The sequence below is a fragment of the Stegostoma tigrinum genome, chromosome 13, assembly GCF_030684315.1.
Source record: "Stegostoma tigrinum isolate sSteTig4 chromosome 13, sSteTig4.hap1, whole genome shotgun sequence".
Lineage (NCBI taxonomy): Eukaryota > Metazoa > Chordata > Chondrichthyes > Orectolobiformes > Stegostomatidae > Stegostoma > Stegostoma tigrinum.
Genome location: NC_081366.1, coordinates 51,760,434 through 52,169,999, shown reverse-complemented (window position 1 = coordinate 52,169,999; position 409,566 = coordinate 51,760,434). Strand labels below are relative to the sequence as shown.

The 409,566-nt window shown below is 41.5% G+C and overlaps 1 protein-coding gene across 4 annotated transcripts; it reads right to left on the bottom strand.

The window, feature by feature from the left end:
- Positions 1–8,811: 8,811 nt before the first annotated feature.
- On the bottom strand, positions 8,812–325,019 carry ablim3 (actin binding LIM protein family, member 3). Of its 4 annotated transcripts, XM_059650745.1 has the most exons (26): positions 324,912–325,019; positions 323,249–323,334; positions 319,298–319,376; positions 312,743–316,337; positions 236,680–236,820; positions 183,543–183,726; positions 171,686–171,801; positions 152,643–152,769; positions 150,115–150,208; positions 119,038–119,125; positions 96,153–96,211; positions 91,665–91,739; positions 88,655–88,810; positions 87,198–87,227; positions 83,360–83,489; positions 72,555–72,644; positions 70,023–70,076; positions 52,403–52,522; positions 43,240–43,316; positions 39,339–39,486; positions 32,728–32,757; positions 29,338–29,396; positions 28,731–28,791; positions 28,159–28,166; positions 17,423–17,503; positions 8,812–9,762 (listed from the first exon to the last, which is right to left on the bottom strand). In XM_059650745.1, exons 4-26 carry the CDS (start codon positions 312,753–312,755, stop codon positions 9,649–9,651), a joined length of 2,055 nt encoding a protein of 684 aa, XP_059506728.1. In that variant the 5' UTR covers positions 312,756–316,337; positions 319,298–319,376; positions 323,249–323,334; positions 324,912–325,019; the 3' UTR covers positions 8,812–9,648. The 4 variants fall into 4 exon arrangements, with proteins under 4 accessions (XP_059506728.1, XP_059506726.1, XP_059506727.1 ...); XM_059650743.1 differs by lacking the exons at positions 8,812–9,762; positions 17,423–17,503; positions 312,743–316,337 and having other exon boundaries at positions 28,066–28,166; XM_059650744.1 differs by lacking the exons at positions 8,812–9,762; positions 17,423–17,503; positions 312,743–316,337 and having other exon boundaries at positions 28,066–28,166; positions 236,680–236,817.
- Positions 325,020–409,566: the final 84,547 nt, after the last annotated feature.

The window sequence follows — 409,566 nt, the reverse complement described above, 5'->3', positions numbered from 1 at the left end:
GAGAACCAGGCTGGACATGTTGTCCAAGGAGTGGGAGAGGGAGTTGAAGTGGTTCGTGACTGGGAGGTGCAGTCATTTGTCATGAATTGAACTAGGTGTTCCACAAAGCGGTCTCCAAGCCTCCGTTCGGTTTCCACAATGTCAAGGAGGCCACTTCGGGAACAGTGGATACAATATAAAGTGTTCACGATGTGGCCTCCTCTACATCAGGGAATTTGAAGATTTTGGAGATTTTGAAGCTTGTGAAGTCCGCATTGACAGCATTGCAGATGGCCCAACCCCACCACCAAAGATATTTTTTCCCTCCCACCCTTCTCTGCTTTCCGGGGCGGGTCACGGAGAGTCACCACTCTCACTGTGACTCCCTTGTCCACTCCACACTCCCCTCCAGGCCCACCACACACATCACCTTTTCCTGCAACCGTAGGTAGTGCTACACCTGCCCCTACACCTCCTCCCTCACCCCCATCCCAGGCCCCGAGAAGACATTCCACATCAAGCAGATGTTCACCTGCACATCTGCTAATGTGGTATACTGCATCCACTGTACCTGTTGTGGTCTCCTCTAAACTGGGGAAACCCAGGCTTGGGGATCACTTTGCAGAACACCTACGCTCGGTTTGCAGTGAACAACTGCACCTTCCAGTCGCGAACCATTTCAACTCCCCTTCCCATTCCTCAGACGACATGTCCATCCTGGGCCTCCTATAGTGCCACAACAATGCTACCCAAAGGTTGCAGGAACAGCACCTCATATTTCGCTTGGGAGCCCAAGTATGGCATCAATGTGGACTTCACAAGCTTCAAAATCTCCTCTCCCCCTCCCCCTACCGCACCCCAACACCAGCCCAGCTCGTCCCTGCCTCCCTAACCTGTTCTTCCTCTCACCTATCCCCTCCTCCCACCTCAAGCCACACCCCCATTTCCTGCCTACTAACCTCCTCCCACCCCTGGACCTGTCCGTCCTCCCTGGACTGACCTATCCCCTCCCTACCTCCCCACCTACACTCACCTTTACTGGCTCCATCACCGCCTCTTTAACTTGTCTGTCTCCTCTCCACCTATCTTCTCCTTTATCCATCTTCGATCCGCCTCCCCCTTTCTCCCTATTTATTTCAGAATCCCTTTCCCCTCCTCCATTTCTGATGAAGGGTCTAGCCCCAAAACATCAGCTTTCCTGCTCCTAAGATGCTGCTTGGCCTGTTGTGTTCATGCAGCTCTGCGGCTTGTTTTCTCGGATTCTCCAGCATCTGCAGTTCCTATTATCCACAGACCTGAAACGTCTGCATTAGAGGGGCAGGAAAGCTGTCTGGCCTGCTGTTGTTCATCCAGCTCTACACCTTGTTTTAACAGAGTTATGTATGGTGGTAGCATTTGCTCTGTTTTACTATTAATTTTGAGTTACCGTTTTGTGTTCTTTCCTTGGTTGAAGTTGATATTATTTAGAAAAGTATTTTCAAAATCTTGTAAACTTTTAATTGGCAGCTTAAAATTATAGCATATGATGTTTTAAAGAAGGAAATAAAAAGTATAGGTTGTTAATTTACTCATAGTTTTAAAGTTTGTGTGATCTTATGTTTATTTATCAGTCCCTTGCATTTTCAAACACATGCATTGAAATTAATAAAGTTACATGACAATCCGTGAGTAAGATCTTGGGGTAATGTGCTTTGCCAGTTATTCTTTCACAAATTGACCTTTGTATCTCCATAGCAAAGTCAGTGAAGAACCTGTGCTAAATATTTTATTTTACGATTGATTTCCTGTGATCTTGCAAGGTTTTTGTGTCAATTTGTCAGACTGGTAGACCAATTTTTACCCTTTCCTTATGTAAATAAAATTATTGCCTTTTTCTGGGCTATTGGCATTTTGTTCATGCCTTGAAATCACAGATCTCAGGCTTACTGAAAACAAGCATAAACCACAGTGCCCCAGGCAAATATGCTTTGAGATATTGCTGCAGGCTATTCAAGAAAACTTTTTAAAAATGGCTGTCATGTTTAGTTTTCAGAGATTAACTTAGTGGCCATCTCTTGAGATGGTCAATGGTGAAGCCATTGGAATTTCTGTCCCTTGATCAGCCAGCCGTTTGAAGCGTGTGTGCAGCTTCCTACCAGAATGGTAATAATGCCTGACCATGAAAATAAATCAAACAATCCATTGCTATCCTGTCTGTCAAATTCTGAACCAGAGAAGCTGAACTGATCAAGTGTAATTTCACAAAAAAATCTATCTGGTGTGGGCATATTACCCTCCATCTTGTTCTATTTATCTGTAGTTTAACTTTGTATATTAAACTGAATATGTTTGTGTTATGTATTCAGGTCCAACAGATACAGCTTGACTTCAATCATTCCTTTGAGTTATTTGAGTATGATGCTTCAAATGGGAACTAACTCATACTACCTATCCCCTCCCTACCTCCCCACCTATACTCTCTCCACCTATCTTCTTTACTCTCCATCTTCGGTCCGCCTCCCCCTCTCTCCCTATTTATTCCAGTTCCCTCTCCCCATCCCCCTCTCTGATGAAGGGTCTAGGCCCGAAACATCAGCTTTTGTGCTCCTGAGATGCTGCTTGGCCTGCTGTGTTCATCCAGCCTCACATTTTATTATCCCACACTTTGTTATCTTGGATTCTCCAGGATCTGCAGTTCCCATTATCTCTATAATAAAAACCCTAATTGGAACCCTCCCAAGTTTTATTAAATCAGCGTCTAATGGTGCAGTCAGAGGGGGCTGTAATGTCTGAGCTCAGTCCTGTCTGCCCTGAATATGTAATTGCATGTGTCAACAGGTTGATTAAAATAACTATAAGATTATTGTTGCAGTAATGAATATTAATAATGATTAGAACATCAATTTACCTTTCAATGCCAACTAGATGCTGGTTTCAAAATCTAAAATGTCCTACTAGCCCCCACTGTAAATTTATTTACTTTGAAGTATTAACTTAAATTCTTGAAATGTACCTTGATGTAACAGCTTTATTGGGATCCATCCTGGGATGGGATGGAACTTATAGAAGTTTCATGGGTTTCATCAGAACAGGCAGAAGCAAATGTCTTCACTGGAGCTTAATTAATGTTGGGGAAAAACAATTGTGGGGGAGAATAACCAGAATATATTAATTGAGAAGCAAAATGTTGGTGTGGTAAGAGGGTCGAATAACGCAAGTAAGAATAGGGTTTGAAGAATAGAAATTAGATGGAGGAAAGAAAGACATATGCTAATATGATTTTGGAAGATGTATGTTATTGTGGGAAATGTTACAAATAAGGACATTGTGTTGTAGGCACAAGTTGCTATGTAATTAATGATATAGGGGCTATAATGGAGACCATGACATGGGCAGGAATGGGAATGAAACATTTCTGGTTACAACGCAATCCAGAAAGAGAGGGATGAAAAAAAGGTTTTATTATGATGGGGGAGGTGATGGTTTACGTGGTGGCTGGCAGTATTAGTCAAAGATAATATCATCGTCTACAATAGACAATATACAATATTCAAACGCTGAACTTATTTGTTTTGAGTTAAGGAACAGAAAAGCAGAAGATCAAACCTCTAGGCAAATTTCAGAAAGTAAATGGTAAAAATAATAGGAGGGATATTATTAAATTAGATAGGGTGCAGAAAATATTTAAAAGGATGTTACTGGGGCTGCAGGGTTTGATTTATAAGGAGAAGCTAGATAGTTTGGGACATTTTTCACTTGGGCGTAGGAGGTTGAGGGATGACCTTATGGCGGTTTATAAAATCATGAGAGGCATATATAAGGTGAATAGCAAAGGTCATTTCCTGAGAGTAGGACAGTTCAAAACTAGAGGGCGTAATTTTAAGGTGCGAGGAGAAAGGTTAAAAAGGGACCTGAGGGGCAACTTTTTCATATAGAGAGTAGTTTGTATGTGGAATGAACTGTAAGTGGAAGTGGTAGATGTAGGTTCAGTTACAACATTTCAAAGGCATTGGACACATAAATGAATAGGAAGTGTTTAGATAGATGTGGGCCAGATGCAGGCAAATGAGACTAGTTGAGTTTGTGAAACTTGGGTGGCATAGATGAGTTGCACCGAAGTGTCTGTTTCTGTGCTGTATGACTCTATAATAATGCCATAATGTTGGGACACTTCAATTTCCCCTTATATAGACCATGGGTACGGGGAGGGGATGCTGTTAGTCATCAAACTACAAGGCAAGAAAAGAGAATCAATACAGGAGTTAGTCCAATGAGGAGGGAAACAGTATTGGATCCAGTTCTAGGGAATACATTGACACAAATGGAAGGTGTTCTGTGATGGAATATATCTGTGATGGGTATTATTGATCATAACAGTAGTTATAATAAAGTAGTTACATAAAATACCAAAGAAAATTAAAGATGAAAATGCTGATAGATTTGAGAAGGAATCTCACTCAAAGTTACCAAATGAGCTAGGGTAGATGGCATGCATCTCAGATTGCTTGGGGTAGCAAAGGTGGCAAACACTTGGGCCATTCTCCTTAGAAAAGAGAAAATTAAGGGAAAAGACCTAATACTGATATTCACGAGCAAACAGAAAAGCAAGTAGGAGAATCTGTTCCATCTCACAGTCATGTCATTAACCAAAGATCATAAATTAAAATAATCAACAAAACAAGTAGAAGTAAAATGCAAAGTTTTTCTTTCAAACAGAAGCCCATTGAGATTTTGAATGAGCTGAAACATAAACAGAAATTGCTGTCAAAACTCAGCAGGTATGACATAATCTGAAGGAAGAAAGCAGAGTGAACGTTTTGAATTTGGTGACTCAAACATAACTGATACTGCCAGACATATTGAGTTTTGCCAGCAATTTATGCTTTTTCTTTCAGATCTCCAGAATCTGCAGTTCTTTGTTTTATTTTTGAATGCACTGTCCGCAAGGACAGTAGAGCCAAATTCCACAGGAACTTTGAAAAGCCATATATTTGAAAATGGCTAATTTACACATTTATACTGGAAACGCTGGTGTTTGGGATTAGATTGTCCAGCTTTGTCAAAATATACACCAAAGGACAAATTAGCTCCAACTATGCTATAAATTCTCTGAGTCTTTTGAGGTCCTTTCTGTGGGTGGTTGGATAAAATGTCGCAAAGATCATAAGCAAACTTTTTGAATTTTCCAAAAAGTATGTAGAAGAGAATGATGAAACATTTGCTGCAGTTGAGATTTCTAGAATTATTTCTTTCCTAATTCATTTAACTCACTGTGGCATAATTGGCTTTCAACAATCAACATCTCACTATACCACTAGAAATTGAAACCTGTCGTGAAATGGATTGTTGATTCAATATTATCCATTTTGCCTTTCAACTGATGGATAAATTCACTCATGCAGTCCACGTTTTGTATAATGAGTATATGTAAGCAAGTATTCTCAATCAGCTTTTTTAAAATTTCTGACCAATTACAGAACAATGCAGAGACTTAATTTGCCAATATCCATCTCATATAATCCTGAAAAAAAATCTTTGGTTTCTTTGAGGAACTTGCTTCTGCTTGGTTTTGCTGTTTCAAAGAAAAACAAGGCATTTGATTTAAGAACTTACTTGTCACTGCCATCCAGCATAACAATTTGAGTTCTTCTCGAGTACTAGAACATTTTTCTTTTAGTTCACACAAGATTATTTATTCAAGAGAAGTTGAAAGAAAGGTGTAGACCACACTTTAGGAAAGGTGCCAAGGTCTTGCAGAGAGTACAGATGGAATTTACCAGCATGCTACCAGTGAAGAGGAAGTTCAGCTTTATGGAGAGACCGAAGGAGCCAGGATTGTTTCCAGAGCAGGGAAGATCAAGGCAAGACCTAATAGAGGTATTCAAAATTGGGAGATGTTCTGTTGCTGCAAACAATAATTGGTGAATAACACAAAAGTAAAACATAACCTTTCGTACATTATGCAAGGAATGCATCATTTGTATTTAGAAGAGAAAGACAATGTTTATTGAGCTAGGTCCGAATTTTTGATGAAATAGTCTCGATGATTCAGAAGATGGAACATAACTTGAGTAAAAATGTTTATAAAGGCACGGCACACAATCTAATAGTGCTGTCAGAAAATACATTATGTTGAGCCACGGCTTTGTAAAATGGGAGACAGGACCCAAGTAGGGTCACAAGCCCAAATTTTCATGAGCTCTGAGTCACCAATGGCTGATCCCCAGTTGTCTGCCGTCATAAGTCTTCTCCTCTCAGCCTCTACAGGCCCCCATTCTGCCTCCCCAACCATTCACTTAAAACTCACAGCAATTTTCAAAGCTTAAAATGGTGTCACAATGGAAAGATGTTTGGCAAGCATATGTTCAGGATTGAAACAGGAATCTGCAATTTTCTTGCAGAATGGTGATCTTCAATAGTGCAAAATAAAAAGTCATTGCATTCTCTGAGGTCAATAAGTTTATCACGTATTATATCTCTCTCAGTAAAGAAACAAGGACTGAAAAATAACCTAATGTATTCCATAGAGAATAGCAAGGATACTGTCCATTCTGATTCCCCTCCCAGATCTGTTACAATGTATTCTGGTGGCACAAGGAGACAGTAGCTAATGAACAGGTAAACTTCTCTACCACTTAAGGCGGTTAATAAAATTAATACAATATTTATAAACATTTTATGAAATAATCTCAATTTAATATTGTGTACACGGTTTTAGTAAATAACATATAAATGGAATTGCAAAATTTTTTGATCATACGAGTCTAGAATACAACAATTTAAATATTTCAGTCTGTGTCCAAAAATGATTGCATTATAAAATTTAATGTTGAAAATGTTGTGTATTGCTAATGCACAATAAATTCTTGTCAAGCATATTCACATTCAAAAGATGTCCAGAACAGAAATCACCATGAGTAATGTTATCAATTCACTACTTAACATGCATTAAGCAACAATTACATGCATTATTTGCAAGTGTAAAAAGATTATGCTCAGAAATATTTAATTTAGTTTTGGACATTGTAACTTGCAGTTGGAGACAAGAGCGAAACTGACCCAAGAACAATCAGAGACACTATTTCTGTCTCACACTGTGGGGATAACTTGCATTATTAGCACCCATTTCCTAGCCTGAGGTTCTCAGTTGCTGCGGAAAGTTTATCACTGTCACCTCTGTGTCTGAAGATTGAGAATTCCAAGGAGTCAAGCCTATAATCTAACACTGCTACTGCCAGTACTGATGAAATGTCACATTGTCAAAGATGCCATCCTTTAAATGACACTGAGGTCCTGTCTGTGGTTTCAAGTATAAGCACAAAATATCACATGCACAGTTTCAAAGAAGAATTCACCAGCGCCCTTTGTAAATATTTATCACTAAATCACCGAAACTGATTATGTGACTATTATTAAATTGCCATTTATGGGAATTTACTGTGTGCAAATTGGCTGCAGTATTTTCTACATTAATTACAACAGTGATTCTACTTCAAAGAACTTAATTTTGGTTATCCTGATGTAATAAAAGGCATAGTTGGAATGTGAGTTCAAGAATGGCTTACTTCTCTCCAGGTCTTTCCCAGACTTGAATAAAAAAAGTGTTTTTCGCTATGAAGTGGATTGTGCTCGTATCTTATAACAAAGATAATCAAACTTCTCCAGGTTAAATTATCTTTCCCCGTTAAGCTTTAGGGGTTTTTCAAAAATCACCCATAAACTCCATGGCAGGTCCCAGCTGTGGAGAGTTCCACTGAAGCACTTAAAATAAAAATCATCTCATGGATGTTGCTTGTTAGCTGGCCGGCATTTATTGACCATCGATAGTTGATCTTGAAAAGATGGTGGTGAGCTGTCTTCTTGAACTGCTGCAGTCCATGTGCTGTATGTAAACCTACAATGTTGTTAAGGAGAGACCTCCAGACTTTTGACCTGGCAATACTGAATGAACGGCAATATATTTCCAAGCCAGGATAATAAGTGGCTTGGAGGGGTGCTAGCAGGATGATGGCGTTCCCAAGTATCTGCTGTCCTGGTCTTTCTAAACGTAAATGGTGATGAACTTTAATGAGCTATCTAAGCCTTGTTGAATTTCTATAGCACATCTTATAGATGGCACACAGTGCCAATGAGCATTGATAGTGGAGGAAGAGGATGTTTGCGGCTTTGATGCCAATCAACCAGGTTGCTTTGTCTCAGATGGTGTCACATTTCTTGAATGCTGATGGAGCAGCACTCATCCTGGCAAGTGGAGAGAATTCTGTCACACTCCTGACTTGTACCTTATAGATGGTAAATAGGCTTTGGGGAACCAGAACTGGAGTTACTCATTGCAGGATTTGAAGTCTCTGACCTACTCTTGCAGCCACTGTGTTTATATGGCAATTTCAGTTAGTTTCAGGTCAATAATAACCCCCAGGATAGTAATAATGTGGTAATGTCATTGTGCGTCAAGGGACAATGTTTAGACACTCTCTTGTTGGGGATTGTCATCATCTGGCATTTCTGTGGCATGAATGTAATTTGTCAGACCAAGCTTGGATATTGTCCAGGTGTTGCTTCATTTGGACATGGACTGTTTTGGTATCTGATGAGTCATGAATGGTGTTGAACATTATGCGATTAACAGAGGTCTGTAAAGTGAAATTCCTGGGGTAGCATCTTTGTCATTAGCAAGGGGAGGTGCAGAGGGTAATTTGTCATGCCGCTTCATCGGAAAATGGAACAAATGGCAAAAAAAAACAGGCAGAATCCCAGAAGATAACAAAGTGTGGAGCTGGATGAACACAGCAGGCCTGAGATGCTGCTTGGCCTGCTGTGTTCATCCAGCTCCACGCTTTGTTATCTTGGATTCTCCAGCATCTGCAGTTCCCATTATCACAGAATCCCAGAAGAACTGGTTTCTGTCTCAAATTCCAATCAGTGCCAGCCAATTTTCCTGGTCTCCACTTTTGATCCAGCCTGGAATTCCAACATGACCATCTCATCAAAAATTGCAAGTACACATTGTACCTTAATTGAAATGAGCACAGATCATTTTAAGCCAAATTTACATTATTTATTTATTTATTCAACAGGATGCAGCAATTGACAGTGGAAAAACAATTATGTGGGCTCTATATCCACTGAGGAAAAAAGTGTCAATAATCATTTCAGTAAGCTGTATCATCATACAAGCGCTTAATTGTGAGATCAGAACAATTCCTGTTTCGGACAATGTCCACAAAAGCTATCCCAGTCATACATTATGTCTGCAATGTTCTCTTCTGCAGAGATCTGACATGAACTAATTCTCCTTTAGTTATGTATCAAATGTAATGAAGTAATTTGATGCTTGCAGAAAGAATTGATTTGAAAAGCAAAACTAAGCAAGAATAAAACAAGCGATAAATAAAGAGGCTAACAACAAATAATCATATTATCTTTCCAAATTCCAATTTTAAACATGAATCTGGGCTCATGAAATCTGAAGATTAATAATTACATCATAAAACTTTCATGATATGATGGAAATATCAGCCCACAAGTGACCAACAATTGCAAAACATCCATAGAATACGTGTAGCTTCTTACATTGTAACAATATGAAAACACTATGAACAGTTTGTATGATAAAACGTCTTGGATACTTGGCTTGGCAAAACCTTACACTTTCTCTTGCCTTTTCTCTAATGGAACTCTTAAGTGTGCTTAAAAAAGCCGTGCTTGTTTCTTCAGTTCATTTCTTTTCCACAATGCAAGTCGATCAAACTCTCCAAGTGTCATTCCAAACACTCGGTAGAAATCTTCTGGAGATAAGTGACGCTGCGAAGGAACAAATGAAGCTAAAATCAGCAGTATAGAATAGAATCATAGAATCCCTACAGAGTGGATACTGGCCCTTCGACCCAACAAGTCCACACTGAACCTTAAATCATCCCACCCAGACCCACCCCACTAAAACCCACCTAATCTACACATCAGGCAATTTAGCCTGGCCAAACTACCTAACATGCACATCTTTGGACTGTGGGAGAAAACTGGAGCACCCAGAGAAAACCCACGCAGACACGGGGAGAATGTGCAAACTCCACACAGACAATCGCCCGAGGATGGAATCAAACCCAGATCCCTGGCGCTGTGAGGCAGTAGTGCAAACCACTGAGCTACCGTGCTGCCCTATAATTGTAGCAAAGTCTGAATTATTGATTCAGTGCTGAAATTAGATGTTTCATGAATAGAGGGCTATATTTAAAGCCTCTGAGCACTCTCACTAGTATATTTGCCAACTAAAGTATTCAAAAGGGATTAGCTTATCAGTGTCATAATACATATGTACTTCATTAAGTACTGAGATATGTGTGTGTATTTGTGTCTTGTGGCAATATATAATCAATATATTGGATAAGTAGGTAGGTGCCTCACATACTCAGTCTGATCTTAACCGATCCCATCTTTAACACATCAGCTGTTCATTCCTGCTGTGATTTTTTTATGTTCTCCATTATTAGCCAATGAAATGCTAGCAGGTAGAGAACACTGATTAGAGATAATGGGAACTGCAGATGCTGGAGATTCCAAGATAATAAAATGTGAGGCTGGATGAACACAGCAGGCCAAGCAGCATCTCAGGAGCACAAAAGCTGACGTTTCGGGCCTAGACCCTTCATCAGAGAGGGGGATGGGGGGAGGGAACTGGAATAAATAGGGAGAGAGGGGGAGGCGGACCGAAGATGGAGAGCAAAGAAGATAGGTGGAGAGGGTGTAGGTGGGGAGGTAGGGAGGGGATAGGTCAGTCCAGGGAAGACGGACAGGTCAAGGAGGTGGGATGAGGTTAGTAGGTAGCTGGGGGTGCGGCTGGGGGTGGGAGGAAGGGATGGGTGAGAGGAAGAACCGGTTAGGGAGGCAGAGACAGGTTGGACTGGTTTTGGGATGCAGTGGGTGGGGGGGAAGAGCTGGGCTGGTTGTGTGGTGCAGTGGGGGGAGGGGATGAACTGGGCTGGTTTAGGGATGCAGTGGGGGAAGGGGAGATTTTGAAACTGGTGAAGTCCACATTGATACCATATGGCTGCAGGGTTCCCAGGCGGAATATGAGTTGCTGTTCCTGCAACCTTCGGGTGGCATCATTGTGGCAGTGCAGGAGGCCCATGATGGACATGTCATCAAGAGAATGGGAGGGGGAGTGGAAATGGTTTGCGACTGGGAGGTGCAGTTGTTTGTTGCGAACTGAGCGGAGGTGTTCTGCAAAGCGGTCCCCAAGCCTCCGCTTGGTTTCCCCAATGTAGAGAAAGCCGCACCGGGTACAGTGGATGCAGTATACCACATTGGCAGATGTGCAGGTGAACCTCTGCTTAATGTGGAATGTCATCTTGGGGCCTGGGATGGGGGTGAGGGAGGAGGTGTGGGGACAAGTGTAGCATTTCCTGCGGTTGCAGGGGAAGGTGCCGGGTGTGGTGGGGTTGGAGGGCAGTGTGGAGCGAACAAGGGAGTCACGGAGAGAGTGGTCTCTCCGGAAAGCAGACAGGGGTGGGGATGGAAAAATGTCTTGGGTGGTGGGGTCGGATTGTAAATGGCGGAAGTGTCGGAGGATAATGCGTTGTATCCGGAGGTTGGTAGGGTGGTGTGTGAGAACGAGGGGGATCCTCTTGGGGCGGTTGTGGCGGGGGCGGGGTGTGAGGGATGTGTCGCGGGAAATGCGGGAGACGCGGTCAAGGGCGTTCTCAATCACCGTGGGGGGGAAGTTGCGGTCCTTAAAGAACTTGGACATCTGGGATGTGCGGGAGTGGAATGTCTTATCGTGGGAGCAGATGCGGCGGAGGCGGAGGAATTGGGAATAGGGGATGGAGTTTTTGCAGGAGGGTGGGTGGGAGGAGGTGTATTCTAGGTAGCTGTGGGAGTCGGTGGGCTTGAAATGGACATCAGTTACAAGCTGGTTGCCTGAGATGGAGACTGAGAGGTCCAGGAAGGTGAGGGATGTGCTGGAGATGGCCCAGGTGAACTGAAGGTTGGGGTGGAAGGTGTTGGTGAAGTGGATGAACTGTTCGAGCTCCTCTGGGGAGCAAGAGGCGGCGCCGATACAGTCATCAATGTACCGGAGGAAGAGGTGGGGTTTGGGGCCTGTGTAGGTGCGGAAGATGGACTGTTCCACGTAACCTACAAAGAGGCAGGCATAGCTGGGGCCCATGCGGGTGCCCATGGCCACCCCCTTAGTCTGTAGGAAGTGGGAGGAGTCAAAAGAGAAGTTGTTGAGTGTGAGGACGAGTTCCGCTAGGCGGATGAGAGTGTCGGTGGAGGGGGCCTGGTCGGGCCTGCGGGACAGGAAGAAGCGGAGGGCCTTGAGGCCATCTCCATGCGGAATGCAGGTGTACAGGGACTGGACGTCCATGGTGAATATGAGGTGTTGGGGGCCAGGGAATTGGAAGTCCTGGAGGAGGTGGAGGGCGTGGGTGGTGTCACGGACATAGGTGGGGAGTTCCTGGACCAAAGGGGAGAAAATGGAGTCCAGATAGGTGGAGATGAGTTCGGTGGGGCAGGAGCAGGCTGAGACGATGGGTCGACCAGGGCAGGCAGGTTTGTGGATTTTGGGAAGGAGATAGAAACGGGCTGTGCGGGGTTGGGGAACAATGAGGTTGGAGGCTGTGGGTGGGAGGTCCCCTGAGGTGATGAGGTCATGAATGGTGTTGGAGATGATGGTTTGGTGCTCGGGTGTGGGGTCATGATCGAGGAGGCGGTAGGAGGTGGTGTCGGAGAGTTGGCGTCTGGCCTCGGCGATGTAGAGGTCAGTACGCCATACTACCACTGCGCCCCCCTTGTCTGCGGGTTTGATGGTGAGGTTGGGGTTGGAGCGGAGGGAGCGGAGGGCTGCCCGTTCTGCGGGGGAGAGGTTGGAGTGGGTGAGAGGGGTGGAGAGGTTGAGGCGGTTAATGTCTCGACGGCAGTTGGAGATGAAGAGGTCGAGGGAGGGTAGGAGGCCTGGGGGTGGTGTCCAGGAGGAGGACTTGTGTTGGAAGCGGGTGAAGGGGTCAGTGGAAGGAGGGTTGGGTTCCCGGTTGAAGAAGTAGGCATGCAGGCGAAGACGGCGGAAAAACTGCTCTATGTCCGACCGTGACTGGTATTCGTTGATGTGTGGTTGTAGGGGGACAAAGGTGAGCCCCTTGCTCAGGACTGACCGTTAATCCACAGACTGAACACCCAGTTCCACTCAGCTTTACTGGACACCAAAAATCGTAAGTACAACCAACTCACTGGCCCCTGCCACCCACAAGAGGATTCCTGCGCCTCCCAAATCCCGACTCTGTCCCTGCCCCTCCCCCACCATGCACCCGCCGCCATTGACCATGAGGACACGGCCGGAGACCCCACCGATGACGTCACATCGGCCTCCGCCGGCCACAGAACTTCCGGAACCGCTGCTGCAGTCACCACCTCCACGTCCAGGTACTACAGCCCACACACCACCCTCACCTCAGCTGCTGCCGCCCACCCCGATCCTCCCACCGCCGACGGAACCCCGCCCACGGCCGACGCCGACGGAACCCCGCCCAGGGCCGACTGAACCCCGCCCACGGCCGACGCCGACGGAACCCCGCCCACGGCCGACGGAACCCCGCCCACGGCCGACGACATCATCGCTCCGCCCACAACCTCCACAGCCTGCAACCCCAGAGGAGACAGCCACCCTGAGCCCTGCCGCATCTTCACCATCCCCCCAGACCTCCCACTGACTGAGGACGAACGGTCAGTCCTGAGCAAGGGGCTCACCTTTGTCCCCCTACAACCACACATCAACGAATACCAGTCACGGTCGGACATAGAGCAGTTTTTCCGCCGTCTTCGCCTGCATGCCTACTTCTTCAACCGGGAACCCAACCCTCCTTCCACTGACCCCTTCACCCGCTTCCAACACAAGTCCTCCTCCTGGACACCACCCCCAGGCCTCCTACCCTCCCTCGACCTCTTCATCTCCAACTGCCGTCGAGACATTAACCGCCTCAACCTCTCCACCCCTCTCACCCACTCCAACCTCTCCCCCGCAGAACGGGCAGCCCTCCGCTCCCTCCGCTCCAACCCCAACCTCACCATCAAACCCGCAGACAAGGGGGGCGCAGTGGTAGTATGGCGTACTGACCTCTACATCGCCGAGGCCAGACGCCAACTCTCCGACACCACCTCCTACCGCCTCCTCGATCATGACCCCACACCCGAGCACCAAACCATCATCTCCAACACCATTCATGACCTCATCACCTCAGGGGACCTCCCACCCACAGCCTCCAACCTCATTGTTCCCCAACCCCGCACAGCCCGTTTCTATCTCCTTCCCAAAATCCACAAACCTGCCTGCCCTGGTCGACCCATCGTCTCAGCCTGCTCCTGCCCCACCGAACTCATCTCCACCTATCTGGACTCCATTTTCTCCCCTTTGGTCCAGGAACTCCCCACCTATGTCCGTGACACCACCCACGCCCTCCACCTCCTCCAGGACTTCCAATTCCCTGGCCCCCAACACCTCATATTCACCATGGACGTCCAGTCCCTGTACACCTGCATTCCGCATGGAGATGGCCTCAAGGCCCTCCGCTTCTTCCTGTCCCGCAGGCCCGACCAGGCCCCCTCCACCGACACTCTCATCCGCCTAGCGGAACTCGTCCTCACACTCAACAACTTCTCTTTTGACTCCTCCCACTTCCTACAGACTAAGGGGGTGGCCATGGGCACCCGCATGGGCCCCAGCTATGCCTGCCTCTTTGTAGGTTACGTGGAACAGTCCATCTTCCGCACCTACACAGGCCCCAAACCCCACCTCTTCCTCCGGTACATTGATGACTGTATCGGCGCCGCCTCTTGCTCCCCAGAGGAGCTCGAACAGTTCATCCACTTCACCAACACCTTCCACCCCAACCTTCAGTTCACCTGGGCCATCTCCAGCACATCCCTCACCTTCCTGGACCTCTCAGTCTCCATCTCAGGCAACCAGCTTGTAACTGATGTCCATTTCAAGCCCACCGACTCCCACAGCTACCTAGAATACACCTCCTCCCACCCACCCTCCTGCAAAAACTCCATCCCCTATTCCCAATTCCTCCGCCTCCGCCGCATCTGCTCCCACGATAAGACATTCCACTCCCGCACATCCCAGATGTCCAAGTTCTTTAAGGACCGCAACTTCCCCCCCACGGTGATTGAGAACGCCCTTGACCGCGTCTCCCGCATTTCCCGCGACACATCCCTCACACCCCGCCCCCGCCACAACCGCCCCAAGAGGATCCCCCTCGTTCTCACACACCACCCTACCAACCTCCGGATACAACGCATTATCCTCCGACACTTCCGCCATTTACAATCCGACCCCACCACCCAAGACATTTTTCCATCCCCACCCCTGTCTGCTTTCCGGAGAGACCACTCTCTCCGTGACTCCCTTGTTCGCTCCACACTGCCCTCCAACCCCACCACACCCGGCACCTTCCCCTGCAACCGCAGGAAATGCTACACTTGTCCCCACACCTCCTCCCTCACCCCCATCCCAGGCCCCAAGATGACATTCCACATTAAGCAGAGGTTCACCTGCACATCTGCCAATGTGGTATACTGCATCCACTGTACCCGGTGCGGCTTTCTCTACATTGGGGAAACCAAGCGGAGGCTTGGGGACCGCTTTGCAGAACACCTCCGCTCAGTTCGCAACAAACAACTGCACCTCCCAGTCGCAAACCATTTCCACTCCCCCTCCCATTCTCTTGATGACATGTCCATCATGGGCCTCCTGCACTGCCACAATGATGCCACCCGAAGGTTGCAGGAACAGCAACTCATATTCCGCCTGGGAACCCTGCAGCCATATGGTATCAATGTGGACTTCACCAGTTTCAAAATCTCCCCTTCCCCCACTGCATCCCTAAACCAGCCCAGTTCATCCCCTCCCCCCACTGCACCACACAACCAGCCCAGCTCTTCCCCCCCACCCACTGCATCCCAAAACCAGTCCAACCTGTCTCTGCCTCCCTAACCGGTTCTTCCTCTCACCCATCCCTTCCTCCCACCCCCAGCCGCACCCCCAGCTACCTACTAACCTCATCCCACCTCCTTGACCTGTCCGTCTTCCCTGGACTGACCTATCCCCTCCCTACCTCCCCACCTACACCCTCTCCACCTATCTTCTTTGCTCTCCATCTTCGGTCCGCCTCCCCCTCTCTCCCTATTTATTCCAGTTCCCTCCCCCCATCCCCCTCTCTGATGAAGGGTCTAGGCCCGAAACGTCAGCTTTTGTGCTCCTGAGATGCTGCTTGGCCTGCTGTGTTCATCCAGCCTCACATTTTATTATCAGAGAACACTGATTACGTAGCTTAGTCAACTGTAATCAATGAGGTTTGGCACAATTTAGATTCCTAACATCATCCTCAACAATGCAAGACAATTCACTTGCTCTATTTGGAAGAAGCCGAGACAAAATGAGACCACTATAAAGGCAAAGCACTTGGACTAGTTAGCATAATGCAAACTTCAGATTCGAGCTTACTCCAGCACTTACAGATTTCAAAAAATGTTGCTGATATTATTCAGAAGCCCTCAACAAATACAGCTAATTAGTTACAATACATAGATCAAAAATCTGCAGATGAGTGAACATCAGTACCATTTCCTTACATTATTGCATTCCCAACACAATGCTACACGTGACACTGGTTGATTCAGTTCAAAGGCATCATTGATATTGTGCAAAGTGTTAAAGGAGCAGAATAAGGAAGAACAAATGGGACAAGTTCAATAGACATTAGGAATAAAAAGAGGGAGATTATCTATATCATTGTTATTGATTCAAAGAATTTATAGTAATTTAAACTACTTTATAAGATCATAAAATATTGAAACAGAAGCAGGCCATTCAGCCCACTGAGTATGACCTGATAATCCCGAACTCCACTTTTTTGCCTTTTCCCCATAAACATTGATTCCCTTACTGATTAAAAATCTGTCTGTCTCAGCAATAAATGCACTTAATGACCCAGGTTCAACAGCACTCTGAGGTAAAGAATTCCACAGATTCACAACCCTCTAAAAGAAGAAAATCCTCTTCATCTTAAATATACACCCCTTATTCTGAGACTATGCTCTCTGGGCTTGGAATCTCCCACAAGAGGAATAACTTCTCTGCATCTACACTTTCAAGTTCTCTAAAATCTTGTACATTTCAGTTAGGTTGCCTTTATGTCGAATGAAAACATGCTGCTTAGGCAAATTTCTTCCCTCATCTCCTGAAGTGTTGCAATTTACAAACTGACAGCTTTCATTTTCTCTGCTGGCTTTTTTTTACACACAATGTTATGTGCTTTGGTGCAAAACAAATAAAATACGCCACATTGTTTTCAAACAAATGGATTTTTGATTGTTGTTGCTTGATTGTGAATGGTGACTTTATGCAAATATTTTGAAACCACAGGACTGTTGAGATATTACTGAAACACAGTTGGTTCATATTACGCACCTCTAATCTTGTTCTGTCAACATCTTTTGGTAACTTATTCCGACCTCTGGTAGTGACCATTAGCAGATGAAATGGATAAATCTGGAATGGAAACAAAACTCAACCAATTGCGGTATACAAACCACTTCAAATGCATTTGGTTTAGAATATAAATAAGAAACAATTAAATTGGACTCTGGGTCATGGTAGACCTTGCTACTCGATACAATTTTAAAAACAACCTTCCTTGTATACTTGAGGTAAATTTTAATATGAGCTATGTTTGACACTAAAATTGTGGTGGATCACTTCTAAACTAGTCTGGTTTTGTAACAGGTCATTGTCACTAATTTTCACATGGAATTTTAAAACTATTCCTTAAATATTTCCATTGACTCAACAACTTGTACTCTACTTTTAATGGAGTAAATCATCTATAAGGTGTTTGACTGGAGAATAATCAGGGAAAAAATTGACATTGAGCAAAATGAGAGATTTTATCAGATGATCAAACATGATATCAAAGTAATAGATTTTAGGCAGCATATTAAACATAGAAATCAGGACCAACAGCAGGCTATTCAGCCCATCAAACATGCTCTGCCTTTCAATATGATCTTTTATCTCAATGTCATTCTTCCACACTCTCTCAATACTCCTTCACCATTTTTAGCCTCTAGAAATCCATGGATTCACACCCTCTAGAAGAAGAAATATTTCCTCAGCTTAGTCAGAAGTGACTGACCTGTTATCCTGGGACCATGACCCATTGATGTAGAACTTCGAGGCAGGGAAAATTTTCTCCCCATGTTTAGTGTGCCTATCCATGTCAGAATTGTATATGCTTCATTGCAATCCCCTTCATTCTTCTAAACTCTTGGGAATACAGGCCCAATTGTCCCAATCCCTCCTCAGAGTGTAAACCTGCTAACCCAAGAATCAGTCTGGTCAACCTATGGTGCACTCCCTCTGTGGAAAGTGCATATTGTCTTAGATAAATAAAACAAAGATCTGTGAATGCTTGAAATTTGAAACAAAAACAGAAATTGCAATTCTGAAGAAGGGTTGCTCGACTTGAAATGTTAACTCTACTTTTTCTCCATAGGTGCCACCAGGTCTATTGAGTTTCTCCAGTCATTTCTGTTTTGGTTACATCTTTTCATAGGTAAGGAGACCAAAGCTGCACGCAATACTTCTGTTTCATCACACTAGGCTCTCTCTGCATTGCCCTGAGAACCCATTTCTCCTGGCAGTATCCAAAATGGAAAATCTGTTAGAGAAGGGCCTCCTGCACTATATGCCCGGGTGTTTTTATTCTGTCTGGTGGTCACTCATAACCCTTCTGCCTGTGAACTCTCCCTGTGATACAACCACTTTGCTATACACTCTATCTACCAACACGTCTACGTTATATACGTTGCACAGTGACTCCTGCTGCTGCTGCTCCAGATCAAAAACAAAATCAAGGCATGTGCAAGGATAAAGAGGTTTGTGGAGTAGTTCCCTTGCTTAGAGTCTAAAGTCCTAGAGACATTTCAGGGTAAATGAAAAAGGGAATTGTTAGGACCCTTCGTAATTTTTAAAATAAAATTTGGCTTGGAGCTTGAACTGTGGGCTGAAGGTGACCTATAGACCGTGAGCAGCAGATTGTTTAAAAAAAAGAACAAACAAACTGATATATGTTTATGAAGCTAAATCCAGAAGTTAATTGCAGGTTGATTCTTGTTAAAAGTGCTCTATAGTCAGTTGACTCTGGCAAGGCATTATGCTTAAATAGATGACAGATGTTTGAACAGTAACGGGAGCCTATAGGGAGACATCCAACTAACCAAGAGAAACAAAAGTTTGAACTGATTTTGAACTGTTTTCAGGTCACAACATTTCTGGCTGTGAAAGCTACAGGGTGAAGGGTGAAGGATTGATTGATCCCTGATAGTTCCCTCATTATCAACTTAATGAAAGTTCAGCAAATAGAATCTCAGTGATAAGAATTCAATGAACATTCTTCGGAGCCAACTGGAAGCAATCTGCAAGAATTGGTATTATCAGAAATCAAGCATGATACAATTCCATGTACTTGAGTGACTATGGATTGTGGAAACAGCTTACATGAAATGTCCAGTTACATCTCATTTATTTCTTTTTCTTTTGATTTATCCCTTAACTGTGTCTGTTTGTTGTTCTGTCTTTGCGAAAGTGGGGACTATAAGCAAAGAACATTGTGTTTAAATCATAGACATTAATTAAATTTCCTTGAGTTTAACTTTGCTCTGCTAAAGCTACTAAATGTCAATAAATTGTTAAATCCTTTGTTTAAGTTATAAACCCGATGTCTGGTATCAGTTATTCACAAAGTATGGTACTAGTTACTCAGTTTGGTTAGGAACCATTGAGGTCAATTTTGAAGGTCTTTAAATGTTTTGATTTTATAGTATAGTATTGTGAATACAAGGATAGAGAGGCTAATTTGATTTGGTTGTCTGTCTCCATGTTGTAACATAATACAATAAGAGGCTAGAATTGATGGAGTTCAGTTGTAGGGATTGCAGATATCTGTTCTCAGAAGGACAGAGGAGAATGAAGGATAAGGAGGTCAACCAGATCATCACTCTGGTGATGAGTAAAATGACTACCCTAAAAATGAGATAGGTTGACCGTAAAAATAACCACATGACATAATGTACTCAACAAAACTACCAAAGAAGCTGCTTGTAATTATCTGTGATTGTCATGGAAGTGTACTTAATTTTTAAACAGTTCCTTTATACTGGATGCAGGAAAGTGGTTATTCAGAAATTTGGTAGCCATAAATTACCCGCTACTCGGGTAGCTCGATTGAACTGTCAGTGATCCCTGTATACAAGATCCAATTGTTTCTGATTCTGAACTCTGACATTCTCAATGCCTGATTTCCATCTAACAGACTGTCCTGTGAAAATTTGTGGTTGTTCTCTCAGTTCAAACTCTAATATGTTATGTCATCTTGCTTATTAATTATTGTAATGAAGAAATATCAATTAACAATTTGGAATTATCTGTGACTACTTTGTTAGTTGAGCCACAATCAACAGCATTTCATACAGTGATTTAGAAATGTTATAAAAACAATTTAGACTGTAAAACCTTTATAAGAACAATTTAAAAACTAAGGTAGCAGCATAATGTGTGAAATGACACAAATTGAGTCCGATTAGATCACTTCACAGAGTGTGAGAGTATTGTATTTGTTCAGGTGTTCTGATGAAGAAGTCTGAAGTAAGTATCAAAAGCCAGGTCTTCCCACCTTATGTGGCCTGGTCACCCTAATCTTCAGGGAAACCTGTTGGATGCAAGAAACTTATGGTTCTAATTGCATCAAATAAAGGAATTCTGCTCCATGGTTTTACTTTTAAATAAAGGCCTAATTTTCCCACAGCTGTCAAAACAATAAAAGGTTTACATATGCAAACGTAGGCAATGGTGGGAAAACCTTCAGCTTCGAACACCGAAGTGCAAACGCGACAGATTTATTACTTCAGTGTTATTAACTGACAGCTTGCTACGACAATGCGCAAGTAGGAAGTATACTGTATGAGAGTGTGATACGTTAATGTTTTAGGCAGAGGTGTGTTAATCAGAGATGTTACTTATTACAGTCTTTTAGTAAGAAGCTTGTTAGAGTTAGAACAACAGAAATGAAATATTTTTCTACTATTTCAGGATTGTTTATATCATGGTAGATATAGTGACTATTTCTTGGGTGAGTAATTCCATTGGTGTTACTTAAATTACTGTCTCCGTGTAGAGAATGTTGTGCTACTACACAGTTCCTTGCAAAAGGGAGCACTAACTTTCAACAGCCACCACCCCCCGCCCCTACCAAGTAGAGACAACAATCCGATCTATGTGTGCCTGTTACAGACACAATGCACTGTTAATGCATGCCTTTTGATTGTAATTCAGACTTAGACAGTCTTGTGCTGCTTGCTTATTTGAATGATCTCTGTATTCAATCAGCCCTTACAGCAATGTTTATTAGCTGGATGGTTCAGCAGGGAATCTATATGATCTGTGGTTAACATTACTGTAACTAGCTTGCACTTTTTAAGGTGGAGCACTGCTGTGGCTAGAGTAGGTGCTGGTGTAGCAGCCTCCTGGCTGCTAAAACAGACATTGCCAACTTAGCCAAACAGCAAGGCATGCTGGGTACACTGGCCAAGTGAAACTCTGAAATCACAAAAGCATACACCAGGCAGCGCTAAAGACATTAGTATAATGTAAGAGGCAACTGTGACTGAACAGTTAACGAACTTGAAGAGATTAAGTCTTTATTTATTGTTGTCTTATTAATTAGGTTTATATAAGTGGGACTTGTGTTTATTTGAACAGCATTCCAGTAGAATTTAATTCAATCCAATCAGGGAGTAGTTAGTACTTAGGGGTGAATTGTTCTTTAAAAGAATTGTAATTCTTTTTATCAGTTCAGTGTAATGATTAAATAATCGTTACTTGTTATTTATAAGGTGAATGCCAGGATTTTTCTTTCATTTAACCTCCCCTTCTCCATAACAGTTTAACAGATTAGGTGAGATGAGGCAAGGCGAGCCTCTCTGGGTGTTTCAGGTTTAATTATTAAAAGGAGACCTCTACTCCCACCCCGATAGATTGGGACTTGTGTTTCGATTTTAATTATCAGAGCGGTTCGAAATCCCCTTACTAACATTATCCTGTCTAGCCCACATGTGACTCCAGACGCAGTATCAGGTACACCTGCGATCAGCATTCCTTGTAACCTGTGTGGCTGTTCCACACACATCGATTAGCCTGCCAACACATTGACATCCAGATGTGCAAGTCATTGTCATGCACAGAATTTATAGTTACATGCAACAGAAATAAAAGTTAGTGGGAATGTGCCATCAATGCAGTTAGAGAGGGAGTTCCAGGATTTTGATCCAGCATTAGGAATGAATGGCAATATATTTCTACACCACGATGGTCTGTGGTTTGAGGGGAACTGTAGGTGGTGGTGTTCCCATGTATCAGCTGTCCTTCCCCTTGTAGACAGTCATGGTTGTGGGTTTGGAAAGAGCTGTCTAAGGAGACTTGGTGAATGTTTGCAGTGTATCTGGTAAGCTGCACACACTGCTGCACTATGCATCAGCGGTAGAGGGACTGGATGTAGCGTCATTCAAGTGGGCTGCTTCAGCCTGGATAGTGTCAAGCTTCTAGAGTGCTTTTCTCATGGGAGACTGGAACTGAAGTTGTTGTCTTAATCCATAACACTTCTCCAGTGTATGTTCTCAGTCTTGCCAAGGTCTAGTACAAATTTAAGGATTAGAGTCCAGAGATTGGTTCTGCAATCACCGATAAATTCAGTTGGAGTGGGGGGAGGGGTGCCCATTTCCATTGGAATACCCTGCAACTCATAGCTCCACTTGCTGCATATTATCAATTGCATATTGCAATGATAAAGCCAGTCGTACTGCAGGTTTGAATTCCAGCTGGGCTTCAGCTAGTCGGCACATTTGCATGGTTACATCATTAATCCCACATACCAAAAGGCTTTTAACATCTCATTAAGTGCTAAAACAAAGTCAATCTGCCAGTCACCTTAACCTAGCCAAAAACTTCAATATGGATTCCCTTGGTTCGCGAATTGCCAAGTAAAACCGATAGCATCTCAGAATTAGAGGCTTGAGGTCATAACATTCCTGAACTAAATCTGTCAACCCTTGAAAGGTTTTAGTATCTGGTATCTCAGGGAAAGTTAGGCTCCTAATAAGTGAAAATGCTGTAGGTTCTCCCAAGCTGTCACGAGAATCACCCATTTCATTTCCCCCAATGTCATTTGCCCAGAAAAACTAACACATTCTTTCCACATACTGGGCCCAGTCTTTGACTGCAGGATTGAATGAGTCAAGCTTCCCAAATAATGGCATGATGCCAGAAATGCATACCCCAACTGAAAGACAACTGTTGTGAGTGAATTCTTTAGGATTGTGCTTTTCTCTCATCACCAATGAAATAATTCCCCACAGGCTGGTATCCCATCACCAAGTCACACTTTACTTACACATGTTGAGTCCTAGACCCTGATCCAGCTCGGTCAGATCAGCTGTTAGAGTGAACAGGCCGTGTGGCAATCCTTTTTATGGCTGTTAGCCAGGGCTCCCCGATCAGACCAGATTAACAGCCCCAGTCAAGGAGTTCATATTCTAGGAGGTCCACATGGTTGACCTTGCCACAAATTTTTACACATTTCACCAATTAATTATAAAGGTTCCTGGAGGACTTTCTCAACTCATGAACAATTAAAGCCCTCAAAGGATCAATTAATGGTCAGTTAAGGGCCTCAGATTACCAAATCCCAGACCCCTTGTTTACCTGGTGAGTGAGAAACGGCATTCAATGTGGATAAGTAGGTGACGCGGTGGTTCTGTGGTTAGCACTGCTGCCTTATAGTGCTAGGGACCTGGGTTCGATTCCAGCCTTGGCTGACTGTCTGTGTAGGTTTTTGCATATTCTCATGCATGGGTTTCCATTGGGTGCTTTGAGCTCCTCCCACAGTCCAAAGATGTGCACATTAGGTGGATTGGCCGTTCTAAATCGTCCTCTGGTGTTCAGGGATGTGCAGGTTAGGTGCATTGGCCATGGGTAATGTGGTGTTACGGGGATAGGGTGGGGAGGCTGGGTCTGGGTGGGATGCTATGATTTATAATAAATGTGCGGTGATGTACTTGGGCAGGACAAACAAGCCAAAGAAATATATGATGGATGGTAGGACTCTGGGAAGCATACGGGATCCGAGGGATCTTGGTGTGCATGTACGTTGGTCTTTAATGCATCAGGACACATGGAGAAAGTGGTTAAGAGGCAAATGCTAGTCAAGATATGAGAGCAAAGGAGTTATGCTGGACCTGTGTAAAATGCTGGTTAGGCCATAGGTAGAGTATGGTGTGCAGTTCTGGAAACCACATTATAAGAGAGATGTGACAGTACTAGAGAGGGTGCAGAGGAGCTTTATGAAGACTTTGCAAGTGATGGAGAGTTTCAGTTACAGAGATTGGACAGACCAGGGAGATAGCAAGAACTGCAGATGCTGGAATCAGAGATAACAAAGTGTGGATCTGGATGAACACAGCAGGCCAGGCAGCATCAGAGGAGCAGGAAAGTTGACATTTTCGTTAGGGACCATTCCCTTCCCATTTCTGAAGAAGGGTTCCAATTTGAAACATCAACTTTCCTGCTCCCCTGATGCTGCCTGGCTTGCTGTGTTCATCCAGATCCACACTTTGGACAGACATGGGTTGTTTTCCTTAGAACAGAAGAGATAGAGAGGGGACGTGATTGAGATGTATAAAATTATGAGGAGCAGACTGAGTTGACAGAAAGAAACATTTCCCCTACATGAAGGGATCGATGACCAGGGGTATGGATTTAAGGTAATCCACAAAAGGTTTAAAGGAGGTATGAGGAAAACATTTTTCACTCAGAATGTGGGGGGAATCTGGAACTCACTGCCTGTAAGGGTGGTAGAGGCAGAAACCCTCCAAACATTTAAGAAGTATTTAGATGTGCATTGTGATGCTAAGGCATACAAGGCCCCCAGGAACGTGCTGGAAAATGGGATTAGAATAGTTAGGAGATTGTTTTTACAGGCATGATGGACCAAAGGGCCTTTTTCATAATGCTGTCGGCCTCGATGAGTCTATAGCTCTAAACCGTGGCCACCTGCTGGCTGAGTTGGGGATAAGTGGGAGGGTTGTGGGATGAGGGCGGGGTTAGGTGGCCCAGTCTGTCAGTAATCACAGACAGAGAAAATACTGGGTAAGACGGGTGGTATCTGGAAGGCACCTCTCTGCTCTTGCCTCTGAACACCCTGAACGACCTCACTCCCTGTGAAACTCAGTCCCATGAAAAGTAGAAAAAAAGTCTTCTTGCTCCTGGATCTCCTGAGGACTCGACTGGCAAACTGTAGGATGCAATAATTCTGTGGTGGCCGTGGAAAGTTTGAGATATTCTCCCTTCATTGCCTGTTAGTTTTTATTCACCTGTTTGGTAGGCAATTGGGTGAGTTACCTTGCTAGCCAGGGTAGTGCATTGGTTGCCATCAAAATGACACCAAAGCATTAGAGGAAAATTCACTCCAGAGTTGCTTGTCTTTCTGGCACAGGCCTCAATTCCCCTATAGAGGGTGCTATGCTGATGTGCTTTCTAATAATCAAAAAAGAAGCTGTAAAGCAGCCAAGCTTCCATGGCAGGACAAAGAAAATATTTTCAAAGAAAACCTTAAGTGCTCCTTGACGTCCAGCAGTGTTGATATTTATCACTGGAAGAATTTGCTCAGAATAACGCCAAACAGTTCATCAAGCTGCATCATGTCTTGAGTCCCCAATGCCTTATCAATGAGGCAGTATGACAACAGAGAAGGCAAGAAATGAAGAAATTCCTGTTGTCTTAACAACTTCTTCATGTATCTAAAGATCAGCAAGTCAAAAATTGGCCTGCTCAGCCACATAAAGATGCATTGCAATATCTCATGAGGGGACGTCATTCTTGCATTGAAAAACAGTTCCCTCACCGCCAATCACAACGTTAATGCTCACAGTTTGGGAGAAGGTCTGAGTGCAATCATTTGTGAGTGTCATTCCTTTGCCTCTGATTGCAAAATACAACTAGTACGTTTGCTTAATTTTTCTAAAATATTTCTGCTGAATCAGAACTGGATTCTTTTCTAGTCATTCTCATAAATTCTGGTTAGGTGCAATTAGAGCCTGTGCCATCACTGCTGCAATTAGCTGATACTCTTGAAGTTTATCAATCAAATGATAATTGTGCCAATCGCACCCAAATCATGTCAGTCACTAATCAGTTTCTCTGAAGACTGCATTAAGCTGAACTAAATGAACTGAATTATCTGAGGAAATCTTAAAATATGTAAACATGAAAATAGAATTAATTTAAAATATTTACAAGATGTTTGATGGATGCAAAATAAGAGACTTGTTGCATTTCTTGGCAATAAAGAGAATGTAGCTGCATGGGCACGGGTGGCTAAGAATGCAAAGTGATAAACAGGGAATAAATAGATCCTTTTTCATGTCAGCAGAAATTAGGTAGTAGCATTCCTTAGGGATCTGAGAGGAAAAATGGAATAATCTGCAAGAAACCATAGAAAAATGTACAGGGTAGGCTGATAAGGATCTAAAGCTACTCAAGCTGGAGACAGGACTGAAAGGAAAAACATCTTTGACGGCGAGACTTTCAACAGATTAGTGGAACAGAAGGATCTGCTTGTCCTCGGAATCTTTGAAAGTGAGAATTCAGTACAAAATGCCATGATAAAAGCAAATGGGATTCTGCATTTTATACTGAGGTACATTGAATAGAGAGTGAATATTTATTTAGGCTATTGGTGGAGTACTACATACACATATTTCTGGGCACGTTATCATAGAAAGCTTCTTAGAGTCACAGAAAAGGGTGCAGCAAAGATTCACTGAAATAAAATCAGGAAGGAGTGGTTCCTGCCATGATGAAAGGTTAGAAAAACAGGGGTGTTATTTATTGGAGCACGGGGAATTTTTTGAGAGTTTTCAAAATTCTGACAAGTAGGTACAGGATAAATATTGAAGGATTTTACAGGTTGGTGAATGAAAAACTTCGCGGGAAGAACAGAGGGGTATGTTGGATGATAGTTTTCATACATTGGTTATAAGTACATGGGAAGTATAAGCATAATTTAATGATTTTTAAGCCTTGAGCAATACAGGCTTTCACCACGTGTTGCACACTAACTTATTTGAAATGGTTGACTTAGCTCTTACTTTGGCTAACATACTGTTATTACGAATTTAAACAGCTAATCTTTTCCCCCAAATTAAAAGGATTAACACATTGTACTGAAAAAGTGGGCAAGGAATTAACGGGGGTGGGGGGGCGGTGGTGGAGGGTGGTGGTGGTGGTAAAAACCAAAACAGAGAGAAAAAAAGATCATCAGTTCTAATTTTGTAATGGCAAGAGAATGCCTTCAACATTCTGGGAAGTAACTAAATAATTTTAGTCGAAAGATCACAGGCACTAGATGGTAAGAGAGTTATGATATAAATTTGTAGATGCAACCGATGCATGACAAACATCTTTAACTCACTCTCACTTAGAAAATTTTGACAGCATGGTGGGATGTTGTCTGAAATTATGATGTGCAGTAATCTTGTTTCATTGGAAAATTTTAAATACAATCCCAATGTTACGATGGAGAAAGACCTCTCGTACAGGTTTTCAAAATCATGAATGGGCTGAATAGCGCAGATTTGGAGCAGCTTTTGCTTGTAAAGGAATAACAAACGGAGTTAGAATTAAAGTGATCCGCAAAAGAAACAAGGGTCAAGTAAAGAATAACATTTTCAGCCAGCAGGTCGGTGGGATATAGAATGCACTGCCTGGAACTGTGGTGGATGCAGGCTCAATTTTGGTCTTCAAGAGGATATTCGATAATGATCTGGATAAAAGTAATGTGTGAGGGCATGGGGTAAAAGAAGATTGACAATGATTCTCATTGAACTAGACAGTGCAGGCATGATGGACCGAATGGCCTCCTTCTGCACCCTACTAATTCTGTGATTCTGTGAGAAGGTCAGCTAGCTATCAAACGTGACATATTACTATTGTCAAGTAAACAGTGGCACCAGTAGAAACCAGTTCTTTCTTTTAATCATCATCGCAGCACCACAGGAAACCATCAAGGGCCATCAGCACCAAACAGAAAGTCTTACCTTGTATTCTGAAAAAGAAAAAGGAGATGTTTTACTTGAAACAGGACTCTAAACAAAGCCATATCAGCAGAGTTATATGTAAACAGCACATCATCTACTTATTTCATCATTGTTCCTGTCAATGGTTTCAGGCATTAAAAATCAGGTTTTCACACAGGGGCACTGATGCTAAACTGCAGTGACATTATTCTACAATATAGAGTAATCAACAATGTAAGTACTGTGCAGTCTTTGGCGTTTTTCATATGCATCTTTAACCTGGTACGTAGCAAAGCACACTAATGGTATGATTTTCTGATTCTCATAAAATTTGGGTATAAAGTACTAAAATGTAGGTATAATGATCCCGACAGTGTACAAGTTCTGAACTTTCTTTAGCCAATTTGGTTCTTGATTATATAATGGCAAAGGGCAGGAGTTATTTTCCATTTTAATCATCAATACTGTGTGTGCCTATTTCTCTTGCACTGTGCAAAGAACATTCAATACACTTAATTTTATTTTGACATATAAATGTGTCTTTAGTTAAGAATTTTACATTTTATTATATCCAGCCAATTTTAATATCTTACCTCTCATTCCCCAGTTAACAGAATTGTCGTTGTCATATTGGAAAATGTCAGCGCTCTGAGGCTAAAGACAACAATGCATGGCATTGGGTGAAAATAAAAATTGTTAGTTACTTGCAATTTTAGACAACATTCTTTCAACTCTTTGTCACTGCTAGTACTCAAGAGCAGACAAAATATCCTATTATCTTGAAGGTTGATTTGATCAAGATAATAACAAATCTATTTTGTAGGCCTATCTAGTTTGTTACAAACCTGCATGGAATGTACAAATATATAGCTATACATTTTTAACACCCTACAATTTCTTGATGATATATTCAATGTTTTTAAATTCCCTGATGCAAACACTTACATCTCTCTAGTCATGAACTCAGAAGCAAGAAGGCCTGAAATTTGAATACCAGCTGGATACTTGCAATGAGGAAAATTACAATACATTTGAAATGTCTTCACAAGGAGAAAGGGACTGAGAGAAAATTGATACATATAAAATCAGACAGAAGCAAACAGCTGTACTGTTCTACTGTTCTATTTATACTAAATGTACACTTGTATTTTCCTCCTTCAGGGGATAAACCAACTGTGAGAGGAATTAATTCAACCTTACCCTGTGCAAACCATTTCTCATATAGGCAGGAAGAGAAGCAGACTTGGAAATCAGTGGATCTGTAATAAGCAAAGTAATAATTCATTTTAAGGTTGATTTAAGGTTGTTGTTCTCAAAATCCTAAGCGAGTATCAGTCTGGAATTTCTACTATGTAGTTCCTCTTAAAACCACTAGATGGTGCTTAATGTTAACACGTAGAGGAATTTTGTTCCTTCCAATCAGCCAGAATCATAAAACTACAAGAAAGTTGATAGATTGATGTTGGATGAAGTTGAAATAACTGTATTCACTGTGACCAATTTCAACAATCATAATGGAGGATGACATTTAAAAAATTAATTTGAAGAGTAATATTACTTATTTTTTTAAAGAGGCTGAAACATTTTGTACATAAAACTGACGTGCTGTTTGTTGAAACTCCCAGATATGTTCTTCAGAGAGACGTTTATAATGTAGTTAAAAATAGTGCACCAAGCAAGTCTCACACTGCCTCCTGCCCTATGTTGAACAGATGTGAGTGAAATCTAGCCAGGTCCAACAATGAAGAACAGCAGACGTAAGGATGACATGTAACATGTGCTATGCCAGCTGTGTAAAAGGATCTAGACATCAAATTAGGGAGCAGGCTCCAGAATCATGAACACACAGCAGGACAACAAAAACTAAGCAAATTCAAGGGATATCTTTTAGCCAGTTCAGCATTGTAACAAGAATATATTAATAAGCTGGCATATAATAAATGATTGTATAACATAATATATACAGATTCAACAACAGCTTCATTCCCATTGTTATTAGATTCCTGAATGGACCTCTGAAATTTCAGATTTATTGCTGACCTCACTCTTTGTGCATCTTCACTGCAGCCATAACACTGCATTCCTCGCTTTGTTCTATTACCCTTATGCACTTATGCACTTTGTATAATATGATCTGCCTGTACTGCATGCAAATCAAAACTTTTCACTGTACCTAGGTACATATGGCAAAAATAAATCAGATCAAATCAAAATATGGGAATTAGAGTCATAAAGTCATACAGCATGGAAATAGACCCTTAGGTCAAACTCATCTGCGTGGACCAGACTTCCCAATCTGACCTAGTCCTATTTGCCAGCATTTGGCCCATATCCCTCTAAACCCTTCCTATTCATATACCCATCCAGACACCTTTTAAATTTTGCAATTTTACCAGTCTCCACCACTTCTCCTGGCAGCTCATTCCGTACATGCACCATCCTCTCTGGAAAAATGTTACTCCTTGGATCCTTTTTAAATCCTTTCCCCTCACGTTAAACCTACGTCCTCCAGTTTTTGACTCCCCACCTTAGGAAAAACACCTTGGCTACTCACTCTACTCATGCCTCTCATGATTTTATTACATAACCTCCTCAGTTTCTGACATTCCAGACAAAAAAGCCCCAGCCTATTCAGCCTCTCCCTGTAACTCGAAACCTCCAGTCTCAGTTACATCCTTGTAAATCTTTTCTGCACCATCTCAAGTTTAACAACATCCTTATTGTAAAAGGGCAACCAGAATTGAACACAGTATTCCAAAACTGGACTCAGCAATGTCCTGTACAGCTTCAATATGACATCCTAACTCCCTTACTCGATGTTCTGACCAATAAAAAAGCAAGTGTACCAAATGCCTTCTTCACCACCCTGTCTACCCGCGATGCCACTTCCAAGAACTGTGCACCTGCACCACATGTCTCTTTGTTTGGTGACAGCACCGAGGGCCCTACCATTAATTATATAAGTTCTGCTCTGCTTTGCCTTACCAAAGTGCAAGATTGTACATTTACATAAATTAAACTCCATCTGCCACTCCTTGGCCTAATGGCCCATTTGATCAAAAACTGGTTGTACTCTGAGAGAATCTTCTTCACTGGCCACTACATCACCTAATTTGATGTCATCTGCAAACTCACTAACCATGCCTCCTATATTCACATTCAAACCATTTATGTAACTGACAAAAAGCAGTGGCCCAAACACTGATCCTTGGGGCACACTGCTGGTCACGGATCTCCAATCCAAAAACAACCCTCCACTATCACCCTTTTGCAGCTAAATATTTCATGTGACAGGTGTCTCCATAAAAGGCCAATAGAAATCTATACAAAATGTTAGAACCGGTTAATCAAAAAATATGCATTATCATCAAGACAGTTCTGTAGATACGTTACAAAGACCGTCAAAGTACACTCAGTTGGCAGATCATGTTTCATATTTCTGAAAATAAAATCATGAACTGGATTATACACAGCTCTCAGACAATTTGCCAACTCATAATGCACTGATAGTGACTGTTACGCAAAAATAATGAAATGCAGCACATATCTCTGTAATAAAATCTAGCACATAATTATGTGATGAAACAAAATACTGCATTACATAATAAAACAGAGCACAGTATTAAATTGTACAAAAATGCAGTAGTGAATTATTTCATGATATATGGCTGTGGTTGGAAACATTATAGTCACCCCACCAACAGTAACTGCAGCATTCCACTATCCTTTTTTTTTACTAAGCAAGCAGAATAAAAAAACAGTGAATGTGGTGTTGGAATTGCACAGCAGGTCAGACAGCATCCAAGGAGCAGGGAAGTCAACTTTTGGGTTGAAACTCTTTGTCAGGACTGGGGAGGGGAAGGGGAGGGGGTGCTGAGGGGAGGTCAGGTGGGATGGAGATACATGGATGCAGGTAGGGAGTTAACTCCCCTCCCACTCCCCCAGTGACATGTCCATCCTTGTTCTCCTCCACTGTCAGTGTGAGGCCAAACATAAACTGGACGAACAACACCTGATATTTCATCTTGGGAGCTTACAGGCCAGTGGCCTGAATATTGACTTCACCAGCTTCAAAATTTCTCTACGCCCAACCTGTCCATCTTCTGACCCACCTATCTGCTCCACCCTTCCCACTGACCAACCACAATAACCCCCTACCTGCATCCACCTATCTCCATCCCACTGCCCTCCCCCAGACCCACCCCCCCGCCTCTCTATTTATTTCTGGGCTCCCCTCCCCAGTCCTGACAATAGGTTTTAGCTCAAAATGTTGACTTCTGTGCTTCTTGGATGCTGATGGCCTGTTGTGCTTTTCCATCTCCACATTCACTGACACTAGCTTCTAGCAATCCTTACTGTCTCCAAGAACTAAAATCAGGCTCTTACTGATTTCAACTAGCAGAAACCTGCCCAGCATTGATATGCAGAAGCAACTCAAAATTTGCATCGTGAATGACAGGAAATTAAACTGGTCAAGTGGGTTCTGTAAAACAGTGTTTGTAGACTGAACAAATATTTGTAGACTGTTGTAAAGGATGACATCTGGAAATATGAATATTTAACTTTATTGGCAAACTGTCTTTTACTTACCACTGTCTCCCATATATGTTCCTCTGGGAGCTGTAATCAGAGGATTAAAATAAATTAGAATAAAACAGGGAAATGACTAAATATGAACTTTCCCCCTTACCAAAACCTGGTTCAATTACTTTAGCATCAAGCATTTTTCTATCACTTAATTACAATTTAGCATCAAGCATTTTTCTATAACTTAATTACAATGTGAATCAGGGAAAATACTTGTTTTGTATATTATCTTGGATGTAAGAAATCATAACGCAATTTATACCATTTAACTGAAGGACAGCTGCAATTGCATTTGCTACCAAATGCAAGGTAGTCCTAGCCTACAGTATCTTTTTTTAAACTTATGATACATATCCTGTGCAAGAGCACAGTTATTGATAACACCTAGATAATTGGAATTCACATTGTTTAATTGGTTCTAAAGTTACTTCCTTCGTACAACTGAATAACAAAATAGAAGTAGAGGGAAAATACTATTTTTTATTCAGATATGTGTGCCTAAGACATTCTTATGGATCAATGCTTTGAGTTTGGATTTTACTTTAGGTTTATGAGCTCTGAGGCAGCAATTGCTACCATGAAACTCTGACTGAGTTAGAACTGCTGTAATTCCATTCTAAGAAGCTCCCAGTATCACAGCTTGCCCAGAGCCCTACTTTCACAATTCTCACCAAGAGAGGTTGCAACAATTTTCAAGATGTAAAATGGGGTCAGAACGGGGAAAAAATTTTGAGACCTGTTCCATGCATTAAGTATGACTGAGTCAGCTGGGTTTTTCAGTAAATTGTTTCAAACTTTCTCACGCGTTAGGCTCAAAATAAAATTTCCCTCATGCTGAAATCTTGAATTTGGCTGGGCTAGGAGGGAGTGCCATACAGTGAACAGCTGTAACTTTATATAGAAAATAGTAATGAAAGAATCAGCCATTCCTCAGTCATTCTCTTGATATAATACAAAAGATATAATTGCACAGCACTTGAAAAGTTGTGACAGGACTGGGCAGAGTCAGCATGGATTTACGAAAGGACAAACTTATTGGAATTTAATAAAAAAGCAGCAAGTGAAGTTAATGATGGGAATGAGTGGATGTGGTTTATTTGGACTTTTAGAAGGCTTCCAGTAAGGTCTCACGCAAAAGATTAGCATGTAAAATTAAAGTGCATGGGTTTGGGGGCAATGTACTGACATGGATAGATAACTGCTGATAGATAGGAAATGAAATGTGAGAATACCAGTGACGTTGGGATGCTGCAGCAATCATTGCTAGAACCCCAGCTATTCACAAAAAATATGAACATTTAGATGAGGGATGTAAACGTAATATCTCCAAGCTTACAAAAAACACAAAGCTGAGTGGGAGGCTTTACTACGAGCAGGATGCAAAGGCTCTTCAGGTTGAGTGAATGGACAAATGCATGGTGGATGAAATATAATATAGGCAAATGTGAGGTCATCCACTTCGGCAACAAAAACGGGGAGGCAGATAATTATCTTAATGGCGATCGATTGGAAAAGGGGAAGGAATATTTAGCCCTGTGTGTCCTTGTACACCATTCACTGAAAGTAAGCATGAAGGTCCAGCAGGTGGTCTTCGTAGCAAAAGTTTCAAATACAAGTGGGATGTCTTTTTGCAATTGTAGAGGGCTTTGGTGAGATCACCCCTGGAGTACTGTGAACAGTTTTGGTCTCCTTATCTCACGAAGGATGTTCTGGCTGTGGATCGAGTCCAACAAAGTTTTACCAGACTGATTCCTGGAATGTTTGGTCTGAAATATGAAGAGAGACTGATTGATTAGGGCTATGTTCACATAGAATAGTTTCGAAGAATTAAAGGGGTCTTATAGAAACCTACAAAATTCTAACAAAGCCGCACAGGGTAAATGCAGAAGGTTAGTCCCAATGACCGAGAGTCCAGAACCAGGGATCACTGACAAATGGTATGGGATAAGACTTTTATGGCTGAGGTGAAGAGAAATGACTTTACCCAGAGGGTGCTGAGCCTATGGAATTCTCTGCCACAAAAAGCAACAGAGGCCTAAGTATGGAATGTCTTCAAGGAGGAGACAGATGTAGTTTTACTGCCAAAGGGAGAAAAGGTTATGGATGGGGAGAGACTGGGAACAGAGTTGGATGATCAGCTACGATCATATTGAATGGGAGAACAACTTCAAAGGCCCAAACGATTTACTTCTGCTTCTATTTTCTATGTTTCTACGCAATCCAAAGCAACCCAGATATCTTTCCCATTTATCTTTTCCCATATATTCAATTTAAGAAGTTGCAGAAGTTTTAAATGAAACAATATGGCATTAAAATAGCTCTACGCTCTCTTCACCCTCTATCTCTGATGAATTCTGTAGCAATGTGCAACCAAACACAGAGCAATGTCAGGCTCAGCACGTGACCCTGCACATCAGAAATACAATGAATTTCTGGGAAGCATATCCACATCAGGGCTGGAATTTAGTGCAGTCATCAGAAGTGGGTTGGAAGGCAAGGGCATGGGGTGGATGCCTGTGGAATTAGGATGAAAAGTGGGTAGTTGAGAATCCATCACTTTCTAAACTCTGTCCAATTCAATAAGCTTGGCGAAAGGTCAAGGACGTTCTTCGTGCCCAGAGGTTCATTGAGGCCCTTAAGAAGGCAATTAATGGCCTCATCACTGCTAGGATAGGAAGGGAACCTTCACAAAGTGGGGACTCACCTTCATTAAAAGCTGACAATCTGACTGACATCTTGTGGCCCATGGAAGGATGCCACCCCCAAACCTGTAACCACCTGGCCTGCCCTGTCAGACAGATATCCCTTGACCTCAGAAATGACTATGTTCGTTGACTCACGCCTCATTGCTCTCACTGGCTCCACCCACCTGAGTTCCAGGGCCGTATCCATGATCCAGACATGGCTGTAGTACCAACAGTAACTGCTGGACCTGGTGGCACTGTTGAAACTAAAGACCTGCCAAAGTTGTAAATGGCCTTTCCGTAGCCCCAATAACCAGCAGTTAATGCCTGATGGGCACAAAATTACTTCAGGGATTTGGAAATGGTAATGGCAGGGTTGTCTCAGCTTTTTAGCCTGCTGTTATGGCCACTGTTATACCCATTAAGTCTAACCTTATGATGGTGAATTTGACCAAGCTGAATTGTTCACAAAGGGAACATGCCAAATATTAGTGTCACTTGTCACATTTATTTGTTTTTTTTTCTGCTTCTCCATTGTCTCAGAGGCCACGTGCATCCATAGTCCAGGAGACATAGGCAAACGTTTGCTCTTTGGTCTTGTCGAATACATCAGTTGAACCAATTCATAAGAAGTGGGCAGCATGGATCTTGGTTGTCAAAACTGTTGGAAACTCCCATTGTATACAGAAAGAAATTTTGTTTCTGCTCAGCTCTGCTCTTTGACAGCGTAATTTAAAGAAGACGACACTGGGTGGAAACTGAAAGTGAAACATGAAACCCTAGATATAACCTTATTTGGCATCTTTACTCCTAACATCACTGTCACATAGATATACTTATCTTTAAGAAGAACCCATTCGATCATAATGAACAATTTATGATTGAGTTAAGTCAGTTAGCAGTCAAATACTTATGCTGCCTAAGCTGCTCAGTTCTCCCAGCATTTTCTTTTTATATTTCAAATTTCAGCATCTGTAATGTTTTGTGTTTTCCAAGATGGTCCAATAATCCTCAAACTTCATTTCCAGGGCCCCGGTGAGACCGCACCTGGAGTATTGTGTGCAGTTTTGGTCTCCAAATTTGAGGAAGGACATTCTTGCTATTGAGGGAGTGCAGCGTAGGTTCACAAGGTCAACTGTCAGAATGGCGGGACTATCATAAATTGAAAGATTGAAGCAACTGGGCTTATATACACTTGAGTTCAGAAGGATGAGAGGGGATCTGATTGAGACGTATAAGATTATTAAGGGTTTGGACATTCTGGAGACAGGAAGCATGTTTCCGCTGATGGGGGAGTCCAGAACCAGAGGACACAGTTTAAAAATAAGGGGTAAGCCATTTAGAACAGAGTTGAGTGGATAGAGTGGTGGATATATGGAATGCTCTGCCCCAGAAGGCAGTGGAGGCCATCTCTCTGGATACTTTCAAGGAAGAGATGGATAGAGCTCTTAAAGATAATGGAATCAAGGGTTATGGGGATAAGGCAGGGACAGGATACTGATTGTGGATGATCAGCCATGATCATAATGAATGGTGGTGCTGGCTCGAAGGGCCGAATGGCCTACTCCAGCACCTATTGTCTATAATACTGAATCCATGGTTAATTATTCACATCAATACATGCAAGCACAAAAGGGTTACTGTTTTGTAAGTCATATAAATCAGTATTCCCTTCCAGAATGTATATTCTGATGAAAAATCAACACTTCAAAATGTTAACTTTATTTTTCTCCACTTATGCTGCCTAAACTGCTCACTTCTCCCAACATTTTCTTTTTATATTTCAAATTTTCAGCATCTGTAATGTTTGTGTTTTCCATGATGCTCCAATAATCATCAAACTTCATTTCCTCACTCGAAATAAAACTGCCATGTAATTGGAGGTTGGAAACTTTTCTGTCATAATTTAAAACTGATATTTACTTGTTTGTGAAAAGTTCTTGTGTTCCAAGAATCAGACTTCAAAAACCATACCTCATCTGAAGGTCATTCATGTAGTTTACTGCCACTGCTCTAATGCGATGAGCAAGACACAGGGGAGTCTGGATTACTCATGGTAACCAGTCTTCAAATGTCTGAGGGTTTATATTCCTCGTAACTGATTATTGCGGCAGTGCCAAATGCATATTAGCTGAGCACACAGATCAAAGGGGGCTAGTCAGCAACAGGAATTTGAACATTTGTTATTTCTTCAGGTTTACTTCTGGAAGTTAAAATAATACTTTTAAAAAGCAGTCATTCTTAGCAGAGACACAAGCATTCTTTCTCACTTCTGATTTGATTCCAAGTTGATTTATTGAAAGAACAAGATATGTTTTAGCTAAAACACAATCAAATCAATTTGCCTTTTCCCAACGTGTGTTCTCAGGGATAGATAATGAGGAAGTAGTTTCCTTAATTGCAGTCACAGAAGTCAACAAGGAAAATAGGTGCAGAGGAACAGAAGGCACAACATTCACCAAAAGCAATTTCAATTAAATCACCTGCTCTGACCTTTGAATGAACCTCACATTCAGACCTTTTGCTGGCCTGTACATGGATAATTGAGAAGCTGAAATCAGATTTTGGAGGTGCACAGACTCTAATAAACTACATAAAGCAAAGTTATAAACACAATGACATGCAGAACTGTTCCTATTGAAAATTATTGATATAATTTAGCAATGGAAATCAAAACTCACTAATATGATTCAGAATCCATTTTTATGTTCCAATTTCGAAGCTGTATTGTATTAAAGAATGGTCAGTATAGATTTCCAACCAATTCACTTTTAATGTCTTTTTTCTCCTCTGCCACTCCTCTGCGCATTGATTCTGTGCAGGAGATTAGTTCCCAATACAATCACTTTCTAGTAAATTGGCTAAGTTACTATTAGGGGAGGTGATGGTTTAATAGCATTATTGCTAGATTGTTAACCCAGAAATCCAAGTGATATTCTAGGACCCAGGCTCGAATCCCACTGTGGTGATAGTGGAATTTTAATTCAATGAAAATCTGGATTTAGGAGTCTAATGATGACTATGAAACCATTGTTGATTGTCAAGGGAAGCAGCCATCTGGATCACTAATGTCCTTGAGGGAAGAATACCGCCATCCTTACCTGGTTGGCCTTTGTGTGACTACAGACCCACAGCAATGTGGTTACCTCTTGGCTGCCCTCTGGGATGGGCAATAAATGCTGGCCTAACCAGTCATGCCCTCATCCCGTAAATGAATTTAAGAAATTCTGCAGAGACCGCGTGGTAAATGGAATCAGTTACAATGTTGGAAGTGTACTAGATGGGCAACCAACTTGTAACCCTGCAGAAAATAATCTTGCTGGGGACAAGGTCAACGCAGTAGAAGGGTTTGCTAATTATGTCTAATAATAAGCCATTAGGGGAGAAGTTTTGATGTGGTTGGGAGCTTCTGCATAGCTGACTGAGCTCCACTGAGGCCAGAACCCAAACTGAACTGGATACAGCAGGAGAAACAGGGTTCCTTTCCCAGCCTAGTGTGGAATTACAATGAACATAATCTTCCTCAACATGATGATGACCAAACAGCTATGGTCATGCATGCATTTGAACCTTCTTACACAACTACAGAGAATGCTTTCATCTCAAAGTATAGCTGTCACCTGCCTACCTCCGAAGTGCCCACCTTTCCTCATGGATCTGTCAAACATTGCAGCAAGCCATCTGGGACTTCCACTTCCCAGTCCACCTGCTACCATTAGCTAAACCAAGCTTCTCAAAGCAACTTTTGAATTGACTGCGCCCAAGAAGATTACAACTGATATCCTACTACATTCATATCTGGGATTGTGACTCAGAATTGATGTTGACAATTGGATTAGGACCTGAAGGGGAAATTCTAGACTGCTTTCTCAAGAACAAATTTCGGCTTGCATATAGATCCTATAGAAAGATCATTTTGCTGTTACTTACATCCATTTACTGGAGAATCGTAGCCTACATTCTGCAGACATTCCCTACTTGTTGTGGAGCTGCGTGTTGACCAGGGGTCATTATCATAACTCCCCGATCTAGCTTTCATCTCCTCCTTCAGAATTAACCGATTAATGCCACTTTGTATCTAAAACAAAAATGATAGATTCAATATTGAATTCTTACTGAAGTCCAAAATCTGGTTTTCTAATAAACCTATAAGCACAGTTACATATGTCTATTGATAAAGATGAGCTGATCTATGAATATGACTAGAGCATACCAATATTGTATATTTCATTAAGAACAACAAAGTCAATAGCAAAGACTGTATTTTACAATAATGTTTCATTTATGGTTAAAAGCTACAGCACAATATATCAAGACTTAAATAAAAAGGTATGACTATGTCAAACATAGGAAAAACTTTCTTCCCTCCCCAGATACAACAGTATCACTCATTTCACGAAAGTCCTTGAGGAAAAGTTACAGTTAACTGAAACCTAATTCTAGCAGGCTATAGCTTTTAAACCTAACCAGGAAAGAATGATGACTGATTCACAGCAGCCATTAATTATAATAACATTGATTTGCTAAAAGTCCTGCTGGGCTTCACCTTCTGCATTGTAAGACAGCACTTTCAGTTTCCAGGCCTACCAGGTGATATGTCTAAATGTAGTTTTTATTCATAAATGCAATTCCATGAATGCAAAAAGGAGCTAACAACTGGTCGAGGGGATATAGCCGAAGAATTTGAATGCAGAAGAAATGCAAATGATGGTTTCAGGCTAACAATGCTTTGATATAAGCCATTGTGATTTAAATAAGCACTGCAATATTCTTGCAAGGCGAGGAAGTGCATTTGAGCATTAGGATAACAAACACAATGTTTCAAATTCCTGATCATAATAAGGGTGGGCAGCATCCCAGTCACTTCAATGCATTATTAGCATCTGCTTATTTGTCTTGATATAACAAAAAATGCTGAAATTTGCTCGTAAAAAATGATTATGCACAAATTGGAATTGACTTTAGCCACCACAGTACAATAAGAATGATCTTGAATGTGCTATGAGCATTTCTGTACAGATGCTATATATACCATATGGAGGTTGCTACACTGAAGGTAAATGTCTGGTCTGCTCTTAAAAAGATAATTTTCCAACATGTTATCTTGGCCATATTCTACAGAAACTAAACCATACTTTAATTCACAAAAGAATTATAAGTTGTATATTGTTGAATACTGGAAGAAATGCACAGGTATTTAAGGGCTCCATTAATGTAAAATTCAGTGTTCATTCTCTTATTTCAGCAGAGCACAGCACAGTAAGCATACAATCTCATTACTCATTTTGTTACTGAGGAAAATAAAAAAATAATTTTGGGAAAAAAAGAACAAATTGGTGTTACAGTCATAGGACTGTACCCAAAGTGAGCCTCTTCAAAGGAACAGAGAAGCAAAAGGCAAGTTTGAAGAAGCAGGAGCTAATGTTTTCTTATAACTTATATTGAAGGTTTGCCAATTTCTGCTCATTTTTCAACATACTTTATATAAAATAGATATGTTTGCTGATTTTTTAAACTGCTGTTAATGTTTTATTTTCATTTATTTGAATAAATGTCAAGTAAAATGTGCTTGAGATTGATTACAAAAATATTCAGACTAGATTTCTGCAAGATCGTGGTTCAATGGCGATTGCAGATGGACATGCCAGGAGCAGCACCAGGCATAGCTAAAAATGAGGTGTCAACATGGTGAAGCGACCAAACAGGACTATTTGAATGCCAAACAGCACAGCAGCAATTGATAGGTGGAACTAAGAGATTCCACAACTACAGTAGCAGATTTAAGCTCTGCAGTCCTGCCATATCCAGTCATGAATGGTGGTGGCAATTAACCAACTCAATAGAGGATGAGGCTCCATAAATATCTCCGTCCTCAATGATGAAAGAGTGCAACACACAAGTGCAAAAGATAAGGCTGAAGCATTCACCGCTATCTTCAGCCAGAAGCGCTGAGCGGATGACCCATTGTGGCTTCCTCTAGTGGTCCTCAAAATTGCAGATGTCAGTTGTCAGCCAATTCGATTCACTCCGTCTGATATCAAAAATGGCCAGAGACACTTGATACTGCAAAGGCTATGGGCCCTGGCAGCATTCTGGGAACATTACTGAAGACCTGTGCTCCAGAGTCTGTCACTCCCTGAACCAAGCCGTTCCAGTATAGTCATAACGATGGCATCTGCCTGGAAAGTTGCCCAGGTACGTCCGATACACAAAAAGCAGGACAAATCCAACAAATTCGATGACCACACCATCAGTCTATTCTCAATCATCAGTAAAGTAATGGAAGGTGTCATTAACAGTGCTATCAAGCAGCAGCCACCCAGCACTAACCTGCTCAGTGATGCCTAGCTTGGGTTCTGCCAGGGTCACTCAGCTGCTGATCTCATTTCCACCTTGGATCAAATATGGACAAAAGAGCTGAATTCCAGAGGTGAGGGGAGGTGAGAGTGACAGCCCTTGACGACTAGGCTGCATTCGATTAAGTGTGGCAAGTAGGAGCACCAGAAAAATTGGAATCAATGGGTATCAGGGATAAACACTTTGCTGGTTGGAGTCATACCTGACACAGAGGCAGATATTTATGGATGTTGGAGGTCAGTCACCTCAGCTCCAGGACATCACTGCAGGAATGCCTTAGGGTAGTGTCCTAGGCCCAACCATTTTCAGCTGCTTCATCAGTGACCTTCCATCTATTGTAATATAAGTGGGATGTTTGCTGATGATTACACAATATTCAGCACCATTCTTGGCTCTTTCGATATGAAGCAGTCCATGTTCAAATGCAATAAGATCAGAACAATGTCCAGGCTTGGGCTGATAAGTGGCGAGTAACATTCATGTCACACAAATGTCAATCTCCATGAAGAGACAATCTAACCACCACTCCTCGACATTCAACGTTGTTACCATCACTGAATTCCCCACTTTCAGCATCCTGGGAGCTATCTATTAACCAGAAACTCAACTGGGCTCACCAAATAAATGCAGTGTCTATAACAGCAAGTCAGACGCTAGAATACTAGGGTGAGTAACTCAGCTGTTGACTCCCCAATGCCTGACCTTGTGGTTCAAGGTGAGGAGTCCCACTTGTCTGGATAGGTGCAGCGCCAACAACACTTAAGAAGTTTGACCCCATCGAGAACAAAGCAACCCACTTGATTGGCACCATATCCTCCCAGCACAACACTCAGAAGCAGCAGTGGGTGCCATCCACAAGATGCACTGAAGAAATTCTCAAAAGATCCTTAGACAGCAACTTCTAATTCCATGAACATTTCCATCCAGAAGGACAAGGGCAGCAAATATATGGCAACACCAGCATTGGTAAGTTTCCTTCCAAGTCAGTCACCACCCTGACTTGGATATCTATCATGGTTCCTTCGCTGTTGCTGAGTCAAAATCCAAAAATTTCCTCCCTAACTGCCTTTTGGGTTGACCGCGGCAAGCCGACTACAGTGATTCAAGAAGGCAGTCCATTTCAAAGACAACTAGGGATGAGCAATAAATGCTGGCCAGTCAGTTATGCCTATGTCCCATGAGTGAATTATATAAAAAAATCTTTTTATTTGCTATTTTAGTTCTAGATTATAATTGTGTTTTCATTGAACAATATCTGTTATTTAAAATGTTATTTAAGGCCCTTGGGATCTTCTTGATGTTTGCACATGGCATTAGTAATACAAGCTATTAAACGTATAAATAGATTTGTCCTTGACAAGGCACCAAGGCCAATCAATAACTAAAACTGTATCCTTTCTCATGTTGTAAGCTTTTCTGTATTCAGATAAGCATATTTCAATAAGTAATAGTACAGTTGAAATATAGTTCATACCCTCTGAATACCCTGGTCCCAAATATTTTGGCTGTCATCTTCAGCGCCAGATGAAGATCTCCGACTTAATCTAGATGCTGGAAAATAAAGCAATGATATGAAAAAGAATCTTTAGTCATTAGCAGATTAGAAGGGGGATTCCTCATAACTGATACTTGGTTGGTTGCAACTTTTTCTCTCTTTTTGTTACATATTCTCTGTTCTACACTATTAGCCATCATGACTTAGGTCATCAAATTCTGGACTTGTAATACCCTAGACTTCAATTTGTCCTAAACTCTTGTGCAATTCCTACTTAAGTTGTTAATAATACAAGATTGCCACTAAACCATTTTTTTCAAACCCCTCTGTGAGCAAATAAAAATAAAAATCTTTTTCCACAATTCACTTGCCTTAGGTCTATTCATTCAACTTGCTGTGCAACTCGTTAGTACATACTTTTACCAAATCTCTATGTGATTGCAAATACTATATTATATCTCATTTCATAATCCTCTCCTGCAAGGAGAACAACCCAAGCTCTCTCAATCTTAATTTTACAGTTTCTGGAACTGTGCCCATTGCCAGATATCAATGTCTCGCATATGTCTGAGTTCATTGTGATATGACTTGGCTTGCTCCAATGTGGCCTTAGTTTTACCCCCTGACAAATACTGAGATTTATTTGCAAGGGAATTTATCTCTGCACATCGATGCTACAAAAAGACTATTGTTTCTAAGTAGTATTTACATTTACCTTTGTCTTAAACATTCTCTTGAGAATTCAGCAGTTAATCTACTCTAATTAAAATTCACTCTGTAGCACAGGCCACAGATTAATAATGAATAATCATGAAAATGTTATTCTGCTCTGCTTCGGGTGTTTGATACACAAATATGAAAATAAAACCTAAGGAAGGGAGCTAACTCTCAAATGGACAGATATGTAAAAATGTAGAACGTTATGCACTACAAAGTGATTTGACATCACAAGATGTTAATTACAAGATATTCATTCAAAGACAGAGGAAGAACAAGCAAAAACTTATCTCAAACACTCCAACCAAAATTTTAATCAAAATATTCTAATTAGGAATCTAATGAAAATGAAAATGCTATGGATATGGAATTTCGTAAGTTTGGGCAGAAAATTCCCAGCCTTTGAATGAGATGGGCCACATTGATAAAGTTGGGAACTTCTGTTAAGATGTAAATGAAGGACCTTCCCAGTGTTGAAATTAAAAGATCTCATATTCTAACCAAGTGTTGAGCAGTGAGACTGGATTCTTGGTAGTGAGAGGTACACTACAAACGCATGTACTCGCTTGCCATCACCCTTACTATTACTTCATCTCATCTCATTAATATTCGGTTTTCCACTCTCCAACTCACCAATAGAAACTGGACCTTGGGGTTTAATGACTTGAAAGTCAGAAGGGTTACTTGGTCACTTCAGCTCACCACTTGGTCCTCTGGACCTCCATTTTGGACACCAAACACGAATGTCTCAGGCACAGTCTATGGACAATGATTACACATATCCATGGACATTAGCATCTGACTTGTCCTGGCTTCACCGCATCTTCATGGTATATCTCTTACATTATGGTTCTGCAGTACAGATCCACTTACAGTACAGTTCTGCACTTCAATGCAGCACTTTGGAGTGTACTGGCAATGCTACTGCAAGGACGCTTTATGTACAGCAATGGAAACTCAGCTCGGGGTTTGGACTAGGATTCATCTCAGGGCTCCTTGTGCTCTCAGCGCTCACTCATTTTGTAACTATTTCCATGCTCATAGCTTTCCTATCTTGTCATATGTTGCCATTTGGTTCTTTACTCCAACATTCGCACCTTAAGACTCACAGTAATTCTGTCTTGCAATGCCATTTAGATCAGACACAAAGCCAATCATGCGTCATGGTTATCAGCAATCATCAGTCAAGGGAGTGGACATGTTCCTGTGCGTGTTCCTCAATGTCATACCTCCAGCATGTAACAGTGACATACACACTGCATTTGCTTCAATCAAATGGCCATGTCTCAAAGTCAAAGGACAGTAGTCTTCAGATAAACCAATATGGACTGCTGTTAGCCAGAGGATCAATGAAGAGCGGCACCTGGAATCAGTCCAGGGACTTGGACATGGACAGTTATCTGTTTGCCGAAATCAGGGTCCAGAGCTCTGTTTTGCAATAGTGTGGGCCACATTAACTGCTGTAGGGTCAGTGTAAGCAATCAGGGGATTTAAGATTTGACAGTTGCAAGGAGACCAGTTAGAAATATGGTCAGTCCTTTGTACAAGTTGGTCAAGGGTTCAGCCACAGTCAGTCTTTGGGATCAGGGATATGAAACTGAAGTGGGAGTTACCAAGGACACTACTGGGGGGACTTAATGCTGGGCACTGAAGGCAGCAACCTTGTATGCACAGGAGGCAAGATCAGCAAAGTGGAGGATTTCAACATACAAGTTGGGGAGATGGTAGTGTTTGGGAGGATATAGGATGCTGTAGGAGGTAATTACCACTTCAACAGGGGAGTCTGCATCATGGTGGTGGGCAGGAACAGGCTCAGGGATAAGAACAGTTGCAGTCATAATTTTCATGTGGTGGATAGAAAAGTGTGGGGGATCGGTCATGATGGGCTTGCCAGCATCAGCAAAACAGAAAGACACATGGAGGTCTGGGGCCTCCCTGAATACCGGGCTGTGCTTGTGACTTAAATCACTAAACCGTGACTTGCATCATCTTCCATGTTCTCAAGACTCGTAAATGCAAACTAAAAATGGAAAATACCTGTGATCATACTCAGAGTGGGCAGAGTCAATGTTTGTTTTCTGCTCCTACATATGGGCTGCATTTCTAATGGACAGTACACCCTTCAAGAGGTGTTGGCACTTGCAGAGTATAGGCTGAAGTAATTTGTAATCATATTGTGGTGCACATGAAATACGTGCATTGTACAACTGTGTGGGTGTAAATTCTGGTCACAAGCGATCTTGTAGATTCAAGATAGTCACCTCTGTGAAGCAGTAGTAATCACAGAGACACCCTTGGGCTAAAAAGTGTAAAATGTGTCCAAGATTTCATTAACTGCACAGGGGCATGGAATTGACTTCTTGCCATTTTGAACTGTAAGTATAATGCAACTTGTTCTTATGTGTCAATTATCCCTTTCCAGAATGATGTGGGCTGGGTGCCTAAGGTGTCAATACTTGTGCAGCACTTACAATCTTATGACTGTTTGCAACATGACTGCTGATAAATTGATTGCAGTAAGGTGCAATGTTCCATAAGAGGTGTTTCATGGAGCTCCTCGCTGGAGTGCTTCATGTACCACTGTATGTAGGAAGATGGTAACTAGTCACTTACGAGTGATGAGAATGCTGACTGGTCACATCACCAAGGATGATGCAAAGAACAGAACTGATGGATTCAGCCAAAGCAGGGTTTATGATGCCAGGCCTGCATGCAACAATGCAGAGGAGTGGAGGAGGAACAGATATGCCAACAAACTAGCAGCAGCTTCCAGCAGATGCAAAACAGCTTCCATATGAGGTATTTACAGCTCAATGCCCCCTCAGTGAGTGGACAATGTGTCAGTGAAGAGGACGTTCTGGGAAACAGTCACAGCACTATGCCATGTGCTGGAGTGGGACCTGTGATATGAAGAATTAGCGGCCATCCTTTCACCAAGGTGACAGCTGCACTAAACTTTTATGCAACTGGCTCATTCCAAGATGTCACAGGGGCCTTGTGTGGGATCCCTCAATCATCCAGCCACAAATATAGCAAGACTGTTACTGATGCAATTTGAGCAAGATCATACCATAATGAGAACAGTGCGACAGCCGGGGCTACAGGATTCAGCATGAGAAAACTCACTGGGCCTCGTAGAGAGAAACCCTCCATCAAACTCAGTGCAAAAGACATTTAGCTGATTTCTGATAAGATTCAACAGAATGTTATGTTTTCAAATGTCACCTTTAAATGCCCTGGGGATGTTGATCAAAGAAAACCTGTGCCAAGTTCAGGACCATATGATCGCATTGTCACACAGAGAGAGAGAAACCCAGATCAAGCTCTATTAAATATTGAGTAACAGTTTCAGCCTCAGCACAGAAAGAGGGACAGTTGCACATCCACAAATACAGGACACCATACACACATCATGGTGTAGATGCCATTTCATAACCCATCTGAGTTTGCCAACAGAAAAGGATTCCATTCCATCAATATGCAAGCATTCAGTGATCATTGGTACTACATCTAAAAAGTCATTCCCTGGTACCCTGAAAGCTACCATGAGGATTCTCAAGGACATCAGCATCTTGTTCCTGATGTTTTTGGGGTGGGGGGACAGATACCTTATGAGGGTGTCACAAGGTAGAGTGTGCTACATAATCCTCTCATGCTGTGCTCTGCAAAACTGGAACAGGCAAAAAGTGAATGTGATGAACGCTGAAGAACTGGGAGCAGCAGTTTTCTAAGGAAGATGAGGACAGTGAGCAGGACCGTCGTTACAAGCCAGAAAGGACTTAATTCAACACTTATTTTCCTGGTAGATGAGAGCTAGGTGCGGTGAAATTGTAAAATTGACTGTGAAATTGTTGCTGCTCAAAGGGCAAGTGGTCTGTTTCTGTCCAGAGAGTTAAATGCAGCTTCTATTTATTATCTGTTAGCTTTTGCTGCTGTAGAACAAAAGTGACTGGTTTGAAGCATTTTAATACCATTCTATATAAGATGGCCCCAAATCAAACAATGAGAAGATGCTGGTCTACAGTTGACTCTACAGAAAGGGTAGTAGTGACTTGAAAAGGATTGTAAGCTGGGGAGTATGGTAGAGCAATGAGATCCAGGGGTACAGTTTCATAGCTCGCTGAAAGTGGAGTCACAGGTAAACAGGGTGGTGAAGAAGGCTTTTGGCATGCTTGGTTTCATCGGTCAGACCGTTGAATACAGGAGTTGGGGCGTCTTTTTGCAGCTATACAAGATGTTGGTGAGGCCACATTTGGAGTATTGCGTGCACTTCTGGTGACTCTACTATAGAAAGGATAATATTAAACTACAAAGAGCGCAGAAAAGGTTTACTGGGATGCTACGTGGACTGGAGGATTTTAGATATAAGGAGAGGCTAGATAGGCTGAGACGTTTTTCCTCTGGAGCGTAGGAGATTGAGCGGTGACCTAAAAGGTCTATAAAATTAAGAGAGGCACTAATATGGCAGACAGCAAGCAGCTTTTCCCCATAGTAGGGGAGTCTAAAACTAGAGGGCATAGGCTTAAGGTGAGAGAGGAACAATACAAAACGGTCTGGAGGGACAATTTTTTCCACACTGAGGATGGATAATGTCTGGAACAGGCTGCGGGGGGTAACAATGGAGGCAAATACAATTTTGATATTTAGACCATAAGACATTGGAGTGGAAGTAAGGCCATTCGGCCCATCAAGTCCACTCTGCCATTTAATCGTGACTGATGGGCATTTCAACTCCACTTCCCTGCACTCTCCCTGTAGCCCTTCATTCCTTGCAAGATCAAGAATTTATCAACCTCTGCCTTGAAGACATTTAATGTCCTGGCCTCCACTGCGCTCCGTGGCAATGAATTCCACAGGCCCACCACTCTCTGGCTGAAGAAATGTCTACTCATTTCCGTTCTAAATTTACCCCCTCTAATTCTAAGGCTGTGCCCACGGTCCTAGCCTCCCTGCCTAATGAAAACAACCTCCCAGCGTCCACCCTTTCTAAACCATGCATTATCTTGTATGTTTCTATTAGATCTCCCCTCAACCTTCTAAGCTCTAATGAATACAATCCCAGGATCCTCAGACGTTCATCATACGTTAGGCCTACCATTCCAGGGATCATCCATGTGTATCTCCTCGGACATGCTCAATTGGCAGTATGTCCTTCCTGAGGTGTGGGGCCCAAAACTGGACACAGTATTCTAAATGGGGCCTAACTAGTGCTTTATAAAGTCTCAAAAGCACATCGCTGCTTTTATATTCCAAACCTCTTGAGCTTAATCATGGACTCAACCTGCAAGTTAACCTTTAGAGAATCCTGGACTAGCACTCCCAGATCCCTTTGTGCTTCAGCTTTATGCATTTTCTCACCATTTAGAAAACAGTCCATGTCTGTATTCTTTTTTCCAAAGTGCAAAACCTTGCATGTGCTCACATTGAATTTAAGAAACATCTGGATAAGTACATGGATGGGATAGGTACACACATATAGACCATAAAGATACAGATCAAATGCAGGCAAATAGAACTAGTTTAATTGTGCAAACTGGTTGACAGGGACAAGTTGGAACTGTTTCCACGCTGTAAACATTTATGACTCTATGACTCTGCATGATGAAAGAAACTTAAGCTGAGTGGCTTCATCCTTAAACAGTGATAGATGTAGGAATGTTCACTTAGCTTGTGGATGCTGCCCACTATATGTAGGTGAAGGACAACATCTGACTGCCAACACTTAATCAGATAAATGGATGGCTTTCAAAGATGGCATTGGTTCCCCGAACTCCAGGATCTCCCCGCCATGGCAAGGTCTTCCAGCTTTGATGTGTGGGAGAATGGGCTTTCATTGAGTGTGTGAGGCACCATAGGGACATGGTATTAAGCTCATGAGGCACGTTTGGCATTACAACATGAGAAATCTCATTGGGTCTTACAGAAAGATACCATCCATCAAACTTGCTGCAAATTACATTTAGCTGGTTTCTGGTAAGATTCAGCACAATATATTTTGAAATATCTCTTTTAATTTAGATTAAAGCAAACTGTCCTGGGGCTTGGTGATCTCATGAGACCTCCGCCCAGCGACAGGCCTATGTGACCTCATTGTTACACAGAGAGAAAGCCATACCAAAGTATATTGAAAATCTAGTGGTAATTTCATCCTCAGCACAGAAAGAGAAACAGCTGCATTTCTGGAGAAAGACACAGTGACAGACATGAGGCTGGACTGTTCCCTGTCTCAGCAAACACAATCTATGGCAGGCACAATGTTTGCTTGTTGGGGATAGAGGTCACCCGGGAAGCAGATCAGAGGTGACCAGTGTGGCCAAGAGCTAAGGTGTCCACGTTTAAAGGTCCACCATCTTTCTCTGGTACTTACTTCTAATTGTTTGCTTATAATATAGGCCCTCTAGCCCTCACCCTTCATACCCAGCTCCTTCCTGACACCATCTCCATGTCAGTGAGTGCCATGTTTTGGCCTTGAGGTGGCACAAGAACAATAGTTAAGGTCTTTCATGCCTTTCAGAAGGTTCCAGAATTTAGACTACTGCTCACGAGGCATCTCCTCTGAAGGACCATGAATCATGCATCATGGAGAAGCTGGCCTGACTCCACAAATATTGTGTGGGGTAAGAGGCAAAGAAATGTTACTCCACAGTCCAGAGTGCAGGTTTAGGATCACCTTCATTCTTAACCTGAAACACGGAAAACTGGAGGCCCTGGGAATGAGGCAAGAATCCTTGAATGAGATCCAGTCCGCTAATTTGCCTCATTCTGGCATGGCTGTAGCTATCAAAATTTGTGCAATAGAGAGGGAGAAATGAATTACTGTTGTGTTTGGATGCAGCAATTTATAGGTGTGAAGCGACAAGGGAAATATTTGGAGTTAATGATAAGGAGAACACGTATGAACATTGATTTTCTACTTGAAAAGTGAGGGAGCAGGATTGCCAGGACTTTGAGATACACCGAACAATCAGTTGCTGGGGTGGAGCTTTCAGGCAGAAGTCAGTTCTGGAATAATTTGACTGAATGGTACTATTTTGAAGGACTTCAGAGGATTTACCCTGGTTTGGCTGGGAGGAGCAAATCTGCTGAAAGGCAAGGATAAATTTAGGATTTAAGCTTGTATTGACGCATATTTGCTAGAAGCAAGCAGTGCAGTAAATATTGACACAAAACACATTTTGTTAGCAATATTATTTGTTGGTTAGGTAATGTTTGGTAGAGTTGATTCTACTTTATTTGGTTGCATAAAAATCTTAAGTAATGAAATGCTGTTTTCTTGTTCTTCATTTTTGTCACTGAGAAATTCATCTGCACTTTAAAAATTCTTAATGTTATGTGCACCATAACAAAATTTATAGCCAATAACCTGACTTTAAGCCAGCTCTGGTTTTGAGATAGAAACCTACATGCTTTTGCACCTATCTATTTTCATTTAAGCCCCTTGACACTTAGAATTTATTTCATTCTTAAGTATGGTGTTACCTAAAATATACAAAACAAGTGCTGAACCTACAGAGGATGTAGTCCAGGTAACAATTAACTGAATAGATACCTTAATTTCAGTTATGTTTTCTAACAGAAAGTCTAGCCAAAAACTGCTTCACATTTTCTTAAAATTTTGATGTATTTGCACACCCCAATCAATGACATTTAACAAACTCAATTACTGTTTAGAAGTTTATTTGCCGGCACTCTAAATACCTTTGAGGGCTAGTATTTCTCAAAACACACTATCATACTTCATTTCCACTTTCTCATGACATTGTATTGATTCTTGTGTATGACTGCTATTTTTGAAAAAATTCAAAACAGGCATGCCAAATTCATAAAGAGGCCCTGTTTCATATTCATGGGGATTTCTGATAGATTGCTCTAATTTCATGAATATAATTTACAGTTCTATTTAAACTAGCCATGAAAATCTGAATGGCTGCTTAATTAATCTCAAACAAGATGTGTGTGATGTAGATTTCAGCACAGCATATTCTGAATTAGCATGGAAGAACTGCAATGGTGAAACAAATTCTGGAGTGTTGAACTAAGTGAGTAACAATTGTGTTCACTGCTGCCAGCAGTTCTTGTTTATGTACTTTAAATTTATTTTGATAAATATTTGAAAAACTATTTTGTTTTGTATAATCTCTGTGCCTACACAACAGTTGCTATGACTCAGAAGATTGAATGAATTAATTCAGTGAAGTCATCATTTCATTCATGACTTATAGCAGTTGGCAGCTCATATGAGCCATTCTTTATTTCTCCTCATGTTGTAAAAGAGGGCTCAAATTTTCATCCATCACAAACCTCTCCAACCCCATTTACAGTGCAAGATTCTGTTGACACATTTAAGAGACTCAAGGCATACCCAATCATTAACTTAAAGTGTGACTTCATTAAAAGAACGTTAAGCAGCCGTTTATAGGCTTACCTTTGGGTGAAAATGGGCCAGGCCAGTATTCGGACTCTGACTGCTGGAAGATGTCTGGAGAGTAAGCTGCTGGGTATCTTGCGGACTGAACAATATCCTCACTGGTTTTGCTTTTCGTTGCTATGTATACATATTCTAAAAAGGGAACAAACCACAGTATAGAAAATGAGTCGAGTCCTCATGAGACTTTGTTTGCTTCAGCTGATTATGTAGTAATGAACGTATTTATTGCTACACCTTTTTTTTGATATACTTTAATCTTTTTTCATTCCCCTTCTTCTTCTGACGTCTAGTTCAAATTAATTTATGATTTGCGTATACAGCTCTCGCTCTCACTTACATAGACACACTGACTGAAAAACAATCATGAATGGTGTCTGGCTGATTTTCACCTTGCTCTGCTTATTATTAAGGATTACTGCAGATACTTCCTGTCTAAGAAAAACCAGCTAACATAGCATATACTGGATCCACACTGTGAACTATATAATGGTACAGCAGGCTCTAACTTTACCAGATAGGTCACTTGGCAAGATAAAACATATTTCAATTATGTTTTCTTTTATACTTGCATAATGAAAGCCTTAACAGTAATGATTCTAAACCGATGGTTTTGTGCATGGTAAATTGTCTCTCACAAACTTGATTGAGCTGTTTGAAGAGGTGACCATGAAGATAGATGAAAGCAGAGCAGAAGGCATTTCTACCTGGGCTTTGGCAAGGCCTTTGACAAGGCTCCGCATGGTAGGCTGGTTAGTAAGGTTAGATCACACAGGTCCAGGGAGAGCTAGCAAATTGGATACAAAACTGGCTTTACAGTGGGAGACAAAGAATGGTGGTAGAGGGTTGTTATTTGGACTGGAGGCCTGTGACCAGTGGTGTGCTCCAAGGATCTGTGCTGGGTCCACTGCTGTTCATCATTTATATAAATGATTGGATGAGAATACAGGAGGCACAGTTAATACGTTTGCAGATGACACTAAAATTGGTGGTATAGTGGGCAGTGAAGAAGGCCATCCAAGAGTGAAATGAAACCTTGGGTTGAGGAGAGGCAGATGAGTTTAATTCAGATAAGTGCGAAGTGTTGCATTTTGTTAGGACAAACCAGGGCAGGTTTACATAGTTAAAGATAGGGCCCTGGGGTGTATTGTGGAACAGAGAGACCTACAGTGCAGGTACACTGTTCCTTGGAAGTGGTGTCACAGGTAGATAAGGTGGTGAAGGCAGCTTTTGGCATGTTTGCAATCATTGGTCAGAGCATTCAGTCCAGGAGTTGGAATTTCACGTTGCGGCTGTAAAAGACATTGGTAATAACACAGTGTGGAGCTGGAGGAACGCAGCAGGCCAGGCAGCATCAGAGGTGCAGGAAAGTTGATGTTTCGGGTTGGCACTCTTCTTCAGGTTTTTTTCTGAAGAAGGGTCCCGACCCAAAACGTCAATTTTTCTGCTTCTCTGATACTGCCTGGCCTGCTGTGTTCCTCCAGCTCCACACTGTATTATCTCTGACTGCAGCATCCGCAGTTCTGACTATCCAAAGACATTGGTAAGGCCACGCTTAGAATACTGTGTACAATTCTGATTGTCCTGCTATAGGAAGGATGTTGTTCAACTGGAAAGGGCGCAGGAAATATTATAAGGATCCTGCTGGGATTAAGGGTTTCAGTTATAGACAGAGGCTAAATGAGCTAAGGCTGTTCTCCCTGGAGTGTCAATGGCTGACGGGTGACCTTATAGAGGTTTACAAAATCATGACAGGCTTAGTTAAGGTGAATAACCAAGGTCTTTTCCCAAGGCTAAAGGATCCAAAACTAGACGGCATTGGTTTAAGGCGAGAGGGGATAGATTAAATGGGACCTGAGGGTCAATTTGTTCACAGAGGTTCGTGCGTAGTGGAAGAAGCTGCCAGAGGAACTGGTAGAAACTGATACAATTACAACATTAAAAAGACATTTGGACAGGTACATGAATAGAAAAAGTTTAGGCGGATATGGGCCAAATGCAGGCAAATGGAACTAGTTTAGTTTGGTGCACCTGGTCAGCATGGTCGAGTTGGACCAGAAGGTCTGTTTCTGTGCTGTATGATTCTATGCCTCTAAGTGGGAATAGTATGAAATATAGTGTTAAATTCTGGATGCTGTTCTCCACTGTCTTTTTAAAACTTGGCTCTCTTGACTCAGGCATCATTGGCAAGGCCTGCACTGTTGCCCATCCCTACATGTGCATGACAAAGTGATGGTGTGTCACCTTCTTGAAATACTTTAGTTCATATGGTGTTAAGTATACCCACAGTGTTATGAAAGAAGACATTCCATTATTTAAACCGAGGGAGGGTTGAGGAACATTAATATAGTTTCAATTCAAGGAGCTGTTTGGAACAAAACTCGTAGGTCGTGACATTCCTATATGTGCGCCTGTTTCTCTTTCAGTTGCCAAGTCAGAGTTTGGAAGATACTGTCAAAAGTGCCTTGGTGAGTTGCTACATTGGATCTTGCAGACTGTGTACACTGCTGTTACTATGTGCAGGCCACAGAAATTTACCAACCAGGTTTTTTTTTGTCCTGGATATTGCTGAGATTTTTGAATGTAGTTACAGCTACACTCTTCTAATCACTTGGTGACTATTCCATTCCAGTTGTGACTAATGCTTTATTTGCAGCAGTCAAGTTTTCAAGAATGAGATGAGCTTCCCATTGTGGAAATCCGAGCTCACAACCTGTTCTTGTAGCCACAGTATTTATATTGACGGTCAGCTAGTTTCCTTGACAGTGGTCAAACCTAAAATTGGTGGTATAGTGGGCAGTGAAGAAGGCTATCCAAGAGTACAATGAGATATTGTTCAGATGGTGCAATGGGTTGAGGAGTGGCAGATGAGTTTAATTCAATTAAGTGCGAAGTGTTGCATTTTGGTAGGACAAACCAGGGCAGGTTTATGCAGTTAATGGTAGGGCCCTGGAGAGTGTTGTGGAATAGAGGGGCTGTACAAGTTGCTTTAATCAAGCCAAGTATAGGTGAAACTGTAAAGAAAATGGGAACAATTTGAAAAATGCTAAATCTTGAGAAGTGTCACAGCTCTGTGAAACTTTGTGCATTACAGTTACACTCACAAGGTTATTCAGGGTGAACATGATTTCATAATATATTCATAATCAGACAAAAAGTCTCATCAATGCACTTTTTAAATGTCTATTCATAAAATATTTCTTTCTATATTAAAATAGAAGTCAACAACACAATCAATTCCACCTGAATTATACTTGTTCAGCACAGTTAACACATTTGAACTAATTCTCCTTTGTATATTGTACATGTGAAGCTACATTTCAACAATTTGCTTTTTGATATTTTTTATTAGATATAGGATACTTTGTGTAGCATTATTTGAATAAAACTAGTTGTCCCATTGGCCCGAAACGTCAGCTTTTGTGCTCCTGAGATGCTGCTTGGCCTGCTGTGTTCATCCAGCCCCACACTTTGTTATCTTGGATTCTCCAGCATCTGCAGTTCCCATTATCTCTGTCCCACTGGACCACTGGATTAAGATTGTGCTGTTTGTAGGAACCCATGGCCATCAGTTTAGTTTATCACACAACTCTTTGGAAATCCCCAGTAAAGCCCTGTACTCCTGTAGCGAAATGGTTTTTGCTGTCCCTTTATTTGGAGGATTATGGTGGGTGAATTTTAATTCGCCTAATCAACTCAGGACAACAAGGTAATCAGGTTGATACATCACACTTCCCTTTGGTAAGGCAGGAACCATTTCAACATTTGAAATGTATTGAAATGAACATTTGAAATGCCACAGCACACCAGGCTACAGGCTAAGCGCTGAAAAGTGAGACTGTGATAGATTGATGACCAGTGCAGGCACGATGGGTTAAATTTCTTGAAAGCTTTATTCTAAGCCTTTCAACTGTGAGCTGCGTACTAGACATATATCATGGAAGCACTTATAAGTGGCTCCCCTAGAAATCCAGTAGATTTACTTAACAGCAACAAACTAGAATAAACATTGGGCACAATAAATCAGCTTGTGTTTCAGTTGAAAGTAAACATTGATTATATATCCTGCATCTGCCTAATAGCAATTGTCAACAGACTTATGAACAAGACCTGTTGAATAACATTGAAATGTTAAAAGAGGATTGGATTTTTGCCATGATGGAGAAGCTTTCTGTCACATTGAAACTGACGAACAAGCTCAGATTTCACAAGTTCCAGTCTTGAACGTGGCATTTTTCATTTTTGTGGGATGGGAATGGGCTGGGTTGAGATGGTTGGAGGTCAGCTCCCCTTTGGTGATATTGGGAACTGCAGATGCTGTAGAATCCAAGATAACGAAGTGTGGAGCTGGATGAACACAGTAGGCCAAGCAGCATCTCAGGAGCACAAAAGCTGACGTTTCGATCCTAGACCCTTCATCAGAGAGGGGGATGGGGAGAGGGAACTGGAATAAATAGGGAGTGAGGGGGAGGCGGACCGAATAGTCTGGCTCTTGATTAGGTCAGTTTCCCTTTAGGGGAGAAAAGTGCCATTTTGTGATAGTTACTGGTTAGCATAAATGCATGTAAAACACGCATAAACTCATCACTACCAGATTCATTCAAATTATCAACAAGAGTTTTCAAAATTAACTGTCAAAACTGTCAGCAGCATTTGTCAAAGGGAGCTATCAAGAGAACCTGCCCAAACATCAAAAAGATCTGTCAACAACACCTGTAAAAGGAAGAGGGCAAGCTGTCAAAGCATTTAAAAGTTCTACACCTCAAATGTTTGAAAAATAATGGTTGGAGTGCAAAAAATATGATGGCTTGCTTTTTCACTCTGTCTGCTGACATCCATCAATAGATTAGTGCTGAATGACTAATATCACTACCATCTGTTATCACAGTAGTAGTGATAATTGACAACTCTGAATGGTAACAGATTGTTTAATGTGGGACTATGCATTCCAATGCTTGTGGTTAAAAGGGACAGTGCAGTTGAATGGAATGTTTTTATCACATTTTATTTAGTTGATAGACTATAACTGTAATCATTTTTAACATTTTTTTAATTGACACTCAGATCTTTATTGAAAGGACTTTATCTCATCTTTGCATGGGTGCTGAGGTCTATCTATGACAGATACTCAGTGAGTTGGGGTGGTCGGTATAAAGGTGAGCAGAACAAGGTCATGGTTTGGCATGTTGCCATACAGCCAATAGGGACCATATAGAGTGGGCACAGCAGCATTCTTTGGTCTGGAGGATGAGGCATCAGAGAAGGTGAACTGGGGTAAAACTTAGCTTTGGGGAATGTGCGGCTGTAGGGGCTATTTAGGGAAGATAACTTGGCATGAGGTGCATGAAGACTAAGGGGGTGGTTGAGGGGTATTCTTTGGCATGGAGGATATGAGGTGCAATTGGTGGGTTGGGAAGCATGAGATAATATTGGTTGGCAAGGATAGGACATGGTGTTTGTTTAGGCACAGTGAATTCTTCATTCGTAAGGTTGGTAATGGTTCTGGTGTTGTGCCCAGCCTGCCTCCATGCCTGATAGCTCCTTGGTGCTTCTGTGTAACTTGCCTGGACTTATAATCCTATTGCCTGTCCACCCCACAGAATCAAAAATCTGATCTTCATGTCGCTATTCTTAGTGGTCAGGTTGGTGAAGTAAGGACTATACCATCACTTTGGACCTGACCAGGGATGGAAAATCACAATTTGATGCTCGTGCTGATCAGCATAGTGTATTAGCCAAATGGGCTACGGGTTTTCAAAATGATTACTGAATGTATTCACTAAGTAAGCTAAGCTGCTTTGTTTGTCCTGTTAGTAATGGGTATAAGAATTCCATAACGTCAGACATATTTCCCAGCAGTTTGGAGGTTTGCAGTAAGATGAACAATCAAAGCATAAAATGAGAGCGACAATAATGGAAAAGAAATAGAATTGGAATTACTCAGTCCAAACAAACAAGTTTGATGCAGAAATTGATACAGTTCCTATTTGGGGAGATTGTTTGTGTTGTTCCCTGCAGTGATATAGTGTGTTTCAATGCGGGGATGTACAACTTTTGCACATCTGTGCAACATAAGCAAATGTCTTCCTGTGCAAACACAGATAAACAGTAGAAAGGAAAAGAAATCTCTGCCCATTGTCTGAGGAAGCATCTAAATAAGAATGGAATAGCTGTGGTTACGTGACCTCCTCCTCACAGGACCCTTCAACGTTGTAAGTACAATTCCCATGTACATTCTTCCTGCAGTACCCATCAGTATTAAAAACAGATGCTTTTTTTATTGTATTGCTGACGAGCCACAGTGAAGACAAGGGCAAAATATTAAAACCATTAATAAACAAAAAGATAGTCCCTGTCAACATGACGTTCACCTACACTCTACTTGACTCCTAAGGACAATATTGGAGGAACTCATTGCATTGGTTACATCCTTGTCTATTTCTAGATATCCTTCCAAATGACGTGGATATGTATAGCCTTGGCCTTTGTTATTTAGGAGATTGGAAGCTAAATTTTCAATTCTCCGAATAATAAGTTTTGTCTCTACATTAAAATTTAGTTTCACATATACTTCTTCCATTCATCTATGTACCAAATTTAAAAACAGGAGGTTTCCTTATTTTTTTCTAATTTACGTTAATCTTTACTTTAGTGACACCCCTGCAGAATTTAATCCCTTGCTACCACATTGATTCCAGTCATATCAGATAATTATATTTTTGAAGAGTGTAAATACAATATTATTACTTTGCAAAATGCTTCCATAAAAATATGTAGTACTCCCTTACCTTGTCATTAAAAGTAATTAAATTTTTTAGGATCTCTAATACTAGTGCACTAGTATTCAAACAAAGAAGTACCATATTAAAATCCCACATTTGAATTGTTAATCCATCCTGCCCTCAAAGACAAGAGATTAAAGCAGTGATAATGTTAAAACCTGAAGAACTAACCATAATGAGCTTTGTTGGCAAGCATCTTTTAAGACAATTAAAAGCAGCACTTAGTAACAGTACCTGTGGGTCAAGAAGGGATCCATACCATCTTGGTTGAGTGAAAGACGACAGGTACAGAATTCTCACAGCAATACAATAAAAAACAAAAGCATTCAGTGCTTTTTTAAAAAAAAACTGTAACTAGCGTAATTTGATGATTTATAAGTAAACATTAAGATGCTCCAGTAAACCCAATGTAAAAATGTACTGTTACTCAGAAAAAATAAGAGAGAGATAAAATGAATATGTAAGAGACAGGATTTTCCAGTAGCACTGGCATGCAGACAAGAGCCAAGATTGCACATTGAAAAGAATGACTTATTAGAGACAGTCAACATGGCTTTGTGCAGGGGATATCTGGTCTCTCAAATTTAATTGAGGATTTTGAGGAAACGATGGCGATTGATGAGAATAGGGCAGTGGACGTTGGACTTTACTAAAACATTTGACAAGCACCCTCATGGTAGGTTGGACAAGAACTATAAGTCACTCAGGATCCTCAGTGAGTTGAAAAGTTGGATCCAGAAATTGGCTTGATCATAGAAGACAGAGGGTAGTTGCGGAGGTGTGTTTTTCTGACTAGAGGTCTGAGATCAGATCCACAGGGTCAGTGGTGTTGCAGCTCTGTTGTATATAATTTACACAAATGGTCTGGATGAAAATATAGGTGGTCTGATTAATATGTTTGCAAATGATCCAAAAATTGGTTGTGTTGTGGATAGTGAGGAAAGTTGTCAAAGGATGTCACAGGACATATATCAGTTGAAAAGTTGGTTGGAAAAATAGCAGATAGAGTTTAATCTGCACAAATGTGAGGTGATGCATTTTGGGAGGTCAAATGCAAGAGAGAAGTAAACAGTTAACGGCAGGACAGTTAGGGCCATTCATATTCAGAGGCAAATATGAATGCAAGTCCATTGCTCCCTAAAAGTGCAACACTGGAGTATGGGCTGATGAAGAAATCATATGGCACACTTGCCTTCTTTGGTTGTCGCACTGAGTATAAAACTTGGCAAGACATGCTGCAGCTGAATAAAACTTTAGTTGGGCCACATTTGGAGTGCTGTGTGCAGTTCTGGTTGCAACATTATAATATGGATGGTTTGGAAAAGGTGCAAAAGAGGTTTATAGGATGTTGCCCAGATTGGAGAGTATCAGCTTTGGGAGAGTTTTGACAAACTTGGATTTTTTTGCTACAGTGTCAGAGGCTGAGCAGTGACCTGATAGAAGTATATAAAATTATGAAAGCTTGGACAGGTTGGATAGTCAGTGTCTTTTTCCTAGGGTAGAAATGTCAAAAACTAAGGGGTATAGGTTTAATGTCAAAGGGAGAAAGTTTAAAGGAGATATGTGAGGCAAGATTTTTGCACAGAAGGTGGTAGGTGCCTGGAATGTGCTACTGGGATGTGGGATGGCAGAAGCAGATAAAACAGCAACACTTAAAGAGACATTTAGACAGATACATGAGCAGCAGGGAACAGAGGGAAATGGACCATATGTAAGCAGGTCGGATTAGTTTAGAATGACATTGTGGTTGGCACAGAACACAGGCCCAAAGGTTCAGTTCCTGGCCAGTACAGATATACATTCTATGTATTTTCTATGTGATTCTCCATTTTGCAGTTAAAGTAAAGCATCAAGTATGATCTCTCCTAATGCTTGAGGTGATTGTGTTATCTCACATGATCAAGTGCTTTTCAGCTCATTATCGATGCAAGTGAGATGTTGCACAAGTTTGTCAGTGAATCAAGTGCTGTGTGAACTTTTAAGTGCTAATCAGGTGTGAGCTTCTGTGCTTGAAGGTTCTGGCACCATATTTAAAGGCCAGTTGGACGCGAGTTTTCCTCCTTTCAAACCAGGAACTTCACCTCCACGTGTGGTGGCCATCCCTAGGATCCCAGAGATGCCTCCCAAGAAGTCCAAGTTTGTGCTCAGTCTCACTGATGCTGTTGGACAGGGTCATGAACAGAAGAGACATCCGATTCCGGAGTGATACACCAGGAGGCCATCTCCCCAGATCCACCCAAGCTGGGCTGTGATTGCTGAGCAGGTCGGTGCCAGGGAGTCATTGGAAAGCAGTGCAGGAAAAAAGTCAATGATTTCTTGTGCTTTGCAAGTGTAAATAGCACCATCTTCTCTCTGCTTGATTATACTCACAGGAGCCTCTCTGGTCTAACTCTGTCACTGCATACGCACCTCTATGTAGTCAACGGGAGATGGAAAGAAAAGTATTCTGAGGGTACAACAATGTTCAATAATTGTATAGAATGAGCACATCTTTTAAAATATCTTCAAAGCACTTTATTAATGTCCGTCATAGTGCTATTGCCCCAATAAGGTCGAGAGGGATCTCTGACATGAAACACGTCGACTATCTTCAACCAATGTGCTGTCTTTCAGCTGCTAGATAGTGGTTCATTTCTCACAATTAGAAAATGAGTGACTGGAGATCACCTCATTTACCAGAGATTGGGCATTGTGATTGCTACGTAGATACAACAGACTGGTGATGGTTGAAAATCTGAATGCCTCTGTACCTGATTTTGTGTGTCACATCTAGTCATGGCCCAAAGAAGCATGCAATCCATTTGATTCTGCATGGTTTCTTTCACCAAATCACAGGAGCTTGGACACCTGTACTCAGAGAGGACTACCGTCGAGTCTGACAATATCCTGGTCTCTGTAAGTTGGTTCAGGCATGTGTCCATGCGGCCTTAGAATGTAGCAATTAACCAGAGGGCCCTACCATTATCTTCACTATCCTCTTCCACCTCCTTAAAACTACCACCGCGGCCCAGTCCAAACTTTCACCTTCTGTGTGAGGATACGGCAGGTGTAGTAGGGTCAGAGTAACAAAGTCATATAGCACAGAAGCCCTTCAGTCCATTGAATGTCTGCTGACCTATCTGTACTAATTCCACTTATAAGCACTTGGAGCATTCATGGCTATGGCCTGAAGCTTGAATGTTATGCCATTTCAACTGCTCATCCACATGCTTTTTAAAGGTTCTATTACCCTCCCAGGCAGTACTTGTCCGATTCTTTCCACCGTCAGGAAAAATAGTTTTCCTCAAACTCCATCTAAGCTAGTCTTTTTGAAGAAGTGACAAAGAACACTGATGAAGACAGACTGGTGGACATTGTCTATATAGACTTCAGCAAGGAATTTGACTAAGTTCCACATGATAGACTGGTTAGCAAAGTTAGGTCATAGAGACTCCAGCGAGAGCTACTCATTTGGATATAAAAATGATTTTAAGATGGGAGACAGAGGGTGGTGTGGAGGTTTGCTTTTTGGACTGGAGGCCTGTGGCTAGCGGTGTGCCACAAGGATCAGTGCTGGGTCCACTGCTTTTCATCATTTATACAAATGATTTAGATGCAAATATAGGAGGTATGGTTAGTAAGTTTGCAGATGGCACCAAAATTCGTTGGTGTAGTGGACGGTGAAGAAGGTTAACTCAGAGTACAATGGGATCTTGAACAGATGGGGCACTGGGCTGAGGAGTGGCAGATGGAATTTAATTTAGCCAAATGTGTGCTGTTGCATTTTAAGGCAAACCAGGGCAGGACTTAACAGTAAGGTGAAAATAGTATTAGAGATAATGGGAACTGCAGATGCTGGAGAATTCCAAGATAATAAAATGTGAGGCTGGATGAACACAGCAGGCCAAGCAGCATCTCAGGAGCACAAAATCTGACGTTTCGGGCCTAGATCCTTCATCAGAGAGGGGGATGGGGAGAGGGAACTGGAATAAATAGGGAGAGAGGGGGAGGCGGACCGAAGATGGAAACTAAAGAAGATAGGTGGAGAGAGTATAGGTGGGGAGGTAGGGAGGGGATAGGTCAGTCCAGGAAAGACGGACAGGTCAAGGAGGTGGGATGAGGTTAGTAGATGGGGGTGCGGCTTGGGGTGGGAGGAAGGGATGGGTGAGAGGAAGAACCGGTTAGGGAGGCAGAGACAGGTTGGACTGGTTTTGGGTTGCAGTGGGTGGAGGGGAAGAGCTGGGCTGGTTGTGTGGTGCGGTGGGGGGAGGGGACGAACTGGGCTGGTTTAGGGATGCAGTTGGGGAAGGGGAGATTTTGAAACAGGTGAAGTCCACATTGATACCATTAGGCTGCAGGGTTCCCAGGCGGAATATGAGTTGCTGTTCCTGCAACCTTCGCGTGGCATCATTGTGGCACTGCAGGAGGCCCATGATGGACATGTCATCTAAAGAATGGGAGGGGGAGTGGAAATGGTTTGCGACTGGGTGGTGCAGTTGTTTGTTGCGAACTGAGCGGAGGTGTTCTGCAAAGTGGTCTCCAAGCCTCCGCTTGGTTTCCCCAATGTAGAGGAGGCCAAACCGGGTACAGTGGATGCAGTATACCACATTGGCAGATGTGCAGGTGAAGCTCTGCTTAATGTGGAATGTCATCTTGGGGCCTGGGATAGGGGTGAGGGAGGAGGTGTGGGGGCAAGTGTAGCATTTCCTGCGGTTGCAGGGGAAGGTGCCAGGTGTGGTGGGGTTGGAGGGCAGTGTGGAGCGAACAAGGGAGTCACGGAGAGAGTGGTCTCTCCGGAAAGCAGACAGGGGTAGGGATGGAAAAATGTCTTGGGTGGTGGGGTCGGATTGTAAATGGCGGAAGTGTCAGAGGATGATGCGTTGTATCTGGAGGTTGGTAGGGTGGTGTGTGAGAACAAGGGGGATCCTCTTTGGGCGGTTGTGGCGGGGGCGGGGTGTGAGGGATGTGTTGCGGGAAATACGGGAGACGCGGTCAAGGGCGTTCTCGATCACTGTGGGGGGAAAGTTGCGGTCCTTGAAGAACTTGGACATCTCGGATATGCGGGAGTGGAATGTCTTAGGGAGTGTGCCGAACAATGAGACCTTGGGGTGAAAGTTCATAGTTCCTTGAAGATGGAGTCACAGGTAAACAGGGTACTGGAGAAGGAGTTTGGTTAACTTGTCTTTAATGGTCAATGAATTGAGTATAGGTGTTGTGTAGCTGTAAAGGACATTGATAACGCCAATTGATCTCCAAGATCCACAGTCTCTTCCTTTTTGCAAGATATGACTCGAAGCAACAGACAATTTCCTCCCTAATTTAAGGATATTTGATTATTTGCTGATAATTGTACAATCTTCACCACCATTCACAATGTCTGAGAAACAGAAGCAGTCCATACTCATATGCAGCAACTCCTGGATAGTATCCTGGCTTTGGCAGAGAAGTGGAAATTAACATTTATGCCACACAGGAGCCAACACTCACCATCTCCAACAAGACAGAATCAAACCATTCTCTCCTTGACATGCAACACCATGACCATCACTGAATTTTCCACAATCAATACCCTGAGATTTATGACTGAATAGAGACTGAACTAGACCACCCATATAAATATTTTGGGTATAAGAACAGATGGTAGATGAGGAATTCTGTGGACACACTGCATAGTACACCAATGCCCCAAAGATAGTACCTTCCTGTTACCTCTAACGCTTTCAAAGACAAGTGCACCAGAATAATGGGAACACCACAACCTGCAGGCTTCCCTCTCTTGACTTTGAAGTATATTGTCATTCTGTCAGCATCTTGGGTCAAAATCCTGGAACTCACAAAACCATCATCTCCTGAACCATCCATGACCTCATCACCGCAGGTGACCTCCCATCTACAGCCTACAACCTCATTGTTCCGCAACCCCACACGGCCCACTTCTAACTCCTTCCCAAAATCCACAAATCCGCCTGCCCTGGTCCAGCTATAGTCTCTGCCTGCTCCTGCCCCACCGAACTCATCTCCACCTATTTGGACTCCATTTTCTCCCCCTTGGCCCAAGAACTCCCTACCTATATCCATGATACCACCCACACCCTCCAACTCCTCCAGAACTTCTAATTCCCCGGTCCCCAACACCTCATTTTCACCACGGACGTCCAGTCCCTATACACCGGCATTCCCCGTGCAGATGGCCTTAAGGCCCTCCACTTATTCCTGTCCCGCAGACCCGAACAGTCCCCCTCCACCGACACCCTCACCTGCCTAGCCAAACCCGTCCTCACCCTCAACAACTTCTCTTTTGATTCCTCCCAATTCCTAAAGACAAAAGGGGGTGGCCATGGTTACGTGCATGGGTCCAAGCTATGCCTGCCTCTTTGTAGGCTACTGGAACAGTCCCTCTTCCGCACCTACACTGGCCCCAAACCCCACTTCTTCCTCCATTACATTGATGACTGTATTGGCACTGCCTCATGCTCCTAAGAGGACCTCGAACAGTTCATCCATTTCACCAACACCTTCCACCCCAACCTCAGGTTCACCTGAACCATCTCCAACACATCCCTCACCTTCATGGACCTTTCTGTCTCCATCTCAGGCAGCCACCTACAAACTGATGTCCATTTCAAGCTCACTGACTCCCGCAGCTACCTGGAATACACCTCCTCCCACCCACCTTCCTGCAAAAATTCCATCCGCTATTCCCAATTCCTTCGCCTCTGCCGCATTTGCTCCCAGGATGAGGCATTCCACTCCCTCGCATCCCAAATGTCGTCGTTCTTCAAGGGCCACATCTTCCCCCCGCCGCAGTGGTCCAGAATACCCTCGACCGTGTCTCCCGCATTTCCCGCACCTCATCCCTCACACCCCACCCTCGCAATAACTGCCAAAAGAGAATCCCCCTTGTCCTCACATACCACCCCACCAACCTCCGGATACAATGCATCATCCTCTGACACTTCCGCCCCCACCACTAAAGACATTTTTCCCACCCAACCCTTGCCTGCCTTCCGGAGAGACCATTCTCTACATGACTCCCTTATTCGCTCCACACTCCCCTCCAACCCCACCACACCCGGCACTTTCCCCTGCAACCGCAGGAAGTGCTACACCTGCCCCCACACCACTTCCCTCACCCGCATCCCAGCCCCCAAGATGACTTTCCACATCAAGCAGATGTTCACCTGCACATCCGCCAATGTGGTATACTGCATCCGCTGTACACGGTCTGGCTTCCTCTACATTGGGGAAACCAAACGGAGGCTTGGGGACCGCTTTGCAGAACACCTCCACTCGGTTTACAATAAACAACTGCACCTCCCAGTCGCGAACCATTTCAACTCCCTTTTCCATTCCTTAGACGACATGTCCATGCTGGGCCTCCTGCAGTGCCATAATGATGCCACCCGTAGGTTGCAGGAACAGCAACTCATATCCCGCTTGGGAACCCTGCAGCCCAATGGTATCCATGTGGATTTCACCAGCTTCAAAATCTCCCTTCCCCCCACTGCATCCAAAAACCAGCCCAGCTCGTACCCATCTGCCTAACCTGTTCTTCCTCTCACCTATCCCCTCCTCCCACCTCAAACCGCTCCTCCATTTCCTACCTACGAACCTCATCCCGCCCCCTTGACTTGTCCGTCCTCCCAGGACTGGCCTATCCCCTCCCTACCTCCCCACCCATACTCTCCTCTCCACCTATCTTCTCCTCTATCCATCTTCAGTCCGCCTCTCCCTCTCTCCCTATTTATTTCAGAATCCTCTCCCCATCCCACTCTCTGATGAAGGGTCTCGGCCCGAAACGTCAGCTTTTGTGCTCCTAAGATGCTGCTTGGCCTTCTGTGTTCATCCAGCCCCACACTTTGTTATCTTGGATTCTCCAGCGTCTGCAGTTTCCATTATCTCTCCACTCACAGCACTGTGTGTACATCCACCAACACTTCAAGAAGGCAACACATCATTACCCTCTCAAGAGAAATTAGAGATGGTAATATTCGCCTCCCTTACCAACAATTACCACATCCTTTAAATTAATTTTTAAAAAATGGCATTCACGAAGATCATAATTGTTGCAGTATGTGGAGAATATTGAGTGGGAAAAAATATATATGAGATATACAGCTCTAGTTTCAGAATGTCCATTGCTTCATTGTTATCCTCTCACATTTAAGTCATTTTGCTATTATTAAAATATTTAGAGCTGAGTGGGGTCTCCCAGTGACAATCATGGATCTATACAGTCTAAAAACAGCTTAAACAACTACTATAAGCTAATTGTGGGAGATGATGGTTTACTCGCAGTGTCAGTCGAATAGGAGTTTTGACTCCCAGCCAAAGTTCTGGGGACATGGGTTCAAATCCCACTGTGATAGTTAGTGAAATTTGAATTCAATAACTGTCCGAAATGAAAATGGTCCAATGATGACTATGTAAGCAATGTTGATTGTCATAAATAACCAACTTGTTCACTTCTGCCCTTTAGAGAAAGAAATCTAATGTCCTTACCTTGTCTGGCCTATATATAAAACTCTGGAGTGATAGCAATGTACTTTAGTGGTAAGTGACATCTGAAATGGCCCTACCAAACCACTTGGTACAAGAGTCAATCGGGGCTGGATAAAATAAATGGCCTTGCCAGTGATGCATACATCTCATGAACAAATATTTTTAAAAACCATTTTACACAACTATTTTTGGAAATGTAACAAATGTTTGATCATAATTCTTTCTGTAATTTATAGTCAACTATTCATTAATACATATTGAATTTACAGCTAATGTCCATTTATTTATTTGTCATGCAAACATAGCAAGCTATTACCTTGTTATTTTTGCTTGCTAATATAACTTTACAAGTGATACATGCCTCAACTGTTGTTTGACAGAAAATAATTCCCCAATTATTTCGCAATTTGACAATACCAACTCTTCAAATATGTTTTTATAATGGATTCTGCCATAATATTAACCCAATTGTTATATGTATTTGAGGATGCAAATATTATTTCCCAATTAATTAATCTTAGCCACACTACAAAAAGTTACAAAAGGTAACTAATAGAAAAATCTCATTTCAAACAAGTTCCTGCTACAATTGTTATAGTTGTGTTATCCAAATTGTTAACCTGGCATCACCTTCATAACCATGGTTGAATTCTTCTTACAATTGTGATTCAGAAAACTGAATGGATATGGAAGCACATGTTTTTTCTTTTTTACAGACACACTGCATTTCAGACACTGAACAAATAGGTGTAACTTTAAAACAGAGATTAGTACTTACAGCACAATGATGAACCAAAGCGTGGTAGGCAGGCAGGAAGATAGCCAAGCATCAGCAGAGTGAGGAGAACAAATTAAAGAATAAATAAGAAGAAAATACATTGAACAGAAAGTATCCCTTTCATTGTCAGGGTAGACAAGACATAATATCTTACAAACTAACTTTTATTTTTTCATCGTGTCTTATGGGTAAACTACAGAAGTTTTATTTTTGCTATATACCAGCTGTAGAAAAGCACAAAACAATGGTTTTCCTGGCACTGTATATACCTTTTGAAATGAGGTTGCGCTAGCAAAATAATAACATGAAACTTATTGGATATTTTATCTAGGAGGAATTTTTGTTTTAATCTATATGTTTCTGATGTGCACTTAAGCTTTGGGGTAAATCACAAAAACAGAAATTGCTTGAGATGCTTGGCAAGTTTGGCAGCATCTAATGAAAAGAAAGCAGAGTTAATGTTTTGAAACCTGTGATCCATCTTTGGAACTGATGAAGTTTTGAAGAAGAGCCATTGGACTCAAGATGTTCATCCTGCTTTCTTCTCATGGGTGCTGCCAGACCTGCTGAGTTCCTTCAGCAATTTCTGCTTTCGTTTCAGATCACCAGCAAGGGCAATTCTTTGTTTTATTCAATCACAAGTTGTCTCTTGCCATTCTTCAAAATGAGATTAGTTAAAGAGGCAAAAGCAAAATGCAGTGAATGCTGCAACTCTGATGAAAGGTATTTGGGATGAAACATTAACTCTGTTTCTTTTTCCATGAATGCTACCTGGCCCAAAGAGCATTCCAGCATTTTCTGTTTTTTATTGGACAAAGAAAGGATTTGTATTAACATAGTCTATTACTGAAACTCAAATCTATATTGATATGAAACAATACAGGATGTATTATTTTGTATCAACTGTTTTGAGTAGATATCCATCTATAAAAGATGATAGGGAAAACATTGTCTTGATTGCATAATATGTAGTTGTCTTGAAGGACTACAGGGAGATTTAAATGGTCATTCACTGGATCAATTTTTGTTTAGGGAAATTTGAGGGGGAAAAAAATCTTTTAAGATCGTGCCTAGAAAAAACATAAAGAGAACGAGGATTCACATATTGCTAGACAGTTCAAGCACATTTTAAGGAAAAGAGACAAAGCCTACAACTTGTTTTGTTATCTGTATATCAACAGGTCATACCTAATGCTCAGTCCCAAGGATTATTCACAATTTTATTTGAAATTTACTGCATTTCTACAGGGGTTAAAGCAAATTAAATGTAACATATTGACTTACTGTAATAATGTGTATTATATACAAATTAGATGTTTTACTTTTTCTGAAGAGTACTTTAAAAATCAAGGGAAAGGAGTACCGACTTGTTAAATAATTTAATTTAAAATTTTGAAATGTACAACCAAGCTCACAGCATCAATTGCAATTTGTATGCTATTATTTTAAATTTGAATTTACCTTATGAGCTTTGATTTAACTGGGCTTCACAGCACTAAGGAAAGGTAAGTTCTACTCTCACATTTATTAAAAATGTAAACGTTTCAAGGTTTAAGTATAAGAGTCAAGCAGATAGTACCATGTCGCTTATAGATAGGGGGCTTCCTGTAGATATTAGTGATTTCTCCACTTGCTAAAGGAAAGAGAAGAAAGCAAGGATAGCTATTATTAATAAGTTGCAAATGTATTAAATTGAAACAGTGCATCATGCAGAAACAGTGCATTATTCTGAAACTGCGTTGACCAAGAGAGGCATGCTTGAGTTAATTATAGGATCTTAACAGTGTGCAAGCAGTTTATAAAAATATAAAATCTTGGTCTAGTGACATAATTGTTTAAACTGCAGCTTCAGGCTCCCTAAGTTAACATCGTTCATGAACCTGATACCCATATCAATTTAGTTGACTAGTTACCCCCGTTCAAACTATGTCAACAGTCAAATTTGAACATTATTACCAATGTTAGCTGATTCAAAATACTAGCAATGTTCAATTTCTAAGATGGTTTTCATTGCATATTGATCATAATATTTGAATACATGTAGTGCATACTTGGAATATGCAATGAAGGCGGCCTTAAAACAATTCAAGCAAATTCAATGAATGTAGCAGCATGAGGTTGTGATAATTGGAGATTAGTATTACATTGTAGTCATGATACATGTCTGATTGTCCTTTTAGATAATAAGTAATATTCACTGAAAAGAAAACCATCAGAAAGCCGACAAACAAATAAATGAAGGGAAGTATTAGCACTTCCATGACATTGACAAAATGTTGGATGACTTTTTGATATGAAAACTGCTCCACTAATTATCCAGCAAAGAAAAACGTAAAGTGGCTTACAAATCTGATTATTAAGTCACTTCACACTATTCTATTGCAGAGGCATGCGCAATCAGTTGTATATATGATATTTAGATCTAAATTTAGGAAGATAGCAATTTCATGCGAGTGGACGCACTTTCAAAGCTACTGAAAAAGGATAAGTGTGTAAGTTTGGGAGTAGGGTGTCAGGTAGATGAGGGGTTAGCATGCCAGAGAGTAGGTTGCCTGCTAGATTAAAGGCTTGTGTGGCTGTGGGATATGCTGGGTAATGGATAGGGTTGCAGGTGGATGAGGTGAATACGGTGCCAGATCGGTGAGGGGTTCAGATTGGGGGGAGATAGGAAGCTAAGAGGGTAAGGAGTTAATTAGGATATCAGGTAAGTGGATAAATGCCTAGAGTAGACCAAAGGGTTGGTTTGGGTGGGTTAATTGGTTTGGTAGGGAGAAATTGATTTGTTTGATGGGAGTGTCAACTCCTGTGTTGTCGAGGGCCAGGGGCGGTTAATCAATGGGTGGGATCGTTACTCAGGAGTTAGATCAGGTTTTAATTCCACTCATTTATCCTGAGTAAGCATTATGCATAAATCAATGGGAAACTTATTAAAATTTCCGACAAATTCAGAGTAAGGGCCTTTTTTTGGGGTGGTTACAGATGCTAGGAAGTTGCCCCGTGGAAATGTCAATTTCTTGGCCAATTTCTGTGGAGTCAGCTGTGTCAGGATTTCCACATGGCTCTTACGTGCAACACCAATCTATCATGCTGCAATGTGGATTAATTATTTCATTTGAATTTCTGGGCCATTATTGTGCCTGAATGTAAAGATTTTTTCTTCTCTCACTTGATCAAGCACATTCCCTAACTGTAGGGATGTATGCTTAATGCTTAATGATATTTTCCTCAGGTAGATGTGCATAAATGGCAATGCAATATGCTTAGTAAATTTCATTACATTTTGCTGCCAGGTGCCTATTCTCTGTCTTCCTCTATGCACAGCTTTGGCTATTGTTGATAAACCATATTCATGTTCTGCCCTGGCACCATGTTAACGTGCAAGTGAAATGTACCATCATGTTGCCCATTGAACTATTTTATTATAATGTATGTGATGTAAGGAAATTCAAAACATGTGAGATGTCCAATATCTGTTAAGACACTATAAAGGATAGTCAGGACATTCATGGAGACAAACTCTTACTCTTTATGTTTTTTTTAAGAGACAGCCTCATCTTGAATCTCAAGCATTTTCAATTAATCAATTACATGAAAAAAAGTGCATCAGTTCTCTCCAAATCATATCATGGTTCTCAAAAGGATAAGTAATTGATGACCAATGGAACTTTTTGCAAAACTCAAGTTCTCTGCAGGAAAATATACATAGAAAACATTTCTTTGGTAATTAAGAGCTCATTTCAAAAGATGAAAACAATTAGCAGTGGAATATGCCGTTCAAATATCTTATATAATGTATTATTTAAGATGAATTTCATTCAGTTTGGTTAAAGAATGCCATTTACAATTATGACTTTCACTTCTTTTCACTTACTCTCTACTTACTTGTCAATGTTTAATACATTAAAAAAGTTACACCCCGATATCAAAAAGAGTTTAAGATGCTTTGTCATTGTGCCTGAATAAATGGCATGTGCCACTGCTCTGCCTGTGATTTTGTTTTGCTGCGCTGTGAAATGTTTACATTTGAACGTATTAGTTTAATGTAATCTAGAAATGCCATTTATTTTCATTGTAGCATTCAAGCCATGCCGGTCAGTGCATAAGCTCCTACCTGGTATATGGAAATGTGTAGGTGTCTGAGCAGGGCTTGGCTTGATGTCTAGCTGGGTGTAATAAGGTGAACTCCGGCCACTTTCAATGCCTCCAAAGAAGTGCAAATAAAGCAGCAAAAAAATCAAATAAATCAAAGGTGAAGGCTTTGAAGCAAATAAGAATAAGTAATCTGTTCAGAGAACCATGTCCTTCTAGCAAGGAACTTGCACGGTCAAGGAAGTCATACCTGTTGCTTTTGTGAGTTCAGCCAGTTCTGGTTACACTGTTACGGCTGTTACATTTCCACAAGTGGGGTGACAATCACCATTGTAATTCAGAATCAACATTTTCTTTTATATGTGAACAATAATTTGTTTTCAACATGTCAGGAAAGTGATCACAAAGGATTTTAAAACTTGCTGGATAATACTAGAAGCTCTAAAGCCCATTCTTACTTCCCACTTCACTACACTCACTGCCTCACTCTAAACCGGTCCTATACCATTCATGTTTCTTTGTCAAAGATGCCATTTAGTGGCTTCCTTGCCAGAACACATGGTAAGTGAAACTCCTGGCCAGATTGTTTGCACCTTACTAGGTGAAGCATCAAAGGTGAAATTGAGGATTCTCACTTATACGTATTCTTGAGCCCATAAGGCGGCTTTGGAAAGAAAGAATGCTTTTTTCCAATCGCCCTTTACAGCTTGTCATGTCAAATTCAATTTTCTGTCAAGAAACTATAATGGTCTAATCCTCATTGTAACATTTGACACTGTATTTTTGACAGTTGACCTCAAGACTCCCTAGACACTAAAAAATAGCTTTTCCTTGAGTCAAGAAATCTAGCATTTTCACATAATTAAAGAAATAAAGCAGCTGTAACTCCAAAGATAATAATTAATTCCAAAAGCAATGTAAATTATTTTCACCTAGGTTAAAGTAGCAGAATTATACTTGGAGTGGCAAACTACCAAATTAATGATTCAATGCTTTCCTAAAGTTTTGTTTTCTTTCAAAACAAATTTCAGTGTTTAATAATTCAACAATATTTCACCTACTCAAATTTCATGTCATGTAATTTAGTTTCTTAAAAAGGACTACCCAATTTTGTAGCAACTATTGAAAGTTGAAATTTGTTTAAATATCTAAACTCTTCAAAGAATGCTTATTCATAAAATATTTTTGCAGGTGCTATAAATTTCATGCAAAAGAGTTCCTCCAGTCATCCTGTTTAGTAATTATAGAGTAGAATGGGACACATTAAATAAAATATGTAGAGTTTCTGATTCCCAGTGTGTTGTGTGATGACATTGCAATAGAATATTGGGGTTTGACGATCACAGAAATGAGAAGTGATAGCTTCCAACTGGATGAATCAGGAAAGTGAAGCCAAAAGGAGAAAAACCAAAAGAATGCAGACCCTTTATATAAAAACTGTCTTTGGTTGATTTCTTCCTTTCTTTCCTCCTGCAATTTTCTTTACCCTGTCGTAAAGTTTGTGTGTGGAATGAACTTCCTGTGGTAGTAATGCAGATAGGTGCAGTTAAAACATTTTCAAAAACACTTAGGTAAGTACATGAATAGGAAAGGTTTGGAGCTATATGGGTCAGGAGCAGGAAGGTGGGGCTAGTTTAGTTTGGGATTATATTCGGCATGGACTTATTGGACTGATTCCATGCTGTATGAGTCTATCAGTCACATGGTTGTTTCAAGGAAAAGAATGAAAATGAATTTGCAACTATATTGAATGTATTGATTGATTGTTGCAAAGTTAGTTAGAGTATTTGATGTTCACAAAATGATAAGATGGAAGAGTGCATGGTCCCTTTAAATAATGATTTTTTTTGGCTTGGAGATTAAAAAAAAGGCTTGCAGGCAGAAGCAAATGCACAGAGAATTCTTGAAAGTGAAACATTGTATTAAAAGGCTACACAGTTAGCAGGCAAAGCAGCATTTTTACCAAGACAACAGGTTTTTGAATTTAGCCAATTAATTAAAACTAGGCTTTAGATGCCAAAACCCAATTAAATTTAAATCTGACGGTTTTGACAACCTAGGGCTAATCCCATTGTAAGAAATTAACAGGTTGTCAAGGGTATAAAAGAAGAGGGCATTTGAAAATTGGTGTGAAGTCAACTATCATTTGCCAAGAGAACAGCTCTCAGCTAACAAAGAATCAATCACTGGCTCTCACAGAACTACCTAAGCTCTCAGAAAATCATCATCTAAACTAAAGGTACAGCGGCACTCTTAGCTAATATTCCAGACACAAGAATTTGACAGAGAAAGTTGTTCCTCACTGAGGATCAGCAGAGAGGTGCAGAGCATTCTGGAAGACTTATCACTTATAAGTTCTTGTCACTTTGGTTTATATAAGTGGGGCTTATACTTATTGGAACAGCCATTATAACTTTGTTTACTCGGGAATAGTTAGAGAGGAATTATTTGGTTTGTTAGTTGTTCTATTAATTGTTTTACTGTTGGAGTTAGATAAATAAATTTTTACTTGTTGATTATAAAGTAAATAAAAGGATTTTATTCTATTTAACCACTCCTTTATAACATTTTGGGAGCTGAGAGGCAGGTTATACCGCTTTTCACATTTCTTTTAACAGATTATGAGGTGAGGCTAGCTTACTGGGTGTTTTGGTTTTAGTTATTAGAGGGGTGTCGACCTCACCTTCTTAACCCAATCAATATACTGATAGGAGATAAGTGTGATTTTATTTGACATGTTATAGAAAGGGTTAATGGGTTACATTTTAGCCAGTGACCTTCACAAACAAGGAGTTGGATTATGTCCTAAAGGCTGATACCCAAAGACTGGCATAAAAGTCAGGGACACACCGGCTCCACTTGGTCTGCTCTAATTCTCCAGGCATTAGCCCTTCAATTATTATTCAGGAGGACCCCTGGAGGACCAATGTGGCACAGTGTAATATCGCTACCTCTGGGCCAGGAGAACAAGGTTCATGTCCCACCTGCTCCAGATGTGGAATAATATTTCCAAATAAGGTGATCTAAAAATACCTAAGACTCTTGGCCTTCTCTATAGAGCTGCAGTCCAATTAGTGGTCAGCAGCATTGGCACACCATGATCAGTCGCACTGGATAAAAAGGAACATCAGATGGCATCAGACAAAGTAAAACATAGCTGGATGTGAGTTTGCTCGCTGAGCTGGAAGGTTAGTTTTCAGACGTTTCATCACCATCCTAGGTAACATCATCAGTGAGTCTCCAATGAAGCGCTGCTGTTATGTCCCGCTTTCTAAACTCGCTAAAACATAGCTCTTGGTAATGCCACCAGCAGGGCCAAGTAAGGTGTGGGGGATGTTGGATGGACAGGGTGATACAGAGACTCAAAATGGTGGTTTGGTGGAAGTTCTCGGATGAGTTCAGAAAGGATGCTTTCCCCTTTTCACTGACCAGCCACCCATGGGGTTAAAACTCCCTGTAAAAATGGAGTAGCAGTCGATGAGACTTTGAATTGTGCATTAGTTGTTCACTGAGAGGCCTCAATTGGAACATTGGCAAGTGGTTGACCTGACATCTCCCCTGCTGCCTGTAACTTGGTGGTGGGATAGTGGTGGTAGTAATAACATAAAATCCAACACACGATGTCTTCAACAGTTTGATGTGACTCAGATAAAGTAACGTGTCTCTGTAGGGAGGGTTAATAAGTACTGAAGTGCAACTGAGGTGAGATATCAAGAAAATTTTTTAAGAATTCCATTACTTATCTGGCATACACATTCAGAACAAAAGTAAGAACTTGAACATAGTAAAACACCATTCAAAAATACAGGGGAATAAGAGACTTTAAAAAGTTACATTCTTCTCTTTAAACATATAGGAGAACCAGAGGTGTGAAGATAAAAATAAACCAAATGTGCACCCTCTTCATTCATACCCCCACCAGTAGGCTCAATGAATGCAATTGAATATATGAAACTAAATCAATGACTAATCTTATAAGTCATATTGGCACTGCATGAACATGTATGACCGAGTATTATTTTCATTGAAATCAGTTGAAATCAGCAGTCGGTGCTTGAGTAAACAGCTCTGTAAAGGACTTCAATGTTTCGGTATAAACATGGTCAAAAGTGCATGCCAGTAAGAACCAAAATTTAATTTGTTAAAAACAGGTTGTCAACTTTGTAAATTAAGTAAAAGATAAAAAGCAATGGCAAAACTCTTGTTACTGTAATGATAAGTTCCAATGTTACCAGTTCAGAACCTGAGAGACTGAAGTGCAGAGTATGAAAGAAGTGATACCCCTTGTAAATTTTCTACATGAGAAATGACACATTGCCTGAAAAGAAGATAAATGCTCACATGCTGGAAAAATGCAAGATGTAAGAAAAAGAAGTTAAGTTGTGTCGACAAGTATCTTAACAATAAATTCCTTTAGCATTTCCATGGATTACGATACAAATTTGTTGGATAAACCAAGATCAATGCAAATGCTAAAGTACTTGCACATCAACCTGGATTGCTATAAATTATTGATTAAATGTGGATTCAGGAAGGACAATGAAGTATAAACAATTTCTGCAAGTTTTATATTGCTTTTTGCTCTCACAATCACGAAGCAAAAAATGCAGCACTCAATTCTAACATCCAATACGCTGAAAATTGTTGTTGTTCGTTAGGTCAATCCTTAAGAGATATTAACGTGTTTTTTTTTCAGTTTATGATTGGCTATGTCAAAAATAGCTGTGGGTGGCCATTTATGAATATGATGAGTATCAGAAGGTAAACTATGCATAACTGTTCACCACCTATTTAACCACTTGAGATTAAATTCTGCATTCATACAAATCATCCTACAGTGATCAAACTGAAATTCAAATTATCTCGATATCTGAACTGCTATGAAAAGCTGCTCTTCGCTGATTACTAAGTCAGGGCATGTTTTTACTTGAAATCTTAAGTTGCTTTCACTCTGAAATGAGGTAGAAAATGTAACGAAAAACATATTAAGCATATTTACTTGTAAAAAAATCAAACTATTTGGGCACATTATGACATTTATGAGTAGTTCAAATTATTCAAATAAAATCTTGACATCTAAATGCACAAATCGCCAGAAGCAGTAGAGGTTAATAAGGCTATCAAACCCAATAAATTAGGCCTGAGCCACAATTCTAAAAGATCAGAATAAAAATGAGAGATGCTGTGTTAAATGTCCATTACACCATATTCTGAAAGTTGCATATGGTTTGGATTTCCATATTGTAAAAGGTCAGGCAGGAAGATTTAAAAAAAGGTTCACAGATATGATGCAAAAACTGAGAGGACTAACATTCTTTTCCAAGCAAAATACAGATTTCCAAGATAATTAAAGTGTTTAATAAGGTACACATAGAGAGAATGTTTCCATTTGTCAGAGTCGAAAACTACATGTAATGAACATAAGATTGCCATTAGTTTAGCTTACCAACATCTTCTCAAGAGCAACTAGGGAAGGACAATAAATGCTGGCCAGCCAGTGATGCTCACATTTGAGTGAATAAAAAAAAGTAAATCCAGCAGCAAATCCAAGTAAAAACCTTTCTCACAAAGAATGGTAAGAATGTGAAACATGCCACTAGAAGGAGTAGTTGACACAAACAGCATTAATGCAGTTCAGAGAAGCTAAATCAGCATGAGGGAAATGGTAATAGCAGAAATCTGATAAGCATTATATGAAAATGGATATAGGAAAACAGTTATTACGCATCAATACTGGTATGGATTAGTTAGGCTGCCTACACTTGATGCAACATCTACTTGCAGGTGTATTTATTTACAGAGATATAACATTTAATCTCATTTATGAAATAGATTGTGATACAAGGGAATCAACGCCTTTCTTAGCACATGAAGATGATTAAAAGCACAGTTTGTGAATATTCTGCATCCAGTGAAATATCTGCTTTGTGTTATATCATTGTATTTCTTTGTTCTCCAACTATGTCTGGTACTCTGGATGAATGTTGTGATAAAGTTGGAAAGTTTTATGTCTACCATGTGCTTAACAACTAAAGCTGTTTTTAAATTGGAGCTCATTGATGTTGGCTTCAAGGACGCACATATAGATTGGCCTGGTGTTTCTCATTACTAAATCTGGCTGCCTTATGTCAGTGGTGGAATCATAGACAAACTTTTCAAGAGTTGCTGACCCACATTCAAATTTTAAAATACAGAGGCTGGGACACAGGCTCCCATGAGTCTGACCTTAGTAAACGCCAATAGAAATGTGGGTTAAAGCTTCACATTGATTACATTTTATAAAAGAGCCCTGGTCACACCTTGAAGAAAAATCATATATTAAATAACATAGAATCATTCTTCAGTTTGCCATTCTCTTTTTATCCAGGAATCAATGCTAGAATCTGGTATTTTGTGCATAATTCTGCCACCTATGTTTGATGATATTCCTCCCTAGTTCCACGAAGGCCAATTACCATTCCCCAATCACTCTCCTGAAAAACTTCAGGGGATAGTTCACTTGAAAATTTGAAACAGAGTTTGCTAGGTTTTCCTCAGGTAGGTAGAGGTAGGAAACCAAGATGTTGAGATGGAATTGAGGTACAGATCAATTGAACAGCTGAATGACATCTTTGCTAATTCCTAATCAATTTTGAAACCTTACATGTGAAAATGAGCATCATAAAGATTCCTTAGACGAGACTCATTATAATGTCATCAAATTTCAGACTCAGCTTGAGGTTGTGTCTGAAACTAGTATCTTAAACTCAAATAAACACAATTACACATAATTACAGAGCAAGAGATGAGTTTTAGAAGACAAAGACATTATGGTGACCTCAGCCTAATTGGGAATTGAACCTGTGTTGTTGACATTGCTCTGTATTGCAAACCAGCCGTTCAGCCAACTAGATAACTGAGGAGGGACTGATGACTCACTAACTAGTAGGAAATGCAGTGTTGGAATAAATGGATTATTTTTAGATTGGCAAACCGCTAACTCTGGAGATCTACAAGGATTGGTATCGAGGCATCAGGTATTTACAATCTAAAGATACAATCTATACATAAAATTAAAATCTGCAGCAAATTTTCTGACAACACAATATGTGGGAAGCAAACTTTGAGGAGGACACAAAAAACATCACAACTTTTGAGATGCCATACTCTTACCTGTTGGATGGAGAGCTGGCAAGGGACTTGTGTTGTCTCTTTTTGATATTCTCGCCCAAACAATAAGCCAACAAAGCTGAGGACCTTCTCAGCAAACAAGAACCCAGAGATGGAATTCTCGCCTACCAAGGGCTGCCAGCCATGTCTTATGACTGTGCTGCCCTTCTGGTGAGGCGGTGGCTGCTGCCAGAAGGACAAAAAGCAGACTCCCAGGATCTCAAAGTGATGCAGCCCAAGGGTGCCTTATAGTTGTGGTGGGGAGTATGACTTGGTGTTGGGGGTTGAGAAGTTGTGGAAGTTGCATCAAGAGGGGCATAGGGAACAAAGCAGGTCAACCAGTGGGATTCCTCTCAATGGACTACTCTCATCGCAATGCCTTGATCGGGAACTCAGCATTTGGTCAAGAGACCTCCCTCCACCATACGGAGATGACCATTTACACCTTCTGTTTTAGCCGTTTTACTTGCTGCACGGTGACAGGCTCATCTGCAGCAGGGTTATTCCTGGTGGCAAGAAGATCATTGACTAGCCACTGAGACTTCAACTGGCAGCATGGCAGGAAGATCAACCATGGGCTTAACTCTGTAGGAGGTGAGAGAACAGTGGAGCTCACGTATACTCTCACTCCACCTAATTATGTTCTCTTCTCACATCTAAACTCACATGAGAAGAGCACAGATTTCTGTTCAAAGAATTTGAAGGGGATACAGGAAAGTTTTAAGATTCAGTAAAAGCTTGGCAGATGGATTAAAATGTGAAGTTTTCCAACCAGGTGAGAAGAATAGAAAAGAACGTTATTTAAATTGAGAGAGACCGAAAAATTCTGTAGGATCTGGACGTTCATATACATTTGTAAGAAAATGTCAGCATGCAAATACTGTAAGTGGGATGTAGGTCTTTTTTGTAAAGCAGATGGACTACAAAGTAGGGAAGTCATGTTACAAATATATGGAACATTGGTACAGCACACCTGCCACACTGCATACAACTTTGTCCTCCTTCCATGAATACGCATACATACAAATAAGGCATTTAGTCTCTTGAGCCTGCTTTGCCATTTAATACATTTATAGCTGACCTGACTATAATCTCAAATCTGTAATCCCACATTCTTATTATCCCCGATAACCTTTCACAACCTTGTTCGTCAAGAACTATTCCAAGTCTGTCTTAACAATATTCAAAGGTTCTGCTTTCACTTCCTTTGCAGGAGATTTCCAAAGACACATGAAAGAAATTGCTTTGTCTCTGCTTAAAATGGGCAATACTCTACTTTTAAACACTGGCCTCCAGTCCTAGACTTTCCTCTGAGAGTAAAAATCCTTTCCACATCTAACTTGTCAAGACTTTTCAGGATCTTGTATATTTCAATGAAGTCAACTCTTACTCTTGTAAACGCCATCACATACAAGTCTACTACTGTTTAACCTATCTTCGTAAAATAATCTGCCCACTCCAGCACTGGAAGGATAGAAATTCTCTGAACTGCTTTCAATGTATTTACATTCTTCCTCAAATAAGTTGTCGAATACTGCATACAGAACTCCATTGCCTTGTACAACTGAAACATACCCTCCTTATTTCTGTATTCAAATCTCCTTGCAATAAATGAAAATATTCTATTAGCTTTCCTAATTACTTGCTATGCCTGCATACTAACATACGTGATGATATTCAGGTCCCTCTGTATGCCAGAGTTCTGCAATCTTTCACCTCTTAGATATTACACTTTGATTTCATTATGCCTGCCAAAATGGGTAACTACATATTTTTCTACATTATATTTCATTGCCAGATCTTTGTCCACTCACCCATGTACATTTTGTCTGATAAAGCCCAACTTTTCTTTCAGTATACACCTTGTTAAAACCCTGCTGAAAGTTGAAGTCTTTAGAATTTAAAGTGCAGATTTCTATTAACTGCTAACAGAAACAAAATGAGATTTAGACAATTTATTTAAGAAGGGTTACATTTATGTTGGAGACAATTCAGGAAAGGTTCACTTGGTTGGTTCCTAGGATGAAGGGATTGGTTTAAGAGGGCAGCTTGAGCAGCCTTAGGCTTTATTCATTACAGCTTAGAAGAATGAGTGGAGATCTTATTGAAACATAAAATTCTGAGGTGGTTTGACAGGGTAAAAGATGAGGAAACCTTGAAATTTGCACTTCAACATAATGGGTCTCTTGTTTAAGGTGGAGATGAAAAAGAGGTACTTTTGTAGGTGGTTGTTAATCTTTCAAATTTACTACACAAAAGAGCATGCTGGAGCACAGCACATACACTCAAGGCTAAGTGAGACAGATTTTTGATTCAAAAGGCAGTCAAAGGTTAAAAGCGCAAGTCAAGAAGTGGAGTTAAAGTCAGGATCAAATCAGCCATGTTGTTATTAAGTGGTAGAGCAGGCTTTGAGGAACCAAATGCTTACTCCTGTACCTTGACTTATGTTCTTATAAGCCTGCTCTCAATCAATGTCCACCCATTCACATTTAATCTCACGATGGCTTGGAATATATGACTGGGAAGCAGAATTTCTGTTTGATTTTCCATTCCCTGATGTAAGAACTCAGAGACCAACTGTAGTTCCCCTAATGTTGAGATGTGTTTTCACTGCACAGACTTGGGGCTGATCCCAAGATCTGTCTGGTGTGTATGTAGTAGCTATTCTCCAAATAAACTTGCTGGCCATTTTTGTCATCCCAGTGTCTATTTCTAAAGGGTGTTTATTTAGTTGGTGATTTCCTGCCTTGGACGAAATAAATGGTTTCTGGAAATGCTCTTTGGTAATTTATTAAAATATTTAAGCATCAAACTCAATTAATATCTGATTTCTCTATGCTCAAATGTGACCTATTGTCATTGAGATGACATTAAATCCCAGATGTCACTTTCATTCTCAATTCTAAATGAATACCAGAGTTTAACAAGTACTAACTAGTGAAAAATACTTGTGACAGTGTCTAAATGATTTCTCTTGCTGAATAAGCATACTTTGAAGACAAACATAGTCAGCAATGATGACATTTATATAACTGACTGCTCACTGTTTTATTTCTTGCTTGTAAGCAAGAAAATGTACAACTAAGTGATTTTATGAAATGGAATGAAATGATGATGTAGTTAGTTGCTCTTTCGTTGAATATTTTTCAGTGCAGTCAGTTTCTTCCATTTGTGACTGGTTCGAAAAAGGTACATTTCAATTTTTATGGGGCAGATTTTACACTGGTCAATCTATTCATCCAGTATCTTCTTAAACCGCGTTTCAATGTCACATTTTGAATGCAATTGATTTATCCCATTCAGCTGAGTATAAATTCAGGCAATGGAAATATTAATTGCCTGTCTGCATATATAATAGTCAAAACATTCACCCAGAATGAACTCTTTCCACTCTACAAATATTTTTTTCTGTCTAAAGGCTGAAATTATATGTTGCTCATTTCATGTCTTATAAGATCATGAAACATTATTACAATATGTTTATAGCTGGAGCTACCTGAGTTGCTGACTATTCAGTTAATTGATATTGCGTTTTTTAGGTCAATCAAGTGGCAGTTGACACAAAGCAGTTTATTTTTGTTGAGTTTTATTTTCTTTAAAATTTGAATGTTACTACAGATTGTTACACTCAAAAGGTTATTCACAAGGTAAACATTCTGGTGCAAGAAAATCCATTACCTGGTCTGTGATAATGTTGAGGTGATCGAGGCATTGTGGGAGACATCCCATGTCGACTGTACAAGGGAGAGTCAATGTATCCAGGACTGGAAGATCTCCTCTGTCTTAAATCAATACCATCATATACGTCCTACCATAACATAGCACGAACATTGTTAGTACCAAGTTAGCTGTTAAGTACTCACTTCTAATAACAATAGATACAATAACTGAGGAAATGGATGTTTGGATTCTACAAAGTATGTTAGAACATGATTCACAGAAATATATCTGGCCCATTAATATGTAGGATTTAAGTAAATCGCACTGAGCACATTATGTGAATTGATTTTAGTGGCAAGATTACATTTGATTTGTAAAATTTGTTAACATTTTTAAGGAATAAAAAAATCATCTGCGAATCAGCAACATTTTCACTGTAGATCAGAATGCTGGTCATAACCTATGTTTAACTGCAGAGGCATCTGAACTGAATGGATGGATGGATGTATAGCATATCAGAATATCCTTGTTAAGTTTAACAAACTAAATTTGACAAGTTCAGATTTTAAACAGAACAGAGATATACTGCAGTCTTTTATGAGTCTCAAATCATACTCCGATGTTTAAAATAAAATGATTTGCACGAAAATGTCTTGCAGCGTTGCCTTATTGTAACAGATTTAATATTGCAACTTTATTGTTACAATAAAAGTTTTCTAATCTCAGGAGATAAATTAATATAATCTCTGTGGACGTCATGGTCTACAATTTACAGGTTTGATTATGTTTCAATATTGTATTTGAACCTTGTAATTTACACAGTAGTACAGTCCCTTCGGAACTGAAACAGCCTGTGATTTAATTAAATTCAGTGCTTAGATGATGACGTCCATCTGAAATTCATGAATTTAATGTATTTGTTAGCAATTGGAAAGCGTCACCAAGCGAAGGTGAGAAACCTTTTCACATGAAAAAGGAGAAAACTGAAAGGATGTTTAACTTTCCTACACCTTTCAACATTTAGCATTAGCAAAGGCGCTGGTCAGGGTGACCTATTCATTCACTCAGCCAAGAAATTCATACTTAATTGAAAGGAAAAAAATGTGGTGGACAATTTGCTTCAGAGAGCAAACAAATATCTGAATTCATTGACTACATAATATTGCTACAATAGAAGGTACTTGCATTGTACCCAATGTAATATGCTAAAAGATTATCCACCCTGGCTTGCCACACATTTATTAGACCAGAAATCTAACAGATTGGAAAAGAGAAAATATCCCAGTCATTATGCAGCATATCTAGAATTCTCATTTAATTGAAAAATACACTCATTTCAGATACAAACTGTATCAACAAATTATACAAGATTGACTGTTTCATGAAAACGGTAAGAACTGCAGATGCTGTAAATCAGGAACAAAAACAAAGTTGCTAGAAAAGCTCAGCAGGTCTGGCAGCATCTGTGGGGGACAAAACAGGGTTAACGTTTAGGGTCTGGTGAGCCTTCCTCAGAACTGATTTTGGCTGGGAAAGCGTCAGTTTATATGCAGAAAATAGGAAGGTGGGTTGGGTAGGGAGAAAACGAAAGGTTGGAGCCCAAAGAGAGACAAAGACAGTTGGACAGATAAAGAAGTTGCTAACGATCAGGCTGGGAGGGTGAATAGTTGTTAATGGGGACTGTTAGTGACTAACAATGGCGGGTGTGTAATGGCAGACTATATGGTAACAAGGCCTGGTGTGTCGGGTGGGGGCTTGGGGCATGGAAGAGTTTAGGCCCTAAAATTATTGAACTCAACAATGAGGCCGGAGGGCTGTAGGATCCCCAAGCGGAAAATGAGGGGTTGTTCCTCCAGCTTGCACTGGGCTTCACTGGAACACTGTAGCAAGCTGGACACAGAGATGTTGGCCGTGGAGCAAGGTGGTGCATTGAAGTGGCAGGCAACAGGTAGTTCAGGGTCTTTATTGCGAGCAGAACGTAGATGTTCTGCGAAGTGGTCGCCAAGTCTACGCTTTGTTTCTCCAACGTAGAGGAGGCCACATTGTGGCAGCAAATGCAGTAGATTAGATTCTTGTGAGTGCAGGTGAAGCGTTGCTTCTCCTGGAAGGTATGTTTGGGCCCTCAATCAGGTCCGACCCATCACCCACACTTCCACCTTCACCCCTTCTCTTACCTCCCGCAACAGCGATAGGGTTCTCCTTATCCTCACCTACCATTCCACCAGCATCCACATCCAGAAGATCACCAGACGCCATTTCCGCCACCTCCAGCAAGATGCCACCACCAGACACATATGCCCCTTCCCTCCCTTGTCCGCCTTCCTTCCCAGGACACCCGGGTCCACACTTCCTCCATCCCCAACACCTCCCACAGCCCTATGGCACCTTCCCCTGTAACCGGCGAAGGTGCAACACCTGCCCACTTAACTCCTCCCTCCCCTGTATCCAAGGGCCCAAACATACCTTCCACACCTTCTACAAACTGTCTTTCTTTCTGTTTGCGCTCCATCCTCTCATTTACTCCCTACCCCACGCACCTCCCTATTTTCTGCATATAAACTGATGTTTTCCCAGTCACCATCAGTTCTGAGTAAGGGCCACCGGACCCTAAATGTTAACTCTGTTTTCTCCTCCATAGATGCTGCCAGACCTGCTGAGATTTTCCAGCAACTTTGTTTTTGTGACTGTTTCATGACTTTTTTTGCAAATCAAAGGAAAATCTACATATGTATATAAAATAATAATTATTGTAAACTTCGTTCTGATTATAATATAGTATAATGTTTATAATGATGTAAAAACTATCAATGTACATTAATGGTTTGGACGGAGAGGGTATTGTGCTGGAGGGCAGGGATGAACAAATATTTGTAAGATTCAACAATTCATTTTGTCAACATTTTGTGGATAATATCTATTTATCATAAAGAATCAATTCCTCAGCAATGTCTCACTAAATGTGATATCCTTAGGCTACAAGCCACCACAGGAATCCACTGTGCCAGTTGTTTTGCAATTTTGTGATTCCAGATTAAAAGCTTGTCGTCATTGACAAAACAATTGAAATGCTGCCAGCTGTTGGGAAGATTTCTGAACTACTGAGCTAATTCTCCATCTGAAATACTTCACCCAATGCACACTGCACTTTGTGAACAAAAGCATAATTGCCATTTAACCATTCAGTTATTTAGTGAACCCTGTTTGAATCCAAAACAATTTGAGAATGCTTCAGATGAAAACATTTCTCTGACAAGAAATATGCTGCATTTAGTTCCTTTTGCTTTAAAACAAAATACAGTTGTTTAATTCTGCTTTGATAATGTATGTGTTTGTGCACTAACTAATTAGTTTTTTTTAACAGAGATTTGATATGCACTACTGCTGCTTTTGCTCTGATTGAGCATTAATAAAAGCTATCTCTTGGTGCAAAGTCTTTGAATTAACGCAGACATTACACAACATGTATGAATAGCAAACTAAGAGCTCCCAAGTACCAGCATGTGCTGCACTAGGTAAGCAGACTCTGAATTGAGCCAAAACTATTGCACTCAGATTTCAGTCCCAAAGTACATTCTGAACACATGTAAGTCTTAGATTTATAACTAAGCACTTTGAGATAGATTGCAAAATGACCAATTAATCGTTTAAGTTGATGGGTAGAAAACAATTCCTTTGAATGTAACAAAACATTTACAAGAGATATGTATGTTAATATTTTGATAGAATGCAGATTTTTGGGGGCCGCGCAGGGGAAAGGAGTAAAGTTTGGTCTAAGTAAGGACTGCGAGCACTCAAAATAAAAAAAATTAAACTAAATAAACTGTTATACTACAATGAACAAAATGATCAGAATTACCTGTGAGTATGGTGACAGCATCCCAAGTGACTACAGAAAGTGAATAACAAAAGATGACATTTAGTACAAATACATGTTAAAAATGTTACAGAGATGATCTTTGTTAAGCACAAATTATATGACAGATTGTAAGGTGATTGGTTAGAGTTTTCCTTCCATTATAGCAGTCAAGCCGGTCTTAAGTGTGCTGTTTTTATTTATTAATTAATTGTGTTCACACAGTAAAACTAATACTAATTGAATGTGCCTAATTTCACATGTAGACACACCACTTTTAACTTGCTGTCACTTAGTAGCTTGTTCAAATAACAGAAATCATTTGTCAGGTTCCTGAAAGAGTAGGTAAAATTTAATGCAGTTTGTGGGAGTCGGTTAAAAGGTCAGTGAGGCATGTAGAGTTAGGACAGAATTATCTTATTGGTGGGTTTGATTAAGGAATACCTCTGTCTGTAGGCTAAATGTGGATAGTACCACTTAATAGTCTCTTCCTACTGCTCCAGGCTTTTGACCTGTAGTGGGGAAAGGTCCAGCTTCTTTAAAAAACTATCTAATAACAACAGACAGTCTTTTTATGGGTTAAGGGGACGCCCTCTTGATTGGGCACCCTGTGGCTCATAGAGGGTTGAACAGTGACAAGGAGCACCTCCTCTTACTCTCACCATTGACAACCATTATAATGATCATTTTATTCCCACAAAAATGTGGCAACTTGTACAATACATCTTCTCAAGCCATATTTTCTGAGGCACTTTCAATGCTATGCAAGTCATTAAGTGCAATTCATAGACATACTTCAGGAAAACAAGTTTAATTAAGAGCTAACACAGTGTGAAGCTGGATGAACAGAGCAGGCCAGGCAGCATCAGAGGAGCAGGAAAGTTTGACATTTCGGGTCGAGACCGTTCTTCAGAAATTTCTGAAGAAGGGTCTTGACCCGAAACGTCAAACTTTCCTGTTCCTCTGATGCTGCCTGGCCTGCTCTGTTCATCCAGCTTCACACAGTGTTATCTCAGGTTCTCCAGCATCAGTAGTTCCTACTATCTCTTTAGTTAAGAGCTGTTAAGTTATATTAATTTACATGCTTTGCAAACATAGGATTAGGAACATAATTCCAAAATTTAAATGTATGCAAAGTACATAATTTAATGTGCGTCATTTAAAAAAAAACAACTGCTGCCAACATGCAAATTGACACTAACTTTATTTTCTTTCGGATTCCAAGGCATTGGACATAAAGTCAATTTTTAACCACAGGTGCTGAAGAATGCAATGAGTTGGCAGAACGAGAGAAATTACTCACACTACTGTCACTTCCCACAGTCAGCATTTCAAAACAAACAGTATGCAACGCCATGAAAACAAATCTTCTACCCAAGGTTGTTTCACGTTTGTATGAAATAAATGTTGGGTGGAATAAACAATCCATGGAATAAAAATCATTCTCAGTTACACAGTACCTCCCCAAAACTATGTCTTTCAAGTCTGTCTTCTGATGCGGATCTGAAATATGGCTCGTAGGAAACCAGATCAGGCCGCTGGATATCATAGATAGTTTTAACTTTGGGGAGAGCAGCCAGATCCCTATAGTCAAGTATTTCGTTATCCACTTTTGCCTGAGATGTAGATAGTTGGAAGAGGGGAAATTAGAAGAACATGTTAGACACCAGAGAAATTCATGATAGAAGAAAACATTAGCATCATTAGTTTTTGATTTTAAGACATAGATTCTGCAATTACAAAACAGAAAGATTGGAGAAATGTTGCAGGAAAGTGTGCTGTAGATCAGAGTTGTTTTAAATTGAAGAAATCAATGTACCAAGTAATAATTCCTTATGAAGAATGGACATTTAAAACCATGGTGTCTTTTCTGTTCTGTGGGAAATTCATTCACTAAGTGACTTTAAATGCAAATAAATTAAATGTCATTAAATGATCCAAAATATAATTAAATCCCACCTAATGAAAATTAAATTTGACTGTTTCAGTCCTCTTCACACAAATATAAAGAAGTCAGAGCTTTCATATAGATCTGCCTAAAGCATTTTTCAATGGCAACATTAGAAGAGGAGACCTATGACTTTTGATTTCCGCCCAGCTGAGGAAGCATATAACTATAGGCCACAATCGCAGATATGAGGGCTAACACTAGCCCTTGGAGTACAACAGCGAATAAATTTATTTTGGAAACAAATCACTGAGTGCAAAGTGCGCTGGTGAGTTCACTTATCAATGACTTTGAATGCAGCAGGGTCACTGCTAACTCCATTTAGCACTGGCAAATGTCTGAATGGATTTTAAATCAGGCCTCCAAATTAGCTATGCATGGAAGTATTGCTTTAGTTAGTTCTTACCAATATCCACAAAGTCATCTGTAGTTAAGCATGTTTCAAGCATCTTTTGAGTGAGAGATATGGTCAAGCAAAATGATGGTATTTCCTTTGAGTGAAAAGCAGGGTGCAATGAGTCCCAATATGTTTCCCCCAATATGTTGAACTGATTGTTGTAGGTGAATTAATATCCCAATAATATTAATATTGACTCATCAGTACCTATTTCCTAATACCTGTGGTAATGATTTAACTACAGCAAGGTTTCAAAGCAGCACTGGGTGGGTAAAGTCATCTTGTTGATGTGTCAATGGCAAAAGTTGATAGATGCCCACAATGCTATTTACAATCACACTGGATGTGGAAAATTATGCAATATAGCATTAGTTTATAATCCAATAGTGTTGTTATGACTTTCCAATTGTTTCATCAATTCCTGAGTGAAACTACATTTCAAGTCACTTTATCCTGAGGGATGTTTTTTTCAGGACAGGTTTCTTGAGCATAATTTTGCCTTTATCCTGTTCTTCAAATGTCACATTCCACAAATATATTTCTCAGAGTTTCAAAAGTATTCAGGGCTGCTTCATCTAGAATGTGCTAGGATTAGGAGAGCAGAGGTCATTCCAAGAATAGGGTGGGCAGTCAATGACCTCTTCAAGTAGGTTGAAAGTAATTTATGGACCTCATATCTGCAGTATCTCCTAGCAACGAATTTTGGAAGTTAGAAATTGAGTTTATTTTTAAAATTTTATTCTGCCACAGGGAAGTTTGTGACAGCTTGAATTGATTAACTTTCTAAAGCTCCTCGATCTGCTGGAGAGTGGGAGCTATTATTAAACTGGGTGAGTTGTCCAGAGAGAGGTACACATAATGTGATAGCAATGAAAAAGGTAAGAGGGAAGGAAGGTTATTTCTGTTAGCAACATTAACAACAGCTGGATGAGAAATTTTGTTCAAAAGGAATACGGTTGCAGACTTCCATAGAATCCGTAAATGTTTTTTTTTAGAATGTAGTTACAGGGCATAGTTTATATTTTCTAAGCAGTTAATTTGCCCAATAGTTTTTGGGTAGTAAAGTTTTCATTAATACACTCTTAGGCTTGAATTTCCCTCCCAGGTCTGAAGCTCAGAGTGTAGACAATTCTGAGAGGTGGAGATACAGGTAGAAATGAGAGTTGTGTCAGCTGCCTCCAACATAAGTTGAGAAACTGTCTGGTAGGGAACCAGTGTGGGTGAAAAGACTGTGGCCATGCTTTGCGTTTGTCAGCTATCATTGTGATGATAGATTGTGAAATTATTAATTCTATTATGCCAAACTTACGGCTCATGTCAAAACACAGAATAAAATAGCAAGTTTTTTTTAACATGACAGGCAAATATTTAAAAGATTTAAAATGTTTTGATACCTTGATGACTCCCTTTGAGACCTTCAATAAACATGTCTTTGTATATTCATGCCCACTTAAAAAATTTCAAAGGGCACCTGATTCCTCCTACAGATGTCTTGTAACCATATCCAAAAGGCTAATGTACCTCCCCAAAGGGCAAGCAAACTACCATTCTGAAGAACTCCAGTAAATTTTGACTTTCTCCTACATATTCTAAAGTGTGCAAATTGTATTTTGTTCATTTCACTCGTGAAAATCAGATGGCATTTAAGACAGTTTGAGTTTTGTATGTACTGCTTCCTCTCTAAACCATGATGCAGAAAGTACGGTCTCCTCCCCAACCATCACCCGCGACCACACCTCCCGCACGCCCCCACCTGACCCCCGGCCTTCCCCCGCCCTCTGCTTTGCATAGGAAGCAGGTCTTCCACATTGCATTTCTGGTGCCAGTTTTGCTTAGACATAAAGTCCTTTCATTTGTGCCAAAATTCAGGCGCTGGTATTGGTGTAGTACATTCAGTTACATATTAACAGAGAATTGGATGATGAATATTCCCAGCTTGTGAGGGACTGCTATGTAGCGACAAGAACTTCTAGCTTACTTTAGTGAGCTTGTTTGGAAAAGTAAAGATTGATTCTAAGAAAGTGATCATCTCCAGGAGGTACAATATCCTGGTACTTCCCCGAGATTTTGACCAAATTTTATTGCTCTTGGTTTGACTCCTTCCCGGATTGCTAAAGATACTTACACAGATGACCCGGTTTGGTGATCCTGAAATGCTAGATCCAGGAGGAGAGATGGAAGTTTCAGAGGTACGCCTGTGCTGTAAAAAGAAATGAGAATGTGATACTGTTCACTTCTATGTATATTCCTGCATCCAAAAGAAGATTCTACACACTAACATGGGTTAAAATCTTATCAGAGATAATGGGAACTGCAGATGCTGGAGATTCCAAGATGATAAAATGTGAGGCTGGATGAACACAGCAGGCCAAGCAGCATCTCAGGAGCACAAAAGCTGACGTTTCGGGCCTAGACCCTTCATCAGAGAGGGGGATGGGGGGAGGGAACTGGAATAAATAGGGAGAGAGGGGGAGGCGGACCGAAGATGGAGAGCAAAGAAGATAGGTGGAGAGGGTGTAGGTGGGGAGGTAGGGAGGGGATAGGTCAGTCCAGGGAAGACGGACAGGTCAAGGAGGTGGGATGAGGTTAGTAGGTAGCTGGGGGTGCGGCTGGGGGTGGGAGGAAGGGATGGGTGAGAGGAAGAACCGGTTAGGGAGGCAGAGACAGGTTGGACTGGTTTTGGGATGCAGTGGGTGGGGGGGAAGAGCTGGGCTGGTTGTGTGGTGCAGTGGGGGGAGGGGATGAACTGGGCTGGTTTAGGGATGCAGTGGGGGAAGGGGAGATTTTGAAACTGGTGAAGTCCACATTGATACCATATGGCTGCAGGGTTCCCAGGCGGAATATGAGTTGCTGTTCCTGCAACCTTCGGGTGGCATCATTGTGGCAGTGCAGGAGGCCCATGATGGACATGTCATCAAGAGAATGGGAGGGGGAGTGGAAATGGTTTGCGACTGGGAGGTGCAGTTGTTTGTTGCGAACTGAGCGGAGGTGTTCTGCAAAGCGGTCCCCAAGCCTCCGCTTGGTTTCCCCAATGTAGAGAAAGCCGCACCGGGTACAGTGGATGCAGTATACCACATTGGCAGATGTGCAGGTGAACCTCTGCTTAATGTGGAATGTCATCTTGGGGCCTGGGATGGGGGTGAGGGAGGAGGTGTGGGGACAAGTGTAGCATTTCCTGCGGTTGCAGGGGAAGGTGCCGGGTGTGGTGGGGTTGGAGGGCAGTGTGGAGCGAACTTGAGGGAACCCTGCAGCCATATGGTATCAATGTGGACTTCACCAGTTTCAAAATCTCCCCTTCCCCCACTGCATCCCTAAACCAGCCCAGTTCATCCCCTCCCCCCACTGCACCACACAACCAGCCCAGCTCTTCCCCCCCACCCACTGCATCCCAAAACCAGTCCAACCTGTCTCTGCCTCCCTAACCGGTTCTTCCTCTCACCCATCCCTTCCTCCCACCCCCAGCCGCACCCCCAGCTACCTACTAACCTCATCCCACCTCCTTGACCTGTCCGTCTTCCCTGGACTGACCTATCCCCTCCCTACCTCCCCACCTACACCCTCTCCACCTATCTTCTTTGCTCTCCATCTTCGGTCCGCCTCCCCCTCTCTCCCTATTTATTCCAGTTCCCTCCCCCCATCCCCCTCTCTGATGAAGGGTCTAGGCCCGAAACGTCAGCTTTTGTGCTCCTGAGATGCTGCTTGGCCTGCTGTGTTCATCCAGCCTCACATTTTATCATCATGGGTTAAAATCTTACAGCTTTACAATGGGTTCTCAATCAACCTCTTTTATTTGAATAATTCTTAAAGTCAACAACATACAGGGGTTTGTTCTGCTGCTACATAAAATGAGCTGCGCTTTTTGAGAACAAATTGAACACTACAAAAGATCCAACTGATTATGTATTCCCGGTAGTTTTATCCAATGTGCTGCATACTATCATCACTCATTGTCATTGTTAGAATTTTAAAATTAACAAATGTACATTTATTTGCGATTTCCCCAGGTGCCCATGTTACTTATTTCCCTGGTGGCACAGTCAAGTTTGTATGAATTTCTCTCTCTTGTTCTTGTTTCTGAACTGATCCTTTTTGGCTTTGTCTTTTTCCTGCACTTGGCTTCCTTTTATTTTAATTAAAACCTATGTTAAGTTGATGAATGCTTATTTTCTGTACTTTTCCAATATGAGCCAATAAACTCATGTGCTTACTGTCCTCCAACTGACTGAGTATAACATGAGTGAGTACCACAGCATGTCTAGAGAAAAGAAACCCACTCTATGCTTTCAAAAATAACTTTAGGTGTAAGAACATTGTATTTTGCTGTATGTTGCAGAGATTGGGGAGGTATTATTTTGGGAGAGGGTCGGTTAGCTCAGTTGGTTGAACACTAGTTTGCAATGTAGCACGGTGCTAACAACACAGTCCACTCGCCACATCAGCTGAGGTCCAACCCTCTCAATTTCAACCCAACCTAAGGGAGGTGGCCTCAGGTTAAACTCATTACCAGTGATCCCTCTCTCTCTTTAATGAGCGAGCAGTCGATAGCCTTCTTGGACTATGGCTCCTTTACTTATTCTGGCTCTCTACCCTTTCTGTGCTCATCAGAATTTTCGGTTTACTTCACCAAGGAACAGGTGCAGAATAAATTTGCCCAAACCATGTAATGCAGGAATTCTTGCTCTTGCACCTTAACCAACGCTAGATTCTGGAGATCACTTGTGCAAATATGCACTGCAGTATCTGTGACTTTTAATTAACAAATTGCTCTGGGTTTTCCAATTGCTAACAAACAAATGTTGGCCTTTCTAAGTAGCTGCTTAATTACTTTCCCTAAAACTTTTCAGTTTGCCCCAGTGAATCAACTGGATATCAATGTGCTCAGGTAAAAGTGAATGCACTCGACACTGTGATAATGGGAACTGCAGATGCTGGAGAATCCAAGATGATAAAGTGTGAAGCTAGATGAACACAGCAGGCCCAGCAGCATCTCAGGAGCACAAAAGCTGATGTTTCGGGCCTAGACCCCTCATCAGAGAGGGAGATGGGGTGAGGGTTCTGGAATAAATAGGGAGAGAGGGGGAGGTGGACCGAAGATAGAGAGAAAAAAAGATAGGTGGAGAGGAGAGTATAGGTGGGGAGGGGATAGGTCAGTCCAGGGAAGACGGACAGGTCAAGGAGGTGGGATGAGGTTAGCAGGTAGGAGATGGAGGTGCGGCTTGGGGTAGGAGGAAGGGATGGGTGAGAGGAAGAACAGGTTAGGGAGGCAGAGACAGGCTGGACTGGTTTTGGGATGCAGTGGGTGGAGGAGCACTCGACACTGTAACTGGTACAATGGTGTAATGGTAACCTCCAAGTGTATCAAAAATTATGAATGGGGATATGCAGCAAAATCAGGGATACAACAAATGAGCGACTGTCTGTTCCTCCAAAACTCAGTTCTGCCCCGAAAGGTTTAAGAGGGATACCCTGGAATTGTTGTCTTAAAAATAAAGCTTGTTACTTAAAGTGAGGTTTACTGCTGTTTAGCAGTAAATCTTGGGAACGAAACTTTGCACAGGCAGTAAGAAGATTATTTTTGTGCCTGAAACTTCTTAATTTGGTGCTAAGTCTAGAAAATATGGAAATGAGTGCCAACTCTAGCAGGTGTCAGGCCTTTTTGCATCTCAACTGTGTTGACATGTAGGAATTAGAATAATTCCCTCAGGTGATTAATGGCTAGGCTACTGTCGTGTGAGAGTTGGGCAGATAGGTTCCCCTTCATTTTTTGAAATACTGATACATAAATCTGCCTGTCATACCTTCTGCAGCCAATTAGGAATACTATTAGGAACTTCTAGGATGAGGCATACCAGGGCAGAACACAAGGCTACTGCAAACTGTAAATATGTATTTATAGTATATAAATAAACATGTTAGAATCCCAGAACTTTGCTGGTGTCTTCTTCCAACAGCTTTTAGACCCAAAACAGAAACTGCTGGAAAATGTCAGCATATCTGTAATCCCTGTGAAGGGAAGGAAAAATTAACATTCAAGGTCACTGGGCCCGAAACATTAATTTTGCTCTCTCTCCATAGATGCTGCCAGACCTGCTGAGATTTCCCACCAATTTCTGGTTTCGTTTCTGATTTTCAGTATCCACAGTTCTTTTGGTTTTCTTGTTTAATTCTTAGAGCCATGTGATCTGCACATGCTCAGTAGCCAAAAATCAAATTATTGGTACAGTTCATCCTTCACTGTACAATATTACTCTCATAAACATTAAAACAAGATGATTGAATTTTCCTTGGAAGGAGGATGAAATGGAAAACATTTTTTATTGTTCATCTTTTTAAGCATAGCTGTATTCAGTAAGTTTAGAACCTTATTGTAAAACAATTTAATTATTGAAACTGAGTTAGCATGTTATACATAAATGATGAATGACACTGAGTACAGATTTAACTAGAAAAGATTCTGTCATATGACCATGGAGAGAGCCATTATCTGGTGAATGCTAAGTTAATTTTCAACGCCTTTTGTGCACATATTAAACCAATCAACGAAATACATGTTAATAATATTTAGCTGAAGATTTATGGAAGAGGCACTAATTTATGGCTGTTTTATACACACCCGAAGCTTCTTTTCCATTCTAGCAGACTGCTTACAAATTGGATGCCACACTTCGCAGCCTAAAACAGACAGAGGAAAGGAAATAATCAAAGTAAATGTATGGGACCACTGCAATGAGAAAGTCAGCTTTGCTACCTAGTGCTGTCATTGCAATTCAAAATAAAACAAATGGTGCACATCTGTCAGATGAAAACCACAGGCAAATATGAGAAACACCCTTGCTTTCGATGAGCAAGAGTTGTTCAGACTTGCATCAACCATGCTCCCACTGAAGTGCACAGTTTTAGAAATTGATTGCAGGACACACGTCATGTTAAAACATGTCTAGAAATTTCAAATATTTACTACACATTCAGAATATGTGATCAGTTAGAACTTGGAAGATACTTTGTTTGACAAAAATAAAACCCTATGGCAATGCTTATGGAGAGTGCAAGATTGCAGCCTTACAAGAAGAGTGTGTACTAGTCCACTCCAGAGGTGACAAATTCATGGATGAGTTTCAGCAGCTGATGAGTTGTGATAGGGGTTGCATTGGGTGATGGAATAAAGAAGGAACTAGGCAGACTTATTAATGGAGTGCCAGTGGGCATTTTATGGAAAGCTCGACGGGATATGGGTAGGCTGCCTGTTTCCAGGAAGCGACAGCTGACTTTTGTAATTAAACGTTGCAATGGGTGAGCACCCGCCACGTGGGAAGGCTGCTGGATCAATGGATAAAGTCTTCCTGCTACAAACAACAGACTCAAAGCATCATCAGCCAAACTAGGAACTATGGGCATGGCGGGTCGCAATCATGACCCCAAACACCTTGCTGGAGGAGTGTCTTTTCACACACCATCAATTTTATTTTGTTTTAAACTTACCGTTTGGAGACTCCTGCAATCCCCTGCAATCCTCAGTACTGCTGAACCTTCCAAACTGCTAGACTTGTGATTGGGCTGGTACCATTAGAAGCTCACCCACCATCTTTAATTGGATGGTGGACCACAGGTGAGTAATGAGGAGGCTACTTGTGGTAAAGTTTCTGAGCAAGACCTGTGACCAGTAAATGTATGCATGTGATTCACCTTTTAATCTAATTGTGGGGTCCTGATGCCCCTCATAAAATTCATTCACTAGTTTTGGTTTTCTGAACAATTGACAAAACATCTTCAGATTTTAGCACCGAGAAAACAGTAATATGCTCAGCACAAGAGAATGGAGACAACTCTGATTGAAAATATCTTATCTGACCATGAGACTATTAAGATACAGAACGGACAGGTGAACCAAATCAAACTTTCTACCTCTGTATTTGCAAGAGTAAAATTAAACTCTTTGAAGGCTCTCAAAATTGATCCCAATAGTTCAAAACTAGAATTTTGAGTAATCAATCCCAGACTCTGTGAATAACCCATTGTCAACACTGGTTTGCATCTTAGACAAAAGACTTAGAAATGTATTAACAATACAGTGTATTTAGCAAAGTAAAAATTAAACAAAAAAGTAATTTAATTGGTTCATGCTATAAACCAAAAACCTTTGTTTTCAGCTCTTTTCATTCTGAAGACAGATAGACAAACCAAACACAGTTATGGGATAAATCAAAGCAAATAACATCACTGGCCAAACTACTTCAGAGGTTTTAGAGATAATGGGAACTGCGGATGCTGGAGAATCGGAGATAACAAAGTGTGGAGTTGGATGAACACAACAGGCCAAGCAGCAGCTTAGGAGCACAAAAGCTGACGTTTCGGGCCTAGACCCTTCAGCTTTTGTGCCCCTAAGATGCTGCTTGGCCTGCTGCGTTCATCCAACTCCACACTTTGTTATCTCCGATTCTCCAGCATCTGCAGTTCCCATTATCTCTGATACAATTTTAACCTCACTGCGAAGCCTCTTCCAGGGATGCCTAACCTGAAGAAGTTACCGTCCTCCCTCCAGACAAATCTCAGGGGATCTCCCTCCCACTGCAACTCTCTTGTTATCTCTTCAGCCTTGAAACTGCTTGCCCATGTCCTGAAGCAAGCCAGGTACTACAGCCACATCGCCTTCTTAAGCACCTGCCTACAGAACCAGGTCATACCCAATGGACTACAGTCCACATTCAAACCTTTCCAATTTGGCCCCAACCATGACCATATCTACATCAGAACATTGAGACCCTTCAGAAGGGTTTCTCCCTGTGAGTCTTGAAACACACACTCGCAGCAATGCGCTGGCATCTCCAGGCACTGCAATCCAGCCTACCCCAGCTCAGAGGCTCCCTCTCCCAGACCTGCAAAGGACCTCTCCTGTTTTTTATTCTCTGCAGGATCCACAAAGTGAACTCACAATTCTACTCAGAGGTTTTAACATGTCGTTCAGGGTCTCCTTTACAGTTCACTCAGACAAAGGCAGTAATACTTATATCATCATTTTCTATTTTCTGCGCTTCCAAGAGCTGTTCATGGGCGGTTAGGCAGACAGCTTTCAAATCTTCATGCTGTCACATCAACAGCCAGATTCTAAAACCCAATTCAAATCATTGAGCACTCTTTGTCAAACTGACTGTCTCCTCCACGAGGTTTCCGTTATCATTCAACCTAAGTCATCTGTTTGAGCAGAAGGTCTTTTCTAGACTTGCTGGAACCAATTCCCAGGTATTAACCTCATTAACAGCCAAATTCTGCTGCTATCTGTTTATCTTCCTCAGTGATGAAGCATTTGTGGAACCTTTTGATGAGGAACCAACCTACAGTCAACTTTCAGGCTTGACCTCATAAATAAATTAAAGCTTTTTGTCCTGTATTTCTTTTAACCCAAGCTGTTGCCAACAGTTCAAAAGTCATATTTAGCTCACAGCTCCCAGTCTACAGCTCCAAACCAAAACTGCTAGAAGAGGAAAAGCAGAAATTATGACAAATCCCTAAAAGTTCTAACAATAATTATATTTTGATTACCACTAGCTTTTCTATTCTGGTATTGTGTGCTTATTTACTTGCCTTTCTTCCAGGTGTCTCCATGTTCCTCAACAGTGCATAAACGCTTATGTCAGGAACTGGTCTGGTCACAAATCTCTGATGTTACAAGGAGTTATAGAGTGAATTTATCCCTAGTGTTGAAGCTGGGCTGGCTACCTGCCCTGGTGTTCCCCTCAGTTTTGGGACTAGGTCTCATTTGTGGCTGGAATCTGAGCTCGTTGAGCCAACCTGCATTATCAGACTGCCACACTATCAGGCAGCCCTGTCACCATCTGGTTGAGGGGACGGTACTTTCTAAAGGTAAAGCACACTCTAAATTGCAGAGAAGCGAAGTCAGAGTGTCAGCGAAAGGAACTGGGATCATGGAGCACTTCTATTCCTCCCATCTTCCCAGAATTAAAGAGGAGTCTGTCTGTGGGATCCTTAGGTCAGGCAGATATACGCACTGTACACGGTTGCCGAGCACAGTCCAACAATGAAGATCATGATTGGATGAACAGCACAGCAGGAGGATTAGTATTTTAACTCCCATCTCAGAATCAGCAAAACATTTATGTGATCAGTATTTTGGTGGCGATGGAGCAGTAACGCCAATTTCCAAGTAAAAAAATCACATTCCTGCTTAACACGAGAGCTGTTCATGAACCCCATATCATTAGAATCACTTCACATTTAGACTTTCCTTTCTTTACATTGGAACAGCTATTAATTTCTACTGGATACATTCTTGACATTATGGGTAATGCCATTGGCTCCCTCTTAAAAATACAATACTTTCTTTGTAATATTCAGTTTCAGTAGTGACAGTTAAGGGATTTGTGGCCTAAACTCTTGACCATTTTCTACTACCTCCAGAGCTGAAAATTATCCTCTTTGTCATCTTGCTTTTATTTTCCTTCTAAAAAGGTATTACTGACTCAGCATGTTATTACATCCCAATTAGTCTCACTCCCGTGGTGACAGCGTAGGAGAGTGGAACTAATTGCACAGCTTTACAGAGAGTCAGCGCAGTCATGATAGATTGAAAGCTGCCTTCTATGCTGTGTGCATTTACAACTGCATGAAATGGAATTTATGAAAAAATACTCTGATGACTTCACATATCGTGAAACAAAGTCAATTTTTAATTTTATAGAAATTAATACAGTTTGGAAACAGGCCATTCAGCCCAACAAATCCACACTGACTCTCTGAAGAGAATCCCACCCAGACTCAGCCACCTACCATATCCCTGTAACTCTGCATTTCCCATGGCTAATCCACCTAACCTACATATCCTTAGGCACTACTGGCATGGCCCATCCACCTAAAGTGCACATCTTTGGATTATGGAAAGAAACTACACCACCTGGAACAAACCCTGCAGACACTGGAAGAATGTGCAAACTCCACAGTGTCCCGAAGCTGGAAGTGAACCCGGGTCCCTGGCGTTGTGAGGCACAGTGCTAAATACCAAGCCACTGTGCCATTCACGGATTTCTGCAGATATAGTTGAAAAATATATTGCTTTTCTATTCTTCTAGTATTACCAATCATGGATCAAGAAGATAGTTTCTCAAGGTATTACTCACAAAAAATTACTTATCCATTATTAATTCCTCTCTATATTGATTAACCAGGTGCTGTAATAATGAAAGTAGAGTGCTTGGTTTTCTCTGGACCTTGTAGATTATTGCACAACTGAATCTTAAAAAAAAGCTTTCTCCTAGCAACACATTTGCAACATCATGGCAATATGTTGGTCCATTAGTATAAATCTCCCAGGGAGAAGGGCTTGTCTTATAAGGAGCAGTTGAAGACTCTGGATCTGTGCTTGAGTTTAGAAGGATGAGGGGGGGGGGATCTGATTGAAACATTCAGGATACTGAGAGGCTGAATTGAGTGGATGTGAGAAGATAAAATAAACTTGTTGAACTAAAGCCTGAAATAACATGGTGTGAAGCTGGATGAACACAGCAGGCCAAGCAGCGTCAGAGGAGCAGGAAAGCTTGACGTTTCGGGTCGGGACCCTTCTTCAGAAAAAATCTATGCCTAAGATATACTATGCTATACTGTACTATAGTATAGATATATAGTATACATATACTATCGCCTGATGTCATGTGATTTCTGGCCTTGGCTCTTGAGTAGTAGGGGTATAAAGGGTAAACAGAAGAAAGCAGGAGTATGGAGTTCAGAAACATATCAACTATGATCGAATGGTGGAGATGACTTGGGACTGAATGGCCTAATTCTGGTCCTATATGTTACGGTCTTATGGTCTAATCCAATTACTGATACCAGCCATATGAATATTAGAAATGATCATGAAAAAATATCACCGTCATACTATCTGACGCTCATTCTCATTTCCTACTGTGCAATTACAGTGGCCTGGGAGAGGTCATATCAGGTTTTGATATCTTCCCTCTGACTAAAATGTAATAACATTGCTTTAAAAAGGTTTAAAGGTTCATGTGATACAGTTTGTAGGATTTTGACAAACTTAGTGAAGATTCTGAGTAGGGTCCTGATACGCTTTTGACATCCAATCCAGAAATATTTCAAGGCTGTGAGAAATCCACTCTGTATAGACTTGGGTTGTAACGGTTGTGTGTGTGTGTGTGTGTGTGTGTGTGTGTGTGGAGTCGGGGGGGGGGAGGGGGGTTGTCAGTTGGGGTGTTAAGAAATACACAGAAACTGAAAAAGGAGAGCCTGCTTTTTGTGATAACACGGTCTGAAGCTGGATGAACACAGCAGGCCAAGCAGCATCAGAGGAGCAGGAAAGCTTGACATTTTAGGTCAAGATCCTTCTTCAGAAATGGGGGAGGGGAAAGGGATTCTGAAATAAATAGCGAATCGGGGGAGGCGGGTAGAAGATAGATAAAGGAGAAGATTAGGTGAGAGGAGACAGACAGGTCAAAGAGGCAGGGTGAGAGCCAGTGAAGGTGAATGTAGGTGGGGAGTTAGGGAGGGGGGTAGGTCGGTCCAGGACGACAGATATGTCAAGGAGACGGGATGAAGTTGGTGGATAAGAGATGGGGGTGGGGCTTGAGATGGGAGGAATGGTTAGGGAGGTGGGGACTAGTTGGGCTGGTTTTGGGATGTGGTCAGGGGAGGGGAGATTTTGAAGCTTGTGAAGTCCACATTGATACCCTTGGGCTGCAGGGTTCCCAAGCGAAATATGAGATGCTGTTCCTGCAGGTTTCGGGTGGTGTCATTGTGGCAATGCAGGAGGCCCAGGATGGATATGTCGTCCGAGGAGTGTGGGGGGGGGGGGGGGGGGGGGGGAATTGAAACGGTTCATGACTGGGAGGTGTAGTTGTTTGTTGCGAACTGAGCGTAGGCGTTCCACAAAGCGGTTCCCAAGCCTCCGCTTGGTTTCCCCGATGCACAGGAGGCCACAACGGGAACAGCGGATACAGTATATCACATTAACAGATGTACAGGTGAACATCTGTTTGATGTGGAAGTGAACATTTTTTGTGCTTTTTTGTGCTCTTTCTTTGGTTTATCAATGACCATATACAGCTGACTATGAAACAGCAAGTTAATTATCTTCTTTGGAGCTTGGAGACAAAAGACATTAAAAGAAGTCCAATAGCACTGGCAACTGGAGAGAATAAAATATTAAGCATTACATGTCCATGAACTATTGATCATATTTTCAGGCAAACATCAAATCTTCTACACTTCTGTAATGCAATCAGCTCGAGGTTCAGTATATAAGACGTACCAATGGGTTCCTTGGTCAGCTAACAGCTTAACTGAGAAAATAAATCACGTATAAAAAGTCTAAGGGGGCAACAATCATTCCTTTATTTGAAAAGGCAAGGGAAAATGATGATAGTTTTATATAAAAGTTGAAGTTATTCTACAACCACTTGTATAAATTTCTGAGATATTCACCAATTAATTCCATTACGTATTGTGGATAAGCAAACTTAGTCAATGTTTTGACAAACTACTGTAAGAACAAATTTAAGAGCAGAATTGTTTTTATGTGGCAATTTGGATACTTCTTTCTCCTGTTCCCACTAAGTTGTGGTCAGTGGTCAGTGAAAGATTTAATGGGACTGCACCTTGATCAGGCACAGCAGTGAAATTTTAAAGATTAGGGAAATAAGTTAAATTTTAAAAATTGAAAACTTGTAGAGCTGGGTGAACACAACAGGCCAAGCAGCATCAGAGGAGCAGGAAGGCTGACGATTCAGACCTAGAACTTTCTTCAGAAAAAAAAATTAAAGATATTGCTTGTGGCTATACAACATGCTATTTCAGCTGACAGACATTAAAATACTCCAGTGAGAAAACACATTTAATACAGAAGAGTCAGAAACCATTATTTTTCCAATACCATGGCTATTTCTAACAGAGCCCATACAACCTGCGTTGTCAATCATATAATTCCTTCAAGGGAATGAGGAGTCACAGACAAACTTACAATTGGGCCAATCTTTGTGAAACCTCGCCTGGATCTAAAGTAATGGAGAAAACTCAAAGAAATCAATCTAACGCCGCCATGAACGTTATTCAGCTCTGTCCAGTTATACGCACTAGGGGATTTCCATTGCCTCAGCAATGTCTCAGAACTGAACAATTTTTACTTTCTTACTCACTGGACGCTAATCTGAATCACTGGAATCTGAATCAAACGTTTTATTATTTACGATTACTCGCCTATGATCACAGATTAATCACAAATATCTACACCAATATATTTCATATGACATTTAATCACCTTTTCTTATTTGGGATTTGTCAGCACCATTTTTAAAAGAATTGCAACCCAATCTTAATAAAAGTTGAATCTTCACCCCCCCACTTCGAGATTTTAGAAGAACAGACAAGGGATTGTAATTGGGTGGAAGTCAAAATGTAGTTTCCTGACAGCGAGTTAAAGTTTTCAATTTTTAAAATTTAACTTATTTCCCTAATCAACTTGTTCAGACATGTTGCTACACACCTCTACAGCAGGAGGGACTTGAACTCGCACTTCCAGGTCCAGAGATGGGGACGCTACCACTACTCCACAAAAGGGCTCTCACTGGGTTAAATTTTTGATATTAAATCTTCAAAACCTTTCGGGTGCATCAACTTCCCTGAACATCAAGGGTGCAATCTTACTAGACATAAACAGAGTGTTTACCAACCTGATGATGTAGTTGAGGCATTTATCTGGTGAGATAGATGTTTTCCTCAAATCTCTACTGAGCACAAGCTTCTCCAGTAACCTGACTCCTATATAAACAAGCATTTCTTTGTATACTATTGGGAGTAAAGCCTGACTGGGTCAACCAGGTCATGAGAAACTCAATCAAATGCTCTCGTTTGTTGCAGTTTGCTGTGTATAATGTATAAGGTTTGATGTTGTCTTCATGTCTAATCATTTTTATGCAGTTGAGTTAAAGGATTGTGGATACTCAGACTGTTTTTTTTAAAACATCAATGAAAATACAGTTAAACTTTAATTTTTAACTGGACACCTCATTGTTCCTTGAACCCATCTCAGGGAGAGCACCTGACTATTTTATGAATGGGTTTTATGACTTTTCTGTTTGAACAGTGTTTTGCAGTTTTAGAGCTTGTCTGAATTTTCATGCAGAGGTAACCAGCTATGCAACAAGTCGCTCAGTTCATGTTTCTGTTTCTGAAGCAGCTTCGGAGTGAATTCATTGTGAAACCCGACTGTCCTCTTGAAGAATGACTGGCATTTTTCTTGATACTGTGCTTTCTGAGCAAACTGCATCTGCCAAGATCCCGGGGACAACTGCCTATGTTTTGATGATACCTGTCTGTACATTCCAGAATATCAGTCCAGCAAACTACTAAACATCTCAAACCTTATCTTTTTGGTTTTCCAGGATCGTGTGTGGAATCTTCCCAGGCCCTGAACACAATGTAGACTATGGTGAGAAAGTTGGGAATACCGGAAGAGATGTTGAATCATAGAATCACAGACTCCACACTGTGTGGAAGCAGGTCATTTGGCCCATCGAGTCCACACCGACCATCTGAAGAGCACCCCATCCAGACCCGCCCCTTACCCCATCCCTGTATCCCAGCATTTCCCATGGATAACCCACATAGCCTGCACATCCCTGGATACTATGGGCAGTTTAACATGGTCAATCCACCTAATTTGCACATCTTTGTGGGAAGAAACCGAAGCACCCAGAGGAAACTCACACAGAGAGAATGTGCAAAAATAAGCTCCTTCATGATGTTTAGACCAAAACTTTGCATTTTCCCAACAATATCCATGTGTCAAGATATGATTCTTAATAGTGAGCAGTGAGGGACCATTTTTGACATCTGGCACCAGTACCTCAAAGCACAGTCCATGGGCAGCTGTCACATGCATTTCACATACACTGAAATGTACCAGGCAATGCTCCCTCTAAACTGTGCTGTCACACAGATGCTCTGAGATGCTTCCAGATTCCGTGCATGCCTGGTCAGTATGCCAACACACTGACTCTCAATTTCAGAAGTCGCTGTTCTGTATGGACCTTCGAGGTCCGGAAACCGTAAAAGAAATTGAAGGAAGTATTGGTACCAGTCTCATTACATCATTATAGAATATATTTGATCACTTACAGCATGGCTCTGCACTTCACTGATGCATTTTGAGCCCACCAGCTAACCTACTGTAAGGGCACTTTAAGCATAAGGACAGGCGCCCAGCTTATAGGCTGAACCAAACACCATCTCCTGGCACCCACTCATTTCGTATCTACCTGGATGTTCACATCATCCCTGCTTTGTCTTTTTGCACTTTGCTGTCTCCGCCAGAGCTTAAAGACTCACAGTACTTCTGTCAGAGCAGACAGAAAGCTGGACAGCTTGTCATGGTTGTCAGCCGTCATCAGTCAAGGAGGTGGACAGTTTGCTGTACAGCACCATGCCATCTCATTCCAATATGTGCCAGCAGTCAACATGTCAAACACAGTGCATATACGTCAAACAAATGGCCACGTCTTCATGTTGAAGGGGAGCAGTCATCAGTCCATTCACGGTAGGGGGAGGTAGTGGAAAGGTACTGCCTCAGACATGGGGTACTCATGTAACCAGTCAAGGGTTTTGTCTGAGATCAGTTCAGGCATGACATCCTCTTTCTCAAGACTAGCAGAGAAGGCCACAACACTAGACCATACCAGCCCAGTCTGAGGTTACAATTTAAGTCACTGCAGTCTCAACCTTCTGAAGGATTGCTCAGCGCAGTAGGATGAAGACCTTCTCTACATTGCCGACATAGGTGCCACCATGTTTGTGGTAATGTCTGCATGGCTAGTGTGCATGGATCATGCCCTGAGACACTGTTTAGTGCTCGGCAACATGGAGGCTCCTTGCAGCTACTGGAGAGCTGAAGTGTTAAGGTACCTACTCTGACTTATCAAGCTTATTTGACTCATTTGGTAAAGGAAGGAATTGAATACTGATGAGGTAAGTTGTGGCATTAATAGGGCAATTAACAAGCTATAATTCCCCATAATTAGCAACTCCCAACTGAGTAGTGAGATACTTGCTTCATTACTCAGCAAATACATAAAATAGGCAATGAGTTGTTCCTGATATAATGAAAATCCTGGTTGGACTTCTCAATTCTGCCATAAGTCTTGCCATCGTCCACATTATTCAGGCCACAGTAAGATTTCACCCTTTGTGTTCATTCAAGAAACCTGACTAATGGATCTTTTATTTTAAAGCTAATATCGTGAATTTATACAGTTGGCTAAATTGGCTATACCAGGTAAAATAGTTCATTTATCTTGGGATTTGCTGAGTAGAAGAACTAGAGAAAGGCTAGAGTAGAATTCCTCCCATCTCATTCATGATAGAAGTGAGGTTAAATCAGGTCAACCTGTTGTAGACAAACCTCAGTCATGTGCGGTCTTAGTTGTTGTTGTTAATTGTAAAACTCATACAGTGTAACTGATGAAGAATGATTGGTTTAACTAGCCCGCTGAAGTGCTGCACCCATACTGACTCTTACCAGCAAACCTGACCAAGGCATGGAAGCAGGTTTTAATTCATAAGGAGACTTCACACAAAAAAGTTCAAAGGTGAGTGAGATAGTATGGCATTGTAGGAAATGGAACTTAAAGGACACAGTTATCAGGGCTGTAGAAGGATCATTGGGAACGGAGAAGCAGATTGAGATGCAAAGAGGAAAATCAGTGACAGCAACAAGGGGGACAAAGAAGAATATGAGCTGCACATTTGGTGGGGAAACACCATGGGGTAACTAGCTGTGCTGGGAGGAACGAAGAACAGATTGGGCACTAGGATCTGGGTGGGAGTGGGATTAGGGACATAGCAGGAGCACAAATGCAGATAATGGAAAGGTTAAAAGTTTTGGAGGGATACTGCAGAAGGACAAGAGAGTTGCCAGAGGAAGGGTGAAATTGATCTACAATAATGGAGAGGAAAAGTATTGTCTAGAACGGTAGGATAGGGGGTGAACAAATCTTATGCAAAGCTAACTGTAGTGACTGGGACCAGGATGATCTCTTTAAGTGCAAAGGTTTTCTTTAGGGTTGAAAACCTGAATCAATCAGGAAAATGTGACTGACCAATACAACCAGGACATTAGAATCTCCTCAGGTGAGGCAGTGACTCCAAGCTGGCTGGCCACAGTCAGTATACTGTCTCTGTGCAGTTATTTCAGTGATGACAAGAGAAAACAGGGCATGCCTGAGGAACATTCGCTTGCAATCTCATATTGGAGTTCAGGTAAGGATTGCTGGGATCTTGCCTTTATTTGAGAAGCTTGATTCATTTGACCCAGCTGTTGAAGGCGGAGCCCATGTGATTTTTTTCCAGGCAAATGATATTGGGGCAGATGAAAAGCGATGAGTAATCCCTTGGATTGCTTTTGGACACAGCATTTTTGGCTATAAGGAGTTTATCTTTCCCTGAAGCACCAGACACTAAAACCTTCCAACAGCTGACAGAATTGGTTAAAGAATACTAGGACCCAAACTTCCTCTAATCCTGAGATGCTATTGGTTTCATTCAGCTGTTGCAGAATGAGGGGAATCTGTTTTGGGATTTTTGACAAGCCTATGATGACTGGCAAAGGCATGTGATTTTGGATTAATCCTGATGAAATGTTTAGTATATGTGACTAATGACATAACCATGCAGAAGTGCTTACTAGCTGAAGCCCAAATAGACTTCAAACAGGCACTGTATCTGGGCTTGTAATGAGAAAATGTGGCAAGTGGAGCATGGGCACGATAGGGCATCCCAGTGGGAGTGGACACCCTCACCTGTCCAGCTGAGCTTGGGCAACACCACTTGAGCGCAAGCAGTCACAGAGCCCCATGCAGGGCATGTCCTGAGCAGACGGATCCTAGGACGACCAAAAGTAGAATCCGATAACAAAGCCGAGCCTCGGCCAAGTGTCTAATCAGTTCTTCAGGATCTGGGCCAGCAAGGCATTGTAGTTGCTGCTGGTATGCGGACTCAAGACAGCAAAGAAGCCCTACAAGGCCTGACTTGAGTAGGAAAACTCGGAGGCCAGTATCTAGGAGAGTATACATCCTGGGAAGTTCCCCTACGCGTGAGTTGGAACAATTAGATTGCTTTGTGGCACCCAAATCAGAGCCGATTAATTTGGTTAAATGGTCACCCAGTTCCCAAGGAGGTCGATACCAGTGCAGTTATACCTGTGGTTTTTAACAAGGTTTGCTTAGTTCTTAAGTTTGCGCAAGACCTCAGCCAGACTGAGAACACACACTGGGAAACCATTACAGGTATGACTTTGGTTCTGGTCTCTTACGACAAGCAGTTGGTGCAGTTACCACTGATGGTAGTAAAAGGCTCGGGCCCAACCTTGCTGGGGGAGGGGGGCGGACGGGAATTGGTTGAGAAGGATTCACCTAGATTGGTTGAACATTTTTTTGATTAGATGGCTGACCATTTGATAGAGGGTGATCAAAGGAGCCCCAGCTCCCATGTCTGTACTGGAGCTTAGGCCTTTCCTTGGGTTGGTGAATTATCACGGCAAATTAATACATAACCTCGTCTGCATCTTGGCACCCTTACACCTCCTATTAAAAAAGGTCGGCCTTGGAAAATGGCATGTAGCCAAGACTTAGCCTTCAGGGAAGTGAAAATGTGGCTACTGTCATTTAAGGTTGTTGGTCCACTGCAATCTGAAGTGAGAAGTAGTGCTGGCATGCAATACCTCCCCATAAGTTACTGACATAGCGGTGGCTCACTGGTGGCGTAACGGACAGGAACGCCTGATAATTTAGCTGGTGCCCAACACAAGTACGCCCAGATAGACAATGAAGGTTTGGCAGCCATATTTGGTGAGAGGAAGTCCCACTATACGGATGGGAATTTGTCACAGTCATAGATCACAAATCCCTGCTGGGGCTACTGAAGGAAACAAGGCAGTGCCACCCATAACCTCTGATAGAATTAAGCATTGAGCCCTTAATATCAGCACGTACAAATTAGAACACTGTCCAGGAAGCCAAGAGGCTGTGTATGACTTGAACCACCTCCCACTGGCAGATAGTCTACTGGTGGTGCCTCCCATGGAAGAGTCTGTTTTGGTTTTAAACATTCTGGATGTCCTTCCAGTCACCGTTGTCAATATCTGACTGCGGACACAGAAAGATACTGTCCTAGCAAAACTAAAATAGCTGGTAGTAATGGGGGAAACAGAAGGGCCATTTCAACCAGGATTGAAACATTTTTGTACCCGCTGAGACCAGAACGCCATAAAGGACAGCATATTATTATGGGGAGCAAGCTTGATTGTCCCAAGTAAAGATAGCTGCCAGATACTGGCCAACCTCCACCAGGGTCATCCAAGGGTTTCCAAGATGAAGAGGCTAGCAAGGAGCTATGTCTGGTGGCCAGGGTTGGATGCTGACATAGCTGCATTGTTGGGGCAGTGCCCAGAATGCCAACAAAGACAAAAATTACGACCAGCAGCACCTTCATATTTGTGAGAAAGGCCAGGTAAACCCTGGACTTGGCTGCATGTTGACAATATTGGTCCTTTCATTGGCTCAATGCTCCTGGTCATTGTGGATGCCCATTCAAAATGGTTGGATGTGCATAAAGTTCATTCTGTAAGATCAGGCATGACGGTTGAGGAGGTGTGAGCATCGTTCGTGACACACGGGCTCCCAGAAGTATTGGTCACGGACAGTGGGGCATCATTTACCAACAGGGTATTCAAATATTTCCTAAGGTCCAACAACATTTGGCACTAACCAAAGAAAAGGTTCCGTGCGCCAGATTGGTAAGGTAACTAGTTTTTTTTTATTCTTTATTTTTCAACAGTCTCTTTGATGAATTTAGAAAAATGGGAATGGAGGTCAGGGCAGTTGAATGTTCCTCCTGCAGAATGTGGGAGGTAACGGTCACCACTAGTGTCCCTGCTGACTATATCTGCGGGAAGTGCACCCAGCTCCAGCTCCTCAAAAACCGCGTTAGGGAACGGGAGCTGGAGCTGGATGAACTTCGGATCATTCGGGAGGCAGAGAGGGTTATTGAGAGGAGTTACAGGTAGGTAGTTACTCCTCAGGTACAAGAAAAAGGCAGATGGGTTACAGTCAGGGGCCGGAAAGGGAACCGGCAGGCAGTGCAGGGATCCTCTGTGGTCATTCCCCTCAACAATAAGTATACCATTTTGGATATTGTTGGGGGGGACGACTTACCAGGGGAAAGCAGTGGGGCACAGGTCGCTAGCACAGAGTCTGTCCCTGCTGCTCAGAAGGGAAGGGGGAAGAGGAGCAGAACAGTAGTCATTGGGGACTCCATAGTTAGGGGGACAGATAGGAGGTTCTGTGGGGACGAGAGAGACTCCCAGTTGGTGCGTTGCCTCCCAGGTGCCAGGGTGCGTGATGTCTCTGATCATGTTTTTGGGATCCTTAAGGGGGAGGGGGAGCAGCCCCAAGTCGTGGTCCACATAGGCACCAACGACATAGGTAGGAAGAGAGATGGGGATTGAAGGCAGAAATTCAGGGAGCTAGGATGGAAGCTGAGAGCTAGGATGAACAGAGTTGTAGTCTCTGGTTTGTTGCCCGTGCCATGTGCTAGTGAGGCGAGGAATAGGGAGAGAGAGGAGTTGAACACGTGGCGACAGGGATGGTGCAAGAGGGAGGGTTTTGGATTCTTGGATAATTGGGGCTCTTTCTGGGGTAGGTGGGACCTCTACAAGCAGGATGGTCTTCACCTGAACCAGAGGGGTACCGATATCCTGGGGGGGAAATTCGCTAAGGCTATTCGGGTGGGTTTAAACTAATTCAGCAGTGGGATGGGAACCAAAATTGTAGTTCGAGTACAGAGAAAGTTGAGAATAGGGAGGTCCGAAATAATGTTTCAGGGATGCAAGTTGGCACCGGCAAGCAAGAAGTTGGTTTGAAGTGTGTCTACTTCAATGCCAGGAGCGTCCGGAATAAGGTGGGCGAACTTGCAGCATGGGTTGGTACCTGGGACTTCGATGTTGTGGCCATTTCGGAGACATGGATAGAGCAGGGACAGGAATGGTTGTTGCAGGTTCCGTGATTTAGATGTTTCAGTAAGAACAGGGAAGATGGTAAAAGAGGGGGAGGTGTGGCATTGTTGGTCAAGGACAGTATTACAGTTGCAGAAAGGATGTTTGGGGACTCATCAACTGAGGTAGTATGGGCTGAGGTTAGAAACAGGAAAGGAGAGGTCAGCCTGTTGGGAGTTTTCCATAGGCCTCCGAATAGTTCCAGATATGTAGAGGAAAGGATAGCAAAGATGATTCTCGATAGGAGTGAGAGAGACAGGGTAGTTGTCATGGGGGACTTCAAATTTCCAAATATCGACTGGGAATACCATAATTCGAGTACTATAGGTGGGTCAGTTTTTGTCCAGTGTGTGCAGGAGGGCTTCCTGACACAGTATGTAGACAGGCCAACAAGGGGCGAAGCCATATTAGGTTTGGTACTGGATAATGAGCCCAGCCAGGTGTTAGATTTGGAAGTAGGTGAGCACTTTGGTGATAGCGATCACAATTCCTTTATGTTTACTTTAGTGATGGGAAGGGACAGGTGTATACCACTGGGCAAGAGTTATAGCTGGGGGAAAGGCAATTACGATGAGATTAGGCAAGATTTAGGGAGCATAGGATGGGGAAGGAAACTGCAGGGGATGGGCACATTAGAAATGTGGAGCTTATTCAAGGAAAAGCTCCTGCGTGTCCTAGATAAGTATGTACCTGTCAGGCAGGGAGGAAGCTGTAGAGCGCGGGAGCTGTGGTTTACGAAGGGAGTGGAATCTCTGGTCAAGAGGAAGAAGCAGGCTTATGTTAAGATGAGATGTGAAAGCTCAGTTAGGGAACTTGAGGGTTACAAGGTAGCCAGAAAAGACCTAAAGAGAGAGCTCAGAAGAGCCAGGAGGAGACATGAGAAGTTGTTGGCGGATAGCATCAAGGTAAACCTTAAGGCTTTCTATAGGTACTTAAGGAATAAAAGAATGATGAGAGTAAGATTAGGACCAATCAAGGATAGTAGTGGGAAGTGTGTGGAGTCAGAGGAGATAGGGGAAGCACTAAATGAATATTTTTCGACAGTGTTCACTCTAGAAAACGACAATGTTGTCGAGGAGAATACTGAGATACGGGCTACAGACTAGGTGGGTTTGAGGTTCACAAGGAAGAGGTATTAGAAATCGTACAGAGTGTGAAGACAGATAAGTCCCCTGGGCCGGATAGAATTTGTCCCAGGTTCCTCTGGGAAGCCAGGAAGGAGTTTGCCGAGCCTTTGGCATTGATCTTTAACTCGTCATTGTCTACAGGAATAGTGCCAGATGACTGGAGGATAGCAAACGTGGTTCCCCTGTTCAAGAAGGGGAGTAGAGACAACCCTGGTAATTATAGACCAGTGAGCCTTACTTCAGTTGTTGGTAAAGTGTTGGAAAAGGTTATAAGGGATAGGATTTACAATCATCTAGAAAAGAATAATTTGATTAGGGATAGTCAGCACAGTTTTGTGAAGTGAAGGTAGTGCCTCACAAACCTTATTGAGTTCTTTGAGAAGGTGACCAAACAAGTAGATGAGAATAAACCGGTTGATATGGTGTATATGGATTTCAGCAACGCGTTCGATAAGGTTCCCCACAATAGGCTATTGTATAAAATGCGGAGGAATGGGATTGTGGGAGATATAGCAGTTTGGATCAGAAATTGGCTTGCTGAAAGAAGACAGAGGGTGGTGGTTGATGGGAAATGTTCATCCTGGAGACCAGTTACTAGTGGTGTACTGCAAGGGTCGGTGTTGGGTCCACTGCTGTTTGTCATTTTTATAAATGACCCGGATGAGGGCGTAGAAGGATGGGTTAGTAAATTTGCAGACGACACTAAGGTCGGTGGAGTTATGGAAAGTGATGAAGGATGTTGTAGGTTACAGAGAGACATAGATAAGCTGCAGAGCTGGGCTGAGAGGTGGCAAATGGAGTTTAATGTGACTAAGTGTGAGGTGATGCATTTTGGTAGGAGTAGCCAGAATGCAAAGTACTGGGCTAACGGTAAGATTCTTATAAGTGTAGATGAGCAGAGAGATCTTGGTGTCCATGTACACAGATCCTTGCAAGTTGCCCCCCAGGTTCACAGGGCTGTTCAGAAGGCATACAGTGTTTTAGCTTTTATTAATAGAGGGATCGAGTTCCAGAACCAGGAGGTTATGCTGCAGCTGTACAAAACTCTGGTGCAGCCGCATTTGGAGTACTGCGTACAGTTCTGGTCACCCATTATAAGAAGGATGTGGAAGCTTTGGAAAGGGTGCAGAGGAGATTTACTAGGATGTTGCCTGGTATGGAGAGAAGGTCTTACGAGGAAAGGCTGAGAGACTTGAGGCTGTTTTCGTTAGAGAGAAGGTTGAGAGGTGACTTCATTGAGACATACAAAATAATCAGAGAGTTAGATAGGGTGGATAGGGACAGCCTTTTTCCTAGGATGGTGACAGTGAGCACAAGGGGGCATATCTTTAAATTGAGGGGTGAAAGATATAGGACAGATGTCAGAAGTAGTTTCTTTACTCAGTGTAGTAAGGGTATGGAACGCTTTGCCTGCAACGGTAGTATATTGGACAACTTTTAGTACATTTAAGTCATCATTGGACAAGCATACGGACGTACATGGAATAGTGTAGGTTAGATAGACTTCAGATTGGTATGACAGGTCGGCACAACATCGAGGGCCGAAGGGCCTATACTGTGCTGTAATGTTCTATGTTCTATATGTGGACAGCTCCATACCACTGATCATCATACAGTATAGTGGAAAGAGCGGCACAAACATTGAAGGCAGACTTCAAGAACAATCAACAGCCTCAATTGAGACCAAACTGTCCTGGCTACCATTCGATTATAGGATTGTGCTAAGGACCACCCAGCATACAACAACAGGGATCGTTCCAGTGGAGGAGCAGATGGGGAGAAGACTCCGTACCAGGTTAAATCTGATATTTCCACACGTGTCGGGGGTGGGGGGGGGGGGCAGCGCACGGGGCCGGGGGATGGTGGGTAAAATGGCAACAAGAATGCCAATACCAGCTAAATGCAGCCTCTAAACAAGAGAGTCAACTTAATTCAAGGGACAAAGTTTGGTACTGGAACCATGGAAACGGTCCTGTATTGGTAAAAGGTGAGGTTGACACATGGTCAGGTCCTGTCGCTTACAAAGTTCAGGTAGGTGATACAGACCTGAACAAATATGTGGATCATCTGAAAGCTGTTACCTCACAAACGGGGCAGGGCAAAACATACTTGACCCCTCAGAACAGCTAGAAGGCCCTGTCGGAAGTCACAGGTGCTTCTCCTGTTGTCTAGTGATGAGGAAACTTCTGAGTCCAAAATGGGTGCAGCTTCAAAAACCGTTGCTGCTGGAAGAGGATCAGACTCTTCTGAGACATTTCAAATGCAAGAGACGGGCCACGGTTCAGTACACACCGCAAGTTAGAGGGACTGGAGCTGGGGTAAAAACATCACAACAGAACCTACAAGTGAAAGACCAGGCCTACATCCTTGGACTTAGTGGGGGAGGGATGGAGTGATTGGGACCCGGCTGACCTCATTACCTATGAGGTTCGTGATTGGCGTTTTTATCCTGGGCCAATCAGGAACACCTTGGCTGACCAGGGCATTAGAATCTCCTCAGTTGACGATTGGCTCCAAATTGGCTGGCCACAGCTAATGTACTGTGCACTATAAGGGGTGATTTGGTGACAGGACCCGGCCTCTGTGCAGTTATTTCACTAACGTTGCGAGTTTTGTCTTGGGTTCGCTCATAAAAGGCCTTGCAGAAGATGTGTAGTAAAAACAGGAGAAGCCATGTTGGGATTGTATGTGGTCTTGGCTACCTCTATCATACCCAACTGAAAGAAATAAATAATTAGCTGAAAAATACTAAGACACATGCGCTCAGTTATGGGCTTAGCACTGACGATAAGCATATACTGTGGGATAAAGATAGGGCTCCACAAAGCTCCGACACCAATATCCTAAGCATGTCCCATGATTCATTTAATTCTGAGGAAAAGGGTAGCTAAGACTCGCCAGAGGTGGTACAGTGAGAAATATTATTCCCCATGCAGGTGTGCTCATAGGTCAGTGTGTTAAAATTACGGACTGGGGGCTCAAATGTTTAGGCCCCAATTTTTAATTCCTGGTCAGGTTTATAGAGGCAGGAGAAATCCTGGACCTGTGAATCGGACTTTACCAGATTTCTCACATTCCATCCATATACAGGCTGCACTGGGAGTACACCCAGGTGACCTGACAAACTGGGTTGGGATGAGTGGAAAGTCTGTCCTGAGTTTCCATCATTGTTGGCAAATAATGAAATAAATGAATAAGATCATAAAATCCCAAAGATCTTTATCCATCACCCATGGACCTGCATATGCACAATGCACCTGAGTACATGCTCCTTTCTAACACCTTTTCACCTTCACCTACCAGGCCAACCTAACTAGAATTTGGGCCCATACACATGCGAGAACAAATAATGTCCGATGCTGAAAGTTCAATATTGCATAAAATACAGTGGTGAACAAAGCACTCTAATTCATACATGCACGTTTTGACAGGTTCTGACACTTCATGACAGATTGATACTTCTTGACAACTCCAAGAGGTTTATGCACCTTTTACACACAATCTTCTCCATGGTAAACAATCCCAAAAGGCACTCGGCAAATCTCTCCTCCACACACAGAAGGACCCCAGCCCCAAATAAACCATAACCCAAACTCCAAAATATCCTGGACCATATTCGTCGTACCCTGGTTTCTCAAAGGAAATGCATTGAGAACAGAGATAACAAGGTGTAGAGATGGATGAACACAGCAGGCCAAGCAGCATCAGAAGAGCAGGAAAGCTGATGCTTTGGGTCTGGACCCTTCTTCGGAAAAGATGGGTTCAGACCCGAAGCATCAGTTTTCCTGCTCCTCTGATGCTGCTTGGCCTGCTGAGTTCATCCAGCTCCAGACCTTGCTATCTCAGATTCTCCAGCATCAGCAGTTCCTACTATCTCTGCATTGAGAACTGACCTGCTTTTAACTTTTCTAATCTCTACATCCCAGTTTCCAGATGCAGCAATTTCAAATTCGGATATAAGTGGAGATAGCTGATCAGTTAAATAGCCAGCTGCCTCTCTGAAACATTCATCTAAACTGGCCCCAATCTCTCCCCTGTGAAAATGGGAACTGCTGGCTTCAGGGACAGGACATGGGATCTCTGTCATTTTGTCACAGTGGTAATGTTCTCTTGTGCAGAGAAAAATCTGTACTACAGATGAAAGCCAGCAAAGGTCAGATCAAACTATTTGCCATATGTGTGGAAAGCAAGATCAAGGCTATAAGCAGGAGAATGAGGAAGTAAGCAAGCGTTTACTAGATATGAAGTCTGCACCTCAACGGCAAGAGATGGCTATAGGGCAGGCTTTCATCCAACACGTGAGCAGCCTGATAAAAGCCCAAAGGCCAACCTGACAATGTCAAGATCTCAAGTGGAAAATACATATCCCATTTACAGGAGTCCAACACCATTTGTCCAGTTGGAAAAATTCTTTCTTGATTTTGAGAATGTGCATGAAAAATGGAGGCGGGGGGTGGTTGGAGGAATGTTTGGGTTAAAAGTGCTGTCTGTTCTAACATCAAACAATCTGTTCTCCAGATTGGCTGAATTCATGTGATCTCTCCTGTGAGGCACTCTCTAGCGGCTGCTCTCTTGACATTACGCAATATCCCTCACCGCTGTCTGCAGGCCAGACTCATCCAAAATTCCAGTCTCATTTTTAAGTCTGCGCTTCACCATTATTTATTTCTTGGGATCCCCTGCAGTCCCAATAGTGACCACTGCTCAATCCTTACACAGCTGGTAGGACATAGCAGCAATCCCAACTGGATTGGTCAGCGATGCCTTACACTGAATCTTCCTCCTGAAATGGAGTGAATGACTCACTCCAAAACAATTCCAGATGTTTCCTGTGGGGAACCTCGTGCTTTGATAGGCAAGCTGATAACTCAGTTTTCAACCAGGTTAGGCAGGAAATATGGGACCCTGTAGAATGAAGTCCCTAACCCTGTCTCAGTTCCATACCTTCACAGCTTTACTACTTTAGGGTTCTGGATTACTAGTGTAGCAACATTACCACTATGCTCCTTTCCCTCATGTCAAAATAACAACCAAGTAATAATATTGTATACTTGTTTTTGCACTATGTCAGTTCCAGTTTTATTTTTATCCAGGTTTTTAATAGCCCTGATGGTGTGTGACATGGATCATGAATACAAAATTAGGTTATTACACAACAGAGGCATTTTCTTCATAGCTGTCTGATGAACAATCATAATGAAGGAGAATTTTAACTGTTGACTGCCTGTTTATCATGTTCAAGATAGATGACTGTGGTTAAAATATTTAATGGAGCTCTCATAAACCATTTGCACCTGGAACCAAATTTTTGTTCATCCAGCGTCTAGCACTCAATGCTTATTATAGGACTTTGACTGTGATGTTGAAGAATTAAAAAAATGAAGCATGTTCAGGACACACCAAGTCCCAATTTCTCCAAGTACAAGATGTTCCTCTGGGTTCTACAAAACATTTTCCAACTGATGATTCATTCTCAACCTACTTTCACTTGCCTCTTCTTCAAAAAATACTTGAACTACTTGTTGCTGGCTTTGGTGCGTAGCTGCTTGATTTTCTTCCTCTCTGGTCCAGTGAGCTGCAGAAACAGAGCTATTTAGCACTTACAGCTCACTAGGAATATGTTGCCAGGGCCCATCAACAATGTACAAAAATCCTTAAGCTTCAATGGAAAACAATGATTAAAGCCACACTACACTCTGTAACATTGGGTCAAAACTTCCAGTTTCGGGTTGTCAGAGTTTGAATGTCTCTTGCGGGATACGATGCTGTGGATGTCCTACTGTACTGACATATGTGAGAATTGTTTCAGTGGTTTAAACTTCTGATAGGCAGTTCTCCTACTCCCTGTGGCATTGCGGCGGTGGTGGGGTTGGGGAGGGGGAGGAGTAGCCCTCCTGCTTGGTCATCCTGTCCCCAACACAGGGATGGGCCAGCATCAAGAGCTGTGCCCCAGAAAACCCTACTCCTGAAGCGGTATTAAACAAATCTAGAGGCTATCCACGTAATATTTCCACCAAGAAAGCAAATAAAGAGTTCATAGGAAGCCAGAGAGTTTTCCCAGATGGGGAATGTAGAACATGTGACTGCAAGGAGTAACTGAAGTGAACAATGCAGATATATTTAAGGGAAAGCTAAAGAAGAAAATGAGAAAGCATGTAATAGAGGGTAAGACTGATAGGGCCAGATGAGGAAAGATTGAGTAGTGGGCAGGAGGTCAGTTCAAACAGCATTCATGCTTGTATGACCTGGTTTCACAGAATAGACTGTTTCTATGTTGAATATCACCTGTAATTTTACAAAAGTCGTACCTGTGAGGTACATTTCCTCTCCCTCTGTGAACATCTGGTGACATCTGACACACCTTGCACAAGTTGGGTGGTAGTGCTTGCCTCCTGCCTACAAAAAAAGACAGTTTATTAGAAAATTTTGTTAGCTTAACTATTAAGTAAGTTTCAACTGGTTTTCAATTGAGGCATATGGACTCCCAAATTACTTTTCTTATATGCACACTGAGTGTGTGACATTTATGCTAAGCACTAACATGGGAAATCTGCCATTGCTCTCAATGAATTGTTACTATACAAGAATCAATTAAAAGCTTGTACTTTCCTGTTTCTGAGTTGATGTATTACAAGTTTCTTTTTAAACCTCGAAGTAATGATATGAATTTCACACTCCATGCCACTTTTTGCTGCAATAGTGTCATTCTTTGTCTCATCTTACTACTGGTCAGATTATCAGTTAAGATGACAGAGACATGGATGCTATGAGAATTAATATAGATATTTCTGTACCTCAGGAAAATTTTTAAGTACATTAATTGTCATGGAAGTAAAGAAGATGTCAATGTTTGTAAAGAAATTGCTTATACAGCTTTCTGGTGTGTCTGAGGATTTAACCTTTCAGGGTGAAATATCACTAAATGTAAATGCAAGAGTTAATAGCACAACACATACTTGTTTTTGGTGTGTAATCAAACTTGATAACAAAAGAACCATCGAACTTGTGAAGACCAACAGAAGAAGTATTAACAAATCAATGTGTAAATGCAAAATAGTTTTCTACATCCTAATTTTGTAAAATAACTGGTTGAGAATATTACACATCAACATGAATAGTTATTGTGGAATATTTTATCACTACAGGTGAAGTTAATATTCATAAATGCATAAATAGCTTTCAGTGTATCACATTGTACATTTTGCAATGAATCAAAATCCAATTAAAGTTATTTCAAACTTTAACAATGTAGGAAAGGGCAAACCGGTGATTCATAGCATTCTACATCTAAATGGAACAGAACAAATGAAAATAATTCACTTACCATATGTAAGAAAATATGAGAATTTTTGAAAGTTGTTGAGTGTAGTTTTCACATGTGAATATTGGAACAGGCAGTTCCAATATACATGGGTTGTTTCATACTGTTGTGGCTTGAGATGCATAAGCAACGCATGAAATGCTGTTTGTATTAAACAGAGTTAGGATTTTAAGTAAAAGAGTGAAGTTCAGTCAGTTCAACCAGGTGAACATAAATGGTACTTGAAGAAGAGTAGAGGAGCCATCCCTGGAGTCTTCAATACTTATTCGTCAGTCAACATTACCAATCAGAACATTATTTGGTCTGGTCTTTTGGGAGCACCACTCCTTCTCCATTAATGCGGGTCTTCACCTGGTCATCAGGTATGAGACACTGTCACTCTGTTGCTGTATGTGGCACAGGTCTGGTCCAGTCGTTGAAACTGTGCTGTTGTGGCCATCCAAGCCCTCTTCCAATTCATCTGGAGGCCTAAGATGGACCGTGCCTGCAGGCACTCCACGTACAAAGCTCTGGATAAGGTGGGGGAGGGGGCGGAGAATGTACCAACATCATTCTCATCTTGATAGTAATCTTTGTGTGCGGCTGCCATCGAGCTGTACATAGACCCTCGGTAAGCAAACACCAAATGTCACAATGCACTGAGGTTCTACCTGTCCTTTGTGTTGCGAAGGATGGGACTGGCCTCTTTGCCATGGAATGTTCCAAGTAGTTGGACCATTCCGTATCAACTATCTTTGTAGGGAAATCTGACAAGAAAAACACTTTTGACCACAAGTCCATCAGGAAGTGGTCAACAAGTAGCATCCTTGAAACCCCGAGTGAAAAGGACCGGGTGGGTCCTGTTATGTGGTTCCCTGACCAGACTGTCAAAATCATTTGGCAGAACACCTCATCATCAGAACTTTCCAACTAGCATTGAGACATTGCTCGGCTGGTGGTGAGAAGGGCACTACCTGTCAGATCCTTCATGTACGCCCTCGAAGCAGCTGCGGGGGAGTTGAAAATGTCACACATCTCCTGCTGAAATGTGCCTTTGCGAAGAAAGTCTGGAGAAAGATGCAGTGGTCTTTGTTGAGGTTCGTTCCAAACAACTCCGTGATGCGGGATTCTGTGCTCTATGGTTTGTTCCCTGAGGTGCACACTGAGAGAAAAACTGACTGCACTTGGAGTACCATCAATTTCATGGAAGACGCTCTTTGGTCTGCCTGAAACTTGGTCTTCCAGAACAAGGAGTTGACCTTGCGCCAGTGTTGCAGACTGGCACATTCCAAAGTCCAGGACTATGTGCTGAGGGACAGTGGACAAAGACCACTGTCTGAGGTCTTCCTGTTGAAGGTAAATGAGGGTCCATTCAGTTATCAGACTCTCCCTGTGTCTCAAATTTATGTAAACATTAGTATTGTATGTATAACAGAGCTCTTTGGATTTTTGGATAGAGTCAAAGTCCAATGGTTTGTTTGTTTACTTGATCTGCAACTGTACAGAACCAAAACTGCATTTGTGACTATGTGTCTTTACAAAGACCTTTTATAAATTAACCTTTTTTAAAATTTCAAAGCTATACTTCTGTGGTCGTTTTCATGCTGTGAGAGTTTTCTGGTGTAAATTAGTAGTTACATTTCTTACATTGCACGACTAGTTACCCTTGAAGTACTTAATGGGTTGCAAAGTGCTACGTGATGTGCCAAGATCTTGAAAGCTGGCATATAAACAGAGGTTTTTCATTTCTTTCTTGAGAAAAACAGAAAATTTACCACAGTCTATGTTGGTGGTTGGTGCTGGGAACTTATGCTAAGACTTTGAGTGAGATCACAGCAAATTACTTTGTACTGGGTCTAAGTGTGTAACGTAGTGTCTCTTTCATTAAAAACACGTATTGGCACTGTACCTAAAATAAAAACTAGTCCTGAATCTTCTGTTTTGAATTCTTAAAAGCATAATCTAGGTATTTAATTTAAATGAAAATTCACAGATTGATAAAAAGAATATGCCCTAAGGTTTATTACAGTATTAAAATTATGCTGTCAAAAATGTTCTGGTAACAATAATGTTGCAACAAACTTAACAGTATTTCCACTGATTACGAATAGTCAATAGACTTGCCATTTAAAAGGATTTATGGTAGCTTATGTGTCAACACAAATAATAACTTATAACTTAATACTCCAGAGATTAGATACCATTGTCAGAAATCATAAATAGCTCACTAAACTGTAAATATTATGTGAACAGGTACTTAATGAATTCATTCCTTTCCCATATGTATTGCTACATTAATAAAGGCAGATAATGATTTATTAATCAAAGAGCATCAAAGCCTGATAATAACATCGTTACCATTCTACTCGAGGAACGACTCACTGTGTTGCAATTGCTTAGGGCTTAAATATTAATCTTTCAACAGTGACATGTATTTGCTACGATATATCTGTGCCACGCTTATCTCTGCATCTTGCCACATATATGAAACGCACAGCAGATCTAACTCATATTCCGCTTGGGAACCCTGCAGCCCAATGGTATCAATGTGGACTTCACCAGCTTCAAAATCTCCCCTTCCCCCACCACATCCCAAAACCAGCCCAGTTCATCCCCTCCCCCCCACTGCACCACACAACCAGCCCAGCTCTTCCCCTCCCCCCACTGCATCCCAAAACCAGCCCAGCCTGTCTCTGCCTCCCTAACCTGTTCTTCCTCTCACCCATCCCTTCCTCCCACCCCAAGCCGTACCTCCCTCTCCTACCTACTAACCTCATCCCACCTCCTTGACCTGTCCGTCTTCCCTGGACTGACCTATCCCCTCCCTGCCTCCCCACCTATACTGTCCTCTCCACATATCTTCTTTTCTCTCCATCTTCGGTCCGCCTCCCCCTCTCTCCCTATTTATTCCAGAACCCTCACCCCGTCCCCCTCTCTGATGAAGGGTCTAGGCCCGAAACGTCAGCTTTTGTGCTCCTGAGATACTGCTTGGCCTGCTGTGTTCATCCAGCCTCACATTTTATTATCTTGGAATTCTCCAGCATCTGCAGTTCCCATTATCACTAATCAAAACTGTGGCAAATCAATAAATTATTCATAAGTTTACCATGGTGTCTTTTAGATATTTTAATCAAACAGCTTGGACATGTTATGACACAACACTACAGCAAGGGGTCTTGAACCCTGACCTTCTAGCTCAGAGATGGGTAAATTACCACTGACACAACAGCCCAGAGAAACAATGGTACCCAATATGAGACTCAAACTCAGGACCCTAAGATCAAGTTTCACGCTGCACTGACTAAGTTAGCTGGGCATATGGCATTTTCTCTACTTTCAAAATTGTTTGCATTTACTTGCATGATGTTATTTAGACACAGTTATTGATGATTCAATCAAGTAAGTGTTAAAGATTTATATTCAAGAAATCATACAATTCTCTGCGGACAATGATAAGAGTTTCTTGCCAGTAATTAACGCATCTAACCATAAGTCAAATTTATCAGCTAAACTTTCTCCTAACGAGAGAATGTCCTAAATGATGTTCTATTCAATTACACACAGGCAAGTCCAGCACAGCACTGCCTATAGTCAATGCGCATTGAAAACTATAAATTAAATTCAGGAGAATCACTAATAGTCACTCAGAAATAGCAAGAACTGCAGATGCTGGAGTCAGAGTCGATACAGTTTGTAGCTGGAGGAACACAGCAGGTCAAGCAGTATCAGGACAGTAAGAGAGTCAATGTTTTGGGCCTAAATCCTGATGAAGGGGCGAGGCCAGAAATGTTGACTCCCCTGCTCCTCTGATGCTGCCTGACCTGCTGTATTCTTCCAGCTCCACAGCATATCAAAACACTAACAGTGCAGTTCCATATTTAAACATACAGCTCTGGAGGGCTGATTAACAAAGATGCAAGATGGTCCCTGTGGACAGAAGACCACTAACATAAGGTAAGTGATGAGGATAGACATTTTATGAAAGTATGACCAATAAATTTTGTAACTTCCTCCCAATTCCCCACAGAAACTTCATTTTTATTTTGTGACCTATGTAATGATGCATATTGTCCTCCAGTAAGGAGTGAGGGATCATCATAATGACTACAACTAGGGCTCTAACATTAAATAACACAATTAAATAACAACTAAGTGCTATCGAGCATGCTAGTTAATTTCAAACACTTTCAGAAGGCTTCATAACTGCAGGTCATTTAATTTTAAAATTGGATATTAGAAGTCAGCCCCAACAGAAGAAATCTGAATCACTTGGTCCTTGGATATTGAATCAAAGACTGGGCTACTTGAGTTTCCAACGTTATTTTTGTCTTTGCTTGACGGATTTGAATAAGCATTTGATAACACATTTCCCTCCTGTGTAGGTTCAGGGCTGAAGAAAAATTAATTATTTCCGTTTCCTGGAGTTCCATAAAGCACATAAGTTAATATGGATCATTTAGAACAGAAGTACTGAAGTGCCTCTTCACACACAGGTAGTGTAATGTGGAAATTCTCTTCTTTAAAAAGTATTAGCTGCTAGCTCAATTGATAATTTTAAATCTGAGATAAATAGATCATTGAGGATATTACGAGATATTAAATCAAGACAGGTGGATGGAGCTAGAGAGCGGCCATCCTCTCAATGAATGATGGAACAGGCTCAATGGCCTGAGCAGTGTTCTCTAGTCCTTTTTAAAACGAAAAGGAAATTGGGTGTAATATTCCCAGGCAAGGGGAAGTCAGGGATTGGGGACGTGTGGACGGAGTTAAATTCCCAGAAGGCAATGACAGGTCAGGAGCCCAGCATCATCCTGTCCTCATCCCACTTTCACCTTAGCAGAATCGAAAGCAAGAAGGGACCTGCCATGTGGTTGTCAAGTTTTTGATGTTACGCATTTACGCTCTGTTTTAAACAAGCATGCTGCATCTAACAGGCTAGAGATCTATTTCCAAGCTGTTTGAGAGCTTACCAGCATGTTGGGAGCAAATATAGAGTAAGTAAAGCTTCTACAGTGAAACCAATGAGCTACCTTCTCAGAGAATATTTTTGCTAGTTTATAGATAATTGCTAATTTGTCCAAAGTCACTTCAGAGATAGTAGGAACTGCCGATGCTGGAGAATTTGAGACAACAAGGTGCAGAGGTGGATGAACACAGTAGGCCAAGCAAGGTCAGAGGAGCAAGAAAGCTGACGTTTCGGGTCTGGACCCTTCTTCAGAAGGAAAAGGACTTCTAGACCCTACACATCAGCTTTCCTGGTCCCCTAACGCTGCTTGGCCTGCTGTGTTCATCCAGCCCTACACCTTGTTATCTCAAAATCACTGCACCTGTCTTGCATATCATTCACTTTGGTGCATTTCACTGTTATCCGCAAGGTAGAAGGTTAGCTTAGTTGACATGAGAGAGAAACAGTGCCTCAGGAGGCTCAGGCTCTTATGGCAGGTCCTTGCTGACAAATACACACTACTCAAACAGGAGTTTCCTCTGACTGTGCGGAGTTGGCATTGCTTAGCTTTTTGCCTCTTCAGTAGCTTTACATTTATGCACAATTTTTAGTTGTCATTGAACCTTGGAATCTGAGTAATTTATATACCGTTACCATATTCAGGAGAACCAAATTCTTTTTCTTGTAATTGTAAATTGGGCAGTTTTCAAAGACAGTCTGCAAATTAAACTGATTTAATTATCACTTAGTTACAGACTCTATTGGCAGTAATGCTTTCTTAGTACAAAATCATTAGTCAGAACAACAAGTGTTACTAGTATTGGCAGTCCAATTCTCATTTATCTGATATTAATGAAAGTATGTTTCAAAAGAACAAGTACCAAAATAATTTGTACAATTTCACACTAAATTTAAGGAGATGGTACATTTCAAGCCAGGTAAACTCCCTTTCCAATGTGATATTATTTTGTTACTGACCAAACAATAATAAGAAGAGCTCAAATGTGGACAGGCAGTTGGAATTGTCTCAAACTGTTGAATAAACAATAAGGACCAGAGTGAACTGCAAGGGTTTTAACATATAAATTTCAGGATAGAAACCCATAAACAGAAATATATGGGAAAATGCTGAAATGGTATATCACTATGGCGTCAGCTTAAGAAACAGGTAAAGCCTTTAAATATACTTATTTGTTATGAATTTGGATCTTTCATTTTCTTTTTATTCAAACAAAAAGTGAATTAACTTATTGATAAGTTGACTCATCTCAAAGTTTCATACCCTCAAATTATTTGTATAGTGCAATATCAAATTATGATATAGAATAACAATGACAATAAAGGCATTCTAACATGGCGTGGAGAATTTAATTACAAATCTTCTAAACATACAGGGGTAAAATATGATGTGATTTTTGCTCTATATTTCCTTCTTTGCTCAACCACATTGAAAGGATGGTAACACTGTTTGAAGAGATGAAACTGCAACAATTTGTAATATCTGGGAGATTAGTTACATATATGGTATGTAGGTTTACTCCTATCATCTGTCCAATGATGTAATTAGTATACATACCGCATCCTGCCTTGTGATGTGCAGCAACTTTAGATAAGCCTTAAAAAATATAGCATTATAATGAGCATTTGTCTGATGTTGTTAATCCAGTCATGCAAGAATTCTGGCAGCAGGCATAATGCATTAATTCTGTATCAATCCACTGTTCCCTCAGTGTCTGAGCCATCAAACATCAAACTAGAAGTTTCCTGTTGAGCAGTTGAAGTTCCCCACTTAAATTGGATGCATAACTTCACTGCACAAACCGAACAAATATGGCCTGTACGCATAGTTCAAGATGCATTACAGTAATTGAGGTCTACAGTGCAGAAAAAGGCCTTTTGTGCCAGTCAAAAACTAAATCTAAATATTCTAATTAATTTTCCAGTACTTGACCCATAGCCTTTATTCCTTGACATCACAAGTGCATATCTAAATGCATTTTAAATATTATGGAGATTACTGCCTTTATTGCCCTTACTGGGACTGAGTTCTAGATTCTAACCACTGTCCAAGTGAAAAAAAATTCTTCATATTTTCTCTAAACCACGCAACCTTTAACTTATATCTATGCTCCCTAGTCATTGATCCCTCCACCAAGGGAAAAGCTCCTTCCTATCTACCCTCTCTATGCCTCTCAAATCTCCATCATGGAACATCGTAGGACAGGTCACTGGAACGCGCCAGCAATATTCTGCTGCCTCATCCACTCAGGAGGAGGCCTGCAGATATTCATTAGAGTATGTCTTTATATTTGCAAATCTCATGCTAGCTACTATGCAATAAACATGCACAAGTGAACAACAGGACTTCATAATGCTATTCACTTGTTTAGCTTTGTCTAAAGTTTGCTCCAACGTCATTTTGTTCATTACAGTGGTGTTTAAGTTATACTACTACCAGTTGTAACATACCAACGTTAAAATATTAATTATCATGTATATCTCATGTAGGCTGCCTAATTACATTCCAAATGCACGGGAATAATGATTATCTCTTTTGTATGTTCAGAAGTAGAAAACTTATGTTAAGGTTTCTTGTTTCATGATGTCCAACCATGTATAAATACTGTTACTGTACTAAATGGTCAATGTAGGGTAAACACTTTGAAGTACTGCAAAAATAATTATCAATTCAGAAGGATCTATTTAAACCATACTAGAAGACATTTGCATGCATAAAGTCAGGGGTGCCAAGTACTTTCTATCAGTATGATTCCCTCTCAGAAATGATGTGCTTCTCATTAGAATGGAAAATTGCTCACAGGAATCATTTGGATCGGTGCATAATTGTTCACTGATTGCAGATCTGGATAGCTGGTTGGATGTACATTCCTCGTGGGAATTGCAAATTGCATGAAATTAGAATGTGAAAACTGCCCCAACATGATGAAAACAAATTGTAAGCTATCTGGAAGGGCATCACAAAACCATTCATGCCCTTATAGCAGATGTTAAGGCAACCAAGTTATAGATGTGAATCTGCAAGTAACTAGCCAGCAACAGGTCCTTGCTAGGTGGTGCTAACTTAGATGTGTGTAGCAGGAGTTTGTTATGTGGAAGTTTGTTACAGGAGTTTGTATTGTTTCATTTCATAGTACCATCCTTACTACATTCTACTTGAGTTTATGTCACATCTGAGTGATACTGGCACTGGGTGAATCAGCTCTATGATATACGTTGGTCACAAGTGTGCTGGTAGGCAATGACACAGTCAGTGCCAGACCCTGTAAAGTCCATTACCTGTAACTGTCATTAGACAGGGCTTACTGTTTTAAATTATAGTACATTTTCTTCATTCATTCATGGAACAGTGAGCGATGTTGCTGCTGGGCCAGTAATTATTGTCTATTCATATTTTCCCTTCAGAGGGTGATGGTGAGCTGCCTTCTTGAACTGCTGTAGTCCATCTGGTGTAGGTTCACCCGCCATGCTGTTGCAGATTTTTGGCCCAGCATCAACTTAGAATGGTGAGTGGCTTGGAGGGGAACTTGAGGATAGTGGTGTGGTCATAGTTATAGCTGTAGCTCTTTCAGCTTTGTTAGCCAATAACTCCTTCATTACAATGTTCACACAAGGAATGATGTGCAGTACTTGGCATGCTTCAACAGAATCTGCATAAATATTTCAATCTTTCTTGAAAGTTGAGGTGCTTGCTTGTATTAATTCTCTGTCAAAAGAGGTATGTTTACCACTGCCTGTAGATATGGGAAGGCACAGATCAGTGCTCATGCAACTTGACCTGGCTGGCTTCCTTTCAGTTACTGCTATCTATTTCTTGCTTATACTCAGATTGAGGGTGTTTCCTATTTAAAAAATTGCTAGTGCCAGTAATGTTCTTGCAGCAGAACAGGAATGTAAATCTTAGCATACTATTTCGTGAGAATCTCTGTGCTGTTAGAAAAGGATAAATGCTGAGCTGTTGTGTTAGAAATGGCTCAAAATTGTTGAACCATTTGATTGTTCCTTTAAGTTTATTCCCAGTAGAGGTCAGTATCTCACAGCCCTGGATACCAATTTAACAGGTTGGCAATCAAAAGTATGATGGACACAGCTAGGTCACAGGATGCAACATCTTTATTGCATTGCGTGGGTGTCACACTGTTTGCCTGTGTGCAATGAATCCCATGATCAAAAAGTGTTTTCTACAATTTCATACATCTTATTTTCCTGTCAGTAATGTTGTATAAAATCAGATACACAGGGTATTAAATGAAGGAAAATTGTTCATAAAAATTCTGATGTGGGTTCTTCTTTACAGACATTTAAATTAATTACTCGACCCCATACTGCATCAATACAATTCTATTAAGTTCTGTTTTGCAGCAAAGCCCAGGAGTACATTAACCTTTTCTGACAGAATGGTTTTATTTGAGACTTTTAATGTAGATAGCTTGTTAGAGTGTTTCAATGAATCGTGGAAGTCATTAGATGTTTGTGCATGACACGCACATAATGAGCACCAGAAACAAATTCAGATGTGATATCCAGACAAGAGTATGAGCATGCATCACCCTCACGGGTTTTGTAGTCAACTCACTTAGAATAAATCTATTTTTATAATTGCTAGTCAGGGGATTCATCAAAGAAATAATTTTGCTATCTGCACCTGCTATTTTTCATTTATCTAGAGACTTTTTATTCACCTTTTATTGACTTCATCTGTCTTCTCTGTTCTAACTTCCAGTGTAATTTTAAACTTGCTTAGAAATAGACATAATAATGGACATTATCCTCAGATCCCATCTACACAAATTCATATGTCACATGTTGGACTAAACAAAATAATTTTATTGTCAATTTTTCTTTCTTCTCCTAATCAAGCATAGACTTTTAATTCTGATGCACAATTTAGGGAGACATTCCGCTTCTCGTGAAATGGCAATGGAAGGCTCTCTTTGTTAATCCCACTGACTGTATTTCCACGAATGCATTCATCTTCTATTCATAGCTATCAAAAACAATTTAAGTATTTGTGGCTGTGAAATGGTGTTGAAAAGCCTGTCTGATTCTTAGGTGAGGTGTTGAAGTGTGCAATAGAGGTTATTCCAAAAAAAAAGTAACTGGTGTTTATTAAATAAAAATAATAAAAACAATTGCTATTTGGAAATTTATGCTGGGTGATATCAATCCAAGAATTAATTGTTTTCACTTGATTTAAAAAAAGGTACATCTATTTTTATGTCACTTTTCACACCTTCTTTTGAAGGCAGCAGCATAGATCCTGAACTTGTGTTTTTGTATAAAATGGATGTGAGGAAATTGACAGCTGTTTGACATCTGTTCTGATTTTAGTTTTTGTTAAAACCATTCAAAACAAACATTGAGAAAAATCTAAAACCAGCTGCCAAATCATTACCTGTTAACACATTTGTCTAACACCAGAACTACCAAGTCCAAATTAGGAAAAATTTGTAAAAATGTGATAGTAAGGAAACAGCAAAATCACATTTCCTGGCAGTATCACCTCAGTAACACAGAATGTAATTCATTCAGCATGGAACAGATTTGTTGCTAGTTAGTGATTTCAAAATACAGAAATGAATTTTATGAACAGCAGCAAGCATGCTATGTCATGGCAATAGATCGCAGTCCTGAATTACTTAAGAACAAATTGGGTGGAATCTTATAGACGTCTGAGCAACAAGGACTTTGGTGAGATTAATGGCAGAATCAGACAAGATGTCCGTGGAGGTTCACTTCAATGTCTGCACCATTTCGCTTCGACTTTTGTGCTTTTGAAAAGTATGGCAAGTTTCTCACTAAGCAGTGGTGAGTTGCCAATTAAGGGGAATTAACTGCTTGTCAAACACTTTGTTGACGGCTCAACTTAGCTCAATAATATTCAGTTTTCTATCTTATCAAACATGCTAGATGTCAAAAACACTTGAGATGTAAGATACAATGAGAAATCTCACTGGATCTCATGACGGAAAATCTTCACAATGTGGGCGTAGCCAAAAATTAACGGTCAACCCATTGAACTTTTCAGTAAGAAGGATTTTTCTTATCAGAACAAAGTAAATAAACGGCATATAAAGCTGGGAATGTAAATTCTGAGAACGTGTCTTAACAATTACTTGGAATATGCTTATGTGGATTATACTCAGTCCTGACAAGGTCACACCTGGAGGCTTTCAAGGAGTTTCAGACAGACAATTCAAAATAAAGAGACACAATGCAAAAACAGAGTTGTAATCTCCTGTGAGTGTAGAGTAAAAGAGGGCAATAACAACCTAATGGAAGTCATCTTCTGTGAATTATATCCCAGACTGTGGACCTGTTATGAGGGAAAAGAAAGCAGTTCTGGGTGAAAGAATATGTTTGCATTTTTGCCTTTCAGAAATACACAAAAGAAGGGGCTAGAAATCAAATGCGACCCATGTCTGGACAGACTTGTCTGGTGTTTAAGCTCCATGGGACTGGTTTGTGAAGAACATCCACAATGTATGTCAGTGCTTACTGTTAAAAGAAAATGTCTCTCTCTCTCTTTGTTGCTTGCTAGAAGCAAGTTGCAAATCAGCAAAGCCACCATCAAAAAGGCAATACCCTTTAACTAATTTATGGAGCCACTAGTCTCCAGATCAACTACTCAACTGTGGAGGTCAGCATGACTGGAACCACCCAACTTAGCTGCAATGTTTTATGATTTGCTCTGCACAGACAAGCCTGAGGCTGCTTGTACATCTTTTTCCCAACTGTCCAATGGCACATCAATTCTCATTGCTAGCATGTTTCTGAGATAACAAGGTGTAGAGCAGGATGAACACAGCAGGCCAAGCAGCATCAGAGCAGCAGGAAAGCTGACGTTTCAGGCCTAGTTGAGTTTAACTGCTTTTCCTGTGTATTTGTAGTTAGCAAATTCATCTTTCCTGAAACCATGTGAGCCTGGTTAAATGTAAATAGATCAAAACTAGAAAAGATACCCACAAGGAAAGGGATTCTTTGTACTAAATTTAAACATGTTGTGACCAAATGAAGTGAGCTGTGAGGTTGAATAAAGAACAGCAGCCAGTTCCTCTCTATCGACTCAAGAATATCGAGATTTTGGGGTGTCCCATAAGAAACTATATTAATTGGGAATCATGTCTCAGGGCCGATCATAACAATTAATTGTTGCAAAAATTTTGTTGCTGAATTTCAGTGTGAGTTAGAAGTCAACTTTGTATTGGTATTTGACAATGATGTCTATTCCCTTAATCTGTTCCAAGCACCACCAAAGCAGTGCCCTTCCAATGGCACACAGCAGCACTTCCAGGAATCTTCCTCAAACGTGATAATTATTTTCAGACGGTAAATTTGAAGGGACAGCAGTGTACTCCACCACACATACCAGTGCCTACATTGCCAGGGAAATCTGAGTCTTCAGCACTGGCAGATGATTAAAGTGGCACCATTAGCTAATGGAAAGTGTTTTCCTTGTCTAACTTACTCAAATCTGTTATAATCTTGTTCATCCCTATTAATGGTTCCTTCAATTTCTTTTTGCTCTATTGAAAACAACTAACAATTCTAAGTATACATTATTACTAAATCCCTCTCTGTATATTTTTCTAGGACTATTTGCAGGATTATGAATGGGTGCCTTTGCTAATTTCCACCTTTCTAGCCTAGGAAATGCAGCAGACACATAGCATGCTTACTCCTTCTTCAAGTGAGATTGGATAGCTAGGCATCAACAAGAAATCACATCCATGATCAATGATTTTGTGGTATCTTCAAAAAAATATATTGTTGAATGTGAGCTGTGTGGTTGGGCCAGCTTCTGTTGGATTTAAAATATCAACACAGTACAAAAAATATAATACGTGCTGCACTACTCCCCATCATATTAATCAAAGTGGATCATTCTTGTGATACAAGGCAGGTTGATTTAGTTTATGAATAATATAATATGATAAAATCTGCTAAAAGCATTTGTTTTGCAGGAGCACACAAACTTTGACGTTTCCGTATTGGCATAATTACCAAGATGTTCGCATGTCTGTATCTAATATTTCAGGGGAGATTTTTTTGTATTTTAACGAATTTCTTCCTACACCTTTTTTTTTTACAATCTACCATATTTGTGTATCAGCATCAGCACAAATGCCACCAAGGAATATTATGTTAGTTCCAACAGTTCAGACTGGAGCAATGAGACTTGGATTATTACATTTCAAGATAAGACAAAGATGGTAAAACTATAATACAAAAAAAAGACCATTGCAGCATAATTGATGACAACTAAGAATAGTCTATTGAAATGGAATTTGTACAGAAGATAATTTTATCTTGCTGCAACTAGAAACCCCATGTTTTTGGCAAAAATTTTAGATCAGTTTAAAATACCCTGAGAAATGCCACTGAATAATGAGTCTCAGGGGATGCAAGAATGCTGTGTAGATTATTGACAAATACATTAAAAGGATACTCCCTTACAGTGTAAAAAGTCACTTAGATTGATCACAATGTTAAAAAGTGTTGTCACCACTATGTGCACTGTCAAATATGTATTAACGTCACAATGGATAAAACCAGTATCACTGCAATAGGCAGATCAGGGAAATCAGTTATTATCAGGTTAAAGGACAAATGGCTTGTAGTTCAAATGAACATCAAGTGACAAAAAATAGTATGACTTATTGGCTTGTTAAATTATCAAAACAAACAGAATTAGATATATGGAAAGGAGATGATACAGGGTTTTAGTTCTAATTAGATGCATGTTATCTATCAGGATGAATAATTGTTTTGGGAACTGTTGCTGGATCTCAGGAAAATGAACCAATAACTTAAGAGAATCCATGAACCCTCAAACAATTACATTTTAATTGCTAAAACAAATAAAGCTATTGAAAGTAAATTAAATCATGTCTCCGAAAAAGCAATCAAGTATCAGTAAGATATAATTGCTGCACATTCTACAGAACTGCATCACTTTAGAAAAGCATTTTCTATGTTGGTTTTTCAAAGTGTAGTAATACAAATGGCTGAATAATGATGTATATTAATGTGAAGTAAATTCTTTTTCATCAAGATTATCATTATTATCATTTAGGCACCCTTTTCAAGTATTCTTCATTATGACCAGCTTTATCAGAGCTATTTGAACAGATGTGAACTACCTCAGAGTTCAGTACATAAACAAATGTTATTTATGGATTATAGTTTATAGACTGTCAGGAGAGGAAAGAGAGATGATCAAGTATTAATCATCGCCTACTTATCAATTTTTCATATTTCTGTCGGCTGAATATTTTTAAAAGATTATTTTTAGAATCTTATAGCAATATAGTTGAATTTAAATCTTTATATACCTTTAAACAAATGGGCACTTTGATTGATGTTTAATGAAAACCTTGATGACTAGTGTACATGCTCTGTAGCTGAGCTGCCAGCTGTACGGCAAACAAACGGCTACCTTAATCCTGATAATCTGGCAAGAAGACTATGTGTAGCAGTAAATCAGGGAGCCTTTTATTATCCAATGATCTTCCTGTCAGGTGTAAGGGTGCGTCATGAGCTTTCCTTTGGATAAGGAGATAAGAATGCAGTCAGTGTTTAACGGTAATAAATGGAAACTTTGCATTTGTAACACTAATCCTCTAGAGACATGTGTTTAAATTCTTCCATGACAGATGGTGAAATTTGAATGCAATTAAAAAAATCTGGAATTAAGAACTAGAGTATCATTTAACTATTGCTGACAGTCACAAAAAATGTTCACTAACATTCTCCTGGGAAGGAAATCTGCTGTCCTCAAGCACATAGGTCTGGTTTACATATGACTCCGGACCCACAGCAATGTGGTTTGCTCTCAACTACCCTCTGAAATGGATTTAGAAGCCCTTCAGTTGTCTCCAACCGCTACAAAATCTACAGTGAAAGGAATCAACACTTGACATTTAAAAAAATCCACCCCTTTTACTCCTATAAAGTTCTCATAGTAACATCTGGGGCTTGTACCAAAAGTGGGAGAGCTGTCTCACGGATCAGTCAAGCAAAGGCTGACACAGTCATACAATAGGAATTGTATCTTACAAATAATGTGCTAGATACCAGCAACACCATCTCTAGAAAAGTCTAGTTCTGAAGCAGGTCACTGGACACAAAACATTAACTCTACTTTCTGTCAACAGATGCTGCCAAACCTGCTGATTTATTCCAGCAATTTCCGTTTTTGTTTCTGGATTTCCAGCATCTGCAGGTTTTTGTTTTTTTTTCTGGACACGTCCTGCCCCTCAAGTAGGATAGTATCTCCAGAGGCGGCAGCACAGTGGTATCAAGTCATGAGGGAGTTGCCCTGGGAGTCCTTAACATTGTCTCTGGAGCCCGTGGAGTCTTATGGCATCAAGTCAAATTTGGGCAAGGAAACCTCTCACTGATTACCACAGACGGCCTCTAGCTGACTAATGAGTCAGTGCCATTATGTGGTGAACACCACTTGCAGTAATCACTGAAGATGATCAGGACACAGCTTGTTCTCTATGTAGCAGATTTCACCATCCGAGTCGTATGATAGCGTTACTTATTGAGTTTGCTAAGGCCTGAAGAGATAGCTGCTAAACTGGATCCGTGACATGTGGAGATGGATCCAACAAGAATTCATAGAGTCATACAGTCAGAGAGTAATACAGCATGGAAACAGGCCTTTTGGCCCAAACTGGTCCATGCTGACCATGGTGCCCACTCAGCTAGTTCCAACTGCCCGCATTTGGTTCGTATCCCTCTAAACCCTTCCCATCCATGTACCTATCCGAATGTTTTTTATATGGTGCTATTGTACCTGCCTCAACCACTTTCTTTGGCAGTCCATTCCTTATACACACCACTCTCTCCTTTAAGGAGTTGCCCCTCAGATCTTTATTAAATGTATCCCCTCTCACTTTAAACTTATGCCCTCTAGTTTTCAATTCCCCAACCCGGTGAAAAAAATACTATATGCATTCATCCTATCTATGCCCTCATGATTTTATCCACCTCAATAAGGGCACCCAACATTCTCCTATATTCCAAGGAGAAAAGTCCTATCCTGGCCAACCTCTGTCAATAACTTAGACCTACAAGGCCTGGCAACATCGTCAGAAATCTTCTCTGCACACTTTCCAGATTAACTACATCTTTCCTCTAACGGGGTGACCAAAACTATACAGAATACTCCAAGTGAGGCCTCACCAATGATTTATACAACTGTAACATAACATCCTAACTCCTATATTCAATACCTAGAATGATGAAGGCCAGCATGCTAAATGCCTTCTTCACCACTCTGTACACTGTGACACTGCTTTCAATGAACTATGCACTTGTACTCCTATGTCCCTCTCTTCCACAACACTCCTCACAACCTTACCATTTACTGGATAAGTCATTCCTTGGTTTGACTTTCTAAAGCACAACACCTCGCACTCACTTGTATTGAATTGCATTTGCCAATCCTCAGTCCACTTTCCCATCTGATCAAGAACTCTCTGTATTTTTGACAACCTTATTCGCGATCAACAGGTCAAAACCTATCTACCTTGGCTTCATCAATCATCGCTGATGAATTCTGTTCATGACGGTACTGTTATGAGTGACCACTGCACAGATATATGGAGAATAAGTTACATCCTCATCTTGAGGATACCCTCCATCAATTGTGGGGCACAATCATAATGTTTGATGGGACAGGTTTCAAACAGATCCTACAACTCAAAACTAGGATCTCTGCAGCTCTGTATGCCATCAGCAGCAGAAGAATTGTATTTAATCACAATCTAAGCCCTTCTGTTTCATAAGCTGGGGGATCAAGCCTGGTTCAATAAAGAATTCAGACGGACATGGCAGGAGTAAAATGAAATTTTATCTTAGTGAAGCTAGAACACAGGTCTGTCTGTACGCGAAACATTGGAAACAGTATGTAATAGATAGGGTTAAGCAATCCCACAATCACTGGATCAGATCTAAACTCTGCAGTGCTGTCACAGGAGGACAATTAAACACTAACAGGAGGGTGGCGCTTCATATATATCCCCATCCTGAATGATGAGATAATCCAGCAGATCAGTGTAAAAGTTGAGGCTGAAGTGTTTTCAGAAATCTTCAACGTGAATAGCAAAGTACAAGATACACCTGGTTTTCTTCTGAGATCTGCAGAGGCCAGACTTCAGTCAATTCAATTCATTCGATGTGATATCCAGAAATGGCTGAAGACACTGCAAAAGTATGGGCCCTGACAACACTCATGCAACAGTAATGAAGATTTGTGCTCCAGAAATAGCCATGCCCATAAATCAGCTGCTCCAAAACTGGTGCATCTTCTGAGTATCTTCCTAACAATGTGCAAAATTGCCCAGGTATATCCTGTGGATAAAGGCAGGACAAATCCAACAGAATCAATTGCCTTCTTATCAGTCTGTTCTCCATCAGCGAAGTGATAGAAAGGGTGTTCGATTTAGTTATCAAGTGGCACTTTCTCCAGAATAACCTGTTCACTGACATGCATGGTGGATTCTGCCAGGGCCACACAACTCCAACCTCATTACAGCTTTGTTCCAAACATTAGCTGAGGAACTGAATGCCAGAGGTGAGCCAAGATGACTGTCCTTAACATTAAGGGAGCATTTCACAGAATACAGCATCAAGAAGTCCTGGCAACAGCCGAGCCAATGGAAATCATACGGAAAATGCTCTGTCAGTTACAGTCATAACAAGTACAAAGGAAAATGGTTTTGGTTCTTAGAGGCCAATCAATTCAACTCCAGGTCAGCACTGCAGGAATTCCTCAGTTTAGTGTCTTAGGCCCAACCTGTTCAGCTATGTAAACAGTGATCTTCCCTCCATCATTAGATCAGAAGTGTACTCATGATTTGATTAGATTAGATTAGATTCCCTACAGTGTGGAAACAGGCCCTTCGGCCCAACAAGTCCACACCGCCCCTTGAAGCATCCCACCCAGACCCGTTCACAAATTCTCTGGCACTGATGTAGTCATGTCCAAATGCAGAAACACTTGGACAAAATTCAGGCTTAGGCTGCTAAGTAACAAGTCACTCCACAGAGGAGAAAGGCAATGACCATCTCCAATGAGAAGTAATCTATCACCTCTTCACATTCATTGTCATTACAGTTACTGAATCTACCACTATCACAATTCAGATATTGAAATCGACCAGCCATATAAATACTGTGCTTATGAGTGTAAGTCAGAGGCGAGGAATTCTGCAACGAGTAACTCATTACTTTACCTCACCAAAGCCTGTCCAGAACGGATGAAGCAAAAGTCAGGCATGCAATGGATACTCCACACTCGCCTGAATGGGTGCAGGTTCAATCATACTCAAGAAGCTTGATGTCATCCAAGACAAAGCAGTCTGCCTGATTGGCATCCTATCTATCATCTTTAACATTTATCTCCTTCGTCACCAAAGTGCAGCGGCAGCAATGTTTACCATCCATGAGGTGCACTGTTGCTACCCATTAAGGCTCTTTCGATAGTAACTTTGAAATGCACCTCTACATCTAGAAGGACATGGGCAGTGGAAGCATGGGTCTGCAAGCTCCCCTCCAAATAAGACGCCATCCTGACTCGGAACTACATTGTTATTCTTTTACCGACACTGGGTCATAACAATGGAATTCCTTTCCTAACAGCACTATGATGTGCCAGCTCCTCACAAGCTAGTGCCTCACCACCACCTTCTCAAAGGCAATTAGGGATGGACCATAAATGCTGGTGAGCCAATGGCACTACATATTATGAACCATTAGAACAGCAATATTCCCATTTACTTTCTTCATCAGGACATCCGTTAAACATGATGGTTGGTATGTATGAGTACAGGGGATATTTTATATTGCTCTTTCCAGTAACTTTTACAGAAATTTCAGCCACAGCCTCTTCCTGGCATATTTTACATTGATTACATCTCTAGTGCATTTTACATAAACAGTCTTTGCAGCTTCCTCAACAGGAAGCTTTGAAATTTCTTCAGACTGCTTTTTGACTCTTGTGCTTATGTACATTAGAGGCTGTGCATAGACTTGATCCAACGTGTTACCATCTGTCACTTCATCACCAAAATATCTGGCATGCTCATAACCTCTGCCACAAGCACGTAAAGAGAGGAGAATTGCGAAGCATTCTGGGAAAACGTCAGATGTTGAGCTCGGTGATGCAAAAAAAACCCTTCTCTGTAAATCTTGACGTAATTCTGCAGAAACTGCCAGTGTGTAAGTGTGAAAGGGTGGTTTGTATCGGTTCGAAATAATCCTTTTCAAATGTGATGAACATCCAGGAAAGTCATTTCCCATTACCTTGTGTAAGTGAGATTGTTATTGATGAAATGCACTGAAACAGTTTTTTAGTACTTTTGATGCTATTTTTAAACAAGAAGTCCTCAATCTGTAAACCCCTCAATTTTTTTGACTCATGCCTTCTATCTTATTCAGTACTTTATTGAATGGTTGCTAGCAGGAAGACACTTTCCTTAGCTTCTACTATCTTTGCTGACGTCTTGATGAGATCCATCAGACCATATCACAGGTAGAAGCTCTGGTGTGCGCATGTTTAGAAAATAATTGCAAGAACTCTCGGAGGAATCTAAGAAATTAGTCAGGAATTGGCAGAAGAATTTATTTCCCTGACATGCAGACATAATTTTAATTGTTTACCATCAGTGTCAGCCAAGAAACCAACTTTATGGCTATCGGCTGCACAGTTTTATCAAGATTAGATGAAACATTCAGGCAACAGGGACGGAATCATGAAAACATTCTTCGTGGTAATGTGGAGAGTTCTATTAAAAAAATGGTTACTACTTCAGTGTGATGTGAACAAAGTAGTAAATGACAGGAACAGGCGTTTTGGCTCACCAAAACTCTGCCGACACGATGCCTTTCTAAAGTAAAAATGTTTTGGCTCAGTGTTGTCCATATATATTTATTCCCTGCCTATTCATATATCTGTCAAGGTGCCTCATAAATGTCGCTGTTTATCAGAATAAAAACTGAAAGAACTGCGGATGCTGTAAATCAGAACCTGAGGAAGGGTCACTGGACCTGAAATGTTAACTCTGATCTTCCTTCACAGATGCTGCCAGACCTGCTGACCTTTTCCAGCAACTTTTGTTTTTGTTGCTGTTTATCAGATTCCACCACCTCCTTTGGCAGTGTATTCTAGGCATTTGTAAAAATCTTGCCTCTCACCTCTCCTTTAATCTAGCCAATTACCTTCAACCTATGTTCACCACATTTGCCTCCAAATCATTCATATATAAAACAAACAATACAGGTCTCAGCACTTATCCCTGTGCAACAGCACTGGTCACAGATCTCCAGCCAGGAAAACATCCTTCTCCTGCTAATCTCTGCCTTCTATGGCTAAGCCAGTTCTGTATCCATCTCATCAGCAACTGCTGATCTCATGTGACTTCACCTTTTGTATCAGACTGCCAAGAGAACGTTGTCAAAGACACTTCTAAAGTCTATCTGGACAGCATCTACCACCCTGTCCTCATCAATCATCTTGTGACTTCCTCAAAACAATCAAGATGGTGAAACACAACCTTCTCCACAAAAAGCCATGCCGCTAGTGCTAATAAGCTTTCATTAACAGGGGGATTGAGTTTAAGAGTCGTGAGATCTTGTTGCAGCTCTATAAAACTTTGGTTAGACCGCACTTGGAATACTGCGTCCAGTTCTGGGCGCCCTATTATAGGAAAGATGTGGATGCTTTGGAGAGGGTTCAGAGGAGGTTTACCAGGATGCTGCCTGGACTGGAGGGCTTATCTTATGAAGAGAGGTTGACTGAGCTCGGTCTCTTTTCATTGGAGAAAAGGAGGAGGAGAGGTGACCTAATTGAGGTATACAAGATAATGAGAGGCATGGATAGAGTTGATAGCCAGAGACTATTTCCCAGGGCAGAAATGGCTAGCACGAGGGGTCATAGTTTTAAGCTGGTTGGTGGAAAGTATAGAGGGGATGTCAGAGGCAGGTTCTTTACGCAGAGAGTTGTGAGAGCATGGAATGCGTTGCCAGCAGCAGTTGTGGAAGCAAGGTCATTGGGGTCATTTAAGAGACTGCTGGACATGCATATGGTCACAGAAATTTGAGGGTGCATACATGAGGATCAATGGTCGGCACAACATTGTGGGCTGAAGGGCCTGTTCTGTGCTGTACTGTTCTATGTTCTATGTTCTATGTTCTAAGTCTATACATTTCCAAATGTGAGTAAATCTTTTCCCTAAGAATTTTCTGCAATAATTTCCCTACCATTGACATAAGGCTCACCAGCCTGAAACTTCCTAGATTGTCCTTTCTGCCTGTCTTAAACAAAGGAACAATGTTGGCTATTCTCCAGTGCACTTTCTGTGACTAAAGAGGATATAAAGATTTTGTACAAGGCCCCCACAATCCTCTCCCTCAGCATTTTTGGATACATCCCATCAGGTCCTGGGGATTTGTCTACTTTAGTCCTTTTTAAAATACTCAACACCTTTTCCTTTTTAATATTGACATGCCTCAGATTATCAACATACCCCACCCAAGACTCATGAGCCACAATGACCTTCTCCTTTGTGAATATTGGTGCAAAGTTTTCAATAAGGGCCTCATCTACCTCTGCTGGCTCTGTGCATAAATTCCCTCCTTTGTCTTTGAATGGATCTACCATTTCCCAAGCTACCTTCTTGCTCCTTATATGCCTTTGGATTTTGAGAAATTCCATTTGGCAAAGATATTTCATGGCCCCTTTAAGCCCTTGTTACTCCTTGTTTGAGTTAATTCGTCCCCCAACTCTTTGTAATTTTTGAGGGGTCTGTCTGTCTTCAGTTTACTAAATCATATGTATGCTTCCTTTTTCCTTTTGACCAAGCTCTCAATTTCTCATCATCCAAAGTTCCCAAATCTTGCCAACCTCATCCTTCATTTTCACAGGAACATGCTGATTCTGAACTCTAATCAACTGGATTTTAAAACGGTTTCCACATGCCAGATGTGGATTTGCCCTCAAACTACCACCCCCCATCCCCCAATCTACATTTCTCCATTCCTGACTAATATTGTTATTATGCTCCCTAACTTTGATTACCTGGTCAGGCTCATTGTCCAGTACCAGGTCTAGCATGGCCCATTCCCTTGTTGTACTTTTCATATATTGTTTCAACAAACCATCCTGGACACACCTAACAAATTTCCTCCCATCCAAACCCTGGCACTAAGGGAGTCCCAGTCAACAGAGGGCAAGTTAAAATCACCCAACACAACAACACTGTTGTTTTTACATTTTTCCATAATGTGTCCACATGTCTGTTCCTCTACCACCCATTATCTATTGGGAGGCCTGCAGCACAATCCTATCAAAGTAACTGCACCCTTCCTCTTCCTGAGGCCTACCCATATTGCCTCACTGGATGAGCCCGCCAAGTTGTCCTCCTTCAGTACAACTGTGATATTTTCCCTTTGCAGTAACACAACTCCCCACCTCTTTTATATGTCTATCATATTGAAGCATTTAAATCCCAGAATGTTACACAGCCAGGTCTGTCCCTCTCTCAACCCAATCGCTGTAACAGCCACAACATCATAGTTTAATGTATTAATCGAAGGTATACATTCATCTCCCTTACCTGGTCATACGCCTCATGTTAAAACAATAGTAGGGCATGTAAACCTGGGGCAGCAGTGGAGTGATAAATGTCAACAAAGGCTGGTCCCAAAGGCTTTGAGGTGCAAAGCTGAGGTACCAGGCAAAAAAAAGAAAATTCAAAGAGAAGTCAGAGCCAGTTCAGAGCATGGAGCAGCATAGGTAAGGTACAAATAAATATTTATCAGTTAGTGCTCTCAGTGGTTAGTTTTTTTTTATATTTAGTAGTCAGCATTTACATTCTGCCCCCTACCCTAAATTTCTATTCTCCACAAATTGTAAACTTTGTACTTCTTTGATCAACTGATTTTTTGCTATCCGTGGTTACACCATGTGCCTTAGCATTCAATTGTGTTAGCTACACAATTAAATAGTCTTAAAACTGAAAGCAATTCTAAGTTCATTTTAATATATAAATAAATATGTGAGATACATGATGTTTGTAGTTGACTAGAACCACAAATAGAACATGTGGTAGATGGATGATAAACTTGAACTAGAAAATCTCAGACGACCCCTAGAATTCCTGCCTCCAGGTCACCTGACCAACTCTCTTAAAGGGGTAACACACAGTCAACTACATCCAGAACAAAATATGTTAATAAGTGCAAGACCTATGTTCGAGATGTCTCCGTCTCAAATCTCTCTGATTTGGAGTTGCTTGAGTGTGAGTGGACACTACACAACACATGAGGGAGGAAGAGGAAGGAGTATGTTGACAGTTTGCTCCAGAACAGCATCACATTTCTGTAGAGGCACAGGTTCAGAACAGTGGTAATATCTCTAGCATAAGAATTAGGGGAATCTAGTGAGATAGAATGAAGATCTACAGAAAGTGACCTTAGCCAGCAAGTACACAGTTGTTACAAACTGTGAAGATAAGGATAACAACTACTGGAAAGGATGTTTAGCATGGCAAGACGTGGGGATGATGGAAGTAATATGAGAGTTGTGGGGAATTCAATAACTGGCAGATGAATAGCATCTTTATTAAGCAGATAGAAAGTTCCACATGTTACGTTGCCCACCTGAGGCCAGGATGAAAAAAAAATCTTCAACCATTACAGACGAAGGAGGAGGAGGATCAAGACAATGTGGTTCATATTGGGCTAACTTATAGAAAGAGAAAGCAAAAGAATATGTTCAGAGTATCAGGTACTAAGAGGTAAATTATAAAGAAGGACCTCCTGATTATTACTTGAGTCACATTTGTTTTGCATAGTGATTAGATAATTAGGGAATGAACTGGTGTACACAAGGTTGTTCTAAGAAAGTGATTTGCCTCATTTTGCGGTGCTTTGGCATTAGTATTGAAACAGGAGTGGAACATACCTAAACTTAAACTGAGGGATAGTAGGAACTGCTGATGCTGGAGAATATGAGATAACAAGGTGTAGAGCTGGATGAACACAGCAGGCCAGGCAGCATCAGAGGAGCAGGAAAGCTGACATTTTGGGTCTGGACCCGTCTTCAGAAATGGGGAAGGGGAAGGGAACTCTGAAATAAATAGAGAGAGAGGGGGAGGCAATGATGGAAGGTGGATAAAGGAGCAGATAGGTGGAGGGAAGACAGACAGGTCAAGGAGGCAGGAATGGAGCCTGTAAAGGTGAGTGTAGGTGAGGAGTTGGGATGGGGATTGGTCAGTTGAGGGAAGATGGACAGGTCAGAGAGGCGGGGATGAGGCTGGTTGGGATGAGGTGGGGATTGGGATTGGTCAGTGAGTTGGGAGGAGTAGATAGGTGGGAGAAAGGACGAACAAGTCAAGAAGGCAGGGATGAGCTGGACTGGTTATGGGATGAGGTCGAGGGTGGGGAGATTTTGAAGCTTGTGAAGTCCACATTGAGACATTGGGCTGCAGGGTTCCCAAGTGAAATATGAGGTGCTGTTCCTGCAGCCTTTGGGTGGCATCATTGTGGCACTGGAGGAGGCCCAGGATGGACATGTCGTCTGAGGCGTGGGAGGGGGAATTGAAGTGGTTCGCGACTGGGAGGTGCAGTCGTTTGTTACGAACAGAGCGTAGGTGTTCCACAAAGCAGTCTCCCAGTCTCCTCTTGGTTTCCCCGATGTAGAGAAGGCCACATCGGGAACAGCGGATACAATATAGCACGTTAGCAGGTGTGCAAGTGAACATCTGTCTAATGTGGAAGGTTATCTTGGGGCCTGGGATGGGGGTGAGGGGGGGAGGTGTAGGGGCAGGTGTAGTACATCCTGCAGTTGCAAGAAAAAGTTCCGGGGGTGGTGGGGCTAGTGGGGAGTGTGGAGCAGATGAGGGAGTCACAGAGAGCGCGGTCCCTCCGAAATGCAGATAAGGGTGGGGAGGGAAAATGTCCGTGGTAGTGGGGTCAGATTGCAGGTGGCGGAAGTGGCGAAGGATGTGGCATTGAATCTGGAGGTCGGTGGGGTGGTACATGAGAATGAGGGGGTTTCTGTCTTTGTTGTTATGGCGGGAGGTGGTGTGAGGGATGAGTTTCAGGAAACACGAGAGATGCAGTCACGGGCATTTTCAACCATCGTGGAGGGGAAATTGCGGTCCTTGAAAAACGAGGACATCTGTTCTCTGCAGCCAAGCCATTTTAAACCTAATGAAAATCAGTTAAGTTTTCCTTCGGCAGTTGCCATAAGCTGTGATTTTTAACTGATTATTCAAAGACCTTTTGGAGGTGAACCAGCCACCTTATGTTCCTTGCAAACCTGTGGAAGCATCCAGATGGCTGAACAGCTTAAAAATCATAGGGATCATCTCAGCAGTTTTGGAATGAAGAGCTACTGAACTAGCTTCCCAATTTTCCTTCTTGCATATCTTATTTTTCCCTGTCTATTTGTGGAGGATTTTAAATAAGGATTAGAGTTTCACTAATGTATTAATAGTTTCTATTTACCTGTAGAAAAAAATCTAATTGTTTAACATTAAATAATAGATCATGTTAATTATGAAAATTTCATCTGTGCTTCTTCTCAGCCTGGGAATGAAAATCAGGTGAATTGGGGAATTTTGGGTACTTATTTTTAAAAATTATTAACATTTGTAATGCCTCTGAGCAGAACAGGACTTGACTTCCAATAAGCTACCCCAGTGAGTTGTGCCAGCAGGACTGCGTTCACCGTTCTCACAGGGCAATTCACTAGTGGTCTCGGGAGGGTTCAACTAGTTAGGCAGAGGGTTGGGAATTTGAGAAAGAGGTCAAGTTTGAAGGAAGTAGAATTGAGAAAAATAGAAGTCAAAAACTGGAGACTAAGTATTGGCAATCACCAAATAAGATCAGAACAAAGAATAATGCTGGGAAAAGGTAATAAAGAATTAAAATTCTATCTGAGCATACATGGTATTCACAAAAGGTTCGTAATTCGAAAGCATAAACTGAAGTAAATGCATATGATTTAATAGACATGACAGAGACACAGCGATAGGGTTCCCACAATTGGGAACTAAATATCCAAGGATATTTGGTATTTAGGAGGAATAGGCAAAAATAATGTGGAAATGGGGTGAGACTTTCTAGGTGTAGATCAATGCATCACTAGCAGAGGATTTTAGATCAAAGTATCAAGATGTAGAATTAGTTTAGCTGGAGCTAAAAAAGAGCAAAGGTCAGCAAACATTGGTGGGAATTGTTGATGGGTCCTCAGATTGGTAATGTTGACCAAAGTCGAAAACAGAAAATTAGAGAAGCATGAAATGTGGGTAACAGAATAATATTGGGTAACTTCAACTTACACACAGGCTGTGTTAACCTAATCGCACTAAGGCTGTGGAGAATGAATTTCTAGAATGTGGGGATTGGGCTATTTTGGATTTCATATTATACAATGGAAAACAGCTAATTAATAAACTAGTTTTGAAGCAGCCTTTGGGAATTAGCGATCATAATATGAAAGAACTTTCCAGTAATTTTGATTATGATGTCATTCATTCTGAAACTAGTGTCTTAAATCTATGAAGGGGAATTATAACGGTTAGAGAGGCAAGTTCACAAAGGTGGATTTGGAAAACACAATGAAGCGATCGATAAATAGATAACAGCTAGTATTTAAATAAATTTTACATGGGCTACAACAAATAAATATACTGCTCTGAAGCTCAAACACCGAAAGGGAAAGGGAAATCAACAGCGATTAACAAAACATTGCATCAGATCAAAGCAAGTAGCTTATAAGGATGCCATGAAAAGTGGTAAGTTTGAGGATATGGAGAAAAGCAGGATCAAGGAATTTGTTAAAGGGAAAAGACAATATGAACGCAAACTAGCAAGGAATATAATATAGGCTTATAAAAGCTACTTTAGATATGAGAAAAATAAAAGAACAAAGGTGAGCCCATTACAAAATAGGGAAATGGCATAGAAGACCAATTACTTCTGTACTGTTTACATGGAAGAAGGTACAGAAAATCCCCCAGAAATACTGGGCAACCAAGGGACCTGTGAATCAGAGGAACTAAAATGAATAACAATTATTATTATTACAATGTGAAGATGTTGTACTTGAAAGGTGAATTGGATTGAACATTGATAAATACCCGGGATCAGATACGCTTCATCCCAGAGTGTGGAAAGAGATGTCTACAGAGATTGGGATACATTGATGGCTATCTATCAAAATGCTATAAATTCTTGAAGGATGTAAGTGAAGACAAAAGCAGTGCCATTTAAGGAGGATGGAAGAAGGAGTTAGTAGAACTATAGACCTGTTGGTTTGACGTCAGTAGCAGAGAAAATGTTACAATGTACTATAAAGTACATGATAACAGAACACCGAGAAATGAGTGGTAATATTGGTAGAATCAATAGATTTATGGAAGAGATACCAAGTTTGATAAACTTGTTGAAGTTTTTGCAGATAAAAGACAACCATAGTATTTAGTAGAAAAAACACAGCAAGGCAGATGTTTCTTAAATCAGGAAAGATATGGGAGTGTGAGTGTCGAAAGATTCCTTGGTATCCTTATTCATGAGCTATTAAATGTTAGTGCGTGTTTACTGCAAGCATTTGTAAGGCAAATGGTATGTTAGCCTTCCTGGCAGTAGAATTTTTGTAGAAGCAAAAATATGGCTTTTTGAGTTGTATAGAGGCTTGGTGAAACCTAACCTCAAGTACTGTGTGCAGTTTAGTCTCCTTAATGATATTAACGGTGAGGGATTCAATGATGGTAACACGATTGAATATTAAGGGATGACCGTTGGATTGTCACGAATTGGAGATGGTCTTGCCTTGATTTGTGTCATGTGAATGTTACTTGCCACTTGCCAAGGCTAGATGTTATCCAGATCTTGTTGTTTTTGAATATGGATTGCTTCAGTATCTGACAAGTAGCAAATGGTGATGATCATTGTGCAATCATTGGTAAATATCTCAATTCTGGCCTTATGATGGAGGGAAGATCCATTGATGAAGCAATTAAAGATGGTTTGGCCTTGGGCACTACCCTAAAGAACTCTTGCAGAGATTACTGCATGGTAGACTTGTTAGTAAGGCTAGATCACATGGGATCCCGGAGGAGCAACTGGCCACAAAATTGCCTTGAAGGTGGGAGACAGATGGTGGTGGTACAGGATTGCTTTTCAGATTGGGGGCCTGAGACCAGGGTGTGCCACAAGGTTCTGTACTGGGTTCACAGGTTTTCATCATTTATATAAATGATTTGGATATGAATATAGGAGGCATGGTTAGTAAGTTTGCAAATGATACCAAAATGGGTGGTGTAGTGGACAATGGAAAAGTTTTATCTTAGAGTCCAACAGGACTTTGATCAGACAGTCCAATGGGCCGGGGATGGCAGGTGGATTTTGTTAGACAAATGTGAGGTGTTACATTTTGGTAAGGTGAACCAAGTGCAAGACTTATACAGTTAATGGTAAGGCCCTCGTGAGTGTTGCTGGACAAAGAGACTTAAAGAGTGCAGGTTCATAGTTCCTTGAAAGTGGAGTCGAAGGTGAACAGGGTGGTGAAGAAGGCATTTGGCATACTTGCCTTTGGTCAGAACATTGAGTGTCGGGGTTGGGACGTCATGTTTAGAATAAAGCATGCAATTCTGATTGCCCTTCTATAGTAAGGATGTTGTTAAACTTGAGAGGGTGCAGTAAAGATTTACACGATGCTACCAGGGCTGGAGAGTTTCAGTTATAGAGAGAGGCTGAATAGACAGGGGCTATTTTCCCCTGCAGCGTCAAAAGCTGAGGAGTGAACTTATAGAGGTTTATAACATCATGTGGGGCATGGACAGGGTGAATTTCCAAGGTCTTTTTCACAGGTAGAGGAGTCAAAACTAGAGGGCATAGGTTTAAGATCAATAGTGTAAGATTTAAAGTGACCTGAGTGGTAACTTTTTCTTGCAGAACATGCTGCATGTAGGGAATGAGCTGTCAGAGGAAACAGTGGAGGCAGATACAATAACAACATTTAAAAGGCATCTGGATGGGTATGTGAAAAGGGATGGTTTGAAGGATTTGGGCCAAATGCTGACAAATGGTGCAAAGTCAGGTTGGGATGTTTGGTTGGCACTGATGAGTTGGACCAAAGGGTGCATTTTCATGCTACATGGCTCTATAAACAAAACCATCTTCCTATATGCCAGGCATGATTCTAATCAGAGTCTGCTCCCTGATATCCACTGATTCCAGTTTTTCTAAGGCTGCTAAATGCCACACTTGGTCGAATGTGGCCTTGATGTCAGGGCTGTCAATTTCATCTCACCTGTAGAATTCAGCCCTTTTGTGCATGTTTGAAATGAGGTAAGGAACTGAGTGGCCCTGGTGGAACCTTAACTGAGTGTCACTGAACAGGTTGTTGCTGAGCAGATGTTGCTCGATAGCACTGTTGATGACATGTTGACTTGGATGTAGAAAGGGTGTTTCCTCTGATTGATGACATTAAAACCAAGGCACAATCACAGGTGAAGGCTATTTAAGTTTGAGATTAGGAGGCATGGCTTCACTCAGTGTGTGAATCATTGGAACTCTGTACCCCAAAAGGCCTATAGAAGCTTAATCATTTTCATGCTTAAGACAGAAGATGATAGATTTCTGGAGACTAATGACACTAGCGAATATGGAGATCGCATGGAAAAGTGGCATTGAAGTATATCATCAGCCATGATCTAATTTACTGGTAGAGTAGTCTTCATGGGATGAATGGACTCTTCCTGTTCCTATGTTCCTAAATGTGCAATAAGCTCAATGTAACTTTTCTCTTCATACGGAAATTGGGAAAATAATATAATTCACGCTTATATTGCGAGGTGTTCATAAATTACATTCTCTCCAATACTATTGCTGCAGAATTACTTAACCTCTTGAACAGGTTAGTTCTTCTGAGTTTTCTTCTGCCACCCTGTAATTATCAGATGGATACCTATGGCTCTGAGCAATATGACATTGAAGAGAATGAACCTTACAGTCATCACTCAATACCTAACTTAAAGTAGAATTCTCTTTCAAGAGTTACAATAAAAAGAAAATCTATTATTTTTAACAGACACTTACCTCCAGCACTCTCCCACTGATATATCTGTCACAAGTCTCACACTTAATGCCAAACTGCGAATGGTAATCAGTCTCACAATAAGGAACACCATCCCTGAGAAATAGAGAAGGAAATTGAAACTTAACAACTTATACTGACCTACTCATCATACAGCTTCTTGGCTCAGGAAATCAGTTACGTTTTTCATCAAAATTTTGATTGACTTAATTTTCAATCCAAGATGCTTTACTGTTATTCTCAGACTCGGATTCTGTCAATGTATGACTCTATAAGTGGCTTTGCTCTTACACTGAAACAGCATGAGCAATTGAAATGCAGGTTTCTATTACAGAAACTTGACACCACCAAATTCTGCTGACTCTTTTAAAGCTGTAAAGGATGAAAGATGTTCAATGCATCAGCTGTAATAATGTGAAACAACATGAATTCAGGACATGTAATCTCCCTATCCATTTAAAGACACACAAGCTCCCTATGCTTGCTAGATAACAAGGTGTAGAGCTGGACGAACACAGCAGACCAAGCAGTATCATAGGAGCAGGAAGGCTGACATTTTGGGCCTAGACCTTTCAACAGAAATGTGAGAAGGGAAGGGGATTCTGAAATCAATAGGGAGAGAGGGGGAGGCGGATAGAAGATGGATAGAGGAGAAGATAGGTGGAGAGGAAACAGACAAGTCAAGGAGGCAGGGATGGAGCCAGTAAAGGTGAGAGTAGGTGGGGAGGTAGGGAGGAGATAGGTCAGTCCAGGGAGGACGGACAAGTCAAGGGGGCAGGATGAGATTAGTAGGTAGGAAATGGGGGTGCGGTTTGAGGTGGAGGAGGGGATAGGTGAGAAGAAGAACAGGTTAGGGAGGCGGGGACAAGCTGGGCTGGTTTTGGGAAGCGGTAGGGGGAGGGGAGATTTTGAAGTTTGTGAAACCCACATTGATATCATTGGGCTGCAGGGTTCACAAATGGAATATGAGTTGTGTTCCTGCAACATTCAGGTGGCATTGCTGTGGCACTGCAGGAGGCCCAAGATGGACATGTCATCTAAGGAATGAGAGGGGTAATTGAAATGGTTCGGGACTGGGAGGTGCAGTTGTTTAGTGCAAACCAAGCGTAGTTGTTCTGCAAAGCGGTCCCCAAGCCTTTGCTTGGTTTCCCTGATGTAGAGGAGGCCACAACGGGCACAGCAGATGCAGTATAACACGTTAGCAGATGTGCAGGTGAAAATCTGCTTGATGTGGAAAGTCTTCTTGGGGCCTGGGATGGGGGTGAGGGAGGAGGTAGCACTTCCTGCGGTTGCAGAGGTAAGTGCCCGGTGTGGTGGGGTTGGAGAAGAGTGTGGAGTGGGACAAGGCAGTCATGGAGAGAGTGGTCCCTCCGGAAAGCAGATAAGGGTGGGGAGGGAAAAATGACTTTGGTGGTGGGGTCAAATTGCAGATGGCAGAAGTATTGGAGGATGATGCATTGGATCTGGACATTGGTGGGGTGGTATGTGAGGATGAGGGGGATTCTTTTTTGGTTATTGCCGGGGGGGGGGCGGGTAGGAGGGATGAGTTGCGGGAAATGTGGGAGACACGGTCGAGGGCGTTTTCGACCACTGTGGGGGAAAGTTGTGGTCCCTGAAAAACGAGGACATCTGAGATGTTCAGGAGTGGAATGCCTCATCCTGGGAGCAGATGCAGCGGAGGCCACCCCCTTTGTCTGTAGGAAGTGGGAGGAATTGAAAGAGAAGTTGTTGAGGGTGAGGACGAGTTCGGCTAAGCTTATGCTTGCTATTTATTTTTCCAATATCAAACATCAGAGGTAATACTGCTATAAAATATGTGGGCCTGGATCACATTTTCAAAAGCATGGTTTAACTTGATTAACTAGCCTTTTAATCTCTCGCCTGATGGTTTTGTTATGGAGCTTAAGAGTTGGAAGGGGATACGTTAGTGACAATTGTCACGAGAATAGATAATTTATTCAAAACACAGTATCATGTTAGCGAGTTTTGAGAAGATTTGTAGCTCAGGTTGAGGTTCTGGATGTGAGTTTGCTCGCTGAGCTGGAAGGTTAGTTTTTTACCATCATCGTGGTAAAATAATTTGCCAAGATTCATTGCAGATGGCAGAGCAGCAAATTGGGGATGTATTTTTTATAACCTTCACTGCCTGAGCAGTCATATTTCGATGATAATTTCGCAAGTTCGGCAGTGGGAAGTTGATATATTCTGCCTGATTGTGGCCGAGGAGCAAAGGGTCAAAGTCACTCCATTGTTTACATAAAAATAACAGGAACTTAGGTGAAAGAGCACTGAATATTTGTGGAGCTGAACTCTACAATGAATCAGTCTCTTCAGGAAAGAAAGAAGAAATTCCAAGGAAGATTCAATGCTGTAGCAACAAATTATGAGCTCCTTGAAGGTAGGCAGAACATGTGAATTAAATATAAAACAGTAACCATGTCAATCTTGCGGAATGGATAACATTTCAATAGTTAATGAATCTAAATCACTTTTCACTACATATACTGAATTTTTCAACTACCATACATACTTGCTGATATATTCTCCTGTCAGCACAATACCACAAGACTGGCATTTGAAACAGCTCACATGCCATTGCTTCTCCAAGGCCAGTAATGACTGTCCATGTTTGATTTCATCTCCACAGCCAGCGCACTCTGTAATAAAAATACAACAAACAGAATAGATAATCCACAAAGTATCTTCAAAAATACAGTAATTATAACTCACTTCAAATGGCTGTTAGGGAAACATGTTTCAGAGGAATATACCAAAATTACGTGTCTTTACTTAAAACTGTAGCAATCCTGAGGTCATGTCAAGCTCTGTCAAGTTGACAGAATTATCACAATCATAAATATTTAATTGTATTCTACATACTGTAATTACATTTTATGCTTCACTTCACACTGATTCAATACATTTCTGAATAAGTTTAATTTATCATTTTGGAAGTTTGTTATCATGTTTATGTTTTAGATCTTAGTTATATTTTAACTCATTTATCAATGGATTATGCCTTTTCCAAGTTCAAATGCAGTTCAAGCAAATATCAGTTTGTTGGCAGAGGTGAATCAGCAGTCTATCATAGATCACAGAATCCCTACAGTGTGGAAACAGGCCCTTCGGCTCAATAAGTCCACACCAATCCTCATATCATCCCACCCAGACCCATCCTCCTTTAACACACGTAAGCTACACATCCCTTGACACTACAGGCAATTTACCATGGCCAATCCACCTTGCCTGCACATCTCTGGACTGTAGGAGGAAACTGGAGCACCCGGAGGAAACCCATGCAGACATGGGGAGAATGTGCAAACTCCACACTGACAGTCACCCGAGGGCGGAATCGAACTCAGGTCCCTGGCACTGTAAGGCAGCTGTGCTAACCACTATGGCAACGTGCCACCACAATGATATAGAATCCCTATAATGTGGCTATCCAGCCCAATAAGTCCACACTGGCTCGCCAAACAGCATCCTACCCAGACCTATCCCCCTGCTCTATTCTCTGTAACCCCGCATTTCCCATGGCTAACATACCTAACCTACAAATCCTTGAACACAATGGGTAATTTATCACTGCCAATCCACCTAGCCTGCACATCTTTGGACCGTGGGAGGAAACCCACAGAGGCACGGGGTGAATGTGCTAACTCCACACGATCACCCGAGGGCGGAATCGAACCCAAGTCTCTGGTGCTGTGAGGAAACAGTGCTAACCACTGAGCTGCCATTCTGCCCTTATGGATCCTCTGCAGCAGGGAACTAAATGCTGGTCTCTCATGTAACAGGAGGGGACACTAACTACTATATTACTGAGGACTCATTTCTGAAGAAGGGTCCCAACCCGAAAATATCAGCTTCCCTGCTCCTTCGATGCTGCCTGGCTTGCTGAGCTCCTCCAGCTCCACACTGTGTTATCTGACTCCAGCATCTGCAGTTCTTACTATCCCTATATTACACTCTGCCTGATTTATTTTCCAGTGACTGCATTCTGTACAGCACATACCCTGCATCATTTTACAGACGTTTTCTCATGGATTATAAAAGCTGGTAAGTCTGGCTAAAACTTTACAAGGCAGTAGTTATACCACATTTGGAATACTTTGGTCCCTTTAACTGAGGAAAAATATATGACACTGGAGGCAGTCTAAAGAAGGTTCACGAAACTGATCTAAAGTATGGAATATTTGTCTGATGAGGGATGGTTGAATAGGTTGTGCCTGTATTTCTTCTCTCAGTGCATAGTGAATCTGGTAAATTCTTTACCTCAGAAGGCTGTTGAGGTTAAATCATTAAGTATATTCCAGGCTGAGATAGACATTTTCAATCAGTAGTTGGATGGTGGAGCAGATTCGATGGGCTGAATAGCCTACATCCGCTCCTATGTCTTATTGTTTATATTTAACATTATTTGATTTCAACCAAAATATGTCATCAATTTTGACATCAGTTTTATTTTTAGTCTGATACCTATACATTCTTTTACGTTTTAACCAGATAGAAATTGTTTACTTTATAAAGGTTTCAGTCCTTTCTAACTGATTTCCATCCCAGTAGATAAATCTAGTCCATCTAGGAAGGAGTCCAGGATGTTCACCAAAAGGCTCATGCCTGAGACAGAAGACTTAAGTCTATACTTTTCAATGCAGGCAATAGATAATTGAAAGATACGGCCCCAAAATGTCGAATTGTACAGTTAGACAATGGTTATTTCTTGCACTGTGCCTGCTCTTGGACTGGCTTTATGCAGTGTTATGTTATGCTATAACTCCAGTTTCTGACACATTTGTTAGTCACCAACAATTCCAAATACACTTACGAGGTCTATTAAGGTGGGACACCATCTCCTCTGTAACTTCACGGAAGATGTGATGGAATATCTATCTACATGTAATCAGAATGAGAAAGGTCTCCTTCACATTTCTGGCAAACGTTACAGCAGTTGATGAGAAACAACTTTAGAAAGTTCATAGCCCTTACTATAGGCAGCTGCCAACTGCACTAAAACGGCTTTTAATCAAGTTGCTAAAAGATGACTTTGACAATATAGCATCCTTGCAAACAAATGTTCCACATAAAAACTAAGCACTTTCTAGCCAAGTATTTTTCAGTCTAGTACAATGGTGGAATATTTATAGACTTAAACAAGTTCATGCTGGGGTCCTGGAGGGTGTGTAAGACCACAGTGGTTTATTACGTTTGGTAACTTGCGTCAGTTTATTTCCTGAATAAGGTGCCATCTTTTGTTTAATTCCACATCCAGAACAACTTTGATGTAAATGCTGCAGCGTCACTGCATCCCCAGTTATCTTACAGCTTAGTCACAAAGATAATCCTGACTTCTTTTCTCTTTTACAAGGAGTTTTTTTTTCTATCCATCTGCTTGGTTTCCTCCAGACTCAAGTGAGGAGCTTAATAGTTTCTTTGTCACTAAAATCAAGATAGCCTGGTCACTGGTGAACTCCTTCTTTCCATCAGTCAAATTTTTCTGATGCTCTCTCCTCACTCAATACTAAATTTTCATCCTTCTCCAGTCTCTCTCATACCCTCTCTGTGCTCATGCTATCCGTGAGACCACCTCCTGTTTCGCCAGTTTTATCCCTATGAAATTAATGGCGACAATATGTCCCCTCCTGACCCCCATGCTAACTGACATCGTAAGGGGAGGCAATGGCTTAGTGGTACTATCACTGGATTGTTAATCCAGAGACCTGAATAACAATCTAGGGAACTGGGTTTGAATTCCACCTGGCAGATGGTGGCATTTGAATTTAATACAATATCTGGAAATAAGAATCTAATGATGACGATGAATCCATTGTCCATTGTCGGGAAAAACTCACCTGATTCACTAAAGACCTTTAGCAAAGGAAACTGCCATCCTTACCTGGTCTGGCCTACATGTGACTCCAGACCCACAGCAATGTGGTTGACTCTGAATTGCCCTCTAGGCAATTAGGGATGGGCAATAAATGCTGCCTTGCCAACGACATTCTCATCCTGTTAATGAACAAAGGAAAAAAAATGTGGCTCTCTCTTCAGGTGCTGTTCCTCTCTGCCTTACACCTTCAATCCTCTCTCCACACAAAATATCCCTTGACCGACATCTTTGCAAGCTTCCATCCTAGTCCCAAACCCTCTTTCCTTTCCAAAGCTCTTGAATGTGTTTTTGCATCAGAAATCTAGTTCAAAACAGGTTTCAGTCCCTGCCACTGTACTGAACAGCTCTTCTCAAGGTCACACATGTTATCCAATATAAATAAAATAAACCTAAACTTTCCATCTCCTTATCCTTCTTGACCTGTCTGCTGCATTCCCCTCCTACCCCTTCACAGTGTTGTCCAGCTGGCTGGGAAATATTTTTTATCTAACTAATCATAGTCAGAGAATCACCAGTCTCCTTTTTGTGAACCTGCACCATTACCTCTGGGTTCCACCAGGGATCCACTTGTCCTTAGCCCCTTCTTTTTGCTCATCCACATGCTGCCCATTGGCAACAGCATTTGAAGGCATTGTGTTGTTTTCCACGTGAATGCTGAGGCCACCCAGCTCTCGGTTTCTACACTGCTGTTATCAGGTTCTCTATCCAATATCCACTACTGGACAAGCAGGAATTTATTTCAATTAAATATTGGCAAAGTGGAAGCCATTGATTTGAACACTACTTCCAAGCCCTGATGTATAAAAACAGATTTCTCTACCTAGCAGCAGTCTGCCTTTGTATTAGTCAGTTCATAACCATCACATTTGATCCAGAAGTGAGCTTCTGACCTCATATTTATGCCATCTCAAAGATCACCTATTCCCGCTCTGTAATATTGTACAACTTCTTCCTGGTCTCAGATCATCTGCTGCTCAAACCCTCAATTTGTAACTTTCTTATCCTCCAGACTCAAACTCAACATATTCCTAGCTGGTCACCTACATTCAATGCATTGTCAACAATAGGTTAGCCAAAACTCAGCTGCCTGTATCGTAACTCACAGCAAGTCCCATTTTTCATCATAGCTGCACTCACTGATCATCCTGAGCTCCAGTGAAACAACCTGGTTGATTTTTGGATTCTAATTATGGTTTTAAAATCCTGCATTACATTTTTTTTTGTCGTGATCACTATAATCTTCTACAGTTTCATAATCCTCCAGGATATCTGCCTCTCATTCTGGCCTCTTGTGCAAATCTAATTTTAATCAATCCAACACTGGTGGCTGCACCTTCTTGCAACAAGTTTGGAATATTCTCTCAACATTTCTCTGCCTCATCACCTCACTTTCCAGTTAAGGACTAAATGTATTTCTTTCAATGAGGTTTTGATATTTCGATGTAATATCTCTTTATGTGCTCAGTGCCCTACTTTGTTTCATAATGCTCCTGTGAAGTGCCTTGGGACATTTCATTGTGTTAAAGTAGCTGGAAAATCCAAGTTGTTCAGCTGATTTTTTTTAGTTGACCACAAACCCTATGTTGTAAGATTAATAGAGTTTAATGACCATGGATGGAAATTATTAGTTCTGGTCATAATCAGCAAATTACATGCTCATCACCTACTATTTGAGCATGCAACTGTAAGCCATCTTAAATACAAGAACCGGTCCTTGTCCTTCAACTCTGCTAAACTCCCTTGGTGTACTCCTGAATGTGTAGCATTCGTTTGTTTATACTGTCCTGTCAGTCATAGTCCAATAGGAAATAACATTCATACTGAAGCCAGATTTTGGTTGTAATCTTCTAACACCACTTGTCTGGTGAGTAAAGCATTGCTGTTTTACAGTGATTAGATTTTTCCACAACTCCTTGTAATTAACCTAATAACACATCTGCTAACTTCCTAAGGCAATTCTGCAGCTCATGTTTTACTTTTGACCGATCTGAGGGAAATCTTTTACTCAGTATTCTTACTGGCACACTGCAAACTGCTGTAGACTATATTATTTAATTTTGTTTCATAAAATATTCACTGAGCTGCTGCATAGTGAGGTTCCAGCATAGTTTTGGAACCAAGATTTCAAAAGAAATGTTTTGAAGATGGCTTTCTAAATAATACGAATGTCAATCATGAAAAGATTGGCCGCATTCAATAGTTTGTACATCAATAAAGACAGAAATGACACAATGTAAGATTGAGGAAGTACATTATGTAAAAAAATGAAAAGTACCTTAAATAAGTTATTTTACAAAAGAGTTTGTAAAGCTATAATAAGATATGCAAATATTTATAATGATTGTTTATAAAATCCTATTTTCGATGAAGAGACTACATCTAAGTCTATATTTATTAAACAGTTACTGATATCCCTGCTTTGTATTTGCAAATTGGCTTATTATTTCAGATTACCAGAAAATTCAGGATTCTTTTAAAGTTACCTCGCACAAAGTTTGTAAACTATTGTTGAAGAAGAAATTGTATTAAGAAATCTAAAGTTGTCTTATTCAGCAAAAACAAGAATTAAATTTCAAAATATACCATTTTGATGATAACCTTGAGCAAAAAGTATCATGTTAATGATGGTGGTCCGGTACTCAATTGCTCATCAGGGATTCATTAATTCTCTGGGTTAGTTTTATTTAAACTGTAACATATCATAGTCAGAGAATCACCAGTCTCCTTTTTGTGAACCTGCACCATTACCTCCGGAGGTGGTGTTGCTGCCTTGAAAAACATTAAGGTATATAAGTCCACAGGGCCTGAGGCAATCTATCCCAGGATACTGAAGGATGCAAGGGAGGAGACTGCTAGTACCTTGACAGAGATCTTTGTATCCTTTTTATCCACAGCTAAGGTTCCAGAAGACTGGAGTATAGTTATTCTTTTGTTTAAGAAGGACAACAGAGACAAACTAGGAAATTATATGCTAGTGTGCCTTATATCTAGGGGAGAGAAACTGTTGGAGAAGAGTCCTAGAGACAGGAACGACTCACATTTGGAGAAGAATGGACTTACTAAGGATAATCAGCACAGCTTTATGTGGTTGAATTCTTACCTCACAAGCTTGATTTAGTTTTTGAGGAAGTTACAAAGATGGTTGATGAGGGTAAGGTAGTGGATGTCATCTATATGGGCTTTACTAAAGCATTTGACAAAGTCCCTCATGGTCGGCTGGTCCAGACAATCAAACACATATGGAATCCATGGTATAACAAGGTGTAGAGCTGTATGAACACAGCAGGCCAAGCAGCATCAGAGGAGCAGGAAAGCTGGTGTTTCGGGCCTGGATGACTTGGCAAGTTTGATACAAAATTGGCTTGACTGTAGAAGACAGAGGGTAGTTGTGGAGGGGTATAAGCCATTTAGATGAAAATGTACGTGGTCTGATTACCAAGTTGATAGATGACACAAAATTTAGTGGAGTTATGGACAGTGAAAAAGGTTATCAAAAGATACAACAGGATGTAGATCAGTTGGAAAGTTAGGTGGAGAAATGGCAGATAGAGTTTAATCTGGATAAGTGAGAGGTGGTGCATTTTGAAAGGTCAAATGCAAGAGGACAAGACATAGTAAATGGCAAGACCCTTGGGAACATTTATATATGGAGGAATCCTGGGGTGCGAGTCCACAGTTCTGTGAAAGTGGCAATGTAACAGGATAAGGTGGTAAAGAAGACAATGACATGCTTGCCTTCATCAGTCCGGGCACTGAGTATAATAGTTGTCAAATCTTGTTGCAACTGTATAAAACTTTAGTTAGGCCACAATTGGAGTATTATGTGCAGTTCTGGTCAGCACACTATAGGAAGAATGTGGAGGTTATGGAGAGGGCGCAGAAGAGGTTGACCAGAATGTTGCCTATGCTGGAGTGTATTGGCAATAAGGAGAGGTTTTATAAACTTAGATTGTTTTTGCTACAGTGTCAGAGGCTGAGGAGCAACCTGATAGAAATACATAAAATTATGACAGGAATGGATAGAGTGGATAGTCAGAATCTTTTTCCCAGGATGGAAATACTGAATAGTAAGGGGCCTAGGTTTATGGTGAGAGGATGTAAGTTTAAAGGAGATGTGCGAGGCAAGAGTTTTTACACAGAGAGTGTTAGGTGCCTGGAATGTTCTGCCAGAGGAAGTGGTAGAAGCAGGTATGTTAGCAAAGTTTATGAGGCATTTAGACAGACACATGAACAGACAGGGAATAGAGGGATATGTAGGCAGGTGGGATTAGTTTAGAATGGCATCATGGTCAGCACAGAAAGGGGTGGGCTGAATGGCATGTTCCTGTGCAGTACTGTTCTATGTTTAAGATCTCATCAATGAGGAAGATCAGGGAGAAGGTAAGACAGCAGCAGAAAAAGGAATGCTATGGCAAGACCTTATCACAAGTTGCTGAGCGTTTACCTTATCAGTTTTTTGCTGCCCTGAAAGCTCACACAAAGGCCTTTTATGCTCACAGTCCTTGTCACATCTTTCACCACTTTCTTAAATGTGTATTAAGGAACAGAGACACCATTTGAAATCAATGTCATATTGACAAAGCAGACTCAGAAGTTGCTACAAAAACATGCTAGAGATCAAAGTACCAAATATAATAAAGATGATAAATTAAACCTGCATCACAATAATTGTCTCATATTTATTTCAGCCCTAGTATTAACCTGTGGTTTGTTTTGACACCTTTCCCATCACTGGCCCCTTCTGTCAAAGTGGGATTGCGGTTGGCAGGCCTTCCTGCTCCACTGAGGTGGGGACAGAATGAGGCTTATTAAAAAAAAACTTATTAACCACAGCTACCTGGATTCTCCTGACAACCTCTAGCTTTCAGCCTCTGGCTGGGAAAATGGGAGGAGGGTGATGGGGAGGGATAGGATGGGGAGATGGGAATGTTATTTCAGTAGTTTGGCGCTATGCTCCCAGGTGCAGACTGTGGGACCAGCACTCCACAGAGGTTTCCTGGTCTTTTCTTCCTGCCTGCAACCAAAGCTGTGGAGTGATCCTTCCCACCCTCCAGCTTGACGACTGAAGTAGGTCTATATTTACTTTCAAACAATTTAGTGAGAGTCCCTCTATGTTGAAGAGACCTCCACTGGTCTCCCTGGACTGCTGTTTGCTGCTCCAGTCAAGTAAGATGCCCTCTGACTATCACTCTGGATTTTGAGATTTGAATCTCTAACCATGTCACTTAAGGTAATGTCTTTGTGAAGGTCCCAGTGACAGACTCTTTGAGGTTCAGACCCTGCAAACAGTTCTGATGTGTCCAATATGAAAGTATCATCCCATGATCTCAGCATAGCAGGTAGAAGATTGCAGTATGGAGATTTGGCTGATAATTCCTGGGTTTAACAGCAAAAAAAAGCTTGATTGTAATTTGCTTCACCTCAGCTGCTGTTGGGCTCATCTGAATCACCAGGCCACGACAGGCATTGTTTCAGGGTAGGAAAAGGGAAGACAATGCTAGCACATGCTGAGAGGGAACAGAGCAGATTTACCCCATGCCACACAATCCTGAAATGCAATTTACCTTCAGTAGTTGAAACCTTGTTTCAGGAGGTGTATTTCTACTTTAAATATGCCTCAGGAGGCCTAACATATAAAAGAACAGAGGACAGTTTGTTTTTTGATGTGATTATTTGTGTCTTTGCAGCCATTCTAAAACTGTAATGATCCCATATCATAACCTCTTGGTTAACTGCCCAAATCACACTCAAGTTAATATAAGGACTCAAACAACACATCTACTCTTAATATTTCCTACATGGTGTGGAAAAGATAGAACATTGTTTAATCATTGCAAAAAGATACATTAAGATTCAAGTGGTTGCTCCTAAAACACTCTGAGGATCACTTGTTAATTTGTTTTCAACTACCTTGGGTTTTGCTCTGAAATCTACCCGGGATGAGCTGCTTACGCTGTTGGAGCATTGTCTTTACAGGCAACAATGAAAAGGATTCCCTTCAGAAAATGATGTTGCTTGGACGACAGAAGGGTTATAAATGGAGATCCCAGGAGATCATAGTAACGCTTACTTTCATCGTCAGCACTTAAACTTAGAAAAGACAATTTGTACAGCATCTTTTACAACCTACAAAAGGCCAGAACACTTTGTTGTCTATTACTTTTGTAGTGTAGTCACTTCTCTATTTTGTAAGCACCCAGACAAGTGATTTATACACAGCAATATTCCACACACCCAATCAGATTACTGGATAAGCAAATTAACCGTTAATTTGTATACTTGATGTTGATTAAATGGGTTTTTTTGATCAGAATTCTAATCTTTTATGGCAATCTGAAAAGGAAACCATGATTTAATTGTTCAGTGATATCTCTAGTAAAAGTTACTTTTTCAATAGTGTATCACAACATTAACTTGAACCTACAATTCTGAATCTTCCCAACTAACTAGCAGTGACAATTTCCCAAGTAAGTGATGTCAATTTGGAGATTTGCTCATCAGCGACTTGTATTGGAAAAGGACGCACTGTCTATGCCAATAAAAGTCTATCCTTTATCCTTTCTCCAAAAATCTAAATGCCATAGATGCTTCTACTATTATCTTATGGTGGGAAAGAAGGTATGCTATATTCATCTTGGTGACTTTTAAAAGTGGTGCAATGGTATCTATCTACTTATTATTTACTTAATACAACATTTAGTTTGGCACATGACAATTTCTAAACTAATCTTGTTTTGAAATTTAATTTCTTAATAATTGAATTTAATGCTCCCGCCCAGGAATGGGAGGTTTTGTGGAGAGACCTGTAAAGTTGGCGGGGGGAAGCACAGGGCTGGGGAGCCAATTGCCAACCTGACTCCTCCAATAAGATCAAGGGCAGAGTCGGTAAAGGTGGCCTTCCTGCCACTTAATTGATCAAGGCTCTGAAGTGGCCAACTAAGGGTTACTTGAGGGCCTCATCCATTGCTGCTGGTATTCCACTACTGGTGAGGAGCAATGGTTGAGGGTGGGCTACAAGCCACATTGTGAGGCCATGAGATGTACATTGGCGGGTTTCCCTGCAGGAGTGAGATAGGAATACACCCAAGTAAACACCGCTTTCTCTTATCCACCTCAAACCAAATCCCACTAAAACTTTCTGAACATACCTGATTGATCAGCCGGTGATTCCAACCCACCGACCTTTTCATGGATCTACATGGATGCTGCTGCTCTTCGGTTTCCTGTAATTCCACTTGTGGCCACCATGCCTAATGGCAGTGTGAATTTGAAGAGTTGTGAGTTTTGGTTTTGCTGGCAGATCTTGAAGGTGGATTCTTTGCTTCAAGGACCAGACTTTGACAACAGATTCTTTATTTATTCATTAGATGAGGGCGTTGCTGGCTGGATAGCATTTATTGCCCATCCCTAATTGCCCAGAGGGCAGTTAAGAGTCAACCACATTGCTGTGGGTCTGGAGTTACATTTAGGCCACACCAGGTAAGGATGGCAGTTTCCTTCCCTAAAGGACATGAGTGAACCAGATGGGTTTTTTTCCAATAATTGACAATGGATTCAAGGTCATCATTAGATTCTTAATTCCAGACATTTATTGAATTCAAATTCCACCATCTGATGTGGCGGGATTTGAACCTGGGTCCCCAGAACATTAGAGATAATGGGAACTGCAGATGCTGGAGATTCCAAGATAATAAAATGTGAGGCTGGATGAACACAGCAGGCCAAGCAGCATCCGAGATGCTGCTTGGCCTGCTGTGTTCATCCAGCCTCACATTTTATTATCCGCAGAACATTATCTGGGTCTCTGAATTAACAGTCCAGCAATAATATCATTAGGCCATCACCTCCGTCTGGAGGAGGAGGTATGAGGTAGGTATATATAGTAGGTATCAAATGTCTGCAGAGATTATCCATCTTTCCAGTCATTAAATGATTTCACTGAATAATTACATAGAAGTTAGCTATACAATAGAAACAAAACCAGATGGACTGCCTGTTATTCACTGAGACACCAGGCATCAAATGGACTGCAGTGTTTCAAGAAGGCAGTACACCATCTCCTTCTTAAAAAGCATTTAGAGATGGCCAACAAATGCGGGCCCAACCAGTGACACCCACTTCCTACAGACAAATAAAACAAATACCTGAGATTGCACAATTAGGATGGAGGATGATGTTTTTACTCCAGTTAATTGAACTATTAGTGAATTTATTTTTGTAGCTACTTCCTTTAAAGAAGTTACTACTTAAATCAACTTAAGGATAGTTTGTGTGAAAGTAAAGCATCTGGAAGATGTTGTTAAACTGGGAATAACTGTTGTTTCTGGGCTTGGTCACTATGATCGAGCTTACTCCTAATCTTGGGTTTAAAATGTCTCGCACAGTTTTGTTTATAAGCACTAACGTAAAACACAGAACATTATGGCACACAACCACATTTTCATATCGCCACAAAATCAGACGAAGGAATAGCATTTGTAAGTATGCATCTATTTTTTAGTATTCACATATATTTCAAACTGATGAATGTTGTGGACGATTATCACCATTGTTAAAGCCTTTAAATTCAATTTATGATCATATGAATTTAATTCTGATTTTGTGCAACTGCAATTCTTTATCATTTACATTTTAACTTAATATTTAAAATAACAAACTTAAACTGATGGGCAAGGCTTTTAGAGCATTCCTTCCAATCACCTCAACAGAGCTGGATTCTAAAAGATGTTCTTCCTTTGGAGGTTGAAGTATTTAAAATAAATAAGGTTGTGTAACTTCAGTGGAATTACAAGTTAACATATATCATACCCCCTAAGTTGAAATTTGGTACAGTCTTGCCTCCAGAAACCAATCAATCTCAATCTCTTGTTCTCTCTTTCTCTTTTGCTCTCCATGTCTAAATTCTATGCTCTATGTCGTGTCTTGAGGATGATGATCACATTAGGAAATAGAAACGCTGCACTGTACATTAGGAAGTACGCTTCTGATGCTAGTACATAACCTGTTGAATATTACTTGTCACCCTTCCTCCTATATTTAGCCAAGTGAGTGGAGTTTTCCACTGAAGCAATTATTGACAGATGAAAGGATGTTTCTTAGCTGCGAAATGCGAGTTCACTCAAGTTTGGCTCTGTTCAAATATTAATCAAAGTTGGGATTTCAACTCTACTGTTGAGAAAACCAACATTCTACATATTGAGGATATCCACTTGCTCAATGTTCATTTCCCTCAAAGTATGAGTAAGATTTACATCAGTGACACTTGTACTTTTAATACAGAATATCACCCGATAACACTATACTTTAGACAGAATTACTAGAATGGTTACAGCATACTGCTCCTTTTCAAACAGATTTGATTCAATTGAACCATCCACATATTCTCAAGAAAAGCTTTTCTCATACCACTTTTACGTCTTCTGTGAATTACTTTAAATTTGTGCCTTCTCATTCTTGATCCTTTCACAAATGAAAACAGTGTCTTTCTGTCTATCCTGTCCGACACTCCACCCCCAGCTTTCTCTTCCCCAAAGAAAACACCAACACTCCTAACTTCTCTTATCTATCATCATAACTGAAGTTCCTCAATCCCTGGACTCATTGTTGTGAAATTTTAGTGTACCGATGTAAGAGGATAACAGGGCCAGTGGGGGGAAACTACATATTGATATTCCTGGTTCCATTGAGACAAGTTTGGAGGTGGAAAGCTGAACAGTGAGGGCACCTTGGTGCATTTTTACCACCACAACTTTCCTCACAGTTGACTCAGAAAAGCATTGATGGCTCACTCCACAAGGTGAGAAGCCAACTTGGCCCCACTTACGAGCTGGCACCAATAATTTCCCACTGCTGGAGTAGCCCACCTTCATCCAAGTGTAAAGTCTGCCAGCTCATTTCAGGCAGGTGTCTAGCAGTAAACCAGCTAGCTACTCGACTCAGAAGCCCAATGTCCTAAAGATAGGGCCACAGTGATCAATAGCTGCAAACTTACTACCACTTTTCCTATGGGGTTTTTCCTTCATCCGAGGGGTTTGAATAGCTTCAGCTGTCTTTAGTTGATGATTTCTCTGGAAGCAAACTAGGCTGCGTCCGAGTCAAAACGTCTTGACCATAACCTCAGCAGCACCACTCTCCCAATGGGACTGCAGGCCTGGGCCATCACAATGCACCCACTGTCCGTGTCTCCACTTCCCTGGTCCACTTTCTGTCCCGGAGTCGACAGAATTTCTGGAGGCAACTTCTTCATTGATTCTTGACTGGTTTATGAAACCAACTTGGCATTGTGACAATTGAGAAGATCTAGCCCTATAGTTACAGGCAGAGACTTGGAGCACCTAGGACTATTTCCAGTGGAGCAAAACGGTTGTGAGAAAGTTTGCAAAATATTGAAGGTTTTTCAGTTGAGGAAAACTATTTTGCCTGGTTGGTAAGACAGTAATCACTGTTCACCAAGAGATTGAGGTGAAAGTTTAGACAAAAATGTAGAGGAAGTTGGAACATGGAATCCCTCACACATGGACACAAAGAGCGTTCCTGACTATGGCAACAGATGGAATAATAAATTTTTGTAGTCTGTCCTTGATGTGGGAGGATTTTAAAGTTAAGACCACTGCATGGTTGAATGACAAAACATATTTTTTAAAAGGAAATGCCTCAAAATGTTTTCTTTCCTGCAGCCACGACATAAAATACTTTGAACTTTGAATATAATGGAAGAAATCTGGAAATACAGCAAGTTCAGCACAATGTATTACTTGACAGGAAGTATGCTGGTTCTCAAACTAATATGAAATGAGGAAACAATAGCGATAGCCATATCCTGCCCTGGCTAAACAACAACCTACCAGTTCAGGATCTCGATTTAACCATCAACATGTTTAAATTTTCCTTGGTTTGCCAGCTGTCAGGCAACAGAGGAAAACATTCTTGCCAAGGTCAGCTTGGAAAGTTTCATTTTGAAGGAAGTCAGACCACCCCCCCCCCACTGAGTTCATAAAGGTTGCAAGTTAAACTAAGAATACAGTTTGAAAATTGAATGCATGCTAGGGTACTTTAATTACAATTCTGTACCTCAGGAGTTGAATGCTTTGCATATGGTAAAACATTGCATATTTTCAGGAATATCCATATAACAATAGCATTATCCCTTTGCAAGCTTTATGTTGTTTCTAAATGTTCAACCAAGCTAAATGATCCTACGATATTTCACAGGAAACTAGGATATGAGCATTTCAATTAAGTGAATTTGGAGAATTTACAGTATAAAATGTATCTAAATTGTTTCCTAAAGCTTTTCTGTCAGCCTCAGAATTTGTCTAAAATATTTCCTAATGTCAATACCAAATCAAAATTACCAGCCAGTGATAAGAGGTTCAATTAATAAAAATATGAATAAATTGTGCTGGGGCTGATTCACGATATTCCCAACTCTGACTGTCATGTTCTTTCTCCCATCCAGTAGGAAAGGCAAAAGGCTGCCCCTCACTGCCCCACAACAGGGAAGTGATGGGATGAAGGGATTTCTGACAGCTCTTGCAATGTTCCTGCCATCCTGATCCCTTAAAACATTAGTGACTGCCCTCAGACATGTGCAAGTAAACCCTGGGTCAAGGATAGAAGGCTCATTGAAGAAAATGAAAACCTAGAAGTGGGCCCTTTTGTGAATGCACAGCAAAGTTGGTTTACACTGTAGACATTTTTGTTCAGTTTATCTGGAGTTTGGAATAAATATTAAAACTGAAGATGATCATCCTGGGCGAAGTGTGGAATTTGTCTGTCATTTGTTAAGGGAGGTGATCTCAAAAGGCGGTTTTGCTGAGGAGTTAACCTAATCTACTGACTCCAATTTCATGCCAATAATGAAACACACCCATAGCAAATACTTGTCAGAATTGTTCATTCCATTAGGTCATGGAAAGGTCAAATAAACCTTGAATGACTTTTCAATGAGATGAAAATTTATGTCTAGACAGACACGTTGCTGATTTTATGAAGGTTTCTGGGTGATAGCACATGGGGTGACCAAAGGGAACAGTTGAGCCAGCGAACACTTAAAAAAAGATGAGATTAGATTTTTAGGGAAACAATATGGACAGCCGTGAGTAATTGGATTAATTTTCCATTACTTTTACAGTGGGCTGACTTGCAAATGATAGGCCAAATGGCTTCTCCCATATAACAAACATCTATGTTTCTATTTTTCTCAGTATGCACAATGGAAGTCTATACAGGAGTGTATATAGGACTGCAATGCCAGTCACGGGTTGTCGGGAAGGCCTATTTTTCAGGGCATCATTCCATGGAGTTTTTCTGCCGATGAGAGTAATAATTGAATTTAGGAAGACTAAGTTCTATCTTTGGTGCGCAGCGGGCATTTTTTTGTTATTTTCTTGCCCAGTGATAAAAACCCAGAAACATGAATAGCTGGCAGAATCCCCACAAACAAATCTACACCATCTGTACATGATTGCTTGCAGGCTCAAAATTGCTTAAAGAAGCTGGATAAGCAATTCTGGGCTGTAAAACAACAGGCAAAGAATGAGGAGGGATGATGTTGATACGTCACAACTATCACTTGTAGGTTGACGCACAGAAGGCCAATTCAGTAGAATGCAGAATTGCAAATTTAGGGCAAAGATCAATATTTGCAATTTGAAAACACCGCATTGCTTCCCTGTGGGAGGCCCAATAAAGTTAAGTGTCGTCAGGCACCTAAGTGGCCAGTGTCAAGCCTTCCCAGGATTTTAGGAATCATATCCATTAAGAACTTCAGGTCAATCATTGGCCACCAGCTCTCCATTGCTGGTGGTGCTTCCTTGCTTGGTGTCAGCTGCTGAAAATGCTCCAAGAATTTCATCATCGCTGAGTTCCCAGAAGCAGCATAATGGAGTAGGACCGGACCATGGAGGGAAGGTGTCAAGACAATTGGAGATGAGAGCAAGGGGTCAGGGGACTGCTTTCAGTGTCTCACATTTTTTTGATGTTGGGTCCCTGTCTGCAGGTTCATTCCCCATGAGCCCACAGGCAATCCAATTAAATTCTCGTGGGCTCAAGGGAAATGGATGTCAATTGGCTTATTAATGAGCCTAATCAATATCCCAACATGATCAAGCTAATTTTGCAAACAGGTTACTTCAATCTCACATTTAATTGGTGAGAAGTCTTCCCACTGTTGCCAGAATAACACAGGGCCTCTCCCACTATTAAGTGGACCTGACTGCCATGTTTTCTACAATGATGGTATGATCCTAAATTTTGTCCTTTATTGTTACATTCATATCCCGCCTCCTGTCTGAATAGGGTCTATGGAAGTCTATGGTCAAAGTTGTATTCCATTGCACGTTGTCACTCACTTCTTGGCTCCTCAACTATTGCTAAAGTATAAGTTATCTTGTTTGAAGTCTGGACAATCAGAGATTTCCACCAATCAAACACAAGGAAGACTGATCAGTTTGCATTTGATCCTCACTCTGTACTGTTCCCAAACTATTGATTCCATCCCTCTCTCCCTACTATTTGTCTGAGGCTGATCCAGTTTGCACAGTTGTTAGTTTATATTTGATCCTGAGGTGAGCTGCAATGAGCTGACCATGTATCTGTGCCATTATGACCAGTACCTAGATCTACCTCAGTAGCATTTCCCAGTAGTGCCCAACTTAGCTCATGTGCTACTGAAACCACTATCCATACCTTTGACACATCGTGACTTAGCGATTCTAATGTACTAATGACCAACTTCTTAAGAAATGCTTTGATTTTACAACTCGTATCCTTATTTTCAAAACCAAGCATGGCCTCTGCTCTTCTCATCTTTGATACTTCCTGCAATGTCATAGCCCTCCAAGATAACTGAACTCATCTAATTTTGTCCTCTTGAGAGGCCCTGATTTTAATTGCCTTACCCATTGTGGTGATATCTTCAGTTTCCCAGGTGTTTAGAAATTCCTTTTCTAAACCTTTCCATGTGCGAGCTCTCTTACCTCCTTTAAGATACTCTCTGAAATTTGCTACTTTGATTAAGTTTTGATCATGTCATTTTATATAATTTGGTGTCAAATTTTGCTTTGTAATCTTTCTGTGAAACATCTTGAGATATTTCATTATGTTAAAAGGTACAAGATGTTGTAGACACTTTCATAAATCATAGAAATATAGAATCCCTACAGTGTGGAAATAAGCCCTTCAGCCCAACAAGTCCACACCGACCCTCAGAGCATCCCACCCAGACCCATCCCCATATAACCCACCTAATTTACACATCCCTGAACACTACAGGCAATTTAGGACGGCCAATCCACCTAGCCTTCACATCTTTTGATTTCTGGTATTGTGCTCTTAGTTAACCATTCTGGGCAAAATGCAAGAATCGCCAAAACCATGATCAATTAGAATCCCAGAAGACACAATTGTATTAACCTAGATTCTTTCAGAGTTTACGGTGGGACTGGATCTAGAAGTTCAATGCCATTTCTCCCACAGTAGGGCAAATGAGTGATTCTTGACTCAAGCATGAGATAAACCTGAACTTAACATAGACAGTTTAACTTGGTTTGGCTTTGAATTTTAAAAGGGCTATTGGTGGTGAGGGCATAATGTGGCATAGGTTAATATCGATGGGGCATGTGGATTAGGAGTAGGGAGAAAGGATGGCATTGGCTGGACAGCCTTATGCATAACAAAACAGCAGGATGAATTCACAGAGAATCAAAGGTCATCTCGTTTACCTTTTAAAAAGGCTGTCTCGGCATTCAGGAACCCCTGTAGTAACTTCTGATCTGTGCCCATTGTTAGCAGGCCTGACCCCACCCCAAATACAGCTCGAAATCCACCTCCTTCACCTAAACCAAGATCCCACCATTCAGAGATAGTAGGAACTGCAGATGCTGGAGAATCTGAGATAACAAGTTGTATTGCTGGATGAACACAGCAGGCCAAGCAGCATCAGAGGAGCAGGAAAGCTGACGTTTTGGGCCTAGACCCTTCATCCAGCTCTACACCTTGTTATCCCATTATTCAGTTGAGTTTCACTCATGGTAAGCACAGAAAACTGATTAATTTCCCTGCTACTGGAGCCGGGAGTGAAGATCCAGGCTGACATCTCTTCAAGTATACTCTTGGAACATACAGACAAGTGTATGTAGCTTTGCTGGTTTAAATCTGATGCATATTGAGAATACTGCATTCCCACAACAAAGTTGGGTAGAACACATGTGGGGGATATGTGTCCCAAACAGAAAAGCAGATGTAGCAGCTCTGATATTTTCCAGGTTGCAGAGAGAGGGTCGGAAATCCTTTCCTGCAAGCATTTGTAACATAGTCTCTTTACCCAAAGGCACAGACCACCTATCAAGACAGCCAAATGGTCTATAAACTGTAACAAACTGCCAAGTGTTATTCACCATAAACTGTATTTTAGCTTCAAAATGAGACTTGTTATGTTACTTGTCATCTTAAAGGGCAGCTCTACATGTTGAAATTAGCTTGCAATGTGTTAATATCAGTTTTGAGAAATTTAAGACATAATTATTCCCTGAATTAACTGTTTTGTATAATAAAAAAGACTGAATTAAGTTTCGAATGGGGATTGAAAGGCAGAAGAGAAAGATAAGTGAGGCTGCAAACAGGAATGATCTAAACACACAAAGGAAATTAAACCAGTAAGAATGAAAAACAATGATACTTACGACTGGGTCCATGAATCTTTATCGGCTCAGAAGCAGTCATCAATGTGTGAGAGCATTGCTGGCATACACAATCTTTCCCACTGAAAGTAACACGGTCTCCAACTGGGAATGGTTTTCTAAAGGGGAATAATGAGCATTTTGAACAAAATATGTGCAACGGTCTAACCATCACTCTTTCACATTCTTTAAAATATAATTATTTACAACAAATTCCAAGTTAGCCACATTGATAGGCAGACTGAAGAATGGCAGCTGCTTTCTAACCATGAATATATGTTGTTTAATAATTGTTTGCTCTTGTATTCCTACGTGTCCAATGTGTTCAATTAACACATAATGCTTGTCTAAGCTTGTTTTCAATAAAAACACTCAATATTGTAGCTGCATTTACCTGACTGAGGTTAATTGAGATTTTTTAAAGGTATAAGATTGTGGTGTGTTCGATACAGGATGTTATTGAAGTGAAGCTTAAGATGTCTGCCTATAGCACCAAAGGCTATATAACTAAGTCAGACTAAGTCAAATATTTGGACATGATTATATTTCAATTCAAATATCAGGCCATGTGGTATGGTTACCCATTTTTTCCAACTATATACACTACTATTCCCATGCCTCAGCAGTTCATTCTTTTTCATCAGTTTCTACCTATGCATTGTACACATTGTTATTAAATTGTGCTGGTGTCTTAACAGCATTTGTACATGTTGGTTTCACTGATTGTACCTCTCAGTGATGTTTATGTCTATTGTGTTTGTTGACGTTGTTGTTTCATTTCTGTGATTAGGCTTCTGTGGACCTCTGGGTTGGATGGTTGATATATGATCTGAATGGGTGGTGCGTCCACCTCTTTCTGCAGTTGAGGAACATGTTACTCAGTTAGGTGTAGGTATCTTCAGTTCATTTGGTACTTCTGATCACTCACTTCCATTGCATACGATTGAGGTGACGACTATTCTGTGCAGGTCCCAAATTGCTACTTGGGCTGGTTTTTGTTGAAAGAATTGGAAGTTTGTACCCTGTCTGGCTTTCTAATACTCGACTCTCTCAATGTTCCAGCGGTCTTGTCGAAAAAAAATTAGCTTTCTACTGTTTCACTTTGATTTTTTTCACTCACACTTGTTCCTACTTCTGGCTTCTGCTGCTTTACTATTAACTGGAGAATAGTTTGTGTGCAGCATGATTTTAGTCTTTGTACTGGCGTGATCGTGTAAACTTCAGAACTTTAATAACTTTAATAAATACTTCTCATGGATTGAAAGATGTAGCACTAGCTCTGAATAGAATCAACTGTTAAGGGACAAAGACAAACTGTCAGGCAGGAATTGAAAGCAATTGGCCAGTTTGGGAAAAGGAGTCAAAGCTAAATAAACAAAACTGTTTTAGCAACTGCCTGATAACTGGCTGCTTTATGCCACAACGACAAATGATTGCCTACAGAAGAATTTTAAGGAATTAATGGCAGAAAAGTTGTGTTTTCAAACTGACAGTAAATGCCAATGTAACAAGGAACAGGGAAGCTACTTCTAATAAGAAAGCAAACTATGAATTAAGGTGGAATATATTGAAAGTCTCTTTCAAACAGTGGTTAAAATCAAGTGACCCTTTTTGTGTTGTATGGACTCTATGACTCAAGGACTGTTACTTGTTGTAATCTACTTAAAAATATCTGTAGCTCTTGTATAATTCTGCCATTGTTCATGGAAAAATTGTCAGTTTGGCCTCATATTTCCAGTAATTTGAACAGGCGCTGTTGGGGAAAAGCTTGAGCCATTTTAACTTGAGCTGCATTTACACTTTCTTTTTAGTCTTTTTTCAGTCATAGCTCACAGCTGCACAGCTGATCTTCTTTTAAATTTCATCACTGGAAACTCACCATGTCTGGGACCATGTTTCAAATGTATAACGCGCCAATGTGTTCAACATGAAGCCTTCATCAAAGTGAAGTTCAAGATACAAACCTTTGAGATGTGTGCATCATGGTAGAAGCCAAGGAAGACTCGGACAGGCATTTCACATGATTGTATTTCAATGTCAATAGTGTTTAAGCATTAAAACACCAAAACGAAAAGTAGCAGTGAGACCGAACCCATACTCTAACTTATTCCCTGAGCATGAATCTGGTTTTGCAGATTGACCATCCATTAGAAAATACATCTTTTCTTCATCTCCATTCTCAAGTACTTTGCACTTCTACCAATAGCCATTTACTTGCCTTCACTAGGTGTTTATTCTCTCATTTTGATGTATTGAACCAATTCCTATTAATAGGATCACATTCTGAACACATTAGCTCTTAGAAATCGTTGTAAACACCATCCTGGAGAAAGGGGCATCTTTATTAATTAAATATTACATAATATAAGAAGACACCTGCTGACATTGAAAAAGAGGTCTTTAACGTGATAAATTGCTATGGAAGGAAATTCTTATTTTTGAATGATATCAACCACTAGCTCCAAAATTAATTTGTAGTAACAAGACATAACTTTAATTTCTGGGAGTACCACTCAAAATTTTCAGTAATGAAGGATCAGGATTTAAATAATTACATTTTCTGAAACTAACATGAAATGAAAACATCTGCAAATGCGTGAACATATCATCTGCTGGACTGTAAGTTGAATTAAATTGGTTTGGAATCCTCCTCTATCAAAAACAGATGCTTCTCTTTAGGCAACACACTAACTCTACAAAGTAGTAATCTATTCCTATTCCCTAATTTTGTGAAACTTGGCAAAATCATTCCTTTAGGATTTCACCATCTCAAACCTGTCAACAAGTTTTTGATTTCATAAAGAATTTCTCTTAATTTATCTTTTAGTGTTTTACTCCTCCTTTGTCCCTCTGTCACCCCATCCCACCACTATCCTGAGGTAAATATTAAATACATTAGTTTCTCTATTTTGTTTTTTACTTCAATGATCTGAGTCCTGGAATCTATTTCAATCTTACACTTTCCTGTTAGCAGCTTTCCCTTAGTGATCATTCTGGAGTCATTTGGCTAATTCTTTTGTCTTTCTTTAACCCTGTTTAGAACTGAGAGTGGTCATGAGAGGGAATAAAATGGGCCAACATATTCCTGCTAACTTATTGCTGAAGACTGTCTCATTCCTAACTGATCTTGATGAACCTCGATATAGTCAGCTGGCACTCTTACCCCAGAAACAGTCCCATCCTGGCATCAGATCTGATGCTGCCTGATCTGCTGAGTTCCTCCAGCTTCACACTAAGTTATCTCAAGTCTCAATCAGCACTGCCATAGCTACTTCCTCAAAACTTAATGCAGTTTAAAACATTCCTTGTTATTTAAAAGGGATCCGTAGCTGCTGTCAGATAATGCTGAAAGCTAATCCTGTGTGCATTATGTCTCAAGGTTGGTACGTCAATATATTTTTATGCATTATGTTTATTATATCATCATTGAATCATAGTGTTTGACCCGAGTGAATAAATGACTCAGACTCCAATTAACCTGGGATCATGTGAAGCACCACGGGTTGTTGAAAGTATGCTGTTCTGTAATAATCAAATTGCTCAACATTAACTAAGGCACTTAGTTATAGGTGAATGTAATGCTTGTACGTAATAATGGCTCTAATAAATTTATGTTGGAGACTTCAAAATAGTAATAAATTGTGCCTAGTTTCTTATGATACAGGAGCTAACATAAGAACTGCCACAACGGGTAAAATATGTGTTGGATGCAAAATCCCATCCTGGCTGGCAGCAATGGCCATTTTTAAGTAAGAGTTGTGGTATTATGAGCAACAAATATTTGGAAAAGTAACTGAAGACCAACCAGCAGCTTTGGACTTCAGGGAATTTGCATAATCAACAGAATTAGCTTCTATGAATACAGACAGCTGTACAGATCTGTATTTGAGGCATTAAGCACCAACAAGACATCATCCAAATTTCAAAGACTTCCTCAATTGAAAATAAAAATAGTTGCAGCCCAATTTTAGCTGGATGTTGGATCTTCTGTCATGACAGATGATTCAAAAGTAGCAAACTGACAATAGCTACAGTGTCTGATTCTTAAAAGATAAAAACTTTTAATTTTACTAACACGAGGCAAAAGTTTTTAAAATGAATTAAACTGACTTTAAAGTACAATGCAATGTCTTAAGCCTGAATTATAGATATCAGAAACCTTGTAATGTAATGTGCATCTAGTGACACCTTTGTTAAAACAACATATGCAAGTCAATTTTTACAGATGAATCAACAGGTGATCAAGAGAAAAGAGTTAAATTTTGCTTACTAGTAGTTACTTCTAATCTTTATTTAAGAGATTGGAGGCTTAAAGCTTCCATAGTTTCATCTCATTAAAGCACAATGTTGTTCATGGAATGCTGTATTGTTAAAATCTTTTACACTGGTATAGTTAATCCCTCAACCTTCTAGCATTCCTTTTTGAATACTTACTCCTAAAGTAAATATTTGTCCTGTCAGCATCTGAAAAGATTTGGATGATTAGCATTGGCAGCTTACTCATTGCATGCATATCAGACCCAGTCAACAAATATAATTGGACTTCCTGCCAAAGCCATCAGGTAGGCAAAGCAAAAGCTCCATCCAACACCTTCCCAATCTGCATTCCATATCGCCTTACATTCTCAGGCTTTTTAAAGTCTTAGTGATACTCTAATGGCATTCAAAGTTCACAGACCACTTCAAATAATCAATACTCTGCTTCTGTTACTCTTATGATAGATTTTGGTGCAAAGACCATTTGCCTCTTATGAATTTGAAATTTGCTGCCTTTACATTCTTAAATTCTTATTCTTACGGCATTCAAAATTAAAGCAATTTACAATTCAATTCTTTCAAATTTCTTTTTTTTATTTCATGTTGTTCCTCTAAGAAATGATTAGATACGGTAGTTAAGTCATTCTGAAATCTGGCAGCACATCATTGTACTCTATCAACTAGAAGAAAGAGAACAAAACATTGGCTCCCTTTGCTGACATTAGCTTCCGCATAAAGTTTTTCTGAGACAAACAAAGTAGTGTTATGCGTGAGAGAGCCCATGAGGATCTGTTGTCACTTTTAATGGGAGAGGCTGTTCTGAATCCTAAACAAGGCTAAATTAGTTCTAATTAAAATGCTGTTGTCCAAATAAATATCATTTAGTCCAGCTTAATCAAGCTTGGAAATATCATGGATTAAATTCAGCAGATGCAGTTGCACTATCCTTTTTAACACTGCTCTTTCAGATTTGTGCTAAGAGTTCACAACATAATAGTGTATCAAATTGGTTATGTATAAGTACAATTAAGGTTAATATTTCTTCATCTGATTTGTTTATTTCTGGGAAACATTTTTGTCATAGCATTGAGTTTTACATACATCAGTAACACAGATTAGGAATGCAGAAGCTCCACATCACTGCACTCAAGATGTTGTTCTCAAAGATATAAGTAAATTAATTTGAATGCTCAAAAAATCATTAAATCGCAAGTGGGTGCATTTCTATTTTCTGAAATGCAGATGTTTGAATTTTTCAAATTGTTTGTTTAATTATTTTCATTCCATGGCCTGTTATAAATTAGATATCTGTAATTAAATGGGAAATTTGCATCATATTAGACATGAACGATTTCATGACCTCAGACAGCAACATTCTGTGCAATACTTTTATCCTCAGGAGCTCGTGGTCAGGATTGTATCCCATCAAAATGTTTGAATGTTGATTGTTTGGTCAATGCAATTGTAAAAAGAGTTACTCCAAGATATAGAAGCATAGCTGATGTTGAAATTCTATTCAAGAATTTTTTTTTATTCATACACTGTGGGTAGTATTAAATGGCGACTGCAGGAGTAGGAAATATGGGAGGTGAAGGGAACTTCAACAGACAGGAGCCAAAACCACGCTTTCTCAATGCAATGTCGAGATGTAGAGATGAAGTTAGTAATGTTACAGTGGAGTCAAGCTGTCTGGTTGCAGGTTCCCATTTTCAATGCTTTTGTATCTCATAACTACTCACAATCTGAAAAATTTAAAACTTCAGGATTTAGTCAGCAATGTATGGGAATCGTACATTCTGTCTTATGATGTTTTTTTAAAGGTGATATGCCAAACTGCAGTACTGTGAAGATAGCAAAAGTGTGCCAGCTTTGATGGAGGATCAGGGGTGTCAAGGGTGAATCAGCCTAAGGGAGGTGTTAGGGTGGAACAACATATGTAGGGTTCAGAGGTGTTCCAGAAAGATACCAGCTGGCATCAGGATACAGAAATGTCCTAAAGGAAGGGTCTGGTAACTTGGATTTGGTCAGGAGTAGACTGTGGAAGCAGTTAGAAGATGCAAACTGAACAATTTAAAGGGTGGAGTTAAATGTTCCTGCGTGCTTTTTTTATTCATTCATGGGATGAAGATGTCGCTGACCAGGCAGCATTTATTGCCCATTCCTAATTGCACAGAAAGCAGTTCAGAATCAACCACAATGCTGTGGGTCTGGACTCACACATAGGCCAGGTAAGGATGGCAATTTTCTTCCTTAAGGAACTTTAGTGAACGAAATGGGTTTTTCCCAACAATCAGTTCATGATCATCATTAGATTCTTAATTCCTGATTTTTTAAAAATTCAAATTCCACCATCAGCCATGGCAGGATTTGAACCCAGGTCTCTGATGAAGGGTCTAGGCCCGAAACGTCAGCTTTTGTGCTCCTGAGACGCTGCTTGGCCTGCTGTGTTCATCCAGCTTCACTCTTTGTTATCCCAGAATGTTATCTGGGTCTCTGGATTAACAGTCCAGTGATAATACCATTGGGTCATTGCCTCCCCCAAGTGTCACAGTGAGGACAGTGTTTATCACGTGAAAGTTACAATTTAACAGGGGAGTTCAATAAGGAATGTGTCAAGTCCAGTCAGACACAGCAATAGTGAAAGATCTCAAAGGACATGTCAGTGGATTGCAAGGACATATCAATGCTAATAAGGGAAGGGTCTAGGAGAAGAGGAGAATTGTCTATGGTGAGACGGACAGAGCCAAAGGGAGAGATGGCACAGCCACAGGATCAAGGGTAATGGAGGAAAGTTGCATATTCGGTGAACCAAGGATGATCAATGCAAATTCCAAGTTACAGGAGGAGGGTGGATGGTGATAGGTTCCATGTGGAAGGTGATTCTTGATCTTGTGCAGACCATTGTTCCAAATTTATAGTTAAGCTAGCACAAGTCCAGATCCAAGTCGATGACAATGTGAGGGTGGGAGAAATTTGGAAATTTTGAACATCTCATTGCTTAGCAGCTGCACAAATGCTGTGGGCATTGTTGCTCGTACCTCTGACTGCCTTTTTCATAGAGTTGTTTTGGCGGATTCCCTGTAGATCTGATACACCCAATATTTTTGCAGTTTTAGGAACATCAGAACATAATGTGACAAAGGAGGGCCGCTGTCAACTAGAGCAGAAGTTACTATCGGAAGGGAAGGCATTAATAGAAGACAGGCACTTCTGCATACTGTATTGTCAGTGAGGACCAACTACTTGCAAATGTTGGCAAGGTGATGTCAGGGATGGTGGAGGCTGTCTCGGGAATCAGTCATATAGCTATGTGGGATCCTACAGAAAAATGTAGAGCTATGTGAATTTATGGGAACCATATCACTGCACAGCTCAGTTTGATCATTAGCTGTTTTATCCAAGGCACCACATGTGTGGCAATTCCTAGTCTGCCACACACAGGTTCATAAAGACAGTGGCCAATTCAACTGAGTTAATCAATTATTCCACAGATTAAGCCAGCCAAGTGACAAGCAGATAACGCCTCAGTGCCCATTCCTCATTTCTGTAGAATGCTGGGGGCCATCAATTGCACTCATGCAGTCATTAGAGCACCACAGAATGAACCAATGTTTAAAAGACACTTGGTTAAAGACATAAATAAGAAAGATTTGGAGGGATATGGGCCACACCAGGCTGGTGGAACTAGTTTGGTTTGGAATTATGTTCAAAGTGGACTGGTTGGGCCAAAAGGTTTGTTTCTGTGCTGAATGGCTCTGCGAGGGCTTTCACTGTGAACATACACTCTCGGGCAAAGAACCATGCTTGCCTGTACCGATTTCCCAGGCAGCTCTCATGACAATTTGCACAACTTGTAGGTCTCAGAAGATTTTGAAGCCCCAATACAGGTTGATGGATCTGAGGTGACAAGAGCTATGCCCAATGATGCTGGATGGTGGCAGTGAGATATCTCTGCAGTGCAATGGAAGGGTGGTACAATGCAGCTCATGCCTTTACATAAGTGATCACTGAGCAAACCATTGGCTTGCCAAAGATACGTTTTCATGGCCTTTTGGGGCTTTGCATTATGCATCACACAGGATACCACAAATTGTCACAGACCTCTGGGTAGTTCACAACATCCCTTCCTATTGGGTCAGAAATGAGAGGAGGGAACAGCATCCCTCCTTAGATGAGGATGCATTGGATAAGTTGAGGAGGAAACCATGAATGTTCATGAGGTTTTATAGAATGCGAGGGTCGTGTAGAGACGCGCAAGGCAAACCAGCCATAAACTAATATGCACATTATTCACCAAAGAGTATGGCACCTGAATGACGAATGGTGCCATTTCCAAAACTCTGTTGCCTGTTCCAAATGTTTCCCAAAATCTGCTAGCCTCCGTCTCAAAACTTCATCTGTCACCTAGAGAAACGATAGCAAACCTTTGAACTACACTTTCGCAAGTGAATTCTGGTCCTGAGTAACTCTGCTGTGGAATCGGAAATAAATCAATCATCAAACCATGATAAAAAAAAATCCAGATCCTGTACCAGCCTTACAGGGCCTTGAGTGCCCTTAAACCATTCAATCATCCCTATTGAGTGATTTTTGGACAAGTCCCTTTATTACACATAGAAAGAAAGGCCAGCTGAACGTGCATGTTCGGGCATGTCCCACAGCATAGGATACAAAACTGGGCACAAATATGAACATTCAAGTAAGACTGAATGGCATCTCAGAACATGCTTCCTTCACAATAAAGGAGCTGCTACCACACCGAGTGCAACCTGAATGCATGCTAAATGGTATGGAATGCCAGAAGAAGTGGTAGATGCAGGCACATTTACAACATTTGAAAGACATTTGGATAAGTACATGAATAGGAAAGATTTAGAGGGATGTAGGCTAAATGCAGCCAAGTGGAACTAGTTTGGTTTGGGAATATGGTCAGTGAGAGTCTATTTTCATGTTGTATGACTCTATCATTCTATAAAAGGGAGCCTCAATATGGTAGGCTGGTGCCCCGTGTCATGGGAGTGAATTTTTGTTTTAAGCCTATGCAGTCGATGGGGTGTTTACAGCCAGCTTTTATGGCCCTTTCAGGCCTGCTGCTTTATCACCACGATGACAGGATCCACCAATGACCATCTTCCACAGTGGAGTAATTAGACCTTTTAATTTTAATTTGTGTGTGTCAGTTCCCTACATGGAACCAGAAGTGGCACCCACCTCCAGCTCCGCCCATGGGATCTGAGGTGCTCTTAATAAATTCCACTCTGCATCTCTAATGAACCACACTGACTTTGTGCTTAAATTGCATTGCCTCATTCAGTGCTATGTAACTGTCGCTGTGATAGGGCTAAATTGGTTCCTGTGGAAACAGGTGCACCTGTTGTTGCTGCTTTCTGTGTGTTATATCAGCAAACAGCTGCACTGGGCAGCAACCTCAGTGTTTCACCACAATGAATCTCTGCAGAGCTTATATGTCATTATCTCTTTTGATAGCTATCTTTGCAACTATCTAGTTAATCAGTAAGTGCTACTATTGTACTATACCGCATACAGTTCCATTTATAAGTTATTGTTGCTGAGCTAATGATTAGAAGATAAAGATCCTTACTCATCTTTGTTTTCACAAACTTCTGAGAAAACAGCTTGTTGATTTACATGATGCTGCCCTCTCATGTTGCTGATGTGCCCAGGGCTTGATACTATAACTATTTTTCCAATGTGTTGATTAAATTATACACTCCTAAATGTCAGTTAAAATGTATACAATTTTATTGGTGATGATGAAAAAAGTAATGGCTAATCATGATGCAATTGCAAATAATAATCTTTTCACACTTCTAATAGGAGGTGGAGGACGGAACTCTTGTATTTCAATCCTTACTGCTCTCGTGTTTAAAACCAAAACTCATAACAAAAAGATCACAGTAAGCAACAGGTGGTTTGCCTCAACGACCTGAAACTTCTGACGCTTTTTGTTTGGGAGGAACATTGGACTTGTGAAAATAGCAGTGAACCACTAAAAGTGTCATTGTCATGGAATGTTCTATGATTTGCACAGATGTTATGTTTAGTCTTCTATATGTAGTGGCAAAATGTAAATATATTACATTGCACATAACTAGTGACAGTACAGTCTCAAAATAGGGCAATGTTCTCAGTACTCACTGTACCAATGCAATAGCAGCTGCACCCACAAACTACAAAGAATATAATGAGTACAAGGAAAAAGTGTGTGAAGCACTGGATGCAATAATTAAGAGTTGTGACATTTGATGATTTGCGAGGAAGTACAGAGTCTAAGTACACTAGATAGGATGTTATACTTTATTGATAAGTCACTTGCCTGTTCATAAATAAGACTGGATGGTAATTTGGGTTATATGGATGACTCTGGGATGGCACAGTGTCTCAGTGGTTAGCACTGCTGCCTTGCAACCCCAGGGACCCAGGTGTGATTCCACCCTTAGGGGAATCTGTGTAGAATTTGCAACTTCTCTCCATGTCTCTGTGGGTTTCCTCTGGGTGATCCAGTTTCTTCCCACAGTCCAAAGATTTGCAGGTTGAGTGGATTGGCCATGCTAAATTATCCATAGTATCAATGGATGTGAAGGTTAGGTGGATTAGCCATGGGAAATGTTGGGTTACAGGGATAAGGTATAGGTTTGGGTCTGAGTGGGATGCTCTTTAGAGTGTCAGTTGTATACTGGATGGGCCAAATGATCTGCTGCTGCACTGTAGGAATTCTATGAACCAATCACTTCTATGAAACTCAATTCCTAGTTGTCTCTGAAAACTGTCTGAAATGGGTTGATTAAAATCGGTAAATACGCACATGAATTAGGAGCTTTCAGCATTTGGTGCATGGGAGGGTTTCAGTTGGTGATTCTGAAGCACTACCAGCCAAAATAACTAGTGAAAACTCTCATGAAGCAGGGGAAGCATTGATAATCAATAGGAACCCCACCTCGTTAGGGAAGATAGTGTAAGTTGTCTGAGTTTGGAAAATTGTTGCAGCATATTCTGTCGCTCCAAAGGCTGCAGGAATGCTAGAAATGACAGAGATGCATTTAAAACATGATAGGGAGGACAGTGCGCTTTGGCAGGTAGGCAGCTACTGACATGTTGCAGCACAATTTGGACAAAAACACTAGGGCATATACAACACTACCAGTGACCTCCAAACTCTATATCACAAATTCCTGGCAGACTAAAAGCGACTCCTGTCAGTATGCTGATCCACATGACCAGCAATCAGGTGGCAGAATTTAGGGAGACAGCTGTCCACCACTTTCTCAACAGAAACACAAGCTTCTCCTAAGGATGCAACATCATTGTCGTTGGGTTGTTTCCATTCTGCCAGTTAACAGGTTGCTTCCAATTTGGTTAGAATTGGAAGAAGTTATGAGGAAATACTAGGCCATAGAATGTAAAGCGAAGGGGCAGATAGGATCTAACTATAACACTTAAGTATTGTTTAATATTGGTTTTAAATTGTTAATATTCAGACCTTCTTTCTTATTTGGACTGTCAAGCTGTAAAAACGCAGCTTGTTAATCCTACTGAAGAAATTTTATAATCATGCTCAGTATCAATTTCTTCTTCAAATTACCTGCAGGCTGTGCAGACAAAGCACTTTGGATGAAATGTCCTCCCCAGAGCTGAGATCACCTCTCCACCAATGAAGTCTCCACAACTGTCACAACGAGTTCCATACATTCGTTGATAATCCAATGTGCAGATATATTCTCCATTTTTGTAGAAGAAGTTTGCTTGTGCCAAGTCAGAGCCGCAAACTGTAAAACAGTGATAATTATATCAACTGATATGCTCAACGCAGTACCCTAAATCGCAGCTTAGTGGTTTACTTTAATACTGAAATTAAGTTTTTGATAAAACCTTGCCATTGCACAAGTTGATTTGTTACTGTTCTTTGGCACACTTGACCCAACTTAACCCAAACTAAACCCCATGTATAAAAAGGACATGCTGAATGTCACAATTTTAAATACTAGAAATTTAAGGACTGATCTAAAATTTTGTCTCTTCAATAAAGATAGTTCAAAAGAAAATCAAAAAGAATTAACCATATTCAACAGAGAGTTATTGGTTACATGACATAATATCACAAAATAGTGTGTATGTGAACAAATATAATGATGGCACTACGATGTAAAAAAAGATGTTTTGCATTGCCAGACACACCCTGTATCTTTCACCCACCTACTCCACATATGGAACCCCCTTAACCTTGCAATCACTGAAACCTCCCCACAACTGGATCTACCTTATTTTTGGACACATCTAACTTTGATCACCAATCCAATGTTACGGGCCAGGCCTAACCTCCTTAAAGCATATTAAGGAGGTATCCTAGGCCCTAATTTTTATCTTCTTTAAAGGCAATTAAAGGCAATATGTTCCAGATGTGATTCAATTGGTCAAACTATTAGGCTTCAAGCAAAACACGCTATTCTTACAACAGTTAAAATACAAAAAAAAATAGAACTGGTATAATTTTAACTCTATTGAAATGTTTGAGAAAATAATATTTATTTAACTACTACTCATCAACTGTTCCAACATAGCAGCATCCCACAAACAAACCCTTGGCAAAGGCAAATTGAGCAAAACAGGTTTGCCTCACTTGCTACTTCCTCCAGTCCAGCTCAAGGAACACCAACAGAATGAATCTAGTAGCAGAGACAGAACTCAAGCTTTTGTAGTAGTAGCAAGAGAGCTATATCTAGCAGCTTAATCTCTAAAAATCCCAACTTCAACAACTGAAATCAAAACTAAAACCCTGGGTCTGTGTGAGTCAGACTCCACCCACTTATGCTTCTTTTGTCTAATGTGAAAAGAACTCAAAGCTATTTACTCTGCTTTCCATGGAGCAGACACATCAGCATCAGGTTTACAACACCTGTCTTTAAGAGAACCAAGATAACAAATCCCTCTTATATATCATCATATATATCATCTTAAATGCATATATCATCACAACCAGTCTATTGGATTCATGCACCCACCAATAACCTAATGATCCCTCACTGCCTTGTGATTGAACAATATATGGATAAAGATAACAGCAGTCCTTGGGTGAAGGTGTTAAATCGGGACAAGTCAAACTACAACAATATAAGACAGGAACTGGAGAGTGTTGATCGCGGTTAGCTGTTTGAGGGTAGATCCACATTGGACATGTGGGAGTATTTCAAATGGCAGTTACTAAGAGTTCAGGAGCAGCACATTCCTGTGAGAGTGGACGATTGGTACAGCAAGTTACATGAGCCCTGGATGACGAGGGATGTTATGACCTTTATCAAAAAAGGAAAAGGAAGCATACGTAAAGTCTAAGAGGATGGGAACTACCAAAGCCCTAGAAGAATATAAGGAAAGTAGAAAAGAACTTTAGCAAGGAATTAGAAGGAATAAAGGGGTGATAAAAAGTCATTTGCAAACAGAATTAAGGAGAATCTGAAGGCTTTATATACATATATAAAAAGCAAGAGGGTAACCAGGGAAAGGATTGGTCCAATTGAGGACAAAGGAGGGAAGTATGTATGGACCCAGAAGACTTGACTGAAACTTTAAATGAATACTTTGTATTGGTATTCACCAAACAGAAGGAATTGGTGCAGGATGATCTTGGGAAAGGGAATGTTGACTTTCTAAGCTAAGTTGCTATTGAAAAGGAAGTGTGGATGTGCTTCTTAAAAACTATTAAGATAGATAAGTCACCAGATCCTGATGGGATTTATCCCAGAATATTGAGGGAGGCAAGGGAACAAATTGCTGGAGGATTGCCACAGATGAGGTCCAAGAGAACTGGAGAATACCCAATCATAGAATCATAGAATCCCTACAGTGTAGAAACAGGCCCTTCACCCAACAAGTCCACACTGATCACTGGAACATTCCACACAGACCCATCTCCCTATAACCCATCTAATGTACACATCCCTGAACACTAGGGGTAATTTAGCATGGCCAATCCACCTAATCTGCACACCTTTGGACTGTGGGAGGAAACTGGAGCACCTGGAGGAAACCCATGCAGACACGGGGAGAATTTGCAAACTCCACACAGACAGTCGCCTGTGGGTGGAATTGAACCAGGTCCCTGGCGGTGTGAGGCAGCATTGTCAACCACTGAGCCATGGTGCTGCCCCTAATGTTGTCCTATTGTTTAAAAAGGGTAACAGGGATAATCCTTGAAATTATAGACCTGAGAGTCTCACATCAGTGGTAGGGAAATTATTGGAAAAATTTCTCAGGGACAAGATCTATTGGCATTTAGAAAGAAACAGACTGATTAGCGATAAACAGCATGGATTTGTACGGGGGAGGTTGTGCCTCACTAAATTGATCAAGTTTTTTGAGGAGGTGATGAAGATGATTGATGTTGACTACATAGATTTCTGTAAAACCTTCAATAAGGTCCCTCATGGCAGGCTCGTAAAAAAGGTGAAGCCATATGGTATCAGGAGTGAGCTGGCAAGATGGATACAGAACTTGCTTAGTCATAGGAGACAGAGGGAAGCAGTGGGAGGATGCTTTTCAGAATGAAGTGTTGTTTCATGGGGATCAATACTGGGGCCTCTGTTGTTTGTGGTCTACGTAAATGATGTGAAGGAAAACATGGCTGGTCCGATCAGTAAGTTTGTGGACAATACAAACATTGGTGGAGTTGCAAATAGTAAGGTAGATTGTCAGAGGATACAGCAGGATATAGATCAGGTGGAGGCATGGGCAGAAAAATGGCAGATGGGATTTAATCTAGACAAATGTAAGGCAATGCATTTTGGAAGGTCAAGTACAGTTAGAAATTATAAATGAATGGCAGAACTGCACAAGTATTGACATGCAGATGGATCTGGGTGTGCAGGTCCACAGATCACTGAAGATGGCAGCACAGGTAGATAAGGTAGTAAAAAAGGCCAAAGACATGATTGCCTTCATTGGAAGGGGCATTGAGTATAAGGATAGACAAGTTAGAAGATAGACAAGTATAGAACTTTAGTTTGGGTACACTTGGAATATTGTATGCAATTCTGGTCACTGCACTACCAGAAGGATGTACACGCTTTGGACAGGGTATAGAAAAGGTTTATCAGGATGATGTCTGGTATGAGGGGTTTTAACTATGAAGATGGACTGGGTTTGTTTTCACTGGAATGCAGATGGTTGAGGGGCAATCTGATAGAAGTTTATAAGATTGTGAATAGCATGGATAGAGTGGACAGTATGAGGCTTTTTCCCAGGGTGTAGGGGTCTGACAGTATCCGTAAGCAGAGTCAACATTTTGGGTTAGGAAGAGTATTCCAGAAGTTTTTTTTAAACTAGGAAATTGAAAGCGTGACCAACAATGGTTCAGAAATAATAATTAGGAATTCAGGCATAAGAAGCCAGTTTTGGAGGAGGACAGGCATCACATATGTTTGTGGAACCAGCAAAGGTGACAGAAATAGGGAGCAGTGAGGCCATGGAGGGACTTGAAATCCAAGAACAGGATATAAATATCAATGCATTGCTTGAGCAAGTGACACTGTAGGTTAGAGAGAGAATAGAGTGATGAGGAAAGGGATTTGCTGCAAGCAAAGACACTGGCAACAGAATTTTAGATGATCTCCAGGCTTGTGCAAGGTAGAATATGGAGACCAACACTGAGTGCATTGCAGTAGTTCAAGTTTTTAAGAGGAAATAAAGGTGTGAGTGAGGGTTTTAGCAGAAGACGAGCTAAAACTGGTGATTTTACAGAGGCAAGAATAGGTGGTCTAAGTGATGGGAACAATTATGTCCATAATAATTCAATAGCCAAAAGATACTGAAGGCAGTTTACAGGAAAATGCATTTGTGGTATCAAAATTCGTGTTGTGTAACACCCTTTCATTGTTTATATTCCTTGTAGCTATTATTTTAAAGCTTTAAATGTAATGAATGGATTGTTGTCAAAGCACAATTTCTGAGATCAAGGAATTAAATGCAAAACAATATTGCTAGGAGAACAGGGCACATTAAAAATAACAACTCCATGAAAAAGGTCATTTGCACTCATCACTAACTCTCCAATATTGCTTCTGATTCTGGGAGAAACCTGTACTAATCACAGTATTGCATTCATAATGCAATCAATAACTGCAGCCCATTTGATCTATGGCAGAGAGTTATAAAACAGAGTAGATGCTCAAAATTAATAGCCAGAGGCCAAAAACAGTTCTTTTCTTAAGTTGTCTTGGATTGTTTTTGTGGGAAAACAGCCAAAGCATCTTGAACACTTTTAATTTTGACTTGATTATGAATTCAAAACACTTATACTATCATACACTGATAGTGTTGTAACCTAAAATGACAAACTTGTCGGTATCTGGAAAAATGTATTCCGTACAGAATATATTTACCAGCAGGTATGACACAGGTTTTTGATATATATAGACATATACTTGTACCATTCATTTTTATGTTTGGATTTTTGAATTTGAACTAGTGGCATATGTGTTTTCTACATGTCTGAATAAGTTTAATGACTAATTTGTAGATATTTCTGTGGCCTTGGTAATATTTTTCAAAAATCAGTCTAACAGAGATACCTCTGGGTAGTAATAGGCTTTAGTTTACAGTGGGAGAATTTGTGTGCAAATAAGATAAACAATGTAGAACACTAAGTTTTTAGATAGAGGATTCTGAAATTTTTTGGGAGACTTTGGGGAAATATTTTTGCTTAAAAAACAAATTTTTAAAATTTCAATCTTGGGAGTTCTGCAGGGTTCTAATCTGAAGCTGAACATATAAAGCAGGTTCTCCTGAGACAGGGAGAAAGTAGTTGAGACTTATTAAAATTAGGTAACTTCAATATAAGGGGGGCTCATTTCAAAGTTCCACACCAGAAATATTTGGTTTAAATCCTGGAGGGGTTATATGAAGATGAGGAAGTTTAAGCTCAATTATATGACAAAACAGGAAGGGGCTATCAGTGTCATATGACCAGGAACTGAGGCCATGACTAAGTCAAATCTACGTGGGACAGAGAAATGCATTTGAGTATTGTACTGAGGATTGTATTGTTGGGATTAATAGGATTGTATTTTCAAAACCTTTCAACATATATGCAAATGGTTTCGTTTATACTACTCTATCTTCATTTCTGTTGTGTAATGACCTATCGAGTCAGAATTCTGTCTGTGTTCTGGCTGATCCAGTAATAACATCAGCTGGATTGTAACAGGAGGGAAGAAATGATTCATTCACTGTTAGATACATGGGGCGGGAAGAGGTATCCAATCCCTCTAGTTTAAACTGTCAATTCAGGAATACTGGGACTGGAGAGTTTACAGCTAAATAACAAGAAGTGGTAGCTCTTTACCTTTCAAATGAACAATTCCCTGAAATAATAAATTAGTTTTTACATTTGTGAATCGCAAAGATGCCATTTTTCTCAAAGGCAACAAGCAAATGAGCTATCCTCTAAAATTACTCTGGTGGCCAAGTGGCTGAAGACATAATTTCTTTAGATGGTGGAACTGCTTTCCAAGTGTTTCTCGTGTATTGAGCATCACTATAAGGATTACTGGTGCTCACTGGAAATATTATCTCCTGGATCACATGCCAGCTGAAGCAGGATGAGTCATTATCAGTAGAATTTAATACCAATGCACCATTTGCAATGGTAGAACCAGAATGGGCATTATTTCTACTTTCATATTGAGAGCTGGTAATCATATGACTCCCATGAAAATTTAAAGTGTCGACTGCAGGCACATGAAACACATGCAATTCTGGTTGAGGGTTTCTGCTGGAAGATCTAGCTTTCAGATCGCAGTTCAGTAGGTCCAGGTGGGCTATAAAAAGGGTCAACTGGATAAGTAAGGAGGCTTTGCATCATGGTCCCATCATTTTATGTTCATATTTCTGTCAAAAGTATGAAGTGTTTGTCCCGTGCACCCTCTCAGACCCCCTCAAATATCTCCCCCCATTTTTCCATTGCTTTTTAATCTTAATGCCCATGGATATCTCCACCATGTCCAATCCCCTTCCTCATTGTTTTGCAGGCATCAGACCAGCCTCACAGCTCAGCAATAACTCCCTCTAAATTTTCCTCCAGACCAGAGAGATGCTCTTCCCCATCAATGACAACATTAATCCTTCTCACTCGACCAAGATGGCCATGCAGAGCTTACAGAGAACGTTTGTCTGGGGCCCATTGAAATTTTTGGGTCCAGCAGAAGTAAATAGTCAAAAATGTCTTTCCATTTTCCTATATAATTGTCATTGTGGCATGAGATTGTCTTTCAGCTGGGCATCAGGCTATATATTTGTGAGTGTGCATCTTGGCTACATGAGTGAATGTGTGATCAGCCTTGGGGCTGCATCACAATCGAGGCCAAAGTAGGTGATATTTCATGTGGGTGAACAATTGGATGAAACCTAGTGTATCTTGATGGGCCTGGATGTGTGATGGGCTTGTGTGAAGACAAGAGAGTCACATGGAATTTGTCAAGTCACTCAATCCCAACTTTCTCCTGTAGGACAAACAGATCTATAACCAAAAGAAATAGTGAAGATTGGCAGAAGAATTCCCTGTATCAGGTCCTCCCCTCTGTTGAGAAAGAAGTTCTCAGGATTGTGGGAGAATAGGGTGACTGAGCTATCGCTGATGGGGAGGCTGGATTGGCAACTTGATAACACTATAGACAACTGCTTTCATACAGCTGATAATAGGAACTGCAGATGCTGGAGAATCCGAGACAACAAGGTATAGAGCCAGATGAACACAGCAGGCCAAGCAGCATCTTAGGAGCAGGAAAGCTGACGTTTCGGGCCTAGGGTCTAGGCCCGACACATCAGCCCTCTTGCTCCTAAGATGCTGCTTGGCCTGCTGTGTTCATCCGGCTCTACACCTTGTTATCTCACTTTCATACAGCTGATGGTCAAAAGTAGACTGATAGAGCAGTACTTGGCCAATGTGGATTTATCCCAATTTCTATGGACTGCAAACATCTGGGCAAATGCCCTCATTGTTGGTTAGATGCCCAAGCTGTAGATGTACTGGGTCAGCTTGTTAATTCTGGAGAATATCTTCAATACTACAGCCAAGAAACTATCATAGACCATAGGCTTTGCCATATCCAGTGCCTTCAGTTCTTTCTTGCTGTTAGGTGAAGTGAATAAAACTGAGTGATGCCTGGAATCTATGATGCTGGGGTTAACAACAAGACTGTTACGGATCATCCAATCAGCACTGGTGGTTCATAATGACTACAAATACTTAACCTGTTGGACTGGGTTGCTCTATCACTAAGAATGGAGATGTATATGCAGCCTTCTCTGTTAGTTAGTTAGTTAGTTAGTTAGTTAGTTAGTTAGTTAGTTAGTTAGTTAGTTAGTTAGTTGTTCACCACCCTTCACAGCTGGATTTTGCAGGACTACAGAGCTTTTATTGGATCTGTTTATTGAGTGATTACTTAGCAATGAGTATTGCATATACTGCTTCTACTGTTTAGCATGTTTGTAGTTCTGCAGCTTTACCAGATTATTCTCTCATTTGTAGGTGTGCCTTGTTTTGCTATTGGCATGTTCTCCTTCAATGCATATTGAATTAGTGTTGATTCACCTGGCTTGCTGGTAGTAATAGAGTGGAGGATATGCTGAGCCACATTACAGACTGTAGTTGAGTATAGATCTGCTGCTGATAACCCATGGTGAATCATGAAAACCAGTTTGAGCTGCTTGATTTGTTCTTACATGATCCTATTTGGTATTGTGAGACTGCCACACAATGTGATAGATGGTATCTTCAGTGTGAAGTTAGAGCTTCAGCTCTAAAAGGACTATGCAGTATTTATCTCTAACAACACAACCACAGACAGCTGCATCTATGACAGGTAGATTGGTGAGAACAAGATTGTTTAGATTTTTATGTTTACTCGGTACACGCCCAAACTTGCAAACAGGCCCTTCAAGACTTCACTAGCATGGCCAGCAGTGCAGTTTCTGATCTAAGGACCAATATGTAACCACACGACAAATTGTCAGGGTGCAGTCCAACAGAAATATGCTAGCATGATCATGCATTATCTGAAACTGCACGGGGATAGTTGGAACTGTTAAATAAACTTACATGAGCTTTTCAACTAAACTGAATTGATGCTGTTTAAGCTGTGTTACTTACTGAAAACACTCGGCATATACGAGTGATCAGCAGGAAATTCCTTTTTTTTTATATTTGACCTCCTGGTGCTGGATCTGATTTAAGAATTTCTGGGACCACTTTCTCTTGGGTGTTTATCATTGTTCTGCCACCTCTCTGTCTGCTGCGCTGTAGTGGGTCAGGACATTTCCAACAATGTTCTCTGACCAGAGACAGTACACAACACAAATGAAAGGGTACAGGTAGGTGGCAGGCTGCCAGTTTGCATGATCACTGTGTGTCATTGAAGCTCCAGATTGTCCTGTCAATCATTCACTCACAATGACACACAAGTGCATTTACCCCTTGCAAAATCAGCCACACCTCTTTCAGCCACAGAGTCTTTCTCAAAAGGCTGAGAAAAAAGCATCTTGGAAACCCCAGCTGCAAAAAAAGTTTTCCAAAATATTGATAACGCTTGCTAACTTCACAGACAATTGTAATTTTTCCTTATAAAAGATTACCACTATCATCATGTAGTATTAACCAAATTCTTAAAAGCTAAACTGCACTGTTAACAATCTGCTGAATGATTGGTGGTGAACAACATGCAATACATGATTTTGATGTGAAGAGAAACTCAGAGGAAAATATTTAGTATCTGCAAAGCCAGTGGAACCACATTCACTGCCTCCAGGCATTTTGAAAATAATCAAGGATTCCTTTTGCCTAAACTAGCACGGTGGTGTTATTTCCCATACATAGCAACTGATGTTTACTTAACAAATTGCTTCAGATTATTTCAACAACATGAAGCAATCTGTAGAACTTTTTGAAAAATAGCCTCCTGTCAGATAAGAACAAACTTGAATTTTTTTCCAATCGTTGTCTGAATTGATTAAATATTGGCAAATTGACCAGATTCGAGCATATGCCTGTAATGAAATTCAACTCATTTTTCTCCCATTAATGTGGAAAAATCCCTCTTCTTTTTAAAGCTCTTGTGCACATTTTAAATCCAAGGGACCTGGGGCAATTTTTGTGGACTCTGTGGCAGTGGCTTGCTGATAGTACCAATATATATAAATACCCCCTCTCTTCTCATCTCTTAAAACAGTTTATGGTAATTTTAAAAATACTTCCAGTACTACTGTTGATGTTGGTATGCATCTTACTTTTATATAGAAATCTGGTAAATATCCATCACTTTTCAAAAATATTCTTTTTAAAAAGGCAAAGAAACAATGTTATTTCCTGGTGGCTTTTCTAACTTTGATAACCTGTCTATAGCAAAAATACAAAAGACAGCTATACGCTTTAAGCAGTTAAATATTACAGCCCTGTTGAGCGGCTGTTGTGCAATGGTAGTGTACCTACTCCTGGGCCAGGAGGCCCAGGCTCAAGTCCCATTTGCTCCAGAAGTGTGTGAAAACATCTCTGAACAGGTTTCTTAGAAAATATCTAAAGCTATGCTCAGATCCTAGACTGCGTGCCAATAATATCATAAGAAAAACAGGAAACAGATAAAAAAGAACAAACATAAAATGGCAGTAAAAAACAATAATAGATGGACTTATTCACAGATGCTGATACACATGATGTTAGAATTGGCAAAAGATGGGAATTAGTGTACTGCTCCCAAATTACTCACTTTTACTTGGGATACATTGTGCGGAACACTTAACTTCAGTGAGGCTATACAACTGACCACAGGAGATTAGACAACACTTGCACCTCCCAGTTGTCCTTGAAACAATATTTCTTTTTGGCTATGTTCATGATGCAAACACAGCAACTGGCCAGATGACCGAAAATCAAAGACTCGATATTAAGGTTTGATGAGACTGTTTAGATACAGCGCGTTGGCAGTGGCATGGAAGAGAAATGCTTTGGGCAATTTAGAGAAGCAAAGGGAATTTAGCACTTATATTAAAAGAATGAGCCCCAGAAATATATCAAGTACAGTTTGTCAATGTTTCAAGACCGTTTCAAAATATTATTATGTAATGAATTGTTTCAAACAATAGAATAGAATATCCGAAACTAAACAATAAACAGAAGATTTGGAAGAAGAGAGTTATGAATTAGAGAAAGAGATAGTGTTGGTCAAAAGATATTTCAGCCAAGCAATGTAAGTGTTGATGGTAGAATTTTTTAATTCTGTAGCATTAGTCTTTGGGTGCAGGTCTGCAGTTTGTGGAATAGACTGACTAAAGTTCTACTTCGGCTTTCTGCATAATAAAGAGTGGAACAAAATTAAGAATTTGAAGTGTTTCACTGGTTTCAGATTTATGGATCATAACATACTAAAATCTGTAAAAAGAATACTCATTCCTTGTAAAATTATTTATTTGTATTGGTGTAGTAACCAGTGAAATACCATTGTTACTAAGTAGGCCACTGATAAAAAATAGTCACAGATGAAATTTGGTTTGGAAAATGTATCGAATGCAGAAAACCAGATCATATGTGACTCACACAACTGAGACGCTGTTGTGTTCTTTTAATGGAAAATAACCTCTCCACTAAAGAAATTAAAGAAGTGTTATTGCATCAAGGGGTGGAAATTTAGAAGATAAAAGGTGAATTGTATTGAAACCACATAAGAAATTTTCCCATCCACCCTCAAAACGTTGAAAACGTTAGTTATGAAAATAGGGATGAAAAATGCAACATATTCACCGAAGAGACAAGTGATAGATGTGAGATTTGTAAGCGATACCAGAGGACGTTATCACGGTCCCTTATAAGTCTGCCTTTAGTGAGAAATTTAAAGAGGCACTTGCGATAGATTTAAAGACATGGGATAAAGAAAGAAAAAATACTTTCATTTTACAGTTTGAAGACTTGTCAACGAGGTAGACTCAGTCAACATAGTAAAGATAAGAAAATAGTTGTGGATAATATAATAGAAAAGTGAATAAGAACTAGACTTGGACCACCAGCAAAACTTTCAACTGATAATTGGGGGAATTAAATCAGGGAGACATGGTTAATTCTAAAAAAGAGTTATTAAAAAGTGGAGAGATGTGCGAAAGGTTAATGGCAAATCATAATTGCACACTATGGGACCCAGACTGTTTGGGTATATGCTTCAAGGTTGCTTGACATAGATTACAAATTTGCAGGTTCTAAAAGAGATTGACAAAGTAATGAAAAGCCAGATACGTCTCATGAACATGTGTTAAATAGAAATGAAGATCAGAATGTCATAATTGATCATTTTTCCAGTAAAGGCGAGATAGGTCTGATAATTAGAGTGAAGCCATTGTTCCCAAAGGGACAACTCCTAAAAGTGAGCACTAAAGTCGCATACTTTCAATATGTTGTCCAAGTTATGAATTTACTGTTTGCTAATTAATGGAGATGTGACTATTATAGCAGGCAAGGCCTCTAGAAAATATGAAAATTGGTTGAGTGTTCAGCATAAGGGAGTTCAAAGCTAGACATTGGGTACTTTAAGTACAAAAGTAGAAGGAAACAAAAGAAAACGCAATGCAAGCTCAGACTGTGGGTCTGGGAACAAACATGTCACAAGAAAGTCATCACAGTCCATTGAAAGGAATCCTGTAATAACAGGGGAAATCATATGGCAAAGTAGAAGGTGTGGCTCAATAGGTCAAGAAATAAATGAAGAGACGAGGAATTCCACCAGTGAAAGAAATCCATGTGATGGGCAAATCTTAGTAGCTATGAACAAATTAGATGACAATATAAGAAAAGAAATGAAAGCTGGATTACAAAGCTGGAGAGTGTGTGGCAGGTAATAAGAGATATCAGGTTTGGATTAACTGACCTCTCATATTGATGGATAGGAATAGAAAAGGTGTCTCCTGGCAGGACTTACAAGGCTAAAGCCAGGCTAATGGCCTAAGGTTTTGAAGAAAAATGCTGGAATCACAATAAAAGGACAAATTCACCTATGGGGGGAAAGGAATTTTGAAGTGTTTTTTGGGCTTGTTAGCAACAAATTCTATGGAATATAGATCAATTGGTATTAAAGCTGCATTTCTGCAGGGAGATCAGCTCAGAAGGGAAGTGCTTTTCACCCTCCAAGAAGTACAAATGAAGTGGGACAGTCAGCTGTTAAATAAATGCATTTATGGCCTACTTTGTTGCTTAAGGGCTTAAGATCCTGATGCAACCTGATGATTGTGAATGTGAGAGGAATTAATTCAAATTGAAGTTAGAAGTACATGTAGAGAATAGTCTTCACAATGCCACAATAAGATTACACCCTGGCTTTTCTCTGATTATTCTGTTTAGTTGTATTCAGTAATAAGATGCAATAAATAGAGTTCCAAACAAGCTTAAACCTAAGCATAGTTAGTGACTTTGCTTCCCTTGGCCGGTCTGACATCCTAAACTCGTTAAACATGTGGATAGAACCAAATCCCAAAAGATAGCAATCTCAGTAAAGTCCGTTCTGTTAAAATTGGTTTGTCTCCAGTAGATCCTGTGGGATCGACTGGGGAGGAAAGTTGTCTTTTTCCCAATTCATATGCATGATGTGGGTGTCTCTTGCTGAACAGCATTTATTGCCCATCCCTAGTTTCCCCGAGAAGTTGTTAGTGAGCTGCCTTCTTGTACCACTGCAGGCCCCTTGCTGTTGGTTGACCCAAAATGCCATTAGGGAGAGAATTCTAGAATTTTGAGCTAGTGACAATGAAGAAATGGCGATATACTTCCAAGTCAAGTGGTGAGTGGCTTGGAGAGGAACTTGAAGGTAGTGATGTTCCCATGTATCTTTTGCCCTTGTACTTGTATATGGAAGTGGTCATGGGTTTGGAAGATGCTGTTTAAGGATCTTTGGTGAATTTCTGCAGTGCATCTTGTACATAGTACACACTGCTGCTACTGAGCATTATTCGTGGAGGGAGTGGCTGCTTGTGGATATGGTGCCAATTAGGTGGGCTGCTTTGTCCTGAATGGTGTCAAGCTTCTTGACTGTTGTTGGAGCTGCACCCATCCAGGCAAATGGGGAGTATTCCATCACATTCCTGACTTGTGCCTTGTCGGTGGCGGATAGGAATCAGGAGCTGAGTTACTCGCTGCAGTATTCCTAGCCTCTGACCTGTTCTTGAAGCAACTGTGTTTAGTAAGCCCAGTTGAATTTCTGGTCAATGGTAAGCCTTAGGATGTTTTCAGTGGGGAATTCAGTGATGGTAATAGCATTAAATGTCAAGGGATAGCTGTTAAATTGTCACTTATTGGTGATGGTCATAGTCTGGCCTTTATGGTAGTTATGTAGATTAGGAAATTATCTAAAGAGAAGAACTAAAGCAAAATCACTTTTCCAAAAAAAAAATCAGTACAGCTTTAAGATCAGTTAGCAGCCAGAAGAACCTGCTTTGAAGCAAATAAATTTTAACACAAACTCCTGCAGACAAAACAATCAAAGGCAGCTGGAGGTGAATGAAAGCATTTTATACCTGGTAATAAGGGAAAAGTAAAAAGCAGTGAAAGTAGTAAAAGCTATCTAGTTGCCGAAGGGAGAAATCTAGATCAAGGAACTGTGGAAAGAGGCTGATGAATGTAGTATAGTATGAACTTTGGTAGCAGGTGGGTACAGTAGAAAAACCACAAATGTGAGGTATTAGAAAGAAAATGTGGCATATACACTGGCAGTGTGGAGAAAGTTGTCGACCTTCCTCTTACAGTCTGAGACTGCTTTAACCTTGGAATAAACTGGCATGGTCCATTGTTATGATTTCCAAAGCTGGTTCTAGGGAAAGAGGAATGTATGCACCACCCTGTCCACCAAGACTTCCAGGCATCTGTCAACAAATTGAGAGGGCTATTTCCATCCCCACCTCTACCCCAACAAAACACTCCCGCTACATCTGTGACTAAAGTCAGGAACCATGCAGAACAGCTCTGGGCTCAGTCCTTGTCCAAGTGCATAGCAGGCTTTTAAAAATAGCTCAGGTACAAGGGTTTCTGGTGAATTCCAGGATATCTACTGAGCAGCAAGTTGTTCTCAGAATGGTGCATGGTAAGATGAATCAGGTGTGAGGGATACCATAGAGATAGTTAATGAGGGTGAGTTTGGTCAGATAAGATGAGAAAACGCATTGGCGTCAAAAGATCATAAGTTACTGCCATTTCTTTCTTATTCCTTTGCCAAAATTTGAAAATTTTTCAGTTTTATTACTCCAAGAACAAATTTTGCAGTGAAAATTTAACAACAATTTTAAATGAACAAGAAAGATTGACGAGGCAACAAAATGAGCACAGTTCAAGGAGATCAAAACCCTAAAACTCATTATCCAATTTGAGAAAATAAGTAATAACTTCAAGTGTTTTTCACCAGTGAGTGCAACAAAATGGACTGGTAACTATCTTTCCATCAGAGAAATTCAAGGCATCAGATCCATTCACAGATCAGCAAATTGGCAAAGATGGAAAGCATAATTTCTAAGATTATGAACAACTTTAGCATTGAATACTAAAGCAAATGCGGTGCTGCTCTACTACGTGGGAAGAACCTCAGATGATGTTACACAAACAACACATTGATGAGAAATAAATTATATTCGTTAATAATTATGTCTGACAACATCATAACTTTTGATTATTATTAAACATAATTAACAAATAAGATGCTGATGCAAATATGCTTTAATAGTAGATAACAACTCCGAGCAGACTGGAAATAGCTTCATTAATAATTTGCACGTGGTTTTTGAACCATGCAACCATGAAAACCTACCGAGTTTTGAGAAGATTTGTAGCTCAGGTTATGGATAACTCAAGTTATCCATGAAAACCTACGTTAGCTCATTTGCGACAGAAGTGTAGTTTGTCCCTCAGATAAGGATTAGATCAGGAAAAGCTATCAAAAAAACTTCAAAGTTTGACAAAACACCTTCCAGGCAGGTTGTTTAAATATCATTCATGTATCATCAGCACTGATTAGTGCCTGTGTGCGCAGTCACATGTAGCATACCACAGCATGAACAGCAGTTATCCTCACTGAAATGAATCACTGGTGTTTTGTATTCTGCTGCAGGAGGATATGGATAAAGTATTTCTGATGGTGCCATCTTAAAGCTACTGAAAATGTAATTCCGCACACATATCGATTTGTTCTGAAGCTATCACAATGACAGCGCTGTTTGCCTACTGCAACTCATGACTAGTGCGGAGTGAACATGTTAAGAATATTTCTGAGTGGTGCAACCTATCAGCTGGGGAAAGATTTAACCTGGATTTTCACCCCCTGTCTTGAACCTTGCAAAGATGAAAGCCTTGACTTTAACTGCCAGCAGCAAACTGAAATGATAATTTCTCACCCGTTTATTGAAAAAAAATGAGAGCCAGCTGATTTTACCGGCTGGGTTTCATTTCAACACGGGCAGACAACATGTGGGGAATCCACGAATCCCAGATGGTACCCACACAGACCCAATAGTTGGCACAGTTGCCAGTGCCTTCAGAAATAGCTTATGTTTATTATTCTAGTCATGCTAAAAGAAGATACAATGTTGAAGCCTTTTGCCTTGCACTTACCAAGGCTCGGACACCAGAAATAAAGTCCCGATTAGTGCAAGAGGAAAGGCTTCAAGTTTGTGTCTCTTTTTAGCAATGTTTAAGTTCTGTTTTAAACCAAGTGATTACTATTCTAGTGTTTTCCGTGAAAAACAAAAGTTTCATTTTAAAAGTGCATGTTTTCATCACTCAAAAAGACTATACCGATAACATCGCTAAAAGGAAAATGTTGGTTTGAATACAAAAATGGATTGAAATTATTAACTGAAAGAATGATACTCTCCTGATTTTCCAATTTCCTAAAACGCTGAGTTTTTGCATGAGCCTCAATCAGGTTTAATGGCACATTGCTGAATGCATTGAAGTCACCTCAGCTGCCTACCTAAAAACCTCATTAGTCTAACAATGAAGGTCAATACCAAATCTACCAAGTAAAAACATCATCAATAATTTGCAATACAGCCATAGAGTGAAGGACAGAAAATGCTACAAGCCTGTTATGGAAGAAAGCTTCGTTTTCCACTTATCATAGGCTGCACAGAAGCAATTAGATTGCAGGAAATCATTTTCGAAAGCAGTGAAATGTAACACACTTATCTTTTTAATTGTATTTCCAGATGCCTCAAATTGACTGTTATATGCCTTTAGCATTCATGGATGACAGGAGTCTGATTGCATTTGGTTGCATGATGTTCAGTTACTTGCATATGGAAATATTTCAGTTTTAGAAACCAAATCGTTATTCTTGTAGCTTGAAACTATTTCATATTTACAAAATGGTTTTAAGCCTAGCCCAATGAAATTTAGTTGGTGCTGTTACAAATTTAGTAAATTTTGTATTGAATTGTAGTGCTAATTAATGAAAATTAACTGAACAGAGAGTACATGTTGCCTACTCCACATACACAAATATAAAGCTGGCTTTATTGCACAAACATACCCCAGGGCAATGAGCACAATGAGAATAACCATAAAATGGTAAAGTCTCCATAGTCCCAGGGGACCATAGGGCTGCTTTCTCATTACAGAGAGATGGCTGGTGGAGGCTTAACCTGAGGGTCACCACTCCTCAATTAGGGCCAGAGATTGAGAAGGGGAATCATGAACCTCAGCAGGTACAAGAACTGAATACACGCTCTTGGTGCCATTCTTCATCACAATCCAGCCATCCAGCCATCTAGCCATCTGCACTAATGACCCTTGCAAAGTGAATGTTAAGCATAGATCAAAGAAAATTTCAGGGAGTTGGCTGAAGACAATATTGAGGAGGGAAACTTGAAGCTACAGAGAAAGATGACAGTCCATGATCATTGATGGCTATACTACAAATTGGGATTGGGGCAGGGCTGTATCTTGTGGGCAAAGGCATGAAGAGGAAAGATGCAAACTGGGATTTAGCAGTAGAGGGAATGTTAGAGATATGTGGGAGAGCCTTTGGAGAGATTTATAAACATGAACAAAGATTTTGGAACCTCTTGTTAATAGATTGGGACAACAGGTAGCAGACAGCGAGGGATCGTAAAGAGGAACAGAACTTAAGTTGCTGTATAAAGAAACTAATGGACCATTTGGCAAGTTGGAATATCTTACAGTGTAGAGCTTGAACATTGGTCAAGTTGAGCATGAGGGTTTCAAATATGGAGTGAGATGTGCAAAGGCAGGTAACATTGCATAGTTGGAAACAGGCAGCCTTGGTACTTAATCTTGATTGTCGATACTTTATGTGTAAATTCAGTACAGAACACATGAAGGACTATAAAATGGACATTTAAAACACACACAACACAGAGGCATTTTGAAGCAGTAACTCAATCCAGTCTGTGCTTCCATTAAGTAATCCATAGGCCAAATTCTATGCAACAAGGAAGGAATCAGTCTTTGTACTAAAAGCCATTTCCAACTCTTCTCTGTGCATCATCTTATTGTAAACTGAAAACCCCTGATGTGTCCACAGCTTTTTATTCTTATCTTGATTTAGAATGAGTCTTATGCACTCAAATTTACAAAGGAAACATTATCATGATGATAAGGTTTTAAGACACTATTTCTATTTATGCATTATCATATATGATGCCATTTGTGGTTTACTATGTCAGCCCACATAACAAATACTACAAAGAGTTTGAGAGATAATGGGAACTGCAGATGCTGGAGATTCCAAGATAATAAAATGTGAGGCTGGATGAACACAGCAGGCCCAGCAGCATCTCAGGAGCACAAAAGCTGACGTTTCGGGCCTAGACCCTTCATCAGAGAGGGGGATGGGGGGAGGGAACTGGAATAAATAGGGAGAGAGGGGGAGGCGGACCGAAGATGGAGAGTAAAGAAGATAGGTGGAGAGGGTGTAGGTGGGGAGGTAGGGAGGGGATAGGTCAGTCCAGGGAAGACGGACAGGTCAAGGAGGTGGGATGAGGTTAGTAGGTAGCTGGGGGTGCGGCTTGGGGTGGGAGGAAGGGATGGGTGAGAGGAAGAACCGGTTAGGGAGGCAGAGACAGGTTGGACTGGTTTTGGGATGCAGTGGGTGGGGGGGAAGAGCTGGGCTGGTTGTGTGGTGCAGTGGGGGGAGGGGATGAACTGGGCTGGTTTAGGGATGCAGTGGGGGAAGGGGAGATTTTGAAACTGGTGAAGTCCACATTGATACCATATGGCTGCAGGGTTCCCAGGCGGAATATGAGTTGCTGTTCCTGCAACCTTCGGGTGGCATCATTGTGGCAGTGCAGGAGGCCCATGATGGACATGTCATCAAGAGAATGGGAGGGGGAGTGGAAATGGTTTGCGACTGGGAGGTGCAGTTGTTTGTTGCGAACTGAGCGGAGGTGTTCTGCAAAGCGGTCCCCAAGCTTGGGAGGCTTGGGGACCGCTTTGCAGAACACCTCCGCTCAGTTCGCAACAAACAACTGCACCTCCCAGTCGCAAACCATTTCCACTCCCCCTCCCATTCTCTTGATGACATGTCCATCATGGGCCTCCTGCACTGCCACAATGATGCCACCCGAAGGTTGCAGGAACAGCAACTCATATTCCGCCTGGGAACCCTGCAGCCATATGGTATCAATGTGGACTTCACCAGTTTCAAAATCTCCCCTTCCCCCACTGCATCCCTAAACCAGCCCAGTTCATCCCCTCCCCCCACTGCACCACACAACCAGCCCAGCTCTTCCCCCCCACCCACTGCATCCCAAAACCAGTCCAACCTGTCTCTGCCTCCCTAACCGGTTCTTCCTCTCACCCATCCCTTCCTCCCACCCCAAGCCGCACCCCCAGCTACCTACTAACCTCATCCCACCTCCTTGACCTGTCCGTCTTCCCTGGACTGACCTATCCCCTCCCTACCTCCCCACCTACACCCTCTCCACCTATCTTCTTTACTCTCCATCTTCGGTCCGCCTCCCCCTCTCTCCCTATTTATTCCAGTTCCCTCCCCCCATCCCCCTCTCTGATGAAGGGTCTAGGCCCGAAACGTCAGCTTTTGTGCTCCTGAGATGCTGCTTGGCCTGCTGTGTTCATCCAGCCTCACATTTTATTATCTACAAAGAGTTTGGTTCTGTTGTGTCAGTAACTTAAAGCTTATTTAAAGTATGAACAATTTACGAGGTTATAATATAAGGTCTTACACACAGCCTATATTTTATACTTACTGATGTTATCATATATTGCGCACACAATTAACTGACTATACTGATTACATTACATAGAAAGAATAACTACAAACAAGATGAGTATCTTTATACTGGAAAGTCACCATGTTATGTTGTCACGTAAAGGTACATGACTGTCAGGTTCTGGAATCTATGCCATATTACAACACTACTGACATGTTATGATGGTGAAAATGACAAGAGAGTTCAGAGAAATGCTACAGTGTGAAATCAGACTTTAAATCCATAATAATAAAGTGTGAAGCTGGATGAACACAGCAGGCCAAGCAGCAACTCAGGAGCACAAAAGCTGACGTTTTGGGCCTAGACCCTTCATCAGAGAGGGGGATGGGGTGAGGGTTCTGGATAATTAGGGAGAGAGGGGGAGGCGGACCAAAGATGGAGAGAAAAGAAGATAGGTGGAGAGGAGAGTATAGATGGGGAGGTGGGGAGGGAATAGGTCAGTCCAGGGAAGATGGACAGGTCAAGGAGATGGGATGAGGTTAGTAGGTAGGAAATGGAGGTGCAGCTTGAGGTGGGAGGAAGGGATGGGTGAAAGGAAGAACAGGTTAGGGAGGCAGAAACAGGTTTTGGGATGCACTGGGGGGAGGGGATGAGTTGGGCTGGTTGTGTGATGCAGTGGGGGGAGGGGATGAACTGGGCTGGTTTTGGGATGTGGTGGGGGAAGGGGAGATTTTGAAGCTGGTGAAGTCCACATTGATACCATTGGGCTGCAGGGTTCCCAAGCGGAATATGAGGTGCTGCTCCTGCAACCTTCGGGTGGCATCATTGTGGCACTGCAGGAGGCCCATGATGGACATATCATCTAAAGAATGGGAGGGGGAGTGGAATGGTTCGCGACTGGGAGGTGCAGTTGTTTATTGCGAACCGAGCGGAGGTGTTCTGTAAAGCGGTCCCCAAGCCTCCGCTTGGTTTCCCCAATGTAGAGGAAGCCACACTGGGTACAATGGATACAGTATACCACATTGGCAGATGTGCAGGTGAACCTCTGCTTAACATGGAAAGTCATCTTGGGGCCTGGGATAGGGGTGAGGGAGGAGGTGTGGGGACAAGTGTAGCACTTCCTGCGGTTGCAGGGCAAGGTGCCGGGTGTGGTGGGGTTGGAGGCGAGAGTGGAGCGAACAAGGGAGTCACGGAGAGAGAGGTCTCTCCGGAAGGCAGACAAGGGTGGGAATGGAAAAATGTCCATATGACTGAATGGCAAGTAGGTTGGAGAGTGTGCCAGTATTTTATTTTTCTCATTTAAATTAAACCACCCAGCTTTATATTATTTTTGCATGGCTGAAATATTAGATTTTAACATAATACAATTGTTTTGTTTCCAATATTTGTATTCGTATGAAAAGTGTGCGATGATGGTGAAAGTGTTGAGTTAGATAGACCTTAGTTAGTGAAGAGATTAATTTATCTTGGTGTCTTTTCACAGCTCAGAAGAAACTTAGAACTCTGAAAGATGATACAAGCAGATGAACAGTAAAGAGAAATTGTAATAGAGAAACATGAGGTGGGAGGTGAAATAAGATCAAAAAGAAAGATCAGAAATCTGACGGCACACTAAAACTGGTGTGGCCTGGAAATCAGTAGCTGTATTTTCATGACACAGTCTGGTTGAACCAAAAAATGTAAGTTGATGTAAGTAAAGAATCAGCAATTGGGCAAATACAGTTGAAAGAAGTCTTACACCTTCATTTCCTTCCCAACCATCTTTTCAGGTTCTTCCAGGCTATTGAGTACTTGGTACATGTCTTTTGTTCAGACTAACTCATTCTGTTATTTGGAAAAGACCTAGTGATTATTGTGAGGGCACTTTATTTGATCTTGCTTTCTCCCTCCACATGCTCTTCTCCACATGAATTACAGCTTCCAGTAATGTAAAGAAAAAAGAAACTTGAGAAAAACCAACATGAATCAGACCAGTAATTTTAAATACTAAGGGTAAGAAATTATGTTTGTTAGTGCCAAATTTTATACACTACAACTACCCTGAGAATTCTGAAATAGTGTTTGTGGTGGCTGCACATATGGAGCACAATCCACAAGATGCCCTTCTACTACAGGCATTAGCATGGTATTAACGGACAACTGTTAGAAGTTCACAGAATGGACAAATTAAAACATCAATCAACACTAATTAGATGTCAGCACTGCCATTTTGGAGCTCAAAGCTGCAAGTATCAGTTTGTCTTAAAAGTTCATAGTTGATAGCACATTCAACAGCAAAAAGGATCCTCCAATGGCACTGCCACTAAAAGGATTATCAACTACTCCTAGTTTCCTAGTTAACTTTGTCTGGCTATTGCGACTATCCTACAGGCGCATGGTACTTTCTATTTTTGGTTCATGTTCCAAAACTGGAAATGGTCGATAGTTGCTGAAGCAGGTTTTACTGACTCAGATACTTCTACACAAACATGTGGCATACTGATAACTGCATTCCTAGACATTCTGCCTTCCAAGCAACATGCCTTGGAGAATGAAAGCAGGACAACCTACAGAAAGAGGGAAGAGAAAATTGGGGAGGAAGGCTCTCAGGAAGAGTTTATATCTACCAAGGGACATCAAGAAGTAACTCTTCTACTGAAACCCGGTAAGGAACAATGTGTAAAATGTCTGCAATTCAGTAATCTGTCTCTTCCAGATGTCAGTGAGGAATGTCAGAAGAAAGCAATGATTTCATTGTCAATGACTGTAGAAGTGACTATAGCAGTCCAAGAGAAACAGATAGGTGGTGCAGAATGTTAATTAAGTACTATTTTATCTTTTAGTAATCAATGCCAACTCTTCTTAGTCAACTCAGTTTTGTCCACGTGACCACTGATTCAATCCTCAGTAATTGTTTCTAGAAGCTTTTCCACCACTGAAGATAGATATTTTTAATTCAATCTGTTCAGAGGTGTTATGGAGCAGGTGGGCCTTGAACCTAGACCTTCTGACTCATAGATAGGGACACTACAACAGCACCATAAGAGCTCAACACCACTGAAGATGAACTGATTGATCTGTAATTGCTAGAATTATCCTGACAACCTTCTTGAACGAAGCTGCAAGGAAGGGAAGACTGAAAGATTATTGCCAGTGCCTCTGTAATGTCCACTCTCATTTCCTTCAAAATTCTTGGTCATCCAGTCCTTGTGCTTATCAACATTAAGTACCAACAGTATATCCAACACTTCTCCCTTATTAAATTTGAACCTTTCTGGGGATAGGGTCTCTTTCTACCACAGCCCTGGCAGCATCTCCATCTTTGGTAAAGACAGATTCACAGTATTCATTTAAAACCTCAGTCATGCCCGCTGCCTCTATGTGCAAGTCCCCCTTTGTCACTACTCCTGCTTTTTTACCAATCTTTTACTGTTTATATGCCTACAGAAGATGTTGGAATGCCCCTTTATGTTATCTGCCAGTCATTTCTCATAATTCCTTTTTGTTTCTCTTATTGTTTCATTGCATCCCCTTTAGACCTTGTGTAATACTCATGATTCTCAATGGTATTTTCTAACTGTCACTTGTTATAGTCCAACTTTTTTTTGCTGAATTTCCAACCCCTTTGTCATTCAGGGTCATCCTGGTTTGGTGACACTTCCTAAGGTAAGACAGAAGACAGTGTGTCAGTGGGTGTGGTGTAATCAGTTTGGTTGATGAAGTTGTCATGGTTGAATAGCTGCCAACGTATGCAAGCTGGGGAATCCGGATATGGGACTTACAACAGTACTACGTATCCAGGCAAGATGAAATTTATGAATGTTGGATATAACACTGAATTAAGGTAGAAATGATAGATTGGTGGTAGTTGAGGGGGGTGCGGTATGGTAATTTGACTAACGGTCAAGGTGTTTGATACAGACTGTGGGATAAAGCATTTGAAGATGCAGTCAATGACCATGCCTACTACTGACGAGGTCTTTGAACTTCTTGTACCACTGTATCCAGGTCCTGACATTGACTTTCATAGCCATCTGCCCCCAGTGCCACCTGACCATGTGTCTGAAGGACTACCCACTTCCATACATCTCTTTTCTTCTCCACAAGGCATCCACACACCTTGAAGTCTATTATTTCCCATTTTAAGCCATACTTTCCTCTTTACTAGTTCAACTTCCCTTCAAATACAACTTCCAGCATCAGCTCAAGTCAAACTGTACAGTACACGTTACCATTAGGTGCTGCAAGTCAATTACATTATGGGTCCCGAGCCAATTTATCCAGTGAATAAGCAGAGCAGTTAGCATTGACTGCATGCAGAAATCATTCAAATGAGCAGCCAGAATTACCGATCAAAAGATGCAGGTTAATCATACTTTGCGAAACCTGTCCTCTTTTTGCCACTTGCTAACTGACATGGTTATATTTTTAATACATTTCCTGATGTGACATACATGTTTAATTGGATAGATTGGTGAAGCAATCAGCACACCACAACAGGAGGCAAGTAATCATTAAGAACAATCACTATAGAAAGATGTAGCATACCATGATTGTGCACGACCTCTCAAATCATTGGTTAATTTTTGAATCAAATACTAAATTTTGACGTGACTTGGTTGGTGCATCATGACTTATCGGCTACTGTGGAACTGGCATTTTCCCAATGTTACAGGTGCAGTTTCTGTGCAGATAAAACCAGTTTTGACAGAAAGCCTTCAGTCAGCCGTGCTAATAGCTTCAAGTCGGAAATGGAGTGGCAGTAATTTTAACAGTGCATGTTTTTTCTATTTAATACAAATCTTTTGTCTCGACAAATTAGAGTTTGACAATTTCTGCTTTTTGGGCTCTCAACTGCGAGCACGGTTGGTGCTACAGCTTCACTTAGCATAGTTTTTTTTTGCAGGCAGTTGGATATAATGCTGAAAACAACAACCAAAAACAAACAACCAATATCTGGCTGAAATAACAAACCTGCATGAGTTTTGATCGGTGGTCCAATCTGTGTGGGATTGGGACCACAGGACGGGAATGTAATGACAGCTGAGTCCAAAGCCATCTTCAATTGCTGCCCAAGTGTGAGAAACTCCAGAAGGATACCAGAGTGTATAGAAAGCTGTAATATTCACCAGCTTTCTTGCTGTTCCATTGCTCAACCGAAAATACCGCACAAAATTGTTGAAACAGACCACATCAGCACAGATGAAGGAAAGATCAGGCAGTGTCCCAGTAAGAGGTGAGTTGGAAGGGAGGGCACCTATTCAATTCACAGTCACTTGGAAGAAGTTTTTTTAAATGTTTATTTTAATTTGAACTGGACTTGTAAATATGGACTTGAAATGATTAATGCAAATTAAAAATAACAATAATACGAAAGCAAAATGTCGCAAGTCTGAAATAAAAGTAGAAAATGCTTGAAATATGCAACAAGTTTGGCGGCACCTGTGGAAAGAAGAACATATTTGCAGCATTATCTGCTGAGTATTTCCACCATTTCCTGTGCTTAATTCCAATGTAATGGCACTCATTACCTTTACTTTTGGGAAAAGGCCTCTACATCCTCAATTTTAGACAGGAGCCTGGAAAATATTTGCAGGCATCAAAATTTATTTTTTTTTTCTTATAATTTCAAACAACTTGCTGTAAACTTATTGGGGTCAAAGATTTCCAGCCTAGGGCATCTTATCATTCCAGCAAACTGCTCACTTCCTAAATGTGTTTCAATGAGCTGTTCATTCTGTTGTTTTGGAAAACATGCCAATAGGAACTCTCAAACAGAATTATACTTTTGCTCCATTTGATTTTTTCGAAAAGAATACTGGATTTTTATGATCAAAAGTGGTGGGACATGACTTATCACCCATTCTGGCCATTGATAGACTCTTATTCGAATCTTCTGGAACTGGATTACAAGTTGCTTTAAATCATTTTTAATAGGTATCCTGTCACAACGGTGGAAGACCAGAGCCAAAGTCTTCTCTGCAATACTCCTGCTCAGCCCACAGACTTCTAAAACTATATTAAATATGGCTGGACCACAAAATGTGAAGGCCTCCAAATTGGACTGTCAGGTAGCCAATGATAAACATTGTGCTGCTGCCTTAAAATTTCTCACAATCAATATTTAGCTTGTTATATTGCTGACCAAGTTGTTTCAACTGTAAATTACAAAAAAAATGTCACAGATAGCTGGAGGGATTCTGTTTACCTCACATTATACATTGCATACAAATGCATGAAAGAGCTCTATAATACTGTCATACCAGATGTTTGTGAATTTTTCAGGAATTAGAGAAGTAGATAAAATTTTGCTGTACAAGGATAATCCTTTGTTTTTGCAGATGAGGGTAAGAATGAAGCGGAAACCCATTGTCCATGGTGGTTTGGAAGATGAATGACAGGCATTAAACAGCGATTTCTGAAATGGGATAATTCTAACTACTCATTTGGCATTAGTTAATCAACTGCTGATTGATATTCTACTAGTTCTTGTGTTCCTTTGAAGTCAAATGGTAGTTTATTCATATGCTACAGGAGCAAGGAGGTAATGTTGAACTTGTACAAGACACTACATTAGACCTTGGGAGGAGTATGTGCAAATTCTGAGTACTACAATTCAGGAAGGGTGTGAATGCATTGGAGAGAGTACAGAGGAGATTTATGATAATGGTCCCAGGGATAAAAATGCTCCAAGAGCACAAATTGGGGAAGTTGTGACTTGGACAGAACACACTATTTGGGAGTGGCACTGTTTGATGTCGGCAAGTCCACTCAAGGCATTCAAGAGGGTTTGAGATGAATAATTAAATAGAAACAACATTCAGGGTTTTGGGGAAGAGGCGAGAGAATAGCATTATGTCATAACATTCATTGGAAAAGCCAATGCAAACACAGTGGACCAAATGCCATTCTTCCACATTATCACAGTTCTGAAATTATCACCCACTGATAATTGCTCTCAACTACAATTATGACCAATTTATCAGATGTCTGTACTGCAAGATAAATAAATACCTTGCTTATTAGTTGTGGGTTTTCTTCTGTTTTAAGACATTATGGCCATGGGAAGCTTTTTGCTTGTCTTTAAATTTTAATTGCTTTTAAAATTAAGAGGTTTGATAGAATATTACCTTTTGGGATTATATCTTTAAATTTAGGGTAAATAAAAGGGATCATGCAACTTGTTCTGTCGTCGGCGAGACAGTAAACTTGGGTGTTTCACTGCTGGAAATCAAAGGAGGGTTTAGCTTTATTTACTGAGAAGAATGTGTGAAGTATTTATATCTGAAGCCAATGGAAGTGGTCTCAAAGTTTACCATGAATAGAATTTGAGTCTTCCAAAGTTCCAGAAAGTTGCTGAAAGTATTGGGTGATAATACAACATGCAACAAGCATGCCATCATAAAATAGAGTTGGTGTTAAGAAGATTTATTTCCATTTCTACATAGATACAATTATCAATATTTAATAATATATTGCATGTTGTCGCAGACAGGAAGGAAGGGGAAGTTATTTTTGAGATCAGGTTTCCCTACAAATAGGTCAATATCCCCAATATCCTGGACTGACAGCAATGGTCAGCAGAAAAATGGTTGCTTGGCTTTATTAAGCTACCATAATCAGATAATGGAGGAAGACAGTCTTTAATGGAAGAGGCACATCCTGCTGCCACCTAACAATTCCAGATTTGGTCTTGCATGTCAAGCCGGCAGAAAAGTCTTCCAAACACGCTTTACTGCTATTGATGGATTAAAGAAACTCTGAAAGCTAAGGAAGATGTCTGGCATGATAAAAGGGATACAGGAACCCGTTGGAAGCTAGGAGTAATAGTCAGCTGTTCCCTGAAAGGGCTGAAATTCCATGGAAAGTGCAATGGGTGACAAGTAGACATGAGGAGTGTTCATTTTTTTATAGTTTAAAGTGCAAGTTACTGTCAGAAAGGAAACAGTGTATGATCAATAATGTTTTTTCTAGTCATTTGTTACTATAAAAGCTTTAAAATGTGAAATCTCGTGTCGTTCTCACAGCTTAGAACGAGAAGGTCAAATCTCTTTAAAAGTTATTGGTCTGTACAGAGATCATAACACTACCCATTTAATTATTACAAGGAAGCATTCAGGAGCATTGCAGCACTTGGAATGAGTTGGTTGAACATTCTACCGCAGAATAAGAGACCATGAGTTTATGGCCCCCAATTCCGCAGTCAACAAGCTGATGACTTTGGGACTGCAGTTAGTAAAGCAGAAAGCCTGGGCAAAGCAGCATCCCCTCACAGTCCAGACAAATCAGCAGGTAAGTCACAACTGGCTTGTCAGCTCCTAAGGCTAATTATCTGTAGAGACATAAAAGTAGGTCTCTGTCAATTCTCTCACTTGCAGAATACTGATTGACCTCGAAAAAAAGAAATGAAGAGTCTAAAAACTGAAATTAAGTGTTAAATTAAGTATAGACAAACTGAAAGAATCCAGAAAAGGCCATAAATTGTTACATAGGCTTCAGATAAAAATATGAACAGTCAGTAGCTGCCCCTCTATAAAATAACCCCTCATAACCTGAGGAATTAACTTTTTTTTCACATCTTTAGAATGTTCTGATAATTCAGTGCCTCTCTGCTGTGGAATCTTAATTGTTTTCTGATCTAAAAGGTGAGCAATAACAGAAATGCCATAAATTTGATTATTTAGTTAAATTGAGGAATTACAAGACATGAATGATGTCTACCCATGTGGTTTTTAAATATCAAGGTGGCATCATGAGGTAGAATTTATTTTTAAGTTCCTGTTTTCAGGCCCCCGTAAGGTTTTTGGCCATAGTACTGAACTGGCCTTTATTAACGTCGCACGTAATATTATTTTTTGATTATAACTTCTCAAACTGCCTGTATCTTGGTTTGTTTAATACATGTTCATCAGTTGTGTGACCCTTTGATCCTTTACATATAAATTCTGTGTTCTGTGTGCTTCTTTCTGGTTTCACCTGACAAAGGGTCTACGTTCCAACAGCTTGTGTTTTCAAATAAACCTGTTGGACTACAACCTGGTGTCTTGCGATTTTGAACCTGCGTCCTTCAAAACAGCAGACCACCTATTTTGAATGCTTATCCTCTATTCCCTAGGTAGGTGGAACTATCCTAGGTCAATTCTATTCTTAACATTGAATCAATGCTAATGGATTATCTTCCCATTCTCAGTCTCTTGTTTATTTTTGCCTTCTTCTTTTTCTCATGCATGTGCTATCACTAAGTGATATCATCCAAAAACACAAGATCATCTTAAATATAAAGACCAAAGATATTCCATTTTATCTCACCAACTCCTTCTTTGACTCCTCATTGCTCTGATCTGTAACAATTCTAGTCTGACATCAAATATTGGATGAACATAAACTTACTCCATCTAAAGAACGTCACCATTGTTTTTTGCTCTCTGGAACAATCTGTGTTCCCTGAGCACTGTTTCCTAAGCAAACCCTTGACATTCTGTTTGATGCTGAGTTGAGATGCCGACTATATTTCTGCACCATTACCAACACTGCCTGCTTCCACTGAAGTAAAACTATTCAACTTCAACTCCAACCCCACAGTTTTGGCAGTTAAAGCAGTTTATAAGCTGCTGAAGTATTCTTCTGCAAACATGGCCAGTGACCCATCTTCCTCTGCACATAAAATGTGCTTATCCAAAATTCTGTGCCCACACTTTAACTCATGACTAAACTCAGACACCATGGTCCCTGTGTTTGCTGACATTCACTAGCACCCTATTTGACAAAGCTTCAATTTTAAAGTCTTCAATCTTGGCTCAATCCTATAAACTTCTGAGGTCTCCCAACTTGTTCAATTCTTGCAAATTCCTGAAGTTCATGGTTCCAACATTAGCAGACATGCTTTCAGCTCCCTTGGCCCAACTTCTGGAATTCCCCTGTAAAACTTTTGACCTTTCATTTCTCTTTTCAGATGCACCACAAACAAACATGACAATCAAGTGTTTTGACATCTTTCCTGACCTTCTCTGTAGATCAATGTCAGAAAATGCCAAAATTGTTTTTATTCATTTTGATTCTTGGACCATTTTACTACATTAATTAAGCTGGATAAATGTTATCTGCTATTTATGGCTAGACAATGAGGGCAAATGTTTCATGTTATTGTTACAAAAATGAAAAAAAAAGTGAAGTGCATTATCACATAGCAGTATAGGTGTTGCTTATTTGCTTGCAACATTGTCTGTGATGTACAAGCAGCACCTGATTACCAAATGGTTGTAAGCTGAATGTTAAACTTAAGCAAATAATGAATCAAATTTCATAGGCAGAAATTTGTTAATCTGTCACCCCCCGATCTATGCAGACCTTTTGAATCAAGCGCAAATCTGGAACTTCTGCAGCTGTGCCATAATCCTGGCACAAAACTACTAGTTAGATTTAAAAATTAACAATTTATTGGTGCTGTCTCAGTCATAAATTTAAGCATAGATAAACCAAACATAGCTTATGATGTTAGAGTACTGCTCAATATTAATAAAAACACAATTATATCAACTGTCCAATTTTATCAGTATCATTCATCAATGCTGAACATAAACATTGGCTTATGAAAGAAGAATACAAGACCTACATTCATATTTTTCATGATCTCAGAATATCCTAAATTGCTCTTAACTGATTAATTAGCATTGACATCTCATCCAGATCATTAGGTGAGTAAAAAGAATGTGTAATTCATTTGACAATGCCCAGCAGATACTTGACAAATGAGCTATTTGTACCAGAGATACGGCATTCAATGGGAATAACAGCCTATCTTCATCCTTGATTTCTTATGCTATTTCTCAAATAGGAGACATATTGATACACCTCACTGATTGACATGCAGTGAGATGTGACATTTGCAGGTCAACAATGTTGGGAAACCTATACAAAGGAGAAAAGGCTGGGAGAAATTTAAACTGAGCAAAAGCCAGCTTCTACTTCACAAATTGACAATTAAATTATGAATGGCTTTAAAGTATCCCAGTTCTTTCTGAGCCTGTGATTTGAGAAAAAGGTCTACTGATTGCTTTTTAAACAAAACTGTGAATAAGGTAGGACTGCATATGTTGTGGCTATATTCCAGAAAACTGGAAGGAAAAATAGACAACTACTCTTTTGTAAAAAGTAAAGCTATATCTATCTTGATAACTATGCCTAAGAGCTTGCATTAAGCATATTTGGAATCCATACTATTACAAAATAATGGTCAGTCTAACTCTACAAAACAGAATTTAATTTTCTCAATTGCACTCAAAAGTGATTATGGAACATTATTTTGAATTACTTTCTAATGCTATCTTGTTTGACCCAATTAATGCAAATAGGCTAACATTTTCAAAGCAGTATTCCTTTTATAATGTCTATCAAACAGCTATGATTAATGGGTTGCTGCTCTTGTTTTGGTCATAGGTTTGGTATATAAGGATGCAATATAACTGTTAAAATTTTCTTTCCAGATCTCTCTCTGAAAAATCTTGCAAATTCATTTAGTGTAAATATTTCCAATATCGGTGAAGAAATACAGAGAAATGATTGTAAGTGATGTCCCCCTAATACAAAACTCCCACAATGAAATTATGTATGACACCTGACCCACCTTTGCCTGGCATTTGTGCCACACATGTGCCTTGACATTCAACGGCATTACCATCACTGAATCTCCCACTATCCACATCCTGGGATTACAGCTGACTAGAAGCCAAGCCGGACTAGTTATGTTAATACGGTGACCCTATCAGTAGGTCAGAAGTTAAGAACCTTGCACTGGATCTGACTCCCAAATGCCTGTCCAGTACCTACAAGGCACAGGCCAAGATGGAATACACTCCATGGATGGGTGCAGCTCCGATAACACTCAAGAAGCTTGATATCATTCAGGAAATAAAAACAGCTCACGTAGTTAGCACCACACTTATAAGCATCCACTCCCTCCATCACTGACTCTTAGTTGCAGCAGTATGTATTATTTACAAGATGCACTGCAGAAATTCACCAAAAGTCACTGCCTGGTCTTGAACCAAAGCCTTTTCTCATGTAAAGTCAATGTGATATGGGACTGCTTAATAAATATTTTAAAAGTAACCTGTTCGGAAATTTTAATACAAACCACTGAAGCAAGTGGTATGTGAACCCAGACAAACCTCCTGGCCCCGAGATAGGGACACTACCACTGCACCACAAAAGCCCTCACACTGAGCAATACTTTGCCCCCCATAATTTTGTACGTCTCAATCATGTCCCCTCTCAGTCTCCTCTATTCCAAGGAAAACAACCTCAGCCTATCCAATCCCTCATCACAACTAAGACTCTCCAGTCCAGGCGACATCCTGGTAAATCACTTCTGCTCCTCTTGAGTGCAATTAGCCATGCACTGAGCACGGTGGCTCAGTGGTTAGCGCTGCAGCCTCACAGCGCCAGGGACCCAGGTTCGATTCCAGCCTCGGGTGACTGTCTGTGTGGAGTTTGCATGTTCTCTCCGTGTCTGCGTGGGTTTCCTCTGGGTGCTATGGTTTCCTCCCACAGGCCAAAGATGTGCAGGCTAGGTGGATCGGCCATGCTAGATTGCCTGTAGTGTTCAGGGGTGTGTGGGTCATAGGGGGATGGGTCTCGGTGGGATGCTCCAAGGGGCAGTGTGGACTTGTTGGGCTGAAGGACCTGTTTCCACACTGTAGGGAATCTAATCTAATTAAATAGTGGGGACATTTAAAGGAGTGGTTCAAAGTCCTAACTCTATCAAAATTACGTTACACTGAATAGCAAGAATGACTTTTCTGTGGTTCAATCAGAAAATTAAGGATAGTATCAGATTAAAAGAAGAGGTTTATAATGTTGTAAAGAACAGTATCATGTCTGAGAAATGCCAGTATTTTAAAAACAAGCAAAGGGTCACCAGAAACCTAATAAAAAGTGAAAAAATGGAAAATGAGAGAAAACTTCCATCATAAACACAGAGATGACAGTTAGACCTAAGAATATAAGAGATAGGAAATTTCAGTACATGTTTGTGAAAACTGGAAATTTTAACGCTCGGAAGCAACAACCTTATGCAACTTAATATCCTGCAAATATAAAAGAGCTGCTTTTAGTATTAGTATGATAAAAGCATTAGTATGATTAGTATGATAAAACTGATTTAAAATAAAGGAGGATTTGCTCATTGTATAACACTCAAAGCAGTTACACACACAGTACCTTAAATTCATATGAACACAATAATTCTTAAATTCTTCATGGTGAGCAGGCGGGTAAGTGGAGTTGAGTCCGTGGTTGAGCAGGCTCGATGAGCCAGATGGCCTACTCCTGCTCTTACTTCCTATGTTCCTGAGTTCGTATGAATTCAAGGTACTGTGTGTGTAGCTGATTTTAGTATTATTCAGTATAAACAAATCCTCCTTTGTTTTAAATCAGTTTTATCATACTAATCATACTAATACTTTTATCATACTATATAAATTTTGCTACTGAAAAACTAGCAATTCTCAAAAATTGTCTTTTTTTTAAGTGCACCATGCAAGAATTTTGAACCCCCCTCTACTAAATGAGTAAAAAACTTACTGACCTTATCAGGGAAATGCTGCTTCAGCACACTGGTATGCTAAATGGTTATGTGCTTTCTATGCCTGTTATTGCCTGTGCACCATGTTTTTGGAATGACTCTTGAACCCATCCGACTCAGTTTGGCCTACTTAGCATCACCTGACCTGAATGTTAGTTACAACATGGTGTCAATCTCTCATCATTAGTGCTCCACCGCAGGTATCTCTGGTGAATTAGAGTAATATACACCAGATATTGACAGGTAAGCAGCAGCTATGGTGACTATATCTCACACAACTTTGGATTAGAAGGAAACAGCCGCTGCCTAACACTGAAGAAGAATCAAAAGAGTGAGATAAGCACATGGGAGTAAATGTGCCACAATAACCATGAAGCTGAAGCAAGGATCACCTGACCTCTGAAAACCGGTAAGATACAAAATCCAGTAAGTACTCAGTCCCATGTTCGTATGATTTGAGCCAGTCGACCTGGACACCAAAATATACTTAAGTCATTGCCTACCTTCAACAAAAGAGTTAAATCTTCTCCTCCATGATAGTCAATATCATCATTATTGTAAAATTCCCCATCTCACTATTGGGGGAGAGTCAACATTGATTAGAAACCTAACTGATTGTACTGTGGCTTCAAGTGGACGGTACAGGTATTGTGTAGTTTGTGAGTCATCTTCCATTAAGCCAAATTGTACCATCATTTGTCAGGCACAAGTGATGAACATACTCTGAACCTACCTGGATGTTCCAACAATACTCAAGACATTATGGAGGACAGAGCACCCTGTTTGTTTAGTACCCCATTCATTATGTCAAACATTTTCTCTCTCCACCACAGGCATACCGTAAAGCAGCAGTGTACACATTTACATGATGCACTGCAGTAACTGACCAAGGTACCTTCAACAGCATCTTCCAAACCAGCGACCCCTACCTAGAAGGACATGGGAAGTAAACAGCATGGCCCTGTAAGTTTCTCTATAAGTCACACATCATTCTGATGTGGAAAAATCTTACCCTTCATCATTACTGCGTCAGAATCCTAGAACTCCCTCCTTACCTTCACCACACAACCTGCAGTGATTAAAAAGGTGGCTCACGACCACCTTCTCAAAGACAATAAGGATGGGAAAAAGTACTGATCTTGCCACTGTTGCTGACTTGTTATGAAAGAATAAAACTGAAAGAAAATGTAAAAATGAATATGTTATTTGTGAAAATTATGTGGGTAGGAAAATCATTTTCAGTTGAAACCTCAACTGAGAATGTTTATTTAGAGCCCTGAAGAACATCTCCACCACTGACAACCTCATTAAAAATAAAGTTTTAACTTCTGGGGTCTTTTTCAGCTGAACTGTAATCTGAAACTCTGTACAGCATGTGTCAAATCCAAAAATGGTAATTATTATTTCTTTGTGTCTTAAGATCCACAACCTATGAGTATCACAGTTTTAAATTATTGTAAATTACTTCCAAAAAAATGTACAGAACTATTTTAGAGTTTTACTGGGTATATTCTCAAATTAGATTTGCCAGATTCGTTCCTGGAATGGCAGATCTGTCCAATGAAGAGACGTTAGTCAAACTGAGCCTGCATTCTGCTGTCTTTCAAAGAATGAGAAGTGATTTCATTGAAACCTATGAATTACTTAAAAGGATACCAGGGTAGATGCGGGTAAGATGTTTCCCCAGTTAAGGAATATAAAACTTGCAGTCACTATTCAAATTTAAGAGGTTCTACCTAGGTCTAAGATGAGGAGAATTTTGCTTTACAGGGTTGTGAACCTTTGGAATTCTCTGCTGCAGAGAACTGTGGAAGCTCAGGCTTTGAGTTTGTTTAAGTCAAGATTGATGGATTTCTGATTACCAGTGGCCTACAGCCTTATGGGGATGCTAAGAGCAAATGGCATCGAAGCCTTATGTTCCAATTTTTCTATTCCATTCAATAGTTTTTAATGCTTTTCTATTAGTGTCCTTGCACCAAAGAGATTCAGCTTAATTTTGGAACCTTCTCAAAGGCTCAGAAATGAAAGAAAACTCCCAGTAGTGATGCATTCGTCCTGACAGCATGAACAGTTTTTTTGTGGGGTATTCTTCTGGCATAATACTTTTAAAACTAGCAACAAAGAGCATAGAAATTAAATTTGTGCAGAATGCATTTTGCATTTAAATTCTGTAATCATTTGTGTTGCTTACAGTAACTTTGGACTAATTCTGCACAAGATAACATTGCAAACAAAAAGTAACGTCTGGCATTTATTTTCACTCAGAATCCCCCATACTGAGATGGAAGAATCTTCTTTTCTTTACTTGCAATGAAATTATATTCACATTTTCCACACACATGCAAATTGTTTGATGGCAAATAGCAAACTGAGGGGTCCGCCCCCCAACCCCCACCCACATTGAATGCTCTGTCAGTCATGAGAGAGCATTTCTTCAAATATGAGAGAAACTTCCAGCAAGAGCATCATCAGTCAAAACTGGGATGAAAGTCAACCTCTTCTTTTCTCAGTAAAATGATCTGAACCATTAAACTGATTGCACGATCTTGTATAGTGCTGTTAATTGTTAACTCCACACTTCTGTAAACTTCTATCTTCCTACACAGATGACAATACACTTGTAAATCAAATTAAATTGAAGGGCGAGATAACAAGGTGTAGAACTGAATGAACACAGCAGGCCAAACAGCATCCGAGGAGCAGGAAAGCTGACGTTTCGGGCCTAGACCCTTCTTCAGAAACGGGAGTTGGGGAGGGAGGTTCTAAAATAAAAAGGGAGAGAGGGGAGGCAGATAGAAGATGGATAGAGGAGAAGATAGGTGAAGAGGAGACAGACAGGTCAAAGAGGCGGGGATGGAGCCAACAAAGGTGAGTGTAGGTGGGGAGTTAAGGAGAGGATAGGCCAGTCCAGGGACTGGTCAAGGGGGTGGGAGGAGGCTAGTAAGTAGGAGATGAGGGTGGGGCTTGAGGTGGGAGGAGGGGATAGGTGGGAGGAAGGACAGGTTAGGGAGGCAGGGACAAGCTGGGCTAGTTTTGGGATGCGGTCGGGGGAGGGGTGATTTTGAAGCTTGTGAAGTCCACATTGATACCATTGGGCTGCAGGGTTCCCAAGCAGAATATGAGTTGCTGCTCCTGCAACCTTCGGGTGGCATCATTGTGGCACTGCAGGGGGCCCAGGATTGACATGTCGTCTGAGGAATGGGAGGGGGAGTTGAAATGGTTCGCGACTGGGAGGTGCAGTTGTTTAGTGCGAACTCAGCGTAGGTGTTCCGCAAAGCGGTCCCCAAGCCTCCGCTTGGTTTCCCCGATGAAGAGGAAGCAGTGGGAACAATGGGAACAGTGTATGCAGTATACCATGTTAGCAGATGTGCAGGTGAACATGTGCTTGATGTGGAAGGTCTTCTTGGGGCCTGGGATGGGGGTGAGGGGTGGTGTTAGGGCAGGTATAGCATTTCCTGTGGTTGCAGGGAAAGGGCCGGGTGTGGTGGGGCTGGAGGGGAGTGTGGAGCGGACGAGGGAATCAGAGAGAGAGTGGTCCTTCTGGAAAGCAGATGAGGGTGGGGAGGGAAAAATGTGGTGGGGTCGGATTGCGGTTGGCGGAAGTGTCAGAGGATGATGCATTGGTTCCGGAGGTTGTGGGGTGGTACGTGACGATGAGGGGGATTCTGTTTTGGTTGTTATTGTGGGGAGGGTGTGTGAGGGCCTCCTGCAGTGCCACAACGATGCCACCTGAAGGCTGCAGGAACAGCATCTCATATTCCGCTTGGGAACCCTGCAGCCTAATGGTATCAATGTGGACTTCACAAGCTTCAAAATCTCCCCTCCCCCCACCGCATTCCAAAACCAGCCCAGCATGTCCCTGCCTCCCTAAACTGCCCTTCCTCCCACCTATCCCTTCCTCCCACCTCAAGCCGCACGCCCATCTCCTACCCACCAGCTTCATCTCGCCCCCTTGACCTGTCTGTCATCTCTGGACCGATCTATCCCCTCCCCACCTACACTCACCTTTACTGGCTCCACCTCTGCCTCTTTGACCTGTCTGTCCCCTCTCCACCTATCTTCTCCTTTGTCCATCTTCTATCCGCCTCCCCCTCTCTTCCTATTTATTTCAGAGCCCCCTTCCCTTCACCCATTTCTGAAGAATGGTCTACACCCGAAACGTCAGCTTTCCTGCTCCTCTGATGCTGCTTGGCCTGCTGTGCTCATCCAGCTCTACATCTTGTTATCTTAGATTCTCCAGCATCTGCAGTTCCTCCTATATCTAACTTGGAGAGAAACACTTTTTACTATTTAATTAATCAGCACAGTAAATTAACTGACAAAGCAAACCTAATTCTTGATCAATCATCACTGCCCGCTCACGGAATGTAGCATGCTAAAGTTTAACTTAATTTGGTTTGAAATCTAACAGGAATGTTAGAAGATTGAAACATCCTGATGATATTATATGCACTGTAGATTATGGTGATATTATACATGTGGTATGTTAAGGATATATGTATGGCATATTGTGAATACACCTTCAGTAGAACTGTTGGGATTTCTGGAAGTACATATTGTCAATGACCCGTCCTCGATAAATTAAACCTCAGCCTAAAACAACTCAGGTGTACAGGTATTGTTGCTATGATTTCATTAATCTAGTATGTTTGTTCGATAGATATGAGAGGTACAATTCAAAAATTAAACATCAGAACCTTTCTCTGTCTAAATAGTGCATAAACTGGAATCCTGATTCAAATCAATGTGGAAGTCAGGCATTGCAGAAGATTATTGAGAATGAGGAAGCTCAGGGTTCATGTCTCTGTGACACATATTCTTGCTGCAATCAGCAGATTAATATTAGGACAACTATGACATTTAAGTTTTATTTGTCATAAGTCTGGAATCATACAGAGGAAAAGAGGTTGTGGTGGGCTTCAATGAATAGAAATTTGTCACGTGTACATTTCCACGAAAAATACAATGAAATATTTTGTAGGTCCCCCCACCACAATGGCTACACCATTACATAAATATCATCATTTATATGGCCAGCGAATAGAAAATCATGGAGATGAGGAATTGTGTCCACCCCATGATAGAAAGCTTAATTATGGAAACATCAAATCAATGCAGAATCATCAGGAATTTACAGAATGAGAGGATTTCGTATTTTAAAAAGCTAGTTTAATCTTAGCAGAAGTAGCAAACTAAGAACAAAGGTACTGACACATCAGTTCAATATTGTAAATGGCTTTGAGAGCATAAATGTGAAGCATTATTTCTTTGTTCCATGAATGATTAAGTGGCGGGTCTAACTCAGGATTAGAATTGAATTACAAAAAGAAATTAAAAGGTACTTCTGTCACACATGAACTATTGAAATGTAAAATATTCTACCTTAAGTGAATATTGAAGTGTAGTTAATGACAAAGTGTAAGAATGAATTAATAAACAGTTAAAGAAAGATGGTAAAAATAGTTGAAAAGGAATGAGTAGAGAAATGTGATTAGAATAGATTGCTCTGATTGTGTGACTTTTGATGATCTTGCAGTTTTAATTTCTGAGGAAGAGACTTGCCTGGTTCTCATGTACTGAATTATCACATTATATTTCAGTAAAGGAAGAAATGGTACACATTGTTGATATGATTTTGTCAAGTTAATAGGGAGCCAAATGTCAATCATATAGTGGCTGGAAAGAAAGGAAAAATTGTAGCCAGCACAAGTGGTTACATCTGTCCTTTGAAAATGCCAAAAATTTGATTTATTTATGTCATATGTTATTTTAACTTTGCAAAGCAAAATACTTGCACCTTAAAAATATTTCTGTTGATATCTCCTGATGACTGATGATTGCATAAGACTTTCAGTACTCCTTCAGGGTTACAAAGGCTCATTTTTGAATACAGAAATTGTCAATATCAATGAAACACGACGTCCTCTGTTCATTTCACCACTAGTCTCTCACACTGCTCAATACAAGACAATAGCCATTATTCACCCATAAGCAATCTGCAATAAGGAATCAAGTGTATCAACCAGATGCTCCGCCTCATCCTCAAAAACGATCAATGCTGCCAGTCTCTCATTCCACTCTTGTCATTTCCCCATACTTACGATTATTTAGGCAATGCAGGTTCATAGAGCACACATGTACTGATATTCTTCACTCACTTTTGCGGGATAAGCTAAACCATAACAGAAGGAAGCAAAGTGGAAATTGACAGGCTCAGGCCTATTTGCACCTCCTGACCCTCTGGTGAGACAAGTCTTCTGTATCATTGTAGGGATGTAGACAAAAATCAGAATATCAGGACATAGGCTATTGCATACCTCATCACCAAGAATTTCAGGATGATGCTATAATACCTTATATCCCTTCTCAGCTTCCACTTTATACCAATCGCACCATCTGTCACCAATTAGAAGATGCAGACAATGTGATCATGGGCTCCTTATCCCCACACCTCCTTACTGTTTCCTCGTGTCAATCCTTACCGTCTGATTTCAGATGCTTGAGAACTATCAGCTGGTCAGTTACTGCAGCCTCATGAGGAAAGGCAAATTTGGAGTTTAGTCTCATTTATTTTCTTGTGCATGGCTTAATCATTTAAGCATGTGGGCTCTTTGGTTCTATTTGCATTATATACACGCACTGTATTTTAATGCGACATACATGAGAACATTTGGGTCGTAATGCAGCAATATGACCCACAGCTTACAGGAAATGCTGGTGACACCTACCTGTGACCCCTGATGAAGAAACACTATCACTTGATCTGACACTAGAAGCACCAGCTGAGATACTAAGAGCACCACATCACAGCATGCACTGAGATGCTTAGTGCATTGACAGATTTGCCAGACTGCTTGTTGTTATTGTCAAGGTACACAAAGAAGTCCAACTCCCAAGTTGGCACTGGGCAGAGTTTGAAGATTGTCCTTTCCAGCTTGGAAGTGGCAGCCAACTCCATGACAGTATTTGCAGAGCTTGCCACATTGCAGAATCTGGTGGCCAATATTTCAGCTTTCATCACTGCACCAGGCAGAAGCCATCTAACATTGCAGTGTAAACTTAAATAGACATTATGAGATCCATACAACTCCAACTGAAAAACTCCATCTGATTGATAAATGTAAACAACTTCATATTGTATCTTTATATTGTATTGCTATCCTCACTCAAGCTGGCATTATTCATGCTGTCACCAATGCAACACAGCTAATGACCTTTCTGTCGCCTTGCAGCCAACCAGCCTAGACTGCTACCATCCATGACAAGAGGATGCAATCTGAACCAGGGACTCTAAGACCAAAAAGTGCTTAATCTAATCCTTCAAGGTCATCTGCTAGTAGCACTCAGCAGCCTTTCACCAGAACGTCTTAACCCCAGGGCATTAGGTTTGAACACTGGACAAAGATGGACCTGCAAAAGCTGGTCCTAAGAGAACACACAGGTTTGAATAGCTGTTTTCACTGTATTATAGAACATTTTGTTGGATAAAATTGTTGAGAAGTCTTTAGCCAACAAATCTGTGATAGTATGAAGCAGATGGATTGAAAGATGAGGAACTCTGAAGTGTCTATGATGTTAGGTTGACACTCCCCGATTGTGTCTGTGTCTGCTCACAGACTGCTTGTCCAAAGCAAAAGAATCCCACATGTCTCATTCTCTTCCTCCTCCTTTTCCTTCTGTGTGGGGACCTATCATTCCGCTGAATATATATTCAAGCATGTTCTAAAATAACAGTGTTAAAGCCTATTTCATGTCACAGTTTAGCCAAACTTCATATTTCTGGTACATGCATGTGTATTACCACTGGCAGGCTGCAGGTCAAATTTTGCTGTGTGGGTGAGAACAACTCTGGGCTGCCATTATTTCACTTTGGAACAGACAACACAGCACAGACAACAGCAGAATGACAGAGCCTAATTTTCCAGACAATCTGTCATTAAGCAGATTTTGCAGTGGCAGAAACTCTGACAATCATACGAGAATACAACTTCATAAAATATTCACAGAAAATGCAGGAGAAGTGGAAGATTAAGCAGCGTGTGTGTAGGGAGAGAATTAATGTTTCAAGTCTGTGTCCTTTCATTAAAAGAGCCCTGAGTAGAGTAGAACTTGCTGAGCATTTTACTAGCCTTTTATGTTTTCATTTCTGATTTCCCAGCATATGTGATACAGTACTCTGCTTCACAAGAGGTTCCAGTAGCAGGCAGCAATCAGCAATAACATAAACCCAATCAAAAGGCTAGCAATGCCTCTGCAACTATACATCACTATTTTTTTCTATTTTGCACTCTTAATGCTTCCAATTGTTGTTCCAGAGCCTGATAACTTACATTTCCCAAAGACTGAAATGTGGTTTTGCAGCATGCGAGAAAGAGCTCAACTCATTCAAATTTGAAATGATCACTTAATAAGAAAACATAATGGAATAGCATTGTGTTCTTGGTTCTTGTGTACCAAGTTTTGTGTGATTTGCAAGGAACTCCAGATTAGTATTTTAACATGGCGTGTGTCAAGATGCACAGGGGTAAAATTTCTGTTGACCAGGGATGCAAAATAGGTGGCAACATTGGCTGTCTATTATATATTCCATCCAACATTGATCTTATTGACCTCAGGCACTGCTTATATAGTCACATCAAATTTTCAAAATGCAGAGATTTTATGAAGGAAGGTCAAAGCCAAACAAAGAAAACATTTTACAATGAAATGTGAAGTCAATTGGCAACAATTAAGAAGGCACACAGGAACTGTGACATGGAATTATCAAGGAACATAAAACAAAACATTAAAATATTTCATAATCAGAATGAATTAAGTAAGAGCACAATTGGAAGAGATCTGCTTAATGATGAATGATAAAATGTCAGATAAATGGTAAAACAAAAACAAATGTTTGTATTGCTTCCCTTTATTACTTAGCAGTGCCATTGGCAAGGCGAACCTTTAATGCCTATCCCTAATTTTTCTCGAGATGATTATGGTGAGTTGCCTTCTTGGATCTGCTGTAGTCCATGTGCCATTGGTCACTGAGTGAATTTGAGGAACTCAGTGCCATGAATTTCAGTCTGACTGAGTGGGCTCATATTCCACCCACATGTGGCAAGGCATCCCATAAAACATTTGGATCCACTGCGAGATTTGCCCTCTCTTCTTTCCTTCCGTGATGTTTCTCTATCACACCAATAATGCACTAGGACTTGAAGCATGATATAGTTTGAAGGACAGTTGAAGGGTAAGTGCAGCACCAGTGTTGCTAGGAAGGGAGTTCATGGATTTGAATGAAGAAACAATGAAAGAACGATGATATAGTTCCAAGCCAAGACAGTACATAGTTTGGAATGTAGTCTATACATAATGATGTTAGTAGAGGAGAATTGAATGAGATAACTCAGAATTCGCAGAGAAAAACTGTCTACAAATCTCCTTGAAACCGATACTTGCTGATTATTGGTAAACTTCAGTCCCTCGTTTTTAATTGAAGACCTTTCACTTCTGCCACTCAAACACTTTGTATAATTATTTCAAATGTAGGGGTTATGATTTGTATTTTTATTTCTTAAACTTGCAACAATTATAGTACAATTTTTTTTGTTGAGTTTGATACACAATGTAGATGGAATTATAAAGCTGTAATATGCTTATAGTATAAAATAGCTGCACAGCTTGGTTAAATTGCTGTTGCATAAAAAAGTAGCAGTTAGACACTGATTTTTAGAAGCTCAGCCAACTCAAAACACCTCAGTGCTCCTCTGAGGCTGCTTGGCCTGCTGTGTTCCTCCAGCTCCACACTGTTATCTCTAATTCTTATAGATGTCATTTGTACCTTTGTTGCACTCCACTAACGAGTCTCTTGATAAGTCATCATTAGTTTGCTTTAATAAATAAAACAAAAATTGTAAGATAACAACCTGAAAAAAGTTCCTGAAAATGAAAAGTGTGACATGGCGTGAGTTGTATCTATACAAGATTGAATTTTACAGAAATGAAGCTTGATTTATGATTTGAACAAAAACGAGTCAGAGTGAATAAAAACTAATTTTACAGATTACTAAGTAATGAACAAAATATTAACAAATTTTAAAAATCCAAATAAAATGAGCTTTTAAAGGTATTTCTCAATACTGTCCTCTTAAACTATTTAACACGTGGATTAAAACAGCAAAGAGAAGAAACCTGGTTGAGAATATTTTGTGATTGTAAACCATAAATGCAGCACAATTTCAAAGTCACAGTGTAATGATGAAGGGACATGATTATTATTATTTTTATTCTTGTTATTTGGAAACTTGGTCTCTAAAGTGACAACAACTGTTTGTAGTTAAGTTTGATTTGATTTTGACTTTTAAATTGTCTGAAAGAAGTATATAGTTTTAGTTTGCTTTGAATTCTGTGAATATTTAAGGGTTCTCTCAAATTTTGGTCATATGTTTAAATGAGGTCTCACTTTGACGTGAATAATTTAGTGTAGTACTAACAAGGGTATAAGAGACAAGCACGGGCTGTTGCCTAGCAACAAGGTGTCTTACGAAAAAGGGAAAGTTGCACAGAAAAACGTATTTTGGAAGTAGTGTTTGCAGGTTTGTTTCAGAGACAAACAGGTAATTTAGAGAGAAGTGACCTGTAACACGAACACCGCAGTTTAGCAGACATGGCAGCAATCAGGACAGAAGAAAATTCCTGAGTAGCTTAATGTCAGCGATTGAAAAGCTCCAAAAACAGAAGGCTGCGGATGACAAATTTAAGAAGAACTTTAAGAATAAAGTGACACGGGTTAGCAGTTTGTTTAGGGATCTCAGAAAAAGTTAACTATAAATACAACTTCAAGCAAATGCAAACATCTGCTGAAAAGTCATGCCAACTGAACATGAAACTTTAAAATGGAGATACAAAGACCCTTCACTGAGGTTTGAGTATCTCTAATGGTGTTGTTGAGGGGAAATGTTTTGAATCCTTAGTTCACAAATTTGTAATAAAATTGTTTCAAATAGTTCTTGTATAATTTGGTTGATGTTTTTCGTTTTGGGATCTGACTTATTCAGTATTACCATCACCTGGCATCAAAACTGTTTGATTTTTTATACATAACTATGAACCAGATATCTTAAAAACCCTCAATATTTACACTGGTATAATTAGGTAGATTTACATTGGGTTTTTTTATGTGGTAGGCAGTTGGTACATTAGTGTGAGTTCTGCTCAGCCCACGACAGCATCAAAGAAAAGCCTGTCAGACTGCAATGAATTGGTGACTGGGAGATTCTAGTAAATCCAATATTCCCAGCCCTCAGCTTGGTGAATCTGCTGAGATAACTTCAATGACACTGTGGCTCTGCATGTCAATAGTTAAATGCCATGTCAATCAATCCAAAATAATTGTGCTCCAATCTTCCAGGAGGTGAAAATCTGCAGAAGCCGGACCCCCAGTAAATTGTCAAGAACCTCTGTTACTTGCCCTTTGCAAAAGTAATGAGATTGGGCAAGTTTCCTTTTTACATGTCAGCAGTGAGCTTATGCGCAGAGGCTGCCATAGGAACATAGGACAGGGGTAGGCTATTCAGCCCCTGGAGCCTGTTCCCCCATTCAATGAGATCATGACTGATCTGTGGCCTAACTCCATATTCTTGCTTTTGGCCCACATCTCTTAATATCCTTGCTGAACTTTAAAATTAATCTTATTTAAAATTAACAACTCACCCAGCATCCATTGCTATTTTCAGAAGGAAGTTTGAAACATTGGCCACCCATTGTGTGCAGAAATGCTTCCTCCCATCTCTCCTGAACAATCTGACCTTAATTCTCAGACCATCCCTCTTAGTTTGAGAATCCTCAACGAGGGGAAAGTGTTTATTTACTCTAACTTTTCCTGTTAATGACCTCAAAGATCTTGAAATGGGCCCACAGAATGGGGCTGTAAACTGTCATACTGGTTGCCAGCTGCTCCCACAAATCTCTTCACAAGTTGATCAAAGTCAAAGAAGCAAACCTGACTTCACAGCCAGGTGTAGGTGAAGTCATGTCTTCAATTCCACATGGTATCCCATTGCAGCATACAGCATTGGCTTTACCAGGCATCTCAGCCAATGATCTGCTCAGCTACTGAATGGCTTATTAGCACAGAACCTCGTAACAACACAATAGTGTATTGTCAGAAACATTGTGTGTTTTATCCACTTGAGTCTATAAGGCGTAGATTTACCAGCAGATGGATTGAAAAATGATTTCAAAGGATCCATACGAGAACAACACCTGCAACCGCTATCTGTAGTATTGTTTTTGGCTGAATTTTACACTTTCCACCCAAGAACTTCATAATCAAAATGAAGCTGATGCAAAGTAAGAAACATCGCTTTAGGCATGGAAACCTTTGGAAGATTTTCTTTTTGCAGAAATAAATTTTCTGTTGGAGATTTAGGGACGTACTCAGGGTGTCTTAGATATGCACAAATTAATCTCACCAAAATAACCAACTCATCAAATGAAAATCAATCTCGAATCAATCACATGAATATATTTTTCTTTCAAAGAATGTAGTCTCTGATGCTTGAACATGAATTAACACTACTTTACTGCTGAATATAGCATTGTCTATGCTCAGTCTACCACCTTACATTGTGCATTAGAACAATCATCTCTTACTGTCACATCAGTAATAGTGGCTGCAAAGTTTCAGAGGCATGATGGTAGGGTTTGCAATCACATGCGACAAAAGAATAAAAGCTCTTATTTCTCCACAATGCTGTGGAAGAATTAGAAAATATTTTAGGGGCATTTACCCCTGAGCAAAATGTTTGAGTCACCAAAGAAGTATATCTATCCAATCCCCATCCAAGAAAAAAAGACGACACGTGAAACAATTATCTTCTGTTGCACTGAACAAGAGGCAACTGAGAGGCATTGGCCAATATTGAATACAGCTCAGGCAATTGATAACCAGATGTGATTATGATGAATTTAAAAACAAATAGGAAACCAAAACACAACCAACTGAATGAAAAATAAAAAGCGCTGCAAAAACTCAGCAGGTCTGCTGGCATTTGTGAAGGCAGAAACAGGGATAATGAATGGTCATTGGAACTGAAGGGGCTTAGAAAACTGATTTGTTTTTGCTGTTGATTAAAGTGGGAGGAGTGAATGGAACAAATGGCGAGGGTGCCCAAAGCAAAAGGCAAAAGAAATGGCAATAGTAGAAAAAAGATAAATGTAGATGCAAAACAGCTGTTAATCTTAAGAGTGAATCGTAAAAACAGGTCACTTCGACTGATAGCAAACCCATGCCATCAAGACCCAGGGTGGGGACAGGAGGATCCTGAATGAAATGGGAGTCGTCAAAATGAAAGACAGTGTTTATCATCTGAAGTTGTTGGACTCATTGCTCAGTCCCAAAGGCTATAAAGGTGCCTAGGTGGAAAAATGAGATGCTATTCCTTTAACTTGTGAATGGGCTTCACTGGAAAACTTCATCACGCTTAGGACAGAAATGTCAACATGACAGCAGTATTGTACTGAAATTGCAAACACCTGAAGGTTGGAGTCATTCCCACAGACAGAGTGAAGCTGTCCTGCTACACTGTTAACATGTCTATGTTTAGTTTCAACAAAGTAGAAGACACCTAACTAATTAATGGTCATCTCTCTGGCTAATTACATTGAAAGTCAAAAAAAAGAGAAAGAGAAAAGCAAAAAAAAACAGAAAGCTGTCTGAGTCAGCAAGATTGCTATCGCGATCAGAGTCCAGAGCTACAAATTTTGTGGCTGCCAACAGTAAATATCAAACTCTAAGTTTAACTCCGAGAACCACTAATCACATCACTCATTTACCAAACTGACAATTAATGCCATCCAGAAGGACAAGGGTGGATGATACATGGGAACACCACCATCTGCAAATTTACCGCCTAGCTACTCATCATCTTGATAGAGGAATATATCACTGTTCCTTCTGTATTGCTGGGTCAAAATCCTGGAACTCACTCCCTAATAATATGGTGGAGGAACCTACACCAAACGGGCTGCAGTGGTTCAAGAAGGCTGCTCAGGACCGCCTTCTCAAGGGCAACCTTTGATGCCCATATCCATTGAGTTAATTAAGAAAAACATGATTGTAAAGCACCTGCAATGCAACAAAAGCAGTCTCATAAATAGAGTTAAAACTTGTACAAAGAATGGTTCCACTTTGACAGTTCTTATCACACTTACCAGCTGTACTACTGTTCGAGCTAGGCGGGTCCTACAGGACATAGCTGCTAGACTGGGGCTGCAGCAAGTGGTGAGGGAACCAACAAGTGGGCAAAACATACGTGACCTCATCCTTATCAATCTGCCTGCTGCAGTTGCATCTGTCCATGACAGTATTGATAAGAGTGACCATTACACAGTCCTTGTGGAGACGAAGTCTTGCCTTCACATTGAGAATAGCTTCCATCATGTGATGTGGCTCTATCAGTATGCTAAATAGGACAGACTTCACATAGATCTAGCAACTCAAGACTGGGCATCCATGAGGCACTGTGGGTCATCAACAGCAGCGAAATTGTGCTCCAACGTAATCTATAACCTCACGGCCTGGCATATCCTCCAGTCAACCATTACCATCAAGCCAGGGGATCGATCCTGGTTCTATGAAGAGTGAAGGAGGGCATGCCAGGAGCAGCGCCAGACATACCTGAAGATGAGGAATCAACTTGGTGAAGCCACCAAACAGGACTTCTTGCATGCCAACAGTGAAAGCAGCAAGTGATAGATCTGAGTGATCCCTCAACCAATGGATCAGATCAAAGCTCTGCCGTCCTGCCACATCCAGTTGGGAATGGTGGTGGACAATTAAACAACTCACTGGAGGAGGAGGATCCACAAATATCCCCATCCTCAATGATGGAAGACCCAGCACATCAGTGCAAATGATAAGGCTGAAGCATTTGCAGCAATCTTCAGCCAGAAGTGTGAGTGGACGATGCATCTCAGCCTCCTCCAGTGGTCCCCAGCATCACAGATACCAGTCTTCAGCCAATTTGATTCACTCCACACGATATCAAGAAATGGTTGGAGATATTGGATATTACAAAGGCTGCCGGCCCTGACAACATTCCAGCAATAGTACTGAAGACTTGTGTTCCAGAACGTGCCATTCCCCAAGCCAAGCTGTCCCAGTTACAACACTGGCATCTATCCGACAATGAGGAAAATTGTCCAAGTATGTTCTGACAACAAAAAGCAGGGCAAATCCAACCCGGCCAATTACCACCCCATCAGTCTACTCTCGATCATCAGTAAAGTGATGGAAGGTTTCTTCAATAGTGCTATCAAGCAGCACCTGCTCAGTGATGCCCAGTTTGAGTTCCACCAGGGCCACTCAGCTCTTGACCTCATTACAGCCTTGGTTCAAACATGGACGGAAGAGCTGAATTCCAGAGGTGAGGTGAGAGTGACAGCCCTTGATATCAAGGCTGCATTTGACTGACTGTGGCATTAAGGAGCCCTAGAAAAACTGGAATCAATGGGTATCAGGGAGAAAACTCTCCAGTGGTTGGAGTCATACCTGACACATAGAAAAATGGTCGTGTTTGTGGAAGGTCAATCATCCCAGCTCAAGGACATCTCTGCAAGAGTTCCTCAGGGTAGTGTCCTCAGCCCAACCACCTTCAGCTGCTTCATCAATGACCTTCCCTCCATCATAAGGTCAGAATTGGAGATGTTCGCTGCTGATTGCACAATGTTCAGCACCATTCGTGGCTCTTCAGATACTGAAGCTGTCCATGTTCACATGCAATAAGATCTGGACAATATCCAGGCTTGGGCTTACAAGTGGCAAGTGACATTCATGCTACACAAATGACAGGCTATGATCATCACTAATCAGAGACAATCTAACCACCATCCCTTGATATTCAATAGTGTTACCATCACTGAATCCCCCACTATTAAGATCCTGGGGGTTACCATTGACCAGAAGCTCAACTGGACTCACCACATTAACAGAGTGGCCGCAAGAGCAGGCCAGCTGCTGGGAATACTGTGACAAGTAACTCACCCCCTGACTCCTCAAAGCCTGTCCACCATCTACAAGGCAAAAGTCAGGAGTGTGATGGAATACTCCCCATTTGCTCAGATGACTGCAGCCCCAACAACACTCAAGAAGCTCGACACCATACAGGTCAAAGCAGCGCACTTGATCAGCACTACATCTGCAAGCATTCACTCTCTCCGCCACCAACACTCAGTAAGAGCAGTGTGCACTATCTACAAGATGCACTGCAGTATTTTAACCAAAAATCCTCAGACAACATCTTCAAAACCCACAACAACTTCCATCTCGAAGTATAAGGGCAGCAGGTACACGGGAACACCACCACCTCCAAGTTCCTCTCCAAGTCACTCACCATCCTGACATGGAAATATATTGCCGTTGCTTCACTGTCGCTAGGTCAAAATCCTGGAATTCCCTCCCTAATAGCATTGTGGGTCAACGCACAGCAGGAGGACTGCAGCAGTTCAAGAAGGCAGCTCATCACCTTCTCAAGGGAAACTAGGGATGGGCAAGAAATGCTGGCCAGCCAGCAATGCCTAAATCCCAAAAATGAATAAAAAAAAACTGGTCAGCTCTTGGAAAAACCAAACACTTTGCTCATATTGTTGCTCATCAAAAAAAAAATCAACTAACTAATTATCTTTCCAACAGAGGGTACCATAGAGTTGCCACAATAGGAGGGAAGGTGCATGTCCTTAATGTAAAGGCTGATGACGCTGTATATACATGTCTATGTTCTCTTTTGGATACAAGAATCAGCTATGATATGTGACAATGTCTAATGGATGATTGGACATTGCTTCTCTCATTGATACAGGACCATATTTCAATGTCATGGGAGGCAAAATTGAAGGATTCAAGGATTACCCAATTCAAGAGGAATGGTTTCAGTAAATTTGCAAATTATCTGGACTTCACTCGTTGAAAAATCAATCCCCTTTCCTAACAGCTAATGGAAAAATGGACAGATTTCTGCATCCTTTGAACAAACTGATACGTACAGCTGAGTTTTAGTTAAGACCTGACAGCAATCAGTAGAAGTAAGAGTTGTATTATTTTCTTCAGTTAGAGAGCAACTCCTCACTCAGCAACTGGAAAACTTCAACAGCTTTGCACATTCTATGTGCATACATCCTGCTGAGCTACTCCTACCCCGTCACCTGGATCTAATAATCAATGTGTATTCAAAGGGAAACAGGATCAAAAGTATCAAATAAAAGTAAACACACAGAAAAGCTTTTTAGAGCAATACAAAATTCTAGGGGCCAAGTGTTTCTGAAACATAATGATGAAAGCTGACAAAGACCTTCGCCATCTAAATTTTAGTTATACCCAGCAATAAGAGGTTCAATGATCACTATATTAGGATCTCATGACCTCCACTGGTTACAGGGGAATGCACAGCTGATGATAATATCAGACAAGTCAGATCCCTGACAGGAGCCAATTATTGCATTTGCTGGAATCTGTACTGAAAACAAATGGTGATGATCATGACAGGTCAGGCAGCATCATGGTCAGAAAGCAAGCTAATGCTGATTCTAGATGACACTTTAACAGAGACTTCAGCTCTGATGAACAGTCATTTAGACTTGAAACGTTGGCTTATTTTCTCTCCATGGATGCTGCCTGACCTGCTGTGATCTCCAGCATTTTTGGTTTTCAGTACAGATCCTTGACAGGAACCTGACTGTACAGATCATCAACTTTTTTTAAAAATCAAAGCTCATTTTTACTATCATGGCTCAGTGGTTAGCACTGCTGCCTCACAGCGCCAGGGACCGGGGTTCGATTCTAGCTTCAGGTGACTGTCTATTTGGAGCTTGTACATTCTTCCCGTGTCTGCGTGGGTTTACTCTGGGTCCTCTGGTTTCCTCCCACAGTCCAAAGATGTGCAGGCTAGGTGGATTGGCCATGCTAAATTGCCCGTAGTGCCCAGGGATGTTTAGGTTAGGTGGGTTAGACAATGGGAAATGCATGGATAGGGGAGTGGGTCTAGGTGAGATGCTTTTCAGACGGGCGGTGTGGACTGGTTGGGCCAAAAGGCCTGTTTTCATACTGCAGGGATTCTATGATTCTGTGAGTCAAACAAAAGCTTATTATCAAAAATGAAAATAAGGGGAAAACATTCAATCTCCTTAAAACACCAATTCAATGATTTTAAACACAGTAGATAGCCAAACAGACAAACATTGTTGTAATTCCAAGAACTTCCAGTACTGCACCGCCAGCAAGACCCAGCCCGGCTCATTTTCAAGACAGAAAAATATTTTCATTTATTTTAACATTTTGGTGGGCTTGAATTGATAAAATTATCAACTCATTTGCTGGGGAACTGTAGACAAGCTTTTGATAATAATAATTATTATGCTCTGATTTTGGTATCATCTAATGCTACACAATTGCTGGTGCAAATCTTTTTCTAAAAGTCTTCTGAAACACCATTTCTTCCCAATTGACTATGCTGAACACTTGGGTCTAAGTTTAATAATAACTCCTTACTGTAAGATAATTTAACTACTTTAAATTCATTTTTAAGATCATTGCTTAGCACAGGTTTACTCTTATCAAAATATTTCTTAGCACTTCGGAGCATGAAACATACTTCTCTGTCGAACTGGTTTCCAGCGCAAATTCATGAATTTGGAAATTTCTTTTCTTAAGCCCTGTCAATGGATTCCTGAGTAACTTCCTCTTCTTTGGAATTTTGGGTAGTGCAGTTTTAACCCCCTCAAAAGCCACTTGCCAACTCCACATGTACAGAGAGCCCATACATCCAACCCAAACTCGCAACACATGACACAAAAATATATACATAAATCATACAGTTTCCTCACAACAACTAAGCACGGTTCACAATTCATCACACAAAATAAGTCATTCTTCAAAAGTATTGAAAACATGGTGCAAAAGCAGTGAATCTGACTGTGGTGTTTGCATCTCAAATGAAGCACAAACTAAACGTGAATACATAGGCCTGATGTCAGACAGTATCATACCTGTGAGAGAAAACATCCATCATACCTAAGTGATCTGTTATGAAATGAACTACTTTCATTTGCTGGACAAAATTTTTATTTCATGAAAGATGACAGAGTCCATTCTTAAGTTCGTAGAAACGTTCAAATAGCATGGCTGGTGAAGCTGGAATATCTAGGCTATAATTAACTTTATTTTTTGCACTTTTGGAAATAAACACTCAAAATGTGCTATGTCTCTCATCTAGTAAGGCATCAAAGGGATGCAGCATATTAAAAATTGCATTATACGTTTTGTCCCCTTGAAGTTACAATGGGCCTGTGTTCCAGTAGAGAGAATGATAAAGCTTTGAAAGGATCTGTATTTAAATAGCATGTGTGACAGTTATGTTTCTTACTGACTGGCTGATTCTGCAGAAGACCTTCACCCACATCCTGTATGACTAGTCTTGCGGGAGCTAGGTAGAGGCTCTACCACTAATAATGCAGCGAGGTACTTCCGTAGAACATTATGCAAAATTCACCATAGGGGACCAGATGCTGCTCTTTCAATAGAGAGTGGTGTTCGGGGATGAGTTTAATCTGAAGGTCACCTTGCCTCAAGCAATGGCGAGGTTGAGAAGACAGAGGTTTAATGGTGGCAGCCAGTACAGGGATAAAATCCCACTGTCAGCATCACAAACCAGCCATCCAACCAAGTGAGCCAACATTAGGAGTATGTGGGTCCTGTTCTATGTCCAGCCATCTTGTTCCGTTTCCATTGGAATTATAATGAAACTGTACTGAATTTCCACATGTTTGTGACCAGTGGGAAAGCAACACTGGGATAAAGCAGAATATACAATGAAATTGAATTTTTAAGACAGGTAAGTGGCAGCTGGAGACAAAGCAGATTTATTTCAAATAGTAAGTGACCATTTTAAATTTATTTTATAAAATATAAGAAAACAAAACGTGAAGCACTTACCTTGGCAGGTAAAACACTTGACATGAAAGTGGTTATTATGAACCCGAACTACCTCTCCTTTGCATACTCCTCCACACCTGTAGCAGCGGATGCTTGTGGGCATACCTCCAAGATTATTCGCATTCTGCTGATAGGGTACTGCTGAACCAAAAGAAAAAATCCCCGTTAGGGAACGCTTTCTCTAGCTTAAGCATTCCAAAAGTAGCAGTTCTATTAGCTCCACATTACCATCAACATCCAAGCCTACACTGAAGTGTAACCACTACCACTATCTTCTATAAAAAGGATTGAAGTCAGAAAACTCCTGCTATGGTTACGTAATCCTCTTACTATAAATTATGAGAGCCTTTCCATAGCCAAAATATTTGTTGTGGTAAGTGAATAATTTATTCTTAGTTGCTGCAACAGTTTAAAAGCACAGTAAATTATTAAATCAGTTCTTGTTATTGAGAACACGCTTGGAAATCCTTAATTCAGCTGTTATCCTAGGAGTCTCAATGATGCCATGTGATCTGACTAAATATGTTACATCTTTTGATGGCAATCAGGTCTAGACCTTAGAGAACAACAGGGATGTCACCTTATCAGGATGTGACTGCAAGATTAATGAGAGTTCCAGATCATTTGCCAATAACTGGTACAAAGTCCACTTACAAATCAATTTTATATCTCTAAGTGGTTCTGACAGACACAGTCAATGCAGAAATTTAATGAATCTGTTGCAACAAATAGTCGGAAATCTAAAGATCAGGTTAAGGAATTTTGATGTTAAATGGAAGGGTCATTCCAATGGTCCCTTGACTCAATTATCTATTTACACAAGAGGGGCTGGGGAGGGCTGCCGATTTCTGCAATGGCCCAAGAAGGTAAGCTCAGGAGTGGGTATGAAGGTGATGGACTAGCCACTTGGCTTATATTACCTGCCCACTTTCCAAAGACGCATCTGATGGAGGCATGTAATATCGAAGACACAGCTATTGAATTAATTTTAATATTCCTATTTGGATGATCAGATTTTAATTATTCAGCATATGTAGTGTAGTTGTTACTGCTACATTTTCATGATTACCCAACTGGGAACTGGAGTCTGCATGGTAATTGTATATCCCAAAATCTTTTGACTTAAATATCACAACGTAAACGAGATCAAATGCATAAATTGGAGAGAATAAATTAATCATAGAAAATGTGCATAAGAAAACATTACCCGTACATTCATGCCTAAAGAATAGAAATTGAAAGGGATCTCGGAACTGTAGTTGTATTAATCTTTAAGTCATTTACTCACTATAGAACAGTAGGCACTGTAGCTAATGCTGAAACAAATTACCACTGGAATAGGCTCCAAGTTAGAGAGTTGCATATAAGACTGTGTCACACTAATCAATTTTCAGTACTGTGTCCTCCAGCTTTGATTAATGGGGCTATGGGAAGTTATGTGGACAGGATGGACAGGAAATGCCAAAGGTGTTAGCTAGCACCAGAGAAGTGAACAAGGAAATCAGACCATTCATTGGATTTTTAGTATTAAAGGAAGTCACTCAAGAAGAAACTTCCCAGAGATGCATAAGGCATGATATGAAGAAAAAGAATCTACAGCTCCATTTAAACTTAAGACACAAAGTTAGAACAAGGGCACACAGAATGAAATTCAGTCTGATGTCAGGATAAACGACATTCAACTTGTGAGAGTCAGAGCAATGGAATAAAATAAACTTGCAATAATTAAAAAACAGTTTGATGATGTAATGTGAGATTTTAGGTTTGTTTTGTACAAATGCATGAGGATGAGCCAAATGCCTTCCAAATTTTTATCTTTAATGCTCATTGATTGAACTATGTCAAAATTATAGCATTTAGATGACTGTAAGCAAAGTTTAAAACTTCAAATATAATGAGCCATTCTTTATTATAGTAGGTCACTTGACAGCATCTGATGTAAACTAAATTTACTCTTGCTTGCTTAGCTTTTACATTTATAAATTACATACTGTATCTTTGCTAATTAAAGAGGTCCAACATTTCTCAAAGTATTAAACATGGCATAGATTTGGCACTGAGTTATTCATTGCTGCTGCACTTAATATATCTTCAATACAAATTTTGTAACAACTCTTGTATGAAAAAATATCATGCTGTTTTCTATTTTGAAGACAAAGCCAGCACTTTGATTGTGAAACAACAGTAATTAGCATTAGTTGTGGTCCTTGTTTTTCAAGGAGTGTAATTTCCCTTCTACAGTACTCGAAAATGCCCTCAACCACATCTCTCATATTTCTCACAACTCATCCCTCATACCCCTCCCAGTAATAACAACAATAACACAATCCCCCTCATCCTCACATACCCACCCACCCACCTCCAGATCCAACTCATCATCCTCCGGCACTTCCGCCATCTGCAATCTGACCCCACTACCAAAGACATTTTTCCCTTTCCACCCTTAAGTGCTTTCTGGAGGGATCACTCTCTCCATGACTCCCTTTTCCGCTCCACACTCCCCACCAGCCCCACCACCCCCGGCACTTTTCCCTGCAGCCGCAGGAAGTGCTACACATGCCCCTACACCTCCCCCCTCACCCCCATCCCAGGCCACAAGAAAACCTTCCATATTAAACAGATGTTCACCTGCACATCTGTTAATGCGGTATGCTGTATCCGCTGTACCCAACGTGGCCTCTTCTACATCAGGGAAACCAAGCGGAGGCTTGGGGACCACTTTGTGGACCACCTACACTCGGTTCTTGACAAACAACTGTACCTCCCAGTCGCGAACCATTTCAACTCCCCCTCCCACTCCTTGGACAACATGTCCATCCTGGGCCTCCTCCAGTGCCACAACAATGCCACTCGAAGGTTGCAGGAACAGCACCTCATATTTCGCTTGGGAACCCTACTGCCCAATCTTCAAAATCTCCCCTCCCCCAGCTGCATCCCAAAACTAGCCTGTCCTCACCTCCCTAACCTGTTCGTCCTTTCTCCCATCTATTCATTCCTCCCATCTCAAGCGCCACCCCCACCATCGACCTACCAACCTCATCCCCACTCCCTTGACCTGCCCGTCTTCCCTGGGCTGACCAACCTTAACCCAAACTCCCCACCTACACTCACCTTTACTGGCTCCATCCCCACCTCTCTGACCTGACCATCTCCTCTCTACCTATCTGCTTCTTAATCCATCTTCCATCTGCCTCCCCCCTCTCTCTATTTATTTCAGAATCCCCTTCCCCTCCCCCATTTCTGAAGACAGGTCCAGGCCCGAAACATCAGCTTTTTGGCTCCTTTGATGCTACTTGGCCTGCTGTGTTCATCCAGCTCTACATCTTGTTATCTATGATCTGTAGGTCCTTCTTTGCTATGATCTGTCTGTAGTGCTTGCTAACCAAAACTTTTCACCATACCTAGGTACATGTGACTACAATAAATCAAATCAAATCAAACTAAATAATTTGAGTGGGGATAAGGCAAAATATCTTAGCAGCTCATGGAGTGCTGACCAAATCAATTTATTTTAATTATTAAGTCTGTCTAACAAACTAACATAACTCGTACCAGATTGCTATCATGAAATAAATTAGGTATTGTTAAGACAAAAGCATCTTCTCTTTAAGACTCAATAGTAGGTGATCACCTACCATGTAAACCTGCCCTTGACCCAATCGAAGAATGAACATTTGTGGTAGCATCTTTGTACTCACAAATACCACATAGTGATCAGCACTGGCATCATCACTATCTATACAATGGTGGAACTTCCATTCAACTGAGAAGAACAGTTATTCTTCAGACAAAAGCGAGTTTATATCTTTATGGTCTTTACCATGTTAGTAGCTGGTCACACAGACTGTCAACACTTGCAAGTGGGTGAATTAACAAGCAGTCAACCGGAGCATGGTAAGTTAGAGATTCTGGTAAAGATTAAACATATTGGAGTTCTATAAATGTTAAAAGTCCCTGTGGGGTGAGGATATTGCACTCGTTTGCAGCATTTGACAAGAATAATTGTCACATTAGAAAGACATGGAAGTTTACATAATTCTACCAACAATATTTAAAATCAGAGATAGGCGAAATAGAACACAGAATTGAACATTTTGGTGAAACACAGGTTTTAAAATATTTCATTGCTTCAAGCTAAAATACTCAATCATAAACTGAACAAAGAAATACATCAGTACTTCCCAAAATTTTCCCTACTGAAATTCCATTTCAATTTTTGAAAATTGCTATAAACTGTCTGTGAGAGCCTTGAGAGTAGGGTATGGGGTCTGGGAGGACCTATGTGAGCAGGATGTGGGGAAGAGGAAATCTATGACAGTGACGTGGGGGGGGATGGAGTAACATGTTGGAAATTGCTACCTCTGAGCCTGTGACCCAACATTCTAGATTGTTGCCACACGTTTTGGTCATGACCCCTACTTTGGAAGACCTGAAATACATGATTAAATATCAGTAGGGTTTGCAGTTGATGACATTATAAATTTCCAGAGTGTTTCCAGACTCTTAGTCAAACTTCTGACAATTAATTTAAGCTGAGGACAAATAAAGGTCGAGAAACTGCAGAATTTATGTCAAGGGTTCAGCATCCGGGAACATGCTTACAGTGATAGAGCTGAAAAATCTTTATATCAGCCACTGCCAGGACAGTTGTCAGAATCTTGCATGAGTTATTTGCTACAAATGAGATCCCTGAAGTGGTAATATCAAACAACAGATCACAATTTGCTCATAAGTCTTTCAAACAGTTTTTTTTAAAAAAGAAAATTGATGGGATGCAGGCAGTGTTCACGAAGTGATGTTTTGTTTTGCCCTTTCTATTGACTGGCTTGCTCAGCCGTTTATGAGGCCCAGTACTACCTTGAGTCACATGTAGGCCTCACCAGGGAAGGATGGCAGATTTCTCTTTCTAAAGGACATAATTAGACCATATTTTTCTGAAGAAGGGTGCAGACCCAAAACGTCAGCTTTCCTGCTCTTCTGATGCTGCCTGGCCTGCTGTGTTCATCCAGCTCTACACCTTGTTATCTCAGACTCAAGGGTCAGCAATTCCTACTATCTCCACGTAAGTAAACAATATGTGTTTTTACAACAATTAATAGCAGTTTCATGACATCAATTCTTGAAACTAATTATCTATTCCCAGTTGGAATTTAAATGCATTAAAATTTGGGCTTTGAAGCAAGAGGCCCTCAGAGGACATGCCCGTATCTTTGAGTTGCTAGTCAAGTAATATTACCACCACACCATTGTCTCTACTTGCATTTACTTCTAAATTTGGGGGTGTTACAAGCTTTCCAAAATACCTACAGCCAAAATGGGGGAGCTAAGCATGGCTCCAGATGGTTAAATCACTTTAGTTCAAGAAGCAATGGGACAGCAGTGTTCAAATTTATGTTTATACCTCTGTGAGTTGTACAGAGCAACAGCAAAACTATGTTTCATTGTGGATTAATCACCTATTGGTAATTTGCTGAGATGAACCCAATTACGAATGTCATCGTATCGATGGTCTACTGACCATGCAACGTCAAGATCAGAGTCATGGTCAATATCACAATCAATGTCACAGTCAGCCAAACACCTAGCAATCTTTCGAGTCTGAACAGTATTTGTTCTAGAAGAATTGTGAACTATCCAGACTGACATAATTTGTCATATCAGAGACTTGGATAGCAGCTGTGATTATGTTAAATTTAATTAAATACATGAATGTATCTGTGTTGGCTACAAGAAAAGGGGTGAGAGATCTACTCAGGCTATGGTTCTCAAAAGATTACTATTGTGTATGCAGTAAACTCTACTCAATCTGATTATGTCATATTGATTTGGAGACAGATAAAACAGAACTTCTTAGGACCTCACTGTGAGCTGATCTCTATTCACAGGCCTTCTCAAAGTGTCAGTAAAGTTGACTGATAAACTAATATAACTTTTCCGAGTTGTGTCATGCAATGAATTATATTTGTTAAGACAAGTACCACTTCCTCTAACAACTCAATGGTGGCTGATCCTCACCTACTGTAAATCAATTAGGCTCTTAGAACAAGCTGAGACATCACACAGCACCAGGTTACAGTCTAACAGGTTAATTTGAAAACACAAACTTTCGGAGCATAGTCTCTTAGCTTGGTGGCAGCATCCTTCTGTTCACAAATTCAGCAATTTGGAGATTAAAGTGATAAATATAAGTTAAATGGAAACACTTGTTTTAGGAACTGGTAAACAAACCTGCAGTAATTACAGATCAGAGCATTTATTTAATGAAGTGAGCATTAGGAGGGAGAAAACCTTAGCCGTGGACAGCCAATTTCGAGATTTGTGATCAAACTAGATATCTACACTTAACTTAATAAAAGGCTCAGATTGTTAATTGAGTTCCAGTTGAAAAGACGGTAAAATCCATTGTCAACCAAAGGTGGAACCAGTAAATTACGAAGAATTTCCCTGACTTTATCAGAAATTTAAGTTATTCAAGTGGGTCTCAGAATTAATTTGTGTAAATTGCTGTTTGGAACACCCCAGGCATGTCCTATTGTCATGGAAATAGATTACAAGGTACTCCCCATCTGTAAGGGGTTTATCTGTATTTTGTTCAGAGACATACCCTTTTAGTTTTCAGAGATAGTAAGAACTGCAGATGCTTCACTGAGGCAAAGGAGTGAAAGAGATGAAACACACCCCTTGAATTATACATCTGTTCAAACATGCTATTTATCAGATTATAACTCTATGGTGCATCTTTTCAGCTCATGGTATATGCAGCAACAAAACCATTTAGAAAAAAAATTTAATTTATAGATTAAATTATATAAATGAGTGTTGTGGTATATGAATTTCAGTACCAGCATGATGCCAAGTATTAGACTGTATGTCCTACAACTGGCAGATTATACCAAACTGCACATACCTTCAACTGTTCAGTGCAGTTTGACTCTATTGACTCTACTCAGCCAATCTGGACATTGTGTCTGACATTAGGTGTGATTCTGCAATTGAACATTGTTGGCTGGATAATCCTGAGTGTGTGAAGCATACAGCAAAAACTAATTTAGGATTTATATATCAGGCTCACAGAATGGTGCACTTGAGAGTTCTGGAAATGGCATATATTAATATAAAGGTATCTATTATTTGCAGACAGAAACACATGCAAACACAACATTGTTTCAGCTCATCAAAATAGGTGACAAGCATCCTCTGGTTTATTTCTCAGGACAATGATCCAACTGAATCAGTGTCAATGTGCCTGGTTTGAAATCTGAACAAAGTCAGACAGTCAATTGTCAATCATCATTAACTGTTGCATTCTCAATGGCATCACCTCTAACAATTAGAGTCCATTTGTAAACCAATCAGCACAGTCCACTATTCAAAATGGCAATGGATCATGGTGACAGTGGGAAAGATTTTCACAGTATTTTACTGCTTTTCTCACTGTAAAATACACATAATGATAAAATCATGCATTCAAATGATGAACACCGGTTTTCTCCTTTATTGTTTTTCTGTGAATTATCCAGAAAGGTAAAAAGCTTTAACAAATGTCTTTTTTCAGCAAAACTCTAAATCATTCGTTCTCCTCCCTCTATATTTCAAGGTGTAATGGTCAAAAATTGGTAAAAAAAAAACTCGTAGGAAACCGCATTCAAAAGCAAAAAGTTCTGAGTTATCTGATGCAATTTATTAATGCTCAAGGTTGAAAAGGAGATGCCCCTCCCACATCCAACTGCATGGTGAGAACAGATATAGCTTGCCCTTGCAGTTCCAGTTAAATTACTTCCACAAATAAAAATCAGGAAACACTGAGGGAAAACAGGTGTGTACATTTTGTATATCCTAGCAGGAAGAAGCAAGTCTCCTTCACTTAAGAGATAGTAAAGACTGCCAATGCTGGAGTCTGAGATAACACAGTGTGGAGCTGCAGGAACACAGCAGGCCAGGCAGCTTTCCTGATCCTCTGATGCTGCCTGGCCTGCTGTGTTCCTCCAACTCCACACTGTGTTATCTCCCCTTCACTTAAGTAGCATTAGGAACAATTTGCAATCTGACATGGTGAAAATGGTAACAAAAGAGAAAATACTGATGGTTCACTGATTGTTGATACAGTTTTCTAACTTTTGATACTTCCTTCTATTCATCCAATGTGTATATCTTTCGGGAATGATTCATGTAAATAGCCTGGATTTTCAACATCTGCCTATACCTTTTATTTCTCAGCCATTAATTCAAAACTCCTGACAGCTTTCTTATTCTCTATGATGTCCTGCTCAATCTATTGGTACTAATAACTGTTTCTTGATTTACCCCCTTTCTTCCCCTCACAGTTCCTTTTCTGGCCATGCATAAAGGAAACAATAATGTAACCAGTGAAATGCACTAAATTTATGTTAGGCTTTAATAAAATGAATGAAAATGAGGCAAATAAATACATCCATCAAAAGTTATGAGTTGTTGAATAATTACCCTATCACTAACTCAATAAAGCAAATTCAAGTTCTAAACAGACAAAATTCTGAATACTCTTCCTGTTCCCCTAAAGATGAGCTGCAGACATGTCCATATTTTCCCTCTCCTACCTTGCTAACAACAGCAAATGAAATGGCTGTTAATTTCTATGCAATTCACTTTTAGTCACGACACAGAAAGATTGTGGGATAGACTTCAGTCTGAATCATCTAAGTGGAAATTATCAGCTGGGTCAAGAACAAAGGGACAAATCAGTACAGAGGCAGACAGAATCCATAGCTTTGATGGAGTCCTCCAGCTTTTCTTCCATTTAAATGACGTGCTCTTATTGCAATGTAATCCCCTGTTTGAATTTCCATTTTTCCATCATGTTGATGTAAACCTGGCTTAGTTTTTTTTTAAATCTTAAATTATTGACAATAGGTATGATAAACATATAAACATCGGTTGTTCTGTATATAACCATTAATATTCTGCTTTAAAAATTTTCTAGTTTTCATATATTCCAAATAAGATCTGAAAGCAGTCCCACAGAGGTTTTACCAATTAAAGTACAACGGCTGCAACACTAGAGGAAAACTAACAGGCTATGATTAGCTATGCTAATAGTAAGAAAATCTTGTCTGGGGTTTGCACTGTATCTGCTGTGACCAGTGCAATACTTAAGCACAGCAGCCATTATCCTTTTGTGCTTTTCATATGAAGCATTGTGATCTGAAAAGCTTCAGTCTCATCACATATAATTCACCACTCTTCCAGTGCACTGCAGGATCCTACTTAAAGGTGATTAAGTACATAATTTGCACATTGCAGTATTAATTAATCATATTCAATTTTTATTATTCACAAACAATTTTTTGGATTGGCCTACGGGTAAATCCAATAAAGAAAAGCACAAATAAAGACTGAAACTGTCACATTCAAGATCTATACAGATATCCGCAGTAATGCATTCATCAGAGGTAGAGAGATAAAAGTCAAAGACTTATATTATTTTCAAAATTCTCCAAATCTGCCTTGAGAAAACAGTAAAGAGAAATTGAAAGGAAGGGACTGTTCTAAATACAGCATTCTAACTTTCACTACAAATGGTGAAAAAACCAAAATATAACTGTGTTAACTTGTTATAGTCAGATTTTTTCAGGTATATCTCTTTCTATTGCACTGCAGAATTGAAGCAACGAGCCCCACAGTGTTGACAGAATGCTAAACTGTCAGAGGTGACAGATTTCAGATGCGATATTAAACCAAGGCCCAGTTTGCCCTATTCAGAATGCAATAGCTCCTGCAATATTATTCGAAAGGAACAGGGGAATTCAACTAGTGTGCTGGTCTATTGATAATAATGGAAGAAACAAATCTAAATCAGACAAGATTAAAACTGTTAATCTTCATGAGGCTTTGTCAGTCTGGGAAATACAATAAAAATTAAATGTCGCAAAGAAGATAAATTTCATTAAAGTTGAGGTTAAGAAGTGAACTGTCTATTGTGCAATCTAAAGTATTTCTTTAAGATCTATTGTATCAACTTAAATATTCTTCCTTTGATTTAAAAAAAGGCCTCATATTCTTAGATATCAACTTAAATTCATCATTTAACTTGAGCAATAGTCGGTAGTACGCTTACCTTTTAATCACAAGGTTTCAGGTTCAAGTCTTACTCCAGGGCAACAGCACAAGTAAGAAATCAAGGTGAATTCTGAGTAATTATTGAAATGTCAAATTGCAGCCCCACCTGTTCAGGTGAATGTAAAATATCCCATGATACTATTTTGATAGGGATCACAAGTATTGTCCCTGGTGGCGTGGCTAAAATTTATCCCTTAATTAACATCACAGGTAACCAGATTATCAAGTTATTGTCACAATGCTATATGGGGCATTTTGCTGTGCACAAATTGGTTACTGTGGTTCCTATAAAAGAGTGACTAAATTTGAAATACTTCATTACCGATAAATATTTTGAGACATTCAAAGTTATGAAGAATACAAATATACTGTATAAATGCCCATTATTCTTTCTCTATACCTCTATTTCACGGATCAGCATTGGTTTACCGCTAACACTTTAGTAGAAACATAGAAGATAGGAGCAGAATAACTGATCTTTGAACTCAATATCCTAACCCTGTGCTCTCCCCATATCCTTTGATTCCTTTAGTCACAACAGCCATATCTACCTCCTTCCTGAAATTACATAATGTTTTGGCCTCAACCACTTTCTGTGATAGTGAATTCCACAGGCTTACCACACTCTGGGTGAAGAAATTTCTCCTCATCTCAGTCTTAAAAGATTCACCTCCTTAGCCTTAAACTATGACCCCTGATTCCCTTGAACGGAAACATCCTTCCTGAATCTAACCTGTTGATTCATATTAGAATTTTATGGGTTGCAATGAGATTGTCCCTTTTTTTTTCTAAACTGCAGTGAATACGATTCTGACTGACTCAATCTCTTCTCAAATGTAAGTCCTGCAATCCCAGGAAATCAATTTGGTAAACTTTTGTTGCACTCCCTCTATAGTAAGAACGTCCTTCCTCAGATAAGGAGACCAAAACTGTACGCAATAGTCCAGACATGGCCTCACTAATGTCCTGTATGATTGCATCAAGATATCCTTGTCTCTGTACTCAAATCCTCTCGCTATGAAGGCCAGCATCCATTTACCCTCTTTACCACCTGCTGCCCGTTTGCATTTACTTTTAGTGACTAATATACGCAGACACTCAAGTCTCATTGAACTTTCCTTTCTCTCAATTCAGAGCCATTCAAATAAGAATCTGTCTTCCTGTTTTTGCTACCAAAATGGATCCTCTCACATTTATCCACATTATACTGCATCTGCCATACATTTGCCCACTTATTCAGCATGTCCAATCACACTGTAACATCTCTACATCCTCTTCACAGCTCAGCTTTCCACCCAATATCGCGTGACCTGCAAATTTTGAAATATCGTTTCCTTATCTAATTCATTAACATGTTGTGAATAACTGGGGTCTTAGCTCTGATCTCTGAGGTATGTCACAAGTCACTGCCTGCCATTCAGAAAAAGACACTTTAATCTGATGCTTTATTACCTGTCTGGGGGGGTAACCAATTTTCTATCCATCTCAACACACTATAACCAATCATGCATTAATCTCTTATGTGGGGCTTGATTGAAAGTCTTTTGAAAATCAAACTTAATCATATCTACTGGGTTCCCCAATCAACTCTATTAGGTACATCCTTGTAGAATTCCAATAGAGTTGTCAAGCATGATTTTCCTTTTGTAGATCAATACTTACTGTGCCTGATTCTACCACTGTTTTCTAAGTGCTCTTCTACAAAATTCTTGATAATGGACTCTGACATTTTCCCCACTACTGATGTCAGACTTACTGGCCTACTGTTCCCTGTTTTCTCTCTACCTCCCTTTTGAAATAGTGGTGTTACATCAGCTATCCTCCAATCTGTAGGCACTGTTCCAGAGTCAAAAGAATCTTGAAAGATGAGCACCAACGCATCCACTATTTCATTACCTGCTCTGAGATGTAGGTTATCAGGCCCTAGCAATTTATCAGCCTTCAATTCCATCGATCTTTCCAACACAATTTCACTGCTAATGCAAATGCTTAAGTTCCTCCCTCTCACAGGCTATATCTATGTTCCTCATTTTTTCTGGCACGTTATTTATGTCCTTCTTTGTGAAGACAGAAGGGAGGTATAAATTTAGGATGTCAGTAATTTCTTTGCTCCCCATTATAAATTTCCCCATTTCTGACTCTACAGTAAGATATAAGTTGTAAAACTCCCCAATAAGTTTTGAGCAATTGTCTGGCCTAACAATTAGGTATGTATTTCAAGCAGTAGGATATTGAAGGACTGCTGTACAGTCAAATCTGTTGTTTGGTCAGGGCTCTAATTTGAAATTAGGTCTATTCTCGCACATGATAAAAGATCCCAGAGGACTATTTTGAAGAAGAGCCTTCAACCAAGAGTGCCTAAACTGATTATTTAATTATTTATGTCAGTATTGCTTGCAGGTGCTTCCTCTGTATGTTTTCTACATTACAACTGTGTTTACAGTTCAGAAAATGTTTAATGAGCCTTGAAGCTCTTCAGGATATTCTGAAGTTGTGGAATTTGCTTTTTTTTCTTTTGCTGTAAATTAGCTAAGTGAAATACATTTTAAACATTTACTTCCAATTAAGACTAAAATATCAACACAATGGCAACTCATTATTACATTTCTGTAATTAGAAACCTCTCTACATAATAAATAGTGCCACTAACATAAACACACCATGGTCAGTATCGTACTCACAAATGATGTTCAACTCAATTTAAGATGGATTATACTCTTGATTAATTATAATTATAATGAGAACACCAAGAAGGTTATTCTTCTACCAAGTAGGCTTTCCTTCCATTCCACCAAAGTGTGCATAATGTCTCAACTGAACAGTTGCTACAAAGCATCCTAATTTACTCTGTACCAGCTAGGGACATAACAGCATTGCTGGGCATTAAAATACCGGACAAACTTTTTTTTTGCAGAGAAAGTTGGAAGATGCCAAACTAAGAAGTGACTAGCATGACTTTTTGAGGTAGGCACCCAAATGAAGAGTGATGGGTCTGCTCGGCGAGTAATGAACAATGTGATGCGCCGTGAGTTTGGAGTAGAGGTCAAACACCAAAGAACAGGAGTATATGGATGTATATGGATGCCACGTGTGAATGATTTGAAAAAGGGAAATAACTTGCACTTTTAAATTGGCCAAGGCAGATAGCAAGCTGGAACCCAGAACAGGATAGGGAAATGTCACAACTACTAAAATTTCATTGCTCTGCAATTGATTTTTGTCAAAATTCATACGTTTTCAAATGTGTATAAAACATTTTTGATGCTGCCAACCCTGTTCCTGTCAGGCTGGGTTGTTCAACTTTTCACAGCTCCCAATGGCCGCACACTCCAGCAAACATCTCGGAATTTTAAAATATGAGGTCATAATGAGCATCTTAATTTCAATAATGTACCCAAATAAGATGAAAGTGAGTTCAGTTTCCTGCTTTTAGTAGGGTCAGGAAGAGATGTAGAAGACTGATACACAGGCCGTAATGTCATTTTATTCATGTAGCAGTCTCCATGATAACCCAGTCTAGTGTATGAAAAGCCAACCTCAAATGCACATGCAACTCAATCTATCTGTAATCTTGAGGTTAAGTAACACTTGTCTTGGTGGTCATAAAATGTTTTGTTTTCCAGTCTAAATTTATAGCAGAAGTGCTGTCCTCTCTGCAGCCTGGTGAGTGGGCTATTCCCATGTTTTAAAGTGCAGATTGCTGACCTCTACCTGGTGATCCGATTGTGTCTTGAGGTCACTCTTAAACGGTCCACAGTGACATGGTGATTTACAAGTGTTTGATGCTCCAAAATAATAAATTTTGTTTCTGTGTGTGCATCAAATACCAACATAGCATCACTCAGACGAGGTCAGTGAACTTTTTCCAACAATTTAAACCAAACTGCCAGAATCTTATGAAACTAAAACAGAAATTTCTGAGAAATACAGAAGGTCTGGCAGCATCTGTGGCGAGAAGGCAGTTATTGTTTCAGATCCAGTGACCCTGAAAGGGTCAGATCTTCAGCATCCACATTTTTTTTGTTTTATTACAGGAATGTTATATTTACTTCAATTATCCCACATAAAAACTGAAAACAACTCTCCCATTAGTGCAAATAAAAAGGTTTTTATTATTGTTCATTCATGAGATGTTGGTGTCGCTGACTGGGGCAGAATTTATTGCCCGTCCCTTGTTGCTTTTGAGAAGGTGCTGGTGAGTGGCCATCTTGAACCGGTGCAGTCTATTTACATACACTCACACTGCCATTATGAAGGAAGCTCCAGGACTTTGACCCAGTGACACTGAAGATATGACAATATATTCCCATGTCAGGATGGTGTGTAGCTTGGAGGAGAGCTTGCAGGTAGTGCTTCTAGATGGTAGTGATTGTGGATTTTGTTTATTTAGATTTAGATTTCAATGTCACATTTTTATTCATTTCCCAGGATGAGGGTGTCACTGGCTGGGCCAGCATTGATTTCCTATCCATAATTGCCCAGTGGGTTGGTTAAAAGTCACCCACATCACTATGGGTCTGTAGGCCAGACCGGGTGAGGAAGGCAGATTTCCTTCCCTGAAGCACTTTAGTGAACCAGATGGGTTTCCCAATAATCAACAATGGCTTCATGGTCACGATTAGACCCTTAACTCCAGATATTTATTGAATTTAAATTTCACCAACTGCCATGGTGGGATTCAAACCCAGGTCCCTAGAATATTACCTGGGTGTCTGGATTAACAGTCGAGCAATAAAATCACTAAGCCAACACCTCACCACCTCACCTGGAAGGTTCTACTGAAGGAGTCTTGGTGAATTTCTGTAGTACGTCTTATTAATGGTACACCCTGCTGATATTGTGTGTCACTAATTCTGGGAATATATGTTTGTGGATATGGTGTCGATCAAAGCAGGTTTCTTTGTCCTTGATGGTATGTAGCTTCTTCAGTGTTGATGGAGCTGCACACATCCAGTGGGCTAATTTTTCAGCGAAGTCGTGACTTGTGATTTATAGATAGTGCTTAGGTTTAGGGGACTGAACAGATGGCTTGCATCTGCAGGATTCCTAACCCTGTTTCTGCTCTGGTACCACACTATATATGTGGCTAGTCCAGTTCAGTTTCTAGTAAATTATGAATACCAGCACATTAACAGTAGGAAATTCAGAGATGGTAATGCCAACAAATGTAAAGGGGTGATGGTTATATTCTATTTTGCTGGAGATGGGCATTACCTGGCACTTGTGCCGTATGAATCTTACTTGTCACTTATCAAGTGAAACCTGGATATTGTCCATGTCTTGCTGCTTTTGGATATGGACTGAGAGTCTGTGAGTCTCAAATGGTGCTGAACGCTGTACAATTACCAATGAACACACCCACTTATGACCTTATGATGGGGCTTAGGCATAGCATCACTGATGAAGCAGTTGAAGATGGACACTACTCTGAGGACTTTCAACAAATATGTCATGGAGCTGAAATTGACTAATATCCAACAACTACAAAAATCTTCCATTATGCTACATATGACTTTTAACCAGCAGAAAGATTTCCCTGATACCAACTGACTTCACTTTTATTGAGGTCATTGATGACATACTTGGTCAAATGCACCTTGGGTGTCACTCTCACCTCACCTTTGGAATTCAGCTACTTTTTCCAAGTTTGAATCAAGGCAGTAATGAGATCAGCAGATGAATAGCCCTGATGGAACCCAACCTGGGCATTAATGAGCAGTTTACGGTAAGGAAATGCTGCCGATAGTACTCTTGATGGCATCTTCATCAGTTTACTGATAATTGAGAGTGGTTTAATGGAGCAGTAATTGATCCAATTGTATTTGTCCTACTTTCTGTGTGCAGGACATACCTGGGCAATTTTCCACCTTGTCAGGTAGATGCTAGTGTTGTTGTTTTACTGAACAGCTTGGCTAAGGGTTTGGCAAGCTATGGTGCTCTAGTCTTTAGAACACATGCTAGAATGTTATCATGGCCCATTGCCTTTGTAGTATCCAGCGCTTCCAAACATTTCTTGATGTTGTGTGGAGTGAATTAGATTTATGGGGGTCAAGGATGACTGCACTGTTGATGAAGAAGAGCTTGGTGAATGTTTTTGCTTTATTACCTGAATGTCAATTAAAAGTTTTAGGAGCACTAATACCTCAAAGTAAAAAATAATGGGCATGGGGAACTTGATGGAGGTGATGAGAAAACGAAAACTTTATGCTATGTATTCACTTCAGATTGTGATGTATAACCCAGGCCTAAATGTGCTGTAACTTCTGTGTCCATAGTCTGCAGGTAGCAAAGACTCATGTCAAGCAGGCTGCAATCAAAAGCCAACCCATATCACTTAAGGCACTGGCGAGAGAAATTCTGTGCAGGAAGAACTCTGATCAGTAGCACACCAGACCAGACAGAACACTTCCAGAGTCTTGTATATGATACTAGGAGGTCTTAGTGCAAGAGGTGGAAAGGAAGTGAATTCACTTTTCTTCAGTGAGCCAGGTTGCCTTCCAGACAAGCACTTAGAAAGCAATACGATTCAATGACCATGGAGCCCATGCAAAAGATCTGGTCTGAAGAGATGGACAAAGTTCAATGAACTTGCCTGAGCGGCCCTGGTCAATGACGTCATCTTCAAATGCCTTATCTTGCTCAGTGGCACAAACTGTTCAATATCCCACACGTCCATCAGAAAACTTTCAGCAATTAGAATTCATTCCTAACGTTTTTACTCTCCACCTCACCTTCATACACTTGCTACTGCTTCAGGTTTCACAACCACATTCCACAATTTTCAGCTATTCAGCAATTACATTGACAATACTGAGATAAATTGTTATGCACACATGGACATTCCTTTCCCTCTTGCAGGAAGTGTTGGCACATAACAGGAGGCAACAGAAAAGAACCAACAGGACACAGGCACAATCGCATGTCCTTAACCCCTTGGGAGAGGTGACGTTTAGTATTATTGACATGGCATTCACTCAGGCCACAACGACCAGCATCATCGAGGCAATTTGGACAAATATTGGCTTTTGCTGTATTCATTTTCACTCCCTGCTGAACATGAAACTTCATTCTAAAATCCAATATGAGGTATGACCTATGACTGGTTTTCATGTCACGCATATCTCAACTCACTCCTTGTGCACTATTATTTTTGGATGCTCAGAGCTGACTCCTGGGCAGCCCAGTTCAAACCAATCAAGAACATAGTGTACAAGGATGGATTCTGTACATGGTCAGTTCACTGGATATGACTCGGATGCTGCAAGGACAGGGTAAAGAGCAGGATGAGTGCCAACTCCCAGAGGGTGAGATTGCAGATGTGTGCAGCTATAAAAATCTCAGTTGAAGATTTTGATTGAATCGTGAGCAGGTAAAGGCTGATTGGCATGCATACAGAAATATCAGTGCTTTGGAAGTCCTGCCATAGTTCCTGATGTCACTGTTGAGAAATGTGGAGTCCAGAACATTAAGCTTGCAGCCAAAACCTTCTAGGGAGACGTGGTGGCCAACTATATGATAACAATTACAGAGTCAAACCATTTACAGCACAGGCAAAAGCCACCCATCATCAGGTCCCTAGCTGGCTCAATACTTGGAACTTGAACAGCAGTATGAATACCTTCAACAGGTGGATTACAACAGTTTGGGATGTGCTTACCACCACTTTCTCAAGATGACTGGGGATGGGAAACAACTACTAGTCTTACCAGCAGTGCACATGTCCCAGGGGAGAGGGACAGCAGTTTGGGCTCCTACTGATTGTGAGGATTGCAGAGACATTGTTTCAGGGGAATAGCATGATTTCAGCATTGTGTTCTCTCTACTGCCACTCCACCAGTGTCCTCACTGTTACCCATCAACCAGCCAGGCCAGTCTACGGCTGCCCATGTGGAGGTAGTGCAGTCTGAAGTTGAAACTTTACAGCCCAGGGCATCTGCAACGTCATTGGCAACACTCCACAAGCCTTGCTGCAACCTCTGGAGTAGTATTGCACAAAACACAAAGGAGGCCAAATGCACCAAACAACCTGGCACCAAGAGGAAATACAAAGTTTTAACAAATTCCACACAATAAGGATCAATGCCGGGACCTCCATTTTATACAAATTATATTAATGATTTGGTTGAGAGATGGAGGATACAGTTGCTAAAAAGGCTGACCATACAAGAATAGGCAGAAGAGCATGTTGTGAAGAATATGTAAGGAGGCCAAGGAGGGATGTAGATAGGTTCAATGACAATGAAAAATATTGTTAAATACAGGAGGAATGTGGGAAAATGAAATTGTATGTTTTGGCATGAAGAATAAGAAAGATGCATATTATCTAGATGGTGACAGACTGCAGAGCTCTGTCAGAGTATCCTCATGCATGAATTATTGTAGTCTTATATGCAGTTACAACAATTTATTTCAAGGGGAATTAAGGTGGTTGTGCTTCAGAACATTGGTGAGACCAATGGTCTCCTGATTTAAGGAAGGATGTAAATGCATTGCAAGCAGTTCAGAGGATTTTTACTACAGTAATACCAAGAATAGGTAGGTTGTCTATTCAAGAAAGGTTGAAAAAGCTAGCCTTGTACCTGCTGGACTTCAGAAGAGTAAAAGGCAACGTGATTGAAACATATGAGAGCCCGAGAAGGCTTAACAGGGCGAATGTGAAGAAGCTATTCTCAAAGGAGAATCTGGAAGGGCCACTGTTTAAAAATCCAGGATCTCCAATTTAGGATACAGATTCGGCAATTTCTTTGCTCTCTTGGGGGTGTACGTCTTTGGAGCTTTCTTCTTCAAAAGTAGTTGAAGCAGAGTCTGAATATTTTTTAAGGCAGTGGTAGGTAGATTCTTGTTAAGTAAAGGGGTGGAAGCTTATCAACAGGAATGTGGTGGTGAGGTTACAATTAGATCACCCACGATCTTATTAAATAGTCTTATTATATGACAGAAAGGGCTTGAGGTTCAATTGACATATTCCTGCTGTTTACTTATATGTTTTTTTTATGAATAGTTCATTATGAATATATTATTACAGAAGCTGCTTGGACAGAAACTTTCCCTTCTTCCAGCATGTTGACCCAGAAGAGATATGATGGTCCAGTTTAGAGGAGTATACATGGAAGAAATATAATAAGATGATGTGGTAATGTTTTCAGAGGAATCTGATCATTTCTCCTAGAATGAGAGCCAATCCACAACAATTGATATTGTGGAGCAGGCCATTTGTATCCTGAAATAATGCTTCCTTCATCTCTACTGTGAGGAAAGAAGTCTCCAGTACTTGTGGGAGAAGTTTTGCAACTTACGATAGTCCGCAAATCCATCTGCCCTTAGTAGCATTGTCTGGGATGATTCCTCCCTTCCTTGGCCCCTATGTTGGTCCCTAAAGTGCTGGTGGTGAGTGCTCCTCCCTCATATTTTGCAGGTTATTTAGGTCACAGCAGACTCATTGCTTCAGGATGTTGATGATCTGCTTTACAAAGTTCCTGGCTGTGGCTTAATCTTGGTGGAATATTGGCCAGGTGCTGTGGGTAGAGGAGTGAAGTTATTAATGGGTAACCCTTGTCACCAAGGATCCACTCTCTAGTTTAGTGTGCTAACTGGAAGATGGTGAAAATATCTGACTGATACTGGATGAATACTGTCAAGGATATAGAGGATTCAAGTCAAAATTCCCTCTGCATGGTCACACACCAACTGCACACTTATTGCATGGTAGCTCTTGCACAGGTTCTGGTATATCACACACATTAATATTTGGGGTCCTGAGCCATTGGCAATCCCATTAGCATGGCAAAGCCAGATGCTCATTCGTCCTGTTTCTCACTGGTGAGGGAGAAGAAAATGAAGTTCCCTCTGCACAGAGCTTTTGTCACTTCCCCGATGTGGACTGGCACGATTAACCAACAAAAAGTTGCATGCTCCGGTTTGGTAGGATCCAGTGATGTAGAGTTTAAAGGTGATGGTGAAATTCAAAGCCACTGGCAGTCACTCCCTTGTTGCTATGCAGTCCACATTCAGATGGAGAAGACAGTACAGTTCCAAATTTTCTACTCGGAAGCTTTTTAAAGCTACACTGCCCCTTGCAAAGTTCCATCACCTCTTCCTCCTGATTAATTGAACTGTCAACTCCCCACAAAACACAACATAACGTACTGATTCTAAAGCAGCAAAACACTTTTAGGGGGCACTAATGCAGCTGAATGTGCTACGTTTAAGTGGGGAGGGCATTTACAGAAACTGAGAGTTCCAAAACAGGCAGAGGATGTCCATACTATCACCTTTTCCAATGTTGCGATCTGTCCAGATTATGGTAGAAAATATGTATCTTAAGCATTAAGACGCCAAATCTCAATGGTCTCCTTTCGTCTTAACTCGAACTATATCAATGCCATTCCTGTATTGCGTATGTTGCCTTTTCTTTTCCTTTTGGAATACTTTACACATATGTCCATGTTAAATATACTTGGCCAGAATTTTATCTAGCTCATTTTTCATGTTTTTTTGCTATCACTTCTAACTCAAACTTCTTTACTCCAAGCAACCACTCTCCAATTTTCAGACCAACAGTCAGTCCACAAAGTCTCAGAATCCTGGAATTCTTTCCAAATTATAGAACAATTCGAACTCAAAGTCCTCTAAGAATCATAAGCCTCTGTTTTGTTTAGTTAAAGTTAAGACCAAAGGAGACCTTTGAAATAGGTGGTCTTATGTTTAAGATACTTACTTATTTTGATGCTGCGATCTAAAAAGAAAATGCAAGTCTGAAACGTAATAAGGTTGATGGTGAAAAATACAGTGCTCGGTTCACTTTTGATCGCTGAGAAACAAGAAACATTTTGAGACCTGGAGACAGTGTAGGGATTCACCAAGAATTGCTGGACAAAGATACGAAAAAACTTTGAAGATCTCCAGGTTTTCAACATTGAAAGAAGGTGACTCAATGATGCTCTCTCATAAGCAGACTCAGGTTGGCTCAAGTAACAAAGTATTTTTTGACGTAGAGAAGGATGACAGAAGGCATGATTGATGTGCATGAGATTATGAGGGATATGAGGGTGGGTAGGAAGCAGCTATTCCCTTTAGTTGAGGGGTTGATAACAATTTTAAGGTGAAGGACAAGAGGTTTAGAGGGAATTTGAGGAAAACATTTTTCACTGAGAGGGTGGTGGGAATATTGAACACATTGACTGTGAAGATAGAGGAGGTGGGAAACCTCATAGTCTTTAAAATGTTATCAGAGATAATGGGAATTGCAGATGCTGGAGAATTCCAAGATAATAAAATGTGAGGCTGGATGAACACAGCAGGCCAAGCAGCATCTCAGGAGCACAAAAGCTGACGTTTTGGGCCTAGACTCTTCATCAGAGAGGGGGATGGGGAGAGGGAACTGGAATAAATAGGGAGAGAGGGGGAGGCGGACCGAAGATGGAGAGTAAAGAAGATAGGTGGAGAGAGTATAGGTGGGGAGGTAGGGAGGGTATAGGTCAGTCCAGGGAAGACGGACATGTCAAGGAGGTGGGATGAGGTTAGTAGGTAGATGGGGGTGCGGCTTGGGGTGGGAGGAAGGGATGGGTGAGTGGAAGAACCGGTTAGGGAGGCAGAGACAGGTTGGACTGGTTTTGGGATGCAGTGGGTGGGGGTGAAGAGCTGGGCTGGTTGTGTGGTGCAGTGGGGGGAGGGGACGAACTGGGCTGATTTAGGGATGCAGTTGGGGAAGGGGAGATTTTGAAACTGGTGAAGTCCACGTTGATACCATTAGGCTGCAGGGTTCCCAGACGGAATATGAGTTGCTGTTCCTGCAACCTCTGGGTGGCATCATTGTGGCACTGCAGGAGGCCCATGATGGACATCCATCTACCTACTAACCTCATCCCACCTCCTTGACCTGTCCGTCTTCCCTGGACTGACCTATCCCCTCCCTACCTCCCCACCTATACTCTCTCCACCTATCTTCTTTACTCTCCATCTTCGGTCCGCCTCCCCCTCTCTCCCTATTTATCCCAGTTCCCTCTCCCCATCCCCCTCTCTGATGAAGGGTCTAGGCCCGAAACGTCAGCTTTTGTGCTCCTGAGATGCTGCTTGGCCTGCTGTGTTCATCCAGCCTCACATTTTATTAGTCTTTAAAATGTATCTGAATGAGCACTTGAGATGTCATATCAATAAAGGTTATGAATCAAATGAAGAAAGTTGGGTTAGTATGGATAGGTCAGTGCAGAATTGTTGGGCCAAAGGGCCTCTTTTGTGCTGTAGGCTTTTAAGGCTCGAAGTACCTGTAGTAGCAAATCCACCAGATGAAGCCAATACAAAAGAGCAAAATGGCACAGGTTCAACTTGGTACAGCACAAATTTGGAGTTTACCATCAGGGCATTACTTCCAACACAAAGAATCAATCAGATGTAGAATGAGGTTCCAAGTGCATTGGTGAAGGCACAGTTCTAGAAGCAATTGGGTAAATATTGGAATTTGTGCTTGAAGGAGTCTGAACTCCTGCCTAAATGAGCTAGAATCAATCTTGTGACATTATAGAACTGTTATCATTAATTTACTTAAGAAGCTACTGATAAAGCTGGTAGTTCAAACAGTACACGTATCCCCGGTGAAATAATGAGCCACAAGATCGAGTATATTCTTAGCTCAGTTTACAGTCCATACTGAGTTAGACTCAGTTGGATGTATTGCATTTAGCTTCTCTGCCAGGAAACAGAGAGAAAAAAAATCAGAGTTTATGTCCCTGATTGCTGGTTCATGACTGTTGCTAGACCATGTTACTGTGGGTGAGGTGAGGATTGAGTCAGACTGGGATTTCCTTCTCATCTCACTGTTCACATTGACGCTGAATGAATGTCACCCGGATGACATGTTATCCTGCAAATAATCAGGACGCCACTCAAAAGGTTTCAACTTAGCATTTTTCACCACATTTCCTTTGACAGAAACAATGTAATTTAAAGCTCAATTTACCACATTTTGATGTAGTTTAAGACTGTACTTCAAAGTGAATGCTCTCTTTCCTTCTCATTTTAAAGTGGCAAAATGGTTAGTCATTTTAACATTAGAGGTGCTAGTTAGCTATGAACTCATGCCTAAATGATGCATAAAAATCAACTTTAAATCCAAATCCAATTCCTTGTGATGACCAGAATTTTAAAGGAGGATTAAAATTTGGTCAAAATGCGATCCCAGCATCAACCTACTTGGTGGCACTTCCATTTAATAGAATAGACAGACTCTGACAGGGTGGCAGCTCTCGGCTGGCGGGATTTGCAATCTTAGAATTCTTCAGTTGGGAAAGATGCCTTTGTTCATTTATGTGCCCAATAACACAACATGGTCAGCCTTCTCTAAGAGAGGTGACACAAACCTTGGTTGAAAGAAGACCTCGGCCAATCTTTGGTGATATCCTATGAATTGTAAAAGCTGTTTCAATTAATGACTACTGGAAGGTAGGAGAGTAACTTTACTGATCAGAGCAGCAGCTCAAATGTGGCAATCAGAAAAAAGCTGTACGTGCAACAAATTAATCTTATAAGACTTAAAAGCAAAAATTGCTGCAAGAATTATACATAATTCACGTTTCAGTACATGATGATATTCTAACTGTGTAAGGCTTGTAACTAGGGTAAGGAATCTTGCATTATGAGAATAAAGCGTACTCATGATACAGATGCACCTAACTCTCTATCTGACTTGTGAGTACTTAAAAGGGTTCCATTTCCAAGCAGCAACTAATCTGAGGTACACAAGCATCAGTTTAGACCACGCCAGCATCATTAAGCCCTATTTTAACCATCATACAATATTGTTCTGCTTAATGATTGCAGATATAATGGAGGTGGTATGTACACTTAGGTATTCAGAGTATTTAGCACATGCTTTAGTGTAATTTCATTGCAGCCTCTGTGTGTCATGTTGCTGATTGCTGCTTTTATGGAGGCACATCTCTCTTTCCGTCATGCTCCTTGACACATTTGCTCACTGCTTATCTCTCTACCCTTCCAAGTCTCTGCTTCCCTCCCTGACACCTCTACCTCACCTGCTCACTGCTTCCTCTCTGCCCATCCTGCTCACAGCTCATCTTGCTCCATTGCTTGCTTCTTTCCTCTCAGTGTCCTTTCTTAAGCCATCAATCACAGTGAGGGCTCAGTAGATTGAACTGGTGAACGGGAGAGGCAGTGCGAGGGAGGATTGGCCATCAGAAGAGAAGCTGAGCAGGAGTAAGTCAGGAAGTGAACAGAACTGGCAAGCAGGAGAGAGTTGGGGAATGGAAGAGACTCATGTATTCGGGGCAATAAGTAAATGGGAAAGGCCAATGAGTGGGAGAGAGTCAGGGAGCAGGAGAGTCAACCTGTGGTAGAGGCAGCAAGCTGGAATTAAGTAGAAATAGTTAAATTTTTTCCTATAGCTATTTAAATGTTTCAAAAGTTTTTTTTATTGATAAATATGGGATGGTAATTTAGCAATTAAACGGCATTTCATTTTATGGGGTATAATGGTTTATCTTTTGTTTTTGACAAGAAGGGTTCTAAATGAGCAAAGTGCAGGTTACACATTACTTGTGGTAGGAAAATCTCATTTGCTTAAGATGCTTCATTAATTGCCAGCAACATTTGTGGAGAGAAAGCAGAATTGACATTCTGAACAAGGGTTACTGCATCCACAACATTAATTCTGCTTTCACTCCAAAGATGCTGCCAGGCCTGCTGAGTTTTTCCAGCAATTTCTGTTTTTGCTTCTGATTTCCCGCACCCAGTAGCTCTGGCTTTTTTTTAAATTAAAATTTTGCTCGCTAAGCTGGCTGGTTATCGTACAGACATTTCATCACCATGCTAGGTAACATCATCAGTGGAGCCTCTGGTGAAACAATGGCATTATACTCTGCTTGGAATGTATGATCCAGTCTGTTAAGTTGGGTTGTGTCATTTCTGGATGTCAAACTGTATCATATAAATTCCAAACGGAGTAGAACATCATCGCTTCTTCAGACGCCTCACTGACGATGTTACTTAGCATGGTGATGAAACGTCTGTACAACAACCAGCTCGCTCAGCGAACAAGCCAACAAATTCATACAAGTACAATGTCAAGCGAGGAATTACCACAAAATTTACTCCAGAGGATTGATTGCACTTGCTCTTGACCGGTTAATATCTTATTGGCTGGGGAGGAAGAAAGATGAGAGAAGCAAAAGCTAAATTTCAAGGAAAACAATGGACTTTGGCGATATCACAGCTCAAAAATTTATTTTGAAAATGTCTCTACAAAGCCTGGTCCAGATGAAAAAATGTTTGGCAACAAAGGCAAGTGAACTCTGCCTTCTCACTGAGTTGAAAACTAGGTTAACATTTACACAATTAGCAACAGAATGGCAACTTCCCATTCAATGGAAACTGCAGCATACTGAGGAGCAGCTACTTTAGCGTACCAAGTTAACTAAAGACCATTGGTTCAAAGAGGACAGAAAAGCAGGCAAGCCATAATCTCCGGGTGTGGTGAAAATCTTTCCCATCCTCAGTGCATCAGTGTATAACTACCGAACTTATAACTCTTGAAATTGGCTGGGGCTATTTAGTATTGAATCTTTAACACAGAATCAAAGGTCATCTCCTGCTTTACTGCGATGGAGGTGTGAAGGACATGGGAATATGGTATAACACTTTTTGCCTAAAAGATGCAGTTCTTGTAATTTTGACTCTGCAAAGTGACACTTTATGGATCAGCAATGTTTACTGACAGGCACCAGCATATTGACTTGTCGATTATTTCATTCAGCTATTTGCAAACTTTAACTTTCTTTAACTCCATATGACACTCACATTGAAAACAAAACATTAAACTTTCCCTCTTCAATTAATCTGTTGTGGTGTTCACAAAAATGACAAAGTGAAAATAAAACAGTAATCCTGCAGTAACACTCTGAGAGGACAAAAAATGGTTCTGTACACTTACTGTTGGGTGTAAAATTATTACTGAAGAAATGAAAAGTGGTTGTTTGCAGTCCTACACAAATTTTACAGCTACTGTAGATGACAGTAAGTATGATTTGATGGGTATTACAAAACTTTACAATAGCACAGATTGGGAGCAGAATCTTGAAGATTACGGGTTGCTTAGTAGTGACAGGAAAGTAGGAAAGGGTGAAGAGGCTTTTTCTGTTAGTTAATGATGATGTTAATACTTAACCTAAGGTTCAAGAAACCAAGATATGGAAACAATTTGGGTACGAATGAGAAGCAATAAAGGGAGAAAGTCACTTGTGGGAGTGATGTACAGGCCCCTTGACAGTAATCATACAGTAGTGGTGGCATAAAGGAAGAAATAATCAGTGCTTGTCAGAAAGGCATAGCAATAATTGTGAGTGATGCTGGAAAAGTCAGTTGGATAATGGTCACCTAGATGAGGAGTTCCCAGAATATTTTCAGAATAGTTTATTAGAACAACACATCCTGGAGCCAAATAGAGAATAGACTATACAAGACATCACACTGTTGGATGGGATCAGATTAATTAATGACCTATCCATAAATACCAATTTATCTTGGACTTTCACACAAGATTAATAAAATGCACAGACCAGGTTTCTGTACTGAACAAGAATATTATTTATGTGAAGTAATTAGACTATAGCTACAGGTGAATAGGTATAAACCATTGACATATAAAACTCCTAAACAAAACTTTAATCCCTTTATAAATTCACCTTTACGCATACAGATATAGACAAACAAATAGGGAAAGTAGATTTATTGTCAGAGGCTGAGAAAACCTGGTAAGTCAGTTCAGTGTTTTTTTTTCCTGGTCCCAATTCTGTTCCATTGTCTTCCTCTGGAAGCTTCCGCTGGTTTGTAAGAAAATGTCTCTGATTTATCAATTCAAAAGTCACAGCTTGCAGCAACTGCTGCAGGAGAGGTAACTGGTTTGTTGAAGTTTAAACTGAGTTTTATTTTAACGGCAGAAAACACAGCTTCTGCTGGGGCAAACAACAACACACACTTCTGTGCCTTTCTCTCTCTCCTTGTCTGTGTTTCCGAAGCTTGTTTCCAGTTCTAATCTGCTCACTTAGCAGAGAGCCAATCAGATTCACTTGTAAATAGCACTCAGCTCCTCATCATCTGTATTTTGGAGGAACCCACAAGTCCAAAAACAGACTTTACAATAGGTATCAAATTCTTTGCCATGCAATTATACAGCCATCCGAGTAAACCCATTTTTACATTCGAAAAGCTCTTTCACACTTTTGTCCAGAGACTCTAAAGACACAAAAACAAAAAGACAAGGTCCTTGTATCAAAGGCGATAACGAAGACATGAAAGCAGAGCTAGTAAATTAACTTAAATGATAAGTCATTAGTGACATAGTGGCAGACATTTAAGTGGATAAATTAGGATATACAGAATGAGTACATTCCACTGACGAAGAAAAATTGTAATAAATGGACGAATCATTTATGGCTAACTATAAATGTTAATCATAATCTCAAATTAAAGGAAAAAGTATATAATTGGGCAAAACATTAGGCAGAGTATTAAAAAAAACACCGAGAATGACCATAAGCTTAATAAAGAAGAAAAATTACAGCATGACAGAGAGGTAGTCTGAAATATAAAAACAAATAGGAGGAATCTCTATAAATCTGTAAAGAAAGATCTAACAATGTTGGTGATACATAAATTGAGATTGGGGAATTAATAATGGAAAATAAGGAAATAGCAGATTAATGTTGAATTAACATCCTAGAATCAGAAATTGGTCAGGTAATGGAAGGGAGACAGGAACTCGGCAAAACCATAATCGAAAACTAGAGAAGTGGCACTGAATAAATTGTAGGGTCTGCAGGCTGATAAGTGCCTGGGTCCTGATGGACTTCATCCTGGGGTCTTAAACAAAAACTGGTGAGATATTTCATGCATTGGCTTTAATTTTCCAAAACTCCCTAGACCCTGGGTAAGTCCCAAGAGATTGGAAGGTACTGAATGTAATAGCTTTATTCAAATAGAGAGGGAGACAGAAATCAGGAAACTACCAGCCAGTCAGCTGGATATCTTTCATAGCTAAAATCAGAAGCTGTTATTAATGAAGTTATAGCAGGACACCTGGATAGGTTCACGGCACTCAGGCATGGTCAACATTGTTTTGTGGTAGGGAAATCATGTTTAATCAACCTATTGATGTTCTTTTTGGAGGAAATGCAAACTGTGTGTAACAGGGAACTAGTGGGTGCACTGTCCTTTGATCCCAGAAAACATTTGATTAGGTAAATTATCAAAGGCTATTACGGAAAACGAAAGCTCATGGTGTACAGGTTACGTTTTGACATGAGTAGAAGATTAGATGGCTAACTGGAAGCAGAGACTACGTGTAAATGGGTCTTTATTAGATTGACAAGGTGTAACAGGTGATAAGCTACAGGGACTGGCGTTATTTACAACTTGTTTGCAATTTATAAATAGATGATGGGACAGAAAACATGGTTATCAAATCTGCGGATGACTTTTGTCAGAAAATTGTGAAGAAAATGTAAGCGGGGTAGAAAAAGAAACTGCTAATTAAATGAGTGGGAAAAGATGTGGCAAATGGAGTATAACGCAGGAGCATGTGATATTTTCCATTATGGCAGGAAGACTGAAAAAGAAGTATATTATCTGATTTGAGAGAAATTGCACAAGTCTTAATGCAAAGCAATCTTGCTGTTACAGCAATAGGCGGGTATTCAGGTACAACAACTGATTGAGATAATCAATAGAACGTTATCATTTAACATTAAAGGAACTGAATACAAGCGTATGGGAGGTTATGATTCAGTTATACAGGGCATTGGTGAGGTCACATCTGGAGTATGGTACATGATATTTTTCACCTTACTCAGGAAAGGAAGTAAATGTGTTGAAGCCAGTTTAAAAAAAGGTTTACCAGGCTAATACTTGGAATGAGAGGGTTATCTTATGAGTGAACATTGGACTGGGGTTGTACTTGCTAGGCTTTGGAAGAGTAAGATGCAACCTGATTGAAATATTTAAAATCTTGAGGGGTTTTGACAGAGTAGTTTTTAATAGGATGTCTCCTCTTATGCAAGAACTAGAAACTGGGGTCACCGTCGATAAAACAGGTGCCACCCATTTAAAACAGAAATTAGGTGAATGCCTTTTTCTCTCAAAAGTCTTAGTAAACCTTCCTAAAATATAGTGGAAATAAAGTCGTTGCATTTCTTTGACAGATGTGAACTGATGTGTGCAAAACAAGGGTTGCAATGCTATCAGGGGTATGCAGGAATAATCAGCCATGATCTCACTGAAAAGGAGAGCAGGCTCAAGGAGTTGAATGGCCCATTACTGCACCTGATTCATATGTATATTCATGAAATCTGCAAACATTTAGCAGACCACAAGTGCTTGGCTGAATGTTTAGATAGGTATAAAGGTGTGTTGAAATCATCTGGTCACTGAGGGAGGACAAAAACAATGAATCTTGTTGGAGAAGGTTTTCTGGAACACTGGAAGGATGGTGATTTCACTCTCATTTTGCTGGTTCACATGCTAACTGAGTGTATTTATACACACTCAAGTGCTGCCAGGGTGAAAATTAACAACCTAAATTAGTTTGTCTGTGTTTTATAGCAACTCATGGGTAAGTGTTTATCAATAAATGAAGCTATTGCTCCTGTGAGTGATTGTGCTACAGTGCTATTAAATTTACCAAAATGGAGATGAAATTGAACAATGTTAGCGTTTAAAACAAAGAAAAGAATTATCCTGTGAGGTGTACAGCAGGTGGTAAATTCATTGCCATTAGAATTGAATTTCCCCCGGTATATTTTTTCTTAAATTATCTGGCTTCTTGATGAATTGAGATTATTTTGTTAAATTTTATAGCAGCACACGCACATGTTGTCATTCCATGTATAATGCACTGCTAGCAATAAAAACCATAATGTTCTCCTGATAGCTAAAAACAATCAATGTTTTAAGTTGTATTCCTTTATAACATACTGGAACATGGTTGAAAGCACTTTGTAGGATACTGTATTAGTCTGGAGTACATTCAATATTTATAAACCTTGGAAAGAGTTCCCCATTGCATTCTTTTAGGAAAAGTAATGACCTTCTCAGTGAAAAATCAGATCATCTGTACAGTTCGATAAAATATTTCTTTGAATATTTTGTCATGTAAAGATTGATTAAATTACATTTGCTGTATATAATTTATTTCTCCATGCCAAGAAGACTGCCTCTTGCTGCACATCCAATGGAAGACTCACCAGGAAATTTATTACTAGGCTTTGCCTGTGGCTATTGGGAAGCATACAGAAGAATCACTCAAATTGTTTTTGCTATTTCCTTTTAGTCATTAGCCTCTTTTATGTGTTTTCCAAGTACCTGCCCAAACGTGAGAAGGGATTGGAATGGGCAAACTCATGGCAGTGACTAGCCCTTCAGCACCCATTTTACAGGCAAAATACCCGTGCAACAAAACTCATTTTCAGAGATCTACTTCTGTGCTGAAAGGATGTGTGAAAATTGTCCAACCCAATATTGGTGCAGGCATTTTTTTCAGTTATCTCCTGTGGCTGTAAAAAAACAGGAATCTCCTCACTTTGTAATAACTTTCTTTTAATGTCCTGTTATAGAAGCTGAGCCGTGATAAGTGAGGAAGACACTAAATCACAGATTCTTACAAAAGTGACAATAGAAGGAGGCTATTTGGCCCTATCTGTCTGTGTAGGCCTTTAGAGAAGCAGCGCGGTTGTTGCCACTCTCCTGCTATATCAAAAGACAATATATGTCAAAATTAGCCATTGAACTTCTTTGTAACAACAATTTTTGTTACAAAGATTCCAACCCAAGTATTTGTTTCACAAGTTAATTTTATCCAATTTGCTACTGTGTGTGCAAATATTATATTTTGTGTATGAAGAGATGTGATCGAAGTATTATTTTTTAAAAGGGTTATGTTGATCTATACAAACACATTTCGCATTTATAAACAAAGGACAACTTGCCAAAGAAGAGCCATTGGGTACAACAGCAAACAATGTCACATCTGCAAGGTGCAGGAAACTTGGAGCAAACATACAGTCTGCAGAACTTTCAGAGTGAGATTACGTGGTTCAGTTTGTGATTGAGATAAGGGAAACATATTTTTGAACTCAGTGAAAGTGCCTGAAGAGGAACAGCATGTTGGTTGCAATTCTTGCCAGCATAATAGACTGGTTTGTGACACCCATCCAACTATTCCTGAAAGAGAGCTGCTGCTAAAACAGCAGCTGAAGCACTAGTTGTTATTATTGCTGGTAATGAGAGTTGATAATATGTTAAGACATCTGTACATGGCAAGATTTCTCTAATTTTCAGAAAAATCATTCCCTACTTGAGGGCTCCATGAGGGTGTCTCAATGTTCTGTAATGGGTACTGTTAGACAAACATTCTAACAACTGATTCACCAAACCCAAGAATCGTTAAAGATTTTGAACTGGCTCAGTAGCACCATAATAAACGTAGACTTTTGGGGACTGGCAGTTGTGCTTTTACTATGGACTATATACCCAGAAAATGACTCAATCTTTGGAGAATTCATGTTTATCATTAAGTGTAGTGTCTTTTCTTACTCGTGTTCAAATACTGCTTGCGTTCTGTATTTATGCTTTTCAACTGGTCTCTAATGGATTAGTATGTCATTCATGGCATATGGCTCTGTGAAGGCCTTGCAAAATGTCTGCCAATTGTTTTTGGAAAATCTTTGCAATTTCAAATAGCAATCTGTTAAAATAATACCTCCATAATGAGTTGGAAATACGGTAATAATTCTTGAGCATTCTTCCAATGGCACCTGCTAGAACCCAATATTTGCTTCAGGGATCATTAAAAGTCTTGTTTTTGAGTGGTTTAGCTCAACAGTCATTAACCAAGGGCATAGAGTGAATTTCTCCTGCTACCATTTTTTGAGACCACTGACCATGCTTGAACACCACTCTGTTGAGCAACATGATGCCCATTTTGGTCATTTATGAAAAATGTTGTTAACATGTTTCATTAAAGGATGCAAAATTCTCTTGGATGTATAAATGTCAAGCATTTTGCATCTTTCTTGGTTGTAACTCTGTATTCAGCTTTTAAGCTTCCTACCCTGGGAGCAAATTAATCTATGCTTTCTCAGAGAAACTCTTTAGCTTGTGTTGCTTTATCTCTTTCACCTTTTGCAGAATATATAAGATGCAGTTTATTGAATCTCTACAACTATTTGCTGGGTATTAGAAGAAGCACTGCCTTTCCCGAAGACTGTTGGAAGGATCTAGCTTTAAGATGTCTTTCCTGAGACCCACCTTACTCTCTTACCAAATCGTCATGGTATCATCATAGTGGATAGTGTTAATTGCATCATGTAGTAAGCATTTCAGACTGATAAACAACAGTAGACCACTGGCAACTCGCAGGCCCAGGATTCGCTGGTTTGGGGAAAATAATCAGTCTTAATTTGAATGGGAAACATCTAAACTTTGCTTGTCTTACTATGTTAGCCAAATTATAAATACCTTTAATCTTGTAAGAAATGCAACTTAACGGGGTTTTGAGCTTCCACTTGATATCATCATTTCTTTTCTCAGTGTAATTCAGACAAATAGGTCCAACAATCATAACCAAACTTAAAATTTTAAACACAATTTGCATTCTGTGCAACTTGTATCTCAATGATCTATCGTGTTGGTTTTGAAAACATCATGTTGCAGAATTGGCTATGTCCCAGGTGAATCAATCACCATTGTGAGTTTTGCTAGTTGCATCTGTTTACAGGTCCAAAAGATAATTTAAAAATTAAGCATGTTCTTTCAGTGATCCCTGCTTGTCATCTCACCAAAATTACTCAGCAACTTCATAAATCTACTCAGAAGCTCTCCAAATTTATTTGCTAACACCCTCAACTTTTCTGAGCTGGGCTTGAACAACTGAATATACAGCTCAACACAAAATATAACTATAGTCAATGACCTATAGCCACACACCAGGGGATTCTGTCATTTATTAACCAGAATTACAATATGTCCTTCAATAAGGCAAAATAACATTGTAGGTAGTTGAGAGGTCAGATAAATTACTGATACAAACTATGCATAGTTGAATGCCATATCCCTTTTGAGTCCCCTTGTACGTTGAATCTTGTAAGCCTAATGGAAGCCAATGCTCTACATTACTTGTACTATGTGGCTAACTCAGTTAATTATCATTCACTAGATGAACAACTGCACTGTCACTCGGGAAAACACTGGTAAAATGCTGTGCTTCCTTTTTATTTGCTCGTTAAAGAGCAAGCACAAAATATACTGAACTTTCTTTCCTTCACTACATGGAACAGGGAACACACTAGGGCACATAGACAGCAGCAGTTGATTTTGTTCCAGTTACTGCAGGTGTGGTCATTTGTTTCAAAAATGGTATAATCATCCTGTTAGTAATGCCTGGCACTGATGCTTAAACATGCTTTAATGAAGTGCACAAACTATTTTCAATGCCGTTTTGCATAAGTTATGAAAAGAAATACTTGCATTTATATAATGCATTTCATGACCACCTGACATCTTGAAATGTAGTCTCTGTTACAATGTAAGAAATGCAACATTTTTTACACAGCAAATCCTTATAACAGCAATATAATTATTGCTAGTTTTTTATGTGATGTTTATAATGGGCTAAATATTTTTAAGGTCTTTGTGAAAACTTGTAGCTTGGGTTGAGAATATAGTTGTTTGTTAGCTCGCTGAGCTGGCTGTTCCATGATGTACAGATGTTTTGTTGCCATTCTAGGCAACATCATCAGTGTAACCTCTAATCAAAGTGTTGGTCTTCTGCTCCATTCTGATTTTACATGATCCTCCGATGTGATGGTCTTGTCGCTTCTAGGTCTGTTTTATTAGCAGCTATCTGTATACGAGGTCTATGTGTTTGTTAATGGAGTCCCATGTTGAGAACCTGGCTTTGCTTGTCCCAGTCTAGTCACTTTGTTCCAGTCAAACTGATGGCCTTCATTGTCTGTGTGTGTCGAAGCAAATGTTTGTTGGTCGTGTCGTTTTCTTGCCAACTGGTGCTCGTGTATCCTGGTCATCAGTTTCCCTGCTGTTTGCCCAATGTAATGTCTACTGCACTCACTGCATGGGATTCTGTACATCACGTTTAGTCGTGTTTACTGCCTGTATGGGGTCTTTAGTCTTTGATAGCATTTGATGCATTTTTTTGTTCTTAAAAAAAAAATTAGAAATGACAACCAGACTCCTTAGACCACGTAAGATCATGATTGCACACAAACCTACATCAACAGTGCATCAAATGCTATCAAAGAATAAAGGCACCGTTCTGAAATAAACAGGACTAACATGATATACAGAACCCATGCAATGAGTGCAACAGACATTACATTGGAAAAACGCGGTGGAAACTGACTGCCAGGTTACACAAACACTAGCCGGCAGTAAAACAACAAGACTAAATTCACATGTCTCAACACATACAGATGATAAGGGCCATCAGTTTTGAGTGGGACAAAGTGACTATAAAGGGACAAGCGGACAACAGACATGCAAGGGAATTTCTGGAAGCCTGTTTCTCAACATGGGACTCTATAAACAAACACATAGAAATAGACCTTGTATGCAGACCGCTGCTGAAATAAACAGAATCAGAAGTGACAAGACCCATCACACCAGTGGATCATATAAATTCGGAACTAAGCAGAACAACGCTTTGATTAGAGGTCACACTGGTGATGCTGCCTAGAATAGTAACAAAATGTCTGCACACCATGGAGCAAGCTACTCAGTGAGCTAATGAACAAAGACTGGAATAAATATTGGTGAAGGTAACTTTCCTGCTCCCCTTCTAAATGGTGCCATAAAATCATTTATACTCACCTAACAGAGCAGAAAGGGCTTTGATTTAATATCTTATTCAAAAGACAGCAAGTCCAACAACGTTGTACTCCGTAAGAATCACACTGAAGTATCATTCTTGATTTTTGTGCTCAAAAGTCCTACAGTGGGATATGGAACAGTTAGAACCATACTCACCGGAGTTTAGAAGAATGAGGTGGATCTTATAGAAACCTATTAAGTTCTAGCAAGGTAACTGCAGGAAGGATACTCCTGATGACCAGGAAGTCCAGAGCTAGGGGTTGTGGTGTTAGGAAATATGATAATCACTTAGGACTGCAATGAAGACAGTATGGTTAGCCTGTGGAATTGTCAGACACAGAAAGTGGTTGAGGCCAAAACACTGAATAAGTTCAAGAAGGGGTTGTAAATAGTTCTTAGCGCTAAAGCAGTCAAACGGTATGGAGCGAAAGTGGAAACTAGGTACTGAATGATCAGCCGTGATCATTCTGATGGCTGATGAGGCTCAAAGGCTGAACGGCCTACTCATGCTCCTATCTTCTTTATTTCAATGAACCCAGAATTTTATGACACCGCCAACTTGGCTACTAACTGAGGAACGGTTAACACGTAAACATACGTAGTTGTGGTAGTAAAGCAAAATTAAATATTGTTATTGTTTTAGCAGAATAAATAATAAGGGTCGAGTTCAAAGTAAATCAAGAACAGCTTGCATTTATATGGCACTTTTGACACCGTAAAGCAACACAAGGCAAGAAGTTGGTCAGGCAGAAACAGACACAAAGCCAGAGAAGTATCAATCAGAACAAGTGACTGGAAGCTTAAACTTACAGGAAGGTTTTAAGGATGGATTTAAAAGGAGGAGTGAAAGTCTGTTTTAAAGTGGACATTCAAGACCTCCAGGGCCAGGTCACTTAACAATGGATTCCAATGTAGGCCAAAACTAAATGCCTGATGTACAAGGGACTGAGGATATTGTATATTCAATAGATAGAAAGAGAGAGAGACAAACTCATGGAAGAAATTGAACACAGGTCTGAATGTGTTACAATTGAGATAAATTGGCAAGTACAATGTTAATAGGTAATTGGAATGGTTAAGTCTGAAGGGGATAAAGATGTGCATTAGGAATCGGTATAAGCAATAATTATGCAAAGTGTTGTCAGTACTTTAGCTGACACATGTTCTTGTAATAATGTCTTCCACAAGCAGTTGGTTTGGGTTTTACTCGTAAAGAATACATAAATATAAAATGAATGCAGTATTTCTAAACTCTCAACAGAACACAATGCAGCACAATTTCAATTGCAAATTTTTATCGACACAGCAACCTTAAAATGTGAATGTGCAATGAATTTTTTGATAAGTTATCATCTGTCTAGCAGGAAGGTGTCTGCCAACCTCAACCATACTTGGTTTTAAACATCAGGGAGAATATATATTTATGCAATTCTCTTATTTACAGTAAAATGATGTAATATTTGTTTAAAATGATACAATTTATTTTGTAAATTGCAGTAAATAAATAGACAGGAGAGAGTTACAAAGAGCTGTTTTATGAACTGCATGTTTTGGAAGGTAGGGAGTGGTTCATTTCAAAATGAGTCTGCAAAAGCTATTGCGATGTTCTACAAAGTAGACTGAGACTGATTTTGGCATCTGTTATGTGAAGATTGCACCTACAAATAGATGTAGATGCATTTAGACTTTAAAAGGGGAGTTGAAAACAGTTACACCTGGTTTCTGCCAATTCTTGACACCCCCATGCATCTGGTAAGAAGTAGAAGCTACAGTCTGAAATAGGGAGTATCTTATTGACTTAATTGACATTGGGCGAGAGGAACTTGAATGACTTTTGAGTATAGCAGTTAGGACACCACTTTGTGGTTGTACAGGATGTTGGTGAGGCTTCTTCTAGAGTACTGTATGGCCGCTCTGCTTTGAGAAGTATATTATTGAATTGGAGAGGGTTCAGAAAAGATTTACCAGGATATTGCCAGGAATGGAGGGTTTGAGTTATAAAAATAGGCTGATTGGCTGGGACTTTTTTCTATGGAATGTAGAAGGTTGAGGAGTGACCTCATCGAGGTTTTTAAACTCATGAGGGGTTTAGACAAGATGAGTGGGAGGTGTCTTTTCCCTGGAGTGGGAGTGTTCAAAACTAGAGGTTAAATTTTTAAAATGAGAGAAGAATGTTTAAAAAAGGGCATGGGGAGCAAATTTTACTTACACAGAGAATGGATTGTGTGTGAAGGCCAGAGGAAGTGATAAATGCAGGTACAGTTGCAACATTTAGACAAACATTTGGATAAGTACATGAATAGGGAAAGTTTGGAGGGATATGGGCCAAACACAGGCAAGTGAGACTAGTTTAGTTTGGGAACATGATCAGTGTAGTTTCTGTATGGCTCTATGACCCTGCGACTATGACTTCCATCTGATTTTCCAGATGGTGTGGAAAAGAATAACAAGGGCAAAACAGTTGCACAAAACCTGTAGTGAGAGTGCAGGCAATGAAACTTTCTATGCCACAAACTATTTTCTATTCCATTGATTCACAAAATTAATGTGGGAGACGATAGGCTCACCTCAACATTAACAACTTCTCATATTGACATCATGCCTTTAGTGTCGTGAATGAGTGATTAACAGAGAGATTCCAGCATTTAAGGGACAGGCACAGCATATAATGTTGGGGTGAAAAAGAAACAGATTCTCAAATGGCCAGAATTTGGAGGTGGACAGAGACCTTGAACGATTGTCGGATCTTACAGAGATGAGGAAAGGCAAGACCAAGAAATACACATTGACATCAATGGATAGATTTGAAAAAAGGATGATGGTAAAAAAATTTCAGCATCGCTAGCCCCCAACCCCTTTTCCAAGGACCAGAATCGTTACACAGTCCTAAAGTTGAAGATCAAGAGAATGCACCAGTGAACACTGCAGTAGAATCATCACGCTACCTTTAAATTCAGCTGAGGATTGGGTCTTAGAATGACTGAGAGTTCTTTGCCATGGAAAGGGCAGTGAACCAACCTCCACTACTGGTCGGTGTGAAAAGACAGAACTTAACCAGTGGTCAGCACCTTTTATATCAATTGAACAATTGAGAATTGGGTTAGAGTTGACAACTTAAAATAGATGCCAGAGGTATTTAAATATATCATTTAATCTCTAACATTTAATGCATTGTATATACTAGATAATATAGCAGAAGCCATGCACTAATTAAAACAATAACTTAATTAAAAACAAACCTATGTGCATCTAGAAAGCTTTCTCAGACGAAGCAAAATGAACAGCTAGAGTAACTACGTCTGAATAAATACAGCATCATTTATTCTAAACTAAAATTTCATTTGGTTTTATAAAGAATTGGACAAGTATCATCCCTTCTACTCCTGTACAACAAAAAGAACACATATCTCCTGATGGTCTGTGAGCAATATTTTATGTTCAGATGCTGTTTTAAGCAGCCCACACTAGGAACAGCAAATTGGAAGTATTGGAGTAAGGCTGAGTTAGATGGATAATTTAAGAGAAGACACCTAGATGCTTACCTGAGCAATGAGCTACTAACATTAGAGGTTACATATTCAGGGATTGTAAGAGGAACATGTCAGCACTGTCTAGTCACTGGAGATGTCAATTGGATACATTGAAAGTTCATAACATGTTATTGCAATTTGGGAACTTGAGTTCTAAAGTGGACTAAAAATAGATTTTCATTTTCTATTCCATTAAGTTAAGGTAAAAGGGAAAGATTTTGAAAATGACTTAAGGGGCAACTTTTTCACATAGAAGGTGGTGAATGTATGGAATCAGCTGCCAGAGGAAGTGGTGGAGGCTGGTAAAATGACAACATTTAAAAGGATTCTGGATGGGTATATGAATAGGAAGAGTTTAGAGGAAACAAAATCAGAAGTTGCTGGAAAAACTCAGCAGGTCTGGCAATATCTATGAGGAGAAATCAGATTTAACGTTTCGGGTCCAGTGACCCTTCGTCAGAACTGATGGTAGCTAGGAAAATGTTGGGTTTTATGCAGAAGATAGGGTGAGGGGAGGGGGGGCAGGAGTAAATGCTAGGTGGGGATGGAAGAGAGAGAACAGTTGGACAGACAAAGGAGTGGGGTGAAAGTCAGGGAGGGGTGGAAACTGAAAGTGAAATCGATGAAGTTTTCCAATTCCAGGTGAGGAAGGGAAACAGCACTGATAATGTCATCAGTATTTTGGCGAATGAGTTGTGGGTGGGGACTGGAATAAGACTGGAACAAGGAATGTTCCATGTTCCCCTTGAAGAGACAGGCATAATTGGCACCTATGCAGGTACCTGTGGGTACCCTTCTGACCTGAAGAGAATGAGAGAAATTAAAAGAGAAGTTGTTGGTGTTAAGGACGAGCTTGGCCAAGCAGAGGAGGAAGATGATGGGTTGGGACAGTTCAAGCCTTTGCTCCAGGAAGAAATGGAGAGCCCTGAGACTACCCTGGTACGGGATGGATGTGTAAAGGGACTGCATGTCCATGGTAAAAAGGAGGAAGCTGCAGCCTACAAACTGGAGCTTGGTGTAAAGCTTTCAGTGGAATCAAGTATGTACATGGGCAGGGACTGGATCAGGAGAGAAAAGACTGAGTCAAGGTCAAAAGAGATGAGTTCTGTGGGGCAGGAGCAGGCTGAAAGAATGGGTATCCCCGGCAGTCCTGTTTGTGGGTGAAAGTGAGGATTGGGTGGAAACTGAAAGTGAAATCGATGATCAGCGTTTAGAGGAATATGGACCGAATGCTGACAAATGAGGCTAGATTTATTTAGAACATCTGGTTAGCACGGACCGAAGGGTCTGTTTCCACGCTGTGTATTTATGAATCTCTGATTCTAAGTCTAGCATTCAATGAGCTCATAGATGACTCAATAATCCTCAATTCCACTTTCTTGCCTTTTTCCAATAACAGCTCTGAGAAAGGGTCACCAGACCCAAAACATGAACTTTGATTTCTCTTCACAGGTGTTGCCAGACCTGCTGAGTTTTTCCAGCAACTCAAGTTTTATCTCTGATTTGCAGCATCCACAGTTCTTTCGGTTTTTACATTGTTGAGATGGTTGATCAATCATGATCTAATAGAATGGCAGGGCAGATTTGACAAATTGAATGGCCAGCTCCAGTCCTTCTAATTAATGTTTTTATCTGAATTTTTAAAAATATCTTATACAAAACTTTTTACTATAATTTTTTTGATATATTGAGGCAAATGCAACACCCAGCCTTATTGCAAATGAACAAATTTTTAGAAGTGCAGACTTTAAATATGAAGCATTTTCACTTATCGGAAAAGAAGTAATATGTTGATGACTTACACAAATTCTGAGTAACTAACACAGTTCTGTTATAGAAGCTGCTACTTGATCACTAAAAAAGAAAATAAACATCAACTCAAAAATAGAAAGTACTGTAATCATTGAAATGGGGATTGGTAGCTTGATGTTCTGGGATATCAATGTTTTAGATGAGGCAGAGGAGGAGGGAGCAAGGGAGATGGGGTGTTGCATTACTAGTTAGGGAACCGAGCATAGCTCTGTTGATGGAGGACACTCTGGGGGGGATCCATGCAGTGAGGCATTACAGGTAGAGGTCAGGAATAGGAAGGGTGCAATTACAATGCTGGGATTGTATTGCAGACCTCTCAGCTGCCAGCAGGAGATTGAGGATGAGATATGTCGACAGGTTCTGGAAAGATGTGAAAATAACAGGATTGTTATGGCGGGTGATTTTAACTTCCCCCGTATTGACTATGACTCCGTTGGTGCTGGGTGTTTGGATGGGTAGCAATTTCTCAGGTGTGTCCAGGAGGGTTTTTTTAAAACATTATGTGGACAGTCGAAGAGGGAAGAGTTCATACTGGACCTGGTATTGGAAAACGAGCCCAGCCAAGTGATTAAATTTTGAGTGGGGAAGCATTTTGGGAATAATGACTTCCATTCCATAAGTTTTTGGCTATTTATGGATAAGGACAAGGGTGAACCTCAGATGAAGATGTTAAATTGAGAGGAAGCCAACTATAATCGACTTAGGCAAAAATTGGAGAATGCAGTTTGGGAGTGGCTGTTTGAGGTAAATCTGCATCTGATATGTTGGAGTCTTTTAATGACTAGCTATTAGAGTGCAGGAAAGGCATATTCCTGTGAAAATGAAGGGCAGGAATGGCTGGTTTTGGGAACCTTGGATGACAGGGGAAATTATCAGCTTAGTCAAAAAAAGGAAGCATACCTACTATCTCAGAAACCGAAAACAGGTGAAGTCCTTGAAAGATACACAGAAAGTAGGAAGGAGCTCAAATGGGGCTATGAAATGTCCTTAGTGAACAGGGTTAAGGAGAATCTTGAATTATTTTATAAAAATATCAGGAGCAAGAGGGTAGCTAGGGAAAGAGTAAGCCCACTCAAAATTATATTAAAACTGTGCAGATTTTAATATTAAACAGGAAGGCATCTAAGTTACTATTGTATGTTGTAGTATCATCTACTGATATCTTGTAGTTGGAATAGATTCTGCCATCAACCCAACTTCTTAGTACTGACTCTAAAGTCCTATCTAGTTCGCTGTGGTAGGGGATAATCACTATTCCATCTTAGTGCAAAGAGGCACTTGTCTCACATAGTTTATCCATGAAATATAGTTTATCAATCGGTACAGGTTGAATTGAAACAGTTAGTCATAATGGCAAAGACGATCGGGAGCCAGACATGTCATGTTTTTCTCCACTAGGGCTACATATTAGACTGTTTCTGCTGCCCCCGAAGTCTGTGTGACATCTATAGATTGGGTGGAGCTGAAAGAAGCTTCAACAGCAAACATTCTAGTGGCACTGACAGTTCAACACAATATTCAACAGAATATTTCAGGTTAGGGAACAGAGGCATGGTCTTCAAGTAATTACATCAGTAAAAGCAAGTTGAATGTAACAAATTGTTTTGTAATTAAAATTAAAATGTATCAGGAACAGATCTCCATTAGATTAGCTATATTTTATATGTTTCTGATACAAAGGTTGTGAAGGTAGTCTGGGCAGGGTTTTTTAAAATTCATTTTGTGGGACGTGGGTGTCACTGGCTGGCCAGCATTTATTGCCTGTCCGTAGCTGCCCTTGAGATGGTGGTGGTGAGCTCCCTTCTTGAACTGCTGCAGTCCATGTGCTGTGGGTTAACTCATTATGCTGTTAGGGAGGGAATTTCAGGATTTTGACTGAGCAACACTGAAAGAACAGAGATATATTTCCATGTCAGGATAGTGAGTGACTTGGCTGGGAACCTGAAGGCCCTTGAGACGGTGGTGGTGAGCTCCCTTCTTGAACTGCTGCAGTCCATGTGCTGTGGGTTAACTCATTATGCTGTTAGGGAGGGAATTTCAGGATTTTGACCAAGCAACACTGAAGAAACAGAGATATATTTCCACGTCAGGATGGTGAGTGACTTGGCTGGGAACCTGAAGGTGGTGGTGTTCCCATGTATCTGCTGTCCTTGCGCTTCTAGATAGAAGTGGTCGTCGGTCCGGAAGGTGCTGTCTGAGGATCTTCGGTAAATTTCTGCAGTACCTCTTGTTGATAGTATGCAATGCTGCTACTGAGCATTGGAGGGAGTGGATGCTTGTGGATGTAGTGCAAATCAGGCAGGCTTGCACCTGGTTTGCACTTGATTTGCACTACATCCACAAGCATTCTGCTTCGCCCTGGATGATGCCAAGCTTCTTAAATTTTGTTCAGGCTGCGCTCATCCAGGCAAGTGATAGTAAATGCAATGCAGTACAGTAGTGAATGTATGATGTCAATCAATTTTGTGGGCTGTGCCTCACTTGAGTATATCTGATGCAGTACTAGATGTAATTTCTCTATTTAGATGCAACTTGGTCTTTCCAGAGTGGGACAGAAGATAATAATTTTTTAAAAATTCTTTCATGGGATGTAGTTGTCACTGGCCAGGCCAACATTTATTGCCCATCCCTAATTGCGCCAAATGGCAGTTAAGTGTCAACCACATTGGTGTGGCTCTGGAGCCACTTATAAGCCAGACCAGGTAAGGATGACAGATTTCCTTCCATAAACGACATTAGTAAATCAGTTGTTTTTTTTTCTGATAATTGACGACAGTTTCATCATTTTTATTAAACTCTTAATTCCAGACTTTTTTTGGATTCAGTTTCCAACACCTGCCATGTCGGGATTCAAACGTGTGTCCCCAGAACATTCCCTGAGTTTCTGGATTAACAGTTCAGTGATAGTACCACTAAGCCATCACCTCCCAGGCCTTCAGTAGCAGCAGAAAGGAAAATGGTGGAATCAACAATAGAGCAGCAAGTTTGAACGGCAGCAAAACTTAAGAGCGTATAAAGTAGCAAGATTCTCAACAAATCTAGGGAGATAAATCACTTCTAGTATTCGCCTGCTGGCAGCTAAGTATACTTCTGAAATATTGCTGTAAATTGAGCCTTTCAATCTGCGACACCCATGATTTTGATGTCATCTGAGGAAATGCTGCTTGCAAACATTAAATGTCGGGAGACCTGGAAATGTCAAATGACTCGGATTTAAGTATTTTGAGTAGGTCCTCACCTAGGCAAGAATGGCTGCAAAAATGGTATTCTGCTGTAGAAAGAAAATAACTGGTTTCTATCCCAAATTGGAGAATTTCTTCCTCCTCTCCAGATCTTGATTCCACTATTGTCTTATTTATTGACAAAAATAAGGCAGTAATGAAATGAAAGTCAGTGCCCATGTTTGCAAACATGAAGTATTTTATTGCAACTGACATCATACCTGGCCTCAGCTGTTGCTTGCTCATCAGTATAAGGTACTGTTGCAAAGCCATATTTTGAAACTTAATTTATGTATAAGTTAGCAAGACTAAAACACCAGTTGCTAAGGAAGCCTGAGAGTCAAGAGACTTGTAATTTCTATACAGACTCAAGTCTCCAGAATTTTTCAACAGGCACACATTGGAGGCACAACCACTTGTAGAATTTACAACTCCGAATATCTGTGTGCCAAAATGGACAATGATTGGATTTCTAGACTCACTGTCTCTGAGTTTGATACTTACAAAGAAAATTGAAGGAAAACAGTTTATTAGCTGTGAGCAGCCACTATCCAATCACCATTTTGTAGGGAATGGCTCCTAACTTCAAATCAACATGATCAGAACTGACTTCCAATAACAAGTCTTGTTACTTCAAAAAACTAGGGAGAATAAAGCCAGAGATAGTAGGAACTGCTGATGCTGGAGGATCTGAGATAACCCGGTGTGAAGCTGGGTGAAGACAGCAGGCCAGGCAGCATCAGAGGAGCAGGAAAGCATGATGTTTCGGGCCTAGACTTTTCTTCAGAAATGGGGGAGGGGAAGGGGATTCTGAAATAAATAGGGAGACGGGGGAGGCGGATAGAAGATGGATAAAGGAGAAGATGGGGTGAGAGGAGACAGACAGGTCAAAGAGGTTGGGTTAGAGCCAGTGAAGGTGAATGTAGGTGGGGAGTTGGGAGGGATAGGTCAGTCCAGGGAGGACAGACAGGTTGGAGGGGGTGGGGGCCGAGATGAGGTTAGTGGGTCAGGGATGCGGGTGGCGCTTGAGGTGGGAGGAATGGTTTGGGAGGCGGGAACTAGCTGGGCTGGTTTTGGCATGTGGTCAGGGGAGGGGAGATTTTGAAGCTTGTAAAGTCCACATTGATACCATTGGGCTGCAGACTTCCCAAGCGAAATATGAGATGCTGTTCCTGCATCTTTCGGGTGGCATCATTGTGGCAATGCAGGAGGCCCAGGATGGGCATGTCGTCCGAGGACTGGTGGGGGGAGTTGAAATGGTTCACGACTGGGAGGTGTAGTTGTTTGTTGCGAAAAGAGCATAGGTGTTCCGCAAAGCGGTCCCCAAGCCTCCTTTCCCCCCAACCCATCCGACTCCTCCGACGACATGCCCATCCTGGGCCTCCTGCATTGCCACAATGATGCCACCCAAATGTTGCAGGAACAGCATCTCATATTTTGCTTGGGAACTCTGCAGCCCAAGGTTATCAATGTGGACTTCACAAGCTTCAAAATCTTCCCTCCCCCGACCACACGCCAAAACCAGCCCAGCTAGTCCCCACCTCCCTAACCATTCCTCCCACCTCAAGCCCTGCCCCATCCCCTACCCACTAACCTCATCCCTCCCCCCTGACCTGTCCGTCCTCCCTAGACTGACCTATTCCCCCCCTGACCCAACTCCCCACCAATATTCACCTTCATTGGCTCTAACCCCGCCTCTTTGACCTGTCTGTTTCCTCTCACCCTATCTTCTCCTTTATCCATCTTCCATCTGCCTCTCCCTCTCTCCCTGTTTACTTCAGAACCCCCTTCCCCTCCCCCATTTCTGAAGAAGGGTCCTGACCCGAAACGTCAAGCTTTCCTGCTCCTCTGATGCTGCTTGGCCTGCTGTGTTCATCCAGTTTCACACCGTGTTATCAGAGAATAAAGCCATCCTGGAAACCAACAGCACAGGAAGACCAGACGACACCCTCACTCTTTCTTCACCAGTCTTTCAAGTTCAAAGCCTGTCTGGTGTATTACTTCTGAGGTCATTAAAAGAAAACATCAACCTAACAGCTGCTGTCTCCAGAAGACAAGACAAATTGATTCTCAACATCTTTGAACTGAATTGGCAACAAATCCTGAGAGACTTGCGAGCTTAGCCTGGATGTATCCAAGCCATCAATTTACTATACTCATGTATCTTTGACTTTTACCTCACTGTAAAAAGCCTGATTGATCCATCCTTCCACTCGTGCGCGAAATTCAAATGTGTGTACACTTGAAGGTTTTAGCATTTGTGAAATTATTTTCACTTCAACTGGGTTAATTATATTAAATACTGCGCTCTTCTTTTTTTTAACAAGCTCAAGGAAACCTGTTTGTGTCTCTTACTGCAGCTCTTAAAACAGTTAAATGCTCGCTGAATTAGCAAAGCATATGATTTCAAGATATATGTTTATACTCAAGTAATGGGAGAAATGGATCCATTCTATCTCTCCTCCCTGATTGTAATATTATCAGGAACCAAAACTGTGTGACGGCACATCTTGTGTGCATAACTTGGCTTAAATATGATGAAGATGGTGACACTGATCAAAAGTTTAGTCCTGCTGTGACAAATTGTTGTATTTGTATTCAGAAAGAGTAATGACAATACTTTATTTTAGCTAAATTACATACAGGGCCATGTTTTTCATTTGATTAATTTATGAAACTACATCTCATTTTTAAAAAAAAGTTACAATGTAGATTAGAAATCTTCACAAACCTGTTTACACATCATATTTCACAATGTGAATACTGGATTGATTACCAAAGCTTGACGGAGTCATGTTCAACTTTTACCTTCAAACATGGAAAATATACTCTTAATAGCACACCAATACTAACCCTGTATTAATAGATATCAAATATTCCTGAAAGTCAATCCTGGCGCAGAATGCCTTAATGGAAAATGCAACAGTATTAAATTGGTATTGACACAATACTTACTAGCAGTGTGCAGTATTCACATCAATTAAAAGTTCTGATCCTAATAGCTCAAAGACTTTATCATGTTTCATCAGAAATTAGTCGGGGAAACTGGACACAACAAAAATAAAAAGATCCTCTGTGGCAACAAGGGATCTAAGTGAAGACAGCATAAGTTATTCTGTTATTACATTTATGCATACTGATTGGTGATATCTGTATGTGTGCATAACTAAGATTGTTAATTCGATTTAATTATTGAATTTATTTTGGGAAGAAAATCATAACATCTTAGCTCTATCCAGACGACATTTTGTTGTGCATAACAACAGAGAAAATGCAACAATTCAGATATTGGTAAATGATTAGAAAATGTTGTCATACTTGTTCATCGTTAATCTCTTTATACAGTGGAGGGAGCAAACAGAATATTAGCATATAAAACCTAAAAACAAGTCAAATGACTAAATAATTTTAAAAAAAAGTGATGTAGGTTATTTGAAATTCACTCATGGGATGTGGACGTCACTGACTTTGCCAACACTTATTGATGGTGGTGAACTGCCTCGTGAGCGGCTGTAGTCCAGTTGATGATTTCAGAGTTTGTAGCAGTTGATGGTCAGCCACATTGTGTGGGTCTAGAGTCACAGCAGATCTAGGTAAGGACAGGCGATCTCCTTTAACGGGCAAATACTTTTATCATGCATTTTAAAAACTTTGAACTTGTGTAATATAGTTTTGATATAATTATGAATTTGATAGTTTAGTTTATTTCATTTGATTTTTTTGTATATTATTAAAATTAAATCTACAGCATTGCATACTTACGTTTCAGTGAGAGACCACCTAGCTAAAACCTAAACAAAATATAATCTATTAAACTAGGTTTCAGTCTAGGACTATTAGAATCCCTACAGTGTGGAAACAGGCCATTCAGCCCAACAAGTCCACATTGACCTTTCTAACAGCATCCCACCCAGATCCAACCCCCTAACCCTGAATTTCCCAAGGCTAATGCACCTAACCTACACATCCCTGAATACTTTGGGTAATTTAACATGGCCAAACCACCTAACCTGTATATTTTTGGACCATGGAGGGAAAGCAGAGCATCTGGCGAAAACCTACAAAAACACGGGGAGAATATGCAATCTCCACATAGCCAGTCACAATACAGTGGAATGAAGCCTCAGTCCCAGACAATGTGAGGCAGCAATGCTAACCACTGAGCCCCCATAAGAGGCTCTGACTTGTCCAATTATAACATCAACTTGGATCATTACATTAGGAGTCAACATGAATTTGTTAAAGGGAGGTCTGGCTGATTAATCTAGCTGCATTGATTTAATCGAGGTCATTAAACTAGTAGCTAGGTGAGTGCCTATGAGTTCCTACATGGGTTTCCAATGGCAATTGATAAAGGTCCATGCAAGAGATTATCAAAAATAAAAGTACATGGGTATAGAAGTAATCTTGTGATATTGGTAGGGAGCTCGGAAGCAGAAATAATTAAGTGAATAATCTGAGATTGATTAAATCAGACATGCAGTACACCCTTGGGACTCGTACTGGGGCCTCAGTCTTTTTTGCCATATTTATCCATGACTTGAACGAAATATTTGCAAGTAATGTATATCTAACCGGTTAATACTGGGAGGGCAGGATTGGACCCTGAAATGGGCATTAACTGTCCATCGAAGGACCTCAGTTGGTCCTGGCAAGGCTGGCCATAGGTCTTCCCACCACAGGGTGGATCTGGCATAAGCACAGCACCCACCCATCGCAATTCCATCCAACTAAATGCCTTCCTCACCTCCAACTTCATTACTGCGAGGGGATAAAATACCGCCCTGTGATTGGGCAAAACTGTGATAGATAGAATTCATCATGAAGATGGGTGATTTCAGCTGGGCTCGATCCAATAATCTGAGGATCACCATATATTAGGCAAGGGGAGAGGTTGAGAAGGAGACCCTTTCATTTTAACTTCAGCTGGTGCAGGAGCTGAAACCACGCCATTCAGCATTACTCTGTATTGCAAGCCAACTGAGCTCACCAACTACTATTCATACTGGATATGCAGCTACATAAATCACTAAAAGCTAATGGACAGGTACAAAATATTATCAAAAAGGCTAGCAGAATGTTGGCCATTGTCTTAAGGGGCTAGATCACTGAGGACTATTCAGTTGTATATAAATTTGCTCTGATACCATCTGAACCACAAGTTTTAGGCACTTCATCTCAGGAGGTCTATACTGGCCTAGGAGATGGCACAAAACTCTGGAATTCTTGTCCCCAAAACAATAGTATTATGAAATATGGTTCAAAATTGGGTAAATGGAGCTGTGATACTCATCAGCATGGAAAATTAATCCGTAAACAAGCAAACATATTAAATCGAATACAGTACAGTGGCATGTCATAATTTATATTTCGTGAATTTAAAAGCACATTTAAAGAACCGGGACCTGAACGACTATAGTGGCTGTTACTGAATGATTGTGATGGGAAAGAGTTAAATACTGTATGTACTATGAATTGCGAATCAAAGAATATGAACGCCTCCATTAAACTTGAAAACTAACATTTTAACAGGTTAAACCTGTCCTGCACAATATTGTGCATTATTCAGTACAACTTGCTCAGGACCGCTGATTCATTACAACTGGCCTTCCTGTGATCTGACAATTTATTACTAGGTAATAGCTTCAATTATGTTTGCTCTATTTTCTTTCCAAGCAACACAAGGTTAATGTCTGTAAACATCTGAAATTTTTTAAACCTTGTGGTTTCACAACACCATGCTGAATCAACACTAAAATATGAATCAATTAAACAGCAGACAATCAAGAAATCATATTATGATAAAAATGCATTTGAGGATAGTTTACTTCAACACTTTTCAATTTGCCTGGCACATTCTCATGACTGAGTTAAATCTACTGATGGTGAAAATATGAAGATGGCAATGGAATCACATCAGGTCGGTTTTGGATGTAGCAGTCTGCCTAATGTCATGTGGTTGGGTCCCATTAGTAAGGTGCTGGTGAGTTTGTGGCCAGTGTTTGGAATGTGGACAGATAACTTGTCAATCAGTGGGTGATCTCAGGAGTGACTGCTTGAGAGCAGAGGCAGAGCAATGGTCTGTAATCTGGCAGCTCCTTCATGAACCTTACTTTGCTAAATTTAACTTACTGGGTGTATTAGGCAAAAGTAGGTCATGAAGAGACAGCCAACAGTAGGCCAATATTTTGAGGACAGGAATGTGATTCTTGCTTCTCTTAAACCTACAAAGATCATTCAGAAAACTTCTCTTTACCGTTTTCATTGCTGTCTCCAGTGGTCCCTTCAAAAATGACTAGTTAGATCCATTTGCATATAATTCTGCAGAAAGGACCTTGCCCACCACATGCCATAATGTGGCACCTGCCCAGTTTCTTAATTCAGTATGCTATCACATGTCTAAGTCAGAAACAGGAATGAAAATAAGCCCCTGACATCTGAGAGGAGAGCAAGAATTTAAAATATCTTGAGAATGTGGAAAATGCTAACTGACTTAGCAATCGAATCTCATATGAAGAAGCAGGTGGTAAGTGAGGACAGTACACACAGTAATACCTAATATGGAAGGGGTGAAGGCAGTCAGAGAAAATTGTAATAATTAGAGTAAAATAGAAAAGGTCATGGAAGACAAAATGTCACCAGAATAACCAGAATTGTTGATGAGTGTAATACGTTGAAAAGTTGTAACTAAAGCTATTCCCAGAGCCCTATTACATATGATAACTCTGCAATTGTTGATTTGCACACTCACTCTGCCTTTGATGGTTTCCAGCAGTGCAAAACTGTATTTCCTCTGTTCATTTTTTTCTAGTAATATCACACATTCACACTCCAAAATCCAAGAGGTGAAAACTTCAACCATTAGGTAAAAGATTTAGCTGTCTTGGGTGGCATGGTAGCTCAGTTGTTAGCACTGGTACTGCACAGTGCTAGGGATTTAGATTTGCTTCCAGCCTAGAGCGACAGACTGTGTGGAATTTGCGCATTGTCTGTGCATCTGTGTGGGTTTCCTCCGTGTGCTCTGGTTTCCTCCCTCAGTCCAAAGATGTGCAGGTTAAGTGGACTGGCCCAGCTAAACTGCTCATAGTGCCCAGGAATGTGCAGGCTAGCTGGAATAGCCATGGGAAATACAGGGTTGTAGGGTAGGTGGGTAGGTCTGGATGGGAGGCTCTTTGAAGGGTTTGTGTGGACTCATTGGGCTGAATGGTCTACTTCCACACCATCAGGATTCTATGATCCTTTGTCAGATGTGACTGGGCCACATCAAGCTCCACCAGTAATAAAAAAGGCAAGTGTTTCAGAAGAAGAATCATTAGAGTTGATGATAACAAAATGTGGAGCTGGAGAAACACTTCGACTCCAGCATCGGCTGTTCTGACTATTTCATTAGAGTTGATGTATTTGCTTTGTATCTCTCTCCACAGAAGCTGGCAGACCTGCTGGATTCTTCAGCACTTTGTTTTCACTTCAAATCCCCAGTATCCACAGTATTTTGTTTTTATTCATACTTTACCAAGCCTGCTTTGTCAACTTTATTTCTTTTCTACTAAAAGGATCTATTACTTTAATGATTACCTTGCAGAAGAAATCTAATTCTCATTTTAAATTTCTTTATGCAAGTAACTTCTATGAAACCATTCACTAACTGTCTTGCTAATTTTGTCAGTAAGATGTTCCTTCTGGTCTCTCAATCTTATTTTGACTTAATTTCTAAATATTGGACTTCCCTTACTGGAACCCACTCTAGCCAAGATTTTAAACTATTCCCTCTCTTTATGTACCTTCTCTTTCAAAACTGCTGTTGTCAATCTCTGTTTAATTTATGGTGAAAGCCCAAAATTAAGAATTTCTAACTTGATTTCAGTACTAGTGGCAACATGAGAAGAACAGGCATAAAAAATGATTTCAGTGAATGATTATCAGAGTCCATTCTGCTATAATGAGATAGTTACCCTCGTGTGCAACGTCGCACAGTAGAAAATCATGCAATAAAAATAACAAGGCTTGCGGAAAAAATAGCACTGGGGCAGACCTAAGACACATGGCGGTCCTTAAAACCAGCAAGCCAGCCGCTACTAGCACTAAAGGCAGGCACATCTGCAGGTTTTTCAGCTTTTTTTCTTTACATTTTCACAAATTGATAAAGCTTTCTCCTTCATAATGAAAAAGTTAGTCCCAGATCACTTTCTCGTTTGATCTTCTCTGCACACACTCAGAAGCCGCTCCATCTCAAGTTCCTTTGGCCATGATCTCACAGATTTATGAGCATTCAGGCTTGTTCCAGCAATACAGCTCGTTTTAATTTTTTTTCTCTAATGGTGCGTAACGTAGACTCCTTTATTCCTGTTGCACAAATCGTATCACATGTTCTTTGATTACGTTCAAACTGCTTTCTCACATCTAGCCTCTCTTCAAGCATTATAGCCTTTCTTTGATGTTCACTACCCGCAATTTTATCACCAGAATGCTTCTTGTAAACATTCATGTTACTTTCTCCTCCCATATTTATAGGTAATACAACAAAATTTGCAAAAAAATGAAAATTACGTAGTATCTCGCGAAAAGCACTTCACAACAAAGCACATGATTCAAATGAACATGCAATGTTGATGCAGAGACTCTGTTGGCATAAATGCTGCATTCCTTTGTGCACCATGACACTTAAAAGTGTTGGGGATGGAATCGCGTAATAGCTAACACAAGGATGTGAAAGTTTGTGTTTCACAAACACCATTCACCTATTCATTAATTATATTATAGCCAATTTGCGATGACAAAACACACGTAATAGCAGCAAGGGCTGTAATTGGCACAGGGGGAATAAACTTTTTGAATAACTGAGCTGTCGAACTGAGGTTCTGAAGAATGGTCATTTGACCGGAAACGCTAAGTCTGATTTCTCTCCACAGATGCTGCCAGGCCTGCTGAGCTTTTCCAGCAATTTCTGTTTTTGTATCTGATCAGTTGAGCTGCCTGCATAAAACATGACAGCATTCATCAAAAGTAATTCAAAATCAGTTTGATATGCATAGGTAAACAACAAGTCTAATCAAGTGATAGGAAAAAAATAAATAGAACCATAAAAAAGGACAAGTGTTTAATTATTGGTCTAAGGCTCCTGCCTCAGTTCGAGACACATTCAAAATAAATATTTAGTAATATAGGCATATGTAGTTCAGTGAAAAATGCTGATATTGAGACTGCAGAATTATAACATGGAAAGAAGACAATGAGGCTATCTATCCACTATGGCTCAGAAAATTCCACATACAAACCATTTGGTACATGAAGCTACCAAGTTGACAATCTATGTTGAGGCAGCTGCTTCTAAAATTCGGGGTAAGAGACATTATCATTTATCTTGATTCTATATGTTAACGACAACAAAGTTGACCAGAATTTCCACTCCCAAACTCCACCCAGTAATCTGTAAAAGGACTGTGTATGCACAAGATCTGGGCCAACTCAGCCCCTCCCACTTCCTACAGACTAAGGGGGTGGCCATGGGCACCCGCATGGGCCCCAGCTATGCCTGCCTCTTTGTAGGTTACGTGGAACAGTCCCTCTTCTGCACCTACACAGGGCCCAAATACCACCTCTTCCTCCGTTACATTGATGACTGTATCGGCGCCGCCTCTTGCTCCCCAGAGGAGCTCGAACAGTTCATCCACTTCACCAAGACCTTCCACCCCAACCTTCAGTTCACCTGGGCCATCTCCAGCACATCCCTCACCTTCCCGGATCTCTCAGTCTCCATCTCAGGTAACCAGCTTGTGACTGATGTCCATTTCAAGCACACCGACTCCCACAGCTACCTAGAATACACCTCCTCCCACCCACCCTCCTGCAAAAATTCCATCCCCTATTCCCAATTCCTCCGCCTCCGCCGCATCTGCTCCCACGATGAGGCATTCCACTCCCGCACAGCCCAGATGTCCAAGTTCTTCAAGGACCGCAACTTCCCCCCGACAGTGGTCGAGAACGCCCTTGACCGTGTCTCCCGCATTTCCCTCAACACATCCCTCACACCCCGCCCCCACCACAACCGCCCAAAGAGGATCCCCCTCGTTCTCACACACCACCCCACCAACCTCCGGATACAACGCATCATCCTCCGACACTTCCGCCATCTACAATCCGACCCCACCACCCAAGACATTTTTCCATCCCCACCCCATCTGCTTTCCGGAGAGACCACTCTCTCCGTGACTCCCTTGTTCGGTCCACACTGCCCTCCAACCCCACCACACCCGGCACCTTCCCCTGCAACCGCAGGAAATGCTACACTTGCCCCCACACTTCCTCCCTCACCCCTATCCCAGGCCCCAAGATGACTTTCCACATTAAGCAGAGGTTCACCTGCACATCTGCCAATGTGGTATACTGCATCCACTGTACCCGGTGTGGCTTCCTCTACATTCGGGAAACCAAGCAGAGGCTTGGGGACCGCTTTGCAGAACACCTCCGCTCGGTTCGCAATAAACAACTGCACCCCCCCAGTCGCGAACCATTTCAACTCCCCCTCCCATTCTTTAGATGACATGTCCATCATGGGCCTCCTACAGTGCCACAATGATGCCACCCGAAGGGTGCAGGAACAGCAACTCATATTCCGCTTGGGAACCCTGCAGCCCAATGGTATCAATGTGGACTTCACCAGCTTCAAAATCTCCCCTTCCCCCACTGCATCCCAAAACCAGCCCAGTTCGTCCCCTCCCCCCACTGCACCACACAACCAGCCCAGCTCTTCCCCTCCACCCAATGCATCCCAAAACCAGTCCAACCTGTCTCTGCCTCCCTTACCTGTTCTCCCTCTCACCCATCCCTTCCTCCCACCCCAAGCCGCACCTCCATCTCCTACCTACTAACCTCATCCCACCTCCTTGACCTGTCCGTCTTCCCTGGACTGACCTATACCCTCCCTACCTCCCCACCTACACTCTCCTCTCCACCTATCTTCTTTTCTCTCCATCTTCGGTCCGCCTCCCCCTCTCTCCCTATTTATTCCAGAACCGTCACCCCATCCCCCTCTCTGATGAAGGGTCTAGGCCCAAAACATCAGCTTTTGTGCTCCTGAGATGCTGACTGGCCTGCTGTGTTCATCCAGCCTCACATTTCATTATCTCAGCCCCAGTCACGCTGTCTTTCCTTCCCACTCACACAAACTAGTGTGTTGATTGGCATTGTCAAGGATCAGTGAATAATGAATACTTGGGTGAAGTAAAATAGGGCACTTGGTGTTTGTGAAGCTGTACCCTAGCAAGGAGTCAAAATGAACAGTGATGCGTGAAATAGACTGGGAAAAATGTAAAGGAAAAAAAGATAGATCTGAGAATTTCAGAAGAAACAAAACCGCTAAATTAAGTAGAAATGTTTGATTATTGATGAATAATAAAACAGTATCCTAGAGGTAATAGAACAGAAAGGAAAATAGTTAAAGTAATATGCATGCAAAATAATAAACAAGGACAGTGAGGAATAATTAGCCACTATTATTGACTGGCAATTCAAAAGTGACAGAGTATTATTTAAGCAAGTAAGACACATTTAAAATAAACCATGACTGATAATCATGAAGGTAATCTAATAAAATAGGGACAAGGATAAATAGAAGGGAAAAGTTAAAGTGCATGTTATTTCATACAGCAAATTTGTAATGCTTCTTCTCACATGTAAAGTTAGAACTAGGTCAGAAACTAGTTTAGAATTAATACCTCTGATGAAGGGTCTAGGCCCGAACGTCAGCTTTTGTGCTCCTAAGATGCTGCTTGGCCTGCTGTGTTCATCCAGCTCCACACTTTGTTATCTTGGATTCTCCAGCATCTGCAGTTCCCATTATCACTAGAATTAATACCTAACCGCTTTCCAGGACTGATTAGTAAACTGGAGGTGGGCGAACATTTGTAGTGTGTTTCACAGTACTATTTGACGTTGTGATCAAGCATAAATTAAGAAAATAGAAATATTCTGGGCAACTGAGTGGAAAGTGATACTGAAACAGAAAACCCTTCAGCAGAATAGAATGCAAGCAAAGCGGTGATGTATTAGCTCAGTGGTTAGCACTGCTGCCTTCCAGCACCAGTCACCTCAGTCCAATTCCAGCCTCAGGTGACTGTTTGTGCGGAGTTTCTTCTGGGTGCTCTGGCTTCCTCCCATGGTGCAAATATGTTGCAAATTGGGTTGACTGGCCAATTCACCTATGCTAAACTGCATCCAGAGATGTGTTGGTTATGTGAATTAACCATATGTAATGCAGGGTACAGGGATAGGCTTGGAGGTGGGCTGGTTGGGATGCTTTTCAAAGGGTTGGAGTGGATTTAATGAGACAAATGGCCTGCTTCCATGCTGTAGGGATTCCATGATTCACACATGGAATTTTGACTGTCAGTGGGCCATGCATGTTTCTGACTTCACTCCGTTTTCTGCGCAAGTTTTTCACCATTGTTTTCTCTGGACTTGTCTGGAGGGAAAATAAATGAAGCAAAAGTAAGGTAAGGACAAAAAGCACCAGGGCCTTAGGTGACTGTCTGTGTGGAATTTGTACATTCTCCCCGTGTCTGTATGGGTTTCCACCGGGTGCTCTGGTTTCCTCCCACAGTCCAAAGATATACAAGTTAGGTTGATTGGCCACGCTAAATTGCCCATAGTGTTCAGGGATATGTAGATTAGGTGTGTTAGCCATGGGAAATGCAGGATGACAGGAACAGGAAGGGGATGGGTCTGGGTGGGATGCTCTTTGGAGGGTCAGTGTGGGCTTGTTGGGCCAAATAGCTTGTTTCTATACTATAGGGATTCTATGGTTCTATGAATTTTCCAAGCAATATCTCAGAATTTCCTTTAGGAAAATAAATTTCCAGAATGATCTGATACATGAATGGCTAAAGGCCAGAATCAAGTAGCAAAATGAATACAGTTCTTTCTTGGTACTGAGCCTGGAACAAAATGCAATTGTCAACAAAGAACTAATTTCCTGTTATTAACTGGTACATAAATATTAAGTGTTCTCATTACTCAGTAGGCTATTGAAATCTCCTAAACCTACTAACTGGCTGAAATTAATGGATTTCTCAGAACAAAATATATGTCCTTCTTGTAAATAAAATGCTTGTTTTCATTTTGATTAACACACTGCCTACAATGCCCTATTTAAGGTTACAAGTTACATCCTCCTTTATAAATTTACTGGTACTTTTCAAAATTTGTTCAAAATGATCTGGCTTGCAAATGCCCCATACAGTAACACTTCTGATGAATGCTGAGGGTGATCTGTTTATGTCATTTATTAAATCTTTCATCAAATTCATAGAATGAAGATGACTTTTTTTGTACATAGACATTTATCCATTAATAGTGAGAAGTACAGATTTTGATTCCAAGGTGTTCTATAATGTAAGAAGATAGCTTCCCTACATCACTGGGCTGAATCTGCAGTTTAAAATAATCTGTGTTTTTTATTTTTCAAGTCAAAGAGATTAAAATAACTCTGCAAAATAATTAAAAAACTGCAGATCCTGGAAATCTGAAACAAAAACACAAATTTCTGGAAAATCTCAGCAGGTCTGGCAGCATCTTTAGAGATAAATCAGAGCTAATGTTTTGAGTCCAATGAGTTCTGAAGAAGGGTCACTGAACCGGAAACGTCATCTCTGATTTCTCTCCACAGATGCTGCCAGAACTGCTGAATTTTTCCAGCAAAATAACTTTACAGTTGGTTATCAGTCACACTCCCAGACATTTAAAAAATATTCTCTGTGTTCTTCTTTATTCAGTTACATATTTGATAAATGTGTACAACAAAACAGCAGTACTTAAAATCTGTTTCCTGTTGAAGTAGCTTTCAGGCTGAAACCATTAAAAATCTTAGATTCCAATAATTTTGTCTGTAACGAACTTCCTGATATGTCACTAAAACATACAAACTTATATTCTATTGAATTATCTAAACCCAAGTCATAGTGAAAACTGCATTCTTGCCCAGATAAAGGACAAAAGTCAGTCAAGGTTCCACTTCTGATAGTTCTTCTCTGTGAAGGAAAGAAGTTTTCACTCATTTCTTCAAGAGATATGGATGTCATTAGCTGACTGACATTCATTGCTTATCCTCAGTTACCACGGGAAGGTGGTGATGTTGCATTCCATTAAGCACCTCCCAAAGCATATCAAAAATGAATAACTGGGTGTGGCACTGGCAACTGCCAGTAAAATAATTGCACGCTACATTTCACCACATTCAAGAGGATGGAAATTGGCTGGGGAAAATGATATTGTATAAAGGAAGAGATTGTTTTTATATATTTGCTTCAGCGCCAACATTAAGAGGATTTTGTTTAGTGTTTTATAGCACCATAGTTCCCACTTCCGCTGACAATTTTTTTTTATGACAGATTTCTGCTCTGGTTTCCAATAATTACAGCTCAGCTTTTTTTCCACTCATCACTGGAGTACAGTTATTTTATAGACAGCTCTGTGCATTTTGATGGATTGTTTGAGTGCAGTGTTAAATATATGTGTGTAACAATCATATGGCAGCTCCTTACATCTTCAGTATGTATACAGGTTTGCAGGCTTCTAAAGCCTGGCTATTCCATCTTTCATAAGTTTAACTTTGGGTTTAAAATGCAGCAGCAGATAAGCAATATATAAATAGAGGTCAACCAGTTGCACATGAATGTACCCTGTGATGATTTGTGATCCTATTAATATAATCTCAAATATACAAGCTTCTCAGTGGAGGACAAAATACAATATAAAAGGCAGATACATTCATATTTCAGCCAATCACAGCTAGAAATGTTTTAAAAATGCTACCAAATATAAATACTAGCTTCTAGACATGTCTCCTACATTAAAAGGGTGATTACTTATGACTATTTTTATCACCACTCATGGTTGTAAAGACTATAAATTATTTAAGGTATGGTGAACTGTTAACATTGGATCGTAGAAGAAGAAAAGCTCATAAGGGTCAACATATACATATATATATATATATATATATATTGCTAAATATTTACTTTTGTACTTCTAAAATGTTAATGAAGTAAATATTTCTTTTCAGTACTTTGTCTGGATATTTTGATGTGCAGGGCATTTATTACTAATTCAGGTAGACACAGCATACTGTTTTCTTTTTAACTGAAATGAATTGAAGGAGAATTATGAATATTTTATTCCTGGATTTCCATGATGCCAAACTTTTTAGCCATGACTCAGTTGACAGCAATTTTACTATCAACAGATTGTGGTCTCAAGTCCCATACAAGAGGCTTGATGACAAAAATTTAGACTGAAAGAATGCTGTACTGTTGGAGCTACAATCTTTTAGATGGGATATTAAACCAAGGCCTCATTTTCTCTCTAAAGAACACATGAATGGTTTATTGGGACTATTAAAAAAAACAGGGAATTTATCCAAGGTGTTCTAGACAATAGAAACAGACAACTACAAAAATCCGAAAAATATCAGATAAGCAAGGTGTTAATGGGAAGAAAGGCTTCTAAACTCTACTGTGACAAAGTATTTGACAGCTAATGGGACTAAAGGTAGACAAATTGCTAGCACCTAACAGCCTACTCCAAGGTTTTTAGTGCATTTGAATTTTCAGAAGGTATTCAATAAGATGAGACATAAAAGATTATTGCACAAGATAGCATTGCAGACTGAGGATTAGGTAACATACAGAAGATAGGGAGTCAGGGTTAATGGGTCTTTTTGAGGTTAGAAATATATAAATAGTGGAGTATCACAAGGATCAGACTCAGGGCCTCAATTATGTATGACCTATGTTAATGAATTGGAGGATGGGGCAGAGTCTAATGTATCAATATTTCTCATAAATGATATGTGGGGGGGGCATGTTGTGATGACAACATAAGTAATCTCCAGTTGGATATAGATCGGTTGAGCAAGTGGACAAAACCTTGTCAGATGTGTCTTAATGAAGAAAATTGTGAGGTTATGCATTTTGGTAAGAAGAATCAAAGAACAGGCTATTATTTAAATAGAGAAAGGCTCCAAAAAAGTCATGCAGAGGGATCAGAGTATTCTTGTGCATGAAACACAAAAAACCAGCATGCAGGGACAATAAGTAATTAAGAAGGAATTTTAGTCTTTATTACTCGGGGTTACAGTTTATAATTAGGAGTTCTGGTCACAGCACTGAATACTGTTTTGGTCCTCAAATTTCAGAAGGATGTACTGACATTGGAGGCTTTTCAAAAGAGCTTCACTAGGCTGGTTCTTGAAGTGAAGGAGTTGATTTATCTAGAATGGCTAAATATGTTAGGCCTTTATTTATTGAGTTTAGAAGAATGAGGGTTGATCTCATTGAAACATACAAGATTCTGAAGGGGCTTGACAGGGTAAACATGGCGAAGATATTTCCACTAGTGGGGAATCTCAATCTTGGGGAGTAGTTGTGGTACAATCATTTAAAATTCAGATGTGAGGAAATTTATTCTCTCAGTGGATAATGAATGATTAGAATTTTCTACTTCAGTCAGTGGAGGCTAAATCATTGTATTTAAAGAAGTAGATAGATTTTAGAAATATTAGGGAGCTGCAGGCTATATGGAGCTGGCATAAAAGATGAGTTTCGCCCAGGACAGATCAGCCATGAATTTATAAAATAGCAGAGCAGGCTTGAGTGAATGAATGGCCTAGTCATGGATCTATTTCTTTTGTTCTTACGAAACATATTCCCTCAATTAGCTTATTTGGTCATCATCACATTGCAGTTTTGCGGGAATGTGCTATGCATTTAGTTCTTTTTCTGAGTTTCACACATGACAACAATGACTACAATTTGGAAACACTCACTAGTCATAAAACACATTGAGACATTCTGAGGTTGTGAAAGGTATGATGAAAAATTGCAAATCTATCCTTTTTCTTTGATACCCTATACCTAATGAGGAAAATTAATCTCTATGGTGGAAACAAATGGTGTTTGAGTGATTCAAGAGATTTTTTTACAATGGTAAGACTGAGAAAAGGGTAATGTGGTTGATATTTTATATAGGCATTTTCAAAATGTGTTTGATAAATTAGCATATCAGAGATTTGTTACCAATGATGAAGCCCAGGAGTACAAAACAGTAATGCCTCCTATGTGGATGTGAAAGTGGCTAAACGGCAGGAAGCAGAAATTACAGCGATCGTGTATGAGGTGCAGGAACAGAGAGGCCTGGTGCAGTATGAACTCAAGTCTTTGGAAGTGGTAGAATAAATTGAGAAGGCTGTCAAGAAGATTTGTGAGAACCTTTCATTTATAGGCTGAGGCGTAGTATATAAAAACAGGGAATTATGCTCAGTAAAAAATCCTACCTGGAGTATTGAGGCCAATTCTAGACACTGCACTTTAGGAAAGGTGTAAAGATCTTAATGTGGGTGTAGACGAGATTTACTGGAATGATATGGTAGCAGCGTCATGCCTGCTAAAACACAGATAGATTGCTAAATTTCCCAAACAGAAAGGGATGCTGGGTACATTAGCTAAGTAAAACTTTGCAGTCAAAAAACTCACACACCAGAAAAGGTGCAAACACAACAGCCAGGTGCTAATGAGATTAGCATAATGTAAAAGGCAACAGTTATCCTGGACAGGCATATCCCCAACAATTTATCCACCAAACAGAGCAGGTTCCAGACTGAAAGGCATTGGTTCTTGCTACACAACAAAACAAACAGTCGCAAGCCATCCAAATGACTGACAATGTTTCGACCTATTAAACGAGTCTCCCTTATTGCCCAAAACTATACATAGTTCCAGAAAACAATCCAAAATGGTATAAATACAGGGTTCACTTGCAGACCAATCTCTTGGGCCCTCTTGGACCTTCTCAGGAAAGCAGCATGGCAAAAGGCTGAGACCTGTTGACCATACAGACAGAGACAGTAAGAGAGGAAGCAGCTTGGAGATAGTAAGAGCGTCAAATGCTGGAGTCAGAGTCAATATTGTGAGGAGTTGGACGAACACAGCACCTTTCACGCCAAACTCAAATTCATGTGAACCATCTCTGATACCTCCATCCCCTTCCTGGATCTCTCTGTCTACATATCCGGTAACCAATATGTACTTCAAACCCACCGACTCCCATAGATAACTTGACAACCCCTCCTCTCACCTACCCTCCTACAAGAGTTTAAACTCTTACTCCCAAATCCTCTGCCTCTGATGCATGTGTTTCCAAGATGCAGCACTCCAATCCTGACATCCCAGATGTCCTCCTACCTCAAGGACTGCAACATCCCCCCTCCAGTGAGTGAAAATGCCCTCGACCGCATTGTTTGTATTTCCGGCACTTCTGCCCTCAAAGCCCTCCCCCCAACAAAAATAAACACAGAGTCACCCTGGTCCTCACGTACCACCCCACCAACCTCTGCATCCAGCGAATCATCCTCCACCACTTCCGCCACCTACAATCCGAACCCACCACCAAAGAGATATTTCACCCCCCACCCCTATCTGCCTTTTGCAGGGACTGCTCAGTCTGCGACTCCCTCATCCACTCCACACTCCCAACCAACCCCACCACATCTGGCACCTTTCCCTGCAACCATAGGAAGTCATACACATGCCCTTACACCTCCGCTGTCACTTCCATCTGAGGCCCAAGACAAACGTTCCATATCCAACCGGAGTTCACCTGTACACGCTCCAACCTGGTCTACCGTATCCATTGCTCCCGGTGTGGCTTCCTCTACATTGGTGAGACCAAACAGAGACTCGGTGACCAATTTGTGGAGCACCTGTGCTCCATACGCTATAATTAACAACACCTTCTGGTTGCTGTTGTATCAGTGATAATGGGAACTGCAGATGCTGGAGAATCCAAGATAATAAAATGCGAGGCTGGATGAACACAGCAGGCCCAGCAGCATCTCAGGAGCACAAAAGCTTACATTTCGGGCCTAGACCCTTCATCAGAGAGGGGGATGGGGTGAGGGTTCTGGAATAAATAGGGAGAGAGGGGGAGGCGGACCGAAGATGAAGAGAAAAGAAGATAGGTGGAGAGGAGAGTGTAGGTGGGGAGGTAGGGAGTGGATAGGTCAGTCCAGGGAAGACGGACAGGTCAAGGAGGTGGGATGAGGTTAGTAGGTAGGAGATGGAGGTGCGGCTTGGGGTGGGAGGAAGGGATGGGTGAGAGGAAGAACAGGTTAGGGAGGCAGAGACAGGTTGGACTGGTTTTGGGATGCACTGGGTGGAGGGGAAGAGCTGGGCTGGTTGTGTGGTACAGTAGGGGGAGGGGACGAACTGGGCTGGTTTTGGGATGCGGTGGGGGAAGGGGAGATTTTGAAGCTGGTGAAGTCCACATTGATACCATTGGGCTGCAGGGTTCCCAAGCGGAATATGAGTTGCTGTTCCTGCAAACTTCGGGTGGCATCATTGTGGCACTGCAGGAGGCCCATGATGGACATGTCATCTAAAGAATGGGAGAGGGAGTGGAAATGGTTTGCGACTGGGAGGTGCAGTTGTTTATTGCGAACCGAGCGGAGGTGTTCTGCAAAGCGGTCCCCAAGCCTCTGCTTGGTTTCCCCAATGTCCTTCTTCAAGGACCGCAACTTTCCCCCCACAGTGGTCGAGAATGCCCTTGACCGCGACTCCCGCATTTCCCGCAACATATCCCTCACACCCCGCCCCCAGCACAACCGCCCAAAGAGGATCCCCCTCATTCTCACACACCACCCCACCAACCTCCGGATACAACGCATCATCCTCCGACACTTCCGCCATCTACAATCCGACCCCACCACCCAAAACATTTTTCCATCCCCACCCTTGTCTGCTTTCTGGAGAGACTACTCTCTCCGTGACTCCCTTGTTCGCTCCACACTGCCCTCCAACCCCACCACACCCGGCACCTTCCCCTGCAACCGCAGGAAGTGCTACACTTGCCCCCACACCTCCTCCCTCACCCCCATCCCAGGCCCCAAGATGACTTTCCATATTAAGCAGAGGTTCACCTGCACATCTGCCAATGTGGTATACTGTATCCATTGTACCCGGTGTGGCTTCCTCTACATTTGGGAAACCAAGCGGAGGCTTGGGGACCGCTTTGCAGAACACCTCCGCTCGGTTCGCAATAAACAACTGAATCTCCCAGTCGCGAACCATTCCACTCCCCCTCCCATTCTTTAGATGACATGTCCATCATGGGCCTCCTGCAGTGCCACAATGATGCCACCCGAAGGTTGCAGGAACAGCAACTCATATTCCACTTGGGAACCCTGCAGCCCAATGGTATCAATGTGGACTTCACCAGTTTCAAAATCTCCCCTTCCCCCACCACATCCCAAAACCAGCCCAGTTTGTCCCCTCCCCCCACTGCACCACACAACCAGCCCAGCTCTTCCCCTACCCCCACTGCATCCCAAAACCAGTCCAGCCTGTCTCTGCCTCCCTAACCTGTTCTTCCTCTCACCCATCCCTTCCTCCCACCCCAAGCCGCACCTCCATCTCCTACCTACTAACCTCATCCCACCTCCTTGACCTGTCCGTCTTCCCTGGACTGACCTATCCCCTCCCTAGCTCCCCACCTACACTCTCCTCTCCACCTATCTTCTTTTCTCTCCATCTTCGGTCCGCCTCCCCCTCTCTCCCTATTTATTCCAGAACCCTCACCCCATCCCCCTCTCTGATGAAGGGTCTAGGCCCAAAACGTCAGCTTTTGTGCTCCTGAGATGCTGCTTGGCCTGCTGTGTTCATCCAGCCTCACATTTTATTACCTTCCGATTGCTGACCATTTTAACATCCCATCCCACTCACTGGGTGACATGTCCATCCTGGGCCTCCTCTAGTGCCACAATGTCAACACACACAAATTGAAGTAATAACACCTCATGTTCCTCACCTATCCACCTCACCTTTCCCACTGACCAATCCCCACTACCCCTAACTGCAACTGTCTATCACCATCCCCAACTACCTTTCCCCAGCCCCACCCCTCCTCCCTCTAATTATTCCCCATCTACCTTGCCCCTCCCCATTTCTGAAGACGGGTCACGACCCAAAGCGTCGACTCTCCTTCTCCTCTGATGCTGCCTGACCTGTTGTGATCCTCCACCTGCACACTGTATTGAGAAAAAGCAGCTTCGCAGTTCCACAGATACATAGACAGGGAGAGAGTGCAGCTGTGCAAATCTACAAGAGACTTGGGAAGTATTGTAAACCTAAGAGGTCAAATAGGATTAGAGGTAGTATTGTTTTGTGATAAAAGCTATTGTAACATGTTTCCTAATAGAGTTGGGACTTTTTTACATTGCTACTGGCTTATGTTTGTAGTGATTTAACTGCTTACGTATTGTGGGACACATGGATAAATTCATTCATAACATTCTAGTTGGAGTTGTTTAACTTGTTTAAGGAGGAACTAGATAATGGTATCAGAAACTAAAGATTTAAGTCACAAATTGAAACTAGAGAATCTGAAGTTATTCTCCTTAAACCAGACAATATTAAGGAGATTTAATGTATGATTTAATATGGGTGGTCAAAATCTTGAAAGACTTTGATAAGCTTAAATAGAGAACAATCAACTGTCTCCAGTCTCTGAAGAGTTGGTAACCAGAAAATTTACGATGAAGTTATTTGGCAAAACAACCATAAGCAACATTAGAAAAAGAAATCTGTAGAGAAGAAGGCTATTTGTCTCATTGTCCTGTGTTGATTGTTTGATAGAACTTTTCAATTAGCCCTACTTTCCTGCACTTCCTTATAACCCTGCACTTTTTCTTTTCAAATTGCCTTTAGAAAACTGTTATTGAACTTGTTTATACCACCTTTTCATTCTAGTTATCCATCATACAACATAAAATAACGAAATTTCTAGGGCTTTTCTTCTAAGCTCAAGTCATGCTCTTTTTGAAATGATGGTACACTTAAAGAACTCCTGTTTATTCCCAGATTTCAAAACTAACACTTAGTTACATATTTAATTACTAATTTGTATAGACACATTATCAGCACCTTGTCATTTGTTCTTCTTTATACTCATGACAGTTTACAATTATTACTTAAGCACCAAGTGTCCTACAGCAGGATTTTGTAAGGACAAAGTTTGTAAAGCCAGGTTTGTAATACACAATTCAATCATCTTATTGCAAGAATAGATTACATCTGAAGGGTGTTATTTTGATGATTGGGCTTCGAGGGTCCCTGCTTTCCTTTAAATATGAAGTACAGGAATTTCAGTTGAAAAACATTGACAATAATCAAGAATAGCCAGTTATGTTCTTTAAAAAAATTATTATAACAACTTGCACTAAGTAGCCTTAGGTCCCATGTCATTTTACATTTAAAAAGGCATCACATTGGTATAATTAGGTTAACCAAAAAAAAAGTGGGAATTGAAAAAAACACTCTGTATTTAGGGTCATAGAGTCATGAAGCAAGGAACCAGACCCTCTTGTCCAACTAGTTCATGCTGACCATAATCCCAAACTAAACTTGTCCCACTTGCCTACGCTTGGTCCCTAGCCCTCCAAACATTTTCTATTCATGAACTTGTCCAAACAACTTTTAAACAATGTAACTGTGCCTGCATTCACCACATAATCTGTCAGATTATTTCACTACTAATCACTCTCTGTGTAAAAATGTTGCCCCTTTTTTAACTCTTTCTGTTCTCACCTTATGAACTATGCCCCCTAGTTTTGAACTCTTGACTCATCTTTTTGATTTAAGTTCTTATATTCTGTTCTTCAACTTTTCTTTGAAGCTTCGTCTTGAGTTGTAGAAATACTGCAATCACAGTTTCAATCTCTGTAGTTTTGGCTTGTTGTGTTAATCCATGCATTTGGATTTTTGAAGCCATTTGGACATGGACTGTTTCTGTATCTCAGGAACCATAAATGGCGTTGAACATTCTGCAATTGTAAGTGAACATCCCTATGTCTGACCTTGACTGAGAGGATAAGACACAATTTTTGTTTTTTGTAAAATTGAGGAAGAATGAATACTGCTACTCTGCTGGTTGCTAGTGATTTAAGTAGTATGTACTTACTCTCTTCCTACGTTTACCTGTACCCGCAAACTCAAAAGGGACAATTTTTCAGCCACTAATGTAAACACAACTATTGGACCTTTGTTATGAGTGATCTACTGATGTAGTATCAAATAGCGTTTTGACCGTAAGTTCTAATGGAAAGCAACAAAAAGTCAAAAAATGATGAAAATTTTACCCAAAATTTATGAGCATTTCTGTCTTGGCTATTGGTATTGTATGTAACTGCACTTAGCCATTTCTGCCTCTTTGAAATATGATTCACTGTAAGGGGAGTCTCCAAGTAACACATTTATGCATGAATCAATTACCTCAAAGGTCCATAATGGAGTCCATGGTGGAGTAATTGTTGATCATAACAACTGTGGAATTATATCTGACTGCCTTGTACATATACCACAGCAGCAATTTTTCAGTGCTGTAACACACCTTAAGGGGAATACTGTACAGTATAGATTAATAACTCATATAATTACACTTCCTAGACCATCGACAATAATGAATAATAGTCAAACCAGCTGAGTGAGACAGGTTCTATTCCCTGAAGAACAGTAGCAAACCAATGGGTTAGCTACAACAATCAATAGTTTTGACAGTCACTTTTTGCTCCTAGCCTACAAATGATCAGATTTATAGAATTGTAACTTGCCATGATACAATTTCAGCTCATGTCCTGAGGGAGATGGGCACAGTATCATGTCCATCATAAAAAGGGGTGAATGAATCACTACACATAACTCTCAGTTTGGGTTCCATCAAGACCACTCAGCTCCTGACCTCACTACACCTTTGATTCAAACAGGGATTAAAGAAATGTCTTCCAAAGGTGAGATGAGAGTGATTGCCCTTGACATCAAGAGGGTATTTGATTGATAATGGTATCAAGGAGCCCTGGTAAAATGAGTTAGTGGGGAACGGGGTGCAAATTCTCCATTGGCTAGAGTCATACCTAGTATGATGGAAAATATTTGTGGCTGTACAACATCCAAGAAGCTAAAAAAACAACTTTGATTGGCATCACCTCCATGAACATTTACTCCTTCCACCATCAATGCTTATTGCAGTGGTGTGTATCATCTACATGATGCACTGTTGAAACTCACCAAGTGTCCTTAGATAGCACCTTCCAAACCCAAGACCAGTTTCACCTAGTGAACCAGTAAATGTATGGGAATACCACCACCTGCAAGGTCCCCTCCAAGCCCATAGACACTTGGAAACATATGATCATTTCTTCAGCGTTGATGGGTCAAAATCTAGGAACTCCATCCTAACAGCATTGTGGGTGTACCGAGACCAAGTTGATTTCAGTTATTCAAAAAGGGAGCTCACCACCACCTTCCCACAGCCACTAGGAATGGGCAATAAGGGCTGTCCCAGCCAATAATACCCACATCCCCCGAGCAATATAAAGAACATATCTTGCAATGCTCCTCCTCCCAGCACCATATCTTTTACCAAAAATGGTTTTGCTGTTTCTGATCACAGTTGACATCCCAACTGCCTCAATCTAAAGGTGTACTATTCACCTGCCCGCAAGGTGACACGTAACCATATGGAAAACTTTATGAACTTAAGATATTCATATTTGGAAAAACATAGCAGCATTAAAATTTGCTCAGATAGCACTACTGTAGCAATGACAAGCCTCATGTCATACATTTCTAGCATCCCATAGTGTTTATTGATGAAAAGGACACACGTCAGAGATTTAACAATGTGCACCAAAGTATGTTGATTTAGAACTAACAGGTCATTAGGGATGAATGGGATCTGAGCATCCCACATTTGTCAATTACTCTCTCAGGAAATAACAAGCTTCAAGCTGCACTTGTGTTCCTTAAAGGGCTAGGACCCCTCATTTCAAAGTATTTTGCAAAAGTACTTTTTTCGATCTTTTCTTTTGCAAAGTGCCTGTCATTACACTGGAAAGTTTTTAAAGATATTTTCGTAAATTCCTGGATTTGCCTGAGTGTTGCCAGACAGGAAAGGTGGAAGCATTGGTGACTTGTCAATTCAAAAGTTGCATCAGATTTGGAAAGGCAAACCACAATGATAGTGCAATGACTGCAGAGAGGGTATACTGCCCTCTAGAAAGTTGAAGCTGCTCTTCTTCATATTCTTTGATAGTGAAAGGAAACTGTCTTGCAGGCCTGCCAATAACTACATGTCTCGCAGTGCATGTCCATCAACACTTCCTTGTGAACCACCCCACTGAGTTCCTCATCATGAATCATCATTAGCAATACTCACTGCATCTTGCCTTGTGATGAACTTGTACACTAACTATCCTTTAACCCTAGCCTGCCTGCATCTCACTGATGCTAGATGACTACCCATGTACTGAGACCCTTCGTACACTAACCTCCAAGGTGCATCCACTGTCAGTATATTTACTGATGTCTGCAAGTATCAGATCAAGTGATGGGGCCTCTTCATAAAAGCTGTTGATCTTTTTCTCTCCTCACCAGCCCCTATGAATGGTATCCTGGAGCAGGAACTCAGAGGCAAGTGAAGGCAATGAGACACAGGAAATGAGATGTAGGCTATCGTGGCGTGAGTGAAAAGTAGAGTATCTGAAGAACTGGATGTTTGGTGGGAGCCCTGAGTACCAGGGACTGCTACTGGGTAAGCAATGAAGGTGACATACATTGAGAAACATGAGAAATTAATGTTATTAGATCTTAAAATCCAACTCAACGCAAAATTTGGAAACAACATTAACCTTGAAGCTGATGCCAACTGAGCTGTTTATTATCACCAGTCATGTTTCACTCAATTGAATGATTTAACTTCCCAAGTTGGACAGTATTGCAGATTGCTTTAGAAACAGCTTAAAACAACAAAAATCTTAAAATTCAGTCTAACAATCATGAACAGAATTTTTTTCATGATTATTGGACTGAATTTTAAGATTTTTGTCCTGCAGCTCCACTTAATTGATGGAATCAGTTTTGAGAGGTTGAAGGAGCAGCAGCTAGGGAATGTCATGAAAAAAATGCATTTACTGACCCTGAATTCTTGTGGAACTGTTTCCAGGTCCTCAGATCTAGCCTCCAGAAGTTGGCATCAAAGGAAAACTGCTTTCACTTTCTTTTGAGTGTAGGTTTTGAAGGCCTACCAGATCCCTGGGGAAAATTGTTTCTTCTGCTCACTTTCACCTGAATGCCTCGAATCACAATGGAAGCCACTTTTTGCCTTGATATTCCCATTTCCATGTTAGCCTCACCATTACTTTCACAGCAGAAATTCTGTCCAATATACCATTTCCAAACTTCTGCATAAAAATAATTCTTCTAATTTCTCCATTTTTTTTCTTTTGACAATTACCTCAATTTATGAATCTCGGAAAAGTGTATTCATGTGTTCCCAATGAAATCTTGCAATAGGTTTCAGGTAACTCCATTCAAATAGAATTTCCCCTGTGTTATTTAATGTTTATGTGCATTTAGGATTTTATTTTTCTATGTTCTTTCCAAGTTTGAACAATTGTTTGCACAAATCCAATTTTAAGTCTGAATTTTCTAGAAAACATTTCATCTGTCCTTTCATATTTTTATTTTTCACATCTGCCTTTGTTCTCCACTGCTGAAACCTTCACTGTTACTCTTGCTGCCTCATCTATTTGAAAGATCTTCGGGGGAGCCTACCTTCTCAAACAGTATGTAAACTTGAGCTCATACAAAATTCCTGACTCACATTAATTACAGTTCATCAATCAAACCCATGTTCACTGATCTACATCAGCTCCAAGTTCAGGAATGCCTCTATTTTGACAATCTTATTCCTGTTTTTATTTTCCCCTCATAATTTTTCTTTCCACACTCTGTAACTTCCTCCAGTATTCTCACACTCCAAGAACTCTGCATTCCTCTAACTTGGTCATCTTCCACATTCTCAAATTTCTTCACCCCTCCTTTATTGTCCATGTCTTTAGCTATCTAAGGTTTGGAATTCCCTCCTCTATCCCTCTGTTTCCTTGTTTAATACGTAATTCTTTGCTAAGATTTTTAGTTGACCCATTGTCAAATTTTGTCAAAGTTCTTATGTAAACTTTTACTACAGCACTCTGAATTGGGCGGTGCTATTCAGACTGCACTGTGTGATCTTTGAAACATACAAGTATAGCTACACAATCCGCATTTTTGTCTTTCAATAGAAGCAGTTCATATATGTTAAGAATAAACATTTTAAAAATGCTTGTTGTATTCCATCATGCCATAGTAAGGTGCACTATATTAATGTTTTCTATTTGTGTTGGATCCATACTTCCTACCTAGTATATCTTGATCAGATTTCAGGAAATCCTGGGCCAGAGATTCTTAGAGCAGTGTTTACATGCTCTCATTCATTGCTCATGAACAGCACCATGAACAGCACTTACAACAAAGGCTATTATTGTGGAGGAGGGAAGGACTTCCTAAAGAATCTGATAAGCTGGATTCAGCAGTGTTTGTTACAGCAGTTTTTATTACCTGTTTATTGCCAGCATAGTAACTTACGTTCACTTTGATTTAACAACATTTTAAACTTCTATTTAATGAATTCTGGGGCATAGCTATTTCAAGGTTACAAACAGATGATCAAAACTGCTCATTTCTAAAATCAATTCTATTTATAATGCTATTAAAGGTCACATTATAATCAATTCTACTCCTTCAAATCTTACATGAGATCACAACCATGAGTGGAAGTTATGGTTAATTGCAATTTAATTTTCAACATTTAAAATGTGTTAGTCAAATTAGTCTGTGAATGGTTTAAATGGTTTTGCATACCTTTTTCATGTGGACCTTTTATTAAGTGTTAGAACTTGGTAAAGGACCTACTGGAAGTTAATGTGCTGCACTATTAAATGAAAAATAGAAGTGCCGTCAGCAATTAGTATCAATGAGGAGAGGGATCACTAATCTCATGTAAAACCAAAGGGATCACTTCTATTACCAATCCAAGTGGTAACAGGTCAAGTTCATTATCTCCCCTTGAACCAGAATGGATTCTATTGAGAACTGTACTCTGAGTTATTGACTGACAAATTATATTCCCTATGAATTGAAACAAAATAATCGTACGGGGACTTTATTGTGTATCGTCAAATAAAATTTCAACTAAATTTGTCATGTACTAAACTTTAATTCTATACAAAAGCACTGACAATACAAGTTACAAGGTGCATGTTTAGAAAAACAATATATGTAATACATCCCCTTCACACTGTATGGAACTGAACAAGAATATTTCATCACCACCCCTAACTACCACATCTCTACGAAATTGGACTGCTTTAGTTTAAGACAGTATGCAACCTTGGAATATTGTACTGGAGCTACACAATCGATGTCTCCAGTTTCGACAGAAGCAGATTATTGATGTAAAATTGAAATATTTGCACATTTTCCTGGAATGAAGTGTGCACAGAGTTTATTTCCCAGTGCACTAAATGCATAGTTCTCTGATCTTATATCCACAATACAGTAATAATGATTATAAATTCATAGCCTATTAGGCACAGGTTTTCTTGAACTCACCCTAGTATTAATGCACTTTAGGGATCATTTTATATGGAAGCAGATATGTTATACCTAATATTTTTAAGGAAGGTAATCAAAAGTTTAATTCAGGATATGATATAGGTTACATTCCAAGTGCAGTGTGTATATATTATAGCATCTAAAATACTACAAAGTTACAGATAACAGAGCACCCTGGACGTGCATGAGATTGCATAGGTTAGGGAAAGTTCTGTGAAAATTCATTTCAATAATAACAAATATAAATTATTTCAAGTGCCAGCTCAACTGGATAGTTTAATCAGAAGTAACACTTTAACATTCTTTCCAATAAACAAGTATTTCTTGATGGATTTAATAATAACTTGAAGCAGTTTTATGAATACAGCTGAAAACAGGTTTATCATCAAAAACAAGGTTTTACAGTAGGTGCGTGTGGTCTTCCATTTACAAGTAACCTGATTTTGATCCGTAAAAATAACATAAAAAACTGTAGTCAACAATTTAATGGTTTCCCTGGTGTGCACAGTCAATTTCTCAGTGAACTATTGTCTGACATGAAAAGTATCTAAAATGTGCCTCCTGGTGTCTGTGCACCTAAGCAAATGAATATGCTCTGAAGAGTTTTTCTGACCTGCACAATTTGCATCTCACTTATGGGGAGGAGTGGAGAACCAACTTTGTAAGTGGGACATCAACGGAATGAACTGAATCTTGAACAAGCATTAGAGATCCCAGAAAGCATAAGTAATTGTGGGTGTAACTCACTTGTCTTTAAAGTTCTCATCTCTTGTTGTTGGTGTGGTCGATTCCACCCAGATTGTCCTGATATTACTCACAGAAAATTCACCATGGAGTTTCAACATCCAGACTAAGACTTGTTTGAAAAAATATTAAAAATTGTGGTCAGGATTTTGGTTTCTATTTATAGCTTTCTTAGCTTAGTCAGGAATGTATATGGGAAATACCAAGAGAGATTATAGGTTTAAGATGTTAGGCAGTGTGGACTTGAGAATCCAAATTAAATGTTAAGAAATTTATGCTACTTGGTGACACAACTTCTGCTTCTACGCACAATGGTATCATGAGCCTTCAGTATTTAAATAAATCTAAAACTGAACACCTTTCTTTCTACTCCATTTAGTTTCACCACGGTTAATTAGAATGCAACTAATTGTTAAAATGATATTCCTAGTGGCACTACTGGCATAATAAACTTCAAAGCTGAACTACAGTACATTTCTATGATCTAATGTAACATGTAACAGCTACTGACAAAAATTTGGAGATGATAGAAGTTTACATCAAAGAAGAAAACCATTTGATCCATTGTACATCTTGGAATTCTCCAGCATCTGCAGTTCCCATTATCTCTGACCCATTGTACATGTGCTTGCTCTTTATCTTGTGCCTTATTCTCTCCTCACAACAGTGCTACTTCCCCTGCTTCTGATAGTTACCCATTCCCACTCTAAAACACCCAGTAATTGTTGTGACTACTTCCTGTGAAATAACTTGGTGATCTTGCTGGCTCTGCAATAAAGAGCTCCCAACTGTTGCTTCTCACTCACTCCAAGACAATTTTAATTAATCGATCCTCATCATCTTTCCTCAACTAAGGGAATGGTCATTTCCTAGTAATTCAACCAAAACCCTTTGGTACTTTCAGTAACACTGACGTTCTCCCAGCTTTTCCTCTTCTAGTGTCTCAAGCCAGTCCTTGTGTCTCGGGTTTTGCATTCTAACTTTATGCTGATGAATCTACTCTTCACATCATTGAATTATTTATGGTGTTCCCATATTGGGGAATCCAAAACTATATAACTATGTTCGCATTTCTGAATTTAGGGGAGTCTTTTAATGATCATATATCCCAATTTACCAATATCCTTTACAATATATTTTGTACTGTACTTCTGCTGTCAGTAAAGTGGTGGAATACTAAACAAAACTCACTACGACAGCCTGTTAAGGGGGTCTTTTCTTTAGCAGCTGTAGTCACAGATATACATTGGCATATGCAGCAAGGTATGTCATGTACTTCAAAAGTGAGTGCTTTGGTTATCTTTGTTTAGCTATGTAAAGTTAATGGTATGTGGAAAACCTCATAGCCCACAAAAATAATGAACACACAGCTTGACAGATATTACACACTTGGATGTGATGCAGGAGATCATACATCAAAACTTAAGCATTGATAGATATTAGAATGGGCAAATATAATTTCCAACAATCTTTTTCACTGATGCTCTCCCTTAATTTCATATTGTGGTCTCTGTATCATGAGCTGTAAAGAAGCAGCTGCCAATGTTTGGCATTTTGCAACTGAACCTGCTAGTGTCTAACTACATTCCTTCCAGCCTGTTGTAGGCTTAAAGCATCCCACTTTAACTGCTGGTTGGCATCGCACATTAAACTCCAAACCCGTTTATCTTTCACAAGGCAGAGGTTAAGGCTGCATGAATGACATGGTGCACCATTTCTGACTGTAAATTGTAAATAAAACCAAGCAGTATGGACATTAGAGAAAGGGATTGGAAGCATGGTGAAGCATGAAAGCAAAGATTTTAGAGGGTTAGAGAGCACTGAAATTTTGTAAATGAATGGGAATAGAAGCATTCCTGAAGTGGGCCAAGCAGGGATGGGAATTTGAAAATGGAGGGGTTATGACTGAAACGCAACACAGAGTAAAGAGGTAGATTGACTTAATAATATAAAACAGCAGAACAGATTGATTGGACTATCCTTTCAAATCAACACCTGTCCAAGTTTTTGAAAAAGGAGAGACATACAATCATTTTTCATTTATTCTAACCAAACAATAACCTTTAAAAGAGATATGTCCAATGGCAATGATCATTTACATCTACTTTATATATCGAATTTTCTTATTCGCTGTGTTTGTGAAAGACCAGGCTAGAGATACAGAAAAAGAAGCTCTTATAAAATGGAAGTATAGATCCCATGGAAAATATTGCAGCTAATATTGAGCCAGTTGGGATATTTGTTTTCTTCTTGGTTCTTTTGCAGTGGACCAAAACTTGAAGCTCTGACAAGTCAAATATAATCCCCCTGCAATTGGCTGGAGAAAGAAAGAAACAAACTTGTTCACCTATTTGGTTCTAACTTAGGTCTGCATATTTTTGAATTAAGATAAACCAGGCCAGCTAGTACAATGAGGTGTACTTGCATGTAGAGCTGAATAGTCTGCTCTTGTTCTTTTATGATTCAAAATAATATTCAAGGCAAGGCATTTTCAGTAACTCCTGCTATAAATGTGGAACCATATGCAGCACATTGACTTTGCTTAAAAATGGTCTAAAGTGTATCTAGTGAAGACCAGATCCCCAATAGTGTGAATTAACATTGTGTGAGTATTAATATAGAGGTCAAGAGGAGATATACACTAGGCAGGTAACTAAATGAATAGCTAATAAGAAAAATAAAGACATTTTTTACAGTGTAGAATTATAATCCAAGCACACAACTCATATTTCCAATCATTCCGGAAAAATAATTCCTGGCTAAGCCTCCCCGAGATTCCTCTGATTAAGCAAAATATTTCGTTTCCACGCTTGTACAGTTAAGTCAAAATATGCATTCTTGTCGAAGGAAATGGTTGAAAGGAACTTTCTGTACCCCTGAATAATCTAAATGACTCGCCCTGGTAATAACGAAAATACAGAGAAGAAGCTTTGCAACCTGGATCCGGCAGGTCTGTGCTCTACTGTCTGATCAATGGCAGGTCGACTTTAAGGAAATCCATTCATCCAGATACAATGCTTTAAAAAAAAAGCTGAGAACGCAATCAGACGGCACACAAAGAGACATGTAGCTTTTCAATATGCAGTGAACATTTGGGAATGCTGACATCTAAGGTGCGCGCATCATCCGTTTCGGAGCCCCTGCACATTCTTTGTTAAAGTCTGCAAGTCACCTGATGATGAGTGAATTTATAACTGCCAGGAGAAAGCAGGAATGGCTATACTGCAAGGCATACACTTACCGCTCATATTCATAACGCAGACCTTCCTATCTTTTCTCTTTGCGCGGAAACACTGATCACCTTAGAGGCGTCGAAGCTCCTTCTGATGTCTGACTCAGGAACCTTTTCCAGTTTTCCAATTTCAAAGCAGATTTCCTTCGCACGTCTGATCCACCCTAGCCCCAATTCTTTGGCCGTCAGTGGGGCTAGGAAAAGCCAGCGGGATTTCCCTCTGCAACAGAGAGAGTGATGCTCTTCTCCAATAGTCCCAGTACAGCACAAGGTCAAAGACTTGGCATCAACACACTGGGCTGGGCGTTCCCCGGGTTCTGGTGACGGTTCCGACTCTGATCACAGCACCGATATGCAGCTTCTCACGAACAGTGATTTGGATATAACCTTCTGCTAATCCACACACAATCCGCAATGAAGTGATCAGGACTAAATCCGCCACTGGCGATCTTGATGTGCGCCTTGCTTTGTAGTTACAATAATCCATCCATTTCACACAAACACCGCAGCAGTATGAATCTCTCCTCCAGATGCGAGCTGTCTACCGAGTCATCGCTGGCATCACCGTACCAAATTATTGGAAATTTTCAGTGTAAAGCAGGCAAAATGTCAGCAGCGAATTGGGCACACTGAGCAGCAAGATACTGCCATCTGCTGGCACCTCTTTCATGAGTCTTTTCTTTCCAATATCGCTGCTCAGCTTCCAATTGCACTGCTCTTCTCCAAATGCGCAGAATGAGATTGGAATTTCAGCAACAAAAGAAAACAATAAATGGGGAAGGCCCATAAAGGCCTGAGATCGGACCATTCCTTGGATTCAAGAAACTGATCAATGTAAATATGACTCTTCTGATAAAAAAAAGTCAGAAGTGGATTTACATTAGTTTCTCTCCACAAATGTTGTGGACCTGCTGAGTATTTCCAGCTCTTTCCTTTTTCCAGCAAATTCAATATTTTGCTTTCAATTCATAAATTAAAGTCAATGTCAATACTACACCATCAAGTCCTTTACTGTACTACTAGCAGGTACAATTATATGGCATCTTTCAGGTAGTAAAATGTACCAAATTGATTCAAATCAGCATGATCAGAAAACAACTGTGAAGTAGGTAAAGAAAGAAATAGTCACAGCCTCAAAATTTGAAGTTTTCTGTATATATTGAGACCACGTCCATTTCCTCAACTTTATTATTATTACTTTTGTAATCATGAGTTACGTCTGGTTCAGTGAGTGCTTATGACATTCATTAATGTTGGTATATAATATTGTTGTTAGTTAGTGATACTGACACAACCACAGCAAAAGTAGTAAAAAGGAAGGAAGATTATGAAAGAACAAAACCCTGAACAATTATTGTGATCCCAGATAAAACTTCTAAATTTTTATCAACCGAGTTATGAGAACATTGGACAATTGGGATTTCTGTTATGATCTGGGCTGGTAGGCCATAATCTTTTAGAGTTAGAATGCCTGGAAGAACCAGGGGCAAGAAAATAAATAGCAGGATTCTGGTGTTGAATTGAAACACCAAAGAATCTTTATTATACTATCTTTAACCAAACAAACATAGGCAAATAGTAGCCAAAGGATTAGAAAGGTCTTAAAATCCACCAAAAGATAACTGAGTCACATCAAATCAGAAAGCAATAGTTTGTTTAAAAACATAAAAGGCAAGACTGAGTTCAAAATGAAACATTGACACATTGGAGAAAGGCTGGGGAAATAATAATGTTGAACCAGGAATGGCAGGGGAATTGAATAAATACGTTGCATCAGTCTTCATGATAGGAAACAAAAAACAAATCAAGAGTCAATAGGAAGAGCTATTTAATAAGATCAGGTCATGGTGTTGGGATGGTATATTAGCTTGGATAGAGGATTGGTTAACCAATAGTAGGCAGGGAGTTTGATCATTGGCAGAGACATTTTCAGGATGACAACCTTTAAAAAGTAGAGTGGCATAGGGATAAGTGTTGGGGACACAATTATTTACAATTTATATCAGTTACCTGGATAAGGCAAGCAAGTTTGTGGATGATACAAAAAATCTGCAGAGGGATATCGATACGTTAAGTGAGTGTCAAAAGCTTGGCAGATGGAATACAATGTGGGAAATGTGAGGTTATGGACTTTGACAGATAGAATAGAGCAGCTGAATATTATTTAAATGGAAAAAGACTGCAGAATGTTGCAGCAATGATGGATTTGACAAATCACTAGCATAAAAGTTCAGCAGGTAATGGGGGAGGTATGTGGAATGAAGGACATTATTTGAAAGTGAATAGATTTCCAAAATAGAGTTGTCTTGCTAAAACTACACAAGAAACTAATCATAACACACCTAGGATACTATAAAGATCTCTTATCTAAGAAAGATATATTGGCATTTGAGATAGTCCAGAGAAGATTCACTAGATGGACCCCAGTATTTTTCTATGCTGAGAAGTTGAGGTAGTTTGGGTATGGAGGGATTTTCCTATGTGGACCGATTGAGTAGGTTGGTCCTGTAATTGTTGGAGTTTAGAAGAATGAGAGGAGACCTTATGAAGAAGGTAAGATTCTTAGGGGACTTGATAAGGTTGATGCTGAGAGATTGTCTCCCTTTGGGACAGCCTACGACCAAAGGATGTAATCTCTGAGCCAGGCTTTACTCAGTTAGGACAGAAATGAGGAGAATTTCTTCTCTCAAAGGATGGAGAAGCTGTGGGAATTCATTACTATAGAGGCCTGCAGGAGGTAGATTATCAAGCATATCTAAAGCTGAGATAGACAGAGTTTTAATCTGTAAGAGAGTGTAATTTCTCTGTCTCTGGGCTAAAAAAAATTAAAAGTCATTCAGCCAAAAAACACGTCTTTGCAAGACGCAAAGTTCTTTTCAGTAATGTGATTCTCATTTTCTTTCTATTCTGGTAAACTCAAATACCAGTACTCACCACTAATTATCTTCTTTTCTTCTTCCTACCGCTTCTTAGTTTCTGTATTCAAACTCCTCTCAATAAACTTCATTTTGAGGAGGACTTTCAACAACTTTAGCAAGAGGCAGAAAATGGGAATTGGAGTTTATCAGATCACTTATGATCTTGTTGACTTGAGTAGACTTGATGGCCTGAATGTTTTTTCTCAGCTGTTACACTCATGTTCTCATAGTTAGTACTAGCTAACAGGTACACTGTACAGATAAGATGATTAATCTAAACCATACACTATCTATTGTCACCATGAAGACCAGAAGCTGAAACACTGTGCTCATTGTTTTAACTTTTAATTCCAAAATACGTTGATTTTTAAAAGAGGACAGCTATAGACAAAAATGCAAAAAATAACTGCAAGTATAAATTCAGTTCTGTCTGGCCAAGTGCTGTGTCAGATCCATGTAATGTCTTACCTGTAGAATCACAGGGCAACTTCAAACAGAGAACACAGTATAACAAGAAATGATAAATAGGGGAATGACTTTTCTCTGCTGTCAGGAGAAATCCACCTTTTGCTTTTATTTTTGTGTTAAGTGGAATTTAAATCCAATTGAAATTCTGATCTATGTGGAAGAAGATTCATGGGTGAAATGCAGCATCCATCAGTGCTAGCCTGGGTTCAAGAACAAGCCTACAATGAAAATCAGAGTTAAAGAACCACGCACTAGTCATCTATCCATTGCATCTTAAAGGACTTCCTTGCTGTGAGTGCTACAAACCAACTGGCTAACAAGCTATTCAAATAGGAATAGGACAACAGAAGGACTCTCTCGCTCTGGATGCTGCTGGCTAGCACTGTCAAAAGAAACCAGGACAAAAGGATTTTAACTAACTCTAACATCTCCCCTATACCTTCCTCCAATCACCTTAAAATTTACCCCCTTGTAATAGTCATTTCCATCCTGGGAAAAGTCTCTGGATATCCATTCTATCTATGCCTCTCAGCATTTTATACGCCTCTATCAAGTCACCTCTCATCCTTCTTTGCTCCAATAAGAAAAGCCCTCGCTTGTCTAAAAAGATAAGAATTGCAAAAACGTTGTACAACTATGAGTGTCCTATTATCTGCTCCTCATGAAGCATTTGTATAACTTTTAATTTTTATCTTTTTTGGACTAACTCTTATTCTTAATCATTATCCTAATCTGTGTATATATGATATTAATTCTTATTGCATTTAGTACCTTATAAACCCACATCCTGGGACAGAATGGTTAAACTGACTATTTTTAAAATATAATTTAATTCAGTTCAATGGTGGGTATCCACAAGGGATGAAGCCTTTCTAAATTAACCTTATTGTGATCAGCTGAGCAAACCACGTGAAAATGAAGGGTAGTCATTTAATTCCTCCTAACCAAAGAGTTTAATAATTTCAGATATCTGTTTTGAATGGTAATAAATTGGGGAAGCTTGTCCAGATCTGGTCATAACAATTTACAACTTAAACTCTAAGATTCCAGATTAACACACGTGAGTTATCCAGAGGGGGACTTGCAGGTCTTGATGCTCCCATTGTTCTAAGCGATAGTGGCCCTGGTTTTGGAGTATGTTCTTTGCTGGGGTAAGTTTTGTTGAATTTCTGCAGTGCATAGTCAGCATGGCTTTGTGAGGGGCAGGTCATGCTCACTAGCCTTACTGAATTCTTTGAGGATGTGACATAGCATATTGATGAAGGTCGAGCAGTGGATGTGGTGTATATAGATTTTAGCAAGGCATTTTGTAACATTCCCCATGGTAGGCTCTTTCAGAAAGTAAGGAGTCTTGGGATTCAGGGAAATTTGGCTGACTGGATACAGAAATAGCTGTCCAATAGAAGACAGAGGGTGATGGTAAATGGAAAGTATTCAGCTTAGAGCTTGGTGACCAGTGGTGTTCCGCAGGGAACTGATCTGGGACCTCTGCTCTTTGTAATCTTTGTAAATGACTTGGATGAGGAAGTGGAAGGGTGGGTTAGTAACTTTGCTGAAGACACAAAGATTGCTGGAGTTTTGGATCGTGTGGAGGGTGTTGTAGGTTGCAATGGGACATTGACAGGATGCAGAGCTGGGCAAAGAAGTGGCAGATGGAATTCAACCCGGAAAAGTGTGACGTGATTCATTTTGGAAGGTTGAATTTGAATGCAGAATACAGGATTAATGGCAGGGTTCTTGGCAGCATGGAGGAACAGAGGGATCTCGGGGTCTACGTCCATACATCCCTCAAAGTTGCTAACCAAGTTGATAGGATTGTTAAGATGATGTATAGTGTATTGGCTTTCATTAGCAGGGGAATTGAGTTTAAGAGCTGCAAGGTTATGCTGTAGTTCTATAAAACCCTGATTAGATCACATTTGGAATATTTTGTTTAGTTCTGGTTGCCTCATTACAGGAAGGTGTGGAAGTTTTAGCGAGAGTGCAGAGGAGATTTACCAGGATACTGCCTGGACTGGAGGGCAGGTTTTACGAGGAAAGGTTGAGTGAGCTAGGGTTTCTCATTGGAACAAAGAAAAATGACAGGTGACTTGATAGATGTGTACGAGATGATGAGAGGCATACATAAGAGTGGATGCCCAGAGACTTTTTCCCATGGTGAAAATGAGTATTACGAGGGAGCATAATGTTAAGGTGATGGAAGGAAGGTATGGGGAGATATCAGAGTTAGGTATTTACACAGACAGTTGTGGGCATGTGGAATGTGCTGTCGGCGGTGGTAGTCAGATACATTAGGGACATTCAGGCGACTCTTGGATAGGCACATGGATGATAGCAAAATGAAGGGTATGGAGGGTAGTTTGATCTTAAGAGTAGGATAATAGGTTGGTACAACATCATGGGCCGAAGGGCCCGTAATGTGCTGTATTGTTCTGTGGTCTATCTTTCAGGTGGTACTCATGGTTGCTACTGAGCATCAGTTGTGGAGGAAGTGAATGTGGATGTGATGCCAATTGAGTGGGGTACTTTGTCCTGGGTGGCATCAAGATCCTTGAAGTTGTTGAAGATGGACTCATCCAATCTTGTGCCTCATAGATGTTGGACAGATTTTGTGGAATTAGGAAGTGAGTTACTCACTACAGGATTCTATGCCTTTGAATTGTACTTGTAATCACAGTGTTTATATGACTAGCACAGTTCATTTCTGTTCTGTGGTAACCCTTAGGATATTGATTGTGGGGATTCAGTGATGGTATTGCCATTAAATGTTACAGAGTGCTGGTTAGATTTTCTCTTGTTGGAGATGGCCATTGCCTGGCATTTGTGTTGAGCAAATATCGCTTGCCACTTAACAGCCCAAAAATGGATATTGTTTAAATCTTGCTGCCTTTGGACATGGACAGCTTTAATAATCTGATAAGTTGTAAATAAGGGTGAACATTGTACAATTATCATTGAACATCCCCCCTTCTGACATTACGATGGAGGGAATGTCATTAATAAAGCAGTTGAAGATGGTTTGGCTGAGGGATGACCCTGAGGAGATCACAGGCCATCTTACCGGTTGCCTTGCATGACTCTAATCAGCAGAAAGTTTACCCCTAATTCCAGTTTTGCTCAGGTTTCTTGATGCCTCTTTTGGCTAAATGTTGCCTGGATATCTCAGCTCTCATCTCACCTCTCATTTCACCTCTTGAATTCAGCTCTTTTGTCCATGCTTGAAATAAAGTTGTTATGAAGTTAGGATCTGAGAAGCCCTGGTGGAACAAAAATTGAGCATCAGTGAATAGGTTATGGCTAAGCAAGTACTGCTTGATAGCACTGCCAATAACATCTACTACTACATTACTGATGATCAAGAGTAGAATTATGGGGTGGAATTTGGCAGGTTGGATTTTCCTGCTTTTTGTGTACAAGGCATTCCTGGGTAATTTTCCACATTGTCAGTTAGATTGTCTGCATGATTATTTTGGTAGTTCAATCTCTTCAAACTGCTCCTAAGCATATAATTATCAGCAGAATTACAATTTATTTTCAGCAAAGAGGGAGTTGCCCTGAGTTTTGCTGAATTTCTCTAAACAACAGTCTTTCTCAGCTGCATCAAAAAGTGAGCCATCAATGATTCCAGGATTCCATTTAAGCCTCAACCCTTTTCTATAGCACAGAGCCACCACTCAATGAAACTTTTCCTAAACCCGTGGAGGAGGAGACAAGTGTCTCATCTCATGATTTAACACAAATTATTTCTCCTGGGATTTGGAACCTAGGAACTCCCACTTCTCATCCTGGGACCCTAACCCAATACCGCAGCCCTGACCCCAGTGGAAGCAACACACCTCCCCCATTTCTGCACTAATGCTTTCCTCTACCCCAGGACCAAACCCAATATCCCTGTTCCATGTTTGGGGACACAGCATTCCCCACCAGACCATACACACCCTCTACCTAACCTCGCTACACCCCATGACCATGCCTCCAACGTACCTTAAACTCAATTACCTGGCACCCTTCCATCCTTGTGACTTGGAATCCCACCCACAGGATAATTTACCAGCATGGCACTCCACTCACCTGGTGCCCTAATTTCACAGCTACCTTATGAGCTTACCCTTTCATAGCAGCGCTTTTTATCATCAAAAATACATTTCATTCATAAAAAATTCTATATACATGCATAATCACTGAGGCAGTTTGGTTCTGTACAATGTTAGCGTTTGGAGAAACAAAGAAGCATTGGAGTATGACTCTATCCAACACACAAACACAAGACATTCCTTACTTAAGCAAGACCCTATTTTACAAACATTTGAGGCTGGCAAAGTTGCAGGACATTTAAATCACAGAAAATGGCATCTACTGCTGTATAAAGAGGGCATAGCTTTCCTTGCCCTGACTATCCTGCACTTTGAGAACACTGTTGGGTTGAAGTTACTCTCTGAGTTTCTACAAGGTCACTGATGGGAATCTCCTATCAGAAACGTGGTGCTATCTCTTAACATAAAGGTATGACCACAGTGGTAATTTGACTATGAGGTCATACCTTGAAAAATCCAGTCCAATGATTCTGTATTACTTTTCAAACAGACCTTGTGATCATGTTTAGATCTCTAACAAAATAGCAGAGAGTAATATTGCAATATTGCTCCTGAAAGTAGTTGTGAAAGGCACTATATAATGGAAGGTTATTTTCCTTTTCAATATATCTGCTAATAACCTAATTTTTGATGTAACTTTCTTGCGCTGCTCTGGTAAATTACATCAGCTTACTGGACGGATCACCATTGCTTGCACATACTTGCACTTTATCTACTTCAGCCTTGCCCCTCTTGCCTTCTGCCTAATTTACAAAACTCCTGGTTCTCACCAGAGTTCCATCCTGCAATATGAGAGCAAAATCACAGATTGCTTTAACATAAAACAGCATGATATACTTTTTAAAATTAAAAAAAGTTCTGTTAACAGTGCAATATATTAAGGGTTTTCTTTAATAAAGTGATTAAAAATAAATAGATGATGTATTAAGTAGAACAAAGGATGTATGGGAAGGACAAAATTCAGAATATCCTGGATGTTCATGAATGTCAAACAAGTTTGGGGAAGTTATAAGGCCATAAGATGTATGGGCACTCAGCACATCAGGTCTGGTCTGTGATTCAATGAGATCATACCTGATCTAATAATCCCTAACACTACTTCCCAGCCTTTTCCCTATAACCCATGATTGTCTTGCTGTTTAAAAATCTGTTAATCTCAGGCGTGAATATACTTAACAAGACAACCTTGAAACACTCTGAGGTAAAATAATTCATAGATTCACTACCATCTAAGAGGATAAGTTTCTCCTTAACTTTATTTTCAATGTGTAAACCCTTAATCTGAGATTATATCCTCTGGTCCTAGATTGTCCCACGAAAGGAAACACTTTCCTGCATCTAAACTGCCAAGTCCACTAAAAATCTTGTATGTTTCAATAAGGTTATTCTTCTTGTCATTTTCCTAAATTCCAATGCGTTATCTTGGGGCCTGGGATGGGGGTGAGGGAGGACCCAGGATGACATTCCACATTAAGCAAAGGTTCACCTGCACATCTGTCAATGTGGTATACTGCATCCACTGTACCCGGTGTGGCTTCCTCTACATTGGGGAAACCAAGCGGAGGCTTGGGGACCGCTTTGCAGAACACCTCCGTTCGGTTCGCAACAAACAACTGCACATCCCAGTCGCGAACCAGTTCCACTCCCCCTCCCATTCTTTAGATGACATGTCCATCACGGGCCTCCTGCAGTGCCACAATGATGTCACCCGAAGGTTGCAAGAACAGCAACTCATATTCCGCTTGGGAACCCTGCAGCCTAATGGTATCAATGTGGACTTCTTGTGCTTCAGAATCTCCCCTTACCCCACCGCATCCCAAAACCAGCCCAGTTCGCCCCCTCCTCCCACTGCACCACACAACCAGCCCAGCTCTTCCCCTCCACCCACTGCATCCCAAAACCAGTCCAACCTGTCTCTGCCTCCCTAACCTGTTCTTCCTCCCACCCATCCCTTCCTCCCACCCCAAGCCGCACCCCCATCTCCTACCTACTAACTTCATCCCACCTCCTTGACCTGTCCATCTTCCCTGGACTGACCTATCCCCTCCCTACCTCCCCACCTATACTCTCTCCACCTATCTTCTTTTCTCTCCATCTTCGGTCTGCCTCCCCCTCTTTCCCTATTTATTCCAGAACCCTCACCCCATCCCCCTCTCTGATGAAGGGTCTAGGCCCGAAACGTCAGCTTTTGTGCTCCTGAGATGCTGCTTGGCCTGCTGTGTTCATCCAGCCTCACATTTTATTGTCTAAGTTCAATACTAGGATGATGGGGGAAGAGCAGGAGCATTTATTTAATTGAATAACTCTTTCAAAGAGCAGTAAGAGAACAATGGTTTAATGGCAGCTTTCTGTGCTGTAATGTCTTCGAACTGTTCAACAACTGTAAAATATGTTAGATGCTTAACCCCATCTGTTATGATCATCATATATTGAGTTTTTAAACCTGCAATGACACAATGACGAAATGTGCAATTCTCACCACAGGTCAGTCTCCAGATTCAGTCAGGTAGAAACTGACATTGTATGATGGCTTAATATACTTCTTGAAGATCAACAGCTCATTTTACAACTCTCCCAATTTTCATTTTCATTGACTTAAATTGGTTTATCTGCTTTTTAAAATATGTGTAATGAGGCAAATACTCTGAACCTATTTTACAGTTTCAAATGGATACACTAGACAGAAATAATGAAGTCAGTTTGAAGTCAAGACGGAACCCAGCAATATATTGCCACCAATAATTTGCAATGACATTTGTTTCAAACAGACTTGAAGAATACTGAAAAATAGAAACCCCTAAATGTAGGTAAAGATCCTACAATATCTCTATAGGTGAAGTCTGGTAATTTAGACCGCTCTTTCATTATCCTTTCCCGCAAACTCCAATTTTACCTGAAGTTAACACTTTTATGTTGTCACTATTATGAGTAGAATGGTAGGCTATGAATACACTGCCTTAGACTGCCCCATAATCTAGAATACTACAAGATAAATGTATAATCTTAGTTTAGGTTAAGTAGGGAGAATCTCTTACCTGTAGAGAAATAAATTTTGCCAGTTTCCTTAGCTGTTTGGAAACGTGGGTTCTAAAGCACAGGTAGCTGTTTTTTGTTTTGAGATCTGTGAAATAGAGTTGTTTTGTTTTAAAGGGTCAGAATCTTTTCTTTGCAGGTTGTCAGTATTTTCAATAAACCATGTAATTTAAGAAGCAGAAAAGCAAACACAATTACTTTCCTTATTTAGCTAATAAATTAAAGAGTGATACATCATTGGGGTTATGTGTCTGTAAGGAATATTGCTAGGAAAGTGAGTTGAATGCTTATTTGCTGTTAATGATGTTAATACCACATCTTCTTATTTCTCATTATTTTGGATTATTGCGTTGGAGACTGACCTGTAGGTCAGATGGGGTTAAGATGGGGTTAATTTGAGAAAACGATACTGCTGTAAAATCAAGACATGTATGGAGTTGCAGCATCTAAGAATTAAATAACTGTAACTTATTGTGAGTTGTGTTTACGCTGTTGCCTTGTTCCAGCAGTAGTGGGGGCTGTGCAGATTGATGGGGAAGAGGGTTGGGTGGCAGATGAGGATTCGAGCCCATCATGGAGCCATGGCTAAGTAAACAATGCAAATTGTGTCCAGAGTCAGATTGTTGATTGCTTTGTCCAATCAGGATCAACTCCTAGGGGCAGAAATCGGCAGCATATCAAAGATACTTTAATTGGCTGTTAGGCACATGGACAGAGTGTCTGTGAATACTATAGAGGAAGAAACCTCTAGACTTGAATTGAGGAGGTCTCTCTCTCTCTCTCTCTCTTTCTTTCTTTCTCCCTCTCTCTCTTTTTCTATGTGTTGTGAATAACAAAATCTGAAAGATATCCAGTTATTAAAGTCACAGAGATTGACCACTTAGAGAAATGCTTTTCTGCTCATCGTACCAACGACAGTCAAAACAACCACCTAACAATCTAATCTTATTTTATACCATTTAGTCCATTACTGCTGCCTCTGATCAATGACTGAAAGTTTGAATTGTTAGTGTGCTAATTACCTTAGGTCTGCAGTGAAGAACTGAAAGAACCTGGAAAGAGCAAGAAGCTCAGGAATTAGAAGAACTTGGGAAGCAATATAAATGCATCGTTAAGGTCCTCTGCATTATGGTTTTGTGTTATATTTCCTCTGTACTTTTCTATCCACCCATTAGATCCATGTTTGTTTATTTTACCGTGTCTGTCAATGTATGTGTTCAAGGATTTAAGAAAAGGGTTAGAGTTTCAGCAAATGATTGTATGTTATACTGTGAGAGCTGAGTGCAAGAGAGGGTGCTATGAGAGTGGGGTGTGAGGGGGAAGGTCTATGAGAGTAGGGTACACGTGTGGGTGGTAGGATCGGGGACTGTGAGAACCAGGGCCCTTGAGATATAAACTGCAATCCAGCCTGCCCCAGCTCAGAGCCTCCCTCTCCCAGACCTGCAAAGGACCCCGGCTGTTTTTTATCCTCCGCAGGATCCACAGACTGAACACCCAGTTTCACTCAGCTTTACTGGACACGAAAAATCGTAAGTACAACAAACTCACGGGCCCCTGCCCCCCACAAGAGGATTCCTGCGCCTCCCAAATCCCGACTCTGTCCCTGCCCCTCCCCCACCATGCACCCGCCGCCATTGACCATGAGGACACGGCCGGAGACCCCACCGATGACGTCACATCTGCCTCCGCCGGCCACAGAACTTCCGGAACCGCTGCTGCAGTCACCACCTCCACGTCCAGGTACTACAGCCCACACACCACCCTAACCTCAGCTGCTACCGCCCACCCCGATCCTCCCACCGCTGACGGAACCCCGCCCACGGCCGACGGAACCCCGCCCACAGCCGACGCCGACGGAACCCCGCCCATGGCCGACGGAACCCCGCCCACGGCCGACGACATCATCGCTCCGCCCACAACCTCCACAGCCTGCAACCCCAAAGAAGACAGCCACACTGAGCCCTGCCGAATCTTCACCATCCCCCCAGACCTCCCACTGACTGAGGACGAACGGTCAGTCCTGAGCAAGGGGCTCACCTTTGTCCCCCTACAACCACACATCAACGAATACCAGTCACGGTCGGACACAGAGCAGTTTTTCCGCCGTCTTCGCCTGCATGCCTACTTCTTCAACCGGGAACCCAACCCTCCTTCCACTGACCCCTTCACTCGCTTCCAACACAAGTCCTCCTCTTGGACACCACCCCCAGGCCTCCTACCCTCCCTCGACCTCTTCATCTCCAACTGCCGTCGAGACATCAACCGCCTCAACCTCTCCACCCCTCTCACCCACTCCAACCTCTCCCCCGCAGAACGGGCAGCCCTCCGCTCCCTCCGCTCCAACCCCAACCTCACCATCAAACCCGCAGACAAGGGTGGCGCAGTGGTAGTATGGCGTACTGACCTCTACATCGCCGAGGCCAGACGCCAACTTTCCGACACCACCTCCTACCGCCTCCTCGATCATGACCCCACACCCGAGCACCAAACCATCATCTCCAACACCATTCATGACCTCATCACCTCAGGGGACCTCCCACCCACAGCCTCCAACCTCATTGTTCCCCAACCCCGCACGGCCCGTTTCTATCTCCTTCCCAAAATCCACAAACCTGCCTGCCCCGGTCGACCCATCGTCTCAGCCTGCTCCTGCCCCACCGAACTCATCTCCACCTATCTGGACTCCATTTTCTCCCCTTTGGTCCAGGAACTCCCCACCTATGTCCGTGACACCACCCACGCCCTCCACCTCCTCCAGGACTTCCAATTCCCTGGCCCCCAACACCTCATATTCACCATGGACGTCCAGTCCCTATACACCTGCATTCCGCATGGAGATGGCCTCAAGGCCCTCCGCTTCTTCCTGTCCCGCAGGCCCGACCAGGCCCCCTCCACCGACACTCTCATCCGCCTAGCGGAACTCGTCCTCACACTCAACAACTTCTCTTTTGACTCCTCCCACTTCCTACAGACTAAGGGGGTGGCCATGGGCACCCGCATGGGCCCCAGCTATGCCTGCCTCTTTGTAGGTTACGTGGAACAGTCCATCTTCCGCACCTACACAGGCCCCAAACCCCACCTCTTCCTCCGGTACATTGATGACTGTATCGGCGCCGCCTCTTGCTCCCCAGAGGAGCTCGAACAGTTCATCCACTTCACCAACACCTTCCACCCCAACCTCAAGTTCACCTGGGCCATCTCCAGCACATCCCTCACCTTCCTGGACCTCTCAGTCTCCATCTCAGGCAACCAGCTTGTAACTGATGTCCATTTCAAGCCCACCGACTCCCACAGCTACCTAGAATACACCTCCTCCCACCCACCCTCCTGCAAAAATTCCATCCCCTATTCCTAATTCCTCCGCCTCCGCCGCATCTGCTCCCACGATAAGACATTCCACTCCCGCACATCCCAGATGTCCAAGTTCTTTAAGGACCGCAACTTTCCCCCCACGGTGATTGAGAACGCCCTTGACCGCGTCTCCCGCATCTCCCGCGACACATCCCTCACACCCCGCCCCCGCCACAACCGCCCCAAGAGGATCCCCCTCGTTCTCACACACCACCCTACCAACCTCCGGATACAACGCATTATCCTCCGACACTTCCGCCATTTACAATCCGACCCCACCACCCAAGACATTTTTCCATCCCCTCCCCTGTCTGCTTTCCGGAGAGACCACTCTCTCCGTGACTCCCTTGTTCGCTCCACACTGCCCTCCAACCCCACCATACCCGGCACCTTCCCCTGCAACCGCAGGAAATGCTACACTTGTCCCCACACCTCCTCCCTCACCCCCATCCCAGGCCCCAAGATGACATTCCACATTAAGCAGAGGTTCACCTGCACATCTGCCAATGTGGTATACTGCATCCACTGTACCCGGTGCGGCTTCCTCTACATTGGGGAAACCAAGCGGAGGCTTGGGGACCGCTTTGCAGAACACCTCCGCTCAGTTCGTAACAAACAACTGCACCTCCCAGTCGCAAACCATTTCCACTCCCCCTCCCATTCTCTTGATGACATGTCCATCATGGGCCTCCTGCACTGCCACAATGATGCCACCCGAAGGTTGCAGGAACAGCAACTTATATTCCGCCTGGGAACCCTGCAGCCATATGGTATCAATGTGGACTTCACCAGTTTCAAAATCTCCCCTTCCCCCACTGCATCCCTAAACCAGCCCAGTTCATCCCCTCCCCCCACTGCACCACACAACCAGCCCAGCTCTTCCCCTCCACCCACTGCATCCCAAAACCAGTCCAACCTGTCTCTGCCTCCCTAACCGGTTCTTCCTCTCACCCATCCCTTCCTCCCACCCCAAGCCGCACCCCCAGCTACCTACTAACCTCATCCCACCTCCTTGACCTGTCCGTCTTCCCTGGACTGACCTATCCCCTCCCTACCTCCCCACCTACACCCTCTCCACCTATCTTCTTTACTCTCCATCTTCGGTCCGCCTCCCCCTCTCTCCCTATTTATTCCAGTTCCCTCCCCCCATCCCCCTCTCTGATGAAGGGTCTAGGCCCGAAACGTCAGCTTTTGTGCTCCTGAGATGCTGCTTGGCCTGCTGTGTTCATCCAGCCCCACATTTTATTATCTTGGAATCTCCAGCATCTGCAGTTCCCATTATCTCTCTCTATCCCTTGAGATATAAGGTTGCACTTTTTATGTATGTGTTACTACAATTTATTTTAGAGTTTATATTTGGACTAATATCCAGCTGGTTTTCATTTTGTTTAGGAAAATGTTTAATGATTAAATTGATAGCATTTCTGGTGCCATTTTTAAAAGCAAAAACGTATGAGAACAAGACATGCAATGTTAATGAAAATTCATTTGCAGTGGGAGAGTTTTATATGAGTGGAAAGAATGAATATAGAAGAGCATTAGTCTGTTTTCTGTTGGAAGGATCAGACGTTGGTTTGTTTTGCGTAAAGTGCAACACCATTAGTTTGGAAATGTTTTGGTTTCAGTTTATTGATATTTATTGAGGATGAAGCTTCTCCTGGAGCAGAGTTAATTGAAAAATGTTGCAAATAGGTCTCCTAAGTATCACAGTTAAATTTGAAATTTCCACAACAGAAGTGTTTGGTTAGAATCCTGAAGTGGTTTTCAAAACTGAGAAAGTCTAGACTCAATTAAGTGAATTCTCAAAGAAAAAAATCCAGAGAAGATTTTCTCAATTGACCATCCAATGCCCATGTTGCTCAGCAGCTGGGATGAATCTTGCCGTGATAGCTATTCTGGAGAGAGCAGAGATTGAGGAATAATCTCTCTCATGTTAATGTTCCTGTTTATCATTGATTCATGCAAAGCAATAAGCTAACAGAGTGCTCAATGACCTTATAAAAGAGTTTGGGGTTGGGAAATTACTTAGCTGCATGAAATTATGAAGCTGACACCTGTGGAAAATTATAAAACACATACTGGGCACTTTTTAATGCACAGGGAGGAGTTGAATTCTCCTCCTGTAATGTACTGTGTCACATGGAGGTGATTTTGACAGAAATAGGCGAAGTGCAAAATTTGGCCAATTTTGTTTATATTTTTCTCTCTGAAAGCCCCAGTAAACTTTCTCACACTATTCCCCAAAGCTCGCTTTTTAAACTACTCACCATGTCTCTGCAGCACTTCATCTTCTGACCTTTCTGGCCAGTAGTGGAAGCATTCACCATTGCTGGGACCTCTCAGGATCCTTGGATCCAGTGCCATTTTTATAGCTCACCCATGTCCCAAGTTGAATGCTGCCAACAAGGTTTTGCCCTTCACTGTGTACATGGTGGGTGAGGAACCAAAAACAAATGCTCTCATGGCATACAGGTAGTGCAGCTGACAGGTCATTGGGAATAAAAATGGACATTTTAATATGTATTGCTATTTAAGAAACAACTACACAGAGTACAGGGCCTTAACCTCATCCCATCTTAGAATGATGTCTTTGGGAGTGCTACTGTTTTGCCAGTGCACAGTGTAGCCTAAAATCTTATCATTGTTGGAAGTGAAGAACAGCTGCATTTGCTTCTGGGAATAGACAATGATTGCTTGCCTTTTGAATAGCAAGATGTTTGCAGTCAATGATTGGTCATATACCAGCTCAAATCTCCTGAACACGAGTGTAAATTAAATCCTAGTTGGCCTATTGATCTTGGTGCTACACCTACTTGTCATGTAGAAGGTGATGCTCCTCCTGCTCTATATAACCATATTACATCTTGGAAGGCTGCTATCAGCTCTTCACCCTCCGTCACATTGCTTCATTACCTGCTCCAGTTGTGCTTGCCAAGACTCTGTAGCACATCCTGTTGGCAGTATAATGCAAGGCCTTCCAGACCAATGCAAACAGCAGAAGCTCATCTTCAGGAGGCCTGTCATCTGTTCCGCCATGGCTTTGGTTGAAGAATGGGCAACATTGTGCTTGCACTCAACACTTAGTCATGAGTTTGCCTAATGGAGTCACAGCCATGGTTGCAGAGGGTAGCCCCTGTCTCCCATTGACTACCCCTGTAAGGACCCATTCCTTGGAACAAAACAGGAACATGAGAGTTATCAAAGATATATGAATCATGAAAGCTCCCTGACGCAGCCTACTAAAAAAGTGGTATCAACGAACAAAGTTGACTTGACAATGATGGAATGGAACAGTTTTCTGTTCATAAAATCAGCTGTGTTATGATACAGTGCACTCACCATGACCTGTCTACAAACTGTAGGTCCCTGCACTGTGAAAGGGCACCAGCCAAGTTGACAAAACATACTGCACAGGTAGCAGCAGTGAGCTGGTCACAGAGAAATCAGATGAAGAAATTCGAACTGGTACAAGATTCATCAGTTACAACCTTAAAACCTTTATGGGTTGAGAGTTATGAAATTCAACACAAGGCTCCAGTGGCTCCTTGGAAGCAGCTGTCAAACTGATGTTAGATGCAGGAATAGGATGGCCACACTATCAGTTCATGGCATAGGCCCCAATCCAGCTGTTGGCATTGTCCCCTGACAGTGTCTCAGGGCATATTCACTCTGTGATGTCACTGCACGTCACTCACTGGGAGCCATTGGCATCAAAGAGAAAAGACTCTCTGCCTCCTGTATCACTACCATAATCCAAGGGACCTTCAGCTGTGACCTCTTCATGTGGAGACTGTTCGGCAGCTGCTGGAGTTTCCTGTTGATCTGGGTTGTGCTGGCGTATCAGTTCATCTTCCATTTCTCTGCCGCTTCATTACACCATGGCTACCTTGATGGTAATCCTTTCCGTGGCTGAATCTATTGATCATACTTCCACCGAGTTTGTGTGGGCAATATAAATATCAGAACATCTTGGTAATGTCAGCAGTCAGCATTCATATCTCTCACCAATGATAGTTTAGCATTGTGCTTGATATGCTGGGATATGTGGGGCTCTGACAAGGAGGGCATGGAATGCACCTACATGGACATTTGACAGTAGACCATATTCTAATGAATGCAGTACAAGTCTTGTTGTGCAAACATTGAAGGAGATTGTAAGTGCCGAATGATTACTGGTATCTTGTCCTCCCATCTCGCATTACTCAAGAATGGCAGCATAGCCTATAAGGATATGGTTATGAATACTTACAGTTACTTACTTATAGTCAGAGGTAATCAATTCCATGCCTGTGCGCAGCCTGAAATCTTGGTTTTGTGAACTGTGCTCCCAGGTGTCACTTTTGAGGTCACCTGTGATTATTTCTGCTTCTCAAAGTTGTCTATTCACAATGGCGAATGACATGGTCAAGATTGCTTGTAACTAGGATTCGTATCTCATACAGTTGGGCATTGCATGCATTTCACATCAGGGTGCTATGATTACAGATGACTTCAACTTGTACTGTGAAAATGCTTAACTAATGCAGTCGCCTTTTGAAAAGGTTGATATCACTCACAAATACAAGCTTTATGTTCAGTCACAAGAAAACCAGAAATGCCGTCTGGGCCAGCATTTATTGCCCATCCCTAGGTGCCTATGAAAATGTAGTGGTGAGCTGTCTTCTCAAACTGTTGCAGTCTACCCGCTGTGGGTTGACCCACAGTGCCATGGAGGATGAACTTCCAAGATTCTGACCCTGCAACAGTAATGAAGTAATGGCAACATATTCCCAAGTCAGTATGATGAGTGGCTTGGCGGGGAAGTTGCAGATGGCAGTGTTCCCATACACATGTTGTCATTGTCCTTCTATATGGAAGTGATCGCTGGTTTGGAAGGTGCTGTTGATCTTTGGTGAATTTCTGCTGGCCATTTTATTGGATAGTACACTGTTGCTTCTGAGTGTCAGTGGTGGAGCAAGTGGATGCTTGTGGATGTAGTGGCATTCGAGGGGCCTGCTTTGTCCTGGACGGTATCGAGCTTCTTGGGACTGCAGTTATCCAGGCAAATGGGGAATATTCTATTGCACGCCTGACTTGTGCCTTGTAGATGATGGACAGTCTCTGGTAGGTCAGAAGATGAGTTACTTGCCGCAGTTTTCCTAGCCTCTGATTGGGTCTTGTAGCCAGTGTGTTTATGTGACGAGTCCAATTGGGTTTTTGGTCAATGTCAATACCCAGGATGTTAACAGCAGGAATTCAGTGATAGCAGCACCACTGAATGTCAAGGCTTGGCCTTGACATCTGTGTGGTGTGAATGTCACTTGTGAGTCCAAGCCTGGACATTGTCCAGTTCTTGTTTCATATGAACGTAGATAGTTTCAGTATTGGGGAGTCAGAAGTGGAGAAGGTGGTGAACTTCAACAATAGTAACTCCATTGAATGTCAAGGAGCAGTGGTTACATTGTCTCTTATTGCTGATGGGCATAGTCAGGCATTTGTGCGATGTGGGTGTTACCACTTCTCAGCTCAAGCTTGGATATTGTCCAGAGCCTGTTGCATTTGAACATGAACTGCTTCAGTATCTGTGGAGTTGCAAATGGTGCTAAACACATGCAACCATTGGCGAACATCCCCAATTCTGACCTTATGATGCAAGGAAGGTCATTGATGGAGCAGCTGAAGGTGGTTGAGCCTTGGACACTATTCTGAGGAACTCCTGCAGAGATATCCTGTAGCTGGGATGACTGACTTTCAGCAATCAAAATCATTTTCCTATATGCCGGGTATGTCACCAATCAGTAGAGATTTTGCCCTCTGATACCCATTGATTCCAGTTTTGCCAGGGCTTCTTGATGCCACCCTTGGTCGAATGCCACCTTGATGTCAAGGGCTGCAATTGTCACCCCATCTCTGGAATTCAAGTCTTTTGTCCATGCTTGAACCAAAGCTGTAAGGAGGTCAGGAGCCAAGTGGTCCTGGCAGAACCCAAACTGGGCATCATTGAGTAGTTACCAAATAAAAATTGAAAGAACTCTGAATACTATAAATCAGAAACAGAAACAGCGGATGGTGGAAAATGAACTGAGGAGTTCTGAGGAAGGGTCACTAGGCTCGAAACATTAACTCTGATTTCTTTTCACAAATGCTGCCAGACTTGTTGAGCTTCCCCAACAACTGTTGTTTTATCACTGAGTACGTTATTGCTGAGCACGTACTGCTAGATAGCACTTCTGATGACACCTTCCATCATTTTACTGATAATTGAGAGTAGACTCACAGGACAATAATTGGCCGGGTTGGATTTATCCTGCTTTTATCTGTGTGTGCACCATACTTATGCAATTTTTTCATGTTGTCAGGTTGATGCCAGTCTTGTAACTGTACTTGAAGAGCTTGGCTAGGAGAGCGGCAAGTTCAGGAGTACAGGTCTTCAGTACTGTTACTGAATGTTGCCAGGGCTGCTAGCCTTTTGCACTATTCAATGCCTCCAGGCATTTCCTTATATCACATGGAGTGAATTGAATTGGCTGATGATGGGTATCTCTGAAGGAGCCTGACATGGATCATCTGCTCGATTTTTCTAACTAAAGGTCTCCAAGAATGCTTCAGCCTTAGCTTTTGCAACGATATGATGGAGTCTTCCATCATTGAAGATAAGAATATTTGTGAAGCCTCCTCCTTCAGTAGGTTGTTTAATTATCCACCACTATTCCAAAACGGATGTGGTAGGACAGCAGAATGTAGATCTCTGATCCTCTGTTTGTGAGATTGCTTAGTTCTGTCTATCATTTGCTGCTCATGCTGTCTGGTACACAAGTAGCACTGTTTGGTGGTGTCACGTCATTTTTATGTATGCCTAATGCTACCTGGGCATGCCTTCCTGCATTCTCCATTGAACCTGGATTGATCCCTGGTTTGATGGCGATGGTTGAGTTGGGGATATGCTGGGCCATGAGGTTGCAAGTTGTTCTGGAATACAATTCTACTGTTGTTGATGGCCTCCAGCGCTTCATAGATGCCAAGTCTTTAGTTGCTAGATCAGTTAGAAGCCTGTCCCATTTAGCACTGTGATTGTCAAACGCAATATGATAAAGAACATTCTCAATGTGCAAGCAGGGCTTCATATAGACAAGGACTGTGCAACGGTCACTCTAACTGATAATGTCGTGGACAGATGCATCTGCAGCTGGCAGTTTGGTAAGGATGTGGTCAGGTATGTTTTTACCATGTGTTGGTTCCCTCACCATGAGTCTAGCAGCCAAGTCCTTTATGACCCGACCAGCTCGAGCAGACGTGCTCGTGCTGAGCCACTCTTAGTGGTGGACATTGAAATCAGCCAAGAGGCATAGTCTATTTTGAACCCTGTTTCATATTAACAGTGTACTTGGTAATCTGCAATATAGCAGGCTCTAATTGTCCTGTTACATTGTCGACAGACTATTTTCTACCTATCTCTATCTATCTTACACACAGTCATTAACTAACTCTGCCCACACTGTGTTACTTCTGCCTGATGGAGAGTAGCTGTTTCTTTACATCTTTACATGGATTGCACAGAGTCCTAAACACATTCCATCACATACCTACACAAGTATTCCCCTTCAAGACATCTATGAACATTTATGTACATTCTCAAACGACTTACTTAGATTGCTTCTTTTTGCAATATTTACTTTACACTTTTTCCTTATATATTCCATCCCTCTCCAAATTTTTTTCTTGATTTATCCATGTTATTAGGTGTCTGACACATTTGGCAAAGGGTGACATGGCACAGAAACAGTTAAAGTTGGTGAGTGTTCTTTATCTTTGCTGGCTTCCTTTAGATCGGAGATTTAATCAATTTGATGGTCTGATCACATGTTCTGATAGCTTACTGAAGGGTCTTACATTGATAAAATTGAAGGAATATATGGGGAGGGTGTTTCCTCCTTACTGCGGATAGCAGCTGGATCAGGAGATGGTGGAACATCGCTGAGAAAAGAGTGATGTTGTTCATCCCTAGGTACTTACTTCACATGTATTGGAGTGTGTTCCATTTTAATGTTGATTTGATTTTAGACTTAGTATTTTCATTAGATTACCGCACACCCTCAAACTACTTTCCTGCAACAATTACACTGGTAGTGGAAGTGCCATTTTCTCTTTTCCGTTGTGGGTTTTGGAACCACACCTGTGACCGAATATGATAGCATTAGATTATTTAGGATTTTTTATTCAAGTTGTCACACATGATATATCATCTGATGAATACTCTTTCTCTTCAAGTTGATGATCACCACGTACTATACTTGTTTAGTTGCTTTGTATTCTTTGTTGTTTAAAGCTGTTGTTGAGTCTTTATTGTAAATGTTTTTGTTGCAGTAAAATAATTGAAATTTGTTAAAGATTTGGCTATTGTAAATGCTGTTTTGAACAGAAAGTTTGGTTTTCCTTTATTGATATTACATCCACGTTCGTGATGAATGAAGGTATTCTGTCCTCAAGATGACCAAAGGGTTTCCAAAAGATATGTAAGTGGAAACTTTCTAAATATAGCTTCTAGCAATATATTCATTGATTTAATTATTGCATCAAATGGTTGCTTTGAAGTCATTTGTACTGGCTTTTCTGTGTATAAGGTATTTTTGTACCTAACTTGAAACCACATGATCAGATTCAAACTTTTTTGATTTGTCTACAATACTGTTATTTAAAAACGAAAACGAACAAAACTGCTCAGTTACTGAAGAAAACTTAAGCTTCTGCCCCAAATTGCCTGAATAATATTGTGTTTGCTAATCCATTGTTAAAAGGTTCTAATACTTATACTGCAAAAGTGATTCATATTTCTGATTTTTTTCAATTGATCTACCTTAAACCTGTTCCTGAAGAATTTTCTGAAGTTGCATATTGAAAATTTGTCGATGAAAAAATATTCGAACAATGTTAAATGTCTACCAGATGTCTTAACTCTGCACCCACGTTTCTTTTTACAAGTTTTTGCACTTAACGATAAAATCTGCTTTGGTTGCCTTGTAATTGGCCTCCTTTCATGAGTACTTGGCTAAGATTTATCTCCTTAACTGCTAGTGGGCTTTTACTTTGTTCATTGCTTTTTCCTTCCACATTAGAAGTTTACATCAACATTACCGGCTGCAAAAAAAAGGACTTTTATTAACTTGCAGTTGTTTTGGTGCTTTTTTTCTACAGAGGCTTTCAGTTCAGAGGACTTATTTCCTTCTCTGCAGCTTTGTGCCTCTTCTAGCTACTATCTTGTCTTAAACCTGTACCAACTATCTTTTTAGAAGTGAAAATTTGAGTTATTCTCTTCCCTAGATGATTTCTGGTCTTTTTTAAATCTTTACTTCTCCCGCAACTTTCTAAGCAATGTATCCCTTTGCTGCCATCATCTTTTGCCAAATAATTTAATGCTCACATCTTAGAGTTTGGGTTTATCATAGACTCATTGAGGAAGGGGCAATGTCAAGAACTGTCTTCTGGCATAGACTGCTTTAGAAATCTTTGTTGTGTATTAATACTAACTAAATGGATGGTAATCTGTAACATACCAGGCTCTAATCTTAATGATACATGATTGGAAGAAGGCTATTTATGAAATGTACTTCTCTCTATCTATCTCTCAAACACCTCTTTAACTAACTTTGCCTATTATTGTGCTATTTATGTTCAGAGGGCTGCAGCTTTGTCAAATCATTATGTGATTGCTCCAGGGTCCATAAACTCTTACGCAACAGATTATACAATTTATTGGTATATATACCTACTCATAGAAATTGTAACTCATAAGCATGTTGATTTTTCCTTATACAGTATTTTCATACTCCCTGTTTGAGATGTTGCAAATGTTTCTTTTTCTACAATATATCCCATTATCTGGTACACATGAAGCATAATTGTACATCAACAGATCTTAGCTTATTGTGAGATCAGAAGAACTGCTGATGCTGGAGTCAGAGATAACACAGTATGGAGTTGGAGGAACATATCAGGCCAGGCAGCATCAGAGGAGCAGGAAAGCTGATGTTTCGGGTCGGGACCCTTTGTCTGATGAAGGGTCCCTACCCGAAACATCAGCTTTCCTGTTCCTCTGATGCTGCCTGGCCTGCTGTGTTCCTCCAACTCCACACTGTGTTATATCTTACCTTATTGTGCTTATTCTCACTGGCTAACTGAAAACACAGTGTGGAAATGGACGGTAGAAGTGTTATTATCATATAAATAAGAATGACAGTTGGGACATAACGTTCACAGTAATCTCCTGATTATCCATAAAATATGGGTAAAGAGTCTGTCAGCTCTTTGGAGAAATCAATGACTGCTAGTTTCCTGCTAAACTGAATATATTGCCAGCATGCCAGTGCTTCCACAATCCTAGTGATGCTTTCAGCCTGATTTTGTTTCTGATATGTTACAATGTACAGTGCATGCATATTCAGGTGACCATAATTGTGTAATGCCATCTGCTGGACTACATGTGCACTGCAAAGATAAAAAACAAATTCAAGACAACAAAATGTGAGGCTGGATGAACACAGCAGGCCAAGCAGCATCTCAGGAGCACAAAAGCTGACGTTTCGGGCCCAGACCCTTCATCAGAGAGGGGGATGGGGTGAGGGTTCTGGAATAAATAGGGAGAGAGGGGGAGGCGGACCGAAGATGGAGAGAAAAGAAGATAGGTGGGGAGGTGGGGAGGGGATAGGTCAGTCCAGGGAAGACGGACAGGTCAAGGAGGTGGGATGAGGTTAGTAGGTAGATGGGGGTACGGCTTGGGGTGGGAGGAAGGGATGGGTGAGAGGAAGAACAGGTTAGGGAGGCAGAGACAGGTTGGACTGGTTTTGGGATGCAGTGGGTGGAGGGGAAGAGCTGGGCTGGTTGTGTGGTGCAGTGGGGGGAGGGGACGAACTGGGCTGGTTTAGGGATGCAGTTGGGGAAGGGGAGATTTTGAAACTGGTGAAGTCCACATTGATACCATTAGGCTGCAGGGTTCCCAAGCGGACTATGAGTTGCTGTTCCTGCAACCTTCGGGTGGCATCATTGTGGCACTGCAGGAGGCCCATGATGGATATGTCATCTAAAGAATGGGAGGGGGAGTGGAAATGGTTTGCGACTGGGTGGTGCAGTAGTGTGTGGCCCCCAACACCTCATCTTCACCATGGACATCCAGTCCCTATACACCTGCATTCCGCATGCAGCTGGCCTCAAGGCCCTCCGCTTCTTCCTGTCCCGCAGGCCCGACGAGTCCCCCTCCACCGACACCCTCATCCGCCTAGCCGAACTCGTCCTCACCCTCAACAACTCTTTTGACTCACCCACTTCCTACAGACTAAGGGGGTGGCCATGGGCACCCGCATGGGCCCCAGCTATGCCTGCCTCTTTGTAGGTTACATGGAACAGTCCCTCTTCCGCACCTACACAGGCCCCAAACCCCACCTCTTCCTCCGGTACATTGATGACTGTATCGGCGCCGCCTCTTGCTCCCCAGAGGAGCTCAAACAGTTCATCCACTTCACCAACACCTTCCACCCTAACCTTCAGTTCACCTGGGCCATCTCCAGCACATCCCTCACCTTCCTGGACCTCTCAGTCTCCATCTCAGGCAACCAGCTTGTAACTGATGTCCATTTCAAGCCCACCGACTCCCACAGCTACCTAGAATACACCTCCTCCCAACCACCCTCGTGCAAAAATTCCATCCCCTATTCCCAATTCCTCCGCCTCCGCCGCATCTGCTCCCACGATAAGACATTCCACCCCCGCACATCCCAGATGTCCAAGTTCTTCCAGGACCGCAACTTTCCCCCCACAGTGATCGAGAGTGCCCTCGACCGCGTCTCCCGTATTTCCCGCAACATGTCCCTCACACCCCGCCCCCGCCACAACCGCCCAAAGAGGATCCCCTTCGTTCTCACACACCACCCCACCAACCTCCGGATACAACGCATCATCCTCTGACACTTCCGCCATCTACAATCCGACCCCACCACCCAAGACATTTTTCCATCCCCACCCCTGTCTGCTTTCCATCCCCACCCCTGTCTGTCTGACTCCCTTGTTCGCTCCACACTGCCCTCCAACCCAACCACACCCGGCACCTTCCCCTGCAACCGCAGGAAATGCTACACTTGCCCCCACACCTCCCCCCTCACCCCTATCCCAGGCCCCAAGATGACATTCCACATTCAGCAGAGGTTCACCTGCACATCTGCCAATGTGGTATACTGCATCCACTGTACCCAGTGTGGCTTCCTCTACATTGGGGAAACCAAGCGGAGCCTTGGAGACCGCTTTGCAGAACACCTCCGCTCGGTTCGCAACAAACTACTGCACCTCCCAGTTGCAAACCATTTCCACTCCCCCTCCCATTCTTTAGATGACATGTCCATCATGGGCCTCCTGCAGTGCCACAATGATGCCACCCGAAGGTTGCAGGAACAGCAACTCATACTCCGCTTTGGAGCCCTGCAGCCTAATGGTATCAATGTGGACTTCACCAGCTTCAAAATCTCCCCTTCCCCCACCGCATCCCAAAACCGGCCCAGTTCGTCCCCTCCCCCCACTGCATCCCAAAACCAGTCCAACCTGTCTCTGCCTCCCTAACCTGTTCTTCCTCTCACCCATCCCTTCCTCCCACCCCAAGCCGCACCCCCATCTCCTACCTACTCACCTCATCCCACCTCCTTGACCTGTCCATCTTCCCTGGACTGACCTATCTCCTCCCTACCTCCCCACCTATACTCTCTCCACCTATCTTCTTTCCTCTCCATCTTCGGTCCGCCTCCCCCTCTCTCCCTATTTATTCCAGAACCCTCACCCCCATCCCCCTCTCTGATGAAGGGTCTAGGCCCGAAACGTCAGCTTTTGTGCTCCTGAGATGCTGCTTGGCCTGCTGTGTTCATCCAGCCTCACATTTTGTTGTCTTGGATTCTCCAGCATCTGCAGTTCCCATTATCTCAAACAAATTCAAGAATTACTTTTACTTATGCTAGAATGAAGATTCTTAATGAGTTGGGGCAATATTCTTCCTCTTGTTATTTTAGTATAGTAGCTAAGTTGTTTAGTGCAGCATTAACTTATGTAAATTTAAAAATTCTATGCAAATCTGCCAAGTATTTATGTCATCTTCTTTAAACCCAGTAAAACCTATTATGAAACAGGTCTTTCTTGCCATTTGTCTAAAGAATCTTTGGAGCTTTGTAACGGCGTGTTTCTATCTTTAGGATCCTATGCAATAGAATCCAAAGCTGACAAACAATATGTGTGTTCTTACTCTGAAGTATGGATGGTTAAATTTTGTATCAACAGGGGCTAGGTAGAAATTATAATTTGTTTAATTATCTAAATTAGCATTTGATTTATGTTGAGTGTTATATTGTGATGATACTTTTTCAACAAATGCAATGTACTGTCTCTATAAAGTACAATTGATCTAAAATTTACATGGATTTATTGCCCAATTTTCAATGTGTTCCTGTTAAGTGTATACCGATGAGATGTTAACGACAGGAATACATCATCTGAAGTGTTTTCTGTCATCAGTGCTGCACAAAAACTGAGTATCAGGGACATTGTTTCATTTCTAATGTGACCAATGTTGCTGAACAGCTGACGAAGGAAATTTAAAAACTAACTGGCTGTGTTAACTTGTGGTATTGATCACAGAGTGATAAATTGGACTGAGCAAATTTCATAAGTAAACTTAAATGTAAACTAAGTTTCCTTCATTTGCTATCAGGGAATATATTCTGTGCGAAGCATCATATTGCAACCTACATGATCCTTCTTACTGGCAGCCTCGTGCACAGGAACTTAGCCATTTTCTCACCATGATATGAGAACAGATACCTTGATCAAATCATTTCTCATTGCAGTTCACAAAAAATAATTAAAAAGGCTATGGCCATCCATCATTTCTGGCTCAGAGCAGTGACCAGTCTACTTTAGATTTCCATTATATGTTTCAATAATTGGTGGACTATCTGTAACAACGTGTCCCATAACCAACTGCGGGAGGTGGCAAGCCGATGGTAGTGAATCATCTCATGCTTGAAAGCCCAGAAAAGTACATTTGTTGTCAAATAAGATTCTGCAATTGGAAATCATAATAATCTGGACTATGCTAAGTGTTATACAGAAGCAATTTAAGATCATCAGCCAGGCTCTCATTGCAATGTATGTTCACATGATCAAAGCAATGTATATAAATACACAGGCTCCAGGTTAATGGAGAGAAAAGGAATTTGTACACACTTTGCACCTTTTCATAAAAAGGGGCTCATGGAGACAACCATCGTTGCATCTCCATGTAAGACCCAGACCGATCACAATCAACCTGCCTGGTTTCAGAATTAAAATTGACAATTAACTGTTCTTGCTGTATCTCCTTGCTAATGATGCTCCAACCAATCAGCACCCTTTTCTTATGCTGCATGAAATAGTGTCCCTTTTCTCAATTCTGCTTCTTGCCACTTAATTCTGATGACTGCAAGATGAAAAGCTTCAACCTCTTCTCTCCTTTTACAATGATCTTCTCAGGTCTTACATAGCATTAAGAGTCTACCATGAACAACAGAAAGTGACTGTATTGGAATATGTACTGTGTGGAGCAATGAGAGGCAATTAGGCGGAAATGTTTCTCTACCATCTACTGAGAAAATTAGAAACGCTAATTGTTAACCATTGTCTTTTTATCTGAAGTGTCTAAAAATGTTGCACTTTATAAACAAAAAATGTGCAGATTATTTATTCACCGTGAGAAGGTAGTCTCTTCAGCCTAACTAATAGGTCAAAACTCAAACATTGGGTTCATAAATGGGATGCCCTTAAGTTAATGCCTTCTTCTAGACTGATGACCAGTAAAATGGATTGCGTTCCATTTCCATGCACTGTGAACTTGAAGTTGTTTCACTGTTAAACAGCATAATATTTGACTGCAACATTTCAGGTAACATGGAGTAAACTATAGTTTGTAATAGTGTCATATTCAAATCTCTTCGATTGTTGCATTTAAGATCTTGTAGTATGCTAAGATTTTGGTGTGCTGAGTATCCAAGAGTCTTCTTTCTTGTATTTTAAAAGTAAAACAAATAGAAAGTGAACAAAATAATGCAATGCCTTGAATTGAATAAACTTTCCCAAGTGTCTTCACAGAGAATCGATTCCACATAGTGTTATTTAGGGAGAGGGTTGAAAATCCAATGGGACTTCCAGCAAATGGTCATGATAATGGAGGGTACTGAGTAGGAGGGCTTGAGCAGTTGTGTGGGATTTTCAACAGCAGATGGCAATAGTGAGGGAGCAGTCAAATGGACCCTTGCTAGAAAGAGTGGGGTATCTTCGTCTGATAGGAAATAGGGGAAAACAAACAAGGAAATTCTAAACACAATGTAACCTACAGTGTTTGTTCTATGTGCAGACTGTAAGTGCCTCCTTGTTGAGCTCTAATTTCCTATAATGTTTCATGATCTTTGGGCCATTTGTGTTCAGAGCAAATGGAACAAAATCATTGGAGTTTGAGAAAGCATTATCTTAAAACTTGGAGAGAGACAATTGAATCAGGTCAGCTTTCCTGCCTCTGAATTTGCAACACAGTAAAATTGCACCCTTCAAAGTCCCTCAAAATTAACCTCAATGGTTGCTCGGCAGACTGTTTGGGTAACCAATTTCAGACACTAAATACTCAATTCGAGACACTGGATTTGCAGTTTAAACAAAAGACTTAACAATTTACTAATAAAACAACAATTTGACCAGTGCAAAATTAAACAACAATGTAATTGAAATATCAGTGAAAATAAGCTGCAGAGCTGGATGAACACACCAGGCTAAGCAGGATCAGAGAAGCAGGAAAGCTGATGTTTCGGGCCTCGACCCTTCTTCAGAAATGGGGGACGAGAAGGGGGTTCTGAAATAAATAGGGAGAGAGGGGGAGGCAGAAAGAAGATGGATAGAGGAGAAGATAGGTGGAGAGGAGATAGACAGGTCAAAGGGGGATGGGGCCAGTAAAGGTGAGTGTAGGTGGGGAGTAAGGGAGGCGATAGGTTAGTCCAGGGAGAACAGACAGGTCAAGGGGGCAGGATAAGGCTAGAAGGGAAGAGATGGGAGTGGTGCATGAGGTGGGAGGAAGGACAGTTTAGGGAGGTGGGGACAAGCTGGAATAGTTTTGGGATGCGGTAGCAGGAGGGGTAACTTTGAAGCTTTTGATTTTGATTTTGTAGCCCACATTGCTACCATTGGGCTACAGGGTTCCTAAGCAAAATATGAAGTGTTATTCCTGCAACGTTCGGGTCTCATTGTTGTGGCACTACAGGAGGCCCAGGATGGACATGTCATCTGTGGAATGGGAGGGGGAGTTGAAATGGTTCACGACTGGGAATTGGAGTTGTTTAGAGCGAACCGAGCGTAGGTGTTCCTCAATGCGGCCCACAAGACTCTGTCTGGTTTCCCTGATCCAGAGGAGGCCACAGTGGGAACAGCAGATACAGTCTAACACATTAGCTGATGTGCAGGTGAACATCTGCTGGATGTGAAAAATCTTCTTGAGGCCTGGGATTGGGGTGAGGGAGGATGTGTAGAGGCAGGTGTAGCACTTCCTGCGGTTGCAGGGAAATGCGCCGTGGGTGGCCGGGCTGGAGGGGAGTATGGAACGGACAAGGGAGTCCCTGAGAGAGTGGTCCCTCCGGAAAGCAGATAAGGGCGGGGAGGGAAAAACATCTTTGGTGGTAGCGTCGGATTGCAGATGGCAGAAGTGTTGGAAGATGAGGTGTTGGATCCGTAAGTTGGTGGGATGGTACGTGAGGATGAGGGAGATTCTGTTTTCGTTGTTATTACAGGGAGGGGTTGTGAGGGATGAGTTGCGAAAAATGCAGGCGACACGGTCAAGGGCGTTCTCGACCACTGAGGGGGGCAAGTTGCGGTTCTTGAACAACAAGGACATCTGAGATATTCGGGAGTGGAATGCCTCGCCCTGGGAGCAGATGTGGCTGAGGCAAAGGAATTAGGAATAGGCGATTGCATTTTTGCAGGAAGGAGGGTGGAAGGAGGTATATTCTAGGTAGCTGTAGGAGCCGGTGGGCTTGAAATGGATATCGGTTTCCAGGTGGCTGCCACAGATAGAAACAGAGAGGTCCAGGAAGGAGAGAGAGGTATTAGAGATGGTCCAGGTGAACATAAGTTTGGGGTGGAAGGTGTTGGTGAAGTGGAACTGTTCGAGCTCCTCGTGGGAGCACGAGGTGGCGCCTATACAGTCATCAATGTAACGGAGGAAGAGGTAGGGTTTAGGGCCAGTGTAGGTACAGAAGAGGGATTGTTTCATGTAACCTACAAAGTGGCAGGCATAGCTTGGGCCCATGTGGATACCCGTGGTCACCCCTTTGTCTGTCGGAAGTGGGAGTAATTGAAAGAGAATTTGTTGAGAGTGAGGACGAGTTTGGCGAAGCAGAGAGGGTGTCAATGGAACGGGACTGGTCGTGGCTTCCTCTCCTGCTTAGCCGAACTCATCCTCATCCTCAACAACTTAACTTTTAATTCCTCCCACTTCCAGCAGACAAATGGGATGACCATGGGTAACTGCATGGGGCCAAGCTATGCCTGCCACTTTATAGGTTACATGGAACAATCCATCTTCCATGCCTACACTGGCCCTAAACCCCACCTCGTCCTTCGTTATATTGATGACTGTATCGGCGCCTCCTTGTGCTCCCACAAGGAGCTCGAACAGTTCATCCACTTCACCAACACCTTTCACCGCAACCTTAAGTTCACCTGGACCATCTCTAATACCCCTCTCTCCTTCCTGGACCTCTCTGTTTCCATCTGTGGCAGCCACCTGGAAACCAATACCCATTTCAAGTCCACCGACTCCTACAGCTACCTAGAATACACCTCCTCCCAGCCACCTTCCTGCAAAAATGCCATCCCCTGCTCCCAACTCCTTCGCCTCTGCCACACCTGCTCCTGGGATGAGGCATTCCACTCCCGAACATCTCAGATGTCCTCGTTTTTCAAGGACCACAACCTTCCCCCTTCAGTCGTTGAGAACTCCCTTGACCGTGTTTCCTGCATTTCCTGCAACTCATCCCTCACCATCCCTATTCGCAATAATAACCAAAACAGAATCACCCTCATCTTCACGTACCACCCGAACAACCTCCCCGATCCAACACATCATCATCCGACACTTCCGCCATCTGCAATCTGACCCCACCACCAGACATTTTTCCCTCCCCACCCTTGTCTGCTTTCCAGAGGGACCACTCTCTCTGGGACTTCCTTATCTGCTCCACATTGTCCTCCAGCCCCACCATACCCAGCATTTTTCCCTCCAACCGCAGGAAGTGCTACACCTGCTCCCACACCTCCCCCCCCTCACTCCCATCCCAGGCCCCAAGAAGATTTTCCACATCAAGCAGATGTTAACCTGCACATCTGCTAATGTGATATATTGCATCCGCTGTTCCCATTGTTTCCTCGGCTACATCGGCGAAACCAAACAGACTCTTAGGGACCGCTTTACTGAACATCAACACTCGGTTCACTCTCAACAACTGCACCTCCCAGTCGTGAAGCATTTCAACACCCCGTCCCATTCCTCAGACGACATGTCCCTCCTGGGCCTCCTGCAGTGCCACAACGATGCCATCCGAAGGTTCCAAGAACAGCAACTCATATTTCGCTTGGGAAACTGCAGACCAATGGTATCAATGTGGACTTCACAAGCTTCAAAATTTTGCCCCCACCCCCTCCTTCATCCCTAAACCAACCCAGCTTGTCGCTGACTCCCAACCTGTCCTTCCTCCCACCTATCCCCTCCTCCCAGCTCAAGCCAGACCCCCATCTCCTACCTACTAACTCATCTCACCCCCTTGAGCTGTTCGTCCTCCCTGGACTGACCTAACTCTCCACCTACACTCACCCTTACTTGCCCCATCCCCACCTCTGTGACCTGTCTGTCTCCTCTCCACCCATCTTCTCCTTTATCCATCATCTGTCCACTTGCCCCTGTCTTCCTATTTACTTCAGAATCCCCTTCCCCTCCCCATTTCTGAACAAGGATCTAGACCCAAAACGTCAGCTTTCCTGCTCCTCTGATGCTGCTTGGCCTGCTGTGTTCATCCTGCTCTATACCTTGTTATCTCAGATTCTCCAGCATCTGCAGTTCTGACTATCTCTGAAATGTCTATGATTTAAGATTATTATTTCAGCACTAATCACCCAAAAGACAGACAAGCAAACAGTTAAGGGATAAACAGAAGAAAATAACAAAATTGACCCAGATGACTTAGATAATAAAATGTGAGGCTGGATGAACACAGCAGGCCCAGCAGCATCTCAGGAGCACAAAAGCTGACGTTTCGGGCCTAGACCCTTAATCAGAGAGCTCCAGCATCTGCGGTTCCCATTATCCCAGATGACTTAAATGGTTTTCATGATATATTGCTCCATCAGCAACTACTTCTTGGTTGTTTTTCTGAACATGTTGATCAAGGTTACCCTTTCAGGTCACTCTGCGGACGTTTCAGCAATACCTATCACGTAGCCTCTGTTCACTGAAGGTCCAATGGCTAATAGTATGAGATTTTGTGGGGAGCTTTCAAATCATCATGCTATATCATCAACCCCTTCTATCAGGCACTCAGTCTAAATAAAAACCATTTACATGCTCCAGCCTCTCCCTCTGTTTGAACATCATGTTCTCTTTCAGATTTGCTGGTACTAATTCACAGATAATGAGTGTTCAGGAGCCCAGGCTACCAGCTCATAGGCCACAGGGGCAGCTATCTAATTCATCCAATCCAAGTCCTTTCAGATAGTGGGAGACAGTTTAGCTGCTTGGAGGTAGCATCTTGGAAGTAAATCAGGAGGCTAGCGGCCTTGGACACCCCCCACTCTGTTTTACTGGGTTAAAGCAGCTGTCACAAGCTGACCTTTGGAGGGGCTGGGACTCACAGCCCCCAAGCCTCTCAACCCTCACATCCCTCTTCCTTCCCTGCCTCCTCCAGAAACCACTTCCAGTAAACTACAATGGTGGCCTGGCTGCATAATCTATTTTCTTACTCTAGCTTTTAAAAGAAGTAGAAAATACGACCTGCGTTTTGAGGTGTAATCTCTTTTATCTATCATGGCTTTTTGCTGCAGTTTCTGATTAAGAGGCTTTCAGATTAATACTCCAGGACTGAGATCCTAGTCAGAATTATCAAATAAAATAGAAAGCCCACAATGTGGAAACAGGCCATTCAGCCCAACAAGTTCATACCACCCCTCAGAAGAGCATCCCTCCTCGACCTATTCCCCTACCCTATCCCTGTATTTCCCAAAGCTAAGACGCCTAAACTGCACATCCCTGAATACTATGGGTAATTTAGCACGGACAATCCACTCAAATTGCACATCTTTGGATTGTGGGAGGAAACTGGAACACTGGGTGGAAAACCACACAGACACAGGAAGAATGTGCAAGCTCCACACAGGCAGTCTCCAAGGCTGGAATCAATCCCAGGCCACTGGCACTCTGAGGCAGTGGTGCTAACCACTGAGCCACCATACCGCCCTTTAAATAGTGAGCCTACCTTAACACTATTAAATAGTCATTCTGGCAAAATTTATAATGAGTTACTGTTTCCCATACAATACAAACTCCTGGTCCCAAACTGCGATGGATGGCAGAGTTGAGACTCCTGCAGGAAAATCTGTCATATTCTTTGGCAACAATCTGACATGAAACCAGTCTCTTTGAAAACCTTGATGTCACACTTGATCCCATGATGGTTTCCAACCACGTTCACACCATCACCAAGACCACCTATTTCTACCTATGTAATATTACGCCAATTTTGCTAATTTCTCAGCTCATCTGCTGCTGAAAACTTCATCAATGCCTCTTTTGTCTCTGATCTGGATTATTTCCACAAACTCGTGGCTAGAATCACATTGTGCATGCCATAAACCTCATTCAAACCTTTGCTGGAATGTCATAACTCTGACCAAATCCCATACACCTGTCAACTTTGTGCTCGCTGACACACATTGTGTCTCAGTCGACCAAACTGTTTAATTTTAAAATTCATGTCCTTGTTTTGAAATGCTTCTGTGCTCACACCCCTCCTAACTCCTGAATCTCTTCCAACCTCACAAATCTCTGAACTTTCTGAGCTCCGCTTATTTTGGTCTCCTGAACATCCTTGATTTTAATCATTCCACCATTAAAAGATATGTTGTCAATAGCCTCGGTCCTAAACTCTGAAGCATGCTCCATAAATCTCATCACAACTCAACCTCAATTTCCTCCTCGAAGACATTTCTTAAACTATATTTTAAACCAAACATTTGGTCATCTGACTTATTACCTTTTTAAACAAACAAACAGACTAACATTACTTGAGAAAATCAGGTGGTCTGGCAGCATCTGAAGCAGGGTCACTGGACTCCAAATGTTAACTGTTTCTCTCCACAGATAATGCCAAACTTACTGAGTTTCTCAGCAATCTCAGTTTTTGTTTGTTTCAGATCCTCAGTATCTATAGTTGTTTGAATTATTTTAGTATCTCCTTACTTGGCTCAGTGTCATATTTTGTTATATAATGCTCCTTGAAGTGCCTTAGCATGTTGAATTATTAAAGGTGCTGTTTAAGTACAAGTTTGTTATTACAGTTGCTCTTGAGGGCAGTGTTTTGTATGTTTTTCAAATCCTACCTTTACATTTATCCTATAATAGTTGGAAATTCTGAATTGACTAGATGGTGATTGACATTAGGACTCAAGAATATTGAGATTCTTTTTCAGAATTACTAGCCAATCAAGGGACTTGTGTAGCTGAGAAACTGAAATAAACTAATATTAGCAAATAGACAGTATTTGAAAAGTTAACTGGACTGAATAGTAATAAATCCCCTCAATCAGATGAGTGACATTCAGAATGTGATAAAGATGGCTAGATAGAAAGAGCAAGAGAGAGAGAGAGAGAGTATTTGCATTGGTAGTCATTCATCAAAACTCTATAGATTTTGGACTTGTTTCCACAGTCTGGAGAGTAATAAACCCTCTTCAAGAAGGAAAGGAGAGGGAGATTGGGGAACTGCAGACTTCTTAGCTTGAAGTCAGTGATACAGATAATTTTAGGTCTACTCTAACTGATGTGAAAAGTGGACAATTATAAAATGTAGGTTAAACTGGGCAGAGTCCAAGTGAATTTATGCAAGGGAAATTGTATTTGATCAATATGTTGGGAGTCATTTGATTATATGGTTTGTGGCAGAAAACAAAACCAAATCAATGGACACAGTATATTTGGATGTTTCTATTCACCTTGATAGTTAAAAAGATAAAGAATATTTTGTGTGTGAGGCGAAATGAAAAAATGTTGGTGTCCAAAGTGAACTCTAATATCCTTTACCCTAGTCACTAACACCTAACATGTAGGAATAGTGACAACTAAGGAAGGCTAATGGTATGTTGGCTTTCATTGCATTGAGCCCAGGAGTAATGATACTTTCAACAATTGTGCAGAACCTTGATGAGACCATTCCTAAAGTATTCTTTACAGTTTTGATCACTCTAGCTAAAAAAGGAAGTAAACTTGCCATTGAAGAACTACATCAGAAGTTCATCCAATTAATCCCCATGATGGTAACATTGTCATGTGAGGAGCAATGGAGAGACTCTGGCCTGAATTCTTTAGAATTTAAAGAAGAAGAGGTGAACTCATTGAAACTTACAATATTCTGATGCACTGGGCAGTGTGAATAGTGGGCTATCAAGTGAAAAGACAGAAAGAATACTAGTTCTGTCTCAGTTTTTAGCAGAAAGCTGTGTGGTTGTTAGAAACATCCAGAAACTGCTGCTGTGTTTCACTCTGTCTCTTGTTTTCTATCAAGTTGAAATGTTGCAACACAGAAAGTGGCTATTCAGCACATAGTGTCTGCACCAAACGAATAAATTCTAACCCAGTGTCTGGTCCGCCCTTTTCCCTTTTTGTTATATTCAAAAGTGCACTCATGCATACACAACTGAATATATATTTTTTCCATCATGTCCAATTCGTTTCCCCTATTAACTATCATCAGTAAATTATGTGTTTTCCAACTGACTAATTTACTTGCAAAGCTCATTGAGGGCAGTGTAAACCCTCAAGGGTGGAGCAGAGGTAGGGAAAGGGAAAGGGAGCCAGAAACGGTCTTTTTTCCTTTTACATTCTTTTTCCTTTATAAACAGAAGTGGCTATTACACACAACTGAATATTTTCTTTTTCCTTCATCACCAAATCACCCATGGTATTTTTTTCATCTATTAACCATAGCCCTTGGTCAGTAGCTTTGCAAGTTAACCTGCTTCAGGTGCAGAACCAAGTTCTTTTTAAATGAGTTTAGACTTTCCACTCCAACCACCAAACACAGCACCAAACTCCAGATCTTGTTCACTTTTTGACTTTGCCTTATGCACCACTAATCCTTCTATCAGTCTCCTACAATCTGTGTACCCTGTAACTACCTCTCTGCTTAAAGAAAAAGGCTGGTCTCTCTATCTAAGCTCTTGATTAATGTGCACACCTCCATTAAGTCACTTCTCAGTCCCCTCTCCTGTAAGTAAAACAACCCAGACCAATACAATTTTTTCTCATTGCTGCAATTTTTGACTCCTGGCAAAATTCTTGCAAAGATCCTCTCTAATGCCTGTAAAGCAATTGTGCCCTTCCATTCATGTGATGACCAGAACTGCGTACACAACTCCAGCTAGGGTCTAAACAGTGTTTTATGCAATTCCAGTATTAGGTCCCTTGTATCAGATACCTTGCCCAGTGAAGGAAATTGCCGATGCCTCCTTTACCACCTTATCTAACTGTCCTACCACCTTCAGAGACCTGCAGTCAAGCACTCTGAGGTTTCTCACTTCCTCTACTGCTCTCTATACCCTTCTGTTTATTGTGCATTTCTTTGCTTTGTTGCCCTTACAGCTGATTATTGTGTTGTCTACAGACTTCCTAAATGTTTCTCCCATGTTTAAATGTAAATCATTAAGAGATATTTCAAACAGAAAGGGCAAAACTAAGCTCTGTGGAGCACCACAGGAAACTATTACCCATTTGTAGAAACCTCTATTGACCAGTATTCTTTGTTTTCTGTCACTGACCAAATTAGATCCAACTCGCCAGAATCCCTTGTTTTTCCCTGATTTTGGCTGGGACTTCATTAGTATTAGGGTCTTAGATGTGACAGAATTTGTTAGGTGCATCCAGGTAGATGTCTTGAAACAATGTGTTGATAGTCCAACTACAGAAGCAGCGAAGTAAACCTTGTTTTAGGGAATGAGTGTGGCCAGGTGATCAATGTTTCAGAGGACAAGCATTTTGAGAACAGAGACCATAATTCCTCAAGTTCATTATGAACAAGGATAAGACTGGTCCTTGGGTGAAAGTGTTGAATTGGAAGAAAGCCAATTACAATATTGTTAGGTAGGAACGGGAGAAATTGGATTGGTGGTGGTGATTGAATATAAATCCAAATCTGACACGTGGGAATCTTTTAAGGGCCAATTTTAGGGAACTAAAATCAAAAAAGGCCCTTGAAGAATATAAAGGAAACTGAAAAGAACCTTAAATAGAAATTAGGAGGGCTGGAAGGGACCATGAAATGTCCTTGGCAATTAGCTTTAAAGAGAGTCCCAAGGCATTTTGTATGTTTATTAGGAGCAAAGAGTAGCTTGGGAAGGGTAGGTCCACTCAAGGGCAAAGGAGACAATTAATACACGGAACCAAGGGAAGTGGGTGAGGTCCGTAATAAGTATTTTGCATCAGTGTTCACCAAGGAGAAGGACATCGATGTTCATAAGATTGGGGATTCTGAGGTATGTTGGCATTAAGAAAGAGGGTATTGGGTGTCTTAAAAAACATTAAATTAGATACGTCCCTAGGCCTATCCCAGGATATTAAACAAGGCAAGAGAGGAAATTGCTGGGCCCTTGACAGAAATCTTAGTATCCTCTTTAGCTACAGGTGACGTCCCAGAAGCCAATGTTGTTCCTTTGTTTAGAAGGTCAACAGGGATAATTCAGGAAGTTATAGGCCTGTGGGCCTTACATCAATTGTAGGCAAATTATTGGATAAAGTTTCAGCGACTGGATTTACTCACGTTTGGAAAACAATGGACTTATTAGGGAACGTCAGAATGGCTTTATGCTGAGGAAGTCTTGTCTCACAAGCTTAATTGAATTCTTTGAGGGCGTGATGAAGATGCTTGATGAGGTAGGTCAGAGGATGTTGTCTGTATGGACTTTACTAAGGCATTTGACAAGGTCCTTCATGGCTGGTGCGCAACACTAAGTGGTTATGGGATCCATGGGGAATTGGTGTGAGGAAAGGTTAAAAAGAATAGGTTTGTTTTCACTGGAAAGATTGTGGCTGAGAGGAGACCTGATAGATGTCTACAAAAGTATGAGAGGCATAGACAGAGTGGATAATCACAGGTATTTTCGCAGGGTTGAAGTTTCAATTACAAGGCGGAACAGGTTCCAGGTGAGAAGGCTAAAGTTTAATGGAGGTGTGCGAGGAAAGTTTTTCACTCAGAGATTGATAGGAGACTGGAATACACTGTCAGAGGAGGTGGTGGAAGCAGGCACATTGATGATATTTAAGAAGCATCTAGATGGTTAAATGAATAGGGCGGGAATAGAGGGGTATGGACCGAATAAGGGCAGAAGGTTTATTTTTTACTTTAGTCAGGGCATAATGATCAGCACAGGCTCGGAGGGCTGAAGGGCCTGTTCCTGTGCTGTACTCCTCTTACTTTGTTTTGTTCTTTTGGTGAATTGGATACAAACTTGGCTTGGTCATAGGAGACAAAGGGTAATTGGAGAGGGATGTGTTTTTCTCACTGGAGGTGTGTGAACAGTAGTGTGCCACAAGGATCAATGCTGGGACCTCTGTTGTTTGTAATTTTATATAAATGATTTAAATGAAAATGGAGGTGGTCTGATTAGTACATTTGCAGAAAATTAGTGGAGTTGTGAGTACTGAGGAAGGTGATCAAACAGTAGAGCAGGATATAGAATAGTTGGAAAGTTGGCAGAGAAATGACGGATTGACTGTGATCCAGGCAAGTGTGATTGTTGCCTCGAAGGCTCACAAACTAGGGACTGTCTCAGGTAGTCGATCTATCACCAAAGCTTCAGGTGCAATTTCAGAACAGTGGATCAAATCAATCTCGTCTGGCTTTAGCAGTTTTTCCAGAATTATTTTGCTTTATACTTCTCCTCTTGCTGTGACTGTGCCACACAGGATAATGCATAGTTTGGCCCATTTAACTGATTTTCAATTATATCATTATCTTGTTTGAAATCATCCCTGGATGTGTTTTCTCAGGGCCTGTCTTGTTTGAACATAGGCGGCAGCCTGAGATGTTATCTCCAACTCCCTTACCTTTACGATCACTGAAACACTGGAGCGCAGTTCTCCAAGACAGATTTTTTAAAATGACTTTGCGGTAACTTCTCACGAAACAATTTATCAGTCAGGGAAATAACTTCCCATCCGTGAGATACACCATGAGACAAATGTTGTTCACCACAATCAATTTACATTGTTTAGTAGGAAAGAGCTAAAAACATTTTTATAAGTTTCAAAATGATTACTAGCATACAAAAGTTTAATGTGTGTGTATTGGCCCGCAGCGTCCACCCTTTATGTGCATAATTTTGATTTCTGAGAACATTAGTACATTTACATAAACTTTTCTTGCTTGCCCCTAAATATTTAACCCATTGTTTTAGACTCCTATATCTACATCCAAGACAAAAATCACACAATAGGTACATTACAAAAGTCAGTTGCATAGTAAGTAACATTTGAGAAATGAGAGTGGTGGACTGCAATACTGTTTCCTCAACTTAATACTTATCCCACCAAAACTGTAGTTTAATGGTCTGGATTTTCTGCAGAATTTCATGATGTGCCTACTGTAAATGATAAAATACATATTGGGATTTAGCATTCCCTTTCTGCAACTCAGCTAGACATTCTAGTCGTGGGGGAATATCATAAATAAATTTCATCATTTATTCTTGCATTTCCCCTTATTCATGTCCTCAGTTTTCATTTCAATAGGACAGTTTAGTAATCATGCTTTCTCCAATCTGCAAGCTTGTCTCTGAAGCAAACTAAAGGTTGGGAGAGAAATTAGGCAAACCAGGTTTGACCCACAGTGGCACTGTTTCCTGTTTATGATAATACAATACCCTTCCTCTCCTATGGAAAAAGTCTGAGTAGACTTGGAGATTATCCGTACTATTTCTATGGTGCAGTTTAATTCATAATGTAGCCTTTTAGGTTACAGCTCTAGTTGATAATTTGCTGCCATCACACTTATCATAGACTAGTGTTTAGAATCAGTCTCATTCTTGGACACACACATCTCCATCAGGGACAGACACCTCAGGACATCACTCTACTGCAAGCCTACAGATAACATCACGATGTTGCACTTCTCCAACTTCCACCCTAACATATTAAAACAGCCATTCTCCTACAGACAAGCCCTAAGCATACACAGAATTCGTTCAGATAAGGAGGAGCAAGATTGACACCTGAAGGTGTTGAACAATGTCCTCAAAGGAACAGGATATGATGCTCAACTCATTGAACACCAGTTCTGACGTACCACCGTGAAAAGCAGATAAGACCTCCTCAGAAAACAGACACGGATACATCTGATAGGATGTCCTTTGTCGTCCAGTACTTCCCAGGATTGGAAAAAATATGCCAAGCTCTTCATAGCCTTCAACACATTATCGATGATGATGAGCACCTTGCCAAGATCTTCCCCACGCCTCCACTTCTCGCCTTCAAACAACAGCCAAGCCTTTAGCAGGCCATTGCTTACAGCAAACTACCCAGCAGCACGGTAGCTCAGTGGTTAGTACTGCAGCCTCACAGCACCAGGGACCCGGGTCCAATTCCAGCCTCGGGCAACTGTCTGTGTGGAGTTTGCACATTCTCCCCGTGTCTGCGTGGGTTTCCTCCGGGCACTCCGGTTTCCTCCCACCATCCAAAGATGTGCCGGTTAGGTGGGTTGGCTATGCTAAATTGCCCGTAGTGTTCAGGGGTGTGTGGGTCATAGGGGGATGGGTCTGAGTGGGATGTTTCAAGGGGCGGTATGGACTTGTTGGGCCGAAGGGCCTGTTTCCACACTGTAGGTAATCTAATCTAATCTTTCAGGACAACGTCGGCCACAAGACAATGCAACCCTGTCGTGGAAACCTCTGCAAGACATGTCAGAACTCCAACGTGGTCACTACCATCACAGGTGGGAATGTCACCCACCACGTGCATGGCAGATATTCATGTGACTCGGCCAATGTTGTCTATCTCATACGCTGCAGGCAAGGAAGCCCCAAGGCCTGGTACATTGGCGAGACACTACAACAATGGATGAATGGACACCACACAACAATCGCCAGACAGGGATGTTCCCTCCCAGTGGGGCAACACCTCAGTGGTGAAGGACATTTGGCATCAGACCTTCGTGCAAACATCCTCCAAGGCAGGCTTCAGGATACATACAATGCAGAGCTGCCGAGCAGAGACTGATAGTCAAGTTTGGTACCCATGAGGATGGCCTTAACCGGGACCTAGGATTCATGTTGCACTACAGATGACCCCACCACGCTATATGCTCTCACAAACACACACACAACACGCATACGTACACACACATTCACATTCACACACACACGAATCTATGGGGTGAATTTGTATTTGAGGACACATTTTAATTTGTTCAAAAAGCACACAATTTGAAGACTGTCAATCTAGTGTTTCATAAATTCCCACTTCAGAAATAAAACCAGTCTGACTCCAGACTAAAACATAAAAAGATTCTAAACAAGATATCTCACCTAACATGCATTGTCTGACCTAAAATGCCACCTCTCTTTACACTTAAAAAGCCTTTAGTTCTCTCAGGACAGTGACTTGAAAGGAATTCAGGGATTTACATATACATATTAGTCAATTAAAACCTTCTAACTGATTAAAGATTTAACAGCATCTTATATTTGTTTAGTACATCCTCATCAATGGTGCAAACCTTTGATCTTTTACTTATAAATTCTGTGTCTGATACTACCTCTCTCACTAACACCTGAAGAAGGAGTGAGGCTCAGAAAGCTTGTGTTTTCTAATAAACCTGTTGGGCTATTATCTGGTGTCATTTGATTTCTGACCTTGTCCATCCCAGTCCTGCACCAACACTGCACACCATAATTACTCAAAGTGAGTGACGTGCCAGGTCATTTCAGAGGACAGTAAAGATTCAACCTCATAGATGTCGATCTAAAACCACATATAGGTCAGACCAGGTAAGGATGCTAGATTTTATATCCATGGGCATCACTAATCTATTTTGGAATCTGGAGATCCAAGTCTAATTTAACAGCCTCACTGATTACAGCCTCTACTTGCTTCTTACCCTTCCTTCTCTGTCATTTCAAATTTGAGCTATGACGAATGATTTTACTTTCCATTTTCCCCTGGTTTTGACCATTGTAGCACCCTCTTCCATTGGAATCACTCTGCCCTTTGGCGAACCCCAACCAAAGTGGGCATGTCTTCCATTGAGGCCTGGTGTCAAAAATAGTGTTCCTTTGCCCAATTCTAGCACCAGGATACAATGTTGTTTAGACTGGTGTCATAACAACACCATGATTTTTTAAGCCAGCCAACCACGATGTATGGTCTTGATGTCCCAGTGCAACTGGGTCCAATTCCAGATTAAAGCAGATATAAATCTTTGTCCAGAGGCTTAGTTTTTCTTCACTGTCTCTGGAAAATATTATAAAACATAATAATAGCTTCCACATGATCTACAAAGAAAAATACACAAAAAACTTACTTTGTAAGCAAAACTTGTCAGAGGCATAGGATTTTTCAATGTATATATAAATTCTGGTGGTCTCCTCACCTGATTTTTTTCCATTACGTTTCCTCCTACGTGGGGAAGGTGTCGGCCCGGATTATTTTTAACATGACTGTTCTGTTTGTGGTGGTTTTTATTTCCCCCATATCCTCCTCCTCTTGCTTCACCAGATCCTTTACCCTCTGTTGGTATTCAGCAGCATTTCCATTCGCCTCATCAGCATCATCATCCCCACTCCAGTTACCCTCTGACAACTGGATTACAAACGTCATGTGTCTTGTCTTGCCAATGATACTGCAGGGTCCTCTATCTTTGATTTGAACATGTGCACCCTTGTGTAGTTTTGCACCACTACCTGATCACCAAGATCTGTTCTTGTAGCCACATACCTCACTTCCAGCCTCCAATAACAGGCGCCCACGCACATGCACACATTTGCGCTGTAAATCCGTGAATATTGTCCAACATCCTGCAATTCTGCAGGTGTGGGGCTTCCCCTCATGCTGGTGGTTAACAGCTAACTGAGATTCAGGCAAATCTTCAAATCCATTCTCACTAGCAATGTTGTCCACCTTGCTGTGCCCAAATTGGGCACTGTTTCCTTCCATATATGCCTTTCCAATCAAAATGATCAGAGTCACTGACTGTATTTTAATGTACAGTGGAAAGTGTCACTGCCGAATAACTATAAGATCATAAGATACAGGACCAGAATTAGGCCATCTGGATAATCAAGTCTGATCCACTATTCAGTAATGGCTGATGTGTTTCTCAACCTCATTCTTCTGCCTTCGTCCGTAGCTTGATCCCCATACTAATCAAGAAACTATCTAACGTGAAGAAGGGTCACCAGACCCGAAACCTTAACTTGGTTTTCTCCTCCACAGATGCTGCCAGACCTGCTGAGCTTTTCCAGCAACTTTGTTTTTGTATCTATTTCTGTTTTAAGTACAGTCAGTGACTTAGCCTGCACAGCCTTCTGTGGCAATGAGGTCCACAGATTAACCTGAAGAAATTCCCCCTCATCTCAGTTCTAAAGGGGGCCATCCCTTCACTCTCAGACTGTGCCCCTAGATCCTAGTCTCTCCTACTAGTGGAAACATCTTCTTCACATCCACTCTATCCAAGCTTCACACGATGGTGTAAGTTTCAAACAAATCTCCCTCATCCTTCTAAACTCCATTGACTATAGCCCTCAACTGCTCCTCATATGACAAGTCCTTCATTCCTGTGTTCATTCATTCTCCACTCAATTCCCTCCAAAACCAGCACATCATTCCTTAGAAAGGGAGCCCAGAACTGCTCAGAATATTGCAGCTGCAGCCTGAGCAGAGCCTTATACAGTTCTTGGGTTCTAGCCCTCTTGAAATGAATGCTAACATTGCATTTGCCTTTCTAACTGTCAACTGAATCTTTATGTTAACTTTAAGGCAATATTGAACTAGAACTCTATTGGTGAGTCAGATTTCCAAAGTTTTCCCTGTCTAGAAAGTGGTCTATGCCTCTATTCTCTCAATCAAAGCATGTACCCTCACAATTTGCAACATTGTATTCCATCTTCCAGTTATTTGCCCACTCTTCTATTCGAATACAAAATGGCAATACAATGTAGGATGCTCTGTTTGGAGCTCCTCTGTTCACCTTTTTACCTCTTTTTTGCTCTCATTTTTTTCCTTTCCAAACACCCTCCACACCATCGCAAACCATGACCGCCCCACCCCGCGTGTGGAGTTACAGAGCCTGTAGGCTGAGACCCGTAGAAACCGGAGTGAGTGAGCTGAGATCGACGGCAGACCGGAGTGAACAGGCCAAGACCCGTAGAGAACCGGAGTAAGCAACGTGGCCTTGTGCTTGGGGGCCTGCAGGCATGCCTTGTCAGCCCTACAACGCCGCCAGCAAAGAGCCCCAGAGCAGTGCGTGGGCCATGAGTCCGGGAGCAACATGTGGACCTTGAGCCCACAAGCAGCAGGTGGGCCATGAGCCCCGGAGAAGCAAGTGGGCCGTGAGCCCCGGAGCAACAGGTGGGCTGTGAGCCCACGAGCAGCAGGTGGGCCATGAGCCCCGGAGAAGCAAGTGGGCCGTGAGCCCAGGAGCAGCAGGTGGGCCGTGAGCCCCGGAGCAACAGGTGGGCCGTGAGCCCACGAGCAGCAGGTGGGCTGTGAGCCCACGAGCAGCAGGTGGGCCATGAGCCCCGGAGAAGCAAGTGGGCCGTGAGCCCAGGAGCAGCAGGTGGGCCGTGAGCCCCGGAGCAACAGGTGGGCTGTGAGCCCACGAGCAGCAGGTGGGCCATGAGCCCCGGAGAAGCAAGTGGGCCGTGAGCCCAGGAGCAGCAGGTGGGCCGTGAGCCCCGGAGCAACAGGTGGGCTGTGAGCCCACGATCAGCAGGTGGGCTGTGAGCCCACGAGCAGCAGGTGGGCCATGAGCCCCGGAGAAGCAGGTGGGCCGTGAGCTCAGGAGCAGTAAGGAGAAGTAGTCCCGCAGCAGTGCACAAGCAGCGAGTCCTGGATAGAGACCTGTGTGAGGGGACAAACCGTACCTTAGAACACTGTAATGTCTATCCCTCAATATGCCTGTTAATAGAACATAGAACATAGAACATAGAACAGTACAGCACAAAACAGGCCCTTCAGCCCACAATGTTGTGCCGACCATTGATCCTCATGTATGCACCCTCAAATTTCTGTGACCATATGCATGTCCAGCAGTCTCTTAAATGACCCCGATGACCTTGCTTCCACAACTGCTGCTGGCAACGCATTCCATGCTCTCACAACTCTCTGTGTAAAGAACCCGCCTCTGACATCCCCTCTATACTTTCCACCAACCAGCTTAAAACTATGACCCCTCGTGTTAGCCATTTTTGCCCTGGGAAATAGTCTCTGGCTATCAACTCTATCTATGCCTCTCATTATCTTGTATATCTCAAATAGGTCCCCTCTCCTCCTCCTTTTCTCCAATGAAAAGAGGCCGAGCTCAGTCAACCTCTCTTCATAAGATAAGCCCTCCAGTCCAGGCAGCATCCTGGTAAACCTCCTCTGAACCCTCTCCAAAGCATCCACATCTTTCCTATAATAGGGCGACCAGAACTTGACGCAGTATTCCAAGTGCGGTCTAACCAAAGTTTTATAGAGCTGCAACAAGATCTCACGACTCTTAAACTTAATCCCCCTGTTAATGAAAGCCAAAACACCATATGCTTTCTTAACAACCTTGTCCACTTGGGTGGCCATTTTAAGGGATCTATGTATCTGCACACCAAGATCCCTCTGTTCCTCCACACTGCCAAGAATCCTATCCTTAATCCTGTACTCAGCTTTCAAATTCGACCTTCCAAAATGCATCAGCTCGCATTTATCCAGGTTGAACTCCATCTGCCACCTCTCAGCCCATCTCTGCATCCTGTCAATGTCCTGCTGCAGCCTACAACAGCCCTCTATACTGTCAACGACACCTCCGACCATTATGTCGTCTGCAAACCTGCTGACCCATCCTTCAATCCCCTCATCCAAGTCATTAATAAAAATTACAAACAGTAGAGGCCCAAGGACAGAGCCCTGTGGAACCCCACTCACCACTGACTTCCAGGCAGAATATTTTCCTTCTACTACCACTCGCTGTCTTCTGTTGGCCAGCCAATTCTGTATCCAGGCAGCTAAGTTCCCCTGTATCCCATTCCTCCTGACCTTCCGAATGAGCCTACCATGGGGAACCTTATCAAATGCCTTACTGAAGTCCATATACACCACATCCACAGCTCGACTCTCATCAACTTTTCTAGTCACATCCTCAAAAAACTCGATAAGGTTTGTGAGGCATGACCTACCCCTCACAAAGCCGTGTTGACTGTATTTGATCAAGCCATGCTCTTCCAGATGGCCATAAATCCTATCCCTCAGAATCCTTTCTAACACCTTGCAGACGACAGACGTGAGACTTACCGGTCTGTAATTGCCGGGGATTTCCCTATTTCCTTTCTTGAAGAGAGGAATTACATTTGCCTCTCTCCAGTCCTCAGGTACGACTCCAGTGGAGAGCGAGGATGCAAAGATCTTCGCAAGTGGCGAAGCAATTGCATTTCTCGCTTCCCAAAGCAGCCGAGGACAAATCTGGTCCGGGCCTGGCGACTTGCCAATCTTAATGTTTGACAAAATTTTCAGCACATCAGCTTCCTCTATCTCCATCCATTCCAGCATGCACACCTGCTCTTCAAAGGTTTCATTCTCTACAAAGTTTGTTTCTTTCGTAAAGACAGAAGCAAAAAACTCATTTAGGGCTTCCCCTACCTCCTCAGACTCCACACACAAGTTCCCTATGCTATCCCTGATCGGCCCTACTCTTTCTTTGACCATTCTCTTATTCCTCACATAAGTGTAAAATGCCTTTGTGTTTTCCCTGATTCCTTCTGCCAAGCCTTTCTTGTGCCCCCTCCTGCTCTCCTCAGACCATTTTTGAGCTCCATCCTTGCCTGCGTGTAATCCTCTCTAGCTGAACTTGGCCCTAGCTTCCTCCACCTTATGTAAGCTACCTTCTTCCTTTTCACAAGAAGCTCCACCGCTTTCGTCATCCAAGGTTCCTTTATCTTACCCCTTCTTGCGTGTCTCAGAGGGACATATTTACTCATCACTCGCAACAACTGTTCCTTAAACAGTCTCCACATGTCTATAGTTCCCTTACCATGGAACAATTGCTCCCAGTCCATGCTTCCTAACTCATGTCTAATCGCGTCATAGTTTCCTCTTCCCCAATTAAATATCCTCCCATTTTGCCTAATCCTCTCCTTCTCCATAGCTATGTAGAATGTGAGGCAGTTATGGTCACTATCACCAAAGTGCTCTCCCACCACAAGATCTGATACCTGCCCCGGCTCGTTTCCGAGCACCAAGTCTAGAATGGCCTCTCCCCTCGTCGGCCTGTCAACGTACTGTGTTAGGAAACCCTCCTGAGCACACCTTACAAAAACAGCTCCATTCAAATCTTCTGTTCGAAGGAGGTTCCAATCAATATTAGGAAAGTTAAAGTCACCCATTACAACAACCCTACTGCGTCCACACTTTTCCAAAATCTGTCGACCTATGCTTTCTTCAATCTCCCTGCTGCTGTTGGGGGGCCTGTAGGAAACCCCTAATGAGGTGACTACTCCCTTGCTGTTCCTAATTTCCACCCATACTGACTCAGTAGGCAGATCTTCCTCGACAATGGAAGCTTCTGTAGCTGTGATACCCTCTCTGATTAGTAGTGCTACACCCCCTCCTCTTTTTCCCCCCTCCCTATTCTTTTTAAATGTTCTAAACCCTGGAACATCCAGCAACCATTCCTGCCCATGAGAAACCCATGTCTCTGTTATGGCCACAACATCATAGCACCAGGTACTGATCCATGCTCTAAGTTCATCACTTTTATTCCTGATACTCCTTGCATTAAAGCAAACACATGCATTCCTTCTTTTTAAAGAAATAGTAGGAATTGCCAATGCTGGAGAATCTGAGATAACAAGGTGTAGAGCTGGATGAACACAGCAGGCCAAGCAGCATCAGAGGAGCAGGAAAGCTGACATTTCAGCTCGAAATAATAAAATGTGAGGCTGGATGAACACAGCAGGCCAAGCAGCATCTCAGGAGCACAAAAGCTGACATTTCAGGCCCAGACCCTTCATCAGAGAGGGGGATGGGCTGAGGGTTCTGGAATAAATAGGGAGAGAGGGGGAGGCGGACCGAAGATGGAGAGAAAAGAAGATAGGTGGAGAGAGTATAGATGGGGAGGTAGGGAGGGGGTAGGTCAGTCCAGGGAAGACGGACAGGTCAAGGAGGTGGGATGAGGTTAGTAGGTAGGAGATGGGGGTGCGGCTTGGGGTGGGAGGAAGGGATGGGTGAGAGGAAGAACAGGTTAGGGAGGCAGAGACAGGTTGGACTGGTTTTGGAATGCAGTGGGTGGAGGGGAAGAGCTGGGCTGGTTGTGTGGTGCAGTGGGGGGAGGGGACGATCTAGGCTGGTTTTGGGATGCGGTGGGGGAAGGGGAGATTTTGAAGCTGGTGAAGTCCACATTGATACCATTAGGCTGCAGGGTTCCCAAGCGGAGTATGAGTTGCTGTTCCTGCACCCAAGCGGAATATGAGTTGCTGTTCCTGCACCTACTTTCCCTCTTCCTACAGACTAAGGGGGTGGACATGGGCACCCGCATGGGCCCCAGCTATGCCTGCCTCTTTGTAGGTTATGTGGAACAGTCTCTCTTCCACACCTACACAGGGCCCAAACACCACCTCTTCCTCCGTTACATTGATGACTGTATCGGCGCCGCCTCTTGCTCCCCAGAGGAGCTCGAACAGTTCATCCACTTCACCAACACCTTCCACCCCAACCTTCAGTTCACCTGGGCCATCTCCAACACATCCCTCACCTTCCTGGACCTCTCAGTCTCCATCTCAGGCAACCAGCTAGTAACTGATGTCCATTTCAAGCCCACCGACTCCCACAGCTACCTAGAATACACCTCCTCCCACCCACCCTCCTGCAAAAATTCCATCCCTTATTCCCAATTCCTCCGCCTCCGCTGCATCTGCTCCCACGATAAGACATTCCACTCCCACACTTCCCAGATGTCCAAGTTCTTCAAGGACTGCAACTTTCCCCCCACAGTGATCGAGAACGCCCTTGACCGCGTCTCCCACATTTCCCGCAACACATCCCTCACACCCCGCCCCCGCCACAACCACCCAGAGAGGATCCCCCTCGTACTCACACACCACCCCACCAACCTCTGGATACAACGCATCATCCTCCGACACTTCCGCCATCTACAATCCGACCCCACCACCCAAGACAGTTTTCCATCCCCACCCCTGTCTGCTTTCCGGAGAGACCACTCTCTCCGTGACTCCCTTGTTCGCTCCACACTGCCCTCCAACCCCACCACACCCGGCACCTTCCCCTGCAACCGCAGGAAATGCTACACTTGCCCCCACACCTCCTCCCTCACCCCTATCCCAGGCCCCAAGATGACATTCCACATTAAGCAGAGGTTCACCTGCACATCTGCCAATGTGGTATACTGCATCCACTGTACCCGGTGTGGCATCCTCTACATTGGGGAAACCAAGCGGAGGCTTGGGGACCGCTTTGCAGAACACCTCCGCTCAGTTCGCAACAAACAACTGCACCTCCCAGTCGCAAACCATTTCCACTCCCCCTCCCATTCTCTAGATGGCATGTCCATCATGGGCCTCCTGCAGTGCCACAATGATGCCACCCGAAGGTTGCAGGAACAGCAACTCATATTCCGCTTGGGAACCCTGCAGCCTAATGGTATCAATGTGGACTTCACCAGCTTCAAAATCTCCCCTTCCCCCACCGCATCCCAAAACCAGCCCAGTTCGTCCCCTCCCCCCACTGCATCACACAACCAGCCAAGCTCTTCCCCTCCACCCACTGCATCCCAAAACCAGTCCAACCTGTCTCTGCCTCCCTAACCTGTCCTTCCTCTCAGCCATCCCTTCCTCCCACCCCAAGCCGCACCCCCATCTCCTACCTACTAACCTCATCCCACCTCCTTGACCTGTCCGTCTTCCCTGGACTGACCTATCCCCTCCCTATCTCCCCACCTATACTCTCTCCACCTATCTTCTTTTCTCTCCATCTTCGGTCCGCCTCCCCCTCTCTCCCTATTTATTCCAGAACCCTCACCCCATTCCCCTCTCTGATGAAGGGTCTAGGCCCAAAACATCAGCTTTTGTGCTCCTGAGATGCTGCTTGGCCTGCTGTGTTCATCCAGCCTCACATTTTGTTGTCTTGGATTCTCCAGCATCTGCAGTTCCCATTATCTCTGATTTCAGCTCGTAACCCTTCTTCAGAAATGGGGAAGGTGAAAGGGTTTCTGAAATAAATAGGGAGAGAGGGGGAGGCAGATAAAAGATGGAAAAAGGACAAGAAAGGGTGAGAGGGGATAGATAGATTAAAGAGGCGGGGATGGAGCCAGTGAAGGTGAATATAGGTCGGGAGTTTGGGAGGGGATAGGTCAGTCCAGAGAGGACGGACAGGTCAAGGAGGTGCAATGAGGTTGGTGGGTAGGAGATGGGGGTGGGGCTTGAGGTGGGAGGAATGGCTGGGGAGACGGGGACTAGCTGGGCTGGTTTTGGGATGTGGTTGGAGGAAGAGCGATTTTGAAGCTTATAAAGTCCACATTGATACCCTGGGGATGAAGGAACCCCGAGTCAAATATGAGCTGCTGCTCCTGCAGATTTCAGGTGACATCATCAATAGACAATAGACAATAGGTGCTGGAGTAGGCCATTCGGCCCTTCGAGCCAGCACCACCATTCATTATGATCATAGCTGATCATCCACAATCAGTATCCTGTTCCTGCCTTATCCCCATAACCCTTGATTCCACTATCTTTTAAGAGCTCTGTCTATCTCTTTCTTGAAAGCATCCAGAGAGTTGGCCTCCACTGCCTTCTGGGGCAGAGCATTCCATATATCCACCACTCTCTGGGAGAAGAAGTTTTTCTTCAACTCTGTTCTAAATGACCTACATCTTATTTTTAAACTGTGTCCTCTGGCCCTGGACTCACCCATCAGCGGAAACATGCTTCCTGCCTCCAGAGTGTCCAATCCCTTAATAATCTTATACGTCTCAATCAGATCTCCTCTCATCCTTCTAAATTCAAGAGTATACAAGCCCAGTTGCTCCAATCTTTCAACGTATGATAGTCCCACCATTCCGGGAATTGATCTTGTGAACCTACGTTGCACTCCCTCAATAGCAAGAATGTCCTTCCTCAAAATGGGAGACCAAAACTGCACACAATACTCCGGGTGCGGTCTCACCAGGGCCCTGTACAGCTACAGAAAGACCTCTTTGCTCCTATTCTCAATTCCTCTTGTGATGAAGGCCAGCAGGTACCTGCTGTACCTGCATGTTTGCTTTCATTGACTGATGTACAAGAACACTTAGATCTCGTTGAGCTTCCCCTTTACCTAACTTGACTCCATTTAGATAGTAATCTGCCTTCCTGTTCTTGCCACCAAAGTGTATAACCACACATTTATCCACATTAAACTGCACCTGCCATGCATCCGTCCACTCACCTAGCCTGTCCAAATCAACCTGTATTCTAATAACATCCTCCTCACATTTCACACTGCCACCGAACTTTGTGTCATCAGCAAATTTGCTAAGATTACTTCTAATGCCTTTGTCTATATCATTAATATATATCGTAAACAGCTGCGGTCCCAGCACCAAACATTGTGGTACGCCACTGGTCACCGCCTGCTATTCCGAAAGGGACCCGTTTATCACTACTCTTTGCTTCCTGTCAGCCAGCCAATTTTCAATCCAACTCAGTATTTTGCCCCCAATACCATGTGCCCCAATTTTGTTCACCAATCTCCTATGCGGGACTTTATCAAAGGCTTTCTGAAAGTCCAGGTACACCAGATCCACTGGCTCTTCCTTATCCATCTTCATAGATACATCCTCAAAAAATTCCAGAAGATTAGTCAAGCACGATTTCCCCTTTCTAAATCCATGCTGACTCTGACCTATTCTGTTATTGCTTTCCAAATGAGTCATAATTTCATCTTTTATAACTGACTCCAGCATCTTTCCCACCACTGACGTCAAGCTATACGATATATCTGTAATTTCCTGTTTTCTCTCTCCCTCATTTCTTGAAAAGTGGGACAACATTTGCCACCCTCCAATCCACAGGAACTGATCCTGAATCTATAGAACCTTGAAAAATAATTTCCAACGCGTCACAATTTCTGGAGGCACCTCCTTAAGTACCCTGGGATGCAAACCATCAGGTCCCGGGGACTTATCAGCCTTCAGACCTAACAGTCTATCCAACACTATTTCCTGCCTAATATAAATACCTTTCAGTTCGTCCATTACCCTCGGTCCTTCAGCCACTACTGCATCTGGGAGATTGCTTGTGTCTTCCCTGGTGAAGACAGATCCAAAGTACCTGTTCAACTCATCTGCCATTTCCTTGTTCCCCATAATAAATTCACCCGTTTCTGACTTCAAGGGCCCAATTTTAGTCGGAACCATATTTTTTCTTTTCACATACCTAAAAAAGCTTTTACTATCCTCCTTTATATTTTTGGTTAGTTTTCCTTCATAGCTCGTTTTTTCTCTGTGTATTACCTTTTTAGCTATCCGCTGTGGCTCTTTAAAAGCTTCCCACTCCTCCGGCTTCCCACTCATCTTTACTATGTTATACTTCTTCACTTTTATTTTTATACAGTCTTTAACTTCCCTCGTCAGCCATGACTGCCCCTGCCTCCCCTTAGGATCTTTCTTCCTCTTTGGTATGAACTGATCCTGAACCTTCTGCATTATATCCAGAGATACCTGCCATTGTTGTTCCACTGCCATCCCTGATAGGGTATTGTACCACTGAACTTTGGCCAGCTCCTCCCTCATAGCTCCATAGTTCTTTTTATTCAACCGCAATACTGACACTTCCGATTCTCCCTTCTCCCTCTCAAACTGCAGATTAAAACTTATCATATTATGGTCACTACCTCCTAATGGCTCCTTTACTTTGAGGTCCCTGATCAAATCCGGCTCATTGCAAAACACCAGATCCAGAATTGCCTCCTCCCTGGTAGGGTCCAGTACAAGGTGTTCTAAGAATTCATCTCGGAGGCACTCCACAAACTCCCTTTCATGGGGTCCAGTACCATCCTGATTCTCCCAGTCTACCCGCATGTTGAAATCTCCCATAACAACTGTAGTGATACCTTTGTGACAGGCCAATTTCAACTCATGATTCACCCTGCACCCTACCTCCTGACTACTGTTTGGGGGCCTGTAGATAACTCCCATTAGGGTCTTTCTACCTTTAGAATTTCTTCGCTCTATCCATACTGACTCTACATCTCCTGACTCTATGTCCCCCCTCGCAAGGGACCGAATATCATTCCTCACCAACAGGGCTACCCCACCCCCTTTGCCCACCAATCTGTCCTTTCGATAGCATGTATAGCCTTGAATATTCATTTCCCAGGCCCTGTCCACTTGAAGCCATGTCTCAGTTATCCCCACAACATCATACTTGCCAACTTCCAACTGAGCCTCAAACTCATCCACCTTATTTCTTATGCTTCGTGCATTCATATATAATATTTTTAATTTGTTTCTCCCCTCACCCTTCCTATCAATCCCTATTTCACTTGGCCATACTGTACGATCCCTTCTTGAGTTTTCTGCTCTGTTGATTCTGTTGTCCTTCTTAACCTCTCTTATTCTCACTTTCCCTTTAACTTCATTCTTAAATTTCCAGTTTGGCCCCTCTCCCCCATTACTTAGTTTAAACACACCTGTGTTGCAGTGGCAAACCTGCCTGCCAGAAAGCTGGTCCCCCGACTATTAAGATGCAAACTGTCCCTCCTGTACAAAGTATTCTTACCCTAAAACATACCCCAGTGATCCAAGAACTTAAACCCTTGCTTCCGACACCAGTCCCTCAGCCACATGTTCAGGTCCATTATCTCTCTGTTCCTGCCCTCTCCAGCCCGAGGAACTGGAAGCAAACCAGAGATGACCACCCTGGAAGTCCTGCTTTTCAGCCTTCTTCCGAGTTCTCTGAAGTCCCACTGTAGAATGCTCCTCCTTTTCTTCCCGACATCATTAGTGCCGACATGCACCACCACCTCTGGATCTTCACCTTCACCCTCGAGGATTCTCTGCACTCTATCAATGACGTCCTGGATCCTGGCACCAGGAAGGCAACAAACCATCCTCAAATCTCGTCTGTTGCTGCAGAAACCCCTGTCAGTCCCTCTCACAATGGAATCCCCTTTTACCACAGCTCTCCGTGATGTCTGACTTCTCGGCTCTGCCTCTACAGCAATTTTTGACTCGCAGACCTGTCTACCTCTCGGACTGGCAGTGTCATCTGTCTCGGCTGTTTCCAAGATAGTCAGCCAGTTTACAATAGGTGCTTCCCCTGGGGTCTCTTGTGCTTCATTCATGTCTTCCTTTGTCATCGACATCCCCCTTCTCGCTTCAGGTATCCTCTGTGTAGTGACCTTGCTGAAGGCCCTGTCCAGAAAATTCTCATTCTCTCGGATGAGCCTGAGGTCTTTTAGTTCTTTCTTCAGTGCTGCAACAACCTCCTTCAGAAGCTGAATGTGTACACATTTACCACAGCTATAGGAGCCAGAAACATCATCAGTGCCCCTGACCTCCCACATCATGCATGCAGTACACTGAATCAGCTTGGCAGTCATGTCTTCACTCTCTTCAACAGTGGCGTAATCTCCTCACTGAGCCTCTTCACCGAAAACTCGCACTTTACTCACCAGGCACTTCCCTCAGCCCTTGTGTGTTTGCTGTGAGTCTGTGGACTCTTAATTAGGTTAGAGGAGGAGGGTGGGAGGGAGGCCCTACCGTGTAGGACCTGGGGCTGAGAACACACCTACTTAAATAGCACTCCGCAGCAAAAAGGACCTGCTGGCTTCAAGGTAAGTACTTAAATAGTCGTTGTGGCATTGTAGGAGGCACAGGATGGACATGTCACCCAAGGAGTGGGAGGGGGAGTTGAAATGGTTCACGACTGGGAATTGTAGTTATTTGTTGCGAACTGAGTGTAGGTGTTCCGCAAAGTGATCCCCAAGCCTCTGCTTGGTTTCCCCGATGTACAGGAGGCCAAAGCAGGTACAGAGGATACAGTATACCACAATAGCAGATGTGCAGGTGAACATTTGCTTAATGTGGAAGGTCTCCTTAGGGCCTAGGATGGGGGTGACGGCAGAGGTATAGGAGCAGGTGTAGCACTTGCTTCAGTTGCAGGGAAAAGTACCGGGGATTGTGGGGCTGGAGGGGAGTGTGGAGCGGACAAGGGAGAGAGTGGTCGCTCTGGAAAGCACATAAGGGTGGGGAGGGAAAAATATCTTTGGTAGTGGGGTCAGATTGCAGATGGTGGAAATGTCAGAGGATGATGCGTTGGATCTGGAGGTTGGTGGGGTAGTACGTGATGACGAGGGGGATTGTGTTTTGGTTATTATTGCTGATAGGGAATGTGAGGGATGAGTTGTAGGAAATGTGGGAGACATGGTTGAGGGCATTTTTGACCACTGTGGAGGGGATGTTGCAGTCCTTGAAAAAAGAGGGCATCTGGGATGTCCAGGAGTGGAATGCCTCATCTGGAGAGCAGATGCTGTGGAGGCGAAGGAATTAGGAATAGGGGATGGCTTTTTTGCAGGAAGGTGGGTGAGAAGAGATATATTCTAGGTAGTTGTGGGAGTCGGTAGGTTTGAAATGGATATCAGCTTCCAGGTGATTGCCAGAGATGGAGACAGAGAGGTACTATCTCTGCAACAATTTTAACCCTACTGCGAAGCCTCTTCTAAGGAAGTCCCCCTCAAAGAAGTTACCCTCCTCCCTCTGGACAAACCTCAGAGCATCCCTCTTCAACTGCAACCCTCTTGTACTGTCTTTGGCCCTGGGACTGCTCGACCCCATCCTAAAGCAGACCAGGTACTACAGTCACATTTCCTTTCTGAGAACCTGCCTATGGAACGGAATCACCCCCAATGGACTGCAGTCTATATTAAAGCCTTCCCAATTTGGCCCCAACCGCGAGAACCACTACATTCAAAACATTGATACCCTCCAGAAGCGTTTCTCCCCGCGACTCCTGAAATACACACTCGCTGCAATGCGCCGGCATCTCCAAATACTACAATCAAGCCTACCCCAGCTCAGAGCCTTCCTCTCCCAGACCTGCAAAGGACCTCTCCTGTTTTTTTATTCTGCGAAAGATCCACAAGGTGAACTCACAATTCTACTCGGCTTTATTGGACATTGAGCAGTTTTTCTGCCACCTCCGCCTTTGCACTTTACTTCTTTAACCGTGAACACAACCCTCCCTCCACTGACCCCTTCTCCTGCCTCCAACATACTCCCTCCTCCTGGACACCCCCCAAGGCCTCCTACCCTCCATTGACCTCTTCATCTCTAATTGCTGTCAAGACATCAATCACCTCAAACTCTCCACCCCTCTCACCCAATCCAACCTCTCCCCCGCAGAACATGCAGCCCTCTGCTCCCTCCGCTCCAATCCCAACCTCACCATAAAATGTGCAGACAACGGAAGTGCAGTTGTAGTATGGTGCACTCACCTCAACGTCGCCGGGGCCAGGTGCCAACTCTCCAACACCTCCTCCTACTGCCCCCTTGATCATGACCACACCCCCGATCAACAAATTATCATCTCCCAAACCACCCACAACCTCATCACCTCAGGTGACCTGCCACCCACAACCTCTAACCTCATCACTTCCCAACCCTGCACAGCACGCTTCTATCTCATTCCCAAAATCCACAAACCTGACTGCCCTAGTGAACCCATTGTCTCCGCCTGCTCCTGCCTCAGCCCCACCAAACTTATATCCACTTATCTGGACTCCATTTTCTCCCCCTTGGTCCAGGAACTCCCTACCTATGTCCGTGACACCACCCACGCCCTCCATCTCCTCCAGAACTTCCAATTCCCCGGTCCCAAACACCTCAGCTTTACTATGGACGTCCAGTCCCTGTACACCTGCATTCCCCATGCAGATGGTCTAAAGGCCCTCTGCTTCTTACTGTCCCACAGGCCTGACCAATCCCCCTCCACTGCCGCCCTCATCTGCTTAGCCGAACTCGTCCTCACCCTCAACAACTTCTCTTTCAATTCCTCCCACATCCGACAGACAAAGGGGGTGGCCATGGGTACCCACATGGGCCCAAGCTATGCCTGCCTCTTTGTGAGTTACATGGAACAATCCCTCTTCCATAGCTACACTGGCCCTTTCCCCCACCTCTTCCTCCGTAACATTGATGAAGTTATCGGCACCACCTTGTGATCACACAAGGAGCTCGAACAGTTCATTCACTTTGCTAATACCTTCCAGCCCAACCTTAAGTTCACCTGGACCATCTCTGATACCTCTCTCTCCTTCCTAGACCTCTCTGCTCCATCTCTGGCATCCACCTGGAAACCGATATCTATTTTAAACCTATTGACTCCCACAGCTACCTAGAATATATGCCTCCCACCCACCTTCCTGCAAAAATGCCACTCCCTATTCCCAATACCTTCACCTCTGCTGCATCTGTTCCCAAGATGAGGCATTCCACTCCCGGACATCCCAGGTGTCCTCTTTTTTCAAGGACCGCAAATTTCCCCCCTCAGTGGTTGAGAATGCCCTCAACCGGGTCTCCCACATTTCCCACAACTCATCCCTCACACCCCCTACTCGCAATAACAACCAAAACAGAATCAGCCTCGTCCTCACGTACCACCCCACCAAACTCCAGATCCAACGCATCATCCTCCGGCATTTCCACCATCTGCAATCTGACCCCACCACCAAGGACATTTTTCCATCCCGAACCTTATCTGCTTTCCGGAGGAACCCCTCTCTCTGTGACTCCCTTGCCTGCTCCACACTCCCCTCCAGCCCCACCACACCCGGCACTTTTTCCTGCAACCGAAGCAAGTGCTACACCTGTCCCTACACCTCACCCTCACCCCCATCCCATGCCCTAAGAAGATTTTCCACATTAAGCAGATGTTCACCTGTATATCTGCTAATGTGGTGTACTGCATCCGCTGTACCTGTTGTGGCCTCCTGTACATCGGGGAAACCAAGCGGGGCTTGGGGACCACTTTGCAGAACACCTATGCTCAGTTTGCAACAAACAACCAAACCACTCAGTTGCAAACCATTTCAACTCCCCCTCCCACTCCTTGGATGACATATCCATCCTGAGCCTCCTGCATAGCCACGATGACGCCACCCAAAATCTGCAGGAACTGCATCTCATATTTCGCTTGGGGTCCCTGCAGCCCTAGGGTATCAATGTGGACTTCCCCAGCTCCAAAATCTCCCCTCCCCCAACCACATCCCAAAACCAGCCCAGCTCACCCCTGCCTCTCTAACCATTCCTCCCACCTCAAGCCCCAACCCCATCTCCTACCCACCAGCCTCATCCCGTCTCTTTGATGTGTCTGTCCTCTCTGGACTGACATATCCCCTCCTTAACTCCCCACCTACATTCACCTTCACTGGCTCCAACCCACCAACCTCATTGACCAGTCTACTTCCTCTCCACCTATCTGCTCCTTTGTCCTTCCTCTCTCCGCGCCCCGGTCTCTCTGTGTGTACTTCTGAATCCCCTTCCCCTCCCCCATTTCTGAAGAAGGGTCTCGACCCGAAACATCAGCTTTTCTGTTCCTTTGATGCTGCTTGGCCTGCTGTGTTCATCCAGCTCTACACCCTACTTTTTAAAGTTATTTTCAACTATGTAATTAAGCAATTACTTTTATCCCTCTGCTGTATCCAAGAATTGTACCTAGGTACTTGTACCTAAGGTATCGCCATAAGAAGGCAGACACTGTACGAGTTTTTCACCATACTCCTACAATGGGGCACACGTGAAAAAAGTATATTGTATTGTGCTGTCCAAGTCCTTCTGCAGCCCCCCCACTTCTTCAACACTACCTGTTCCTCTGCCTATCTTTGTGTCATCTGCAAACGTAGCAACAATGCCCTCAGTTCCATTGACCAGTAGGTCAATGTATAATGGAAATAGTTGTGGCTCCAACTCTGACCCCTGTGGCACTTCAGCGTTCTGAAGAATAGAACTGTATTGAAGAAAGGACACTGGACTCGAAATATAAACTCTGGTTTCTCTGCCTAGATGCTGCCAGACCTGCTTTGGTTGTCCTGCAAGTCACATTTTAGCTTTATTGAGGCATCCTCACATACTTTCTCCTAATCCTATTTCACCCCTTTTCATCTGAATCTCAGGGAAAGTGCAGCCATGGTTTACAACCTTCAATTAATTCCCTGCAGTATCTTGTCTGTCCAAAGAATGACCTGAAAGCTTCACTGAGTCTATCAGTTTAACTTTTGCACTGCCATGCCTTCCTCTGTGGCTCTTTATCCACGCATGATCATCTGACCCTCAAATATATACCTTATCCTTGTCAAATTGACCTTTTCTGAGGTTTAGTTTCAGTCCTGCTTTCCCCAGAAATCTTCTTGGTTCCTTTATGAATTCATGATATTCTTCACTCGTTTCTGAAATCAACAGAAGGTTGTCTACCTACTAGATTGACTGGTCGGGATGGCTAAACCCTAATGGGCACTATGCCACACATTGAAATCCCAGGGCATGCATATTCAGATCCACTACCATCCCTTAAAAGTAAAGGTTCACTTGTACTGATCCTCTATGAATGGGCATTGTCTAGAATCCATTTGAGAAGTCCTGTACTTTGAACACTTGTGTCTCACTTTCCATGACACATATTAGATTGGCTATAGTTGCTAATGCCAGAGTGTAAGATGGTGTATTCTTATTCAGAACTTTGCACTCCACTGCAATTTTCCACATCGTGGTTTGTTAACCAGCCAAATGGAAAAATTCTTGGTAGCAATTGGTCTGAAAACTGTCAACAGTACAGTCATTTGTGGAACAGTCTCCAAATTCCTTGCTGTTTTCTTTGGAAATAAATATTGCCACTGTGGTTTGGACATGTGGTCACCATCAATCTGTACCTTTATGTTGCCTCTATGCCCCCAATCATGCTTACGACTAGCAAAAGCATACTAGTGTTCCTGCAGTATCTGTTGATATTCTGGAAGCAACTGCGGCCATAGCCACTTAAAATTATGATCTGATGGAGGCAACAGGTCAAGCTTTCTTCCACTGAGATGGGTTCTGAATACTCCCTTTTCTCTTTTCTCTCCAACCCACAAGCAAGCAATTGGTGCATCATGGAATCACAATGTGCTGCCATCCAATCAGCTCCTAACATTCTCTCCTCTGGTTCACTTTACTTTACTAATAAACATTCCTTTTTTTTTCAGAGATCTGATACTGGCTTCTGGTTCTTTCAGTACAACCCCAGACACTGAATCATTTATAAATCTCTCTAGCTCGACTATGGGGATGATCGGGGTGATGAGCAACATGCTGCACTGGGTATCAATAAATGTTCGCCAATATTCCCTTCCAATTCACCCATTGTACCTGAGTTGGCACTGATACTTGGCTGAGCATGACCCCATCAGTGCCCTGGGGGCTGCCTCAAACCCTCAGTCTACATGGAGTTTTTCTTGGAAGATTTTGATAATTCTGTCAGATCTTCTGTCTCCTTCTGAATATAAGGGACACTTTCTGTGCTTTCTTTTTCCCACGAGGCTTTGTTACGCCCTTGCCCAAATTTACCTTTTCTCCTCAGTTGTAACATTCTACAGCTCCTTGTACTTTAGGCTTTCTTGCCTGTTGCCACTTGTTGAGGGCTGCATTCTTAGTCTCTCAAACCTTCCCTTGAGCTTGCTATGTGTCCCACCTCTGATATTTGCTGCCTGCCTTCTCTCATACCAGAGTGTGATCTTTCTCAAGACTCTAACTGCAGTATTATTTACTGTTTTTGGGTTAAAACCCTTAAAGGCAGACTGTAAATACAGTAATGAATGGGCCATCTTCATCGCAGCCAGTGGTTGAAAACTATTCCATGGAACTTGGCTTGGGCCAGGTCTAGACTTACTTCAAAATATTTGAAAGATTATAGTACTTTCTGTCAAGTTATTCGGTGTTGTGTTTAACATGTAAAAAGACATTAAAAATACCTGTCTTTCTTATTTTGAAAAGGACCTATATATTTCAAATTTTTAATGAAGCTCCTCTATGTTCTGGGACACTGCACACACCGTCACGGTTATAATATAGTTGTCTCTTGCATGCCGAACAGGGAAGAAACCAAAGGACATACAGTGCCCATTAAGCTTCATCTACCTGTTCCTACTGACTCATGGCAGGGTGTCTTCAAACTGGTGGCTGACAAAAAAAATTGATGGAACTCATTGTAGCCACATTCCCCCAATTACAATTGCCGCACAACCTAAGTATGAATAGATTCACATATAAAAATCCATGTCATGACTAACAGCTAAGCTAGAAGTTTTCAGCATTTTCTATGCTTACTATTTTTACCTGAGAGATATTGATCCAGGTGAGATGCATTGATCTTGATAAACACTCGCAGCTACATCTCAAATGCCAACAGCCTGATAATGATAAATCTGTCAACAACATAATCCTTGATATAAAAATAAAACAAAGAAGTATGAATGCTGGAAATATGAAAACATCAACAAGCTGCTGGAGAAGTTTGGCAGCAGGCTGAACTTGAATCTATTAACAAATTGAGCCTAGAGTTCTTGCTGTAAGGCCTAATTATTGTGCAAGCTCACCCTCTTTTCATTATTAACTGAAGAACCACCGCCTCATTTCTGTCTTCAGTTCATTGACTTGTCTCAGTTTAAATGAATCTTTCTCTTTTAGTCATGACCTTAAAATTGCACTCTGAATGTTGCTGAGCTCCCCCTTTACATTCTCTGTTAATGATCACCCGTGACAACAGTCTGGCAGCACCAGAAGGAAGAAAGAAGAATTACATTTCTGGTCCAGTGACTCTTCTTCAGAATGCCAGTTAATCCTAAATATACTTATTTTCAGCTGGTTTCTTCAATTACTCTAAACTGAACTATGGCAACAAACAGTGGACAAAATTACTCAAGGGTGACCCACCTCTTATCTGTATGGGTATATCATAATGCAAGTTGGAGGACTGTAAATTACTTTGGAAGCAGTGACTTGTACAATTTTGTGTTAGTGATTGAATCAAATGTACAGACAGAGAATAACTTGAACTACAGATATGTTCCGGTGGAACAGAAGCAAACAATACTTTCCATCTTTCTTTAATTTTTCATGCAAAGTCAGCTTACGGACAAGTCCAGTGCTTGTTGCTCACTGGTAACTGCCCTTTAAGTTGGTGGCTTGCAGAGACATTTCAGAGGACAGATAATTTCGCTCAGTAGTCAGCACTGCTACCTCACAGCCCCAGGGACCTAGGTTCAATTCCACCCTCAGGTTACTGTCTGTGTCGAGTTTTCACATCCTCCTGTGCCTGTATCGGTTTGCTTCAGTTTCCTCCTACAGCCCAAAGACGTGTAGGCTAGTGGATTGGTCCACACTAAAATGTCCAGAGACATGAAGACTAACTGGGTTAACCATGGGAGATACAAGGAAGGAGTGAGTCTATTCAGAGGGGCAGTGTGGTTTTGATGGGCTGAATTGCCACATTCTAGAGATTCTATGATAGTATTCAACCACATTGCTTTGAGCCTGCAGCCACATGAAGGACAGAGCAAGTGAAGATTGTTGATCTCCTTTGCTTAAAAATTTTAGTGAAGCAGATGGGTTTTAGAACAATGATACTGCTACGGCTTCCATTCCTAAGGCTAACTTTCAATTTCAGATTTTATTAATAGACTTTAAATTACACCAGTTGCCATGGCAGGATTTAATCATAAGCACCCAAAGCATTAGCCTGAGCCTCTGGACTACTACTCCAGTGACCTTATCATTCTGCTACCATCACCCCATCCCCAACTCTGTTTTAAATAATGGCCTTTTTACACTGGAGCAGTCTGATTTGAACTTGAATCTATTAACAAATTGAGCCTAGAGTTCTTGCTGTAAGGCCTAATTATTGTGCAAGCTCACCCTCTTTTCATTATTAACTGAAGAACCACCGCCTCATTTCTGTCTTCAGTTCATTGACTTGTCTCAGTTTAAATGAATCTTTCTCTTTTAGTCATGACCTTAATCTTGCACTCTGAATGTTGCTGAGCTCCCCCTTTACATTCTCTGTTAATGATCACCCGTGACAATGCTCACCATATCCATCAAATCTTCACAGTGCTCAACTCCCTACAGTATTGAAAATAGTCATCGCCACCTCTAGCACGTTTCAGTTGGAGTGCACATAGCAGATGGTCATTAGTTTGTATCCTAGTACTTGGCTCATTACCATACACATCACTTTTAAAAAAATACTGTTTTATCCCCCAAGATAAAATTACATGCACTAGAAATGAAAGGTAGTTGCAATGCTATTTACACAGAAGCAAGAATTGAAAAATGTAAGACTTTTAAGATTCTAAGAATCTGCATAATAAATCGCTGTTTTGATCATCCTTCTGGATGTCATGGTGGTCTAACCTTCTGGAGGTTTAAACCTCACATTTAGGGGTTCTCGGTTTGCAGGGTCTACTGGAATTTTGTGTAACGGTGGTGTGTTTCATTGTTGTCTTAAGGTCTTCTACATTTTTATTATTGAAGTTTATTTGTGTGGGCATGGTTGGAATATCATACATTTCTCCAAGTTCACTTCTGTTTCTGCTAAGTGTTGCTCCATTCAGTCTTGTGGCTGGAAGAATTTGGGCGCATTGCACATTTTGGATACTTCTGTGGGTTCACTGTTTAGGAAGTATGACTCAGATTCACAGTTCTGTACCTGCAAATTGATGTTCTTAATTCTACCTTGTTCTTTGAGGCAGTTCATCTTGTATCTCTGAGACCTTGGGCTGGTGTTTGATAGCTTGGCTGGTTTATCCCAACTTGCTTCTAAACATAATCGCTGTTGGTGATGGTGATCCAAATGCAGTTGGTTTATCATCTTACCAACTTAGTGTAGAATACAAAGTTCTGCTGACAATACTGGAAACATTGGAGAAACTCATCGGGTCTGGCAGCATTTGTGAAAAGAAATGCAGAGATAATGTTTCAAGTCCAATATGACACTCCAACAGAAATCTCTGAATAGACTTTTACAGTGTGTTGTTTTTATTCCTCTGAAATTCTTTAACTTTGCCTGGTTTGGATGGACCTGGTACTGAATAGATAGAGCCAAAAGCATAACCAGGTGTTTCTTGTTGTTGAAGACTTTCTTTTGTTTTGAGCAGCCTCCATTAGTGAGTGTTGATTTTGGTTGTGCTTCTCTTTAGTTTTTTTCCCATCACCATAGTCTCATTGGTAATACATATAGCTGCAGAAATATTTTCAGGAATTGTAAATGTAATTCTGTCCATGAACTGTTTGATAAGATGACCAATTCCTGAAGAAGGATTATATCTGGAACATGGCTTTTCCTTTCCTCCAGATGTTGCCTGGCTTGCTGTGTTCTTCCAGCCTTCTATTTGTCTACCTGTGTTTGGCATTAAACTTGGAAAGAATTTAGCTCCAGCAAATTTGGGATTTGATTTGTCTAATGTTCAAACTTTGTATGAGCATCTCTTCAGAGGAAAACTTAGACATCTTGGGTCTGAACACACCCTGATTGTACCATTCTTCATTAGCAGACAGTGCTAGAATTGCAACAGTCTCTGTGTTGTGTACATGATGGATAATGACATCACATTCCATGTTGTTTAGCTCACTTTTAAGCTTCTCTTGTATGTGAACTCTGCACTTCCTGGGAAGATTGGTTTACAGAATTGTAGCTTGTTGGAGGTGCAGTGCAGCATCACCTTTGAAATTTCCGATGGCTGTGAACCTGTCTGGGAACAATGATCATCCCTGGACTGAGTCAATGTTGATATTCATGGTCTTTTCTGCTGCAGTCAGTGTCTTGGTGATCTTATGGGCGGTCACAATATTAAGATCCATGTATTCTGGTCATCCTGCTATTGCTGCTCCACTTGTGCATACCAAGTTTGTACCAAGCAACAATTTAACCGCACTTCACTTAATCTGGTCTACCATATTTGCTGCTTCCAAATGTGGTCTCCTCTACATTGGGGAGTCAAAGCAAGCATGGGTGACCACTTTGCAGAACACCTACATTCTGTCCTCGAAAATGACACTGAGCTTCAGGTTGCCTGCTACTTCAATGGACCATTGTGTTCCCAGGTTGACATCACTGTCTTAGGCTTGCTTCATTGCTCAAATGAAGCTCAGTGCAAGCTGGAAGAACAGCATCGCATTCACTTGGAAATGCTGCAGATTTCCATACTCAATATCAATTTAAATAATTTGAGGGCCTGAGCACCTTTTCCCATGTCTTTTGCCTAACCCGCATACACCAGGCCTTGTTGTCATATGGGCTACCACTGCGACCTTGTCAGCTATTACTGATCCCAGTTAGCTACTATTAATTCCTCAGGCTGATCTTTTCCCATTCCTATCTCTATCCCATTGCTTTTTTGCTTCTTTTCTCTCTCTCTCTCTCTCTCTCTCTCTCTCTCTCTCTCTCTCTCTCCCTCTCTCTTTCTCTCTCTCACACTCTTTCTCTTTCTCACTCACTCTGGGCCCCATCTCTACTTATTATGTTCTCCTACACCCCTTGCTCCACCACATCTTCAGTGATTTTTTGATTGACATTAAAATTATAACCATCTTCACCATTGGCCAGACAGGTCAGCTTCTGAACATTCTGAACAAGTCACAATCACCGCCATTTTAAAAACATTTACTGACAAACTGAACAATTGAATCTTATAGGTGTTGCCTCCAAGATATAATCTCTAGACAATGAATTCTAAAGTATACAATTACAAATAAATTATCCCCAGCAGTTCCCATAGCTTAGTTAGTTCTCCCAGGTGCTGTTGAGACTGGCCTAAAGTGTTGACTCTTTGCCACCCTATGTTTTTTATGGCTCTCTTTATTTTCACTGCTTGCTTATCTGGTTCTCCGGTGCTAAATCTGAAAAGCATAAATTCACCCCATTTTTAATGAGCCTATATTCAGAAAGCATAAAGCTGCTAATCATCTTTCTGACTTCCCTATTCAAACAATGCTATTGAGATACAGGGGATTTAAGCAGTCTTGCTATAATAAGATTATTCTATGTGGAGATTCCACAATTCCATGTTTCTTTTGCTACTTTCTAATGGAAGCTGTTTTACAGCTGCAGCACAAGCTACTTTTTGTCTCACACGCCATTTTTATTTTTGAACTTACATTCAAAATTATCTTGATTGTTTTCCACCTTCTACAGCCCAACATGGAGCCAGCTCTCTGTTTTACTCGTTCACAAATTAAGTACTCAGTATTCCTAAAGCAATTTCATTTTTTGGAAGGGGCAATATCCCATTTCAATTAACTTCTGATTGCTTCAAGCCTTTTATGAAGATTTCTCCTATGTTTTATAAGCTTTCATTACTGCCATTTTTTTCAAAAGAAACATTTGCAGTGCTGATCACCATGTTGTATTTCTTGTGTTATTGGTTATTAACACAGATTAATTTGTATGGATTCAGTTTGCTTGCTAAATCTCATTCAGCTTCATTTAACAGCTCAGGCTACAAATTGTAGTTTCAGCAAACTGTTAATGCATCCTCCTATAGCATGCTTCTACTGTACAGCAAATTGCAGTTTATCATCAGTTTTCATCCTGGTCCTTGGCTCATTAGCATATCCAGATCATAATGCAACACAGCTTTTAAATCAATTAAACACCAATACTATCTATGCAGATGAAATGTTGCGCATCGTTTCCATAACATGCTCTTGTTGCAGGAGAAATTAAAACAAATGCAGTGCTCTATTTCTTCTCAATTAAATTTTCAGCGTTTTATTTATAGCAATGCTTCCTGAGAAGGTGTTTTGAAGAACAGGTATATATTAACAGTTTGTACTGCATATAAGCTTGTCTAGCTTTCACTGGGACTACCTTCAGTAATGAGGCTTCAAATCTCAGTCTTGACACTCTCTTTTGCTGTCCCCATGGGGTAAATGCCTCATTTTGAGAGAAAGAAAGGGGAGGGGAGGGGAAGGAGAAAGTACTACCTCCAGTAAAATATGCCCCTCGTGACAAAAAGTGAAAATGTTACAGGAAACAGCCTTAATAATTTACACCAACTACTATATGAGCTACAATCTGAGACTGAGTATTATCTATTATACCTTTACTGAGCTCTGCTACTGAAAATGGAGAGAGGTAATGTTGTCACCCCTAGTTGTCTGTTGGTCTGTTTTTCTGTCAATGATATGTCTCAAAAATCAATGGGTTGATTTTGGCAAAACTTCGTACACGGGGCATTGTTCAGGGAATGCTGATTAGTCATTACTAAAAATTCAGAATTGAATCTTGGAAATTTGAGAGTTAGGGACATTGGGAGATGGGGAGAATTGACCATTTTTAAAATCTCTCAAGGGTATGTGGGGTGCAGGAATGATCTTGTATCTGTTTGTGGTCTGTTTGTCTGTATGCAATATACCTCCAAAACAAGCGGACAAATTCTAATGACATTGGTGCACAAATTTGTGTGACTCACTGAAGAACCTGCTCTGTAACCATAAAAGATGTAACACCTGCCCACACACCACCTCCCTCAACTCCATTCAGGGCCCTAAAACAATCCTTCCAAGTGAAACAGAGTGTCACCTGCATTTCCTTCAACATGGCATATTGCACCCAGAGCTCCTGATGTGGTCTTCTGTACGTCAATGAGACCAAATGTAGACAAGGTGACCATTTTGCTGAACATCTTTGCCTGGCTCATAATGGCCAACCTAATCTCCCGGTCACCGCCCATTTCAACTTCAACCCTGTCCCTTTCCCCCTCCAACATGTCCATCCTCAACCTCCTCCAGTGTCTCAGTAACTCAGAACGCAAATTTGAAGAACAGCACCTTATTTTCCACCTTGGCACTCTACAGCCCGGAGGACACAGCATTGAATTCTCCAATTTCAAATAACCTTCTCACCCTCTCCTGGCTCCCTTTCCAGCCCAAACTCGTCCCTTTCCATTACCTTCTGACCGTCCCTTCCAGCCACCAACTGGTTCCGTCCCTCCCATCAACCAACCAGGTTGTACCTCCTACCAGTGTCCACCTATCACCACAATTCAGCTACGCACCCCACCTCCTCTGTATCTGCAGTTGCCTCCACCCACGGATCTAGTCTTGAGAAGGGTAATAACAGAAATGTTGACTTCTCCTTTGATCCAGGCTTGTTGCGTTCTTCCAGCCTCCTGTTTATCTACGAAGCACTGATTAGGTTTTCTGTACGGTGCAATCTGATTATTAGTTTAAAATCTTTTAACATTTGAGGAGACAGTCAATTGAATCATTTAAAATATTGTGGGCCTTATTTAGATACTGTGGATTATCTCAGTTGCTGAGGTGAAATTATCACAGCTATCAAAATTTGTGTACAGTTCGTCCTGAACCATCCTCCTTTTCTGGAGCTCTAAATACAAAGATTTATATCCTAAGATTTGTATCTTCAGAGCGTCAAACAGGCAGTGAAAAGCCTTAAGAAAGTGTTGTACTGTGGTAATAGCACAGCATTAGAGACGCACATGGTCTACTGTGTCCCTTCTTCAGTTTTTATTTTAGAATGCCCTGATTTAAAGAAACTAACTTTGGAGATGTTCAATGGAAAATAAAAGGAGGTGTAATTTGAAGGTGGAAAACAATTTTACTGTGGTCAAAGAGTTAAAGGAGAGAATCCTATAACAACAGAAACATCTAAACAAGTTTTGTAAGATTTGTCCAAATGAAGCATGAGAGATGTGGGTGGCTTCAACAGTAAAGGTGATTATGTTTCACTTTGCTGTTTTTGGGGAATGCAGCTTTTCAGAACACTTGAAATATTCACAGTGTTTGGATGAACTTTATTTGCAAGTAATGAAAATGACTCAAGTCTTCATTTTTTCTCTGTACTTAGTTTTATGCAACAGGTGTGCTTCTTGTATTTCTACTCACAATGCCATATTGGAAATTGTTACTGTGATTTACACTAGTGACGATATGCAACAGGTAGGACTAATTTTTATTCAGTGTTATTGTTGGATGTGTAAGGATTGAAAGTTATACTACTTTTACACATTGCGTAGTGGCCATGTCCCTATCTCTGAGCCAGGAGCTCTATGCTCAAGTCTAACTCCAGGAACTTGATGGCCAAGGTAGGTGCATTCATAACTCAGACATTTGATTAAAAATCAACTTGTAAATCCTTCCAGTGGTAGGAGAAGGAGAGAATCCTGGTCACTGATGTGATAGAAAGGCTCCAGACCACTTGCAGTTTCTGCAGGCAAGTACACGTCAAAGGAAATCCTCCAGGCTACAATGAGTGGTGGAGGCAGGGTGATTGAATATTTAGAAAACTGAATTAGATTGATCTATTGATTGGCCAGTTTATTAGAAGTTATTGGAAGTAGAGTTGAGACCGCAATCAGAGCAGTTGTCTGATTGAATGAAAGTGCAGGCTCAGATGGTTAATTGACCCATTCCTAGTCATAATTTGCATACGTTATACTTTCAAAAACCACATGTCCCACATATGTCAGTTTTCAGATGGTGTGTTGAGATTATCAGAAACCATTGAATGGAACTGGGCTGGAATTGTGTAGGAAAATAGCTGAACATTTTGTTCCTTTCCTGATATTCAATTTATGCCCTCTGGTTTCTGACTCACTAATCAAAAGAAATAGTTCTTTGCTATATTTCACTATTTACTGAATTGGAAGCCTTCAAATTTTAACAGCATTGCTAATCTTCCCTGTTGTATAGAAGACAGCCCCAGTTTCAATAATCCTCCATGACAAAATCCTTCTACCTCTGTCAGACTGCAAACCAGATCTTCCTGCCTTCATTCTCACCCTGGTTATTCTGAATCATAGTATTCACTCCACCGCCTCCCAACTCCCAGGAGAAACAAGATGGCTACCTCAGCGCAGAGATTGCCCAACAGTTTGCCCACACTACGGGGATGCAAGGACTCCTCCCCTGACAAATTGCAGGTGAACAGACATTGGTTCTGTGGGTAATTCTATAAACTGTTTTTAAAATGGGTTTAAAAATTGTCAGTACTTACTTGCGTTTTGTGAAATCCACACACAATGTGTTTCCACATTGGCCTACCTAATGTTAAGGCAGGCCTCATGTTTCTGCAGGAGTTCAGGATACCACACCTCAGTAGCTACAAGAAATAGTTAAGCTTATGGGCCTATGGACCTTCACCATGATTGGTGTAAACAATTGCCTTTTTTCCGGCCTGAGCATTCTGGTGCGAGGAGGCAACTTTATCATCTTCTTGCAGCAAACGTTATGTACAGGAAAGCTCCCCTGAGACTAATTAATATATAGGCCCTGGTGGTAAAGAGTGAGTGTCTGGTCATCAATGGTGATGTCCAGGCTGGTCATTCTGACTGAAGACATCAACTGCATCATCGATCTGGAGGAGATGGCAACAAACCAGACTGTATGACCAGATTGCTGATGGAAAAGGTTAAAGTTGCCAAACTGCACAACAATTTCACTACCCCTATAGACAAAGTGCAGCGTATACGCACTTGTTTGCGGCCACATGGATCTATCTGCTTAAGGATAGATTTACGTAACCCACAGTTCTCAGTCAGAGAATGTCTGAGTCAATGTCAATCCAATGTTATTCTTTGACCATTGGCTCCTGCTGGCTGACTGTAACCTACTGGACGACCAGCAGGCTGGCAAGGGAACACAGAAGCTGAATGTGAAATTATTGACCCCAGAAACATTGAGGAGATCAAAGAGGATTACAAAGTTTGGAGAACCCTGAAGCCCCTCTTTGAGTCTCCATCAGATTGCTGGAAAACACACAAAGGGGACAGCAAGAAGTTCTTTATCCTCAAAGGTGTTCAGTAGGTGAGAGAGATGGGCAAAACTGTCCAAAATCTAGGAGACACACAGAGCTTGCTTCTGTTACAAACAATGTAAGATGGGGTTGATGTTAAGAAGCATCTACAGGAGGTGAAGAGCTCTTTTCCCCGGAGACCTCCAAGATAATCTCTGGCCCAGTGTCCACACTGTGGAGCAGCTTGAAACATACTTGTGCTTCTTCTTCCAGAAGGTGCACGGGGAGAGCCCTGTGCTCAGCAGCCTGAAGGAAGAAAATGACTTGGTAATGTCATTTCAGTCTAACATCCTGAGGATCTGCTCATCCTTTTATGCCAGATTGTATGACATGAAGCCCACAGAGAGTGTAGCCTCCCTGCCATTCTTGACCTCTAACATGAAGGTCTTAGGTGATGGCACATTGGAGAGGCTGGACCAGCCTTTATCTCCGGATGTGCTGGAAAGGCTCTCAAGTCCTCAGGAAAGAATAAAACTCCCAGAAGCAACACTTACTGGCCTAGTTGAGTTGCGCTCTGTTGCATTTGACTGGTTGGGACTTGTTGGAGGTGTAAAATTGTATGCATTTGGCAGCCAACATGTGCAAATCCATGAGGAAAGGTATCATCACTCTCATCTGCAAGCAGAATGGGGAGAAGGAGGAAATTAAAAATTAGAGACCAATTTCACTGCTGAATGTGGGTTTCAAAATTCTGCCTAAGGACGTTGCCAACCCAATGAGGTCTGCTTTGAATTCGATGATTCACCCTGACTAATCCTGTGCTGTACCAGGCAGGACAATCTCTGAGAGTCTCACGCTTCTCTGAGAAATGATCATCTAAGTGCAGAACAAAGCGTTGGACACATGTCTCGTCCGCCTGGGCCAGGAGAAGGCTTTTGACAGCTTATCACATACCTACATGTGGGGCATTCTCCACAAAATAGGCTTTGGGGAGGGAATCTGCAATTGGATCCAACTGGTCTACTGTTAGTGTGGTCTGAATCAATGGGCGGGCATCAGAAAAGTTCCCGATCGGGTCTGGAGTCAGGCAGGCCTGCCCACTCTCTCCTGCCTTGTTTGTGTATCATATGGAAACTTTTGCTGAGTCCATCAGGAAGGATATGATCCTGAGAGGGGCAACTATTTCAGGCAGCAAAGGTCTCCCTGTGTATGGCCAACATTGTTGTTTTCTGCTCGGATCTTCTGTCAGTGCACAGACCCGCAAGCATCTGTGACCAGTCTTTTCAGCGCATCCGGAGATAAAGGCTGGTCCAGACTCTCCAATGTGCCATCACCTAAGACCTTCATGATAGAGGTCAAGAATGGCAGGGAGGCTACACTCTCTGTGGGCTTCATGTCATACAATCTGGCATAAAAGGATGAGCAGATCCTCAGGATGTTAGACTGTGACCAGTCGAACAGACCTTGGGGGCCAAAGTAAATTGAGGCAAGAGCAGGGTCATGTTCTTTGGGAATGGGGCTTTTATCCCCTTCACTGTCAGGACAGATTTCCTGAAGGTGATGGGAAAATGACTTGGAAGGACAGGGCACACACAAAATCTTGGGAAGAGTGCGTCCCCAAAATGAGACAGAAATGCGGCTTTTACTATCCCTCTTTTTTGCGGAAAGAAACCTGATCGATGGATGTGAGCCACTCTTTCTGTTGTTGTACACATGCAATCTCCGAATCTGTGCCGTTGTAGTCACCTGAACCACCTTCCACATCATCTGGAGGTCTGAGATGGACAGTGTCTGAGGGGACCCCATGTACAAAACCCTGGATAAAGGGAGAAACAATGTACCTAATGTCACCCTCATTCTGATTGCCATCTTTGTGTGTGGCTGCATCAAGCTGTGCGTGTACCCTCAGTGCCATTACGTACTGTACTCAGGCTCTACCTATCCCCAGTGTTGTTAAGGATGAGACCGGCCTCGTCACTGCGAAATGCTCCAAAATAGTAGGACTGTTTTGTATCACCTGCCTTTCGTGCAGAAATTTGCAAAGAAAACCACCATTGACCTCAAGTCCATCAAGTGGTAAGCATGTAGCATCCTCGAGAACCTGCAGGAAAAGGACAGGGTGGATCTTGTTGGGTTGTTCCTCAGCAGACTGTTAAAGACATTTGGCAGAATGCCTCATCATCAGAACTTTCCCACAAGCACCAAGACATTGCTTGGCTGGTTGTGAGAAGGGCACTATCTATGAGATCCTTCTTATATGCCTGGACTCTCTGTGCCACTGCCCACTGCCCTTACAGTAACTGAGGGGTGTAGAGACTATCACACATCTGCTTCTGGGATGTGCTTCTGTAAAAGATGTTTGGAGAAAGATGTAGTAGTTTTTGTCGAGGTTCATCCCAATCAGCTTTGCGATGCAAAACTATGCCATATTGTCTGTTCCTTAGAAAAACACCAAGACAAACATCGACTGTGCCTGGAGGCCCATCAACTGAAAGGCACTCTTTTAGCCTGCCTGAAACTTGTTGGTCTTCCAGAGAAAGGAGTTGATCTTGACCGAGTGCTGTAGACGGGCACATTCCAAGGTCCAGGACTACGTGCTGAAGGACACAAAAGCTTGGAGCAGCTGCCACCAAGGCACAGTGGAGAAAGACCACTGTCTGTGGTCTTTCTGCTGAGGTTAAATGGAGGTCTGTTCAGTTATCGGACCCTCTGGGTGCCTCAAAAGTAAATAAATATCATCTTGTACAAGTATGAGATGCTTTTGGTTTGTTTGCTGGAGACAGTTAAACTCCAATGTTTGCTCTCTGATGAAGGGTCTAGGTCTGAAACGTCAGCTTTTGTGCTCCTGAGATGCTGCTTGGCCTGCTGTGTTCATCCAGCTTCACACTTTGTTATCTTAAACTCCAATGTTTGTTTGTTTTCTTAATATGCTACTATATGGAACAGACTGCTTTTGTGATCAGAGATTATGGGAACTACAGATGCTGGAGAATCCGAGATAACAAAGTGTGGGGCTGGTGAACACAGCAGGCCAAGCAGCATCTTAGGAGCACAAAAGCTGATGTTTCAGGCCTAGACCCTTCATCAGAAACGGGGGATGGGGAGGGGATTCTGAAATAAATAGGGCGAGAGGGGAAGGCAGACTGAAGATGGATAGACGAGAAGATAGGTGGAGAGGAGAGTATGGGTGGGGAGGTAGCGAGGCGATAGGTCAGTCCGGGGAGCATGGATAGGTGAAGGGGGCGGGATGAGGTTAGTAGGTAGGAAATGGAGGTGCGGTCTGAGGTGGGAAGAGGGGATAAGTGAGAGGAAGAACAGGTGAGGCAGGCGAGGACGAGCTGGGCTGGTTTTGGGATGCAACATGGGGAGGGAAGATTTTGAAGCTGGTGAAATCCACATTGATACCATTGGGCTGCAGGGTTCCCAAGCGGAATATGAGTTGCTGCTCCTGCAACCTTCGGGTGGCATCATTATGGCACTGCAGGAGGCCCATGATGGACATGTCGTCTAAGGAATGGGAGGGGGAGTTGAAATCATTCGCGACTGGGAGATGCAGTTGTTTACTGCGGACCGAGCTTTGGTGTTCTGCAAAGTGGTCCCCACTGCTTTTGTGACTACTAATGTATAGAAAGATATTTTTGTGAATAAAGTATCTTTTTGAAATAAAAAATAAAGGTCTGTGGATACTGCAAGTGGTCTGGAGGATGAGTTTTTAATGTTGAGCCCTTAACGAAGGAGACCAGAGAATTGTTTCAATGAGTTGGTGGGCACCCATTATGAATGAAAACAGGCAAGATGTTTTCCAATCAGCCTGCTAAGGGATGTTATTGCAAACCTCTGGAGCATGTGGGACTTCGACCCAGGTTTTTGAGCTCAGACGTAGGGCCACTAACACTGTATACAACCATGCTGTAAGACCTCTTTTTCATTGAAAGAACGATGAGAGTTGGATTTGGAACCATGCATGCTGAAGGCAATGGATTAGCACTCCATCACCTTAATCTCATTGTATGTGATAACAGGCAATGGATTTTCCAATGAGATGAAGCTTGTGATGCAGTTCAGGTGGAACAATACCACTTAAATTGGAGGGTGTTCTTGAATGCTAGTTTCTATTTAGATTACACTGGGATTGCTGGATGCACTGGAAACAAAGACAGGCCATATGGCCAGTTAGATGGCTGTGGATCAAAAATTCAAATGTCCCAGGGCTGGACAGGTATAGGAATGTCTGCTTCTTGATAAGAAGTTGATTTCAAAACTGAGGTCTTGTATGCTTACAGATGCAAAAATTGTCCACCTTTCTACTTTCACCAGAGGTGGAGTTTAATGAATTAGAACTGAATGCCTCAGATAAGCTTACGATATAATTGTAACTATATATTATGTGTTAATACTCTGCTAGATGCTTGAAACCTGTAGAGCACAAGCATTCTTCTGTGTAGCTTTATCACCATGCACATTCTGTTAATAAATGTTTAAAAGTAACTCTGAAGTCTATACTGAGCTTGCGTGAAAATCTAAAGAATCCCAACCAGAACTCACTGTGATTGCCAGGGTCAGCCCCATATTTTCTAAGTTGTAGTGCACACAACCTGAAAATGATACTTCAAGCCCACTTCGTTAATGTTATTTTAGGTGTCTTAATGAGGTCTCCCCTCATTAATATTTATTCTAAGACTGTAGCATTAACTTTCTGAATATCCTGTAATTATTCCTCATGTTATTTCCTGCATATTTTCATTTGTGTTGATCTTCTGTGTGTGACTGAAGTAGTTCTCACTCTTGATACAAATGTCATTTTGAGATTTTTGTTGATATAACTTTAGTTGACGAGAATAATGTCATTTGAAAGATGACTTAAGTAGTTTATTCACTTTAGTTTTGAGCTGATCAAATCAGAATATTTCTCTTAAACTCACATTTTTGTGGATGTCAAGGTGGAAACAGTATCCTTCACGTTAGCGTAACTAAAATTCCAGAGGTTAACAAAACTGGAACACTGATAAAGTATGTGAGCACTTGGTAAGATTCAATGGGTTATGCTATGAAATTTTTTTATAATAATTCTAAAATAATTTACTTCTCTCAGGGTTTGCCAAATACGTTCATTGAAATACCCAAATACGCAAAGGTAAGGGACTAATTGTTTCATAATGTAACCATTAGGTTCATGTAAAGCCTGTCATTGGTGACGCGGTTTGAGTGCTTCCTTCAACTGCGTGGTATTTTTGACTGTCTCTATCCCTAAAAAGTTTGGCATGCAGCAACTTAAGATTTTAAATCTTAGGCTGAAGTAGCAGATTATCACATGCCTGTACCTCAACTTTGTAAAAGAGCTATGTTGTAAGCTTGTCTGTTGTTACAAAGAGTAGAAACATCAAGAAATCCCACAGAATGGTAAACAAATTCAACTATCTCTCAGCAGAGCTTTTTTATTCTCTGAGCCTATGTCTGTCACAAGTTGCACTACAGCACAGATATTGAAAATTTAAAAATGCAAAGGACTTAAAGTACTATAACACCATTTTGATAAAAGGACTGGTTGCAGTTTGAAAATTGCTGACTTCAGTAAGGCAAATCATTTACGTTGGCTACAGCACCATGACTTCAAGATCATCAAAGAGACATCAGAGGCCCTCTGATGAAGGGTCTAGGCCCGAAACGTCAGCTTTTGTGCTCCTGAGATGCTGCTGGGCCTGCTGTGTTCATCCAGCCTCACATTTTATTATCTCCGAATGTGTAATTCTTTTCACAAATGATTCTTCACATTTTTCACCTCCATTGTTCCAACCCATGGTGTGTTTGTGTGAGTGTGTGTGTGTGTGTGTGAGAGAGAGAGAGAGAGAGAGAGAGACATCAGCAAACTTAATTATAATACAGTTGGTCGTCATACCCAAGTCATTGATATAGATCATAAATATTTGAGTCACAAGACTGATCCCCGTGACACTTCACTTATTATTGCTTGCCATCTGAAAATGAGTCATTTATCCTGACTGTTTCCTATTAGTTAAGCAGTCATTTAGATATTCTGAATCAATTTAATCAGAGATGTTATTAAACACCCCTGAAGCAGGTTTGATGTGGACCCATGGCTGCTAGATGAGAGAATGGGCATCACCACTGCATGTTTTAGCCGTTCTATGCCCATTATCGTACCACTTCCAAAACCATGTGCACTTATGTTTTGTAATGACCTTGTATTGCTATCACGTTGGCTCAGTGGTTAGCACTACAGCCTCACTGCACCAGGGACCTGGGTTTGATTCCAACATCGGGTGACTGTCTGTGCGGAGTCTGCACATTCTCCCCATGTCTGCGTGGGTTTTCTCTGTGTGCTCCGGTTTCCTCCCACAGTCCAAAAATGTGCAGGCTAGGTGGATTGGCCATGCTAAATTGCCCACAGTATTCAGGGGTGTGTGGGTTATAAGGGGATGGATCTAGTTGGGACATAGCAAGGGGCGGTGAGGACTTTTTGGGCTGAAAGGCCAGTTTCCACACTGTAGGGAATCTAATCTAATCATTTTGGAAACCCAAATTCACAATACCCCTTAATTTCCCTTTATCTGTGCTTCAAACTGCATCCTCAAAGACCTCAATGAAATTAATGATTCCCTTTTGTATGTAATAACAATTTCCAGAATATTGTGGAAACAGCCTTACGTAGAAGGCTAGATAATAAAATGTGAGGCTGGGTGAACACAGCAGGCCCAGCAGCATCTCAGGAGTACAAAAGCTGACGTTTCGGGCCTAGACCCTTCATCAGAGGGTTCTCCAGCATCTGCAGTTCCCATTATCACTCACACTTACATAGAAGTCTGGCAGGCTGCTGTTAATTCACTCCCTTTCTTTCTTCTCCACCCCACAAAACAGTCACAGGTTCTTATGCAGCTGGGGATAGGGACAAACACAAGTAGAATCCAAACAAGTGTCTGGCCAAGTCTAATGAGTAATACCATTCATGAGCTAAGTTGGAAGATGACCACAAGGCAAAGGTTTACCTTTGGTACTTATTCTTCACTGATCAATAAATGGAATTAAATGAGTAATTGATAATAAAGTGCCCAGTGGACTCTAGAAATAAGGTATATGAACAAGCCTTGACTTTAGCACTAAGTGCACAGTTTTGTTTCCTCAAGGAGACGGAGAAGGAATTGCCTCTTCAAGCCACAAAGAAATGTTTCATCCATCTTTTTATTCAGCATGGATCTGCAATCAGTCAGCGGAGGCTGAAGTCAGCAGCGATGGAAATCAGCACTTTCGTGAACGGGCACCAGTAATTCAGTTTCATGGGTTATATCACAGAAAATGCTTAGAAACTCAATAGGTTTGACAGCATCTTTGGAGAAAGAAACAGAGTTAACACTTTGGGTTTGATATAACTCTTCAGAAGAAGCTTCAGTTCTGAAGAATAGTCAAATTGGATTCAATCATTATCTGCTCCTGTCGCCACAGATGCTGCCAAACCTCTGAGTTTCTCTGGAATTTTTTGTTTTGTTACACCCAATCTCCAGCACTGAAAATATTTTGCTTTTGTGGAAACACGGGACTGGGATATCATAGGAATTACAGAGACATGTCTTGGGGATGGAAAGGACTGGCAGCTTAATCTTCCAGGATATTGATGCTTTTGGAAAGATAGAAAGGGAAGCAAGAGAAAAGGGTGAGTAGTGTTTTGATTAAGGATAACATTACTGCTGTCTCAGGGAAGATATTCCTGGGAATACTTGCAGGGAAGTTCTGAGAGTAGAACAGAGAATTAAGAACGCGATGAACAATTTATCGGGATTATTTTAGATTATCCCCGATAGTCAGCAGGAAATTGAGAAAAAAATTTGTAAGGAGGTCTCAGTAATCTGTGAGAATAATAGGGTGGTTATGCTAGGGGATTTTAACTTCCCAAACATAGACTGGGGCTGCCATAGTGTTAAGGGCTTCAATGGAGAGGAATTTGTTAAGTGTGCAGCAGGAAATTTTCTGATTCAGTATGAAGATGTGCCTACTAGAGGCGGTGCAAAATTTGACCTGCTCTTGTGACATGTGACTGAGTTGTCAGTGGGGGAGCACTTTGGGGCCAGTGACCATAATCCTATTAGTTTTAAATTAGTGATGGAAAAAGGTAGGCCAGATCTAAAAATTAAAGTTCTAAAGGCCAATTTTGACGGTATTAGGTAAGAACTTTCAAAAGTTGGTTGGGGGCTGATGTTTGCAGATAAAGGGAAGGCTGGAAAATGGGAAGCCTTCAAAAATGAGCTAGTGAGAAGCCAGAGACTGTAATTTTCTGTTTGGGTGAAGGGCAATGCTGGTAGGCATAGCGAATACTGGATGACCAGAGAAGTTGAGGCTCTGGTCAAGAAAAAGAAGGAAACACATGTCAGCTGTAGACAGCAGAGATTGAGTGAATCCCTGGAAGAGTATAAAGGCAGTAGGAGTATACTTAAGAGGGAAATCAGAAAGGAAAACAAGGGACATTAAATAGCTTTGCCAAATAGGGTTAAGGAGAATCCAAAGGGATTTGACAAATACATTCAGGGCAAAAGGGTAATGAAGGAGAGAATATATCCCCTTAAATATCAACAAGGCCACCTATTTGTGGAACCATAGTAGATGGGTGAGATAATAAAGGGATATTTTGCATTCGTGTTTACTGTGGAGAAGGATATGGAAAATAGACAACATGGGGAAATAAGTAGCAACATTTTAAAAAATGTCCATATTATAGAGGAGGAGGTGCTGAATGGCTTAAAGCACATAAATGTGAATTAATCCCCAGGACTTGATCAGGTGTATCCGTGAACTCTGCGGGAAGTGATTGCTGGGCCCCTTGCTGAGATATTTGTATCATTGATAGCCACAAGTGAGGTGCCAGAAGACAGGAGATTGGCTAATGATGTGCCACTATCTAAGAAAAGTGATAAGGAAAAGCAAGGGAACTACAGGCCGGACAGCCTGACATTGGTGGTGGGTAAGTTGTTGGAGGGAATCCTGAGGGACAGGATTTGCATGTATTTGGAAAGGAAAGAACTAGTTAGGGATTGTCAACATGGCTTTTTGTGGGAAGTTATGTCTCACTAACTTAACCCAGTTTTTTTGAAGAAGTAACAAAGAGGATTGATGAGGACAGAGTGGTGGATGTGATCTATATAAACTTCAGTAAGGCATTCAAAAGGTTCCTCATGGTAGACTGGTTAGCAAGGTTAGATCACATGGAATACAGGGAGAACTAGCCATTCGGATTCAGGACTGGCTCAAAGGTAGAAGACAGAGGGAGTGTGGTTGAACAAAGAGACCTTGGAGAGCTGGTTCATAGTTCCTTATAAGTGGATAGATAGCTAGTGAGGAAGGAGGTTGGTATGTTTGCCTTTATTAGTAAGTACATTGAGTATGGTAGTTGGGAGGTCATGTTCTGGCTGCACAGGACATTAGAGTATTTTGGAGTATTCATGCAATTTTGGTCCCCCTGCTACAGGAAAGATGTTGTGAAACTAGAAAGGGTTCAGTCGGATTTATGTGCATGTTGCCAGGGTTAGAGGGATTGAACTATACGGAGAGGCTGAATAGGCTGGGGCTATTTTCCATGCAGCATTCAAAACTGAGGGGTGACTTTATAGAAGTTTATAAAATTGTGAGGGGCATGGATAGGTTATATAGCTAAGGTCTTTTTCCTGGGGTGAGGGAGTCCAAACCTACAGGGCAGAGATAATGGGAACTGCAGATGCTGGAGAATCCAAGATAACAAAGTGTGAAGCTGGATGAACACAGCAGGCCAAGCAGCATCTCAGGCAGCTCTGATGAAGGGTCTAGGCCCGAAACGTCAGCTTTTGTGCTCCTGAAATGCTGCTTTGTCTGCTGTGTTCATCCAGCTTCATACTTTGTCAACTTCAAACCTAGAGGGCATTGGTTTAAGGGGAGAGGGGAAAGATAAAAAAGACACTGAAGGGACAATTTTTTCACACAGAGGGTGGTGCATAAATGGAATGAGTTGCGAGAGGAAGTGATGGAGGTTGGTAAGATTTCAACATTTAAACGGCATCTGGATGGATATATGAATAGGAAGTGTTTAACAGGATGTGGGCCGAATGCTGGCAAATGGGACTAGATTTACATAGGATATCTGTTTGACATGGATGAGTTGGGCCAAAGGGTCTGGGTCTGTGCTGTATATCTCTATGATTCAGTGAATCTACCCTGAGGTTTACCTGCTTTTCTCTTCTTATTGGCAATATGCATTAAATCTAAATTGTTGTTTTGTAATTACATGTTTTAAGTGAATATTTTGACCCCCTTTCTTGGGTAGTTTGACTCATAGTCAAATAATCTACATCCAAATCCCATTTTTGCATGCCACACTGATGATGGTATTGCCGGAAATGGTGACAGAGATGTAAGATTTCTGTTCCCTGCCAGTAGGAGCAGAAAGCTGCTTCGCTGACCAAAAGATATAGCTGGATATGACTGGAGGTGACTTGAGGTCTGCAGCAAAGGAACATGGAGGAGGAACTAGGTGCAGCAGAGAAAATATTTCATGTTGGGCTGGCAAGTTAAATCCAAAGGTGGGCCCAGATGGCAAGCCACCTGGTCAGTAGATTGCAACAGATGGGAATATCCTGAGGCTGTATAGAATTCTCCTGACCAGAACACAGATGTGAGTTCAGCTGCTCTGTTGAAATGACTGCAGAGGTCATCAAACCTCAGTGCCATTAGACAGGAAGTTGGAGTGAGACTGGAAAGGTGTGTGCAGTAGAAAAGCTGTAGAGTGATGAAGGAGAAAGCTATTGTCCTAATGGCATGTATTTTCACTTTGCAGGCCAAAATGGAGAACAAAGGCAGGGAGAGCTAGGTATCTTGGCTCTTAGCACTGATTCATTTCAACAAGTTGGTCTTTGTTGAGACCAGAGGGGCAAACCGATTGTAATGGTGAAAAGGCGGTCCACACAGACACTGTGTACAATTTGTGGGGGCCATGAAATGCACAACACCTGAAACAGTGGCCATGCTCTTAAATCACCACAGAAAGTTAACGGTAGCCACTTTAAGTCCAAGTACATCAGGATGACACAAATATTTGTTGCTGACTCAATCTCTCTGATACCAGCAGATATTAGGGAGGATTCATTTCTTCAGGTTTTAGTTGTCTATGAAGATTTTGCGATTTCAACATTTTTATCTCTTTGGTCTCCTCTTGCCTTCATCCAAATGATCTTTCCTTTTCTTTGTTACTGACTGCACTTGCTGTAGCCATCCCATTTTATACTTCCTTCTCAGACGTTACACTGTTGAAAGAACAATCTTGTTAAGGAGATGCATAGACAGCAGGAACTGCAGATGCTAGAGAATCTGAGATAACAAGGTGTAGAGCTGGATGAACACAGCAAGCCAAGCAGCATCAGAGGAGCAAGAGAGCTGGCATTTCGGGCCTAGACCCTCCTTCAGAAATGGGGGACGGGGTGGGGGTTCTGAAATAAATAGGGAGAGAGGGGCAGGCGGACAGAAGATGGACAGAGGAGAAGATAGGTGGAGAGGAGACACAGAAGTTAAAGAGGCAGGAATGGAGCCAGAAAAGGGGAATGTAGGTGGGGAGATAGGGAGGGGATAGGTTAGCCCAGGGAGGATGGACAGGTCAAGATTCGGGATGAGGCTAGTAGGGAGGAGATGGGGGTGGGGCTTGAGGTGGGAGGAGGGGATAGGTGAGAGGAAGGACAGGCTAGGGAGGTGGGGACAAGTTGGGCTGGTTTTGGGAAGTGGTAGGGGGATGGGAGAATTTGAAGCTGGTGAAGTCCACACTGATATCATTGGGCTGCAGGGTTCCCAAGTGGAATATGAGGTGCTGTTCCTACAACCTTCAGGTGGCATCGTTGTGGCACTGGAGGAGGCCCAGGATGGATATTTTGTCTGAGGAATGGGAGGGGGAGTTGAAATGGTTCACGACTGGGAGGCGCAGTTGTTTAGTGTGAACTGAGTGTAGGTGTTCCGCCAAGCAGTCCCCAAGCCTCCTCTTGGTTTCCCCGATGTAGAGGAGGCCACAACGGGAATAGTGGATACAGTATACCACATTAGTAGATGTGCAGGTGAACATCTGCTTGGTGTGGAAAGTCTTCTTGGGGCCTGGGATGGGGCTGAGGGGGGTCGTGTAGGGGCAGGTGTATCACTTCCTGCAGTTGCAGGGGAAAGTGCTGGGGGTGGTGCGGCTGGAGGGGAGTGTGGAGCTGACAAGGGAGTCGTGGAGAAAGTGGTCCCTCCGGAAAGCAGATAAGGGTGGGGAGGGAAAAATGCCTTTGGTGGTGGGATTGGATTGCAGATGGCGGAAGTGTCAGAGGATGATTCGTTGGATCCAGAGGTTGGTGGAATGGTACATGAGGACGAGGCGTGTTCTGTTTTGGTTGTTTTTGCAGGGAGGGGTGTGAGGGATAAATTGCAGGAATTGCGGGAGACCACTGAGGGGGAGGAAGTTGAAAAGAGAGGACATCTGAGATATACAGGAATGGAATGCCTCATCCTGGGAGCAGATGCGGTGGAGGCGAAGGATTTGGGGATAAGGGATGGGATTTTTGCAGGAAGGTGGGTGGGAGGAGGTGTATTCTTGGTAGCTGTGGGAGTCAGTGGACCTGAAGTTGATATAGGTTGCCAGAGACGGAAACAGAGAGATCTAGGAAGGAGAAAGAGGTATCAGGATGGTCCAGGTGAACTTGAGGTTTGAGTGGAAGGTGTTGTTGAAGTTGACGAAGTATTCAAGCTCCTCGTGGGAGCATGAGGCAGCGCCGATACAATCATCAATGTAATGGAGGAAAAACCAAAAGAGCTGCGGATACAGTTCAGGAACAAAAACAAAGTTGCTGGAAAAGCTCAGTCGGCCTGGCAGCATCTGTGAAGGAGAAAACAGAGTTAATGTTTCGGGTCTGGTGACCCTTCCTCAGAACTGATGGTGGCTGGGAAAACGTCAGTTTACATGCATAAAATAGGGAGGTGAGTGGGGTAGGGAGTAAACGAGAGGATAGAGCCCAAAGAGAGAGAAAGACAGTTGGACAGACAAAGGAGTTGCTCACGAACAGGCTGGGAGGGTGAATAGCTGTTAATGGGGACTGTTAGTGACTAACAATGGGGGTGTGTAGTGGCAGGCTATGTGGTAACAAGGCCTAGTGAGTGGGTGGGGGGCTAGGACATGAGGGAGTTTAGGCCTTAAAATTATTGATCTCAATATTGAATCTGGAGGTCTGCAGGGTCCCCAAGCAGAAAAAGAGGTATTGTTCCTCTAGTTTGCGTTGGGCTTCACTGGAAGACTGTAGCAAGCCGGAGACAGAGATATTGGCCAGGGAGCAAAGTGGTGCATTGAAGTGGCAGGCAACAGGTAGCTCAGGGTCTTTTTTGCAAGCAGAACGTTTTGTTTCCACAATGTAGAGGAGACCACTCTCTTCACCCAGAGAGTTGCGAGTGCATGGAATACTTTGCCAGTGGAAGTTGTGGAAGCAGAGTCATTAGTGACATTTGAGTGACTTCTGGACAAGCACATGGACAGCAGTGAATTGAGAGGAATGTAGGTTAGGTTATTTTATTTTTGGATTAGGATTATTCCACGGCACAACATCGTGGGCCGAAAGGCCTTCACTGCGCTGTACTTTTCTATGTTCTATTGTGAGCAGCGAATGCAGTAGATTAGATTCTTGGAAATGCAAGGTGAAGCATTCACCTGTAAGGTATGTTTGGGCCCTTGGATAGTGGGGAGGGAGGAGGTAAATGGGCAGGTGTTGTATCTTCACCTGTTACGGGGAAAAGTGCCATAGGGCTGTGGGGAGGTGTTGGGGTGAAAGAGGTGTGGACCAGGGTGTCCCAGAGGGAATGGTCCCTGAGGAAGGCAGACAAGAGAGGGGAGGGGAATGTGTCTTGTGGTGACATCTTGCTGGAGGTGGCGAAAATGGAGTCTGACAATCTTCTGGATATGGGTGCTGGTGGGAAGGTAGGTGAGGATAAAGGGGGGCTCTATCACTAAGGAGTGAGGGCAGAAGTGTGGGAGATGGGTCGGACCCGATTGAGGGACCCGTCAACAACGGAGCTGGGGAAGATCCGTTCCTCCGTCACAGTTCCTCCATCTGCGTCGCAAATGTTCAGATGGGACCAACTTCGACAAGGGAGCCAGCTCTGTTTTTGACAGGGCCCTCAATCGGGTCTGACCGATCTCCTGCACTTCTGCCCTCATCCCTTCTCTTCCCTGCTGCAACAGCTTTTCCAGCAACTTTGTTTTTGTAACGGAGGAAGAGGTGGGGTTTCAGGCCAGTGTAGCTATGGAAGAGGGATTGCTCCATGTAACCTACAAAGAGGCAGGCATAGCTTGGGCCCATGTGGCTACCCATGGCAACCCCCTTTGTCTGTAGGAAGTGGGAAGAGTTGAAAGAGAAGTTGTTGAGGGTGAGGTCGGGTTTGGCTAAGCAGATGAGGGTGTCACTGGAGGGGGACTGGTCGATCATGCGGGACAGGAAAAAGCGGAGGGAATTGGAAGTTTTGGAGGAGGTGGAGGGCGTGGGTGGTGTCACGGACGTAGGTAGGGAATTCCTGGACCAAGGGGGAGAAAATGGATTCGAGATAAGTAGATATAAGGTTGGTGGGACAAGAGCAGGTGGAGACAATGGTTTGATCAGGGCAGTCAGGTTTGTGGATTTTGGGAGGGAGATCAAAGCAGCCTGTGCAGGTTTGGGGAACGATGAGTTTGGAGGCTGTGGGTGGGAGGTCACCTGAGGTGATGAGATTGTGGATGGTTTGGGAGATGATGGTTTCGTGGTCACGGGTGGGGTCATGATCAAGGGGCCGCAACTTCGTCCCTCAGTGGTCAAGAACGGCCTTGACTGTATCTCCCGCAATGGCTGCAATGTATCACTCACACCCCCTCCCTGCGATAACAACGAAAACAGAACCTCACTCGTCCTCATGTGCCATCCCACCAACCTCCGGATCCAAGGTATTATCCTCTGACACTTCCTCCATCTGCAATCGAACGCAGCACTAAAGACATTTTTCCCTCACCACCCTGATCTGATTTCTGGAGGGACCACTCTCCCTGTGACTCCCTTGTCTGCTCCACACTCCCCTCCAGCCCCACCACACCTGGCGCTGTTCCCTGCAACCGCAGGAAGTGCTACACTTATGCCCACACCTCCTCCCTCTCCCTCATCCCAGGCCCCAAGAAATCTTACCACATCAAGCAGATGTTCACCTGCACATCTGCTAATGTGGTATACAGTATTCGCTGTTCCTGTTGTGCCTTCCTCTACATCGGGGAAACCAAGAGGAGGCTTGTGGACTGCTTTGCTTTGTTCACACTAAACAACTGCGCCTCCCAGTCGTGAACCCTTTCAACTCCCCCTCCCATTCCACAGACGACATGTCCATCCTGGGCTCCAGCAGTGCCACAATGATGCCACCCGGAGGGTGCAGGAACAGCACCACATATTCCACTTGGGAACCCTGCAGCCCAATGGTATCAATGTGGACGTCACAAGCTTCAAATTCTCCCATCCCCCCACTGCATCCCAAAACCAGCCCAACTTGTCCCCACCTCCCTAATCTGTCCTTCCTCTCACCTATTCCTTCCTCCCACCTCAAGCTGCACCCCCATCTCCTACCTACTAGCCTTATCCCGCCTACACTCACCTTTTCTGGCTCCATCCCTGCCTCGTTGATTTGTCTGTATCCTCTCCACCTATCTTCTCTTCTATCCATCTTCTGTCCGCCTCCCCCTCTCTTCCTATTTATTTCAGAATGCCCTTCCCCTCCCGCATTTCTGAAGAGGGATCTAGGCTCAAAACGCCAGCTTTCCTGCTCCTCTGATGCTGTGTGGCCTGTTGTGTTCATCCAGCTTTCCACCTTGTTATCTAAGGAGATGCATAGTAGTCTGACTTTTGATGCATAGTGCAGATTCCCTATAGATGGTGCTATACCACCATGTCTCACCCCCGACAATTTGTCGGGCAAACCATTGATGACATTAAAAGTACTGAAGCATGTCTAGCTTATAGCAGAGTATTTTGGGCTGTGAATTACGTTGCCAATGTCATTGTGGCCAATTTAATCCTTGGATCTCTGCAATTATTATTGTGCAACTCAGAGGCTCATTTGTATTCATTAGCTTATTTCCTCAACTCATAGCAACTCGCCATATAACTCATTACCCTTTACAGCTGGCAACATATGTTGGTTTGTCGAGTTTCACAAGAAAATCAACTTTTCAACCTGAGCTGAATGGATTAGCATTCATGCAATCAAATTGACTGGAAACTAGAATGGGAGCTGCCAGATCCATTTAGATCAATTGAGGCTGCTCGAACCTCTCATGGTTACAAACAGACTGAAAGCAGAAATGTTTTAAGATCAATTTGTGGTTTCTGTTACAGCCGTGTTTTGTTCTTTAGAAGATTGAAAATTTTAAAACTGTGCTAAAATAGAACTTTGCATATCTTTCATTTGTTGATATTGGTCTATAAGGACTTTGCCTAGCTGTCTTTTTGCAATTATTTTCTCGGCTACATCTTGAGGTCTTGTTGAAAATCGAAAACAGAATGCATTAAATGACTTTGTTCCAGCATTCCTTTGATCATTTTTGTTTGGAACTGTAAACATTTAAAACTGAGATAGGTTGTGATGAACGAATGTTGTTGCACTTTATGTTAAACAATGTAAACTCATTTTTATTCCAATTCAATGACTTTTGTTCGAACTGGTCTGTATAGAGTGTTGCCTTTAGGCAGCATTTATTGTCCAGAGGACAGTTGAGAGTCAATAAACATTGTTGTGGGCCTGGAGACACATTTCGGCCAGACCAGGTAAGGATGGCAGTTTCCTTCCCTAAAGGACATTAATGAACCAGATGGATTTTTCTCTCCCCTCTCTTGTTTACTTTCTGCAGGGACTATTCCCTCTGGGACACCCTGGTCCACTCTTCCTACATCCCCACACAGCCCAATGGTACCTTCCCCTGTAACCATGGAAGGTGCAACACCTGCCCATTTACTACCTCCCTCCCCACTATCCAAGGACCCAAACATACCTTCCAGGCGAAGCAACATTTCACCTGCACTTCCCAGAATCTAGTTTGTGCTCCCGAGATGCTGCTTGGCCTGCTGTGTTCATCCAGCTTCACACTTTGTTATCTTGGATTCTCCAGCATCTGCAGTTCCCATTATCTCTCGCTCCACCGCATTAACTGCTCACAATGTCCTCTACATAGGAGAAATAGGGTGGACTGGGTGACCGCTTGGCAGAACATCTACGTTCTACTTGCAGAAAAGACCATAGCAAACTGTTGCCTGCCACTTTAACACACCACCCTGTTCCCTGGCCAATATCTCTGTCTCAGGCTTGTTGCAGTGTTCCAGCGAAGCTCAACGCAAGCTGGAAGAACAAGACCTCATTTTCCACTTTGGGACCCTGTAGCCCTCCAGACTTAGTATCGAATTCAACAATTTTAGGGCCTAAACTCTATGTCCCAGCCCCCTACCCCATACGCCAAGCTTTGTTAACACATCGCCTAACATTATACGCTACCTGTTGTTAGTCACTAACAGCCCCCATTAACAGCTATTGTCCCTCGCAGCCAGATCATTAGCAACTCCTTTATCTATCCAACTGTTCTTCTTTTCTCCCCCTTTAGGCTCAATCCTATGTTTTACTCCCTACCCCACCCACACTATATATTTTCTGCATTTAAACTGACGCTTTCCTAGCCACCATCAGTTCTGAGGAAGGGTCACTGGTCCCAAAATGTTAACTCTGACTTTTTTCTTCACAGAAGCTGCCAGACCTGCTGAGCTTTTCCAGCAACTTTGTTTTTGTTCCTGATTTTCAGCATCACAGTTCTTTCAGTTTTTATTTAAGCTAACGCCTTCCATGTTTACTCTCTTCTACAGATAATTCCCACAACAACAGAATAAGGATGTAACTGATTTCAATTCCTTTTCCACTCAATTAGTCAGGTGTCCATGAATGCAGGCAATCATCTAGTTAATCTAATGCTGTTTATCAGATTTCTCTTTCTTTAAATTTATTTTTAATAATTGGTTTTATTCAAAAATCCAAAAAAACTTTTACCAGATTCAAAATGCAGAATAAGCTAGTTATTAATATAGGTTATGTGGGGTATTATATATTTATATATAGACATTGCTTTAATTTTTAAATAGAAGATGGTAACTTGCATTTTATAACTTTCAATTAAAGTCAAGTAAAACTAGGTCACTGTGTGTAATGGGTTTCCAATTTCCTATTAGCTGTTTTTCATACTCAGTATCAGTTGAATTTTATCCTCAATGTGTCAAAATCAAAAATCAGGAGCCAGTCAACATACACTCAGGACTCCTTATAAAAATGAGCACTTTAGCATTGCATCTCACTTCTGTTATTTCTAAATTTTGCACTGTGTACTACATTTATGATACCATTGGGTGTACTCATTTTTGAAGTGGTGAAAATTCATTTCCTTCAACTTCTGTTATGGAGATCTGGCAACTTAAACATCACCCATAAGAATGATCTCAGATTCTCCAGCATCAGCAGTTTCTACTATCTCTGAACTATGAGAATTGGCCTTATCTTAAATTGTCTCAGTCAGTAATTTCATGGCTTGATATGTCCCCCACTCTTCTTTCATTGTCAAGTCAGATGACTGGTGAGGGCTGTCAGAAAAAATGCTATTAAGGCTGCAGCAACATCTGAAAATAAGATAGCAACTTGAAGTTACAAAAAAAAACAGTTGGAGGAGTCTCAACTTTAGAACTCACTGTTTGAGAAGGCAGTGGAAACAGGATCACGCAATATTTTTAAGGCAGAGGCTGGTTGATTCTTGTTTGGCAAAGCAATTGAAGGTTATCTGGATAGATGTGAATGTGGAATTCAAAATACAATGTCACTAAGCAGAAGTCTGCTAATGCCAGAGTTAGGTGATCCCACAGCACTGGCTTAGGTCTAACTTCTGTTTGATTCAATCAAGAATAGGGCAGACAAAAAAAATAACAGTTGGAGGAGTCTCAACTTTAGAACTCACTATCTGAGAAGGCAGTGGAAACAGGATCACGCAATATTTTTAAGGCAGAGGCTGGTTGATTCTGGTTTGGCAAAGCAATTGAAGGTTATCTGGATAGATGTGAATGTGGAATTCAAAATACAGACATGTCAGCCACGAATTTATTGAATGGTATTGCAAGCCTCAAGAGCCAAATACTCCACTTTTGCTCCTCATTTCAAAAAGAATCCCCATTGTTCCTACTGATGGAGTCTAGTACATAAGAAAAGGTCGAAAACTTTGCATTCATCTTCAACCAAATGTATTGAATAGGTGATTTTTTTGTCTACTTATCTCTGAAGTCCCCAGCATGAGTAATGAAGTCATCTGTTGCATTAATTCATTAATGCGTGAAACCAAGACAAAGCAGTTTCTAGTGGACAAGGTGGAAGATGCCTGCTCTGGCAATATCCTGACTGTAGAGTGCTGAAGACTTGTAACTCCATCGCCAGCCATCCCCTTTAACAAGCTATTCCAGTGCTTCCCCCAAGTAGTATCTCCATAACAACGCAGAATATTGTCCCTAAAAAGCTCAGTAAACTCAAATAGGCCAGTACTATTCCATCAACTTACTCTCAATAATGTTATGTTCTGGTGATATAAAATGGCAGAGCTCCATTAGCACCACTTGGCTGGAGACATCATGACAGCCTTGCTCCAAACACAGACATGAGTTGATTCCTAGGGTGAGGGAAGAGTGACTTGTCTTGATATGAAGACAAATGTCAACCAAATGTGGAAGCAGCAGTTCTCGTCATCTGAGGTCAATAGGAATCAAACTAATTTCTTTTGGCAATGAGATAGGGTGAACATCTAATGTTCTTCATAAATGAAGTTGCTCAATGACTTCATAATAGGGTCAGAAATGAAGTTGTTACCTAACAATTGCAGAGTGTTTAGCTTTATCCACAATTTCTCACTTAATAAAGCAACTCATTCCTTTATGTAGGAAGACCTTGCCAACATTCGTACCAGTACAAATAAGTGTCAAGTAACACTCATGCTACACAAGTAACAAGCAATGACCATCTCTAGAAACGAAGACAGTAAGTGTGAACACCTTTCAATGACACTCAATGACATTATCATTGACATGTCCTCCTTCATGAAAACCTATAACAGCCATCAAATAGATAACTAGACTAGCCTTAGGCACACTATCATCTGCAAATTCAAAATCACCCCCATCTCGACTTGAACATATAATGCTTGTTCTTCTTTGTTGCTGTATTAAAATCTTGGAGTTCCCTACATACAGTACTCTTGGATGTCTTCCCCTTATTGACTGAACTTTATTTGCAGTCACATCATTGAGCATGTGAAGCGCCTATGGTATGGAAGTGATTGGGATTGAAATGCTGGTCACAGACAATTTTCACCGTATCATGGGCCCTTGGATTTTGCACATAGAGATCTCAATGAAATAGATGTCACTGCCACTGACTTTAGAAGTGTTGGATACTGACATTAACCAACACTGTATTTGTAAGGCTTCCAAGGGTACTGTGGAACATGGAACTGAGCCCCTCTACTTTTGCACTTTGAGTATAATGATTGCATGCAGTAGCAACTTCCATGGTTGGTATGGGATTTTGATGGGAGTAAGCCAGAGTGCATAGAACAATTCCAAGAGACTGTTCTGTGTTGCTCAAATAGTCAGTGCAGCACCTTTATCAAATAGGTGCCTATCTCAAAGAGCCTTGAGATCTCTATATGTGGCTTTGTTGTCGGGGTGCTGTATGTCTTATTGTCTGATGAGGATTGTTCAACCATCATCTGCAGGATGTGCCAGCATTGATTCTCCTCCAAGCAAAGAACCCGTTCTGTTCTTTACACACCCGACATGGGTCCCTGCATCATTATGCTGTGCTGTGCTCTGCACAATTAAAGGCGGCAATGCAGCAATGTGCTGGATGCTGAGGAACTGGATGAAAAGGCAAGGAAATTCAGGAGGATGAAATTCTTCTTTGCACGATTAAACCCAACTGTCTCGGACACTTCAAGAGTAAAAGGATTTGATTGGCACTGAGTTCTATTAAATGCGTGCTGCGTTCAGCAGACAATTGTGCAATGTAAATTTGTCTTTGGTCATCATGCCAGTTGTTCATTTGTATTGTGGGGCAAAATGCAGCATCTAATAGTTTTTGTCATATTCAGTTTTGATGACTGCAAATAAAAACCCATTTTTGGAAATGTGTGAATGCTTGCCTATCAGTGACAGCCTCGCATTGGTCATAAGATGCTGGACTGCGGTGGGCATTGGGGATAGAGAGGTGGTGATTTAGACAGCGATATAGAGTGGGATGTGACTCAGATCAGGTAAGTTGTGTGGTCTGGTGAATAAATGGCAGCTGGCCAAGAAAGTTGAAGTAAAAAAAAATCACAGGAATTGTCAGCCATACTCTGTGAACAGCTTGGAAGCTACACTATTACACTAAAAGTCAATGACAGCACCTCAAAGCCGGTACTCGGCCAGGTTTCAAAGATTTTGCTGCCACCAGGGATACCAGAATATTTGGTGAGTGGTGAATTCTTCTGGCCATGGGAGGATGGTAGAATTGGGTTGGCATTGGGTGGGAGGGGCATTTTGAGTTGCGGTTGTTGGTTAATGAGGCAAGTTTGGAACAATATGACAAGAAATCTTGTTAGGCGTCATGGACAGAAACCCTTTGTGAAATCCAACAAAATTGACACTGTCAAAATATCGTAAATTTTAGCCCTTACATCTTCCCTCACGTCTTTGTAATAGACTTGCAATGTTCCATTTGGGTAACTTTTGGTTATAAATTCAAATTATGTTAGGGGGTTTATTTCAGACTGTGTTTCTTTCTTCATAGGTAAATGAATGTGCTTCTACAAATCTTGACATATTTATAAGCTCACTACAAAGTCTTAAATTTGACTTGTGGCAAACTGACTGTGAGGTAAGTTTTTTTAACACTTTAGACAAATGTTATATTAGTAATTGATATGCCTTTGATTCAAGATAAATGCCTGAAATACCAACATTTTTGTGATATTTAACTTCAGAATTCTTTTTAATTTTCTTTATTCATTCATGGGATAAGAGTGTCTCTGGTTGGGCCAGAAATTATTGCCCATCCCTAATAATCCAGAGGGCAGTTGAGAGTCAGCTACATTGCTGTGGGTCTGGAGTCACATGTAGGGCAGACCAGGTAAGGATTACAGTTTCCTTCCTTCAAAGACATTATTGAAACAGATGGGTTTTTTTTACCTCAGACAATTGACAATGGGTTCATGGCCATCATTAGACTCTTAATTCCAGATTTTTATTGAAATCAAATTTCACAATTTTCCATGGTGGGATTCAAACCCAGGTCCCTAGATCCTGGGTATCTAGGTTAACAGTCCAGCGATATTGCTACTAGAAGTCACTTCCCCTTACTCAATCCACACATGCATTTTGCGGGGCTGCCATGGTGAACTCTACTGAATTTACCTAGTTTATATCTTATCCTCTGTCTTCACGGTCCCAACTCCAGTAATTAATGTTCTGTTATGTAAGAATTTGGCATAATGTTTGCTGCAGAAATATTGCCTTTAAAGACCTTCACTCTATCAGGAATGCACAGCAAATCAATGGTTCTCATTAACTGATACTCCAAATCAACTAAATTCTCCATTTCTACAATTCTTTATTGTTTCTTTTCTACCTTGTGATGATAGCTAGAGGTCAGTAATTTTTGCATCTTATTTTTCAATTTCTATTACCTTAGATTGGGCTCAAAAATTATGTGAGGGCTCCTCTTGAGTTTCTTTTGTTTTATTTTGGGTTTTTGGTGCTTCTTCATTGCAGTCACATAGTATCAATAACTTCTATGTTTATATTGACATTAGGATGTTTATACTCACACAGAGCAGAATTTGAAGAATTTGTCAGTATCCTCAATAGTCATTGATCAATTAAGCTTAAAACAGCAGGTCATAATTAAAGCATTAATTTCTGAGGCACTACAGTATTGAAATTGATACAAGAAACAGGCATAAGTTAGCAACATTTTTTTAATGATTGGCAGTTACTTCAAGTTCCAAAAACCAGAGCCTTAAACATAATTTCCACCGGCTATTGGCCTCCCGGCTAAACAGTTACATGTGTCTTTCTAGCTCAATCATTTCACCTCAAATAATTCATAGCATTTGAGATGCTTTTGTGATAACACATAAATGCAAACCTTTAGAAATAAAATGTTGAGTATCAAATTATCTAATTGACACAGTATTCATTACAATTGTTTCATCGCCATTTTCCTCACGTATAATAACTCCTGACCTCCTGCAACTTTAAGCTGGAGATTCCCTATTCATGTGTAGAGATTTCATTTCCTCACTTTTCGTGATTCCCAGTTAGCTGAGAATTTCTTTGTTGAAATGTTTGAAGTTGCTCTCTCTCCTATGAAGTACCTCTCTTTCATTTACTGACTCTTTCCGCTTCCCATTTTCAGCCCATTTCATCCCATTCCTTTGCAGACCTTTATACCTTTTCTTCCCTTCGTAAACTCCCATCTCCTTTCGAGACCTTCTCCTGCCTTGCAGCTCCTACTCTCATCAAGAACACTTACCTGGTTTTGCAGTCCTTCTCTCCCCCCTTTGCTGTAACTTTTTGCCCACTCTTAGAGACCTGCTCCCCTTCTTTGCTGTTGCTTCCTTCTCTTTGGAGCCCCTCCCCTCTCCTCATTCTTCAGCTTTCTCCACACCCTTTGTAGACTCTGTTCCCATCTTGTAGCTTTACGTCCTTCCCCGCCCTCATCCCAGTCCCTCAGTGCAGTAGACTCATTCCCCAAATGTCAGTCTTGCTTTTCAACCCATGCCTGCGGACCAGTGCTTCCCCCACCATTGCACCCTCAGATACCCACTTAATGAGCACCCACAGCACAACTTCCCTGGCCTACATAGCCCAAATCCCCACCCCTAGTAGCCTCAAATCTTCCCATTTGGCGGCCATGACACTTCTTGCCTCTTGTCTCTCTTGTTTACTGATGCTAGGTTCACAGCAAACCTAAAAAGTACAATATGTGTGAGAGAGCTGGCCGGACATTGAAGAGCAACTCCTTAGAGACTGAGTCCATTCCACCTGTGGGCCAACTTTTCTGCCATTGGTCACCCCTGCGAGTGAATTTTTCTGGGCATTTTGACGGCAAATTTATCTGCTGTCCATGTGTGTATGTTGAGCCTTTTTTGGAAGCCATCTCTTCTTGCATCCCTCCCTAGTCCTTTGTGATCATCTACAAATTTATTATTGCAGAATCTTTTGTTCTCTAACTTCCCATTAAGCCTGTTATTCTGATATTGAGATTGGATCAGAACTGCTGCAGCTTGCAGGGTTAAACAGAGGTGATGAAGGAAAGTATTTCTTGTGATACATCCTGCCAAGAGAAAATTAATCTATTTTAAATGCATAACAAGACAATAAATTCTTAATTCACATCCCAGTTTAAAGAATTTGACCAGCCAGGTGGGAATATGCTGGACATTTTCAATGAGCTAATGAACTAATGAACTAATCCAATATATTGTCAATGAGCTAATGAACTAATGAACTAATGAACTAATTCAAGTGTCTTTTCAATGATATAATTGTGCACACATCCACCACATCTTCAGGAAGTT

Excerpts from the sequence above, each read along its gene's own strand:
- ablim3 (XM_059650745.1), bottom strand. Across the intron at positions 70,077-72,554 it reads TACACATTTCCATATACCAG|CAAGTGGAGAAATCACTAAT; the intron begins GTAGGAGCTTAT and ends TCTTTCCTTTAG. Across the intron at positions 32,758-39,338 it reads CGATTCTCCAGTAAATGGAT|CTCCCAGAGGAACATATATG; the intron begins GTAAGTAACAGC and ends CTCTGATTACAG.